This window comes from Lepisma saccharinum, chromosome 12 (genome assembly GCF_977018435.1).
Source record: "Lepisma saccharinum chromosome 12, izLepSacc3.1, whole genome shotgun sequence".
Lineage (NCBI taxonomy): Eukaryota > Metazoa > Arthropoda > Insecta > Zygentoma > Lepismatidae > Lepisma > Lepisma saccharinum.
Window position 1 is genome coordinate 70,654,982 of NC_139240.1, and position 576,716 is coordinate 71,231,697.

Here is a 576,716-nt window from a genome sequence, read left to right on the forward strand (position 1 = left end):
GTCTACGTTTTCACTCTTCACTGCAAACAAATTATGCAAAATAGGTTACCTAATGTAAAGGGGGGCTGATGGCAGTGTCAGGGGGGGCTGACGGCAGTTCCTGGAGGGGGCTGAGCCCCCCTGGCCCCTGCCTGGCTACGGACCTGAATAGCACCCACCTTAATCCGGGCCTGGAGACCGGAAGTAAAATATTCCTGGTTTGTATAAGAGGAAGGACGCACCACGGAGGGGGGGCACCAGGGGGCACTTGCCCCCTGAGATATCTGGAAAGACTTTATATAATTGAAACGGTGAAATTATAGCTTGAAAACATGGACAAGGCGTGTCGTGAAAGACAGCAGACTAAGTACAGTTGCTCTTGGGGATGCTTGGGTTAGCATAGCGGCTTCGAATCCTGACCTGGGCATGTTGTCCTTTCATCCATGTCATCATCACACCATCACTCATTCTCATCTTCGCGATTAGCCAAAAGTGGCAAAAAATCTAAGTAAAACAAACCCATCACTCCACGCCCCCCCCCCCCCCCCCGGTTAAGCACTGCTGCCCCTCTAGAAAAATCCTCGGACGACCGTTTATAAAAAACGCGTTCTTAACTCTCACGACACGATTGAATCTTTCTTTTAACTCTCCCCTCCCTTCAACTTTTTCCTGCAAGTTTTCTTTCTTCTTGCCTTGTAAAAGAAACACTCTCGGCGCTCAAAAGCCTATGCAAAGTCACTTAGTTGCGACAGTTAAAAGTTTTGCAAACGTTTCGTTCGAAGTTTCTCCTCGTCTAAACAAACATACTTTGGTGAACAATAAAATCTGAGCTCCTGGCAACCCTGCAGCATCATCCTGCGCTCCATAAACACTCTCCCAGATGGCTCTGCCTGCGTGACCCAGTTTTCGCTATCGACTTGCGCCGGCCAGCTGACAGGGCCCGGGAGTACTCCGTTCTGTGTAGGAGGTAAACGAGTTTATTGATCTCGCACACACAGACTACGAGAATCGCTGTCGAAAACTTGCCTTTTATGTTCACTTACGCGCCCTTTCACTTTCATCCTGTGCGTTGCTCGCATCCCGTGAAAACATCAGGGTGCGATGTACAGAGATCGAGAAAGATGAGAAAACTTCTCTTCGTTTCCAACCCCTCACTGTTCACTCGTGAAAACACGATAAATGTTCCTTTTCTCTCTCTTCTCACAGAGAGAGGGGAGGAAGAGAGAAAGGAGAAAATAGAGAGAGGGGAGGAAGAGAGAAAGGAGTTAAATAGATAGATGGAGAAAATAGAGAGAGGGGAGGAAGAGAGAGAGGAAGAAAATAGAGAGAGAGAGAGGAGAAAAAGAGAGAGATGGGAGGAAGAGAAAGAGGGGGAGGAAGAAAGGGAGAGAAGAAAAGAGGGGAGGAGAAAAAGAGAGAGGAATAGAGTGGGAGAAAAAGAAGAGAAAATAGAGGGAGGGAGGAAGAGGAAGGGGGGGAAAGCAATTTGGTCACAGCATAATGACAAAAAAATGCTAAGGGAAATACTAAATGCTTTTGTCTAAAGCGTGCTAGGCCTCCCCAATGGCGCAGTGGTAGCGTCGCCGCCTTGTAAACAAGGAGTCCCGGGTTCGAGGCACATACTGGTTCGGATTCCATTTTAAACTGTAGGCCCAGTCCCGATTAGCCTTTCCGTGCATAAAGTGGACTTTAAAACACCAAATCAATCAATCAATCAGTCTAAAGCGTGCTTTAGTGACGTAAAATCGACAAAATAGAAATGGAGTCTCCTGCGGCTGACGGAATCCCTATCCGAGAAAGATGCTGCGGAGCAATTGCATCGGGAACTCCCAGAGAGACAGAGAGAGTCTACATGGGCCAGAAGTACCTGCAGAGATATTACCTTGGAACTTGGAAGCCGCAAGATGCAAGATGATACCCGTGAGAACGCCCCACCGGACGGGGAGTGCTCCATCAGCGCTATTCGAGGGAGTAATGGGAAATATCGAGTGGAAATACCCTAGGAACTTGACTTCTTTCACAACAGCTCTTCACTGTCGAAAGAAAAAAACACCACCTACTAGAGTCCTGTATGGGACCACTTTCGCTCGCTCGTACAGGGTCAAGGAAGTTAATAGTAAGATGTGTTTTATACAGCGTATATTGATACCCGTGTATACCCTGTTCCAGCTAACTTTTGAGCAGGGCCGCGAATATCGGCAGAGGAGGAAGAGCGTAGCGTTGTACATGTACGGACATGTACGGACCAGACCTTAGTCCGTACGCTAAATGCACAGCTTGTTAAAATTTGCTCTTGCAGTTTTATCCCTAATAAATTCCCTAAGAAATTCTTAAACCAATCGTACGGACCTGGGGACAAAAATACGGTCCGTTGCAATGTGCGTTCGGTATTATCGTTTTCAAAAGTTTGCAAAGCTTACAGTGAAATCGGGTAACTACCGTCGCCCATTACACAATCAAGCTTCTCTCGCTGTTCATTGGTGGAGCTGTCTCGCGTCACTACTTGCGCATAGACTTGTTCTCGTTCGCCTGGTCTACATTTAGCTGGTACGCAGTTTAGTTTGAATTGTTTGTTTTGCAAATATGCTGTATAAAGAAACAAACTGCCGGAGTACTAATTGAGGAAATATAGCATTTTTATACAATTGTACATTATTGTGGGTTTCATGTGACGTCACGGTGCTTGAGGTCAGTTTTATTTGTTGTTTGAAAGGAAATATCCACCACGTAGCGTTCGTTCCATCTGCACCAACTTCACGTTTGTTTATTAGAATTAGAATTAGAAATTCTTTATTCATGGGCGAAGTTCAGCCTGTGGCTGCTCTACCACTTAACTCGCAAAATCTAGTACAATAAAACAAACAAAATACAATTACTACTGTAACATAAGAATTCCATTACATTTTCACTTCTAAATATTTCAGTAATTAACATTCTAAAAATATAAAAACAATTTTACTCATTCACACATAAAAATGTTCATCTTGGGTTCAAATCTGCTTATTTGTTGTTTGGATTTCACGAATATGTTAGTATCTCCCGCTCATATGCTTACAAGAACTGGCCTCAATCGTGGCTGCTCAATCCCACAATGCAACGGCTTGTGACGTATGTGAAACACATCTATTTTTACAAACGAAACTGAGATTGTTTAATTACGTTCTTGTACGTATCTTGACAAAACCGATATTTTCCCGTCCTCCGTGGCGGATGGTTAGTGCGACACGCGAGTGGTTCCGGGTTCGAATCCCGGGTTGGGTATCGATGTTGCTTGTGAGTATCACTTTCAACCTATCATCACTCATCCTAATCTTCGCGAGTAGTCAAAAAGTGGTAGAAAAGCGAAGTAAAATAAATCAAACCAATCAAACAACCATGTTTTGATTTTGAAGGTAAAAATTGCTGTTTTCATGAGACTTTTAGCATAAATAGGGCTATGAAAATGATCCATTATTGAGCGTCATCTTGAAAAATAAAACATTATTACTGTAATGAAAAAAACAATATATTTGATGTACTTGAGCCCGAAAACATATAATTTGATACCAAACACGATAAAGTGTCTGAGCCAAAAGACTCGCATTTAAGATGCTACTCGGCCATTTCAAAATAGCGAATAAAATATTATAGATTTGAATGGTTACCCAACACTTACGTTAACATGGAACCTACAGATATCAAATCCGCAAACTATTTGCTCCTCATTCTTCTTTTCAAAGGAGTAGATGATGAGAACTTGAGGAGTTCAAGAAAAATATTAAGCTAGCAAACACATACGTATTTCATTTTGGCAGCGAACTATGTCTCCACTGTTGCGCTATTAATTAGCAGTTGGCAAGAATCTTAATATGCTCTTAATGTGCCCATTTAATGCAATCATTCCACTTAGTGACGATAAAAGATAAACAGAATTGCTCTTTTTATTGATTTGACATTTCCTGACCTACATAGATAAGAAAGAAGGTCTCCCACTGTACTCATGTTTGAACAACTGAAGTCCGTAATATGAATCAATTCAGTTTTGAAAAATATATTTTTGATGCACGAAACTGTAATTTATTACTATTATCTTATGTATGATAAAATATTCAATGTTAAATTTTAACTGTAGATTGAATGATTAATTGATTTTTTGTTTTAAGTCCACTTTATGCACAGATAGGCTAATCGGAACTGGACTTACAGTTTAAAGTGAGATTCGATCCACCGAGTATCGAAGCCGAGACCCCTTGATTACAAGGCGACGACGTTACCACTATGTCATCAGGGAGGCCCTTTAACTGTAGAAAATTGTGAATTTAGCGACAACTTTTAACTGTGAAGACCGATACGACCTTTTAAACATATGATTTGGTTAATTTTATGTCGCTTTTCTGCTATTTTTGCATAATCGCGACGATGAGTATGAGTGATGATATGATAACTTGACAGTCTCATAGAACACCCATGCGCAGGCCAATATTCGAACCCGAGACCGCTGGCGTCGTAGCAAGTCGTGAGAACCACTCCGCCATGGGAAGTCGGCTGAGAATGGGACGACACCATTAGAGACGAATTGACCGGGAGAAAGTTCGACAATACGAATATCCAAACCTACAATCAAAACACTTGACTGGGCATTCCCTGACATTCGCTACGAGACTCGGCGGCAAGCTGCCCGGCATAAGTGCTTGTCTCTCCCGGTGAACGGGTCCGCGACAGTCGCTAGAGTCGGCTATTAAATTACAGTTTTCATATTGTGTACTAATCTTGACTACAGAAGGTGTTGAAAATGATGACCCTCTGCTGCAACACATTCCTGACATCTCCGAAGGAAATTGGCATTTACACGTGCAAGTTCGTCTACTGTAATTCTCCCGATTTCTCGTACAATACTCTCTTTTAACTCACGGATGGTGTGCGGATTGTCTTTGTATACTTTATTTTTTAGATTTTCCATTTTTCTTTCGAGGTTTAATATTGGGGTCCTATGTGGAACGGGAACACCAGGAAATTTCGTTGCAAAGCGACGTCGCACTTCTCCACAATTCTTCTTTCCGAAGTAACACTCGACAAGATAGATCCTTCGTTGTAATGTAAACTTTTGTGGAGCCATTTTAAGCCACAATCTTCAACACACGGACACAACACAACTTCCGAGGGAGGATTATACTGGCGTCAGTCTGCAACGTCAACAGAAAGGGAAAGAGAGCGAAGGCAGGGGGAGCGACTGTCGCCGTTCCGTTCATCGGGAAAGACAATCGCTGACGCCGGGTCGCTTGCCGCCGAGTCTCGTAGCGAATGTCAGGGAATGCTCTGTATGTGAATTATTCCGACATATAGGAGTATCGGCATGTCTGATTACGTATGTGCCACCATCAATTTGATGTCAACCAGCGCATTCATTCAGCCACCTTCTACCCCTTTCTGCCCTGGGCCTCTTAACGCTAAGCCCTGTCTGCAAGAAAAAGTAAACTGTCCCTGTCTCCCAGTTTTGGCACCCAATCGCCGCTACTGTTGGGGTGTGTTTTAGTGAGGCCATTGAGTTAGTTAGGAGGATGCCATCCTCTCACATTCCCCCTCACTTCGAACAAGTGTCATAATTTTTAGAGTGTATACGTCATTTAGGGAGCATTTGTTATCATTAGGGCTCGCAAGTTGAAGACCTATAAATTGCCAAAAAAAAGACCTAAAAATGTAAAAAAAGGACCTAAAAAACTGAAAAAAAGACGTATAAATGTGATCCAAATTAATTAATAACTTCAGTTTTAATTACATATTTAATGAAAATGCGCGGCACCTCCTTATCTGACTTGTGATCTTTGCAGGCGCGTGCTGTCTGGTCGTATACACCGTGCTGAAAGCTTCAAAACAAGAGAAAGTTGCCACTTACAGCGCGACCTTCCAGACAAGTTACGGTTAAAGGACCTTGTACCGTACCTGCTTCAGTCGTCCAAAAATGCTTTTCTCTCGTTTCAGGGATGAATGATTTCAAATATATATATATTTTATTTCTTTAATACAGAAAGGATGTTTAAGAGGTGATGAACTGATGATGATTCGAATTGAGAATGGGCAGTAAAAACGTAGTCGAAAGAAGGTGAAGTTGCAAAAAAAGCCGTTAAGACCTAAAAAAGGCTAAAAAAAGGACCAATACGCCAAAAAACACCGAAAAAGGCAAAAAAGGCCAAATAAAACCCACCTTTTTCTCGCCTACAATGACCCAAAATGAACATATATTATGTTGGGCTTCGTCTTCGGACACTAGGAAGAAAAAAAGGATTTTTCCTCAACTTCCAAGCCCTAGTTATCATATTATAACTTGATTATGACAATAACAAAATTCACTACCATGTAAAATAATTACGTCATAAAACGTACTTGCAAAGGAAAGGAGTTTTTTTTTCATCGGAAAGAGAAAAATCCACAAAAATATTTTTAGGCACAATGTTTACATATTTATACAGCACTTACCTGTGTTTTATGGATATGAATGTCGCTTCTACGGCAGTTCCAGGATCAGCTCTTCGAATAGTCTTGTACACAAACAAAAACGCTTTTATACAACGCTTTCCTGTTGTGAAATCATAACTTCTAATCGCCAATTACTTCAGCATGTCATTGCACGGCCGCAACAATCACGGAAGTGAAAATAATAACGACTTAAAACTGCGACACACCAGGGAAAAGTATGGAAATAGCGAGTTCTTGAAATCAGGAAAAGACAGTAGTGCATACACGTGCTCATGGTCACACAAATGTCAATTTTCCCCCTTCTGCTTTCTTCATGTAGTCCATAAAGCAAATAAACCACAAAAAGACACCTAGCTTACCAAAGGGGGACCTTTCGATTTTTCAACTGTGAAATTTTCTATGAAAAAATTGAAAATAAATCACATTGTTCCCTAGTGTGTTCCCAATATTTCTGTAGGGTAGCCCGGGGCTATTTCGACCAAGGGGCTATTCCGATCGACGAAAGAATATTCGATCCTAGCGCATTGTTAATGCTCGGGTTGGCAAACTGCATGGCATCAGTGGAGAAGGAGAACCTACACGGTTGAGATGCGCACGACATTGCTGCTGTTTGTAAATTAATGTGCCTGTAAAAAATTGGTTTTGGAAACAAGGTATATACTCTGAATGTGCATTTTCGCATAGTTAAACAGATAAGCTTCAGAACGTAAGCTGTACCAGCAACATTATTAGTAGTAAGTGGGTAACTATATATGTAACAATGGGGCAGGTATATTAGTTGTTAGTCATACACGTTCGTGGCGCCAAAGTTGTATAGCGCAATGTAGCCAACCAATGAAAGAAATATCGGCTTTTGGGGATTTTACGATCATTACGATCCTCTTCCACTTCACCATTCTCTGAATTAATCCCATCTCTCACCAAACAGTCAGAAAAGACAAAACGATGTAGAAGAAAAGTGGGAGCATGCTATCTGACGAGCATACGCCTGTAGGGAAGAAAATGAAAAAAAGACAGCAAATTAAGAATATCGGTAACGATGAAGACAATATCCCTTGCGTTTTTGCGGTCAGTTGTACTACTCCAACGAAAGTGCTGTTAAAAGTGACTGGATACGAGGTCAACGATGGAACATTTGGTTTCATGAAATACATATGTGACGGGGCTTTGGTAAGATACAATTCAGTTGTGGAAAATGTATCTAGACATGTGATTTTGCAAGTGATCAGAATAGCCCCGTCAATGATCAGAATTACCCCGTAGTTTAGGAAAATCTTGCAATGTGTAGTGTTTCAGTTTTTCCATTTTTACAACTATCAGAAATATAAACATTTAATTTTAAATTGTGCACTTTTGTAGCCAAAAGAATGGTGTTTCGGAATAAATTAACAGTTTTGGGAGGAAAAGTTTTTTTCAATTTTTTATGTACTGTTCAATGTGAAATGATCGATATAGCCCCGGTCTACCCTATTACTTTTGTTCATAAAAACATAAATGAAACGTGCATAGGCATATCAGGCACCCCCTTTGGATGCGTCTCATTCCAGACACTCATGCCAGTGACAGTGTACAATTTGTTGGTAAGGATGGTAATTTTTGTAAGTAATATACGTATATCTGCGCCTTTGAAAAAAAAATGGACTGATGAAAAATTAATATGCTTTTGTGTTTTAGTGAATGGCAAAATACTGTATGCGTACAATGGTTGTTATTAATGATGGTAACTTTTGTAATTATTACATAATTAATAAATAACTGCACTTATATAATCAACAAAGCAAGCATTGATTCAATAACAAAATGGTTTCTTGAATTTTAGTGATATAACAAATGTGAATACTAGCAGAAATGCAAAAGCAGTCACTTGAAGGTTAGGGGGATTCGAGATTGTTACATTGTCGGAAAATTTCTAACATTTCCCGTTCCCCGACCTGGTCTGGAAATGATTTATTTCCGTCCCGAACGACAGGATTTTAAAATCTTCATGCTCTAATCCTATCCCTCATACCCGTTATTTTTAATAACGAAAAATTAATTTGAAGCCACAGTTTCCTGACTCAAGATTGGCATAACTCTTAATTGGTGTGTGTTTATTAGTGAATGAAACCAATTAACTTTTTATTGTTCACTATCGTCGCCGAAACAACGCAAGAAATCAGGCATAAAAAGCGCACGGCAGTACACTTCTGGCGAATTGGGGGGAAATGATTTAGTTCGAATCGGTGGTCGATGAAACAGGACCATACACACCAGAGCAGCTCGGCGTCAGTGTGACCGCTCACATGTGTTTATATGGTGGTGTTCGTTCAGCCGTTTTCTGCCGCGTTCGCCGGTGTAAAAGTTCTGCAGAAACCGGATCCAATGTGACTATAACCTTACGTAATGATTAGGGAAGGGATTTTAAGGTGCAGCATCTTTCCAAAAATATAGCTAGTTTTCATACCGATCGTTTGAGGTATTTTAGGACATGAAATCAAGTAAAATGAAAACACTTTGTTGCACCTTTTCGTGAGATTAGCACATTTATTCCCTTTTTACCCCCTGTTTGATGCTTCCGCACCTATTTCCTTCCTTTTCTTTCATGTTTTGTTAAAAACTTGGACAGAGAAATAAATAATTTTGACTCTTGTTGAGCAGCTGCAAAAAATCCTATAATCTCATTTTGTAGAGCAGAACGAAAGATATAAAATAGTATAATACGAGGTTTATTTTTTTAAATTAGAGACCGTTTTGAAATAAAACGAAAACATGCAAAGGAATAAATTTAATTACCTCTGTGGCTGTTCATACGTACATTCAGCTACTTCTCAACGTAGTTCCCATAGTTGTTGAGACACTTGTCCTAGCGGTAGACGAGCTTTTGTAGACCCTCATCAAAGAAATCTGCCGCCAGGTCAGACAGCCAATCCGTCACGGTCTGTTTGTTGAATCGCTTCTTCAAGTGGAGGAATAGGTGATAATCGCTGGGGGCCAGATCCAGACTGTACGCAGAGTGGTCCATCCGCACCCAGCCAAATGAGTCAATGAGCGACTGTGTGACAGCTGCAGTGTGTGGCCATGCAGCAACATGATACCGGAAGACAGCATTCCTCGTCGTTTATTCTGTATTGCTCGGCGAAGTTTCTTGAGAGTGTTGCAATTCACGGCTGCATTAATTGTTTGTCCATTCGACAGAAACTCAATCAGAAGCACCCCGAACCTGTCCCAGAAGACGGTGAGCATGAGTTTCTTGGTGGAGGTCGCTTGCTTGAACTTCACCTTTGTGGGTATGATATGTGGCGCCATTCCTTGGATTGCTGTTTTGTTTCGGGGGTGTAGAGGGACACAAATGACTCGTCCCCAGTGACGATATGGCTCAACAGTTCGTCACCTCTCTCACATTTTTCGCGGTCAAAAACCTGATCACTGATCGTATCTCACACTCGGTGGGATTTTCAATCAACTGCACCAGTTCCATTGTACACCAATACCACACCAAGCGTTTCACAACGTGCAAATGGCATCTGTTTACGTGCAAGGCATGACGGTAACTAACGCACATGCGCAAAATACCAAGCACGCAGTGTTGCCAACGTGAGCGCAAAACGGCCCCTAATTAAATAATAAACCTCGTATAATCGTTGCAGCCCCAATAGTTCCCAAGATAATGTAGCAAAACTCGCGAGAGAAAACACAAACTTCAACAAATCCCATTCGGCAGAAGCACCGTTCTCTCTGCGGTCCGCGCGCATTATACAGAAGGCGCAGAAAAAGAGAGCATTGAATAAAGGCATTTTATCAGCACTTTTTTTTCCTTTCCCGGTTTTAATTTTGCACCTTAGTATCCGTCCCCTAGTAATGATATCCTCAAGAATTGAAACAAACCTCCAAGTAGGCTTCTGATAGCCTCTGCACCAGCATACTTAAAAATCTACCGTATTTCACAGCATAATCGTCGCAGATTTTATGCCCTTTTTTTCGAAATGGGGCACGATCTTTATGTGAAGCACTTATTTAAAAAACTGTGCAGGTATTAACGGAAATCATTTATTACTAGGCAAGCTGTCTTTGGTGCAAAATTGGGATGCACGGAATACTCGAGAATATATGAAGCGTTTGTCATTTGTTCGTACAGTTTAGCGAACATTTTTCTCGTCCGAAAAGGTAAACAGATTCGTTGTTATTAATCTGTGCATTATAATTCAAATATACAATTGAGAAAATTTATTACAGTATAGCGAAGTACTTCTAAAATGTAATCTTCTGGGTTTCGTTATCCGAGGCGCCGATGCGATGATTACGCCATGATAGGTTATGAACCAATTTTTGGACTGATAAAACATGCGGTGGCGACGAATATGCAGCGAATTACAATATTTCTTCAAAACACATAGAATGCAAGAAAAAAATTAATGAAAATAGTCATGGACAATTTTCCAAATAATACTTGTATAGATATACGCGTAAAAAGTCCCTCGAGATATTGCTTGAATATGAAGGTTAGGTACAGAGCATTCCCTGACATTCGCTACGAGACTCGGCGGCAAGCGGCCCGGCATCAGGGCTTGCCTTTCCCGGTGAACGTGGTCCGCGACAGTCGGTAGAGTCGGCTATTAAAATTAGTTGTCATAGTGCGTACTAACCTTGACTACAGAAGATGTTGAAAATGATGTCCCTCTGCTGCAACACATTCCTGGCATCTCCGAAGGAAATTGGCATTTACACGTGCAAGTTCGACTACTGTAGTTCTCCCGATTTCTCGTACAATACTCTCTTTTAACTCACGGATGGTGTGCATATTGTCTTTGTATACTTTATTTTTTAGATTTCCCCATTTTTCTTTCCACTTGTATTCAGAACTGACCCTGTTACTCTAAACTTTTTTACGAGGTTTAATATAGTGGTCATATGTGGAACGGGAACAGCAGGAAATTTCGTTGCAAAACGTCGTCGCACTTCTCCACAATTCCTCTTTCCGAAGTAACACTCGTCAGGATAAATCCTTTGTTGTAATGTAAACTTTTGTGGTGCCATATTAAGCAACAATCTTCAACACATGGGCACGACACAACACAACTTCCGAGGAAGGATTATACTGGTGTCAGTCTGCAACGTCAACAGAAAGGAAAAGAGAGCGAAGGCAGGGAGAGCGAAAGAAAACAGACTGTAGCGTTCGACTGTCGCGGTCCCGTTCACCGGGAAAGACAAGCGCTGACGCCGGACCACTTGCCGCCGAGTCTCGTGGCGAATGTCAGGGAATGAATGCTCTGTATTAGTAGAAACACGTCCTTGTAGCTAATGATTCCGTTATCCGTAGCAAAATTCTGCAACACAAGGAAGTTTTCGACGCACATGACAAAATAACTCTAGGGTGTTCTGGAAAAAGCACTTTTGCACAAACTGCATTTTTTACGAATAAAAATCGTGATTCTTATTACAAAAATCATTTTTGATGATTTCTTTATTTAAATCGATTTTTCTTATTTAAAAAAAAACACTTAAAATTACTAGTGTGGTTCTTGGCACCATACAAATACATGTATGTTTCTTGAAGATGCCACGTTTATTTACAGTTTAATGATAATGACACTATTTATGGTATAACATGATTAGTATTTTGTATATTTTTCTACACAAAATGTTTGCTATTTTTGCCTATAAAAAATGTTGAATTTTAAATCAAGGTAAATGTAAGTGTGATTACATTTCCTTTCGTATGAGCTTTACACCATCAGTAGAGATATTTTGTTTGCTTTCTTAGAGCCTAATAAACGCCATTAAATCATTACAAGATTAATGTATTTTCACCAAAAGTGATTCTGATATCTACAAAATTCTTATGTACATTATTCTATAAATTATATAGTTAAAGTGATTTAAATCGCGATTTAAATCAACCCGATTTTAATTAATTTAATCCACCTTGCATATAAGCAGTGATGTGCGTCTACGCGTAAACAACGATAGTCTACATTTTACATGTAGACTATTTTACACGTAGATTACGTAATCTATGTAAACAACATGGCGAAAGGTGATAACTTAACAAAGGGCGCCGTGGAATTAAAATAAAATTTTACTGCGTATCAGTTGCTGATGTGTGAGGAGAACTTTTCATACTCTTCCTTCAAAATTCGAACAATTTCTCACCTAGGAAGAAACCTAATATAGGAAATATCTTAGTGTTTTATGGGGAAAAGACCACTCTTGCCTCACGACTGCCATCTGTTGTCTTTTTTGCATACTATTTATCTTCTTCCATAGTTGATGATAGAAGAGAAGAGAAATTTTGTCGTAAATAGGATTCTTTTCATTTCGTTAGGAACCAATATAGTTGAAAATTTCACTTTCCTTTCATGAAACCCTTGAAAATTAATTTTAATGCACTTTAAATTGTCTACGTAGTCTATGTAAACTACAACCCAATGTAATCTACGCGTAGATTACGTGTAGACAACGCACGTAGACGTAAACTTATAGTCTACGGCACATCACTGCATATAAGTCACACTGAATCAATTAAGGAAAATATTGTAAGTATAATTTTATATTGGGCATTTGTAAAGATTTTAAACAGTGATGGTCTAACATTTATATCATGTCTACAATGTTTGCTATTAAAAGAATAAACATAAATAACTGTATTTCGAGACTTACCTTGTCTGCAAGTCGACTCTGGACACTCCATTGAACCTAGAAGGAGAAAAGCAGTGTGTTATAAATAGATCTCTGACATTTAAGTTATAAAAAGTGTGCTTTCAGGTTCCTAAAATATGCTAGAGAAATCCTAAAATAGGTCTGGAATGTCTGAAATATGTACATTTTATGTTCTTGCCCATGTGTTTTATGTGCTAAAGGTAAAATTATGCATTTTTAAGTGAAATAAGACTTCTCAGATTACATTGCACCTGTATGGTCGGCACTCCTACAGTGTTCGGCCGACTTCCGAAGCAACAGAAGAAATATGTTTTTACCAGCCACGTATCTAGGAATATATTGCGAGGGTGTTCGAACCAAGTGTCCTAGAAATAATAACAATATTTAAATTAAAACAACAATTAAATTAAAGATTAATTAAATTTTGATTTGATTTGATTGTTTATTTTACTTCGCGTTTTGTGCCTCTTGGCTAATTTGCGAAGATGGGGATGAGTGATGAAATGATGAAATTGATGAATGGACATTCACAAACAACCAAGCCCGACCGGGATTCGAACCCGGGACCCTTGGCGTCGCAGCGCGATGTGCTAACCACTCGGCCACAGGGTCGGGCAAAGATTAATTAAATTATGTACATTTATTAATATTGCATTTTATTATTACATTACTTAAAAATATGATATAAATATAACCTATATTTATTATCTAGTTTGCGTGTATTTAATCGCCAAATTTGTATAAAAACAAGGAAATTAATGTCAAATAGGTAAAGAATTGAATATTTATTGAATAATATAAAAATGATATTCCTGAATAATATTTTATGCATTTTTTCATCAGTAGTAGTGTGTATAAATCTTCTTTGTTACTGTCCTTCAAAGCAGTATGATCCCAATATAATAATCATTGTCTTCCAAGTTCATATGAAATAAATAACCATCGATTATAGTACGACAAATGCTAAAAAGTAAATTTTCATTATTTTATTTTAGTACTTGGTAAGTTTTTCGGGGGAAGTCCGAACCCCTGTGCCCCCTAACTACGCCCTTGGTTTTCACCTTATAACATCTTTAACCACAGGTGCCCTGCATACCCCGCATTGTCAAGCATTATCGCTGCGCTGCACCCTTTCATCACTCTGTCACTATCACCCTCGTGGCAGAAGCATTTGACGTACTCCATTCAAACAAATTTCGTTCGCTGTCGTGTTTGGTGTAGCATGGGATCTATTCTGAACTTGAGGTACTCTCTCACACAGAAATAGTAACAGTTAAATGCCTCCGATAGACATTCGCTACGGGTGTCATTAAAGCTTCATGCGCCGGTTTTAAGCTTTTGAGAACGCCAACAACAGATGTGTCCTCCGGAAGTATCTCTTATTTTGCTTCCCATGGTTCATCCTTGAATTGAAGGAATGGGGAAACAGCTTGCAGTTAGAGGTTGTCTTACTTAGTTTGGAAGAGTCTAGTCATAACAGAAAATAATCGATTGAGCGGTTTATTTTACTTCGCTTTTCTGCTACTTTTTGTTAATCGCGACGACGAGGATGAGTGATGATATATTGAAATTGATGAACATGAAGAGACACAAAAAACACCAGTGACCAAGTCGGGGTTCGAACATGTGACGTCGTAGCGTGCTGTGCTAACCAATAACATTTCTGTGCTAACTTTTCCCCTTGACATTTATTTAAAGGCGTCGCTGTTGCATCATGTTTAGCGAGCCGGCCCTCGTGGTGGAGTGGTTAGCATAGGCGCCGACTCTATGGGGCTTGGGGGGCTCGAGCTCCCCCAATGTTAGCGATGTGGGGGCAGAGCCCCCCAAATAATTTTGCTTAAGAGGATCTAATGTATTATTTTGCTTCTCTTGTAAAGTTTACTCTGAATTGTGCCACATGAACTTAACTTTAAATACACATTTGAAGGGCTGAGACCGCTAAACCATCAAATTGGGGGGGGGGGGGCTATGTCCAGTGACAGCAAAACACATGACTTATTACTATATACTAAGTATGTAATTATGAGTATTGTTAAAATTTTTACTAAAAAGAGTTTCAAAAGACGATGTGCATGAACTAGGGTAGTGGATGGGACGTTTGGGCTACAAATGGCTCTCACATAACATTCAGAACGAGATCATTGATATATTAGGGAGATCAGTATTGCGCTCCGTGGTAGCAGTTATTATAAGTCCGGAATATTTTGCTATTATGGTTGACAAAACTTGTGACATATACATCCATGGACAATTAATATTCTGCATTCGAACTGTGAATAAAAATTTTGATATTTTTGAGGAATTCATGGGCTTTTATGAGATTCCGAACACTGAGACCAAAACGTAAAAATGGGAAAGAGTGGAAAGAGTAAGTCATTCATTCATTTATTTCAGTGATCAGAGCCATCCCAATAATTTTGACAAGTCGGCGCCCCTGGTGGTTAGCACATCGCGCTACAACGCAAGGGGTCCCCGGATTCGGATCCCGGCTTGGGCATGGATGTTTGTGAGTGTCCATTCATCAATTTCATTATGTCGTCACTCATCCCCATCTTCGCAAATTAGCCAAAAGTGGCACAAAAAGTGTATAAACAGTGTGATATTTTGTAGGGAGACCGGGGTAATTAGAACATGGGGTTATTGGAACATGTTAATGTAGAATAATTTAGAACGAAAAGACTGGTGTAATAACATTTCATACCTATGTACCTACACTAAACCTACATGCAGAAAATTTGATATTGGAATAACTACACAGAAGTAAGTTTTATTTGACTTTTATTATACACCTGCAAAAAATGATGTGACGCATGCTTGGTGTTTCTCTGCTTCTGCATATACTGGATGTGAATGAAAGAACCCTTGCAAAATTTTCTTCACCCCTATAATAAAACATAAGGGCACACATCTTTTCATGTGAGTTTGGTTGTCTATGGGCAATTTACCTGGTTTTTATAAGCAAAGTTCTTATTACCCCAAAAATTTCTGCAAATGGGTTATTAGAACATTGCGTAATTTGCTTGATTTCGCTTGGGTATACTAGATTGTACATGTAACTATTAGAAGTTTTTTCTTTACTACATTGTAGAATGGCCTGTAACCTTTCAAATAAATCATAGAACACTGATTTTCATTCACACATATTTGCTTCACAGCTGGGAAATTGAACTTTATGAAAAAAAGACGTTAACTTGGGATTTTATTTAAACAAGCATTGATAACTCCAGAAGAAGTAGAGCTATTGTGTTCAAATTTGCAGGGTAAATGGGACATTTATATATGATGTTCGTATTACCCCAACAGCAATCTAAAGCTATTCAGTTGAAATTTCTAACTTATGTTCCATTAACCCCAAATGGGGTAATTGGAACAATTTTATGGTGTCATGACAATTTTTTTTTGGACGAGTATTTGCAATGCAGGTATGGTCATTATTTTTTTCAAAAATATACAAAAGATGTGCTTTTAAATGGTAGACATTTTTAAAAAAATCCATCAGTAACTTTCTGAGTAATATACAGTGGAACTTCTACAGGCTGTTTCCTGTTCTAATTACCCCGGTCTCCCCTACTTTATGCACTGAATATATTTTACTCTTTGAAAATGCTTTATGTTTACTGTATATATTGTTTATTGTATTTTTGTAACTTTATGTCGCTTTTTCTGCCACTGTTGCCTAATTGCGACGATGATTAGATGAAATTGCTGAAGGGGCACGAAATCAGTTTTGGCCTTGAATTCCAGCTATTCGCATTAGAGATGGTAAAAAAAGCACACACACACACACACGCACGCACGCACACGCACACACCCACACACACATAATATATATATATATATATATATTGAACTATACTGAAAACTAGGTTTCTTTACTCTAGCATATCTATAATTTTTCTTAGCCGGGTTATCAAATTTATCGCAACTGTCTGCAAAGGCTAAAAGTACCGGAATCCACGAAACAAAAATGGCCGCCATTTTTTCAAATGTTCTATAAAAAAGACATAATGCCTGTTTTGAACCACCCTTGCATACAGAATACAAGAAAATATTATTCTTTTTTTAAAATTGACAGGTCTGAGGCAACCAATTAAATTTCTTTTTGACCATTTTATATGGATTGACCCACGAATATCTTAATGGAAAATTTTTCGTAATACCTTAGCCTAATTAATACCACTGTCAGACTCCATTATGCAAAACAATAAGTTTTCATTAAGTAGCAAAATATAATAAGTGGAACCTGAGACAAAGTATAAGACAATCACAGCTGTCGCATTAGTACAACATACAGCAGGGTTTTGTCAACACGGATGCTTGTTCTAATATATACTATCCTAACTGATGGCTGTATGAATGACCGACAATCTAACTAACTAACTCCCTAGCCTTCTTAAACCAGAAGGTTCATGGCTGCAGCAACACAGGCCTTCCATCTTTCCCTATCTTGAGCAAGATCTATATACTCTTTTCCATCCCTACCGATTTCCCTTAGGTCCATCTCATTGTTGTCCCTCCATCTTCGTCTTGGCCTTCCTACAGGTCTCTTACCATCAGGTTTCCCAACAAGAATCCTGTAAACTCCTCTTTCCTCTCCCATTCGTGCCACATGGCCTGCCCACCTAAGTCTTCTTGATTTAATTATTCTAATAATATCTGGACATGAATACAAATTATGTAGTTCTAAATTATGTAACCTTCTCCACTCACCTGTCTCCTCATCCCTTTTAGGTCCAAAGATTTTTCTAAGGATCTTATTTTCAAATACTATCAATTTATGTTCCTCTTTCAATGTAAGGGACCAAGTTTCACATCCATATAATACTACAGGCAAAATTACTGTTTTGTATATTTTAACTTTTAGTTTCTTAGATATTAAACGAGAAGTCAAAAGTTTATGAAGAGAGAAGTAACATGCATTTCCTGAATTAAGCCTACTTTTTATTTCCTCTTTAATATAATTTTCATTTGTTAATATTACTCCTAAGTATTTGAATTTGGAAACTGGTTCAAACGAGTTGTTATCAATTATTAGATTTTGATTATTACCTAACACTTGGTTTCGGCCTGTAAGCATATATTTAGTTTTCTCTTTGTTAACTTCCAAACCTATCTCTTTAGCAGTTTTGAAAAATATTTTAGCATTATTCTTAATTGTATTCACATCATCCCCCAGTAAGTCTACATCATCTGCATATGCTAACAACTGAGTCACACCTTTAATTTTAGTCCTTCTTTAGTTTCTTTTACCTTCCTTACAGCATATTCTAAGGCAAAATTAAAGAGCAATGGAGATAATGCATCTCCTTGTTTTAACCCATCATGAATTGTAAATTTGTCAGACATATTAATACCCACACGAATTTTACTTTCTGTTTCACTGGTGCATATTTTTATCATACTAACAAGCTTCTTAGGTATTCCAAACTCTACTAATATATTATATAATTTATCTCTTTTGACCGAATCATATGCTTTTTTGAAATCAATGAATAGCTGATGGACATTTTGATTATATTCCCACTTTTTTTCTAGTGTATGTCTGATGTGAAAAATTTGATCTGTAGTTGATCTGTTACGTTTAAATCCACATTGATAATCACCTATAATTTCATTAGCATATGGGGTTAGTCTTGTTAAAAGAATGTTAGATAATATTTTGTATGTTGTTGAGAGTAGAGAAATTCCACGGTAATTATTGCAGTTCATTTTATCACCTTTTTTAAACACAGGAACAATTATGGATTCTTTCCACTGTTGAGGGATTTCTTCTTTATTCCATATTAAACAAATTAATTTATGAATTTGACATATTAAAGAATTTCCACCATATTTAATTAACTCAGCTGGTATTAAATCAATGCCAGGTGCTTTGTTATTCTTTAGCCTTTTAATAGCATCTTTAACTTCAGTCAAGTTAGGTTCTGGAACTAAAGGTTCTGTGTGGATTTCATTTACTTCTGATTTATCTCCTACATGAACATTTAAAAGGCCATTAAAGTAGTTATTCCATCTATTTAGAATATCGCTTGGGTCAGCTACAAAATCACCGTCTTTATCTTTTATCAAGTTTACTTTATGTTGCCACCCCTTTCTAAACTCATTTACACCTTTATATAAATCTCTGATATTTTTATTTTTGCTGTTCGTTTCAATTTCGTTAATTTTGCTTTTCAAGTAATCTCTTTTTTTTACTTCTAAACGTGCGGTTAACTTCTCGCTTTATTATTTTATAATTGTTTAGATTTGTATCATCAGAGTTATTTAACCACCTAAGTCTAGCCTGATTTCTTATTTCTATTAGATTATGACATTCATTATCAAACCATGGCTTACTTTTTCTCGGTTTATGGTATCCTATACTTTCTTTAGCTGCTGATTCTATTGCATTACGTATGTGCTCCCAATTCTTATTTACGTCTGTTTCATTTATATTTTCATCATCATTTAAATCCTGCAAAACATCAAATCTATTTGACAGTTTAATTTGGTAATCTTTCTTAATTCTTTCATCAGTAAACTTTCTTGTATCAAATTTTAGAACTTTTAGATTTTGTTGCTTATGATTTATCACTGAGAGTCTTTCTCTTAATTTAGCAATTACTAAATAATGGTCACTGGCACAGTCAGCACCTCTATGTGTACGAACGTCAATTATACTAGTATGCCTTCTCTTATCAATGAGAATATGATCTATCTGATTATGAGTTTTACCATCTGGAGAAGACCAGGTATATTTATGGATATCTTTATGTTTAAAAGTGGTAGGTTCTTTTCACAATTAAATTCTTTGAGGTTGCAAAAGTAATCAATCTTATACCATTATCATTACTTAATTCATGAAGACTTTCTTTACCAATCGTGGGTTTAAATGTCTCTTCTTTGCCAATCTGTGCATTACAGTCACCTAACAGAATTTTCATATCATACTGAGAAAATTTATCAAAGACCTGTTCTAAATCTGTATAAAAATCATCTTTAGTATTATCAACTTTATCTTCCGTTGGTGCATGTATGTTTATTAAAATAATTTTACATCACCTACCCTGTAAAACTGCATATGACATCCTATCATTCATAAATTCTACTGTTTTAAGAGCCGAGATAATTCTATTATTTATGAAAAAGCCTGTTCCAAAATTATGATTTTCAGTACCACCATAGAAAAAAGTATAATTTTTAGTTTTACAATTCCCTTCTCCTGGCCACCTAACTTCCTGGACAGCTACTACATCTAATTTATACTTAACTATCTCATTAACTGTACAATGAAATGCCCCAGGCCGGTAAAGGCTCAGAACATTCCAGGTGCCTAATTTAATATCCTTATTCCTAACGTAGATCTTATCCTTAGTCCAGGGACCTCCCAAAGTAGTCCCCACCCGGAGATCCGAACGGGGGGCTATTTTACCTCCGGAATATTTTACCTTGGGAACATCCATGGCCTTGTATTGCTGTTTCTTGACATTTTTTTACAGTGCAGAGTTGTCAGCTCTACTACGCCTAACCCCCAATATGAATGAAGGAACTACTACACAAGACAAACACAAACACATTAGACAGCACAATTACTACACAGTACGAACACAAACACATTAGACAGCACAACTACTACACAAGACACACACAAACACATCATAACTATAACACAATATAAACACAAACACACCACAACTACTACACAATATAAACATAAACAAATTACACACCACAACTACTACACAAGACAAGCACAAACAAATTAGACAGCACAACTACTACGCAAGACAAAACAAACATACTAGACAGCACAACTACTATACAACAGTGGCGTACGCAAGGGGGGGTTACGGGGTTTAAACCCCCCCCTTGAGCTTGTGAAATATTATGAAAAATGCTGTGGAAAAAATTTTAAATGGCCAATTTACCACAGTCAAAGATCTGGGACAATACTATTACTATTACTACATCTACTACTACTACCACTAATAATAATAATAATTATTATTATTATTATTTCCATGTAGCATGGAGAAAAGCACAGCATTCCAAGCACACGCGTCTTTCAGAGTGATGCCTTGAAAATAAGCATAAGTTCTTGAAAGTGAAATATGAGGGTAACTATGATTTAAAAGAGAAATAAAATGTTTTGTATTTCAGTTGCAACAATGTTCAATACTCTGGCGTACGCAGTTTTTTTTGGGGGGGAGGGGTCGGAATAGTAAATGTGGATAACACATGGCTTCGTTTTGGAGGGCAGGATGCATAATAAAATATTTCGTATTTTTGGAGCTTTTCAGTCTATTAAAATTGTATTCAAAGACAAAAATGGTAATCGGGACTCACTTTAAAAAAGGTTTCGTATTTACACATTTTGATTTTTTAAAGTTCATAACGGATTTTTATTTGAAAATTCTGATTTTCTCAAAATTTTGGTAGGGGCTGTAGCATCATCGGTAGAGGCATGCATATTTCGTTTTTGACAAAAAAAAACGAAATTTGAAATAACATATTGCAATGTTAATTTTTAAGGTTTCTGAAAGGTGGGAGGTGCATTTTCCTACCCTGTTTTGTCACGAAATGATACGAAATGAACTGCAAAATGCGAAATAGACTCTTAAACACGAAATTTACCGTTTATATAACGACGCGACAGTTTCTGAAGTCTGAAGTATCCTGTGTGTTATGCAATTCACGGAAAATTGATTAATTTTGCTGTAAATATTTGAAAAGCAAAAATGGACTCCTCTATAGAGGAATAAACTTAATATTCTGGTAATGATTTAATGTGCTATTAGAAGGGATATGTTTATTTTGTGTAATAGTGCAGTTTTTAAATCAATTGGGATTATATTCACATTTTTAAAACCAAAGTGTAATTTTATATACCGCTTTTTCACCGCTATAACAGCGAAATTTCATTTTATTTACAGCTTTTGAACCAGAAATTGACTCTGTTTTTATACTGAAATTTTGCTTTTTTATTTACCAAAAGTATGTGCCTCTAACCATCGGCCATGCCTCTACGTACGCCAGTGTTCAACGAACATGTATTTTTTTTGTGTGTGAACAATGAGAATTAACTAAAGAAAGTTCTTGGTTCGTTGTTAGAGGCTAATGTATAGACAAAGGCTAGGCGGACAAGAATACAGTCACCAGTCTGCCTTTCCATTGTATTATTTACCGCAGCACGTTTGAATGTCTCTCTTTAAAATGTCTCACCTTGTTGACTAGACAATCATTCAAACAACAATAAGCTTAACTATTCGAAAATGTTTTGTTGGTAAGAACAGTGAGACAATCCAGATGTGAATTATCGGGAACATTTATGCGGGGAAGAAGCCGGAAAAATTCCAACCAATTTCGGGAATCGAATCCGGATCTCCCGCGTGATTGTCAGACGCTCTACCGACCAGACCACCGCAGCTTCTTGGATGAGTTCCATACTTTAATTATTTCAATTTATTTTAATATATTTTCTTGTTTTATGGATTTTCTTCACCCTTAAAATGTCTCACCTCGTTGACCAGACAAAAAACAAAAACAAAAAAATGCTCCCAGGATTTGATAAAAATTGAATGATTAGAAAGTAATTTCTTTCTATTGTTTTCATAAATGTTATATTTATGTAGATCTCTACTACATAATAGTAGTGGTATTAGTAGTATTATTAGTAGTAATTCAGCTAATTAATTAATTATAAGTATTATTAATTAATTGTGATTATTATTATTTAATTAAAGTATAATAAATCAAAGGTAATGTGAATTTGGAGAAAGTTTTAGAAATAACCCCCCCCCCCTTGACGAAATCCTGCGTACGCTACTGCTATACAAACATACTAGACAGCACAAATACAACACAAGACACATACATACACATCACCGATACTACACAAGACAAACAGAAATACATTAGACAGCATAACTACTACATAAGATAAACACAAACACACTAGACAGCACAACTACTACACAAGACAATCCCAACCACACTAGACAGCACACCTACTACACAAGACAAACCCACATACAAGCACACCACAACTACTACACAAGACAAACACAAACACATTAGACACCACAGCTACTACACAAGACAGACTCATACACTACACAGCACAACTACTGCACAAGACACACAAACACATAACAACCACTACACAAGAAAAAAGCGAACCCTTACCTTGTAGCTGCTTCTACGAAACGCCGAGCAGAACGAGGGCGAATTCATTGCAAAAGCAACTACGTCAAGGCAATTTCCGTGATTCTTCTAGAAAGGAATACACTACTGTCACTTGCGAACTGCACTAGTAACAATGAAGGTGTTCATTGAATGCACTATAACAAACAAACAACAGAAATATCGAACTACACTCATTTACGTCCCGGACGAAGGAAACCGCCTGTTTCGTTGGTATTCCCGCACAACCAGCAGGTGGCACTGCAATCAGTAAGTGCTGAAAACCAGTTTCGATAGAGTACAGCAGTTCAAAGAAGCTGTTGCAAGAAAAAATGGAATACCGAAAGCATTAAAAAATAACGAATTGCCCTCCCCCGAACTGAAACTATGTGTCATATTGTATATTGATGATTGTTCACACATATAGGTAGAGAGTTGATTCCGTATCAACCTTGGGGCAAGAGTGTGAATTAGCGTACAAACATTCAGTGTTCGTGAAATAAGCAACGTAAAGAAGAGATAATTGACCAGCCGTGGCTAATCGCGACGATGAGGGATAATATGGTGAAAATGTTGAAGAGACACTCACAATGGCTGGGATTTGAACCCGGGACCCCTGACAAAAATAGTTGCAATTAACCTAGAGAATTTCAAGAACTTATAAGAACCTGTACCCAAAATTGGAATATTTTGCAGAATAATTCGAACGCATTCTAACAAAGAGAACTTCCCGAAACACGCACCTTCCTGCAAATCATCGCGCTACGACGCTACGGGTCCCGGGTTCGAATCCCGGCCTGGGCGTGGACGTTTGTGAGTGTCCATTCATCATTATCATCATAATCATCACTCATCTCCATCTTCGCAAATTAGCCAAAAGTGGCACAAAAAGTTAAGTAAAACAAAGCAAATAGAAAAATAAATCCTGCAATTTTTTGGAATTACAGGCTATGCTTCGAACATAAAACTTGCACATACAATATTTTTATTCAAGTGGTGTAAAAATTATCTTATCTCAAATTATTTTTCTAGTTGAAATTTTGGAGGAAGGGTTTAGAAGTTACGTAATTTGCTGCGCACACGGACACGGTTCCTTGTTTGTGAGGGAAGTGTGTGACGTCACCCTGATACGCTGTCTACTTCCAACTTAAGATAAAGCCAGTGCAGGATGAGACGTCGAAACCAAAGCGTAGAACAACAGAAAAGAAGTAGAGGCGTAGAAACATAAATTATGGTATAAGAGCTACACCTTCTCCAATATCGATCTGGGGTCTCTGACGTGGCAGTCAGACGTCCTACCGACCACACCAACGCGACTCTATGTCCGAGACCACTGGCATACGCAGAGGGGAGGCTGGTGGGGCTACAGATCCCTCCGAAATTTTGAAAAAATCAACATTTTCAAATAAAAGCAGTGAAGAACTCGGGAAAAACCATAGTCATAATTGTAAGCTCTCCTTAAAAGAACCCCAGATTGGCATTTTTGAGAGTAGAAAGTTCTAAATGTTATTGTTCAGATTAAAGCCTCGTACTATCCAATTTCACATTCCAGCCCCTCCCGAAAAAATCATGCGTATGCCAGTGTCCCAGACACACATGTAGCAGGCTTACGAGGCTATGGCGCCTAGATCCACCTTATCCCGATTCATTCTCACATCTTCATTGAAAGCAGCAAAAAGTACAAGTGAAATTGAACTTACCTTAGTGCGATGTCCTGTTGCCGAATGGCCGCCTTCTTCACCCTTCCGCGGCAAGTGGGGCTCCAACAATTTTCGCTGTCGGACGGGAACTTGAAGGGAGGGCCCAACGAAGCAGGGGTCTCGGGGGCAGAGGCTGGGGAAACCACGGCACACGATTTCGACGCTCGGGTCAGGTTGTCCAGGCTTCCGCTCGGCACCAAGGAATGCTTCCTGGGAAACAGGGGCGAGTTGCAGGAACGTCGCGCGGGGGACGACGCTCTGGAAACGGGCAGGGATCCCCGATTGAAGCCCGTTGGGCTGGGAGGCCGGCTGCCGCACTTGGAGCCGAACGAGAACACCCTGGCTAACCTGCTCTTGAGGTTCAGCGGCGATCTCTGGGGGCTAGGCTTGTTGGATGAGGGCGATCGTTGAGGGCTGGACTCGCAGCTCGAGTCTCTGCTCTCCGGACGCCCACCCCTGGTCGGCGAGGGCGGCTGTCGCTTGTTGAGGTGCACCCATCTCCTGAGTACCACGGGGGAGGTGTCGCTGGGGGTGCAGGCCTGGCGCGAGAGGGACGCCGGTTTGGGAGGGAGGGTGGGTTTCGTCCCGCGGAGGTTGAGGGACAGGGGTTTGGGCCTCGGGTGCCTCTGCAGATCGTCCTCTCGGTTGCCTCCCGCGCCCATTGCCGCCACGGGGCGCCACTTGCGAGCGGCGATCGCGCCCTGCTCCTTCACGGACTCCATTGCGACTGAGAGGAAGAGCCTTGCCGTAAACTTCCGCCGCCACTTCCTTCCTTGGTTCGCCTCTCAAACATCACTTCCTCCGTCAAGACTTTGTGTGTTACTAGGACGTTAAAAACTAAAATCCACTTCAAGCGTTGGCTGGGTGATTCTACACCCGACTTAAAAAACAACAAAATTATTTTGAAGATTAATATTTCGAGTAAAGTTTGCGTTTTTAAATCTGACTAATAAACATGCAATTATAATTTCTTTGCAGTGTTGCTAGCTGAATTTTAAAATCTGCATCAATATGGTAGAGTGAGCCATATCGTAGAATGTATTGCATAGTTATGCATGCTGTTACAGGTTCAGCCTTCTTTAGAAAGACCACTCTGGTGCAAGAATTAATAACTTTTAATCAAATATTGTATTAATTAATACATGAAATGTTTTACGATCGCATTTCAAAATATGTAGAAAAGGGTCTGGCACTTGAATTACTTCAAGTTTCTCTACCCCTGGCTGTCACCACATGAACATGTAAATGCACTGATCTCCATTTTTTAACTTTTTTGTTACTTACAGCCGTCTGTTTCTACGACCCTCGATTGTGTGTGTGAAGTATACAGGGTGTCCCTAAATGTACTTTACAACTTTAATGACACACAGCACAACTTGCAATTGACATAAAGAAACATACCATGCCCCATTTGACATGCCAACACATGAAGTTTTATTGTGTATAGTCCACTTCAACATGCACACCTCTGGTGATGCGTAAAAGATCTGATCAAAATCCCAGCTCTGTCTATACCCTCTCTAGCATATCCCCGTCAAACTATGGTAATGACAGCTCTTATCCTGGCCTTCAAATCATCAAGATCAATGACAGGAGGGCTGTACACTTTGTCTTTGACAAAGCCCCACAAAAATAAGTCCAGGGGTGTAATGTCAGTTGATATAGGAAGGCAGGAAATTGCGTAGCATATCCGTTCGATTAAGAAATATTGACCCTGGCAGACCTTGTCAGCTCCTGCTCAGAAATGTGTAGGGTAAGCCTTTCACAGGAAATGGTAAGAACACTGGCCTTTGGCGAGAGGTGACGAGAGGCCAAGCGAGGGTTTAAATAGGTGCGCGTGAGAGCGACACGAGGTCTTTTTAATCTGGAATGATCGGAGAAGCAGGAGCTACCGGTCTTATTTCTAAACCGACCAGGGTAAGCTAGTCTACACCCTTATCTGCCATTCGCATTGCTCACTTCAGTCTAAACCGAATCATGAGTTTATTTTAATGATAAGTTAGATATTTGTACCTGCCCGTTCAGGGCTGTCTCTACCATCAATAGTACTAATCGGGAGGGGCAAGTTACATCCCTATTTAAGATCCCCGCATTCAGGTTGGAACGCTACGATTGGACCATCTCCTCCAATCCAACGTGCTGGAAATGTCCTGTCCAGGACATCTCTCGTGTCTAAGGCCCAGTGTGTTGGTGCACCATCTTATTCAATACCCGACAAAAAAAAACCACTTAAGTACCTTCTGGGACATGGTGTATAATTTTTTAAGGGTAACATTTTCTGAAGGCCTCCAAATGTCAACCTCCCTTACACGTAGTACATCCTGCACTGCATTTTGCAGATTAACGAGGATCTGATGTCTGGACTCACAGCCAGTATAATTCTTCGTGCAGTTCGTGTTGTGTCGTCACTTTGTGATTGTCTCTTCATTCGTATCATTTTAACACCATTCATCCTCATCTTCACGAATAGCCGAAGTTGCAGAAAAGCAAAGTATAAATAAATCAATGAAAACATTTCCCAGGTAGGGCATAGCTCCTCTTGGACCCCTTCCAGACATCCAAACATGAGCTCATCATAGACTACTAGAAAAAATCATTCACAAACCACTCAAGCCCTAATAAACAGTACACATATCCTTATTTTAAAACATGCACCACTTGTTTCAACACATATCCTCAAACATTTCAACATGTTTCCTTGAACCCCCTTCAACATTTGAGAATCCAGAACAGCGGCAGTAGTGGCGAACTTTGAAAATTTATATCATAAAAACCGTAAGAGATATTTGCACCGGGTTTCCTCCATTACAAAGCCTCATCCATTGAGATATTTTTCAATGCTTAACATTATCTATTTAGTCCATACAGGAAATTACATAAATTAATAAAGGTAGCGTTAAAATTTTTCCGGAATGCCACTTTTCGGTGAAGAAAATATGTAAAAAAATTATTGAAGGGTCATAATTAGGCATCTGATACCATGTCAATCTGTCATTTGCGACCAATATTGATCATGTGAAGCATTTGATGGATTTATGACTGGCGATTATGTGCCATTTTTGAAGCATATCACCTTAGCTAGCAACACTAGCAGGTCGAAATTTTGTTTCCAGATGCAAGCATATACCTCAGATTTAAAAAATTACCCATACTGCAAAGTCCATGGGGTTGAGATCAGGTGACTATGCTGCCCACTCCAATCCAGCGTGGAAACATGTCATGCAACCAGACTGTTTCTTTTCTGCACGATGAAACAGTGGCCCATCTTGCATGAACCATTCAGAACGGATGCAAATTGCACTGAAAGTTGATGCCATTGCACACAGCGAGGTAAATTTTCTGGCCAGATCATTGATTCAAAATAGATTGGGTCAAATTGTTCACATCCTATAAAGCACACCACAACATCAATTTTTGGAGCCTTGTGCCCTTGTGTCAAAAAAATAGTAGGGATTCACATTTGACCAGTACCTGAAATTCTGATTGTTTACTTCCCAGAAACGTAAAAGGTAGCGTGGTCAGAGAACATTACTCATTCCAAAAAATGAATTGTTAATTTGAATTTGGAGCAGAAATCCATCATCAACCCTGTGGTCAGAGCAGTCTTCTCCGTTGTGCGACGCAGAATCTCTAACTTTGGAAGCTTTAGCATTTTCAACAGTTTCTGCACCATGCTCCTGGGAAGGCCAATTGTTGATATTGTGCATCTCACACATTTTGTAAGACTGGCGTGATACTTGACAAGCACTCATGATGAGATTCTTGGACTTTCAACCACTGTTTATATTTTTTTATATAACAGTTGGGCTGAAAAGTTCGTAGGCTGACTCATAGATGGCGTTACTAGAATTAAATCCATGTGATTTTTACTTAGTACTAACCTTCAAAAGATACGTGTATAAATTTCACAGCTGCCGGATAATTAGTTCGTGAGATATAGCATTGTGAGTGAAGCAGCTTTTGTTATTGTGAAAAAATGGATAAAAAAGAATTTCGTGTGTTAATAAAGCATTGCTTTTTGGCGAAAAAAAATACTGTTGAAGCCAAGGCTTGGCTTGATAAACATTATTCGGACTCTGCACCAGGAAAATCAACCGTTGAGAAGTGGTTTGCTAAATTTAAACGAGGCGAAATGAGCATCGAAGACGATGCACGCAGTGGACGCCCCAAAGAGGCTGTTACCGACGAAAACATCAAAAAAGTCCACAAAATAATTTTAAATGATCGTAAAGTGAAGTTGATCGAGATAGCCGAGACTTTAAAAATATCAAAGGAACGTGTTGGACATATTGTGCATGAATATTTGAACATGCGAAAGCTGTGTGCAAAATGGGTGCCGCGCGTGCTGTTTCATCAAGACAATGCACCGTGTCACAAATCAATGAAAACGATGGCAAAATTATATGCATTAGACTACGAATTGCTTCCCCATCCACCATATTCTCCAGATCTGGCCCCCAGTGACTTTTTCCTGTTTGCAGACCTTAAAAGAATGCTCGCTGGAAAGAAATTTAGCACTGATGAAGAGGTAATCGCCGAAACTGAGGCCTATTTTGAGGCTAAAGAGAAATCGTACTATAAAAATGGCATCGAAAAATTGTATGACCGCTATAATCGTTGTATCGCCCTCAAAGGCAACTATATTGAATAATAAAATCGAATTTTGTCAAAAAAATATTTTTTACTATGTTAGCCTACGAACTTTTCAGCCCAACTGTTACCTACGTTTCATAGACTGATTCTGTCTCCATCTTCAGGGCAGTGTGCTTTTCTCTAATTTATCATTTGTTCAGTCCCTGGGCACGTGATGTGTCTGGGGCCAGCAGCTATAAAGTAGAATAAAATCTATTGGCTGGGAGGATTACATTTGTGGTGGCCCAGGCTCCGTAGGTATAGAAAAAAAATTTAGCAGTGGTTAAAAAAAATGCATCGTGAATCGCCACTGATCAGCTGCAAAGAAGAATTGTCAAGCACTGTCTCTCTCCACTTACTGGTGGTCTATCACAATGCTGCTTATTGTAATTCTCTTTCACAAATTTTAATACAGGTCAACTCATTTTTGTGTTATGTAAACTAACACATTGTTCAAGCATCTGCTAATTTATGAATTCTCAGTTCTTGAACGAAAGTAATCCCATGCAAGATTTATCCAGCATTTAATAGCATTGTTTACTATTATATAAAATGGAACTCAAAATTTAACATCTCTCTTTACATACTTAACGTAAGATCCACCTTACCTTCCTGGTCTCGTAAAGCAACATATTACTGTGAATTAATTTCATGTTTTTACACTCCCACATGATAAGATGCTTTGCTACACCCTCCAAAAGTGCATTGTGCCTTTTATGTAGGGATGTGCCAAAGCCGATTACAGATGTATGAAAATCAGCAGAAATTGACATATCGGTATCGGAATCGGAAAAAATCCGATATTTAAACCGGTACAGATTATACTAGAGTTTTACCTTCTAATAAGTTTTATACTCTAGTTTTGTAAGATTTATTGAAAATTAGGTTATGATTCGTCATTATTGTAGAGTTCTTGTAATAAAATTATTGCAAACTCTCATTCAGACGATCAACCTAACTATAAATCAGAAATAAAACAGCACATTGCTGAACCAGGATCTGCTGTTGTATTGGAAATTCAAAAATGAGTATTCAAACCTGAAGCAAGTGATGAGAAAATACTTGGGCATACCTGCTGAACAGATTTGCGATAAGAGAAGAAGTAGGTTACTTCCTGAAGTGCTTACAAATCTCGTATTTCTGCAAATGTACATTTGCATCTCTTGAGAATATATATGTATATACATATGATATGCAATAGAAATGTACATACCAAATTTATTTTTGTCATGCTGAAAATAACATCCCATTTCTGTTCAATAATCTTATGTATCGGTATCAGTATCGGTTCCAAAAATTACCGGTGAGTACATCGGCATCGGTGAATTTTCAGCTTCATCACATCCCTACTTTTATGTTTAGTAACAACTGAACTTTTGCTAAAAGTATTTAAGAAGTAATAGTTATCACAATAAAGTAACACACACATGAAACTTTTGTTTGACCATGAGGTTGGTAAATAGTAATGTTAGTATTTTGTAGTAGTAAATGTTTGTATAATATATGCAAATAATTTTGAAATTACACCCTTATTGAATTTTATAGTGATATGTGAATCTACCATTATAGTTCAAGAACATCATGAGTTAGCCACAATGAAGACGAAGGTGGAGGGATAACGTTGAGATGGACCTAAAGGAACTCGGTAAGAATGGAAATGATTGGATTGATCTTGCCCAGGATAGGGGCAGATGGAAGGCCTGTGTTGCTGCAGCCATAAACCTTCGTGTTTAACAAGGCTCGAGTTAGTTAGATCTGAAGTTAGTGAGTATTGACCTGATGTGTGACTGGTGTGATTAAGATGATTTTTTGACAGCAACTTGCTATAACAGGATGGCTACTCTAGGACAATCATAAAATTCCAGTATAATTTTCGGTTTCTAGGCAACTTTCCAAAAATTCAAGGGTACAAGCAGATGTTCTCTCTCTTTCATCCTTACATATTACCACCTCTCACCATCAACACATACAGAAGGTTGTTCACTTTATATCTGACCATTTTTGACGGGTACTCACCTTAACAGATACTGCGCCGCCACCACCGATCATGTTCTATTGGACCCCCAGCATTGTGGACTATCACCCGGCATCGCAGTTTCCATTGCAGCAAGCTCCGGCGCAGGACAGGGATGGGAATTCTGTTCCACTCCTCCCTGCAAGCTTTCCATAGAACATCCAGGGTGCGAGGGCAGTGATGTTGAAGACATCGTTAAAACAGTCCAAATGCGCAACAATCCATTGGACTGGCATCTGGGCTTTTCACAGGAATGTCTTCAAACGGAATGACATGAATTCCTAATTCCTCTGCCATTTCCTGATAAAAACGTAGTGATGTTCTGGCGGTATGACTCGAAGCCTTGTCCATATGGATCATCACCTGGTTCGCGTCCATTCCATACAATTGTGGGATGTCTCTCCGATAGATAGGTGTCAGAATGGAGTCTTGGAAGTATCTGGCATTCACCTTCACGTTATGACAGTTGTATCATTTGATTAATTTTGTACTCGAGTGTATTGAGGTAGGAACGTCGCTGTGACGTGGTAGACTACCTCAGAGCTCCTCATGCCTCGCGGCTCGAGCGAGGTGGAAAGGGGGCGGTGCTAGCAGTTGAAACGGCAGATCGCTTGACGTCGGACTGAATATCGAGCAGTGGCTTGACGTTTGTACGGGGTGTAATACCTGCAATTACGTGTTCGTATTGAATAAATAGTAAGTCAAGGAAACTGATTCTTATTACTTCCCATCGTCATAAGTATGGCGCACGAACAGGAGGACTCGATCGTCTACGTCGTTAGAATCTGGTTGTAGCTGTTAGATGGAAGAATTCAACTTTTTCGTCTGTGATGTTGGAGCGTAAGTACTGAACTTTTTCTATATGGAAAAGAAGAGTGAAGTATAACTTTATCGTGCTGTGATTGTAGCACCGAAATTATATAATATTTGTACTAAACACTGCGACTAAAATTCTTAGCTAGCAGTAACGCAAATCGAAAATGGCTACAAAAAAGGAATTGGAGTTTCTCTTTAAACAATTTGAAGCTAGACTCGCGGAACAAGTTAGTAGTGTGAAGGCCGATATTAATAGTGTTGAAAGTAACGTCAAAGCAGATATTAATAGTGTTGAGGCCAGTGTAAGTAATGTAGGCACCAGCATAGGTCTCTTAAGGCAAGACTTCGAATTATTGGAAGCACGAGTCGAAAAGAAAGTGCCTGATAATTTGGTCGAAACAAAGGAATGCGCCCATGAAATAAAGGAACAAGTCGTCAACTTGAGCACAAAATTGGAAGAGAAGATAAACGAGGTTTCTGTTACGTGTGTAAATCAACATAAAAAATTGTGAGAGGTTTTCGATTCTCATGTAAAACAGGTAGAAAATGAATGCGTAGAAATTAAGAAAACACTTGAAATGAATCAAAAGAAGTTTGAAAGTTTAGTCAACCTTGTACATGGAAATGAAAGTAGTATGAAGGATTTGTTTCATAACATTAGTGGACATGAAGTTGCTATTGATGAGTTGAATAGTAAATTTAACGAAATTAGTGTTAAGTCTGGACAAACTATTCAAGATCTAAACTTGAGCGTTCAAACCGTTCAACAGAAAATATCTAGTAATGACATTACTGTTAAGGGTTGCTTACAACAACTTACAGAGATTACTAACAAATATGAGGTTCTAGATGATAAGTTGGAGAATATTCGGTATCAAGTTAGAGATTTAACGAATGATTTTTCCATTTTAAGAGTAAGTGCTGAACCGGTAAAATCTTCTTTAGGATTAGAAACTAGAGTACAAGGCTTAGTAGTCCTGATGTTTCTAGATTGTCTGAACAGCAAAGGGAAGCAAAGAAAGCTTCTTTACCCATTGAAAAAACTGAATATATCACGTTTAGAAAGCAAAGACCATTACGTAAAGGAGAATCTGATTCAGATGTACAATCTTCTAGCTCTGAAACTAAAGTTCCGTTAAGGGGGCTTAAACGTAAATCTGCAAGTAGCTATAAGAGAGGTACAGTTGCAAAAAGCATGTCAAGAGATAAATTTCATGATGGTAGTCCGGAAAGTGGAACTGATCACAAAAGTAGTAGTTACAGAAGGAAGTTTGTACCTAGTACACTTAAGTACTCTGATCTAGATAGGTTACCTAAATTTACTGCAACTAGGATGGATTATTTGGCGTCACAATTTCTTCAAGAGGTTGAGGATCGCTTGGATATGTTAAATGTTCCAAAACAAGATTACATGAAGTATGTACCAATGCTTTTGAAAGGTGTTGATAAAAATTGGTTCTCTTAGGAGAAACTACACATTGTAGATTATAGTTCGTTTAAGGTTCTTTTCCTTAATGCCTTTGAAAGTGCATCGTGGAAGTCAACATGTCTTGCAAATGTCTTGTGCAAGAGATACAGCAAAGAAAGTAGACAAACTCTGTTAAATTATTTCTGGTCACAGATTAATTTACTAAATTCCATTCAGCCAGACATGCCAGAACAGCAAAAAACTATTTTAGTAGCCCAACAGTTACCAAATAGAGTTAGAGAAGCAATCTTAAATCAATCTAATATTAGTCTTGGTACCGCTGCGGAATTGGTTGCGTGTCATGAAGCTTTGTATGCAAGTGCTGAAGGTGAAAGTAGGAGAGATGGAAGGCCTGTTGGTATTAGACAAGTACAAGTTGTTAATGAAACTAAAAGAAATAATCAATCTAGAGTAAGCAATATGCAAAATTCTAATACAAGTCATGAGACTAATGTAAGGAATTCTGGTAATTTCAGGAGATATGCCACTGATAATAATAGTAGATCTGGTCAAAGGTCTTGGAGAGTAAAAACCGTTTTCCATATTCTGGTAATAACTATAGAAATAGTAACTGTCGAGGTAGATAGAATTATAGTAACCAAAATCGTATAAATGCTGATAATAGTAGGCCTAGGTATAGAAATACTAGTACAAACACTGTGTCACACGATGATGTTCAAAACAATCCTCAAAGAAGTGAACCTAGATCTAGTACTAGGGAAGAAATAGAAAATGGTAATGGTGGGTCTTCACTTAGGGTGAATGCACCCTGGTTTGTGCCTGAACAACCTTTAAACTAGATAGTGAGTCTATTGTTATTGTGACACAGAATAGCATAGACGAAGATGAGAATATTGTGTCAGTAGCCAATCTTAATACTGAAGTTTTAAGAAACAAACTTTGTAATGAAAATTCTAGTAAAGCAAACTGTGAATCATGCCTTAAAAATGTATGTAGGGTAGATATTAATTTTTATGAAGACTTGTTAGAAGATGAAGCGAAATATAGTTCTAATAACTTAATGTCACCTGTAAACCTCAGGAACAAAGTCAAGAATACAACTTCTATCTTTGCAAATATTAATGGGATAGAGAGTAAATGCTTAGTAGATAGTGGTAGCGACATTTGTTTGATGTCAGAGAATAAATGGAAAAGTATTACTAGCGAAGTCACCAGACCTAAATTAGAGCCAATAGAAGACATTATTTTGGTTGACTATTCTGGAAAAAGAAAACAGAAAGTACTTGGAAAATTTTGTGGGGATATAGAAATTGAAGATATTATGTTTTTTATTCAGTTTGTTGTCTTCAAAGATTTGACAGTAGAAATTCTTTTAGGTTTAGATTTTTTGTATAATGTAGAGGCTCTTGTAAACTTCAAGGAAAATTCTTTATTGTTACACACCAAACAAGGTGAAAGGTTAGTTAAATTATTACCCATATCTTGTCCAACTTTTGATGTGAGTGAAGAGGCAGAGAGTAGTTGTCTTAATGTAACCCAAAAGTCAAAAGAGGAAATAACTGTTGCTAGTGTAGAAGATCTTAAATTAAAAGCTATGCAAGCTGAAATACTCGATGAAGATGAAAAGAAGCAACTGTTTGATTTGTTACTTGAATTTAGGATGCTGTTTGATGAAAAACCTGGTTTATGTACTAAATATGAACATCATATTGAATTAGATACAACAGAACCTTTAGTTTCTAAGCCATATCGAATACCTTATCATTACAGACAAAATGTTAGAGATCATATTCAAAAATTACTTGAGTGGGACATTATAGAACTTTCCGATTCACCTTATTTAAACCCACTAGTAATAGTTCCTAAGTCTGATAGAAGTGTAAGGGTATGTACTGACTTCAGGAATATTAATCAACACCAAAAAGTTAGTCAAATTAGACCAATTAATATTGGAGAGGCATTACAAGGATTTGTTGGTAGACCTTATGTATCACTGGTCGATATGTCGTCTGGATTTCACCAGATTTTGTTGTCGGAGTCATCTAAAAAGTATACTGCATTTTTGTTTGAAGGTAGACAATACCAATACAAACGTTTAGTATTTGGTACATGTAATGGAGTGCAAGCACTTACGATGGCAATCACCAAGGTATTAGGCGACATTCTGTCAGAGAATGTTATCATTTATGTTGATGATTTATGCATTAGAAGTGAATCTTTAGAAAGTCACATAGAACATTTAAGAAGTGTATTTTCTAAATTAAGAGAGAGTGGTATGACTGTACGTCTCAAGAAGACATTCCTCTGTAAAGAAAAGTTATTGTACTTGGGTCACATATTGACAAAACAGGTATAAGAGTAAATCCAGAGAGAGTGGAGGCTATTCTCAATCTTCCTACTCCGAAGGATGTAAAGACGCTTCAAAAATAATAGGCTGTTTCTCTTGGATGAGAAGATTCATTCCAAACTTTGCTACCATATGTGCACCTTTATATGAATTGTTAAGGAAAGGTAAGAAATGGATATGGACTAAGAAGGAACAAGAGAGTTTTGATTTGCTCAAGCAAGAAATTTCTAATGATGCTAAACTATTTCATCCTGATCTTAATCAAAGGTTTTATGTCCAAGGAGATGCTTCTTTACTTGGCATCGGAGGATATTTGTATCAAATAATTGATGATGAGAAAAGAATAATAAGTTATGTAAGTCGTACACTGAAAGGTTATGAGAAACAATACACCATAACCGAGCTAGAATGTTTAAGTCTTTTATTTTGTATTGAGAAATGTAATCAATATCTTTTGGGTAAAGAATTTACTTTAGTTTGTGATCATAAGTGTCTCACTTGGCTGAACCATTCGAAGAATTGGAACCCTCGCTTATTGCGTTGGTCCCTTCAACTTCAAAAATACCAGTTCATTGTAGAATACTGCAAAGGATCTGACAATGGCCTAGCGGACTTATTGTCCACACAATTTTCAGAGTCAGAGCCGATCTTGATGCACATAAACAATAATGTAAGGTTTAAAAATGAAGTATTGGATATACCTGTAGAGTTGTTAGTCCAAGAACAGTACAATGATAAGCTATTTCAACCTATTATTGATTATTTGAACAATTGTGAAAATGTAAATGTAAGTTTACCTCGAAGGTGTAGAAATTGGAAAAAGTTTTATAAAGTATGCAATGGAATTTTGATGATAAGAGATTTTCACTTTGAGAACATCTGGAAAATATGTATACCTCAATCTTTAGTTTCTGTAATACTGAGGAATTATCATGACAATATGGGCCACTTTGGTTGTTAAAAGGTACTCAGAAGAGTTAGGAAACTGTACTTTTGGCCTGGTATGAGAAAAGGTATTCTGAGTTATATCAAAGATTGTGAATTATGTATGAGAACGAAGCCGAGTAGACATCCGTCCAAGGGCATATTCCAACAACATTGTAACCAGGGTGAAACTATTTTGTTTTTAGATATACAAGGACCATTAATTAAAGGCTCGCAAGGAGAAAGGTTTCTTCTAACCTTACAAGATGCTAACACTAAATATCTGTTCGCTTATCCAATGAGGTCGGGTACGGCCAACAGTATTGTAAAAGCCTTGCTAGAAGGATATGTCAGGCATTTTGGCGTTCCACACAGGTTAGTCAGTGATAACGCCACGGTGTTTCATTCTAACAAATATGTGGACACTTTAACAAGCTTAGGTATAAAATTAGCGTATACCCCAATATATCACCCTAGTTCTAATTTAGTTGAGAGAACTCATTCTGAACTCAACCGGCTTATGCGTGTGTTTTGTAAAAACAACCACAAAGATTGGCCGAAATATATAGATGTAGTTGTAAGCTTATTAAATGATAGTGTACACACACAGCTAGGATTTGCTCCCTCCGAGTTACAACTAAATAGAGATCTTAACTCATGTATTTTGAATCATTTCAATTTACCGCCTAATGAAATTTCTCTGTGGAAAGATAAGCTATACATGGCTTTTGTAAAGGGTTTCCAAGCAAGGAAGAAAAGAAATGGCAGGTACAACTTGCAACAAGAAAATAGACCTAAAGTTAAAATAAAAGACCTGGTATTTGTAAAAACCCACTATCTTAGCAGCCTCCTAGAAAATCGCACTAAAAAGTACTGTGAGGTCTATGAAGGTCCGTATATGGTAATTGACAAACAAGCAACTAATGTATACATTGTAATAGATTTGAAAACTGGCAATATCAGTGGTAACCATCACAGTGTTAATCTAAAAATCTGGAATTGTACCATTGAAAAAAGAAGTTGTTATTTAAGCCAATTGGAAAAACTAAATCCAAAATTGTACAAACATTTGTTTGGGTAGGTCAAAGAAAGATTTTGTTTAAAATTATTTATATTTATTTGCTATTTTTATATTTTCTTTAACATAGATGTTGTATTGATTATACCCAGTGTATTTGATCATGATGTATACCAGCTTAACTGTAACTACACAAAGTATGAGTGTAGATATGATAACAATGTGTAAATTATAAATGGGTATTTTATTTTGTAAAAATTTCACTTGAAGGAAATTTTTCTCCCAAGAGAGGGGAGTTATGACAGTTGTATCATGTGAATAATTTTATACTCGAGTGTATTGAGGTAGGAACGTCGCTGTGACGTGGTAGACTACCTCAGAGCTCCTCATGCCTCGCGGCTCGAGCGAGGTGGAAAGGGGGCGGTGCTAGCAGTTGAAACGGCAGATCGCTTGACGTCGGACTGAATATCGAGCAGTGGCTTGACGTTTGTACGGGGTGTAATACCTGCAATTACGTGTTCGTATTGAATAAATAGTAAGTCAAGGAAACTGATTCTTATTACTTCCCGTCGTCATAACGTTTTTGTCCACCTCATATCCGAATCCCGTCACAACCATAAAGCCACGAAGGAACAAAGTTGCTGCGCCCCTTGCCGTCAATGTCACGGTATGTGCTCGCCTGAATGTGACCACCAGCAGTGAGATGGACATATGATTCATCCATTGTGACAACTTTCTTCCATTTGGAACCCGCCAGGTACTTTTCATACGGTTTCCTGCAGTTCGTCTTACATTTGGCAATGTGACGCGGTAAAAGGTGGTGTACACGGGCCTTCCGCACACACTTCAACCTGAGGCGCTTGCGAATTGTTTTGTTCACAGTTGACGGTGCGAGGTGAAATCTGTGGGCCATATAACGTTGAGTCGGGGGATTTTCTTGGCACGCCAATCGACGGATCTCCCTTAGCACTACGGGTGACACTTTGCTTCCAGCCCTTCTCCTGGTGGTTTTTGTGGGTGAATGTTTCGCAAGGAGAGCCTGTTGTGTGTAACGGGCCACAATAGCTTTCGCAGTAGTCACCCCGAGTGTTAATCCATTCTTACGACACTGTTTCACAATGCGTACGTATGAAAACTTAGCATGGAAAAAGGTCATTACGTAACCCTCCCAATACCGATTGATTTTCGGCGCCATTTGATAATATTCACTACCAACACTCATGCACCTACAAGGTCAGACACACACTGCTCCCGCCAGCAGACCCATAGTTCCAGCATGATACGCCAGATGGCAGCACCGAATCGAAAATGGTCAGATATAAAGCAAACAACCTCTGTACACACATAAGTATATTAACAATATAAAGGGTCTGTGTGATTCCAATGTATACAAAATATCTAATTAAATTCAATTAAACATTATATTTAAGGTGCGGAGATTACATTTTCCATTTCACATACTCAGACTCGAAATACATCAAAAAACACAAGTCACAAATATTTCAGAATATATATACTAATCTACGAAAAATTGTTAATTGTATAAGAATTTCAAACTCAAATATACCTAATCAACTTCAAGGTATCCAATAATATTCCGCCCGAGATAGATTTTCCTGCAAAAGACACTAACAAAGTAAACGGATTGAGAGAATTCTATTGTATTTTCCAGACAGCTTTCCTTTCCTTCCTCGATAAAAATAAATGCTAAACTGTGAAAAACATGCGTGCAGAATTTCCGGTGAGCAGCCACCCTATATAAGATGCATGCTGCCACTGTTCGTATTTGTCCGCACGTTGAAGGTTGTTTGCATAGCAAGTTTCCATCTCTGCTGCACAGATGAGACTCAGGGTGGGAGATTCGCTGGTTTGCACCGAATCCCAGGAAATTATTGAAAGATTGTGGGCAGCTGAGGTTTGTTGAAACACTTTCACTGCAAAGATACTCATATGCTGGGCACTAAGTTTGGGTAACTGCCAGGCCATGATGCGCACCATATGGGCAGCATATGCTAGTCTGTTCTTTGAGCGAGCAACCGTGCCTAGCTTATGAGTAGGGAACGGAACTTTAGGTAAATAAATGTCTTTTTCTGCGATAAGATAGACCCCTCGTTTTTGCCAAAATTCTGATCATAGCCTTATATGTCAACACAGCAAATTTTATTTTACATAAAAATACATATTTTCCAGTTTTCCACATGTAAATACATATTTTACGAATTTTCATTTTAACTACATAAAATCGCTCATTGACTTCAGCTACCTCGTAATCCTCGAAGGAAAAATGTTTATTCTCCGCACCTCTTTCACATCGAGAGTGTTAGGTTTGTTTTGTCTCTGAACACGCTCGCTGGAAGACTTCGGGCACCTCGCCTATGATCCTATCGGGGGAAAATATTACCCCCACTGGATCTAACGCACAAGTGCTAATGTCTAAATGTACAGAAATTTTTCGGAAAAACCAAGGTTTTCAAACATTGTGCCAAATTGCACGTGTTTTGGAAGGTGAAGTAGAGAAAGAGGAAGCTTTGGAAAACTTCAGCATTAGTGACATTTCGTGCTTCAAATATGCAGGAATTGTTTCTTGTGACGTGGAGCGATCTTTCCCACAATATAAGATCCTTTCTAGAGATAAACGTCACAGATTTACAATGGAGAATTTGGAAAAACTATGGTGATCCACTGCAACTCTTCCAAAAAAAAAAAATGCTCACTAGGAAGTAAGCATTTAGAAACTGATTTCAGGTGTTTAAAATGCATGTAATATTTTGTTTTTTCTTACCAAATATTTTTTTTGTCACATATTTTCCTGTTTTTATCACATATTTTCAACATTTATGACACATAAAAAAATAAATATTTCTGAGTTTTTTTAGCACATAAAGTTCCGTTCCCTACTTATGAGCACAAACATCTTTGAAGTTTCATGTACGCTTCAAGTAGCTGCGCTGGCAGTAAACAAAACACCACTGGCCTCTGAATACATGTTTTATGTTAGCCACTGAAGACTTTTAGGAGATTCATAATACCGGCTCTTTCATAAATACTTGAGGGGTTACAAAAATTAATTGCAAGTAAAGTATTAAACTTACGTTAAATTTCAAGAGCTGGGTTGTAACATGAATCTCAAATTACATTTTTTGCATTCACACCTTGATAACTTTCCACAAAATCTCTGTGAATTAAGTGAGGAACAAGGCGAACGGTTCCATCAGGACATGAGGGATATGGAGAAAAGGTATCAAGGACATTGGAGTGTTAGCATGATGGCTGACTACTGTTGGGCATTGTACAGAGAAACGCCAGAAGAAAATCACAAGAAGGTTAGGAAAGCTTACAGAAGAAAGCGTGCTAAACAGAACTGAAAAATATGTATTGTGTAATGATTTTCTTGTGTGTGTATTATATACTGCTATATGTCATTTTCTATATTATATGGGTCCTTTGTGTGTCTATATTCATTTTAAAATAAACATGTTGATGCGTTTAGTGTGATAAGCTATTTATTCTGATTGAAGAAAAGAAAAATTATAATAAAACAGTATGCAATATTGGACAAAGTCCAAATTTTGAAATTTGATTTGTAAGAAAACATTGCGTGATAGAGAAAAACGAATTTCATATTCGTGATCAGCATGGCACAAATAATAAAGTTCACCTATTAAACAAAAAACAACATTAAATTGAATTTAATTTGCGGCCCTGTGTTATTTATGAAACACCTGGTATAGGTAATTAGAGGATTGATTGGTCAAATTTTTGTGTGCTAACAACTTGATATGTAAAACTATATGTCAATTAATGTTTGAGCATGAAATACAATCCATGAATACAATGTTGTTGGCTTCTGCTCAGGCCCCTGAAACAGGAAAATCTGTTCCATCGTCAAGTTAGCAGAGTACAGTGATGGCGATTAGGTTCCAAAACTGGGGGGCAAGGACAGTTTGCTTTCGCTTGGTAGACAAGGCTTAGAACAGTGCGGAGGCAACTGCCTTCCTCACACTCCTCTGTTCGCCACCACTGGCACCATACAATGAACATTCACACAAACTGTATTCCATCGGGGCCATGGGCACCATTACAACTTGTATTCAATTTCAAAAGGGCTACATGTACAGACCACGTTGTCTGCCGTATGGGCACTATCACAAATGTGAAATATTCTCATTATTTACAAAGCAAAAACATAATTTAGATCAAAACATGTGTAGAGACATTGGGAACTACACATTGCACTATGTAATCAAATTTGGGCTGGGGGTAACCTTCACCAAAACCCCTGTGGCAGTGAAAGTGTTTTACGAAGTTGTCTACTTGTTGTCACTCACTTGAAATGAGCGATAAGCTAAAATGTGACTCCTACAAAACCATCGACAAAGATCTTGTAGACAAGTGCAAGCAGATATTTAAGAGAGCAGTTGAAAGCAGATATTTAAGAGAGCAGTTGAAAGCAGTATTATCCTCAACCAACAAGACTAAGTTCCTCCTTAAAAAAATGTATAGATGGCTTTGTATTGCAATGAACAAAAAATGTTTGAGCAATATTTTTCGGATTGTAATAAGAATAAAACCAAGTCCAACACAAATACATCAATTGGGACACTTAAATAAGTGAACAATGTAAATCTAATTCGAGACTTGTTGCAATAATGTTAACTGATTGAGCATTCTAGATCAAATGTTTGTTACAGTTTCACCTAACTTTGTGATAAGCAAAAAGTGGCAGAATAGCAAAGTAAAATAAAGTAATCAATCAAGTTAGTTGTTGAAGTTATTTTAAATCTTATCCCTTTCTGTAATCATCATTAACACAAAAATCTACTAATCCTATCACCTTATAGTGAAAGGGTCCTAGGTTCGATTCCTGGTGAAGTACACCACTGGTTCAGATTCTATTTGAAGGTTCAGTCCTGATTAGTTTATCTGATCAAATTGGACATAGAGTGAACCCTTGCAATGGTCTTCATTTCAATATGATATATATATATGTTTAATACATAGAAAAATCTCCACATTATATTTACAATGTTACATCTTGTGCTCAGAGTATACAGCCCCTGGCCATATTATTAGATGCACCACAATTTTTTTTGAAAATAATAGTTTTGAAGGGGAAAATTATACAAAATTCACCATTAGTTATCTGAAAAATTTCCTGTACGTTATTTGAACCCTGACAAATACGGGTAATACGTACAAATGCACTTTCTTGCAAAACATTGATAACAATAATTGTAATAGTAATAATAATACATAGTAATGTAATTCGACACAGTGGACAATTTTAACAGTTCGCTTACTTTTCACATTTAAAATGTTGCAATAGGGTTCTTTGTGGCTGAACTTTGATTATTGTAATGGACAATATGAAAAGAGGAGGTACTGTTGTTACAAACAATACCTACAACACCAAATGTCTTTGTTGTTGAACGAACATGCCGCAGTTCAATTCAAGCTGAGTTGAGAGGAGGACGTCTTGCGAATAGTGAATTGTATTTGTGCTAAATTTTGCAGTGATATTGTTTTTGTACACTGTCAGTATATTTTTTTTAAATTTAATTATTAACATTAGGGAGTCATGGGTAAAAAAAAGTGACTTGACACCGAGAAAGATGGCTGAAATTAAGACACTAATAAAGACAAAAATGTTCTCTAATCGTGAGATTTCTCGATGATCTGATGTGTCTGAAGCATCGGCGAGGCAAGGCGAATAAAGAAGAAAATTGAATATGGTGGACAGTGTGAGCCACAAAAGGAGGACAGATGTGGACGTAAAACAATTTTTACTCCAAGATCCTTACGCTGTTTGAAGAACATTTGCCTAACGAATAGATTTGTGAGTACAAAGGAACTTAAAGATAAACTTGAAAAGAGTGGTGTTCGTGCATCTGAAAGAACAGTAAGGCGTAGGCTCTCTGATATGAACCTGAAGGCACTCAGACCTGCTAAGAAGCCAAAATTAACCCCTGCTATGATTCCTAAACATCTTCGTTGGGCAAAAGCTCACAAAGAAAAAGATTTGAACTTTTGGAGATCTGTTTGCTTTAGTGACGAGTGCACGTTTGAAATCTTGGGGAATAAATCTCATTTTGTGAGAAGACGTCCAGGTGAAAAATACAATCCTGATTGTGTTGTGCAGACTGTCAAACATCCGATAAAAGTTATGAATCGGTCAGTCATTAGTGGCAAAGGTACAGGACGTCTCTATTTGGTTCAAGGAACAATGAGGAAAGAACAGTATAGGGAAGTGCTTAGAAGAAATTTGCTACCTCAAGTAAGAAAATGGTTCCCAAATGGAGAACCGTTCATATTCATGCCATACCGCAAAATCAATAACAATAGAGTGAAAATGTCCCTCTCTTGCCCTGGCCGGGAAACTCTCCAGATATGAACCCAATTTAAAATGTTTGGTATCTAGTGAAAAAAGAAGTGGCAAAGCAAACAATTACGACAAGAATTGGCCTAATTGAAAAAATAATTCAAGTGTGGATTCACCATCCTCATATGACAGAGACAGTACAAGCATGCATTGATAGTATGCCAAGACGAATCCCAGCACTGACAAAGACCAAAGACGGCTCAACCAAATATTAAAATTGACTTCCAGTCAATTACATATTATATAGCTAATATTCAAAAAACACAGTAAGAAATTATATTTGTAACTATTAATGTATCAAGTAATTGTTGTTTTTTGTTAAGGTTCACATGTAATCAATGTAATATTTCATGTAATAAAATATAAATAAAATAAATAGAAAATAACAAAAAAATTAGATGAGATAATAACATCCTTAAAATTTTGCATAAAATTTGGAGGTGCGTCTAATAATTTGGCCAGAGGCTGTATTATGTGCCCCTCCCGGGAAAATATTCTAGCTCCGCCTATGGCTGGGTATAATCCAATGAAAGGTTCACCTAGTGAACTGGCTCAAAAAGAAAATCTCAGCATACAACCATAAGTTAACCTAAGTTATCCACAACCATAGTACAAACCAGCCATGCCAAACTAGCAAGCATTGGCATATTAGATATGTATAATTCCATTCCAATAGACCTACTCCAGCTGCCTTAGGCACAAATACGAGGGCCGTGCGGAAAGTCCTGCCAATTTGCTCACATAGTGTGCACAAAGACACGACCTTCACTTCTCCTGGCATAGGCCACCTCAGTCATTTCTCAATTAAGTTACACACAACACACGTTTTTTTTTAAAAAATACACATTTGGCTGACTTGATAATAAATACACACAGCGTGTTACATAGCAAAACCTGTATATTTACTGTTTAACTTTCTAACATTGATGATAAACATATTTTATCCAAAAATAATGGAGGTTACAAAGTTTGATTGGCCCTGTTCCATACTCCTACATATATATACACAAGCAACTTTCTCCGCTTCCGATCCACAGAAATTATATATATATACAGTTTTAATTTATATAGCCACAAATATCTGAAAATTATTTACATGCATTATTGAATATTATCAAAGAAGGAACTTCTGATATGCTAATTTACACTAAATAAAATTAAAACAATTGCTAACGACATGCTAATTATGCATTTGTACTACATCATTAACACATTTAATACTAAAAAATCACAGGGGCTACATTGGATATTGCGTAACTGTGGCAAATTAAAAAGAAAACCTTGGAGAAAATACATTAGGCAATGTAGTCATTCTATTACCAAATTTCAATTTTTAATGCTACAAAGCTAAATATGTTACTGGTTTAGAGATAATTCACTCTAACAAAGAGGAAACAATACTGGTTAACGTCCACGTTCACTTTTCACCCTCCATACGCACACACTCAGCAAATATTATTTGAAGTAGTATCTGCCAAGGCTGAACAAGAAATGCAGTCACTTTCCGGTGTTTCTTCCTTGGTGGGCCTTCTTGCACTGAGAAGTCCTGAGGATTACCTTGAAATGAAGAAGGAAATGATTAAGCTATGTATTACACTGGGAAACACATGTTTATTATTTATGTCATGGGTCAACAGCAAACTCTAAATGTAAAGAGAATATCAGCTAATAATCTGTTGATTAATTGGTTCTCAAACATTTACTGTATTTTGCCATGTTGATGTAACTTCTTGTTGATTCTGCTGTATGCGAGAAGTATAAATATAAAAATGTAGGAATCTAAATATTTGATTTCGTAGCTTCTAATTCTAATTCTAAAAATTGTGCATGCAACATGATAGAAAGGAAGATATGAGAGTTTCACATAGAAAATACATTCATACAAGGGCTGATCAACAAAGAGTGAGACCAATTTTTTTTGTGCAGATGTTTATACTCTGGTGGAAATGTAGCATGATTTTTTTTTCAAAGTAGTCCCCCTGACTTGAATGCACTTATGACGACATTTCTGCCAGTCCGCAAACACATTATGTAAGTCATTCATTGTGAGATCCTTGAGAATCACCTCACATTACTTCAGCCAAGAGTGCAAAAAAAAACAACCCCCGCAGCTAGCTTTGACTTGAGTACAGGAAACAGAAAAAAGTCATAGGGGGCTGGCAGTGACGTGCACTGAGGAGTAGCTAGTCTAGCAGAGATAGATTAATCAATCTCACATCTCGAATTATATTCAAATCACAATATTTATTGTCTTGTTAAAGCCACCACAGCTCATACGCAACACTTTCTTTTCCACGAGCTTCTCGTCCATCGGTGTTCTCCACGGGCAAAGCTGGCTGGATACCCTAGCTCGCTCTTCTTCCGCCAGACCAGTTTTCAGGTAGAAACGGCCGGCCCAAGGAAAAGGAAGATTTCTACCTCTACCTCTGTTGTCCCCTCGCCCCCCGCTGCAATGGTTGAAAGCCCGTGCTTTCAGGTCCCCCAGTCTATCTCCTATAGGACAGATAGGGGATTAGTTTCTCATCATTTTTTTGTAAATCCTCTAAAGAACTCAGGGTAAAATTTTCTGCAGTTCTCTGTATTTACACATTTTACACGTTGTACAATATGTATGTATAATATGGGATGTAGTTTTATTATTTATGAAATGGTAACGTGTTATGTGCAGACAATAATGTTATGCTTTCTTTCTTTTTTTTCAAGTATGGAATATATAATGATTAAATTACAAATATGTGCTCGGGCTCTCTCTCACTCTCGTTCTAGTAGTGTTTTATTTAAATATACTACTCTTGGCTTCTAACAGTCATAAATACGGATGTATTTATTTGGGCAAGAGAACGAGCGTTCATATTGTTGTTGGGTTGGTTTATTTTACTTCGCTTTTCTGCCACATTTGGTTATCGCGAAAATGAGGATGAGTGATGATATGATGAAATTGATGAAGGGACCTCATATGAACAATCCAGGCCAGGATTCGAACCCATCATGAGTGCGCATTCTTTTCCTATGTGTGGTACTCTGCATTGAATATTGAAATAATTTGGAATGAAAAATGTATCTCAGAACTCAAAAAGCCAAATGAATATTATTGAAGAAACTACAAAAAAGTGTGTTTTGTTACCTGTTTTGTTTCTGTGCATAAAGTGGACTTAAAACACCAAATCAACCAACCGTGAGGGAGTGGTTATCACAGCGCGCTCCCTACACCAGGAGTTCCATGTTCGAACCCCGTCCTAGGCATGGGTGTTCTTTGTGTTTGTCCCTTCATTAATTTTATCGTATTATCTTCACAATTAACCAAATGTGACAAAAAAGTGACGCTAAGTAACAAAAATGAAATCAAATCATTGAGTGATTGCTCGATTTGGTTTATTTTTCTTTGTTTTTCCGCCACTTTTGGCTAATCGCGAAGATGATACGATAAAATTGATGAAGGGACACGCACAAATAATACCCATGGCCAAGCCGAGATTCGAACCCAGGATCTCTGGCTTAGTAGTCAAATCAAATAGTTTTTATTTTCGAATGTGGGTGGGTTTACGTGTACTTTTTTTTAGGAATACTGGAGCTAAAGGGGGGAGGGGTGTGACCCACACCAACCCCACCCCCCTTGAGCACGCCACTGACTGCTACCCCAAGTGTCGACGTCACCGCACGTCACTGGGGGCTGGGTTGGGGTTATAAGGTGGATATGGTACAGATGATGTTTAATTTCACCAAATATGCCATGACGTGATTTGCCACATGAGGTCGTGCATTGTCATGATGAAATCGCCACCCATTATGATGAGGTTGTGGTCGTTTCTTTTAAATGTGCCTTTTCAGTGTTACCAACACTAATGTGTAGTACCTATTCTGCTGTAACGGTAGTGTGTGAAGAAACTGCATGCTGTACTCTGTTCCCTTACAATCAAAGAAAGTGATTGCCATCACCTTACCTAAAGATGAAACAACTTTCTCCTACCAATTTCCATACTGTGCTGGCTTGTTTTTTTTTCCTGGGTTGTAAGGAAGCACCCACGACTCATCACTGGTGATAACTGATTCCAGAATAGCATCATCTTTTCACCATCACAGCTTTAAACGCGAACAGAATTTGATTCCTACGTACTGCTCATCCTACACCACCTCCATTGTGTGTTATGCGAAATGCACGCAGTGCCTAGAACAAAGAGCATTGCTGCCAAACGAAGCATCCGATGGTACTGCAATCTCTGTATGAATTTCCACTCTTGTCCAATATGCACATTACAAACATGTGATGATAGAGGATGCTGTGCAAAGAAATCAGTCTCACTCTTTGTTGATCAGCCCTCATAGAAATAAAACTTATTAAAACAGTACGAAAAAAAATAACATGTTTACAAAACGATTAACATACTCATCTGTACCACGTATATTCACATGCTACATTTCACACTGGCATTTCCTTCTTCAGCTAAACACTTAACAGAAAAATTACCTGTGTTAGAGAAACATTTACCTGGTGGGTACACATGTTCCGTAGGCTTTGTATCCTACAAGCCTGTCGCCATTACAATGTCCACGTCCGGTGTAAGCTCTCTTGCAAAAGGGGGGAAAAAGGCAACACATCAACTTCTTTTGAAATACTACGATTATTTAGGCTTTTTTTGGGATCAGTACTATTCCTTTACCATTCAGAAACACACATGCTATTTAAATTAACACTTCAAGCAAATTAGTGACATCAGTAGGGGAGTAAGTTTAGCAAAACCAGAATTCTAGACTTTTTCATGACTTATTCTTTGTTTTTCTAAACCTTTATTTAATCAACCCCTACTTAGATAAAGTTGGAAATTAACAACTAAGAATATATTTTCTATTTAATGAAGAACCCCTACCAAAAGGCTGGTTAAGATGAAAACTAAAGCTGTACTTTACCAAGAGAATTAGTCTTGCTGTAGCTACAGTATTACTGCATGCACAAATTAATGCTTCAGACTCCATCCAGGATGAGGAATAGCGAACTTACTTAATATTTTTACAGAACTTCACACATACAAGAATGTAGTTCTTAAGAAACAAAGCTGAACAAAGCTTGCATATGATAGGTGTGGACTTGGAAAATAATAAAGCAAAGCAGCTATGACTGAGTCCACTGCTTAAATTATCATCATTTTGCATTTTGAGACTAGCGAGGCTGTGGCGTTTGAGCACATAACCAGTATAATCCTCTGCGGGGCTCGAGTTGCATTATCCCTTTACCCATCTCATCTTCCTACCAATCCTCCTCATCTTTGCGATTAGCCAAAAGTAGCGGAAAAGTGAATGAATACACTAAATCAATCAATCATTCATTGCGATAGCAAAAATTCTTGACCACAAGTATAATTTCTTGACTTCTTCTTGACTCTCATGACTGGTAAACACCCTGAAACACGAAGCACCACAACATTCAGCACAAGAGACGGATGGAGGGGAAGGAAGCTAATTTGTCACATAATATCGCTTTCAAAAAGAGAACTGTTTATGCTCTCTGGTTGTTCAAACTATGCATATTCACATTCATTTTACTTTTATAAATATACATACAAGTCAAATAAACTAAATTGATAATCACAATTCATTTACTGAAAGTTGGAGCCACGGTGGGTGAACTAAGGTCGGAATTTATCCAGCCTTGTTCCTGTATAAAGTGGCTCTGGGGCTCACCCAACCCCAACTCAACGGGTACGTGGAGGGCGATGATGATCACATCAGCTCCAAAGTGGCTGAGCTCTATCCTCATATACTCTAAATGTGCCTTCATGGCATGGTGCTATATGCACGGGAACTTTACCTTTACCTTTCGGATACAGTATTGAAAGACCATTTTATACTGAAACTAGGCATGGAGTAGATTAATCGATACTCTATGGGTATCGGCCGATACAGGCATATTGGTAGTTACTGATTATTTTACCAATCTGATGTATCTACAAATATCTTATAATGTAGTGCAAAATTCTGCAATTTTGTTATATTATATGGATAATCTAAATATGCACTGCAGTCACCTGGAAACACATTTATTAAGGAGTACAATGAACCATTCAGGTTCTTCAAGGAGAATTTGGAATTTTATATTGGATCCGTAGAATATCAGTTACCGGTATAGGTAAATTTTCTATCGGTATCTATCATGTCATCCCATCCCTACATTTTCCAGAACAACATTTACAGCTTTACACAGCTCATTATGAAGAAGAAAAAAACAGTGACATTCACACAATAGCCTAAACCCACAATCATAGTTTTCACAGAAAAAATACAATGGAACAATGTGAGTTAGGGCTTACAAGTAAAATTTCTGAGTTAATCTGAGTAAAAAAAAACAAAAAAAAAACAAAAAAAAAACAACAAATCACTGCAGAAAAACATGCAATTCAAAGAGCTTCGACTATATTTAACTGATAAGGCATTATTACAGTCTCTATAATGTTAGCAATAAATTGTTATGAAATAGGAAATTTATTCTGAAAAATGATGTACTTATTAACACAGACAAAATTGCATTAAAAAAGGTAAGGCACACATTCATTGTTTTCCATTGAAAGCTTCAATCTCCAGTCTGTCACTCCCATTTGTACGAACAAGTTGCTTTTCATATTTTGTGCTTGTGCGAATTACTCACTTTGTGACAAATTAAGTATTTAATAAAATACCAAAAACAGCGTACTTACGATTCGTGAGTATGTATCGTTTATAAAACAATGTTTCGGGTGTCAACTGCTCCCTTCTTCAGGTTCTTTCCTTGGCTCGTGCCATCGCATTTTGCCGCATCAACTTGGTATAAAACAAGGAGTAAGGAGATAGGTTACACTATGGTAAAAAAGGTTGCTAAAAACTGGCCAATTTTTGATAAAACTTTCATGCCCAATTCTTTCACCATAAAACCCTATTACGTGCTAAAAGCCAAACTTTAAAAACTTGAAACTTAAAACATTAAAAAACACACTCTCCTCGTTCACCCGAGTGTGGTGTCTGGTTTGCTTTCTTGCAGAATGAAGGAAGGAACGTGAAGATGGGAGCAGTTAACTCCCGAAACATTGTTTTATAAATGATACATACTCACGAATTGTAAGTACACTGTTTTTGGTATTTTATGAAATACTTGATTTCTCACAAGTTGCTTTTAGATGAGATTCACATACCTGCACAAAGTAGCATCAATTTGCTTTATCCAAGGGACTGCAAGCTTTATCTTGCGGCGATAATTAATATCCTTCCAGATAGGATTTCTCTCCAGGTACACTGTGGACAGCTGCTTGTTGTGGTTCAGAGAATCCACATTTGCCCAATCTTCTAGTAGGTTGTCATTGAACTAGAATGAAAAGCTTGGTAAGAAACAGCATACTGTAACATAGAAGTAAATCTTGATTTCCTGATGACGCATTATGAAAAGATTCTCTCAGACACTCTCAGGGGACCCTTTCTACCCTGATGATGAGAGTGACGTTTGCTTGGAATACTTTCCACATCTCACCTGGTCGATAGTCCGAGATAATCTTGCCACGTAACATAGAAATTCCTTACTTTTGACCATTGTTAAAAGGTAAATCTTACACATCGAGTGACCTTTGAATTATGTCCACCCCAGTGCAAAGTGAATGTGACCTGTTGACCATGTGATGATTGAGTGCGTTGTTGGCATGCAATCTTAATTGGACATTATCCATTGCCTAGTGCTTTAAACTATGCTTATTCTAACATTACGTTTCGAGGCAGCATCTCTTCTCTTGTCTTTATTTTGCCGATGGTGGGAATCAAGCATACGACAGACCTGGGATTTTTACCCAGGGTGTCTATAATTTTTGCAAAATCAAAATTCCCTGACTTTTCTAGATATTCCAGAGTATGAACCAAAATCTTCCAGACCAAATCATTAGGGCGATTAGTGCACATGTCTGGAAGAAGGTCACTATATTTCAGCTAAATTCCCTGACTTTTCCAGGCAAAGTAAACCCAACTAACCAAGTACTGGAATATTTACTTCATATGTAAAGGTAATAACGGGAAACTCAACAGTAACTGACTGTTGGATAGGGGTGAGTTTTTTGTGATACTTGCCATGTATTGACTAATAATTAACAAAGAACCCTTTTTTTAAAATGTCATAAATTACTGCATAAATAATTCATAATTATAGTACAATTTAATAACATACATATTGCTCTCAGTAACCAAATACACACTATAAAAAGGAGCAAGGAAGTAATAAATTCCAATAGCCACCTATTGTAGTAGATTTCTAAGTGAAACTAGTTCAAATATTACTGTAACTACTGGTAATACTCAGTATATCAAACTGAAGTATAGCTTATGAAAAAGTTTAAAATTTATTGTTTACTCTTTCTTACTTTGTTCAAAAATCCTACTTTTAGTGCACTACTCTAAAAATGTTGACTTTTTGCAGAAACACAGTAAATTTGCCTGACATTTCCATTACTTTTCCAGAAAAAGTAAATTCCCTGACTTTTCCAGGAAAAGTAAAAACCCTGACATTTCCAGGAAAAGTAAATTCCCTGATTTTTCAAGGATTTCCATGAAAAGTAAAAACCCTGACTTTTCCAGAAAATGTAAATTCCCTGATTTTTCGAGGATTTCCAGGAAAAGTAAAAACCCTGACTTTTTCAGAAAAAGTCAATTCCCTGACTTTTCGAGGATTTCCAGACTGGTACAGTCTCTGTCTGGTGCTCTAACCAACTACTCCACGGCATCCTCCAGAAATCTGTACTAATTTTTGCTTCATTTATGCTACTATTTGTAATTTTTTAGGAGAGGGGACCACATGTGATTGAATTCTACACTGGGATGGCTTATGGGGTGTTGGGCCATTGCTATGAAGGCTGCTTCTTCGATTTTTCTTAGTTTTCAATTTGGTTTCTTGTGCAGTACTGATATGTTGCTCCACTGAATTCTATATGATCCACTCCTTGCGTGTTCAGCTATTTTTGACCTACCTGTTTTGCCTTTCAGAGAATTATTAGAGTGCTGTTGGCCGACCTACGGAGCATTCTCATGGTCATGATGGGTACAAGAAAGGACAGATTGTTGGAACACTAAGGGTTTGTGGCACAATCTCGGAAACAACCGTGCTTGTACATTGTTCGCAGGCCACCATAGTGGCATCTAAAGGGGCAAATTATGAATCACCGGAGGAATTTCCGAAGGCAACAAAAGGTTGTTGTATGAGGTGGGTGTCGGTTAACATTTCAGTCATATTTCTCGTGAAGGAGAATGTTAAATCAGCTAAGATTTGGAAAAGATTGCCAGCACAGTATGGGGAACATGACTACATCAGAGGCAAAATTGCACATATGATGTCAACAGTTTGGTGAAGAGTGATGCTTGGTGACAAATGAACCCCATTGACATGTTTGTCCAACTAGGACATGCAAGGTGTTATTCATGTGAATCTTTTGTAGAAAAGGGTCAGAATTAATGTCCAGTATTATTGCACATTGATGAAGGATGCCATACGAAATGGCATTTTCAAGTAAAGACCCGATATTTTGTCCGGAAATCTTATTCTTCCACAATACAATGCCTGGCCCCATTTGGCAGCAAAAATCCTCATCTAAATGCACTGGTAGTTTTCTTCCCCTTTCCATTACAGTCCAAACCTAGCCCCAGTGATTATTGAATTGAAGTGTTGTTTTAAGTCCACTTCATGCACAGAATGGCTAATCTGCACTGGACTGGTCCTACTTGGACCACTGCTATTTCTTGTGATTGTTAACGATCTCCCAGAATGCCTGCTACATTCCAAGAAACTCTTGTACACAGATGACCTGAAAATATTTAAGTCTATAACGAACGATAATGATACCTTGGAACTACAAAAAGACATTGAAAATCTTGTAGAATGGTGCGCTAAAAACAAACTACAACTCAATTTTAACAAATGCAAAATTATGACTTTCACTCGAAAGAAACAACCCTACACGCACACTTACACAATCAGAGGCCACACATTAGACAGAGTGTCAAGTTATAAAGATCTTGGTGTTCAGTTTGAAGAAAATAACAGTTTCCGAAAACACATCGACCACATTGTAGCAGAAGGGTACCGAAACCTAGGGTTTATAATGAGTATGGGAAACGACTTTAAGAAGTTAGAAACATTCCAAACGCTATACAATACCTACGTAAGATCGAAATTGGAATACACGTCTATCGTCTGGTCCCCACAAAACCTAAATGAAACCAGCAGAATACAGAATGTACAAAACAAGTTCCTTCGATTCCTAGGACTGAAAAGAGATGGTGTTTACCCCAAATATACTCCTTATCATACCCTAAAAAAATACTTCAATGTACAATCCCTAGGCGATAGAAGAAACATACATCAGTTACTATTCTTACATAAACTTTTAAACAACTCATTAGACTCCTCTCAGCTGCTCTCAGAAATCCTTTTTTATGTACCATATAATAAGGTAAGACCAAGGAAAGAGCTGTTTCAAGTAACGAGAGCTCAAACAAAGTCAGCCAATGTGGCACCCACTCGGAGAATGTGTAGGTTATATAACAAAATTGCAAAGACATATGATAAGATAGACATCTTCCAAAGTTTTTGAAGGTTCAAAAGGGAAACTGAAACTTACTTCCAACACCAGACTTAACTTTGTTTAGTAGTTCAGTCTCTTTATGTACAGGCAAAAGAGTCCATCCTATTTTTTTCTTTTTGTGTTATTTACTATTTGGTCTAGGAATTAATTCGTGCGATTGTTACACACACATTGAAGCTGTAGTTCAAACACAAAATACATAAATACCTTAAGAAAAATATTGTCCATCGCGAGCCACCACTTTCGCCCATCTGTCAGGCAAGTTACAGATTCCGTGGCGAAAGAAGTCCTCATCCTTTGAAGCGATCCAGTCAGAGACCCATTGAAGAAGTGAACTGCTGTCCAATCAAATCGTTATTCATGCAATCGAACAAGTAGTAGTCCGAAGGAGTAACGTCTGGTGAATACGGCAGGTGGGGTAAAACTTCCCATCCGACATTTTCTAAATAGGTTTTGACCGGTTTTGCGACATGTGGGCGAGCGTTATCATGTTGAAAAATAAGTTTATCATGTCTGTTCTCCCATTCTGGTCGTTTCCTGGCCAGAGATTGCTTCAAACGCATTAATTGTCGTCGATAACGTTCTCCATTAATAGTTTCACCCGGTTGCAGCAGCTCATAGTACACCACACCTTACATATCCCACCATATGCACAGCATAACCTTTGCACAGTGAATATCTCGTTTCGGTTGTGATGGACCAGGTTCACCTGGCTTCACCCAGGCCTTTTTTCGTTTCGGGTTCTCGTAATGGATCCACTTCTCATCGCCAGTAACAATGCGATGCAAAAACCCCTTTCTTTTCTGTCTTTGAAGCAGCAATTCGCAAATAGTTTTTAGTCTTTCAATTCATGTGGAACCCAATGTAACATCTTTTGAATCATTCCCATGGCTTTGAGGCATTTGGAAACTGTTGTTTGATCAACGCCTAATGCTTCTGCAAGTTCTTCCTGAGTTTGACACGAATCCTGGTCGAGCAATGCTCTCAATTCTTCGTCTTCAAATTTTTTTGGCTGTCCAGGTCGCTCTTGGTCTTCCAGGCCGAAATCACGATTTCTAAACCGTGCAAACCACTTCTGACACGTTCGCTCAGCTAGCGCATGGTCACCATACACTTCCACCAAAATACGATGACTTTCGGTAGCACTTTTCTGCATGTTAAAGTAATGAAGCAGAACACCCCGCAAAAACACTTTATCTGGCACGAACTGCACCATGTTCAGTTGACTACAAAATGCTGTTGTTCACGCGTCAATCAACTGCCCTATACTACGAACGATGCGCGCTGACAGGAGTTTTCAACGCATGTGTGGATACACGGAACTGTGGGACGATATGCTCGTTCCGCCATCTCTTGTCCAGACGCACGAATTAATTCCTAGACCAAATAGTTACTATCATTACATCTATATATCATCGTTTATATGTAAGGTGAAGCTCATATGTTTTTCCTTGGTTATCATGTGTAAGTTCTAACCCCAATTGTCAGGTTACTACTTTATACTTCTTTTTCATATCTAATCTTATATTACTGTAACACATATTATCATAGTATTGTACTTTATGAATTCTTCTGATTGCATATTTTGTGTACCAAACAGTGTTATAATACAAGACACTGTAAGTGGGCATTTGCCTGTAGTGTCATGTCTTTAAATAAATAAATAAATAAAGTGGGATCTGAATCATGTGCCTCCACTGGGTATCAAACCCACCCTGGTATAGAAGCAGTGTTGCTAATGTCACTAGATTATATTACGGTGAAACCTGTAGTTTTGCATATTTCCAAGGTTTCTGAATGCTTGATGCTAGAATAAAGAGCAACAATGTTGCCACTATGCCATCCTAATAATTAGGGGTAGAAAAAACAAATTAATTTAGGCACCAGCTTTTTTTTTTGGGCAAATACAGTTTAAGAAAGCCATGAGTCCAACTAAGATAAAGCTACAACATTTAATTTATTAATTACGGTAATACAAAATTGGATTAAAATTAATTAATTCTTGCACCGCAGTGGCCTTCCTAAAGAAGGCTCAACTGGTAACAGTAAGAATAACTATGCAATACATTTTAATATAGGTCCGACTCTACTATGGCATGTTTATTATAATCATTTAATGATGCACGTCATACAGAAAATACACAAACTTTAAAAAAAACACATACAGCACTCATTATTTTTTAAAAAAAGTAATGGAAATGTCCATAAGTGAACTCAAAATATTAACCCCTTAAGTGGGTGTTTCGATTTTATAAATTGAGTTACAAGCGGGTTACCCGAGCTGTGTTCGGGATTGCAATGTGTAACGTTAAGCAGGTTGCCCGAGCTAGGTTCGGGCAGGAAAGTTTATTCCAACTTCAGATCGGGTAACGCAAATTGTTCTCGGGTATTGTTTTGTACACTATGCAGAATGCGATGTTTGTTTTTGTAGTTTTGTAAATGGCAGCACCATATTATTAATTGAGCGGGAATAGCTTGTGTTTCTTTCATGTGAGAGAATAGCTGAGCAAATACAAATCGCGGACCAAATTCGACTTCTTCTTGAGTTGTGATGAAAGTTCGCAATTTGAAATTAGTGATTCCGAAGAAGATACGAACTATCATATTTTATCAGAGGAGAGTGGAAGTGAAGAAGTTGACGGTGAACAAGAAGAAGAATATGAAGCTTGGACCATTATGCCTCAGTGTCAAAGATCAGAGATTCCTTTCACAGGTGACTCTGTAATAAAGGTAAACTTTACAAATCCTTCTGATCCATTAATTTTTTTCGGATTTTTTTGTAAATGATGAACTATTTTTTTTAATTTTTTTTTGTAGTTTACGGTTATTACAAGCATAAGAGAACAGTTTTTCTTTGTGACGTTTCAGGAGAACACACGCTCCTTACATCAGACATATATTTTCATTTTGACTAATGATGAACTAAATGATGAAATAAATATATACATAATTTCCAAGATGAGATTGTATTATCCAATGCTATTATTCAAAATGTTGAATAATATTTGCCGATATTTCTGTTTTGTTAATTTGCAAAATAATTAGTAAAAAAAATAAATATGTACATAAATTCCAAAAATTCTTCTGTTGTGTCAAACTGTAAAATTATAACTCAAGGAATAAAACTACTGCACACATAATTTAAAGTAAACTAACTCACTACATTGTCAGGGAGGGAGGGAGGGAGGGAGGGAGGGAGGGAGGGAGGGAGAGAGAGAGAGAGAGAGAGAGAGAGAGAGAGAGTGAGTGAGTGAGTGAGTGGGTGAGAGTGAGAGAGTGAGTGAGTGAGTGAGTGAGAGAGAGAGAAAGAGAGAGAGAGAGAGAGAGAGAGAGAGAGAGAGAGAGAGAGAGAGAGAGAGAGAGAGAGACTGAGAGAGTGATAGTGTTTGTGTGTGTAACTTAAACCTAAATGGGAATTGAAACTACTGCACACATAATTTAAAGTAATTCGTATGTTGAATCTTAGACCCAGTTCAGGGAGCCCCAAGTCCGCCCCTGTCCCAGAGGGCACATGGCCCTGGACCACATTATAACATTACATGTCTTGTAAATGAGAGAAGAGTGAATGAACATACAAACATTCAAGCAAACTGTACAAAACAAAATGTATCTATGTATGTACTACTGTATACGCATTTAAAGAAAATAATTCCCCGCTACGGGAACATTGACTGGATCTGAAATGTACAAAAAGCCGCCAGATTCAAATGCCCGAGCACAACTCGGGCTCCCCGCTTAAGGGGTTAAAAAGGGAAAAAAATACCACTGAATTTGAAAATTCAGGTGCCACATGAAAATTATCAGGTGCCCTGGCGACCAGGTACCCTGTATTTTTCTACACTTGAATTATTGTTTGTATAGGCCCCTTAAAGTGCACCTAAGAGGGCAGAAATTGAAGACAGACAAAACACTCAAGAAATATGTCTTACAGTGGCTATAATAGCATCCCACTTCTTTCTACGCCAAACGAATTGGGGAACATCCACAATTATAGCAGTGGTGCCTAGATGCATACAGGGAATACTTTGAAAAAACTGACATAGTTTGGTGCTTGTTGGACTTTCTCTTGTATAGCTAAAATGTTAAAAACAATGTACATACCCAGAATTCCTCTAGTTTATCCAAATGTCCTATATTTTCAATCTTCTTAATTCTGTTTTGGGCTAAATCTAGAGTGGTGATTAATGTATTGCTTTCCAAATTCTCAATAACTGTAATTCCATTTTCTGACAAGTATAGCTGGTCTAGGTTTGGCAATTCTGACAAGTTCTCAATTTTTGTTAACCTGTTTCCCTATAAAATAAGAAATTATTATTGCTTACTTATTATTACAGACATATACATACATGAAATAGTAATGCTAATGCACACTGCTGAACTTGTAATCAATTATTTACAATATGAAAACTCCACACAATATAATAGTATTAACTTTTATTTCCTGGTTGTATTATTAATAATAAGAAGCATGCACATTTTGTTTTTGATGGAAATAACGAAACGTGAAATAACATGCTGTAATGTTAATTTTTCATGTTTTTGAAAGGTATGAGGTGCATTTTCTACATTTTGTCACGAAATGATTCGAAATAAACTCTTAAACACAAAATTTAGAGTTAATTTACTAATGTGACACTTTCTGAAGTCTGAATTATTCTGAATTGTGCAAATCAAGGAAAAATGATGAAATCTGCTGTAAATATTTGAGAAGTAAAAATTGACTTCTTCACACAGAAATAAACTTAATATTCTGATAACTACATAAATGTACTATTAGAAGGAAAATGTTTATTTTTGTAATATGTACTTTTAAAATAATTTTACGGTTATATTCACCATTTTACCACCGAAAGGCTATACTGCTTTTGATCCCCAAAATGTGCCCAGTTTCTATACCAATATCTTGTTCCTTTATTCACCATAAATATGTGGTTTTATTAATAATTTATATAAATACACATGGTAAGAAATACATTTGAAATAAAAAAGTGTTTATGAATAAAACACGAACGTTTGATTTTGAAGAACTATGACAGATCATCACAAGTTGTTGAGTTGTAGCAAAATGTGTAAAAATAAATTTTTGCACAGAATCAATAATGACGTATAAACTATAACTTCTTGGCCATTTGGAGGAAAGCAACTTGATGATAATGTTGTATAAAAAGAGAAAATGTAAGGAGTAGTATTCTGTGTTGACTTTGGTGGAAGGTGTTTTGTAAGTTTGCTTATGCATGTCGAACACCTCTTTTTTCATGACGAATATAACTTTTTTTGCATGTCCAAGTAAAACCATGAAACTTCAATGAATTCGCATAATATAATAAGAGCCTGAAAGACAAAAATCCAAGCCAGGTAGTGGATCCCTCTACTCTTCTTGAGAAAATAAGGTGGTCATAGGAAATTTCAAAAACACATGTCTGTGCCTAACATAACTTTTTTTTTTGTTTGGTGCAATTTTCAAAAAATCACATCAATTTTAATGCATTTCTTTGCATTGGTTCATAAATAGATGTAAATAATAGTGCAAATAAAGATTAGAAATTGAAACAGTATATTAGAGAGCTGCGTAACTTTTTAAGGGCAAGAAAACTCTACACCTCAGCAGAAATTGCTGGATTTACATATTCACCAACCACTTCTTGCCAATTCGAATTAATTTATTTCAAAATAATATACAGGATGAACATAAATTCTTTACCTCATTTCAAACATTTTTTACACAAAAAAGTATGCTATCACCACTTAGCATACTTCTTGTATTGGTGGGAATCTGTAAGAGTATCGGCTCAGCCCTATTAATAATAATAACAAAACAACCATGACCAAAATAAAACTAACACATGGTAACAGACAATTTTGGGCATAATAAAATGTAATACAGTGATTGCTATACCATCAAAATGTACTTATATATCACCAAGTCTATAAATTCGTTTGCAGGAACAAATGAGTCATTAGAGAAAAAGCTGAGCCTCTACATTAGCTATGTTTAATCTAAATTTCCATATATGGCACGGGATTTAAATAAAATAATCAAGAAATTGATTTCACAATTGTAGCTTGGATGAGGTTTGAAACCTGGCAATTGGTTACATCATTGGCACTGAATACTGCTAGTAGGGTCCTACGTTCATAAACATTTCAGGAAGTGTAAATAATAAATAAAATAGATGTGTATTATGCTTGCCTGCATACTAAGAACCTCCAGTCCTCTCAGTGATTCCAAATTCTGTATTTTTGTTATTTTATTTTTCCCCAAGTAGAGGCTTTTCAAGTTATCCAAACCTTCCAGATTCTCGATGACCTACAAAAACAAAGAAATACAGTGTTAATTTGTCAGTCATCTAACTTACAGGTAAAGAATGTGCGCACACACATACATAATCTACTACACATAAATTCTAACACCAGAGCAATTATTATTATTATTTTTTTTTAAGTATAGATGATGGTAGCACAATGTCATTACATGTCCCGGACAACATGGCAATCATAGTACATCAACATATCACTATGTGGCAGTGTGATATACAGTTACCGCACAGGGGATGCTGCTAATTCAGTGATTAGTCTATCACGGTGAAACTCCAGGACAGAATACACGAGGTACAGATTAGATGGTTCGGACACATGAAGAGGATGGATGCAGAAGCAGAAAAAGATTAAAACGCACACGGATTGGGAATAAGGCCAAGGGGGAGACTAAGATGTCGGTCAAAAGAGCAGATAGTGGAGATTGTTAGGAGAAGAGGACAAGATTGGAATACTGTGGTGGAAGACCAGGAAAAAATGGAGAGGCTTGACTTCTATGCCAACCCAGCCAGAGGTAGGAAACGGCGAAGGATGACGATGATGAAGTGTCAATCACGGTGTAGAATGGACATGCCCTGGCATGAACAGTGTTTATGTATCAACATAGCTATTCTTCGGGGGAGTAATGCCAGAGAATGCCAAAGGGAGCTGGTGGAATTGTCGCATGGTGGGCCAGCATCAGTCATGACGACCTGAGAGTGAGGACACATGGTAAGGCAAATGGTATTTGATGCCTCAAACATCGTTCCAGTAGCTCTGGGAATTACTCCTAGGGCATACAGGGCCAATATGTGTGTACTCCTGTTTTTGTTATTGTAATGCTAAAAATGAATAATGAACATTATGACTAATAAATATATGCAGCACAACGCTGTCGTTTATGGATGTTCGCTCTATTCCCTACCCTGTATGTGGTACACATGATCTGCATTGTTCAGTCATTCCAAAGTACCATACACTCAACCCATCCGCCAAAAAAATAGTTGTCATAATTTATGCCCCAACCCTCGTACTTCCAACTTTTAGCTATTGACGTCACAATGCTAATGCAACTTTCTGTTGAGAAAGAGTTTCTATCTGAGCCTGCCTTAGTTGAAGAAATATCTAGCTTCACACCATCTGAACAAGACAATTTGCTCTATCCTCAGGAGCTTGGTAATGTTACGCAAGTACATAGCAATTATTCAGTGAAGTCATGTGAAATAGTGATTTAGTGGCATATACTTTTGTGAATGACATGTCCTGTGTAGCATGTAGTGAAATAAAATGGGTGACATAGGCAATGGCATATTGACAATAACAGCATTTACTCCTCAGCCTTCGTATCAGGATAAGCTTCAAAAAGTAGTCAGAAGAACACGTGACTGAAATTTACCCAAAAAGAAAAAAAAGAAAGAATTAATAAAGTAAAATTTTTGGGTGCATTGGAACATGTGACCATTTTGCACCCTGCAAAGTAGACAGGGAGAAATCACCTTACTTAAAATTCCTTACCTCAAAAGTTAAAAAAAGGGGTGTAAAAAGCCCCTTGAGAAAGGTTGTAAAGAGGCCTGCACTGGACATACACAACATCTTAAAAAAGGTAAGAAGGCACTAAAAAATTCCTCGCAAATAGTATAACAGGGTGGCCACTCTAGGACCATGATATTATTCAAGTACAATTCCCAGTTTTCAAGGCGAACTTTCCAAACTTTCAAGGTTACATGCAGATGTTTTCTGTTTCAACCTTGCCCCTCAACACCTACAGACAATATTATATTAACAACATAAAGGGTGCGTGTGATTCCAATGTATCAAAATATTCTAATTCAATTAAACTAAATGGTATATATATTTGAAATATTTAATTTAAGGTGCAGTTTACATTTGCCATTTCACATACTCAGACTCGAAATACATTTACACACACAAGTCACAAATGTTGCAGGATTTAGTAATCTACGAAAAACTGTCAATTGTTTAAGAATTTCAAACTCAAATTTACCTAATAACTTCAAGATATCTTATCTTGCAATAATCTTCCATCTGTCAGATAGATTGTTCTGAAAAGGACACTTAACAAAGTAAACAGATTGAGAGAATTCTGTTTTATTTTCCACGCAGCTTTCTTTTTCTTCCTCGATAAAAATAAAAGCTGAACTGTGAAAAACTTGCCTCAGAGCATATTTAAACATGTATAAAGGATTGGTTGGTTGATTTGGTGTTTTAAGTCCACTTTATGCACAGTAAGGCTAATCGGGACTGGACCTACAGTTTAAAGTGGGATCCGAACCACTTGTACCTCCACCGGGTATCGAACCCGGGACCCCTTGATTACAAGGCGACGACGCAACCACTGCGCCATCGGGGAGGCCACTAAACATGTATAAGTTCAATGGGATTTCGATTAATAAAATAAAATTTGCAATTTTTCACATCTATGGTCAAAAATTCACACAGAATTCCCAGCCAATAATTCATGCAGAATTCCCAGTGAGCAGCCCACCCTGTATAAAGGCCCATGCTCCTCACAAAGCTAAAAACATTACTAATGAATTCTTGTTCAAATGAAATATTCAAGGTATGAAATAAATTACGTGTTATTCTTGACACTCGCATGCAGGCCTACCTAAATATGCTGCTACATTTTATAAATAAGTCACGATGTCACATCACTTCAAAATCCCAAAATATGAGAGAAAGTCTGTCCCCGACACACCAGCAGAACTCTTTTGCATGCTCGAACACTAGGTATGGTGAGCTCGCCCAGGTTTTCAAGGCAGCATACACGCATACAAAATCTGCAGTCGAAACAGAATACGAAAAAGTGTGAAAGAACTTACTCTTAGTTTGTTGTCGCCCAACTCCAACAGGTTTAATGTTCTTAGGTGACCCAAGTTGCAGATCTTGCTTATTTTATTTGCACACAGATACAGCTTCTCCAAGTTCAACAAATTATCCAACCCTTGAATCTCTCGTATCCTATTGAATGATAGATCCAGAATCCTGAAAAATATTTCATAAATATTAGTAATGACTAGGGCTTGGAAGTTGAAGACCTATAAATTGCCAAAAAAAGACCTACAAAAAGATCTAAAACTTATCAAAAAAAGGACCTAAAAACTGAAAAAGGACGTATAAATATGATCCAAATTAATTAATAACTTCAGTTTTAATTACATATTTCATGAATAAAAAAAATACAAAATTCTGGTGGTATGGAACACACAGTGCAAAAAAACTGAAAGCTTCAAAACAAGAGAAAGATGCCACTTATAGTGCGACCTTCCAGACAAGTTACGGTTAAGGACCTTGTACCGTACCTGCTTCAGTCATCTAAAAATGTTTTTCTCTCGTTTTAGGGACGGTTCAAATATATATATAATTTATTTTTTTTATTTTTTTTTACTACAGAAAGGACGTTTAAGAGGTGTTGAACTGAATATTTAGGAACCATACTAACTGCGGACGGGAAAATGGACTCTGAAATTAATCACAGAATTCAGAAAGCAAATAATCTGTACTATAATATTAGTAACACCATTATAGGTAAAAAGGAGATTAGTAAAGAAACAAAAATGAAAATATATAAAACAGTCTATCTCCCCACGCTATTATATGGATCAGAAAGCTGGATAATGCAAACTAAATTGGAGAGCAGACTTACTGCTACTGAAATGAAATTCTTAAGAAAAACTGTAGGAAAGAAGGAGAGATATGATACAAAACACAACAATAAGAAGAGAATGCCTGAATCAGGAACCACTGATTGAAATCATCGAGAAGAGGGAATTAGGCTGGCTGGGACATCTTATTAGGATGGAGGAAGAGCGTAAACCGAAACAATATTTGAGGCCTGACCAGAAGGAAAGAGAGGAAGGGGACGACCCAGTACATTTATGGACTGGCACAGAAGAGAGGGAAGACACCGGACGAAGTGAAAAGACTGGCACAGGATAGAACTTCTTTTAAGAAGTGGCTGAAAGGACCCGACGCCTAAGTGGGCACAAGGGAGAAGAAGAAGAACCGATGATGATTCGAATTGAGAATGGGCAGTAAAAACGTAGTCGAGAGAAGGTGAAGTTGCAAAAAAAAGATGTTAAGACCTAAAAAAATGGCTAAAAAAAGGACCAACAAGCCAAAAAACAACGAAAAATGCAAAAAAGGACAAATAAAACCCACCTTTTTCTGGCCTACAATGACCCAAAATGAACATATATTATGTTGGGCCTCGTCGTCTTCGGACACTAGGAAAAGAAAAGGATTTTTCCTCAACTTCCGAGTTCTAGTGATGACAAAACATACTACATTCAGATATACAGAAGGTAGATCCGATGTGTCCGATTTTGAACAGTCACCCCTGCACACAGAATCGATCAATCCAAGCGGTTAAAAGCGCGGGAGGACGGTTAGAACCTGTAGTATCGTGGCACTATCGCGAGTGTGTGTTGTGTGCATCATGGCTCCTAAGGTGACCTGTTTTTTGGAGGGCTTCGTACTTGCACGTTTCCATGCAAAATATTCAGAGTCGAAATTTCAGAAACAGTGCGAGGAACATGGATGCAACTTGGGTTCGACAACTATCAAGAACGTAATCAAGCCATAAAAACCACGAGATTCCAGCTATTCAGTCGCCCACCAGGGGGACGAGGAAGCGAGCGTGCACTCAGTGAGGCCCATCGGTGTGAGAGAACGACCAACAGCAGACGTCTCTACGAATGCCATTTATCCGGGGACAAGTGGAAGTTTGTGGCCACACTAGATGAGGCATGGATTTATCTATCAGATTGTGGCAAAATTCGAGCCATAAAATAAATTCCACGCGATCCAAAATGCCATCCAGATTTCGTCCATCATTGCAAAGCAACTTTCACGAAGGGATTTCTGATTGTCGCGGGATACACCTACAAAGAAAGTTAACTATTTGTCTGGTCCCAAAAAACTGTAAAATCAACTCTGCGTTCTTTCAGCAGCATATCCTGACCCCAATTTATATAGACGATCTGCCCAGTTTCTATGGAAATGACGTAAATCAAGTCTCTGTGCATATGGATAAGGCCTCATCACATACATCTCCTTCTACCCAAAACTTTTTGCAACAGATAGCGACAGACACCGGCATTCAGGCTATTCCATTTCACGATATACTGTGAAATCACAGGATGCGAGTCCCATGTATTTCTGTGGGTTTGGTCTACTGAAACTAACACTTTCCTCTCGTCGTGTCACCACTCTCCCGGGCCTGTGGAAAGCCTGTCAGGAAGAATGGCAGCAGATACCACTTCCTGTACTTCATCGTAGCTTCCTACAATGGAACTTACGGTGCAGGGCTACTGTCAAGACACACGGTGATCACATTGAGGTCAACCGATGGTGGTCCCGTGGATTTTCATAAGGTAAGTGCTAGTCCAAAATCGGACACATATACGCAGATCGATCTTCTGTACAATATCACATATCAGTTAGGGCCTACTGATAATACCTTTAAAAGATTTTAAAACATGCACACACAGAAAAAAAAAGAAAATCAGCTATCTACAATCTTTCCCCGAGAAAACTAAATTCATTCTTTTATGCATGCAACTGTAAAATTGCATTTTTTTACTAAAGTGTTTTCTTCCGAACAACCTAGATATCTGCCATGGAAAACTGTTACAAAAGTAAATGGAGCCCACTAATGTTAGTCAACTACGGCTGGATTCTCAAGAGGCATGTTCCTCAAGCTAAATACAGCAGAAAATCCTAAAAAAAGGTACATTTTAGGTGAGTATACAGAATATGTAACATATATTAGATTCATTAAAAAAAGGCAAAATTCCCTGTGCACATAGCACCATGCCATGAAGGCACATTTAGGGGATGTGGGGATAGGGCCACACATTCTTGAACTTGGACATTTTGGAGGTGATGTGATCAGCACCACGTTCCAGCAGCCATTAACTCCCCCCCCTGAAACCCCAAAAGTAAAAATCGAAGGGTGTCAGATCAGGTGAACGAGGTGGCCATGCAAATGGCCCAACTCGACCTATCCATCATCCTGGAAATCGGGTTATTGAGGCTATCCTGGACTTCGGTGAGGTATGAGGTGGTGCAGCATCTTGTTGGAAGTGGAAAGCAAACATTTTTAACGGAATTGCTGCTGGCACTTGCGGTGGCGGAATTCAGTACTATTCCACAAGGGTAGTCAAACTTGATGTATTTTCTTACAATATGACACCACAACCAGTTCTGTAAAATGTCCGAATACATTTTTATACACTTACAAAGTTGTAAATTGTTTTTTTTTTTTTTTGGACCACACTGTATTCATCATCATCCTTCGCCATATCCTGCCTCTGGCTGGCCTCATTCTGTATTATTAACAGCAAATCATTTTGCATCAATGAAAACAACATTGCCACACCTAATTTATTTTCTATATATCACATCAAGCATTGATACACTCTTTACACATGTCTCATTACATATCAACTGCAAAAGACTGTACAAAGAACAAGCACTTACTGCAAATTCACTAAACTATCAAGGTTCTCTATCACTGTTAACTGGTTGTCATAGAGTTCCAGCTCTCGTAGCGTGACAAGACTGTCCAGGTTCTCTATCTTCTTAATCAGGTTCCATCTGAAATAGAGCCGCTCCACTTTTGTTAAGGCCTCCAAATTTTCTAGTTTTCCTATCCGCTGGTGGTTCATGTCTAATTCCTGAAGTGAAAAAGAACATGCATTGTCAACAAACCATTGTGAGTCTTATTTAAATTTCATATTCAATTAAATAGAAGTGTGGAATGAATCAGAATAGTGTTGAGAAGTAACTTCTTGGTATGTCAGTTTGATAAATAATCATATTTTGGAAGGGTTTTTCATGTATGAGGGTCAGTCAAAAAATAAGTTGCACTTGCCCCATAATATTATGTCGGAAAGAGACATTTTGATGAACGTGGCTGGGAACACTGCTCACATGGTGTAACAGTTACACTGTGGCTGTCAGGGATTGGACATTATCAGTGGTGAAAATGTCACGTCAGTTGGAAGTGCCATCCAAACTGGAAGCGCGAGTGAGAAGTGACTCGCTTTCTGTGGGCAAGAAGGTGTTACCCCACTGAGATTCATTGCCAATTGCATGAAGTGTACGGTGATACTGATAAAGCAATTTTCTCTCAGGTGATCACACAATGGTGTGCATTGTTCGAGAATGCATGTGCGGATATTGAGAACGACTACCAGCAAGAAGGCTGTCAAATGCAACGATGAGGGACAAGGTTGAATATTTTAATGAACTGATTCATAGCCCAGATCTCGGGCCCTGCAATTTTCATGTCTTTGGGCCTATGAAAGAACTTGAGAAGTGGAGATATCATTCTGAAGAGGAAGTTAAAACTATGATGCAAGAATAGTTATCGAAAGTTGGATGGGAATTCTTTGAACAAATTATAGAAAAACTCATGTCACGCTATGAAAAACGTTTCAACAGACTTTGGGATTTTGTAGAAATGTAGTTTTGGTAGTGTACTTTTATGTAAATACAAGTACTTCCTCCATATTCCATACGCTATTTCTTTCATGCTAGTGTAACTAACTTTTTGACTGACCCATGTGTATAAAATTAGATAATTTAATAAATTTGATGAGAAGCTAGTATTTAGGTTAAAAGTTCAATAAAAGGTAAAAAAAAAGGTAAAGTGTTCCCCTGTGCTTAGCACCATGCCATGAAGGTGTATAGGGGGTGTGGGGGTAACGCCCCACACTTTCTTATTCCGGTCGTGAGTGGGGGTGATGTGATCAGCACCACGCCCCTGACTGCTTTTACCCCCCAGGGTTTCCCCCAGGTACCCATGTTATTCGACGCTGGGTGGGCGCCGGGGCCGCTTCCAACGTTAGAAAAGTTCCCGGATTTGAACCAGCCGGGTATCGAACCCGGGACCTTTAGCATGGTAGTCAGACGCGTTACCGACTGAGCCACCGTGGCATAAATATATATTTGTTTGTTTTCTTGTGTGTTACTTATTAATTACCCATCATAACAATTACAATACATGTAGAAAGGTTAGGCAGGAGATGTTTTATCCCACTAATCCATAGTCTCAATGAAAAACATACCCCTGTTTCTCTGTCAGCTCAGTCATCAAGTTTGTTAAATGGTCAAATTTTGATCTCACCACCAAAATTCCTAGGTTCGAATCCCAACCTGGGCAGGGGCTGTCCCTTCTAATCATCACTCATTCTCAATACAGCAATTAGCCAAGTGTAGCAGAAAAGTGACGTAAAATAACAGAATACAAATACGAACCTCTGTTTCTGGATCAATTATGATGATTTCTCCAGCTACTTCATTTGTATCATTGACAGCTGAGAAAAAAAAGAGCATGGTCAATTTCACTGGTAATTTTCATGTATCCTGAGTCTAAATCAGTCAACATAAATTTAGAAGTCATCTTAAAAACACAGCCTTATTTTCCAAGGACAGACAATTAAATTAACTTCTATGCAACCTGTAACAACAAAATTTATAGCTGGTTTCAAATACTGCGACATTAAAGCTTGCATTTTAAAGTTACACACGGAGCCGGCCATAGGGAGAGGTAACCCAGGCAATCGCCCAAGGCCCCACACTTCACGGAGTCCCATGCGATATAAAAATATTTTTTTGCATACAGTTTATGGGATGCTGGTGGTTCCAATCAAGCAACTACAAAGCATTTACATTGTTCACATAAAATATTTTCACTTCATGATTTGATTCTGGAATTAAGCAAATAATCTGATTTTTCCTGACTTCACAGAATGTTTTGACAAGTTTAAAAATATCCAACATTGCTGAAATCTTATTACAAACGAAGTGCTATGTAAAAATTGTGTTCAAATACTTCAATCAAAAATAGTAAATATTTGTAAATATTTAGTAAAATAGTGGCTGAGGTGGCTCAGTCGATAACGCGTCTGACTACCATGCTAAAGGTCCCGGGTTCGATCCCTGGCCGGTTCGAATCTGGGAACTTTTCTAACGATGGAAGCGGCCCCGGCACCCACCCAGCGTCGAATAACATGGGTACCTGGGGGAAACCCTGGGGGGTAAAGGCAGTCAGGGGCGTGATGCTGATCACATCACCCCCACTCACGACCAGATCAAGAAAGTGTGGGGCGTTACCCCCACACCCCCTATACGCCTTCATGGCGTGGTGCTATGCACAGGGGTGCACTTTACCTTTTTTTTTTTACATTTTTACTATTTGCTTAATTCCAGAATCAAATCAAAGTGAAAATATTATTTTATGTGAACAATGTAAATTCTCTGTAGTGTCAAACCTCCATGAAAAGAAAACAAAAGAATATTATGATAATAGAATGCTTTTGGATATGATTTGAAATGCCACTTTGATATGTAAGATAATAGTTTGATATTCAACCCTCTCATAGCTCTTGGCTTTAAGAGCTTATATCTCTTAGGTAATAATATGAAATATATAAATTAATTGTTTATTAATTGTAATAATGTTGAAATTCTAATTGTACTTCAGACAAAGAAACAAAAATCTCAGGTTTTGTTCAGACCTCAGAAAAACTTTGGTTACAGGCCTTGTAGACATTGTATGCTGCAGGCCCAACACTCATCTAGGGCAAGACCTGGATGCATCTTTCTATTTCAGAATTATTAAACACAATACTCAATAAGAAATATAATCAATTTCTTCCGGAGTATGTAACAGTGTCAGTGACTGCAGAACATTCGTTTCCTGTTGGTCTTGCTCGATTTCCACACATTTGAGGTCATCGGGGGAAATGCCCCCCACCAATGATCTTATCCTGACATTTCCAGGGGGGGGAGTTTTTGTTCTAACAACAAACATAAACAATTAGTTTTGAACTCTAATCTGCTTTATTAGAATAATATCGAAAACACACACAAAGAACGAACAGGGAAGAGCCATGGACACTGAACCCAGCAATCCTCAGAAGACAGAAATTAGTCCAGTCTGACTAGTTATATCTTCTCAATTTCTCATCACCTTTCGTCAGCTACTGCAAATTATATAAATATGTAAATAAGACACGTAATAACATTTAGATGTGAATTTTATACAGGAAACTATTATCTTCTTAATGTTCCTTAATTTTTGCCCCTCTCCCTACTCACACAAAGCATTGTTCATAGCATTAGTAGTGCATTAAAATCTTCAATTTGCAATCAAATTTTGAATGAAGGACAGACAATATAATGTACTGTATTTAATTCTGTTAATTATTTTACAATTGACAAATATTTAATGAATAATGAATTATATATATATATATATTATTTCATTATATATATGTATGTATGTATATAAAATTGTGTGTGTGTGTGTCTGCTCCTTCCTCTCCACCAGTCTGCAGCGATTTCGGACCCTGAGTATAGTGGAAGTAACATGCATTAAGCTGCAGAAATTTTACTTACAAAAAGTACATAAATACAGTATGTGTGTAAACCATGAATAAACATATAAGTACTGACAAAGTCATGAAGTTAATAAATACGACAGCAAGTTTACTTAGAAATGTAAGAAATCCAATGTCCACAACACTTCTTGTGAAAACTTAACTCTATTTGTAAGTACATATGTACAGTTATAAAGCAACAGATACATACATGAGAATGCTTTGTTGATGAAAGTCATGGATACTTTGAACTATCACAACATGTACAGTTCCGTATTAAGAGACAGACCTGGGCAATATTGTCACTCGAAGTGTAAAATAAACACATCAGATCAGTAAATATAATTTGATACTTAATAGTTGTCATTTGTTTATTTACATACTGTGTATGGGTGCACAATGTATATTTTTATCAGGAAACAAATATGAACTTTTCTCATTATTTTTAGGTGCATGCGCATGTGTGAAGAAATGATCGATCATACACTTACTTGTGTTTGAAAATCTTAGCTTTCCTGCTTGGTGGATATTTCCATTAATGAGAGCAAGAAATAGAAACACACAAAAATGAAAAAAAAAGTATGACATGACCCACTTTACGTACAAATACAGAAACCAGTGAAGGACAAAATGTGATGAAACCGTATATGGCTATTAAGCTATAACGTACATGGTCAACATTTAGATTTTAGTGTTTGGTGGGGAAAATTGAGGTGAAATTGGTACAGATCAAATAACAATACCAACAACAATCAATCTGACTCATCACCAGATAATGATTTATGGCCGATAAGGACTCATCCAGGAACATTGGAAATGTTTCTGATGTAATAATAGGAGGGAAGGGGCAGATGAATAGGTACTATATCGGTGTACTGGTAAAATTACGGATTATTTTACCGATCTGATGTATTAAGGGCGTTCGGAAATGAATTGGACAAGCGTTATATAATCCACATTTGTTATACTAACGCTAACCAGGCTGGGTCCAGTTCGAGCCCCATGTCCCTGTTGAGTTTGTCCTTTTCCCCATGTATGGCTATCGATTCTTTGATGAGACGGTCCAAGTAATTTGATGATCTCGGTGGTTGTGAAGTCAATTCTATGGCCCTCCTGGATTGAATGTTCTGCTAACCCTGATTTTTCGGGATGAAAATTCCTTATGTAGCTGGTGTGTTCTTTGCAGCGCTGTTCAATTGTCCTCCCCGTTTGTCCAATGTAGGCTTTACCGCAGGCACAGGCGATACAGTATACCCCGGGTGTCTTCTGTCCTAGGTCGTCTTTGGAGTTTCGAAGTCAGCTTCTGACTTTCGATGGCGGTTTGTGGATCGATCTTGTCACCATTTTAGTCTGGGAGGAGGGCTAACGAAGCTGAAGCCACAGACTAAAGACTCGCCAAATTCCTAACGCACAACTCCAACCTCTGACGGGAAAGTGCCAAAACCATGTTAAAAACTCATCGGACTTCGTCAAGACCCTTCAGAACTTCTCCCGGAGACCTTCTAGTCAGCTTCGATATAGTATCACTCTTCACCAAAGTGCCGCTTCAAGATTCTTTAACCTTTTGACGCCCAAGCCCTTTTTCAATAGTAAGCCTCGGTTGCCCAAGCCGATTTTGAGCAAAATGCAGAGTTTCAATTAAATGAGTGCAGATCGGAGACTAATTGCCCTAGAGAGATGAGTGATATACCGTTGTACGCGGAATGAACCAGAGATTCAGACTATATGATTTTTTTTCAAATTCGGCATATATGTGGCGGGGGGAGGGGGCTAACTCTCAAAACGACCTTGACACAGCGTCTCGATCGAGACGCTTGGGCAATTGAGGGTTACTTTTGGGTATCTCGATCGAGACGCTTGGGCGCCTAAAGGTTAACACTGGTGGAGCAACATTTCGCACCAGATATCATTAGCCTTTTTAAACATACCCTGACTTCAGCGTACTTCAGCTACAAGGACAAGTACTATGAAAAGACCGACGGAGTGGCAATGGTATCCCTGCTCTCACCAGCAACAGCCAATTTCTTCATGGAGAACTTCGAACACGAGGCACTCATTTCAGCTCCACAGAAACCTTCCGCATTTTACAGATATGTAGACGACACCTTTGTCATCTGGCCGCACAGTGAAGCAGCGCTACAAACATCCCTGAATCATCTCAACAACCAGCACCAGAAAATCATATTCACCATGGAGACAGAGATCAACGGCAGCCTTCCATTCCTGGACATCCTCATCACACGCAAACCGGACGGGACCTTAGGACACAGAGTATACAGGAAACCTACTCACACCAACCTATACCCCAACGCCAAGAGTTTTCACCATCCAACGCAGCGGCCAACAGTACTCTCAACATTGTTTCACTGAGCCATCGCCATCAGCGATGCAGAGCACCTTCAAGATGAAATACAACACCTACGCACAGCCTTCAGACAGAATGGATACAGTGAAGGCATTATCAACAAGACGCTAAAGAAAGTAACACACGAGAACAACCAACGAACAAACCCGGATCCACCTGATGACCACGAAGACAAGAAGATAGCCATCGTCTCATACACCGGTAACATCTCTGCAGTCATCAGCCACATTCTTTCAAAACACATCAAGACAACCAACAAACCGCCATCGAAAGTCAGAAGCTGACTTCGAAACTCCCAAAGACAACCTAGGACAGAAGACACCCTATCGCCTGTGCCTGCGGTAAAGCCTACATTGGACAAACGGGGAGGACAATCGAACAGTGCTACAAAGAACATGCCAGCTACATAAGGAATTTTCATCCAGAAAAATCAGGGTTAGCAGAACATTCAATCCAGGAGGGCCATAGAATTGACTTCACAACCACCGAGATCATCAAATTACTTGAACCGTCTCATCAAAGAATATGATGGCAATAGCCATACACAGGGAAAAGGACAACCTCAACAGGGACACGGGACTCAAACTGGACGCAGCCTAGTTAGCGATAGTCGACTGGGAGCGTGGACATCGGAGAAATGCCACCTACACTGGACACCTCCCACACGAAATACATATAACGTCACCCTGACTTATCTCTGCACTTCATTCTCTGAAGATGAGAGTGACGTTAGCTCTCGAAAGCCTTTCTGGAAATCATCTGGCTGATTGCCAGAGAAAACCTCTTCAATCATAGTTATTATATTTTGTTATGAACTTTTACACATTCCATTAAAAAAAGGCTCTAAAAGTTTATATTGGTTTTTTTCTTGTATGTACGCATTGCTTGCATTGTAGAAAGAAAACATCAACTTTGTAAAAACAATGATGAATTTGAATTACCTGATGATACTTGGGATTCATAATTTTAAATAAAAAATAATGTGATAAAAAAATCTGAAATAAAAATAAAACAGACTGCTTCTTTTCACAGTTAGGTTGCTATATTACAACAATGTAACATTGACAACATCCATTATATAATGGATTCTTTTTGTTTAAAAAAATGCTAACCATTGTTATAACTGCATCTTTAGTCAAAATGAAAATAAATGTCTGATGAAAGGTGCGTGTGTTCTCCTGAAATGTCACAAAGGAAAACTGTTTTCTTATGCTTGTAATAACCGTAAACTACAGGAAAATATGTTTATATTGTGTGTCAAAAAGAAAACTATAAATTTTGGAAGCTGTGGATCCATTTATTCTTTGGATTAAAACTATAACCTGGTTACTCTATTATACACTAAACTTTTTTCGATTTAATGTTTAATCGTTCTACGGAAGAAAAATTAATTACAACTATACATATTTAAATTAGATATTTGTAGGATTTCAGGGGGGTGGCTTCAGCCCCTTTAGCCCTCCCCCTGGCTACGTACCTTCCCAGATTAAAATGGTGACAAGGTCGAAAGTGTTTGGCCACCAAACAGCTACGAAAGAAGTGTCTAATGTGAAGTTAATTCTTCCAGTGAATTAACCTTTTTGTGTAACTCTCTGCTCCTTTATATAACACATGCATGTTCAAGATTAATAAAAGCAGTCTGCCTTATTAGAATAAAAAAGCTCATACGTTAAAAAACGAAAAAAAGTGTTAATAATGAATACTACAAAACAATATGAATATTAAATTAATCTCATCAAACACACACACACACAAATATGTTCCTGTGCATTTAACAGTAATTTTTAGTGCAAAAAAATTAAAGGATTAACGCTCCGTTGGTATATGTGTAAGCGCGGCGCTCATCCTAGGATATAATTGTTTTTCAGGCCCAGATAATGATATCACTTTCTGGTCATGTGCAGCTGTATTTTGGAATGTCTATGACCAGGCGATGCCAGTTATAGGTTGCGCCATCCTTCTATGTCTGTGAAGACACGTCATTTTCATGGCAGTCCGTGTTTTGTGAGCACCGCACTCACACATATACCAACCATGTAACCATTTTTTTCATGCATATTTTATTTCTGTCTGCACTGAATTCATCTTGTATCACTCTTTTCTGTTTTGATTCTTAGGTAATAATTTTATTTGACTTAATTCACTTATTATTTCTGGCTAAATGAACTTTGAAACCTGATTCTCGTTACAAATGAACAAAGGCAGTTTCGAGCATTGCTTGCTGAATCGAGTGATGACAAAAACAGAAGACCTGGGCAGGGTATTTGATTCTCAGGGCACAGATGATAATGTTGTTGAGAAGTTATTGAAAAGCAAAAATGATAGCAACACGGATCAAACTCCTTGTGAAGATGGGCCTATTTTTACATGTTTTTTTTCCCCTCAATATATTGGGAGAGATGAAACTACGAATTAGAATGTACAACTCTCTTGTCAACACGTAATAAATTTATGAATTTGTTACTAATGTGCAAATTAGTTAACTTAAAAAGTAAATTCCAAATAAAATTATAAAAATTGTTGTTTTTTCTGTGATAAATTGTCTCTCACATTAGATAATTCAGTAATATTGCAATAAAAAGATATCATTTTGTTATTATGTAATAAATAAAATAATTTTTAACATGTAAATGATATGCATTAGGCAATATATATTTATAAATTATTGTTAATGATAAATATAAAACGACATTCGAAAATAATGCCAAAAAACATGAAATTCATATGTGAGCTCCACCACATTACTTTGAATCACGTATACCAACCGTGTTACTCTGAATCACATATACCAATGAAGGGTTAACAGAAAAAGGGACCTACACCACCTCTCATACTTATATAAAACTACAGAAATAATATTACATATTTGGCATTCCGTAATATTAATCTCAGTATTATACATTGATATTAATTAAAATCCAGACTCCATTGACATAGAAAGACCAAAAGAAAGAAATTGAGGGAAAAAAATTAATCCCAACCTATTTAAAAAGTCAACTCTGAAACTTTGTTAGGGAGTTAGAAAAAACCCAACAAGATACTGGAAATGCAATATCAAAGATTCCAGAACAAAAATAATACCACTAAATCTCAAGATAAACAAGATGCTAAATATAGAAATATAACCATTCAAAAATGTCACAGAAAAGATACAGACATTTCCTTGTGGAGAAACAAAGAAAAGTTAACAAATTTCTACATGAAAAAACACTACATTTCCACTAGTCCAGCAGACCACGTGTTACGTCAATAACCACAGTTGTTAGTTTTGTGGTATACCTGAAATTTTTACATCTTCTTTCACCATCACATGTTTGGATGAAGTTCTGGACATTCCTTCCGCAAAGAAAGAACGTGAAAATATTAGGAACAATGATTTTCTTTTAGCACTGCCATACTTAAACAACCATAATAGTCACAGAAAGAAAAATCCACAGTTTATATCTGGACTAAAATTCTGCTGTCAAAACTTAAAAGTACACATGACAAAAGATACAAATTGTCACCATTGTATGTGTCAGGTTTAGACTCTTGGCATTAAGTAACGTTCCTAAATGCTTTCAGACTGTATAATTATCCTGGAAATTATGCAAAATTCAAAGCTGTGTGTGCAAAACTAGATTTCATAATTATCTAACATGTTTTTTAATATTCTGATGATATTCTAATATTTTAAATCATAACTCTTGGAAAAATTATGCAGAGTGGACACTAATAATAATCAGTATTTTTACCTAATAACCCAACGTGGTTCACAATGATGTATCGAGAAAAAATGTGGAGACATACTGCCGAAATACATCTATACCCGAAATATGCATATTGCTATGAGGTAAATATAAAATAACCTTATCATGATTATCAAATGGCGGAACATTTAAAATTGTAATTTCCCAAATGTAAGAAGATTCATCAACGTTAAAGAAAGAATTATTAACTTAAATGAATGTCAATTCTCTTTCTAAATTACTCAAAACGAAACTATGTATTTTCAGAATATGTGCATGTTATAATTCAGAATGTTGTAAAATAAAATTGCTTAAAGGTAGGAGTTCGAGTATAAATACCTCTCATTTTGGCTAAAGAGGGAAGGTGTTGAGGATACCACGACTAGGTAGAAGTGAATAGGTTAATTCTGCTCTTCTATAAATCCTAGTCTGGCCAGCGAGCTAGTTGATTGATTGATTGAATTGGTGTTTTAAGTCCACTTTATGCACAGTAAGGCTAATCGGGACTGGACCTACAGTTTAAAGTGGGATCCGAACCACTTGTGCCTCCACCGGGTATCGAACCTGGGACCTGGTAACGTATCTGGAGTTAAGATTTGGGGGTCACGTGTAAAAATTGTACACTTACGTCTATATATGTTGCAAAATTACATTCTTCATTACTGCAATCATTCTCCGTACATAAACATAAGAACCATGTTTGATAATATGAACAAGTTGCCACACTGTTCCTTCATTACTTGCAGAGCATTAGTTGCTGCTTCGTTAGGTAAAAGAGCATGTGATTTGAGGTAGGTTCGGCAACAGTGTTCGAGCATTCTTCTACAAAAATGGCATGTTGTGCAGGGAGGATGCTAGTGCTACAAAACTTATATTTTGTTACAATATGTGCTCATTGGGAAAAGATTTAACTGATATCGCCACGAAACTTTTTGTTAATATTTGGTAGATTAACTAATTTTGGCCTTCTGATCAGTACATTATGAACGGGTAGCCGCACGAACCACGCATGGGTAGCCCCACAAACCATTGACAGATAGCCCCACGAACCATTTCTGGTTAGGTTAGACAAGCTTAGTTTAAAATTTTGTTCATAAAACATGCCGATACAGCTTCAAAAAAAATATTTTATCAACTTACATCAGCTTTTCCCACGATTTCCAGACGTGACTCCCGCATTTTAACAACAGCTTCGTGATTAGAAGGCCAAATTTAGTTAGTATACCACATATTAATGAAATTGGAGATATTCTCTATACTCTACATTCGCTCCGTTATTTTTGACGTGTTCTTAGGCAAGTTTAGTGTGCATACAAAAAAAGTTTGTACTAATAAAAAGCTGTGAAATTACTCCAAATGGCAGGTTTTTTACTTACGCTGGCTATACTTTAGGATCAAATATCTCTGTTATTTGTGATTTCCATGTGCTGGAACCATTTTTATATTACATAAAACATCAAAATTTGTTGATTCAAAAAATCAACACAATTTTCAAGGAGATACAATGGGTCAATGGCCTGTTTTGATGTTTACTTTCAGAGTAAGAATACTAAGTATTGCCTTAGAATATGTTGAGCGTTAAACAGGCACTACAAGACTTTAGATCAAAAATGTAGACATAAACAATGAGGACATATTAACTTACTATCAGTCATGTTAGATTTTAATTTCCAAACATACATAAAATATAAAAGCATTACTGGAAGCATCAGACCTGTATGTGTGTGTAATATGTGATATTTTTATGCAGTATGGCAATGACCATGTTGCATTTTTACAGGAGATCCAATCCCTGCATGGATGTCCACTATAGCTCTTTACAAAAACATTTACGTACATCGCATTGAACAAATGCGTAAATAAGCTTATAACAGAAGGAACTAAATATATTATGTTGTTCTTATAAAAAGGTGAGAATACTGATCTGATTTTATCTGTAAACGGGCTTTAATTGCACAAATTATCTCACAACTGTGATTATTTTATTTCTTAACTTACTTTGTCTTTCACTATTGTCTTCTTCTTCTTCCATGCTCTCAACCTGTTGTAAACTTTTTCTCTCTGGGTCTGCTTCATCAGCCATTGCTGGATCTGAAAATATGAGGAAAAAGTTCATAACTAGCAAGCATTAAAAAATACCAAAAATTGACATAAGTACTTTCATAAGGTGGTGAGAATAGAATGAAGGCTATTTTAACAAGGCATGACAACAGGGTGGCCAGATATCCTCATTTTTGCAGAAGAGTATTTGGTAACATTATCGTACGAGGGAAACGGATTCATTCAAATTTACAGGAGAAAGTACTTATGGAAATAATTTTCTTTAGCGTTGTGGAAGTTCCTGAATGTAGATTTGATCCATTTTTAATGTGAATGCGTGTTGTTTTCTGCGAAAATCTCTGTCCAACATGCTGTTTCTGCTCCCGCCATTTGCTTTCTGCACGAGAGTGCATGTTCCGTGTGTTACGATGATGCAACCCCGTAGCCAGTGTTTCAGCCTCACCGTGTTTTCACTAGAACATGACGTGTCGAGTATTTTTAATTTTTTTTTAACTATGCTTGCCTAACCTAACCTTACGGAACATGGTTTTTGGGGCTAACGTCGATGGTTTTTGGGGCTAACGTCAATGGTTTGTGAGGCTAACGTCAATGGTTTGCAACGTATTAGCATAATTTCAAATCCGGGCACAAAAGTAGATATTTTCCGTTGAACGAGGTTGCAACACTGCATAAATCGACAAAACACTGTAAGAACACCCCTTGTAACACTTTACTAAACCTGAGACAGATTTCTTCAAATTTACAGGAGAAAGTACTTACGCAAATCATTTTCTGTAGCGTTGTTGATGTTCGGGAATGTAATTTTGATTCATTTTAATGCGAATGCATGTGGTTTTGAACGAAAATCTATTTCCGACGTGCTATTGCTGCTGCCGCCATTTGCTTCATGCATGAGAGCACAATACGCTCTCGTATTGTCCGTATATGCTAAATTGAATGAAAGGAGTGCTAATGGAACCAAACCTAACAGGCCTAACCTAACCTAGTAGGCATACCTCGTCCCCACGATAGTTTGTGGGGCTATCGTGAATTTTTGGGCTAACGTCAATCGTTTTTCTGGCTCAAGGAACGACCAACGGTAAGCTATCGCCATGTTCTGTGTGGAAATAAACAAGAACAGTAAGTACTCGTAAATGTAAGAAATATACATTACTTTCCTAACAATTTCAATTATTTCACCTAAATAAGTGTTCCGGAAAACAGAATAGTACATTAGCAATGTAAAAAAGTGCGAAAGAAATGATTCCCAGGTGTCTCAGGTATAGCAAAGTAGTACCACACCCCCTAAACCAGTACGCTATCACAGCCATAATGTGTTACAGATTCGAAACAACAAATAACAGTAAGTACTCGTAAATCTAAGAAATAGACATTGATATGCATTATTTCACTTTAGGAAATGTTCCACATTCGAAAATAACATGTTAGCAATGTAAAGAAGTCCGAAATATATGATTCGTAGGTGTTTCCCTCATACGATAATAGTACCGAGTATATTTTCTAGGACTACGCACTGAAGCCCACAACACAGATCCAGACACCAAATATGCCAGGCACTTTCTTCCACAAGCGTCCTGCAAAATATGCTGCTGATCACAATGCCTTGTTGGTGGGAAACGTTGTTGCTTGCGTAAGGTACTTTACATCTTTTTTCGCCGATAAATTGCACTTTTCAGAACTCCAAACTGTGGTGATTACTTTCACCAAGGTTAAGATTTACTGTCTTTCTCCTATGAAAATATTTTTAAAAAATCATTAAACATTCGGAACCGAGACCAATTTGTGGTATTAGTACAGAATACGGTGGGCTTTTCGTTGCTTTCAACGGTGTACACTTTGACACCATACATATAAAAATTGTGATCTTATTTAATGAAAAACTATGTTCAAACTAAGTTCACAAAGCAACTTATATAAGTAGAGCACATAATGTGAATCGTCATAGAGAATACAATTGTTTTTCAATCAATTCTGCACTTGTCATAAAAAAAATGTTGAGAATTAATATCTGCAGAGGTATCTGGTGGAATGTAACAACGATTGTTAGCACGTAAATAAGATATCGCAATCAGGCTTACCTGTTCCCGAACTTTTCTCGTGACACACCCCTTAGGATATCAACAAATACGATGACTTTTTTCACACAACGCGCGTAGCAAATAATGAAAATCCTTGCCACTAATGCGTCTGTTTACAAGAAACATCTTCTTCTTCCGTTCCATTTCCTGCTTCATCTAGGGAGAGGTAGAGTGGGATGCGTAAATATTACCAAGGCAAACTGTCCATCGCCATGTTCATTCACGGGACGCACGAACGTGTTTCAAGAGTTGATCTGTGATTTACCACATATAAGGCCAAAATTAGTTAGTATACCGAAAATTAACAAAATTGGAGACTTTCTCTATATTGTCAATTCGTACCCTACGATTTACCGAGGTTGAAGGCAAATAAATTTCCATTGCACACAGGGACGGCGACAGGGGTGGGCACGGGTGGGCAAGCGCCCACCCAAAAATTCCTGTGCCCACCCGATTGCCCACCCAGTGAAATTCACTAAGAACATATACTTAGAGATATGTGAATGTGGCAATAAGTGTATTCTGGTGTTCATTACATGTACTAATGAATATTATCTATACTAGAAATGTTCACATATCATCATCCCATAAAAAGCTGATTTAACTTTGTCATAGAAACTCTCTAGCCTTCTTAAACCCGAAGGTTCATGGCTGCAGCAACACAGGCCTTCCATGTTTCCCTATTTTGAGCAAGTTCTATATACTCTTTTCCATCCCTACCGATTTCCCTTAGGTCCATCTCAACGTTGTCCCTCCATCTTCGTCTTGGCCTTCCTACAGGTCTCTTACCATCAGGTTTCCCAACAAGAATCCTGTAAACTCCTCTTTCCTCTCCCATTCGTGCCACATGGCCTGCCCACCTAAGTCTTCTTGATTTAATTATTCTAATAATATCTGGACATGAATACAAATTATGTAGTTCTAAATTATGTAACCTTCTCCACTCACCTGTCTCCTCATCCCTTTTAGGTCCAAAGATTTTCCTAAGGATCTTATTTTCAAATACTCTCAATTTATGTTCCTCTTTCAATGTAAGGGACCAAGTTTCACATGCATATAATACTACAGGCAAAATTACTGTTTTGTATATTTTAACTTTCAGTTTCTTAGATATTAAACGAGAAGACAAAAGTTTATGAAGAGAAAAGTAACATGCATTTCCTGAATTAAGCCTACTTTTTATTTCCTCTTTAATATAATTTTCATTTGTTAATATTACTCCTAAGTATTTGAATTTGGAAACTGGTTCAAACGAGTTGTTATCAATAATTAGATTTTGATTATTACCTAACACTTGGTTTCGGCCTGTAAGCATATATTTAGTTTTCTCTTTGTTAACTTCCAAACCTATCTCTTTAGCAGTTTTGAAAAATATTTTAGCATTATTCTTAATTGTATTCACATCATCCCCCAGTAAGTCTACATCATCTGCATATGCTAACAACTGAGTCACACCATTTAATTTTAGTCCTTCTTTAGATTCTTTTACCTTCCTAACAGCATATTCTAAGGCAAAATTAAAGAGCAATGGAGATAATGCATCTCCTTGTTTTAACCCATCATGAATTGTAAATTTGTCAGACATATTAATACCCACACGAATTTTACTTTCTGTTTCACTGGTGCATACTTTTATCATACTAACAAGCTTCTTAGGTATTCCAAACTCAACTAATATATTATATAGTTTATCTCTTTTGACTGAATCATATGCTTTTTTGAAATCAATGAATAGCTGATGGACATTTTGATTATATTCCCACTTTTTTTCAAGTGTCTGTCTGATGTGAAAAATTTGATCTATAGTTGATCTGTTACGTTTAAATCCACATTGATAATCACCTATAATTTCATTAGCATATGGGGTTAGTCTTGTTAAAAGAATGTTAGATAATATTTTATATGTTGTTGAGAGTAGAGAAATTCCACGGTAATTATTGCAGTTCATTTTATCACCTTTTTTAAACACAGGAACAATTATGGATTCTTTCCACTGTTGAGGGATTTCTTCTTTATTCCATATTAAACAGATTAATTTATGAATTTGATACATTAATGAATTTCCACCATATTTAATTAACTCAGCTGGTATTAAATCAATGCCAGGTGCTTTGTTATTCTTTAGCCTTTTAATAGCATCTTTAACTTCAGTCAAGTTTGGTTCTGGAACTAAAGGTTCTGCTGTGTGTACTTCATTCACTTCTGATTTATCTCCTACATGGACATTTAAAAGGTCATTAAAGTAGTTCTTCCATCTATTTAGAATATCACTTGGGTCAGCAAGAAAATCACCGTCTTTATCTTTTATCAAGTTTACTTTAGGTTGCCACCCCTTTCTAAATTCATTTACACCTTTATATAAATCTCTGATATTTTTATTTTTGCTGTTTGTTTCAATTTCGTTAATTTTGGTTTTCAAGTAATCTCTTTTTTTACTTCTAAACGTGCGGTTAACTTCTCGCTTTATTCTATTATAATTGTTTAGATTTGTATCATCAGAGTTATTTAACCACCTAAGTCTAGCCTGATTTCTTATTTCTATTAGATTATGACATTCATTATCAAACCATGGCTTACTTTTTCTCGGTTTATGAAAGCAAAAGGAATTACCAGAGATCTTGAAACAAGAAGACTGTAACCAATTGAATACTTCTATGATTAGAAGCAGCTAGTGGGCTTAGGAGGCGCATATGCAGGGTATGGTCAAAACGAGATCAGGATTTAGGGTGAGCTTGAGGGCTGCATCTCCGGGCCTTCACTGGGGAAAAAAACTGCTTTAAAAAGTACCACATAAAGAAAAAATAGGTGCTTCGGATGTGATGAAAAGATGTAGAAATACGTCCCACCTCATGTTGCTTGGCGAAAAGTTAAAACTGAAACTGTGTAGGGGATTGGGGTGGGGTCTTGGTGTTGTCAGCTCCGAGTCTTCACATGTATAAATCCCGGCCTCCGTATGATTAAAATTATATCTACATAAAGAAATAAGAACCTCAGTGTTGCTTCCTCCATCAACACAATAAATTATTTGGACTTTTTAATTAGGGCCACATTAAAATTCCAGAAGTGTCTCTTTCCTAGTTTCATTACACACTTTATAAAGGGTGTCTCAGAAATATTTTCGTTTTTAAAACTATTAAAGTAAATACTTATTTTTTTGTATAAAGATAAATTTATTACCAAAAGAAAGCTTAAACATTAAATTTTTATTTGTGGAAAGAGTATTGGACAAATGGTGACCGTTCATGTTTTCACATTTAATTATTTTTTAACTAAAGTATTCGATCACTCTCCGAAGCATTGCACAAGGAATTGTTTCATCTGTAATGCTTTGCTTCAATTCTCTCAAATTTTGTGGCATTGGGGTGTATACCTTACTCTTAAGGTAACCCCATAAGAACAAATCTGCTGGTGTCAAATCGGGACTTCTCGGTGGCCAGTTAATGTCCCTTCTGCGACTGATGATACTTTCTGGGATGTGAGAAGTGGCTCCATCTTGCTGAAAAAACTAGTTTCTGCTGTAGACATCATAGTTCTGCATTGCAGGAGTTAAAAATGTCCTAATCATTTGGCAATGGCGCTCAGAAGTTACAGTTTGAGCATTACCATGATCATCTTCAACAAAATAAGGACCAACGGCGCACACGGTCAACGTTCCTGTTTGATCTTATGGTTTACTTGTCATAGTTCTTCCAGTGTTTTCAAACTTTCTCACCCAATATTTAATTACATTTGCGCTTGGGACGTCTCTCATTTCTGCCAGGTTATAATGATGCCGGTACAAACGACGCACAACAACATCAGAATCATCATTTTTATAAAACGCACGAACACAGAAAGCACGTTGCTGCCCCGTAAAGCGCTCCGTTGCAACTTAATATTAGCAATGTTGCCAAGCGTTTGCGATCCTCCGTAATGTGCGAATTGCCCCAGAGGGTGGATTCAAAGACCCTATATTTATATTTTACATACCTGTAATTTTCAAATATCTGCCTGGTATACAAAATAACAACTTTGTATTCGATCTACTAATAAATACTAATAAGAAGCAATCACAATAACCACTACAATACCGAGGTATATTAATTTTGATGTAATGTGGGTTTGGGAAAAGCAACAGAATTATTGAATTGATAATGGGTGGCTAATGGACATTTCCACTCAATTTTTTTTACAACAATTTTAAAAACTACACCTTGGAAAATTGACCCCTGCAAGTTCTCGCGTTTCTCTGCGTCCAGTTTAAGGCAGAAACGAGTCTTCCAAAGTTGCGAGGCTAGCGTTGCGCTTAAAACACGCCGCCGCCATGTTACTACGTCACTCCTTAGGGAGAGCTCGTTTGTCGTCTGCTTCGAGCGTCCAGTTCCGGATGGGTAGCCCACGGTGAGCGAACACGTGCAGCAGTTTTACAAATTTTTACCGATTTAAATAATGGAAGAAGGAGCGATAGGAGAAAGGAAAGCTATGCTTTGTAATGATCATTCTTCTATGAAATATCCGTGCTGCTCACGTGCAAGATAAATGAAAGGGTTCAGCTGCGGGTGTGTTCTCAGGCCATGCGAAAAATATTGCTTATAAAATTGGTTGCTGACCAGACACTCAAAAATATTTTCTAAACTTATATTTATCGATATTTACCGTAACCTATGTAGTGGAAAATAGGAATTTTCACATTCTTCACTTTATTTATAAAGCCTATTTAACTTTCTTTACCATAAAGCAATTTCAGTTTGTGTTCCATTTCTGTTGTGCAAATTATGATCAAATATTTTTGTGCAGATAAGAGAAAATACACTAGAAGATTACATTAGTTGCACATATCTATACTTAGTTTATGTATAATCATTACAAGGAAATAATGTGTATAACCATGGGCGTATTTAAGGGGGATTCAACGGGTCCAACCCCCCTCTTTTTTTGGTTCACTAAAATTACCAGTTTCCTTGTTCTATCCGCTTGTTCATAAAAAATTCCTTCGGACTTATTTCATTCTCTTAAATTAGAGACGTATAGGACGGGATACGGATGGGAAGGAAATTTCGTAATTCCACACACCAGATGGGACTGCAGACCAATATCTGCAATTTCCTGATAGTTTCGGAATTTCTGCGATATGAAACTGCATTGAGACTGTCAAATCAGTTATTTTTCCCCCTCGAATCATATTAAAGAAATTTGGTTCTTAAAAACGTAGTGACACAAGATGAACAGAAAAGTATCAATACTAAGTAGCGTGACTTCCTGACTACAAACACACAACTTTGTCGGGTCCAACATCCCCTCCCCCCATGCTGCCCAATAAGCTTCCGCCCAGCAGTGTCCTGGATTTTCACTTACGAAATAAAGCAACCCTAATCATACCAAATGGTGATCCATCCCTCCCCCCCCCCCGTGAACTATATATACGTCCATGTGCATAACAATATCCCATACTGAAATGGTACGATATAATTACTTTGAATTTTGTACTGCGAAAAAAGCCGCCTCATCTCGTTACCCCGAACTCATTAATTGGTTGGTTCACAACTTCACCACTAAGGATCTCATCGAGACGAGACATGACAGCCTTGGTCTCGTTCTCGTTGAGAGTTGTAAATGTCTGTCTCGTGTTTATTTGTAAATGTCTCATTGACAGTCTCGTCTCAATTTATAAACATCCGTCTCGGTTTGGAAGAGCAATTCTCGTTCTCGTCTCAAGTCAAATATAGAATTAACACGTATGCAAAGGCTTATCATTATAAATACAAAAAAAAAACACTTTCTTTTTATTATTTTTATTTTGACTCCTCGTTTCGACGGTACAGCCCTCGAAAACTAAATATTATCCTACTTATATATGCAAACCAAACTGCAGATTCAGAATTACCAGGAATGAACTGGCGTTGTAATTATTATACACAAAATTCATGATTTATCTGAGGAAGTCGCATGTTCCAGGTTTGATTCTCGACCTGGGCATGACTGTTTCCTTGTGAGTGACATTTCATTGAACTGGAAATTGTTACACGGGAGGATGTTTGCTCGAGACTTTGGGGACAGCTAGGGGGTTGCTTCTATTGTTAATGTTAGTGTTGCTCACGAGACGAGGCATGTTCCGTCTCGTCTCATAAAAGGAGATGGGACAAGTAAATGTTTTCAAAATGAGATGGGACAGAACAAAAAGTTCGTCTCTCAGCATGGCAGCTTGGATGATACTTAGATTGTGCAGTTGGTAGTAATGTGTGTGTGTGGGGGGGGGGGGTGTACTCCTGCATCCCGACTTCGAATACTGCTTGTAGTTATTCATCTTCATTGTAGCGATTAGCCAAAAGTGGGAAGAAATGTGATGTTAGAGATGATACATAATAAATTAACCATCCGTTCTCATTGTTGCGGTTAAACAAAGTGAACGGAAAAGCGACGTAAAAGTAGGCTAAATACAAAAATTTGCAATATATATATATATATATATATATATATATATATATATATATATTAACTGAAGAAAACTGTCATTTACTGCAGGAAATTTAAAAACTCACCGTACCTTTTTATACCGTATCACCTTTTATATTGTAGAAATTGGCGTGTAAACCAGTGTGTTCTAAAAGCATTATCTTAAAATTTGTGAAGAAAATATTATGACGAAAATAATTGTAATTCCAGAAAAGGCATTCCTATAATATTAAGTTCTTGCCAGTCAGAACTAACCTACGTATTCGCAATGAACAAGGCTGTTCACGTGTTCAGCCATTGACTGTTACAAGGTTTGCTTTGTCACCCTAATGGGAAAACTCTCTACCGAGTGGCTGAATTATGGTAAATACTACTATACTGCTAGGGCATAATTCATCTCCAATAAATGGAGCACAGATTTTTGCACTGGAAGTTGTAAGATACTTGTTTTACACAGTAACAAGTAAATTTGCTGTCGATTCCGCGACTCATGCTAAGTTGACGGGACGAGCAGAAGCCCCGCCTACACGTCAGATGACGTCAGAGGACCTCCTGTCTGTGGAGAGGACGTTTTCAAATCCGTGACGTAGTAGGTGAATTTCAGCGGTGTTTGAAGGCGTGTTTCTCGAGAACCGAAACAAATATCGCCGAGATATTTTGCACGTCTCATGTTTGTGTCATTATCTGTAAAATGAATGGATTTAAAACGTTTTTCATGTCAAAGTGGAAATGTCCATTCTATTTAAAAATCCTAGTTCCACACATAAATTTTGTCTATCAGTTACGTAATCATGCGAGTTTCTTGTGATTAACTTACGTAGAATTAAAAGAAGAAGGGGTTGGAAGAAAAGCTTTGTTTCGAGGGTGTCAGAGAACTAATCATTCACAATGAGAATGGTTTAAACTTTAGAAGCATCAAAGGTTTAATCGAAAAGGTCAACAGAATATGTAGATGCAGATGAAGTAAAAAGGAAAAGGCATGTCACGAAGAATCTGTAAGAAAATTTTGTTTATTTGCTTTTAAGTCGAATTTTATGCTCAGATAGTCTAATCGGGCCTAAACCTACAGTTTAAAGTGGAGTCCGAACCAGTGTGCATTGTGCTTCCACCAGGAAAGGGGACAGTAGAAACCAGAACCTCTTCATTATAAGGCGACAACGTTATGCCATTGGAGAAAAATATATACAGAAGAACTCACAGGGGACGTGTTATATTATCACCATAAAATATGAGTTCATTTAAGAGGGTGCATTCCAGATAAAATAATTTGAGACTTTCGGAAACAACGTTATTGTTCACGGAGTTAGCTGCATTGATCCAACAATGAAGCACTGTGAAATTGAAACTAAAACCTCAACTTTTGAAGTGGTATGAACTAATGAAAGTCCACTTTTGGAAGAGTAAGTTGTTGCTGATTCGACTGATTTGTTCTATGTGAAGTCACTTTTCTCCTAATTTTGGCTAATGGCAACAATAAGGTTCAATGGTGATTAAATGAAAGTGACGATACGCAGACATCGATTGATTGAGTGATTGATTTGTTTTATTTTACTTCGCTTTTTATGCCACTTTTTTCGCTAATTTGTGAAGATGCAGATGAGTAATGATATGATTAAATTGATGAATGGACAATCACAAACATCCATGCCCAGGCCAGGATTCGAACCCGGAACCCCTGGCGTCGTAGCACTATGTGTTAACCACTCCGCCACGGGGGCCGGGCCACAGACATTGAAAATACAACCCCACACAAATTATTATTTTGACTGTGGTTCCAGGCGCCAGAGACTCCTTCGCCTGCAAGATTAAAGTTTCCAGGGTATGAAGGATAGAGGTTGAAATTTGGGCGATTTCGAAAAGGTCACGTCATACAACCCAAATGAAAAGAGGTGAATTACCGGGTATAGTGATCAATTTCGATGAATTCCTTGTGTCCAAAATCACGTTCTACAAAATGTAAACTATTTGTTACCTCAGTGCATGTGTTCACATAACCATACGTGTGTTACTTCTTCCGCATGAGTAACGAAGACTTACTTCAGAAAAGGAATAACAACTTAGCTAAGAGATTTTTCAATGTTACTTGATTATTACCTTTGAACAATATTTTGTCAAATAGCCTTTCATAAGCCTGAGGATACTTTATGCAGAATGAACAAAGAATTTGTCTCCCCGTGTGTGTGTGTGTGTTTACATTCCCAATAAGACATTAATTTTAATCCAATTATCCAGTGGCGGCGATTAGGAGGAGCGAGGGCGCGTTCCCCCTCCCCTCGCCACATTTTGCTACTTGTTGCACCCGCACTATGGCCTCTTAATGTTAAGACTTATTACAAAAAATGTAAACTGTCCTTGCCCCCGAGTTTTGGCACTCGATCGCCGTTACTGCAAACATTCAGATATGATGAAAATAATATGATCAGGAACATGCATTTAAATTACGAAAAAGCAATTTAATCCTTCACCATTGGCTACCATCACAATTTCTATCACTGTCGCCTAATATATAAAGTGGAGAAGTTGTGCCTTGCATTTTGTGCACTTTAAGGACAAAGTGTGACGGAACCAATTCACATTTATTTCACTACATTGACATGAAGGAAAGAATGTGATTAGAATGTATGGCTGCACACACACAAACACTTACCTTGAAATAATTGTGTCCATAGGAGACAGAGAAGTGGAACAAGATGCGGGAATAGATTAGAAAAGGAAGAGGACAAAGACACCAAACAGATACACACATACATTTGATGTGTGTGTGTGTGCATGGCAGTTAAGAGAAACATTTGAAGAATGGAACGAGAGAAAGTGAAAGGGAGAAAGAGGTAACAAGCTGAGAAAGAAAGATATAAGAAGGGATTAGGGAGTAAAACAGAAGAGATAAAAAGGAAAGGGAAAAGAAGTGAAGGGAAATCGGGAGTGTAAGAGAGAAGGGGATACATATGCATGTATGTGGCCTTACATGTATACCTGCCCACCCTAATCTATCAATATACAGCTTTGCCCACCCGGTCAAAAATTTCTAGCGCCGCCCCTGATTGCACAATTAATGACAACTTGAACTGAACAAGAATAAAATTGCGTACAGTCAACGGCAAAGGTAATTGTGCATCACCATTCCCATTTCGTCCTGTTTTTCACAATGTGATGATAATGAATTGAAATAAAAACGTCAATGAACAGAGTACATCTGAAAACAATACAGGATATATGGAATGTCAAAGAATGAAAAGTGATAGGCAGTTTGCCTCTTATTAATCTTTGCCGTTGCGAGCTACAGGCATACAGGGTGTCCCAATAAAATGTATGCACACTTTGAATGATTATAAAGCCATTGCTTATTATGTTATACAGGGTCCTCCGTTCAGCCTTGGGCGCCTTGACGGCGGCACGCTTAACGGCCGCCCGGACGCCAACACCCGTCAAATCCCGTGCAATATCTCAGCTATGAAAGCCGCTAGCTTCGAAATTAATTCAAGTTCTCAGAATTATAGTTACAATTACATTCGAAATAAGGACGTTAATTGTCACGGGGGGTGTTGAAAATGTTGTCCTCGTGCATCCACTCGTTTTGGCAAGTTTTAGGAAATTTCGCGTAGCTTTGGTAACAAGACACGATAAAAGGGAACTTAAGTTTCCTAACAGCTCGTGGCGCCAGAGTGCCAACTGAAACACATGGCTTTGAGTATAGCTTGTTGATTTCTTTCTTAACCCCATTCCAATTCAGTAACTTTGAGATCTCAGTCTAGTCGTATTTTGAAAGTGGGTACGTGCTACAAGCGTTCTTGCGATTTGCTATTGTTTTATACAGCGTTTATTAAGCGTATAGTGTTCCAAGTGTTATTTGTGTTCTGCTATAGTTTTAATAATGGCACATACGCACACATTACAACAAAACGTAGGGCCTCTCCGATGGCACCTTGTAATCAAGGGGTCCCGGGTTCGATTTCCGGTGGAGGCGCATACTGGTTCGGATACCACTTTAAGCTGTAGACCCAGTCCCGATTAGCCTTTAAGTGGACTTAAAACACCAGCTCAATCAATCAATACAACAAAACGTTTTCATGTACCATTCATATCTGATTACAAATTCTTGAAGGGATGTTTGCAGGGATGGCGCTACATGGGGGCTAGGGGGGCTGAAGCCCAACCCCCAACCAGGCCTCAGCCACTCCCTAGATTTTTGTAGTACGGTAGACACATTTCAACCGAACACTTTAAAAGTAAAATTTAGATTTTCCATTATGAAACTTCCATTGGGGACAAATACAATGTTCAAGTATATTTTCTAGTTTGGCTAGATCACAATTACTTTATTATGATGTGTTCTGAAATCAATGGGCCACTGGTCATTCGATACTAAGTAATTTGCCAATCAGGAGTCGCCAAACTTGCTACGACATCATCTGCCTGCCTGAAAGATGGACGTATTGATTGATTGATTGATTGATTGAATTGGTGTTTTAAGTCCACTTTGTGCACAGTAAGGCTAATCGGGACTGGACCTACAGTTTAAAGTGGAATCCGAACCACTATGGCCCTCCACCAGGTATCAAACCCGGGACCCCTTGATTACAAGGCAACGACGCTACCACTGCACCGTCGGGGAGGACCGAAGATGGACGTATTCAGTGGCTGTGAGAGTGTTCTTTGATTGTTGTTGGCAGCCTCTGTAAATCGTATCACTATATTTCGGAATAGGTCTAACAGGTGTGACAATTGAATTTTTATAAGTAGGATGACATTCAAAATCTAAAGAAACGTTATGTTTCCTTTCTGTTTGTTAGTTCCTCAATGGATTACCGACAATTGCATGAGAATTAGAGATGTTCTCTCATTGGTTTCATCGTTATATCTATCCTTAAGTAAATAATTCTCCAGCATTCTTAAACCCGACGGTTTATGGCTGCAGCAACACAAGCCTTTATATCCATATCACTGCAAATATTCGAGAGGGAGAAATACGAAGTTAAAGAATAAAAAAAGTACACAAACTACCTAATTCCTAAATGCTAAAACACTGTAAATAAGAAAATTGGCCTCCCAGCCTCCATAGTCTAGCGACAGAATTGCTGCCTTGATATCAAGGGGTCTCACGTTGGATCCCGGTGGAGGTAACATTTCGTTAAGTTATTCAGATTTCACAAGAAGAAGGACTTCTCCTATGGTGTAATACAAACGTCGTCGACTTGTAATCAAGGGGTCCCGAGTTCGATACCTGGTGGAAGTACATTGCACAGTGGTTCGAATCCCACTTTAAAACTGCAGGTCCAGCCCCGATTAACCTACTACCTGTGCATTAAGTGGACTTCAAAAAACAATTCAATTCAATTCCATAAGAAGCTGTAGCTCTCGTCCCGATTAGCCTCTGTGCATATAATAGACCTTAATACAAATTCAATCAAGTAATCATTGAAATACGGTGGGTGCGAAAAGCAGCAGGTTTGGGCAGTTTTCTTGCTTGCAGTCCTAGTCCTACATGTTAATTAATTATAATTTGTGAGGTTAGGATATAATATCTGCAGTACGAGGGTCACTATTTATATTTTGAGCCTAACAATGAAAAAACAGGAATTTGGCATTGAAAACTGCTTTATTGTTTTTCGAAGTATTCTCCTTTATGGTCAATACACTTTTGCATTCGTTCGAACCATTTGTCAAAGCAGTTTTTCCAATCTTCTTGAGACACCTCCATAATATGGTTTTTGAACGCATCAACGGCGTCTTCCGCCGACGAAAATCGTTGTCCACGCAATTTATTCTTGACATTCGGGAACAAGGAGAAGTCATTGGGTGCCAAATCAGGACTGTGTACGGCGGATGACCCATCAATTCGATTTTTTGACTGTTCATAAAGTCGGTTGTTAGACGAGATGTGTGACAGCTGACATTGTCTTGATGAAGAATGATCCGACGGCGTTTGTTTGTTTTCCGTATTTGACCGAAGACCTCTGGCAAACAAATTGTTGTGTACCATTCAGAGTTGACCGTTCTACGTTCCTCTAAAGGCACAGTTGCCACATGACCAGTTTTCCAGAAAAAACAGGCGACCATTTGTTTCGATGTGCTTCGAGCGCCAACAACTTTTGTTGGATTGGGTTCATCTTGAAACACCCATACAGACGACTGCTGTTTACGTTCCGGCTCATATGCATATATCCATGATTCGTCACCTGTTACAATCTTATATACGTCTTTTGAAGCACCACGATTGTATTTATTGAGCATTTGTTTGCACCAATTGACGCGAGCGTCTTTTTGAGTTTTTGTCAAATTGTGTGGGATCCAACGTGAACATACCTTTCTCACAGCTAAATGATCATGTAATATTTTATATATGCTGGTGGAACTAATGCCTATGGTTGCCTCAATCTCACAGTATGTCACATGACGATCTTGCAGTATTAGGTTTTGCACAGCATCAATGTTTTCTTGAACAACAACTGATTTTGGACGACCTTCGCGAATCTCGTCAGTGAGCGAATGGCGGCCACGATTAAATTCGTTATACCAGCGTTTCACAGTGGCAAAGGATGGGGCTTCATTGCCAAATGTGGAAGTAAGTTGATCGATGCACTCTTGTCTTGATAATCCACGTCGAAAAATCGTAAAAAATCATCGCACGAAAATGTTCACGAGTTAATTCCATTTTATTGTTGTCGCGCAATCTCCAAGGCAACATAAACAACACAAATGGAGCTATTGACAAAACATTTGAAGTACGTTATGGTCAATAATGCCAGACGATTCCGTGCAAACGTCAAATCGCGCCTAACTTCAATCAGTGTTGCCAAGGCTCAAAATATAAATAGTGGTCCTCGTACCACCATAGAGGACAAACTTGATTCTGTATAGAAGAATCAATCTTTGAAGCACATCTAAAACTATTGATCCAATTCTGTGCAGTGTTTATGCACAATATATTCTGAAATAAAATTAAAATCTTGATCAGTTATTTTCACTAATAAAAATGTCCAGAGCAAGAGTTGCAACTATATTCATTGCTTTTATGTCAAAGTATTTGTCTCCTAGTGGAAGTGAATTTGTAGTAAAAATATTCTTGTTCTTTGTGAATGGCACCTCCTAAGTGGATGGCATTTCGGCATCCTCCCCCCCCCCCCATTTTTACCCCTAAGTTCTGAATTTCAGTCGTCAAACAAGAAAAAGTAAGATATTCCATCATGGCAGATAAAATGGCATCATTAACATACTTTCTATTCAAGGGTGGTTTGTTTATTGGATGCCTACTTTATTAAGTTAGTGCTGCTTTTTCTGATGCATCTGGCCAAGGAACAAGAAAAAGCATTATGGCAAATCGTTAGCCTATTATTGCATAAAATTAAAAACAAATCTCCAGGATCAGCCCACAAATTTCCTAAAACCGTGCCAAAAACGAGTGGATGCACGAGGACAACATTTCCAACATCCCCCGTGACAATTAACGTGCTTTCTTTGAATGTAATTGTAACTATAATTCTGAGAACTTGAAGTCATTTCGAAGCTAGCTGTTTCCATACCGGAGATATTGCACGCGATTTGATGGGAGTTGGCGTCTGGGTGGCCGTTAAGCCTGCCGCCGTCAAGGCACCCAAGGCTGAACGGAGGTCCTGAATTTAATTTTCAGTGGACCTCCGTGGTGGAGTGGTTAGCACAGTGTGCTATGTCACCAGAGGTACCCAGGTTCGAATACTGGCCTGGCCTGGACATGGGTGTTCCTTGCGAGTGCCCCTTAAGCAATTTCATCATAACATCACTCATTTTCATCTTTGCGATTAGCCAAAAGTGTCAGAAAAACTAAATAAAATAAGCCGAATGAATCAATCAATAAGTTTATTTTCAAAATTTAGAGTCTACAGACATGAAACATTTTCTTCGTCAATGCTTGTTTTCAAAGTGATGACCGTTTTGGTTCAAGCACCCCTGGAAACGCGAAGCAATGAAATCGCAAACACCAAGAATCATTACCCGTATTCTTGTTCAATGGCTGCCTTCAATTCGTCGACTCTTGCCGATTTTGTACCGTAAACTTTATCATTGATTTATGCATTCTCATTTAAAAAAAAGTCTAGTGGCGTGAGGTATGGTGAACGCGGAGGGTATGCTTCTAAACCTTTTTGTCCAATTCATCTCTTTGCCACATCTTGCTAAGTACCACTCACAAAACTGCACTACCCGGTCCAATGTGCTCCTCTTGGAATGTTCCAGTGCTTCAAAATGCGATGGACACTTATAACGGAACTGCCGTACCAACCAGTGTCCATTCATAGCTCAGAACGGTTATTTTGACATAATCATATTTCCCTGCTGGCTACGTCGGGGAGGAGGTATTTTAATGTTGCCGCTTCTTGCCAAAGCAGTAGACCTAATTGGTTGCTTGACCCCGAGTTTCTTCATAGGTAAATGCAGCAACAGAGGGTCACTGCCATAAAGGTGGCTGAAAGGGCGGCGCAGCTATAATTTTGACATTCTTTTTTTTTTTAAAAAAAAAAAAAGTATCTACATTGTTTTGGACGCCAATAATGTGAAGAAAATGCAGATACTATTCGTCTTAAGCTAGCCTAGGCAATCACTTTAATCAGTGGTGTGTCTAGGACTATGAAATGAAGAGGGTTACTTATCCTTTTTTAGTAGTCATCCTCAATTTGCCACCTTTTCTTGTATATTTTCTATTTGACTTTTTGACCCCCAGTTTTGACAATTGGACATGCAATGGTTTCACTAAAATGTACATAATTATATTGCAAAATTTGTTGAACTCTGGGGGCCTCCCTGATGGCGCAGTGGTTGTGTCGTCACCTTGTAATCAAGGGGTCCCGGGTTCGATATTCGGTGGAGGCACATAATGGTTCCGATCCCACTTTAAACTGTAGGTCCAGTCCCGATTAGCCTTACTGTACATAAAGTGGACTTAAAAAACAAAGACAAGCAAACAAACTATAAGATCAATAGCATTCCTGTTAATTTGATTGCAACATTTCAGCAACAGAAAACTTTGGTATCTTAATGGCAGTGGTCTGCCCAAAGGGGGCTGGTGGAAGCCATAACCCATCTTCCTTCCTTAACACACATAGGAAGAACTGATGGTGTTTGGTAGCTAGCTGGTAGAGGACATAAGACAAACAATCTTTTTCTTTACAATGTTTTGGTACTTCTGGCCTTATTTTGGCTTTACAAATACTTGAACAACATATTTCTTCCTCTGTGTGTATATTAATTGTTGCTGCTACCGACATTTTTCTTTCCTGTTAAGTAACATGTTTGTACTCTATGGAAATGGGATCATGCTAGCAGAGAAGTCGACAGGATGAAATGCATTCCCTGAAATTAACCCTTTCACTGAGTGCACATAATCTTTACATTAGAGACTTGTTAATTTTTTATTCAGGTATATTCATAGCCTGATGTTAATCCTATTCGGTCTGTCCATATTATTTTGTTATCCCAATGACAGTTGACATGAATTGAGGCCACTTTCACACCCCTGTACGAATGTGACTTGTCATGCAAGCCATTGTATTTGAATTCTTTGAAATACAATGTAAAATTTGAAGAAGTAGTGAAAATAAAGTGACATAAGAACATCAAAAAAGGCCTGGATTATTCACTTAGCAATTTATCTTTGTTCACAACATCCACTTGGAGCACCTCTATTTTATATTTATGAAATTTAACTTTCTCTGTATTAATATTCTATCTTTTTTTTACACTTCATTCTCTAGACGACCTTATATGCTAATTGTTCTATTACTATGCTGATGACTCAGCCTAAATCACATAGGGCAGCCTCAGGATACTTAGCAATTAACACTGGTGTTTACTAAATTAAATTCCATGGTGCAACAGCCCTCGAAGGGCCAGAGCAGATTTCTTCATTGGGTGATGTGTGTTCAGTGCATTGAGTCCCATCACCACTGTTTTCTGGCATTTGAGACCAGACCTTGCTCCTTCTTCTTTTCACATAGCCACAGCCCCTAATTGTCCTGGATCAATGTCAGAATTTTGAGGGCTTTCATTGGGAACCGACCCCAGGACCACTTGCACCAGAGTTGAGAGCACTAACCATTCGGTTATGTAGGAGCCTTCACTGGTGTTTACACCAAGTTTAAAATATAATATTCAGCTACAATGAGTTAAAAAACACATTGGTATTTCAATCCATTCCTTGTCAATTTCAGTCTCCCACATTCAACAGAAATCGATATTCACATTGTTCTTCTGATGTCTGCATTTTGTTTCTTCCCTCTTTCACGTCACTTTTCCAGCAAGTGATAATGGTTTGTTGTTTATCTTTTATTAACAGTACAATTGTCTAATGGTTGCTCTTAGCAATTTGTATGTACAGTTAAATACGAATGAAATTAATCATCTTAAGTTCTACACCTACGAGGGACGTTCATTAAAGATTTCCCCTGAACCAGTTCCCATTTACGGAGATAAACGAAAATTGGTACAGACATTAGTCCATCTCTACATAGAAACCACCAATGGCCACACACTTTCGCAATCGTTCTATGTACCCATGGAGACCTTGTTTGTAGAAGTCTGCAGGTTGCTCCAGAAGCCATGGCTTGACCTCAGAAATCAACATCTCATTGTCGTGGAAGTGTGTTCCCTTCAGAAATGACTTCATGGTTGGGACGGGTGGAAGTCTAATGGTGTGATGTCTGGAGAGTACGGGGGATGAGGAAGGATTTCATATTCGCAGGACCGTGCTTCTGTCTGGGCAACATTCGAGTTGTGAACTGGAGCGTTGTCTTGCACGATGCGGACACCTTTGGTCAGCATGCCACGCCTCTTGGTTTTGATGGCCTTCCACAATTTCCACAGCAGTGAAGCATAGTACGTCCCGGTATTTGTGGTACCCTTCGCCAGGAAATCCATCATAACTACTCCATGCTGGTCCCAAAAAACCATGAGCATCACTTTGCCCGCTGAGGGTTGGACACGGGCCTTCTTTGGTGGTGGTGAGTCAGGATGCTTCCATTGCTTTGACTGGGCCTTGGTCTCTGGGTCATAGTGATGGACCCCCATTTCACCCTGGGTGATTAGTCTGCCAACAAATTCCTCCTGGTTTTCGTGGCACACGGTCAAATTAGCCTGGGAGCACGGGACTCGTTCCTGCATTTGGAAAGGTGTGAGTAGCCGAGGAACCCATCGGGCAGACACCTTCCGCATGTGCAAATGGTCATGGATGATTTTTCCCACAGACCTCACACTGATCTTGACATCTTCAGCTAGTTGGCGAATGGTTATGCGGCTGCGATCCGCGAGAGACAAAAAGACAGACGATAGATTCGGGAGTCGAATGGCTTCGTCTACGCGGCTGGTCCAGGGATACGTGCCTCCAGGTTACGTTGCCGAATAATAGGATAGGTGAACCTAACCTACTCACCCACTTTGGGCTTGATTGAACCTACGAAACTACCTGGCTATGCAACCTGGACGCACCTATCCCCGTGCAACTCTACGCTGTCCTCCAGTGACCATTAACATGGAGGATGTCCCCAGTAGACCAGCATCCATTCCGCGGAATGATTGCTGGTTTATCGTAAGGACTTTCAGCCTATTTATTCCGGAGCGAGCAGCACGCTTCCCGGGCTTGTCAGCCCAAATATGAATTAACAAATCAAGATGTTGGAAAGACACATTTAATATTCTGGGAATTATCACATTTACTTATATACAAGCACTGCACAAACTTATAAGATTGTTTTTACAATTGGAACCAACAAAATGGGTAACAAAAGCATTGTACTTACATCTTCTGCTTCCACCTCATCACACATGGGCCTTGAAACAAACACTTTTCACTCCAACTATAAATGGGGAGATTTTCTGTGAATTTACACTAAAAATATAGCGGTATCTTAAGACATATGGGTATTGTCTTGCAAATGAACTGTTTCAGGGAGCTATATCACAAAGGATGTGCCGATTAATTATGGATGTCTTTGGATACAAAGCATCATGGTTTCCTGAAGGCTCATTGTCCTCACCATGTGGTTTTGAGAATTTCAGAATTTTCATGGATATTGGTTCCATGCACTTTAAGGCACTTCAAGTGCTGTAATTCGTCCATATTATACACTACAGGACTATTCCCAAGCACTTATTAGATATTTCACATGTTGGAATACAATGGTGACTCCATTGTCCTCTCTCCACTGGCCTACTCTGGCCCAAAACTTGGAGCGATGTTAACTGTACCAACTGTTAGCAAGAAGTGAAATCAAGATGGCTTCCTCTCATGTTAAAAGCTATCTCAGTTGTATTGTCTGGTAGCCACGCCCATGAGGCCATCTGATTGGTCCACAGCACCTTGGGTTACTTGCCTTTATCTAGTACCTACAGACATCCACTAGATGGCAGTCTAGTCGGGGCTAGTTCCACTGGTACTCACCAGATGGCTCTGGTGCTGTGAGACCGATTGTCTTTTGTCAAAAACATCGATTTTTTGATGTTTTTGTGGTTTATTTGTACTAATAATTGTGACTTGCAGTTATTTTCAGGGAAAGCAAGTTAATTTGTGCTTGCACAAATATTATCCTGAAAATATCTGTATTAATAAAAAATTTGCCTGAAAAGCAACATGTGCTCTCTGAATTCTGTTTATCCACAAAAGGATGTCTTTTTGATAACCAATGAATTTTGGTCTGGGGCTTATTATTTACTTAATATTTTGATGTTTTATCATACTTTTACTAATTAGGCCTAATTTCTGTTAATCTTAACATATCTGGGAATGTCTATTCCTATTAATTTTACCTGAATTGAATTGGCCTTGTACTTTGGTTGGAGTGGAGTGCTGCCTGTATGTATTGGGGATGTATACCCAACCTTAGGTTGGTTATACATATCCCGGGCCCTCGGGAAAGAAAAAGGATACGTGAAGCGGATCATTTTTCTTTACTTTACTACACTATACCCAAATACATACACAAAATATTTATATACACACTGAATTGTTATGACCACGCTGGTCCGAAAAGAACATATACATGAAAGAAAATAAATTTGCAATTATTCTTGCCCGTCACTTGGATATATGTTTGAGATATTGTTCTGTTCGATATATCGAACGATTTTCTAGACGGTATATACATGGTTAATATAACACACACTTAAAAGTTTTCAATAAATGATTTTGGTTATTCATGTTATTATGTCTGCTTTTTGTCGCACTGAATACAGTTTTTGTATTCGAACTGAGCTGCTTAGTAGTTTTTAGATATGTATCTACTGTCTGCCCCTCACTCACTTGAGGGTGCAGTACCTTGAAGAAATGTTCACCATACACCTTTGTATGTTGTCCACGTTTGGTCACCTCACAATTGTTCTTCAATATCTCCTTAGGTGGAGCTCGCTGTCGCCTGGCTTTGCGCAGCATCCGTTGCCAGCAAATGTTTTTGTTGCTCGCTTGGCGGAACAATGCTTCGACCTGGCTGTCCATTGGGATTGTGTACAATCTGTGGAATGCACTCATTTTGTGAAGTCTGTAGGATTGTCATGGTGGTTCGTTTCTGGATGTCATTGTTCGATTACGAACCCCAGACACACTCCCTGCTTCCCCATATTGCTGGAACGCTGAAAAGATTGTCTCTAGTTCCTGGTATAATATGCTTGGGGGTCTGCTGCTGCCTATGACACCATGCACTTTTGTATGTTTGCTCCGGGGTTTTGTGGTGACACTGAGGGGGAGTTGGAGTGATGTACTCACTGGCCCCACTTCACACGCAGGCTTTGACCTTACCCTTGTTGGTTTTGGGTTGTTCCTCATAAACAACCCTATATGTTTGGGGGTGCTTGCATATTTCTATTACCGCTAACCCTGGTTTGGTCGAACCTAACCCATCGGTAGTGCAAATACCCAATGATTGCTAAACAATATTTTGCTTGATTGGTAGTGAGTGATCTAGCATAGATTTGCACTCATAGGGAAATAAACCTCTATATGATGGTTGCACTCACTTTTGTGTCCAACAAAGAAATGGCCCTGGTAGACAATAATGAAATTACCCTCTATACCACAATGAAATTGCCTTGGCATATAATACTGAAGTAATACTTTTGTATACAACAATGAAATAATACTTTTGTATACAACAATGAAATTGACTCTTACACTCAACAATGAAATAGGCTTTTGTATACAACAATGAAATTGACTTTTGCATACAATGATAAAATAATCCCTTACACAATCTTGACATGAATTTTTCTACCCTATGTACAAATGGGTGAATGTCACAGACCAGACAGAACCTCATCCACAAAACCTCTGACCTTTAACATATATTAATACTAGTGTTCAAAAAATGTGTAGCTTTTTTCTCCTCATCTTGTACCTGTTGTACACTCCTATCCGTGCGTCTTACCCTGGATGCGCTAGAGGGATACCAATACCTCTTATGCGACTAATACTATAGCGCAGGAGCCGTACCGTCGCGTACTTCTCTCCTAGGTCCTACTGATATCGGGTTCAGGAAGAAACGTAGAGCTGACGAGCAGACATCTACAGTTTCCATGGGGAAGTATCACAAGGGTACGAGGGTGGAGCCATTTGTGCGCAGTTACTCGTCTTACCAACAGACAAAGCAAGTCGTAGGGAAACGGCTGCACCCCGTCGGGATTGAGGTTGAGTCCTCGTTGAATTCAGAGGCCCCTTGGCTTGAATTAACTTCTTTGAGGTACTCTCGATGCTAACACCGGATGTAGTAGTCTGAGCTTCTCAATGTAATGACTATACACCTTATAGCTACACCTCCACAACTTCATGTTATTGACATGTTGGTTGGGTAGGCTCTTACCGCTAACACAATGAACAAGATTAAATATATTGTCTGTCACCTGATCACTACAAACTAATGGACCGAAGAAGGTGTGGAACAATTTGTGGGTCTGTCCCTCTAGAGCTTTGCTTTGGAGATGGGATTTAAGAAAAACTAAGTCGTACACTTTGATCACAGTTCTGTTTTGCTGTGACTTATTTACCTTACTGTTGGCTTTGTTTCGCCTTTCGGCCGTCCGGGATACAGCCATGAACAATTGCTGATCCCATTAGGTTTGTTCACCTGTAGGAATATGGAAGTGTTCCATAACGGGGTTCCTGAGTGAAACATGTAGCCTAAGCTCTGCTGGTGCGTACCCAGTGGTGTCATTGATCGAGTGATTGATAATGCTAACCACTGCTGGTAATTTATCTGACCATGTTTTATGGTTTTCATTGCACATGAGCTTTAAGAGCTTTCCCATCTCGAGGTGCGTCCTCTCAACTAGATTGGCGGATGGGAGATACGATGGTATAAACAGAACCTGAATTCCCATATTTTCAAGGGTTTGAGTGAATTGCTTGGCCCTAAACTGGGGACCATTGTCCACTACAATTCTGAGGAAGTGAAAAATGTACAAAATATATATCTATGAGTTTCCTCAATATTAAGGGAGTGGTGGAATTTCTGAGCGGGTATGCCATTATGTATCTTGAACATCCCTCCAGAATGGTGAAAATGTACTTCTCTTGGCGCTTACTGGTTGGGAGTGGGCCTACAAGGTCGCAGAACAGAGTTGCTCCTAACTGTTTGACATGATGGGCCTGCAAGACTTGCCGAGGGGGATGAAGGTTCGGTTTCACCTGCTGGCATCGAACACAGTCAGTCACCCAAGCCTTGACTCCTCGCCTCATACCTGGCCAGAAAAAACTACGGAACACCTTATTGTGTGTTTTGTCTACTCCTGGGTGCCCATCATCATTGTGATATGCTGTGAGCACCCGTGAAACTAAAGATTCGGGAATGTATATTCTGAACTTATCGACAAAGTGAAAGTCTTTGACCACTAGCAGGTCATTGACCATTTGGTATTGCTTGCTCCAATTTCTGCACCTAGGATTGTTATCCTGTTCCCCCCCTTGCAGGTAATCTGTGATTGCTTTGGACCTGGGATCCCTTTCTTGCTCTCTCTGGAGATCGTCTCCGGACAGATTAGCTATGGGTTGGGGTAACACTTGAATTGGGTTGACACGTCTAACCATCTCTTGCTGTCTTTCCGGGATGCGGGATAGCATATCCGCTAGACAGTTCGTACGACCAGCCACATACTCTACATCAAACTTGTAGTTCTGGAGTTTGAGGAACCACCGAGTGAGGCGTACGTTCCATGAATAGGCTGAGTTGAGCCATGAAAGACTCTTGTGGTCGCATAGGATGGTGAAGGTCTGACCTTGCAATAAAAATGAGAACTTCTCTATGCACCATACGATGCTTAGGAGTTCAAGTTCTGTGGAGGTATATCCTAACTCGTAATTCTTCAGAGATCTGCTAACGTATCCCAATGGCCTCTTCTCTCCTTCACAATATTGGAAGCAGAATCCCCCCACCCCTGATCCCGAGGCGTCGGTCTGGAGGTAAAACTTCTCTGAGAAGTTGGGGTGAAATAATTTGCAGTCCTCCTGGACTACTGACTTCAGTGCTTCGAACGCCTGTTGGGCATTCTCGTCCCACTGCCATTTGGATCCTTTTCGTAGCAGGTCGTAAAGAGGTTGGGTGTATTCATTATAGCTGGGAATGAACTTACGAATCCACCCGAAAGAACCTAATATTTTCTGCAATTGTTTACTATTAGCAGGGGGTTGCAGGTTGGATATGGATTCCACATATTCTGGGCACATGGATATGTGTTTGGAATTGACTATGTGCCCTAAGAACTTAATTTGTTCTCTGGCAAATGAACATTTGGACAATTTAAGGGTCATGTTAGCCTTTTGAAAAATGGCAAGTACCTTACTAATGTGGACTAAATGTTCTTCAAAGGTGGCAGAGAAGATTGTGATGTCATCGACATACGCTAAGGCAAACTCCTCGGTACCACTCAGCAGTTTATTCATTACTTCAATGAACACCTGCATGCTATTGATGTGACCAAAGATTAGTCGCTTAAATTGGTACATCTTGCCATTGAAAGTAAAAGCAGTGTACCTCCTAGACTCCTCTTCTAGGCCTATCTGCCAAAAACCAGAAGATATATCTAAGGTTGAAAAGTACTTTTTACCTTGGAATTGTGTGAAAATTTCCTCCATGTTGAGGGGTTTCAATTTTAAAGGCAGGATAAGTTTGTTGATCTCTCGTTGGTCTAACGTGAGACGTAGAGATCCATTCGGCTTTTGTACTACCAAAACTGGGGATACATATTCAGAATTTGAGGGCTCAATTATGTCCCATTCAATGAGCTGTTTGATTTCCTCCGCTACACCATCTTTGTATTTTACAGGGATGGGATAGTTTTTTCTAGCTACATACTCAGACTTGTGGAGGGTAATTTTGTGCTCGTGAATGTTGCACTTGCCTGGGCGGTCACAGAAAACAGTTCTCATTTGACACAGTGTTTCAAACAACTGTTCCTTTTGAGCTTGGGAGATACTGGTTGCATTGTTTGCGACATCTCGTATCTCGGGTATGGATGCCATGTCAGACTTCTGGAAGGTATCCAGGGGAAATATGTCCAGCTTGTGGATCTGTGCTTCCTCGTCTTGACTTGCATCTGGACCTATCAGCAAGAACTTAGTGATCGTGGAGTGTGACCCTTTTCTGAACATTAATTGGTGGGATGAAAAATCTATTTGTGCATTAATCCCATATAACCAGTCTAAACCTAAAATACAGTCTATGCTGAGTTCGTTTACGACTACAAACTCTACACAAATCTCCGTATCTTCGACAATGACACCTACTGAAGCAGTTCCTAGGATTTTTTGCTTTTTAGCACCTGAGTAATCTACTAACTTGATATTGTCACACTTAATGAGTCTGGGCCGGGATGCATTGTGCGTGATCTGTTTCCACATCTTGGAACTCAGCACAGATACCTCAGCTCCAGAATCGACAAGCGCTTTGGTAGGTACATCCACCAGAGTCACCTGTATTACCGTACCGTACCTAATGTTATGCTTATTTATAGGGACTACACAATTGTTACTGGAGCTACAGAACTCATTCTCTATTGAGTCGTATTCATCCAAATTCAAAAATGCTATATTTACTAACCTAGGAGGATTTGTTACACCTTGGCCACCATCACCCCCCTGCGAGAGCAGCACTGGCTAGTTTCCCGAGGGTTGGTCGTAGGGCAGAATGGCATTCATCTCACTCTGTTGAGATCCCATTTGTTTACCCTTGGGTGTGTGACCTGGTTTGGTGAACCATTTTACCTCATCGAGTGCATTGAGTATGGCATCCATACCTCGTGGGCTGAAGTGAACCAGGTCGGGTCTCCTGTTTTGACCGTGACCCATGGTTTCTTCGAACAGCGACATGTTCATTTCTTGGCCCTTGTGCACAAATTTCGATGAGGAATCCAGAACCCTTACATTGCTATTATCATCAAGGGATAATATTTTTGCAATTAGTGAGTCATACATGGCCCAGAACCTGTGTCGGTTCTCATTGGCTAACCTGGGAACTGGTGGAGGAGTCAGAACAATGACCTTCTGAGCACCTTTCCTCTTTAGGGTGTAAATGATATCCTGGAGGTTCCGGAACACCTGGTTGGTGTCCTTCCCTCGGAGCATATCATTTGTGGATATCATTAATAACACATTTTTATGAACACACTTTTCCCTTCTCAAAGCACTGAGCAACTGCGCTGAGGTTTGTCCAGATATGCAAAGTCCGATGTGGTAATTACCATCACTGTCTCTTTGGACAGGATACCCGAATTTTCTTTGCGCAAGACGTGATAACATTGAGTCACCCACTGCCTGATACTGATTTATCAGTGGAGTGTGCTTGCATGAATCTGAACATTGTGGGACAGGTTTAGGTTTGGCATCGCCCTTCCCCACGTCAGGACGTTGCCTACCTAGTTTCCCTGGTTGTGCATATTTGGATGCACCTCAGCGAGATGCTCGGAAGACCCGTGTGAGCTGGCGGAACTCTTACGCTGGGACGTTCCACCCTTTCTCCGGTCTACCTTGGTTCTGTTTGGGTACTCCTTAGGCCGGGAGCCCCTCGCAGATTTGCACATGTGAGCGTCCTCCTTTTTGGATGAACCGCTCGCTTCACCCTGACCACGACTCACATAGGTCCGGTTAATGCGAGTCGTAGTTTTCCCGTAATTGGGTCGTGCTGGCCTTGCAACTTCCCTCTCAGGATATTGTGGCACTTGCACACTCTCATACCGAAGTATGGAGTTGGCCACCTCCTGAAGAGAGACGAAGGGAGCCAGGATTAACTGGTCCTTCAAGCTGCGCGGCAGCTGTTGCACAACGTGGGTGAAAACCTGGTTGTCTGCGATTTCTGGCAACGCAAGCCTAATCATTTTGACTTGTCGCCAGAAATATTTGTGCACTGATCTGTGCTGGGATGGGTTGTACCTTTCGTTGAGAGCCTTCGCAAGGGAAGAAGCTCTCCACCCATCCCCTTGGAAATATGAGAGGAACTGCCTTTTGAAATCCGAGTAGGACTTGAACTTTCGTTCGTTCCTCTCGTACCACTGCCCTGCCTCGTCCCGTAGACAGAACGAGATTATTTGGAGGGCATCCGCCAAATCTACCTCCAGGAGAGTGAGATCTCTCTCAAACTCCTGCACAAAATCGGAGGCCAGCCTGTTCCCCTGCCCGTTAAAGGTTGGGAGCTGTTTGAGATCAGCAAACCTAACCCTAGGTTTGCTCTTGTTCCTCCTCCGGTTCTTCCTCTTCCTCTGGCTGCGGATTTCGGCGTCCGAGCTTTCGGAGTTGGACTCCGGGGAGTTACCAAGTGGGTGGTACTTGCTAGGGGGAGACACATAGCCGCTACTCTGGTCAGAGCTTTCGTAACCCTTAGGTCGTCGTTTGGCTTTGTACAAGGCCTGGTGGACAGACACATTCCGTGCAGGTGAGACGGGCATGGTGGCTGACATAAGTGGAAGGGCGGACTGAGTTATTCGTCTCTCCATCCCTTCCAGGCAAGCAAGAATCCTCATCAGGCTTGCATCGTCAGACCTTTGTTCTGCTGGCAGCTGCTCCTCACCAACCCTTTGTTGTGAGGAGGTGCGCTGCTCAGTGACTTGGCCCTCGGAAATGCATTCATGCGATCTGCGGCCCTCCGCCTGACAGTTCAGCATTTCCTTCCTCACTTGCTCGAGAACCCTGTTCTCGATCGTGACCATGTGGTCACTGCAAGTGAGCTCTCTGCAAATGTTTTCTAGGGCATCTAACCTCCCTAGAATCTGAGCTGTGGTGGTCTGATTGTCACCGCCTTGCACTTCGCCAACGAGTTCCCTCAGTTGCGAAATCTGGCCTGACACTTGTGTAAAATCCCTTTCTAACCTTAACTCTAAGTCATTACATTGGATCTCTATCTGATTTATTCTATTGGTATTGGACGCTACTTGCTTTGTTAACAATTCTGAGGTCTTCGTGGTGGCATTGTGGATGGAGTCCAGTCTGGCCTGGAATTCCGTCCTTACGGCTTCAAGTTTCCTATTTACTTCCGCCGATGCCTTGGCAAATTCCCTACCCTGAGCATCAATTTTCTGACCCTGCGCTTCAAGTTTCTGACCCTGTGCATCAAGTTTCTGACCCTGTGCATCAAGTTTCTGACCCTGTGCATCAAGTTTCTGACCCTGTGCCTCAAGTTTCGCATCAAGTTTCTGACCCTGTGCCTCAAGCTTCTGACTAACATTTTCAGAGACTTTCGCTTGCTCCTGGAGCATTGCTACAATGAGGTCGAGTTGGGGGTTATTAATGGTACTTGCACTACCGTTGGGTGGGAACCCACGACCTGCTGGGCGTTCCAACGACCTTGATCTGGTATTCATATTTGGGGAGTGCCGGTGCTGAGTCTCATAATCTTGCGATCCGCGAGAGACAAAAAGACAGACGATAGATTCGGGAGTCGAATGGCTTCGTCTACGCGGCTGGTCCAGGGATACGTGCCTCCAGGTTACGTTGCCGAATAATAGGATAGGTGAACCTAACCTACTCACCCACTTTGGGCTTGATTGAACCTACGAAACTACCTGGCTATGCAACCTGGACGCACCTATCCCCGTGCAACTCTACGCTGTCCTCCAGTGACCATTAACATGGAGGATGTCCCCAGTAGACCAGCATCCATTCCGCGGAATGATTGCTGGTTTATCGTAAGGACTTTCAGCCTATTTATTCCGGAGCGAGCAGCACGCTTCCCGGGCTTGTCAGCCCAAATATGAATTAACAAATCAAGATGTTGGAAAGACACATTTAATATTCTGGGAATTATCACATTTACTTATATACAAGCACTGCACAAACTTATAAGATTGTTTTTACAATTGGAACCAACAAAATGGGTAACAAAAGCATTGTACTTACATCTTCTGCTTCCACCTCATCACACATGGGCCTTGAAACAAACACTTTTCACTCCAACTATAAATGGGGAGATTTTCTGTGAATTTACACTAAAAATATAGCGGTATCTTAAGACATATGGGTATTGTCTTGCAAATGAACTGTTTCAGGGAGCTATATCACAAAGGATGTGCCGATTAATTATGGATGTCTTTGGATACAAAGCATCATGGTTTCCTGAAGGCTCATTGTCCTCACCATGTGGTTTTGAGAATTTCAGAATTTTCATGGATATTGGTTCCATGCACTTTAAGGCACTTCAAGTGCTGTAATTCGTCCATATTATACACTACAGGACTATTCCCAAGCACTTATTAGATATTTCACATGTTGGAATACAATGGTGACTCCATTGTCCTCTCTCCACTGGCCTACTCTGGCCCAAAACTTGGAGCGATGTTAACTGTACCAACTGTTAGCAAGAAGTGAAATCAAGATGGCTTCCTCTCATGTTAAAAGCTATCTCAGTTGTATTGTCTGGTAGCCACGCCCATGAGGCCATCTGATTGGTCCACAGCACCTTGGGTTACTTGCCTTTATCTAGTACCTACAGACATCCACTAGATGGCAGTCTATCTGTGCTGCATCAAGTTGATAATCCACAGTTCTTTTAAATTCGCTCTCATATTTGTAGCTTGAATATAGTTTCGAAGATATAGCAACATTAAAAATTAATGAATTGTTCACAATTTATAATTTTCATGGGAGGGGAGTAATCACAATATTCAACTTTACAAAAAAAATCAATTTTTTTTTAGTTTCTGGGATATTGGCAATTCCTTTTACACATTGTTTATTGTCTTCTGAAGATAGACTGAGCTAATTTATGTTATTAGAAGGTTTTTCTATCAATCCACCAAATTTTGTCACATCAGTAGTTTCTGGGATTATAGTTGACACAGATAGACATGACCCATTGCACAGAGTACTTCTTTTCCATCCTGGATTGTTGTACTTTGTGGCCCCTTCTTTGGTAATATGAGGAGTGGAAACTAGTCAAACGGACCATTTTACGGACTTAACTGTACGGTCTATTGATAAATTAAAATTTTAAAAGAAAAACTGGGATTTCATCAAAAAAAATATGTGATGTGCATTGTACATCCCTATAGCTAGCCTTAGTGCATTTTTAATCATGCTATTTTTATATTATATATTGTCTTTGATCAAAATAACACTATATATCCCCCAATTAGCAGCAATAAAAAAATTACAAATTTTAGGCATGAAAAAAATACAGACTTTCCTGACCATTTTCAACCCGTTAGTAGAGAACATTGATTCTCCTAATTATTATTATTTTGTTCTTGTGAACTGAAGTAATCCTTTTAATATTTTCTTAAATTAAGAATAAATAATATAAGTGGTTAGTTTTGGCTTTCCTCAATGGTTGTGGCTCAAACACCTTTCTTAAACATAATATTTCCACTGTGTTTAATTTTACGTTCTTCGACTTTACATTTTCTCACGTTATACATTCAATCGTGATGGTCCCAACACAGCAAATTGCTATAAAATTTTCCTTGATTTTACATTTTCCCACATTTTAAGTTTTTTCAGCTTTGTCCCCTGAAAAATGTAAAACTCGAGGTTTCACTATTTATGTGCCACAAACATCACTACAGTGATGTTTAGTGAAGTAAGTGAAAACTAACCATTTATACAGAGTGGTGCAAAAGTAGGTTAAAAGTTTTTGTCTACTTGGCATGTCAACTGTCAATCTACTTTTGCACCACCCTGTATCCTGTATTATTTTAATTCTTGCTAATTTTGGCACAAGGTATAAGCTCTACTTATATACTTAAACTTTCCTAAGTGTTCACACAAACACTTTTCCACAAGGAAATAATATGAAACAGGGTCCTTACAAGTGGTTTGTGTTTCGAAATTTCTTTATTTTTCCTCTTGTTTTAACACATTTCATGTACCTATTTTAAGCCAATGGAAAACCCAAAGGTGATTCTGGAAAAAGGGCTGAAATGCTGAAAGAAATTTCAGAACAGGATTTGCTTGTAACTACCCTATTTCATTTTCTTATTGAAGTAATTGAAACTCAATCACAGGCTGCCCCAGTTCTATGTTTGTGGTTCATTGAAATTTTCTCCCCAGAAAGTACTTTCCGATCGTCACTTATCACATCTGTAGATCTTTTGTTTGTTTCCTTGTTAACATCTTGTCATGTTTATATTTGAAGGGATCGGGTGTAAAACATGGTGACATTTCGCTCATTTCTGAGTTCATTAAGAGAAAAGGTTATTAGAAGCTATACTGTAGATAAATTGTTTTCATGCTGTGTTTACCAATTTCAGAAGGCTTCGCCGAGTCCAATGAAAATTGTATGACATGGAAATTTCACTTGAAAATTGAAGGATGGTACATTTTACTTTGTAACTAAAAAAATACTAAAATGTCACTTAACATGTTTTATACCCGAGCCCTTCATTTACCTTTCTCGTTTTTACCTAAAACCATTTTGACTTGTTTTTGTCAATCTATTAGTTTCAGTGTAAAATTGCCATTGCAAGGACTGTATCTGAAACTTGGATTGAATAAATAAATAAATATACTTCTTGTCTACAAAACATGCTGGAAACTTTCTTGATTGACTGCTGCTCGAAGATAATGAATATCAAACACTACATGAATGATAATAAACACTACATGTTTACACACTTATAATTTTGATCCTGTTGGGATCTCTGTCGTGAAAAAATCATTACTACTTCTAAGTAATCTGTAACTGTATTCGTTTCTGATGAATAAGCACTGTTGAATGCTGTTGTATAACACAAATTCTTCTTTCCATCACATCACTAGCTTCCTCGCGAACTGTTAACTTTTTAGATACTGTACCAACAACAGTAACTTTTCAAACAAATGTTATTCCTTTTTTGCTTTCTTAATGAATGGCATCTTGTTTGGTGAAGGTACGCACAATTTATGTTATCAAGGAACAAAACAAATAACACAACAGTTTTATTTTTCCTTAACTGTTTTATTCATTCATCAAATAACTTAAATCACTGGACGATCTTTGATCAAATGAAATTCAGACAACTTAATGCAGAGAGATCACAGCCTAGGAGAGTCTCTGAATATTTACATTTTCTTTCTGCCTTCAGAACTGAGTTGGCTGCGAATTCAACACTTAAAGTAGTGTTCAAGTCACTTTGTACACATCAAAAAATAGATGACAATGTTTCACTCGCTTTACATAAAAGAAGTGAAAATAGAATCTGGGATGACTTTTGAGCAAACTGACATTGAAAACACTTTTTTTTAACGATTCTTAAAGAAACATTCTCACCATCAGGGTTATTTTTTCCACTATCATATACATATTATTTTATTTATTTCATTTTTTATTTTGAAACTGAAAAAAAAAATGTTCGGTGAGTTAAGGTTTTCTGTAAGTGGCTGCCTATCTACTTCTTTACAACAATACACCAAACCTTATATCCTCAAAGGTTTCTTGAGAATGCTTCTTTAAATGACAAATAAAATTTTCTTTTCCTTTTTTTGTTAAATCCCAAACTCCAAAGCTCGAAGTTTGAGCACATCGATGGTTGCCTTGTCCCAGGCTCAACTGAGGTAAGCTACTTGGCAGGAACCAACGAAATCCCAGCAGATGATGGGACGACCGGAGACAAAACAACCACCACCACAATACCTTACTTAAACGGTAGCACTACAACTAAAATCCTGACAGCATAAAACTCTTTTCTTTTTTGTATTTTTCTTTTTCATAAGGTAGTTAAAGGACAGCTGAATTACATTTTTTCACTCTGCTCACCGTAGCTAGTCAAAATTTACAATGACCATAATCTTATGTACAAAATATACAGGAGATGATAAAATGAAAACAATGATGATGTACGACGATGATGAAACAACAATTAAAAATGATAATGACCCCCCAACTGCTTTAATCATTTGCTATTTTACACTGGTAGAGTAACACGAAAACAGTTCATCGGTGAACCAGCCGTAGAGTCAAATGTTATGAAAGATGGAATATACAACAAGAATATACACATGAATGCAACATATTCGACACAAACAATGCTTCAGCTGGCATTTTTATATTTCGTGCTACAGAAACAATATTCACATCCATTTACATAGTAGAAAGTGTTACTGTGGAAACACTTATTCTGTACAGATTTTCTAGCGTTTATTTTCCACATTAACTTATTTCTCTCTCATTTTTTTTTGTTTGTTTTCTTTTATTTTTTGTTTTAGTTACGAACACTACGCACATTTAATAGACTGTATGCTCACATATCACAATTAACTTGATCCACAACAAACCAGCATATCTTAACCTCAGTGTCTCCATAATATTCGAAGGGTAGAAGGCTTTCAAGTTGGGAATTTGCGTCTTTTTCCAAAATCGGTAAATTCAAAGTGAATCATATTTGAGGTATGATAATTGACAATAATAATGTTTGCTTCACTATTCTGTCAAGTTGCATCACATGCCAACAACGACGTTGCACGGATTTAGGAACTTTTGATGACAACCCTTTGCGTGTCACTTGGGAGCTCAAACGGTGGCGATAATGATGAGGAGATGAGCAATGTCTGCTACTCGATGCAAGAGATCTGGGGCTATCCGAGCAAGGTTCTCGTTCGCGAAGTCGCAAGATGGAAAAATATGTACCACGTAAGCAGCCTGGAACAAGGAGAAAAAATTAGTGCACATGAATATCAGAAGTTCACTATAAACCATCACAATGTCAACCGGCTAGCTCAACTCAAAGACAAAGAAAAAGTCACACAAAAACTTCTCAAATAGGCACTAATAGAAGTGTGGTAAATATGTCAGAAATTTGAATCAAAAGCTTGTGTTTGGCAATAGGCAAATACACAAAATGCAAAGAAAACACAAAATGGGAAACATCAAAGAAGTTTTCAGAAGTCACTCCAAAGACTGTATGTAAATAGGACACAATGAAAATTGTTATGTTAGATGATAATCCCACTGTGAATTACACATTGACTAATTTCTCTGTCCTCTTGTTTCTCCTTTGGATTTTATATGTGCAAATTATTACTCAATATTTCCTACGTCTGAACTATTTAGATTGAAATATAACTTTAAACTGTATTAATTCATGCGATGTATGAAATCAGTCACGTTTACAAGTACGTTGTAGTTTGAAATGTCATATTTTTCATAATTTTATATTGTTTATATATTAATTTCTTGTTTACCAAATGTTTTGTGAACACTGTAGTTGCCTGTGTGTTTGAAATAAATAAGTATATAAACAATGCTTTTAATAACACACCTGCAATTATTGTTTCTGCAATGTTATTTTAATTTCCCTGCCAGCCATAAATAATTTGTAATGTTTACTACATAGAAATTTAAGTGAAAAATGCCAGCTTGACTAGGACTCTCACTCAGGTCTTTGGCATACTGTACAATTTCACATAGGTAAAACAGCATAAAAGAAGTGTTGAATGAGGATTCAGGTTAAGGGTTAAGGCAGTAAGTTTCACGGATATATCTTTAGTAACTCGCTTACGTCTTATAAATCATCTCCTCTTAATTCTGCAAATATTTAAAAGCAAAACTGATAAGAGTGATGTGAGTGTAACGCATTTTAATCCAACATATATAAAGCCCCGGTCCCACTACTCACTGACATAAATATTCTCCATGAAGAAAGCCCCAGAGGCAAAAAAAAGTGGTCCATTACGACCCCTCACAAAATTGTCTCAAAACAATGAGAAGAATCACGCCTTTTTTAAGGGTGAAAATGCCCTTTTTTAATGTCCTTAGCAACATCCATTTCCACAGGCTAAAATCCGAAATATTTTTTTATTATACCCTCCACATCATCAACAATGCAGATAATTCAATTCCAAACAACAGTGACATCTACATAGGAAGATTCAGTCAATAAGAAAATAGCTACAATGGCTGTCTTCATGAATTGTTTAGAGATGTAACAATATTTTTGTGTTTTCCATGTTTGTTGTTGGCCATGGAAACAGTCGTTGCTTGAGAACTTAAAAAAGGTTATTTTCAGCCTGAACACTACTGTGAGTAAGTGATACTTGAATTATTGCATTTCAGAATATGATCCTCAGAATTTATTACACAGGCAAGGTAGGAGTTTGTGGGGAACAATTTTAACAATTATTTTTCAATTATTTAAAAAATGTAAACATGAGAAAGGAAGTAAATATTGTTTTTCCCAATATGGTGCCACTGTTGAATTTGTTTATATTAAAAATCTTACTATTTTGGAATGGCCAGTATTTACCCAGTCTATTATTAACCGCTTGCCTTATTATCCTGCCAGGTGCACTTTTTATATTATCCTGAGTATAATCAGGCCAAACTACTTTTTCTTGTTCATTTTTTTTATTCCGTGCAAACTCGTGAGAGGCTCAGCCATGAAGTACAGTAAATGTCCACTTGGAAGCAGCACCTTAGTCAGCTTGATGCTTGGAATGAGAGTGAGAGTGAGAGTGAGAGATTGCAAAGGCAAGAAGATTGGTACATTACAACTGCCCAGATTGCAATGTCCCCTTATGTGGAGCTCCATGCTTCAGAATTCACCACACTGTTCCTATCTAATACATAATAATTTCAGAAAAGTAATTAGTAAGATTTTAAAAACGTATGTACAAAATTTAAAGGTTAGATATTATGTTTACATTTATTATTATGATAAAAATGTGTATCCTTCATTAGCCCGAGTATACTTGGGATAATAAAATTTGTTCATTATATATATACTTATATGTGTATACATAATGTTTATAAGTGAGTGAACTGAATTGTTTAAACTTTCATTTCATTAATTAGAGGCAGTACATTATATTATTTTTGTAAAAATAAGTTTCTTACATTATGTTCATGAAAAATGAACACAAGCATACAATACACAACAGATAAATGGGATTTTTAAAATTCCAAAATTTGGGACCGAATCTTAGAAATTAATTTGTAAGCAGTTAAGAAAATATACAAAAATATTTTGAGTATTTGAGCAATATTAGAGCATGTATACACAAAATGTTACGTTCTAAACTTTTGAAATAAGCAAATGTAATCGCTTGTTTCCCTTCCTTCAATACTCCATGCTGACAGTTTCGAAGGCATTATGGGCATTGAGGAACCCCATCTCTAGCATGAGAGTGCACAAGGCATGGCCAAAGGCTGCCAGCATTTATTTATTATTTGTAAACATTCTGAAAACAATTGTCAAAGTATTGGCATTGGTGTAGGTGTCAGTTAAAAGTCATATTGGCTTAGCCCTACTAATCGTATTTGACACATCTGTTTGCATGATTTACTGCATTTGCGTTAGAACTTCAGTAAGAAAAAGAAAAATCAACCTTGTATCCTAGCGACTAATGTTACTGCAACTACAGACCTCGAAAATTCTTCACCCTCTAATTTTCTGAGGAGTGAACAAGTATTTAATATAAAGACTCACTTGTTGTGATCCAGGAGCAGCGATGTTCACAATGCCTGCTGCCTGCTTCTGCTGCAAGTAGGTGATGAACCCATTCTGCAGATTGTTTGACTGCTGGAGGACATCCATGTGGTCCCTGCCACAAGGAAGGGCAAGTAGCATACAATGCTCGTTCTCCATCTGAAAGACAATATACATTAGCATATTTTACAAGTTAAAACATTTCAGATTATACACTATATAGAAGTTATTTATTTTCACTCGAAAAACAGCCAGCTTGTTGTGATTACCCCTTCATCATTCATCTTCATCGACTAGCCAAGGATGTCAAAAATGCAATGAATAATAGCAAAAATAAACAAAATAAAACAGAAAAATACAAATGCAAATTTAAACTTATAAACAAATTATGATTCAATACAGACCCTAACAAAACAAATAAATAAATATGAATGTAATCATTGTGGCAAAAATGAACCACTTTAAAATAATGGTATATTTCCAGTCAATATTCACGTGATGGATGAATATGTATTAATGGTGATAATGATATTCGCCTAAATGATTTGTTGTACTTATGCAGAAAGTAAATCAAGTTTTGACATCTGATATCGAGTGAATGCTCTGGGAAGACCTTGACATAAATGTCATGAGGAAGTTGCATTATTTTTAAAATATAAATATAAATAGCAAGTAGTTCTAAAAGTGTAAATTGTGCATGCATAAACTAATACAATTTTAGCTACCGACATTGTTAGTTAGTTAAAATAACAAAAAGAAAAAAAAAATATTGTGTTTCTATTAATTTCTATTCTTATTTTTGTTAAGAATATTTTCTGCCTCTTCTAACCTCACAATGATGAAAATGAATTATGATTAGACTAAATTGATAAGGAGATACTCACAAAGAAACCTCGCACCATAATTCACAAGATCACAAGTCCGGCACTCAAAACAACCTTGCCATCGAAATGGCATAGACATTATTATATCTGTGTCAATTTCAGTAAAATCACTTTTCTTTCAGTGAGGCTATTATATTGCCACATACATTATAAACACGTAATATCAAATTCCAGAAATTCTTCCACAATGGCACATTATTAGTTTTATTCACCCTTCACCTTGCTTCTTACCCTGGATTGTTCAATATGATTATTATGGCATACTATTTAATCCTGGTTCAACCAAGAAGTGGTTTTCACAACATGCTACAATGCCAGGGCTTCCAGGTTCGAAACCCAGCCTGGGCATGGGTGTTCTTTGTGAGTGTCTCTTCATCAATTTCATCATGTAACCACTCATCCTAATCTTTGCGATTAGCCAAAAGTGGCAGAAAGCGGAGTAATCCTTGCTCAGTTGTATTCCAAAGCTCAAATGTACTACAATATTAAAACTATCCATACACTGACAACCATCATTAGTGTCATCCTTGATTTTTTTTTCATAGCTATGAATATACAGGGTGAGCATAAAAGAAAGACAGTTTCAAAGTTTTACAGAAACGAGAGTTTTAATAACATGGCTGAAATACTTACATGGTAGAGTATGTCTTGAAGTTTACATGGCTAAGTTACAAATATTCTACAGGGTGTCCCACGAACGGCGCAACTGGGAATTAAGAGTGGCGTTACTTTGTAACCGAAACCTGTACATACATAAGTCATACACCAAATGTTAGCCCTGTCCAAGTAGATATTTTTAAACATAGAAACAACAAACGGGGTGCAGTGTTGTTCATGCAGTGTTGCCAAATGGAAGTGAAAGTGTAAATTTATTTTTCCACAAAGCATGGAAAATTGCATGTCAAACATTCCTACGGAATTTGGACGTTAATTTCCACCTTGGGTAGGTGGACTATTTCGCCATCTATAGTTCAGAGAAGAAAACCGATCGTTTTCGCATATAGCCAATCCTGAAATGCCTCGTAAAGGCGTACCGGTCCAGATGGGTGTTTTAAAAAAAATTATGAGGTACAGTGGCAACACTGGACATGGAAATACTGGAAACAGGAAAAAAAGAAAATGAAAATTATGGTGAAAAAAGTGCCAGGAGTAGGTATTTGTGACCCTTTTGTAACATGATAGATATCAATTGTATTCAAGCACACAGAAAGCCTTTTCCACCAGGCTGGTCATAATGCTCGAGTGATGTCAAGTGCTCACGTGATGATGACATCATGAAAACAACTGAATATTGGAGGTCGTAAACATCAAGACTTGCTCTATAAAATGGTACTAAATGCTTCCTGATAAAACAGTTTTCAATTTACAAAGCGTTTAATCTGTCTATTTGTTTTAGGCCCACCCTGTGGCCAAGGAAGGACCACCATACCTGCATCTTCCGTGCAACCCCTTCCAGCTGGGTCTGTTCCAGCCTCATTCGCTGAGCGATGCGCAGAGGTGGTGTGCTTCCATCAGAATTACACGGAAGGGAATCCCTTGCAACGTGGGGATTCCCAAACACGAAGTGCATTTGTACGGCTGCTTGGTCGTTCTTCAAGGCTAACAACCCCTGCCACATGACTGGGTACCTCTGCAATGAAGAAAAAGTGTTATACCATCTATTTTGCAGTTTCGTGCAGTCTTTTTTTTTCCCACATTCACTAGAACAATTGTTCCAAAGTGAATGCTGTGAAATGTTCCAAACTATTCTATCAATGATATGATTGTTCCCAATACGTATGTGCTTATTTTGTACTTTTCACATGTAAAATGTTTCTGAGAAATCTTGAATGCTTGCATAACTCGAACCAATCATTATTTCAAGGAATGTAGAACAATTTCATATGGGTAAATAAGATAAACATACATCATGTAAATTTGCCATTTTGAATTTTTGAATTTTTTTTATTTTTATTTTTATTTACAAGCAAGCCACTTTTGGTTACATTTCAAGATACCTCATGCTACCCTCTTTAGCTGCTCCCCCCCCACACACACATGTGCATAAAAACAAACCTGGAGAGATTAAATTATTCATAATTCAAAAATAGTTAAAACCATCCTTACTGTACTTTCCATCAATAAGAAACAAATTATTCACACTGCACATTATTTCGAATTTTATTTCTTATGTAATTAACACTTTCAAAAACATAGAAAATTGACACTTCTTTTTTTTTATTTCTGCAGATTAAATTAATATTCTTTAAGCTTGTTTATGACATGAACTAGGCTACTGTTGCTGCTTCATTGTCTCCCGATATATAAACAAATTAAGGTTGAGCCAATATCAGTGGTACCTGAAAGTATTTATTGACTGGATATTATTAACCAATACCGGACAATACTTTTTTCATGTTTTGGTGCTTCATGAGGTCCACAAAAATGCCATGCAACATTTTTGCGGAATCTAACTATCCTGAATATTATACAAAATACGAAATTTCCAATTATTTTCCACCAAGATAGTACGAAAAACTCACCCACTGATATAGATCAATATTTTGAACAACATCTAATTGTTACAGCATGGGCATCATCAGTTAAGGTGATCACACTTCCTGTATTATCCAGGATAGTCACTTTTTATTAAGTCTCTGTCTAGATTTTTTTAACGTAAAACGGAATTCCAAAATATCAGTTTTGTGACAATGACTTATCAGTATAGAATTACTGCAACAATAGACATTCTCTACTATTATTATGAACTATGGGTAGAAATTATTTCACATATCAATGTCAACAATCTGCCATATTCCAAATATCTTTAAGTATCTTGCTCCCGCTGAACGAGTGTTCTCGTACATGCTGGTTTGTTGACAAATACCAAAAATGCTCTTTCGGTAGAAACTTTGAAAGGTATGGTGATTAATGAAACATCCATTCATCAGCAAAATATCAATGAATGACTTGTAACTCTAAAGGACTCCTTGGTTGCAGGGCATATCACAAAATTATGTAAATTATTTACACAGTATTTATTTATTTATTCAATTAATTTTCAAACACATGTATTTATGATGAAACAATTTTTATATTAAAACGTGTAAATACGGAGAAACTAGTACTCACTTTTATCCGCGAAGCTGTTTTTTCTTTTTCGATTAATTTCAGTGGCCACTGCCACCATCCTCGTTGGAACTTGCTGTACTGTTCCAAAAAGGATTGTGGCTGTGGCCACTGAAATTAATCGAAAAAGAAAAAACAGCTTCGCGGATAAAAGTGAGTACTAGTTTCTCCATATTTATATACTACCGCGTCTCTCTTTTCCCAATTATGAAAACGTGTAAATTTTGTCATCCCATTATTACTTCAGGAATGTCCCGTATTCTTGTTAAAAAATCTGGTCATCTAAGTATCAGGTCAAAGTGCTATTGGCTCAGCCCTAAAACAAATCCCTGCATGTATAACGAAACTTCTTTTTTCTTACCTGTAGCAGCATAAGGAGAGAATCGGCCTGTGGTGGCACCTGACTAGCATGGGGCGGCGTCTGCACCTGCATCCTCGTGTGCTGCGAAGGAAGATGCGGAGGTGCCTCCGATCCTGGGATGGGATGAACCCTACTCCTCAGATGAGCAGGAGGAGGTCCGTGACGATATATGTCATCCCCGCGCGACAGCCTCCCCTCAACTTCGTACGAGTGCCGCGAGTGCGAGGGAATCATGTGCGGTGGAAGATTACGGGATACTTTCTCGTCCGGGTGAGATGCAGAGTATGCAGGGAGCGGGTGAGGGTGAGCGTGCGGATGGGACACGCGTGCTCCATGGGCATACACGGTGGCTACGAGCGGGGAGTCCGTGCTTCGGTCGTGCGTGGAATGGGGCGAGTGGAGGTGCGCTGCCGGAGGAGCCAGGCGAGCTCCGGCGCCGCCACTCGAGGGCCTGTGGAGTTCCAGAGGAGGGCTTCCAGCTTGAGCTTCTTCCGAATCAGGTTCCGACTTCAGGTCGATTCCCGACACGAGAGGAGACCTAACAGCACCTGCAACACATACACAACTCAGTTTAGTAACAACAAGTTTGTTAAACTTGAAAGAATTACATAAAGCACTAACCACAGTCAAGAAAAATTACATTTCTCTTCAAAGAGTCACATTACTAACTGATATGTGATAAAGAAATATTAAGACTTAAGTGGACCCTCCTTTATGGTTACGTAAGCCTGTTAAATTATTGCCAATATCTACACAACAGTAAAAGTAAACCACATGAAGATTCATGTAAATGCTCTACAAGGAATTCTAAACAGATGCGATTTTCAGAAAAATTCAGAATTTGGAATATGAAAGCAGTTTTTGGGAAGAAAATTTGAAAATGGCTTTGCAATTGATGTAGTAACAATGGCAATATTTTTAATACAGTTTTACATGATAGTACTGCTCCGGAAATAGTTTTGTCTTGTAAGAAAAATATGGATCAATGAAAACACAAACACTGAAGTCACTTTAATTTAAATGTAATATTCAAATTTTTTGGTTATTAGGAAAGACAATGTTCAAGAAATGCTTTAGTAACTGGCCTATATTATCAGTACAATAATAGTTATTACTATGTTAGGAAAAATAGCTAATTTCTTACAAAAATGTTTGGACCTAAAAGGGAGGAGGAGACAGGTGAGTGGAAGTTATATAATTTAGAACTGCATATTTTTTATTCATGTCCAGATATTATTAGAATAATTAAATCAAGAAGACGTAAGTGGTCAAGCCATGTGGCACATATAGAAGAGGATAGAAGAGTTTACAGGATTCCTGTTGGGAAACCTGATGGTAAGAGACCTGGAGGAACGAAGATGGAGAGATAGTTGAGATGGACCTAAAGGAAATCGGTAAGGATGGAAAAGATTGGATTGGTCTTGCTCAGGATAGGAACAGATGGAAGGCTTGTGCTGCTGCAGCCATAAACCTTTGGGTTTAAGAATGCTAGAGAGTAAGGAAGTATGTTAGGAAAAATGATTAAGGAAATTGTATAAAATCAGTCTGACTGGAAAGTCCCTGAAAATTTCAATTACGAAAAAATCACAAAAAGGACAATAAAATACTGGCTTTACTGACGATTTAAAAAAAAACTGAAACATTACAGACCAAGATGAAATGACTGACATTTACTGATATTACACCCCCCTATATTACTGCAGGTACCAGCTAATGAAATACGTATCAGATTTTAGTTCATAGATTATGAGTGAACACAGCATTCTTACCTGCAGTGAGATGGTATGGAATGTGTGCCTGTTGAGCTGCCATGGCCTCCTGTGCCTGAATGTACTGCTGGTACATGAGCGAGTGGACATAATGAGGCGGGGCCCCTGGTCGTAGGTGTGGGAAAGAGACATGTTGCCCTGGAACTCTCACAACATCCCCCTGAAACATTCAAAAGCAACACCTCAATACTTGCACGTGAAAACCATTACGTAACATTCATTCCACAATTACGACTTTAAACATAAATAGCAAAACATTACTTACGCTTCTGTATTTCAACATTGCTCTTTATGTTATCCTTTAAGAAAAAGAGCAATGTGGAAATACAACCTATTCACAGGATTTCTTCCAGGGAGGGGCAATTTCTTTTTCCATGGGGAGCTTTTCTCCCCATATCTCCCTCAAGAAACAATTCTTTCATTTGAAAATACTTACCGATTTATTTTTAACACACACTCCGAACAAGCGTTCTCGGGTTCATCATCAGGTATAACGTAAGCACTTGAAACGTTGGAAGCTAAGACCAATTTAACCTGGCTGCAACTCGAGAACACTTGTTCGAATCATGTCGCCAGGAAAGCTACAATTCCTAACACACACTTGTAATGGCTAATGAAAAATTATGATGGAAAAATAATGTTACGTAACACAATAACAACATTCATAATAATCATGCAGATCTTTCTAACCTAAAGAGTTGCGTGAGGTAAAAATGGTTACTAGCAAATGGCAGGATAACCTGCTCTATATTACTCACCACACTCCATAAAGAACATATATATTTGTTTTTTAACTCTGATGTGTGTTTTTAATATTACTTTGGGGTTTGATGATAATTGTAGACAATTTTATCATCAATACAAGAAACACTGTGAGGTTCTACCTAGTCATTCTTGGAGTGAAAAGTGCTCCATCAGTTCACAAAAAAGGAAGTGTGTAACAATATTTTGCTTCTTCTTTGTGGTACTTCCAAAGAGAAAAGAAAGAGCAATGTAAGAGAAAATGACTGAGAGGGAGAAGATAGACCACGAAGTTCCTGTCAGCATACCTGATAACTGCTCTTAACAGTTACCATACTTCTTGTACATTAAGCAAAAAAGGTTTGCTGAATGAAGAATTCCATTTGCAAATTTTAATTCCACTTGTTAAGTCAAGTAATATGGGCAATGGGTAGGATTTCCAAGTTGCTTTCAATCTCTAATAAAATTAAACTCCACGGGCTACAGTCCTTTGAGGACCTTCTTTTGCCAAGCAGCTTTTCAATGGGTAACAATGCATTGAGCCCAGTCACCACAGTTCTCTGCCTTTTGAGACCACAGTCATGTAACTATTGTCAACACCAAAATTTTGGAGCTCACACTGGGAACAGTTGAACTAAAGAAAAAAACCCAAGTGCTTGCCTACATGGAAGCTCATTCTAGGCCGATCCATTTTACGGTTCACACCACACTTATGCTCTATAAAACACTGCAGGAAAAGGCACCCTCCTTTCCACAGAACCACCACCCCCCCCTTTTCTTCTGCTATGATTATTGCAGGGGTCCCAGCCCCACACCCCCTATACGCCTTCATGGCGTGGTGCTATGCACAGGGGAACACTTTACCTTTTTTTTTTTTTTTTTAGGGGTCCCAGCCTGAGCATGGGTGTTCTTTTAGCATCTCCCTTCATCAATTTCATCATATCATCACTCATCCTCATCTTTGCAATTAGCCAAAAGTTGGAGAAGAGTGAAGTAGAATAAACCAAATCAATCAATTCTGCCATGAGCCACTCACAGATCAGATGACGACAGACTTCACACTGCTCGAACGCGACCGATGAAACCTCGTCCTTGCAGCCTCCCTCCTACACAATGCAACAGTATAGCTGCTCACTTTGTACTTCACATAATCCCTCCTTGTGCCAAAAATAGCAATCACGAGCAAAACTTTTCTTCAATGCACATACTGGTCAATATTTCAACCTTTCTACGCAAGGATACTTCTGTACACACTACAAAAAAATGCACTTGCGGCCCCTTCCAATTACGTATAACAACCTGGGGTGCCAATGCCTACCTACTGACAACTAGCCTCACTACCACCACAGATGGGAGATATAATCCAACCAGTTACGGGGGATGTGGTCAGCACAACGAACCCCCAGTCAATATTGTTGGTTTTCTATAACCGGGTTACGCTACTCATTCATAGCTTCCAAAATTCCTCACGATGGTGGGTGACCACCAGTCCCATACACAGACCGAAATCTATGGAGAAAGGTTGTCACGCTTCTCCCAGAAGACTAACCTGTTCGCATCCCATAGCCGGAGCCCAAAGCTTGCACCTTAGTGTGGGACTTCACTTATGTATGTTCATGCAATATTTGAAAACTTAAAAATTCTACATAAAAAAGCATTACCACAGATGCTTCACTACTTATTCAATACAATTTTTATTTCTTGAAAAAAATAAAATCACTACTGGGCTGTTGAAAACAACAAGCACCGTCATTAAATGTCCAAAAGAAATTCACTGTTATCGATCAACATCTAAACACAGACATACACAACAAAACCATGCTGACAGAGAAGCAACGACATTGCAGTGAGAAAGTGGCGTTACCTGGCTGCCGTGCTGGTGGGCAGGAGGGGGGATCTTGGAAGAGCCCTGCTGGTTGGACCCGCTCCCCTGCTGATCTTTGTGCTGAGATAAAATGTACGGAGGGCTCTGCAGCGGCTCGGCCATGGCCCCACCCGTCTGACCAGAGTGAGACAGGTGCTGCAAAGGGAATTGGCAGGATGGAGGTCACAGAGTCACAAATACTAACACTGCGATGCACCTACTCTACCAGTTCCAGAATTAAATGCTGTTTCATTTCTGAAGTTGTATTGGTAGTCTTGTGGTATTTCTGATATTATTACCTGAAGGATCAAGAGGGCGTCTACCAAATTAAGAAATTCAAAATTCTTGACCTTTATGTTGCTTTTCTTAACTTTTATTTATTTGACCCCTCTTTAGGTAAAGTTTGAAATTACCAATCAAGAAAATAAATATAAATTTAATGAAAACCCCCTACCAAAAGGCTGGTTAAGATGAAAACTGAAGCTGTATTTAACAAGACAATTTAACTTGCTTTATTTATTAATGCACCTGGACTGCATTTGGCAGCCTAGCGAGGTTCTGGTGTCTGAACTCACCACACCCTGAACAGTTTATGAATTGAAAAGCAAACTTTTTAAGAAACTGCCATATATTATTATGTCTGAACCAACTGATAATGGTCACACTTGTACTAACTTCAATAGCAATGGACTAGCATTTGTAGTGGAGTGGTTTGCATAGCTTGCTACAAAGTAACATATTGTGATGTGTGCAATAATGAAGAACTTTAAAAAGATCTAAGATCAATTACTTACGTGTGTCAGTACGATTTGTGAATCAAAACGTTTCAGAGGTCAACACTGGCTCCTTCTTCAGGTTAATGCATATTCTTAGGCACCAAACATGGTGTCACGTTAAGAAAGTGTTAGTTGAGGAGACAGGTTAAAGGTTATGGTAAAAAGACACTTACTGAAGAACCTGCATTGTAGCTATAAAAACCGTGAGACAGATGTGTGGACAGAATGACTGTTTTTATAGCTACAATGCAGGTTCTTCAGTAAGTGTTTTTTTACCATAACCTTTAACCTGTCTCCTCAACTAACACTTTCTTAACGTGACACCATGTTTGGTGCCTAAGAATATGCATTAACCTGAAGAAGGAGGCAGTGTTGACCTCTGAAACGTTTTGATTCACAAATCGTACTGACACACGTAAGTAATTGATCTTAGATCTTTTTAAAGTTCTTCATTACTTGAGGAGCGCTTAGTGTCAATCTTGGGTAACGAGTTCTTTGTATTCCTATTTGTTGCCTTTATAAGACCACTCACGTGATAGGCTACTCGGAGTGGAGCTGCAGTTTAAAGTGGCATTCGGAGCACTGTGTAATTTGCCTCCACCAGCGAACGAACCTAGGACCCATTTGTTTATAAGTAGACCTCGGATTTTTAGATTCTAAAAAGTGTGCTTTTAGGTACCTAAAATAGGCTCTGCAAATTCTAAAATAGGTTCTAAAAATCCTAAAATAGGCTCGAAACATCCTGAATTAGGTTCAAGAAAACTTAAAATAGTTCAAGATTTCTGAATACTGCTGATTAGGTAGTCACCGGCAATGAAAATGGGACACCTATATCCTGAAATGCGCACCACCTTGCATAACGTTATGTATGTTGCCTAACCCTACGGCGATGGCAGAACTTACCATTGGAAATTTTCTATTAAAATCCACTCTTCGCTGTATAGTTAGGCAACGTTTTTCACATTATCCACAGTCAAACTCAGCAATTTTGTCTGTGACGATCATCTTATATGCTGAAATGTTGCAAGGTATGAATGCCACAAAGCACCAAAGTGACGAGAAAGTATTGAAAAATCACCATGGACTTGGAGGAAGGAAAATTGACAGAGAATATGTTTCAACACGTTCGTCATTGAATTTTTTCGTGACTAAACAAAGCAAATACCTCTGTGTAACATAAAAATCCTGTAAAACCTTTTAAAATATATAAAAACCTAAAAAAGGCTTGATTTAGGCACATAAACCTAAAATAGGTTTTAACAAGCAAAATAGGTTTTTTTTAGCGAAACGCTGACATAACTTATTATTTCTTACATACCTGTAAGGGAAAAAATAGGTTAAAAACCTCAAATCCGAGGTGTAATTATAAGGCAACAGTGTTAGCATAGCACCACTGGGAAGGCTCCAAGTTTCTTTGCATTTGTGCCTTCAACTATTTCATCAAAACACGAGGGCTGAGCCGATCCTTGGAAATTGTAACAATGAAAAGTTGTTCAAACAAAAGTTTGCGTGTAAGTATTCCATTTCAATTATAAACATCAATTTACCAGTTTTAATCAGAATCCAAATCACTGAACCCCCTCCATAAATTGAACTTGGAACTTCGCGATCACAACAGAAAAAATAGGGAGAAATAACCACAAGTAATATTTTTTCTCTCATTTTTGTAAATGAATGAAATTCTGATTCTTCTCCATAGAACACAGAAAGAAAGGAAGAAAAAAAACAGAAAGAGAGATTTTTTTTCTTTTCCAGAATATTTACAAGAAAAAAGAAAATGTGTCAACATGACGACATAATTGTAGACAGCAAGAGTTACCAGAACAATCATAATGTAACGCTTCAGTACTTCTGCACCTGAATTCTTCAAAATGCATCTTCATTTATTATATGCAGCTAATCTCCTGTGCTGTAAAGAGCATTTTATTTTTTCTTGCATTGTACAATAATAAACGTCACTGAAATGTTTAAAAAAGGTTTTACTATTTTTCAAAACAACATGGTTGCTTCATCTCGTTTGAGAGGAGGTTTGCATTCAGTGGGAGATACTAGTCAACCGGACAATTCCTGTTTACTTTTGATGCATTGTCCCCAATATAGATGTCCAGGTGCAACTTTAGGAACATTACAAACACTTTTTTATGTGTTTTCTTCCTGCTGACTCTTTAATGTAGGAAAAGTATTAAAAAAAGAAGAAAAATCTTAGCATCGAACTAAGGGAACTTCTTAACTGCATGTTATGACATCTACATTGGCAGGATGTTGTGTAAAATTAATAATAACCTCAAAAGTCTTACATGTCTGGTGGCTAGGAATTATTACATCAACATTCTGCAACAAACATGTGTACCTTAAATAATGAAACACAATGCAAAGTTAAATCTTTTACCTATTCTCAATTTATCTTGAAGAAGATGCATACATGTACTGAAAAATATTAATATAAAAAGTCTTGTCTAATCTTCACAGACAGTACTTCCTTAAACTTGAAACCAATGGTTTATCAACTAGATGACTTTCTCACAGGATTACATGTCTATCTAAGAATAGATGGAATAAAGTTTCAATGGATACTCCACAGTGGGGCTTACTTTTTCTGTGACATTTTACAAGCTACAAGTTTTCAGTTCTATGGTGGCAGTGATCACTGAAATCAATGGAATGAGTTTAATGAACATAAAAACCTCTCTGAAATATTGCCTATGATTAACCATGTTTTGCCTACTTACCTCCCAACTTATACCTAACAAGTCTGAATATAATACTTACCAATGATGGTTCATACGCAGCTGCAGGAAGACTTGACTGCATGACTTGGCCGTGCCTCGTCTGTGGCGAGTTCTCCCTGCTGCCGTGGCTGCTGTGCGCCTGCGCTGTGGTTGGACTGGGGATGGGAACCACGATGCAGCCTCCCGTCGACACCTCCACTTTCGGAGGCTCCATGAGGTTCGACAGCGATCTCGGAACGATCTCCGGCAGCTGCGCTTGAGGATTATGAGGAGGGGTTGCACGCGGAGGAACACGAAGGCCAGAATCGGGTTTGATGTGTTGAAGTTTCATGTTTTCCTTCGCCATACTTTCCGATTGCATTTGTTTCTTTTCTTTGCCCGTTTCTCTCGCGCCCGGAATGAAGTCTCGTTCTCCTTTTAGTGGTTCTTTGCTTCTTCCAACGTCTCGTTTCAGACTTTCCGGCATCACCTCTTTGCGACCGGGCATCATCATCTGTTGCGCTTGCGTCTGGGACTGCATGTGCATCGACCCTGGTTTGGGTCTGTCGACAGAAGCTTCCCCTACAAGCTTCACATGAGAATCCGCGTGTGCAGCAGGAATAGGTACCTGCAAATAGAACGCAGTGCAGTTTTACATGTAAAATGGCATAAAAAAATTACTGCTTTTTAACTATTTTTTTTCATACACAGTCAACTTCAAACAAGAAACAACTAGTGTTGACCGATATATTGTGAAGATGATATATCGCGATAATTAAAAAATATCGTCCAGGCAATATCAACTAGATGATATATCGTCACGATATTTTGGCGATATATCATCATGATATTTTGGTGATATATATCATGATGATATATCGCCGATATCATGATATGGAAAAACGTATCGTCACACAATATGTTCTTGATGATATATCATGAAATCAAATTTCTGATATCTTCCATCCCTAGAAACAACGTGCTAACTTGTGCCAGTACAACCAACTTTCTTTATGTTTAATTAAAACACAAGTACATTATTTTGTACACTATACTCTGTCCCTGGAATTTCTGGAGCAGGCAAAGACAAGTCTCCGCGCAAGTAGTGACTCGAGAGGGCTCGACTAATGAACATGTGCAAGAAAACGGGATTGCGTGGAGCGGGAAATTGACTGCTGTTACCAATCTTTGCAGCAGCATGTATTGTTTCGCTCTGCCCATTCACTTTCTCCCCTTCTCTGCCGTTATATGCAAGGCCTTGATCCAGAAGATTCCCTGGAGAGAGTATACACAGGACTGAACACACACAAGCAATGTTGCCAGTACACATCATGATTTCGAAAAGCATATGTTTTTACGAACATGTCATAATCAACCTCATAAATCATGTGTAATGCATAATATGTGTAAACATTTATTGTTCTCTTGTCAATTCAATAAATACCCACGCCACGGAGGAAATCAATACATTGAAAATTATTGCTGCATTTTAGCCATTTCTTTTTTCATTCTTTTTACTTTTTACAAAAAAAAAAGTAAAAAGAACACCTTAGTAACATTTCCCCATACTGAATGTTAATGTAGAGAATCATTTTCTTGCTTAATGTTTCAAAAAATATCTACGTAGGCAAAGTTAATAACCAGTGCAAGGTTCATGTCTTGTATTTTTGTACAAAAGTTACATACATTCAAAGTCTCGGTTAGGTGACGTGACTTCTCAAACATGCTGTATTTTAGTTTTCTTTAAAAGAGGAAAGTGATTGGGCATATAGCATGATGCAACTATTTAAAAATACATGCTTGCTTATTTGTCAACAAAACGTGCATAACTATGAATGACTGAATTAATGGAATTTTTGGGCATGTTGCAAATGAAGGCCATTTTGCAGCCTTCAGTGTGTATATGGGAAAATGTCCCATTACATAAAATCCTTACATGAGAGTGAAGAAAAGGGGTGTAAAGAGCACCTTGAGAAATGTTAATAATTCTTCCAAGGCAGCACAAGAGGCCTGCTGTTCTCAAAAACCTTATTACTTAAAACACTGTCCTCATCTCCCAACATGCATGATAAATCATCGGAACGTGCCCAATAAAATCAGCGCATTCAACAGACATGCATAACTACACACTAGAAAGAGAATGCAAACACCTTTTCCCTCCACCCATTGATTTCTCAATGAAGGAGTTAAAACTTACCTGTGGAATGGAAACGACAGTTCTTGTGTTTCCTGCTGACGAAGATGGCAACATGTGAGACCCACCGGCCAAGTTCTTCGTCCCCGTGTGAGCAGGAGACAAGGAGCTTGCCACCGACATGTGTGGTCTCTGAGAGGCTTTCATGTGAGCAGGTGCCGCACCTACGCCAGGAAGGTGAGCGACCTGAGGCTGGCTGGGAGAAATCACGGACAGGTGAGATGACGACGTGCTGGGAACTTTGGCTCCCGTCAGAGGCACGTGGGCACCAACAGTTGATGGCCACGATGCTGAGTGAGTGTCGATTCGAGAGACGGTCATGTACATTCGCTGCATCTGAGACTGCTGTAAAAAAAATTGTAACAACTGTTAATATATGATAAGAAAAATGAAGTATGCATTGAAATTATATATATTTTTTTGTACGATAAATTTAGTGTTTCTACATTGCTACAGCGTGTTCAAAAAATGACGCAACCTTATTGGAAATCTCATGAATTGTTCTTGTTTCGTTATAGGTGCTGAATAATTGAGCAGCCATGGGCTATACAGCGTGTATATTCATTGTGACAAGAGTACATCCACACCAGCAGTTATGCTTTGACCCAGAGGGCCTACGCAGAGAAGTACGGAACAGATGCTCGAAACAAATCCTCCGTCAAGTGGCTGCATGACAAGTTCCAGGTGAAGGGAAGTGCAGTGGACGCACCGAGAAGTGGTTGATCAAGGTTGTTAACTGAAGAAAAGTTGACCGATGTGCAAACTGTATATGTTGTGAGTCCAAAAAATCAGTGCGATGCCTTTCAAGCCAGTTCGGGCTCTCCATTGGCAGTGCACACATGGCGTTGCGCAAGTGTTTGACATTGTACCCGTATAAAGTTAGAGCGGTCCAGCAACTGCTGCCTGAAGACCTGAATACCCGAAAAGACTGTTGTCGTTGGTTCATTGAATCTATAACGCCAGAAGCGAAGGAACTCTATGATTGGTACTGTACTGATGAGGCATGGATGGATACATTAATGCCCAAAATTCTCGGGTATGGGCCAGTGACAACCCACATGTGATGGAGTTTCCTCTGCATTCACATAAAATTGGCGTTTGGTGTGTCATATCACGTAGTCGCATGTTTATTACATTCTTTGAACAGGCAGTGGCCTCTGTACAGTATCTGACAATGGTTAGAGAATTTGTTACCGTTCACGTTGTCAGATGGGAAGTTGGAATGCACATGGTTTGAACAGGACAATGCCACAGCCCACACAGCTGGAAACACAATGCCTTACTTGGAAGAGTGTTTTCCAGGACGACTGATCTCAGTGGGATTATGGCCACCGCGATCTCCAGATTTATCGCCTCCAGACTTCTTTTTGTGGGGTTATCTTAAGGACCCCGTCTACGTTATTCATCCGTACAGTATTCCGGAATTTAAAGACAATATTCGTAGCTGTGTTGGTAACATCTCACAGATAACATTGAAAAGGATTTTGAACAACATGGTCCGTCGTGTCCACTTGTGTGAAGTACAAAACGGCAGTCACTTCCAGCACTTAATGTAAAAAATGTAATAAGGAATGTTTTCCCATAAGGTTGCGTAACTTTTTGAACACCCTGTAGTTTAATAGTTTTTTCCCCTACTGCTGGCAGTTGTTTTGGTTTCAGTCAGCCCAACCCCTTAATGACCACATGGCAATGTCACCAGACAACACACCCCAGGAAACACACCAGCACCACCAGATTGGGGGGGAAAAAAAACTGCCAAAGCCCAGGAACAAACACAGAAATGACGTATTTTAAAAAAAAATGGAAAAACTATCGAATTAGCAATGCGGAAACACAAAATTTCTCGTACACAATAGTAAAACCATGCTTACTGCATACATCATGAATATATATTTTTGTTATTTTAGGCAATTTTCTTGCCCTCTAGGGTAATTGTGCATTTAAAAATAAAAAAATGCTGTATCAAATATTGCAACAGGGTGGTTAGGCAACAACATTTCAATAGTGCAACTATCACCCTACACACAAGTAACATAAGTAACACAAATATGAACAATTTTTATATTAGCAAATTTTTCATCTTCAAATTAATATTAATAAGAAGTTTTGTCTAATGTTTCAACATATACTAGCACATACACATATTTTTCAAGAACCATGAAACATTGTGCAAATTAAAGAATTTTAGACACTGAAGAACTAAAACATCAAATTCAAATAAGTCTTGCAGTACAGTTAATATGAAAAAAAATTAACGCAGTTTCTGAATTTGAGATAAAATTCACACACACTCTAATGTACAAAGTACAAATGATTATGGTTTGTGCTGGAAATTTTATAAAAACTTTTGAAACCTGTATTCATAGTTCAGTTTCTTATTATGCTTGCAAGATTCCAGCTATTCACATGAAGCTTTTGTCAATGTAAAGTCTGCTTGTTTGAAATTAATCACTATTTAATTCCAATGTACATCGTCGACAAACAATGCATACAATTTTAACACCTTAGCTGCCACATGTACTGCCGGTGTGCATGCTGTGGTAACCACTCTGTCACGAAGGTCGTCAACGGCTAGACTACAGTGGCTTTCTTGTAAGAAAAAATAGATAGAAATATTTCATTTATGCAAAAATATTTTAGTTACTACTAAAGGAAACAATAATCAATAATCATGAAAATATAATATAAAAATGAATAAATAAAAGTAATAATATAAATATTGCACTTGTAGAAAGAAAATATTACTCCCAGCAGGCCACATTGTCCACAGAGCATTACAAAACATGACAAATTCAAATATAATGGCCACAACTGTGCACGGTATAGACAATTCGATAAAATGTCCATGGCAGCTAAAGTGTTAAAAATGCATATTTGTATCTCTGTTTGTTACCATTCTGTCGACTTTTGTCTTCACACATTCTTTTGCTTATGACTACACTATAAAAATACAAAAAATATGCGAATAATTTTAAAATGCAGAGAGGGATAAAATTTGCTTTTGCCAAAACTAACCAAGAATAATTTTGGAGGAAAGCAACTATAATTCCACCCTCTATGTAAAATCACAAGAAAGAAAAACATCCACTTACTTTTGTTACTGGAATATTAACAGATTGCACCACGCTGGTTGCACCAACTGAATGGGCTAACTTCGGCTGCCCCACGCTTGTGCTTGTCAAGGCTGTTGGAAGACTCTGTGTTCGTATCCTGCTGGGAACTTCCAGGCTGGGTTCACTCGGTGGAGGAGCAGCATGTGACACAGACAATGACCTGCAGGGAAAAGGACAACTTTCGTAATTTTCTGTAACATTCTCAATATCAGTGTAACAGTTGGGCTGAAAAGTTCGTAGGCTGACTCATAGATGGCGTTACTAGAATTAAATCCATGTGATTTTTACTTAGTACTAACCTTCAAAAGATACGTGTATAAATTTCACAGCTGCCGGATAATTAGTTCGTAAGATATAGCATTGTGAGTGAAGCAGCTTTTGTTATTGTGAAAAAATGGATAAAAAAGAATTTCGTGTGTTAATAAAGCATTGCTTTTTGGCGAAAAAAATACTGTTGAAGCCAAGGCTTGGCTTGATAAACATTATTCGGACTCTGCACCAGGAAAATCAACCGTTGAGAAGTGGTTTGCTAAATTTAAACGAGGCGAAATGAGCATCGAAGACGATGCACGCAGTGGACGCCCCAAAGAGGCTGTTACCGACGAAAACATCAAAAAAGTCCACAAAATAATTTTAAATGATCGTAAAGTGAAGTTGATCAAGATAGCTGAGATTATTACATAGCGTTGTTGGAGCATTTAAAGGATGAAATCACGAAAAAACGGCCCCATTTGAAGAAGAAAAAAGTGCTGTTTCATCAAGACAATGCACCGTGTCACAAATCAATGAAAACGATGGCAAAATTATATGAATTAGACTACGAATTGCTTTCCCATCCACCATATTCTCCAGATCTGGCCCCCAGTGACTTTTTCCTGTTTGCAGACCTTAAAAGAATGCTCGCTGGAAAGAAATTTAGCACTGATGAAGAGGTAATCACCGAAACTGAGGCCTATTTTGAGGCTAAAGAGAAATCGTACTATAAAAATGGCATCGAAAAATTGTATGACCGCTATAATCGTTGTATCGCCCTCGAAGGCAACTATATTGAATAATAAAATCGAATTTTGTCAAAAAAATATTTTTTACTATGTTAGCCTACGAACTTTTCAGCCCAACTGTTAACTAAAATAGCCTACCTTTACAGTGGTAGGTGCAGCATATTCTACGGGTGTGAAAATAACAAAATACAGAAAGCAAAACAAACAAATATATGACCTACACAAAACTCATGAGGTACAGTAGTCTTGATAATCCAAATGTTCTGTATAAGCAAAAGAAGGTAAAAAACTAGGGCTGACCCAATTCTGATGTCGTTGTACCTAGTCATATCATAAATTCTGTTACAAAGTTTAGACAGGGATGGCAACACTGGTTGGCAAGGTAATCCCGCAATGTTGGATCAAACAACAACCAGTATCATTGTGTGTTTGCCTGTGGTAACGGAAAGGTAATTTCACTGCAAGTCGAATGGAGTGGGGTGTATACAAGAACAGTGTGGCAGTAATTGCACTGCACAAAGTTGGCAAATCACCATCGGACATTTTCAACACCATGAAAAAGCTGAATATCAGCAGGATGTTCGTGAATCGAACCATCAACATATACTGTGACACAGGGACAATTGAGGACCACCCCAGAAAAGGTAGGCCTCATGGCGTGAGAAAAAACAAGCAGTGATGGCTCGAGAGCTGAACATTTCGAAAATGTCGGTCGCGAAGTGACCTACGACTCCGCGCTTATCGGCGAAGACTCGGCACTTCCTCACTCCACAGGTCGAGAGAGATAAGAAAACAAAAAGACTCCTTCAGCATTACGCAAATGATGGCCACAGGAGGATCCTTTTCCCAGACGGAAAAACTTCACGATTGAAGAGTCTTACAATCGTCAAAACAACCGTGTTTATGCCTCGACATCACAGGAAGCTCGTGAAAATACGACACGGAACCTCAGAGGCCATCGTCCCGCCTCAGTGATGGTTTGGTGGTGGGTTTCACACGATGGCACAACTGACCTCCGCTTCTGTGAACATGGTGTGAAAACATCTGCAAAAGTGTACCAAGCAACAGTGTTGGAGCCACTTGTAAAATTGTTGACCCGTACCATGTTCAACAATGAACCGTGGAGCATCCAGCAGGACTGAGCACCGGCCCACAAGGCAAAGACCCCACAGGAGTGGGTTCAAAGGAATGTGCCTGATTTCATTGCTCCGGCTGATTGGCCCTCCAGCAACCCAGACCTCAGCCCATTTGACTATAGGTTGTGGTCCATTTTGGAGGGCATGGTCTGTAGAAAGAGGCACCCAAACCTTGCGAGTCTCAAGCGTTCTCTTGTGAAGGCAGTGGCAGACTTGCCCCTCGAGACCGTGCGTGCTGCGATTGATGACTGGCCTCAGACTTCGGGCCTGTGTGAAGACCAGAGGTGGCATTTTTGAACATCGATTGGTGCTCTGTATTGGCAAGACCTGTACCTTTGTAACATCCAAATATTAATACATAGCTTGCTCACTGTGCCTATAGTCCATTATTAACTTTGTAACAGAATTTATGATATGACTAGGTATTGTAACTTTATTTTTATTTTCCACCAATATTGTGTTAAGAACTGGATTTGGTGATTACATAAAATATAATATTTTAAAATTTGACATATCTCTTGATTATTTTAAAGCTCAATTCTTGATAAATTGAAGCATATAATTTGGGTAGACTACTTAGACACTAATACTGATCAACATTTTAAACAACTTTCAATTTTTACAATTTTCAAGTATTGTTTCAAAATTATATCAGCCAGCATTAATAAAGAGAAACTTTGAGGGCTGTTGGGTTAATCACATAAGAGCAACAAGCACATGTTAGGAACACTAACATTTTCTCCCACCTCAGTTTCTGCATATTACATTTTTCACACAGTCTAGTATTTTGTTACATTGCTTTTCTTTCACCTCTTCCTTCTTCCCTAAGTTATCAGAGTTTATTGTAATTCAAGGTATGACTTGGTCATATACACATTGAATTATCAGGAATTTACTGTATATATTCTTTTTATTGAAGCCTACTTAAAGAATAACATGGTAATGATAATAAAGTATGTGTATTTCTGTCAATATTAATGATAAACTAACAAGTACTATGATGTACTCTATTTTTACACGTTTTCTTCTCATACATGAACAATACAAACACATATGCTCATCATGGAAGAAGATCTATATTATGTGCAGGAAAGGTCTGCCATGATGAAACAGACTTACATGAAGTTTTTTACTGAACTGGGACAAATATCAGAGTTTGTTAACATACTCTTTTGTTGACCTTTAGCTGCCCGACAGTCAAAATTTTGACCACCACATGTGAACCCCTTAACGCCGAATGGTCGATATTTCGACCAGCAGTGTATGGCAGCCTATTTCTCAAAAACTACAAACAATATTTCAGTTCTGCTTTTTTTAATTTTAGTAAACATATGAAGGTATGACATACTCGAATTACGAAACAATACATCCATTGTTACTACTATTAATAAGCGAAGTTTGAAAAAGTCCATTGTTTCCCTTCTTTACTGCCTTATTGTTATGGGACAGACAGATTTCTATAAGTGGCTATAATTTGTAAACTACTGCATCTTTTTGAAAAAATTAAATTCTACAAGCAAGAATGAGTAAAAAGCAACAATTTAAGCAACATCCGACAATGAAGAATTCAGGGGGGACATGGGGCAAAGGCCCAATTGTCGAAATTTGCCCTGACCACGTGTTAGCACACGGCAGAAATTTACGTGTCATTTTTTTGAAAAACTATACATTGCACTTGAGTTCTGTCTCTTTTATTCATTAGTTTACGTATAAAGGTATTCAAAAACAATATGCCCATTGTTATTATTATTAACAAGTGCCGTTTGAAAAAGTCCTTTGTTTCCCTTTTGTTACTATGGAATAAATTGAAGATAAATGGCTATAACTGATGAACTACTGCACCTTTATTAACACTTTAAATTCTAAATGTAAGAATGAGTAAAAAGCAACATTTTAAGCAAGTTCTGAAAATTTAGCATCCAGGGGGAAGCAGAGGCAACGGCCCAAAGTTTGAAATTTTCTGTAACTATGCAAAATTTCCGAACCCCGTAATTTCCGCTTTTTTCCAAAGTTCCAGCACGTGCATTACATATCCTCATAGAGTGGTCTTTTGTCGTGCTTCATTCCAAATTTGGTCCATACAGCATCCATAGGGCCGAATCCAGAAGCAAAATTCCGAACATAGTCCCGAAGTTGGCAACACTACCGCTTTATATAATGTTGCTATTTCTTTACTCAAGAAGTATCAGTCTGATTTCAATGACACTTTGCACGGTTGTAGGAATGTTCCACCGCTACATACATTTTTCTTAATTCACTTCAGTCTACTTAGGGGGGCACAGGGGTATGCCAACTCTTTTTAAAATATTCAACTTTCTTCTTCTTCATTTAACACTAGTTATTGGGAGGCAAAATTTATATATTTCACCTCCGCTAAAAGCCCTGTCTTTAATAAAGAAAGCAAAATAAATTTCATCTGTCTACGACAATTACGAGGGTGGTTTAGCATGCTCCGCCCCTGACCCATTTCAAGTGACAGTAGAGACCTGTAATTTTATATGTAACATTGTTCATAATTTAGACTAATATCCACAAAGTTTCAAGAATTTACAACAATTTCTCTTTTTGTTACAGGTTGATGATCAGTAAGAAGTGTAGCCACTGTGAAAAAATGGAAAAATCTGAGGTCCGAGCAGTGATAAAATATTTACTCAAGAAAAATCTAACACCAAAAGACATCCATGCAGATATGGTGGGAACTCTTGGAGACTCTAGACCCTCATATGACCTAGTGAACAGATGGTGCCGTGAATTTAAATGTGCTCGGCAGACCTGTGAAGATGAGCATGGTGGTGGCCCATCTGCAACGGTGACCACACCAGAAATGATTACAAAAGTGCACGACATGATTTTGACAGACCGGCGAGTGACTGTCTGCCATATAGCAGACACATGTGGCATCTCAACTGGCAGTGTGCATTCAATTATTCATAATCATTTGTTAATGAAAAAGATCTCTGCATGTTGGGTCCCGAGAATGCTGACTGTCGACCAAAAGAGGACACGTTGTGTGACAAGTGAGAACCTGTTACAGACAATAAAGGCTGACAAGCCAACGTTTCTGAAGAGATTTGTTACAATGGATGAAACGTGGGTTCACCACTTTGATCCCGAAAGTAAACGCCAAAGCATGCAATGGAAACACCCCCAAAGAAATTCAAGGTTCAACCATCAAAGGGCAAAGTGTGTTCTGGGATGCAAAAGGAATTATTTTGATAGATTATCTCCAACAGGGAAAGACAATCACAGGTGTTTATTTCGCAACCCTAATTGAAGAATTACGTACTGCCATCAAGAAGAAACGCCACGGAATGTTGGCGCGTGGTGTGTTGTTCCATTGTGACAATGCAACCCGCCCACACCTCCCAAGTTGCGGTGGCTGGAATTCATGCAGCAGGGTTCAAAATTGTCCCTCATGCCCCTTATTCTCCAGATCTGGCCCCCAGTGAGTTCCACCTGTTCCCGAACATGAAGAAACACCTTCGTGGAAAACATTTTGCCAGTGATTCCGAGGTCATGGATGTTGTGAATGCTTGGTTGCAGGACCAACCAAAATATTTTTTTTCTGCTGGGATTGAAGCACTGGAAGGCCGATTGGAAAAGTGTGTTCACTGGAAGGCCGATTGGAAAAGTGTGTTAATGTTGCAGGGGACTATGTTGAAAAATGACAGTCATTTGGTTTTCCTACGAGGGTTCCTTCTATGTCAGGGGCGGAGCATGCCGAACCACCCTCGTAGTTCTTCAGTTACAATTTTCTTTTGTACTTCGCGGCAAGTTTAAAAAGCGCGCACTTGAAAAAGCAATGCGCCGGCATGAACGTGAATACAGGCGTGCGAGAGGTCCAGCGGCTAAAGGTTAAGGCATAACTTACACCACATGCCATCATCTCACTAAGTAATGAAGTCCAGTTTTGGCATGTGCATACTTTTTTCTCTAGTTTTCACCACATCATGTGGCTTCCACAGGAGATAACACAAGAATAGTCAAAGTTTAAAACATGGGAAAACAGCACACTGCATTCTCTTTTACCATTTTAACCTTTTGAACCCAACCTACCATTCCATGTTCTAAACTTTGACTATTCTTGTCTTATCTCCTGGCGAAAGCTAGAGTAAAATAGTAAGCACATGCCAAAACTGGATTTCATTACTAAGTATACCTTTTTGTACTGGTGACATGGTGTATTGCACAATAAGGGAAAATAATATAAATCAGAGTGACTATAATGCATGGTAGTATAATACTTGAATCACTTATTGTAGTTTAGTTTCTTGTACATTTTCATGTCTTTCATAGTGATTTCTTGTGTCAAATTTGCCAAGAAATATATGGTTTTAACTATGGATGTGACGAAGCTGAAAATTCACCGATGCCGATGTACTTGCCGATAATTTTTGGTACCGATGCCGATATTTAACCGATTCCTATACGTAAGGTTATTAAACAGAAATGAGATGTTATTTTCAGCATGACAAAAATAAATTTGCTATGTACATTTCTATTGCATATCATATGTATATACATTAGGGATGGGACCGATTAATCGGTACTCTATCGGTATCGGCCGATATAGGCATATCGGTAAAATTACCGATTATTTTACCGATCCGATATATCGATATCTTATAATTTAGTGCAAAATTCTGCCATTTTGTTGTAATTTTTATGGATAATCTCCATCCCCTCCTTTCTAAAAAGGTAAATGTCTAAATATTCAACTTCTTTTGCACTGCAGTCACCTTGAAACACACATTTATTAAGGAGATCAATGATCATTTCAGGTTCTTCAAGGACCATTTCTAATTTTATATCGGATCGGTAGAATATCGCTTATCGGTATCGGTAAATTTTATATCGGTACTTTATCGGTACCGGCCAAAATTTCATATCGGCCCATCCCTAATATACATATATATTCTCAAGAGATGTGAATGTACATTTGCATCTACAAAAGGTGGTTATGTGAACCTTTAAGAAGAACATAGATTCTCAAGAGATTTAACATTAGTACACAAGCAGCTCTTTGTAATGCAAAATGAATTCCTGTTCTTAATGTTGGAAATTTACTGCTGCCAGATTCAACTTCAGAAATACGAGATTTGGAAGCACTTCAGGAAGTAACCTACTTCTTCTCTTATCGCAAATCTGTTCAGCAACACTGAACACTCAATCACTGAATACTGATGCAGCAGGCATGCCCAAGTATTTTCTCAGCACTTGCTTCAGGTTTGAATATTCATTTTTGAATTTCCAATACAACAGCAGATCCTGGTTCAGCAATGTACTGTCTTACTTCCGATTTTGAGTTAGGTTGATCCTCTGAATGAGAGTTTGCAATAATTTTATTACAAAAACTCTACAATAATGATGAATCATAACCTAATTTTCAATAAATCTTACAAAACTAATATATAATACTTATTAGAAGGTAAAACTCTAGTATAATCTGTTCCGGTTTAAATATCGGATTTTTGCCGATTCTGATACCGATGCCGATATGTCAATTTCGGCCGATTTTCATATCTGTAATCGGCTTCGGCACATCCCTAGTTTTAACTATTGCTAACCAACTGCATCCTAAATGGTGCAGACTTTACAATGTCAGACACACACATAAATTAACAAAGTAAATTACAGAATCAAATTAATTCATGAAAAAATAAATATGCTGACCAAGGCAGTAATTTATTTTATTAAAAACATAAACTAAACGTAACGTTTCAACCTTCTAGCAAGGTCTTCTTCAGACTCTGTATCAAGTACAAAAGTTTTGAATACTCACTCATTTACATTTAGTTTATGTTTATAATAAAATAAATTACTGCCTTGGTCAGCATATTTATTTTTTCATAATCATGGAAACAAGGCTTAATGGTGTTAAAATTAATTCAAAATTGAGAGTTGTAGGTTCAATATATACAGAAAACACTTACCTCTGAGCAGCACTGCCTTCTGGTTTTGAACTTGGTACAGGATCCTGACCGGATACTTTCTGGGGAACTGTTGTAGCTGGTACGGAAACAGTGATGGCAGCGGTTGAAATGGGAGTCTTGGTGGTACTGGAAGGTACTGTTGTGGGTGCATCCATACTTTCCTTATCAGAAGATTTTGCAATAACGGACACTGCCGAGCCTGGCGTTTGCTTCTGACTGGATGTTGAAACTACTACGGATTGGTTTGGCTGAACCGCGGATATGCCCTGTGCTGTTGTAACGGGTATGTACTGACCTTCCTCGGATTCCCTCATTGGTATCAAAAGGCCAGTGACAGGATCGATTAACGTTGTAGGTTCATCTGGTTGCATTTTCTGGCCCTGTGCTCCCTCGGACACAGGTACTTTTGGTAATTCAACTTTCTTAACAGAGGGTGCTTGTGGGGTAGGGGGAGGATTGGGTTGGTCTTCTTTAAGCTCTTTTGGTTTTGGAACATCTGCGCCCTGTTTCTTGACTTTGGACGCATCTTCCTCTATTTTCTCCAACTTTATCTCCTGTTTCCATGCTCCACGAGAGCTGCGTGGGGATTTTCTAGGCTCCACTTTCTCCTCCTTGATAGTCTCCTCGTGTGGTGTTTCAGATTCCTTCTGCTTCGCACGCGTCGAACGCCTGGTCATTCTTGCTGTACCACCAGTCGTTGCAGTTTCTTCTGTAACCTTAAAGTTTCCACGAACAACTTCTTCAATTATGTCGTCTACTGTAGTCCTGCTGCCGTCTTTCGCCTGCAATCTACGAGACTTCCTTGTGGGACCAGGTGGTGACTTAACTGGCATGTTCGGTTTTGCAGCTTCTTCTGGAGAGCTTGGTTTCTCTGGATGATCTTCCACCTTCTCGCTGCAGAATTCCTCTCGCGTTTCGACTTTTGCATGCTCTTTCATCGGGCTCTTAATTGTCAAAATCAGTCTTGGTCTTATTCTGTCGATGTGGCTGATCTCCTTTGTATCTTTATTTTCTGTCACGCTGTCCCTCCTATTCTTTTCCTCAGATTTAACATGTTTGTCCGGTTTCTCTTCTTTTTTAACCTCGAACTGCAAATCGTCATCCGAATCACGAAATTCGTATACGTCTGTTGGTTCCGACTTGCTCGTAGTTTTCTTTTCTTCAATATTTTCATCCTGCTGTGAGGGTAGAATGATGGTGTTGCTGCTCGATCTCTTCTTGCGACCTCTTCTCGTTCTCCGTCCTTGAGGTTCTGTGTTTGGTTCTTGCTCTGGATTGGAGTCGGATTTTATTTCCACAGGCTTGTCCTTAGTTACCTGTGCCTCTGGCTGTGGCACAGTTTGCGCTACTGTAAACTCTTTAACCTGAGCGCCTTTGGTCTGTCGAGTTCTCCTGGTGGTGACGCCAGTGGCTGGAGTCGTATCGGGCAAAGGACTTGGTGCTCTGCCTACTCGTTTGCTTCTCCTGGTGCGAGTGGCTATGGTCGATACTGGTTCGACATGCATGGAAGCTCTTCGCACAGCTGGTTTTGCCCTTTTCCCTACTGCTGTGGATTTCTTTGGTGGGGTCGTCTTCTTCGGAATAGCCCCTACGTTGTCGGCCATTTCTTTATCTTCGTGACTCTCACCTTGCATTTGATTGTCAGAAGAGACGGCTGGTTGCTCTGCAACTTTCTCTTCGGTGAGGTGCTCTTTATCCAGTTCATGCGGTTCGGCGGTAGGGACATTCTTCACGTCCACAGCAGAAGGAACACTCTCAATAACTGTAGATGCAGATGGTTCCACCACATCCTCACTTGTCTCTGGCTGCTTTTCACCACTTGCCTCATCTTTGATGTCACTTTCTGATGAAACTACTTCACTTTCAAGTGGCTCCTCAACCTTTCCATCATCACTTTTAATAATTTCCGGAATAGGCTCAGATTTAACCTCCTCTTTCACTGTTACCGTTGAATCTAATGTGGATCTAACAGGTTCTTCATCATTGTTTCTTTCTTTAGGTGGTTCCTCTTCTTCTTTTACTTTTTCAACTTCTAAATTACATGGAGGAACTGATACATCTGCTGAAACTGAAGGTTCGGCTTCTTCTTGTTGTTCTTCTTCTTTTTCTTGTACTTTGACAGGACTAGGCACTTTACTTATTGCATACTTCTGAACTGGACTTCCCGGTAGGTCCTTATCCTCTTCTCTGTTTGTTCTCTCAGCAGTTGTCTGATTAGTTTCAGGAAGAGAATCCGTATCCATGCTCTCACTGACTTTTTCATGTATATCTTTGTCTTCTGTAAATTCTGCAGTGGCTCCCGATGTTGTTCCAATCTCCTTGGTCTCTTCAGGCTCTTTGACTTCTTCTTCATCTTCCACAACACTGCTGATGTCAGAAGGTTCACGAGTTTTGGCAGATTCATTTTCAACCTTCACACTGTTTTCAATTTCATTTTCAGAAGAAACGTCACTAGTTTTTAAGTTGTCCAATTTCACGTCAGGTTCTTCTTCCGCATGGAAGGAATCCTGTTCAACTCTCTTTTCAGTATCTGGAAGGGTATTGTCACTAATGTCTACCAGTGCTGGTTCTTTAGCATCAAATTCTCTGCTCGTAATATCATCCTCCGTAGCAGATTCCGGTTTATCTGGCTCTTCCCTTTCTTCCACGTCCATCTCAGATAACTTCTCCAAATTTTCGCTAATTTTGGGAGGGCTACTTGGCAAACTGAGAGTGTCTGATGCCAAGGTATCACCACTTACATCTAGTTTTGTTGCCTCCACATCTTTCACATCAGATTCATCCATCTCATGATGGGACTGATTATCTTCATCTACATTCTTTGAAATTTGATCCTTTTGACACGATGTAATCTCCAATTCCTTTTTACTTTCTTCCTCTTTACTCTTGGCATGCACTATGGTGGAAACTTCATCAGGAATTTGTTTATTGTCTGCCACTGGCTTTTCCTCTTCATGTTGGTCTGAATCGGTCAAATTTCCTTTGGTCCCCAGATCTTGTGGTGACCTGCGATTTGAATCTGTGGCAACTTCAGATTCCTCTTCCTTATCCAGCTTTTCTTGTTGGTAAAATAATGGAATGTCAGGTGTTTTTGGTGGTCCTGAGAATTCCATTTCTGGAGTCTTGGGGCTAATGTCTGGAGTTTTTGGAGGATGCAAAGTAATATCTGGAGTTTTAGGAGGCTCGTCAAACCGAAGACCTTCATAATGAAGGTCATCGTCACTCTCATCCATGCACCGATCCTCGTCGATCTGCAGGTCAGGTTCCGACTGAGGAGTGTTTGGTTTATCTTCTATGTCATCTTTAATGTCCTCTGATTTATCTTCCTCTTTGAGCTCATTATCTTTCCATTTGCATGCGATATCTTTTGCGGATGCTTTAGGCATTTCAGCTTCTAAGCTCTCTATGGCTTGCTGCGTTTCCTTCTGTGCCTCTTCCATGCTAACGGCATCCCTTTCTGCTTGCGGTATCTCTTCTTCGAGCTCGTTCTCCTCCAGTAAAGGTGGTTCCGGTTCACTGTACCTTCCGTAACCAAACGTTTCTTCCAGCAAGGCAGCAACTGCATCCTCGGTCTCTTCTTGAGAAATAACTGCGCGAGGCTTCTCTTCTTGCTCTTCCTCTTTCGATTCTAATTTCAAATTGGGCATTGTTAGGTCAGATTCTGGGATTTCTATATCAGTTTCGTTGCATTTTTGCGATTCCCTTTCTTGGAATTCTGATATGCTCTTAACAGCAGTTTCATGAATGGTTTCGTCAATCGTTCCTCCGAATCCTGGGATGAACTTCTCTGGTTTTTTCCTGTCACTCTTTGTTTGAACTGGAAGTGGTGGATCGTCGTAAGTTTTGCAGGACGAACCCTCATTATTGAAGGAGAAATCTTCCTTTGGATGAACTGGTGACACAATTTCTCTTTGCGGAGACAGTTTTGGTGGTTCAAACAAGTTGTTAAAGAACTCGCGCTGTGGGCTATTGCATGGGCTTAGGTTTTCCACCTTCGGACTAGCTTTGGATGTTGACAGACTAAACGCAGCAGGTGCATTGTACAAGTGAGAGGTAGCTCTCGCAACTTCGATAGAGTGTGATTTCCTTTCAAACAAACTTTCATCTGAACACTTATGATCTTTCTTGCTCTTTTCTTCCTTCGACTTCTTTCGCTTCTTCTTCTTTTCCTTTGGTCTTTCTGAAGATTCTCTACTATCTTCATCAGTAAATTTAAATATATCATATGTTGATACCGTATCCTTTGGATCTCGCTTGTGTTCAGACTTTATGCTCGCATGCATGCTACTATCCTCCTTCGAACATTCGGAGATATCCTCCACAAACTTTGGCTCAGACTTTACATTCTTGGTTGATTCCATCAACTCACTTGATTCCTCTGTACACGTGTGGTCCTCTCTCGGCTCTTCTTTTATTATTACTTCTTCTCTCTTTTTATCTTTCTTCTTCTTGTCTTTCTTTCGTCGTTTCTCTTCAAAGCTTCTCTTCACCTCAACGTCATTGTCATCTTTTCTCATTTCATGCTTGTCAATACTTGTTGGAGACGTTTCATCAGGTTTTCTGACAAGAATATCACGTTTATCTTCTTCTCTTGGGGAGTTTGGACGAAAGCCTGCCTGAGCCCTTGTACACAAGGATGGCTCAAGGTTTGAATCTGAATCGGAGCCGTAGACAACAGACACTTTCCATTTTCCTGGATATGGGCCAAACAATTTATTGTTGCATGGAATTTTGCTAGAATGGGTATTGTATGGTGCAGAACCAACTTCGGAGTCGTCGGATAACGGGCCAAAGATGTCTTCCATTCTTTCATCTCTTTTCATGCTGCTGGATGTGTCCGATCTGCACACATTTACCAGGTCTTGCTTTCCACTCTTCTTCTTCTTTGTTTTCACTTTGAATTCATGATGGATATCTGCATCCCTCTTCTTGTCTTCCCTCAAGCATTCCTCATACTTGGAATCGCATCTCTCCTCTTCTACTTTATGGCCCGATTTCCTTCGTTCTTTCTTTGAACTGTGTCTTTTTCTTTCCCCGATCTCGTGTTTGAGTTTTACGTCTTCAGATAACCTTTCCAATTTATCAGTTTCTACGTTTGAATCATATACCTTGTTAAGAGAATCATGTTCTTGGTCCATGCTTCTTGAAAAACTGTCTTCAAGAGGCATTGCGTTCTTCTTGCTGGACGACCTTCTTTGTTTTCGCTTGTGTGATTTTCTGTTAGCGTCAAGCTTTTCTAACGAGCTGCCATAGCATAATATCTTTTCTGCGGATGACTGAAGACAGGAGAATTCATCATCGGAAAAGTTGTGTTTCTCATTACAAGATTTTTCTCCTGATGTTATATCTTTGAATGGGTCTTCTATTAATTCTGTACTTTTCTTTTCTTTAGCCACCACACTTTCTTCGTCAGATGTTTGGAAACTTGAACTCAAGGTTTCTCTTTTACTGGTCAAATGTTTGCTCCTTTGTTTATTTTCTTGAAGTGAGAAGTCCATATCCATTTCACTTTCGTCAGAATATATTTCACAAGTTCTTAATTTGCTGTGCCTAATTCTAGATGAACTGCTTTCGTCATCTGAACTGTCAGAAGGTATCTTAGTTTTTCGTCCTTTTCTTGCAGATTTCAGAATCTTAGTCCTAGCTGATCCTTCTTCGTCTGTTACGTCCAAGTCAAGCCTCTCTTTCATCTTCCTCACATCTTTCACTCTGCTTGATGTTATAGCCGTTGGTCTCATAGGAGTGTTATGAATATCGATGTCGGAATCTGTGTCGTACTTGTCAACAATTTCTTTCATAAGATCCTTTTTCTTCATTTTTGAAAACTTCTTTTCACAAATCATTAACTCTGAGCTTGTATCGGCAACAGTAGGAGATGTAAATTTTTCCTGCTTTATTCTTGTATCTTCTTCTGAAGAACTCGTGATCATCATTTTATTTGGTTTTCTCGCACATCGGCTCCGGTCTTTATCAACATCAGATTCGGAATCTTCATCCCAAGAAGTAGATCTTTTCTTTTCTTCCCTTTTTGCGCGAGACTGCTTTAATTGATTGAATTTCTCTTTTAACTTTTCTTGCCGTTTCTCTTCCTCCTGCTTCTGCATGTTCTTAGTAGATCTTGCTTTCACTTTGTCATACATTGAAATGTAAGCAGGCTCGTCTATTACGATATCGAAAATGGAATGCTTCTTGGGCTTTGGGTCACTATCTTCACTTGCATTTTCACTCTCGCTTTCAGCTTCCTTCTTCCTTGGTGGTTTCTGTTCTTTCTTCTTGTTTCCATTTTTATGTTCTTCTTTACTCTCATCTTTTCTCCTCTCGCTCTTTTTGTCTCTTTTCAAAAACTTGTGGATATCTTCTTGCAATTCAGGTAAAGTTTCATCTTTCTTCTTCCTCTCTTTACTGTCCTTTTTAAGCAATTTCATTTTTGATTCCCTGTTTTCTTCCTCTTCGTCCCTCTTCTTCTCAAGTTTAGGCATTTGTTCTTTATCTTCTTTACATTTCAGCGGATCTCTCTCTCTAGAACCGTCCTTCTCGCTTTTATTTCTCTTCTTTTGCTTGTCTTTGTCCTTGGATTTGTGCCTCTCGAGGCTATCTTGTGATTTTACTTCTTTCTCGTGTCTCGAATCTGAAGAGTCCCTAGACTTCTTCCTGTCAGTTTCTTCTTTGCTTTTTACGTCGTGTTTTCTTTCTTCTTTCACTCTATCGTCTGGATTGTTTACGTTCATCCTGTCTTCGCATTTTTTCTCAGGCTCGTGCTTTGATTTCTCGTGTTTGTCTTCTTTCTTGCTCTTATCGACTTTCTTCTCCTCCTTTTTACTTTCGCTCTTTCTGGACCCGTCTCGAGAATCTTTGGAATCCCTTCGATCGGAAATTTTTGACGACTTGCTACTCTTGTGTTTTTCCTTCTCCGCATCGGCAAATACGCTCGGTGACAATTTAGTCTTTTTAGACTCGGGTTCCAGCGACAGTTCTTTGCTGTGTTCACGCTTCAGTTTGGATTCTTTATCCCCTTTCGTTCTATCACACGCACTGTCTATGCTGTCCTGGGAACTCATGCGGCGTTTGCTTCCTATTCCTGCTGGTGGATTTAGACTGGAAATTTTGTAAGGGAGGATACTGCTTTCCTTCTTTGTCTCTTTCTCGCTATCTTTCCTCTCTTTCCGTCTCTCTGGTGTTTCAAAACTTTCCTTCCTTTCCTCACTTTCACATTTGTCAGTAACTTTCTCGTCCTTTTTGGGGAGTATTTCTTTCCTTGGATTTGGTTCTTTGTTTTCACAAGGAACAGACGGTTGTGGCTTGCTTTTCTCTGATGGTTTTGGATTATGACACACGCTTTCCTTTTCAACCTTAATGCTTTCTAATTCCACGTAAGGTGACTCCTTTTTCGATGTGTGTCTGTTCTGTTGATCGTCACAAATTGATGGTTCTTCCTTTATTTTTACCTCTTTCTCCACCGTTGGTGTTACCACCGTGGGTTCTTTCTGTAGATGAGATTCATGAGTCTTTTCTTCATCCGAGTCTTCCATCATGTTAACCACATTTTCTTCACTCTTTACTACATTTGACAAACTCTCAGGACATTTTGTCAATTTAGTGGATTCTTCAGATGAACTTGTTTCCCTTCTTTGTTTTATGAACGTCTGTGGTTCTTCCACATAGGAGGAAGTTGTACACACTGCTGTTGTAGAAGCAAACGTTGTTGCCAACGATGGAACCGTACATGCTGTAGTGGTGGTTATTGCTGTCGTTGTCACTGTATCGGAAGCAACTACTGTTGTAACAACGTCAGCAGCTGCTTCCGACGATTTGAAGGTATCTTTGCATAGTTCCTTTTCTTCCATTTCGTGGCTGGGTGTTTTACATATTGAATGCGAGCAAGTCACGGTAGGTGATTCAACTGCATCGGTTTTTGCATTGGTATCGGGACTTCCCAAACCTAGGAGACTGGTTTCTGCAGATTTTGGAATGTCGTTTAATGCAGAATGCAGCTCAATAGGTGGTTCTTGCTTTTGCTGTGCAACGTTCTCCCCATTTTTCATAGATTTTGGTGGCTCGGCTACTTCAGTTGATGCGATTGTTGTTGTTGCAGTCGTCGGTACCGTCACTGCCACGGAATAGCAATACAGTGGAGATGGAGGGGAGTGGCTCGGTTTACTGCACGTTGACAAAACAGGCTGAGAAGCAGTGACCGAGCCAGGTGAAGTTGGCGGTGCCGTTGTTGTGGCCAGTGTTGTTGTGGGAGTCACGGGAGGATGGCTGGGGAATGGATATTGCAAACTCTTTACATTTGCTAAGGCCATTCTTGAACATGCAGCCGGTGTTACTGGAGAATTTTGAGTCTTTGGTGTCTGAGGAGTTTTCATTTGTATGGAAACTGTTGGAGGACTCCTGCTTGTTGATGAAACAGCTACACACGTTGGAAATGGTGGTTTTAAACTTTGTGCCGATGTAAGCAAAGAAGGTTTGGTAGGAGTGAAAGTTTTTGCGAGAGAGAGGCTACTGGTTAATCCACCGGTTGAAGTCCCGTAGCTAACAATATCCAACAACGAACTTCTGCATTCATTTCTGCTGTGCAAACTTTGAAAAGAGGATCTCACGTTCCAATTTTGAGGGAATTCTTTTGGTTCGTATTTTTCTTTGTAGTTTTCTAATCTTTTTGAGTCTTCATCAAATATGCTCCTCTTGGCCAAAACGGATTTTACAATCTCTGATGGCTGGGTGCAAATTTCATTCAAGTCCAACAACTTATGTTTGAACTTGAATTTGTCGGAGTCTAGTTTGTTAAGGGTTTCGCTGGCGAGAGATACACTCAATGATCTCGAGCCTGACCATTTTTCGTATTTCTCGTCGAGCATTTTTATCCTCTCTTCAAGGGACGGAGCATTGGGGGAAGTTTGCGGGGAATGTTCTGAATCTGACGAACTATCGATTTTTGAAGAGAGTCCGGGTGGTGACGATAAGCCTATTGTAGGACTTGTAGCTAAGCTGCCGGAGTCACTGCCTGTTATACAGTCTAGTTTCTTGATTTCTGGTGGTACAACTATGCCAGATTGGACTTTTCCGTGCGTGCTCTCGCTAGGAGAAGAGGAGCAGGCTTTGTTTACTGTCGGACTAGGGGGAGGAGGAGATTTTGTGCCGTAACTAACTTTGCTTTGCAAGCAGCTGGACTTGGGGGAGAGAGACGACTGCGAGGAAAGAACCTGATGAGCAAAACGAGGTAAGGGCAACGAAAGAGGGCCTTCCGTCGATTTCTCACGAATCCTCCTCGGTTCAGATGGGAAATTCTCTGGCCTTTCGTCGCACAAGGGAGTTCCTGGTCTGCTGCCATCCGACTCCCGGTGTGATTTGTCAAAAGTGGAAGACATGTGCTCACTTTCGTCTCCACTCAATTCGCTCATATTGTTTTTCATGTGAGACAAACACCTGTCTTCACTTTCAGATGAACTCCCTGTTTTTCTTCTCTTTGTAATGAAACGGGGTGAGAAGTCCCTTCCGGGTAACAGGTGTTTATCTACGTCAATATCTTTTGAACTTAGTTTGGTGTTGTCTGAAGAAAGCCTTCTACCCTTCATTTCTGGAAGTCTTCGAATTTCCACAGATTTTCTGTAACATTGTAAAGTATCGCCTTGCTTTCCCACATCGTTATCACACAGAGAAATCACTTTCCCACTACCCACCACATTAAGTTGTCCACTACCACTTCCTTCACAAACACTATCGTTACACAATTTAAGTTTCTTTACACTACATGGTTTTGCTTCACTTTCAGATCCCCGTTCGTCTCCTGAACTTACGCGGTCTTCTAACTGATCGAGTAAGTGTTGTATATGCACCTTTTCCTTTTGTAAATGCCTTATGTCAGATATGCTCACATCACAAGAGTGCGGTTCACCCTCAACCTTGTTACTAACACATTTTCCTTCAACGTCACTGTCAACCTTAGAAGACACTGCTGTCCGGTCCTGAGATCTGCTACTGCACGTCACTACACTTTGCAGCGTATGTCGCTTATAACTAGGTGTCCCTTCTTTAACCCCCTCTTCAGCAGGCTTTTTGGCACCGTCACTTGCACCACTATACCTCTGAAGTCTGCTCCTATCAGGGTCGAACTTGGCCCTTGCACCATCAACATCAAGGCTCCTTGAAGTCAAAGAGTCTCTGAGATCACACTTAGAATCTGAGAGCTTGCATTTCACAGTATCACGCGAATCGAGACTGCTTTCCTTGTCCTCGTAATAGTTCACTTCGCGCACTGGACTGCTTGGAGTTCCAACGTGAGTAATTCCACGATAAGCACTGTACCTTTTAAGGTCGCGTGTTGGACTCTGATGCCTCGAACTGGGTGGCGATTGGCTTGGATAACTCTCTTGGTCGCTGACACTTTTTTGCCGTCCTCGTCGTCGGCTGTCCTCGAAGTCCTCGTAACTTCGTTCGTGACCTGCTATTGTTGGCGATGGGCTTTTCTCGACTGTTCGACGACGATATGCAGCTGGGCTGTATGCCTTCTCAGAAACGGTCCTCTCCTCGCCGTACTCTCGCCTTTCCCGCTGGGAATATCCGTATTCACGAAGCTCCTGCTCGTAAGAGTCATCATGACTAGCAGCACTTCCTTGGCTATATTCATCATAGCTTCTGGAAAAATGGGGAAGTGAATGAATGTTCGCAAGCATTAACATATCAAAGAATTACACTTATGAAGAGACAGATTAAATGAGTATGTGTCAACACTAGGAGCCTTCAATTACAGAGGAACATTTAATCATTATGTAATAGTTAACTCTTTCATGCACTTAAACAAAGAACTGTCAAGTACAATGTCTAATATCATGGCTGAGAAGTGAGTAAATTCTGCACAAGATTCAAACTAATTCATTAATTCAAATTAGGACTTTTTCATATAGAGAGAAGAAAGGGGCTTCAGGAGAACTACAGCTACAACGAGGACCATCGAAATATAAACAGTAACACAATATTACTTGAGTTTTTGTTTTAAGTCCATTATGCATAGAAAGGCTACTCAGGACTGAACCTACAGTTCAAAGTGGGATCTGAACTATCGGACCGGGAGCCCTTGATTTCAAGGCAACAATGTTACCACTATGCCATTGGGGAGGCCTACACTATTATTTGCATTTGGCTTTTTTACTATTCATACAAAGAGTTTGCCAAGAGTCTTAATACATTCACAATGTAAACAAATATAGCAGAATATAATTTTACATTTTGCTGCATAACACAAGCAATTTTCTTGATTCCATTACAATAAAATATTAGAATTATTTCCTGAATTGTAATTTTTAATTTTTTTTTCTGCAAGTTCTTCAATTACAAACCCCTGGAATGTACAATCAAGATTACACTGTACACACACACACACACACCATCAATGGAACACATTTAATTAATAATAGAAATGAGACAGATTATTCAGTGCTCTACTCTGTTAAGAGAGAATAAAGACACAGAAGCATATTGTCAAAATAACCAACAAATCTTCTGATCTGATATACCTGTAAAGTAAATGTCTAGAGATCCAGTTTCATTTTTAAAGCAAAACACTTATTGCAACTTAACGTGTGTGTAAAAAAAAAAAAAAAAAAAAAAAAGTGATCCCTGTACATTGCACCTTGCCATTAGGACACACAGGGTAGGTAGGGCCCCACATATTCTCGATCTTGGCAATGAGAAAGTGATATGATTAGCACCATTCTCCAGCAACCTTTACATCTTCCACCCCCTGTATTCTTTAATTACAGGTTGGGTGAGCTAGGAGCGTATCCATGAACATTGTCAGAAAAATTCTCGGCACGAGATCACCAACTCTGGGAATCGATGCCTTACCCCCTACCATCTTGGCTAGTGGTATTCTATCGATATGAGCAAAATTTCAAATTGGTCCATCCTAAAAATAATTTTTAGTCTCATCACAAATAAACAAAATCAAACGTACCTGTATCTCCGATCTGTGTATTCGTCATAATAGTCATATCGGCATTGACTTGAACGTACACGGCCAGTAGTGGCGTAAGCTGCTGTCCGAAGTTGGTTTATTGGCGTACTGTTAGTACTACGATTGTAGGAAGCTGATCGGCTGCGTGGAGTTGTTTCGTAACGGGTATATCGCTGCCCAGGAACAGGAGGTTCAAACCTAGTTTGCGAATCCCTGGAAATCAAATTTCAGAACATTAGAATTAGCAACTATTAATATTACTACTAAGAGAGCTTGTTACATCAAAATTTAACTCAGTCAAGATGCAAATAGTTACAAAATAGACTAAAAGAGTACAAAAAAAGATGTCTCCAGTTTTGAGTATCTTCATATACTAATTGGTTGAACCCATTATGATCTTCAATTCTTAAAGATCACATTTATAACTAAAAATGAATTACATCATTGTTACCGATAAGTATATGTTTCCATTCAGTCTGCCCCAGTGCAATACAGATGCATCTTCAATGAAATTTGGAGAGAAAGGAAAAAAAAAACTGCACGATTGGTGCTTGAATTCTCGGTTTTAGAAGCAAAATCAGGTGGGGCCACGCAGAGCATGTCCGTGGCAACCAGCCTATGACGAGAGTGCAATGTTGTACAGTTAGGAAACTGCAGCATGCAAGTTAAATGCCATGTTCTGCAATTTTCTTGCATGCAAGAAGTTTTCATAAAACTCCCCACTTAAAAGTTCATCATAAGATGAGCTCAGACATTTTCAGCCTGACTATCAAAGTCCCATAAATTTCCGTTGCCCACTGCCGGAGTTATCGTTTCTCGAAGAAGAAACACCGGGAAACAACAGGTCTCAACACACACACAATGACCCTTTGATTTTCCTAACGTCTGTTTTTTTCATTACCACCCTGTTGACAGCTTGAGTTGTTGTGGGTGTTCTCCAACATTGCAAGTCTGAGATAGTTTTAGTTCTTATACGCTGCAGCAATATGATTTTACATACAATCCTGTGTAGAAATATTCACTACATTATTTCACTATACTCACATGTACTATGTATGCATTATACAAAATTGAATATTGGAGACACAGCGAATTCTCTGTCTTCTCCTTCCACTAGCAGTTATTTGGCAACAGTGCAATAGTACTGGCTGAACTCATGTTTCTTCTAAAAGTGTACACCCTATATCTGATTTTGCTTGCTATGAACAAATAATGAGATTCATGAACAATGGACATCACCAAGAAGAAATGAATTACTGAATGCAATCGAAATAGTATTTTAACTTACCGGCTCTCAAAAGATGAGTCCCTCCTTTCCCACGGTCTTTCCACTGCTGGGATGTGGCCCTGCTTCTCCAAATGGTCAAAGAATGCCACTTGGCACTCCCGAGATGCAAAATCCACTTGGAGTTTACGATTTCTTAAAGTCATTCCACGCATCTCTTTTACAGCTTGTTGGGCATGAGCCAACTGTGGACAGATATCAATCATTAAACCAGTTAAGAAAAAATAATTCAATGACTACAATTTATTGAAAAATGTGGTTAAGTCAATGATCTACCATACCATCTGAGCTTCCAAACCAACATCCAGCTTTCTCGCAACTTCCAAACTCTCAAAAAAAGTTTAAAAGTACTCCCATTTTTAATGTGTACACACTAACACACACACACACACACACACACACACACACACCTTATGTGATATCGGATCTTGTACATGACTGCACATCATCTCAAAAACATGATATTAGAAGGAACTAAGAACTATATGTATATAAAATTAATCCAAACTGATTTATTTTCAACTCTCATGACAGAGCCCATGTGCATGATTTTTGTGTCATATTGATTAAGATTTTGCTTTTTAAATAGCCAAAATGAGCAAAATATTGTGCAGGTAAGGTTCTGTTTGCATTTTAATTTGATTGTCTAGATGAAGTAACCTGTGTTAATGAAGGCAGTGTTCCTTTCAAAGTAATTGGACAATTAATAGAATCAGCAATGCAGCAAAACAAAACTTACCTACACAATACTTTAAACATGTTTACCATGATAAACAATGACAGAAAAATATGTATAAAATATCACTGAAATGTGGGGAAAAAATTGCAACTATATTAAAATGTGTAATAACTTTCTCATAGTCTTCAGTCATTTTATTCATTACCCCTTGTTTTTCTTCTTCTTCTTCAGGTGATTCACAATATCAGCAGGGATTATTTGCGAAATATGGTCCTAGTGAAAAACAATGTGCATACACATGGAGCCTTGACTTTTGTGATGTGATTTTTATGGTTTAAAACAAATTTAAGTCTATGTAAAATGGTGGGCTGGCACAATTACAAGATATCATATACTGAATGTCTGTGTGACAAATATATCTGCATTACTCAATAACAACCAGAAAAATGGCATCAATACAGCATTTTAGGAAAAAAAAATACACTCTAAACAGAAAATACGTAATATTTCTGACAACATGTACAAACATATACCATGAAATTCATGTATCACAACCACATATCATGCATAAAAATTCAAGACTGATAAATTCTCACTGTTCCAAAATAGTCCAGAAACAGTATAAATGTGTTTCTCATAACACAGGAACAGTCACAAACTGATGTAGCTGTATAACTTTTGAAACTAGCTATCTAGTCCACTTACACAACTACTGAACCAACTGTCTTTACTGTCCAATAATTAGCCTCATCTCAAGTTTTGGGATTGAAAACTTAAAACTTATGAGATCCATAAACTGAAGAACTTCAAGTTTACATTTTCTGAGTGTCAAACCATTGTGAAATGCATAGTGGAAGTTTCACTGCATTAATTAATTACCTGCTCAAAATAGACGAGTGCATGACCTCGGTCCCTGTCCATGATCAGATGCGACACTTGTCCGTATTGATGGAACTGCACGGAAAGGAATTTCTCCGAGACAGCTTCTGAAAACGTAAGAGAAATTCATTAGTGTAACATTATGAGATTTGCACACACATCTAAATGCTGTCTAGAATCTAACCAAATATTACATGATGGTAACCTTTGAATGCAGCAATTTCTGCACAAGCACAGAAAATGTGCATATGAATTTTTGTACGTCCGAATGACTCCAAAATGCAATTTCAAAATTCCCTGATGATACATGTAGACTGATTAACAAAATTGTATGAACCGTATTTCACACAATCATCACACCATGTTTGTCAATTTCAAAAATTGGTTTATAATCTTTCATCATATCAGCACATTAGATAACAAAACCAATGACAGCACTGCAAAATCTTTGGATACAGAAGATTAAAAAATGTTCAGAAGTGTAATACTTTGCCAATAATGCACAAATCAACAACGAATACTAATATGTTAACTTTTTTTTTTCAGACCAGAAAAATGTTTGCTAAATTGCCACAAGTGGCAATTTGGACTATCCAATTTTTACATATATTTCATAATCTTGCACCAAAGACACTTTACCTAGTAATAAATGATTATTTTTCTGTAGTTTACGGTTATTACAAGCATAAGAAAACAGTTTTTCTTTGTGACGTTTCAGGAGAATACACGCTCCTTTCATCACACATTTATTTTCATTTTGACTAAAGATACAGTTATAACAATGGTTAGTAATTTTTTAAACAAAAATAATCCGTTATATAATGGATGTTGTCAATGTTACATTGTTGTAACATTTTTATTTCAGATTTTTTTTTTTTAAAATTATGAATCCCAAATATCATCAGGTAATTCAAATTCTTCATTGTTTTCACAAAGTCTCTTGATGTTTTCTGTTACATTAAATTTTAAAGATGGTGCCTTACTCCATTTGATTAAAAAGAGAAGGGTTTTAAAAAGATTAACGGGAAACACAGAGTTGAATGTCTGGGAAGCTTCGTTTATTGCAGAAGAACGCTGGAATAAATTAAATAATGAAAATGGTAACATAGATCCAGTATGGAGTTTTCTTTTTCACAAATGGAGTAAGCCACCATCTTTAAAATTTAATGTAACAGAAAACATCAAGAGACTTTGTGAAAACAATGAAGAATTTGAATTACCTGATGATATTTGGGATTCATAATTTAAAAAAAAAAAATCTGAAATAAAAATGTTACAACAATGTAACATTGACAACATCCATTATATAATAGATTCTTTTTGTTTAAAAAATTACTAACCATTGTTATAATTGTATCTTTAGTTAAAATGAAAATAAATGTCTGATGAAAGGAGCGTGTGTTCTCCTGAAACGTCACAAAGAAAAACTGTTTTTCTTATGCTTGTAATAACCGTAAACTACAGAAAAATAATTCTATAATGCAAGCTATGCGAAAAAAAAAAGCAAAATTTTTAAAAAAAACTTCACATAATGGTCGCAACTCACTTTCTTGCCAAAAAAAAAAAGCATAAAATCTAAAAGACTATGCAATGAAATATGGTACATGAACTTGAATGAAACAGTACAACACATATTTGTTTGAATTATTGTTTTAAGTTGACTTTATGCACAGATTTGCTAATCAGGACTGGACCTACAATTTACACTGTGCAATCCACCGAGTGTTGACCCTGGGACACAACACACAAGTCAATGCAATGCTAATGTATATAAATTTCAATACAGTGGTGCTCATTGATTGAAGGAGTGACTGTATCTCACCTGAGATGCCATCCACCCAGACACAGTTCGTAGCCAGGGACTTGCCAAATCCAAGCTTCACCCGTGAGCCACCTAAATGTTCGCCATCCATACTCCGCATGGCTTTAACAACGCTGCTTATATCAGCAAATTGGCAAAATGCATAAGGAGACGTCTGGCCCTGCTTCTTTATATCAATTTCCTGCAAGAATAACAAATAAAATTGATTAAACAAAATGGCATGTTACTCAAATAAATACACTTATCGTAACAACTTGAAAAAAAGAAGTCATAGAACTTAAATTAAAATATAACAAAGCATTAAAATTAAAATGATACTCAGTTACAGAGGGATAGTGATGTAGTGTAATTGACTGATTTATTTGCTATATTTTACTTCACTTCTCGTGCCACTATTGGCTAATTTGTGAAGATGGAGATGAGTGATGACATGATGCAATTGATGGACACTCACAAACATCCATGCCCAGGCCGGGATTCAAACATAAGATTCCTGGCATCGTGCTAACCACTCTGCCACAGGGGGCAGCTATGTAGTGTAATCACATGAAGGAGAAAGGTATGAAACAATTTCAATTCATGATTCCTACTTCTAGCAGTATGTCTGCTACTTTTACTTACGGTAAACAAGAAACAAAAAAGAACACAACAAAAACAGAAAAGATTTGATGAAGAGAAAGAAAACTAGAAGTAGAACCTCAATTTCATGTTTTTCAGAGGACCAAGGACAAAAAAATTAAAATGCAGGAAAATGTAAAATCTTGGAAACTTTGGTAACGTTTTGGTACGTCGGGACCTTGAAAATCCAATGTTTATATAATGGGTAAAAAGATGAAACTGGGGTTCCACTGCATATATATCAACATTCAACATACTTAATACTAAGAACAGAAAAAAACAAGTTGAAGACACATTGTATCTAAAGATTACGTGGAGATAGGAATGTATAGCCATATCCCTGATGAAGCCACAAACCAGGTGGCAAAATCAAGTGAACAAAATACTATGCGGAAAAATGAAATACGAACTTATCAGAGTAAGTTGAAGACAGCACGTAAGTATTAAAAAATGCACTGTGTAAAAACAATGAACAAAATGATGAACTGAGGTTACGCGGTGTGCATAGGTGGGTATGAGAATGGAAGAAGATATAAACGAGGGTCACTATTTATATTTTGAGCCTAACAATGAAAAAACAGGAATTTGGCATTGAAAACTGCTTTATTGTTTTTTGAAGTATTCTCCTTTATGGTCAATACACTTTTGCATTCGTTCGAACCATTTGTCAAAGCAGTTTTTCCAATCTTCTTGAGACACCTCCATAATATGGTTTTTGAACGCATCAACGGCGTATTCCGCCGACGAAAATCGTTATCTACGCAATTTATTCTTGACATTCGGGAACAAGAAGAAGTCATTGGGTGCCAAATCAGGACTGTACGGTGGATCACCCATCAATTCGATTTTTTGACTGTTCATAAAGTCGGTTGTTAGACGAGATGTGTGACAGCCTGCATTGTCTTGATGAAGAATCATCCGACGGCGTTTGTTTGTTTTCCGTATTTGACCGAAGACCTCTGGCAAACAAATTGTTGTGTACCATTCAGAGTTGACCGTTCTACGTTCCTCTAAAGGCAAAGTTGCCACATGACCAGTTTTCCCGAAAAAACAGGCGACCATTTGTTTCGATGTGCTTCGAGCGCGAACAACTTTTGTTGGATTGGGTTCATATTGAAACACCCATACAGTCGACTGCTGTTTACGTTCCGGCTCATATGCATATATCCATGATTCGTCACCTCTTACAATCTTATATACGTCTTTTGAAGCACCACGATTGTATTTATTGAGCATTTGTTTGCACCAATTGACGCGAGCGTCTTTTTGAGTTTTTGTCAAATTGTGTGGGATCCAACGAGAACATACCTTTCTCACAGCTAAATGATCATGTAATATTTTATATATGCTGGTGGAACTAATGCCTATGGTTGCCTCAATCTCACAGTATGTCACATCACGATCTTGTAGTATTAGGTTTTGCACAGTATCAATGTTTTCTTGAACAACAACTGATTTTGGACGACCTTCGCGAATCTCGTCGGTGAGTGAATGGCGGCCACGATTAAATTCATTATACCAGCGTTTCACAGTGGCAAAGGATGGAGCTTCATCGCCAAATGTGGAAGTAAGTTGATCGATGCACTCTTGTCTTGATAATCCACGTCGAAAATCGTAAAAAATCATCGCACGAAAATGTTCACGAGTTAATTCCATTTTATTGTTGTTGCGCAATCTCCAAGGCAACATAAACAACAGAAATCAAGCTACTGACAAAACATTTGAAGTACGTTATGGTCAATAATGCCAGACGATTCCCCGCAAACGTCAAATCGCGCCTAACTTCAATCAGTGTTGCCAAGGCTCAAAATATAAATAGTGGCCCTCGTATATATATTTGGGGCCAAGCCAAAGTTGGTTTTAAGCCCATTTTATGCTCGTATACGCTAACTGGGACTGGGCCTACAGTTTAAATTGGGATCTGAAACCACTACACAAGAAATATTGAAAAATAAATTGACAGAAAATAGATGACGTGATAAAAAACAAAAAGTTTGATATGGAGTTGGTTGAAGTGGTATGTTACAAATTAGGATATTGAATTTAAAAATAATAATAATTCAATGTTATGAATGACAAATGTGTTTCAACTACATGAAAACATTTTGTACTTTGTAATCTGATAAAATTTTTGAAATGAAAAATAGAAAAAAGAAGATTACAAATATAGTTCTAAAATGTCAAACAGTTGCTCTAAAGAGGATGAAGGCAATAATTCATAAAAAAATTAATGCAAGAGCAAAACACGATAAAATAAATTTGGAGTTTTAGAAGTAATTACTGGATACACATTTATTAACTGTTGAACTTACGATGATTTCCCCAAATTGCTCAAAATGTTTCCTCAGCTCTGGAGCAGTAATATCCTTCTCCAGGTTACCAATGAAGAGGGTTCTTGTAGCTCTTGGGTTGAATTCATCCAAATCGGATTCGAATGGCCTGCAAAAACACAATAAACATATGTACAATCCATTGCAACAATATATTTGTTAAAAAAGATATAGAAGCACAGTCACAAATAGTCCCTTTGGCTATCAATGAAATAGTTAGAATGTAGAAGTGTCCAAGACTGAACAACTCTGCACGTTTTTATTCTTAAATTCAAATAAAAAGTTCCAAATTCTTTTCTGAGCACATCATTACTTAAAAAGTGCATTACACAACGAGAAAGCATATTGCACTGTAAAATTTCAAAACTTTATTTTTCTTGTTATTTTATGTTGCTTTTTCTGCCACTTTTGGCTTATAGGAATGATCAGGATGAGTGATGAATAGATGAAATTGACGAAGGGACACTCACAAAGAACACCCATGCTCGGGCTAGGAATAAAACCCAGGAACTTTCATGCCGAGATTAAAATTTGACCACTGAATGTATTTGGCCACCAACTCTGGTAAAATCTTGGTATTTCAACACTGCAGCTCAGAATGAAAAAGGAAAATGGTTATTCTATTCTAGAAATAAATTTACTTCTTTTACTGCCAGGCCGACTACCTCTTGTTTTTCTTTATTTTTCAACTGTGAACATTTTCATTAAAAGTTGAAAATAAATTACATAAATTACCCTATGGAGTTCCCAATGTATCTGCATTACTTTTGTTCATAAAATCATATAGGTAACATACATAGGAGGCAAAATTCACATGGTGGGCCTATCAGGGCCCCACCCCAGTGTTCCAAATGACACTCAGGCCAATGACAGAGTACAGTTGGTTAGTAATGATGGTAATTTTGTAATTATTATTAGGGCCCGGGACTTTATGTTATAACATATTTTTCAATTGGCTTCGGATCTATTATGGGGGTGAGATCTTTACATATCTGATGAAAATCAGCCGAAATAGACAAACGTGACAAAACATATTTTGACATATTTCACCAATTTCGCATTTTTACAACATATTTCTTCAATTTTGTTGTAATAAGACATATTTCTGTATAATTTCGTAGTTCTCTCGCACATAATTGGTTATTTCATTTTTTTTTCTTCGTAGCTTTAGCACAACAGATAGTTCATATTGTCGATGGCAGGATATGGAAATTACAGAGGAAGAAAGGTGTTGTCTTTTCTTAGTACAGAAGAATATAATACCCCACTTTTTTCTATCCTGCCGACAATTGATAGCCATGCAAACATTATTGAGGCAAAATGTTCTCTCTCATTGTTTCACGGGAAGTAAAGAAGTTTCGTTCTCATTTCTTTGCCTTTTTCACTTTTCACAAAAATCAGTCAAAAGTAAAAATAACATTAGGTACATTACAGCCCCTACTCTACTGTATCGGGTATGGGAGAAATTCGAGAGTACTGTTGTGCATATTTTTGGCTTTACTGGGAATATTTCTGCATTTTACTGACATATTTGTAATTTTTCATGACATATTTTCCAATTTATGACATAATTACGTATATATTTTACAGTTTTATAGGACATAAAGTCCCGGGCCCTAATTATTATAATTACTATATAACTACACCTACATAAACAAACAAAAAAACATTAATTAAAACATATTAATAATTTTTGTGGGTTCAGTGAATGATAAAGACACTAGTTTTGTTTTTCATTAATGAACAACAATGGTAATTCTTACCTATATAAACAACAAAGGAAAAATTGATTCAATAACAAATGCTTTCTTGAATTTTAGTGATAAAATGTAGGCCTCTGAGCCCCCTCAGGTAAGTAAATTTCTTGTATGGTGTGAGTAAGCTACATTCAATGTGAGGGAAATATCTAAGTATGGTGCAAACTGCACAAAAAAGAAATGTCACATACGTCCTAATAAAATGTACAATCAAGGGTAGCATATGCAAAATTTACAACAGGTAGAATGATGAAATGATACTTACAAATACCTGGCCTCTGGATCTTCGGTGTCAAATCCATCGTAAGGTACAACTTCAATCTTGCAGCCAAAGAACAGCTTATCCTGAGACACCTCAAGGGCCTTCTCTGCATCATCTGCTTTCTTAAAGCAAACAATTGCAAATCTGTCCCCTCCCTGGCCAATGATCTTGACCCACGTAACTTTGCCATGCTTTTTGTACTCATGAAATAGACCATCCTTCAGGCTTGTATCTGAAAGAGAACATGCAACAATATATATTACAGAAGATTATTTAACACACAGTGCTTGAAGTGAGGGGAATGCTATCTCCCCAGCTAGCTAAATTTTCACAAGGCATCCCCCCAGCTGTCTAATTGTACAGTCATGGACACTTACAGGTTGTAACAATTATATTCAAAGTTAATGGTATTCTTACAACCCAGAAGTGTCCGTGACTGTACCATGTTAAACCATAGAAGCAATCTCAAGTCTCTACCAAACATCCCCCCGGCTAAGATTTTCCACTTCAAGCACTGTTAACACTCATCAGGTTTTGATAGTGATTCACAAACACAGTGACTTAATTCTAACATGAGTACTTATTTTGTTTTGACACTAAGTTCTTACATGGCAACAGAGGCAAGAAAATAACAACAGCTAGAAAAAGGTCCAAAGATTTGAGTCCTACTCAAGGTTTTAAAAAACATGTTAAGTTTAATTGCACCAGTGTCAAATTCGAGGAAGGTAAAAACAGATGTAAAAGCTACAAGAACAATACAAAATAGCAGGATGCAATTATCAAAACTTTTTACACCTGTTTTTACAAAAAAGGAGAAGAGTATATAAAAAAAAGATGTAAAAAGATACAAGGGTAGTACAAAGTAGTTACACCTGTTTTCACCTTTCTCCATTTTTGTTTCACAATGCTGGCATGAAACCAAGAAAATGCCAGACCTTAGCATAGTGTACTGTTTGCAATTCATTTCACTTGCTTATCAAGCACATGATGCAAGAAGAAACTGAAGTGATAAAATTTACTTCATGCTCTTTCAAGAACTGAAAGAAGATTTTTAGAAGTAGTTAATTAAGACTTTTAATAAATTAAAGAAGGTACAATTTTAGAAACAACTAAAACTGGGATTATTCTCTATGAAAAAAGCATACATAAATTGAAGACTTAACCAATACTGAGTGAGTGAGTGAGTGAGTGAGAGGGAGAATCACCGTCACTCTCTCTCCCTTATTCCTCTCCTACAGACATATCAATACAGTGAAACCCAGATTTTACATTTTCCTGCATAATATATTCAATCTTGAAGTCCAAATGTAGCAAAATAATATAAAATTTTCCTAGATTTTACATTTTCCAGTATTTTAAGTCTTTCCAGGTTGGTCCTCTGAAAAACATAAAATTGAGGTTCCACTGTATATTGTTGCACCAATGCCAAAAACACAAATGTGTGAATTTTCACTTTCCGACTACTTTTTGGTGGTAGAAACCGATGAAAGATATATGCAAATGTAAACCTAATTTTTCCAAGTTCACCTGACTATTAAAATGCTTTTATCTCAAAGTAAGATTTAACACATTCATGTTATTTTTTTCACCGGTGCGACAATATAAAAATTCCAACATGAACAATATATAAAAAAACATAAGTAGCACATACACATGCTACGGCAAAGATGCTGCCAAAAACAGTGTAACTAGGGTTCGACGATATATCGCAATATTGAAAAAATATCATCTAGGCAATATCAACTAGATGATATATCATCACAATATTTTGGTGATATATATCGTGTTGGCAATATATCGACATGATATTTTGGTGATACATATCATGTTAGCAATATACATCATGTCGGCACTATATAGTCAATTTTGGTGATATACAGGGTGACTGGTAATTAGATGTATTCCCTGAAAGGGGTTAAAGTAGAGACAATTTGCAATAAATTTGACCATATGATACCCCGTCCGAAAATTAGTAGTTTTCGAGATAATCGAGTTTCTATTGTTTATTCTAAAAATGACAATTTTCCACATAAAAAGATGAATTGAGAAAAAACTGATAATTGTAGGGAACTTATTTAAGCGTTTTCTGATAGCTAACAAACAAGTGGTTCGTTTTAAAAAAAGTTTTTTCCAAATAACAATCACATGTAAGTACCGGGTGGGTCTAAACTTACAAGTGATGATAAAAAAATGCACTCTTAGTTTACTTGGCAACGTATTAATAACAAAAATGGTATGACACGAACCGTACAAATTACTTAAATTACTTCCTTGAGTCATCAGCTATCCAACAAGGTACAAATGTTGCTAACATTTACATTTGTGTACAAGAAATAATACTTCATTCATCTTCATGTGTATGGAATCAATGAACAATACAATTAAAGAACATTACACGTCTTGCTCAAAGTGGGCACCTCCGTTACGAATGCAGGCACGTAAGTTTTTACGGACATTTGTTCTCTTAACTCGTGATGTGATGGTGGCCTTGACGTGTTGACCAGCTGTTAAGATCCTCTCCCTGAACTCTTCTTGCGAGTTTACCGGTGCCTTGTCATGTGGCTCCAAATGTAAAAGTCGCAAGGCGTCAAATTGGGGGATCGAGCCGGCCAGGGAATCGGTCCGCCTCGGCCAATCCATTTCTTTGGGTACTTTTCATCCAGCCACTGTCGCACGCCCAGGCAGAAGTATGGATGGGCGTAATCAACAATCATTTCATCGAGCCATTTTTCCTGCCCCAAATCTTAAATGGCATCACTTATGAACATTTTTTGCGGAATGGGATGGCAATGTTGTTGGAGGATGTGCCTCTAGCTACAAGACGTGACATGATTTATCAGCATGATGACTGCCCAGCTCGATCCCCCGATCGATTTGACGCCTTGCGACTTTTACATTTGGAGCCACATGACAAGGCACCGGTAAACTCGCAAGAATAGCTCAGGGAGAGGATCTTAACAGCTGGTCAACACGTCAAGGCCACCATCATATCACGAGTTAAGAGACCAAATGACCCGTAAAAACTTACGTGCCTGCATTCGTAACGGAGGTGCCCACTTTGAGCAAGACGTGTAATGTTCTTTAATTGTATTGTTCATTGATTCCATACACATGAAGATGAATGAAGTATTATTTCTTGTACACAAATGTAAATGTTAGCAACATTTGTACCTTGTTGGATAGCTGATGACTCAAGGAAGTAATTTAAGTAATTTGTACGGTTCGTGTCATACCATTTTTGTTATTAATACGTTGCCAAGTAAACTAAGAGTGCATTTTTTTATCATCACTTGTAAGTTTAGACCCACCCGGTACTTACATGTGATTGTTATTTGGAAAAAACTTTTTTTAAAACGAACCACTTGTTTGTTAGCTATCAGAAAACGCTTAAATAAGTTCCCTACAATTATCAGTTTTTTTTTCAATTCATCTTTTTATGTGGAAAATTGTCATTTTTAGAAAAAACAATAGAAACTCGATTATCTCGAAAACTACTAATTTTCGGACGGGGTATCATATGGTCAAATTTATTGCAAATTGTCTCTACTTTAACCCCTTTCAGGGAATACATCTAATTACCAGTCACCCTGTATATCATGTCGGTGATATATCATCACGATATTTTGGCGATATATATCATGGAGATGATATATCGCCAATATCACAATATGGAAAAAATATAATATCGTATCATATTGATATATCACAATATAAAATTTCCAATATCATCCATCCCAAAGTGTAACACTTTCACTTACCACTTGATCTCGCAGGAAGGTTTCGAACGCAAATTGCCAATGGCCTCTGCCCATCCGTGTGGACTGCTGGTGGAAGATGGGAAGCACTCCCAGTGTTGTTGGCATGGGGTGCGGTCACTGCCGATTGAATTACTCCTCCCAGCCTTCGAACGGTTCCATGATGACTGCAGAGAATAGAAAGCAAACATCTCAGAATGACACTTTCCACGTATAACAGATGTTTCTAGAGAAAAGTACATGTACCTTTGCTCCTTACATTATTTGAATCTTCACTACCACCAAAATAAGCGATCTGGGTTCATCAAAAGCACTTGCTTGAAACTACAGGGAGGTTCATAAGTGTGAAAACCCCTGTTTAAAGAAAATGCAGATGGGGAAAGATGAATGAAATGTCTGAAAAATGATACAAACCGTTTATCAGTACTTTATCAGTAGAGGCATGCATATTTAGTTGTTGATGGAAACACGAAATGTGAAATAACATCCTGTAATGTTAACTTTTCATGTTTCTGAAAGGTGTGAGGTGCATTTTCCTACCATATTTTGTCACAAAATGATGCAAAATGAACTGCAAAATTTGAAATACACTCTTCATACACAAAATTCGAAGTTTATTTACAGACGTGATACTTTCTAAAGACTGAATTATCCTGAGAGTTATGCAAATCATGGAAAAATTCATGTTTATTTTGTGTAATAAGTGAAGTTCTTAAAAATCAAATTTAGGGTTACATTCACCATTTTAGCACCAAAATGTCACTTTATTTACCACTTTTGAACCCAAAATATGCCAAGTTTTGTTCCAAAATCTTGATCTTCTATTCATCATAAATAGATGACTCTATACATTAGTATTTTGAAACATTTTACATTGGTTCATTCCTAATATACACGAAATCATGATTATGTTGAAGTATAGTAAAAGGCAAGTAATGTCAGTGCTAAGAATATGTTCATACATGCTTTATTTTTAAAATGATACTTGTTGCAAAAGGTTTGATAATTTTTGTACTAAGTTAAAGATTATTTATAGAAGTATTGGATTGGTGAAATTATCTGCAATTTTAACGATACACTAATTAGCCATTGGCCAAGGCTGATAGGGCACATATTCATCTGTCACATCTCTTACATAAAGAAGAATATGATAACTATAATAATTAATCCTGGACCTTTACGTGCTGCACTTACAAAAATATAATGTTTGGCGCTTCCATACATGGAGTCTCACAATATATATACCCAATCCGTGTTATATTATTCCCCCTAATTTGTACCTAAAACACCCCTGTACTCAGGCCCGTAGCCAGGCAGGGGCCAGGGGGGGAGGGAACTGCCGCCAGTCCCCTTGACATTAGGTAAAACTATTTTGTATTCTAATTTGTTTGAGGTGAAGAGTGAAAATGTAGACAGAATATATTATTTTGTTCCCAACTTCGTTCGTTCATCTTGTTTATGAGCAGAAGTCTAAGCAGCGGCAAGTGTTTAGAAGATTCTCTAGACTTTAGAAAGTTCTTTCACAGAGAGCCTTCTTTATCTGTACCTTCCCTGCCCCTGTTGCAGCCTCTTGTTTGACAGAAATCTGTGACTTTGATGTCATTATCCACATCCCTTCCGCATCTGCATCAAATGTCAACAGATCCCATGTTTTATTGCTTTGGCCGGGGGTGGAATGTACGGTAGGCACTATGATTGAAGTGAATATTGTACATTTTCACATGTATGATATAAATATCTGTATCATCAAAAATAGTATGGAGTGTGTATTAAGAGATGGTGTCAGTAGCAGTCATTAGCACTTCAAGAGATGTTTAAGAAGATATAGAAAAAAACTGTAGTATTTGTATGATATTTCTAAATTTTATATTTTAAATTACCTTAGTGACCCCCGTCACACATAATTTACCTTCATTCTATTAAACTTTTGAAAAATGGACTTGGTTTACAAAGCCCCCCCTGATAACCCATTAGCCCCCCTCTGGAGGTCAGTTCTAGCCACGGGTTTGCCTGTACTTTACACAGACTACCTCATTTCAGACCGTCTGTTTTCTGAGAAAGCAAAAGAAACACTTATGGACATAATAGGGACACAGTATTTGAAAGCTTGCAATATATGTATACAATTCACACAATTAGCCTTTTGTTAAATATGATTCCCAAAAGTCAGCTATATCACCAACGAGCTCGTTCAGACGAGGAATGTCTACATTGTTAGGTTAGGTCTGTTGGGTTTGGTTCTATTAGCATAAATACACCGAAAATTTATTATTTATACCTAGCTAGCCTAACAAAAAAAGGCTTTCCTGGTGACGTCAGAACACAGGAGACCCGCATTGTATTTTCTGAAAAGAGGTAGTCCGTATAATACTAAAGTACCAACACCCCTCTGCACCTATTTTGCCCTTAAAACATGGTTGCAGTGAGCAAGTGAAAGTAAAAATGTACAATTATATGTGACGTTCTGTAAATCGAAGGATTTTTTGGTAGAAATTGGAAATTTGGCCTTGTGGGAGGAAATTCTTCCTGACTGATACACGATTAAACTTTGAGTTCACCAACACAGAAAGGTACAACATAATCCAGTACAATTAATTCCTTCTGTATTCAGAAACCAGTGCCAGGGATGAGTGAAGGTAAAGACTCAAGATTATCTACTGGTGAATTCAATACATAATCATTTCTCACAATACTTTCTTTGTAATGTTTAAAATGAAAAATTATATAATACATATGAATGTACTTAAGGTTTTCTTGCTTTTTCTTGCACCTAATTTTTTTTCTTCACCTAAACAGTCAAAAGTTTGCACCTAAAAATCTGGGCTCTAATGTTAACATTAAACCAATTAAATACGTTATTTTTTTTTTCTTTACCCAGCTGAAGTTTCAAACAACACGAAATAAACATGAAGCCTACCTGGGAGAGCGGGATTTGGATGATCCAATAGAGTGGGATCTTGAGCGAGATGAAACTGAACTGGAACTACTGGATCCGGAATGACTGGAGCTGGAACTTGAATGAGATCTGCTGGATCTTGATCTGGAACGTGAGTGTGAAGCACTGCTTCCAGATTCTGAACCTGAATCGCTCGCTGACCTGTATCAAGAAATAAAGGTATAAACAACAAAAATCACTAAAATTAAGAACATTTGAACAGATCCGTTGCAATTGTTCTTACCTTCATAAATAAATGCATTACAAATTACCAGGTGTAGAAATCTGAGCTAAGGAAGCCATGAATCCAACTAAGATAAGCATACACATTTTGAAATGTGATCTTAAAACATTTAATTTATTAATTCACACAAGATTGGATTAAAGTAATTAATCCTTAGGCTGGAGTGGCCTTTCTAAAGAAGGCTCAATTGCTAACAGCATAAATAACTATCCAATATATTCTAATATATGGTTGACTACCATATTACAGCAGATATCGGCTAGCAACAGCGAAAAAAAAATTTAATGGCATGTTTATTTTTCTGATGCCATATGCGATACTGAAAACACACAAACATTAAAAGGGACATACTGTAGTCGTTATTATTATTATTATTGAAAAAAAAAGTAATGGAAATTTCCATAAGTGAATGAAACCGTAAACGTTTTAATTTGTCCATTAGAATTCTTCATCTGAGGTTACACGGGAGTTGTGTGGACGATAAAAGAGAGAACATTTGAGTCTGCAACGGGAGGGACGAACAATCACAAATCCAGGCCCCAAAGCCTTGTTTAGTCTGCAAAATGCAGTCCAGGAAAACGAGGTGACGTTTGGGTGTCTTTGGAAAGGGCCATCCCTCACACCCCCTTTGCATTTGGCAGATTATATCTGCTGAGAACTATGAAATGGCCTGGAGGCACACAAAGACGCAGATAACTTTCCAAAAAGCATTAGGACACTTGTCACACTCAACATTAACAGGAAATTCCAATTGATTTACATAGGCATGTGGAGAACAAGTAGAAAACCATAAAGGAGAACATACAATCATAGAACCTTAAAATATACCTGGAAGAAATTATCACAGACAACTTAACACTAGAACGGCGGGAGGGATCTAAGTGACCCGACATGTTCACTGTTTATTTAATAACTGTCCCGTTTTTCTTATTCTTTTCTAGAAATTTTATGACATTTCATAATTATTTGTCCTCTTTAAGATGGTATATTGAAATCTACAAATTATAATTTCTTTCTGTGAAATTACATATTATACCCCCAGAACAGCGGGAGGGGACAATTTGACCCCTGTAAAGTTTCATTTATGCATGCTGCAATATCAGTGTTAGGTTGCGGTTCCTGTGTCATCCTGTCTTTAGCATGTTCCCACTTGCCACAGTTTACATGTCATCATGTAGGTAGTTTTCTTGGACCAGGAAGGGCATTTCCGAACATGTGGCATCAAGTAGCACTTTCTCGTGGTAAAATGTTGCGTATTCTGGAGTGTTCAGTCGTTGATTATTATAATTTTTATTTGTAATCAACATGTATCACAGATCACCTATATACTTTGATTATAATACATAAAGCACAGAAAATATAAATTAAAAATGTTCCCATTCTAAAATAATTAGAATTTTTAAATTCATTTCTTATGATGGGTCATTCGGTCAAAATGACCCCTTTCCGCTGTTCTAGAAATTATCAGATCCTTTCCCATTCTACAGGGTGGCGCAAAAGTCACCATACAGCTGATGTTGCATTTTCTTTTACATTCCTACGTTTTAATTGCTTTTATTATTATTATTATTATTATTATTATTACTTAAAGTGAATAAATGGCATCCCTACAAGATGCAATTGCTCCATCATATGAGTGAAGATGATCCTGATTGCAGACTCCAGTTCTGTGAGTGGGTTGTCGGAATGTAGGCTCTTGACCCAGACTTCACAAGAACCATTCTCTCCTCGGATGAGGCTGTGTTTCACGTTAGTGCAGAGGTCAATAAGCAAAACATGTGATACTGGAGTAAGGATAATCCACATTGGACCATGGACAGCAAGGCAACAGGTGGTGAAAAGGTAATGGTGTGGTGCGGAATTTGGGACATGAGCATCATCGATGGAAACCTCAATGCCGAAAGGTACCTGAACATGCTGGAAGATTCTGTAACACCCGTGATGGCCAACCCTGATGGAACAGCCCCCAACTTCGTCCAGCAGGACGGGGGGGGGGGGGGGGGGCTCCACACTTTGGGATTGGCGTGCGGCAGTGGCTTGACACAAACTTCCCGGGGCACTGGATCGGGAGACGAGGTCCTATGGAGTGAGAACTGCATTCGCCTGATCTGACCCCATTGGATTTTTTTCCTGTGGGGTCACGTGAAAGCCAAGGTGTACGAAGAGAAAATCAGGATCACCTCAAGCAGCATGTGATGATGCCATCACTGGGGACACCCTTCAAAAGGTGCAGGATGATTGGATGGCCCGGATTCACCTGTGCATGGCGTTTGAAGGGGTACACATCGAGCATGTTCTTTAAAAGCAGACATATGACCTTTATTATTCATATTCAAGCACTGTAAGTTCTGTAATGCATGTCAGTAAGAAACATATCAATGTATACGTTAGCTGTATGGTGACTTTTGCACCACCCTGTAGTGTTAACAGACATTTCTTGATACATATATCTACGTAACATCAACATATATTATTTCTTTTGCCATTTACGGTTCTTACAAGCACATAAACATAATTTTTGCTGTTGCATTTTGGGAGATCTCACACTACCTTCATCAGACATTTATTTCACTTCATAAATGAAAATTGTGCTTTTTTTTTTATTATGTGCTTGTAAGAACTGTAAACGGCAAGATAAATAATTTTACAATGCAAGCAATATGTACATGCACGAAAAATAAGACATATAATGTAACTCTAATATGGAAGTACATATGCCATACCTTGATTTGGGGCGCTTTTTATGTACAGGTGGTGGGCGTGGCGAATCACGTCGATTTGCAATTGGTTCGTCAGGAAACTGGTCCCCTAATGGGTATCGGCTAGCTGTTCCCTCGTAGCTCCAGGGATTTAGACCTCGATGATGTGCAGCCTGGCCCCTGAGAGAACAATAGAAAATTCTTTCTTTAATTCATGGGATGGGTTACAAGCTGGGGAATGCTGAAAGTGTAAACTATTATTCTACACAATCATAATTTGATTACCTGCAAAAAGTTGTCTTGCTTCATAGCAATCAAAAGAGAAGCACAAAATGGAATATTTCAGCATCTGTGAGTTTCTAACGCTAGTTGTACATGCAGAGTGGGATATATTCTTTCATGTCATCTCACACTCCTACAATTTACTAATCTTAAATATAATGGGTTCTGCTTGAAATAAATTTGCAAAGCTTCCCCCAAAAAGTTTAAATACAAGCTTCAATATTATCTGCTCTTTGAGAATGTGTAGTACGAGGGTTGGAAAGAAAGTAGTGGCAACACAGTTGTCACGCCGTGTATAATCAAGAGATGACAATGCTGTTCCCAGCATGTCTAGAGAGAAGGCATAACTGTTCAAAGCACTCATTGTTGCTACACTGATCACGGACCCAACCGGCGTTGTCTTCGGGGATGTGTGGCTCCATGAGTGTCAACCTCAGTACCAAAGTAAAAGCTTTAGGGGTAAGACAATTGCCAAGCTTATGCCTGCTTTTGTCAGTTTGTTTTAGCTTGTTTGTACGGTGGTTGGTTGTTTTGTGTACTAATTTTCCATGCTTTGTGTACTATCATACAACTTTTATCCACTGTAACGGTGCTGATCAACTCCCCACTCTTTCTCCCCCATTTTACAGTATGTTTGGCAACATGTTGTGTATCCGATGCTCATTTGTTTCATCCCAAGAGAATTCAACTTCGTTGTTTCCCAGCTGGAAATGCGAGCAGTATAGTGCAGTGCATGCAGATGGGACAAATATGCAGTGGTGTTGTGAAATCGGATCGCTCTAATGCGATGCTTTCGAAGAGAGATCAGCATGCATGGATTAAGGCAGATATGCAACAGAATGTCATGTGGGTTTCCAAAAAGTGCATTGAAGTCTTGCTAATATCAGACAAGTGGTCCACTGGGTATCAGCGTTCCGACAAGGACACCATAGTGTGGAGGATGCACCACATGCAGGTCATCCTGCATCTGGGCACTCCCCCCCCCCCCCCACGAGTTACTTGTACAAGCAAGCTAGGATTAATATTTTCTGTTACGCCTAAGAATATTCAGCAGAGCTGCATAACAAGAGGTCCAAACTGAGTTCTTAATAAGTAGGGGGTGAGGTCATCCTCACAAGCTAGGATTTGCTTAAAGCATCCTCATCTGCTGGACTGTTACCAAGTTGAACTACACAATCATGCACACAAGACTTCAACAAACAAGAAATTCCACTACAAGCATTGATTAGAAGGTCTCATAACTCGAAACCATTTTCCTTAACATTTACGCCATGACCAAAATGCTACCGCGTAAAGTGAGAAATGTTATGGCATTCCAGATGCCATGCCATATTTCATGGCATTTCTCAAGGATAGGATCGATCCTATTTCCGTAACATTTTTCATAGCATAACCAATCAAAAGCGACCTCTAGGTCACAAGTGCAGGTGTAATGGTGGCCGCGTGAGATGTAAACAATGTATCACTTCACATTTTTAAAAGCCGATAACTATTCAACCGAAAGAAATAACGTTTCATAATAAAAAAAAAATTATGTACAAAACAATGGCGTTCCATAAATATATACTTTACAACATTCACTGTGCACGTATGGAAGAATATTTTAGTTCTTTCAAATGTAAACACCCTGCACTCAGCATAGATGGTGTAACTCGACGTGTCTTTCGTGCTGTATATGTTATACATTGTAATCGCAAAAGCTTACCAAAATTTTACATGAAATGCTTCCATGTAAAGTACCGTACCATCTGCTATAAGATTTTTGGAAGCATTTACGTAGCATTTATGCTAGCATCATGTTAAAGGAAATTCTTTCGTCTAAAACGGGCCTAAGGATTTCACTGAATTAATGAACTGCAGTACTCACTCCATGTTTTCTGTATTTTGCTTCTGCGCACGTGCATATATTTTCACTTTCTTCCAATATCCTGGCCATTTCCTCACCAAAACTTAATTATCCAATCATTACGTTTTGAATATGTTTCTACACTCAAAGTAGGACTTGTGAGGGGGTTTACATCATTGTAATACTACCCCATTCAAGTCCCAAAAATTAGAAAGCTGAAAGGGGGGATGCAGTAACCAGAGGGGTATCCACCCCCATCCTACTTTGAATACCACCCTGCCTAAACTGAACAGGCATTTCATTTCACGTTTGAAACAACACAATTGTGTCCCTTAGATTCACAGCAACACTTCACTGAATTTACACACAAAATTCACATTTCACACTTGCCACTTAACTGAAATGCTTTACTTCAATTACACACAAACGAACTCACTACATCATTTCACGTTCCAGTTTTAACTTAAACCCTTGTGCACAAATTTGATACGATCTATTTTTTGGAAGAATGAGTACAAAGCTTTGAAGATTCACATACAAGAAAACATTTCCACTTTCCATGAGTTTTTAGTCTGTGGGAGCCCCTGGCTTTCGATGGCATTTGCTGCAATGTTATTAGAACACTGCCCACGCTGAACAGCCACACAAGTATTTTATGGCACAGTGGCACAATGGTTATGGCATTGCAAATGGGTTTTGCAAGAATTCGTCAATTGTAATAAACCGTTTCTGCCTGAATTCCTGAGCAGCAAAAACACTGACAGGGAAAAACAAAAGGCCATTGAGGCGACGATTGGTGCAATAAGTGTAGATTGCTTACTTGAGGAGCGATTGGTAGTTGCATTTTTCATTTAGAGTTGCTTTTCTTCTACTTTTTGGCTAATCGTGAAGATGAGGATACGTGTAGGGCTCGGATAATTATGCATATTGTATACGCAAATGCATATTTAAGGATTTTTAACTAAAAATGCATATTTCATATGAAGATGCATAGCTTTTTTGTATGAAAATATGTTGATATTGTGCATATTTTTGTATCCACAACCAACACCAAACATATACTGTATTTATTTTTCTTCTCTTTATCTTTTCTCTGTCTTTCTTCTTTCCTTTTTCCTGGATTGTATGAAATGTGGCAAGAACGTCATTCTCACCTCAACAATCGACTAAGCTGCCAACGCCGCGTGCAACGGGTTACAACTTCAAACAAGCAACAAAATTATAGAAGACATTAAAGAGCCCCTCGCCCAGGTTGAAGACTCTTTAGGCCTTGTAATTAAGGGGTCCCGGGTTCGATACTGCAAAGGGGCACTCAGCACATATAATAACAAAACACAGGACAATACACACACACACACTTAAAACACCAAATAATTGTAATATACAGCATTTATAAATTAAACGAGTTTTCAATGTGTATATTTACATGCATATTTTGCATTTTTTTAGTGCATAACTATCCGAGCCCTAGTGATGACTAGTGTCGGGCGATATATCGTCTAACAAAATATCATCCAGGCGATATCAATGGTCACAATATTTTGGCAATATATATCATGTCGGCGATATATCATCACGATATTTGGCGATATATGTCATGGAGATGATATTTATTTATTATTATTATTGAACTCAACAAGTTTACACCAATTTACAGAGTTCTCACATCAGTTGAACAATTTCTTATGCACATAAGAAACGGTACAGTATTGTTATCCTAACATATTTCAATCTTATTTTGCTAGTCAATGTATTCATAACGGTTTTCTTGAATTGTAAATATGACATTGCAAACAAATCGACCACTTTATTATCTGTTTCTATAGCATTAAGAAGCGCACTCATTCTTCTTCAAATAGGTTCCAAAACGGGGGGGTGGGGGGGGCAAGGTACCAAAAAGGGAGGAGGGCAAGGACAGTTACTTTTCCTTGGAAGATAAGGTTTAGCATAGTGCGGTGGCAAAAGTGAGAGGATGGCAACTGGAATCGAGGTTTTAAGTCCAGTTCATGCACAGTAAAGCTAATCAGGACTGGACCTACAGTTTAAAGTGGGATATGAACCACTAAGTGCCTCCATCACCCTAGTGATGACTCGGTGATAAAATCGTGTAAAATTCGCATTTGAAAACCCTCCCGTAAGACTGAACCAGCTTGTAATTTGTAATACAGAAGTGTTCAGCATTCCACCATGCATGATATCCTGGAGGAAAATTTTCATCCTAGACACTTACGTTCTCCATCCAAGCATTTTTTAAAGTAAGAAGGTAGATCGGCAAAACGACCGTTACTGGTCCAAGCAGTGGGGGCGGGGGGCAGCATGCTAAACCTTATCTACTAAGGGAAAGTAAACTGTCATTGTCCCCCCCCCCCCCCAAGTTTTTGAACGGTCGTAGAACAGAACAATACTGTGCATTATGGGCAGTGGCGTGCCCAAGGGGAAGTTGGTGTGGGTCATAGCTCCCCCCCCTTTGGCCCAGTATTCCTATTCCTAAAAAATAACTTTATAGACAGGTGAAGACGGCAAAATGACCGACTACTAAAAAAGTATACATACTCGATTGATTGATTGATTGATTTGTTGTGTTATGCGCAGATAGACTAAATGGGACTGGACCTACAGTTTAAAGTAGGATCTGAACCACTATGTGCCTCCACCAGGTATCGAACCCGTGACCCCTTTAATACAAGGCGACGACGCTACCACTGCGCCATCGGGATAGGCCTCCTTCCCTTTCGAAAATTCTGGGCACGCCACTGATTATGGGCTGATCACGTTTTGCGAGATTGGACGCCACTGCCTTCTCTGCCACATGTGTTTTACGTATGAAGGAATCCCGCCACATTGTGCCACTGCCTGCACGAAAACGATCGGTTGCAAAAGACCTTAATTGGGCTCCATGGCCACCGGACGTGAATCCCTTAGACCTTGCCCTCTTGCGGTATTTAAATCGCGAGTGTAAAGCTGCAAAATTACCGACACGAATCAAGACACGGTGTTCCGCAGCCCCCACCACGGCCAATGGTGCGTCCCCCCACCTAAATCATGTCATAGCTAGGGCTGCGCCGCCAGCAGCCGATACTGCCCCGTCATATTGGTCTTTCAAGGGGTCCTCAAAAATCAAACATTCGCTGAATCTACTTGTACTTGAATAATGCTATTTCAAAGTTTATTTTCATTTTGCACGAAAAACTGTATTTTGTAATTACATAACATCTATTTTGATATTCTGACGTAATTCTTGAATATTCTAAAGCAAATTCCTTGGTAAATGAATGCATATAATTGGAGATAAATATTTACACACCAATATTGATCAATATTTTGAAAAAAAATTAATTATTGATATTTTCAAGTATCAGTATCGGCTCAGCCCTAGTCATAACTTGGGAACGAAACTTTAGGTAAATAAATGTTTTTTTTTTCTGCGATAAGACAGAGACCCTTGTTTTTGCCAAAATTCTGATCATAGCCTTATATGTCAACACAGCAAATTTTATTTTACATAAAAACACATATTTTTCCAGTTTTCCACATGTAAAAACATATTTTGCGAATTTTCATTTTAAATACATAAAATCGCTCATTGACTTCAGCTACCTCGAAATCCTCGAAGGAAAAATGCTTATTCTCCGCAGCACCTCTTTCATATCGAGAGTGCTAGGCTTGTTTTGTCTTTGAACACGCTCGCTGGCAGACTTCTGGCGCCTCGCCTACGATTCTATTGGGGGAAAATATTACTCCCACTGGATCTAACGAACAAGTGCTAATGTCTAAATGTACAGAGATTTTTGGGAAAAACCGAGGTTTTCAAACTTTGTGCCAAATTGCACGTGTTTTGGAAGGTGAAGTAGAGGAAGAGGAAGCTTTGGAAAACTTTGTGACGTGGAGTGATCTTTCTCGCAATATAAGATGCTTTTTAGAGATAATCGTCACAGATTTACAATGGAGAATTTGGAAACAAACTATGGTGATCCACTGCAACTCTTCCAAAAAATAGCCCACTAAGAGGTAAGCATTTAGAAACTGATTTCAGATGTTTAAAATGCATGTAATATTTTGTTACCAAATGTTTTTTTTTATTTTTGTCACATATTTTGAACATTTATGACACATAAAAAAATAAATATTTCTGAGTATTTTAGCACATAAAGTTCCCTTCCCTAGTCATAACCCTCCAAATCATGTCATAAAGTGTCGACTGAAAGTAACCATTTTAAGCTTTACTTAACACTATACTTGATCTGGCCCCCTTAGCATAAATACTTCCTCTTCCTCGTCTAATGGATTAAATATGGTGCACCTGAGGTGTAAGCTTTTTTACATATATTTTAGAAAAGTATATAATTGTTGAATTTAGTATAATTTTAAGAACGCCCCCACGTGGGAACCGCTCGTGTTCCGTACACTAGGAAGCATGAGGATGTTTTAAACTCGATTGATATGGAGCGGATTTCGTAAATGCCTTATGGTGCAAGACTTTGCAGACATCCTGTATCTGATAACGTATTCTACACATTTACCATCGCGAGATTTCTGGCGGGGTAAAAGCAAAGACATCTTCACAGACACGTCAAAATTATGATCACACAACCGTATGTAATCGATTGGCTTTGATGACGTCTTGCAACATAAAAACACCCTAACGTGTCGGTTTAGTAGTCATTCACCTCAAACCCCAATGATGTATTAAATTCGTTGCCTTGTAATCAAGGGGTCGCGGGTTCCATACGCAGTGGAGACGCATTGAGTAAGGTGGCCGACCAGACGTTGTAGCCGGGAGAGCGAGTCCCTTCATTTTACCCTCTGTTCCGATTCCCTTTTAACGTAAAACGTGACGCCATAATGTCCCTCTTTGAGACAACGACTTATGGCCATAGAATTAACTTCTCTTAGGGTTACCAGACGTCCGGTTTTTCCCGGACATGTCCTGCATTTTAGTCTTATGTCCGGCGTCCGGGAGGAATTTGAATATCATAAATGTCCTACATTTTGAGAGTCGCGTAATATTAATTAGGAAAATACGTGTTTCAGTTTAACAGAGAGAAATCATGCAAGTTACAAGTCTATGGACTTCGCTACCAAACTCAATGGTGAAATTTATTTTGATTCAGTCGTTGCTCAAAAAGAAAATAGAGGTTTCTGCTAGAACATTAAGGTCACATCTGATGATGTCATTGTTCACTGCCTGAATGGAATTTCTTGCCTTAGGGTTTTTACTGATGGAACAAGGCGCTTCCATTCTTATTCAATATTTTCATTGTAAAGCAACGGGTATAGATATCAAAGGTATTGAACTAGAAACTACCCTGGATTAAACGGTAATGCCATTCCAGGTCATAATGAGAGAGTATTTTCGTTAACATCAGCACAACGGAGCCATGGGAGAATTTTTTTTCTTTCAAAAATCTAAAAATTTGATACTGGGGTTCAGTATAATTTCAGAGTTTGACTGTTCAGTCTCTCATAAATATATTCTGATTAAACGTAAAATATTTGATAAAAATTGACTTCTCTGAGAAGTTAAAACATGTAGTAAGAAATTCATTGTTTAGTATTGATTAAAAGTTTGAAATTTTTTCACTTTAAGAATTCATTAAGAAATCATATTTTCTTAAAAGCTGAAAATTTTAAGTGTCCTACATTTTGACTTAAAGTCCTACATTTTTCGACATTATGTCCTACATTTCCTTACAGCGATCTGGATCTTAATTGTAACATAAGATCTAATCGCTGAATTTCTGTATGTTTTGTTTTGTTTTGTTCATTGAATTTTGGTTTTCATTCAGCTTGTAAGGTTATATCCAACAGTTTAGCTTCATTTATTATTGTATTGTCTCTGTGTTCCCTTTGCTTCTATAATCTAATAATTAATTTCTTCTCACAATTGTTTTTAAATGTAAAATGTATATTGCGTCATTCATATCTGTTGTTAATTTTCTTAGTTATGTTCTTGTTTATGTAATGGTGTCATCCCATATTGAACACTGTAATTGGGCATGCGCCTGTTGTGTTTCAATTAAATTAAATAAATAAATAAATAAACCCTACCTTATCTACTATCACTATGAACTATATAGCATAGTCACGTTCAGTCGTTCATATCTGACTACAGAACGGTTTATATTAAGAGGCTTTAACCTAATCACAAACACACTAAAGTACGCAGGATTTCTTTTAGTGATGGGCTGGAACTGTACAGGTGGATAGTACAAACCTGATTTCTTGGGGGGAGGGCGGCATATTCAATAAGCCCTTTCTTATATTAAAAACTTTCCACTCTCAAAAATGGCAATCAGGGGTGATTTTGAGGGAGATACGAATTTACCACTGGATTTTCCCGAGTTCTTCACCGTTTTTATTTCAACATTTCGGAGGGGGCTGAAGCCCCATCAGGCCCCTCTGCGTACGCCAGTGCAGAAACATATAGGGACGACACGAGCCGAGCCCCATAGCGGATTATGCTCGCTGTGGTAGGGTTGTTGAAGGTCCAGAAATTTTAAATAAATTCAATTCCGGTCCGGGAGAGGAAAATCAGGAAGCGTCTGGACCTTAATGAACCTTTTTATCTGTAAAGTATTTCAATTCGGTCCATGAATCCATTTTCCGGATCAATTTAAATACGGTCGAGGACTTTTTTTTTTCCGGGTCAGTTTAAACAGTGTTCAAGTTCCGCATAGAAATGAAACAATACGCAACATGGACGGAATTTAAATTTGGCGAAACAACTGTTCCGGTCCTGCATCGGAACCCAATATAACCCATTAAGAATTTATGGGTTTCTAGACCTTTTACAACCCTAGCTGTGGGTCTAGACGCCAGAGCCTCGCTAGTCTGCAAAATGCTGTCCAGGATATACTACGTGGAAGAGAGGTTGACATTTGGGCCATGAATGATTGATTGATAGATTGATTTGTTGTTTTAAGTCCACTTTATGCACAGTAAGGCTAATCGGGACTGGACCTACAGTTTTAAGTGGGATCCGAACCACTATGTGCCTCCACCGGGAATCGAACCCGGGACCCCTTGATTACAAGGCGACGACGCTACCACTGCGCCATCGGGGAGGCGTTTGAGCCATGAGAAGGACCACCCTTACACTCAGAGGAAGTACATATATAAACAACATTTTTTAGTGTTGAAACATCCATTTCAATTTTATTTAAAATTAACATCCTTTTTGGTCGTTGACAAATTTTCGGGGAGAGTCCGGGGCCCCCGAACCAACCCCCCCTCCCACCCCACCTTTTTAATAAGTTCTGAACTATCGTCGTGGTGCATTTTGTTCGTTCAAGCAATCTTACAGTTTGAAGCGCGAATTAACATGGACGTTCTTTGCAAATGTCCATTTATAAGTTTCATCGTCGTCGCGATCACACAAAAGTGGCAGACAAAGCGACGCTAAACAACAAAAATTCTAAGGTGCTGAGGGTAGAGATCGTTTCTGATATTTTACTACCAGTGGCGGTGATTAGGGGGAGCCTCCCCGCCCTATGGCCTCTTAATGCTAACCTTGTCTTCCAAGAGAATGTAAACCGTCCTTGCCCCCAGTTTTGGCACCCAATCGCCGCAACTGCTTACCACAATTTCTAATTCGACAGTGAGTGTGTGTGTGTGTGTTTTTAAGTCTAGTTTATGCACAGTAAGGATAATCGGGACTGGGCCTACAGTTTCAGGTGGGATACGAACCACTTGTGTGCCTGCACAGGGTATCGAACCCGAGGCCAAGGTTGTTAATGATCCAAGAACCAATAAATTATAATAGGTTCCGTAACAGGACCGGAACCTTGTCTCTGGCACAATTCGGTCCAAGTATTGATGCAAAAAAAGTTCCTGAATCGAATTTCAATTGATCCGAAAAAAGGTTCCTGGACCGAATTGAAATACATTATATAAAAAATGTTCTATACGGCCCAGATCCCATTTATGCTTACTGACTTTCTCTCCTGGACCGGAACTGAATATACTTAAAATTCCTGAAACTTTAACAACCTTGCCGGGTACTCCTTGATTACAAGGCGACAACGTGACCACTCTGCCATCCAGGAGGCTTTGTAATTCAGCTGTTTGTTTTTTACGCGCTGCTCACGTGCAGAATGTTGTGACGCTCTACAATGCCGCACGCAAACATGAATACGTAATACGTGCCCCTGCTCTAAGAGGCGTAATATTTATACCAAAAACATATTTTCTTATTTCGCGAAATAAAATTCTCAGGGATTATTTTTACGCGCTGTGCAGGAGAGATTTTCCTGCGACAGGAAAACGCCGTACGAAAGTATTCAATCTACATTCAACTCAGTAGGTCACATGACCTCCCGAGAGCGGACAGACTGCACCAGTAAACAGAAACCGCATTGCTTGCTGGCGAATACGTTGCCTAGCAACGCGGAGGAAAAACTCGTATTGATCCCCGGAGACGAGCTGAGCAGGGCCGGGCAGAAATCAATATGAACGCGGGGGAACGAAGGGGCAAAGTGACACGAACGAGCGAACGTACCGCTGTTGCCACACTGCTCAATAAAACTTGAGTCACGCACAACTTTGGGATATTCGATAACTGCACGTCATCGTCGCTTTATTCTTCTCCCCTTCCCCCCTCCCCCTTTTGCACAAGGCCAACTGCGCATCCCGGGCCGGGGTACGTGTGCACAAGAGTACACGCGGCAACTCCAGCATGACGGTTATATGAACGTTCAGATGCGAGCACTGGTTGGCGCTTCTGCGATGTAAACACAGCGACCAAGAGCGTGCCGATCGTGGGTTTTGGGGGGTTCAGCCCCTTAAATATATTCGAAACGGTAGTACTGTATATAAAACCGGATAAGTTAGCTTTGTTCTTAAATTCAGTCGCAATTTAAATATCAATTTCTTGCCACAGTCTCGTCGTGTCTTGTAAAGAACCAAATGCTTTATTGAAATCTAAACTCACACAAGTAATATAGCTCAGTTATCATTCAAAGTCTAAAGTAATATGCCGTGCAAATCAGTGGCGTGCCCAAGGGGGTTGGTGCGAGTCATAGGACTGATTACTGAAAGAAGTATAGATGCACCTTTCGAAATTCCTGGGCACACTACTGGTACAAATCACGCAGAAAGTGTCATCATAGTTTTAAACGTCTTGCAGTTCGCTACGTACACCTCCAATTGGGTAATACTCAATCCACACCTCATTTTCAATCTCGCCAGCAAAGTTAACCAGCCTGAGAACATGGTACAGTCAACGGCAAAGATAATTGTAGGCAAATTGTCCATCGTTATTTTCATGACTTTTTATTCTACATCCTGTGTTGTTTTAAGGAATGAAATTATGTTGGCGCGAAACAGGTATTGCCCTCTGCTTATTGACGTCTTTATTTCAATTTATTATCATCATATTATGCAATACAGACCGAATGAAAATGGTGATGGACAATTCGCCATCTGTTTCTTTTGCCGTTGGGTGTACCTTACATAACTGGAGTATTCACACTGCAATGCTCTGGAGCAGTGGCTCTAAATCTGTGACCCGCGTGTCCCTAGGGGGTCCGCGGAAGCATGAAGAAAAGTTATATACAGGGCTCGGATTTTTAGGTGCTAAAAATATGGAAAATATTTACATTTTATGTACTTAAAAATGGAAAATATGCATTTTTATGTGCTAAAAATGTCGACAATTTCTGCTTAAAACAGCTACTCACCAGATGAAATTAGCATGTTTTGGTGAATAATTTTGAATTACAATACACCACGACTGTCATAATTAAATTGTCCATTACAAGGGACTGACGATTGTCCTGAAACAGTGCCGTATACTGCGAAAATGTTCGTTCCAGGAAGTGAACCTCGCATACTTAAGGCATGATATTTCACTCACACTTAAATATCCAATATTTTCTTCCTGTTCACTGTCCAATACATTTGAAATGTTACACAATGATTTCTTTCTGGGGGGGGGGGGAAGTAAATATGAAATTTTATGTGGAATTTCTGTGACAAAATATGCATTTTATGCATTTATGAGCGAACATTAAGAAATATGTATTCACAAAAAAAATTGGAAAATATGAGTTTTTATGTGAAATAAAATTTGGTATATAGGCTCCAGTTACCATGATCGGAATTTGTAACTCACTTACGAAATCATATATAGTCGCAGAAAAAATATTTATTTACCTAAAAATCCGATACCTAGTTATAAACATTTCCACTTGTAGTGGAGACTGTCACTTAGTACATAAAGATTTTAAAATGTTTCAGGGATAGCTGGAGGGAAAAACGAGAAAATATTTCTATTGTTTTCAATCCACTGTTCATAATAAAATAAAAAGTTATTTATATAAAAATCGTATATTATAAAACTTCAACGTAATATAATTATTCATAAAAAAAACATGAGTATTGTAATGCACTTTATCACGCAGTGCACCATTACTGCATTGTTGCAGGCTACCGAGGCTCTGGCGTCTGGAATCGCATCCACTATAATCCTCTGTGGGGTTTCTGTTGTGTTCTGTCCATATACGTCTCTGACTGTTCTTTCATCAATTTCACCATCCATTCATCATCATCAGTGTATTGGCCAAAAGTGGCAGTGACGGCAAGTTTAAACCGATGCTTGATGCACTTAAGTCCTCTTTATGCACAGAAAGGCTAATCGGGACTGGACCTACAGTTTAGAGTAGGATCCGAACCAGTATGTGCCTCCACCGGGTATCGAACCCGGGACCCCTCGATTACAAGGCGAGGACGTTACCACAATACCATCGGAGAGGCAAGTTAAGGTCTGGGGTCCACAACAACAACAATATATATTTAAGGAGGAAATGAAAGGTGAAGATCCGCTGCCCATAAATAGAAGTATTCGAGTTGTACTGGTAAAACCTGAACCTCCAAATTATCCTCAGCCCACCCACATGGACGACCGCAGGATTTTCTCCAGGGAGGGGCAAGGAAGGTATTTTTCCCAGGGGGGGAACAAGGCACATTTTCCCATAATAGTGTTGTTTTCTCAAAAAACATTGCTTAAATTTGAATTTACTATGTTCGTGCAATAATTAACACATATTATTGTGGCTGAAATGAAATTATGTGTGTGAAATATATAATTTTTGGTTGACTTTCATTTTCCAGGGGGGCACGGCACCCACTTGCCCCCCCCCCCTCTCCGGACGCCCATGCCCACCCACCCCCAGGCACTGAGAGACTGACGTCGTCCTTGCTTTTGCCCACGGAAAGCTGTCCCTCGTTACACTTAACTGTGCCTGTACTTCAAAATGGAACAATTTTTGCCTCTAATAATTGAAAACCCTACATTCGTGCATATATAGTTGAAGTCCTGATTCGAACGACAGTTTTTTTTTCTTCTGAAGAGTGCTGTTGTCACTTTTACGTGCAGTGTTTAGACAGTCATTCATTCTCTGTGGCGTTACACTCCCAAGGTCTCCACCTTGTATGAAAAAAATAGCACAACACAATAACACACGCTAGCAAAGATAAGCGCAACTTCACGTTATGAAATCTCTAAAGAAACTGAATGACAACTGTCAGCTCCTAAAACGGACGCTATTGGTGGGAAAGGTTTGAGGGGAGGATATACTGGGCTCCAGGCGCACGTGACGGATGGTTGTTTGCTCCTGTAACAGAGGGAACTGATCTTTCGGAACTTTCTTTGCAGAAAAGTGGCGTTCGAATCAGGACTTCAACTTTACCAATGAACGCAACCTGTGACGTAGCTCAGGGTGGATTCGCCTTACAGTGTGCCTCCCCTTTCAACCGCAGCGTATAGCGTGTGCAAACGTCATATTGTGCAGTTGACACGATTCTGGTAGTGCCATGACCAGCACATGATACCTTACATAGCAATGTAGAGTAGGCACTCATTACTCATAGTAGTGCTATGCTCAATCACGTGAGAATGCAGTGATAGGAGAAAGATGATTCGCAATTAGGTTAGGATTGTGGTGACTGCATTTTCTCTCTGGTAATCCAGAAACGTACCTGCTTTAGCATTTACTTGTAACTAATCAAAGCTTTTAAGACGAATGTGTTAGGGAATTTTGTGCAATTTTCTAACAATTTTTGGGTCATTTCCTTACTTGTGGAGCTTAAATATTTTTACACTTAACAATGTTTTAAAATATTGAAACAGTGTGCTAGTTCACGGGTTTATTCAGAATTTTCCGTTGAGGGGGGGGGGGGGTTAAGCACAAATTACGGTCATACATTGGGTCTTTGTGAAAAATTTGGGTGAGTGGATAATTCCCTGTGCTAAATGACAACTGTTGGTGTAGAAAATATTTCTAACAGACTGCAAACTCAAACACTGAACTCGATGATAAAGCTAGATGCAGAATTGTTTCGTTTTTTTAAAAAAATACATTTAGGTTATAAATTATGACTTACGAGTTTCCTGTCCAAATTCTTTATTTCTAGTTTATGATTGATTGATTGAGTCGCTTTATTTTACTTCTCTTTTTGTGCCACTTTTGGCTAATTTGCGAAGATGGGAATGAGTGATGAAAATTGATGAATGTATACTCACAAACATCCACGCCCAGGCCAGGATTCAAATCCGGGATCCTTGGCGTCGTAGCGCGATGTGCTAACCACTTCGCCACGGGGCCCGGTTATTTCTAGCTTATTTAATGAAAGGACAAAGCTATTTTAAAGTCATAAATGCCTTCTTTTAGGGCATTTTTGGCAATTTCCTGGTCAATATAATCTCAGCCCTATCCATAATATAGAGTAATAATGATATGTCAGTCCATTGTATGCTCAGATGTGCCCTATTGGACTGGACCTACAGTTTAACGTGGGATCCGAAGCACTGTGCAATGTGCCTCCATCGTTGCGGATTTGCAATAATGAAACTTCGGAATGGAATTATACGTTATTGGCGAGAGTTCTGAAACATTCTGCCCCGGTGCAACACTATTAAATGTTATATGGCTTAAAGCTGCGATCAAAATCACCGAAGTAAGTGTTGCAAATGTGGAAACCCTACGTACTTCACTTATAATTGGCGCTCAATTCACAATGGCCACTGCTATTGATAAACGAAAATGGTGTAATATTCCAGACTTGTTGGCGAACAAATTTAATAACTTGATACATGCATGCCACACTTCGACACTGAAGTATTAATGAGCTTGCAAAATGAGTAATGAGTGCCGCTATCACATAAATGGTTCCTGGGTTCGATTCCCAACGAGGGAACATTTCACTGCCTCCCGTATCATTCTAAGCTGTAGGTCAAGGGGAAGGCAATTATTTATATATATATATATATATAAGTTGTGTCTAGTCTACAGGCCGCAGTTTCTTCTTCACTTCCTTTCTACCGAGTGATCAAAAAGTCACGCAACCCATGGAGGGACTATTAAAAGATGTTGGAAATGGCCACCATTCAGTTCCTCACACATGTGCACCCTTTTGATCACGTTCCTGAAGACCCTCTGGAGTGTATCACATGAAATGTTGCCCGACCCTGTGGCCGAGTGGTTAGCACATCGCGCTGCGACGCCAAGGGTCCCGGGTTCGAATCCCGGTCGGGTATGGTTGTTTGTGAATGTCCATTTTCATCCATTTCATCACTCATCCCCATCTTCGCAAATTAGCCAAGAGGCACAAAACGCGAAGTAAAATAAACTAAATCAATCAATCAATCAACATGAAATGTTGTCCACAGTACGTTGAATATTCGTCTTCAGTTCATCCAAAGTGTGTGGATGCGTTACGTAGGCCGCAGACTTCAGAAATCCCCAGAGGAAAAAGTCCGGCGGAGTGAGATCGGGAGACCTGGGCGGCCATAGTGGCTTCGTAATGATGCGCCCAGGTAACACAGATTCAAACAAATGTTACATGGGTTGCGTGACTTTTTGATCACTCGTATTATTGGGTGTCTAACATCACATTTTGCATTCTTGATCACGTTTTTCCCTACAGACGACTTGAACTCAGGGTTTAACATTCGGAATGGAACGTAATGACTGTATTTTGATTATGTAATGGCAATATATACTATTCTCTATCAAGGCTCGGCTGGACTTCGACGGCCATCTTCGAAATCCGAAGCCTGGAATATTACACCTGCACGTGACTACCTAAGCCTATTGAACTATTTATTGTCAATATCTAGACAACAGCGAACCTAAACCACACGAAGATTCGCGGGAATGATCTAGAAGGAATTCTAAGTGTTCCCCTGTGCATAGCACCACGCCATGAAGGCGTATAGGGGGTGTGGGGGTAACGCCCCACACTTTCTTGATCCGGTCGTGATCCGGTTGTGATCAGCATCACGCCCCTGACCGCCTTTACCCATTACCTTCTCTATCTGAAAGCCTGATGGCTTGCTCTGGTCACGTGACTAAGCGTCAGCAACTGGAGGCGAGATAGCCGCCATGTTTGATTTGCTTTTTGGGAATCAATGTTGGACCTTTTTAGTGAATGTGGAATTGTAATGAATATTTATGAACTGTATTCGAGTTTACATGACGTATAAATATGCTTAAATGTACAAAAGGTATGGTGTATAAGTGTTTGACGTATAAATATGCTTAAATGTACAAAAGGTATGGTGTATAAGTGTTGTGTGCTCAATTGCAGGGGCAATTATGATGGAAAAGGTAAGAGTAAAGTTCACATTTCTTCAAGATGTTGCCGAAAATAAGAAATGTGTAGGGAAATTCCACGTGATTCCTACGAAAAAATGCAAGTCAAGTAACAAAGGTTTCATCCTCATAAATAAAAAACAGAAATAGTTCATGATGTAAAGATTTCATGTGTTCAGAATAGGCATCTAATGCGAGTATACTCTTTGATTTGGTCAATTTTAATCTCTAGTCAATAAGTTTTTTCTAGAAATATCAAATAATTTATGTAAATCTGAATTACAACGTAAATATGCGTTGTTTCTTATGATTGCAAAATAATTTGTTTCAAGATTTAGTCAACGTTTAAAATATTACGGTCATATCTACCAAAGCAGTTTGTTAGTGTAACTGTTATGCAAGCATTCGATAAAATATTCATATAATATATACAAATTTTCAGTTTCAAAGTATGCTTAACGAAAGAAAACTTTACAACTGGGCCAAATTGATACATGTGTACATTTACGTTCGTATTTTACTCCGCTTTTATGCTTCTTTAGGCTAATCGAAGGCTAAGGGAAGATACGAATATGTTATGAATTCAAATACAAGGGTACGATATGTAACAAGAACTTTGATGAAATATTCGTGTGTAAAATTATCCAAGATTATATTACTTATGTTTGAAACACAAATGTTCTCACGCAGAAAGCATTTTATTACCTAGCTATGTTAATATGAACTACAAGTGTAATACATTTTATAAAATTGTTTCGTGTGAACTGTTATTCTATATTTTGTCTTTGTGAAGCTTCGATGTTCGTAATTTTGATTATTAAATCAGTGTTAACGTTTCATAATTCACTAACATTCTTCACGATTTTATTAACAGAGTGTAAACACAGTGTAAGGAAATATTCCAAATGTTCATTTTCCAAATGAATCGAAATATTAATGTTTTTTTTTTTCAATAAAAATGTTGAAAATCTGTCACACATCCTACTAACGACAATGAAAATATTCAATTTGTTTATTATATTTCGTTCAATAAAGTCAAAAGGGTCGAAATTACAATGTGACAAGTGATTTAGGTTTAGTCTTTATTCTTTATTCACATAAATGTAACATTGCCCTTGTACCAATTTCTTTGCACATTTGCTGAGAGGTTATAGAAATTAAGTTTTTGTATTGAGATTGTATAGCTACACAGAATAACTGCATTATCTGGTTGATTAATTTTGGGTAAAGTTTACGGTCGACCTAACATGCGGGATTTTGATTTAATCCATTGATTTTTACATACAAAAGTTCATACAAAAGCTGTAACGAGTTTTACTGTAGCTGACAAATATTCCGGATAATATTTTTCAAAGAAATACAATGTTTAATTTTTTCCGCCAGGAAGGTTCTAACGGTTTTCAACTCTTTCTTTGTGCTATGGTAGGAATTTTTGATATGGCCATAGTGACTTCCTGAATGAAAATTTTAGTGTAAATATTCAATATTCTACTATTTTCATCGGGAGGGTAAATGTCAAAATTTAACATCATAAAAGAAATAAATATACCTTAATTCTCTACAATAAAAATACGATAATGGGTTTACACAACCGTTAGGACGATCGCCTACAGATGATGACCTGTTGACTGAGCGCTGCGGCCTGAACCTTAAGATGGTCTTGCTTTACCCCCTAGGGTTTCCCCCAGGTACCCATGTTATTCGACGCTGGGTAGGCGCCGGGGCCGCTTCCACCGTTAGAAAAGTTCCCGGATTTGAACCGGCCGGGGATCGAACCCGGGACCTTGAACATGGTAGTCAGACGCGTTACCGACTGAGCCACCGCGGCCACTGAAGGAATTCTAAGTAGGGGTAATATTCTAGAATTTCAAATATTGTAGCGGTTTTTCGAAATAAGAGGAATTTCGAAAATAGCTGCCCTGGCGTAGGTTAAAGATCCAGCCGACCTTTTTGCTAACCCCATAAAAAAACAATTTCGTAGACTTTACTAAAATTGCTAATTTTGACCAAATTATTCGGTAACTAAAGAAATGTGCACGGTTACTGAAATAATTTGGTTCTGGTTTGTCGCCGATTTAAACAACAAACACTTCGTTCTGTGTGTATCTAACTTACATATCCAAACTCATAATACCACTCTCCTTGAAAAAGGTCCTAAATTCGTAGGTATCCACCTGTATAATAAATGACCTAATCACATGAAAACAATGGAATCAAGTACCCAATTTAAGAGGGAATTAACAAAATTCTTATTATGACATTGTTTTTATTCAATAAATGAATTTCTAAATTTGTAAATATTAAATTACATAAATTGTCAACAAAGAGTGTTCGGTTGTACAGAAAATGGAATTATACTATTTATATTATCATGTACGAAGTATTCACTATATGCTATTATTGTGCCTAAATGATCATTAATCGGTTCTGTATATATATTGCATTCTTCCATGTTGTATAAGTTCACATATTTACTTTTACATTTTATTTTTACACTAAAAAATTTTCTTCGCTTATTATTGTGCTCGCCTTAAATATTGTATGTAATTTCACTCCTTCATGTAGACGTTCTTCAAACCATTGCTGTAATACTTGTCTGTAATTGTATTAATATTTTATTAGTGTATTTGGATTTCCTTCATGTAGTAGTTCTTAAAATCATTACTGTAATCCTTGTCTAAAATTGTATTAATATTTTATTACTGTATGTATTGTTATATGACGATTTCTATACCTATGGACATGGGTCAACGGAAATAAAGAATATGAATCTTTGTTTATAAATTATGTATAATTAATTGTAAGAGGGCAGAAATGGCAGACGTCATCATTATTTTCATCTAATCACCACTCATCCTTATCTATTTTCTCCATCTTTTTCCTGTTTCTATAAAATTTTACACCCACAGATTAGTTAAGAGACCAGAAAAGAATAGAAAAGAAAGGCAGTTGTGAGGGTTTTTCATCTCTCTTCCTAGTTAAAAAAAGGACATTCTCTTGCTTTCTCCATCCCTCTACCTTTTTTTTTCGAGGGAAAGGAAGCGTTGATAAAGAATATTTTTAGCACACATTCTCTTTTTTCCCCGTTTTTATTTTGCTTTTTCCGGCCTTTTAGGTTGTTTTTCAGTGTTTCTTGCAGTTTTGGTGAATTTTTAAAATCATTTTCAGGTTTCGTTTCCTACTTCCCTGTTGTTTTGTGAAGTTTACATGCATTTGCTAACGTAGCTAAGATGTTAAAATTTCCTAACATGGTATTTTTAGCGAGTACGCGCAATTAATCGAAATTATGGTTAATGCAAAAGCACGGTATTAATATCACTGACTTTTTTGGCAATGGATTAAATAATTAATTGTGGTATAAAATTATTTTTTCTTCAGAAAACATGAAACACTTCGAGTAAAGCCTACTTTCAGGTTTCCTTGCTGGCCACTATTATGGTTTTAATATGTGTTTTTTTTAAAGTAAAATTAGTAACATTTGAAAAATCCTAGTCTGATGTATGCAAAACACAACTGTATTTTCAGATGTTTTCCGATTACTGCAACGTGTAAGGCCAACTCTGAAAGAAGGTGAATGACACACAGGAAAACCTTGTGGCGTATTTATATATATAAAAGGTGGTTAACAAACAACTTGTTTTATCGAATTTTTCAATCTCCTGTAATTTGGTTTATTTTACTACGCTTTTCTGCCACTTTTGGCTAATCGCGAAGATGAGGATGTGATGATATGATGACATTGATGAAGGGACACTCACAAACACCCATGCCGGGATTCCAAACCGGGACCTCTAGCGTCGTAGCGCACTGTGCTAACCACTACGCCACTGACGCCGGCTGTGTAATTTATGAAATATTATAAAATATTTTTTGGACATTTTTTTAAAAATTTTTAGGCCATTTTATAATACTATTAAGGTCATTCTACAGATCATTTTTATTTATTTATTATTTTTTTTTTAGGTCCTCAATTTCCGAACTTACGTTCACAAAGAAATCAGCGCACACCTTGGGTAGGTGGCCCTCCCAGGCCCGTAGCCAGGTAGGGGCCAGGGGGGGCTCAGCCCCCCTTTACATTAGGTAAACTATTTTGCATAATTTGTTTGCAGTGAAGAGTGAAAATGTAGGCAACTCACAACTTTAAGAATAAATCCACAGAATATGAACAGTATCTATTACATTCGCTCATTTTGTTTACGAGCAGAAGTAGATGCAAGTATTTAGAATATTCTCTAGACTTCAGAAAGTTCTTTCATAGGGGAGCTTCTTTATCTGTACCTTCACTGTCCCTGTTGCTTCCTCCCGTTTAGATAGAAATCTGTGACTTTGATGTCATCATGCAAGTTCCCTCAGCCTCTGCGTCAAAGGTCAACAACAGCTCCCAAGTTTTGGGAAGGAAGGGGAGTTTAATTGCTTCGGCCGGGGGTGGAATATACTGTGGGCACCGTGATTAAATATTGTGCGTTTTTGTGTGTGACATACATCTCTGTATCATCTAAAATAGTATGTGGTGTGTAAGGGATAATTTCAGTATCAGTCAATTAACACTTCAAGAGATGTTTTAAAAGATGTAGGAAAATTTAGTATTTGTGTAGTATATGATATATATAAATGAATGAGGGCCCCCCCACACATAATTTACCTTCATTTAATATTTTTTTTAAAAAATTGACTATTTTACAAAGCTCCCCCCCGTGAGCCTCCCCTGGAGATCAATTCTAGCTACGGGCATGGGCCCTCCGAAAATGTGACGTCACAGATTTGAGGGTTGCGCAACAAGATGGACACGGGTAGAGGTAAAGAAGTGAATGGGTGCACTTACCTTTCGAGTAGCTGTTGGTACGGGCCGTTTCTGTAGATGCGGTCTCTCGGTCGACCACGTAGCCCGTACGCTTCCTCCACGTGGTACGTTCGCCGCAGATACGCTTCCCCCTCTCGCTCACGGCGGTCGTAAAAATGACTAGAACGGTCATAACCTGTATGGTCATCGGGTGGCCTGCAACACACACAAAAGGCATTATGTCAGGAGGCATACACGTAACCCAAGTGGTGTGATATCTCTTGTAGACTTTCACCTGCGTATCTTATCTTCCGCTGAGCACACGACTGGTACAATCATCTTCAGGTGACTTACAAATTGTAGAAAAACATTCAACGCACAATCTTCACACACTCCTACAGGCAGTGGCGGATCCACAAGTTTCAGTCAGGTGCCAAGGACGTACTTAGGGAAAGGGCAGGATCAATCATCTAGGGGCGCTGATGGGGTGCGGAATGAAATTTAGGGGGCGCGCTGTTGAAATAATGTAAAAATGAAACATGCATGTATGCTTTAGCCACATCAAATACCAATGAACTTTTGACTTTTATGAAATTGCCAGTGAAACTGAAATTCGCTAGAGACTTTTTTTCATTTCGCTTGCTTGTAATGGGCTTTCTGTAGTACACAATAATATATAGTTGTCATTCTTGAGTACCTAACATTCTACGCTCAGTACGACGACACAGTGTTTTCGATTGAATTAACAAAACACTTTTGGTTAAGCTTCATGGTATCTAAACGAAAAACATAGTAACATTTACTAAATTTGATAATTTTGAACCAATTCATTGGTAACTTTTGAACCAATTCTTTGGTAACCATAAGCAAAGAAGCAAATGTGCATGATATTAAAGAGGATTTAGTGAATAATCGTGCCATTTGTTTATAGTCTGTTTGGTTTTTATAAACTGAAAATAGATTATGAAAAAGAGGTGCTGAAGGGTGTGCGGAAGAAAATGAAGGGGTGCGCGAGCACTAATGATGATATGCATAAAATATTAATTAGAAACTTTACCCTTATTTAACTATTTCTAGCATCCTTTTTGTTATTCAATAAATATTCAGTTCTTTATCTATTTGACATTAATATCCTTGCTTTGTTTTCATCAAATTTTGGTGATGTTGAATAGAGGCAAACTAGAATGAATACGCGCTGTTATATCTCTATTCTTATACCGTATTTTTACCTATTGACGCAATAATAACAATACAATATTGAATAATTTAATACATTAATAATATTAATTATTTTAATTAAATTATTATTATATCTGAGACATTGGTTTGGACCCCCTCCGAAATATATTTTCTAGATACGTGCCTGTCGGGTGCCTCGTCTCACCGACAATCAATTCTAACCGGCATTTTCACAAAACGACAGGACAGGGTGGTTTAAAAGTCCCTTAACACTCCCTATGGAATGTAAAGGAGTTGGGCTGGGTACAAATGGTCATGATAGAAACAGGTTAGGCCAAGGAGGAACCAAATTGGTGTGTTCCAAGCGAACGTCCGCCATATTGAATTCAACTCAAATTTTTAAATGGGATGATGTGATATATCAAATCAGGTTAGAATTTCACGAGAAATACAATGGTGGAAGTAACAGTTGGGCTGAAAAGTTCGTAGGCTAACATAGTAAAAAATATTTTTTTGACAAAATTCGATTTTATTTTTCAATATAGTTGCCTTCGAGGGTGATACAACGATTATAGCGGTCATACAATTTTTCGATGCCATTTTTATAGTACGATTTCTCTTTAACCTCAAAATAGGCCTCAGTTTCGGCGATTACCTCTTCATCAGTGCTAAATTTCTTTCCAGCGAGCATTCTTTTAAGGTCTGCAAACAGGAAAAAAGTCACTGGGGGCCAGATCTGGAGAATATGGTGGATGGGGAAGCAATTCGTAGTCTAATTCATATAATTTTGCCATCGTTTTCATTGATTTGTGACACGGTGCATTGTCTTGATGAAACAGCACTTTTTTTTTCTTCAAATGGGGCCGTTTTTTCGTGATTTCATCCTTTAAACGCTCCAACAACGCTATGTAATAATCGCTGTTGATGGTCTGGCCCTTTTTGAGGTAATCGATGAATATAATACCATGCGCATCCCAGAATACTGATGCCATAACCTTGCCAGCCGACTGTTGCGTCTTTCCACGCTTTGGATTCGGTTCATCACGTGCTGACTGTCGATTGGACTCTGGAGTGTAGTTATGGAGCCATGTTTCATCCATTCTAATATATCGACGGAAAAATTCGTGTTTATTACGGATGAATATCGCTAAACATTGCTCCGAATCATCAAAACGTTGTTGCTTTTGATCGATTGTGAGCACGCGCGGCACCCATTTTGCACACAGCTTTCGCATGTTCAAATATTCATGCACAATATGTCCAACACGTTCCTTTGATATTTTTAAAGTCTCAGCTATCTCGATCAACTTCACTTTACGATCATTTAAAATTATTTTGTGGACTTTTTTGATGTTTTCGTCGGTAACAGCCTCTTTGGGGCATCCACTGCGTGCATAGTCTTCGATGCTCATTTCGCCTAGTTTAAATTTAGCAAACCACTTCTCAACGGTTGATTTTCCTGGTGCAGAGTCCGAATAATGTTTATCAAGCCAAGCCTTGGCTTCAACAGTATTTTTTTCGCCAAAAAGCAATGCTTTATTAACACACGAAATTCTTTTTTATCCATTTTTTCACAATAACAAAAGCTGCTTCACTCACAATGCTATATCTCACGAACTAATTATCCGGCAGCTGTGAAATTTATACACGTATCTTTTGAAGGTTAGTACTAAGTAAAAATCACATGGATTTAATTCTAGTAACGCCATCTATGAGTCAGCCTACGAACTTTTCAGTCCAACTGTTATATTCGACGTATCTTTAACCAGTAAAAAGTTATGACCGTAACAATGTCTCATTTTTCAGGTGTGTGAAAACAGTGCCAGAATGCTCCTAACGCGTGAGGAACGCATCGAGATCATACTGCTGTCTAGGGAGAGAAGTTCGCCTGCCATTGCAAATGATTTTAATCAACGACACCCCCATGGTTTCCCCTATGCCTAACCTGTTTATATCACGACCATTTGTACTCAGCCTAACTCCTTTCCATTTTATAGAGGATGTTAAGGGATTTTTGAATCACCCTGCAGTATAAAGAGGAACTGACTTCCATGTTCTAGAGATTGGGTCTATTGTTTTGCAAAATGGGAGCCTAGAACTGTAATAGATGGTTATTCTTATTATTGTATGTCGTTAGCACAATTCCTCCCATCACTACGGTAAACTGAACATGTATGAGGGGTAAAGTAAATAAAGGAAAAAAAAACAAAAACCTATCGGGTTCGACCCCATTCTGAGGCATATTGCACAGTGGTTCGGATCCAAATTTAAACTGTAGATCCAGTTTCAATTACCCTATCATGAGTGGAATAACAGCAATCTTTAACAATTAGTCTCAACGAGCCTGTTAAACTTGGTCTTCAAAAATATTTGCCATAATAATATATCCAAAAACCTGGCAGTTTGGAGGGGGCGATCACCCTTATCGCACTCCCCGTGGATTCGCGCCTGCATACGGAGAACAGATTCGAATAACTTTTAGTTCAAGACAATATCATTTCGTTACACCATGGTCGTTGGGAAGGGGGGGGGGGGGTGTCGAACAGGTCCGTTGACCACCTGGAAATTGGCATTGTTCAAGTAACAAAAAAATGTTAATAACAGAAAGAAAGTTCAGTTCGTACTCGAACAAAATAACCAGAAGTAAAAACTGCGTTAGCTCGAAATAATATGTTTTCGTATTCTACAATAAATTATAATGCCAAGCATAAATTGTTCCACAGTTTACAAAATTCCAAAAAAAAAATATGTGAGATGTCACACAACATAAACTTTATAAGTAAAGTTTCCCCTTAACTTTTAAAGCATTTCTTAAATGAGGCGTGTAAAATTTAATAACAAACTAGAATAACTATGAATTTCAGTACACGAACTGTATGAAACATAATGAGATAATGAAAAATCAGAATCACTCATCTGGTGGATGAACCAAAAACTCAATATGCTGACCAAGGCAGAAATTAATTTTATTATAAAACATAAACTAAACGTTAGGTTTCAACCTTCTAGCAAGGTCTTCTTCAGACTCTGTACCAAATACATTTTTCAGTCTGATGAAGACCTTGCTAGAAGGTTGAAACGTAACGTCTAGTTTATGTTTTATAATAAAATAAATTCTGCCTTGGTCAGCATATTGACTTTTTGGTTATCATGGATGAAGCATAAAAGTCTCCCCAAGGATATATTATAATTAATAATAAATTTGCAATAAAATGGCTTATTCTTATTACATTATAATAGTTGTTATTGTATAATAATAATAATCATAAGGCTGGGATTATTATTATTATTGCTATTATTTCTACTATTCAAGTTTTATAAATGGGCTGAACCTGCTATACAAAGTTCTTGTGACACCCATGACTATTACCAAAATTTTCTTTCCAGGGCAATGAGCCGTTGAATTGAATAGTAGAAATATAACATCATAAGCATGAAAGAACAATTACTATTATACATATAATACACTATTTTATTAACAAATTATTATTATATTTTTTTCACTTTAATACCAATTTTAATTTGTTGTTAACTTAGCACGCCACATTCAACAAGATCTTTGAAAGTTGGGGAGAAATTTTAGCCGTGATTTTTAAGCTGCGACTGCCAACTTGCATGTACTTGCGAATGGAGGAAGAGAAGCAGAAAGTGCATATGGAATTAAATGCATTTGGCTCCTCTCGTTGGAACTAGTGATACTACGAAGACTTTAACATTGTTTTGTTTCCCTGGCCTTATTCTTGATTTAAACAGTTATCCAATGATAAACCAATGGCACAACTACCGTACGGCGTCCTGCATAAGGTTATTGGGCACGGAGCATTTCCACACACAAGTTTCTACCGTTAGGATTGTGTGATAACATGTTTCGTTGTAGATGGAATTAGTTCTTTCTGGAGGTTTAGTTATATTAACATCAACGTTTTGTGTGCAATTGACTTGCGATTTTATGTTCATTTAATGGCTATGTTGTTCTGGTTTAAGCTTCAAGGATTTAATTTTAAACATCCACAGGAATAGGAACTTCCCAACTGTTTGTATCCTGTCACTCTTCCGCTATATCTACCATTGGTAGAAATTTCGGGTAGAATAGAATCGAGTTTCTGTGTAGAGTAGCAGAACCGAGTAAAATCGAAAAGTTGTAACAAGACGCAAATAAAAATAGTTGTAAATTCTACACCAAACCAACTCATAAATTTAGTCAAGATTTTGTTTTGTTTTGATGGTTTGTTTGGGTGACGTATTTTCTTCACACGTTTTTGCGACAGGGTATGCAAAATAATCTCAATATAATTAAAGTTTTATGCTGTTCTGGTGATACATTACAAGACTTGATTATGAAAAACTAAATATGCTGACCAAGGCAGTAATTTATTTTATTAAAAACATAAACTAACGTAACGTTTCAACCTTCTAGCAAGGTCTTCTTCAGACTCTGTATCAAGTACAAAAGTAACCAGATACAACAAGAAGGGTAATATATATACACAAACATTACTCCCTCCAGACTATTTAGAAAGTTGTTTGGAACTTTCTAGCAGATGACTTTCACTTTCCAACTTTACTTTCACCTAAAAGGCTAAACACAATTACTTCCATATAGAATGTGGTTGGACTTTTTAATCCCACGATCTTTTCCCTTCATTTTTCTTCCTTCTCCTCTCCTCTTTTTCTCTTGTCCTTTCCACTCTTTCCAACATCTTCTTCCATTCTTTGTTTAACTTCAGTCCCCCATTCCAGTTCATTGTGTCTTCTTCGCCTTTCTTCTCTATTTCCTTGGCTTCCTTCCATTTTCTCACTAGCATTCTCTTCTCCCTTCCTATTTGCTTAGCCTCATCCCACTCTATGTCATGTCCTGTTTCTCTCGTGTGTTTAAATATTGCATTTCTCTCTCTCTTAAGTCGTACATCATCCCTATGTTGTTTCAACCTGTCTTTCAGCCTTTTTTTCGTTTCTCCTATGTACACACTCTGACATTCTTTACATTTTACTTCGTAGATAATCCCTTCCTCTTCCTCTTCTCTGTTTTCCTTTTTCTTGTTAGCATTCCTCGCTATTCCTAAGATGCTTCTCCCTCCCTTCCTGTAAGTTTTAATTCCTGCTTTCCTAAGCACTTTGCATATCTTTTCTGTGGTCTTCCCCATACTCCTTATTCCAAACCTTCTCTCCTCTTTTTCTTTCTCTGCCAATTCTCCCCTGCCCGTTTTCTTACTTCTTCTGTTTATGTCCAGTCTATCCTGCTTCTCATAGCCATTCTTTTCCAGCTGTTTCCATAGGCTATTTATTTTGCCTTCTTTTTCACATTCTTTCATGCATATTTTCTTGATTCTGTCCTCCATAAGAAAGAATATGGAGGACAGAATCAAGAAAATATGCATGAAAGAATGTGAAAAAGAAGGCAAAATAAATAGCCTATGGAAACAGCTGGAAAAGAATGGCTATGAGAAGCAGGATAGACTGGACATAAACAGAAGAAGTAAGAAAACGGGCAGGGGAGAATTGGCAGAGAAAGAAAAAGAGGAGAGAAGGTTTGGAATAAGGAGTATGGGGAAGACCACAGAAAAGATATGCAAAGTGCTTAGGAAAGCAGGAATTAAAACTTACAGGAAGGGAGGGAGAAGCATCTTAGGAATAGCGAGGAATGCTAACAAGAAAAAGGAAAACAGAGAAGAGGAAGAGGAAGGGATTATCTACGAAGTAAAATGTAAAGAATGTCAGAGTGTGTACATAGGAGAAACGAAAAAAAGGCTGAAAGACAGGTTGAAACAACATAGGGATGATGTACGACTTAAGAGAGAGAGAAATGCAATATTTAAACACACGAGAGAAACAGGACATGACATAGAGTGGGATGAGGCTAAGCAAATAGGAAGGGAGAAGAGAATGCTAGTGAGAAAATGGAAGGAAGCCAAGGAAATAGAGAAGAAAGGCGAAGAAGACACAATGAACTGGAATGGGGGACTGAAGTTAAACAAAGAATGGAAGAAGATGTTGGAAAGAGTGGAAAGGACAAGAGAAAAAGAGGAGAGGAGAAGGAAGAAAAATGAAGGGAAAAGAGCGTGGGATTAAAAAGTCCAACCACATTCTATATGGAAGTAATTGTGTTTAGCCTTTTAGGTGAAAGTAAAGTTGGAAAGTGAAAGTCATCTGCTAGAAAGTTCCAAACAACTTTCTAAATAGTCTGGAGGGAGTAATGTTTGTGTATATATATTACCCTTCTTGTTGTATCTGGTTACTTTTGTACTTGATACAGAGTCTGAAGAAGACCTTGCTAGAAGGTTGAAACGTTACGTTAGTTTATGTTTTTAATAAAATAAATTACTGCCTTGGTCAGCATATTTAGTTTTTCATAATCATGGAAACAAGGCTTAATGGAGTTACAAGACTTGAGTGCAAGTGTGATATTTTGCGCGTATCCAACCATTTCTCTCTCTGTTATTTTATGAAAATAGCCTATTGCAAAGTAAAAGGTTCCTTCAATAACCGTTAGCATTGGCATCAAGCCCTACTTGAAATGTACAACCGAGGGTTCTAAGACAACAAAATAGCCTGAGATGTCCATGACCTCTCGATGACAAACGAAATTACTCTATCCCCCCGCCATCACATTGTGTGTTCAGAAAGACACATCCTAATCGAACTGGAATATTCGAATACCGATGAACTTGTAGAGAGGGGCGGTGATGGTTTCTGAAGATAAGGCCCCGCAAATCAATTTCATTGTGCACAAGAGTAACAAAAAAGTAGCAGTAAGACATGAATGATGGACAGTTCATATAATGTGCATTTCCACGTTGGCAAATGGAAATGGTGCGAATTGCAAACACCAAATCACATTTGAGACAAAATGCGCGAAGATATTAGCATTCACAGTTCTCTTAAGACATTTTAATGATTTCAACTGGGGAGCAACATTGCATTCACTGAATTACGAACAAAATTAAAATATCCATATCTTGTCAAAATTGAAAAAAATTAAAAACAATACCTTCAATATTTTCACACCTAAATATATACACAACACAGTACTATTATAGTATATGTGTGCTTGTTCAGGAAACACAAAGGATATTATTCGAACATAATTTAACAAAATATCAATTTAGGGTAATATTATATAAACTGACACGAGCGGCCATCGACAGCTTTTAGCAGTTTCGAGATTTACCGTCAGTAGTAACTGTTATGACGTCACGTATTTATTCTCTGCTGTACAAATTCTGCTAACAGCACTAAATCTAACCAACCTAACATATTCTAGAAGCGTACGCGAGTAGGTTAGGTAAATCAGGTTAGGTGCTGTTAGCACATCCTCTCCAAGTTGCTACAGCTGTCGCTAGCCGCTCGTTAAACTGGCAGCTTATCGGTAATATTTTATGAATTATACACAACTGCGAGCTGGAAAAACAAATAAAATAACAGCAGCAACAACTTGAGTACCTCTAGGTAATCCTAAACTGTCAGTACTTTGATCAGTAATTAACGGAACACACAAAATGAAAGCAAATTACCAACACCATTAAAATAAAAGCAACGTTATTAAATTCCACACCTACCTGCTGTTACAAGAAACTACGTGCTTACATAAAGTGAAAGAACATGCATGTTACCTGGCGAAAAAAAAAAACGTGCTGTTCCGTCCTCTATCTCCTAGGATGATAACTCAAAGCTCAAAGGTGCACACGGAGGGGTTAGGTTATCTGCGACACACAACTCTCCTTTCGTGTTGATTCCTGTATCTTGAACTTCCATTGTTCTATGATCCACGCGTACACACTACAACTCACTTCCACTTCAATTTTAGTTGGCACTGATGGTATTTCATCATATGTAATGAGCACAGCACAAACAACCATATTTCCTTGCACGCACACATTCACAGGGGGTATGCCACGGTATCCAAGGACGCGTTTCCAAACATGTTGCACACACACATCACCATTCTTCGCATTCTTCCGGGTTTCCTGGGCAACTGGGGGGATTTCCTGTTAGCTTCACCCGAGAACAGAGGCCTGGACCAGCATTACCATTTCTCATGCACATGCAACCCCATGCTACTATACTACTGACTTCCTATTTAAAAGCACATGCAGTGGTACAGTCAGCGCAAAAATAACAGTAGGCAAATTGTCCATCGCTTTTTCATTCGTGTTGTTTTAAAGAATGAGATTCTGTTGATCTGAAGCAGATGTAGTCCTCTGCTTATTGATGGTTTTATTTAAAATCACGTTCGCCACATTGCGCAAAACAGAATGAATTAAAATGGCGATGGACAATTCGCCTACTGTTACTTTTGCCGTTGGCTTTACAAGGCAGGAGAAGACTGCCGTTGTTGCTCGGGAATTCCGACATTCCTACAACGTATACCCTATCCTCAAAAAGAAGCTCGTGTGGTGTTCTACTTCTTACATTTTACCATCATGCTCGGCTCGTCAGCCAATTGTAAATTATATGAATGTTAGAGCGTGTTTTAATACTCCTATAAAACAGACAGTTTTCTCCTGGCTCAACAACGATGAAGCTAGATGGCATGCGCAACCCTTAAGGCTCGAATGGGTCCTTGGCCCGCGACACGGCAACTATTTTCCATTTTTCCTCTCCATTCGAGAAACCGCTATGATATTTCAAAATCTGAAAATTTACACGTGCTTAGAATTCCTTCTAGAGCAATCAGGTCAATCTGCGTGTGGTTTACCTTCACCGTTGCCCCAATAGTCTCGTGGGTACGTAAGTCTATTAATCTATTGATAATATCTAGACAACAGAGAAAGCAAACCACACGTAGATTTGCGACTGCTTTAGAAGGAATCTAGGCATTTTCCAGATTTTGAAATATCATAGCGGTCTTTCAAAAGGAGAGGAAAATTCGAAAATAGCTCTCCTGACGCTGGCCAAAGGTTCAGCCGAGCTTTAATATTTAGTAATACACGGTGCGTCTACTAAGTTTTATAACTGGCTTTATAAAAAGTACTTACGTAAAAGAAATGACACGTGTATTGTGTAGCCTTCGGCATACATCCCTTCCAACTGTATACACTGATTTGCACGTTTATATAACTTCTGGATGCCTCTATAGAAGTCGTCCCTTGCAATGGTGTTGAATGTACTCGTCACGGTTTTCTGGATGTAAAAGTCGAGTCAAAGAGACGTCCCTTCAAGTGGGATTTCACTTTTGAAACGAAGAGTAATCAGCATGTAGGGCGGTCAAGCACAGTCAAAATGTATTGGCGATTGTTCCCTTGTGCGACGAGGCGTTGTCGTGCAAAAATAAACCAATCATCAGATTCATAGCTATATGTACGGTAACTCGTCGAATTCGTTTCAGGTGCCTTTCCATTACTCATTTGTAGTTCATTGCATTCACAGTTTCACCATCCAGAAGGGCTCCTAAAAATAATTCGACGTGTTAGACCGGACATATAGCTATGAATCTGACGATTTGTTTCTTTTTGCACGACAACGCCTCGTCGCACAAGGGAACAATCGCCAATACATTTTGACTGTGCTTGACCGCCCTACATGCTGATTACTCTTCGTTTCAAAAGTGAAATCCCATTTGATGGGGTCTCTCTCTCTTTGACTTGACTTTTACATCAAGAAAGCCGTGACGAGTACATTCAACACCATTGCAAGGGACGACTTCTACAGAGGCATCCAGAAGTTGTAAGGCCGTACAAATCAGTGTGTACAGTTCGAAGGGATGTATGTCGAAGGCTACACAATAAAAGTGTCATTTCTTTTACGCAAGTACTTTTTATAACGCCAGTCAAAAATCAGACGAAATGTGTACAGCTGTTTGTCAGGCCAACACAAAAAGCAGGTTCCTCTGGAATCCCGAATTATCATTTAAAATTAATTTCCAGGTCAATGTAGTATGTTCGTTCTAATTTACTAACAAATGTTCGAGTTACTAATATCTTCATTGATTTTCCATATGATTCCCTTTCAATATTTTGCTCATGTACAGTCACCGCCAATAAAAATTGGACACGTAGATCCTGAAATGCTAGTTTCCCTGCAAGGCGGTATGTGTGTTGAACATTCAAAATTTTCTATTAAAATCAATTTATCGGCTTAGAGTTAGGCAACAAACACATAACGTGTTGCAGGAAAGCCAGTATTTCAGGATCTAGGTGTCCCATTTTTATTGCAGGTGATTGTACTTTTCAAGGTAGCCCTGTTTTTTTTTTTTTTAATGCTATTCCCCCAAAACTTTATAAACGAAGGTTTCATTTCTGTTGTTGCTGCCGTATAAAGGTAAAAAAAGTGAAAAACTTACCCGTGAGGGAAGCGGGGGGACCGTGGTGCATACAGGGGAGTGGCTCCCCCTCCTCCACTCCCCCTAAGTACGTCCTCCCTTTCGTGTATGTGGATGGCTGTGCTGGCGGTCGACGGCGTGGGAGGTTCGTAGTACTCGGTGGTCAGAGTCCGCTCGTCCAACTTGTGGTCCGCATTGTGCGCCTTCGACGCCGATTTGATGTCCATGAACGCCACGGTGGCACAAAGCCCAATCCCAGCGCCCTCCTCCTCCTTGTGACGTGGTAGTAACTTGACACTTTGCACTCGACCATAGCTGGAAAAGGAAACAGAAACCAACTATCATAAAAGTGCACGCTCTTCGATGAATTCTGGTTATGGTTCGCCTGTGTTGCTGATCGTGTGCTGGTTATCTTTGTCCATAATATCGATTATCCTGTGTTTTTCCAGTACGGTAGCCACAAAAAGAACGCCTACACACAAGTTCCCGTAAGTTTGATACGTTTCGCAACAGCATCCCCAAGTCAAACAAGGTTTTCTGGTCACGTTTTGCACAGTATGTGGATCTTCCTGGATATGCAAAAAAAAAAAAAAAACATTTGTGTATGGCTTGCTTTAGACGGAAGCATTTCCTTTAACATTTTTGCTAGCAAATGCTTCCAACAATCTTATAGAACAGTACTTTACACGGAAGCATGCATGTAACATTCCGGCTAGCTTTTGCGATTGTGATGTATAATATATACAGCACGAAATGCGTGAGTGAACGGCGTTTACAATTGAAACAACTAAAATATTCTTCCATACGTCTTCTGTATGTTTGTATTTAAGTATTACGCTATAAAGTATGTATTTAAGCAGTGCCATTGATTTGTACGTAATACCGTTTTATAGTAAACGTTATTCCTCTCGGTTGAATAGTTATCGGCTTCTAAAAATGTGAAGTGACGTTCTTTACATCTCACGTGGCCGCCATTACATCTCCACTCGTGACCTAGAGCTCGCTTTCTGATTGGTTATGCTACGGAAACAGGACAGATGGTATACTTGAGAAATGCCATGAAATATGCCATGGTATCTGAAATGCCATAAGATCTTTCACTTTACACGGTAGCATTTTGGTCATTGCATAAATGTAAAGAAAAATGCTTTCTTCTAAAGCGGGCCTTCTCTCTTCCCTGCTATGCATATGTATTTAAAGAGATAAAACACCTGGATGTATGAAAATATAGCTTACACATCTGCACATATTGTATGTAGCCACTAAATCCGCAAGCAACCAAGGAAAGCCATATTTTTCTCGCTCGACCTACACACAGAAAACAAAATGCACCAAATAGGATGTACCAGAAATGCATAGATTGATGCACTAAAGTGCTGTATTGAACCCTTGTCAAAAATCAGGTTTAGGGTTTGATGCATTTTTGCATAGCTGTCGTATGTAAAGGTAACGCCAAAGTGCTTGTATGTTTCTAGATAATGCATTTAAACATTTGGTCTGAGCTACAGACTTTATGCATGCTTTTTGTTTCAACTAATGCATTCCAGTACAGTACCGGAGACAAACATCAATCAATACGTAGAATGAAAATTACGTAATATGTGTACGATTGCGTGTATGTAACAGAAATTTTAAATCAGTCCAATTTCCTTGTTGCTTTACCGGTGAAATCATCTTTTAAAAAGCAGATGATCGCACTAAAAGCAATGCATCACCAAAAATGGGTACAGCTACATGCAAAGAGTTGCGAAAATATATTTAAAGTAACTTCAGACCATGTGACACTTAATTGCTAAACTGCCAATTAACAGGGTTCTCATTCATTTTGACAACACATATCTGCTGACTTTTTCAGGCACTTTGAAAATAAATTTCTGGATCACTCCGTAGAGCTTTAGAATGCCAACAACCAAATTTGAAGCGTTAAACTGAACTTATTAATCAAGTTTATTCGATTAATTTATTTGCATACAAAATGTGTCCTCTCAAAAAGTAAGTTCATGAAAAATGTGGAATTTACTCTTATCTCCAAATCCTGGCAGGTATAAAAACATTGCAATTTCTCGGACGTTCCCACGTTTTTGGATGTATTTTCAAAATTCTGACTTTTCCAGGTTTTCCGGGACAATGGGTACCCCGATTAAATATAGAACGTAACTCCCAACATTTTCTCCCTTGTCGCATGGAAGAAACGAGCAATGAAATCTCTCACGTCGGAACAAAAAGCTTCAAATATAATGTTTATTTTAACCTACCACTTTCAATATAGGCGTGGTGCTGATGATCAAGATTCTACCACAGGGTGACCACTCTAGGACCATGATAAAATTCAACTAATTCCAGGTTTTTAAGATGAACTTTCCAAGAATTCAAGGCTACAAGAATATGTTTTCTCTATTTCAACCTTGCGTATTACAGCCTCTCACCCCCTCCATAGAAATACAGTATATTAACAATATAAAGGGTCCTTGTGATTCCAATGTATCCAAAAATTATAATTCAATTCAATTTAATTTGAGGTGTGGAGTTTACATTTGCCATTTCACATACTCAGACTCGAAATACATCTAAAAACATAAATCACATATGTTACGGGATATACTAAAGGTAAAAAAAGGTAAAGTGCTCCCCTGTGCTTAGCACTACGCCATGAAGGCGTATAGGGGGTGTGGGGGTAACGCCCCACACTTTCTTGATCCGGTCGTGAGTGGGGGTGGTGTGATCAGCATCACGCCCCTGACCGCCTTTAACCCCCAGGGTTTCCTCCAGGTACCCATGTTATTCGACGCTGGGTGGGCGCCGGGCCCGCTTTCCTAGAAAATGTCCGTTCTATAAGAATTCCAAAATCAAATTTACCTAATCAAATTCAAGATATCTTATCTTGCAATAATCTTCCGTCTGTCAGATAGATTATTGTTCTGCAAAGGACACAACGAAGCAAACAGATTGAGAGAATTTTGATTTATTTTCCACGCAGCTTTCTATTTCTTTTCCTTCCTCGATAAAAAATAAAAGCTAAATGTGAAAAAAATGTCTCAGGGCATTTATAAATAAACTCATTGTCATTTGGATTAATAAAAGTTGCAATTTTTCACGTCTACAAAGAAAAATTCACGTAGAATTCACGCATAATTCCCAGAATTCCCGGTGAGTAGCCACCTGCTCATCCAAGGTTACAGATAAAGCCGAAATTAGCCACATTGCGACAGTTCTTACTCCAGCCCCGTTTCAACAAATCTTGTGTTTCATACAAAGATCAAACCTGTCGTGTGTGACACGGCTTCCTTGTTTGCCACTTGTTCGACATCCTTAACAATATCGAAACAGATGTGAAAGATTAGTTTTGATTTCTAATTGTTTCTACACTCCGTCCCAGTCTCTGGAGCAAGCGAACGAAATCAAGTCATCTGCGCAATTAGCGACTTGAGAGGAATCGATCAATAAACGCGTCAGCGAGAAAGGAATTACATGGAGGGGTAACGCGACTGCAACTACCAACTGCAGCAGCTCGCACTTGCTTTCTCCCCTTCTCTACGGTTATGACCGGACTTGCTCCCCAAACTCCTGAGACGTAGTATAGATATATGGAACTTAACTGTGCCCCGAAACGATCACGGATATCTAGACAGCAGCTCTTTGGAGTGATTCTAAACAGAGATAATTGTTTTCAGAATTTTGAAAATCATCGGTTTTTACAACAGAATACAAAACAGGCCAAAGGTTTAAAAACAAAAGACATTTGGAGCTTCATTTCCTACGTAACCGCAACATCCCATCGCATTTTGCCCGGTATACTGACTGACTGACCGATTGATTTGCTTTATTTTACTTCGCTTTTCTGCCAGTTTTGGCTAATTGCGAACATGAGGATGAGTCATGAAATTGATGAAAGAGCCCTCACAAAGAACACCCATAGCCAGACCTGGATTCAAACCCGGAACTCTGGTGTCGTAGCGCACTGCAATAACCACTCTGACACTGACGTCGGCTGTTTACTTGATTCCCTGTGGATATAATTAGAGTGATGGTTGAAAATTCTTCAGTTATTTAAGTATATCAACGGGAAAGTGTTTTCATTTCAATTAGTCCTGGATTAAATAAGCAGTGAATATAGTGAGATACGGTCAAGGAAGAAATAGGACATCCAGTGCTGGCCAATAATGATTCGTGGATCGCTTTTTCCGTGTTTTTTTCTTTAGATTTTAACAAGCAAAGAAATAAGAGGTCCTGGTTACAACTTTAGATTGTTCTTTGAATGTGGTCCCTCGACCCTCAGTTCACAATACATTTTTATTGTTGATATAGCACATCGCGCTACGACGACAGGGGTCCCGGGTTCGAATCCTGGCCTGGGCATGGATGTTTGTGTGTCCTCCATCAATTTTTTCACATCACCACGTATCCTCATCTTCGGGATTAGCCAAAAGTGGCAGAAAAGCGAAGTAAAATAAATCAAATCAATCAACTGCTGATAAAGCGTATAGAGTTTTTAAAAAAGTACCGCAAAGGATATAAAATACAGGTTAACTGAAAGGTACCTCAAGAACAATAAACAAAATTTCTAGAAATGAACTTCTAACGTGAAGGGTTTAGTAGTAACAAATGGAAACGCAATTTCCTGCAACATCGGCATATCTTTGTATGGAGTGTAGCTCTATATGTTGCGGAACATGGATATGAGAACAAGTGAGAAAAGCGACTGGAAGCTCTAGAAATGTGGCCATGAAGACGAATGGAACGGATTAGATGGACAGAAAAAGTGAGAAATGAAAGATATGGGGAAAAGATATCAATGCTGGATATAATCATGAAAAGGAAAAGTAATTGGTTGGGCCACTGGATGAGAAGAAACTGAATCCTAAAGATGCTATTGAAGGAATGGTCGAGGGAAAGAGAATCCGGGGAAGAAGACGATACCAAATGATTGACGCCATCAAAATAAATGGTTCCTAGGCTGCTACAAAGCGAAGGGCTGAAGATCCAACAACATGGAGGTTGCAAAGAAAGATCTGCCCCTGGGCAGAAAACAATTGTAATATAATTAAGCCTTGTTTCCATATTAAAACCAATAAGTAGCTGACCAAGGCAGTTTATTAAGATAAAAACACTTAACACGTAACGTTTCGACCCTGTAAACTAAAAGTTTAGTTCTTCGTCTGATGAAGACCCTGATACAGGGTCGAAACGTTACGTGTTAAGTGTTTTTATCTTAATAATGCCTTGGTCAGCAACTTATTGGTTTCAGAAAACAATTAATGAATCGGCATATCAATAAACAATCTTGCCACTCCAGCCTTGTTGTCGAAATCTTTGGTGAGTGCATGAGGTTCGTAAGTTCAATGTTCCCTCAACAGCTGAATCACCAAAAAACTTCTCAAACACAATATACGAGTTAAGAACTTGGGGGCTTTATTTCCATGTATAATTTGCAATTTGCATGATCTACTCGCAATTGAGGGGTCTAGTGAGAGAGGGAGCTGTGCCACAAATCTTGAAAATTTTATTTTTTGCCATTTTCAGTCTTCTCCTACCATCTGTCATCTATCATGTGAACTACAACCATGTGGCATAGCTCCCGCTTGTTCTGCAGCAGATTTTCTGAGTCCTTGAATACGTCCTCATCAGCATTTTGAGTGAGAGAAGGAGCTATGCCACTTACTGATGGTGTCTGCAATAGGAGTGGCAGAGGTTGTGTTGCAGTAACCGGTGCTAGATTTAATATCAGCCCTGAAGTTAAAAGATCTCATGGCAATAATGCCTTATATTCCTCCAGTTCTTCATGGTGTTTACCAAAAACTAAAATCCACAGAAACAATGGACAGTGAAGATCCTCCAGAACACATATGAAGTTGTCTTTATGTAGATCATATGTAACCCTGTCAACATGATTTACACTGAGGCAAAAGTATTTAAGCCTTGTTCAAAGTATTTGATGTGCTAGATTAATTTTTCTACATGGGTATACTACAACAGTATAATATACCATACATGTTCATAATAAATGATATTTATATTGAAATTCATATTTTTCCTTTTGAATAATTTACCTAACAATATGTTCAGAAAAAAATTACCCTTTGTTATACAAATTATGACTCAACGCAATGCTTTAGAAAACTCAATTTATTTCCATTTCTTGTCAAAGTGGCATAGATCCCTCTCTCACTAGACCCCTCAATTCTTAGTTAAAAATGCAAAGATTGCATCGCTGTACGCGGTGCTGAATTCACGCGTGGCATTTCATTTCCTTCTTAACACCACTCTCCGAATAACTTTCGTATTGTTTAGAACTAAGCACAATTCCCGTGCGAAGGTGGTGCGACGTTTCACGTTCACTCATAGTAGGGATGGACACAAAATCAGGGTTGTTAAGGTCCAGGAATTTTTAAATAAATTCAATTCCGGTCCAGGAGAAAAAATCAGAAAGCGTACATGGGTTGTGGACCGTAAAGAACCCTTTTATCTATGAAGTATTTCAATTCGGTCCCTTCCCGTATTGAAATGAAACAATACGCAACTTGCACCGAATTTAAATTGTGTGAGAGAAAAGGTTCCGGTCCTCTTACGGAATCCAATAAACCGAATAGAATTTATAGGTTCCTGTACAGTGGGATCCATGAGTATTACCGTGCAAATTGTCCATCACCATGTTCGTGCACTTTATTTGACCCAATAAGAGCTTCAAGAATGAAAAGAAAACTGAAAACAAGCTGTTGACAACTTCTGCACCAGCATACATAAAAATCCATCACTTAAAAACACATAGGATGTAACAGAAAAATTAATGAAAATGGTCATGGACAATTTGCACGGTAATACTCATGGATCCCACTGTACCTTCAACAACCTTGCAGAAATCCGGATGTCAGACTAATATGATTATTCAATGATATCCGAATATCAGATCCCTATTATACTTATATTTTCCTTAATTGTCAGTGTGACTTAACCTTTAAACAGCCAATGGGTCATATATGACCCATGGGCCTCCCCGATGGCGCAGTGGTAGCGTCCTCGCCTTGTAATCAAGGGGTCCCGGGTTCGATACCCGGTGGAGGCACAAGTGGTTCGGATCCCACTTTAAACTGTAGGTCCAGTCCCGATTAGCCTTACTGTGCATAAAGTGGACTTAAAACAACAATTCAATTTCATATATGACCCATGGTGCCGATTACAACATTCACGTGCTTTTAGGACCTTCATACTTGTATGTGAGGTTGTAAACGCTGATAGATGTTGAGATAAATGTTGAGATGTTGAAATGTCATGTGGAAGAAAACCCACCCCCTCCCCCGTTCCCTAATATGCAAATGCAGGATTGTACATATTGAGTCATATTTCAACCTGTATGAGAACTAGAGACTTGAAAGAAGTTTCCTCTGTTGCAAAAGGTCTATTCTTTGAAAACAATGCAAAAGTTTTCGCCCTTTTTCCAAAATAACGGGAGAAGAGGGGGGCGAACGCCAGATTTATTTTCCATTGAAATTTGGGGACTTGGCCCTCCCAACCCCGTTTTTCTCACTTGGGCTTTCCGAATTGTTTTTGCTTTCAAGCAAAAGTTATCCGAAGTAGATTGCTCAAATAGTCTCAGAGATATAACGTTTTTTTTTTTCTGAAATAAGTGTAAAAATTTAAAACTCGCGCGCAAAGGCCGCGGCGAGAGAGGGGTTACTTTCGAAAACCGACTCGGGTGTTTAAAGGTTAAATGAAAGCAACAAAAAATAGCAGTTTGTGACTTGACTGTCTTTTCCCGAACAACCTAGCCCTATTCTCAGTACTGGTTAATGCCAGTTATAAAATAATACTTTGTAGTGGAGTTTATTATATTTAGAGCATTCTTACAATGTTCTGCTATTAGATTCTCTGTACACTGTAATAATTGAACTCAATGTACGACACAATAACGTATTCACTAGAACAGAGAAAATGTCGCATTTGGAACGTTTGTCGAAGGCGCACGTGAAACAGTAACATTTGACCCAAGCGTGGGTGTGGAGTGGGGAGGGGCAGGAAAATCGATTCTCGCCCCAGGCAGAAATTTCTAGCTACAGCTGACCTTGGGAGCAACATCAAAACATAACAATGTATGGCCACTGTATCCTACAGAATGAGAGAGTGTGTGGGGGAGGTGGTAAGTCTGTCACTTCGCACTTGCGGGTCAAGTGCAGGGTGTCCACTCTAGGACCATGATAAAATTCACGTAATTCTTGGTTTTCAAGGCGAACTTTCCAAAAATTCAAGGCTACAAGATGTTTTCTCTATTTCAACCTTGCGTATTACCGCCTCTCACCCCCCTCCATACCAATACAGTATATTAACAATATAAAGTGTGTTTGTGATTCCAATGTATCCAAAAATTCTGATTCAATTACATTAAACGGTACATATGCATTGTAGATTAGGCGACGTGCTCTTATATTCTAGAATTATTGTTGATTCATAAAAGCCCGACTTCGTGGCGGAGTGGTTAGCACACTGCGCTACGACGCCAGGGGTTCCGGGTTCGAATCACGGCCTGACATTCCCTTTTATCAATTTAATCGCTCATCCTCATCGTTGCGATTAGCCAAAAATGGCAGAAGAGACGATAAATAACAAAAAAAATCAAATTGATTCTTAAAATTATTCTTCCGATTTCGGTTTAAATAAACAGTTTTTATGTAAAAACCAAGCCATATAATTCCAAATATCTTTGATTATTTATGGAAATTTACGCTTCCTGGCCGCGTGTCTAAATATAGCAAACTCTTGCAAATATTCATGCTAAAGAAAACTTCAGCAGGATGTTCTTGTCCCTTCAAATAATTTCCAGGATTTTTGAAACCTATACACTTTTCTAAAGGAAAAATCGAGTTTTTTTTTAAAAAAATCAATAAACTTATCTATAAATATTTATCAGTAGCATTAATTGTATAGCATTGAATGTATAAGATTTATAATTTGAGTATTTACTCATTCGCGAATCCAGCAACATGTCAACATCATCTCAAAATATAAATTGTATTTCGCACCCATGATTTCACCACAATTAATGCTACTACAGTTGAGACTGTTTACACGTAACTCGGTCCTGCGTAATTCTGTTTTATACGTAAATTATTGTATGTCCCGGCAAAATATAATTTAAAAACGTGTTACCTAAACCAGGGATTCCCAAACTTTTTAATTCCACGGCGCCCAAGTCAGAATGTAGGCCTATCTATCACTTGCAACGCTCAGATACTGAGGTTAGGTTGCTTGCCTGAAGTTTAAAAATAAACACATGCTTCAAATTCATAAACATTTTACATGTAGAAAGTACTAAATAAGCACATAAGACGCGGCGCACACTTTGGGAACCACTAAGTTAAACCTTATTTGTACGTAATGCATTTATACGTACTAATTGTCATAAAATACAGTTGAATTGTACCAGGGGCGCCGACTTGTCAAAATTATTGGGGGGGGGCCTCTGATCACTGAAATAAATTAATGAATGACTCACTCTCTCCCTTTTTGAAGTTTTGGCCTCTTGTGTTCGGAATATCATAAAAGCCCATGAATTCCTCAAAAATATCAATTTTTTTTATTCACAGTTCGAATGCAGAATGTCAATTGTTCACGAATGGATATGTCACAAGTTTCGTCAACCATAATAGCAAAATATTCCCGACTTTTAATATCTGCTACCAAGGAGCGCAAAACAGATCTCCCTAACATATCAATGATGTCGTGAGAGCCATTTGTAGCCCGAACGTCCCATCCACTACCCTACTTCATGCACATCGTCTTTTGAAACTCTTTTTAGTAAAAATTTTAACAATACTCATAATTACATACTTAGTATATAGTAATAAGTCATGTGTTTTGCTCTCTGGTCATAGCCCCCCGCCCAAAATTTGATGGGTTAGCGGTCTCAGCTCCCCAAAGTTGATGGTCTAGAAGAACATTTCAAATGTATTTAAAGTTAAGTTCATGTGGCACAATTCAGAGTAAACTTTACAAGAGAAGCAAAAATAATACATTAGATCCTCTTAAGCAAAATTATTTGGGGGGGCTCTGCCCCCACATCGTTAACATTGGGGGAGGGGGTCGAGCACCCCCAAGCCCCATGGAATCGTCGCCTATGAATTGTACGTAACCAAGCTACAACAATCTTGTAGAAGTATACATTTCTTGTCATTACAAAAAGACAAGGTGAGTTTCAAATACGAAACAGGACAGGCGATAGCTGACGTTTGCCGTGTTCCATAATAATAATAATAAAAAAAAACAGCTGTTCCTTCATTGAACGTCTTAGATGCTACTGGTCCGTCGTGGAGAACAGAAAGAGGAAAAAGTTACACGGTTGACCAAAAAGGAAAATTTATACGGGAAGTGGAGGCTAAACCACATAAAAGTAAAACTGAAATAGCATCGCTTATACCACACTTTCCACAGTCATTAGAAAAAGAAATGACGTTTTAGAAGATTTTTAAAATTGGCTAGAAAAGCTATAAAACTATAGTGTCTACTGTAGTATTTTAGTATCAAAGTGTTCACTAATAAAATGACAAATGTGCTTTATTTAAGTATCAAAGTTTTAGATTCGTTAATTTACCACTTTGTGACAGAAATAACCTACATTACATATACCTTGTTCCTCAAAATAGATACAATTACAGTATTGTAATAATGTTATGACAAAGTAAGTAATTCTCAGTTATACGTATAACTCAGGTTCAACTGTAATACAAATGATAACGTCGTCTTCCATTTTTCCTACACTTTATTCACTGCGGGCTTTACAAACAAGAACACCAATTTCTAATGCAAATGCGTCACCTGCAAATGGAAAGCCCGCCCATTCTGATAATGAAAAACGAACTTGTGGTGCCGATTGTGCTAATTGCATACAAAAGCTGTCATTGTGTTCACAAATGTACACTAACGGTGGAAAATTCCCGTTTGCATGGATGCTAATTGAAGGATGCCTGTATGGCTACTTTTTAAGATACTTGTACTGTGGCATTTCGGATGTTCCATTGTGTATGTGAAATTGCTTGCGCACTCTCCTATTTCTTACGCATGTAATAAATAATAACATCGTAACACAATTATTTGTGTACTCTTCTCTGTATAAAACCGGAGTTCCTTTTAAATTATTCAAGGAGTTGGGAAAGTAAGCTGATTTTTGAAAGCCGAGTCTTAAGCTAGGTAAAGCTTATTAAAATATCATTAATAAATGTGTTTCGAATCCCACGTAAATGAAAACGTCCGCCTGCTCTTCAATTCACAGTATGGACTGATCACATCCATATTTTGGCATTTTTCGTTAACAGTCGAAATTTTGTGAAATTATATTGTTACGAAGGAGAGTCAAGTCAAAACTTTAAAAACAGCTGGACAAAAATTATATACAGCTCAAACAGAGGTTCCCAAACTTTCTCGTTTCACGGCGCCCTTCAGCGGCGTCCAACTCAGAATGTAGGCCTATCTACTTGCAACGCTCAGTTAAGCCCGCATCACACGGAACTAGATTTCCAGTAGGTATGCCCCAGTTGGCGCTGGACTGGCTACCAATTTGCTAGTTTTCGACTCACACGATACTTATCAGCGTACTTGTCGATAGACTTTTGTTCCCATACGAGGGAAGTTGTAATGGCGGCCGCGTGAGATGTGAACAATGTATCACTTCACATTTTTAAAAGCCGATAACTATTCAACCGAGAGGAATAACGTTTCGTATAAAACGTTATTAGGTACAAAACAATGGCGCCGCTTAAATACATACATTACAACGTTTACTGTACACGTATGGAAGAATATTTTAGTTGTTTCAAATGTAAACACCGTGCACTCAGCATAGATGGTGTAACTCAACGCGCCTTTCATGCTGTATACGTTGTACATTGCTTGAGTAACACTCGGAAACCACGGACAAAAACGCTCCTTTGCACACTCACAGATTATCTTCACATGGCCAAACTTTGCTCTGATTGGCTGTTCCACAGAATCCAGTCGAGGAAAGCAAGTAGCAATTAGAACATGTCCTATTCCTCCAAACCAGTCAAGCAGTCAGCCAGGCGGCCATGATTGCTACCTAGAAAGTTAGTTCAGCGCCAACTAGGGCATTCCTACTAGAAATCCAGTTCCGTGTGATAGGGGCTTTAGTGTGGTTAGGTTGCTTGCCTTAAGTTAAAAACTAAGCACATATTTGGGCCGCCCCTGTAGGCCAGCCACGGCGCATACTTTGGGAACCACCGAGTTAGAACAAGGATCAGCTGAGCTTCAAAACGTCATTTTTGTCATTTAAAGATGGCACCACACACTTGCACCAGTGAAGTGTAGTGGTCTCTTACCCTCTGGAAGCCTAAAGTCTCCGACACATGAAAATCCAACGTCCCTAAGCATGCTTACCGCATGAGCACGTTTACTGCTGAAGGAGGAACTTCGACAACGACTTCTGTTCGCGGATCAATGAGTGGAGAGCCCTTCGCCAGGCCCGTAGCCAAATTTTATTTCGGGGGGGGGGGGGGGCTCATCCCTTGCCAGGACGGGCGTCGCCGGAATTACTTGTAGAGGGGTAGGCCATAGATAAAACTATTGTGTAAATAATAATGACAATAATAATTATTGTTATTTTACAATAATAACTATTATGTTATTAAAATATACTAATTTCAATCCACGTGTATTGTTATTATTACACAGCTAAATGGAGAGACATTGCTACTCGATCCACCGTATCAGTGAATATCATCTATAGTGGAACCACGAGCAAAACAACCTGCGCAGACCCGCGACTCCTGTGCACCGTACCCCCGCGAGAAGGGAAAGGGGAGAGTGGACCATCTTTCGTTATGGCCCGAGGTGGAGGGAAGAAGGGAAAGCTGCGCGGGGACTTTTAGTCCCAAGGTTTTTTTCCTTGTGGTCGATCTATAACACAATTGTTGTCCATTATTTTTCTTATATTTTGTACAGTTAGTGTACTGAAAATCATAGTTATTGTATTTTGTTATTAACTTTTACACAAACGTTAAAAAAGGCTTTAGCAGTTAGTGCAAATTTTACTCATAAAGTTTATATTTTGTGACCTCTTACAAAGAAAACTATAAGTTTCGGAAGCTGTGGATCCATATATTATTTCGATTAAATGGTAGAATATAAAAGTATAACCTAGTTCATGTATTACACAATAAACTTTTATCGATGTAATGCACTTTTTACTGTGGTTATAACTTTATTTCTGTTATTAACAATAAAAATAACGTTTAAATTAGATATTTGTAGGATTTCTGGGGGGGGGGGCTTGAGCCCCTTATCCCTCCCCCTGGCTACGTGCCTGGTCTTCGCAGTGGGTTATCTTAAGTGACTGCAGACACATCACAAAGTTTTCTTCTTGAGGTATACAGGTATTAATGCAGACTTGAAAATATATGTATATCAGCAATAGGTCTATGTAAAAATGGTGCACGTTTTTTGCAACCCCACGGGCCTCCCCCGATGGCGTAGTGGTTCGGATCCCACTTTAAACTGTAGGTTCAGTCCCGATTAGCCTTACTGTGCATAAAGTGGACTTAAAACACCAACTCAATCAATTGTGCAACCCTACATAAAGAAATCTACTAGAATAAAAATTAAGGTTATATCCTTGGGAGACTTGTCTACTCGATCCACTACATGAATGAATAGCCATCACAACTGTTCTTCATTATTTTCTACATTTCATAGAGTTGGAGCACTGAAGTACACAGACATTTTATTCTGTCATTAACTTTTACACACCCCGTTCATGAAAAAATAGTTTAAAACTAAAGGAAAATTGATAACACTGTTAAGCCTTGTTTCCATGTTAATAAAATATTAAAATGCAGACCAAGGCAAACTTTTATAGTATAAAAATATACATAAAAACGTAACATTTCCAACCTCTTAACAGTCTTTTCTTCAGACGAAACTTATCAATAAATTGATTTCAATTTTTAGGTCATTAATTTTTTATAAAGGAAAATTGTATCCCTAAAGCTTATTTACTGTGACCTCTGGAGTCTAATTTTTGGAATTTTGGAAACCATGGATCCATTTTCTCTTTGGTTTAAAAATGGTAGAACACGAAAACATGATCTGTATATTGCACTCAATTTTTCCATCTAACGCAGTTATTACTTCACTTATTCTGTTCGAATACCACCAAACTGAATTTCATTTCTGTTGTTATAAAAATAACAAGCTTTCTGCTTTCTTGCAACTTGAAATGACCGATGCCAATTTCAAAGTCCAAGGGATCAAAGACAGATTCGACGCCCCCCGGTTGGCCATGCCTAACAGCATACACCACTATTAGTATTACCTCTCTCTCTCTCTCTCTCGTCATAACTAACACCGATTCTCATCTAAAGTCAGGGGGTGAACTTTTCTAAAAACATACAAATGTCAACCTCACTTCCACGTAGTACACCCTGGATTGCATTTTGCAGACTAGCGAGGCTCTGGCGTGTGGATCCATGGGCATATAATTCTCTATGGGACCTTGTTGTTGTGTGTTGTCCACATGTATTTGTGATTGTCCCTTCATCTCTTCCATGTTATCATCATCTTTGCGATTAGCTAAAATTGGCAGAAAAGCGAACGATAACCTATTAAGCCTTGTTCCATGTTTAATAAAACCCTAAAAAAGCTGAGCAATGCAGAATTTATTAGCAAAATAACACAATGTAAAAGTGACGTTTCAACCTTACAGCAAGGGCTTCCTCAGACTGACTCTCAACCAAATTTTAAAAAATAATAATAATTTGGTTTATAGTCTCAGGAAGACCTTGCTGTAAGGTTGAAACGTCACTTTTACATTGTGTTATTTTGCTAATAAATTCTGCCTTGGTCAGCTTTTTGAGTGAAATCAATTCAATCAATCGTCTAGGGTTAGCCAACAATATTTCCTCTGTTCCACACATTTGTATTTTCAGTCAAAGTAAATTACCTTTTTAGAAACTAAGTGATGTTCATGTACGCGAAAATTTTGTAATGGGTGTTGTACTTGACTGTTCCAACAAGACAAGGAAAGGAAACAAGTGCAAGGTTCCGAAATTCAATAAAGCAATTCTCTTGCAAATAGGGTTCCAGCTGTCAGAGAAAACAGAGTGAAACCTGTCTCGTTTAGACAAACGAGGAAGCTTACAACTGGTCACAAGAATAAACAGATCAATAACCAGTCACCTCTGAATCGTAACAGGTAAGAACCCAGTTGGTTTCTTTCCCCATATTATCACTCGCTAGAAGAACAGGTGCTGGCACAATAAGGAAATAACACTCACCAGCGAAGCTAGTAACGACGGCTACGTTACATAACGTGCACAGGCAGAATTAATTTATTAACTTATACAATATAAAGAGTCCAACATATCCACAAATTCTAATTCAATTAAAAGGTATATAGGTACATGTAAAATAATGAATTTAAGGTGCGGTGTTTACATTTGCCATTTCACATACTCAAGACTCGAAATAATCTACGAACATGTCACAAATGTTACGGGATACTAATCTACGAAAAATTGTTAATTGTATAAGAATTTCAAAATATCTTATCTTGCAATAATCTTCCATCTGTCAGATAGATTGTTCTTCAAAGGACATTAACAAAGTAAACGAATTGTGGCAATTTTGTTTAATATTCCACGCAGCTTTCATTTCCTTCCACGATAAAAATTAAAGCTATAAAGTGTGAAAAACTTGCCTCAGGACATTTATAAATTATGTAAATATTCAATGGGATTTGAATTTTAAAACGTTGCAATTTTTCACGTCTACGGAGAAAAATTGACGCAGAAATTCCGGAGCCAATAATTTCAGGAATTCCCGGTGAGTAGCCACCCTGGGGATTCGAACCTGGCACCCCCGATATGTAGCATGTGCGCTTTCAGGTGCGCGAGTGGTTTCTCCCTTCGTCACATTATTTTGACACGATGGGATCTGTGGTATCGTTGCCAATTACATATCATGTAATGAATGTTTACACTCGTACCACTTAATAATGCGTCATTTTCCTTTTTCACAGAGCAAATTGCAGAGGAAGGAATTCGGTCGATATTACAGCTACTTTTAAGCCGAATTCTCTTTTCATTTCATGATATGTGAAAGCGAAAATCTTCCAAAGAGTTTACTAGGGGCGAAAGTGAGTGCATCAATATTACGTTGTATAAATGATTAAGTACTGCTAAATTCGTTGACCTTGAACTATAGTTATGCAAATATTTCTTGCAAAGTATCTTTGTAATGTCATTTTAGTATCGAATCCACAAACACCCTTGCCACAGTTACCAATTGGAAAGAACTTTCAGCACGTGCCGCATCCTCCTACACTACGCGTTGACTCAAGGTCAGAAATTGTGCATTAGGAATTTACAAAAATGCTTAGGTTTGTCAGCTGTGCGTTCAATCTAATTCATTTAATACAGGGTGTCCCAGAAGTCTTTCCCTGATCACAAACTTTATTCATATCCGCTATATGCAAGGTAGAGATGTGAAAGTGGTGCCAACATGTTGGAAAACGAACAAAGTTTTTTTTTGTTGCAGGTTTGAGTAACGTGGCTGTAGTGTAGCAGTGTCAGTGCCCAGAAAACCGAAAATGTTCACAAATCAGGAAAAAGCTCAGTGTGTCCTTTGGTCATTAGGCAACAAAGCCTATACAATTTGCACTTTGTATGCACGAAACAATAAACGTTTGTGTAAGATATCATGAAGGTAACTTTTTGGCTGATGTTTTACGTTGTTTGAAATCGGTACGGTTGATGGTTCGGCCACTTCTCGGTAAGTCAGCAACATATTCTGTGGTCTTGAACTTGTCATACCACGAATTAATGCTCTCGACATCGGGCGGCATCTTTCCATAAGTTGTTTGAAAGTTCCTCTGCACTGTTATTGGTGACCAGGTCTCGTGGTACCAGAGGACACACTGATCTTTTCCCTGATTTGTGAACATTTCCGGTTTCCTGGACACTGACACTGCTACACTACAGCCACGCAACTAAAACCTGGAACAAAAAAACTTTGTTAGCTTTCCAACATTTTGGCACCACTTTGACATCTCTACATTGCATATAGCGGATATGAATAAAGTTTGTAATCAGGGATGGACTTCTGGGACACCCGGTATATGTAGGGCTTGGAAGTTGATGAAAAATTATACTTTTTCAGGGCCTTGAAAACTTTGTTTTTATCTTGCATTTTTTTCTACCTATTTTGGGTTTTAGATATAGTGGAACCACAAGCAAAACAACCTGCGCAGACCCGCACTCCTGCGCTCCGTACCCCGCGAGGAGGGGAGGGGGAGAGTGGAGCATGCTTCCTTATGGCCCGAGCTGAAGGGAAGAAGGGAAAGCTGCGCGGGAACTTTTAGTCAAAAGTTTTTTTTTTCCTTGTGGTCGATCTATTTTGCCGTTTCTCTTGCATTTTTCTTCATTTCTTAGGTTTATTTATCCTTCTTTCGTGAATTTTAAATGCATTTGCTAGCATAACTTATTTATTTAAATTTCCTGACATTGTTCTTTTAGTAAGTTCACCATTGATCGAAACTACGTTCAATGGAAAAGCACAATATTATTTGTCCATATTATCGCTTAAATGTGTGGTCCGAAAGAAAAATTAGTCACAGTATGAAGACCTATAATCTGATGTACTTGAAACGCAACTGTATTTTCAGATGCTGGATCGTGGAAGGTCCACTCTGAAAGAAGATGTATTTTTGTTAACTTGAAGTTAAAGTAAAGTACATTAGCACTTAATTGTTTCTATCCCTTTGCTTCAGTAGTTTAAACCACCAAACAACGGGTTTTATCGAATTATTCAATTACTATCTTGTAATTTATGAAAAATCAAGAATTATTTTTACGTCACTTTTATCATTTTAAAATAATTTTACAGTCATTCTATAGGTCCTTTTTGACATATTTTAGCTCCTCAACTCCGAGCCCTAAATATAACAGTTACGTTACTTTTGATGCTTTATAAGAGTTTGTCCACTTTATGCGCCGAAAGGGACCGGAACTGCAGTTTAAAGTGGGATGCGAACAACCACGTGCCTTCACCGGGTACAGAACCCGGCACCCTTTCATTACAGGGCGAAGACATTATTATCAAGTGCATACTGAAGTTCGATATACATTTGATTTTGTGAAACGTAGAGGCTACAAAATGCGTGCCTATTGTGCAATCGCGAACTCTTCCAGAGGCGCACGAGGCGGTTACGTGCAGCTCAACCAGTTACGAGAAGAGCGTGGCAGGTGTTGCCAGAAAGAGAACATCTCCCGCGGGCATCATGGGAAAAATAAAACACCATCGTGCACGCAGTTACTGGCAAAAAAGACGAAACTTCTCAGAACGATCTTCCGAAAAATCAGGTCTCTTTGAGGATAAAGCAAGGGCAATCCTTCCGACTGTTTCTTCATCGATGCGATTTAACTTAAGCACAGTGTGCAAATTAACGAGGGGATTTACCCCCACGAAACATTTTATCCCCGGTAAGAGAACATTATTATTTTTACCCCTCCCAGGGATGTTTTTATCCCCCTCGAAGAAAATGGAATGGATAGTATACAATTTCTTAAGTTGTAACAAACAAAATTAACAAGTCATTTCTGTCCAGTCATGAAAGACTTCCCTGCTGAAAAGTATGAAGCCTTGTGGATTATAGGAGGACACTCACAAACTCACAGAGCTAACAGCAGGCTGTTTTCCACTTACGTTTTTGTGCCATAGTGCTGATATTTTACGAAAAACTAAATATGCTGACCAAGGCAGTAATTTATTTTATTATAAAACATAAACTTAACGTAACATTTCAACCTTCTAGCAACGTCTTCTTCAGACTCTGCACCAAGTACAAAAACAGGACGATATATATACACAAACATAGAATGTTTGTGTATATATATCGTCCTGATTTGTACCTTGTTACATTTGTACTTGGTGCAGAATCTGAAGAAGACCTTGCTAGAAGGTTGAAACGTTACGTTTATGTTTTATAATAAAATAAATTACTACCTTGGTCAGCATATTTAGTTTTTCATATCATGGAAACAAGGCTTAATGGTGTTATGATATTTTACATGCATTAAAGTGTTCACAAGGTTGGTTGGACGCAAAGTTTGAACTTGGAGATAGCAATTTGGACAAGTTTTCGGTGCTGCTACTTCGATAGCTCTCTCTGTGTATTAGTTTGGTTTTTCTGAGAATGTAAAATACACTGTTTCTAAATGAATGTAAATGTTATCATAACATATAGAACTAGGTTAGAACCAATGTTGACAAGAAAATAAGGCTTGTGTATTAAAAACTTCCTCACTCAATTATTAGAACTAACAGTCATGGATGCCTTAACAAGAATTAAAACTAAATATCTCCGAGGGTGAAATATCCATACCCTAGTTAAAAGCTGAGGCTGTAAGGGCGCTCAGCACGCAGGACAACATGATCTCCCAAAGGACTATCCTGGCACCAGAGCTCCGTTGGCCTGTACGACTGCAGTTACCCGGGTTTTTTGGATGCCTTGCACGTCCAGTTTCCGACAATCGTTAGCTGTGTGTGTTGTTTTTTCTCTCTCCCCTGATGTTGTTGCACTTGTTACTTTAAGTAGATAAATAAATCGCCATTTTCAATCACTTAATTTTACTTCTTATGAGCTTACACGGAATGAAAGTGTACTTGTGACGTTACAGGTGTAGCGCTTGCCCTGTTGACAGTTTTGTCTCATTTCCACATCTTATTGCAGTAAACAAAGTCGATAATATGGGTTATACGTTCTGTAGTCCTTATATTTCCAGAGGGTATACGTTGTTTCGTGAAAGGGGAAACATGTTTTCCATTAATGTTGTATTATGTTTCCGTTAAATATATAGATGAAACTATTTAACATCTGCAAAAAAAAAAATGTCATTGATGATAGAATACCTATTCGCATAAATGAGTCATTCTACAATAAAGAAGGAGTTTGTAAATATCAAACCATTATTTAACGATTGCATTTGAACGTAAGGGACACAGTACAGCATGCTATTGTATTTTATTTTCTTGTTCATATTGCTTTTGTGAATTGTCAGTTTGTATATTGTTAATAGCTTTAACAATACTGCTAATAACATTAAAAGTGAGAAGCTTGGGTAAAATTATGTGAAGACCGCACTATTTTTTCTAAGCAATAAAGTCTTCTAAACTCCACAGTCCTCATTTGATACGTCACCACATTTATCACGACGACGTGTTTCACAATCTTGAAATAGTGTCGTTTGCAGCACGGTGGTTTTGCAGCCATATCTTCACACGTTTTCTCAGGCTTAAACGGATCAACTAGTGCACCTTCTCGACGTTCATTTTCCGATCACGTGAAACCAGAAATATCTGACAGTTGTAAGCTCAATATAAATGGAACGAATGTAGAATGTTTACGCATTGTAGCAGAAAGTATACGCTAAGGAGCAACGTTCACCAGAGTATATTGGCGACTACAGCCCTGGGTACACGTATCTTTGCTCTTGACTGTACATTCAACATAACACCGTTAGCTGTTACGTAAAATTTACAATAGTCTATCGTTAAAATTTCAGTGTTGTCAAGCTACAACAATTGTGGTAAGTGTGTAATGGAAAATTTCTCATCCTTGTCATCAATCACTGTTTCTAACTGCAAAGCAGCATTTATCAATCGTTGCACCCTTTTGTAGGACTTGCAATTCATCCCGTACCGAAGTCGTTGCTTGAGAATTTCATATTCTTTATATTTTTTATTTGGTTGAAACCCCCCCCCCCTTCCCATACAAAATTCCTGGGTGCGGCTATGTCCACTGGATTATTGTATTATCTCTTGTACGGTGGCGGTGATTGGATTGCAAAACTGGGTGGCACGTCTATCCCTTCGTATATAAGATTTAGTTAGCATAGTGCGGTGGAAAAGTGGGCCTAATCCCAACATGCGATGGGACTGCCTTCTTGCGATGTGGCCCTTCGCAGTTCCAGAAGCTTTATTTTGGTGCAGTCTGCAGAGTTACACAACGTAATTGTTATGTCCTCATGATGCCTGATTGTACACGAACGCTGGAATCCTGGCTCTATGCCAGACTTTCATATGCACTCACGTGTCCGATGCGCTATTTTCAGAAGAAGCAGGAACTCAATTGGCAAGCCACTGCGCATGCGCCGCTCACATGACGCAAGCCAAGTACGAGCAGGGTTGCACATTGCCTGATAACTACCGCAATCCGACGGAAGGTACGGTCGAGCTATGTGCAGGCCAAGTTGTCCAGTCAAACGAAAATATCCGCGTGTTTTGTTATTGCAGCAACAGTATTATGCTTGTGTGGAAAACTACAAAAAGGAAAAGTGTTTTAGCACAAGTGTTTGCGTGTAAATCCCTTACATTTTTGCCTATACAGGAGTGCTGCTACGTCAACACATATATAATTACATCGCAGTTTAGATACGTTTCAAACTTAAAAATTCATGTAAGAGGGCTTTAACGATGTTAGATCACATATAAATGGGGAACGTTATGCAATTGGTGTGACCAGAGTGGTTGTAGCCCCATCCTTCCCTCAAAATAAAGGACACATACAGGAAAAGTGGTAAATATGTATGTAATGGTATGGGCACCAACAAGTCTTTACTCGAAATAGCAATTGATTACAATTCAGAGCAATATTAATGGGAACTTAAGACGACAATGTGCACAGCGCGCTACAACGCCAGAGGTCTCGGGTTCGAATCCCGGTCTAGCTCTAGGTTTGTGAGTGTTCCTTCATCAATTTCATCATATCATCTTCGCGATTAGTAGTGTTGTCCACGGGACGAGACGGGACAGGCTTTTAAAAATTCGAGACGAGACGAGATTGACCATGTGTCATGAGACAAACGAATATTTTCGAGACGAGACAGGCCAAAGTCTCGCCTCGTGGGCAACACTAGCGATTAGCCAAAAGTGGTAGAAAAGCGAAGTAAAATATACCAAATCAATCATATCCAATGTATCAGTCGAAACTATGATACGACCAATATTAATAGAAACGACTATACTTCGACCAAAGATGGCTTGGTGGTAACGTCGTTACCTTGTAATAATGGGGCTCTGGGATCGATAACCGGTGGAGCTACATAGTGGTCTGTATCGCATAAGCTGTAGATCCCGTCTCGATTAATGTATCTTTGCAAAAAGTGGACTTAAAAACTCAAACACAAGAGCAGTGCATTCTCTCGCGAGATTCCACGACATGGTATGCTACCGTCTTCATGTTTTAACAATTCCGAATAATAAAAATATACGATTATTTATATCGGTTACAAAGAAGTCGCAAAATCAGTTGGTCACTTGCAAACAGCCAGATTACTATTGATAGTTTGAAGCTATTTTTTGGATGGAAATTGTTTACCTGCTAATAACACATACAGAGAAGTTAACTTACAACATGTTATTGAAGTGACTTCAGACGTATAATAAAATCTATTTCAGCCGTTAATGTATGGATGAACCATGTTTGACTTCAGAAATTGAGAACTGCATTCCGACAAAGTTCTAATGTGCTTATTGTGTTATTAAAAGTAGATTCGAATAAAAGTATAAGATCATTTTGGGCATGGTTCTCATACTTCACTTTACTTGGTAAAGTTCGAAGATGAACTGTTTGGTTTTGCACATGTGGTTACATTCAATTCAAGAAGACATTTCTCGTTAAAATATAAGGAAAACATTTTTTGCAACAACTTCGCGTATGTCAACACGAAGCAATTATTCCAAGTTGGACGCTTGAGTCGAGTTGTTTTAATCCCACGTTATGCACAGATAGGCTAATACGGACTGGATCTACGATTTAAAGTTGGATCTGAATCACCGGGCATCTAGCCCGGGACACCTCCATTACAAGGCGACGACGTTACCATTACGCCATCTGGGAGGCACCATATCTTCAGTCCTAGCAACTACACATACACAGTACACGCTCTCGTATTCAATTGTGCCACACACACACGCAAGGATAAATGTTCCCGTCCAGTACGATTCTTGGCGTTCGTAAAATGTGCAACCCTGTTGGCTGGCTGGCTTCAGGTACCCTCGACGCTAGAGATTCAGTCGACGATTTGCAGGCGCGGAGCGAGTAACAGGCGGGGAGTGCTGCTACGGCGTCGGCCGAGCTCCATATGTTGTTCATGGATTTCATGCCTGGCAAAATAGTACAAATGACTTATCTGGGACTACGGGTTGCGCTGGTAGATTCTTGATTAATTGTATCAAAATCAAATGAAATACAAACCAAGTGCTTACATTGTATACGCGGCATAGGCTTTCGCAGCCTGGAACGCAAACGGGCAGGAAGACATATTCTATACACCTCTCTTTACTTGGGTCACATGCAACGCGGTATTTGAATATTTTTAAGGGGGGGGGTACAGGGATGTCTTATACACCGCACTTAGAGCCATAAATTTGCAGTGGGAATTTCCCCTCATTCCTCCTATAAATACTACCACCAAAATATCCATATATGTATATCTCTTGTTTTTAATAACTAAAACTAACATTCTCTAGCCTTCTTAAACCCGAAGGTTTATGGTTGCAGCAACACAACCTTTCCATCTGTTCCTATCCTGGGCAAGATCAATCTTTTCCATCCTTACCGATTTCCTTTAGGTCCATCTCAACGTTATCCCTCCATCGTCTTAGCCTTTCTACAGGTCTCTTATGTTTTCGATAAATTACGTAATAATGATATTGTGGACTAAGGTCGTTTGTTTTTAAAAATGTGTCTAGTACTGGGAGTTTCTCCGGATTGGCATGTAATTCTATTCTTACATTTTTCCAGTACAGCCTCACTAAAAAAAAAAAAAAAAACTTGTAGTTTTTCCCTTTACTGATTGGAGTAGGAAGTGTGTTTTCATCAGTTCCATTGCGAAGAGCCAGAGAGGAAATAAATCAAATTCTGTTAAGCCAATGTAGATACTTTCAAAATCATATCAATTCGACTGTGAGTTTCAAATTCGAACTTGATTTTGTCCAACTTTGGTCTCACCTTTTCCCCCTTTGTCACCCATGGAACGTGGCAAGAAGTTTATTTTGGGATTTAATCATACTCACAATGTGCGGTCATATGCCAGTTTAAGGAAAATAAAGCAAATAGTAAAAATTACACTTGGAACTCAATGAAATGTATACACGACTAGCGTGCTCTGTAACTACGGACAGAAGTTTTGTCTCGAGCTGTACCCAGCGCCCATGATGGATTTCACCCGAACAAGGATGCCAAGCGTGTGATGACGGCAAGTTAGAATCGCAACTTCCTTAACGTCTTTTGATTTTTATATTCTGCAGTTTCAAACAGAAACTGCCGAACTTGCATGCGTACATACAAAAATAGCGTAGTTTGGTGTGTTCGTGACACGTATGAGAGGTTACAACTTTCTGGACTCTTGCTACACGACAATGACAGGGAAATAAGCGTAAGCAAGGTATTCCCCAGGTTAGGATCTGATTCGCATTCAAGATAGGGTGCTATTTCGAACGCAGATTGCTAAAAGGATAAAAATGTTTGGTGAAAGTAGGCAGAACCAGGAAGCGAAATTGTGTGGAGCTGTCTAACCAAGCACGGTGGCTGAAAAGGCAACAATACAGCGTGTGTTTCTCATTATTCACGGCGAATGGCAACTTGGCTGTATCCGAAACCTCGCACAGCAATCATTTCGGAGATAATTACACGAAACCAACTGGTATCCAGTTAAAAATGAAACACAACAAACAGTGTGCTGGGCTGCAAGAACGTCCGCGAGCGCCGCCCGGACTCCCGAGCCCCTTCTTTTCCTTCTCACTGCACACCTCCTGGCAGAAAAGACCTTACACTTGCCAACAACGTTGCCAAGTGTGCGCGGTTCGTATTGAGACCGTATGACTGATACCACAGTCGTACTCTTCGCAGGTCGTTCGTTTTTCTTTTTTTTTTTTTTTTTTTCAGCCACAGACGTTAAACCTAGCATTAAAAGAGCAACAACCACATTGAAGAAGAACCTACCCCCACAGTTCTCACACGTACAATTATCTGTGGACAAATATTCTGCATTATTCTGGAGGCGAATTTCGACTAATTATACAACGTTCGTGATGACTGGCTAATTTTAAGCGTTTGCTTCGGTTCAATTTGCTTAGAAGCTGTTCGGTTCCGTGATGCGCAAATTCAAGAATGAAGCAGTGCAGAAGGAATCCTATGACAAATCGATAATTTTCGTTTTAAAGCGTAAAACACAGGCAAATTCCCAATAATATTTAGTTTCCCATCTTGACTATATTTGTACGGTGTTCGAAAGTAATACAGAATTAATCCGTCACTGATTGAAAACTGAATGTAAAAGATTTAGTTATTATATTCGGGTTAATTTCTACCTAACGGGTAATAACGTTTTATTAATACGAATAAATCATCTGTTACTTGATTAAAACAGTATACCTGCAAAAACTTTACACCGAACGGTGTTTTAAATCGTGCCACGTAGAAAGTGCTACATTTGCTTTACAAATCTCCACTTTGTGTACTATTCCGTAGAAGTCGATTTGGGAGGGGGGCAAGGAGCTTGTCACATATACTGGGGAAAATATACCAAAAATCTTGGTAAACTTTCTCTGTCACAAGCATCTACAGTATTCCTTTCGTCTCAATGACGTTACACTTCCAAAGTTAAAAGAGATTTATTAGAATATGATAGAGCGAGAGATATGGGCGGTATGATAAAAATAAAGCGAATATTCTTCGAAAGAACGTTTCAAAACACGTGTTACTGCTTGATACGTTTATTGTCAGGATGTTAATATCATTGAACCCACAGTAACGTTTTACGTTTCTAATTTTGTTTGCCATTATACATTATGTTTTTATTATTAACGTTGCTTTTCTGCCTTTTTAAGGCCATACGCGACGATGAAAAACTGAGTTTTTTTTAAAGTCCACTTTACGCACAGAAAGAGTGATCGGGACTGGCTCTACAGTTAAAGTGGGACCTGAAACCACTTTGTGACTTCACCAGGTATCGCGACAATGAAGGAATTGGTGAAGGGATAATCGCCGAGAAACATCTATGATGACCTGTTTGCGGCACAGAAACATGGTATAAAATGTTTCAAGTTTTACTGATATGATTTTCCTGAGTTTTCATTTCCCTCACTTCCACTTGAAGGCTGTACGAATTAAGCTTTTAGTTGTTTTTTTTTAGGGGGAAGGGTGGGGGTGATGCCCATTCAATGGCGTATTTGGAATTCATTTCGGGAGGTAGGATTTTTTTATTGGGGGGGATGCAAATTTGTATGTGCAGCAAACTAAACTATTACCTCACGATTCTAAGTACCTTAGAATATTTGTTTTAACAAGGTCATTAAACATTGGGATAACATTTACAACTAATTCAGACACATTTTACATTCTAAGAAAAACAAACTCGTACAAGAGCTATCGAAATAATAACACCGTAAAAAAAACTTGACCAAGTGTCTATTGCAAAGTTCTAGCCTACCTGTAAGTTTCTTGTGAACACTGTAACACCTGTAAAATATCAACAGGTGATATCAGATTTTTCTTAAAATAATGAACACCTGAAGGAACTTTAGACCTGGAGCTGTGAACATGCACATACGTTGTTTACCGAGGTATATCATCGTCCAACTGAATGCTGTGAATTCGACTCGCATAAAAAAAGTATGGTTTACACACCTGTCGTTCTGGATAGTGAAAGTCCTCCCCCCAACTTCCAACAGCCCATGGCAAAATCATTCTCTGGGTTATAAATAATACATATTACTTGCAGGCCGTTGTTTGTGTATTTTCATGCCGAGATATCAAAGAAAAAAGAAAGCTGTCGCCAATCCCTGTTGACGGGCGATATGCACGAAGGGTCGCAGGTAGGAATTTTATGGACTCTGACCTGTCCATAATCGTCTGTCGACCGCAACATGGCGTAGGCCGTGCCAGCAAAAGGACTTCCTCCCCTTGCTACTCATAAGAGCTCTTGATACAGACAGGCCCTTCAAAAAGGAGGCAGTAAAAAAAATTTTCCAAGACTCACAATAGCACGGTTTTTATGGTCTCTATCTACGGACACGTAGCCCAACAAGCTAATGGTTCTCACACTTCGTGAGCCCGGTAAAGTCATTTATTACAAGTCAATGTCCCAATTCCAGCAATTTACTCGCAAATAGTTTTCTAATATTTTAAAATTTGTATGTTAATTAATATGTACTCTTGAAATGTATTATTAATACATAAAGTATGCCATTTAGGGACGTGAAGCTTTAGTTTTATTTTCCCCTAAATTTCGATGTTATTTGTTAATGCAATTCGGTGTTATTTTTACATGCACTTTTACTGTTCCTTGATTCTTACATTGTTTTAGTTCTGGAAAATTGAGACAAATTTTAGTTTTAATGACAAAGAAATTATGGCTTGCCTTTGTGAGAAATGACCAAATTTCTTCCACTTGGAAGCAAAACTATTTTATCTCATCAACCACTGAATATGAAATGTTTATTGAATGATAACACCCACATCTTTGAATACAATCATACACATCACATTTCCCTAACAATGCCAAAAAATCCCTCTGCGACCTCAAAATACCTACCATTTTGTGTACACACATGCACAACAAGTGTTTCTCCCTGAAAATTTTCCCGGTCCTACGAAATTTCCCATACAAATGACAGTATAACACTTCCATTTTGAACAGAAGGAGTGTTATCTCGAGTTTATATTACATATTTCGCGGAGTTTCTCGCGTTAAGTGTGAAATTCGGTGTTATTCTAAAAAAATAACAGTATTCGCGATATTTCGCGATTCCGAAACACCGAAAACTTGCCTCCTTTAGATACCCAAATACATTTTAAACACCTTATTTTGATTTCCTCAACTTTTAGGTGTTATCGTTAAAATGAAAACTTCACGTCCCTAGGCATAATCAATGAATATGGTATTAGTTCGTTTATTTCTAGGCTTGTTCTATGATAGCATTTTTTCCGGCCTTGTACCCGCATAAAGTGACTCTGGGGCTCACCCAACCTCAAACCAATGGGTACCTGGGGGCAACCTGGGAGGGAAAGGCGGCTGTAGCGTGGTGTTGATCATCACCTACACAATGTTCTAGATCGAGAATGTGTGGGGTCCCACATCCCCTGAAATGTGCCTTCATGACACGGTGCTAAATGCACAGGGAACTTTACCTTACCCAGATTGTTGACAAATATAAAATTGGCTTTAAATTAATTGGCAACGACTGGATCTAATAGGATATCTTAGTTTCCCTTGCCAATATCATTAAATTAATTGAGAAAGTGCTGATCTTCATTGGCATGTTCCATGTCTGGCGCAGAAAAAATCTAATTAATCAGAATTCTTCAATTTATTTGTTAAACTAAATTGACAGTCAACCTCTAAATTTGGAGGCAGGAGATCCTTTGATCCATCACCGCCCCGGTCGAATTCCGGCATGGACATGGGTGTTCTTTGCGAGTGTCTCTTCATAAATTTCATATCATCGCTCATCCTAATGTTCTCAATTAGCGAAAAGTGGCAGAAATCCGAAGTAAAATATAGCAAATGAAACAAACAAACACGAAACTAATTAAGGAAAGGAAAATTCCTTTGAAAATTACGAAACTCTTCCGAAAACAGCTAAGGTACTTGAAATTCTCAAAATTACAATTGTTTAAAATTCCTCCTAGTGCACATTCAGCCGTGTGACAGGTGGATATAGCCTAAAGTACTGACGCATTCACGGCCAATGTTAATAAAGCAACTGTATTTTGTTTTCCATTTCCTAGTCATTTGTTGTCATTTAAAGTGGAGTATTTATAGGCATGTCTATAAACAGTAGCGGTGATCGAGTTTCCAAAACTGGGGGAGGGGGGGGGGCAAGGGCAGTTTACTTTTCTTGGTAGACAATGGTCAGTGCGGTGGAAATTGTGGCAACACTGCTTATACATATATTTAATAATTCCCTGACGCCCTAAGCATAAACTCTATCGCAGATCTAGACAACAGCTAAAGAACAATACATTTATTTATTTACTGAACTCAACCGGTCCATATGTGTACACATTTTTCTGTAATATGTTTGTGCTTGCAACTTGTAGTATACAATCTCACAAACAAATAATGTGCTTAGGGTCAGTGGATTAATAGTGTCTTTATAGAGCTCCCTTTGGTATACAGAAAAGATGGCAATGGACACTCTCGATTAGCAGTTAATTGTAACTTGTGCACAGTCTCCACAATGGAGATTTCTTTACAATTTCCGATCTAGCCTTCTTGAGAAGAAAAGGTTCATCCTTGTGTCTAGTTTTGTAGACGGGATCCGAAAATTAACTTGGGAGTAGATGCTCAGAATCTATTTCATGATTTAACAACTTCTATAAGAACACTACCGTCACCGCCTTCTATTTGTTGTTTTAAGTCCACTTTATGCACACACAGGCTAATCGAGACTGGACCTACAGTTTAAAGTGGAATCCGAAGTGGCCGGCTTCGAACCGGGATCCCTTGATTTGACACAGCTTTGAGGACTGACACTCATGTATTAGGTTCTCACGGTGATCAAATGCAGGGTTAAACTTTGTACTTCAAAAAAAACCAAGAAACCTTGATTGGACTTGACTCACTGTACTTTGCACTATTTGTATTCCATATAACATATGCATATTTGAGTTTTGATCTTGCATATGGATAATACAAAACTTTTAAGTGTCTCAATACTCTGAAAATTAAGGATGACCGCAAAATCCGGATAACGGATATCAAATTATCAGATATCCGTTTCGTATGCAACGGTGAATCTAGATATTCGGATAGAACATTTGACGAAGGATTTGTAGAATATCCGTACAGTGAAATACGAGAAGAATATGTGCAAGCCCATAAAATGAATAAACGATAAAACTGTCCGGATAATGTACAAAATAGAATATCCGGACAATTGCGATGTCCGGTTATGGCCATCCCTACTGAAAATATCTTTCCTGTCTGACGCTTCACTTGAATGCTCTAGACCAGTGATTCTCAAACTTCTTCCTCATTGTAGCCTTTAGTCGTAACTAATCGTCTAATGTACCGCCACCATAGGCGCCGACTCCATGGGGCTTGGGGGGCTCGAGCCCCCCCCCCCCCCCATGTTAACGATGTGAGGGCACAGCCCCCCAAATAATTTTGCTTAAGAGGATCTAATGTATTACTTTGCTTCTCTTGTAAAGTTTACTCTGAATTGTGCCACATGAACTTAACTTTAAATACACATTTGAAATGTTCTAGAATCTAGACCATCACCTTTGGGGGGCTGAGACCGCTAAACCATCAACTTTGGGGGGGAGGCTATGACCAGAGACAGCAAAACACATGACTTATTACTGTAATTATGAGTATTGTTAAAATTTTTACTAAAAAGAGTTTCAAAAGACGATGTCCATGAACTAGAAGAGTGGATGGGACGTTCGGGCTACAAATGGCTCTCACATGATATTCAGAACGAGATCATTCATATATTAGGTAGATTTGTTTTGCGCTCCGTGGTAGCAGATATTAAAAGTCTGGAATATTTTGTTATTGTGGTTGACGAAACTTGTGACATATCCATCCGTGGACAATTAATATTCTGCATTCGAACTGTGAATAAAAATTTTGATATTTTTGAGGAATTCTTGGGCTTTTATGAGATTCCGAACACTGAGGCCAAAACTTCAAAAGTGAGTAATTCATTAATTTATCTCAGTGATCAGTACCCCCCCAATAATTTTGACAAGTCGGCGCCCCTGACCCCCCCCCCATAGGGTTTCTCCGTATACTGTGTTTTGGTGATTTTTTTTGGTTGCCTGATTGGTTGGGGGTTTTGATATATTGGAGGCGTGTACCTGCAATAGAGAAAAATGGCATTCGGGCTTTATGTGGAAAGATGATCAACATATTTTATTGGATGTTCCTACGTTTACAACCTTTTGATTAGTTACAAAAATAAAAATATGGAACACTTGTATGGTAAGAAGTACATAAAAAAACTTTAATTTTCATACATTTCCAAAGCATGGAAAAAAAGTAAAAACAAAAATAAGTTTGTAAATAAACTGTCGGGCACAATTTTGAAGTTTGTATTGTAAATCTCAGTTTCTAGCGAGAAGGATGTGCCTGCATAGCCTGACGCAGTTTCTTGATGTCTGGCTGTGCACTTGAAACTTTCAAGCTGAGATTCGGTTCCAAATTTAGTCTATTTCCGTACTTGTTTTCAGGTATAACATGGATGAGAAAAACACTCTCCGAGCTGATTGCGTACTAACCTTCAAGTAGTTCACGCACCCCTGGAGGTACGGGAACCACAGTTTGAGAACCACCGCCCTATACCGAATTCTAACGAATGTAATTTTCCAGAATCGTTGTGACAGAACCATTCAATCATGGGAGTTTTCTCTATCGCATCCAATGAGACTGATCGACATGTTTAACCCTAAATCTAAAGGCGTAGTCAGTTTGACGACCTTCCTCTTTCGGTATACAGGAAGGGCAGGAGCGTATATTCTAGGCTAGCTAGGTTATTTGCGAAGCCTGAAGCCTAGATAATAAGATACAGAAGAAGAAATGATCAGAAATTGTAAATAAGATGATTATTCATTCAGTGAGATGGTGATGATTCTGGAGTTGGCAACCTTTTTTTTTTACGAGTTGGCAACCTGTTTTTTTTTACGAGTTGGCAACCTGTTTTTTTACGAGTTGGCAACCTGGTTTATACGAGTTGGCAACCTGTTTTTTTACGAGTTGGCAACCTGTTTTTTTTACGAGTTGGCAACCTGTTTTTTTTTTACGAGTTGGCAACCTGTTTTTTTACGAGTTGGCAACCTGTTTTTTTTACGAGTTGGCAACCTGTTTTTTTACGAGTTGGCAACCTGTTTTTTACGAGTTGGCAACCTGTTTTTTACGAGTTGGCAACCTGTTTTTTTTACGAGTTGGCAACCTGGTATTTTACGAGTTGACAACCTGTTTTTTTTACGAGTTGGCAACCTGTTTTTTTACGAGTTGGCAACCTGTTTTTTTTTTTTTTTACGAGTTGGCAACCTGGCTGCCACTTGCCGAAGCGATTAAATGGGTGTGTCTAACCACTTACACACGGAGTTTACGCTAGCCTACTCTTCTCCCTTCCTCCATAGCCTAGGACCACGTGACATAGCGCAGATCTTTGACTCACCATACGCCACTGAGGGAAGGGTTTTTATTGGCAATTAAAATTGGCTAATAACATTTGTTTCTGATAGTATTAGTAACAAACAAAAGAGTTTTGACATGATTTACCGTTCATAGTTACATTTAAAAGAGCAATTTGTTTGGTATTCTCCACATATTGCTTTGGAACAATGGCTGAAAAACATTCTTGTCATGCTCCTTTCCTTTCATGGTAATCACAGGTTATTCTGAAGTTTGATAGATGGATGCTGTGCCATGAGTTGTCTAAAGCAGCAAAAACATTTTTTTTTTTTAGTTTTGTTTTGAATAACATAATTCCTTTTTCCTTGTCGAAAAAAAATAGATTGCCAGAACGACTACACAGATAAAATAATATCAAATAATTCGTCCACTGGAGAGAAATACAATTCAGACAGTATCACTTCCTTCCTTCAAAGTGCAAAGACGACCCTCCTGGGCGGAGTGGTTAGCACATCGCGCTACGACGCCAGAGGTCCCGGTTTCGAATCCTGGCTGGGCATGGATGTTTGTGAGTTTCCATTCATCATATCATCACTCATTCCCATCTTCGCAAAATAGCCAAAAGTGGCATAAGAAGCGAAGTAAAATAACGCCAATCAGTCAAAAATGGGTGAATGATAACTTTTTATATTTACGAGTCGTCAATTTGACAAAGCCTTAGCTTTCTAGGGTTAAAATATCACTTAGGCTCGATTTCATATACAAGGACAAACTTGTTATTTTGTTCTGAGGCGATCTATGCACACCACAGATCAGCAACAAGGCACGGGACACTAATTACAAGGTACCTCCATGAAATATGCCTCGTTATTGTTCGTGTAGAAAGAAAGGAATCCCGCTGCCAACGACCGCTTTCGATAAATCACTCCCGAAGTCAACGGCTTCCCTCACGTTCTCAAATTCAAGGACAGCGATACATTTGCAACAATTGTTGGGAGAGTCACTTCCCGTACGAAGCATGACGCAACAAAGGAAGCGGTGCAGCCACAGAAAACAAGAAAGAGGCTTTGAAATTCATGTAGAATCAAGTAATTGTAACATTAATTTTATGAATTATGTATACTCTGTCCCGGTTATCTCTGGAGCAAGGTAACGCATAGCGGCAGAGAAGGGGAGGAAATCGAGTGGACAGAGCGAAGCAGTATACCGGTCACAGCTAGTCCACGTGTGTTTCTCACTCAGGGTGCACTCTCCCAATTCTAATAGTAAAGTCGACTGTCGCTTCCGTCGGGGAACATCTCTTGAACGGTGAGCTGTAACTGGAGTCGTCCCCTCCACGCAATCCCATTCCCTCATTGGTGGAGCCGTCTTGCGTCACTACTTGCGCAGAGACATGTTCTCGTTCGCTTGCTCAAGAGATAACCGGGGCAGAGTATAGTAATTATTTGTGATGGCTTCGATTGAAATATATGTAAATATCGGTTTGTGGGCAGGTTCGATACTTAATATTGTTACTTAGCGTCGCTTTCCTGCTACATTCGACTAATCGTGACGATGAGAACGGGTGAAGATTACATAAAATTAATGACTGGACATTCTTAAAACCTGGGACTCGAACCCGGGACCCCTGGCATTGTATTCCCGGGATAGAGACGTCCAGTATTAGGACGACACAATCGCTTTTTGTCTCTCTGTCCCGATTATTTAAAACGTAAAACGGAAAGCCAAAATGTAGTTTTTTGTGTCAACCTTCTCTAGTATTACCATGAACAATGGCATAGAAACGCCAGACATATTGGAAAAATGGAAGCTGGAAAAAACATAACGTAGCTATCGTTTAGTGTTGTCCACGGGACGAGACGGGACAGTCTTTTAAAAATTCGAGACGAGACGAGACGAGATTGACCATGTGTCATGAGACAAACGGATATTTTCGAGACGAGACAGGCCAAAGTCTCGTCTCGTGGGCAACACTACTATTGTTGCGTAGAAGTTATTTCACATATCAATATCAACAATGTGCAATATTCCAATTTTCTTAAAATATTGGAGTTTTTTTCTGTAAAGTCTGGAACTAATGCCCCCCACTGAACGGGTGTTTTCGTACACGAATGGTTTGCATATAAGCGCCAAGAACGATATTTCAGAAAAAACTTTGAAAGCTATGTTCATTAATAAAAAAGGTAAATTTCTTTGAGGGGATGTGGAGGTAGAGCCGCTTTATGCGGGGACAAAGCTGGAAAAATTCCGACCTTAGACCACACACCCGGGAATCGAAGCCGTCTCTCCCGCGTGGCCGTCAGAACTCCTACCGACTAGAGAAGCGGTTCTTTACTCCCAGTGTTCCACAAAGGTTCGGAAAAATACTGAGACAAGAGCATCTACTCTTTAATGCTAAGAATGAATTATGAGAGAACGAAAATTATACAAATTTACGGTGTTTATTTACTGAGGTAAAATAAATTGAAGTAGATAAGCCGGAAACGAAACCAGTTCCTACAGGTTGTTATAAGAAAGAGTTCGCATGTCCCCCTATTTTGCTTTGCAACTGGATGAAAGCACAGACATTACAAACAAAGCAACACTGATGTGCTACGTTAGATATGAACATCTCAAAAGTGTTACGAGGACTTACTCTTCATCTCCTATTTGCCGCACACTACAGCTGAAGAAGTATTTGCCAACTTAAACGCGTTTACAATATCTCATAATATGGACTGGTTGAGATGCGTTGGAGTTAGCACAGATGGAGCACGAGTAATGTCGGGAAGGCTTACTGGACTTGCAGCACGAATAAAAGAAATCGCCCCGTCGGCAACATGGTTCCATTGCTGCTTACACAGGGATGCACTAGTGGCCAAGAAGATACCGGAAGAGCTTCAATAGACCTTAAATGAATCACTGAAAATTGTCAATTTTAAAAAAAAGCGTTACTGTATTCAAGTCTCTTTGAGCAGCTCTGCAAAGAAATGGACAGTGAATATCATCAACTTTTGCTTCACTGTGAAGTTCTGTGGCTGTAAGTTTTGAGAGACGAAATAAGAATATTTCTCTTGGATAAGCAATTTCATCTCAGCGATCGTTTGAATGATTTTTCCTGGTTAGTCAAGTTCGCATACTTATGAGATATCTTCATCCATTTAAATAATCTGAACTTGAGCCTTGAAGGACAAAAAGTAACCGTCTTTTTAGTTGAAGACGAGATCGAAGCAATGATCAAAAATTTGGAGCTGTGGCGTCAGCGTATACTGAATGGAAAATATGAGGAGACCTTTCCAAACTTCTCAAATTTCCTTCCTTCCACGGATGAGTAGTCATCAAGAGAACGACAAGTCACTCTTCGCACAACATTTAAAACACTTGCAGCAGTCGTCCAGCGAATATTTTCCTGTGCCTGATGCAAGCAAAAATTGGATCAGGGATCCATTTTCAGTGAGCGTGCATGAAGTAGAAGGGCTTACAGAAGCAGAAAAAGACCAACTCATGGATGTAACAACGGACGGTGCTCTGAAAATGCAGTTCAAAGAAATGACACTTGCAAACTTTTGGGCTTACTTACAAGATGATTTTCCTGGACTATCAAAGAAGGCCATGAAAGTATTAATGCCTTTTGTAACAACCTACTTATGTGAAAAATCATTCTGTGCTCTCATCTATCTTAAAACAAGTACATAAACCGTTTGGAAGAAAATGTAGAATCAGAACCATTAAGCCCGATATATCACGACTTGTCAGTGAAATGCAGCATCATCCCTTTCACAGGAAATAAGATTAACAAGTAGTGTTGTGTCATCTCTTGTTAGTATTCATATTTTATATAGTTTTAATTAATTGAATGTAATTGCTACAATTAACATTACAATAAATGCAAATAAAAATAAAATGTGTGCGTTCTTTAATTTTATTTTCCTTAAATGGTGAAAATCAGTGATAAACGCTAGACATAAATATGTATGATGCAAATTCCGGGCTTTAAACTTTGAGTTAATACTTGGGGGTCCGCGAGGGCGAGTGACATCTGAAGGGGGATCGCGGTGTAGGAAAGTTCAAGAACCGCTGGACTAGACCACCGCGACTCTACTTCTTATTTTACTTAATAATAATAATAATAATAATCCGTGACACAACAGCCAGGGCCTACCTACCAACTGCCTGGCTCACTCCCACCTTAGGGGGTGGCATGTGGCCAGCACAACCCCCGGTCGTTGTTGTAGATTTCCATGACCGGGTAGAGTCAGATTGAACAGCTCTGGCTGACTGCACGAGTCCAGCTCGTGAGCCTACCGACAGCGAGGAGCGTGAGGAATAGGGTCCGCGATTGGTGCCGGGTTGGAATTCAGTAGCTCGCCTGTTGATTGGCTGCTTTGGAAGTTGTGACTCGCTCCCAAGCTGCAAATGCACAACAGTCAGGGATGTTATGGAAATAATCTTACTCTAACTCTACTCATTCGTAGCTCCTCAATTTCCTCACGATAGTGGGTGGCCACCGGTCACATATACAGACCAAATCTCAGGAGAAAGGTTGTTACGCTTCCCCCAGGAGACTCGCGCCTGTGCGCATCCCGTAGCCAGAGCCGAAAGCATGACGCCTGACCGCGATGAGGGACACTTAATGGACTCGCATCGAGCACGCATCATTATCACAAAATCAAGTTTGACAGCTGGCTCTAAAACAAAACCATTCATCCGTCACCTTATCTTTCATCGGTACACTGTCATCTGGTTATTTTTACATAGCTTTTCACATCCTTAGATTAGTCACAATGAGAAACCAAACACAATTAAACATTTGTGCTTTACCCTGGACCCCGAAAATTTCTCTTCCCATAAGGAAGACAGGGGTAGACAAAAGTAAAAATAATTCAGGCACCAGTCTCTTTCACTCAGGAGCCACATTTTTTTTCCAAATACGGGCTAAGAAAAACATGGACCTAACGAAGATAAGCTACGAAATGTGATCTTCAAATATTTAATTTATTAATTAACACAAGATTAGATTCAAAGTAATTAATTCTTGCACCGGAGTGGTCTTCCTAAAGAAGACTCTACCATTAACAGCATGATTAACTATGCAATACATTCTAATATATGGCTGACTCTAAACACACAAACATTAGAAACATATACTGTACTCGTTATTTTTTTAAAAAAAAAGTAATGGAAATTTCAGTAACCGAACGCGAAATATATATATAAAACTGAATTTAAATATACATGTAGCAGGTGAAAATTTTCAGACATCATGGCACCCTGTATTTTTCTACCCCTGCTATCAGCTATTGACATTTTCATGATTATTTATCTTATAGCGTAATATCGAAGAGGTGCTTAAAAGACGAATCTCTCATCATGAACACTTGTCTGTTATAGAGCCCGACTTGTTATGTAGTATTAACGACCATTGCAAATTCCCACTCAAATTCTAAAATTCTGATAAGAGCTTATTAGGAACTATATATACCGTGCGTTCATTTCGATCTGCAGCCGAGAGATCGGGAGAAGCGTGGCGGGCGGCCTGTAATGCCCGCTTAATTTTATAGACATATGCAGACATTTATATAAATATTGCAAAACGATCACTAACCTGTGTTATAACACGCAAAATTTCTTCTGTAATTCATCCCAAGTTCTGCTCTTATATACACAAATAAATACGCTTTAGAAACGATGTTAAGAGCCACAGATAATAAAACATTTTAATCATAGTTTTGACCAGTAACGTCCTGCTTAAGTTTATATCCTTGAAAGAGTTTTGTGCCGATGGGGATCGTTTGGAGGTTTTGAATGTGCAACACTGTATCAAGATTACGCTGTAGAAGAAACCGTTAAAAGTGAATAGTGTTCGTGAGCTTCCTTGCAATCCGAAATCTACGAGCTCGAGTTTTTTTGTTCCTTCGCGACTAGATGAAGACAGAGTTGTAAATATAGTGGCGAACAATGTAAACCAAGAGCGTGTTAATTTCGTACTGTGCGCAAGAGTGTTATTCTTGGTTACTTGCAGTTACTTGTTTGTGTAATTGTAGTGTGTATGTGTGACGTGTCCGTGAGACGATTGGAATGCCAGCCGCAAGATTCACGTTAGAACAAAGATTTTTTTATGTATGACACGTACCTACGTGAAAACAAACTCGTGTCGAGACGTGTGTAGGTAATTTGTACAGAAATTCCCATGCGTTTCAACTCCACACAGATATACGGTTAGACATCTTGTCCTTAAATTACGAGGAACTGTATCGTTAAATTTTAAAACACCTAAGCAAAAACGACGGATTCTAACCGAAGCAAAACTCGATGATATTGGTGCAGCGTTAGAAAGTTCTCCAAACAAACCTCTACGCCGTGTTTCACAAGAGGTGGGCGTGTCAAAATCATCGGCACATACAGTCACTAAGCTACTAAAATTAAAACCATACTCTTATAAAACAGGTTACTGCTCGTTTTGCAATATTTATATAAATGTCTGCATATGTCCATAAAAATAAGCGTGCATTTCAGGCCGCAAATGTAGGCATCTCCGTCAGTGCCGCCCGCCACGCTTCTGCCGATCTCTCGGCTGCAGATCGAAATGGACGCACGGTATAACCCGTGGCTTTACAGCCCTCGAAGGGCCTTGGCCTATCTCCCGACTGCCAATCTCCCTCCCATAATCCTACCTAGAGATGTGGAGATCTTCAACCGGTAATGGGGTGACGTGGGGTCAGCACGTCGAACGCCCAGGCGTTGTAGGAGATTTCCGAGACCGGGTTACGCTACTCACTCGTAGCTCCCCAATTTCCTCACGATGGTCCTATACACAGGCTGAGAACCCAGAGACTGAACCCAGGCGGACTCGAGCCCGAGACCATGCCGTCCCGCAGTCGGGAGCCCAAAGCACAGCGCTTTAGACCGAACGGCCACGGAGGAGGACTATCAGGAACTATACTGTAGATAAATTGTTTTTCTGTTATGTTTACCAATTTGAGAAGGGATCAATGAGTCCAATGGAAATTACCCGCGAAAATTGAAGGATGGCTGTTTTTACTTTGCAACTCAATGATGACCAAAAAGTCATTTGCCATGCTTTATCCCCGAGCCGTTCAAAATATATTTAACAAACTCTGGAGGGTGTAAAGGGTGCCGCTGAAGCGTAGTTCAGTAAATGGAATGTTGCAGACTAACGAAGCTCTGGCGTCTAAGACTCACAGCCAGTGTAGGGCAATAAGTTGTCGATTACAAACAACCTCTAATTTTTTTCTTTAAAAATTAAAGATTTGTATAAAAAAATAATGTAAATTTAAAAAATGCATAAATGCGGGAACAAACTGGATGGAACGTCCATGCCTTGTCCATGATTCGAACTTGGGACCTCTAGCAGCTATTACCAGTGCTCGAAAAATCTTCTTCAGAGCTAGGTGCCAGGCCTAGGGTCCCGGGTTTGAATCCCGGCTTGGGTATGGATGTTTGTGAGTGTTCTTTCATCAATTTCATCATAGCATTATTTATCACCATCTTCGCAAATTAGCCAAAAGTGGCACAAAAAGCTAAGTAAAATAAAATAAGTCAATCAATCTATAAGAAGCTGAGCATCACCGTACGAGTCAAAACATCACCAAATCATGTGAGAAAGTGGAAAATGGGGGGTTTGGGAACAAAGAGTAAGAAATTGTTACCGATTGTATGGAATGTCACAACGATGATAAAAAATCACTTGCTAACTTATGCTGTACTGCAATTTGAATTTAGAACTTTCAAAATTTCATACATGCAAACTTATAAAACGGCAATATTACAGCAAAACATCACAGTCGCCAAGCTGAAACTTTTAGTCACCATGGCGACCGGGATTTTTCAAGCCCTGGCTATTACTTAAAGTTTTTGGTGTTTTTGTTTTCTCTGTTGGTCGAAAGAGTAACATGGTCTTGTACCTATCCCAGTGGTTCCCAAAGTGTGGGCCGCGACGCCTTGGCTGGCTTACAGGGGCGCCGCGAAATGTTCCAATATTTTCACTTATTCCAAATATGTGCTTACACATAAAATGTTTCTGAATTTGAAATGTGTGTTTATTTTTTAACTTAAGGCAAGCAACCTAACCACACTGGGCGTTGCAAGTATTAGATAGGACTACATTCTGACTTGGGCGCCGTGAAACGAAAACGTTTGGGAACCCTTGCCCTATTCGAAAGACGGACATCTGAGAGAAAGTAGAGAAAGAAGAAGTGGGACGTAGCAGCAAGGGTAAAGTCATTGGGTACGTGTAATGCCCGAATCACACGAGGCTAGGTCTCCTGCTGGATTTTCCAGTTGGGCTAGTTGTGTGGTACTGCCTCACCTGCTAATTCTCGTCTCACATGATACTTGTTACGTATTTGTCGGTATGCCACAAGGCACTGCGCAGAGCAGACAAGCTAAAACGATGGACGAGCGACTTGAGGAAGAACGTCGTAGAGAATGGCTGCTGCTGCTATTATTTCAAATTAAAAGTCTGGGCTCGAATGAAAATATGTCACTCAAGGTATACTCAACAAGCTTTTTAATGAACTCGGATATGTTTGTTCATAAATGAGATTCACAGGATTCGTTCACAAAAAAATATTTCGTTGAACTAAATACGTCAAACATTTAATACAATGGTCATAATAAAGATTCTCATTATCGGCTAATCACATCTGTGGTGTAGAAATCTCAGCGCTTTGGATAAATTCCTAAACATTAATTCACACGAATGCACATCATCTCTTCTTTTCTTTCGTCGAGCAGCGAACAAAAACAACCAATCCTCGGAAACCACAGAAAAAAACAACCACAACACCATTATCTTCACATGACCAAACGTTTGCTCTGATTGACTGTTCCACAGAATCTAGCAGAGAACGTCAATTAGTCGTCAAAACCAGGCGTAACTTGACAGGGGCAAGGGAGGGTACTTTCCCCTCCAAAATTTTCAGGCTTATTTAAATTTACAAGTTAGGGAACCTCAGGAGCAAAGTAACGAAGAGTAATATTTGTGATTTCGCAAACGTCACCGTTATTTAGCAAAATACCTGGACCCAATTTTGTGAGATGGAAAACTTTTGGAATCTTTACAACCAAAGTTAAGCTCCAGGGTTGATTCTTCCTCCTCAAGTTACGCCCATTAGTCTAGCAACCATCATTTCAAGCCTGGTAGCCAATCCAGCGCCAACTAGGACATTCCTACGGGTTATTCAGTTCCGTGTGATTCGGGCTTTACTGAAGATATGGCCAAATCTGAAGATAACCAAGAGGCAAGTAGACTCCAGTACATAAACCTCCCAGGAATGTACAAAGAGTGAATGACTCATAAACAAATAGAAACGCAGCTTTCCTCGCAATCTACCCGGACGATAGCTATAACAGGAAGCATTGGAGAAAGTTTCGCCACCAGACGGAGGATGCAATACCTCACGGAAGAATGAACACGAGGCATGCCGGCGCACTTCGAATCGATTATGTAACGCCTTGGTGGCAACCTTACATGACCGCTGACTACAGGGTGATTCAAAAGTTTACACCTGGCACGAGAAAAAAGCTCTACATGTTTACAGAGCGTTGATGGGTACTTCCATCTTGGTATACCCCGCGACACTTTCGCAGCCTAGGTCTTGTAGAGAAATATAGTTTGCTTAAATAAACGATTATCCAGTCGGTAGGACTGCCTTGTCCTCGCATAAAAGTGACACTGCGGGCCCACCCAGCCTCAACTCAATGGGTACCTGGGGGAGGGGTAAAAGGCCGCCGGAGCGTGCTGCTGATCACATCATCTCCAAAGTGGCCGAGATCGAGAATGTATGAGGCCCTATGCCCCACATCCGCTAAATGTGTCTTCATGGCACGGTGCTATATGCACGAGGAACTTTACCTTAGCTTATATAAATTATGAATAATTTGAAGCAAAACGCTGATAGGGTGTAATTCCAATTAAACTTACACTTTAAAATTGATACCAGTATCTGTGGGAATCCTTAAGAATTGTTTGCTAAGCCGGATTTTTAAGTCCGCTTTATGCACAGATAGGCTGATCAGGACTGGACCTACAGTTTAAAGAGGGTTCCGAACCACTGTGTGCCTCCATCTGGCATCGAACCGGGGACCCACTGATTATAAGGCAACGAAATCATTAACAATACTTAGGAATGAACGAATTACAATAAAACCTCGTTAATCCGGATCCCGATAAGCAGGACTTTGCTTAATCCGGACAGGCAAAAGGCACCAAAAAAAAAAAAGAAAGGTTTTAAATGTGACTCAGCCTCGCGTCAGGTCAAGTTTGCAGCAGGTTTTCGCATATGTAGATCCAAACGTGCGCGCAGAATATAGTTCCGCTGAGACGGGTTCCATTCCGACACCAATGCACACTTGCAACAAAACAGTTATTTCATGTGTAACATACAGACAAAATGATACATCCATTAGCAGGTATGGACTTGATCGGTTGCAATCACTGTGCAGACGAACTTGAATCCGCAGATTCGCCAACTGGGCATTCGGTAGCCCTGAAGGAAAACAAAAGCTCATGAGCGAGTCGAGTGAGACTGAATACGATGCAAAGCGCGTGGAATCAGTGATATCAGTGTTGCACATACCACTATTTTAATACTATTTTTGTCGTGATTCATCGCTATTCGTGTTGTACAGCGGTGAGAATGGCTGAATCGAGGTCACTGTTCACAGTGCCCGGCTTTGCCCGAGTGTTATTTTGAGCATCATCCGAAGGAAAAAGCTCTTCAAAGTTCAACAAGTTGTTTTAAATACATATTCCTCCTTATGGGAACAATACCAAAATAAAACAGGGTGTGAGGTGATTTGCCGTCAATGAGAGCATGAACTGTCTCGGATGTTGAATGATTTGCGGTTGAGTTTAGGAGTAGAAAACTATTGTTTGTTGTTTGACATGTTAATTATTTGGATGAGGCATGCGTCAACGCGGGTCGTACATCGATTCAACCGTGGGAGCGTGCAAACCCACCGCCAGGACTGAAGCAACCGACGACGGGGAGCGTATTTACAAACCCTGTAGTGCTGCAGAACCAGAGGTATATAACACTTTCTTATTGGCTGTGTGAACCGGAAGTGTTTATGTTCAGCAAAAGTATGGAAAAATTAGACTTGTGATTGGTTATATAGTAATAAAGTTTGTAAACAGATTGTCGAAATTATGTTAAGAAATATGCGTTTATATAATAAAATATAATGTTTAAAATGCTATACGTTGGATATACATAATTTTCTCAATAGTCATTGGTAGTTACAATGTTTGTCCTGATGTGACTTTAAATAGAAAATTCATGCACTTCAAGAATAGTTCTGATTTCTGTCTTCTAAAACATTAATTTAAATAATTTTGCTAAAAAATGAACCTTAGTGTAAATGGGTTTCTTATCATGTTGGGATGGATATCTGAAATCTACACTGTTAATTTGAACCCTGCCATCTAGCGTTAACTTGAAGGAACGCTGCATCAACTTCCGGAATGGCAGCCAATCAGTAGCCAAATATCGCTGGAGGTTCTGCAGTACTATAGGGTTTGTAAATACGCCGCCGGGGAAGGCAGAGGCTTATTGTTTCACGCACTGGCGGCAATGAAGGCTTTGTTGAAGACGCATGTTTACTGTCCCGTGCAAAGAAAGGGAAGGGTGATTTTCATCAAGAAATGGACAGACCAACATTTGGCTCCTGGTTTAGTGAAGTGATTCATAAATTGAAACCAAACAGGGAAATAGTAGCAGACAATGTACTACATTGTATATACCACCAATAACAAATCATGCTTTTTTGGTCGACGCCAAGGGTCCCGGGTTCGAATACCGCTCGGGCTTTGTTGTTTGTGAATGTACATTCATCAATAGGGCTCGGATTTTTAGGTAAATAAATATTTTTTCTGCGAGTAGATATGACCTCGTAAGTGAGTTACAAATTCCGATCATAGTAACTGGAGCCTATATATCAAATTTTATTTCACATAAAAAAACATATTTTCCAATTTTTTTTTATGTAAATACATATTTCTTAATATTCGCTCATAAATGCATAAAATGAATGTTTTGTCCCAAAAATTTCACATAAAATTTCGTATCTACTTAAATTTCCTTATCTTTTTAAGATTTCCCAGAAAAAAATCAAAAGGTTTTTTTTATAGTCGCTGTATTTATTTTCTCATCTTAGAGAGGGAAAAATTTCTGCAAGACCTGGCAACAGTATCCCGTCTGGATGTAACGAATTGTCCATACTGAGAGGTAAAACGTAAGCTCAACGGTCAGTAGTGGACAGATTGTTCCACAGTATTTGCTTCGCGTGGTATTGCGTGGGAGAAGCACTAGTGTGTTTTGTTCGAAAGGTGCGAGTTTTCTGTAAGTGTGTGCATGTTTGAAAATGCCGAAAGTGAAATCTGCACCAAGCTATCGTTTGCAGCAATATGTTGCAGAATTCAAGAACACATTTACCACTGATGGAAAGCTACTCTTTTGTCAGCCCTGTGGAAAAGCCATAACAGCAGAACAGCGATCTCAGGTAACCCAACATGTGAATGGCAGTAAACATATTGCTGCAGCTGTGCGTGTGAAAAGCAAACAATCCCTTATTGGTGACCCCATCCCAAGTTCGTCCCAAGAACCATCCAAGTTTTCTCGTTATTGTGCAGATTTGTGTATGGCTTTTGTTTCTGCTGACATACCGCTTTATAAGGTGAATCATCCTCAGCTGCGAAATTTTTTAGGCAAATACACAAACATCGACACCCCAGATGAGTCTACTTTAAGGAAATGTTACCTCCCAAAGTGTTACGAAGAAACGATGCAGAAAATTCGTGATATCTGTGAGAATGAAAAAATCTGGGTCAGCATAGATGAAAGTACGGACTCAAGTGGTAGGAAAGTGGGAAATGTAGTTGTTGGGTTATTGAAAAATGATGAAACAATTTCAAGTAAATCTTTTCTTTTAACGTGCCAAGAACTGTGTGCCACAAATCATGTTACAATTGCTAGATTGTTCAATGAAGCCATGCAGATATTGTGGCCAAGTGGGGTGAAGTTCGACAATGTTTTACTTTTGCTCACAGATGCTGCAGCATATATGAAGAAAGCAGCAGAAGGTCTTGCAATCAGTTATCCTAAAATGACTCATGTTACGTGCATTGTTCATGGATTGCATAGGGTATGTGAAGAAATCAGAAATGTATATCCTAATGTAGATAAATTGGTTTCGAATGGAAAAAAAGGTGTTTGTGAAATCGCCAACAAGAATTGAAATCTTCAAAAAAGGAAAATCCTCAAACACCGTTGCCACCCACACCTGTAGTTACGCGGTGGGGAACATGGCTTAATGCTGTTGCATACTACGCAGAAAATTTTGAAGAATTTTCATCTGTTGTTAATGGACTGAATAAAGATGATGCTTCTTCAATTGAAATTCTTCAAGGTATGTTGAGTGACTCTACATTAAGAAATGACCTGGCTTATATTTCTGAAAATTTGAGTTTCCTATGTAATACGATCAAGAAACTAGAAGCAACGGACATTCCTTTGTCAGAAGCAGTTAAAGAAGTTCGTGAAGTGGAGAGCAAGCTCAACAAACTTAATGGACCAAAGGCACAATTGCTTCGCAGAAAACTAAAAGATGTCACGGCAAAAAATTCCGGCTTTAAAATGATGTGTAACATTTCGAATGTACTGGATGGTGAACAGGAAGACAATATTGGATATTTAAGTGTGAGTGAAATATCATGCCTTAAGTATGCGAGGTTGACTTCATGTGATGTAGAACGAACATTTTCGCAGTATAAGGCACTGTTTCGAGACAATCGTCAGTCCTTTGTAATGGACAATTTGAAGATGACAGTTGTGGTGTATTGTAATTCACCATTTTTCAGCAAAACATGCTAATTTCATCTGGTGAGTAGAGCTGTTTTAAGCAAAAATTTTCAACATTTTTAGCACATAAAAATGCATATTTTCCATGTTTAAGTACATAAAGTGTAAATATTTTCCACATTTTGAGCACATAAAAAATAAATATTTTTCTGATTTTTAGCACCTAAAAATCCGAGCCCTATTCATCAATTTCATCACTCATCCCCATCTTCGCAAATTAGCCAAGAGGCACAAAACGCGACGTAAAATAAACTACATCAAACTACACTAAACAATGTTTCTTTTGGTAGTATAAACTTGAAGGGAGTGTATCTTATAGTAACGTAACGTATATATTGCGAACGAAGCAATCAAGAATTTCATAAATTTATTTATTTCTATACTAGAAACAATAACTCATTAAATTCAAGAGGGGCCTGTCGTTTACTTTTACCTTTGTTTTCTTTCCTTTGCGCGTGTTCGACACATACACACTTGTTCTCATGTTTCGAACATATTTCACGATTTATATTAAGTAGGGGCACATTTATTACATAATCTATGCGCAGAAAGTACTTTAAAAAATGTATGGTTCAGGAGACAAAAAGAAGCAAAAATGCATTCCGCTTGATCGGTGGCTCAGTCGGTAACGCGTCTGACTACCATGCTAAAGGTCCCGGGTTCGATCCCCGGCCGGTTCAAATCCGGGAACTTTTCTAACGATGGAAGCAGCCTCGGCGTCCACCCAGCGTCGAATAACATGGGTACCTGGGGGGTAAAGGCGGTCAGGGGCGTGATGCTGATCACATCACCCCCACTCACGACCTTTTTTTTATGCATGTACGGGTTTTGATATGTTAAGGAGTTGGCAATACTGCCGATTCTCTCATTGTCTGCGATAAGAAGAGCTCTGTGGTTCAGGCAAGACTGGCACGGATGATTCTGAGCTCCGTTCTCGGATTGATACATAAAACCTGCTGCAAACTTAACCTGACGCGGAGCTTAGAAGTCAACAAGAGAACTTCCCAAAGAGAAGGCAGTCAACCACTGATGACATTCTGTTTCCCGCAGACTTTGTACTGTACTGTATAGTGTATTTAGGCCTATGTCCTTTAAATAAACCATAATAAACGTGTTTTGTTGCTATAAAAGGAGTTCCAATGCACTTTCTACTGTCTTTTAGGTTATTTCAGTTAATCCGGACTTTCGTTAAACCGGTCAACTTATCCCCCACCCTATTAGTCCGGATTCATGAGGTTTTACTGTAATTAATTTAACAAATTTGAGTGCGTATAGGATTAAGATCTACTTAATTTGTTTCTTCCCTCCATTTCAGATTCTGCTCTCAGTCCACCTACGGTATGCGCGGATAGGCTAATCGGGACTGGGCCTACAGTTTAAAGTTGGTTCTGAACCACTATGTGCCTTCACCGGATATCGAACCCGGGACCACGTGATTGTAAGGCTATCGACGAAGCCCTGTTGCCTACAAGAGGAAAATTCAAGAGACTTTATGGTTTGGCAGCCAACATATTTTGGAGCTTCAATACTTCCAAGTCCATCATTAGCAATAAGTTTGAAAGGTTACGATACGTTATGTACAAACAAGAATAACTGTTGACTTCAGTAACGCATTAAAATCTATAAATTACTTATGATGCATTTTTGTGCATCAAAATACACAGAGAAATGCATCAGAGGGTACTTTTATCAGGTGCTGTTCTCCGTGACGCAATTGAACAGATCACACTCGATCATTTCAAAGAAACCAAAATTGCGTTTGACCAATTGATGCATCAAAAGTACATCAACCATCATTTGATGCATTTTTAGTTTTGTGTGTAGTTTATGTCATTGCCCTGCGATCCGCCATTTATTTTTGTCACGGTGCAAACTGGGCTTGCAAAGCACGAACATAAATGTACACTCACCGGCAATAAAAATGGGAATAGGACACCTCTGCAAGGCGTTGTGTGTGTTGCCTAACTGTACGCCGGTATTTTTTCCCAGGAGACGGGGGTGCAAAGAAAGCATATTTTCCCCCTAAAGAGAAAAAAAACAACACTGCTTCAGTCCTTCAATGCCCGCCCTTATAATAATTAACATAAATTTTTTCATGCCCCCCCTCCCATTCCGGACGTCCATGGCTGTGGTAGAAGTTGCCATTGATAATTAGCTATTAAAATCCACTCATCGCCGTAGATTTAGGCAGAGTTTCGTTTCAGAGTTTCACTTCACAAAGGTACAAGATCGAAGAATACTTCCTGAAAATATACTCTTGTGGAAATTAATAAACAACGACACCGACGCAACAATTATATATTTTTAACGAAGCGGGCTAGAACTGACATCCTAAAAAAAATCACTAATATATAGAATGTGCAAAAGTTATGTTTCTTCTCCGGGAGGGAGGGAGGGAGGGAGGGAGAGAGAGAGAGAGAGAGAGAGAGAGAGAGAGAGAGTTTGGTTGAGTTGTTGTTTTAATCCACTTTATGCACTGTAAGGCTAATCGGGACTGGACCTACAGTATAAAGTGGGATCCGAACCACTTGTGCCTCCACCGGGTATCGAACCTGGGACACTTGATTACAAGGCAATGACGCTACCACTGCGCCATAGGGGAGGCGAGAGAGAGAGAGAGAGAGAGAGAGAGAGAGAGAGAGAGAGAGAGAGAGAGAGAGAGAGATGGAGATTGGGAGTTTCTTTCATTCTCTCTCCCTCTCTATCTCTCTTTCTTCTTCCCTCCTTCTTTCTTTCTATCTTCCTTCTCTCTTTCATCATCTTTATTTCCTTCTCTCCTTCTTCCTTCCTTCTTCGCTCCTCTTTCTCTCTCCTTTTCTCGAGAGAGAGAGAGAGAGAGAGGATATCTTGTTTCCTTCTCTCCTTCTTTCTTTCTGCCATAACAAGTCTAGTAGCTAGGAACAAAAACATCGACATATTTTCTATGAACCGAAAGGAATTCCGGTTAAATATACTTAATACATTTCATGATTTATACAATATACGTAATATGTATATATATATATATATATATATATATATATATATATATAATGTTATATATATATATATATAATAGTAATCAATGTATATCCTTGTACTTGTTTTATTTTTATATCTTCATTATTTAATATTATATCGTATTGTGTATCATTATTGAATGTATTGTATAATTGTATCAGTTAAGTTTATTATAATTATTATTATGAGTGAGTACAATGCCAGATTTATAGAACGTTGTAATTGGGCATCTGCCTGTTGTTTCCTCAATAAATACATAAATAAATACATATAACAGCTTAGAGGGAAGAGTACTTCAGGATCTAGTTGTCTGTACGTTCTTGGGGGGTTGGGGTTGGGGGGGGTGCATATAGACTTTACATCTGACCCTAATAAATGTGACAAAAGATCTACAGGGTGTAGAATTGAAGTTCACTTGTTTTATTTAGTGCCTGTACACGCCACTCATCCGAAGGTTACACAGTTAGCGTTGCTTCAGAGTCAAAGGTCGAAGTTCATTTCAAGTCCATCTGTACGACCGGATAAGGCTATTGCGACCGGACTCACAGTTATCATCGAAAATGTTGTTTGTGCCTGGGTAGGACGGAAAAGGCCCTTTGGCTTGCCTTGATGTAATGACATTTTGACGTCAAGAAGCTATGAAGGGGGGGAAAAGTCATTTAGTTTCGCAAAAATGAGATACTTTTCCACTTTTATTTATATCTTGTTTCCGATGATATTACCTAACTTCCACTCTTTTCACACTAACTAACTACAGAGTCTGAAGAAGACCTTGCTAGAAGGGTGAAACGTTACGTTTAGTTTATGTTTTATATTAAAACACATTTCTGCCTTGGTCAGCATATTGAGTTTTTCAGCTCTACAAATGTGTTGTCCGAGTAAGCATTTCCCCCCGTACAGGATTTGTATATTATTATTATTTGGGAAAAATCATTTTAGAGGTGACGGAAATCGAAAATACTACCAAAATAATACACGCAGTTTTGATTCTTCGAGGCAGTGGGATATACTGGTTTCCTTGCATCCTAGAACAAAAGGCTATTTACTTGTAGGTTTTGTAAGAGATTATGCGGTATCAGAAGAATGAACTATGCCTCCATCAGGAATCGAACCTAGGATACCCTCAACCCACTCGTTTATATTTGTACTTACGTCGCTTTCTTCTATTTCTAGATAACCGCGACGATGAGGATGAATGATGGAAGGTCGAGTCCAGACAGAGGCTCGAAGCTGGAATCTTCGGTAGCGACATCGCGTAACAAAGTAATTTTTACGTTGCATGATTAATATATGAAAGAACACACGCACACTGCCAAACGATCACTACTCCACAGTTTGCATTCAAAATAACTGTCTTTATTTCGAACTATTACTGTATGTTTAAATATAAATTTTTACACGGTAATACTTTATATATACTTGAAATCTTTACAAAATGTTGATTCGGTGATTAACGTTGAGACAAGAAGAAGATGGGGAGTCTGGAAATAACTCAAAGTTTGTCAAAGTTTAAAACTACTTTAAGCCGAGATAGCCCAATCGTGATGGTACCTACCAGGTTTCTTAAAGGTCCAAGAAGCCCTAAGTTCTATTGGGGCTCCGTTGCAGGACCGGAACGTTTTTTCTCGTACAATTCAAATTCGGTCCAAGTTGCGTATTGTTTTATTTAAAATAAAAAAGTTTCTGGACCGAAATTAAATTCATCCGAAAAAAAGTTCCTGGACCGAATTGAAGTACTTTACAGATAAAAAAGTTCTTTACGGTCCGGAACCCATTTACGCTTGCTCATTTTCTCCCCTGGACCGGAATTGAATTTATTTAAAATTCTTGGACTTTTAACAGCCCTAGTATTTACAGGGTGACAATTAATGAACTATATGAAATAAAACGGAAATTAGTGACAAACCACGTAGTACACAAACTGTATTGCACATGTAAACGGATTTAGGTTATGACATGTTCGATATGTCTGCCATTTCTGGCGATGATGTGGGGCAGACGAACAGCAAAATTCTGCATGACCCGCTGAACATCGATGCTGTCAATGACCTCCTGAATGGCAGTTTCCAGCTCGGCAATGGTTTTGGGGTTATTTCTGTACACCTTGTCCTTAACATAGCCCCCTTCCAGTGGCCTCTGGGGACCCCAGAGCCAGAATGCGGTCCCCAAAATACTCCTCCAGGACATTTTCACTTGCAAATGGCCGACATCAACACGTTGCGTGCGCATACGCATACGAATTCCCATCATGCCCTGTGGCCAGCCACGCAGTTTGGACGTCATCACGCGAACCGTTCAAAAATGATGACAGTTTTATTTCATATAGTTCATTAATTGTCACCCTGTACAATCAGAACGACTGAGCGATGTAACTCCTCTGGGGATTCAAACCGGGATCCCTTAATTACAAGGCAACAGAACTACCACTGGGGGAGGCGAAAATATATTTGGAAAGATACACACTTGGGGATGACCACCGTTGGGAGAGAAGGAAGGAGATGCTGGCAAAGAGAAGGTTCGGAGTTTGAAAAGGAAAGTCAACGTATTAAAAAGTGAAATTTAAGAACAGAAGAAACGAAGAATAGAAGCAGGTTAACGCACAAAATTAAGAACTGGCGGAGGTAGGAAGCTTTAATTGCAGGTTTGGAACATCGAGCTTGACGAAAGAGGAATGTCATAGGGATCAAATTATAATAGTACCAATAACAATTATAATTGTTCCTTACTTATGATATGTAATTAAATTAAATTGAGTGTAATTAGATTTGATTAACTACTACTTAAAGAATGGAACTTTCTGTGGGTTCGTAGTCCCCCTCAGCTGACACCTTCACACAAGCTTGAAGCGTATTCTGATCCACCATACATGTATTTCTTAATTTATCAGTCAACAAAACGGACCATAATTTTAATTCGCTCATTATTTGGAATTTAATTATAAAGAGATAATATATTATTGAGATTAAAACAGAAAAAGTACATCTATGTTATAAAGTGAATGAAAGGAAGCCAAAATGAACATGGTTGCAAATGGTTGTCATGGTTGTCGGATGCTCTGCCAGATTACTGAAATTTCCGGGGAGAACCGGGGATCCCTCGGAATTAATCAATGTTTAATTGAGAATAAATACATAGTCAAAAATAAGCTGGAAAGAGCGATTATGTGCGTACTTTTGTAAAGAAGCGTTTTGGGACAACGAGGTGCCATTAAAGAACAACTAGGACCCGGCCCTTTAGTAATAATTAATGAACATGTTACATACATATTGTGAGGTACGTTTATTACATATATTACGTTTAAAGTTCATGGTTTAACGTACAATGGGGTATTTTCGTCATGTTTATGGGATAAACATTCAAAATGTGATTTGACCCAAAAAAAATCAGCAGTGTGTGGTAATGTAGTGACTGCACGTGAGGAGTCATTATGTTAAAATAACTTCTTAAATTAAATATTGAGCAATTAATTAGATAGAATTACTTTTTGTCGGGGGGTCTACCAAATAACATAGCAATCACCAACGACTACAACAAATACTATAATACACATTTTAAAACATTTACATGTGTTTGTACATGCTTCTGTGATTTTTCTACAAAACTATGCACGAGGTTCGCATGTTTTGGCCACTTAAAAGAGAAACACTAATACAAGGTGCGTCAGAAAGAAGGAATGTGGGAATGCCATCCTACAAGACAGACTAGAGAAGGCGAAATTGGAGCACAGACTACCGAGGAAGACTTAGAACTATAAAGGATATGAAAAGAATAAGTTGTGAAACAACTGGAGGGCGCTGTCAGGGTGCTTTGTTGGGGTTAGTCTTGTCACTGTTATGGAGGGAAGTGGGACTGGCAGTGTCTAATACGAGTTACATGGCTTCTAAGAAATGAGAGCCTTGTAATTACTGACGAGAAAATTCAAATACAAGGAAATCGAATCGATTTTCACGTAGTTTGCGTTACGTTCTTAAAACATGGTCTATGATTATATAGTACATACGTATATTGCTTTGCTTCTTATTGCACAAAATAATAATAAATAAGTATAATGTTTCAGCAACTAAAAATCACTATGAACTAGTGTTTTTGACTGCAATATAAAATCATATATTGTACTAAATTCGGAGTTCAGCGAGCTCATTTTGTATGCTCTATCCTGTGAAGCATTTTACCGAAACTCGTAGACACTATCCAGTAATATTTTGTTTCAAGTTTCCTCGTTCAACACCCTTACCAACTTAACATAGGTGAATAATATAAGACCTGAGAAAGTCAATAATCACTAGAGCAAGAACGCCGTCAGCAGAAAATAGGAAACCACAGAAGGTGGCTACAACGGATGTGGTGCCGCACAATCAGCACGAACTTCAGCGTCGCTTTTGCAGCTCCTTCGATTAATTGCGACGACGAGTATGGAGGGCGACATAAGATACACCCGAGGGCGAGGGCGAGAACATGAAGTGAACACTCAACGTAAAGTCGGGTAAAATTTAAAGGAAGTTTCTATTTTTCTGGGAAAAGATTTGAAACTGTAAACAGTCCCTCCAGTACTTCTCCCAAAAGAAGGGCTTCAGGTTTACGGCGTTTATACATTTTTGCGTTCAGAGGTGGAAAATGGAGTAACTACTTTTCCATCCCCCTCATAAGAAAATAGAGCAAGTACTTACTTCAGCCCCTCCCCAAAGAAACAAAAAACTAGGAAATAATCTACTAAACGCAAAAATTTTTTATATTTCCAACAAGAGGCTGTGAACATCTGATTTCCAGCTATTATTTCGCCTCCCCGATGGCGCAGTGGTAGCGTTGTCGCCTTGTAATCAAGGGGTCCCGGGTTCGATACCCGGTGGAGGCACATAGTGGTTCGGATCCCACTTTAAACTGTAGGTCCAGTCCCGATTAGCCTTACTCTGCATAAAGTGGACTTAAAAACAAAAAATCAATCAAAATCCAGCTATTATTTCGAAAATCTGAGAACTACAAGTTTATGCCTCAGGTGCGAACGCACCATTATTCAGATACTGGACAATGAGGAGCCTGATGTAGATCACATCCCAGATATACTTAATTCAATTCATCGAATCCCACTGGCTGAAATCTGGCTGGATCCCACATTTTTCAACCTAGCCTGGCAGTTGCAAAGCTAATATTTTGTCCGAGCTTGTTTAAAAGTTCAGTTTATGCGCAAATAGGCTAATCGGAGTTTACCCAACCGCTGAACAAGTGCCCCTTCATTTCAAGGCGGCGACGTTACCACTCCATCCTATTCGTTAGCCGACCTGCGGCACACGGTGCTACGACGCCAGGGGTCCCGGGTTCGAATCCCTGTCTGGGCATGGATATTCTTTGTGAATCTACATCGATGCCATCGTATCATCACTCATCCTCGTCGTCGCGATTAGCCAAAAGTGGCAGAAAAACTATGTAAAACAACCCAATTAAATTAATCCTATTGCGTCGCGATATTGGGTGAAAACGAAATTTCGAGCTTCCAAGGAGGTCGAACAAGCACTGATATCAAGGATGTGTCATCTATATTTCTGGATGTTATCTATTTTTTCTCTTATTGCCTTTAGTCACGATAAGGACTGCGACAAATTACTTCACATGTTGAATGTACAAAAATGAATATCGTAATTTGCATTATTATTATTTAACGACGCTTTTCTTTCAGTTTGACTGCTAGTGATGGGGGGGGGGGACAGAACCATACGAAGGGAACAAAATGGTCCAATTACCACTCTATTGTGTTGTAATCTATTTAATGCCATTTGTCCTTCACTGTTGGAAGTTACCGCTGTGCACAGTGCATGAAACTTTGAACTTCTATTTGTATTTCTGTTGCATATCGTCGCTTCCCTTCAACTTCTGGTTAATCGTGACGACGAGGGTGAGACGATATGATGAAATTGATGAGTTGACACTCATAGAGAGAATCCATAATTAGGCCGGAACTCTAACTCGGGAACTTCTATGGCGAGATGGGGAACTTTGAATCAACACGGTGCATCAGACTATTTTACGAGAAACGAAAATAAATACGGATTTCGCATTATTTTCAACCAGAAATTTAGTTCATCGTTTTCCCTCACGCGAACAAATAACGATTATTATCAGCACAGCGAATGTGTAAGTAAAGAGACATTTTCGTGTTCTAACTTGTCTAAAAACAAGAAGAAAAGGATCACCTTTTGTGAAGTATCTACTTGTCTCCGATCCATCACTCCGCCAGAGAGATATTAGACCGAAGTGACAAGCCACGCGGGCACCATCAATACGTATCTGCTGCCACCAGACCGAGGCGACACGGTGCAGCTAGTCGTGTCGCTTAGGTACAAAACGTTACAATCATTTCTGGGTGTTGGTTCTCCTGCAGTGTGAAAGGGAAGCAACCGGAAGTGACCAGCGACATGGGCACCATCCAATCTGTAAAAAAGCGTTCACTGCGCATGCGGTACGAACAGACCGAGACGACACTATGAACAATATCGAGAAAACGGCCTAGTCCGCTGCGCATGGGAGATATATATTCTGATTTGACTGTCGCTATTTCGCGTCGCATTTTATGCCACTTTTGGCTAATCGCGAAGATGAAGATGAGTGATGATATGAATGGACACTCACAAAGAACAACCATGCCGAGGTCTGGATTCGAACCCGGGACCCCTGGCGTCTTAGCTCATAGTACTAACCACTCCTCCACGTTGGTAGGCACAAAAGAAGTCACAAAAAAGAGGAAATGGTTGTGATTCTTTAACCTATAATTATTGCAGTTTCCAGGCTAGAATGTGGTAAACCTGACAATAAATGAGGCGGAGTGGTTAGCACAGCACTCTACGACGTCAGGTGTTCCGGGTTCGAATCACGGCCTGGGCATGGGTGCTCATTGTTAGTGTTTCTTCATCAATTACTCCGTCTGTCCCATAATTATTGTCCGGTACACCTTTGTTTGTTGTCTCATAATAATTGCCCGATATTCAAACTGTGACATTGGTGTATACAGAAGAAGAACATGAAACACGGGAATGAGTCATACAACTTTATTACTCAAGAATCAGTACAAATTGTGCTTTCCATATGCCTCTTCGTTTGTCATTTCTGTACTACCATTTTGACATACCGGACTATAATTATGGGACAGAGGGAGTACATCATATTCACAATTAGACAAAAGTGGCAGAAAAGCGAAGTAAAATAAACAAAATAAATTCAATCAAATCAAACAGACAATAAATGTAGTAGTAGTAGTAAGGAAGTTATGTCAGTTTTATTTTTATTTTTAAATGTGAGTCGAGAATGGAAAAATGTGCCAAGGAATCGGTATCTATAAGATTCCTTACACACATTAAAAGGGACGATGGACAATTTACCTGCCATTATACACGTCTTGCCCACCATGAAGAGAATATGAACGAATCAAGTTCAAATGTGGAGAGCAAAAATATCTCTTGTGGGGCATGTCCGTTAAAATTCAAATCCTCTAACGGTTAGCCTTGACAACAGTACGCCCAACGGTTCCTATCCGGAAGATATTGGCGACTGAGGCTGGCCTCATCTTCGTTAATTAGGTCTTCCTTGGCTTCCAGGGGATATCGGGACAAGAGAGACCTCGATAAGAATAGGGACTAAGAAACTATTACCGTGAAATTACAACGTGCAATATTATAGAGAACGGGGGGGGGGGGGGTTCAGGGGTGCAGTGTACCCCCTAAATCCTTCGATCCAAACTGTACCCTTGTGGCCCCTTACATAATTTGACAGGCACTAAGAGGTTGGTGTTTAAAAATCTTAATTTCTTATCTACATAGGCGGCTACAGAACTATTTTTTAGAAGGGGCAGGGCATATAAATACGTCCAAAAAAAGTAAACTTTGGAAATACAACGTGTAGCGTTTCTACATATTAAATGCAGCCACACTATGCTGTACCGCGAGTTTGTTTGTGCGCAAAGTTTGCTTTAGGACCACCTTGCGTCCAGGTGGGATCCATTTCACTGTGCCATGTACCTTCACGGGAAATCGAATCTGGGACCTTTTGATTACAACGCGGTAGCTTTAGTAGTTTTTGTGAACTACAGTACTTGTTTTATCAGTACTTCAAAAAAATAATAACGCCGGATTTGGACGATAGTATTTCCTTTAACATTTTTGATAGCATAAATGCTATGCAAATGCTTAAAAAAATCTCATAGCAGATACGTAGTAGTACTTTACACGGAAGCATTAGAGGAAAGTCCGTCATCGCCTTGTAATCAAGGGGTCCTGGGTTCGATTCCCGGTGGAGGCACATAGTGGTTCGGATCCCACTTTAAAATGTAGGTCCAGTCCCGATTAGCCTTACTGTGCATAAAGTGGACTTACAACAGCAAATCAATCCAATCCAATTAGAGGAGTCACCAAAACTGACATAGGGTTCCTAAACCGACATAGCACTATTTTACAGCCGAGAAGCCCTGACACTTTGCGGTAACAGGGTAAATCCATTCTTTAGGCTTCCAAGTTAATGTGGGACCAGTGAAACGAGCGCTGCTGGCGGTTTTCTTTTTGTAGGGAGAGATTTTTGTTTTTGGGTGATTTTAATACTTTTGTTTGTCTGTGCATAACACTATATTATTCATACTGGAAGAACGATTCAAGTTTTACAGTTTTATCAGGTTATTGTAGATAGAATAACGATTCCGAACATGTATTTCTTTCAGTTGTGAAGATGTGGTGTTTGTAAATTTTTGAGGTTATTGTTATTGATAGTGTCGTTCCCTAAACCGACAGACATACGTCTGTGTTTATGGGCTAAATAGTCCAACGAAATTGCATTTGTTTCATGATGATTAAAGGAATTGCTTTATTCTCTAATAGAAACCATTTACATATATTTGTTTGTGTTGCATTGTAATTTAATTCCTTATTTAATAGGTATGACGGTTTAGGAACCAATTTCCTCAGATGGTATATGTGTGTTTCACCTACGTCACAAACTGTTGCATTGTGGGATCGAGCAGCCATGATTGAGGCCGGTTCATGTAAACATAATGGATTCCAGCAGGCGGGCGGGAGATTTCAACCTTGTTTACGATGGTATCATGGTACTGTGTAGCTTTCGGTTGTTTAACAGAAACTCAAGTTTATCCTCGAATTACTCCGAGAAAGAACAGGAGAGCTTCAGTGCAAGGGACTCGATAATTATTGATCAGAAGATACCACCGCGTCGTCTGGTTGGCGAAAGTAAATCGTGCCAACATTAATGAACAAAGCGAACATTACAGAGTAGGCAGTGAACGTTTCCTCTCAGGTAAGTTCATATGCCACCTTTGTCTGTGACTTTTAGTACAAATGGATCGAACTGGTGTGCTTAATCATAGTTGCAATAATGTTTCCTTGTTTTTTTGGTAGAAAGGTGCTGATACTTCCGACAAGTTTGACGATAAAAATGATAATCTTCAAAGTTTAATTCATCTTGATAATTGTACGTTTGTACTTGGTTATGCAATATATTTCGTTCATTAACACAAACTGTTATTGTTATTCGATCCATGAGAAAAGGTGCCGCTAGTAGCTTTTGCTTACTGTCAGAAAAAAAAACACTGCTATCAAAGTATTTCTAATATATTGATTGCTTTGCTTTATTTTACTTCGCTTTTATGCCAATTTTGGCATATGTTGAAACTGATAAAGCGAAACTCACAAAGAACTCAGGCTGGCATTCGAAACCGGGACCTCTGGCATCGTAGCGCGCTGTTAACCACTCTGCCAAGGAGGCCGGTATATCCGAAATTGTTAAAGCAAGGAGTGAAATTACTATTTTCGAGCACCTCAACATTTTACATTACAGCGCTTCAACAAACCTTAAAAGGAAACATAAACGATAATAGCGGAGCCTTTGAATGTACAGTTAATCTTTACTGGATGTAAATGTTTCAAGCAGAATCCTAACCAGTAATAAATACGAAAACAAATTTATTTCAGGTAGCTGGGTCAAGTAAATAAACACACGTGAACTTCAGTTGAGCAAAGGTTTAGGCCCCTATTCATTTCGTTATTGTCCAGCTCATATGGATCTACACCGAAAAACTTCGCTTTTTCTCAATTTTTTTCTGTCGATTGGGCAAAGAGCTTAAATATATGAAAATTACCGCTATTCCCAGATGACACGACATTGTCATTAACTTTATGCAATGTTACCGACATTTTACACAGTACTAACAAACGTACAGTTGGCGCAGGTGTAACGAACGCTACGTGGTGGACATTTCCATGCAGACGACAAGCATGGCGGCGGTGCGAATCCTGACGTCACATGACACCCACCTATAATTTTACCTTTTGTGAAAAACTATTTTGTGGAACAAAATGTTTTCGTAATAGGCATGGTAACACAGCTTATACTTGGGCATGGAATTGATGTACACATTGATGTATTCCACATCGGAAAATTCCTTCCCTACTCGAGTTCAGAGTAAAAAACAAAATGGTATGTAGGTTTTGGTGACTTTCCTCTACATGTAACTTTTCACTTAGCCTTTGCGATTACAATGTATAACATATACATCATGAAAGGCGCGTTGAGTTACACCATCTATGCTGAGCACACGGTGTTTACATTTGAAACAACTAAAATATTCTTCAATGCGTGTACAGTAAACGTTGTAAAATATGTATTTAAGCAGCGCCATCGTTTTATACCTAATAACGTTTTATACGAAACGATATTCCTCTCGGTTCAATAGTTATCGGCTTTTAAAACTGTGAAGTGATACATTGTTTACATCTCAAGCGGCCGCCATTACACCTGCACTCGTGACCTAGAGGTCGCTTCTGATTGGTTATGCTACGAAAAATGCTACGGAAATAGGACGGGTTCTATCCTTGAGAAAATGCCATGAAATATGCCATAAGATTCTTCACTTTACACGGTAGCATTTTGGTCATGGCATAAATATTAAGAAAAATGTTAAGGAAAATACTTTCGTCTCAAGCGGGCCTTACGGTTGAGGATTGACAAAATGATTGAAGTGTCACAAACATCGGAAATTGTGTGTGAGAGAGATTGTACTTCTGATTTATCCCCAGCATGTGTAATTTCTCCCTACTTTACTCTTTGAGATCCTCCAAAATGTAGACAATCATTTTGGTAGGAGCAGTTGCCCCTCCCGCTAAATCTGCCAATATATGTCTACTTTAACTTCCTACACAAAATAATTATAATAGTTAGTTCACCAAATCTTTGCCTTCGGAAAACATTTTTTTTAGATGGAAACTGTTTACAATGAGTGCAAACTGATGGAATAAGATGTAATTCAATTTAAGAAAGTCAATTCTCATGTTAGGTAATACGGGGGTAAGGAAACACATTTCTAAAGCAGTAACCAAATAGATTGATTGATTGAGTTGGTGTTTTAAGTCCACTTTATGCACAGTATGGCTAATCGGGACTGGACCTACAGTTTAAAGTGAGATCCGAACCACTATGTACCGCCACCGGGTATCGAACCAGAGATCCCCTTCATTACAAGGCGACGACGCTACCACTGCGCCATCGAGGAGGCCCAGTAACCACGTTAAGATATAAATCTGCTTCAGAAGAGCATACGATTCAACTTTACGTTCAAATTTTCCAATTGGAATTTTCAAAAAACTAATATTTCCACTTTCCACTACAAGACATTAGCTATATTTAAATATAGATAGATTCGTGAAATAAGTGAGAACTTGACAAATTTAGTAATATGGTCCAAACACTCCTCTACACAATTATGGTGAAATATTAAGAGAAATAAAGAGTTTTCAATGCGCCCTGTCGACGGTAAAGAGAAAATGTATTTATGAATCCATCTCCCACAAAACCACAGGAAACGACTATTATTATTAATACATACAATTCGCTTTTCAGGTCATTTTTGGTCAAAATTTTCTTTCTATTTCCTCGTCTCATTTATCACGAAAGATGCATGATATTTACTTCCAGGCTATACCATGATTTCCAAATTTTATACGTCATAACTCGCCACTCATACGGACAATTCAATATAATTTTCTACTTTCATTCACAACTAAATACATTAAAAGAAGCATGTAATAATTTCGTTTGCAGATATTTCTGTGATCATGCACAGCCAACTCTTAATTTTAACTTGGAATAACGAAATTGTCGATTGTGAGAGTCGATGTCCAACGCCCTTTCTTATGATCCATAATGTGAAACTAGTGTGTCTCTAATTCACTAAAAACAAATGGTTCAATTTTCTGGAAACATAAGATAATGAAATGTTTCTATATCCCTCCGATATGTTACACCTAACATCCACCAGTTCCTTCTTCACGTTTTCTGAGAGATCTCACCATTTTTCATAATTCTGTCAGTGAAGAGTCGGAAAAATTGTGATTTTCAAAACGAAACCCAAAACGCCTTTTACAAAATCGAGACGCGCAGGTTCCAAGATTTCGTATGACATCTGAACAATTCACACTACATTTATATTACTATGCGACTTCTTCAGACATATCAACTGCATAACTAATTGGTTATTTATAAACAGGGGTAGACAAAACTATAGGCTAGATAATTCAGGCGTCAGCCGCTTTTCCTCGGGAGCCAGTTTTTTCTATCTCCCCACCCCCCGAAATACGGGTTAAGAAAGCTATGAATAAAAAAAAACCACGAGATGTGTTCTTAAAACATTTAAAGGTCTCCCCGATGATGCAGTGGTATCGTCGTCGCCTTGTAATCAAGGGGTCCTGGGTTCGATACCCGGAGGAGGCAAATAGGTGTTCGGATCCCACTTTAAACTGTAGGTCCAGTCTCGATTAGCCTTACTGTGCACAAAGTGGGCTTAAAACATCAACTCGATCAATCAATCAAATTAAAACATTTAATTTATTAATTAATACAATGTTGGATTAAAAGTAATGAATTCTTGTGCCGGAGAGGCCTTCCTAAAGAACAGCATGAATAACTATGCGATTCATTCTAACGTACGGCCGTCTCTACTAGCTACTCGGCTAGCAACAGTGCAAAAAAATATAATGCCATTTTCATTATTCTGATTTAAAGATACACGTGAGACCGAAAACACACACTGTACAGTTACTTTAAAAAGAAATGTAACGGAAACTTGTAAAAGCCCGCTTGCATATATTCTGGAACGTTAATTGTTTGAAGGTTCGTAACGTCGAAAGGAGTCAAGTTGCAAAAGTTAAGAAAAGTGAAACTTTGTAAGTTGACACACTGGATACGTTGCTTATACTAGATATTTCGTGAATCGAGAAGTCAGCTTTTTTCTTCGAGAGCGAGACGAGAAGACCTACAAGAGAACGAGACAGCCTCTCGAAGAGAACACTTATTCACACACGAGACGAGTATCGTTTCGTTTCGATACCATCCCTAGTTGAAATTGGGGCAGCCATGTTCTGTAGACCTTAAAATGTTACTTGTGTTATGCTTGCTATATTACAAATTCTGATTTTCCGTTCCATTAAATACGAGTACGTTGTTTATAAGTCCACTTTATGCACAGAAAGGCTGATTATTGCAGGACAACAGTTTTAAGTGGGATCCGAATCATTATGTGCCTGCACCAGGTATCGAACGGGGGGATATTATGTGAAGAAGCCCTCAAGTGAAGTCGTTACGTGGAATATCACTTTTAGTTCTGGCCAGAAATTCACCAGACTGAAACGACTGCCGCGACACAACTCTGTGTTGATTCGTGAACCCAGAAACAAGCAACCCAACGGCAGTGTAAAGTAACACAACTTGAATCTTTTCAATTAGTTCCAAGGAAAACAATTGTAACATTGGGAAAAAAGAAGTAAGGTAAAGTTAGGTTAGTTCCCCGTTCACTTTGCACCATGCCATGAGAACAAAAGTTAGAGAAATCAAACCCAATAAAAAAAAAAGCCACGAAAATTGGTCCGCGGTGGTTGACCTCTGTGGCAAAGTGGTCACCGCACCGAGCTACGACTCCAGATTTCTGGGATCGAATCCAGGTTAAGACACGGATGTTGTTTTTGTCCCAAAGAGAAAAAGAGAAAATTTAGTAAAATTTGATATATATGAAACTGAGAAAAAGGGGATAACGGGAGATATTTAAAAAAAAATCGGTAGGGCGTCTGACGGTTACACGGGAGACCCGGGTTCGATTCCAGGGGTGGGTGATCTAAAATCGGAATTTTTCCAGCCTTTTCCCCGCATAAAACTGCTCCAGGGCTCACCAGTCTCAAATCAATGGGTACCTGCGGGGGGGGGGGGGTATAGGCGGCCGGAACATGGTGCTGTCACTACAGAAATTGTTGACATTTGTCTCCCTTTTGGAGACATTGCGTCTTTTGGCGACACTGCCTTTAGGAGACATTTGTGTCCTTTGGCGACACTCCTTTCGGTGACACTGCGGCCTCTGGCGACACTACCTTTCGGTGACATTTTGTCCTCTGGCGAAACTGCCTTTCGGAGACATTGTGTCTATTGGCGACATTGCCTTTCGGGAACATTGTGACCTTTCGCGACACGGTATTTCTGAGACACTGTGTCCTTTAGCGATATTGCCTTTAGGAGACATTGTGTCCTTTGGAGACACTCCCTTTCGGTGACTGCGTTATTTGCGACACTACCTTTTGATACATTGTGCCTTTGGCGACACTGCCTTTCAGAAACATTGTGACCTATCGCGACACGGTCTTTCGGAGACATTTATTTATTGAGAAAATTTCAGATACAGCACGTAGCCATTTTACACTGAGATCAGTAACAATGAAAAGAACAAAAAAGAACAAAAATAAAAATAACAAAATAAGACAAAATATTAATATAAATAAGTCAAGATAGCACAATTAAATATTATTAGCAACATATGTTCTGATGGTAGATCGAAAGGCTTACTATGTGGAAAATACATCAGCACTTGATGGGAGGTCGTTATATTGAGTAGGAAGTCTGTGGAAGAGCATCTTTTTTAAATTTCCAGTCTAGGCTTTTTTGTGTAAAATAGATTTGTGTTACGTGTTGTGGGCATAGGCACTCGAAAGTGGAATTCCTGGAGGTGCGTGTTGGAACGGATTTTGCCATTGACAATTTTGTAAAGATACCTAAAATCATTCAGTAAACGGCGTGATAGGGAGTCTGTAATTTTAGAAAGGACAGGAGATGTGGTGTTGAAAAAATGCGTAATGAGGGAACCCTGTAACGAACTATAGCAAGGAAAAAGTTAAGAACAGAATCGATTCTGGAGAGCTGAGTGGGACATGCCATGGACCAGACGGGAGAGCAGTATTCTATTATTGGGGAAATGAATGATTTGAAGTACAAGGTGAGGCTGACATGTCACTAATTTCGGTGAAACGATACAGTAAACCTGAGAGACGCATAGCCTTTTTTGTCGTGCCTGTAATATGTTCTTCAAATGCGAGTTTTTGGTCGAAAACAATGCCTATGTCTTTATGAGAGGATACTGCTTTGATGTTATTGCCAAAGATGGATTAAGATGACTTTAACACGTTCTTTTTGAGAGAGATGGTGAGAGTAGTACATTTTTCAGGATTTAGTGTAAGTTTCCATGTCAGGCGCCATGAAAAAAAAAACGTTGTTATGTCATTCTGGAGAAGATGAGTATCGTTGGAAGTGGAGATTTCTCTGAAAATCTTACAGTCATCTGCGAAAAGAAGGTAATTAATTACTAGAGGAGGCTGTGAGATGGTCGGTAAAGTCATCGACGAATAATATGAACAAGAGGGGTCCTAGAACACTGCCCTGTAGTACTCCAGAAAGAACGGGAAGAAAGTCAATTACAGTTCCTGGAAGGACTACACGTTGTTGGCGATCGCTAAGGTAATCTGTGAGTAAGTTAAGAAAGTTACCATGAATGTTGAATCTATTGCATAATTTGTGAATCAAAAGACGATGACTGACAGTATCGAAAGCTTTGCCTAGATCAAAATATATAACGTCCAGTTGAGAATTGTTTGAAATACATTTCATAGCATGTGAGAGATAAACAGACAGGTTCGTAAGACAGGAACTACCAGAAAGAAAACCATGTTGATTTGAGCTTAGGTACGGAGAAACAAATTTATATAGCCTGTCTTTGATTATGATTTTTTCACAAATGATGGTGGCTCAATCGGTAACGCGTCTGACTACCATGCTCAAGGTCCCGGGTTCGATCCCCGGCCGGTTCAAATCCGGGAACTTTTCTAACGGTGAAAGCGGCCCCGGCGCCCACCCAGCGTCGAATAACATGGGTACCTGGGGGAAACCCTGGGGGGTAAAGGCGGTCAGGGGCGTGATGCTGATCACATCACCCCCACTCACGACCGGATCAAGAAAGTGTGGGGCGTTACCCCCACAACCCCTATACGCCTTCATGGCGTGGTGCTATGCACAGGGGAACACTTTACTTTACTTCTTCACAAATGATGGACAGAGGAGAGTAACGAGATTGACCTATAGGAAGAAGCAAGGTTTTTGTTGCCATTTTTGTGAATGGGAGTGATGCTACTTTGCTTCCAAGCGTGAGGAAGGACGCCCTCCGAGAAACATCTATCCAGAAGTATGCAGAGGGGATAACACAGGGATTCCCCAGTTTTTCTCAGTAACATGGTGTTGATATTGTCTAGCGCTAGGGCACGGTGAGCTGCGAGAGACGACAATAGTCTTTTCACTTCATCGGTTGTAGTGGCAAGCTTTGTTAGAGCGGAAGAACAGACTGATCTTACGTTTGGCAACGTTTCCAGGGGGGGGGGGGGGGGAGGCGAACAAAAGTTTGGAAATAAGCATTTAAGAGTTCAGCCCTTCGGTCACCTTTCGCACTTTCATTATTGTCTGTAATTTCAAAAGGAATTCTGCTGTTGTTTCTTCTAGAGATATTGTCTTTAGGAGACATTGCGCTATTTGGTGACACTGCCTTTTGGAGACATTGTGTCCTTTGGCGACATTCCTTTCGGTGACATTGTGTCTATTGGCGACACTGACTTTCGGAAACATTGTGACCTTTCGCGACACGGTCTTTCGGAGACATTGTGTCCTTTGGCGATATTGCCTTTAGGAGACACTGTGTTCATTGGCGACACTGACTTTAGGAGACACTGCCTTTCGGAGCCATTGTGTCTTTTGGTGACACTGCCTTTCGGAGACATTGTGTCTATTGGCGACACTGCCTTTCGGACACATAGTGACCTTTGGCGACACGCTCTTTCGGAGATATTATGTCCTTTGGCGACACCCCCTTTTGGATACATTGTGCCTTTTGACGACACTCCCTTTCGGAGACATTGCGCTATTTGGTGACACTGCCTTTTGGATACATTGTGTCCTTTGGCGACACTCCTTTCGGAAACATTGTGTCCTTTGGCGATATTGCCTTTAGGAGACATTGCGTTATTTGGTGACACTGCCTTTCGGTGACATTGTGTCTATTGGCGACACTCCCTTTCGATGACATTGTGTCTATTGGCGACACTGCATTCGGACACATTGTGACCTTTGCGCTATGATCTTTTGGAGACATGTGTCCCTAGGCGATATTGCCTTTAGGAGACACTACGCTGTTTGGTGACACTGCCTTTCGGAGACATTGTGTCCTTTGGCGATATTACCTTTAGGAGACAGTGTCCATTGGCGACACTGCCTTTCGGAGACATTGTGTTCTTTGGCGACACTCCTTTCGGTGACATTGTGTCCTCTGGCAAAACTGTCTTTCGGAGACATAGTATCTTTTAGCGACACTGCCCCCTGCCCACTCTCTGGTCCAGTCGCTGGTCGTAGTGTCTAAATGAAGCGTCAGACAGAAAACATTTTGGTGAAAATAAAAATATCTCTGCGGCGAAACGCTTTATATATGAAATCTCAGGAGAAAAGTTGTTACGCTTCCTCCAAGAGACTCGAACCTGCGCGTTCCGTAGCCGGAGTATAAAGCATGACGGCTTGGTTTGGTTTGCTGTTTTAAGTCCACTTTATGCACAGTAAGGCTAATCGGGACTGGACCTACAGTTTAAAGTGGGATCCGACTGCGCAATGGGGGAGGCCCTAAAGCAAGACGGCGCGGGACACTATTGTAAGTAGTGGTACACATAAATGCATAAATTTTTTTAAGGCATTGTGAACGTTAAGCTGCATAATCACCTTTTGCGTAAGTTATGCAAAATAAAAGCATTTCGTATTATACAACAAGAAACAAGTATTTGGGTTATTTAATTTTGGATTTAATAAGTCCTTAGTGGGAGCCAGGACTTCCTGGACCCACTGTAAATGCGTACTTGTATCTATGTAAATGCGCACCCGAATTTATCAATATTTAGCTCCCATCTAGCCGGTCAAAAGTTTCTGGCGCCGCTCCCAAGTTTGGGAATTGCACTGTTCGAAAACAGTTTATTTGATTTTATTTTTGTTAATTAGCGTCACTTTTCTGCCTCTTTTGGCTAATCGCGACGATGAGGATAAGTGATGATATGATGGAATTGATAATGAGACAGTCAGCCAAGCCCAGGCTACGGAGGGATTCGAATCTGGGACCACTGGCGCACAGAATGCTGCAACATTTTCTACACTATAAGCGTTGAAAACTGCTTGAAATTAGCAGATTTTATTCCGGAAGTGGAAAAAGAATCACTTGAAGGGGGAATAGTATGTAGAATTCGAGATTTTCTCATTGGCGGGAAATCTCGAATATTTTCCTTCCCGAAAATTTCCCGACATTCGAAACATCAAATCCATAAACTACTGTATTTATTGTCCACTATTGTCACCCAAGCAACACAAGAAATCAATTCGGCACCACAGTTCTGGCGAATTCGGTCAAAAAATAATAATAGTTAGGTTCTAATCGGTCTGCAAAACCTGGCCGTGCATGTGCAGACCAACTCGGCTCCACAGCGAAAGCCCACGGTGTTTGTTCTACCAACTTCTGCCGTGTAGGCTAGTGTGAACGTTCGGCCGAGATGGGATCCAATGTGACCATACTCTTATCCAGGGGTAGAAAAAGCAGGGCGCCCGGTCGCAATGTCTCCTGGAAATTTTCACCCGGGGCCTGAATTTTCAAATCCATCGCTACAAAAATCGGTTTTTCGCCCAGATAGTGTGCGACATGGCGCATTTTCGTCCCGTAACGTCTCGCTTATTTACGCACATAGCTTTAGCATGTAGACAATTATATGTATATTGCATAAAGAGTACTAACCTATGTTATAAGAGAACATGCCATTACACAGTGGTTTCCAACTTCCAAAGGTCCGAGGGCCAAAATTTATCCAGCAGTTGATTGGCGGGCCGCATTTTTTTTGGGGTGGGAGATTAAAAATTACAAAAAATGTAATTACTGAACTGAAAATGTAGTACTTTCGCATGACCTAAATTTCTAAAATGAAGCAATAAAAACAATGGAATCACAAATCAAAATTGTATATTTACAACTTATTTCACCAAAACCCAATACTTATGGATGAATTGAAAGATATGAAAAAAACACAATACAAATAAGAATCCTTCATACTAAGTGTTCAATGTAAAAATTGAGGCCGATCTGCTTCTTTTATTAAAGTTGGAATGTCCACTTCAATTTCTGTATTTGAAAGTCTCCGAAGGTAAAGCAGTCGGCTTCTGTAGCGGTTCTTGATGAACTTCATTGAAGAAAAAATCCTTTCACACGTGTATGTGCTGCCGAACATCGATGTCATTCTTTGCCCAAAACTACGAAGGTTTGAAAAACGTTCCTTTGAAAGATATTTGAAAAACTCTGGCCCCTTTTCTTGCCTAGTTTGAAGGAACACATCGCCTTGCAAATCACACAATTCAAGTTGGAGAGAAGGTTCTTGTTCTTCGATGTTAACACCAAGAGGATGGCTAAATAGCTGGATGCTGCTTTTAAGTTCTTCAAAATCTTTAAATCTGGAGTCAAACACATCCATTATTTCTTTAATATTTGCAATGAATTCAGGAAATTCCAGTGTTTCATCATCTTCTGCTAGGCGCCGACAGCTTGAAAATGGACCAGATTATTCCTCTCCAAAGTAACGTTGAAATTATTCAGTTTATTACGAAACCCATTTATGTTTCCCATTAAATCTGACGGGAGAGTTCATTCCGCATAGCGAAGGGGTGGAATCTGGAATGCATGGTGTGAAGAGAACGTTACGTCACTTTAGATTCTTCTGATGATCATTATTGACTGCAAAATCAATTCTATCTGTGATATTGTCTTTCTTCACAGAGCTTCCGTTCCTTCATTAAAAATAGAACGTATTTTAATAAAAATACATGAAATTAATGTATTTTGCAAACTGGCTTCGCGGGCCGCAAAAAAAGACATCGCGGGCAGCATGCGGCCCGCGGGCCGCCAGTTGGAAACCCCTGCCATTACACATTTTTTCACTGATGCAAGCCGAATTTTAAAATCTGTGGCGATATAGTACAGTCGGTCATATAATAGAATGTATTGCACAGTTATTCATGCTGTTACCAGTTGAGCCTTCATTAGGAAGGCAAAAAGTAATTACTTATAATTCAATCTTATAATGACTTACGATGGTTTAAGATCGTATTTTAAAACGTGTAGCTTCATCTTAGTTGAATTCACGAATTTCTTAAGACCACATTTGCAAAGAAAGAAGAACAAAAAAAAGCTGGCTCCCGAGAAAAAGGGCCCGGCGCCTGAATTACTTTTAGCCAAGGCTGTTAAGATCCAGGAACTTAAAATAAATTCAATTCCCGTCCGGGAGAGAAAATCAGTAAATGTAAATGGGTTTTAAAGCTTTTCATGTTTTAAAGTATTTCAATTCGGTCCAGGAACCTTTTTTTTTTTTTCGGATCAATTTAAATCCGGTCCAAGTTTCGTGAACTTGGACCGAATTTAAATTGTGCGAGAGAAGAAAGGTTCCGTTCCTGTTTCGGAACCACTGGACCTTAAACAACCATGGTTTTAATTTTTTCTACCCTGCCCTTAGCTGCCCCGCTTTGCACTCCAAAATTTCTCGTCTCTTTAGACCTGACATCATCTTTCCAACCCTTCTCCTATCTGTTCACGTAGCACATTGAGCTACGACGTCAGGGGTCCATTCCCATCTTCGCAAATTAGCCGCCAAAAGTGGCACAAGAAGCGAAGTAAAATCAAGCAAATCAATCAATCCTATCTGTTCACGTGTTCCGTGTAGGCATGTTAAGCAACATGCTTCTAGAGTAAATAAACAAACAATACTTCCATAAGCGTTCACGTAACCCTTTGAACGACACCAGGCCGCATAGATGTCCCACAATTCCCCGCGCTCCTCCACGGAACCCGTGACTCTTGCGATTAACACGTGACCATCATTTCCGTCAATCGATCAATGTCTGAGATAATGGCATCAAACGAATGAAATGTTTGAACGAAATAATGGTAGGAAAAGTTATGTAATTAAGCCTTTATGTACGGAAAATGCGACATTACGAATAACTACAGTCTCTGATAAGGGGTTTACGTTCGTGATATCGACAGAGATAGCAGATAAACGCGCAAAAAGAGATTGTGTAACTCGATAAATTGTGTGTTAGACCAAAGCAGAGCAATCACTTAAATTATTACAGTGTTGCCAACTAGGTTCTTTTGGAGCCGGATGTAGCCACCCCCCCCCCCACCCCCCTTTCAGCTCACGTATTCACAAACTGCTCCAAGGAGCTCTTTGGCTATAAAAGAGGGAAATATAGCTTTATAGTTTTAATGAAGTAAATGAAGTACACACAGCAGAACCTTTAGTTCCAGAACCTAACTTGACTGAAGTTAAAGATGCTATTAAAAGGCTTAAGAATAACAAAGCACCTGGCATTGATTTAATACCAGCTGAGTTAATTAAATATGGTGGAAATTCATTAATATGTCAAATTCATAAATTAATTTGTTTAATATGGAATAAAGAAGAAATCCCTCAACAGTGGAAAGAATCCATAATTGTTCCTGTGTTTAAAAAAGGTGATAAAATGAACTGCAATAATTACCGTGGAATTTCTCTACTCTCAACAACATACAAAATATTGTCTAACATTCTTTTAACAAGACTAACCCCATATGCTAATGAAATTATAGGTGATTATCAATGTGGATTTAAACGTAACAGATCAACTACAGATCAAATTTTTCACATCAGACAGACACTTGAAAAAAAGTGGGAATATAATCAAAATGTCCATCAGATATTCATTGATTTCAAAAAAGCATATGATTCTGTCAAAAGAGATAAATTATATAATATATTAGTAGAGTTTGGAATACCTAAGAAGCTTGTTAGTATGATAAAAATATGCACCAGTGAAACAGAAAGTAAAATTCGTGTGGGTAATAATATGTCTGACAAATTTATAATTCATGATGGGTTAAAACAAGGAGATGCATTATCTCCATTGCTCTTTAATTTTGCCTTAGAATATGCTGTAAGGAAGGTAAAAGAAACTAAAGAAGGACTAAAATTAAATGGTGTGACTCAGCTGTTAGCATATGCAGATGATGTAGACTTACTGGGGGATGATATAAATACGATTAAGAATAATGCTAAAATATTTTTCAAAACTGCTAAAGAGATAGGTTTGGAAGTTAACAAAGAGAAAACTAAATATATGCTTACAGGCCGAAACCAAGTGTTAGGTAATAATCAAAATCTAATTATTGATAACAACTCGTTTCAACCAGTTTCCAAATTCAAATACTTAGGAGTAATATTAACAAATGAAAATGATATTAAAGAGGAAATAAAAAGTAGGCTTAATTCAGGAAATGCATGTTACTTCTCTCTTCATAAACTTTTGTCTTCTCGTTTAATATCTAAGAAACTAAAAGTTAAAATATACAAAACAGTAATTTTGCCTGTAGTATTATATGGGTGTGAAACTTGGTCCCTTACATTGAAAGAGGAACATAAATTGACAGTATTTGAAAATAAGATCCTTAGGAAAATCTTTGGACCTAAAAGGGATGCGGAGACGGGTGAGTGGAGAAGGTTACATAATTTAGAACTACATAATTTGTATTCATGTCCAGATATTATTAGAATAATTAAATCAAGAAGACTTAGGTGGGCAGGCCATGTGGCACGAATGGGAGAGGAAAGAGGAGTTTACAAGGTTCTTGTTGGGAAACCTGATGGTAAGAGACCTGTAGGAAGGCCAAGACGAAGATGGAGGGACAACGTTGAGATGGACCTAAAGGAAATCGGTATGGATGGAAAAGAGTATATAGATCTTGCTCAAGATAGGGACAGATGGAAGGCCTGTGTTGCTGCAGCCAAGAACCTTCGGGTTTAAGAAGGCTAGAGAGTTAGTTATGTAAGCGTACAAAACTTCCCTCGTTATTTTAATAAAGTATTGGTAATCTAGATAGAACCGTTTTGGTCCAGCCGGTAGCAGTCTGACTGCCGGGCAGGACCCTGGTTCGATTCCCGGGTTGGATATTTTCCCGATAGCACGCTGCCTCTAATCAATCATGGGTGCAATACTGGAGGGTAAAGGCAGCAGGAGCGTGATGCTGATCACCACCCCCACAAATGGCCGAGACTGTGGATGTGCGTGGCATATGCCTGATGTTCCACTACATATATTATTTTGGGTTTTGCATTTGTATCGTGTACTCCATTAATATTTAATTGCAGATATGTATGTACACAAACATAAATGTTCTGCATTTTGATTTTTTTTAAAATTCTGGCTAATCGCGACAATGAGGATGAATGATCATGAGATGTAATGTATGAAAGAAAACTCCGAAAGGAACATCCATGCAGAGGTTGGGATTCGAACACGGGGCCTTCGGTAATGAAACCCTGGGTTGGACACACAATGGCCGTGTCCGAAAGGTGCAAGACCGTACTTGAAGCGAGCATACTTCGAGAATGATCTCGCAGTGCGGTCTGGAAGTGAAAATCTTATCGAACTGCACTTCGACTGCAGCGCCAAATACGATCAGTACATATAACTGAGAACATATACGGTTTCCTCTTTTAAAACACTTGTTTTTCAACACAGAAATCACATAGCATTTGCAAATGTACTTATACATACATTTCCACACATTAGGAGAACTACAACAAACATCTAGCTGGCTTTCTACCTCCGCGATTTCAAACAAATGAACAAGTCCGCTTGTCACGTGACCGAGCCTGCAATTTTGGCGTGCTCTGCACTGTGGTCTTTTTAACTCGTGAACTTGACGCTTTCGAACTGTACTAGGTGACGTCACATCCGCCAAGACCATACTCCAAGTATGTACTATCTGACCAGATGGTGGCGTTGAAAGCAAAACTTCAAATATGAAAAACATTAAGGTCAAATGTGTGACTGAACACATCATTCCCACTTCAAGTTTTTTGAAACTAGTTTTTTGAAACTAACATATTCTCTTTTTCTGGGAGTTACGTTTCAATAATGTATTCCATAAGGATCTCCGTGGGTGGCAAAAGGTAAAAAAAAATGTATCGGTCTGGAAAAACAACTAAAGGTAAAAAAAAAGGTAAAGTGTTCCCCTGTGCATAGCACCACGCCATGAAGGCGTATAGGGGGTGTGGGGGTAACGCCCCACACTTTCTTGATCCGGTCGTGAGTGGGGGTGATGTGATCAGCATCACGCCCCTGACCGCCTTTACCCCCCAGGGTTTCCCCCAGGTACCCATGTTATTCGACGCTGGGTGGGCGCCGGGGCCGCTTTCACCGTTAGAAAAGTTCCCGGATTTGAACCGGCCGGGGATCGAACCCGGGACCTTGAGCATGGTAGTCAGACGCGTTACCGACTGAGCCACCGCGGCCAACAACTACATCTGAAAGAAAATAAGCGAGAAGAAATTCGCGTCGCCAGTGTGGAACAATTCGAAAACTTACGTAAGTGTAGGTGTCGGACCCTGTGGCCGAGTGGTTAGCTCAACGCGCTACAACGCTAGGGTCCTGGGTTCGAATCTCGCTCGGGCTTGGATGTTTGTGTTTGTCCGAATAATGAGAACCAATATGAATACAGTGAAACTTGACATGTGTGAATGATGGGGGATACTTCCGAATAGGCGTATGCCTTGTGGTTAGTGTTACGGATTCACGATCTGAAGGATGCGTGTTCGAGCCCGGTTACAGAATTTTTTTTAGCTGCCAATGAGGCACCAACATGTGTGTGTTCGAATCCGCATTTATACAGTGATTTTTTTTAAATATATGTGTTCACAGAATCTCGAATACATGGAATAATGGGATGTGGGAAGTGCATACCACATGCATTTTTAATCCATGATTTCACCTGCTAATTTCGAAAAGCACCTTAGATTTTTACTTCTTAAATAAATAAATAATGCATAACCCATGGCGCGACAGATCTCGAACGAAGGGCCTTGGCCTATCTCCCTCCCACAATCCTACATAGAGGTGTGGAGAACTTCAACCGCTATTGCGGTGACATGGGATCAGCACGTCGAAACCCCAGCCGTTGTAGAAGATTTCCGAGACCGGGTTACGCTACTCACTCGTAGCTCCCCAATTTCCTCACGATGGTGGGTTGACACCGGCCGTATACACAGGACGAGAACCCAGCTATTGAACCCGGGCGGACTCGAACCCATGCCATGCCGTCCCTCAGTCGGATTCTTATATACAGCTAAGATTTTACAACACAATTATACTGTTAAGATCTGCACTAAATCTGTCGACTCGCATACCCTAATATGTTCTTAGCTACTTTCGTTTTAAAAATTGAAATTCTATTCATAACTCAACCAATATATATATGTATATATAAAAAAAAAAAAGCTGGAATTTTTGACGTGGCTGCTAAGAATTTCCACATTAACGTTCCACTGCTTCTTGATCTTGCGTGATTTGCAAAGCAAGAACTGTATGTATCGTCCACATGCATTTCCACATTTTGTAAGAAGTTTAATATCGAGTAGTTACTCTCAAACTCATTACATTTTTATTAAAAAATAACAGTCGTGCCGATATGTGTAATTAATTCCATCCTAGGTATATACTAGTTGGCACTGCATTGCAAAAAAAAAAGTCTGCCTTTGACGAGAGGCGTACCCCCAGGACCACTGGCATGATTATATATATATATATAAAACTATTATACGACTTCATATGTTATTCGACAATAAATGCAAGTTTAGGTATTTAAGGGAAGTGTAGGGCAGTAGGAATCATGCACAGAAAAGCCTGTTTTGCCCGGGGTACAATTCACACACAGGAAGTTAGTTCCTTGATCGCTATGCAATAGGACGTTACCAAAAGGGTCGTGGAAGTGTGATCTCTGCCTCAACGTGTAGCATCCACGAAACGATATATGATGTCACACATTGGTTCATTCACGTGGATCCACAATCTAAACCTCCTTGCAGTGGAGAGACGAGTAATTTTGTAAGCAAGGGATGTGGTTGTCGGGCGGGGGTTAGTGGGGGAGGTGATGATAGTCTTCCAATTTTTAAGAAACGTTTGTATGTGGATAGGAAATGATGAGTGCAGTGATACAAAGTCGATATCTTCTTCGCTCACTGCATGCATACAACGCCTGAAACTACACAATCTTTCAAAGTAGAATCAATATAAATAATTTATTATTTTAATAGAAACTGAACGAATATAAATGGCAAACCGAAAGAAACGTCACATTTTGAAATGACAGCTTCACACTGGGTTACTAACAAATCTAGCATTAACACTTGCGTCTGTGTTTGGATTTAGAGGCAAGATTTAATAGCACAGTAACCAATGATGCACTGCACTAAGCATAAGATATAGTTCCATCAATTCCATGCAAACACTAGTTTTAAATTATACACTGTTTATTGTTTTTGTTATTACATTTATTTTATTCGCCTCATTTTATGGTTTCAAATTTATTAAAGTAGTTTTGTACTGAGCAGTTTCAAAACAATTTGCAATTTGTATTAAAAATTAAAAAACATTTGTCATCAAATACGCAATAAATATTTCACAGACTTACATTAATTCGCATTCTATCGTTTTAAAAAAAGTGCTGTACGGGGAGAATCGAACCGGGGACCCTTCGTGTGGTGGGCAGGTATCGAAATGACTGGACCACACCGTCCTTCTTGATTTATTGCTTATATGCTCGTACTCATGTCTTCAAACCATATTGCACTGTTTTATCTGATACTCATAGAAAATATTTCAAACAGAATATTACAAGTAAACTGGTGTTTTTCTACGAAACATTATGTTTTCTTGTTAACTCTAAATATTGAATAGGAGGGAATTTAGAATTCGGTCACAGACAGGATAGCCCATGTCGCGTATGATTCAACAGTCTTACTTACAGAAGCCTGCGAGCTGAGCATGCGCAGTTCAACGATCGGCAAGCATCGCACACTCTGCCTGAAACCACAATTCACACAGTCAACGCGAATGTTCTCTCAGCAGTATGGCGTCATCCTTGGTTGATTTGCAGCGGAGTGCCCAGGAATTTGTAAACGAGATGTAGCGTTTTCATGATTTTTTTAAAGAAAAATAATCAACCTCTATTTTACCTCACAGTTGAGCCACGAATATTTCTCTGTTCCCCTTATTGCCTCATGTAGGAAGTAATTGAGTATTGGAGAAGTTATGTGGAAAAACACATTCCAAGTGATATCGACAAAGAATTAGATTTATCAGAATAAGAGTTTTCATATTCTCCCTCTTATAAATGTCCAAAAGAAACAATTGTACTAAATAAAAAAAGTCGATTCTACAGGAGATTTGAACCTGCGACCTTCAGATAACTGGGCCAGCTCTTTCCCACTTCATCACTCGATCAAACCAAGTTGAAATTTTGTCTTGAGAGTCGTCAGCAATCTTGCAAACTTCGTTAACATACCTGCTGTTTCTCACTAGTTTATTTTTACAACCTGGAATAGACTTGAGTCTGCAACTCAGAACTAGACTTATGTGGTAACTTATTCTCTTCAGTCTGATCTAATGTGACAAATCTCATGTATTGTAAATGCAAAGTGGCATTGTTACATGTTGCAAATAATTTCTCATACAAACGTTAGTTCCACATTTGGTCACATCCACCCAGCATTTCCTTTCTGGACAGATAGTACATACTTTGTACCTTTCGAACAGAGCCACTGCACTCGGCCACCAAGGTCACGTTGGACAGGATAGGGAGCAGCTTCTCTGCTGTCCTCCCTCTAGTGTTGAACGAGTTTTCTTGTCTTGATTCGAGAAAACACGAGATTTTCAGTCTCGTGTCGGTATAGAGACAAAACATATGGGACAAACACACAGTTTCGACAGGTGACGGAATGTTGACGAGACGACAGAGACCAAAATCTCGTCTCGTCTCATGGAAACACTACTTCCCTCTTAACCCCTCCCCCATCTCATGTAAGGATATCAATTCAATAACACGACCCTGCATTTAAAAAAAATGGATGTTTTCAAATCAATAGATGATTCTGGAAGTGTTTTGAATGCTGATCACGGAAATGACATCCATTTCCCCCATCACACCAGGATTTTTCATAATTTCACAATCAAAATTCTCATATTCGCCATTCCATTACACCTATTACAAAACGCAACAAAGGACATTTAAACCAGGGAAATTTCGGATGTTTACAAAATAATAGGTGAATCGGGAAGTATTTTGAATGCTGATCACGGAAATGACAAATTTCTTCCCAGTACGTCAGTTTTTTTTCCCCCCTAGGTCACGATTATTCTCCATTTCACTAAATTCAATCAACCCATATTATAACATGAGTTTTGGACATTTTGTAAAGGAAATTTTTGGATTTCGAAAATAAAACTTACATAATCTTAAGTCCATACAATTTTCATGTCAATGTGTCTGGTGAAAGTACAAGGTAGATTAAATGCTTACTATTCTGTTTTACCACCATCTAAACAGAGCCATCTATTGGGGAAATTAATTAATTGTGAAATTAAGGCAGTTAATATATTGCTATTTTCTGAAAAAAAAACTAGATATGCTGGGTAAAAATGCATTTCATTTTTGGAGTCAGCATGCTGAAATTATTCAGAGACAACAGTCATCTGCGAGACATCCAAACCCATGCAGGCTGGTGTAATCTTGTGAAGCTAACATAATGTTGATCCATCCTGCAACACACACATCAAAGCTTAAGAAACATTCACTGTCCAAGTAATAGTCCCTGGCTTCGTCTTTGCTGTAATGTACATGAATGACGTATCAGTTTTAACCTTGTATCATCAGTAGATTAATTGTTTGTATTACAAGTTCTATATTTATCTTTTTCTGGTGTAACAGTTATTTTTAGAAACTGTAGTGTAAAGTGTCAATTGTAATACACAAGTTTGTTGTAAGAGGCCACGACGCCGAAACACGCCCGCTCAATAAAAGCGATTCCATTCTATGTATCGTACGGAAACAGGTTGTTGCAAATTTCCAAATCTGCCACCCGAGAGAGATTTTAACATTTTCAATGGTCCTTGGAAGAAAAAACAAGAAAAAAAAGGTACTGTATGTACCGTATGTGTGGAAAATACTAATACATACTTTTCAGAGCTTAAGGGCAAAAAAAAAAATCATAAGCGTCTAGTTCTCCAGACTTACTTGCGATAGGCATAACCAGGGAACGGATTTATATATAATAAAATGTGTCAAATATGTAAATACATATTTAGTTATTTTCATCAAAATATGAAGTTAAATATGGACATAAAATTGTAAAAAAAAATATATTTTTAATAATATAAGATACTACACGAGCTACATAAAATTCAGTACGCTTACATTGACATTAATTGCAAAAGAACACAAAATGTGTTTTAATTTTCTGTTTCCTAAACAAACAAAAAAAAATGTAAATATTCGAAAGTGAATTTCCTTCTGTTGTCTCTTAAGATGGATTTATACTGGCTAAAATTGCGTTCAATGCCGCAATAAATAATGGGAGTGTATTTCAAAACGATGGAAACGGCCCCGGAGCCCACCCAGCGTCGAATAACATGGGTACCTGGGGGAAACCCTAGGGTGTAAAGGCGGTCAGGGGCGTGATGCTGATCACATCACCCCCACTCACAACTGGATCAAGAAAGTGTGGGGCGTTACCCCCACACACCCTATACGCCTTCATGGCATGGTGCTATGCACAGGGGAGCACTTTACTTTTTTTATTTCAAATTTGCAATGTCTGCTGGAGGTAACGTTGCCAAAATAACGTTTGTAACAACCAGGAGCCGATGCTTGAGCCCTCATTCTATATTGCGACAACAATTGTACATGAACAGGAATTTCAACTGTATTGCAAAGCCAAACAGTTGGGAGGTGTAAAATTGGGGTGGGGGGGGCATTATTGCTCGCATGACAGAAAACTTGTAATTAACGCAATTGGTGGGGATAAAGAGGGTCGTTAACTTTCGTTTGTTTAACGTCGCTTCGGACTTTGCCAGTTATTCGCAAGAAAATCACCCAACTCTTTGGGTCACACGGGGACGTGTAATTATTGCACGAATATGGAGTATATGTTGAGAAATGTTCTGAAATATGGAAGTAATATGTAAAAATAACAAAAATATGAGCCAAAACCTAATATACTCGTAGGTACAAATATGGAAAATAAAAACTCAATTTTTCGAGTGTACATGCCATAATACGCAAAGATAATACAAAATATAATTAATTTCAGCTTCATACATAAATATGTGGCCTCCCCGATGGCGCAGTGGTAGCGTCTTCGCCTTGTAATCAAGGGGTCCCGGGTTCGATACCCGGTGGTGGCACAAGTGGTTCGGATCCAACTTTAAACTGTAGGTCCAGTCCCGGTTAGCCTTACTGTGCATAAAGTGGACTTAAAACAACAAATCAATCCATCAATACATAAATATGCATTTACATGTAAATCCGTTCCCTGGTACGCAACTTCGACAGAGTCGCAAAAGAATCATCAGTTTTGGAATAATAAACATAACCCGTGGCTCTACAGCCCTTGAAGGGCCTTGTCCTATCTCCCTCCCACAATTCTACTTCAGGTGTCGAGATCGTCAACCAGACCGAGTTAAGCTACTCACTCGTAGTTCCCCAATTTCCTCACGACGGTCCTATACAACACAGGCCGAGAACCCAGAGCCTGAATCCAGTCGGACTCGAACCCATGTTGTCCTGCAGTCTGCACGCACGGCCACGGAGGAGGAGAGTTTTGATATAAAAGGTGCTTTTTACACTTATCAACTACACTTGTTAATTATAAGTATGTAGTCTTCCGAATATGGGAGAGAAACAACACAGAAAAAGTATGAAATCAATAAAACGGTTGCGAGAAATGTAACGATATAACTTTCGAAAATTACCACGGTATTTTCCATTTCTAATCAAACTCTTCATATTTTCTTAACAAGTGTTAGGCACGCTTCTGAAATACAAAACTTGCATCCGTTAATACTGACCGGTGTAACTGAAATGGCATTTAACCAAGGTCATTGTTATTATTTGATCCCTGTTTGAATTTGTACTTTTATTTCACATCGCCTTTCTGCCACTTTTGGCTAATCGTGAGTGTGAGGATTAGTGACGATACAATGAAATTGATGAAGGGACACTCACAAATACACATGCCAGGCCCGGGATTCGAACCTGAGAGCCCTGGCGAAACACATTGTTGTGGAAACTCAAGGTAGAGAAGAAGCGTGTGGGGGGTGGATTAAATTTTAGCAAATGAGGAATGTTTGCTTTTCGCACTGCAAAAAAATGTGTGGTCTAGTATTACTTTTTAGTCACAATTTTCAGGAAAACAATAGTAGAAAAATGATTAATTACGAGATGAATTAAGAAACGTGTAACACAATTAATTAGAGGGGGAACATGTTACACACATTGTGTCCTTACATGGGGCACAACACGGTTGTAAGCAAAATGTGCACGCTAAGATGCGAGGAAAAATTCTCTTATAAAAACCCTTGATAAAGGTTGAAAGTGCAAGGTTGTAACGGGACCTACACAGGACAAACAACCCATTTAAAAGGCAAGGATAGACTAAAAACTTCTTCAGACACGGTGTAAAAAGCCCGCTCTTCTCAAATAACCAAAAACAGTCAACATCTCCCAACATGGAAGATAAGGAGTTGGGAAGGTTAAAAGTTTGTCTGAGGATATGAAAATCGGTACATTCGAGAAGCATGTTCCGAAAGTCACATACTCAAAAATCATTTCGCCCACGAACATATTAATAGATTGAATAATCGGATCAAAATTTTCCTCCAGAAATATAGTGACTACGTATATACGACCTTCCAAAATTATATTTTAGTTCACGCGTTTTGGGGACGGATCACCATCAGCCTTGAGTACGCCGTGGAAGTAAGAATGCATTATACACCCGAGGCTAGATTTTGTTTACATAATTTGTACTCTTTATAAGAAACAAAGTGATTTATCTTTTCTTATGGTCTCGATAAGTGGAATTCTTCCGTATTTCTGGTATTTCTGAGGAAAGAGTATTCTTGCAAGTGCTCGGTAGTAATGCACTTTACCCGAGCTTTCAAAATGTCCTTCGATTGTATTCATAACATACGTGTAGCAAACTGCGTGCTTTCGGATTAGTTCAAGGTTTTTCTATTTGTTTTGCAGTATTGTACATGTCAGGGCTCTCACTGTATGCACCACTGCTTACGAATAGGGTATTGGGACACAGGCGTACACAGGGGGTGAGCTGATGAGGGCTACAGCCCCTCCCAATTTTTTTTTTAGAAAATCACGCGAAAGCAAAAACCCGGGTAAAACAAAAATGGTAAATACAAATCCCCATAAAATAACCCCCAATTACCATTTCTGTCTTTGAAAAGTATTTAAAACGTAGGCTCAAAATGGCAATTAGGAAATATTTTATTGTTAACCTCCCAGCCCCTTAGAATGGAGCTACGCAATATCCACATTTACAATTCCAGCCCCTCCGAAAAGAAATCCTTCGTACGTACGTGTATCGAGAGAAATTATTGTTCTATTTTTTATTATATTTAAATATTATTATTACTTTTCATAAGTTTAAATGTATATTAAAAATACCAACAAAGATATGTATGTCTTTCGAAAAGCAAAGCTTGGGAATCGGTAGTGCAGAGAAAGATGACATAAAAATGCTTGGGGGGGGGGGGAGAGAAACGCCAATTATACAAGGCATACGGAAAATACGGGACAAAACTTCAAGAATTAATTCTTACGTAGAGAAGGAAAAAGGATACATGAGCATCGGTTCGGAAATATGTAATTCCTGAGTAATAAGACTTGCAAGTATGATCGTAGCGTATTTTAATACGTATATTGGATGGAATTACAATGACATTAGGTATTTCAGGACCAATGTTGAGGTAACCATTTTTCTTTCCTTCGTGTGGGAAATCTATTCCAGAGTTTTCCCCCGTATTTTAGTTACATCCTGTACATGAAATAAACCAAACAGATTCTTAAATGACGGGACATATTGAAGATCGAACGCAAATGCACAAATAATGTATTCAAATTACACCGCATGTGCCAAGTGCGAAAGTTTCCTAACAACTATGGATCCAGGAAAGTATCGGGCACTCATCTCTGATGGGAAGCCATTTGTAGCTGGTACATAGTATTTAAAGGTATCCGGGTTATTGGTCCCATCAACCACTGCTTCTTTTGTATGCATGACTACGTACGCTCGTATCTTTACGAAATTACAAATTATTCCGGAGTCTTTATTCGCATAAAAACTTAAAAATGTCGACGAATTATCTAATAGGACTCTCATATTAATCTTTGATTCTATAAGTTTCAAACGAATCTTTTTTATGTAGTGTTTTTAAATAAACTGTTATGTATATTCCGATTATTATTTTTATTTTGTATTTATGGAATAGTCTGTGTCTAATATTTAAAGATTGTTCGATTGATTTAATTCGCCTTGTGCAACTTTTGGCTAATCCTCACCTGACACCCATGCCAGGATTCGAACCCGGGACCCCTGGCTTCGTAGTGCGCTGTCATAACCAATGTGCCACGAAGGTCGACAATATTGAAAGAACTCAACAATATTATATAATTTAACACGTAGAAACTATAGAAGGAAGTTGTCTGGAATGAGATTTTTAAAATATTCTTGCACATGTTATCAGACGTTCCTGCACACAAGAGGAAGAACAACAGTGGCTACAGCCGGCCCCCGTGGCGGAGTGGTTATCACATCGCGCTACGATGCCATGGGTCCCGGGTTCGAATCTCGGGCTGGGCATGGATGTTTGTGAGTGCATGTCATCACTCATCCCCATCTTCGCAAATTAGCCAAAAGTGTCACAAAAAGCGAAGTAAAATAAAGCAAATCAATCAACAGTGGGTACATTGAACTTCACAAACAGTCTTCAACGATGAACACTTCACAATTTGAAAGTGGTCAAGAAAAGACTTTGCTTTCACTTCTAAAAAGGAACACGCGGAAAAATAGGTGACATGATTTACACGAATTGAAGAACATATGTAGTTCTCAAAGCAGACATAGAACGAAAGTTTTATAAATTATAAATAAAGCACCAGCATGTAATCGAATAAATTTAAAAAAAAAACAGCTTTGCATGTAGAATTGTAAATAAACTGCTTTCTGCACGAAATACAATGTGCACAATTTAAAGAAAATAAATAACATAACCTACTCTGAAACCAGCACATGTAAGTTAATTTCCTGAATGATTTTGTTCTGCCAAGAGTTTGTATAATGTATGTATAACAAGCACTGGTGTAGAGGACCAATAGCCGTTAGATTCTCTTAAGAACCGTGATGTAACTGTCTTCTATGACTCCATACTCTGGTTTCAGGTTGTTTTCAAGTCCACTTTTTGCACAGAAAGGGTAAACGAAACTGGGCCTGTAGTTTAAAATGGCATCCGAACCTACAATATGTGCCTCAATGGGTATCGAACCCGGGACCCCTTGATTACAAGGCAACGACGTTACAACTGCGCCATCGGGGAGGCCTTATGACCCATAAGGTGCAGCCAATGGCTACAGAGGGCCTCCCACCACAGACGACCGCTGGATGGTTCTGAACAAAGTTCTGAAGATAAATTATCTTTTCCCACAAGGGCTATTGGCACATCTTCGTAATTTTGATGAAGGGGGTGAAACACTCTTCTCAGTATTGTGATACAAAAAATAAATCCTTTATTTCACTTATTTATCATAATTGGTATTGATCAATACGTTATTGGTTCAAGCATTTGTGGATGGACATTTTGACGCTTCTAACGGATCCTCTGTTGCACTATTAGAATGAACAAAAATGCTGGTACACCCAATTATGTAAAACTTAATTAAAAGCAAACAATAAAACTATTGTCCACTCTACGGCTTCCTGGCAGAAATGGACGATTATTTCCAACAATTTTGGAAGGAAAATCTTATATGTTTTTTTCTTTAGATGTTGCTAATTAATTTCTGGTCAAGAACATTGTAGACAAGTTATTGGAGGTAATGTCTGCATTATTCAAGGAATGATACTAACCTATGCTACAATTCTATATTAGTTTCAATGTCATGTGTCTTCGTTATCATAGGGGGAAAATTTCAAAAATGAAAACAGTTTATTTTTAAAAAATGATCAGTTTCAGAAACCATTTGCATGGTTTAACTTTGAAGATTTCATATGACTGAAAATGAACACTTCATTCACAGTATTGTTATGACAAACTGCAGACAAAAGTCAAGGTACAATATATCGCACACGCATGTGTGTGTGTGGTGGTGCAGAACAGACACTCCTGCCTGATTTTGAGATGGAATGATTCATCAGAATTATACCGCCTTTCATTCATTCATTGGCCCAATGCCCTTAACATTGAATGGAAAGAAACAGCATAACTCAGCAGTTCCCAAACTTAATCGTTTCACGGTACCCTTAGTGTTTCAAGATTATTCCGCGGTGACAAATCAGAATGTAGGCCTATCTAACACTTGCAACGCTCAGTTAAATAAAATGTTTCTGAATTTGAAATATACTTTGTACAAAAAGTACTAAAAAAGCACATATTTGGAACAATCATATCTAAAACGACGTCTAGAATAAAAAATAAGAGTCATTTCACTGAAAATATTGGAACATTTCGCGGCGCCCCTGTAAGCCAGCCAAGGAGCCCTAGGGCGCCGCGGCTCACACTTTCGGAACACTGGAATAGCAATTGAAAACTATAGTAACATGGACAATTTTAAATAGCTGTTTAATTTTTGTGACAGTTCAGAGATCTATGCTTCAAGATCGAAATGAGACAAACAGGAGAAAAAAAAAGGTGTAAAAACGTGTACTAAATACTCAATTCGCGTCCTATAAATAATTTTAGTAGATATGATGAAAATCATGTGCGGTGCAACTTTCTACAGTGCGTTCCTTTTGGCTCTGGGCCGAGATAGCGCGTACAACAACTTTCAACAACTCTTATAACACAGGTTAGTACTTGTCTTGCAATATAAATATACGAGGGGAGTTCAATAATTATTGTCCCTAACATAGAAGGAATGATCCGAAACAACTGAATTTCTTTGCGTGTTATGTATAACTCTTTGAACGATTACACACAAAGTTTCAGCCATGTAGGGTATATAATGTTAATGTTATGTTATGTTTTTCAGGACAAGTTGAGCCCTGACTGAGAAAATGGAAAAATCGGAAGTGACAGCCGTCATTAAGTACTGCTTCAGCCTTGGGAACAAGTGAAAGTCACTCAGGGCAAGATCTGGAAACTAGGGAGGGTTCAAATCCAGAAGCAGCAACAGAGGCGGCTGTAAGATGACTTCTGTGGGCTGGAGCATTGCCTCGCAGCAGCAGTAGCACTTTCCTGTGACACATCCCTCTGCGTTTCTCCTTGATTGCATCCCTCACTTTTGGAATCAATTGCGAATAATAGTCACCTGTGATCGTCTTTTGGCGCTGGAGGTAGTCAATGAACAATACTCCCTTGGCATCCCAAAAAATGGTGGCCATAAGCTTCCCAGCTGATGGCATTGTCTTGAATTTCTTGTGGAGGGGGGGGGGTATCATTGTGCCGCCACTGCATGCTCTGTTGTTTTGATTCAGGGTCATAATGGTGTACCCAGGATTATTATTATTATTACGGTCACACATCTACCAAGAAAGTTACTCGGGTTTTTCTTAAACAAGGCCAAATTTGTCTCTGAACAGCAGTACTTAATGACGGTTTCTCACTTCCGATTTTTCCATTTCCTCAGTCAGGGCTCAACTTGTCCTGAAAAACATAACATTAACATTATAGACCCTACATGCCTGAAATTTTGTGTGTAATCATTCAAAGAGTTATACATGACAAAAAATTTCAGTTGTTTCGGATCATTCCTTCTATATTAGGGACAATAATTCTTTAACTCCCCTCGTAACTGTCTACATGCTATAGTTATGTGCGTAAATAAGCGAGAAGTTACGGGACGAAATGCCGGCATCTGCGCCATGTCACGCGCTATCTCGGCCCAGAGCCAAAACGAACATGTCTTATGGAGAAACATGGTAAGAATTTGTACTGAACACGCACACGCGGAAAAGAGCAAACCTGAATTACTCTTCGGAGTTGAAAGTGAATTCCAGGAAAACTGAATCGTGAATCTACGGCCGGTTCAGAAATTCCTCGTCGAGAAACTACGAATTTGATTTTCACCGAATATGTTGGGAGTCTGCTCAACTACTGTCCCTCACGAGAGAACAAGAAAACGGAATCGTTAAGAGTGACACTCCCAAGCCGACTTCGGTAACATGGTTTTTCCAAGGTGGGGAATTGCACAATCTCATAAACTGGTATCATGGGCCCACGCCATTTCAACACCTCAAAAGGTCACTGGCATTGTCAATTTTGTGAACTGTGCTCCAATTCAATATTTTACTAATCGGTGCAGAGTTCAACAAGACTTGTAGTCCGCTGAGTCCAAATCAGAGTTGGTCATTTCACTCAACGCTTTTACTCCAACGGATCCGAAAAAAGAGAGAGAAATTTGATTCTGCTGCATTTGTCTTTTTAATTTTATTCTTACTCATTTCTATGAAGTTACTGATTAAATATATTTACACATTACGTTTGTCCAATACATGTTTCTCAATTCTCAAAACATGTACAACAATATTGGAAGCTAACAAAACACTTTGATTGGCTCCTTCAATTCTGAATCTTGTAATACAAGATTTGTATCAGTATGGCATTTTTGGACATTGTGCGGCAATAAAAGGTTTGGTATAAATGCAGATAAAATCTTCACTGCTAGTTCTTTACGTGTTGTCGGATTACTGTGACACATGAACGGTGTCTACTGTTTTAACAGTGCATCTTAATTCCCCATTAAAACATGGAAAAGGTATTTTCTAGTAGATTTAAAACCAATACCGTAATGTATAAAATTATGTTTTTGTAAGAATTACATTGAATTTTAGTTTTCATGAGCTAGACCTAACAACACTTCCGGTATTCAATAAATAGTACATTTACAATTGTTTTTGACATAAATTTCTTTGGTAGGACAGCTCTTCTTATACAAATTTTAGTGATCTTAGGTAGAGAAACTGGATAACGAATATGTTATAACAATATATATATTCTTATATCATCATTTTACCTGTTCATGCAAAAACAATAATGATGATAATTATTGATTAACCTTTAATAATAGTAAAATTTTTATAATACGAGTAGGTTCAATAGCTGAAGTTGTGGAAAGCTACAATATGAACTTATGATGATGTAAAGACTGTAGGATCCATTGTTATGTTGTAAATATGAATTCAATTTTGTAATTTTGTATATCCTATTGTGACATAGTGATGCACCTGGTTGTCATATCGTGCTCATCACTTAAATAAACACATATCTTATTAACCTATTACAGTAATTATAAATTTCATTATTACTATAATTCGGACCATTCCACAATGATCCGGAATGCGATAAAAATCAGCAAAAATCAGGAGCTCTCTATTTGATAACGAATACGTTATAACAATACAAATGTGTAAGATAAGCAATTTTTAAGGAATAATTCACACTTTGGGTCCACAGAATTCACATGAGATTGATTATTTTGATTTTTATACAAAAAATATAATTTTGACCAATTTCAATACACGCTTGGAACCCTAGTAAAACTAAACAATACATTTGGAAGACCGAAATAATTTCCAGAAATAGATTAAATAATAAAAAAAATTATGAAAATAAGGATTATAATGATAGTAATAAAATAATAATAATAATAGTAATAATAAATGTGAGAAGTATCATTAAAATGAATTTATGCACAATAAATATTTAAAGCGAGGAAAACAGACATCCTATCAAATCATTTTCAAGATAAATTAATATCTTTTAAGGCATTAAACAATATTTATTTACTAGTTCCGATATCTTTCCTTTATCTTTTAAATGTGTTTTGGTGGTAAATGCGAGTTTCTTAGACGTATTTTCCCGGCGAATAATATCGCCTATTATTTCTGTAACTACTTTCTTCAAAACTGATAATCTGCTTTTGAGATTGCATAGAGTGAAGAAAAAGCAATTACAAACACCACAATCTTTAAAAGTCATCTGAAATTATTTTTAAGAAAATTATCTTCTTTTCGGCAACAATTTTCATATCCTTACAATACTTTGCTGCAGCCCCGCGACACATCAACACTAAAGGTTTTAACACAATCTTACCTCATATTTTCAAAATTTATAGAATCTAACACGAATGAAACAAATGATTAATTTGATAATTTCTATCTTCATCAGATTTTTTAGGAATAATGTTTAGTACATTTCTATGACACACCATCACCAATGACAAGTGAATGGGTAAAAAATGACCCAAGCTATTTTTAAATATTTTTTCATCTTTACTAATGAGTGTACCTGAAGCGACCCTTCTCAGTACCTTTCCCGTAAACACGTTCGAATGTCATGACCTTGAATGAGCTATGAGGCTTTGTTAGTTCCCCTCCCAGGGCCATACAAAATCGCCTGTGTAAATTTCACCCACACGTGTGCTCCTGCGTTTCAGCTTGGTATTTAAACATGAGCTTTTCTCTAATTTTTATCAATTGTGAAAAACAATAAAAATGTTCAATATTAATACAATTAGTTTAACCGTTAAAGGTATTGTTAATCAAATGCTTTAATGTAATTATAACTCGGATTTACGAAGTAATTTTGCTTCTGGGTAATATTTACACAGCCGGGGAAAATTTTAGGGAAGGGGTTGATGAAGGTTTTGGCAGGTGTTAGGGACGTCTCTATAAATTTCTGTTACACTGCACTACTTGCATATGTATTAAGCATCAGCTGATAACGAAATCGGAAACGACCTATTCCCCTAGTCCCCTGTGACCACGTTTGATTCAGGGTTGCCAGCTGACCCATTTACAACGGAGCACACGTTCACAAATAACCTATAAATTTGTCAAGAACAGCAAAAAGTAGCAAAACCTTTCTCACAATACTTTAAAGTATCCTTTGCTTTAGAAATCGTCGCGGGAAATAGCGGCGAAAGCTATGTTAACTCAAGTTAACTTTTGTATTTTCAAGTCAAAAATAAAAACATTATATTTTATTGTAATTTAATTGAGAAGTTCTGGGTCTACGTAGCACCATTACATTGTCCGGCGAAAAAGTAATTGCTACAACAAGTCTTAAAAATAAGTACAAAATATAGTCCGAAAATTCCATTTTCACGAACCGCCATTTTGAGGCCCGAAAACGAGAACAAATAATCAATTTAGAGAAAATTTTATATGGCAGTTTCATGCCCCATTTAGTTGTTTACAGAAGTGGTCATGTTCTTACCGGAAAGTCAAAATTTCTATTTTTGCCGACTTCTTTGGCATTCTATATCCCGCAATATAGTAGTTATAGATACATGCCTGACTTTTTTTTTTATTTAACCCGCAACGCATATCAACCTCTTCTGCACACAAAATCACGCTGAAGCAATAATTCACAAGATATTCTGATTTCGTACTAACAAAATTTGACGAGTGAGATTCGTGTACCGGTGTTTCTATTGGAAACCATATTGATACGCAGTGTGCGAATTAACGGGGGGCAAAAGAAAATTATTTTTATCCCTGCCAGGGATGTTCTTATCCTCCTAAAAGAAAATGGAGCATACGGTATACCATTTCTTAACTGTAATCAACGCAACTGAAGAAATATTCGTGTCCATTTGTCTAGTCATCGAAGATTTCCATGCCGAAAAGTATGCACCTAAAGGAGGACCATTCTGCAACTGACCAACCTCAATGAATATGTATTCAACTGTTCACAAGAAACTTATTTTCAGTGTTAATAGTTCGATGGCTCTTTTTAGTGTGCGAGTTTGGGTTTTCTTAGAATGCAAATGCACTGTTTCTAAATTGCGTTATAAATGTATTAAGTAAGATTTCATGACTTAGATTAGAACCAATATTCAAGGTACTTAGAACAGAACAAAAGTTTAGTTTACTGACTGGTAACCTATAATTTGCACTCAAAAAACCTACTTCCCAAAATGAAATCACAAATACGCCAATGAGTGGGCCAACGGCGCCAGCACAGGGGGGAAGGGCTGCACTTGCCCATCCAAAATATCTGGGAAAGGTTCATGTTGTTCGAATGGTGAAATTGAAGCTATATTTCATTACAAAGAATATTGCTTTCTACGATTTACAGGTTGTCAGTTACAGCAACAAACTGCCATGTCCAACAAAATATCGAGAGAACGTTGACACAACAGACAATAGAATCATGTTGTTGCCGTAACTAAGGGTGACCTCTGTGCAGGATGGATGTTATTGGGAATAATTCTGACGTTCGGGACTGAAAAAATTCTCAATTTTCCGATCAGTTCGGAAAATTTTCGTGACGGGATCAAGAATTATTAGCCTCTTTAAACTCCTTTGCAATTTCTTGGCTCTTCGGGATTACGAAAAGTCGGGATCTGACCTCGATAATTCACACCCGGTCATTTCAATTATTCCTTCCTTTTTACAGTAGGCCTACTCTTCGGCATGTATAAAAACGTGGATCAGAGGTATACATGAAGGACAGCAGATTAAGTGATACTGTTTGATATCTATGTTTTGTGAAAAAGTACAAAAAACAAAGAACTGTTCATCAACAAAGTTATAGAGGTTTATGGAAAGGAAGTAAGGCGAATCGAGTTTCTATGTAGATACACTGAAGTCTAAACTTGTATACAGCGCCAAAGTATTTTAAATTCAATTTGAATTTTATGATTTGTATAAAGTAATAATAATAATATAGCAATAACAACAACAACAACAACAACAACAAAAACAACAATACAAGTTTCTATGACTGAAGGAAAGATATGAAATCGTACTATTATGCCCCCCATCCCGAGGACAAATCCTGCGAGAGGTCTTGGAGTGGGTATCCCCCCCCACAAGCAAAAAGTTTAATTCACACAGTGTTCATACTCGTATGATATTTTACGGAATGCGTAGGTTAAGAACAACGTTGAAAGGCGATGTTGTCTTTCAGAAACGGATGTTCGAAAAATGAGCTCGTTGTTTGGTGAAACGTATTCATACATGCTAGCTGTCGTGAAGGCGACCATCGCCAACGTCGTCGTAAATTTCCTTGGGCAACTTCACGTTCATAAAACAACAGCTGGCGGGCGTAGGCGTTCGATTCATGGCAAAGACTGCAAATATGCCACACTAGTTCTGTGACTGTTGGTTTATACAACGTACTCGCGCACTTTCGACGAGAAGCTAACATGTAAGAGATGAGGTTCCTCAATGCTCGTAATGACTTTGCAAATGTAGGCATGTAGGAGTGAAAGAAGGGACGTTCGTTTCTTTGAAAAGTTTAGAAGGCAACGTTGTGTGTGTACGTTCTCTAACATCGTAAAAACACTCAAAATAGTATTATCTATGTTTTAATAATAAACTGGTTATGTACAAACGAATTCAATAGGTCCATATTTCTTTTTCTTTCAATTCTAGCTCTTACTGCATAAAACAAAGGAATAAAAATGGGATGGACAATTTCCTTCGTAATATTTATGCATCCCACTGTACAGTGCGTGCAGTTGTACAGAAATAACCGTCATGTTATCAAGAGTTTGCTTATACTGAGCACTAAAAACAAATGCAACGATCGGTATAGACCGTGTTAAAAATGTTTGCAGTACAGTTCACAAGCATACGAAGTAAGAAATGAGTACTTGTTTTCATCAGTTGTGTGACGATAGCGCCACAGACAGACGATAGTCAAGAAAAATATTTGTTCAAGTTTTACCATGAAGGAGTGAACTTGTTGAATCCTTTGGATGGGAAACTACAGTGCAGATTATTAAAATACAACGTTTTTTCTTTACAAATAACAAAAGTGCTGTGATACGTTTAAAGTGTTCAACGATAGTTCGACTTGCATTGTACATTTTCAAACCCGATGGCAGCACTAATTATGGTCTAATTACACGTCTATCTTTTCTACAACCTTACATAATCTCATACGCTTGATCATACGGAAGTAGGCTACAAACTAAATATAATAATTCGTTGCTCTGATTGCTTCACAATAAAATGGTGATTTAATTAAGACTAAAAACCACCACCTATTTATTTTGTGACGAGATGTTATCAATTAATATTTAAAGGTATGTTGCAGATTTATTTGTTCAGGTATATTCAGACATACAAGTTCTCATGTATTCACTCTCTCCTTCCTTCGGAAACTGACTCAATAAATTTGTTCCTTAGCGAACTGTGCAACCATATGCTGGACAGCTGGCACCCTTTTTCCTTGTACAAGAATCTCCACCTCGCCGTTTCATATTAACGTCAACAGAACCGGTAGCGTAACCGGATGTTCGAGGGGAACCAGATGAGTGCGCATGCGCTCAGCAGTCGTCTATAGTGAGCGTAGCGTATAAAGCAAAAATATAACAAACTTTGATCATCTGACACACACACCATGCTACAGAGGATATCACTGAAGCATGAGGTGGCTTCCAGCGTCCAAGGTTATTCCGAGACTGACGAGAGCATCAAATAATGTGAATATCGTCCTTGCAAATTGAAATCAAAGTACAGGGTGGCCACGAATTAAGGGGGCACCTTTTGATCATCAATTACATTTAACAATGAGAACATATTTATAATATTGGCAACTTTCTATTTTATGAAGATAGTAACTTAGACATCGCAATGACAATTTTATGTTTTCCACATAATTATCAATTTCAGCTCCATTTAAAACAATGTAAACTTGGAGACGTAATTGATTTTTCTTCTGTCTGTTCGTGGCTTACCAGATTTTTAAGGTCCGGTTCCATCAAATAACTTGTTGATTCTTGAGATAGAGTCACTTTAAGTGCTAGTGGTCCACATTTCTGCAGCATTCGTCGCTGAATTTCAGCTACACGTTATTGGTAATGGAAAGTACACGTACACATCTGACACGCTGCTCAATACTTGGGCGACTTGCTGCCATTCTAAACAACATCCACTTCTTCCGCTTAGTCGGTTATATTTTACATACGTGTAAAGAAATATAAAAAGGAAAGAAAAATACTAGTTCAATTAATACAAAAGTTAGTGACAAAAGGTGCCCCTTATTTTGCGGCAACCCTGTAGATCGTAATCTTAATATGCAGTATATTTCAAATGACGGGGTTAAGTAAATAATAAATAATAAACACCACTTCTCGTGCGGTTACTAAGGGAGTTGATTTTATTGTTAGTGTGGTGGAATGGGTAACTTAACTCGTTATCCAAATGAGCTATGCAAATCTGGAATCACAAATTTCGTTTCTTTTTCTTCTGATTACGGGCAAGAAATGTTACAAAGATCAGTCACATTGATATAACAAGAAAATACAATAATGTCGTAGCATATTTGCGCCATGACACTGTAATAATCGGTGGTTAAGAGCAAGATAACATTATTTTATGATTCGAACAAGTGTTCTCAGCCAACGACTTAACATGGCTGGTAACCCGAGAACACTTGTTCGAATCACGTCGCCAGGAAAGCTACAATTCCTATTATTTTATGATTTTACACAATGACTTGCCAACCAGTAGCTAACACAATTGTTCTCTGAGTTGCTCTTTTAAAGTCCACTTTATGCACAGATAGACTAATCGGGATTAGACACAGTTTAAAGTGGGATCCAAAGCACTACGTGCCTGAACCGGGTATAAACCGGGACCATTTGATTACAAGGCGACGACGTTACCACTACGCCATCGGGGAAGATGAAGTCATTTTGGATATAAGAGTTAATAGATCAGGTACATTTCAACTGTAAACAGCCTGTCCTGTAATTTTCGTCCGCCTTTTAAAAATTTTATTTAACTCTCCCTCGTACACTTCTGGTTGTACTGATCCCAATCAATGTGAATAAGCTTACTACAACTCAGAAGTGTCCGTGACTGTATGTATAACCGAACATTAGCTTCTTGATTACAACTAAGGCCCGCATTTTTATGTATGTGAAAAAAATGTAAATATACTGAAATATGTAAAAATATCTAAGTATATTAAAATGTCTAACATGTGTATTCTTTCTCATTTATGTATTTTTCTTAGGGTCCAGGCTGTAAAAAAGTAATTACACTACATTAATTTCTCAATATTATTATATTTTACGAAGTTTTCTTGAAAATTCGTAATCAAATTAACTGATAACGTGGATGGCAACAATTTTGATTACAGTGTGGCCAGATATTTTTCGCCGCGAGATATTCATTCAAATTGTTACAATGTTGAAGAATACAGTATTCTCATTCAATGAACAAAATGATTTGTCAGGCAAAAAATAACATTAAATGCACTTAATGGAACAATAGATTATTTGTTAAAGAAATAAAAGGTTCTTCTGTTCAGTACATATAATGTTAATGTGATGCACAGTGAACCACTAAATACATTGAGTGATTATCTTTTATTTTTGTTTTTTGTAGAAATCAAAGTTTGAATGTTTGTTCAACAATTATAACTCCTCACTCAGTAGAAAACCAGAAAGATGGCTCAAATATCACATTTTATGTAAATATATGTAATAAACCTCAAAATATGTGATATGTAACATGAAATTCACATATATGGTTCCTAACACGCCAACAATTGTAATTTCTACTTGGTTACATACAAACTTCCCCAAACAATTAATTACGCGAAGTCACGCTCCGCCGCCATATTTGGGGCAAACAGATCAGATCCTGCGTTGAAAACATGCTGGGTAAGCATTGTGCGTATGGTCTTTGGCGAAGTGATTCAAGGTATGATTATTACGATCATATTAGGAATGTGAACTTCTAAAATATCGCAAATTTTCTCGCTGCAAGAAGGCTTCTCATACAGACACGCTTTCCTTAACACGTGGGAATCTGTTTGCCCGATTTCATGCTGTTCCTTCCCAAAGTGCAATGCGTGATGACGTCAAGTTGAATATCATCCAATACATAAAATTCCGGGACAAGTATTTGACAATAAAATCCTTAGAAAAATATTTGGACCTAAAAGGTAGCTATGAGGAGACACGTGAGTGGAGAAGGTTACATAATTTAGAACTGCATAATTTGTATTCATGTCCAGATATTATCAGAATAATGAAATCAAGACGACTTGGATGGCAGGCCATGTGCCACGATTGGGAGAGGAAAGAAGAGTTTACAGGTTTCTTGTTGGGAAGCCTGATGGTAGGAGACCTCTAGTAAAGCCGAGACGAAGATGGAGGGATAACGTTGAGATGGACCTAAAGGAAATCGGTAAGGATGGAAAAGATTGGATTGATCATGCCCAGGATAGGGACTGATGAAAGGCTAGTGTTGCTGCAACAACCTTCGGGTTTAACAAGGCTACAGTGTAATATCTAAAAATATGTAACATGAAATTCACACATATGCTTCCTAACATGTTATTCGCCGACATGTGCAATTTTTACTTGGTTACATACAAAGGAAAAAAAATATGTAACTACATGCAATTCCGGGCCCTAATTATAACTGACACATTGTAATGTTTTCTTGTTGCATTGCAGAAGTGCTTTCAAATATTAGCATGGGAACGAATTCTACACTTGATCCAGCTGGAGGCGAAGATGATTCTTCCACTTCGGCAGAGCTTCGTGCCACATAAAAACTTCCATGAAGCAGGGCTAATGTCCCGTGCACTTGATAAGGCCTAACCTCCAACTTCAGTGCGACCACGCAACACTCATGCAACCGCGATGCTCTCGATAACTTGTGAGCGCAGTCCACGATGCGAGACGACGACTCATAAACAAGTACAGTCGTGGACAAATATTCCGAGCACGGCGATGGTAAGGCTCGGCTGGACGTTTGGTCCGCGCTAGGGCAGCTTCTTTCGAATTTACCTCTCCTTTGGACAAAGCGCTATGATATTCAAAACATCTGAAAGGTTACATTCGCTTAGAGCATTCACGTGGAATTTTCATGTGATTTGCTTTCGCTGTTAGAAGATATTTTTCAACAGTTTTGTAGTTACGTAAATCTATTTTGAGTTTTTTTCTTTTAATTCTACTTTATGATGCACGGAAAGTCTAGTCGGGACTGGGCCTACAGTTTAAGGTTGGATCCGAACCACCATGTGCCTCCACTGGGTTTCGAACCCGGGACGACGCTACCACTGCGCCATCGGGGAGGACAAGTAAGTCTATTAAACTGTTGAGTGTGTCGGCACACATGGCAAATATTGCACCCTAAATTCTCACTTAAAAGTTTAAAACAAGTGGTGTAAGAAGCCCCTCGAGAAGGTGTAAAAGTGGGAGGTTGTAAAGGGGCCTGTACAAGACAAACACAACACATTATAAAGTAAGAATAAATTAAAAACTTCCTTACGGACAGTGGAAGAGACCAGCTCATCGTAAATACGTAAAAAACATTTTGTTAAACACTCTCGGCATCTCCCAACAGGGATGACAAACAGCTGGGGAAATCTGAGGAAACAAGATCGGCACATTCAAGAAGAATGACGTAAAATGAGGGAAATACAAAAGTAAAATCATAAACTTAAGGAGCGCCAGAAACACACGATAAGCAGAAACAGAAAAGTCGAAAGCAGTAGAATATGCCTGGAATGAAATACCATAGCAGCAATACAGCGGGACTACACAATCAAATTAAAAATAAAGGAAAATCCAGGGAGTGCAATTTTCCTCAGTTATGGCATTTTGTTGCAACAGGGGCACTCAATTGTTACGGGTGGTACAGACTACATTTTTGGCATGAATTTGATTGATTGATTGATTTAGTTTAATTTACTTCGCGTTTTGTGCCTCTTGGCTAATTTGCGAAGATGGGGATGAGTGATGAAATGATTAAATGGATGAATGGACATTCACAAACAACCAAGCCCGAGCGGGATTCGAACCCGGGACCCTTGGCGTCGCAGCGTGATGTGCAAACCACTCGGCCACAGGATCCGGCTTTTGGCATTAAACATTTTTCTTACAGTTTGTGAATTATGAAACTAAACACTGTTGATTAAGCATAACTACCCTTAAAATACTTTCCCACATTTATAGCTACAAGTGAACAGTTTTGTGTGACAGCTGGGACAGATAAAACACTGCCTCTTTACTTAATAACAAATTTATTTTAATTTCTGTCATTTGTCAAATGATGAAAAATAAATCATTTAAGACAAAGGTAAAAAAAAAAAGGTAAAGTGCTCCCCTGTGCATAGCACCACGCCATGAAGGCGTATAGGGGGTGTGGGGGTAAGACAAAGACAAAGAGAGAAGGTAATTGAGCTTTAATAATCTAGTGGAGTTGAAGACGAACTGTAACAGTTGAAGGAGAAATTAATTGTATTTTGGTGTCGCGGGTGGGACACAATATAAAACAATTGTAAATCAAAAGTCTAAGTAAACGAACAATATACGAAATACCTTCTTCCTCCTACCTTAATTATGTATTGAATTTTTATCCATATGACAAGTCTAGAGATAGAATAAAGTTACAACAGATAATTTAATTTCATACATTGGGATTCAGGTGCACTTTTGATGCCGGGTCGTGACACTCCAATAGTAATTGCAATGTTAACAAAAGGAAACCACTACGCCTCACTCAACGTAGACTTATATTGAACTAGGAAACTGAACTCGGGGGGGGGGGGGGGGAGCAAAGAACCGTTTGAGCGCCAAGGTCTGCCAAAGCGGCTTTCAAATCACCGGCACGTGGTCAGCGCATCGAGTCCCATCGCCGCTCATATCTGGCTTTCAAGACCAGAGTCCGGTGTTGTTGATTTCAAATTGTCCTCATGATGCTTGGTCAGCTGCAGCCCGCACAGCTGACCCGAACTAAATACGCCATTCTCTGTACAGCAGTGGTCAGTATACTGGATCAGCAGAAAATCTCAAATGCGTCGTAGGTTCGAACACGAACTCCGCCATCAGCACGAGGTGCAAAAAGTTATGAAAACCAGAAAAAAGATGCTCTGTCGATACATAGTGTAAGCCATTCAAATCAGTCTTTTATGACAGTTTTGTTTACATTTATCAGCACAGTGCGGATATACTGAATGTTTGATTGATTGATGTGGTGTTTTAAGTCCACTTTATGCACAATAAGGCTAATCGGGACTGGACCTACAGTTTAAAGTGGGATCCGAACCACTATGTGCCTGTACCGGGTATCGAACCCGGAACCCCTTGTTTACAAGGCGACGCTACCACTGCGCCATCGGGGAGGCCGAAGGATGTACTGAATGTGTGGAACGTTCTCGTATATAGTGAATCGAATCTGAACTCGCCGAAGTTGGAAGTATGATTAGATCAAAGCTTTTTACTTACGATTGCAAACAGGATAAATATACCTCGTGTCATAACTGCTGATATCCGATTGATCGATTTATTTTACTTCGCTATCTGCCACTTTTGGCTAATCGCGAAGATGGGACCGAGTGATGATGTGAAATTGATGAAGGGACTCTCACAAAGTACACCCATGCCCTGGCCGGGATTCGAACCCTGGATCTTAGGTATCGTGGTGCTGATATCCGGAGATGACTCGCGTATTACTTGACTATACAAAGCTCTAGTAGCTAAAATACCAAAGATATCGTCGCCGTGAGAAACTAATTACGTACTACCATTGGTGATAGTATAGGGCTCGGACGTTGATGACCTTAAATGTCAAAAAATGACCTATAGTATGAGGTTAGAATTCTAAAAAAATGACCTAATTTTTTTTAAAAAAATAGCTGAATGTCTTCATAAATTACAAGAGAGTAGTTGAATAATTCGATAAAACCAGTTGTTTGGTGGTTTAAACTACTGAAACAAGATAGATAAAAGCAATTAATCGATTGTAATTTTATTTATCTTTATTTCAAGGTTACATAGAATACACCGCAATTGTTCGTCGTCTTTCAGAGTGGCCTTCAACAATACTGTAGCCTGCCAGCATCTGAAAATACAGTTGTGTTTCGCGTATATGAGAGTATAATCTTTTAAAATAATCGTTTTACTTTAATATTTTGACTAAGTTTTACTTTAAAACCACAGATTGAGGCGATAATAGAGGCCACCAAGGGAACCTGAAAGCAGGCTTCACACAAAGTATTTTCCATTGCTGGAGGAAAAATAACTTTACCACAATAAAGTACATAATGCATTACCAAACATTTCACTTAAAATATTGTACTTTTCCATTGACCGTATTTTCGATTAATGCCAAACTTGCTAAAAGAACCACGCCAGGAAATTTCAATATGTACGAAGGTCGTTCAAGGAAAAAGTTTCCCTTTTTCTTTTTGGAGAAAGTACGAGCCCGATAAATGAAATGAAACTAGCAATGTGTTATTTCGTCTTTCCTCGACATTTACACACAATGCAATGTTCGTGCGGGCACGTGATTAGCGTGAGTCATGCAGTGAGAAACGTGCCCTGACCATAAGGAGTAGCGAGTCATGGCGGAACGTGTTTTGGTGGTGTGAACTGTGAAGTAAGGAAGAGATTCGTTCTGTGATCCTGTATGAGTGGGCAAATGGTCTTGCTCCTATCGACATCCACAGGAAGCTGGTTGTTGTTTAAGGAGACTCTGTAATGTCAGTGCAAATGGTGCGAAGGTGGTGCAAATCGTTTTCTGAAGGACGAACACATATTCGATGAACATCGGCCCGGTGGACCGTAGTGACGCAACATTGGTTGGCAAAGTATTGCGGCTCAGGATGAGAGCTTCGTTCATCACTACACTCCAAAATTCAAACGGACGTTTTCACACTGATTTCGAGGTTCAGACAGCCGTGAAAAGTGTATTCGTTCCCTGGACCCCGAATTTTTTGCAGATGCCTTTCAAAAACTTGTGCAACGATGGGACAAATGCTTGTGCCGCCTTGGAAATTATGTTGAAAAGTGAGAAAGGACCATGCTACTTGGTGCAACTTGATTTTTCTCTGTAACTGAAGAAATAAATTTTTGCAACATAGGGAAACTTTTTCCTTGAACGACCCTCGTAAGATATGCTAGCAAATGCACTTAAAATTCACGAAACAACAAGGGAGGAGAAAAATAAGCCTGAGAAATGAAGAAAAATGCAATAGAAACGACGAAAAGTTCTGAAAAATGACCTAAAAGAAAAAAGGCCTAAAATGAAAAAAAAAATGTTTTCTGGTTTTAAGTGAATGGAAACGGACAGATCAAGTTTAGAATTGTTTTCAAGGCTAAGAAAAAAAAATATGACTTGTCATCAATTTCCGAGCCCTAGTGATATATATCGAGGTGTAAGCCCTAAGATTACACTGTGCGAAACTTCTTTGGAAATAAAGGCTGGTTTACATTGGTGGAGTGGCCGGGAGAGTTGCAGGCCTGTCTGCTCGACTCGACTCTTCTTTGACGAGTACCTCTTTACGTACCTTCTACTCGAGTATAGCTCTTTTGACAAAATGAACCCGTTCGTAATCCGTGGTCGCCGTCGTTGGCGAGTAAAAAAAAAAGCTCTGGAACGGTTTAAAACGAGTACAATAACGACATGCTTAGAAATAAATCAAATTTGAGTTTTACAAACCACCTATTCATGGTTGGTTTTTAAAATATACGAGAGACAATCGAGAAAAAAAATACAAAGCCTGTACATTCCAGTAGGTATTTATTACACGAATACAAATGGACTTACGTGAAAGGATACTTCATACACTATTTCTCAACATAAGTCTCCTCCCGGTTCATGCATTTATCCCAGCGCTACACGAGGTTCTTCATACCTGTCTCATAGAACTTGGGTCCTGTTGTCTACGACTAATATTGAGAAGTAGTGTATGCAGTGTCCTTTCACGTGAGTCCATTTGTATTCGTGTAATAAATAACTACTGCAATTTGCAGGCTTTGTTCCTTTCTTCCGATCATCCTCGTATAATTAGTAAGTGAACTAACTCATAACGAGGTTGCCGCCATTCTACCACAGCTCAGACTCTACTGTCATCAAAAAGCGTTTACATTGAGCGAGTGGTCTGCAGAGTTTGCGCGCGAGTGAAAAATGGAGGAAGCAAATCGGTCGAGTCGCTGTCCTGACTACTGGAGCGAGCACTGGCTCCAGTACTCTCCCAACTTGTTTACACGAGGAGAGTAGCTCGCTTTACCCTACTCGCTCCAGCTACTCTCCCGTCTACTCGACCATTGTACAGTAAACCAGGCTTCATTTTTGGCTTGACGGGGGTGGTGAATGTGTTGGCGTCCTTGAAACATTATATCACAATAGATCATCTCGGTGAAGTAAAATCCGGAAACTTTTACTACGAAGTGTAAAGCTGCGTGGTGTATTTTCCGATACATTTTTCAAACATCCTGCGAAGATAACATAAAAATGATAACAAACAGAGGTGGCCGGGGAGATATGAGAGGCGGGATATTTGGTTTCAAGGTTCTACAGAAATAAACATGTTTCCGATGCTCTTTGCACGATGCCAGGAGTCACATATAGGGGGATGTGGGGGTAGGGACCCGTACATTCTACCGATCTCGGCCATTTTGGAGGTGATGTCATCAGCACCACGCTCCGCCCTCATGTTGTACCCCCAAGGTTGCCCCCAAGAACCATCTAATTGGGGCCGTGTGAACCCCAAATCCGCTTTTATGTTGGGACAAGGCCGAAAAAGTACCAACCTTAGATCATTTATACCCCGGGAATTGAACCCGGGTGTCCCGCGTGGCAACTCAAAACGCCCTACCAAGTAGGTCTTTTTTTTTTTTTTTTTTTTTTGCGTCCACATAGTTAAACGAGTAATCCCACCCAATTTAATTACGTAAATCTTTCACTAGATATATCAGATTTTAGGTGGAATCCTGCACTGGAATAGGTAAACAAGAGACACGTCACATTTAGGCAAGCGTTAATTTCACATACTTTGGAACCTGGGATATTTTGTGGCGATTTTAGGTGTGTGATAGCGTTTCTGAAATATCTCCCTGAACTTCACAATGGTATTACCCTTGAGCACTAGGCCAGTATCACCCTGACACCAGGGAGCGCATCCTGGAGACGCAGTTCAAAATCTACCGGGCATTTCGGAATAATCCGAATAACCGGATAAACCGGACAAAACTTACATAAAGATACAACAGGAGACTTACATTTAACAAGAGAGCGAACTGAGAAACAAGGATGTTTTTCAACCGTCAACATCCCTCCACTTGACTTTCAATTGTTGACATTCAAAACAGGGTCGCGAAATTCAGAAAAAAACATAGGGTGAGCTTGAACACTCGAGTTATAAAGTTTACCACAAATTCTCATAAATCCTTTCTTCCATGTATCATGCACCAAGGTAGTGGCATCCTTACTTTTCAAAAACCTGTTATTTGCTGATATCAATCAATAAGCAATCCATCACGAATCGGTATAAAAATATAAAACACTAGAAACTCCTTCCTTCTACCTTATTTTATGATATAAGCAAGTAAAAGGACTCGGCACGTTGTTTTATCATGTTTATCACAATATTAAGGAATTGTAATAGTCGACGGCCTCTGTCACTTCTGCCCCTTCAGCGTCTCAATTTTGTGCTGCCGTTACAGCCCGGTGGCAAATCCCCCCTGCATACTGTTACTTGTACATAGGTTGCTATTTATGTATCTGGAACTAGCAACACTAATGTTGCTAGGTAACATCTAATATATCCATCGTAAAGTTGGACATTTCTACGGTATATGTACCCAGAATGTTGTGCTTACGGATGCTATTTTTGTTTGTTACAGGGACTTGAAAATTTCATCGGAGGCCAACAATGGAATTAACTCGAGAAGATTTTCGAGCAATGATTTTCTACGACTTTCGACGTGGATTGTCTCAACAACAGTGCATCGATCAACTCACTTCGACTTTTGGCGATGAAGCACCATCTAAAAGCACTGTATATCACTGGTTTAGTGAATTCAATCGTGGCCATCGTTCGCTCACGGACGAATCTAGAGAAGGCCGTCCAAAATCGGTTGTTGTGCCAGAAAACATTGATGCTGTGCGAGAACTGATAATGCAAGCTCGTCATGTGACATATCGTGAGATTGAGACATCCCTGGGCATTAGTATGACTAGCATACATAAGACATTGCATGAACATTTAGCCGTGAAGAAGATTTGTTCGCGTTGGATCCCGCATAATGTGACAATCGCTCAAAAAATGGCTCGTGTCGATTGGTGCAAACAAATACTCACAAAATACAATCGTGGTGCTTCAAAAGCCGTGTATAACATCTACACAGTTGACGAATCTTGCATCAGCAGTCGACGGTGTGGATGTTCCAAGACGAGCCAAACCCAACAAAAGTTGTTCGTGCAAGAAGCACTTCGAAGCAAATGGTCGCCAGTTCTTTTGGTAAAAATGGACATGTGGCTACAGTGCCACAAGAGAATCGTAGAACCATCAATTCAGAATGGTACACAACCATACAATCATTTGTTTGCTAGAAGTATTTGGGGAAATCAGAAAAAACAGCGGTCCAAACAACTCAGTATTTGACCGGTGAAAACATTGAATTGATAGGTCATCCGCCGTATAGCCCTGATTTAGCACCCAATGATTTCTTTTTGTTCCCGTACGTGAAGAACAAGCTACGTGGTCAACGATTTTCGACGCCAGAAGAAGCGATTGATGCGTTCAAAATGCATGTTTTCGAGATACCTCAATCGGAATGGACAAAGTGCTATGAGAATTGGTTCAAACGTATGCAAAAGTGCATCGATCATCATGGAGAATATTTTGAAAAACAATAAAACCATTTTCAATGATACTTTTTTTTTTATTCCGGATACATAAATAGCAACCCTCGTACATTGAAATTAAACAAACTATTTTCACAAGTAGACTGAAGGAACTCTCCGAGATGCAAATGTCCACATCCTCGACCCCGAATAGGACTCAGTGGGGGTTGATGTTCGTTTCCTCTGTATTCAACGTGTTTTGGCTGCCATATGTGGGCTATGGGTGGAAGACGGGTGGAAGAAGTGTTTATTATTATTATTATGATTTGCTTTATTTTACTTCGCGTTTTGTACTACTTTTGGCTAATTTGCGAAGATGGGGATGAGTGATGATGTGATGAAATTGATGAAAGGACACTAAGAAACGCCCAGCCCAGGATTCGAACCCGGAACCCCTGGCGTCGTAGCGCGATGTGCTAACCACTCCGCCACGGGGGCCGGCGGAAGAAGTGTATAACAGAAAAGGCTGTAGTATGGGTTTTTGGCCAACGTCTGGGCAGCAATTTTCGAAACTTTCACTCCTTTGGAAAAACCGCTATGACATTCCAAAATGTGAAAAATGTAATCTGCTTAGAATTCCTTCTACACCAATCACGTGAATCTTTGTGTCGTTTGCTTTTGCTGTTGTCTATAGATATTTCGTGGCTACATAAGTTTATTTTTCAGATTTTGTTAACAATACTGCTAATTACACAAAAGCGAAAATACTTGTTAAAAATTATCTTTTCTTTCGTTCTCTCAGTGTTTAAAACTAAAATGCAAGAGACCTAGATTGTTGCATTTAACGAAAAGAACCTTCATAATCTGTCGCCAATTGTTTCGGGAAAGAGAACAACATTATTTGGGGGTTACATGCGGCACGTGTTGCTTGAGAATTTTAAACTCGCTGAAGTAATGGACAATTTACATAAATAAATATAGACCCGGCTACCCTCAACTACAGCCCTGAAACTATATTTGTTGATATATATATATATACACGATGCGCATCTAAAAAAGGGGCCGATGTTTTATAAGAACCGACTGGCAACAGTGATCGGATCGCGCCTGCGCAGTAACATCACTTGGTCCATTGGCTATAGAGCAACCATACTTTCGCTAGAAAGTGCGCGTCAAATCTCCTGCATATGACCTTGAACGGCTGAACAGCACCAGCGAATCACAGACGTGCAGTGTTGTCTAGTTCCGTGACAAGGCGTTTCGCTCAACCGCGCTGTCTCTTTTCCGTGTGAGATTTTGACATGGCACAGCTGCAGTGGGCTCCTATTGGCTATTCCCATATGCAGGAGATTTGACGCGCACTCTAGTCAGCTGTTCGTAAGCGTGTTGGAGCGTGTTAAAATGGCTGCGCGCATACACAATCCCGCCAGGTGCGAGGTCCGTTCTGTGATTCGATTTCTTCACGCCAAAGGACAAAATGCTGCTCAAATTCAACAAGAATTGTGTGAAGTGTATGGTGACAGTATAACGAGTGAAGGAAAAGTGCGGCAATGGTGTCGCGCATTCAAAGAAGGCCGTACAAATATCGATGATGAAGAGAGGAGTGGAAGACCGAGCATTCAGACTGACATTTTGGTGCAGCTTGTGAATCAAAAAATTCAAGAAAATAGTCGCTTTACCATTAGCTGTCTAGCCATCGAATTTCCAGAAGTTTCGCCATCCACATTCTTCCGCATTGTAACAGACACATTAGGATATTGGAAATTGTATGCTACATGGGTTCCCAAAATGTTGATAACGTTCACAAAACGAAACGAGAGACATCGGCACGTGCCTTTTTGGATCGCCCGAGAGGGTGATGATTTTTCTACCCACATTGTTACAGGTCACGAAACGTGAATTTCTTACGTCAATGTCTAGTCCAAACAACAATCGATGCAGTGGCGTCATTCAAATTCACCAAAAGGCGAAAAAGTTCAAGCATGCTTCATTTGCACGAAAAATGATGCCAACTGTGTTTTGGGACCAACAGGGCGTGCTTTTCGTGGATTTCCTGGTACCGGGGAAAACAATCGCAAGCATACTGTGAAACACTTTCCAAACTCAGACGTGCCATACAAAACCGACGACTTGGAATGTTGCGTGGAATTGTGCTTCTCCACGACAACGCCAGACCACACACTGTTGCCCTCACTGTTCAGACGATTCAGAAGTTCGGATGGGAACTTCTTGATCAGCCACCGTATAGTCCGGACCTTCCGCCAAGTGACTTTCACCTCTTCCTACACCTAGAAAAGTGATCGTCTCAACCTTAGAGTATGGAAGGAAATAGAGAGAGTGCAAGCTTGTTTTCTGTGCGAGGGGAATGAAGCCGTGAGGGGAAGGGGGAGAGGTAAAGCCGCCACAGTTACAGCTGATACAGTGGTGGAAGTAGGAATTTGAGTGTGGAATGTTCGTTTATAGTGCATAGTATCTGTACATGTCTGTGACGCTGCGAGTAGATAATAAATAAGAAGCTATGCCTCTGTGCGCAGCTTTCGGATGCAACAATAAAAGTGGCAAGAAATGCTTTAAAAAAAAAAGGAATTGAGAGGACCCCAAATAAACATACTTACAACATATTTACGTTTATTATACACGCATTTCTGTTGTTATTTTATTAGTGGTATTATTATTAACTGTATGTATAAAATTTAAATTTCAAAATTGTGACATGATCGGATTAGCAAAAATCGTTCGCACGTTTCATTGAACGAACAAAGAGAGACTTCAGACACGGAAAAAGAGAGAGGTGTCGCTTGGAAACCAACCATCAGAAATAAATGAGACCTTCCGAACCGAAGCGACACGCCAAGCTGCACGTGTCGCTCGGACTGGGCAGTTTTCTTAATACCGCCTCGGCATTGGAGCATGCACGTTTATTTGTTTTGCTTGAGACTGAAGGAGCCCTTGTCGCTTGTGGCCTCAAATAACGGAGTTTTCAGATCTAATGTATACGAGTCGCGTCGGAACGAGCAAGCCAACGTTTGCACCTGCCTTAGCGACAAGACAGACCGTACAAATCTGCATTGGTGAAATCCTCAAAGCGGCACGTATCGCTTGTTGTTTCGGTCTGAAATCTTTCTATTCAGACCGAAGCGACAAGCAACACGTGCCGCTTGGAATCGAACCCTCAGAAATCAATGCAACTTTTCGAACCGATGCGACACGGCAAACTGCATGTGTCACTCAGACTGGTCTGTTTTCTCAATAGCGTTTATCGTGTCGCCTCGGTCTCTTTGTAGCGTATGAGCGGTGAATGCTTGCTTTTTGGGAAATTTTACACCGAAGTGTGGCATGCAGCATGTGTAGCTTAAGGATTTCATCAACCGAAGGCAGGCTAGTGTGACCTATCACGCCTCTATGGTGTGAAACGTTGCTGTTGATAGGCTCGTTCCCAAATGTGTCGCGCGAGCACCTGAGAATTCACACCGGAGTGACAAGCGACAAGACATGTTGCTTGAGGATTTCACCAGTTCAGCCTTGTCTTGCAGCTAAGGCAGGTGTAAACGTTGGCTTGCTCGTTCCGACGCGACACGAGTCGCGTGTACATTAGATCTGAAATCTCCATTATTTGAGGCCATAAGCGACACGAGCCCCTTCAGTCCGATGCAAAAAAAAGTTAACTGTGCATGCGCCACCAACAAACCGAGGCAACACGATGGACTGTATTAAGAAAACGGCCCAGTCCGAGCGACACGTGCAGCTTGGCGCGTCTCTTCGGTTCGGAAGGTCTCATTTATTTCTGATGGTGTAGCTAGCTTGTCATGTCGCTACGGTGTGAAACGTTTGCTGTTGATTGGCTCGTTCCCAAGCGACACGCGTCGCCTGTCGCTTCGGTGTGAATTCTCACCAAAGCAAAATATTCACCGCAGATGCGCGAGCAACACACCGAAGCGACACTATGTATGTATGGTATTGGGAAAATGCTCCAGTCCGAGTGACACGCGAGCGATACGTGCAATTGTCGTGACGGTTCGGTTTTAAAAAATTCCATTCATTTCTGAGTGCCAAGAGACACTTACCGCTTGTCACCTGTCGCTTCGGTCTGAATGCTTCCATTGAATGAACGGGCTCCTGTCTTTTGTCGCCTATCGAGTGTTGCGTATCGCCTGATGTTTCGGTCCGAAATCTACCTATAATCTCGACTTAGGCTTACTTACTGAGGTGGCGTAAATTGTGTTATTTCGTGTTCAACCTTTGTACATAGCTCATATTTTTATATAATAATGTTTTGTGATGCATTTACGAGTGTAGGAGTTAAAATGCAATTCCTATTTTGATTCTATTGCTATTTCATTAAACTCTTTCTGGTATACTAGCATTATGGTAAATGAACACGTCCCAGTACATAAAAAGGTCTACTTCTCTTTGTTTCTTCGTCAAAACTAGTTACTAAGAGCTTCGTGTTCTTGTTTCTGACGATTTAAATATAAAGAAACATAACAAGCAGCTTTAATTTTCCCGACGAAATTCCCTCTCGCTGAATGTTAACAAATAGAAGCATCAGTGGCACATCCCAACATGGCGGCCGCCGCAAGCTATTTTGGCTTCAGCTGACGTCACACACGCTCTTTCTATACCTTCTATACTCTAAGGTCTCAACGATTTGAAGAAACTGAGGTGTTGAATTGGCTGAACTCCCATGGTGCGAACTTTAATGCATAGGGTATAAAAAAGCGTCTGCCACGGTACAGAAAGTGCTTGAAAAATAATGGTTACTATGTTCAAAAATGAAGTGGATATGTACGTACATGTTTGTAACCAATAATACAATGTTGCCAAACTTACTTTCTTGTTTCCTATAAAATATCGGTAGTTTCTTTTGAAATGCGCCTCTTATATATATAATACTGGCAGATTACCCAAGTCCTTATTCAATGCAATACTCTGTGGAAAATTAAATTGCTGATTTAGAATTATTATTTTTTAAGGTGAGGTGTGACAATTTCGCACCAGGCATGCAATTACTTAAATGAGCACTGCTACTAAAGAAAACCCACCCAGAATTTGAGAGTATGAATTTCTGACCATGTTGCAAGTGGAAACGGCTTTAAAAGTTGATTATTAAACTAGGTACCGTGTTTGAAAAATAAGTATTTACAGAATGCCATGTATTTCTTATGGAGAGACAACTTCAAATTCAAGTTACGGGAAATCAAATGGGAGTTTCGAGTCTTTCTAGCGGAAATATCATCTTTAATGGATCCTCTTCCCGATCAAATGTTTTTTCCGCAATCGAAAGTTTGATATCCCAAGAAAACTACTAAAAAAAAATTCTGCCACAAGCGTAATGCATTTCTCCTTGCTTCCTACGGCCATCCTGGCAGTGTTGCCAAACCTGTTGCGCATAAAAAGAGCTAATTTCACCTTAAATGGAGCTAAAGTTGACTTTCAAGGAGATATATTTAGGAAGCCTAATAAAGTGTCTCCCATGGTAATTTTAGTTGTCAAGGGGGTGGGGCCGCTGCTATTACCGGCAACCTTAAAGTGATGACAATATATTCTTAGTTTTCGCAGTCTAGATCTGACGGCATCACCCATCTCAATAATCTACAAATGGTCTTATGAAATCGAAAATAAAGGATTACCGCATAACGATATTGGCATCTACACCTCAGCCAAGGCGCTATATAAAAGTAGCCGGGAAGGTAACAGGGGGTGGGGCGACGCAGCCAATATAATAATATCACGTCAAGTGCAACATGTATACGCATGGCAAAAGTTACTCTATGTGGGCCGGGGCTAGTGATGGCATCATATTGGGGCAGGGGTCGGGTGCCACAGTTCACAGCCAAACAAGTACACGAAAGACCCACATCTGGACCCAAAAGAGCTAAGTTCGCAACAGTGCTCCCCAGCTGCTTCAGAGAGAAGGTCCTTGGGAAAATTGTTACTCTTCCTCTTAAATATGTATTAAGCTTTTACATTCATTTGAGTTATGGCACAAATTTACTTCAAATTTATACAAATACTGTATTCCGAAAGTAAGCAAACATCTCCCTTCCATTGCTCTTTTGCAGACTAACGAGGCTGTGGCGCCAATGTTGAATTTGTGCATTGTCTATTTGTGTTTGTCATTTCATACATCACCATTGATCCTCAGCTTTACGATTGGTGAAGTAAAATAAACAAATGAATCAATCAATCAAACATAAAGAATGGGTGTAGAGATGACTCTTTCTGAAGATAACTATATTGATTGATTTAATTAAATAAGTAAAATTGTCGGCACATAAACCATTTTGCACCTTTCAATACGAGGAAACATCACCTTATTTAAACTTCTTACTTAATAAAAAAGGGGGATGTAAAAAGCCCCTTGAGAAAAGTTGTTTCTGCACAAAACAAACCCAACACATTAAAAAGTAAGAATCGACTAAAAACATCCTCACAAATAGTGGAAGAGACCAGCTTAAAAAAACGGAAAAAAGCTAAAAACATTTGGTAAAACACTGTCGTCATTTCCCAACAGGGAGAACAAACAGTTGGAAAGATGAAAAGTCTATCTGGGGAAAGCCAAACTGGCACATGTTAACTTCTCTGGTACCCAGTAAAGGAGAATGCATTCTAGCGTCAACCTCCCTTCCACGTAGGACGCCCTGGACTGCATTTTGTAGACAAATGACGCTCTGGCGTTTGGACTCCTGTGCTGTCATTAATTTCGTCTTATCGTCATTCACCCTCGTCGTTGTGATTAGCCCAAACTGGCAGAAAAGCAACGTAAGGTAACTAAATTATCTGTTATTTTATCAGATCAATGTAGGGATATTACGTTAACTACATAAAATTTGGTCGCAATCTTAGCATTGGCTTATACACTCCTGTTCAGAAAAAGTGGCACATACTTCAACTGTTCAACCCTATAGTGTGTGCTACTTTTATGTGAACAGGAGCGTACAATTATTAAATTACAGGATGAAAACTTTATTCAATGCATGATTAACACCTACCAGGGCTTTACATGCACGAACGCACGAGCACTAGTTATGGATAGTTGTTGCTTTGCGGGTAATTTCAATCCTTTAACGACCATCAAGAGGTAAAAGTTTCAAAACGCCCATAAAGTGAACACTCAAGCAGAACATAACAAAAGAGGTTCGACTTCGGGTTCAGGTCATATCAATTTACACCCGCAATTCACAATTACTACTTTGTGACAAACTTTTTTTTTTGTTACTAGTATTATTACCTTCATTCATCCCGCTGAACAGGCCACGTGCAGTCTGTGGCTGGAGCGGACGTACGTGATGTTTGGAACAACATTTCAGAGAGAAGGGCCATTACTCAAAGGGTATAAAACATCACGAATGAACGAACAGCCTTGGTTAATTGTTCTGTGACGTGATAAGGTCTTCCAACCTCTGATAGAAGGAAAGAAGCTGTTCATTTCAACGCTCACCTCATCTTCAACAGTACAGTGAGTGAGTGGCAAGTGCGTCGGCACGGCCATTTCCCACCCTAACTCACTCTCTAGCCTTCGTAAAAACAAAGGTTTATGGCTGCAGCAACACAAGCCTTCTCTGTCCCTGTCCTGGCCAATATGAATCCATTTCCTTTAGGTCCATCTCAACCAGGTTGGCCCTATAGCGCACAGGAGCAGTGAACCCCCAGTAATGTACGGTATTCACTTTAAGAATGGACAATATATAAATAATATCTTTACCTTTTCGCAAAAAATCCTACATAATAAGTAATGTATTTTCCTGCGAAAGAGAAACCGCGAGCCAGCCGCGCTGGTGCAGTCCATCAGTTGAACCTCCGCAGGACATCACCTCCTGCCACAATGAAAGCAACGGGCGGCAGGCAGAAGCTCGAGGTGGGGAATAGGGCAAAATACATGGAAACGGATATGTGATGAATGGACACTCACAAACATCCATGCCCACACGGGATCGAACACGGGATCCCCGGTGTCGTAGCGCGATTTGCTAACCACTCCGGTGAAGTTTCTCTTGTTGGTCACTATTATCGCCTCAGGCTGTCATTTTTAGAGTAAAATTAGTCACAACATAAAAATAATACAATCTGATGCACAGGAAACACAACTGTATTTTCAGATGTTGACCGACTACTGTATCGTGCAAGGCTACTCTGAAAGGAGGTGAATGGTTTGCACAGAAAAACCTTGCGGAGTAACAATATAGAAAATTTCATCAGCACTTAATTGTTTTTCTTCCCCTTTGCTTCGATAGTTTAAACACCGAACAACAGATTTTATCAAATTATTCAACTAGTCTCTTGTAATTTACGTGGGTTGTAAATAAAGTAGTGGCAACACTGCCAGGAAAAGGTAATGACACCGTGCATGTGCTATCAGGCAGTGAGCATGTCAGTTTGGAAGGCATGCTGATGTGTGGAGTGTCAAAAGTGGTCGGTGCAGCGAGTGCTGTTGCGTATGTACGACGTTGAAATGAACACCATTTTCTGTAATGCTCTAAAACATGTTTACAAACGTAGAACAGTGATTGTGGATCAAAATCCAGGTTTGATCTTGGGAAAAATGCACGCGAATGTGATCAAAACTTGCATGAAGCCTGAAGCAACAATAACTAGCCTTACCTGATGGTTGCACAATGGTGACAATATCGGGAACCCAGAACGATGCAATTTTCCTCATGTTGGGGTTGTTCTCACGGACGCATCGCAACCTCCTAAAGAAATGCACTTACTCATTATGCAACCATCAGATACGGCTAGGTATTGTTGCTACAGGCTTCATGCAAGTCTTGCTGACGTTGTCGCGCATTTTCTCCACAGGCAACCTGGATTTTGATCCACAATAACTGTTCATTTCAACGTCGTACATACACCACAGCACCCGCTGTACCGACCTCTTTTGGCACTCCACACATGGACATGGACCCAAACTGACATTGCTGACTGCTTGATAGCACATGCACAGTGTTATCACCTTTTCCTGACAGTGTTGCCACTACTTTATTTACAACCCACGTATGAAAAAATCAAGCTTTCATTTTAAGGGCGGAAATTATTTTTGTAATTTTTTTCAAATTTTAGGTACTTTTTTAATAACTTCAAGGTCTTCTTCTTTAGAGATTTTTAGGTTATCACTCAAAATGGAAGACAAACAGTTGGGAAGATGAAAAGTCTGCCTGAGGAAAGCAAAGTCGATACATTGAACAAGAATATGCTGAACACTTAAATGGGAGGGTCCAGTTCTTTCAGCAAGTGACCAGGGGTGAGACGGCTGGGTCCAATACGCAGCCTTCTCAACGGTCGAGACGAAACGAGGAACGCCATGCACGAGTGGTGGGTTTAATAGCGTGAAGTTTGTTCCCCGTTACCGCATCGCACTGTTCCTGCAAAGTGTCCTGAAGGCAAACACGAAACACATTCTGCAGGTCGCTAGCTGGCAGAAGGTGGACGAGAACGTCTCCGTCTTTATCAGCAGACTTGGTGGCAGCCTCGGCTGCTTCGTTCCCCTTGATGTACACGTGGCTAGGGGCCCAGCGGAAGCGGACGTCGGCACTGGCAGAGAAGAACACGAGCCGTCGAAGGATACGCTGCGTAGTGCGGATGCCGGGAATTCGGCGATGAATGAACAGACAGTTAGAAGATGCATTTTGCAGCCTTACGAGGCTCTGGAATCTGTGCGAAGTAAGCTCTTTGCTGGGGGCAATGCCCACTCAGTGGCGTATTTGTGATTTCATTTCGGGAGGTAGGATGTTTTTGGGAACGCAAATTTGTAAACTAAACTATTGCCTTGTGGTTCTAAGTATTTTAGAATATACGTTCTAGGTCATTAAATCTTGTGATAACATTTAAACGGTAATTTAGAAACACTTAGCATATTTACATTCAAAGTAAACCCAAACTCATACGCAAAAAGAGCTATCGAACTTGTTAACACTCGAGAAAACTTGATCGAATCTCTATTTCCAAGTTCAAACTTAATGTCCATGTAAACCTACATGTTTCTTGAGAATATTTTAATGCATGTAAAATAGCAATATTGTTAAATGGAAAACTGCCTGGTGGAATGCGATGTCTTGGCTGGGTGAGGTTGTCAAGTTCCACAATGGTGTCCTTTAATCCACAAGGCTTCATACTTTTCGATAGGGAAATCTTTCATGACTGGACCATTAATGGACACGATTGAGTTTCAAATTGTGTTTGTTACATAGTTCGTATGGTTTCAAGTTCATTTTTCTTTCACGGGGATTAAAACATCATTGGCAGGGATAAAAATATTTCTCCTTTGCTGGCATCCCCCCGTTAAATCGCACGCTGGTAGACTGTGTCGTGTTCTGTCCATTTGTGATTGTCCCTTCATCCATTTCATCTTATCGTCATCTTCGGGATTAGCCAAAAGTGGAAGAAAAGCGAAGTAAACTAAATCAGACCAATCAATCAATCTTCGGTCTACGGGGCGCCTGTTTACGACGATTTGAATGCTCATTTTCTATGTTTAAAAATAAAAGAAAGGAATAAAAACTTTTATTTTTCACGAAATTTAGAATTTATCGGACCCCCCCCTCAGGCAACGCCGGGACGTGAAGGTACAAAACTGTACCTGTATATTGACTGATATGATTTCCATTACCGTGGAAAAAATTCGCACATATTGCTTTCCCTTCGTAAAAGTGTGTTTCCAAACATCAGAACTGAGAAAAGAGCAACGTACGTAGTCAATATCAATTTTTAAAAAAAATACCAAAAAAATGCACATCGGCACCCCTTCCTCCCCAAAATATAGGAAGAATGAAATTGAACTTTGCTAATTTATTTTATTAGATATCTCAAGATTCACACACAACTCAAAACATGTATCTCCAACCATTATCAGAGTCACATTCGACAAGAAAACAAGCCTTGCCCTTCGAGACCGAGACTGCCATACCTCGCCTCGATATCACCCCTATATTCTCCTTATTTACACAGTTTTCTATCTATTTTAAAGAGGATCCAGCGTAACCAAGTGGTTGGCGCTCTCGCGCTTAGTGCCAGCGGTCCGGGGTTCGTTTCCCGGTGGGTCATTCCACGTCAGTTCAACCAGGCCAGGGAACCCACCATCTCAGATTTTTTTGAAACTTGGTACATTCAATCCTTCCATGGTGGTAAGAAACCACATAAAATTTTTTGCCTCTAACTCATCTCGTTTCAGAGTTATGGCCTCTCAAACTTTCAGCCAAGTCTCGTTTTCCTTAATTTCCGAAGCCTTCATTGAAACCTGCAGTGCTTTACAAAAAAAATTCTATCTCGCTCACACATGATTCAATCCTTTTGAAATTTCACAACAATATTAACCAAACAATAGGCATTTCAGAAAAAAATATGACATCACATGATATCAATATTTTAGTAAAACAAAAAATTAATAAAAAAAAAATTAGCGGGATTTTGTTGCCGAAAACATGCCTTGCTAAAATTTCAATTATCATTACAAGGGAATGAATTAATACCAGCATAAGTATTTTTAAAATTAACCTGGATATGTATTCTAACTTACCCAGCAATAAAAGTTATGGTTATTTTATTCCTTCTATAAATATAATATACTTATGTCTGATATTTGGATGAAATGGCTTCCGGAGTATTAAAATATTTTGGTTAACTCAAAATCAATCAAATAATGTGTTATAAATTAATCAGTGAAGCAAACTCGAAATTCTATACTTTTGTTTATTCTTTGAGCATTGTTGTCTTATTATTTCCTTGCTTATTTATAAAATAATTTATCCATATATAAGCAAAATATGTATGGTTCAAAAAAATCTTTGTTTAATGTTGTGTTCTTTGTAAGCAGCAGTTTGATGATATGTCAACATTACCGGAGAAAGAATAACAATGAAGATGACAATAATGATAATAATAATAATAATTTATATTATTTTATTAATATGAAATCATCATTGAACAATATCAGTTATTATGGTATTCCCTCCTGCTTCAACATTTGGTGTTTGATGATTTATCCATATAGATATTTAAATATGACTGACCAAAACACAGGTTTAAAAATTACTGAATATTCCATATATTGCCTATATACAGGGTGAGTTATAAGTCTCCATACAAATGGTGAAAACGATGACTAATGTTTGTTTTTCCTTTTCAGGCAGGTGAACCAATGAAAAAGAGATGCCACTAACGAAGGAAGAACGGATTGACATCATTCTGTTGGCTGGGAGTGGTACCACCCGTCATATAGCACGTACATGCAATGCAACCCATAGAACGCAGATAACCCATGACACTTTGGCCAAAGTTCGTCGCCAACGAAAGCAGGCCTGGAAGACCAATGACAGCAACAAATGAACCTGTCCTTCTGAATTTCATGATAATTTTGGCCACGGTGTCATGGGTTATCTGCGTTCTGTGTGTTGCATTGCATGTACGTGCTACATGACGGGTGGTACCACTCCCAGCCAACAGAATGATGTCAATCCGTTCTTCCTTCGTTAGTGGCATCTCTTTTTCATTGGTTCACCTGCCTGAAAAGGAAAAACAAACATTAGTCATCGTTTTCACCATTTGTATGGAGACTTATGACTCACCCTGTATATTTTTTACCTTTCCATATATGTGCATGCAACATATACAAAAATTTACTTTGTGACACAAGTTGTATACTTTGACACGTTGGATTATCTTGTCCATTGAACTTAGAACCTTTTGCCATCCAAATGTATGATTCTTTCCTGCACTGACATCATGCAGATGTCTGAGAAGTGGTATTTGTTCCTGGTGGATCAACAACAGCCAGCATATGGGGAATTGGTACTGCACATGTATCTTCATGTCTTGGCCAATAGAATGATGGGGAAGGAGCATGGGGGTGAAGAAACTTTACATCATCATCTCCTTGAGATACCATTCCAAAATACCACAATTGATCATACTTACAAGCTATGTAACATCCAGGAAAGAGTTCATGTACGATTACAATAAAAGATTGAATCCAATCTTTTTTAATCCAAGATGAGGCCCAAGGTTACCACTGGACTTCTGAGTCATGTACTGTACATTCTTTGGTAGTCTACTGTAAGAACTCTGTTGGGGAAAAGATTGTTTCATCACACTGTATCATATATAATGATCTGAAGCATGATGTGAACATGGTTTACAAAATTCAAGGAATAGTCGTGAGATTTCTGAAAGAAAATTTTTCACTGTCAAGAAAATACACTATTTCCGTGACAGGAGTGCTGCTCAATACAAAAACAAATATAACTTTCTCAACTTGTGTCTGCATGAAGAGGACTTCCAGCTAGAGGCACAATGGTCATTGTTTGCAACATGCCGTGGGAAATCAGAATGTAATGGGATTGGCGGAACAGCAAAATGCTTGGCACAAAAACAGAGTTTACAGAGACCATTTGAGAGACAGATCACAACAACAGGGGATTTTTACAATTTCTGTGTGGAAAAAATTACAAATATTGCATTTCACTTTATTGAGAAAGGTGAAGTAGATTCAACCCATTTGACACTTCAAAACCGGTTTACAGATGTACAAACAGTTCCAGGCACTAGAAGTTTCCACAATTTCAGTCCTCTGGATTCTGCAGGCACCATTGTGGCTAGAAGAATCAGTCAAGATGAGACCCCATCTCTCACGTACAGTCTGAAAAACCGCCAATCTTTTATTGTAACCGTACATGAACTCTTTCCTGGATGTTACATTGCTTGTAAGTATGATCAGTTGTGGTATTTTGGAATGGTATCTCAAGTGGATGAAGATCAAGGAGATGTTGTTGTAAAGTTTCTTCACCCCCATGCTCCTTCCCCATCATTCTATTGGCCAATACATGAAGATATATGTGCAGTAACAATTCCCCATGTGCTGACTGTTGTTGATCCACCAGAAACAACATCTCGATGGCAAAAGGTTATAAGTTCAATGGACAAGATAATCCAACGTGTCAAAGTATACAACTTGTGTCACAAAGTAAATTTTTGTATATGTTGCATGCACATATATGGAAAGGTAAAAAAATATATGGGCAATATATGGAATATCCAGTAATTTTTAAACCTGTGTTTTCGTCAATCACATTTAAATATCTATATGGATAAATCATCAAACACCAAATGTTGAAGCAGGAGGGGATACCATAATAACTGATATTGTTCAATGATGATTTCATATTAATAAAATAATATAAATTATTATTATTATTATCATCATTATTGTCATCTTCATTGTTATTCTTTCTCAGGTAATGTTGACATATCATCAAACTGCTGCTTACAAAGAACACAACATTAAACAAAGATTTTTTTGAACCATACATATTTTGCTTATATATGGATAAATTATTTTATAAATAAGCAAGGAAATAATAAGACAACAATGCTCAAAGAATAAACAAAAGTATAGAATTTCGAGTTTGCTTCACTGATTAATTTATAACACATTATTTGATTGATTTTGAGTTAACCAAAATATTTTAATACTCCGGAAGCCATTTCATCCAAATATCAGACATAAGTATATTATATTTATAGAAGGAATAAAATAACCATAACTTTTATTGCTGGGTAAGTTAGAATACATATCCAGGTTAATTTTAAAAATACTTATGCTGGTATTAATTCATTCCCTTTTAATGATAATTGAAATTTTAGCAAGGCATGTTTTCGGCAACAAAATCCCGCTAATTTTTTTTTTATTAATTTTTTGTTTTACTAAAATATTGATATCATGTGATGTCATATTTTTTTCTGAAATGCCTATTGTTTGGTTAATATTGTTGTGAAATTTCAAAAGGATTGAATCATGTGTGAGCGAGATAGAATTTTTTTTGTAAAGCACTGCAGGTTTCAATGAGGGCTTCGGAAATTAAGGAAAACGAGACTTGGCTGAAAGTTTGAGAGGCCATAACTCTGAAACGAGATGAGTTAGAGGCGAAAAATTTTATGTGGTTTCTTACCACCATGGAAGGATTGAATGTACCAAGTTTCATAAAAATCTGAGATGGTGGGTTCCCAAACCTCTTTTTTTTGGTTGAATTGATATGGAATGACCCCGGTGGGAGCTCCCAAAATGTAAGTGCTGACCCAGCATCGTGAGGACAAATGAGGCGCTACTTGTAAAGAAGTAAAGAAAAAGTGGCGGGCTCCGGTTTCGAAAGCCAGGAAAGCAACGACGATGGGACTCCATGCGCTGCCCACGTGTCACCCGATGAAAAAAAACAGATATGGTCAAATCAGAAGATAACCAAGAGGCAAGTACATTCTGGTACACAAACAAGGGAGTGTCAGATAGACATACATGTTACAATGGATTGTTTATCTCAAGTTCAAAGGCAGTCAGTGTCGACTGCAAATTTGTACTCCGTGGTTGCATTCTCGTATATCCAGCCTACGATTAAGGAATCGCTGCATGTGAACAGAACGAACGCTCCCTGGATAGGCGAGAAAACTTAAATATAGCATTTCCTACCAAAAACAGAAACCCCTTAAGACTATACGAAACTCTTAGGGCCATTCCACGTGAACTCAATTGAAACACAAAACGTTGCTGCATAGTTATGGATTTGCTTCCGATTTTTTTACTGACAGATACTTGATCCAATATGACAAACTTGTCCAACAAATATGTTGAAACTTACAATTTTTTGAAAATTTGAAATTTTCAGAAATTGAGTGGACGAACGAACGCACTATGTGTCATATCTCAGAAACTATGTGGAGAGTGATGATATAGGTATTGTTGGAGAAGAGGACAGTCTTAACAGAAAATAAGTGTGTTACCACTCTTACCTGCTCATAAAGTAGAAACATCTTTTAAAAAAAGTAATTTATTATGATGAAAAAGACACTCAACTTCGGGTAATTGTTTAATAGGGAATCCCAGAATTTACCACAATGAAAATTGTTGCACAGCATACACAGTAATCAATACATGTCGAACATAATATTAAAAAAATCAGAAAGGTAATATTTTTCATAGTAAAAATATCACAGGTTTCAGTGCTGTTATGAACCAATGTTTCCACTGGCATGCGGCTATAATTTTTACAAGTGTCCCTACAACTCACAAATTACCACTAATATAACTAGGCTATACATAATAATATTAGAAATGTTGAATAAGTGGGAGAAGTATTACTATGATGTTTATCCACTTTTAGTTCACAGAAATTGTACAAAGACCAGAGTTTTTGTCCAGAATGCATGTGGGTCAGTCCATACCGAACGGTCCAACACTTGTTGCTTTACCATTTTTAAAATTTGCAATATTTTGTTGTTCTAATCCCTATGCATGGGTAGTTCAAAGCAGGCATTATTTTTCTAAATGGTGGCCATTTTTTGTTTCAAGTGTTCGGGTATTTTTGGCCTTTGCAGACAGTTGCGATAATTATATGATAGATAACTCAGCTAACACAAATTATAAAAAAGCTGTCGTAAACAACATTGTTTTCAGTACATTTCAAGCTCTATTTTATGTTCTGTGCCCTTCTCATCATCATCTCTAATGAAAATGGGTAAAATTTAAGGCCAAAATTGTTATTAAATTTTGAACAAAAATCAAAGTTTAGGATTTTTTTTTTGTATGAAAGTAATATAATATAAGGGATATATATATTTTTTTATATAAAAAACATACACATCCACGTTATGGCACAAAATATTTGAGCTCTGCTACTGGTTTTCTCTTTTAGTTAAAGCTCTTATAAAATGCTAGAATTTATTTTATTTTATTTTAAATTTGAGCCCTTACATCTCTGTTGGGGGACCTAAAAATTGATAACATTCGGAATGGACTGACCCATATGCATTCTGGACAAAAAGTCTGGTCTCAGTACAATTTCTATGAACTAAAAGTGGATAAACATCATAGTAATGATTCAACATTTCTAACAATATTATGTGTAATCCTATTAGTGGTAATTTGTCAAAAATATATCCGCATGCCAGTGGAAACATTGGTTCATACACCAAACACTGAAACCTCTGTTTGCCATGTATTGATTATGCTGTGTAACAATTTTCATTGTGCTAAAACCTGGGACTCACTATCAAACAATTACCCGAAGTTGAGTGTCCTTTTCATCACAAGAAATTACTTTCTTTGAAGATTTTTCTATTTTATGAGCAGGTAAGAGTGGTAACACAGTTATTTTCTGTTAGGACCGTCCTTCTCCTCTCCAACAATACCTATATCATCACAATACTCGATATAGTTTCCGAGATATGACATGTTTTGTGTCACATGGTGCATTCGTTCGTCCACTCAATTTCTGAAAATTTTGTAAGTTTCAACGTATTTGTTGGAAAAGTCTGATATTACATATTTGTCACATTGGACCAATAATCTATCGGTACAGATAATGGAAGCAAATGCATGACTATGATGCAACCTTTTCTGGGTGATTTCGCGTGGAATGACCCTAATAACTTTGAAGGCTTCTATTCTGTTCCAGATGGTGGATAAACTCGTCGAGTTTACAGACTTGCTTCGGTGACCTAGCTTCTTCGCGAGTCGATCACGCCACCGAAAGTTCCGGGTTCGCATCCCTTCGTCAACTTCATCCAATTAACATTCATTCTCATCGTCACGATTAGCCTCGGATTGCAGAAAAGCGACGTAAATTAACAAAAATGCGTGTACTAGGATGCACGAGATGGTACATATATCGTTTTACTATTTTCTTACTCATTTGCAACGTAAAACAAGCGAATGAGACTAGCATTTCCTTGCAAAGCATCTTTCAGTGATTCTTCACGTTTTCGTTCTTTCTCGTGATTTCCCTCCCCCCTTGACTGAGAAATTATTTTTCAACTAATACTAATAGTAGTCACAGTTGGTAGCCTTCTGTCGTTACTGAACCATAAAATAACGGAGCGTGTCTCTAAAGTTGCACACACTGTTAAAACGATTTCGTCGAAACTGACTAAAAATCAATCACTTCTGATCAACTCCAACAGTCAGAAGTAACAGCCAATTTAGTCAATGATTGATTGATTTGGTGTTTTAAGTTCACTTTATGCACTGTAAGGCTAATCGGGACTGGACCTACAGCTTAAAGTGGAATCCGAACCACTATGTGCCTGCACCGGGAATCGAACCCGCGACCCCTTAATTACAAGGCGACGACGCTACCATTGCGACATCGGGAAGGCCCTAATTTAGTCAATCAGTTCTTTCACGAGGATTGTACGTATCCTTCCGCTTTATCCGTAAGAAAATATCCCCCATTCATTTTCACGTTGGTTGCATGAAAAATGCAAGTCAAGAAAAAGTAAAGAAATCAACAAGTAGATCAATAAGTCAATAAATTATACTTGTGGTCAAGAATTTTTGCTATCACAATGATTGATTGATTAAGTTTATTTTACTTCACTTTTCTGTGTTTTTCGTTAATCGCGAAGATGAGGATGGATGTTGTAAAATAAGGTGGATGAAGGGACACTCACAAATACTCGTATATAGGGACCACCAACACCAAGCCTCACATAAGATTCTACTGGCTGTGTGTTCAGACGCCAGAACCTTGCTAATCTGCCAAATGAGGTCCAATATGCATTAATAGATAAAGCAAGTCCAATTCTCTTGTTAAATACTGCTTCAGTTTTCATCTTAACTGGCCTTTTGGTAGCGTTTTTTCATTAAATAAATATGTATTTCCTTAATTGCCAATATCCAACTTTACCTAAGTAGGGGTCGAATAAATAGAGGTTAAGAAAAACGAAAAAAAGGTCATGAAACAGTCACGAATTTTGAATTGGTTATTTTGGTAGACACCCTGTAGAAGTATTTGTGCAAATGCAAATATCATACTCTAATGGAGATATTTTGCCTGGTGCAGGAACTGACCGCTGTGTTTTCTTTTTTAGTTATGTAGATCATGTCACGGAAGCTTATGACCTCCAAAAAAGTCAAAATGGCATAAAATCACCTTCAAATTATATCGTTTTAGCGATTAGAAAGAAGACCGATTGTGGTCTAGAACAGAAGAGTCGCGTCCGATACCGAGAAGTCTCCTCTCGTTCTGTCTCGAAACATTTGATGGAAAATTAAGAGAGAATTTACTTATAAAACAACAAACTTGTACCACACGAGGCCATTTACGCAGTAAACGCGCGCATGTTAATGGACCCAGGCACTTCCAAGGTCAGACAGTCTTATTCGCTTGTTTCTCGCACTCTGTGTGGCTTTCATCGCTTTAGCAGCATTTGTGTTGTTTCCGCGAGTGTTGCAAATGAATAAAGAACTTGTATTTTAGTCCATCTTCTGCCTCTTTAGCCTAATCGCGACGATAAAGAAGGATATTGTTCGTCACAGAATTCCTTCTCTACGGCTTCTTCAGAAACCCCTAACAACTTTCAACATTCACGTACTGCAGACCCAACGCGATCTGGCCGACACGATTTTGCAGGCAAAATTAAGATCCGAATTTCTACTTACATAATTTCAGAGTGCCCTCCCGATACGCTCAACTGTTCCACGACTCTACCATTAGGCTATGTCTTTTATAGCGGCGCTCTGTGTTCCACAGGCTGCCCCAGTCCTACAGGGTGAGTCAAAAGTCAGGAACAATCGTGTTATTCACTTCAGCTTATATTTTCTATATGATATGCTCAATATGTTGACCCTCTTCAGCAAGGCACATGTTCAGACGATGTCCGGGATCTAACTGAGCCAGATCGATCATGCACATCATTGGGTGTCTACCGGGGGGTAGACGGTTGAATTCTACAGCAACATCTCTTGCACTGCGACTGCCAGCCAGCAGTACCAATTCAACACGCTCGTCTTTGGCCACCGCCATCTCAGCACCTGAAACACGCACTAGTCCAATGGTTCCTGACTTTTGACTCACCCTGTATAAACTTTTGACTCACCCTGTATAACAAACTACCCGCAAACATTGACATTTTCTCCCTGGAAAGTACTTTCCGATCGTCACCAACAATGAATATGTAGATATTTTTTCTTTCCTTGTTTTTATCTATTACAGTTTCAGTGTAAAATAGCCATTACCTGAAACATGGAACAAATAAAATAAATAAATAATGATTAGATGAAATTGATGCCGAGACGGGGATGGCAAGATCGAGAACCCAGGAACCAATTCTCTCGGCCAATGGCATTTACTTCGCTTTTCTGCCACTTTTGGCTAATCGCGAAGATGAGGACGAGTGACGATATGATGAAGGGATACTCGCAAAGAACAGAATTGGAAAAAGTACTACTGGGATCACAAGTAGTATCGTTTCATAGTATTCGACACCAAAATAAAATTGGTACAGTTATAAATTTTACAACAGCACGGTTACCACTTTCTCTCTCGACCCATTGTCGGATCACCTGGCTAATTTTGGCGCCCCTGCATTCTCGTTTTCACCACTCCACAGTTATTCTTTCAATGCTAACCCTTGCTAGGTTCTGCCGGCTTGTCTTCGCTTATTATCATTTTCATGGCCATAAACACCAGCACAGATTTGGTTTTCAAAATCCCCCGGCGCCAGGTATCTCTCATTAGAATTTATCCCGCCAAAATGAAACACGGAACAGTGTTGCCAAACTCAAGTTTAAAAAAAAGTGTTGCTGAATCTGTGAAATGCTAAATGCTGATAAATTGTGCTAGCATCTACATATTAATAATAATAATGAATTATTACTATTATTGATAATTAGTAAACAACTAAAGAACTTAACATTAACCTTCGTATGTAAACAATTGCACCTGCACTTACACATCACACAATGCATACCTAACACCCCCCCCCCCTCCCCGCCACACACAATGAACTACTGAAGACTTATTACTTATATTTTATACTTATCAATTCGATGTATCATTTTATTACTGTATAATCTTTATATTATCTTTATTGTATTATCATGATCAATGTTTGTTTTTTTTTTTTTTTTTTTACGTTTTTATTCATATAGTGTATCTTTGACAAGGGTTGGTTGTAAGAACGGCCCACGAGGCCGAAACACGCCTGCTTAAATAAAGACCATTCCATTATAGTCTATATCTTTTCGGATGATTGTAACTGTAAGTTATGCATCTACTTTCCGAGATGAGGTCAACATTGAACTAGAGAAAATTTGAGATGATTCGTCGACTACAAAGCGGAACATTTGTTTTATTTCCGCCCACAACTTTCTACCGATTTCTTGCCATGAAATGTTCCTCCCGAGGAAAACTGGGGAGAATAAAGAAAGAGGGTGTGGTTGAGAAAGCATGACCCTGGACCGGAAATAAGGTCTGGATGTAATTTTGTTATTAATTTCTCAAAATATCGTCCTTTGAAGTGAATTTCTCCCTCCCAAGGAAGCAAGTTTGCAAATTATGCTACATTCTCCCCATTGTCCAAACATAGAAGTGCTAGGTGGCAAAGAAGCTCATAGGCTTAGCATCAATATGTTACGGTTGGCATCGTTGACAGGGAACTAAAATTCCGAGAAGCTCCCAGGATGACAATGCACGTGGTCGTCCGTTTGCCGCGAGCGGCTGAGGGACGATCATTGAAAGTAACGGTAGATGACAGATTGGCTGCTCCTGTGCTGCCGACTTTTAATTCCTTGCACGTCGTTTACAGCCCGGTTTATGGTTCCTGAAAACAGTCAGTCTGGCATGAGCAGACGGAGGAAGTCTACCTCTCGACACATGACTGTTGTTTAGTGAGATGCATAAATGTAGCCAGACGATTTGCCCTTCTGTGCTTTCATTCATATTTCTCACACATTCTATGAGTTTTTAAGGAATGTAATTGCACTCATGCTCACGGACGTCCACGCAGCAGGTCACGAGGCTGGTGGGTCCCAGGTTTGAATTCCGGCATGAGCATCAATATATCATCACTCATTTTCATCTTCCCATTAGCTAAAAGGAAGTTCAAAAACATTGTACGTACAGAGACCGCCTTTGTTATCTCGAGCCCATCCTCACGAACACGGCCCGAAAAATGTGGATGCTTGCGACCGGATCACGATTTTTCCTAGGAATTGTAAACTTATTCGCAATCTCGTACAAAACAATGTATAATGTTTCGCACACTCTGTCCTCTGGCGACCCAACATTTCTGAGACTACGTCCTTTAGTTACCCAGTCTTTCAGGGACCTGTCCTTTGGCTACCCAGTCTTTCGAATATCTTGTTCTTTGGCTACCCAGTCTTTCGGAGACCTTGTCCTTTGGCTACCCAGTCTCTCGGGGACCCTGCCTTTGGCTACTCACTCTTTCTAGGACCCTGTACTTTGGCTACCAAGTCTTTCGCATATCTTGTCCATTGGCTACCCAGTCTTTCAGGGACCTGTCCTTTGGCTACCCAGTCTTTCGAATATCTTGTTCTTTGGCTACCCAGTCTTTCGGAGACCTTGTCCTTTGGCTACCCAGTCTCTCGGGGACCCTGCCTTTGGCTACTCACTCTTTCTAGGACCCTGTACTTTGGCTACCCAGTCTTTCGAATATCTTGTCCATTGGCTACCCAGTCTTTCAGGGACCTGTCCTTTGGCTACCCAGTCTTTCGAATATCTTGACCTTTGGCTACCCAGTCTCTCGGGGACCCTGCCTTTGGCTACTCACTCTTTCTAGGACCCTGTACTTTGGCTACCCAGTCTTTCGAATATCTTGTCCATTGGCTACCCAGTCTTTCAGGGACCTGTCCTTTGGCTACCCAGTCTTTCGAATATCTTGTTCTTTGGCTACCCAGTCTTTCGGAGACCTTGTCCTTTGGCTACCCAGTCTCTCGGGGACCCTGCCTTTGGCTACTCACTCTTTCTAGGACCCTGTACTTTGGCTACCCAGTCTTTCGAATATTTTGTCCATTAGCTACCCAGTCTTTCAGGGACCTGTCCTTTGGCCACCCAGTCTTTCGAATATCTTGTTCTTTGGCTACCCAGTCTTTCGGAGACCTTGTCCTTTGGCTACCCAGTCTCTCGGGGACCCTGCCTTTGGCTACTCACTCTTTCTGGGACCACGTCCTTTGGCTACCCAGTCTTTCGAATATCTTGTTCTTTGCCTACCCAGTCTTTCGAAGACCTTGTCCTTTGGCTACCCAGTCTCTCGGGGACCCTGCCTTTGGCTACCCAGTCTTACGAATATCTTGTCCTTTGGCTACCCAGTCTTACGAATATCTTGTCCTTTGGCTACCCAGTATTTCGAATATCTTGTCCTTTGGCTACCCAGTCTTTCGAATATCTTGTCCTTTGGCTACCCAGTCTTTCGAATATATTGTCCTTTGGCTACCCAGTCTTTCAGGACCTTGTCCTTTGGCTACCCAGTCTTTCGAATATCTTGTCCATTGGCTACCCAGTCTTTCAAATATCTTGTCCTTTGGCTACCCAGTCTTTCAGGGACCTTGTCCTTTGGCTACCCAGTCTTTCGAATATCTTGTCCTTTGGCTACCCAGTCTTTCGAATATCTTGTCCATTGGCTACCCAGTCTTTCGGAGACCTTGTCCTTTGGCTACCCAGTCTCTCGGGGACCCTGCCTTTGGCTACTCACTCTTTCTGGGACCCTGTCCTTTGGCTACCCAGTCTCTCGGAGACCCTGTCCTTTGTCTACCTAGTCTTTTGGAGACTCTGTCCTTTGGCTACTCAATCTTTGGGAGACCCTGCCCTTTCGGGTACCCTGTCCTTTAGCTAGCCAGTCTTTCGAATATCTTGTCCACTGGCTACTCAGTCTTTCGGATATACCCTATCACTTGTCTACCCAGTCTTTCTGAGACCTTGTCCTTTGGCTAATAAGTCTTTCGGAGACTCTGTCCTTTCACTACTCACTCTTTCGGGGACCCTGTCCTTTGGCTACCCAGTCTTTCGGAGACCTTGTCCTTTGGCTACCCAGTCTCTCGGGGACCCTGCCTTTGGCTACTCACTCTTTCTAGGACCCTGTACTTTGGCTACCAAGTCTTTCGAATATCTTGTCCATTGGCTACCCAGTCTTTCAGGGACCTGTCCTTTGGCTACCCAGTCTTTCGAATATCTTGTTCTTTGGCTACCCAGTCTTTCGGAGACCTTGTCCTTTGGCTACCCAGTCTCTCGGGGACCCTGCCTTTGGCTACTCACTCTTTCTAGGACCCTGTACTTTGGCTACCCAGTCTTTCGAATATTTTGTCCATTAGCTACCCAGTCTTTCAGGGACCTGTCCTTTGGCTACCCAGTCTTTCGAATATCTTGTTCTTTGGCTACCCAGTCTTTCGGAGACCTTGTCCTTTGGCTACCCAGTCTCTCGGGGACCCTGCCTTTGGCTACCCAGTCTTACGAATATCTTGTCCTTTGGCTACCCAGTCTTTCGAATATCTTGTCCTTTGGCTACCCAGTATTTCGAATATCTTGTCCTTTGGCTACCCAGTCTTTAAGGACCTTGTCCTTTGGCTACCCAGTCTTTCGAATATGTTGTCCTTTGGCTACCCAGTCTTTCAGGACCTTGTCCTTTGGCTACCCAGTCTTTCGAATATCTTGTCCATTGGCTACCCAGTCTTTCAAATATCTTGTCCTTTGGCTACCCAGTCTTTCAGGGACCTTGTCCTTTGGCTACCCAGTCTTTCGAATATCTTGTCCTTTGGCTACCCAGTCTTTCGAATATCTTGTCCATTGGCTACCCAGTCTTTCGGAGACCTTGTCCTTTGGCTACCCAGTCTCTCGGGGACCCTGCCTTTGGCTACTCACTCTTTCTGGGACCCTGTCCTTTGGCTACCCAGTCTCTCGGAGACCCTGTCCTTTGTCTACCTAGTCTTTTGGAGACTCTGTCCTTTGGCTACTCAATCTTTGGGAGACCCTGCCCTTTCGGGTACCCTGTCCTTTAGCTAGCCAGTCTTTCGAATATCTTGTCCACTGGCTACTCAGTCTTTCGGATATACCCTATCACTTGTCTACCCAGTCTTTCTGAGACCTTGTCCTTTGGCTATTAAGTCTTTCGGAGACTCTGTCCTTTCACTACTCACTCTTTCGGGGACCCTGTCCTTTGGCTACCCAGTCTTTCGAATATCTTGTCCATTGGCTACTCAGTATTTCGAAAACCCTGTCCTTTGGCCACTCAGTCTTTCCGAGACCATTTTTTTGGCTATCCAGTTTTTCTTCGAGCCTGTCTTTAGGCTAGCCAGTCATTCGGAGACTGACCTTTCGGGGGACCTTGTCCTTTGGCTACTCAGTATTTCGAGGAACATCATCTCTGGCTACCCAGTCTTTCGGAGACTGTCCTCTTGGTACTCACTCTTCCGGGGACACTGTCCTTTGGCTAATCAGTGGGCTACCCAGTCTTTCGGGGATACTGTCCTTTGGCTACCCAGTCATTCGGGGACCCTGTCCTCTGGCTACTCGGCCATTCGGGGACCCTCTCCTTTGGCTACCCCGTCTATCGTGGACCCCGTGCTTTGGCGACACAGTATTTCGGAGACTCTGTCCATTGGCTACCCAATACTTTGACTAACCAGTCTTTCGGAGACTCTGTCCTTTCGCTACTCACTCTTTCGGGGGACCTGTCCTTTGGCTACCCAGTCTTTCAAAGATCCTGTCCTTTGGCGACCCAGTCTTTCAAAGATCCTGTCCTTTGGCGACCCAGTCTTTCAAAGATCCTGTCCTTTGGCGACCCAGTCTTTCGGACACCGTGTCCTTTAGCTACTCGATCTTAGCACATTGCCCTACGATACCGGGGGTCTCGGGTTCGAATTCCGGCCTGGGCATGGATGTTTGTGACCGTCATTTCATCAATTTCATCATCTCATTCCCATCTTCGCGAATTAGCCAAAAGTGGCATAAAAGCGAACTAAAATAAAGCAAATCACAGTAAAACTACAATTCATACTCCAGACTACAAGATACGGATATGTATTATTGTCAGTAGTGGTACACATATTTTTTTTAGGCCTTGTCAAAGCTAAGCTGCATAATCGCAATCTAATCCTTATCTTTATGTAAATTCTGCGGAAACAAATCGCTTTCATATTATGCAACAGCAAACAAGTATTTTACTTAGTTATTTTGGCCTTACTAAGTCTTTCGGAAGTGCCAGGACTCCGTGGACACCCTTTAAATATGTACTTGTATCTCTATACGTATCCATCCTAATTAATCAACATTTTCTGGAAGTAATCAACATGTACCGGGTGTTTCATAAATAATTTAGGGTTTACAAAAAGCAAAGTATTTAACTTAAGTTAATGAAACCAGTCCAGAACGAACACCTACAAATGTCCAATGTGTGCATCACGGGTTACACGGCACACATCGCCACGATAGTCTACTTCTTGCCACACTCGCATCAACATTCGCCTGTCGATAGTGCCTATCGCTGCGATGATACGCTCCCTTAGGGCTGCAATATCACGCGGCATCGGTGAGACGAATACCCTGTCTTTGATGACACTCCACAAAAACAAGTCACACGGTGCAATGTCCGGTGATCTTGGGGGACCAAAACATTGCACAGAACACTGTGAGTGATGTGGGTGATTTGAGTATCGCCTAGCTGCAGGGATATGAATGCTCACGCTTAACAAACCACACACGCACAAACTGTTTGCGTTCTTCGATCGTTCTGGACTGGTTTCATTAACGTAAGTTCATGTAACCCCTCAATTATTTATGAAACACCCTGTATGTTGCCCCACATTACCTTTAAAGTCAATATTTTAAGGCAGTGCATGGGCTCCAGCTAGCAATGGCGACGATAATCAGGATTTGATTAAAGGAATAACACAACAGAAGATACAACCCTAGCATGTGAGACCTCGTAGCTCTCTCTACGTAAATCCCTCTGCCATAAAGGCTCCAAAGACAACAAAAGCATAAGAAAGATCATTTTATTATGGTCTACTTCGAATTCCCAACACCAGGTGAAGACTACATCGCCTGATTTTACAAAGTATTTCGTGGTACAGTTGTCATCGCGCAGTTTGTAAAATTAACAAAATAAACGAGTGGGCGGTCCATTTGCGTTTTGATATTTATTTATTTATTTATTTATTGAGAAAATTTCATATACAGCACAGGTGGCCATTTTACACTGAAATTGTCAACAATGAGAAAGCAATAATTATAATAAGCATGAAAATAAAAAAAATAAAAAATAAATAAGAAATAATTAAGAGTAACAAAACAACATAAAAGTGAATAGCAAATGAACAAAAAAATAAGTAAGAGATGGCACTATGTGATATTAATTACAAGTATTTCTTCTGATAGAAGACCGAAAGGCAAACTCGGAGGAAAATATATCAATATTTGAGGGGAGATCATTGTATTGTGCTGCAAGTCTATAAAAGAGAGATCTTTTTTCAATTTCTACTCTAGTTTTTTTGTATAAAATAACCTTGTATTGCGAGTTGTGCGCATAGGTACTCTAAAGTGGAATTCCTCAAGGAGTGTGTTGCAGCGAATATTGCCATTCACAATTTTGTATAAGTAACTGAAATCATTCTGTAAACGTCGCTGATAAGCAGTTTGAGTTTAGAAAAGACAAGAGATGCGGAGATGAAAAATTGCGTAATGAGGGAACCCTGTGACGGACTATAGGAAGAAGTGAAAGACTGAATCGACTCTAGAGAGATGAGTGGGACATGCCATGGACCAGACGGGAGAGCAGTAATCTATTATTGGGGAGATGAATGATTTGAAGTACATTCTGAATTATAATAAATAGCTTCACGCCCTTAGATATATCAACAAGTTTGTCTGAATTGAATTGACTCAAATCAATATTTATATCATATGATTAAAAAAAAAACATTATTTAAATCACTTTGAAATGAAAGAAATGATAAATAGATTCCATAAGCAAAACTAAATTGCACGACTTTCATGAAAGTGCAGCAATCTCGTAAACCATTCAATGAAATTTATTACGGCCTTAAATATAATGGAAATTTATTAGGACCTTAAATATATACTCAAAGGAGAGAGCACGGAAACAAAATATACAACCTAAAAGCGAATCTCGCACAAAAGGAAAATGTAATATGTTGACTAAACCGTAAACACACTAAATTTCTGTTGCTTCACGACACAATTGTTTTCATGGAGAAAAATAGCAAATGTTTTTTGTACAAATATACACAAAATACCAATTATGTTAAACGTAAATAGTGTCATTATCGTTAACCTCTAAATAAGCACTATGGCAGGTAATATTTAGCAAAGTTTCATTTTTTAAAACTCCACAAATATCACCTAAGACTACAAATGTGGTGATGGCATTGTAAAACCAATTTCTTCGTGTTTTGATGAGAAATGTGTATGTGCAAAGTTCATCTGTCATGGAACGTAACTTTCTATGTACAGAGCATAGGAAGGAATACTAAACCTTCAACATCGAAGAACAAACGTATATATTTAAATGTACTGAGCCAAGAAAAATACAAAGAAATGGCAACTGCTGGACAATTTGGTAATTAACAAATACTGGGAAAGAGTACTTGAATGTACCTTCCTCTTAGAAATTTTTTTTCTTGATAGAACGTTGTATTCTTATGATCTTACAATCTATTCCATGTTGCATTTGTGAAGCACATCCTCCCATCTCGTCACAACGACGATTCACCATGGCTGCAAGAAGGAGATTGTGATATTGTTCTGAATTCCAGCTTGTTCCACGAGCTCTCGTTCCCAGACTGCCATTACATATTGATTTCGTTTCACGAGCCGAGAGAAGCTCCAGTCCGCAGTCACCGCGGGAACGAACATTCAGCTCACCCACCAGCCAGCCAGCGCTACAATCCGTTATGCCTGAATCACACGACGCTAGAATCCCTAGTTGCGTGGTACTGGCTTGTCTGCTAGTTCGCCACGTGTTGGTATACTTTTGTTCCCACAAAGCATTGCGCGGACGAGTGATTTAAAAAACGTAGAAAAATAGCTACTGCTGTTATTAAATGTTATTAAAACAATTACAAGAAAAGTATGGGCTAGCAATTGGCTCGAAAGAAAACATGGTATTCATTGTGTACTCGACAAGCTTTTCAATGAACTCCGGTATGTATATTCATTCATACATGAGATTCGCAGGGTTCCTTCACAAATTATTTTGTTAGCTAAATATGTCAAACATTTAATAACTGGTACTAATAAAGATTATCAATATCTGCTAACCACATCTGTCATGTAGAAATCTAATCGCTTCGGATAAATTCCTAAATATATGAACACGAAAGCACATCATCTCTGTACTTTTTCTTTCATCGAGCTGCGAACAAAAAACAACCGAAATTCGGAAACCACAGACAAAAATCTTTCCTATGACAAACTCACAGGTTATGTTCGCTCTGATTGGCTGTTCAACAGAATCTAGGAGCCAGTCAGATAGCCGAACCAGCGACAACTAGGCCATTCCTTCTAGAAATCTTGTTCCGGCTTCCTTAGCGTTGTTGGCTTGAGAACTTGTCCTGCTATTACTAAAATTATAAATCTGGCCATATGAACAGAAACAGAACAAAATACTTCCACTCTTTTATGTATTTCTTCAATAAAATACAAACTTGAACTGAAACCGCGATAGGCCTAACTATATCCGACGAGTGCACGAAATGTCTTGTCATTCGCTGGCACAGTACAGATGGGACGAATTAGAATTACACTGCTCCAACCTAAATGCATTTCACTCCGAAACAAACTTGTGCCCCAATTAACATAGTTGAAATAGCTCCCTTTTTCAGACAATACGACACTTATTACGGGGATTAAGAGTCAGAAAGGTATAAATTGTTGCTTTAAAGTCCAATTAACATCCTTACCACTATGATTAGTTGTGTTCTAAACAAACCACATGTCCATAATTAACTACCAAATATTTTGTAGTGATAATTGTAATTCAATATAGCAATATTCACTGCTTGCATTCGTCTTATTATGCACTGACAGGCTCATTTTGCACAACATGCTTATTCAACCTTTTGTTCTAATGAAGAGATTCACCAGATGATTAATATTAACAGTTCCGTACTTTGGAATTCGTTGAAACTGCGTAACTCATAACTGTTGCAATGCAGTTTTGAAAAAAGTAGAAAAGAAAAAAACAAATAATTCATGATAAGTAAATTCTCGTTAGCCAAATATATTTGACATTCAAGCATTTTCCAACTGTCTTCAAAATGGCTTGATTTACTTACAACTTTGACTTTGTGTACGTACCCAACGACTGGTTGGTGTAGCCACAGGTAGTTATTTGCGCTTTACGTGAGCAACAAAATACTGCTACATACGAAATGGCCAAAATAAAATTCTGTCCAATGCGTTTATTAAAAGCTCGATATTGAGAACACTCACATTAGCATTTACTTCAAAGTTTCAGGGTTAAACGTGTACTCTGAACGAAGCCGCGACAGAACTTCTGCCCAGCGATGTACCGCCACTTTTTATAGCTGCAGGGCCTGCCAACGTCACGATGGTAACGGACGACCTGCATCTGGCAACGCCGCGTAAATGTCAGGCGGCGGGAGAGGTGCTGCGTGCTGGGGAGGCCACGCCAGCCATGACTGCTCGATAACCTAGAGTTCTCCCACTCGCTTCGCAGCAGCCTTGACTCGCGCTATTACGCGATACAACAGGCTCGACTAATGACAAGAATTACTCTCCGCAAAAATACAACTTTTCTTACTACCACCGGGACCTATGTTCGTTCCTTGCGCAGTTGATAAGGCGGTGCTCGCGCCAGAAATCCCAAATATGACTGCAAGTTTAAATTTAGAAAAATGTTATTACTCTGAAGTTTGTAAATAATGAAATTAAATTACACACAGAAGTTAATGACAATCATTTTTTCGTTCGATGAACTCTCTCGTCAGGGTGTCTACCAGTCTGGAAATCCTGGAAATGTCAGGGAAATTCACTTAAATAGTGTAACACAGACAGACTATAGGAATCCTGTGGATTGTAAATACCCCTTACAAAACTTACGAATCCCTTTCTAAATGCGAACAAAATATATGCAAAATGAAAGCACATTTTCATATTTAATATTATTCCAAAAGGAAGAAACAACGAAATGTATTTTCTGTTTACAATCAGAGATGGAATATAGTTGTTTCATTTTGGAAAAAAATAATATTTTTACGATTTTTTTTTTCTTTTTGCGCTGCCGTAACATTATATAACTTTAAAGTTCCAAAAATTAGAACTATATCATCGTGTAACACAGGGTATACTCAAAAACATAACAGATGGAAATTTCTTGCTTCTGGAAAAATCTAAATTTTTGTAGTAGTGCACAAAAAATACGACTTTCAACATTATAAAATGGGGTGACGTTTTGCACTGTGCATCTAGAACTCCACTGCAATAAGAGTGGCGGTTGCAGTGCCGGATCTAAAGCCGCAACCCCGCAGTGCAGGGGGTCCGGAGGCAAGTAAGCCTTTAAGGGGCCCTCAGCCATTGACATAGTAGAGGGTTCGCATATGTAAAAAATAAACGTACTTACTCAGGGGTACAGAAAAGAATACAATATATACAGGTAAAGGTAAAGTTCCCTGTGCCATGAAGGCACATGTAGGGTATATGGGGGGAGGGGTAGGAACCAACATATTTTACATGTCGGACATCTTGTATGTGATGTGATCAGCACCACGCTCCGGCCGCCCGGGGTCCCGGGTTCGAATCCCTGCCTGGGCATGGATGTTTGTGTCGTCCATTCAATTTCATCATGTCATCACTCATCCCCATCCTCGTAAATTAGCCACAAGTGGCACAAAAAGCAAAGGAAAATTAATCAATATGGGGGACGTCCACTTGGAACACACCTACCTACACACCCTAAGCCTAACCTGTTTCTATTGTGACCAATTGTACCCAGCCTAACTCCAATACTTTATATAGGGGGTGTTAAGGGACTTTTTGAATTTTTTTTCCTGTAGGCACTTGTATGTGACTGTCATCATGAGATCAAGAACTGAACACACACATACATTATATATTATATATAGTTCGTATTTACTCCTTCCTCTTTGGGGGAGGGTATTTGATAGATAGTTATTAGAATTAATACATATACTACCCAATTGTACAATAATTATGTAATATTTATGCTATAATTCTTATATATTGTTTGTCCACAATTAGTCAATACTTGTTTCCTTCCCCCTACCCAGCAGCCAATGACTGTTGAGTTTTCCTTCTCATTCTTACTTTTACATGTCCATGTACACCAATTGCCCTAATGATTTGGACGGGAAAACCTGGAAGAAAAGTCCTGGATTTTTTAGACACCCTGTCTCGTGTATGTCAATAATTTAACGCGTATATTTTAACACTCATAATGCTGGCACGCATAACACATCGTCTATAAGGCCACAAAATATGATGGCAATTATACGTACATTACGCAAGAAATAAGTGTGATTGCGAGATAAAAACCCGCTTGTAAAACACTGAACACATTCTATTCCATTTTACTGGTAATATATGTATTACATTTATATATATTTCCTAATACGTCGTCGTCTCGTGTACAACAACTGGTGAAGGTTCGGATCCCCCTTTGCGTTGAACTGTAAATCCAGTCTCGATTCGCCTCTTTGTGGATAACATGAACTTAAAAACTCTTTTCAATTGCACAGGTACACTCACCTCACTTAGTACTCGGGCAGTTTTGTTTCTTTATACAGCATATTTGCAAAATATGCAATTCAACCTACAAGTGTATAAATATAGGCTGTATAAAACACAACTTATTACTAACTTCGTCGACCCTGTACGCCACGGGATACAGAAGCAGTCGCAACGCAGTCGAAACGAATGCCAGGAAAATAATTAGTCACGGAATTTGATTCCAGTAAAAATTAAATTACCAAAAATAAGACATATAAAACGATCTAAAAATATTTTTAAAAAAAGGACCTAAAAATGGAAAAAAATACCTATAAATGTGATCCAAATTAATTAATAACTTCAGTTTTAATTACATGTTTAATGAATAAAAAAAGACAAAATTCTGGTGATATGGAACACACAGTGCGAGAAAACTATATGAATGAAATGCATCTTCTTTCAGACATTATATATTTTTTAGATTAACATAATTTGAAAAATCATATTTCGCCTAACCACACTAGGGTTACAGAAATAGGACTTCGGATCATATTTCAGTTGTCCAAAAATGTTTATATCTCGTTTCAGGGACGGTTCAAATATGGTTATTTCTTATATTTTTTAATTTCTTTACTACAGAAAGGATGTTTAAGAGGTGATGAACTGATGGTGATTCGAATTGAGAATGGGCAGTAAAAATGTAGTCGAAAGAAGGTGAAGTTGCAAAAACAAAGCCGTTAAGATCTAAAAAAAGGCTAAAAAAGGACCAATAAGCCAAAAATCGCCCAAAAAGACAAAAAAGGACAAATAAAACCCACCTTTTTCTGGCCTACAATGACCCAAAATATATCACCCATATATTATGTTGGGCCTCGTCTTCGGACACTAGGAAAAAAAATGATTTTTCCTCAACTTCCGAGCCATAGTGATGGCATTAGTAGATTTTTTGGGAAATAGTAATTATTAGACGTTATTTGTATGAACAATGATTACAGAAACGATACAGCTCGAGAATTCGTTTCCTCAGTCGTAGCTGGCAATATTTCATCTAGAATGCTTCTCTCGTTTTGTGTTTTATATCAACAAGCCCAGATCGATTTCTGCCATTGGAGGTTCGCATGGAGTTCATCGTTAGTTTCATACGAGTAAATTTCCCACGACGACATTGGTTGCTAAACGTGAATGTGCAGTACACTAGCAAAGCTGCTAAATAAGTCCTACAAAGGGACTTTCCTAAACAATGTTATAATATTCCGTCCGGTGTTCAAAGGAAGAACATGATTCGATGACTCACGGCAACGGTGTTCAACCTCGTTCCGCTGAAAAAGCAGGTGGGTGCGAAACAAAAAAAAACCCTCTGCTCCCGTAAAACTCCAACGCAGAACAAAGACACTTATTAACATAAAAAGCTGATAATACTACGCACTAAGTCTCGATTCGACAAAGGGAAATTACGCGAATGTAGTTCACTTCGTCGCTTCCCATTATTGCGTACTATAAAGGTTTCCACGTCGTGCGTTCCACTACAGGCGCAGCTTAACACCAATAAAAAGAAACAAGACAAAATTTGGAGCTGCCCTCACGGTGCCAGTATTAATCGTTACAGTATTTCAAATCGGAAAAAAAATATTATACAGGAAGACATGTAGGTTAGGTTTGTGCACGATAAATTTAAAATATTTTGTTTCATCTTAGCATTGATTGAATAACATGGCCTGGTAAACCTGGTACGATCAATGTTGCCAGTACACCTCGTAATATTAATAAAAAAACACTATTTAATGAATATTAATGAATATGTCATAGTTAACCTCCGGGATCCATTAAAATGCATAAAACATTGTGTTTTTTTTGTATTTCGATAAACACCCACACAGATCATCTATACCCACCGAAAATTATTGCAGCGACTCCACAGCTGTCTTTTATTCATGTTTCTTTTTCACTTCGTACAAAAACTTTTTTATACCATAGTAAATGCTTCCCCATACTGAACGTTCTTGTAGAGGATCATTTTCTTCTTTAATGTTTAAACAATATCTACATAGACAACATTAATACCCAGTGCAACGTTCATGTCTCTTGATTTCTAGGACAAAAGTCTCGGTTGCATAACTTTTCGGACACCCTGTATTTCGGGCACTGCAAGCCTGCTTTTCCATCACATATATGTAGAGAACAGCGCCGCAAACTACAAGAACAGTTATTTCGGGGTGTGAGGGGGTGTCCTTTTCTGAAAACACCCAAATATCAATGTCTATTCCACGCACTGGATGCATTCTTGCAGACTACCGAAGCTCTGTCCTGTCCATGTGTGTTTGCGATTGTGTTACCATCCGTTTCACCTTATCATCATTCATCATCATGGCGATTAGACAAAAGAGACGGAAAGAAAACAAGACAAACAAACGAACAGTGAGTTCTAATCAGAAGTAATATTTCACAATTTGAAATATCCATTTTTTCGATTCCCCCCCCCCAAAAAAAAAAGTTTCCAGACATCCTGTAGTGCAGCGTATCTTTCAACGGCTAGTGTCCTTGTGTGCCAGAGCTAACGTGTGCTTCTTTTGATTTGATTTGATTTGATTTAGTTTATTTTACTTCGCGTTTTGTGCCTCTTGGCTAATTTGCGAAGATGGGGATGAGTGATGAAATGATGAAATTGATGAATGGACATTCACAAACAACCAAGCCCGACCGGGATTCGAACCCGGGACCCTTGGCGTCGCAGCGCGATGTGCTAACCACTCGGCCACAGGGTCGGGCCAACGTGTGCTTCTGTTGGATCCCTAGTCACGTGGGCATCAAGGGGAACGAAGCAGCCGATGCTACCGCTGCATCTTCAGCCAGGTAGGGGCTTTCATAATGTTTTTCCTTGGTCAATTCTTACCATGTGGCAGGCCGAATGGGATAAGAGAGAACAAGCTGCGAGCTATCAAAACCCATCACTGGTGCTTGGCGTTCCTCGTCCCGTACCGTTCCTCTCGCCAAGAAGAATTCATCTTAACGCGGATCCGAATACGACACAGTCGTCTCACACATCGTCACTTGCTGCAAGGACAGGACCCTCCGTTGTGCCGTACTTGGAACATTGTTTAAAGTGTTCGACACGTTCTTCTCGAATGCACAGATTTTACCTCAGACAGATTTAACCATCCCAACGATTTGTCTTCTATGTTGGTGACGACGACAGTGTTTTAGCCAATGTTTTGAGATTATTGAGAAGAGCAGGTGTCTTCCACTCTTTCTGGGATAGTTTTTAAACTATCCTTAAACCTCAATTTTCTTAAGGGGCTTCTTACACCCATTTTTATCTTTTTAAATTTGAAGTAATGGTTTTAGATAAGGGAATCTTCCTCGCATTCATTGAAGGATGCAAAATGACCTGATGCGCCGACGCACCCAAGACTTTTAACTCGAACTCTTTGCAGAGACGGTTCAACTTCCGGGTAAAATGAACAGCTTTTATCGTAACAGACCTACAACCGACTGATTCAATATTATTGTCGACGTTTTCGTACTTTGTAATTTTCAAACCGGAAACATCAAAATAAAACTATCCACAGACAAAGTCAAAGTTTGATCCACTTTATGCACAGAGATGCTAATAGGGACTGGGCGGAATTAGTATGTCTCCACCGAGTATCGAATCTCCGGGACCCTTTGATTACAAGGCGACGACATTACTACTACGTCATCGGGGAGACCCATATATGCTCTCAGAATATGAAAGGCTAACTTACAAACTTTTTTCTTGACTGTAGACTCATTACATATTAAAATAATTAAATCAAGAAACTTAGGTGGGCGGGCCATGTGGCACGAATGGGCGAGGGAAGAAGAGTTTACAGGATTCTTGTTGGGAAACCTGATGGTAAGATACCTGTAGGAAGGCCAAGACGAAGATGGAGGGATAACGTTGAGATGGACCTAAAGGAAATTGGTAAGGATGGAAAAAATGTATACAGGGTGTCTCATAAGTAATAGCTCAAACTGACACAGGTGAAAGTACACGATAATAGAAGCAAAAAAGTCTCAGTAAACATGGGTCCGCAAAAGAGCCGTTTTCGAGATAATCGCCAATGTGTGGTTACAAGCCGCCACTGACTTCATTGTTTGTAAACGTCGTTTTAGTTGGTAAAATGCTAATAATACAGTAAAGAAAAGTTACTCCCACAGTATGATTAGACTGTGTACTGATTGTATCTACCCTGTTTGATTACAACGCCACCTCTCGGAAATGTTCTGTTTTGTACACAAAGAGCAAACCTCGGAGCACGCAAGGAGTAAAGAAGAACTCTTGTGTTTACAAAATGCAATCAGTGACTGCTTCTAACCACACATTCGCACACATTATTAGCATTTTACCAACTAGGACGACGTTTACAAACAATGAAGTCAGTGGCGGCTTGTAACCACACATTCGCAATTATCTCGAAAACGGCTCGTTTGCAGGCCCATGTTTACTGAGACTTTTTTACTTCTATTATCGTGTACTTTCACCTGTGTCAGTTTGCGCTAGTACTTTTGAGACACCCTGTAGATCTTGCCCAGGATAGGGACAGGTGGAAGGCTTGTGTTGCTCCAGGCATAAACCTTCGGGTTTAAGAAGGCTAGAGAGTTAGTAAATTAGTTAGACTGATCACATGCGATTCGTCGTGGTAAGTCAGAAGCACATGTTATAATTATTTCCGAGCAACAATTCTGCTATTTAGTTATTCAAGGGGTCTTGTAAACAACGTCCTTCCCGTGTCTCCACAGCATAATAGACAACTCGGTCCACCATGTTCAACCAAACCCTTAGGTAAATTCATGTTCAAGATATATATCTTCGGACAATACGAACACAGTGTGGCATCGCTCCATCTTGCTGGAACATCACATTTGAAAATCTTTAGTATTCTGATAGGAGTTTTCCGCACAGGTAAATAAAGGGTTCCAAAACTTTCGAACATGACGAGGCACGTCAGTCATTCACATGGACTCGAATGAGTGAGGTTTCGGTTCTATACCCATGACTAGCGCCTCGGACTTTGTTATAAAACATATTTTTTATCTGACATCGGATCGAATACTGGGGTGGGAAATACTGGATGAAAATTAGCCGAAATAGACGAACTTCATAAGGCATATTTTGACATGTTACCAATTTGCGTTTTTACAACATATTTCTTCAATTTTCTCGTCAAAAGAGATATTTCTGTATAATTTCGTAATTGTCTTGCATATAATCAGTTTTATTTATAATTTGATCTTGCGGATAGTTTATATTATCGATGGCAGAATAAGGAAATTATGAGCAACGAAATTACAAGCATCTTTTCTTACCAACTACTACAGAACAATACCACCCCCTTTTTTATCCCGCCATTCGAACATTATTGAGGAAAACCTTCTCCGTCATTGTTATGCCTGCAAGAGAATAACCGTAAACAAGTTTCAATTGTTCTCATTTCTTTACCTTCTTTTGACAATTAGTCGAAAGTTAAAATAACATTATGTATATTACAGCCCCTACTCTATCGGCAATCGAGTGCGGGAGTTTCAAGATCAAATGTCGTTTGAGCCACGCACGTATGAATGTGTATATTCTGCCCCGGCTATCTCTGAAGCTGGCGGTACGTTTCTTTTGCAAACCATTGAAATTATCATTGCATTGCCATATTCAACTCCTCTGCCATACAGAAGAATCAAAAAGCACTTCTCCTGCGAGGAACAAAACACGAGCTTCAAAAGTACATTGCCACGTTTAGGCTCTTCAAAAAAAAAGCCAAGGAATTAATTTTCGGCATGAAGCCTAGCATGTTTGTATTCCTGCAATAAGAAAAAAGATATAATTTCTTATGCCTAGTTTTACAGTATAAATTGGAACATCCTAGACCAATAAATCTTTTCTTTATGAAATATATGATAATTCCGCTAGTTTACATCGCACAATTTCTAATGCTGTCTTTAATTCAATGAGGACACTTTTCGTGGCTGACTTGCATGTGAAACAAATACTGTTTTTCTTTACGTTAGATAAAACAATTCAATCCTGAACGAGTGATAAGGTGGAGTCAGCAGACATAACGAGTGAAGGAACAGATTGATTTAATTTATTTAGCGTCAATTTTGTTACGTTTTGGCTAATCGCGACGATGACATTGATGACGCTAGGACGCCAGGGATCCCGGGTTCGAATCGCATTCTGCGAGTGGTGTTTCTTATGTACCCCTTCATCAATTTCATATCATCACTCACCCTGTTCCTCGCGGTGAGCTAAAATAAGAACGACAGAAAATAAATCAAAAACAATTTTCACATCAGAGGTATGACATGTATAATTTACGCTTAAAACTACACGTCCATTTACAACCTTGCACTCTTTAACCCTTTCTCAAGGGGCTTCTTACACCCCTTGTTTTAAACCTTTTAAGTAAGATTTTTTTATAGGGAGAGATTTCCCCGTATACATTGAAGGGTGCAAAATGTCGATACGTGTCGACGCTCCCAAAAATTTTAAATGAATCAACCAGGAACGGGATTTTCAGAGATACCGGACCAACTGTAGATACGCCCCTGTTTTGTATTCATCAATACATAAAATTCCCCGTGCCATGAAGGCACATTTAGGAACCGTGGGGGCAGGGCCTCAGACAGCCTCGATCTCTTGTCACTTTGGAGGTGTGATCAGATTTGAGACTGAGTGAGCCCCAGAGCCGCTTTATGCAGAGACAAGTTCGGGAATCTTTTCCGGGTCTCCCGTGTGGCAGTCAGACATCCTACCGACTAAACCACGGCGGCTCAATATACATAGCTTGTGAAAATAATGGGATGGAATACATTATGCGTTATTGACGTATCAAGTAAATTATCTGTCCAGCGCTGGTAAGTACTAAGGTGCGTTTTGACGGACTTCGTAGTTTCCCACCGTTCAATACTGCAATTGGCCTGGAAGTCTTTTGTGCACGGTCTGAATGGTGCAAGAGCTTTCACCAGGCGCGGCTGCAGCTAAGCTGGGTGGGTTTACGTCGTAGAAGTCTTTCCAGCCAAGGCGAATGAGAAAATGCCATTTCTTTCCGGGAACGGAGGCGAGTGCATTGTGCGTTGTCTTCTCGAGTGTAGCGACCGGAAAACATTTGCCGAACAATCTGAACTGCGAAGGATAAGAATGCCTGCTGGCAAAGGTGTGCGCATAAGTGGGAAAATTGGAGAAGGATTTCACTTTTTTTCAGAACGGCTCCTTCAGAGAAGTCCAATCTTAGGCCCGCTTCACAAGAAATCATTTTCCTTAACAGTTATGCCATAACCAAAATGCTCCCGTTTAGTGCATGCTATTTTCTATTTTTTTTGCTTGATACATTTTTTTTTATATACAGAATGTGAATGTGAAGTGAAAATCTTTTTCAAGGATAGAATTGGTCGTATTCCGTAGCATAACCAATCAGAAGCGACCTATAGGTCAGGAGTGCGGATGTAATGGCGGCCGAGTGAGATGTAAACAATGTATCACTTCACCGAGAGGAATAACGTTTCCTAGAAAAAGATATTAGGTACAAATCAATGGCGCTGCTTAAGTACATACTTTATAGCGTATGCAGTACACGCATGGAAGAATACATTAGTTGTTTCAATTGTAAACACCGGGCACTGGCTCATCTCGTATGGCTTTCGTCTTGTATATAGCACATGTAAGCTTAAATAAAGTTTGTGAATATCTAAACGGGGAACCGTAATTCAGATAAAACTGGTTTTTATTTAAAGGCACCAGGGCATAAAGCGCATTCCAGTGGCGACTCGTGGCTTTTCCGGAATGTAGCAAGAAGTTATGGTAAACCTAGGAAGGTTTGAAATATGCTTTCAATTACTCGTACATTCACAGGTACTGCTTATACTATCCATTGCATTTAGAATGTTAGCTTCAGGCCTATGCTCAAGCATAGCAAGGGGCCCTTGCTCCTGACTTTGAACTATGAAATATTTAAATGTGAACCTATTAAAAACCGACGAAAATAACATTGGCGATAGTTGACATTTTGCAACAATTTCGATTTTCTTCCCCCTCCCTGTCGTCGTGTGGACTGACGATAATAAAAAGTGCTGCTTAAACTTCAAAATTATGCTAATTGCTTCTAAATTGTGCTAGGATTTTAATTATTTTTCTTTCGGATAAATGTAATTCTGCATCTACTTTTCTGGAGTGTTGAACTTGCGTTACTTATTATCAACAGCTATGTAATAATGTAAATTTCCTCGCAAAATTGTGTAAAATGGTTCAACATAGAACTCCCCCCAACGTTCTACCGATTTCCTACCATAAAATCTCCTGGAAAACTAAATCGGGAAGGATGAAGAAAAGATAAAGAGGATGGATCGTGGCATGGTTGTAAAAAAGCTTGCCGCTAGATCGGATACTCCCTTTCGTTTGAAACATTTCCGCTGGTGAAGCATAAATTAGATTTGGACATAATTTTATTATATTTCCTGAAAAAAGATTTCTTTGAATCCGATTTCCCTCTCCCAGGGACTGGCATTTACAGATTATGCTAATTTTACAATTATAACAAAAGCAGGGTGCTAAGTGTCAACAAAGATCAAACTGTGCTTGGTTTAGTACACCATTTTGTTGGGGTTGGCATCGCTAATTGAGGAAAGTCTTGCTGGTTCCGCGGCTCTCGCTGATCTTCGCAACCTCCCTTCACTGCCCCTTCCGCTCCTCACCCATCCGTCTGTAGGATGACCGCCGATGTTCCTCTGCGAACGGCAGCAAATACATCTTTGGGTTGCTGCTGGAGCGAACGAGAGCAGTCAACTCTTGACAGTAGCTAACCTAGTCAATTGTACGTATATTGCGCTCATAATTGTATAACGAGCATTAAACTCCTAAAAAGTAGAGAACTTGAAATAAGTATAAATGAACTGTAGGAAGTTCCTCACTTCCTACATGGAGGAATCGCCCCTGGCGCATACCCCTGAATGTATGCGGGCGGAGGCAGACTCGTCAGGGGGTTCCCCCTTTATATATTTATGTATATAGTACCTAACGTTCTCTGCACGATTTACATCGTAATCGCGAATGGTAACCCGAATGTTACAGGAAATACAATGCTACAAGTTTTTCGGAAGCATTTATTCTAGCAAAAGTGCTAATGAAAATGCTTTTGTCTAAACCAGGCCTTACGACAGCTTAGTGACCGAAGCTACCTGCTCACTTGCTGAAACGAAAGAAAGCATGCACACTGTCGACGCAGTGTGAATGCTTTCGTTTGCTTCTGTGAGTTTTGAAAGCACACCAGTAAGTCCCAAATAGTTATGCACTTAAAAATACCTAAAATATTTATGCAAATATGCACTTTAGAAAAAAACACCTTACTTTTTTTAAAAGGTTTTCTTTTAGTTACCCCAAAAACCCTGCATATAAGCAGATATTTCTTCATTTTTCAGCCCATGTGATTTAGCAAATGTAAACGCTGCAGTTCTGAATTATTCCACAAGCTCTTGTTTGCTTTACACTGTTTTATAAATAAGAGAAAAATTACATTCCTTACAGATCACGATTGCATTTGATAACAACATGATATCTCAAATTTTCTCCTGTTTTCAACTAGACAGCAACACTATCTGTTGAAGATCCTCTATAGGATGTCGTTTCTCTACCAAGTAGAGTAGTTGTTGAATGTTCGTTCCCCCGAGGACAACGAAAGAAGTATTATCCCCTTGTTTTGTGAAGAAAGAGGAGAATAAACAGCAGTGACGGAAGGAAATAGGAAGATCTTCTATTAAGAAGACAATACGACCAATTTTAGCAGTGCCCAAATGCAGACCAGTGATATAGAGTATAGATTTCAGAGGGTATTTAGTGTGGGCACTCTCGACCCACTATCCTCGTGTAGTGAAATAAGGCAGGGTACGAGCTAGCACGTTACGTGTGGAATCAACTTCCTGTAAACTGCAGGGGAATGTGTATGTTATAAACAAAACAAAAACGCGTGTCTTATAACCAGTCCTTCTTTTAAAAAATCAATATAAGAATGCTTGATCAATTTTTAAATATACTGATCGATTTACAATTAAGAGTTGGAAGTGGTCGAAAAAAACTGTTGTTTTTTTTTTTTGAGGAAAAAAAAACTTTTTTCCCGCGGCTTTTTCTCAAAAGTGTCTCAAATCAATGAAAATGCAGGAATTGGCAGTATCTTTCTTGTTCCATGGTTTTAGTTTTTTTCCCTTCTGTAAAATACACACTCATTTCTAAATATAAAATACAATTTACAACGTGAAATTCGTAGCTAGACATTTTTTTCTTCAAAAAAGTTGACTTTTTGACTTGGCGGTTCTTTCCGAGTGTTTGATTGATTGAATTGGTGTTTTAAGTCCACTTTGTGCACAGTAAGGCTAATTGGGACTGGACCTACAGTTTAAAGTGGGATCCGAACCACTATGTGCCTCCACCGGGTATCGAACCCGGGACCTCTTGATTACAAGGCGACGACGCTACCACTGCGCCATCGGGGAGGCCCCTTTCCGAGTGTTATCTTCATATTTCGGTAGGCCTATTAAATATATCTATGTAGTATTCACATAACTAGAGTAGTTCTGTATATGTTTTTAATATAACCTAATAGTATATGATATGATTTTCAATGTTTGAAATTGTTATACGAACACGTACATGAAGCAAAAAATAAAATACTGCTCTACCTTTTGAAAATCTCTTTACATTAAATTTTGTGTTCAGTAAAATATATTTGTATTCTGACTTTCCAGTAAATCATGTATAATTTGGTCAAGTGGCAGCTAAACCTGGTCACGGAGCAACTAGTGATGTATTTAGGCTGCTTGTTGCAGTGGTTCTCAACCTTTGTGAGCCCACAGCTCAGTAAATGTATTTCTTACAAGTCGATGTCCTGAACCCAAAAATATCACTCATAAATAAATTTCTGACCTTTAAAGTTTATACGAAAATTAATATGCACCCTTAATTAACATTAATATATCAACTATGGCATAATTATAAAGAGTAATAAATAGTTCAATTATGTGTAGACTGGCTGTCCAATATAAAATTAGATTTAAGTTAGTCGTCAAGCCTTGGGTGCAATGGATCTTTTGCGACCCGTCGGTTGAGAAACACTGGCACTAAAACTGAAGTTGCCTCAAATGGCAAAAAAAATATATTTAAGAAATCTGGACTGGTGCTACAGTTTGGAATTATATCCGAAGCACTCTGCCTCCACTGAGGATTAAACCTCGCACCTCTTGTTATTACAAGGCATCAGATTACTTTAGCCCATTCATGATTATGAAAGGAACCTTCTATAAAATAGCAGGACGCGAAAGCGGGAATTCAGTACTAAAGATTTGAAAGGATTTTTAAAAAAATCTATTAGGCCTATCTTTTGATTTTTTCGATCTTTTTAGATTGCTGCTTTCGCAGGAATCTAACAACAGTACTTTCATTTTGTTCTCTCTGACTTACAGCTAAATTATATCTTAATATCTGATCTTGTCAAGTATAGAGAACATTCAGACCGAAACAACACATGACAGTAAGGGGTGTCACATTGAAGTGACAAGTGACAAAAGTAAAACAGAAATAATGGGAACATCCTAGGGAAAAATGTAATCTATTTTAAACAGTTGAAAAATCTAAAAAATAAAAGCCCCCTCCCCCATCGGTAAGCTAGGGTTAAAATTGTATCTGAACCACTATGTAATACGTGTCCACTGGGATTGACCCACATCTGTCTCTTGGCTACCACACCATGTAAATTATTTTACCTAATTGTAAAATATGTCACTACAAACCTGCAAACTAATAACAGTAACTTCAAGTGAAATAGGTTGCTATAATTGGTAACAAGTCCAAAAAGCCAAAATTTCCTTCTTTTCCAAAAAAAAGCCGGCTTTTTATCGAGAAAAAAAAGTCCATACAAAAAAGCCTGCTTTTTTTGCAACTCTATTTGCAATGTTCCAGCACCTGTATGCACTTAACATTTCTCGTGAGAGTATGTCTTACGTCCATACATATGATTCATACCATCATGCATTCCGTGAAAAATTGAAATAACTGATTCCCACATCCTTGGAGCAAAGATCACCTAAGGAGACGACGTTGACGTCAGGATGAGCAGCGGGAAGGAATGCCACGTGACTTAAAACGGCCCGTTTGCTTTATTCAACTTCTGGTCTGTCGTAAGTGTGTGTATGTTGTTCTTTCGTATGTTTATGTATTCTTGCGAGCTTTTGAAGGTAACCCTAGGAATTGGTGTGGTGAATGGGTAAAAGATAGGGGCCAGAACTGTTACGTAAAGAAACAAGGGAGATAACACGGTGTTGATGTATTTTCAACGGGAGATCTCGAACAAGGGCGCCGGGCGGTACCATATAGTTTCATTTCGGTCGCAGGATTGATAATTGTAAGAAAGACTGGCACAAGGTCAACGAAGTAATAAGTTGTGTTTTATAGGGCGAATATTGATACACTTGTATTTTGAATTCTCTCTTCTGCAAATATGCTGTATAAAGAAACAAACTGCCGGAGTACTAATTGAGGCGAGTGTACACGTCGTACGCTAACTTCAAAATGAAGCAGGGTGTCTACAACTTGTAAAAACAAAGTTCCCTGTCTTTTCCAGACCAAAAAGCAAACATTTTCAGACAGATTCATTAGGACAATTCATGTATTGAAGCATGTACAAGAGAAGTCACTACATTTTAACTAAACACTAGACTTAGAATCTCACTTAAAACCAAGTTTTTAAAATATTCACTTCACATGCTAAGTGTTAATAAGAAAGGAAACTGAACAGAAATTGACTGTTAGATAGAGGCATCAAGGGTGAGCTTTTACATATTACTTGCCACCTTTTGACTAATGATAAACAAAGAATCCTATTTCATAAAAAATCATAACAATTACAGCATAAATAATGCATAATTACAGTAAAATTTGGTAACATACGTATTAATCCTATCAACCAGCCGGGCTCTGTGGCCGAGTGGTTAGCACATCGCGCTGCGACGCCAAAGGTCCCGGGTTCGAATCCCGCTCGGGCTTGGTTGTTTGTGAATGTCCATTCATCAATCATCCCATCTTCGCAAATTAGCCAAGAGTCACAAAACGCGAAGTAAAATCAAATCAATCAATCCTATCAACCTAACACAACCAATCCAAAAAATGCAACAAGAAAGTGGTAAATGCCAATAGATCCTTACTTACTGTAGTAGATTTCCACTTGAGTGATAACGGCGCAAATAAGAAAAGTGTGCATAATGAGTTCAAGTGAGGCCTTTCATGTGTATAAACCGGAATCGAACCAGACATCCTTTATTACAAGGCGACCTTGTTAGCAATTATTGGTTTGTTTTAGCTTCATTTTAAGTACCCTTAAGCACAGAAAGTCTAATTGGGATTGGACCTACAGTTTAAAGTGGATCCCAACCATTACGTGCCTCCACCAGGTATTGAACCCGGGACCCTTTAGATTGCAGTAGAACTGGAAATCGCATCCACAAGAAATAGAAATGCAAACCGAGTGCGTAGAAATTGGGAAAAAAAATAATTTAAAACAACAAAGCATAAATCACTTACTACTCATCTTGCGGAAATAAACTCTATTTCGTTGTTCAAAATCATCTCATCATCTTTGCGTTCATTCTCGTTCCACTGGTGTACATGTACAGCGTGAGCCAAAAGTCACGTTCGGATATTGATATATTATTTCTGTGAAAAATATGCGGTAATCAATTAAGAAACTGTATTGAACTGAAATAGGACAAGAATACCTGTGATACTTCACAACGTATCTTTCAACTCCGCATTCGACCTTCCGAAAACTTGACGCCTAACCACCTCTATCGGAAAACACGACGGATTAGTACATCACAACGTATGGGAGGAGGAAAAACATTACTATCAATCTACAATTGTGCTTGCGAATAATACCGCCATGCACTAAAAATAGTATCCGATCGTTCTCGTGCGCCACGGTTTAGAAAACTACACAATACCAATTCAAGTGACTGGCCAACAAACGTAAATGAACCCAAAACCATCAAATAAGATATAAGATGCCTAGCCTTGCTGCATCTATTCCACAACAGAAATTATTTACTTCAATGTGGAAGTCTGAAGCATATAAAAATGCTACGAAAGCGAACCACAAGGTAAATTGCGCACTCGAGTTTCTACAAAACTTGTAAAATGAACTCGTATATAGAGTTGAATGCGATAACAATAACTTTTCCGCGCAATATTGATTAAAATGAAATTTACAACCAATTTCATACTGTCACTATATTTTGTACAACTATGATACGATTTAATATGACCAGCCCTGGAGATAAAAAGGATTGGCGCAGCAAAAGAACTGCGCAGCTATCGAAAGTGATTTAAGGTGCACGAAAAACTAAAAATCCCCACAGTTATCGACTTTCGATCGTTCATCGTAAATACTGAGAAAAAAGCCAACGAGAAAAATGATACCAAGGTGCTTGATCCTTGTTGAAATAAGGAGTCCCTTAGTAACGTGAGAGCATCAGTAACAAAAGACGAAAGTCTGAATTGAATTGAGTTTGAATTTTGGTTTTACGCCCACTTATGCACAGAAAGGCTAATCTGGACTGAACCTACAGATTCAAGTAGGTTCCGAACCGACGCCATAAGGGAGGCCTAAAAAATTTGAAGCCAAGCAAATTTCACCGTGCCATGAAGGAACGCATTAAAAATCTCGCCACTGTGGAGCGATCAGCACCACGCTCTGAACGTCTTTGCATATAGCCCAAATGTTCCCATTTATCATAGATTGGGTGAACCCCAGAGATGATTTATGTAGGGGCAATGCCGGAATTTCCACATAAGGAATCGAACCCGGGTCTATTGCATGGCAGTTAGGCGCCATACCGACTTGACCACCGTAGTTCTCTCATAGCTTCACTACTAATATTTAAAAAATAATAACAACTCTCTCACCTATCCATGTTAGAAATCTACGTGTCTTAACAAACTGAACATATATTGTTGTACCACATGCATTTCTGTGCGAAATATTTACGTCAAAAATGAGAACAGAGTACTTCTATATTCCTTTCCCGGATTCTCTGGAGTAAGAGAACGCGAACGCGTTCTGTGCGCATGTTGAAGGGTGTGCGTCTCGTCCAATGAACGCGCGGAGGGGAGGGGCATCCACGGGAGGGGGTCATTCACGGTCCAGTAGTTCCGTAGTAAACATGTCAGCTCGCAAGTCTAGGGGAATTCTGCATTCAGGAGAGCGCCTCATAGTGTTGAATGTGTTCGAGAACAACTTGTTTGAAAAGTTTAAAACACATGGCTTTGTTTCTTTTTACAAGTGTTTAAAACAAAGGGTTTGAAACATGTTTTTCATACTTGTTTAAAACTCAGTTTGATACATGATGTTTCATAGTTTGTGGTTATTTGCATGTTTTTTGAAAATGTATGTTTAAATTTGTTTTAATTTTTTTCTGTTCTTCGTAGTATCAAAAGACAAATAAACGTGCAATATTATTTGTTATTTGTGTAAAACAATACACTGGCCATTGTTAAGAATAAAAGAAGAAATTGGCAGCAGAAAGCGTTTTGCTTTACGGCCGTTACACCGCGCAGCACTTCGTTGCTTTCATCCCGCACCCTTCTCCACCTAGTCTGGCCCTGCCCACAAGCTTTCCCCTCTGCGCGTCGCTACTCCAGAGAATCCGGAAAAGCAGTATAAAGTGGTTTTCACGTTCAGAAGACAAAACGGCGCTTATGGAGAAACCGCACAGTGTTGCCAATACAGCGCTAGCTCATGTCGCCGGGAAATGACCTTCCTTCACAATGAAGGTGTTACATATTTTGTATATATAATGATAATTATATGTAATTATTAATATTAATATTATACTGTGAACGTTACAGTTACCCTTTTTACTATGCTCCATTGCGATCACTACACACGCGAGTGTAATGCACGAATATGACACTTCAGAAATCACTTAAAAAAGTAAAAATCACTGAGAGCTCACACAACTGAAAACACTTTTTCGGGAGAGGGAAAAAGTCTAAACAGACCAAAGTAGATCTCTCACTCAAGTAAGGGGAACCTGGCACATGGGTTAAATTCAAGTTGCAACCCAAACAAACAAATGAGTTATGGCCCACGTGAACTGATAAGACGTGAATGACTCAAGCAAGGCATGTCATATTTCTATCTTGAAGCCCCATATTTTGTCACGTGTTGGAAAGCCTTTCAAAGGTTAATATGGTGTCTATGAATTTATGTGTACATTGGAAACTGAAAGGCGATCTTCATTTCAGTATTAATGTCGACAGTAATGTAAACAAAAACAATGTGTATTTGCGACAGCACTAATGTTGCTCACAACAGCAGCATTGGAAATAATTGTCAATTATTAAATTTAAGTAATTTCAATTCTATTATAACAAACTGCACGAAGTTCATATTTTTACTGAATGGAAATAAAATAACAACTCGAAAACTTGGTGGTGATAGCCGGAATGCTGCGGTGAGTCAGCTCAAGATGGCCAGACAACGTCTCCTTACTTCGCGCGCGGTTCGGGTTAAAAAGAAACTCCAAATGCATGGAAGTAATATTTCTGGGAACCTTCGAGTGGTTATAAAAAATAATTTCATTATTTTCTCCACAACTTTGTCGGTGGAACTTTTTACTTGGAATTACAGAACAAAAAATGGCCAGCGACGACATTTTCTACTGCACGAATATAAAAAATCTCCACATACTTTATTTGAATATTTTTTAATGCGAATATGCTTTAAAGTATTCATAAATTCTGAGTACCACCATCACCTATGACAATTGAAAAACAGTGTCAATTTTTTTAATAATGAATGCTTCAATTTTACGGCATGTTTCAACGTTAGGAATGAAAACAATGTAAAAATTGTGTTTTCACGGAAAATTTGCGTTTATAATTTATCTAAAATTATGTAAGCAAGTTACCATTTTTTTGTGTTCACCATCGTATTCTCTACAAAATTTCCTGCAAAACTGCAGGTACCGATTTTACTTAAGCTAAATTTGTAAATCCAGAAATTTCACAACAGCGCGCTCGTATTTCCCATAAGAAAAGCATTGCCCATAAGAGCCCATTGTGTCTTCTGAACGTGAAAACGACTCTAGTTCTGGCCTGGACATGGGTGTTATTTATTTATGACATTGTGAGCGTCCTCTCACTGGTTTCATAATTCATCTCCATCGTCGCGATTAGCCTAAATAGAAAGAAACGCGACGTAAAATAAGAAAAATACAACAATTGATAGGCCCTTCAGGCTGCGAGATAAACTGAACATTCAATTTAGCCTACACACTTTACATCGTCTCCACGTTAAACTGAGTTGTGGCGATCAACATGCTGCGTCATCTGTATCTGCAGATCCTTTCATACAAAGTCACAAATAAGTAACTCGCTTTCTGGAACATTCTGGACTTATGTGGTCAACGCCGTATGAAAGTATCGAATTAAGTTTAACGTACTTTCCGTAAAATAAGAGGAATTTGACGAATCGAGAAGCAAATGGGTATATTCTCACTATATGATGTATTTTTTACACTTTTTATTTAGTTAGTCCCAAGATCTCGCTACAAAAGTTGTAGGTTATGATTAGACCTCGGATTTCAGGTTTTTTAACCTATTTTTTTCCTTTGCACGTAAATAAGAAATAACAAGTTACGTCTGCGTATAATTAAAAAAAACGCAACAACTGACGAAGTTTTATAGTGCCTAAAATAACATATTTTGTTTGTTAGAACCTATTTTAGGTTTATGCACCTAAATCAAACCTTTTTTTGTTTTTATATAATTATTTTTAGGTTTTCAAGAATTTTTCATCACGCAGAAGTATTTGTTCCGTTTCGTGACGAAAAATTCGGTGACTAACGTTATTGAAACACGTTCTGTCGATTTACCTCCCTCCAAGCCCATGGTGGTTTTTCAAAGTTTTAAACAACATGTCTGGCACCACTACTACCTGCACAGTCCAAACTGCAAACTTCAAATTTCTAAATAAAATAAAACTTGCGCCACTGCTAATGCTTCGTTTAAAGATCATTTTCAGCATATAAGATGATCCTTACAGACAAAAGCCAGAGTTTGACCGTGGATAACATGAAAAATATTGTTATGTAATCGTGATGGCAGATACAAGCACATGTTTTTCCTATTTCAGCCTGTTGTATTACCGCCTGCACACAGACGCACAAATATATTAACAATATTAACGGGTCCGAGTGATTCCAATGCATCCAAAATTTCTAATTCAAATCAATTAAACGGTACATATATTTAAAATATTTAGTTTAAGATGGGGAGTTTACATTTGCCATTTCACATGCTCAGGCTCGGAATACAATAGAATTTCAAACTCAAATTTACTTAATCAACTTGAACACATCTTATTTTGCAATAATCTTCCGTTTGTCAGATAGTTTCTTTTGCAAAGGACACTAACAAAGTAAACGGATGGAGAGAATTGTGTTTTATTTTCCACGCAGCTTTATTTTCCTTCATCTTGAAAAACTTGGGTCGCCATTTAAAAATATGTATAAATTCAATGGGATTTGGAGTATAGAAGTTGCAATTTTTCACGCATAATCACCGGAATTTAAGGAATTTCACCCACCTGGTATTGTGCAGCATATTATACATACTTCATTTTTCATATAGCTAAACAATAAACGTTTGCTAACAGGACAAGTATAGTATTACAATAATTTGTGGATAATTTTGAAAAATGATGTATACAAATGAAAATTTGGTTAGAAGATTAATATTTGTTTTTTATGTATGAAATAACTTATTAAAATTTCTTGCGATTATTTTGAAATTTCGATTTTAACTATTGTACCTAACCAATATTTTCAGTAATTGTGAACGATTTCAAGCTTTTTTTGGAACCTAATTCAGGATTTTTCGAGCATATTTTACGATTTTAGGACCTATTTTAACAATTTTAGAACCTGTTAGGATTTTTAGAACCCATTTTAGGATTTTAGAGCCTATTTTAGGATTTTTAGAGCCTATTTTAGGATTTTTAGAATCTATTTTAGGATTTTTAGAGCCTATTTTAGGATTTTTAGAATCTATTTTAGGATTTTAGAGCCTATTTTAGGATTTTTAGAGCCTATTTTAGGATTTTTAGAATCTATTTTAGGATTTTTAGAGCCTATTTTAGAATTTTTAGAGCCTATTTTAGGATTTTAGAGCCTATTTTAGGAACCTAAAAGCACACCTTTAGAACCTACGAATCCGAGTTCTAGTTATAATCCCAACTTGGGCTGAAGCTTCCCTTGCCTAACTCCCTCTGTCAATCTCATCAGTAGGGTTGTGCCAAGGACGTATTTAGGGGGGCGGACTCCCCGAAAGACTTGCAAACATTAAATAATGAAAATAATAAAATGAAATCTCTTTACATACTTGTTCTATAATCGAGGGTTATGTATTTCCGTCAAACTTATTGGAAAGCAACGATTATATTGTAATCATACTACTCTGAATAACAGTGGCAAAGTAGATTTATTACTACTTATAATGTGATATTCATAAAATGTCAGCAGGAACTTTACTTTTTGTCAACTGACTCTAACACCCTTTTTTTCATATTTTAACAAATATTCAATTCTTTATCTATTTGACATTAATTTCCTTTCCAGAGCAGGTTTTTTTTTTGTACAAATTTTGCCGACCTTAACTACACGTAAGCTATATAATGAATACGTGCTGTTATATCACTATTCTTATACCGTCCTTTATCTATTCATGTAAAAAAATAATAATTAATTTGGATATTTTAATTAATACCATTTCAATTAAATATAATCAATAGTTTTGTTTAAACATTATTACTATTATTATTATAAGACAATTGGTTCAGCCCCCCTCCCCCGAAACATATTTCTAGATACGTGCCTGGGTCGAGCAGATCCTACTTTCAACAGATGCCGATGCTTAAAAATTTTAATAATTAAAAGTTGTTCAAATATTGATTACTAAGTACATATTCGTTAGTGCGTCTGTATTCCAAAAGCATTTATTTACCAAAATTATTGCTTTAAAATATTAAAGAATTACATCATCAGATTGCATGTTATGCAATAAAAAATGAAGTTTTCTGCACAAAACTGGCGGAATTTAAAAAGAAACTTCTAATTTTGAATACTTTCCAGGTTAATTAGACTCCACGATAAGTGTAGCGCGCCATTCTTTCGAGGCCCGTGAAAGAACAAGATGCCCGAAAAGTATCGGTAAATAATTTCCAACCGATACATCGGTTCAACCCTAGTAACCATCATTCAGTTTAATCGTTGGGACTAGCCTAACAGAAGCAGACAAACAAAACAAACTACTTCAACAGTCGTCTATCGGGAAAACTCAAAACGGTAGAGGCACGCAATGGAGGAGGGGGCTGGTGGGGCTACAGACCCTCCTGACTTTTTGAGAAAATCAAAATTTTCAAGTGACTCCTGATTACTCTTTTTGTCTTTCGAGTAGCGGTAGCTCAGTCGTTAGGGCGTCTGACTATCATGTGAGAGGACCGGGTTCGATCCCCGGCGGGGAGAACCGGGATTTTTCCCACCAGTTCAGGCGGCTCGGGCGCCGTATAAACTGGGTACCTGGAGGAAACTCCTGGGGGGGGTAAAGGCGGCCAGCGGCGTGGTGCTGATCACACCACCCCCAGCTTCGGCCGAGATCAATAAAGTGTGGGGCCCTAACTCCACACCCCCTATACGCCTTCATGGCGTGGTGCGGAGGACTTGATCTTTTTATGTCTTCCGAGTACAATTTTAATAGAGAGAAAAGCTCCAACTATACAAAATATTTGAGTGTGTATCCCACCCCACTATAACTATATCCAGCCCCCTCCCGAAAAAGATTTCGTAGGTAGGGTAGATATAATGCAGCATTTACATGTGAGAGGGCTGGCTCATCATATTCGTATGAACATGGCAGTTAATAAAGTTCGAATATCTGATTATACTTGTTATTGATTTTGTTTATCTTACTTAGCGAAGATGAAGACACCCATGCCTAGGCTGGGACCCTTTCTTATGTGTGATTCGTAAATAATCTGTGGAACGTTTCTACACTAATTCAATTTTTGCATGGTATTTGTTGTTCAATACATTGTCACGTCCTTAGTCACTGCAACACAAGAAAATAGAACGTTAATAATTCATATACAAGAATTGTTATTTACCCCTTCGTTGAGAAGATTGTGTTTGTTTTTTCTTCATTAGCATGTTAATATACACTTGAAGTTTGATGAGGCTAGCAGACAGTTTTGAAGACGTGTGCCGGTCAGTCGATTCATAACTTTGATTACACATTCTTCATTTTGGAAAAGGCATAAGCGATACCGAATAGAGGGCATGATTGTACAGAACAACACTCTCTCATATTTTGAGTTAATTAATTGAGTTGATCCACTTTATGCACAGTAAGGCTAATCGGGACTGGACCTACAGTTTAAAAATGAGTGACCCCACCGGGTATCGAACCCGGGACACCTTGATTACAAGGCGACGACGCTACTACCACTGCGCCATAGTGAAGAACACTGGTGTAAGGGGTGAGTGACTCTTTGATGTGTCGTTCACGTGTGTGGCCGTCCATTCATCTCGTCGTATAACCCACCATTCATCCAAATCGTCGCGATTAGCCAAAAGTGGCACAAAAGCGACGTAAAAGTAAAAGAAATCCTGCCATCGTTGTCAACATACACTCCATTTTTATAACGTTCAGTCTGTATCGTATGCCCTTCCCCTATTACTTAAATAGTGTTATCGGTTACATCGATCAAATATATCAGTTTTCAGGTTGGTCTCGCCAAAGATCTGCGTGCAGTTACACATGGCAAAAAGTGAGTTATCAAGGGCAGTTTCCACAAAAGTTTGCGAGTTGATTAGCATTCACGTATCGCCTTCTGCCACAGCCGAGGCACCAGTCTGCTCCGGTCCAGTCCTGCCCGACCCAGGGAAACCAGTTTCCACAGAACAAAGGGGCCCCGCTCCGCTCTCGAGGCCAGGAGAGACTACCCGATCATTTTGCAGTTTATGTGAAATTTCCTGTCACTCGTTACCGTTGTCAAAATAAAAATTCGCAACAAACAGTAACGTGAACCAATGCACTGGAATTTCACCTACAATACTCAAGTGTTCAATACGTAAATGTATGGCGTAGGAAAGCGAGCAGTTTCGTATAACTCTGCAAAATCGTAACAGAATGAACGCACCAAGGAAATTGCAATTTTGTTAATAATTTACTACAGATTAACTCACCCTTGTGATCGTTACGTTAAGCTGGTTTTACTGAAACCCCGATTCCTTCATAGCCACTTGGCATACTTATATGTGCGTAAATATATGTGTTTGTACGAAGTAGCGTGCGTTCCTATGACTTTATTACAGATTCTGACACTATAAATGTTGTAGTGTTATTAGTGCTCACTTAAGGATAGTTCATTCAAGAGATTTATACTCACTTCAGAGTTAATCATTCTCGTGTAGCTTGCTTACGCAGAACCTAGATCACACGAATGGGTATTAAACGTTTGAAATACATCTTTATGATTATTACTTTCCTATACAATTTTAATTATGACAAGGGTTCGTTGCAATGTCACCTTTCTATTCTATATAGCCTATTGCAAAAACTTTCATGCTTAAACTTGGACTTGGTGTTATAAATGCTTCGCAAATTTGAGACCTATAGGTTGTGAGAACAAAAATTTGTTGTAAATGAGGGGAGGGGTATGTTCCCTTGCTAGAAATGTTTCCGAAGTCGTAGCGTGAATGTTATTTGCACTAGTTATTAAACATTTAAGTTTCAAATATACAACAGCATTTCAGAGCTGTTGTACGCTCTGCAAATTGAGCATGGCAAAACGAAGAGTCATTTTTATTATTCTACATAATTAAGAATTCAACATAAAATGTTTTTAAGATTGAAACTAACATGAAAATAAGAAAAGCAACACAATACTCGGAAACGTCTAAAATACATCATACACCAAAATGGCTTCTGAAGTGCGATGAGCATTCAAGATCGTCCGCAACTGGAATAGCCGTGAATTTTCACGAGCCCCACTCACAATGGAGTGGGGAGAGGAACTGCGGCTCGCTGCCGCTTGCTCGTGAAAACGTCATCCCTAGCACAGACACAAACAAAACTTCTGGTTCAGCGAAAGGAGAAATAAATACGTATTTGCATGTTTCATTTTTCTCTACCTGGGTGCACGCACCGTCAAGGTACACGGCGTATGCCACGCCACGACTGCGATATTAAGTAACCTTTTCCATCGTATCCCATCCACAATCGAGTGTCGTTGAACTAAAAGGCCCATTACAAGGCTTGGCTGCTCATTTCTTCTCAATGCGGAATAACCAGAAATTCTTATAACTGCGCACCCTGCAGTGCTTTTAATGTATGTTCACACTATTTTTTCTCTGTGGCTCTATATTTGATGCACTGGAGGAAGCTCTACGTTAAAAATAAATAAAGAAAGAAAAAACAGCACGTCCCAGAAACTTTCTGCGTGTACATGTGCTGATTTAATTCGTTGCAAAGAAGATATAAATAAAATATAAAAATTATTTTACGTTCCTGGTCTTCGTGTTAACTGCCTACGCTATAGCAAACAGGAAGCAGCAACAAACTTCCTAATTTTAGACATATCACTGGCTTGAGTTTTGGTTTTTAAGTCCACTTTATGCACAAATAGGCTAACCAGGACAAACTACAGTTTAAAGTGGGATCCGAACAGCTATGTGGAACCCACGACTCCTTGATTACACCACGGAGATGTCCAGATACAGCACTGGCACTGCATCTCCATTTTGTAATTAACATGTTCCATACCTGGTAATCAGAAAGTCCCATGTTCAGTTAGTTTCCTGTGCATAACACGGATGGCAGACTAGTCAGTAAACTTTAAAGCGACCTAAAATAACCAGAAATCCATCCCAGATGCAACATTTTAGCCCTTCGGGGAACTAATATATAATATATCTGATGGTTCCAAAGAAGTCTGTGGAATATCCTCTCATTGGGAAATGTTCAAATACCACACTGCACATAAGGTAACTAACTACAATATCAATACACGCTAGCATATTCAGATTTATGTGGTTACTATGCATTTCCACCACATCCCAAAAGTATCTCATTTTATTTTTTCATTTTGTGGTGTTTTTCAAAATATTTTCACCCAGTAGAAACCCAGGGCAAACTCACCAAGAATTCAAGTTTTTATAGGCTCCTGACATTGCCAAATCCACTGTTCAAAATTCTCAATTTTCAGCGATAATAACAATCATTCCACTTACATGCTCAATAGAATAATAGAGAAAATTGGATCCTGACAATTAAAAAAAAAAACAGTACTTACTCCATTGGCATTTCTCAACTTATAAAGGTGTTCTCCACACAGAAAATATTTTTAAGTGGCAACATGGATCATGGGGATAACAAATTCCTTCTTTCTACTGCACTACAACAAGGTCGAACTTTAAAAATTGCTGAAAACAACCAAATATTTAACTATTCTAAGGGGAAGGGCAGACATGAACATGCCAGGAATCAAGAAATATGATCATTCCTAGTTGAGCACAAGGCCAATATGGTACTAATCATGAACATGTTGTTGAGATGGCATAATAAGCCATTTTACAAAACTACAGCCAGGTTATATATAACAATTTTGGTATCAACTCTCCTGACAACTTCTTTTTTTTTCTCTTCATTAAGCTACTTTTAAATCAGTAGCCCTCCTGAAAATAACTGTATGTTATACATACACAACACACTACTTTGACAGTAACAACAAATTTTGAATTCCTCACATCTAGTGAATCATGTGATGTAATCAACAAACAGGCCACAATTTATGACTTTCTGGAAAGAAAGAAGGGTTCCTGATACAACCACATCCCCAATCTACAAATATCTGCATTTTCCATATCTACAAGTCAGACCAATATATACAAATAAGTATATTTACTGGCTAAAGATCATGTTCATGACCTGTCTGTCCACTGAACTAATATAAGAGTGAAGAAGGACAATCAAGTTTAGTTGAACTGAGTAGGCTATGGAAATCATAAGTCGAAGAAGGACTTCTAACTTTTGTAAATAACACTGCATTTGCATGAAACAAAATGTATTGTGATCCCCAATTTGTGCTTTCTCCTAAGGATGACAAAAGTGGCCATAAAGACCGGATGGGGATTCTTGGATTATCTCCTCCCTCCTTGGATTTTTCTTGACAAGGCTCTACATTACTCAATTTGTAGGCTACCTGACTATAGAAAGAAAATTGCCTCTCATGTGGGAATGTGTGTATCAACATAGTTACTCTTTATTGTTCATTGGCTAACTTTCAGTGTTAAAACTTAATGTTCATGTGGGAAAGTGACAAATGGACTACCGTGGAAAGGGTGGAAATCATTGTACAAACTTACATTTTATAAAAAATTAAAAATGATCTGGGCTTTTCAATAAATATGTCGTAAATACTGTATTTTGTTGTTTTTGTTTTTGTGAGGGCACAATTTCAATTTGCTTCTATTAGGTATGTCCAATATGTAAACAGCATCTAAAGCTTGCTCAATTCAAGCACAGTTCGCAAACATATTTCACAGGACAAACAGATGTACATAAATGATTTTCCTTCTGGAAGTATTTCCAAATGGTCAAAGGAAAGCAACAAATAATTCCAGGCCCAGGAAGTGCTCCTAAGTACACGTATATCAGCAAGCCAACTCTGATTCCGAGTATATATGCTATGCACGTACAGTCAGGAGGAAATCTGTCATTAAGGGAGCATTAAAACACACTTGAAGAAGATTCCAGGCAGACATGTAAAAATCAAATTGTTTTCTGGATAGGGTGAAAGTTGTATGAATTTCACAAGTCTCTAACAACAATACATATGGACTTTTTAAAATTGCTTGATCTGAGCCATCCCATCTTAAGCTGTATGCACAAATTTATGTTGTTCGAATTTTTCTTAAAAAAAAATATCATGGGTTTTAGTATCCTGCATCCAATTATATTTTGAACACAGAAGTGTCTCAAAAAAAATGTTAGTACAATACAAAGCACTTTTTGTACTGGCAAAGTTTAAGTTCACTTCAAGCATAGATAAAACTAATAGAGTTGGGGTGCACAATTTAAAGCAGCATCTGAACCACCAACATGCACCACCCCCTTCGAGAAAATGCATTGCATTCAAATTTCCAGTTCATTTCATTTGTGGAACAAGGGTAAACGTTTATTGAAAACTGTAGATGGGAGCAACAGCCTGGCAATGCAGTGGAACAGTGTAAAAATTCAGGAGAAAAACATACGCTCTGTGCTAAACAAAATATTCCCAACAATTTAAGCTGCATCTTAGAAAAATTCTAATATAGAGAAGCATTCGAATCCAACTTCAATAGCAGCACACAAAGTGTGTAATAGAGATGTAAGAATATGAGGTATTCCTTTTTAAAACTTTTTAATATGACAGAGAATGACCTTAGATTCTAATAAGCGCACTCTCCTAAAAAGTATTTCATATAAAATTTTGCAAATATCTGCAAGATTATAGAAATTGTGAAAATTCAATGCAAAGTCCGCACTGATACCTTAGGAGTATTCAATAATCACATCAAACACCCTGTCGAAGAAACAGTACGAGTACTTGGCATATTTCTTAACGAAATATCAAGGTTTGGGTTAAAAAATGAGTTCATTTGTAACTGGAATAGTGGAAGTACATTACCCTACTGCCTACAACTTTACCATTGAGAAATTTATGGAACAATGTCATGCTCGAAATAAAAAGGCAGATGTATAAGCTATTCTACTCAAGTACTTACGTTCGTATTGGTTTGCTAAAAATAATATGTAAGAATCTCAACTCATACAAAAGTGCAGTCCAATCAGTATCCGAATTCAGCTATGGTTTTTCATTTTTCTTACCCTGTAGTGTCTTGGGGATGCTAACACACATTAATGCAAATTAAATCAAGCTACAGACAGAATGCTCCATCCTTAAAAAAATATGTATATATATTATATGAACAATTTTTAACTCACGACCTTGTGGCGAGGCGACGTTTCCGATTCCCACCTGCAGGAAAACTATGCGGACAACAAATGGAAGTTAACGCTCCCTTGGGCCTATCCCTTCTTGGAAACACTGTCACAATATTCATTATCACCTCTGAACATATATAAACACATGGCAAACGGCAAATACCAAAACACTAATAAATTTCATTCAACAACACTCCACAGTTCCAACACAACACCTTTTTCCACACTTCACTATTCCATAACGCTTCCAACACAGGATAATCGACATACGTAACACTACATATATTCTAGCACTACACCTAATGCCAAAACTGCATTTCACCATAAGTGGAAAATATGCTCCTGTGTAAGCTGCACGTATGGATCAGATAACCAGCACACGTAGCACAAACAGGGTTATATCCAAAATACACTAACTGCAATGCTGCACACAACATACCGTTTAAAGTGTTCTCGAATACGGTCCTCACGGATATTATCCGGCAAATTCCCGACCCAGAGGTGGCGAGTCTCTCTAACCATTTTGTAATGGAGTCTTCATGTGGACGACATTGTTTGCCTCGACAAAAAAATACACTGTAACACCATTATAAATTCCTTTTCAACGAAGCACATTACGGCTCCGCACACTACTCTACACGAATGACGTCACCGTGGCGGGATCATAACCAAAACTTCACCAGGATCACCAACTAGACAGTTTCGCTCATGTTGTGACCTGGGTGAAGCTCAGAGCGAGTCGTGCCAATTTGGACCGGTCTACTTCCCGCTCATCGCGTCTGAGGGGAGCAGGCAGATGGAAGTTCACCAGAGACGTTTCACTTTTCAAGATGAAGTGAAGCGCTTTACTTGCAGTAAAGGAAGCCATGTTTTTTTTAAAAAACAAGAAAATACGAAATGCGTATTTTGATAATTGCATTTGAAAAGAAAAAAAGCCTACATCAGTAATTTATAGGTGGCAGTACAGCGTGTTATTTTATTATACTTTCTTGTTTGTTATTGCTTTTAGGACTTATCATTTTGTGTACTGTTAATAACTTTAATAATACGTTCTTCAAATTACACTAAAATGAAAACCTTGGAATAAAACACATAAAAAAGCGAAAAACGAACAGATAAAACAACAATTCTTTTTCTTTCGTTCTCTCTGCTTTCAATTCGCGAATAAAATTACCACCTGAGCGCTAGTGTCGCTTCCAATAGGGCCGCTCTAAGTAGGATAGATCTTTGTTTACATTCAGCAGTAGTACAAATGAGCAGCGTGTTGTCATGACTGGTATGGTAGAAAACGTTTAAATTACGCATTATTTTTAAATATTGCGAATGCGATGTGAATTCCAGGTACTCTAACAAACGTGAAGCTGTACTGAGAACGAAGCATTTAATTATGATAGGCAAAAATAACACGGAAAATGCAGACGAAACTATGTATACGCACTGGTTGTCCAAAGCAGTGCTGTATCATCTGCATGTCATGTTGTAACTGGGGGTTCTCGGAAATGATTTGAAAATATAGGAATTGAAATTGACCTGTACTTGAAAATCTGGGACAGGAGAAAATTGCGAACATTTCGTTGCAGTTCTTTCTCGAAAGAGAAAGGGGTCCCGGGTTCGAATCCCGGTCGGGCTTGGTTGTTTGTGAATGTCCATTCATCCATTTCATCATTTCATCACTCATCCCCATCTTCGCAAATTAGCCAAGAGGCACAAAACGCGAAGTAAAATAAACTAAATCAATCAATCAATCAATCAATCAATCGAAAGAGAAAGGCTGGTTTAATAATAATATTCACGATTTCATGACCAGGCTATTCGCGATTAAAATTAACCGATATGCCATCTGCCGGGATTTTCAGGAAGTACTCTAAGTAGGATACGTTGTGTTGAAGTCGTTTAAAGCATGGTGAATATGCGAGAAAGTAAGGTCTACTGTTCAGGTTTTTTTTGTTTGTTTTTCTCTAAATAGTTTTATGGGTCAGAACAAATTAAAAGTTTTCATGTGTTTCCACCCCGTGGAATCAACAAAATGAAATTTGTTAATAAATCAGGGAAAACGTAATTGACAGAAGATTGGTATGGGGGATATAACACTGTAATTCGGCAAGGAAATTACGAAGAATGCACGAGTCTGCTTACTTTGTTTATCGAGAGATAAATATATATTTCCATGAAAGTAAAGTTTTAAATTGTACTTTCTAAATAAAGCTTTTTTTTCCGAAAAATCATGAAGCGTCTTAACCAATGCGTCCATGTATTACCGGTGTTACGTATGTGTGAAATTTGGAACAGGTGCAAGTCGATTAAGAGGGAAGATGAAAATAGTTTGAGAATGAATTAATGTCAAATGTAACCAGAAAAGAAGTGGATATGGTAATGTTACTGTTTCATTCAGTACGATGTCCTTTTTCAGTGAGTATAGCCTGGTCATGAAATCGTGAATATTATTATTAAACCAGCCTTTCTCTTTCGAGAAAGAACTGCAACTATATGTTCGCAATTTTCTCCTGTCGCAGCTATTCAAGTACAGGTCAATTTCAATTCCTTTATTTTCAAATAATTTCCGAGAACCCCAGTTACATGACGTGCAGATGATACAGCACTGCTTTGGACAACCAGTGCGTATACATAGTTTCGTCTGCATTTTCCGTGTTATTTTTGCCTATCATAATTAAATGCTTCGTTCTCAGTACAGCTTCACGTTTGTTAGAGTACCTGGAATTCACATCGCATTCGCAATATTTAAAAATAATGCGTAATTTAAACGTTTTCTACCATACCAGTCATGACAACACGCTGCTCTTTTGTACTACTGCTGAATGTAAACAAAGATCTATCCTACTTAGAGCGGCCCTATTGGAAGCGACACTAGCGCTCAGGTGGTAATTTTAATCGCGAATACGCACTGAAAAAGGACATCGTACTGAATGAAACAATAACATTAGCATGTCCACTTTTTTTTCTGGTTACATTTGACATTAATTCATTCTCAAACTATTTTCATCTTCTCTCTTAATCGACTTGCACCTGTTCCAAATTTCACACATACGTAATACTGGTAATACATGGACGCATTGGGTAAGATGCTTCATGATTTTTCGAATTAAAAAAAAAAAGAAGCTTTATAAAGTACAATTTAAAACTTTACTTTCATGGTAATATATATTTATCTCTCGAAAAATAAAGTAAGCAGACTCGTGCATTCTTCGTAATTTCCTTGCCGAATTACAGTGTTATATCCCCCCATGCCTAGGGTGACCAGACAGATACATTCAAAAGAGAGGGCAGTGCATGGCGAAAAAGGAGGACAAAGCCCAAAAAAAGAGGACACCGCAAAAAAAAATCGCACCACATTTGCAATTATTACTCTTAACCCTAGTTTACACGACAGAGGTGGAAAAAGGAGGGGTCTGTTAGGTCCCGAAATGGACCCGAGCTGACCAAAACGGCGTTCTGGTGTCATGAATATCTGGAACCCTTACCGTTCTGTCTCGTTACTGTCGTAATCGGAGATAAAAAAGAACATACAACAGCATGATAACGGAAGTAAAGCGTTCTGTTTTGAGCAAATTTCCATTTTGAACCCTAGGCTGTGCCGGACAGAAATCTTTTGGTCGGGACGGGACCGGCATGGGAAATGTTTTAAAACCCTGCGTTCGGGACGGGAAAAATTTGCAATTTCGGGACGGAAAGTGCTCAAAATTGAATGATCGCTTTTTTCTTATATTTCTGAGATAAAATAAATTCCGAGAAGTTTCAGACGCTTACAATGAAGAAAACATCAAGAATTTGTCACTTTTTAAAATGTCCATTTGGAATCCTGACAGTTCGGGATCGGGACGGGATTTTTTTTTCAGTTTAACCTTTTCAAAAACTGAATTAATATTTTATGTAGTTTAGGTTGGGACAAGAAATATAATTTCATTCCCGTGAACATTTCTGGCATTCTTTCATCAACAGGGGAGAGTGACTGACTACTTTACACCCTACCTCATATTCGTTTCTACATCCTTACCTAACATTTTTTTGCTTTCATGGTTGAATTTACACTTTCGCTTCGGTATTTCATAAAAGTAAATATTACTCAATAAATAAAATTCTCACTACGCGTTTCTGTATCGCGAACATATGACTCGTATGCTCCAAGTAATAAGCTTTAGATGTAAAATGACAAATGATGATCCTTATGCATGGATACATTCTCTGTGCAGGACATTCGCTATGGCCGATGCTGTATACTCTTTCCAAAAAAGGAAGACATTTACCGATTTCTAAAAAAATCCGCCCGGACGCCGGACAGACACCTAAAAATGAGGACATATCCGGATAAAAGAGGACGTCTGGTCACCCTACCCATACCAATCTTCTGTCAATTTCGTTTTCCCTGATTTATTAACAAATTTCATTTTGTTGAATCCACGGGGTGGAAACACATGAAAACTTTTAATTTGTTCTGACTCATAAAACGATTTAGAGCAAAAAAAACAACCTGAACAGTAGATCTTACTCTCTCGCATATTCCCCATGCTTTAAACGACTTCAACACAACGTATCCTACTTAGAGTACTTCCTGAAAATCCCACCAGATGGCATATCGGTTAATTTTAATCGCGAATACTGAAGTACAACAGATCTCAATTGTCACGTTGAAAGATGAGAGCCTCTATAGTTCGGGACAAAAAACTATAGTTGTACGTTCGGGACAAAAAACTGCCAAACCATGTTAAAACCATAACTATATGCTGGTACTGGTTCTACACTGTACCAAAAGCTATAAATTTCTGAGATCTCAAGTTTCAGACCATTGGTCGATTTGACATGGAATGACTCAACTGATTTTAATTTAATGCAAAAGCTAGCACATTGATTGGTTAGATAATTTGAAATATTAAAAAATAAATTATGTATAAACGGTGCTTTCAGACAAAATGTTAAGAAGCTTACAACTTAATGATGAAATAGAAAAATCTAACTCGGGACACCACTCTCACTCTGGCGTACGCAGGATTTTTCTTTTTTGGAGAAGGTTGGAATTGTAAAGGCGTATATTACATAGCTCATACAATATTTCGTAAATATAATTTTCTATGTTCGTTTTAAAAGCTGCTCAAAGACAAAAATGGTAATCGGGGGTCGTTTTAAGGGAAGTTTGCATTTATCATTTTACCGTTTCCCGAGTTCTTTAGTGCTTTCATTTGAAAAATTTGATTTTCTCATTACCCTGAGTACGCCAGTAGGACACACCAAATATTTGTGCTGCAGTTGTCTCAACCAAAACTGGTTTGTTCATGTGACTGATTCAATTATTGTTTCATACTTATAGCCGTAGACAGTGAAAATAGAATTTGGTGCTTCCTGCAACAAATTCTCCTCCTATGCTTAGACTATTTCATAGTCAAAATTTTCTGGATTGTATCTCAAGTGAATAATTCATTTCCTGCGACATGTTAGAAATGCGCATTTCACATGATTTATTTTTCGGTTGTATTGGATTATTTACAATGCGTTACTATTTAGCAAATTTAGACAATTCTTACAGACAGGGAATAGACAATATAGTAGTATTTCTAGTAGAACATCGTTAAAATGATGCACCTGCAGGAAGAAATCGCGCATGCCAAGTCCTGTGAATAGGTTGGATAGCGAATAAATTCGAAGCAAAATTCCTGTGATTGCAACACTCGATTTGTGGGACGGCGCTTTCTCCTGTCGAAGAAGCACTTTTGGGGCTGTTGGGAAAGTGATCTATTCACCTAATAAATTGCAGCAGCATCTCCTGAAAATTTACTAAAGTATTCAAAACAACCCTTGCTTAGTAGTATACAAACACTAAGGATTATATTTCTAAAACTGATGTTATAATATTGCAACAAACAATGCTGTCAGCCCGTTGCTAAGGCACACGACACACCGGCTCGGTCCCCTCGAAAGACCAAGACCGGGCGTCGCTGCCTACCAATTATCTTTCTGTTATAATATATGCCACGACTAATTCTCAGTTCCTGAGGGGTATGAGAGCCCGCATCTCAAAGTTCGGGTAAGGGTCTGCTTTTTAATAATAATAAAAAAATAATTTATGCTTACTTAACCAAGAACCTTCCTTACGCTTAAACTTCCATCGTGATCGCACCCGCATCCCACTGACCAGTGAGGATACGCATGCGAGTCGCGAGCGAAGTCAGCATAATCTAAACTGACATCTTATGGGTTGATAAAGCCTCCGCCTCACTGACCAGTGACGGCGGGACACCTCATCAAACCAAAAGGAGGCCAGTTAATTTGTACTTATGAACCAAATTTACTATAAGGAAATACCCATTAACGATTACAAATTTATTTACATCTCAAATTTCCAATAAACTTTCCAAAAATTAACATGAGGGAAGGTTCTCCGTCTAAACCTTAATCAACTTATTCACAAATTCAAACATAGTTAAGGTAAAAGAAAAATATACAAACTTCTGATCAAAAGGAAAACTACAACAATGCAAAGATAAAATTTAGATCAATAACGACTTCCGTAACATAAACTGAAACTTTCTATGGAGTAAACATAAAACCCAAAGAGCTCTCTCTTATATAACATGTCCATATCCCATCATAGAACTAACACAGCTTTAACTTGGTTTCAATAAACAGGTGACAAATTATTAACTAAAGGTCGACAAAATTACTATTAACCAAAACCAAAGAAAAATTTGCATAACATCTTTCCGTAAATTTCTATTCGTGCTTATGTCATATTTTCACATCTGCATTATGTTCTCTAGAACTCATGAGGTAAACTACCATCTTCAGGGTCCTCTAAAAACATTCATAATTAAAATATAAGGGGAGCCTTTCTCTACCCAATATCTCGGCCACAAATTACAAATGTCCACGTGGAATCCCTTAACATAATAGGGGACTCTATGTCTACCCTTTTTAGCTACTCACATTGCAAAAGCAAAATAATAGACTTTTACATTAAATGATTTCTAGAAAAACTTATATACTTCCGGTCACCTATTATAGCTGTTTCAAAATTACATAAAATATAAACCTAAATAAGAGAAACCAATAAACCTTCCTCAACTTTCCGGATACTCAGACTTTAAAACGAACATGTAAACTATATAAGCTATCAGGTATAAAATACACCCTCTCACCAGAGGTATGCTCTCGGATTAAACTAAAAAAGAATAAAATTTATTTAATTGAACCTCCTGATCAGGAGAATTCAGAATGATTTAGCATAAAAAAATTACTCGACGAGAAGGATGTATATCTTTGATGAGCCTAATTTATTTAATTTGAATTTACATCGGAGCCTCACTGACCAGTGCCAACTTCGACAGAATTTAAAATTTATGAATCATTTCAAAGTTTAAATTATTAAGATTAAGTATTTATATATGAATTAATTATAAGCCTGCCAAAATCCCCTTTAAGGATCATGCTGACCAGCACAAATACTGAAAGGTGGCTTACGGAAAACCTCGGACATTGTCTAAGGGAGAGCTGACCAGCCGCTCCCCACACAAGGCCCGTATTCTACCAGCCCTGGACCTAGACAAGCGATTTAATCACCTAAAGATTCCGGAATATACTGATCAACTGATTATTTTGCCAGCGAAACGGCTGGTATTTATACTCGCGGGATTGCGCAATTCTATTCCCTGAACAAAAGATTTGGACATACTCAAAGTTATTTTTAGCCTACACAATTACCACCTTCCAAAAAGGCATATCGAGAAACACAATGAAAGCTAAACCACAGAGTAAGTAATTACTTACTCTGTGGCTAAACTTACTTACAAAACCACGCAGCGCGGAACGAAAAAGAACCCATTGTTGATTAGAAAGAAAAAGAATGCAAGCTTCAACTTGCTTTGCGTTCTTTTTCGCTTGGCAGAAACTGCGTTACAATTTTAACAAGGATAAAATATACATTCAAAAAGATTAGACTACAAAAGAATTTATACGAGGGTTGTCAAAAATAAAAAATGAAAGTTACGAAAATTTACCAAAATTTCTTGATCGTAACAATATTAATCCACACCAAGAATATTGTAACGCAGCAAACGACCTTCGTAGCAGAGTGGTTAGCACAGCGTGCTATGACGCCAGAGGTCTTGGATTCGAATCCCGGGCTGGGCACGAGTGTTCTTTGTGAAGTATCCCTTCATCAATTTTCATCATATCATCACTCATTTTCATCGCCGCGATCAGCCAAAAATGGCATAAAAGCGACAACAAATAACAAACATCAAATCAAATACTAATGCAGCTATAGTACGATTTATACAGCTCGTATAAACTTACACAATCATTACAAAACGTAAAACAGGGATAATTGCAAGCGAAGCGAGCAGGAAAATGTTTATATCTATTTCTTTACAAACTTTGAAGAATATTAATTTAATTTGGAGTCAATACTTTCACAGGAACCCGTGATATTTACTCTTCCCCAACTTTTTCTCCATGGGCGCCAACAACGAAAAGGGGTGGAAAAGTGGTACATTATATCAAGTAAATTGTAAGGCAATCAAAAACTGCAAGAACGGTTTCGTAGTGTAGTACGCGTCAATATTTTCACAAGGTCCTGAGAAAATTTTATTTTTTTTGCTCGCTCAGCTTTCCCCCGTACTCATCCTCACCTAAAGTGGCTGAAAAACGACAAAAAATGACAAAGACTCCTGGCGCTGTATTTTACTTCACTACTTTTCATGTATCCGATGTTTGTTTTAAGAGAGAGGAGGAATAGAAGCTGATGGTTATGGAACTTTATGTGCTAAAAAACTCAGAAATATTTATTTTTTATGTCAAAAATGTTGAAAATATGTGATAAAAACAGGAAAATATGTGGCAAAAATAATAAAAAAAACATTTGGTAACAAAAACAAAATATTACATGCATTTTAAACACCTGAAATCTGTTTCTAAATGCTTACCTCTTAGCGAGCTATTTTTTGGGAGTTGCAGTGGATCACCGTAGTTTTCTTTCCCAATTCTCCATTGTAAATCTGTGACGATTATCTCTAAAAAGCATTATATATTGTGAGAAAGATCGCTCCACGTCACAAAATCAATTCTTGCATATTTGAAGCACGAAATGTCACTAACGCTGAAGTTTTCCAAAGCTTCCTCTTCCTCTACTTTAGCCTACCTTCCAAAACACGTACAATTTAGCACAAAGTTTGAAAACCTTGTTTTTCCCCAAAAATGTCTGTACATTTAGACATTAGCACTTGTGCGTTAGATCCAGTGAGTTCTTTCAGTTTCGTTTCTACTATACGGACTTCACCCATGGAAGCTGCAAAAGTGTTTGCGGACGATTCAATCTTTCGTATGGAATTAGAGAGAAAGGACAGGTTTGTTGAGATGTATGCCAATTCAACTTTTAAGGAGGGATGCTTCAACAGTTCTTGCAGAATTTCTATAGACTTCTATATGCATCTTCTTTGTCCAGATCATTTACAACAGATACAAATTTTTTAAAGTTCTGGGCATAATATATGAAAGAGGTGCGGAGAATAATCATTTTTCCTTCAGGGATTTCGAGGTGGCTGAAGTCAATGAGTGATTTTATGCATTTAAAGTGAAAATTCGCAAAATATGTATTTACATACGAAAACTGGAAAATATGTGTTTTTATGTAAAATAAAATTTGCTGAGTTGACATATAAGGCTATGATCAGAATTTTGGCAAAAACGAGGGTCTCTGTCTTATCGCAGAAAAAAACATTTATTTACCTAAAGTTCAGTTCCCTAGTTATGACACTCAACGCCACCATGCTCAGTGAATAATCTATAGTAAAATCCACTTGATACCACTTAGAAAGAGGACAGTCTAAATAATGATCATCATACGAATTTTATACCAAAGTAATAAATATTACCCCCTACTATAGAAATTCTGTGCCACCCTAAGACTTAACACTGATATTCCTCTTCCAAGCCTCCCCCCTTCCCCGCAAGTAGAATTCCTGTGATAATCTAAGACTTAACATTGACAGTCAAGAGTTTCAGTGTCCCCCCAAATTGATGCTTAATCTTCAAACAAGAATTCACTTGCCAACAGGGGGGCAGTTGTTCCCAATTTGCCCCCACACTATGCTAAATCATATCTACCACGCAAAAGTAATCTGTTCTTGCACCCCCGTCCCCCAGTTTTGACACCTTGCCCCCCTAGTTTTCGGATACAATCGCCGCCACTCCTGCCAATTTAAAACTTAATAACTCCCCCGCAAATAATACTTATTACCCGTCTCTTAGCAGTATAGGAAGTGATTATTACATGTTAACGAAGTTTAACTTCTGTCCAATGTGGAATTTTTATTGTCAAATTTCCATCACAAAATAAGGAAATGAAAGAATCCCCCTCAACCTGTGTCCACAAACCGAACCATGGGCAACCCTGATGCTTTGTCAATGCCTGAAAAATATATTTTTTTGCAATATGGAATTAGATCCACGGTGGTCTAGTTGGTAGGGTGTCTGACTGCCATGCGGTAGACCCGTGTTCGATTCATGGGGTGGGTGTTCCGAGGTCGGAATTTTAATGGCCTAGTCCTTGCATAAAGCAGCTCTGGGGCTCACCCAGCCTCAAATCAATGTTTGATTTGATTTGATGTTTTAAGTCCACTTTGTGCACAGTAAGGCTAATCGGGACTGGACCTACAGTTTAAAGTGGGATCCGAACCACTGTGTGCCTTTACCGGGGACCCTTTGATTACAGGCAATGACTACCACAGCACCATCGAGGAGGCCTTCAAATCAATGTGTACTTGAAGGCAACCCTGGAGGGTAAACACGGCCAGAGCATGGTGCTGATCACATCACCTCCAAAATGGCCAAGATCGAGAATATGTAGTGGGGTTATGGGGCCCTACCCCCACATACCCTAAATGTGCATTCACGGCATGGTGTTGTATGCAGGGGGAACTTTACCTAATATGGAATGTTTATTTGTGGCCTAGTCTATACATAGATTGTTTTCCTTAGCTTCATTTTGCAGCAAGACTTTTTATAGTTAGTGTTTGCATTATTTACGATGACACAATGAATATATTATTTTGAACGAAAACTATCAATGGTGACCGTGACAAACAACCAAATGAGAAGGAGCTAAAGGCGAAGGTATTTATACTTTTTGCTAAGGAACAAAGTAAACATCACACTACACAGTTAAAAGGTGATATTTCTTCTTTTGGTGCTCTACTAGTGAGAAAAAACTATCACTAAGCCATGACTGTGTGATGAAGGGAAGTACATTTCATGAGTTTCCTGTTGACGCAGTCTTCTGTCCTCAGCTTCGTTAATCAAGACTTGGGTTACAGTTTAAAGTGGAATCCAAACCATTATGCAATATTCATCGGATCGAATCTAGCACCTGGTTGACGCAAGCATCACAAGCCAAGTTCAAAGGACAACTGTAACCAAATGTTATTTCAAGTTAGTAGCAGTGGTGTGCCCAGGATTTTCGAAAGGGAGAGGTTACGTACATGGACGTCCACAGGATTTTTCCCAGGGAGGGGCAAGGTAGGTATTTTTTCCAAGGGGGGCAAACAAGGCACATTTTCTCCAAAAATAGTATTGTTCCCTAAAAAAACATTGCTTAAATTTGAATTTATGATGTTCATGCAATAATTAACACATATTATTGTGGCTAAAATGAAATTATACGAGAAATACATAATTTTTGGTTCTTTCATTTTCCAGGGGGGGGGGGGTCTGGACGCCCATGGTTACATACACTTTTTCTGGTAGTCAGCTCTGATTTTGCTATCTAATCCTACCTTTTACATTCTTTTTTTTTAGGAATACTGGGCCAAAGGGAGGGGTTATAACCTCCACCAAACTCCCCTTGGGCACGCCACTGGTTAGTAGGTTACATTTTCTACAAAAAAAAAATTACCTAATACGAAGCCCACCTCCTTAGCACAGCATGCCTACGACAGCACGGGTGCCGGGTTCAAATCCCAGCCTCGGAATGGGTGTTTTGTGACTGTCCCTTCATCAAATCATCGCTCATCCGTATCTTCGCGATTAGCCAAAAGTGGCAGAAAAGCAAAGTAAAATACACCAATTACTGAATAAGACTGAAAATACAAAATGAAACAAAATTAAATGTGTGACAAGTTTGTGTGGGTGAATTAATCTGTGAAAGTTTATTTCAATTCTTTAAAAAAAAGAATGTATACTAATACCAAATGGACGTCTTGGAGAAGTGAAATATTTGGACAAAAATCCTCAAAATATGATGTTGGATTTTGCGTGTGTGTAACATAGCCTACACGATCCATATTGTGGAAGTGCATGCAAAGTAGTGCTTCGGTGGCTGAAACTTGAACTGAACATATTTCACGGTTCCGGTGGAGGTGTGAAGGAGGAAAAAGTAGTATAACCACATACAAAATGCACCTCAAAACAATGAGAAGAAATGTAGCTGTAAAGAAATTTTCGCTACAAGCTACAAGAATTTTGTAGTGAAGCTACAGCTACAATTTTAATAAAGGGGGTTACAGTTACAAATTTTGAAGCTAGCTACTAGTAGCATGCTACTTCCTACCACTGTATATTTACACACACAGGGGTAGAAATACTAAAACAAATTTGGGTGCCAGCCTCATTTTGGCAAATATGGTCTAAGAAAGCCATGAATCCAATTAAAATGAAGCTTCACATTTTGAAATATGATCTTAAAGCATTTAATTTATTACGCAATACAAGATTGGATTAAAAGTAATTAATTCTTGCACTGGGGTGGCCTTTCTAATGAAGAATAAACTGGAAACAGAATGAATAACTATACATCCTGATATATTGGCTGACTACTATATCACAGAAGATTTTAAATTTCAGCTAGCAACACTGCAAACAAATTTCAATTGCATGTTTATTATTCTGATTTAATGATACACGTGATACAGAAAACACATAAACATTAAAAAAAAAAAATACTGTACTCATATTTATAAAGAAAAAGTTACGGAAATTTCCATATGTGAACTAAAAAAAAGCACAAAGTTTGAAAATTTAGATGCCAGGTGAAAATTTTCAGACACCCTGTTTTTTCTACCCTTGTGTGTATGTGCGTTCAGTTTGGTTCGGTGCCGAGATAGGCGTATTACCATGTAATTAGGGTTGGGCTAATACCGATACCAAAGATTTTCAGTGGCTAGAAAAAGCAGGCACGGGCAACAGCTTGTCTCAACATTTGTCCTTTTTCCAAGTTCGTTCACCCTTCCTTGTGACAGATTGGGAGACCAGCACAGGAAGTTCCTTAGATTTTTCTAGAAACACTAGATAAAACCTCATCCTCCTGGGAAGCAGATGGCAAGATCAAAGGTATGGGTCAGTGAAAGCTGAACCCAAACGTGACCATGAAGGCATGTAACTGCTTAGTTAACTCTGTGGAAATAAAATAAAACATTTATTGCACATTCTTACCTGAAGCTCGTGGTGGCAAGATAGGTGGATGTTTTTAAACCACCTGCTGCGCTAATTCTGAGTCAGGTTGTTGCAGAGTTCTTGGAAAAGAGGGATGAAGGTTACTGTGAAATTAGCTTTATTTTATCTACGATCAAGCGGGAAGGGGATTCAGCAATTTCTTCTTGTCCTCTTCTCTTCTGTGCGACTGCAAGTATCAGTCAGGTTATTTACTTCCAACGAGATTAGATTGGGAACATACGTCTTTGAATGACAGTACAAAGGAAGATGGAGTCTTTGTTTCAAGTCCACATTACGCACAGATAGGCTAATCGGAACTGGACCTACATTTTGAAGTGGGACCCGAATCACTATGTGCCTCCTCTGAGTTTTGAACCTGGGATCTATTGATTACAAGGTGACAGCGTTATCACTACACCTCTAAAGATTTATGTACACCACTACTTACAATAATGTACAAAAATATCAATTTTTTACTTCTTTGACTTTAATTTCCTTGGCAGGACAGTTGTTCTTACACAAATGTTAGGAGTCTTAACTACATGTAAGCTAGATGATCAATATTTGCTGTTATATCTCTAATTTTATAGTGTCTTTTTACTATTTATGGAACAACAATATTTTTTAGTCAAGAAACAAAGAACAAAACAGGTATTAACGTTGTCTTTCCTCAGTTTCTTAGTCTGTGGTTCATATTTCTTACTTATTTACTATTATTATTATTATTATTTGTTTTCTTTTCTTTTTTTCCTTATTGGATATATATACCGTTTGTAACTGTAGACTGTATTCTGACAAGGGTTAGGTGGGAGAACAGCATACGCTGAACCTCGCCCGCTCAATACAGATATATTATTATTATTATTATACAATACTCCATACCCATTGGAGAAATTAAGTACTAATTAATTAATTTATGTATTATTACGAATTGACCTATAATTATATTAACATACTAAATAGAAATACTTTCATTATTATATTTCTGAGACACTTGGCTCAGACTGTCTCCCCAAATATATTTCTAGATACCTGCCTCGTGATGTGACAAGTTAGTATGACTCTGTAACAAGCCTTTGTTATTTTATACTGGAATTATACAAGTGTCGGTATCAGCAAATGGTGGTATCGGCTCAGCTCTACATGTAACACACTTGTTCTCCATATAGGATTATAACAACCAGCATTTGAAGTAGATATTCTTAGATGAGAGGTTCTTTGTTTAAGCTTACCGGGTAGGTTGGGGTGATTGCACCTCTCTCTCTTTCGAATGCTGACGACAATACAATATTGCAACATTCAACATGCAAAAAGGATTACAAATGTACAAAAAAAAAGCCTTAAATTTCAATCAAAATTTACTTCCACATAGTATAAGGCAGAATAACAAAACAGGAAAGAGATCTTTACAATTAATATTTAGCACTTTGTGGTGGTGTTCGTGCAATACGAGGCCGTGCACAGAAAGCGCTGTATTCTTCATCCCTAAAAAAGAAAAATATTATATTCCAGACAGCATGATGTAAATAATGTTCTAAATACACATATTTATTTGCAAATCAAGGGCTACCAAGTTTTGTGATAATGTGGCTCATGCAAGAAATTTCATAATACACAAATCGATGGCCACAACTGTTTAAAGTATGAGTATTTCAATACATATCAAAATGGGACCAGGGGACGAAAATGAGGAAAAAAAAATTAAAAAATCAATAATTGTTCCAGATGTGTTCATTACTGTGCTACACACAATTAAAAGAATATGGCACCTACAATACTTCAAAGAAGACCAAAGTGTTCACCACATGCTGCCAGTGATGATGGGTGATGTTTCGTTGATGTTGCAATGTCTCCACATGTCTGAAAGAGTCTCCCACACAATGGATGCAACAATTTCAGGTAATAATAATAATAGCACAGGGTGGGTATTCTATTAATTCTCATCCCAGCACTTCAGAAGATTCAAGCTGAGTCTTGTTCATTCTTAACGACAGGTAAATAAATAGATACAAAGGCAACAAAGTCTCAAGAACATAAGTTCATTTGTGGTAACAAAAGTAATATTTCACAAAAAATAATAGTTGCCATGATTTAAGCAGTAACCCTCATACTTATTGTTCCGCAACACTCCACCCTTACCGGGCTGCTTCTGGCAGGAAAAACCCAATTAAACAACTAAATAGGCTCGTTAGTCCTGGGTTCCCATCCCGTTCCTCACCAGAGCGCTCGGAGCCAAAGAATCAATCACAGGCAAGAACTTACTGAATTAATGTTGCAGGGTGATTGCTGAAAACTCGCAGAAATGGGCTTTATACATTTATTTACAATTTAACAAAACAAGGCTCGGATTCTTCCAATAATTCTCTAAGTTACATTATTTACATTCCTCTAATTTGAGCCCCACGGCAGAACTGCCAAGTGGAAGCTAAGCATCGGCAGAACTGCCTCGGGATGCTTTTTCTCGTGGAAGGCCACTGGAGCCCGAAGATCACTCTCCCTTCTGCTATCCAGTTCCTAAACACACTCTCACTGTCCTCTGACACAGGCCATATTTATACTTCCTCCCGCGTCGCATGGGGGAGGGCTGAAAGTTCAAACCTTATTGGCTCTTATAAGCTACACAGAACCATGGAAGAAACCCAAGCATACAAAATCATACACAATCACAAAAAGGAAACAAAAAAACAAATACTGTTTGTAACATTATAGAAAATATTTTATGTTTGTGCTGATTTGATTTTTTGTCTTGCCAGAGAGAATCCTTTAACAAAGAATATTTCCTTTAAGTTTTATTCTTAAGATTATCAGAGAAATGTTTACTTTAAATTGCACCAAGTTATGAACAACTTACATGATAATGATAATAATAAAAAAAATAGAAATTAAGAACAGTGACATGCAGTTTCTCTACCTAGCAAATTTTAACTTTTTTTTTCCTGTGTTATCAACACAGCACAAAAATGCATGTTGACCAGGGCCGGACTGGCCCACCAGGACACCGGGCAAAATCCCGGTGTGCCTTCTCGGTGCCTTTCTGAAAATGCATATTCGGCACATTTTTGTCTCCCAACTGTTTGCAATTTGCACCCTATTGAGGAAAACTGCCACCGCCCTCTGGGCAGTCCCAGTCTGGCCCTGATGTTGACCAAGATGGAAATGTATTATTAGAATTATATATTATTACATTTATTTATATTTCTTATACGTACATTAAAACAAATATGATCATAGTATATTCTTAACTTACCTAAGAAAAAAAAATCATGAAAAGAAAGTGTATTTAAAAATTATTTTGCAGAAAATTTCAGCAGACTTATAAGATAAACATATCCATTCTAGAATCCCAAATTTCCAAAAGTCATTACATAAATACATTACTGTTGCTTTTACAAAATTAAAGCTACAAGTAACGCAGGATTTTGCAATTTACTTATTTATATTTTTAGAAGATAGAGTGGTCTCTGTCTTAAGTTTCATCTTCACTAAATCTTAAGAGCAAACATGTTTCAAGTTGAGCCCCAATAATTAGCTTGATACATTTTCATTTCCACTATGGGGCAACCATTTAAATGTTTTATGTTGTCTGCACCTCATTCTCCTCTTTTTCATGTAATTTACTTGTATTTTATAAAGTATACACTCCTCAAAAAAAGTTTGGAACATTATTATATTAGCCAAAAGGTGATAGGTAAGGGCTTGGAACTCAACAACATATGGTATCTGTCTGTCTGCTGGACGTTCTCGTGTTTTTGCTGACATAATCCACCCTGCCTATCCCCCATAGTGCCTAATAGAACAATATTCCAAACATTTTGTGAGAAGTGTATAAATTTTCATCCATTCAGAAGAAACTTCATAACTTTTCCTACTAAGCCACGGATAAAGTTTATTTTAAGTATGCTTACTAATTTCTACTCTATACTTATGCTGTGCATTTACTAACTTTCCCCAAAAATAGTATGTCCATTTTATATTCTCTTGTGTAAGTTTTTGCATAACAGTTTGAGGGGGCCTAAACTATCATCATGTGTGACGTTCCTTTCTGGTGTTCGCCACTGGATCACGGATCACTACGTCACGGTAGCTACCCAATCTCCCTGTGCAGCTGAGTTATGAGACTCTCCTTAATGTTATGCTACACTGAGCATTCTCAGGACGTAACGATTTGAAAAAAGAAATAGTTTCTTGCCATTTTACAAATTTAATAACTCATTTTACCTTTAAACAATCACTGCAAAATAACAATATTCACAAACGCAATCACATATCAATTAAGTTGCGGCTTTTCCTTTAACACAGTGTTTTTCACAAAATTAACATCATCTCACGCAACTCAACTTACTTTTTCCTTTTCACGCACTGTTGTCCCGGCAACGGAATCAATAAAAGATTGGACAGTTCTACAAATGTTTATAAACCAGAAATGACTTCAGCTTCCGATATTACGTGTAACAAATAGACAGCAAAAATTACATATTTAAATCAACACAAACAACAGTATTGAAACTAACAAATAAATCAAACAGATTTCTGTGAAATTAACAGAAAACAAATAAAATATTTCATATGGCCAAAATAAACAAGGCGTATCACATGTTCTAATATAATACTGTGCAAGGATAATTTTAATATTTTCCGTACTGAGAACTCATATGTACAGAGGCATACGGGGTGATCTTTCCCGAAGGGATCTGTACTATGTCTACTATTCCTATTTTCTAACAGTCTACAATTAGTGCAGAACTCTAATTATCTACACTACGGATACTTGCTTAATGAAAAACATCAGTACCCTCCATCTTTGGTATCTGAGGAGTTGGCACTTTCTTCGGTTGCAGTTGGCGTAGCCGACTCAGTGTCAACTTGTGGTGGTCGTTGGCCCAGCCCTGCAAACAAGAACAATGCATTTCATAACTAAAGTATGCCTTTCAAGGAATTCAATGAGTATGCATAATGAAACAATAAAGTAACAAAAACTTGCTGTAGCTACCCTAATTTATGAAATCAAATAGGCCTGTGCAGTATTGTGCAAAAGGTTACATTGCATCACTGTGCTTTGTGCTGATCACTGAATTAAAGTGAGGAGTTTATTTAAATATATTAACTCACTTGTTTTCAATGGACTTGGAATTTTAGAAGCATTTGAAGAAATGCTTTCTGCAGATGACTGAGGGTTCTCGGCTCTCCAACAAAATTCTGACACCTCATTCACCACATCTGCGGCAATTTCACCACTCTTTCCCTCACTATTGAAAGACGATAAGAGAAAGATTATGACTCACCCATGGGAAGTTATCTCTATGTGGGAGGCAAGTCACGTGTTAATGTCTTACCATGCAATAGATAACATTATTGGACCCCCATTTATCCTCGAGCCATAAAACTATGTATAGCGAGAGGCAATTGACCTAAGTAGGTTAACTGTAGCTTACCCGAGAAGGGGGGAGGACTATTTTTTCAACTATGAAAATTTTTATAAACATTGTTCCCTAGGGTGTTCTCAATATTTGTGTATTACTTTTGTTGATAAAAACATAAATGTAATGTTAGTAGGAGGCAAAATGTACTTGGTGGGCCTAGCTGCCATTGTTGAATGCATGTTATTCGAGACACTCATGCCAGTGATGGTGTACAATTCGTATTTTTTGTAATCATTATAATTAATAAACAACTGCACCTCTATGAACAAACAAGCATTAATAATGACGGTAATTTTTTATTAATTATACTTAATAAATAACTGCACATGTATAATCAACAAAGGAAGCAGTGATTCAGTAACAAAATGGTTTCTTCAATTTTAGTGGCCCCCTCAGGCAAGTAAGTTTCTCGTACGGCATGGGTAAGCTAGGGTTAATACTAGTTGTAAGCTATTATTTTATTGTTCAATCAGATACGTGCAAATCCTTGCAATTCCAAGTTTATTACAAATGCATTAAATTGTATGATTTACATTCAAGCATTGCATCAATATTCAATTAACAAGAATTCTAATAAATATCACACTAACATTTAGATAAATAACCATTAATTACAACTGAGCTTGGCCTGTAGTTTCAAGTCCACTTGTGTACATATTAAGTGGTTACACTGAAGCACAAACTTAATTCTTTACTTTACGGAAGTAACATCATTGACCATACAAAGTATACGCTATGGAAGTTTTATATATATACTGCTGGACAATGAAAACCGGACACTTTAATATTTGACATCTGAATTGCAATAACAGCTCGCAGGTATATTACAGAATGTTCGGCAGATCATGTAGTACCATATGCACCATTCATAGGCTCGGACTTTGTTTATGCATTCGTACTTAATTCAGTTTCTGCAACATTTAGTTAGCCCTTGTACCAGAGCTTTTATCGACCCATTGTGTTATCACAAAAAATGCAAGTGTCCGTTTTTTTTTGTCCAGCAGTATATATAAAAATACTCCCCATTTTTAAGTAGTTATTATGAAACCTATATGACTGATAAGCACACTAACACGGATTAGATAGGCTAATGCTGTGGATAGTTTAGTTATAATTAGGGAAAGGATTTTAAGGTGCAAAATTATGGTCAGAAAAGGGGGAAAAAGGTTCTGAAAATGTTTTCAAAAAGGTGCAAAAAAGGACGCACCTTTAAGTTTAAGTCTAAATCGGTCATATTAACATTCTTCATTCAATACTGTAGCAAATAACATAATAAGTAATAATTACATAAAGTAACCAGTATTTAGGAAGTAAACATGACATTTACTTGTTATACTGGATTATGCTCAACATTTCTACATTCTCGAATGTAATTCGCTGATGCCTTGAGCTCAGGAGATCCTTATGTGTGGAGAGACTACATTATCTTGGGAACTATTGGAGCTGCAATGATTATATTATCCCATCTTATAGCTCTCGTTCTGCTCTACACAATGAGACTATAGGATTTTATATAGCTGCTCAAGAAGAGTGAAAATCATTTATTTTTCTATCCACATTTTTATCAGAACATGAAAGAAAAGGAAGGATTGATTGATTGATTTGGTGTTTTAAGTCCACTTTATGCACAGTAAGGCTAATCGAGACTGGACCTACAGTTTAAAGTGGGATCCAAACCACTTGTGCCTCCACCGGGTATGGAACCCGGGACCCCTAGAAAAGGAAGGAAAAAGGTGCTGAAACATCAAAGAGGGGGTCAAAAGGGGATAAATGTGTTAATCTCACGAAAAGGTGCAACATAGTGTGTTCATTTTACTTCATTTCATGTCCTAAAATACATATGTCAACGATGGTATGAAAACAGCTATATTTTTTGGAAAGGTTCTGCAGCTTAAAATCCGTTCCCTAGTTATAATTCGAGATCAGATTTTAAAAGGAAGTCCTTTTTTATTTTTCAACATGGACCATGGAATAAATAACAACAGGGTTGATACTTCCACCAACAAGATTAAATGGTTTTGACTTCCCTTTTTTCCCCACTTTTTAAAAACATTTTCATTTCTGGCCCCTTTATTGACTAGTTTTTCAGCCTCCATTCCTCACTCCCTTTTAAAAAACATCTTCCTTGGTCCTTTATTGACACGATATCAAATATTTTGTACAGCTGTATTTTCCACTAAACAAAACCTTCAAGAATTGTCTATTTGGTGCAGTTTAGAGGAAAGAAAGAACAAGCACCTTCTACCTTATCTTCCCTCCATGAGTGTTGGGAGCATGTTGCAGCGATTATTGAAACAATGCGATCTGGGCTTACGAAGCAAGAAACACATTGTAAGCGGCACGCCTGTTCGGTTGAAAGTGTACTTATCTGCTAGATTTAGACTTTTATTGCGAAGTATTTTAGAATAGTTTTTAACTTAAGGTGAGGAGGGACAATTACGTACTAGTTGTGCATTTATTTCAATATCGTCGGATCGGGCACTGCTGTTTAAAAAAGGGTTTAGTATGCGAGAGAGTATGTATTTTTCTCCATGTTGCAAGTGGAAACTGTTTTTCAAGTTGATTAGTAAGCTAGACACGATGTTTGAAAAATATGATTAATAAGTATTTACAGAATCCCATTTATTCCTTATGGGAAATTAACTTCAACTTCAAATTACGGCTAATCAAATGGGAGTTTCGACTCTTCCTTCTACTATGACATATACTGCTGGACAAAAAAAAACAAAAAACAGACACTGTAATATTTGACACTTGAATTGCAATTACTTACTCAGTTTGGTAGTTTTCTGTAACTTTCGTTTTTGTTCTAATTTAACTTATTAATGTATGTAGAACGTCCTCAAAGTTTGTTTTCTGTTGAATATATTTCCAAAAATTTAGTTAGCCTTCGAATCAGAATTTATGCGTTATCACAAAAAATGCAAGTGTCCGGTTTTTCTTGTCCAGCAATGTAGTTCAACGTGTCCTTTTCCGTCCATGTACTTTTCTACGACATTGGATGTTTGACTTTCCCGAGAGAACGAATAAAATAATGGCTCATAAGCGTAATGCATTTCTCCATGCCTCATACAGCCATCCTTGCAGTGTTCCCAAACCTGGTGTCCATAAAGAGCTAAATTTCACCTTAAATATAGCTAAAGTTAACTTTCAAGGAGCTAGATTAACAAAGGCTGCATAAAGTGCCTCCTAGGGTAATTGTAAGTGTCAGAGGGGTGGGGCACTGCTATTACCGTTAGCTTTAAAGTGATGGCAATTTATTCTTAGTTTTCACTGCCTAGATTTGGCGGCATCACCCATCTCAATAATCCAATGATGCTCATATGAAATCGAAAATAAAGGATTCCCGGTTAATAATATTGACATCCTCACCTTAACCACAGCGCTATATATAAAAATATGTGGGGAGGAAAGAGGGGGTGGGTGAAGCAGCCTATGAATACCACTCACGTGCAAAATGTACATTCATGGCATAGGTTGGTCTTTATGGGCCGGAGCCAGTGGTGACATCATGGTGGGGAAGAGGGCGGGTGCCACAGTTCACAGACAAACGAGTGCACGAAAGAGCCACGATCTGGCTCCAAAAGAGCAAAGTTGGCAACAGTGAATGGCAGCTGCCCCAGCGAGAAAGACCTAGTGGACATTGTCCCTCCTTGCCTTAACTGTGTCACAGTGACGACAGTTTCGAGTGTCAGTGAAATGGTGAAGCCAGGTGCAAGTGGCAGCAAGCTATGGAATGCGGTAAGCTGTTGCAAGGAAGATTTCATCGAAACGGATGGTAAGATTATTCGCTGTACTTTACCTTAATAAATAAATAAATTTAAAAAAAGGAAATGAAAAAGGACTGTGGTATATTTTTGCACGCCACTAACTATAGTCCTCCCCCCCTTTTTTGGCAATAATTTCCCTTTTTTTTAGAGGAAAATTTTTCCCTTTAAAATCCATTCTCGTTATAATACTTACTTCACCAAGTGATCCAGTGGCTTTCCTTGCTCGGACACGATGACTTGTCATGAAGGGCCCACACACATTTATTATCTTGGCAATTTTTGCAGGTGATCGGATGTGCACCATGCTCTGGCCATCTTTACAGTGTAGCTCCCAGACACCAATTTATTAAAGGCTGGGTAAAGCCCAGAGCCATTTCATGCAGGGGCAAGATCAGAAAACACACCTGGGTCCCCATTGTGGTAACCAGACATCCTACTGACTGGCCCATCATGGTTTCTTCACTTTATGGGTTGAAATGTAAAGTATGTTAGTAAAACAGTACGGAAATATCCCAAGTATTGGTACCCACTCAAACTTAATGCAAAGTTAATGATGGAAAATTATCAAAGAAAACATAAGTTGAGAAATATCTGAGAAATGACAACCGATGACAATAGAATACTGACCTGTTATTGAATTCCTTTGGTGAGTTGTTTCCAGTCGCAATACACTTCTCAGGATCATCTTGGCATTCCACTGCTTCCAAATTCAAATTTGGTAGGCTACATCCTACACTGGTAACTTCACTTGTCTCTGGTACAACCATTTCCTTCCTAGAAGCATAGAGAGATGTACCATCCTGTTTTTACATGCTGTATTTAATTATTTAACATACTGAACAAAAGTAATCACAAACATTCTCAAAGTTATGCACTGGGCCATCAATAATGATGCATGTTTCCACTTTTTACATTTCCTATGTATTTTCAGCTCCCCAAATCCTGCCAAAATATAATTCCCTTCTATACAATATCCACTATAATACAGCACTAAAAGAAATATATGAAAACATTGTGTGGCCCACCGTGCTCTTATCATTACCCAGTTGTGTACAGCATCGCACCCATATCTGAAAAGCTACAGACTGTGTCCCGAAACAAGAACAGGTGCTTTTGTTTGTAAGCGGGCTTGCACACACTTCCTTCACCATGCTGGTATCAGTATTGAACAAAAAGTGCCTATTAAGGGCATGCGGACAGTTTTCGCCAGGCCCTTCACTCTGCCAGTGTTGCCAACTTAGCTCTTTTGGGGCCAGATCTGGCTTTATCGTAAAATTGTTTGGCTGTGAACTGGGGCACCCGCCCCCTGTCCCACTATGATGCCATCACTGGCACCGGTCCACATAGACCAACTTTTGCCATGAGTATAAATTTTGCACGTGACGTGACATTGTTATATTCGCTGCATCGCCCAACCCCCCTTACCTTCCCAGCTACTCTTTTACAGTGCCGTGGAGATAACATAATATTGTTATCCGAGAATCCTTTATTTTCAATTTCATACGACCATCGGTGGATTATTGAGATGCCACCTGAAAACTTAGAATAAATTGTCATTACTTTGAAGTTAACGGTAATAGCAGCACCCCCACCCCTTTGACACCTAACATTAAAATTACCCTAGGAAGAACATTATCCAGCCTTCGTAAATCTAGCTCCTTGAAAGTCAGTTTTAATTCAATTTAATGTGAAATTTAGCTCTTTTATGTACATCAGGTTTGGCAACACTGCCAGGTTGACCGTAGGAGGCAAGGAGAAATGAATTAAACTTATGGGGGTATTATTTGATTTGTTCTCTTGGAAATATCGAACTTCCGATGGCATAGAAAAACATATCAACGGAAAGAGGACAGTTTGATGAAGCTTTTGACAAGCAGAAAAGTCGAAACTTCCATTTGATTAGCTCTAACTTGAAGTTGAAATTGTTGAGTTTTTATTCTCTATAAGGAATTCATGGGATTCTGAAAATTCTCACTCATCATATTTTTCAAGTATCATGTCTAGCTTAATAATAGACATCAAAAAATGCTTCCACTTGCAACATGGGTCTCTCCCAAAATAACTAACCCAAAATTCTTGACTTTTTCATTTATTATCTTGGCCTGTGTTTTTTCATTTTTCTTAACCTTTATATGTACAACTCCTACTTATGTAAAGTTGGATTGATTGATCAAGTTGGTGTTTTAAGTCCACTTTAGGCACAGTAAGGCTAATCGGAACTGGATCTACAGTTCTTAAAGTGGGATCCAAACCACTATGTGCCTCCGCCGGGTATCAAACCTGGGACCCCTTGATTATAGATCCACCAACTTATTTGAAACCCTGGCCAGAAACAAGTGGCGCTAGTGTCGAATGTTTAGGAGGGGAGCTCGGGAACTCTGGGGCAAGGGAAGGGATGGCAGAAACACGTGTTTTCCCCCTGTGTTGCCAAATCTGGAAGTGGGCGTGTGCCGTGAAAGGTTTGCAAGTAAACAAATATACAGGCCGAATATTAAGTTTCGTTTCTAGACGTGGTAATTCAAATAACATAGCATGAGAGAGAGGAGGAAGGGGGACACTAAAGTTAAAAATGCCTGCTGTCTCGCAGAAGGATATCAACAATTTAAACACACAAGATTAATATTCTAAATTATGTAAACTATAAAAAAAAATTATGTAGAAAAAAATAAAAAAGCATGAATCCAAGTTTCATCAATGTAAACAACAGGCCTCCCTTCGTTGCGGAATCTGTTGATCGCACGAAGATATCTTGCTCTCCAAACCACAATGTTGCTTCGTTCAACCAGAGCTAAGCGAGAGTTTCTACCATGGGCGTCCGGAAGGGGGGGGGGGGGGCAAAGGGGTGTTGTGCCCCCCCCCTGGAAAATGAAAGTCAACTAAAATTATATATTTGACACATATAATTTCATTTCAGCCACAATAATATGTGTTAATTAATGAACGAACACGATAAATTCAAATTTAAACAATGTTTTTTGAGGGAACAACATTATTATTGGGGAAAATGTGGCTTTTTGCCCCCCTGGAAAAATACCATCCTTGCCCCTCCCTGGAAAAAATCCTGCGGACGTCCATGGTTTCTACATTTTTAAAATTTAAAGCCTATTTGTTTCATAATTTTCCGTAATGTTTCTCGCCCCCCCTGATAATTAATTTCTTCCTTAGCAATAGCTAAAAGTTTCAATATTGTAGGAACTTTTCTTTTCACTATGTACATTTCATGGACAATTTCTGGTCAGGGGTTTGTAAATCTTTTTTCTCTCTTTTCAGTTTTTTAAGCAATGACTCCGACCGTCCCGTTAGATATACTGCTCTCTTTAGGGGTTGATCGCGAGGATAATTCCACCCGCCTCTTTTATCTTTTTCACACTTCTCAATGATTCGTAGTAGCAAATTTCGCTCACTGCTGTGCACAACTTTCGACACTTTACATTTACTGAAAAACACGTCTACGCACATCAACAACACTCCTCGAATTCTTGAAGAGAGTAAAATTAGCAACACTGTGTCAGCGGAAGTGGGAAGGTCCTTGCCTGACCAGCGCCAGAGAAAACACCGGGGGTGAAAGAAGGGGTGGGGGAGGCCGGTTAGTTCGCATATTTTCCGAGGTTTCAGAAAGCTTGGTGGATCTATACAATGCGACGACACTAACACTGCGTCATCAGGGAGGCATTATGTAAAGTTGGAAATTAGCAAATAAAAAAATTTAATATATGTATATTTAATGAAAATCCCCTACCAAAATGCCAGTTAAGATGAAAACTGACTGCATTTGGCAGATTAGCAAGGCTCTGGCATCTGGACTTCCAGCCAGCATAATCTTGTGACGTTCGTGTTGTTGTGCTTACATGTTTGTGAGTGTCCCTTCATCCATCTTATCACAATCATCCTCATCCTCGCATGTTATCCTAGCATTCAACCTGTACACATACTAACCTGCAGGGGATGGGCAAAAATATGGAAACACCACGACATCGGAATGGGTGATATCGACACAATTTTTCCACTTGAAATCGGATGCGGTGCGACATTCTTTTGTTTTGCACCATGGGATAGGATGCTGTTGGACTGGTAGGAACCAACAGTTGCACTGTAGATAGCGTGCATTGCAGTTGATACTGAATCATGTCCAAGCTGACAGTCTTTCAAAGAGGGCAAATTGTTGGTGCCGGCCTTGCAGGCGCTTCTGTTACCAAAGTAGCCATGTTATTTGGCATATCGAGAGACACTCTATCCAAGATCATGACGACATAATAATGTGTCCGGAAAGAAATCAACAGATAAACACCTGCATGGACGAAAATATACACTGAGTGACAGAGACAGAAGGACACTGGGAAGGATTGTGACCATGTTTTGCATGAAGAATGGTGCAAGATCCCATTATCCACCACCCAGGACTTGTATTTATCCATTCTTCGGAGACTGCAAGCCATTTTGGAAGCTAAAGGCGGTCCTGCCACCTTATTAGCTACAGCATTCCGGCTTTCCTTCGCAGGTGTTTCCATATTTTTGTCCATCCCCTGTATATCCTTTCTAAATCACAAAGCTTTGTGGATTTCCGTAAAGTAGACTTCTTGACCTGAAGAAGGGGGCAGTTGCCACTGAAACGTTGTCTTTGACAAGTATGTACTCACTGTATGTAAGTAAATCAGAAATTTTGATTTTATGCTTATATATGATAGTGAGTAAGTCGCACGCATCCAAAATATGAATTCATCTTCGCAATTAGCCAAAGAGGCAGAAAAGTGAAGTAAAATAAAAAAATCAATCAATCAGTTTTTCTTGTACGTACACCCTACTTGCATTGTAGAATTATTTCTTCTGTAGTCTGTGGCTGTTACAAGCATATATGTTTATGAGTTATTAAATAATGTTATATACATAAAACCACTGCATAACTGATTCTTTTTTTTTTTTTAATTTAACCATTGATATAACTGTATATTTAATCAAACTAAAAATAAATTTATGATGAAAGGATTGTGTGCTCTGAAATGTCACAACAAAAACTGTGTTTTTATGCTTATAAGAACTGTAGACTACAGGAGAAATAATTAATCAGTCATTGTGAAGTAAAAAGTTTTGGCTTCTTGATCTACTTGTTGATTTCTTTACTTTTTCTTGGCTTTCATACCAAAAAAATAAAAATGCTGACCAAGGCAGAAATTTATTTTATTTGAAAACATAAACTAAACGTTACGTTTCAACCTTCTAGCAAGGTCTTCTTCAGACTCTGTACCAAATACAAAAAAAATAATATTCTGAAGATATCTGAAAAAGACCTTGCTAGAAGGTTGAAACGTAACGTTTAGTTTATGTTTTAAAATAAAATAAATTTCTGACTGGTCAGCATATTGAGTTTTTCATATCATGGAAACAAGGCTTAATGGTGTTATCATTGGCTTTCATGACTTTCTTCATTGGTAGACATCCTAAAAAAGATATTATTCAGCTGAAGGCAAGAGAAGATGCGCTCTCTCATAAACATGGTGTTAGAATAAGTAGGTAAAAGTGCTAGACAATGGGTAATGTCCCATTAACATTGTAAGCTAATGTAGAACCATTGTCAGTAACATTAAGAAAATATGAAGACTTTGCCAACCTCAGCAGTGTGATGTTGGATCAGAACTATTGCCACACTGGTGTTGGAATAAATAAAATGCTTCAATAACTGGCAAAATGAAAGCTACTATGCACAGCAGCGGATGTACTGGGCCCATAACCATTGTTGAATTACTTATCAACAAACGAACATTTCAAACATTGCAGAGAACAAAATAGTAATAACACGAAGATTATACAGGGTGACTGGTAATTAGATGTATTCCCTGAAAGGGGTTAAATTTACAATAAATTTGACCATATGATACCCCGTCCGAAAATTAGTAGTTTTCGAGATAATCAAATTTCTATTGTTTTTTTTTTAAAAATTTTGAGGAACGGAATGGCAATGTTGTTGGAGGATGTGCCTCTAGCTACAAGACATGACATGATTTATCAGCATGATGACTACCCAGCCCGATCCCCCGATCAATTTGACACCTTGCGACTTTTACATTTGGAGCCACATGACAAGACACCGGTAAACTCGCAAGAAGAGCTCAGGGAGAGGATCTTAACAGCTGCTCAACACATCAAGGACACCATCACATCACGAGTTAAGAGACCAAATGTCCGTAAAAACCTGCGTGCCTGCATTCGTAACGGAGGTGCCCACTTTGAGCAAGATGTGTAATGTTCTTTAATTGTATTGTTCATTGATTCCATTCACATGAAGATGAATAAAGTATTATTTCTTGTACACAAATGTGAATGTTAGCAACATTTGTACCTTGTTGGATAGCAGAAGTCACAAGGAAGTAATTTAAGTAATGTGTACGCTTCGTGTCATACCATTTTTGTTATTAATACGTTGCCAAGTAAACTAAGAGTGCATTTTTTTATCATCACTTGTAAGTTTAGACCCACCCTTTACTTACATGTGATTGTTATTTGGGAATTTTTTTTTTTCAACGAACCACTTATTTGTTAGCTATCAGAAAATGCTGAAATAAGTTCCATACAATGAGCAGCTTTTTCTTAATTCATCTTTTTATGTGGAAAATTGTCATTTTTTAAAAAACAATTGAAATTCGATTATCTCGAAAACTACTAATTTTCGGACGGGGTATCATATGGTCAAATTTATTGCAAATTGTCTCTACTTTAACCCCTTTCAGGGAATACATCTAATTACCAGTCACCCGGTATATGCATGAAGAACAGCAGATTTGGCATTACTTGTCACAGCATCTTGCAGAAGGGAAAATAAAACAGATGGCATTACTTGTCACAGCATCTTGCAGAAGGTAAAAAAAACAGACTACTGCATGGTCACAGTTGCCAGCTCATAGTAAATCTTTCCGTACAAGGTTACTAAAACAAATATCTCCTACAAGAAGAAAGAAGCTTCAACTTTTCTTTGGTAATAACTTTGCTATTTTAGAAAGAAAGGAAAATGAAATCAAATCTTACCTATAGCTATCCATCTCCTCCTCGGCCACTGATACTTGACGAGAAGGAAATTTGTCAGTGGGTGAACGGAGACGTGGTGTTGTTGGTCTTGTCAACAACTCAGCACAATACGACGAAGGATGGACAACCCCTGAAAAGAAAAACATTTGACTGTACCTTACTTGTCCATGACTCTACACTGTGAGAAACAAATGCCGGTCACGTGGCGCCGTGTGCAGCTGGGAAAGTGAAACTCGGGTGGTGCATAGTCCAACGTCACAGCTCTTACACACCACCTTCACTTCCATTCTCGGTAATGGTATATAGCTACACGGGACACAGTCTTCATCAATTCCGAATGGCCTAAATATTTTGGGTTCAGCTTAAAATAAGATCAGGGTTGCAATGTAGGAATTATTATCGGTTCTCTCACACAAACGACATTTGAAAATCCAAAGCAGTGTGTCTAAGGTGTGGTGACTATGAACACGAAGACCTGGGGGGGCTAAAGTCAGCCACAGTGTGGTTCTGATCACATCACATACAAAAAAACTGGCTGAGACTGAGAATCTGTGGAGCTACATTCCCCTAAACGTGCCTTCATGTTTCTTTCTTCCAACTTTTCTGATTTTCCCCAGGTTATTGCTTGTAGTCTAAGTCTTTTTTTGTAATTCGGGGAACTCTTGGTTCCATCTACCTCAAATTATCAGGACTTTACAGTATTATGATAAAGCGAAGAACAGGGATGGACTCTCTATTATGTTGCTACAACTTACCATGCACTGGGAACACAAGGCGGTAGTTGTGGTTCAGCAATTCTTCTCCTGTGAGATCCTCAGCTCCTCCCTTCACTGGGTCATCTGCATCCAGTTCCTCTTCCATCAAGTCAATTTCCTCCTGCAATACGGAACGCATCATTAACAAGTCCTTTCCGTTATATCTACAACCTTTTTGCCCTATCATCAAGGTCAATGGAAGTGAGAATTTGCACCTGGACAACTTAACTTGTCTGTTTGTTGTCCTCTTCATCTTTAATTACATTTTATTCTCTACTTGTGAATTAGTTTCACTTATTCCCTTTCATTGAATTTATTAGTTAAGTAAAAATAATAAAGCAGCCAGGAGGAAAAATTCAGAAATAGAAAGTGCAAGGACATGTAATTTTACACTTGCATGTACATACCTAAAATTCAAAGTACAGATAGAATTAACAGGGTGGCTACAAACAAGCAGAAATTAAATTCCCTGACTTTTCCAGGTTTTCCAGGACAAAATTTACATTTTTCCCTGACAATTACAAACTAAACTAAATCGATGTTTTTGCAAATGGAAATAATAAACTCATATAGATCCACGTATGGTTTTGCCAAGTACCAATATTATCTTCTATTAAATTGACTTAATTTCTCTATTCTCTATGATTTGAATTCAAACTGCAAAATAGTGAATTTGGAAAATTATTAAAATTCACAAGCTAAGAAAGGATTATGGAATTTTGTCATACACAGTAAGTTTAAAATAAAATATTTGATTATTTTTAAAGTTACGACTAAATGAGATAAGAGTGAAGAATGATTGATTAAGAAATACAATTTGTAATTTATCATTCTCCTTATACATTCTCGGTATTATATGTTGATATTTCCACTGAGGTTTGGAACCCTCTGCTTGCAAAAACTATGAGTGCGGACTCATTTTTCAATGCATAAAGCTACTTCTCTCTTCTCTGTAAAGCAAACAACTTAACTCTTGCATATAAGTGAAACAACTGAATCGAACAAAAGAAAGTGTCATATTTCCTTGCATTATCGATGGGATTTCTGCTTCAGTACAGTATATCCAAGTGAAGTGCTGTGAAACTGACAACATGCAGTTATACCAATAATGCTGACGAAAAGGGTATGTAAGTATTAGAAATTGAACGCAAGGAATTTATAGAATTGCATTCTATAGGTACTTGATTTAGCTAACCAACACATTAAAACAGGAAAACTCTAATAATAAAAGCTTCTGAAAGTTCATATACGAGGGGCATCCTGAAAAAAGCTCCAATGGTGCCTATACGCAGCACTAGTGGTCGGAGAGCGACACACACACACATGCAGGCAGGAAGAAGTGGCATGTAGCTGTAATCTGGTACAGTTGCAATATAGCCGGTTTAGGACAGTTCTAGGTTAAAGTTTGCAGCTCTCATCAAGTCTCCCACCGACTGCGGTGTAGCCTACATTGCACGCTCTGAATTTGGCACAGAGCCACCAGCAATCGTGTGAGTTGTGCAGACCGGACGTCGTGAGTGATAGTATGGTCAGACGATGGTGCAGACAATTCACGGAAGGCCAATCAAATGTGCTCAAACCCCTAACAGCTGAGTACACACGGGCCCTTGGCATCACTTCAGGTGAGAGATCTTAGACCACTCCCTGTACAGTCCTGGCCTTGAATGTACCGACTTTCATCTCTTTGTTTAACTGAAGAGGTTTCTGGCAGGGCAAGGATTTGACAGCTACACTGATATAGATATAGTTCCAGTCTTTGCTGTCAGACATATACCATGAGCATACAAAATTTAGTGCCATGCTACGACAAATGACAGAACAACGGTGGTGATTATGCCGAAAATTAGGTTAGGACTCACTGTTACTAATGCAATAAATTACAACTGATATTCTTGTTTTATTTATGCCTAATCGGTAGGGACCTTGATATTTTGTTATTTTTTTTTTCAAATTGGTGTATTTTCTTATTTTTTATTTTTTACTTTACGGTGTTATTTTTCCCAAAATTCACATTTTCATTTTAGCGCATTTTCTGGCAAATATCTGAAATTATACCTTCATGGTGTTTTTAAACTACCGTTTCAAATTGTAAGTCACATGGCTTACGCCTCTTCGCGAGAGTTTGATATCTTGAAAGTTATTTTGGGAAAGTTATTTTCCATACCCCTTTATTAATTTTTAGGTAAGGATTTTAGATAATGGAATTTTGGTGTGGAGTTAGGGCCCCACACTTTCTTGATCACGGCTGAAGGTGGGGGTGATGTGATCAGCACCACACTCCTGACTACCTTTATCCCTCAAAGTTTCCTCAAGGTACCAGCTTCATATGATCCTGGGTGGGCGCCGGAGCAGTTTGAATAGGTGGAAAACATCCCGGTTCTCCAACGCAGGGGATCGACCCCGGGTCTCTGGCATAGTGCGCACTTAGCTTGGTAATTCAAAACATATCTCGTGCGACAAATATGAAGATGTGGCTCCAGTGTGACGGTAGATACGCAGTCGATCGCCTGTTAGAACCCTGCCACTTTGCTCTGTGATGCAAATGGTTTTGATAGAAGTTGAAGAAATCGTGGGAAATAAATGATTTAATGTGGCTGTCGGAATTATTCCACGTACGTATAACTCTATAGTTTAGTCTTGAGTAAAATGTTGGAAAACTTGCATGTTCTATGTACACAAACATGGCCTACAAAAGACAAGGATGTTGAATTTCATGGAATTTTGTTTTAGGACATTTCTTTAAAAAAAAATCGCTAAAAACGCCAACAATTCGCATTTTTTGCCAAATTGGCATTATTTCGGTATTTCGAACGGGCGAACAATGTGTCCAGATATCCCTGCACATTCCTAAATATAATTTCGCAGCAATTACCATTTTTCACGGTTTTGGCGTTTGCGAAAAATCAATGTACCTACTAATTGGAAATTACTTTCTGGCCACCCCTCGTATAAATCAGTAGATGGAAAGTGAAAATTTAGCAGGGCTGGCAGAGAAAAGTCAATTCTTGACGGAAGTGATTTGCTGTTATGATTGAATGATTCGAGAAAATATGATATTAAAATATTTACGTATTATTTATTATTAGTATTGTATTTCATAATATTGGACATTAACTTCACTCAGTGAGAGATTTAAGACCATCCCTCACGAGATTAAACAGACAGGACAGAGAGTGGCGTTAATTTCATTGCAATACTAGTGCTGCAGTAAATTTGAGGTTGGGAGCATGCACTTGCCAATTTTTATAACGTTCACCAATGCAGATTTATGTTTCACTTTTTCGTGATAGTATTCAATATATATCCCGTTTGGTTGGATTCTTCTTGATATCTAAGAATAGTGCAATGCCATTGTAAACGTATGTTAACTTATGCGAAACCAGTAATATGTCAGGATGATGAAAGAAAACCTTCGTAAGCACTGCTACATTAAATAAGGTGAAGTGAGTCAGAAGAGTAATAATATTCCAGCAGCTCTTCTTGTTTATGCATGCGATTTTTGTTGGATGTTGCAGTCCATGCAATTTCTGTCGCATGTTGTAGTGACATACTTTGTCGGGTGGCGATATTCGACAAAAATCGTATGTATCAATGGAACCTATTTGTTTCCATGTTCCTTCAGTTTGCCCAACAAAATGCCTTACTACGACGTCCGACAACTATCGGACGGCGCCACCCGCTCTTATCCCCTCTATCTGTTGACAAGTCCCCTTACTATTCCCATACGGACAAGAAAAAATGATAATTCAATGCATTTTGCACGTAATATTTAGAGGCTTAACCTTTACTCCTCCGATGATACCAACCATATGGTATCATCAGAGTAAGATCGTACTGGCCCGATGATACCATATGGTATCATGGTGCTGATTACGAAATGAATGTGCTTTTTGGACCTTCATACTCTTATGTTTGGGTGGAAACTCTGACACAGGTCTGGAGCAAGCCTGGGAAATTCATATTGATGACCAACCCCCCCCCCCCCCCCCCGCAACATATCCATGCCACATTTCCGAACAGAGTTTCACATTTTGGCTCATTATTCAATTTGTATGGCACCCAGGAACATGAAACATGTTTCAATCTCTTTGGAAACGTCCATTCTTTGAAGAGAATACTAAGGTTTGCGCCTTCTCCCAAAAATAGCGGGAGAAGAGGAGGTAAACTCCAGATTTTTATGTTGTTTTTTTCATTGAAATTCGGTGGTCACGCCCCCCCCCCTTCCTCGGTTCGGTGTTCTGAATTGTACACGGTTGCATGCTATGATGTTCTAGGTGAAAACCAAAACTTATCCGAAGTAGATTGTCCCATAATACCAGAGTTATAACAATTTTCCTCCAAACATGCAAATTACCTATTTTTTGTAAAAAAAAAAAAAAAATCACATTTTGGCATATTATTCAACTTGTATGGCACCAAAGAACATGAAACATGTTTCATTCTCTTCAGAAATGTCCATTCTTTCAAAGGAATACTAAGGTTTGCGCCTTCTCCCAAAAATAGCGGGAGAAGAGGAGGTAAACTCCAGATTTTTATGTTGTTTTTTCATTGAAGTTCGGTGGTCGCGCCCCCGAACCCCCCTTCCTCGGTTCGGCGTTCTGAATTGTACACGGTTGCATGCTCTGATGTTTTAGCTGCAAAACAAAACTTATCCGAAGTAGATTGCTCCCATAGTGCCCAAGTTATAACAATTTTCCTCCAAAAATGCAAATTACCTATTTTTCGTAAAAAACAGTTTCACATTTTGGCTTATTATTCAACTTGTATGGCACCCAAGAACATGAAACATGTTTCATTCTCTTGAGAAATGACCATTCTTTGAAAAGAATACTAAAGTTCGCGCCTTCTCCCCAAAATAGCGGGAGAAGAGGAGGCAAACTCCAGATTTTTGTTTTTTCCATTGAAATTCGGGGGACGTGCCCCCCAAAGCCCCCCTTCCTCGGTCCGGTGTTCTAAATTGTACACCGTTGCATGCGCTGATGTTTTAGCTGCGAAATGAAAGTTATCCGAAGTAGATTGCTCCCATAGTGCCCGAGTTATAACAATTTTCGTCAAAAGAGTGTTCGAAGTCAATGAAGACGAAATTCCCTGACATTTCCCTGACTTTTTTTGATACCTCAAATTCCCTGACTTTTCCCGGTTTTCCAGGTTTTCCAGGTCTGTCGCCACCCTGATTAAACAACATTGGTGGGAAGTGCTCTTTCCCCACTGCTCTTCATAATTACAATGGATGCAATTAACGAAGAGGTGGGGAAGAAGATAGGAGAGGAAGAGATGAAGGCCCTGTTGTTTGCTGATGACTTAGTAATATGGGGGAACAAGGGGAAAGAAGTACAGAGACAGCTTGATAGTTGGAATGAGGAAATCATAAGAGCAGGAATGAAATTCAATGCAGAAAAGAATGAGGTGCTAATAACAACAAGAAACAGAGACACAAATGTGCCAAGAATAAAGGTGGACACCGAAGAGTTGAGGGTAGTGGAGAGATTTAAATATCTAGGAAGCATAATTGAGAGAAGTGGAAGAATAGATGAGGTGGTAAAAAGAGGAGGACAAATGGGTGGTGGACTAAATGCCGACCCAACCAGTGACAAGAAATGGTGAAGGATGATGATGGTGGGATAAGAGACTTCACTTCTATGCTGACCCAGGCAGAGTCAGGAAACAGCAAAGGATGATGATGATGATGGTGATAGAAGTATAGTCTGCACGGCCAGTCTTAGGGTTGGTGATGCCTGGTGTAAAGACATGGTTAGACAAGCCCTTTCGCATTCTTGAAACCGTAGGAAGAACAATCTATGTGCAGTCAAAAAATAATATTTTCTCAGTGTGTTGATATGTTTAACAAAAAAATGTGTGGTAATAAATAGGAGCAGTTTCAAACATATTTCACAGAGAACAATGCTTCAAACGTTGACAAAATTACAAAGTGCTTTTCAGGGCATCCCCAATGGCACAGTGTCTTTGCCTTGTAATACCCAGCAGAGGCACATAGTGGTTCGGATTCCAATTAGCTTTACTGTGCATAAAGTGGACTAAAACAAAATCAATTAAAGTGTTTTTCACTAAGTAATAAAGTCCTGTTTTTTGGCATGTACAGTAAAACCTGTCTATCCCGGAACATGATGGTTCCGAGCAGAATTTTCCATCTTAACAGTTTTCCTTCTTATACAGGGTTGACTTTAAATACAGTATAGAGCGCTGCAGGAAATAATGGAAAGACAGATTTACATTTCGCATTACTTATAATGTAGAGTACTAATGCATGTACGTACATGAATAAAAATGCGATACATTCATCAATTTCATCATATCATCACTCATCCCCATCTTTGCAAATTAGCCAAAAGTGGCACAAAAAGCGAAGTAAAATAGACACTCACAAACATCCATGCCCATGCAAGGATTCGAACCCGGGACCCCTGTCGTCATAGCGTGATGTGCATAGAGGGAAAGAGAAAGATTGAAAGATGGAATAAGAGAGTGAGATAAAACTGGAGAAAAGAAAGAAACAAAGAAAGATAACAAGAAAAATAGAAAGATGACGAAAGAACAGAGGAGAAATAGACAAAGAAAGGTGGAGAAAGAGGGTAAGAGATGAAAGAAAGAAACTGAATTGTAACAGCTATGAGTATTGTAGCGCATTCTTTCATATCGACAATGTTACCGATAAGCGAGTGGCAACAGAGGCATGTTCCACTTACAGCATTGCATCGTTTTCTTGCGAGCGAAAAAAAAGGAAGAAATTTCCGTCTTACTGAGATTAAAAACATCTCATTGGTCTTTAAATCGTGTTCAGTTTCCACGTTAAGGAGGTTTCTGCCTTAAGCAGGTTATTTTCAGGTATAAAATCGGTCCGTTCTGGGGAGTTTTTTTCTGTATATACAGGTTTCCTTCTTATAGAGGTTTCAGGATATGCAGTTTATACTGTACTTACTTTGCTCTCTAGCTTTCACATCATGTGGTTTTCTCAGGAGATGGACAAGACTAGTCAAGGTTTAAAATGTGGGGAAGGTAAGTTGAGGTTGGAAAAGGTTAAAAGATAAAAGACAATGCAGTGCCCTGTCACTCCTTCCTACTCCATCTCTGGCTGTGGGTGTAAGTTATGCCTTATCTAAAGTGCTTTTCATCCAGTGGCAGCACCACACAGAAAAGAAAGGAAGTCTTATTATGCAATATTTGCATGCTATACAGAGGTATTTTAAATAGGACTGCTCCCAGAATGTCTCCTCAACTGTGTTGGCAGCCTATTACCTAACAGACACGCAAGATTTTTCTGGAGTAAGGTGTGGCTGCTGGACAAATAACCACATTTTGTATCCTCATACTTTATGCGAGTGAATCTGGCACCATGATGCAAAAACATAACCGTGGCAAAGTTATACACGAGAAATGTGATCTCCTGACCATAGCAGGATCTGCTTCGGCAACATGAAAAAGACGAACAAGGTGAGGAGAAGTGACATCAAGTCCAGTCGAATTTTGGTAATTGATAGATTGGTTTGGATTATTTTACCTCACTTTTGACTAATCGAGAAGATGATACTCACAAGGAACATCCTTACCCAGGCCAGGATACAAACTCAGGACTCTTAGCATTATAGTGCAAAATGCTAATCACTCTGCCACAGAGGTTGGCTCGAACTTTTGTAAGACTGAAAAACTTTGACTTTGTGTCTTACTGTGTCTGCTGGGTACTGTAAAATCTGGTCTTGACAAAGCAAGGATTGGTGGTGGTCTTTTTCTTTTTCACCATAAAAAAATATGAATTTTTTTAACAATATCCTCCACTTCTTAAGTAAAAAAAAATAAAGCAAAAGTATACATCAGAATCTATGAATTTCTCAATTTCATGGGATTTCATTACTACATAGAAGAAAATTTATGTAGAATTCACACAGTAGACATCCTTTCATTATTTTTCAGTTTCAAACAATGTAAAATTAATGAAAGTAACATTCTTGAAAAAGCCATCTGGTTTCTTTTTTACAGTGCGAATGTGAAATCACTGACTTCTTTAAGAGTACTATGTTTTTCAAGCAATATACAATTCATGCTCTCATAAGTTGTGTTTTTGTGTCTATAGAAAATCCATTTCATTGCAAGTGCAACGACCATATGTAATATCACCTAAGTTTTTCAATTTTCCCCACCTAACTTCAACTTTTCATGCACGATTTAATTCATTACTCACAGACCAAATAAAAATGGAAAAATAAAGTCAAATTTGCAGAACATAGGAATCACCGTATCTTCCTCCTCTTCATATTCACTGTGCATCGAGTGATCCAGCGTGCTCTCTCCACGATGCAGCTTCAGGATGTACTCCAGCTGCCTGTACATTTCACCCTGGCTGCGCTGTTAAGAAACAAGGAACAAGGCATAAATGATGTATCCCGAATGTGATGTTTTTTACATTGCTTCAGTTCTAAACTAACAAAATTAATTTTTAAAGGGCAAGGGGTGAAATCAGATGTGAATACTAAAGGCAAACTTGCAAAATACAAGTTGCACGAATCAGCAGTTTTTCTATACTAAAGATCGTGCACTGCCCTATTCTAAAGCCAATTTCAGAGTATTAGAGGCGAGGTAGACTCTTGTCAGGTGTAGCACAAGTTCCTACAGTCTTCAACAATAAAAGAAAAATCAACCTTTGTCTAGTTCACCCCTAATATCCACAATGCCTCATATGATATGAATATTGAACTATACACGAGACCCAAAGGAGGTGGTTGTTGCCTAAAATTCCATGTGGGTCTGTGTCACCACTGTAGGTTACATCAATGCTATCCGCCAAGTGTAATTTAACTGCTCCTATTAAGCCCATAATTTGCTGCTTTGTATCCTAAATATTTTTGATGCAATATTTAAAAACTGAGTTGAGTTCCACAAATTATTTAAAAAGTTTTTTGCATACTAGATTTTAATGATGATGATGGTAGCCTGCATAGGAGGCATAATGGCATATTTTCTTTTTATGCTTTAGGTAAAACATATGTCTTCACAATTCATTTCTGTTCATCTTCCATGAATAAGGGTAACGTTTTTATCAAATTTTCTTTGTATACAGAATAAAGGGTCTCTGTTGATGGATAAGTATTTATTTTTGTTCAAAAATGTCTCAGTAATCAGTTATTTAAATAACTACATATGATTTTCCTCTATCAGCTGGAATACAGCATAAATTCTCAACTTAAAGAAAATTTAATATTTTTCTGCTCATAATCATTTTAGCGCTCTTCTATTGAATTTGTTTGAAACTAATTAGCAATCTGTCCTGAAGATTTTTTAAAATTTTGATCAGGAATATTATTAATAATTTCTTTCTGTGGACATAATTTCATTTGGTGTTATATTTATTTCTTGGTTATTGATTACTTGTTTTGTAGGTTATTTTGCATACCTTTTTTTACTTACACTTTATATAACCTTCAACACAACATTTCTTTTTCCCTGGGCACAAGCACTTCTATGCTTCACCCAATTATATTTTCAAAAACTGTTGCACAAATTTCATTCCATAATAATACAGGGATCAAGGATGACAGGAAGGTGGGCCACAAGGGATAAATAACAAATAACAAGGAAAAAATGAAATGCTCATCAGACACTGGAAATTTTTAAAATTTTTGTGGCTGCTGGCCACATTTTCAGTCATGGAGAAGAGACGGAAGATGCGGCCAGCCGTAAAAATGTAAAATCTTTCCAGGTCTGGTAAACAAATGAAAACAAACCCACACTTGCATCAAACTCATACACTCAAGAAACTTGCCAAAAAAGTTACAGGTTGATCACACACAAGTTCAATTAATATGCTCTTCCATCTGGGCTAACAACCCAGCTATGGCTCACCGCATTTTCTATTCAACTATTCTTACCTCTACCTAGTACATTGTCAGTGCACTTACTTGTAGATGATATTCCAGAACAGTGGCAAGGTTCATTTTGGTTGCCTCTTCATTAATTGTGGGATGTCCTAACAGACTGTACAGTGTTCCATTTACATATGGCACAACCTTAAAATACAACAAAATAGTAGTATTATTTTTTTTAAATAATCTGTTCAAGATTGTAGCATTGTGAAATTTGAAAGAAAAGAAAGCATACTTGAATTTCAAGAACTGTATGAATCTAACAATAAATTATAAATGTCAATTGTTAAATTCTTAACCATGCAGTGAATAAACAAAATTCATTCAGCAATTCTCTTCTTAAATATTATTTGTACGGTACATAAATCTTTGTCAGATATCTAATTAAGATGGATGTGATCTATAATTGTGTTGGATGGGCATAAAGTCATGATTGGATATTGATATAAAATAGTTATTGTGAAAGAAAAAGTGGTAATCAATGCAGAAACTTTACTGAACAAGATACATTAAAGAGTGAAAAACGACAAGAATACCTGTAAAGGGTGGCTACAAACAAGCAGAAATAAAATTCCCTGACTTTCCAGGTTTTCCAGGACAAAATTTACATTTTTAGCTGCAGTCCAAAGACATCCAACAAAAATCAATTCCATATGAGTGCCATGCATGCAATTTCTGTCGCATGTTGTAGTGAGATACTTTGTTGGGTGGCGATACTCGACAAAAATCGTATGTATCAATGGAGCCTATTTGTTTTCATGTTCCTTCAGTTTGTCCAACAAAATGCCTTACTATGACATCCGACAACTATCGGACGGCACCACCTGCTCCCATCCACTCCATCTGTTCACAGTTCTGTCCCCTTACTACTCCCATACGGACAAGCAAACATGATAATTCATTGTATTTTCCATGTAATATTTAGAGGCTTAACACATTTTTCTGCCCCTCCGGAAATTTCTCTCTCTCTCTCTCTCTCTCTCTCTCTCTCTCCTCCTGCCATCACTGGTTTCTGGTGCCATGATTGTGTTGTGCATAAAAGGGGCCTAAAAACTGAGGCCGAAACTTAGCAACAAGATTTCCTGTTCCCGTGCAGAGTTCCATAATGATAACTCACAATATGGTGGGCCGACCTATGTGACAGAGTGATTAGTATAGTCAGATACGATGCCAGGGGTCCTGGTTTTAAATTGCACTTGTTTGAAGTTTTGTTTCAAGTCCACTTTAAGAGGACAGAGGCTAATCGGGATTGGACCTACGGTTTAAAGTGGGATCCGAACCACTGTGCCATGTGGCTCAACCAAGTATGATCCCAGGACCCCCGGATTACAAGGTGATGAAGTTACCACTACACCATTGGGAACTCTGAGTTGCACTTGTTGTTGTGCACCTCTCAAAGCAGTGACAATGAATCAGGAGGAGGAGAAGAAAAAAAAAGGGAGTGATGAAACAGAATTTTTCCTAAAAACCCACATTTCCCAGCAGAGACTCGTTCAGAAAATTCCATGCTTAAGGGGTTAAGGCATCTATAATTTCCAACACATTGAAAGAAATTAATTTTACATACCTGCATTATTTCAGTTGTAAGGAGATCCATAAGAAGTTTTAGAATGGTAGGTGCAATGGGAACACACCTTTCCTTTGCTTGATTGTGAAGGCACAAGTTCATTAGCAAGGCTATGCTATATTCCAGGGTATAAGCTTTAAAAGAATAGGCATTCTTCAGCAAATCAACTACCCATTCCACAAGTCCTGCTTCAATCATGTTCACTCTCTGGTTATGCCTGAAAGTAGACGTAACGATTGAGACGTTCACTCTAAATAGGACCGAGCAGATACCGAAGGCAGAAAGTAATGATTGGGTTTTATTTCCAATATTGGCTGATATTTGGGGATGGGACAGATTAAATCGGTGTTCTATCGGTATCGGCCAATACAGGCATATCGGTAAAATTACCTATTATTTAATCGATCCGATATATCTGTAAATATCTTATAATTTAGTGCAAAATTCTGTCATTTTGTTACAAATTTTATGCACAATTTCCATGCTCTACTTTTTAAAAAGTAAAGGTCTACATATGTAACTTCTTTTGCACTGCAGCCACCTCGAAACACATTTATTAAGGAGGTCGTTTTTCAAGGACCATTTGGAATTTTATTTCTGACCGGTAGAATATAGGTTATCAGTAAATTTTATATCAGTACTTTATTAGTATTGGATAAAATTTTGTATCAGTGCATCCCTTTTTCTGACATTGCTCTGCCGAGCATTCTTAGCTCAAATGCCACAGAACACTTTCATGGAGTATAATTATCGTGGAAGTTATGAAAAATTTGTTCCATAGATATTGTACCAATATGTGAAAAAAAACTATATTTTGTGATTACATAACAGGTATTTTTATATTATGATGTATTATTTTGAATATTTTTTAAAAAAAATCTGGTAAGTTGATGCATATAATTGGAGTGGAATACTCACCCACTAATATTAATCAATATTTTTAAGAACATTTTATTCGTAATTGGGAAATGAGAGATGTGGTAGTAGATAAATACACAGAAACTACTATTCAATTCTTCAGCGAAACTGTTTACTTGTAGTTTTATTAATTTCAGTGGCCACTGCTCCCATCCTTGTTGGAACTTGTTGCCACTGAAATTAAAAGAACTGCAAATAAAACAGTTTCGCTGAAGTAAATACTAGTTTCTCTGTATTTAACTTCTTCTTGTTACAGTTTTCAAGCATCTGAATTGACACAGAAAACTATCGCATATACAGATAGAAAAATGTGTATTTACCTATTCTTACAGTATATAATTTTTCAAAAATGTTTGTGTGCGGTATACCTCAAAACATTTTAGAGAGACTGAAATGAAATTGCACATCAGTATACAACACAAAAATGCATTTTGTTGTTATATTATTATAGTATTTTAAAACTGTGCATTACCATATTTGGACAAATATTATTATCTATTTTTCTTGTTTTCTGGGGGAGTTGTAAGGGGGCAATTGATTGATTGATTGATTTATTTGCTTCAATTTACTTTGTTTTATGTGCCACTTTTGGCTAATTTGAGCTTGATGAATGGATACTCACAAACATCCATGCCCAGACTGGGATTTGAACCAGGGACTCCAGGTGTCATAGCACAATGGGATAACCACTCTGCCACAGGGGCTGCTACTGACCAATTGAGTCTGTTAATAATTGGACTTTACAATGCAGGTGTAGGTGATAGGGCCACACTAGATTGCACCAGACAGTTTCGAGTTTTGATAAATTCCAGTTGGCAGAAAGCTCGATACGAAAATAAAATAATAAATACAGCATAATATAATATCAAATCACATGTGAACAAGATTTGTAAATGAACTTCACATTTGTTAGTAATGTGTATTTGTTAGCTCTGGTATTTCTTGGAAATAAAAAAAAAATGTTAAGAATAATGCACAAAATACTATTCATGTTATACCGTAAAATAGTGTAATTACTATTAACTTGAAAATAAGCATGGTGGCAGCTGATAATTTGAAAACTATCATTAACATATTGCCAAAATTCCAGTACAAAGACTATAAAAAATATTTTAAGTTACAATTGCATAGTACATCCTCAATGTTTTATTTTCACTGGAAGAAAATTTAATGAAATTATTACAGTTTCATTAACACACCCAACAAACATTTCCATAGTAGGTTCATATGTACAGTATCAAAACAGAAAAATGTATATTTACATATATATTACATATTTGCTTTAATCAAACCGTTCAAATATTTTACACGGCCGTTTGCCAGAAAAAGTCTCTCTCTCTATATATAAAAGGACTTTAAAAGGACATATCTGTGTGTACAGTGCCAAAAAACATACAAGCAATTTTAAACGTTTTCTTAAATTAAAAAATAGATTTAAATTTAAAATCAATCTCCAAAATGATACTTTTCAATAAAAATCATGATTTTTTTAATCCACTCTGCTTGCAAATATCCACTTACCTCAGGCTCAGCTTTTGCAGAGTTGCCAGAACCATATCCAATGCCACTGGGTCCAACTTAATATCGTTGGTAAGGAGGCAGCTGATTAAAGTATCTAAAAGCTTGAGACAGCTGCACAGATAATCCCTGCCACTGCGGAGCGAAGCCAAGGTGTTCACTAGCCTTGCCACTGCCTGCTGCAGAGGGTGAGGGTTCAAGCAGGGCAACTTAAAGCAACCCAGAACACTCTCCTTCAACGGATGAAGCTGGCTCAGTCCCAAAATATCATGGCGAATATATGAGTTAATAACTTGATCACGTTCTTCCAGCGTACTCTGAGTTATTCTCTGAAAAATACAAATAGCAAGGTGATGTTTGTTAGATGTTCCATGTTTGAATTCAGAAAAAAACACTGTTCATTTACAACAGAATAGGAATATAAAACCGACAAAAACCTAACAACCAATATCTATTTCTGTTTTACTCTAAGCATTTGCAGTAACAGCTAGCGATATTCAAAAAATATCGTCCATGCGGATATCAACTAGACAATATATTGTCATGATATTTTGATGATATATATCACGTTGGTGGTATATCATCACAATAATTTGGCGATATATCGTATCATGCTGCAAGCGTGAGTCGAACCTAGGACCCGGGCATCATAAATAAATAAGCTAATCATGTCATAAAAAGTTCATCACAACAGCGACCTTCAGCGAAGTTGGAAAAACTCCGCTGACATTGCATTTGAAAATGAAATCAGGAATCAGTGTTTTCCCTCAGAATCGCCGTTGCCAAAGGACGCGATCGAGGCAACCGTCGTAACAGACGCTAGTTCGAATTTCATTTAAATAGGTCGCGAGAGAAAATATCTTTCTTAGTTGTGTTCTGTTTTCCGTCAGATGAAGTAGTTACAAAAGAACTCAGTTTCTAGTTGTTTTCAGTTTACGTTGAATCCGGTCATCGCGAGAGAGCTCCACAGTCATCATAAGTTTAGAAAAAGGAGTGAATGAACGATCGGGAAGTTAAACTTCGGGTTTAGAATATCGGTTTACGAAAGTACAGAGTTTGGAGCCCGGAGTTGCTCCCTTGTCCGTTTTCTTACAGAGTAGGGCCACATCACAACGAGGACCAGCGGAGAAGAGATCGCCGCAGAACTTCAGGTAACGAACATTCCTTATGTCTTTCCTCACCCTGCCTGTTCAGTCAAAGGTAGTGTTTTTAAATATATGTCCGTGTGTTCTTATTTCACGGGGCTAGTCCCCTTGCAGTTTGAGTGTCGTCGTTGCTCTCCAGAGCTACCACCTTTCTCTTACAACGTTCCTCTCGCTTAGCAAGCAAGTGGCTAAAGGCTGTCATAGCCTATCTTCGATCCCCCTCTTACACTTTAAATGATATTGTCACGATATTTGGTGATATATATCGTGGAGATGATATATCGCCGATATGATATGGAAAAAATATCGTGTATCGTATTGTCTGTGATATTGTGACATCAAATTTCCGATAATAATACATTCCTTGTAACAGCCTTCAACATCCAAGCTGTGAAACAGATTGTGAAAAAAACCTACCTCTGTGGCAGGGTTAGAACAGCATGCTACGACTCCAGGGGTCCTGGGTTCGATTCCTGGCCTGGGCATGCATGTTCTTTGTGACTGTTCCTTCATCAATTTCATTACACCAACAGTCATCCTCATTGTCGCCACTATGAGCATGCAATGCAACATGGCATCCTCTGGAGAGGAGAAGGCATTCTGTGCCCTGCAATTTCCACGAAACAAAGTCTGTTACAACCGTACGACAAGTGTACAAACAATCCATGGCTATGGTTGTCTGCAAAAATGGAAGCACAGTGACCAACCATCGGTGTCGAACGAGACTGTGTGTGTACTGGGTCTGCAAAGTTTTCCAATTTAAGCCCACAGAAATCAACAAATCTGGCAAGTCGAGAGCTTCAACTATCTGGAGAATTGTCCGATAGCTTCATTGAATTAAAATTGTTGGATGCATCGGCACATGTTGCCATTTTACCCTTCAACGTATACAGGTATTGTCCGATTACATCTACGAATGAAGCCATACCGCTTGCAACTTGAATCTATCCCACTCTTTCTAGATCCTGCAAGATTGCATCTCGTACTCCTAGCTGCAAAGTGAACCAGTGTTGTCAGAGACTATTTGAATAAATAATTGTGAAAATCAGGCACATCACCCATACAATGACTACATGCTCCATAAGTTTCCCACATTAAAATCGCAAAACAAAGGTTTTTTTTTTTGTAACCCTGTATTTTGAACACTAGACAATATAAACAACAATCATACATCAAGCAACACACTATGGTAGATGTATTTGTTGCACAAATGTACTGGACCACTATATATAACATTGTAATGCAGAACTATGTAATTTGCTTCCCTGCAGGGAACAAAGAACATTTCGGAAGAAAAGTCAACAGTTCTTTTTTCAGACGCCTTGGTGTGTATTGTTTGTCAATGCAAACACATCCATCAATTATAGGTAGAGTACAGAAAGTCACTTAACATCATAATTTGTAGTATGACCTTGAACTTAATTGACATTTATCGTTCAACGAAACTATATTTACAAGTTTTATGGTCATTGTATTCATGCGTAGAAGTCTTACCTAAAAATTTACTAACAATCAACTCACCCATCTCAGAGCTTGAATCAAAAGCATTCTTGTTTTCATACTCCCACAAGATAGATCAGATTTTACTTTTTTAAAATCTAAGTCAAAATACTTTTGAAGCGTAGAAATTTCAGAACCGCCTTGTATGGACTTCCGGATAATTTCTTCAGGCTTGAACTGAAAGGTGTAAAGGAAGAATTAAAAGAAACCTTTCTGTAAAATAGTAAATAGCATGGTAGCATTTAACTCACACATGGTTTTGTCTGAGAAAGACAGCGTTGTTTCATTTATAAATATAATAACTAGGACTGAGAAGATACCACTCTGAACCAAAACCGATGCAGATACTTGTAAATTGTAATAATTAAATGTTGTTCAAAATATTGATTAATATGAGGGGAAGTCAAAAATTATCTGCACTTTCACCATAACTTTCTTTAGGTTGGCCACACTGCCTTCAGATCTTGTATGCTAAAAGGTGGTACTGTTGTGGTTACATGGCTGAGGTTACATATTGATTGCTCCATTTTTCTTTCCTTTGTAACAGAGTAAACATGCTCTGCCGGCAATGTGCATCAACACAGAATAGAGAATAATGCTCCGTTTCTCTGCTCCAAAGGTGTGTCAGGGGCTGAATTTCACCTTAGGATTTCAGTACACTATGGGGACAGTGCTCTACTGCATAGAAGTGTATATGAGTGGTTTAAAAATGACCAGACGAGCAGGAAGCATGAGGCGGGAGCAGGATGCCCATCAACCTCCACCACTGATGGGAAGATTCAACAAGCTCAAGTGCGACGCCAAGGGTCCCGGGTTCGAATCCTGGTCGGGCTTGGTTGTTTGTGAATGTCCATTCATCAATTTCATCATTTCATCAATCATCCCCATCTTCGCAAATTAGCCAAGAGGCACAAAACGCGAAGTAAAATAAACTAAATCAAAAAAAAAAAAAAAAAAATCAACAAGCTCAAGAGATGATTCTGGCAAACAGATGGGTCACAGGGTGGCAGCTGATGAGGTGGCATGCTCTCTGCAAATTGGTCAACAGTGGCATGCCTGAGGGGGGGGGGGGGTTGGTTGGGGTTATAACCCCTCCCCTTTGGCCCAGTATTCTTAAACAAAAAGAACGTCAAAGGTAGGATAAGTTGGCAAAATGACGACAGACTACTAACAAAAGTGTACACAACCCATTCCCTTTCGAAAATTCTGGGTACGCCACTGTTAGTCATGGTTCTGTGTGCGAAATCGTCCATGACAAGCTTCAGATCACTGATCTCTGTGTTTCCTTGGTGCACATTACCAGCAGCTGAGCCATCTTTACTCTGTTACAAAAGAAAGAAAAATGGAGCAGATAATATGAAACCTCCACCACGTAACCACAAGTGTACCACTTATCAGCATGCGAGAGCTGTGAACAGTGTGGCCAACCTAAACAAAGTTATGGTGAAAAGTGTAGATAATTTTTGACTCTCCCTAGTATTTTTGTGTAAGTATTCCACTCTAATTATATCCATCAATTTACCGACATTTTGATTTTAAAATATCCAAGTATTACATCAGATCATTAAATTACATGTTGTTGTTACAAAATTTCACATACGACTGGTGCAAAATATAAACTGAATATTGCATAATTTCCAGAGTAATTAGACTCCACGAAAGTGTTGTGCGACATTTTTGCGGTGTCTGTGTGAAATACCAAACTGCTGCAAAAGTATCAGCTGGGATCGGTAAATAAATACTAACCGATAGTTTCTGATACTGATACATCGGTATCAGTTCGGTCCTAATTATAACAACAATGTATTCACATATAGGAACACAGTAACTTTTGTCAAATATTCATGAAAGTGCAAAACAGTTATTATCAATTACGATTAGGAACACACAGGAGATGTGGTATGTAGAAATTTCAGCAAAAAATGCAGGCTTGACCAGGACTCGGGCTATACAACTGAGTCACTGAGCCAGTTCTGCTTTTGCCAGCATTCAGCTCAGTTGGTAGAGCAATAGGCTTGGGATTGAGTCCTGGTTGAGACTGCAATTTTTACTGAAATTTCTACATGGTAATTACTATTTTGTTCCATATACTCCAACTCTTACAGTAATTCAGTTGGAGTGCCATGAGCTCGGAGTGGTTACAAATGACATCATACTAAATGTTTTGAACATGAGCATATTTCATGTTGTTCCCTACAATGTATCATAATTACAAATCCATTCTTACATTACTTTCACTTCCAGCACTGCGGCACTGACTAAATAGCTCAGGAAAGATTTTTGTGCAGCTGTTCAATGTCGCTTTCAGATCCACAGACTCTCCCCTGACTGAAGACTCTAATGCTGCCGTTAACTCTGCTGCAATGCCTGCAGGAGGGAAAAAAACTGTAATCAATAATTCAATGTTCATCCAAAACCACTTTAATCAAACAGTGACTGTCTTTCCAATTCCTTTTAACATTGATAATAATTGAATGTTACAATGTAAATCTTGTAGTTTTGCTCAATTCATGTAGGTGAAAAATAGTACTGATTTATTAACGCTTGACTGGAGCTTTGGCAGCCGCCAGGGTGAATTTTTTCAAATTTTCCTCTCCATTCGAAAAACCGCTTTGATATCGTATCAATCCATAAGATTAGATTTTATTTAAAGCCTCTCTGATGCTTCATGTTGACAAGGGCATTCACTTGTTTACTTCAGTTGTCTCAACTTCTGTGGTATGTAAATAATGCACAGTGTTGTGCTATGCAAACTTCCTGATGTATTCAGGATATAGGAAGTTCCATCAGCCTATGGAGTCAGCTGTTTGCAATAGAGGCAGTAAAAATCACGATTCGGCATGGAGGAAGGTCTCCATGGACTGGGTGATATAGAGGTGAGACAGACTGAGAAGGGACTGACTGTTGATTTGGATGGAGGAGAGAGAGGAGCTTAGAGAAAGTAGTTGAGGGAAAGTGAGGCGAGTCCTGGTCAACCTGCAACGAAGCCTAGAGAGGAATTAGTTTATTTTATTCTTTGAAATTATCATCACTCTTCAGATAGACAGGTAATTATCCTAACCCAGCCATGATTCAGGTTCAAAGGTTCATAAAACCCAATGAGTGACCATTGTCTTTTCTAATTGTTAAGCTGTTTAGTTTTTGTTGTGCCTTTCGCACTGCCAAGCATTTAACTTGTCATGTTAATGACAAGTGCCCTCATCATCGAGGATGAAGGATGAATAAGTTACATCACCCATTGATTAATTGTGGAAGTGACTTGTTCTGATCCCCATCATTCTGTAGAATGATACGATATTCCAAAATATGAAAAATTACATCAGCTTAGAATTCATTCTAGAGCATTGACGTGAACTTTCGTGTAGTTCGCTTTCATTGTTATCTAGATAAGCTCAGTAGTTTCGTGATTACGCAAGTCTATTAAACTATTGAGGGCTGCCAAAGGACCAGTCGAGCCTTAAATATACATTATTAAAAAAATGTTGGCACAGAATTGGAACAGATATGCATAATACACAAGATTGTTGTCAAACTTCAGAATGGAATCAGTTGGTATATTGTGAATTCCACACAGGATAACTGAACACTGGAAAGAGGCATGCATATTTAGTTTTTGACGGAGACACGAAATGTGAAATAACACACTGTAATGTTCATTTTTTGTGTTTTTCAAAGGTGTGAGGTACGTTCTTGTACCATGTTTTGTCACGAAATGATGCAAAATGAACTGCAAAACACGAAAAAAAAAAAACTTTTATAAACACGAAATTTAGTTTATTTACCAAAACAACACCTTCTGAAGTCTGAATTAACTGGCAAGTGATGAAAAAAAAATGTGCGATTAAAAGGAAAAAGCTTATTTTGTGTAATTACGAAGGTAAGCCTGGGAATTCATATCTTAAAAGTCCATGCCCGATCCCAATAATTTTTCTCGTAAATAGCTTTCTGATTTTTAAACTTTATTCGTTAATTAATATGTACCCTTGAAATTTAATATTAATAACTTAAGATTGAGTCACTGATCTATACCATGCTATTTTTAACTAACAATAATAATTATTTTCTTTATTGAATTTGAATTTAATATTTTTGTGAGATGTCTAACATATGAAAATGTTCTGCACCTACCAATTAATTTACGATAGTCCTTTTGTAGTCGACGAAACTTCTGACGAAGTGACTTGTAACTGTTGCAAATATGGCTGCCGGGGGAATACATTTTATTGTAGTTATCTAGCTCCTTCCTAGTGCATAAGTGCACTAGTTTTGGTGCAACAGAGTCTCCCCAACAATGGTCCTCTAGAAACCTCACAAGATTCTTCTCCAAGTTCTCCACCCAGGAATTCTGAAAAAATGATATTCATTTGTGAAAATGAAATTTATACATGTACCTTGTAGTGGCATGTTTAGCAGGATAGTTAAAAATGTAACAACAATATTGAATGATGATACACTTGGGAACTTGTTAGTAATTTGATTACATGTATTCTTTATACCACCGCATCTCTTATTCCCAAACATGAACAACAAGGATAATTTTTATTTTCTTTCTCAAGTCCACAGTCTACTTGAGACTGGACTTAAAACTTTAAAGTGGGAACCACTAAGTGCCTCCACCAGGTATCAAACCCAGGACTCCTTGATTACAGCATGATGATGTTACCACTATGCCACTGAGGAAGTCCTGTAACAAGAAAAAAAAACTTGGAACATGGAATGTCAGGATCATTGGGAGTGAACAGAACAGATATGATGTATACGTTGTCATAGTCATTTCAACTACTACACACTACATCTGCATAAAAATCAATTATCACTTTCACTGTTCAAAATATTTAATATGTATTAAATACTAAAATTAAAGATTTTGTGATTGTTAATTTTTAACAAGATATCAGAGAATATTTTGATTTTTTAAATATTACTAAGAAATTGCAAACCTCAACAAACTACATACAGTAAAAACTTCCCTTAGACAGAAGTAAAGAACACTAGTGTGAAGTAGGTAAAAAAGGTAAAAAAAAAAGGTAAAGTGCTCCCCTGTGCATAGCACCACGCCATGAAGGCGTATAGGGGGTGTGGGGGTAACGCCCTACACTTTCTTGATCCGGTCGTGAGTGGGGGTGATGTGATCAGCATCACGCCCCTGACCGCCTTTACCCCCCAGGGTTTCCCCCAGGTACCCATGTTATTCGACGCTGGGTGGGCGCCGGGGCCGCTTCCATCGTTAGAAAAATTCCCGGATTTGAACCGGCCGGGGATCGAACCCGGGACCTTGAGCATGGTAGTCAGACGCGTTACCGACTGAGCCACCGCGGCCACCGGTGGTGAAGTAGGTATCAACAAATTTGATTCTATCGTTCTTACCCATTATTTGTCACAATTTATCTGGTTTTATAGCGAGAATGTTCATTTTTAAGTAATATGGTTCAATTAACAATCTAGCGCATTGCATTTGGATGTGATGAATCCAACAAAAATACATATCTTGGAATTTTGCTTTGTTATTTCGCAATGTGGTATTCTGTGGCCTGGGCACATGTACTGCTTACATTTACGAGGTTTGGCTAGAAAAAAACCAGATTGATGTTGCTATTGGCAAACAACGAATGCGTGAAGGTTGAGGAATGCATGATTCTATACTACCATACCCTGCCTACAGAATGACTAATTGCCCTGGGTGCAGGTCTCTCAGTTTCGCTGTGGCACTTGGACAAAGCGGAACGTGCGTCTGTGCTCCGTCGGAAAAATGCTGAGTATTAAAATGGAACAGCATGTCAATATGAAGTTCCTTTACAAACTGGGGAAATCCGCAACAGAAGCGTACGACATGTTAAAATCTGTGTACGGGGATGAGTGTTTATCACACACACAAGTGTTTTGAGTGGTTTAAACGGTTTAAAGAAGGACAGGAAATGATCCAAGACAACCCACGTTCAGGACGACCATGCACGTCGAAAACGGAAACAAACATTCAAAAAGTGAGTGATGTGATTCGAAAAGATCATCGATTGACCATTAGAGCAGTTGCTGAAATCACAGGAATAGACAAAGAAAGTGTTAGACAAATTTTACACGAGAATTTGAACATGAGTAAAGTGTGTTCAAAACTCGTGCCAAGGAACCTGACATTGGAACAGAAGGAAGCTTGAGTGAACATTTGTACGGACACTTTGAAGAACATTGAAACAGACCCTACATTCTTAGAGAGAGTGATAACCTGTGATGAATCGTAGTTTTTCACGTACGACCCTGCCACAAAGTGCCAATCAATGCATTGGAAGACCCCGAGTTCGCCACGTCACAAGAAAGCTCGCATGAGCAAGTCCAAATTCAAAGCCATGATGATTGTCTTTTTCGACATTCGAGGCATTGTGTACGTTCATTGGTTACCCGAGGGTCAAACTGTAAACCAACATCATTACATTAATGTGCTGAAAACCCTTCGTGAGCGAGTAAGAAGACGACGACCTGATTTGTGGCAACGGAAGTCATGGATTCTGCACCAAGACAATGCTCCTGTCCATACGGCCCTGTCAGTGAAGACATTTTTGGCTAAATATGGCATCCCAGTGTTAGAACATCCGCCGTATTCGCCGGACCTTGCTCCCTGTGACTTCTTATTCCCCAGAGTGAAGTCCGCCCTAAAAGGAACCAGATTTGAGACAGTAGAAGCTGTGCAAAGAAAAGCGGCGGATGTAATGAACATGATCTCCGAAAATGACTGGCAACACTGCTTCCACCAATGGAAAATTCGTATGGAGCGGTGTACAGATCGTGCAGGGGAGTACTTTGAAGGAGATAAAATTCCTGTTGTACAAAATGCCGAATAAAAGATTTCATAGCATCGGTCCGGTTTTTTTCTAGCCAAACCTCGTATAACAGATATTATGTCAATGGTCGCAAAGATCACTATTGTGCTCCACTGAAATATGAAAAATGGTAACAAGATTAATACTTGTTGTTTCAGTAAAAAAATACTTAACATAAATCAAGGGGTTTGATACCTGGTGCAGGCACATAGTGGTTCAGATCCAACTTGAACCTGTAGGTTCAGTCGCGCTTAGCCTTTCTCTGCATAAAGTGGACTTCAAACAACAATTCAATTCACTTAACAACATTACATTTCGACCTTCTTTAGGGGTCTTCCTCAGACCTGAAACCAATCTTAGATAGAGGGTTGAAATGTTAAGTGTCTTTCTTACTGAAAAATAGATTGTCTTGCTCAGCATATGTAGTTTCTTTTTTTTTTTAAAAAAAAAAATATATATATATGCGCTCTAATAACAAGTCAACAACGGATATAATTCAAATAACAGCTGAACTGAGATAGTTTCTGAACTGTTCCAGGATCAAGAGTGTTGTCAAACTGCAGTAGCGTGTGAAAATAATTGAATGATTCACAATTGTCACCCGCGTAATCACTGCAGTGTTAAAAAAAAGGAAAATGTTCTGCTACTGTCAGGCATTACCTGGAAGAGCTCCTTGAAAGAGGGATGGTTTCCTGGGTTATTTATAAATGGCAATGCAAAGTACGGAAGGAACTCTGGTTCGTTGCTGAAATCCGCTCCTTTTGTCTCTAGGTACGCACGCAGATCTTTCATTGACTTCACAAGCTCCTCCTCTGCATTTGGCGTGTGGTTTCTCAGTGGAAGAACAGCAAAATGGACATGGAGATAAAAACTTAGTTGCCTATAAGGGAGCTCGTCTTGGATCCTAGGTGGAATACATGTCTCCCAGGACTGCAATGATAAATAGCAAGAGGTTAAAATCTTTTCAATACAACTTGAAACATAACCCTTAAAGGCTGGAGCCTCGGGAATGTGGATACACTTTTCAAACTTGCCATGAAAAAAATCAAAGCTTGAGAACTACCGTATTTACGAGAGCATAATGCACGTGCGTGTATAATGCACACCCTGGTTTTTCATCGGTAAAAGCAACAAACAACTATATCTCATACATAATTCAGGTTTAAAAACATATTGCAGCATGTAATTTCACATTTTGTGTTTCCGTCAAAAATGAAATATGCACGTCTCTAGTCAATACTAATTTTACTATTTATGATGCTGACAACACATAACAAAAATCAACCTTTTTCAGTTTGCATTTAATTTTTGAGTGGCCACATGCATCATTAAAAAAAAGAAAAGCAAAGTGCTCCCCTGTGCCTTGCACCATGCCATGAAGGCGTATACGGGGTGTGGGGTTAGGGCCCCACACTTTCTTGATCTCGGCCAAGCTGGGGGTGATGTGATCAGCACCACACCCCTGGCTGCCTTTCCCCCCCAGAGTTTCCTCCAGGTACACACTTTATACGATGCTGGGTGGGCGCCGGAGCTGCTTGAACAGGTTGAAAAAGTCTCGGTTCTCACCCACCGGGGATTGAACCCGGGTCTCTCACATGGTAGACAGACACCCTACTGACAGAGCTACCGAGGCTCACTTTTACCTCTCACTGTGCACATAGACCAAGAAAGTGAATTACTTTTGTCAATTGATTGTACTTCACTTACCTGGAAAAACAGTTCGAAATTTCCTTTCTGGAAACAATCCAACAGAAGTGGAATATGTTCTTCTTTAATCTTCTCTGTTAAAACATCATGTTCAGTGTTTGGGTATCCCAACTTAACACACTCTTCCAAAAACACTGTTGTTGTTGATTGGAATTCCTTAAGGACAAGAAACTGGAACACAAAACAATTATATCAAGACAATAATAATAATAATAATAAAAAGGCATATAGCACCGTACCATTAAGGGATGTGGGGGTAGATCTCTGCCAATTTTGGAGGTGATGTGGCAGCATCATGCTCCGGCTACCTTAACCCCAAGGTATCCACTGATTTGAGGCTGGGTGAGCCCCAGAGTCACTTTAGGCAGGGACAAGGGTGGGAAAACTCCAACCTTAGATAACCCACCCCGGGAATCGAACCTGGGTCTCCCACGTGGCAGTCAGATGCCATACCGACTAGACCACCATGGCTTAACTGTATTACATATTACCACTTTCACATTGAACTATTGTTTTCAAGAACGAAAAATAGTGGATTAGCAAAGTTTCAAAGATAATCAGATCTTTATTTCTGAAACCACAAACAAAAGCAATGGGATTCTCTCAGGCTAATGATCAGGAAAACTTACAAAGTGTTAAGAGTACACATCTCTAGAAATTGTGTGAACATCTGTGTTTTAGCATTAAAGTCCAGATTTCTAACCACTAAAAAGAACCCGAATGGGCAGAGAAAAAGGCACTAAAAATCTGGAAAGAAAGGGTGTGATAATAGGTACTAGAAATTTTAAAAATACATGATATGCATGAACTTCTATTACAGAACAAATCAATAAAATGTTATATTTCTATAAAACTGATGATCGTAATATTGACAGAATACTGTACTTATGCACTAACAGCAACAGTGTTATAAACTTTTCAAATCAGTATCATTTACACACACACACAAAAAATCAGATTTCACTGCCTCAAATAGAGAACTTACAATGTAAGTGGTTGGTAGACAAGATAGACGCCAGCTATAGAAAGCTGTCCGATTGCGCTTTGCATAAGATTGGATTTTCTGTATTCTCAGTTTATTTCTTTATTGTGGTACTTTGCATGGGTGTTAAGCTATTGCTATTGAACAGTGCCGATGGTAAAAACAGTAACCCGAGTAAGTGGAAATGCAGCAAGAGTTCCAGTTATTGTTCCAGCGGCAGCATCCTCCTGACGCTTTTCTCTGCCTCACCGAGGGAGAGACGTGCAATGGACAGCAGTCAAGGTAAGCACTCGCCTCACTGGCTCTTGAACTTTCTTTATCTTGTGCTGCTGTGTGGAGACATTAAGTTAAACCCAGGTCCCAGGCCAATGGAAAACAAATTCAGTGCATACTATCATAATGCCAAGAGCATAAAAAATAAACTTTCTGAGTGCACTTCGGAATTGGGAGAATTTATGGAGCAGGGCTGTATTGCAATAACCGAAACGTGGCTCAACGACAATGTACTGGATTCCGAACTGCCTTTTTCAAAACATTTCACTATGTACAGGAAAGACCGAGGCTCAAGGGGCGGAGGAGTGATGCTTTGCATAAATAACAAATGGAATAGTGTGTTGCGAAGTGACCTGGATCGTGACTGAAATTCTGTGGGTTGAGGTGCTTCTCGGCAAGAAAAACAAACTTTTCATCGGTTGTTTTTACAGGCCACACAAAACTTGCCCCGTAGCAGTTCTGGAGGCTTGCTACGATTCTGTGCTGTTGGCATCCTCAATGGGCGACGTAATTCAATCTCTCAATTACATGGACAGACTCCACGCATGGCTTTACAAAAGACAAGAACGACACGTTTTTCATGGATCACTTCATACATGGCCTAAGACTTCAACAGCACAATATGTTCAATACACGAAAAGACAATAACCTGGACTACATTCTCTCGTCACTCTCTTCAGCGCACATCACCCCTTCGAGAAACCTCATCACTTCGGACCACGAATCGCTGGATGCTGTATTCTGGCTCCCGGACCACCTGAAGAGTCAACGACCTCCCACCCCTCGACGCCAATACCTTGTTTGGCACAAAGCACCCTGGGGTGACATCCGTTCGGCACTGGATTCCATTCCCTGGACAATCCTGGAGAGTGGAAGTGTCGACAAAGCATGTGACGTGCTGACTGATGTGATTCATGCAGTGATGAAGGATTGTGTGCCACTCAAAAAAACGAAATCAAGCAAATACCCTTCCTGGTTCGACTCTGAGCTCTTACTTACCCTTGGAAACCGAAGAAAGGCCTGGGATCTCTGGAAACATTTTCCTAATGAATACACACGGAAAACTTTCACCGAGTTACGACGTCACTCTAAACAACTGCAGAAGACCAAGTACAGGGAATACATCGGTGCTATCACAAACAATATCAAATCAAATCCCATAAAACATGACTCAGTATGTGCAGAGGGCCCTGACAAAGCTAATATTTTTAACACATTTTCTCCAGAAATACAACCTCGAATACAGACTTCATGCCTCCCCAACCTCCGTCCAGTTTGCTGTTACTCTCTAACGTCTCTTTCCACGTCTCCAGAAGAAGTGCCATACATCCTATCTTCAATGCCTCAAAATTGCTAAAATGGTCCTGATGAAATCCCTTCTATTTTCCTAAAAAACGCTGCTTCTTCTCTCGCTATTCCCTTCTCTATTTTATTATACAGATGCTTCAATGAGGGTACATTTCCAGATTCATGGAAAAATGCTAACGTGGTACCATTATATAAATCTGGAGACAAGTGTGCTGTTTCTTCTTATAGGCTTATTTCCCTTCTTTCACCACTTTCTATCGTCTGTGAAAAGATAATAAAGGGCCGACTCTACAAATTTACCTCTCCATATATAAATACAGCACAGCACAGCTTCTTACCAGGCAGCTACTGCTTAACCAACTTGAGCATTTTATTATCTGACGCTATCAACTCTATATCTGAAAATTCTCAACTGGATGTAATATATCTGGATTTTTCGAAAGCTTTTGAGACTATAAACCACAATTTCCTGCTTCATAAATTATCCCACCGATTCAATATTCATGGAAACTTTATCTCTCTGCTCAAGCATTATATCCAAAACAGACAACAAAAAGTTGTTCTTTCCGGAACCTCTTCTTCTTATCAATCTGTATCTTTTGGTGTACCTCAAGGCAGTCTTCTCTTCATCCTGTACCTTGATGATCTTCCAGAATATCTTTCCGATTCATGCAAAAACCTTCTCTTGTTCGCTGACGAATGCAAAATATATAGTAAAATCTCCAATTTCAGTGGCATGACACTTCTGCAAAAGAATTTAGATTCTCTAATAAAGTGGTGTGAATTATGGAACTTAAAACTAAATCCTTAAAAATGTACCATGATGACCTTGTCCTTAAAGAAAAACACATTTAATACTAAATATTTCATAAGAAATAATTGTGTTCAAAGAGTTGCCGCACAAAAGGACCTGGGCGTCATATTTGATGAGAAACTTTCCTTTTCTGAGCACATCTCTACAGTCACAAGGGGTTCAATGCGTATGCTGGGTCTTCTCTATTGTTTCACGGAAATAAACAACTTGACTGCCCTCAGCACCATTTACAAATCTTTTGTGTCAACTAAAATTGAATACTGTTCTCCGATCTGGTCTATGGCATGCCCCTCAAATTCAGATAGACTAAATTCCACGCCACATTTCTTCCTGGCCATTGTTAGACACCGAATTCCATCCACAAAACACTTGCAAAAGTCCATCCTCCTGCTTTGGTTTGGTTTGATTTGGTGTTTTAAGTCCACTTTATGCGCAGTAAGGCTAATCGGGACTGGACCTACAGTTTAAAGTGGGATCCGAACCACTTGTGCCTCCACCGAGTTCCATCCTCCTGCAAATGTTAAATATCCAAACTCCTCAAGAGAGACATAGACTGGCTGTCCATATATATTTAAAAAAAAAATAGTGAATGGCAACATCAGAAGTGACCACCTTCTTCAGGAAATTCACTTTCGTGTGCCTGCCCGCTCAACAAGAAGCACTGAACTTTTTGCTTCTGAGAAGCTGAGATTGTGCCTCATCCAGCACTCTCTGCTCCATAGACTGCCCAGTGAATACAATAATCTTGGAAGACATTTTTGAAAATCTGGACCGTTTTAGAAGAAAGTTAACTAAAAGTATGTAAGTCTCTTAACCACATGTAATTTTTCTTCGGCCCAGTATTCCTAAAATAAAGAATGTCAAAGGTAGGAAAAGGTGGTAAAATGAGGGCTGACTACTAAAAAAGTATGCACAACCCCTCTTTTTGAAAATCCTAGGCATGCCACTGCTACAAACAGCACAGAAAGTAAAAAAAAACAAAAAAAACCCTCAACATTGAATGCATCACTACTGATCAGCTATGAAAAATAAAGCATGCTTCAACATTACCTCATGAATCAGCTGGATGCAGTAAGACATTCGTTCCATATTGTTGACATCATTGTATGATGACCAAATAACTTCTTGGCCCTGCCTGGAATAGGGAAAAAATTAACATCAATCAGTAGCAAATAGCTGGCGTATACTGCCTCTTTATTTTTACTTCAATGTTACATAAAATATGCCACAAGGTATTTTGTATGCCATTCACCTCCTTTCAGAGTGGGTCTTGCAAGATACAGTAGTCGGTCAGCATCTGAAAATACGATTGTTTTTCGAGTACATCAGACTATATTTTTTAATGTTGTAACTACATAATTTTACTTAAAAGTCGCATATTAAACCAAGAATCACTCAAAGTATTTTAAGTTTGCTGGAGGAAAAATGAATCTACCACTACTAATTAATGCATTACCAAAGATTTCAGTTAAAATAATATTGTGCTTTGCATTGACAAAATTTTCGATTAATGTCATACTTGCTAAAAGACCATGTTGGGAAGTTTAAATATTAAGTTATCTTAGCAAATGAATGTAAAATTCACGAAGAAGCAGGGAAGGAGTAAAAATAAACCTAAAAAATGTTAAAAAGAGTCCTGAAGTTAGCTCCAAGGTACATTGCTCAGAAGTGGGTCACATTTTCTGGTCCAATCCAACATCTTCCCAAGGAACTATTTCTCAGGAAAATCTAAAATTTTGTATACAAGCCTTCCAGACTCATCTCAATTCAAGGCAATAACTTGGGGTTCCTGGTTGACCCTTAGTAATCATGTCACAATTAATTTTTTTTCAGTATAATTCTTCTTCTAGTTTACGGTTGCTACACGCATTTAAACAAATTCTTAAAGTTCTTTCCACACCTTCACATCGAACAATGTGTTTAAATGATGGTAACACCAACAACAAACAATACAAGCAATATTAATAAAAATGAAGAATTCATTGTGTATATTATTGTTTATTCACTTGATTCATTTTAAATCTATGTAATTGTCTCTGTTTTCACAGTGTTAATTTTGTGAGTTATATTATATAGATAAGAATTATACGAAAGAAAAATTAAATGTAACAACGTAACTATTCCTTAACAATTCTGTTTGTTAACTAATCAGGAAAAAGCCCCAATGCAATCTCCATGACAATTGTTTGTTAAGCCTGTCTATATTCTTTAACAGTATTACCAATGTATCTATTGAAAAAAGATGCACTAAACTAAGCTGTGCATGGCGGTAATGGTTTCAAATGTTTAATGATTTTGCAGGGTTTAACCCTAGAACACTACCGTACCTAAAATTTACGTATGCTTCACGCTCAATTCCCTCCCCTACCTCCCACATCACACCCACCTACCCCTCCACCTATGGTATTCCTCGGGCATTCTGTCAGGCACATGGCAGCACTATGGTAAGGAGGGTGGAAGCAGTGAACGTCTTTAGTTTGTGCGTTATTTGGGACTCTGCACGTCAAAAATACGTAGTGATAGTAACAGAAGAAAAATCTTGCACGTAATTTTGACATTCATGTAGTAATATGCATAGTGAAAATGTCTGAAAAACATCTGACAACTGATAAAATTTGCGAACCTTTGGTAAGTTGTAAAGAAGAAGAGAATGAAGAGGATATTTCGGAAGTTAAGGATTCTGATATCAGTGATTACAATAGCGACAACGACCCAGAATATGTTCCTATAAGGCCAAACAAAACAAAATTGTGGCTTTAATTTCAACAATGCACAAAGATGCAACAATCTACAATTCTACCTACAATTCTGCAAAGGGTGGAGTAGACGCTTTTGATCAAATGTGCCAACTTAATAGTTGCATAAGCCATGCTCATATATTTTATAAAGAATAAAAACTCCAAAATGTAGAAAACAAACCAAATAATATTAAAAAATATTTGTCACTTTGATTTTATAAACTAAGGTTTATGTTAAAAATCATTCACGGCATGTACGTAATATTTACATAGCGGTAGTTATATAGTAATATGGGAACATGGGAGTGTTCTAGGATTAAGTAAGTATTAGGAAGTGTTTTAGAATACTGGAAATGATAGTGGGCACAGGTTTGAGGCTTGTAGAAAGTAATTAGCCCATTTAAAAGCATCACTGAGTATTATTCACCAGAAAAATTATGATTTGAAAACTACCTGGTACCATTAACCCTCTATACCACCTCGAGAAAGTGAAATATTTTGCATTCTTTATGAAGTTAATGTTGCTTTTGAATGTTTTCAGTTGTTTTTAGCTTGCGGAAATGTGTTATTGTAAGTAAGTACGTACATTTGGTACCTTAGTATGGAGCAGAACAGACCGAAGACTTCACAGAAGTGAATATAGCACCCACCATGAGATTCCACACCAGCAGCAGATGGGACGTTACCTACAGTCTTATAAATGTTATTGTAAAATAAAGTAAATGAAACACCAAGGACTGAAAACTTATGAAACCAAAATGGAAGTGAAATTATCACTAGGAGTGTTAGATTTATAATTTTACGTCATTAGGTTAAGACTGTTAGGTTTGGTGTTGATAGTACCTTTTCACGTTTTTGTTAAATTCTAAGTTTGATGGTGTGACCTTTCGCAAGTGTTCTTTAGCTATTTTACTGTGTATACAAACTCTATTACTAATAAAAAGTGGCAAAAGTATTCAGAGATGGCAGGCTTTTACTTACGCAGGCCATACTTTGAGATCAAATACTGTTATTTGTGTTTTTCGCTCAGTGGAACCAATTTGATATTACGTAAAACTTCGAAATCTGTCAATTTTAAAAAAGAAAGAACTTAATTCTCGAGGGGTACAGTGGGTCAATGGCCAAAGTGCTTTTTGAGGGGCACTTTTCAACAAGCAGTCCGAATGGGGGTTTTGTGCTTCAGATCAGATATTACATGATCTGGCGTTGGAAGCATTTAGAAAAGTTATTTAAAGGCTAAGAGCTATAAACCTAACCTGCCTAACATAATAATGAAAACATTTAGCGACGTAATACCTCATATCACCTGACGTAGAAGCTGAAGTCTGTATCCAAGACGACAATAAACGAATGACTGTTAGTAAACAAATGCCCAGATGGGAGTATACAAAGGGAAAAAAATATTATCCAGAAAACGGTACTTGTTTACTATCCGTCGGACAGATTTCTTAATTTCTACAGAAGAAACTACTTACCGCAATAAGTTCCTGTAGTATTGTCTAACATCGGGAAGGTGTTTTGTGTGAAATTCAGGTAAGTTTTCCGTATCCTGGAAACGTATTTCTTCAAATTTAAAAGTTTGGGGCTCATTTGGGGACAGGTGACTTCGGCCAATTTTTAACATGCCTTTAACAGGGAGTCTATAGAAAAAGCCGGGGAGCCGGAGCAGAGGTGGGGCCACGTTAGTGGTTGGGGCCGGTAAGTCAATTATCCCAGGGGCGGAGCCCAGTATCGGTGGGAAATTTGAGTCAAAAATTTCAACCGGAAATAATGTTTTTGTTTACATTTTGCACCGATTCCGGGATGGATAGCCCCAAAAACCATTCACGGAATGTTCCACGAAGCAGATAGGTAAGTACGAATGTCAAAAATTGACGAAACTCCGAAGTTATAGGTGTCCGACGGATAGTAAACTTTTACCCGAAAACTCACAGTAAGTAATCATCAAGCCTCTGAAGTATGTGATAACCGACATAAATAGGTGGCATGAGTTTATAATAACCTTGTTAAATACGACGATGATTCTCCATACAAAGCAATTGACAACCATGTTTCTTTCGCATTTCTTGTCGCACAACAGTTTTCCTTCCTTGTGTTCCGACGTCAGATGAGGAATGCCGGAGCGAATGTACAATATAGAGAAAGTCTCCAATTTTGTTAATTTTCGGTGTACTAACTAATTTTGACCTCCTAATCACGAATCTGTTGGAAAAAACCGGGGGTCACGTCTGAAAATTTGAAAAAAAGCCGATTGATTTTTTTTATATATATACGTGTATATGCGTAGTTTTACGAACAAAAATGTAATCTCCTGTCATTGTGTCCAACCACGCCATTGTTTTACAAGAAAATGATTTATGATGTTCAATTCTAGTACGATCCCTATTTTTTCGATGAATTTAGAGGTGAAATGAGTGCTAATGGAACCTAACCTAACCTCATGTGAATGGTTCGTGGGGCTACCCGTGGATGGTTTTTGGGGCTAACATCAATGGTTTGTGGGGCTACCCGTGGATGGTTTTTGGTGCTAACGAACAATTTTTCATCAAAATGTACAATTTCCAGATGTGATTCATGATTAGGAAGCCAAAATTAGTTAGTATACTGAAAATTAACGAAATTGGAGACTTTCTCTATATTGTAAATTCTTACCGGAATGCCTACAAGGTTAGGTTAGGCCTGTTAGGTTAGGTTCCATTAGCGTAAATACAACGAAAAATTATTATTTACGCTAAGAGAACTAAACACACTAAAATTGAAAAGCTTTCTGCCTTGACGTCAGAACACAAGGTTGGTCAAGTGTTGTGTGATAAGTGAGACCCAATTCGTTACGTTGTATCCAGCGTTGTCACACTGTTGCGTTCTCAGTTACATTGTGTTCAGCATGGAAGAATGGTGGGGGACACGCACAACAGTTTCCCTACCTTGTGTTCGAGGAATGCCTACGAGGTTAGGTTAGGTTCCATTAGCATAAATACAATTAAAAAGTATTATTTAGGAATGTGGACTCGTTTGATTAGGTACGTTTGGCAACGGTGTATTGCACGCTGATTTTTTCATGTTGGGAAAATTGACCTGCTGTTCTTACAGTAGGGTTACCTTACGTTAGAAAAACATAGTTTATTTCGTTTTTCTCTACATTTCATACTTGGCCGCCAATTATTACATGCAGATTCGTGATTAGGTGGTCTCAATTAGTGAGTAGGCGAAATTTCATAGCAATTGGAGAGTGGTCCGGTATTGTAAACTCGTTCCGGCCTGGGGATATCGCAAAAAATATTCGAGGCGGTATATTCGGTCAACTGTCCCACCACCACATATATTATGCATTTATTTTACACATAAACATTCATTAACTTACTGCTTTCTCTGATATGCGAACTCCATTGAATTTGCAAATTGCGAAAGAACTGTTTCACTTGCTATCATTTAAATGGTATTAGTAGTACACATTTCTGAGTCATATGGTTAATTAGAATTTTAAAACATTCTAATTGGTATGTTTATTCCACAAAAGTGATTTACGATTTTAAGAACATGACAAAATAACTTTCGGCATCACCGAATACATTCTTGAATCCGTTCTGCTATGGAATTTCCAATGTTGCCAACACATGTAACAAAAAGACCGACGCAGGATTTTCGGGAATGCAGAAAAAATCGAATTTGACCGACATTGCTCGATTGTCTACTACTCCGTGTAATTAGTCTTTAATTCATCTTAGCGTATTTTAGCGTATGTTTAAATTTTTCCTGATCATTTTATACAACATGGAATGAATGCATGCCCAACGGGGAGGGGATTGGTGGGGGTCATAAACCTACCCCCTGAGCATAGCATGCCTCTGTGTGTGAGCGCTTCCACATATAAGCGCGGGAGACGGGTGGATGTGCAATAAACTTTCACAGGCATAGAGAACGTGGATGAACATCTTTTCTTGATGGCGTTTTTGGGTCATTCCATGTCGCATCATCAGGCACAAATTGACCATAAGTCACCAATTTGATGATTTTTGGTATACCTACGGCTTTGCTGGTTTGCTCTACTCCAAAACCGACACCTATGAATGGATTTTGATGAAATATGATTATTAGGTATTATATGAGTAGTTTAAAAACTCATTTATCACAAAGGTTAGGCCAATTAAATACATTTTGTGTATTTTAAACAGGCAATTTTCAATTGCGTAAATTTCGAGAATGAATGAAGATAGGGGCTCGCTGTAAATAGGAAATATAATATATACTCCATCCCCAGAAACTGTGGAGCAAGGCCATGCATAGTGTCAGAGAAGAGGAGAGTTTCCAGAGCAAAGCAGTACATGCTCCTGCGAAGGCTGTAATTTCAGTCACACCCCCCATGCAATCCCATTTCCTTTCACGTGTTCATTGGTGGAACCATCACGCTTCACTACTTGCGCAAACTTGTTTTAATTTGCTTGCTCCAGAGATAGCCAGGACAGAGTAGAGTTTAGTTTAGTTTAGTTTATTTGCGTCCAAGGACTACCAGTGTGTACAAATTACAGTACATGGTAATATAGGACATGTCAATACTTACATTACAATAAAATACTACATTAATAGATTTTACAAATAAAATTTACATAGCCATAATTTTTTTAAAAATTGGGTCTTACTCTGGTATTATATCAAAATCACAAAAAAAATATAACATGAGAAGCTATAGAACATTACAGCCTACTTCTAGGTGATACTAATTATCCACCTTCATTTGACATTTAATTTTACAATTTTACAAGAATAATATGAGAGTATACTACATTATATACATTTTGTCTTATGTAAAAGTCGCTTCCATGTATTCAGCTATAGAATAAAAAACATGCTTCAGAAGAATTGATTTTATCTTGTGCTTGAATATCATCAATTTTGGTTCTTTCCTCACATCTTGTGGTAGTTTATTGTAGAGATCTATGGAAGAGTTTAAGGGTCCTTTCTTACATAAGTTAAGGCGGCAGTGTTTTATGTGAAGTTTGTCTTTATTTCTTGTGTTTAGGCCATGTATTTCCTCATTTGTGGCAAAGTTGGAAATATTTTGCTTAACATAAATTAAGCATTCATAAATGTATATGCAGGGGAGAGTTAACACATTAAGTTTACGGAAAAGAGTTATACATGAATAAGTTTTCTTTACTCCAGCTATGATTATTATAGCTCTTTTTTGAAGCATAAAAAGGACATTGGAGTGGCCCTTGTTACCCCAAACCATAATCCCATATCTTAGTAAAGCATTAAAGTTTGGGTGCTTGAGATGTCTACCATTTCTCGAAGAGCATAGCACACACTACTTAATTTTGATTGTTCTGTATAGCTAAGGTGATCATCCAGAATGATACCCAGAAATTTTTTTTTTTTTTTTTTTTTTTAAGCTCTAGTTGTGTATTCCCAGATATTAGATTGAGGCTTATTTGGTTTCTGGTTTGGATTGTAGAAAATGTAACGTAATTTGTTTTTTTTGCTGTTGAGGATTAGATTGTTATTTAAAAACCAGTCATCTAATTTGTTTAATACGTTATTAGCCTTAGATTGTAGAGCATCTTTGGAAGTGTCTGTTACTATTATATTTGTATCATCAGCATATAATATTGCATTTGCCTCAGGTATAACATTTGGTAAATCATTTATGTACATAAGAAAGAAAAGAGGGCCAATAATACTTCCATGAGGCACCCCACATGTTACACTTTTCATGGTGGAGTGTTGATGTGTTACGTATCCTTTTGCTGTGGTGTGAGCGATTTCTACAATTTGCTTTCTATTGGTAAGGTAAGATTGAAACCACTTTTGTGGTAGTCCACGGATACCAAGTTTTTGAAGTTTCCATAGCAGTACCTCGTGATTTACGGAATCGAAAGCATTTGATAGGTCACAAAAGACTCCTACCGTGTGATTACAATTATTCAGAGATTGTGTGACACATTCTACTAAGTCTGCTAACGCTGTTTTCGTGCTTCGTTCGGACCTAAAACCATGCTGCGACAAGCTTAAGATTGAGTGTTTTTATTACAGAAATTTTCTACTCTTATCATTATTACATGTTCAATAATTTTTGAGAAGACTGAGAGTTGCGAAATGGGCCTGTAATTTGATAAATCCTTTGGGTAATTTTTCTTCAGTAATGGTTTAACAACAGCTATCTTTAGCCTGTCTGGGAAAATACCCTGTTCAATGGAATTGTTTATTATATGTAGTAATGGTTGACATAGGGAACTATAACATTTCTTAATTAGGAAGTCTGGTATTTTATCAAAGCCGGAAGATCGTTTGTTTTTTATACGCCTGAAGATTATCTTTAATTCCTGTGCAATAATGGGGGAGGGCCTCCCCCATGGCGCAGTGGTAGCGTCTTTGCCTTGTAATCAAGGGGTCCCGGGTTCGATACCTGGTGGAGGCACAAGTGGTTCGGATCCCACTTTAAACTGTAGGTCCAGTCCCGATTAGCCTTACTGTGCATAAAGTGGACTTAAAACAGCAACTCACAACAAATAATGGGGGAAATGAACAAGGATTTGTCATTTACTGTTGTGTGTGTAGAACATTCTTCTGGAGCAGTCATAAACCCATTCCTTCTATTTGGAACTGCAATTACAAAATACTCATTGAAAGCATTCCCAACATTACGGGGATGCATATCACCATATCCATTAATGCATATCAGAACCGTAAACAAATTGTCTGCATAGGAATGGAGAGGTCAAATGTAGCCGAGGTCAAATGCGGTGTACCTCAAGGTTTGGTTCTTGGGCCTTTATTGTTTGCTCTCATGATGAATGATTTACCATTTTGCGTCACTGCTCACACAATACTATATGCAGATGATACTACCTTCTTTAATGCCAGCTCTGATTTTAACACTCTTAAAGGCATAACTGATAATACCCTGTATCAATCTTCTTTATGGTTCAGAGCTAATGGTTTTTTGCTGAATGAAAGTAAAACTCAGCATATGTTTTTCAGTCTTAGAGGCATCCCGATCGATAATAGCTCAGACAATGTGAAATTTCTAGGTATTGTCATTGATAATAAATTATCATGGGAACCACATATTAAATACGTAACTGCCAAGCTCTCCAGGGTTATATATTTGTTAAGGAATCTAAACAGTCATGTACCTGAAGATTACGTAAGATCAGCTTACTTCGCTTTCTTTCAAAGCATTATTTCATATGGAATTTTACTTTGGGGGAACTGCAGTTATGTACAAGAAATTTTAATACTGCAGAAAAAAGCCGTGAGAATAATTACCAACTCACACAAATTAGTTCATTGTAAACCACTGTTCATTAAGTTAAAATTTATGACTGTGATACATCTATATATTTACACTGTGCTGTTGTATGTAAAGACAAATTTGCCACAGCTACAAAGTAGACAAGATGTACATTCCTATACTACAAGAAACAGCAGGCGTATAAATATACCCTATCATAGACTCTCAAAATCCCTGAATAGTTATGAAGCTCTAGGATTAAGACTATTTAATAAGCTACCTCTTGATGTGACAAATATGCCTATGAATGTATTTAGACATAAACTGTATGCCTGGTTAGTTGCTACACCATTGTACTCAACTCAAGAATTTCTTGAAATTAAAAATATTGTATTTTAGTGCAACTTAAACATAAAATGGGTTATAATTTTATATTATTTTATAATATATTTCACATGTATTTTGTTCTTGACGTTGTCTATTGCTGTACAAGCTTAATGACAATAAAATATTATTATTATTATTATTATATTATTACGTAAAGATTGGTGTTTTGTTGATGCATTTCTTATAATTTCCCACATTGTTTTACATTTATTGTTTGAATTATTGATTTTACGATCATTATGATTAATTTTTGATTGGTGGAGTACATTTTTATATATTTGCTTATACCTCTTGTAATATTTCAGAAAAGATGGATTGGGGTTCACCTTACTTTCAGAATGGTGCATTTTTAGTTTTCTACTTGAGATTCTGATTCCGTTTGTGACCCATGGTTTATATACACTCAGTGGATATGTTTACTTGTTTAAGTGGAAAACATTCATTGTGTAACAAGATAATTTTGTTCAGAAAGAGATTACATTTTTTTGTTTGTGGAAGGTAAATTATAAATATCGTCCCAATTTTCACTGTTTAGTTTTCCAATAAACATGAGTATAGAACCTTCATCATATTTACGTTTCTGCATTTTTAGTGGCTTTCTATGATATTCAGTAGCTTCTCTTTTACATGAGAGATGTAAAAATTGTGCTTCATGGTCGGAGAAGTGGACTGATATGTTTTCACATTGAAACTCTTTTGAGTGTACACTTATTAACATGTGGTCTATGAGGGAGAGTGTCTCTTTCGTTATGCGCGTGGGTGTAGTTACAATTTGCTTTAGGCCAAAAGTGTTTATTGTGGCTTCAAAGTGCAGTTTCCATCCTGTATTTTTTAGAAAATCAATGTTTAGGTCCCCACATACCACAGTTTCACATGTTTAACTTTTTAATTCATCTAACAATACTGACAGATTTTTTTATGAATATTGTATAGTCTGCATCTGGTGTTCTGTAGCAACATACTATTATTAAATTATATTGTGCAAGACGTACAACACTGACTTCAAAATGTGTATACCATGAAGTCGGTGTCGGCGATTGGGGGAGGGCAGTTGCCCCTACTTTTTGCCACTATGCTAAACCTTATCTACCAAGGGAAAGTAAAATGTCCTTGCCCTCCAGTTTTGGAACCCAATCACCACCACTGCATGAGGTAATCAAAGGTTGTTAAGTATTTAGGTGCATGGGAAATGTCCATATCTCAAGCATGGGACCATTATTAACTTTATAATTATTTGTTATTTAGAAAGTACAGCCGAAAATTGCAACTTAGGTAAAATTTTCAAAGCCGGGAAAAGTCTGTAACTAGTTTATTTTGTAATTGTTGACATTCGTACTTACCTATTCTGCATTGCGAAAGATTGTTTAACAAGGGATTTAGCTTTTTTTTTTTTAACAAAAATAATTTCCATTTTTGATATATCGAGTAATTAATCTTCCTTGGTTTTTTCCTTGCGTAGGTACTTTTCTGTGAAAATGAGTGCTAATGGAACCTAACCTAACCTCGTAGGCATACCTCATCCCCGTGATGGTTCGTGGGGCTATCGTGAATTTTTGGGGGCTAACGTCAATGGTTTGTGGGGCTACCCGTGAATGGTTGACGTTAGCCAAAAAAACCATCCACAGGTAGCCACACAAACCATTGACGTTAGCCCCCAAAACCATTGACGATAGCCCCACGAACCATCACGGGGATGAGGTATGCCTACGAGGTTAGGTTAGGTTAGGTTCCATTAGCACTCACAAACAAACATGAATTAATGGTGAAATAACTTGACCGATGAGAGAGAACACTTGTACGACCTATCACAAGTCTACAGATACTTAATTACGTAAGTACTTTCTCCTGTAAATTTGAAGAAATCCGTTTCTCGGCTTTGAAAATTTTACCCCCCTTCCAATTATTTATCAGATTCATATAATTCTGATTTAGTTTGTAAGTTGCTAAAAAATAAAAAAAATGGTGCAGGAGAATGAACATATTTGGGGTAAAAGTCAATTCCTCTTCATTGTGGATGTATGGGGCTAGCTAACTACTGTAGGTCCATGGACCCTCTGACATCAAGGGCACCAAACATATTACTTGTAGACTCGTCTAGTGAATTGAGTAGCAAAGTCTCCCCAAGGATATAATAATAATAATAATAATAATAAAAAGAATGTAACATAATTGTGTGTGGGGGGGGAACTCTACCAATGATCTGCTCGGCGTTATTACTTTATTCGAGATAAAGTTTGTAAATATTTTACTATCGCAAAATTGTTCTTCATCTTACATATTTTATGCCTGTACTTTTGTGACTTAGCGGTGTATTAGGTTGTATGCTGTGCTCAGCACTTGAAATAAACTATTATTATTATTATTTATACTATTCAAGTTTTATCAAAGTCCTGACTCCCTATGCAAACATTTCTGATGATGGCCATGCATGTACATGATATAAACTAAAATAACATACTAGGAAACATAGCCCTTAGGCAGTAAAATTAGAACTTTCAGCAATTCAACACATTCACTACCCAAGAAATGCTTTCATCACTGGAAGAAAAATGGTAAAATACGTATCTTACTATTAGTCGAATTGAAAAAAAATCAACTCACTGGTAAGTCATGATGGAGTAACAAAATATAAAAAATAAGAAATTGCAGCCATGTAAAAAGAAAAAATACTGACTTCACTGACCATTTAAAAAAATGGTTGAGGAAATTGATATTATCCACAACAATACACCAGCTTATGTCTCTGTTAATGCCATAGCCGAAATACATAGATGTCACTTTGAACTTGTTCTGCACCCACCTTACTCATCTGATATGGTTTCCTCGAACTGTTATCTCCTTCCTAAACCAAAAACCACCTAGATGGAACCTGATTTGTTGTAGATAATGACACCATGGAAGCAATGTACACACATTCAAGAGGAGAGGGCTTATATATTAGTCACGAGTGCACTTATACTCCTGACCTGAACAAGGTTAATCAATAGAGCCTGGATTGTTATTTATTTACATATTTTTTCCATTATATGGATGCAAGCAAAAAATGCAAATGTCAGCAAATTTTTTGACATATTTTGAGGTTTATTACATACGTATTTCCCATTTATCTTACATATTTTTACATAAAATGCAGTATTTGGACCATCTTTGTGGTTTTTGATTGATTTGACTTATTTTACTTCGTATTTTTGCCCCTTTGGGTAATTGCAAAGATGCAGGTGAGTGGTGATATGATAAGACTCACAAAGGAACACCCATGTCAAAGCTGGGATTCAAATCCGGAACTCCTGGCATCGTAGCGTTCCTTCTAACCATTTCCAATAACATATTGTAGATTTGTGTGTGTTACTCAATATTAAAGGAAATAAATACGTTAAATACTTACGTGAGTGGTTAAATTAATCAATACTATTTAACGTATTTATTTTCTTCTAACCACTTCGTCACAGAGTTAGGCTCTTCTGGTTTTTCATTGACTAAGAAGCTACAATTGTGGGACAATTAAAACTTGGATTGGTCCAAAAATCTGGTAATTTATATTTGATTGTGGCACTTATTTCACCTTACTTTCACTTCATGGCATTTAAGCCACAAAATTCATATTGAAGATGACTTTGTTCTTCACTGCTGCCAATTCTTGAAAAAGTGACTGTTGTCATTCATATTATCAATTTATCAATACTCTAGAGCAGTGGTTTCCAACTTCAAAAGGTCCGAGGGCCAAAATTATATCCAGCAGTTGATAGGCGGGCCGCATTCTTTTTGGGGTGGTGGGGATTAAAAATTACAAAAATTATAAGTACTGAACTGAAAATGTAGTAGGCTACTTTTGCATGACCTAAATTTCTAAAATGAGGCAATAAAACAATGGAATTACAAATCAAAATTGTATAATTACAATTTATTTCACAAAAACCCAATACTTATTGATGAATTGAAAGAAATTAAAGACACACCATGCAAATAAGAATCCTTCATAGTAAGTGTTCAATGTGAAAATTGAGGCCGATCTACTTCTTTTATTAAAGTTGTATTTGAATTTCTGTATTTGAAAGTCTCAGAAGGGGAAGCAGTGAAGAATCTGCCAGTCGGCTTCTGTAGCGGTTCTTGATGAACTTCATTGAAGAAAAAACACTTTCACACGTGTATGTGCTGCCGAACATCGATGTCATTCTTTGCCCAAAACTACGAAGGTTTGGAAAGCGTTCATTTGAAAGGTATTTGAAAACTCTCGCACCTTTTCTTGACTAGTTTGAAGGAACACATAGCCTTGCAAATCACACAATTCAAGTTTGGAGAGAAGCTATTTTCATTTTCAATCTTACGTTTTTTGGAGATATTGCTCATTTCGATATTTGCACAAACTTTAACAATCAGTCACAGTACAATCCGAGTTGGAACACTGGAAATCTCTTCGTGCGTAGTAAAACAGATCTCTATAGCGCCGCTCAGGAGTTTGTTTCTAAACACAAAGAGTGAAGCCTTCGCGGAAGCGGGCGAGTTCATTCCACGTAGCAAAGGGATGGAATGCATGTTGTGAAGAGAAAGTTACGTCACTTTAGATTCTTCTGATTATCATTATTGACTGCAAAATCAATTCTACCTGTGATATTGTCTTTCTTCACAGAGCATCCGTTCCTTCAGTAAAAAAAAGAACGTATTTTAATAAAAATAAATAAAATTAATGTATTTTGCAAACTGGCTTCGTGGGCCGCAGAAAAAGGCAACGGGGGCCGCATGCGGCCCGCGGGCCGCCAGTTGGAAACCCCTGCTCTAGAGCATTACAATTTCATTATTTCAAGATAACTCCTTAAAATATAATATTGAATACAATTACATTTTTTTTTCTCTTGTAGTCTATGGCAGTGGCGGCGATTGGGTTCCAATACCGAGAGGAGGGCAAAGTGGCAAAACTGGGGGGGGGGGGGGGCAAAGATGGTATTTCCCTTTGTATATAATATTTAGCATAGTGCACGGGCAAAAGTGGCGAAAAGTGTGCATGTATGTGTGTGTGTGTGTGCGTGGGGGGGGGGGGTAACTGCCCCCAAATCGCCGCCACTGGTCTATGGTTATTACGAGCATAAAAAACCAGTTTTTCATTGTGACGTTTCAGGAGAACACATGCTCCCTTCATCAGACATTTATTTTTAGTTTGACGTTTATTTCCTGAAACGTCACAACAAAAAACGGTGTTTTTATGCTTGCAATAACCTTAGACTATACACAATACAAACAAGGAAAATTAATTTTTTTAATGCTAGAAAACTTAAATAAGTAGAGAAATCAGATATAATATGCCTATTAGATATTTACATATTTCAGCCATTTTTCCTACATATTTATGTACATTTCGCATGATTTGACTACATAAAAATCTGGTCTCTATTAATCAGTATCTTCCTCATCCGAGTCCGCATCTCTCATTTCCATTGGCCTACCAACTTTGAAATCCAATGCTTACTTCTATGATCGACGATGCTTTTCCCGTGTCTGGAACTTCTTCCTATTATTTGGTTTGATTTGATTCAACCCTTCTTTTTGGGCATTCTAAATGCTTTAGTTACGTGGAACAAATTTCCGAAGCAACATTCAGGATTTAGGAGCAAAACCACATGTAACTGTGCTTTGACTTCATGTATTGTTCTGGTTAATCAGGAAGTTACGTACATGTGTTACATCTTTATTTATTCAAAATTTCATTAAAACATTTACCATTATATTAATGAAATGTTACAGGTCACTTTATTCAAGAAGCCTGCTTGAGTTTGTTTTTAAGTCCACTTATGCACAGTAAGGCTAATTGGGACAGGACCTACAGTTTAAAGTGGAATCTGAACCACTATGTTCCTTCACCAGGAACCCAAACCAGGATGCCTTGATTACAAGGTGATAACATTACCACTATGCTATCACCACTTCTTCAAATCTCATTTAATAACACTGTACAGGGTGGCCCGGAAGTCCCTACCCATTCACATGTTTTGTGTGTCCAGTGAATCTGTGTGCTGTCCTTCATTCTCGCTGCATAATATTATGTTACGCCATGTTCTGTGAGACATTTTTCGTAACATAGCAGGGGTTATTGTTCCAAATGCCGCTGTAACAGCTGCCCTCAACTCATCATTGGAATTATAACGTTGTTTTGACACAATGTCCTTTATGTATCCCCAAAGAGAGTTATCACACGTTGTTAAGTCCGGACTTCTTGCAGGCCATTTCATAGGTGCCGGGGATATTTCAAAACCACAACCTGTCCACTTGTTAGAAAGAGTGTCATTGAGATATTCACGCACATAGAGGGCATAATGAGCCGGAGCCCCATCTTGTTGAAACCAAACCTCATCTCAGATTCCAAGGTCATCGAGTTTCGGTATAAACCATTATTGTAACATAGGGAACCCTGCTATGGCATCGCATAATATTATGCGCAACAGCACACAGAAAACTCTATACACCTGTTACATAAGATATATGAATGGGTAGGGACTTATGGGGCCACCCTGTATATTAACGGTAAAAACATGCACAACAGGCAATAAATTACAGATATTTACACACAACTTTTAAATATTTAATTTTTTAGTTCAAATACATACTCATAATAACAATGAAAAGACTTAACACACACTTCTCAGGTGAATAATTATTTAACATCATATTTTTCTTAAGCATCCTTCCTTGTAGCTCCATAAGAAAGTTTATAATGAAACACACAAATTACAATGCTTCAATGCCAATTACTGTGAAGAAAAATAATCCCCTTGTGTTTAAATACTGTCAAACACAAATTCAGTATTCATGCATCCGTCGTCTAATTAAACACTGTTTTCTTTACCTTCACCCACTTTTAGCTTTTCTAGAAACACTATATCTTGGGGAGTTGTTGCCGTGATTTGCTTCGGTAGTTGCCAGATGAAGGCCTTTCCTTTTACATTGCCTATGGAAACAAGCTGCAAGCTGAGAATAAAAAGACAAAAAGTAATCATTTAATACATAGTTCCATGAAACCTGTCACAATGGACACTTACTGTTAAAATATAGACCGAGAACTCTTTACAAAGTAGTGATTAACCCTAGCTACCCAGGCCATACAACAGTGGTTCCCAAAGTGTGCACCACGATGCTCTGGGGCACCTTTTTCCTGTATGTGTTATAGTTCTTGTACTATTCGAAACCCCAGAGGAAATTATGAAAAACTCTGTATAATAATTACAAAAATTTCCATCATTAATAAAATACAAAAACCAATTATTGCATGAGTGTCACACATTCACTAAACCTAAAAAAAAAATAATAAAAAACAATGTATGTTTATATAGGTGTAATTATGTGATCTGATAAAATTGATTTAAAATCTACTTACTTCTTTGGATTAAAGCATACTGAAGTAATGGGTGACAAATTCTCCAAACACCTGATGCTCAGGAGAAATTTTCTCTCACTTTCGTCACGGATATCATGTATGTCAACTCCACCACTGTCATCCCATGTGACGTAGTAAACAGGATGGAAAGGAGACCACATTGCACCAAGGACTGTTTTAGCTTCGTGAAGTACACGAACAGGTGTGGACTGAAACACAATCAACAAAAGGAATTACGACAAACAATAACTTACATGCTGAGCTACTTACCGTTTATATAAGTCCAGATTGGGTTTCCACTGGGGATGGGCCGATATGAAATTTTGGCCGATACCGATAAAGTACTGATACAAAATTTATCGATCCGATATACAATTGCCTTGAAGAACCTGAATGGTGCATTGACCTCTTTAATAAATGTATGTTACCAGCTGACTGCAATGCTTTTGGCATTTACTTTTTTAACAAAATAGGGCATGAAGATTATGTGGCAAAATATTTCACAAAATTAGAAGATTTTTACAGATATATTGGATCCGATATACTGATATGGTTGTATTTGCCAATACCAATAGATTACCAACTAAGCGGTACCATTCCTAGTTTAAACCATGTTTCTTCTTTGGTGGTATGCAACGGTATGCCGTATCAATATATTTTTACACATGAGAATAAAACTAGTAACATTTATTTTTCATGATTGGGCAATAAAATATGTGGTTGTATAATAAATACACGTAAACAAATTACTAACTCTTTCTGTGAGACTTACTCTTAAAGGTTCTATTAACTTCTGTTTTGCCCCTGCCACCATTCACTTCGGGGTCATTCCATGTCAAATCTACCAATTTTAAAATAATGGGTTGCATGACCACTTTAGAAAAAATCATTTGTAGTACATACCTTTATACATGTTTCTTGATATTCAAACCAATACTCAAAAAAAAATATTGTCTTGAGTTCTCCTGGGGCAGCAATATTTCCAACATAGTGCATGGCTTTTTTTTACTCATGTAGCACTTTACAGAAACATTAATATCTCAAAAACCATTAGAGCTAGAGACCTGAAAGAAAATTCATTTTGTAGCTAATGAAGTATACTTTCTATGATATTCAAGTTTGTTTTGCTGAAAATTGCATCCTAAGTACGAAAATTATGCTGGAAATTTGGGTAACAATAGTTTAAAAAATTGGATTTTTAAACTAGCTTTTTTTAATGAAGGGGTTTAGTCTAAGGCTTAAATTTATTTTGGTGTGTAGACCTCCCTGCAGGGTGTCTGTAAATAAAATAAGTGCTTAGAAATTCAACCCTTTCTTACAGCATGGGCTCAAACATGGCTGTTCATTGAATTTTGGCAGTTTTCAGGGTCTATGGATCCTCTTGAAAAATTCTGAAATTTGGCACAAAGGACACCCTGCATGAACCTAACTCACAGTAAAAATCTCAACTTTTAGATTCAACTCATTTTTGTGAATATGAGGTAATATATGTGACCTAATTTCTGACGTTGCAATGTAAGGTTAAGCTACATCTCATACTTAGAATAATGAAGCCTTTTTCTTTTTCATTTTAAATTTGGGTTAAAAAAGCCTCAGAAAATATACAGGGTGGCTACAAACAAGCAGAAATGAAATTCCCTGACTTTTCCAGGTTTTCCAGGACAAAAATTTGCACTTTTCCCTGACAATTACAAACTAAACTAAATCGATGTTTTTGCAAATGGAAATAATAAACTCATACAGATCCAGGTATGGATTTGTTAAGTACCAATATTATCTTCTATGAAATTGACTTAATTTCTCTATTCTCTATGATTTGAATTCAAACTGCAAAATAGTGAATTTGGAAAATTATTACAATTCACAAGCTAGGGAAGGATTACGGAATTTCGTCATACGCAGTAAGTTTAAAATAAAATACTTGATTATTTTTAAACTTACGACTAAATGAAATTAGAGTGATTGATTTAAGAAATACAATTTGTAATTTATCAGTCTCCTTATACATTCTCGGTACTATATGTTGATATTTCCACTGAGGTTTGGAACCCTCTCCTTGCAAGAACCATGAGTGCGGACTCATTTTTCAATGCATAAAGCTCTCTTCTCTGTAAAGCAAACAACTTAACTCTTGCATGTAAGTGAAACAATTGAATCGAATAAAATAAAGTGTCATATTTCCTTACATTATCAATGAGATTTCTGCTTCAGTACAGTATATCCAAGTTAAGTACTGTGAAACTGACTACATGCAGTTATACCATTAATGCTGACGAAAAGGGTATGTAGGTATTAGAAATTTAACGCAAGCAATTTATAGAATTTCATTGTATAGGTACCTGACTTAGCTAACCACACATTAAAACAGGAACACACTAATAATAAAAGCTTCTGAAAGTTCATATACGAGGGGCATCCTGAAAAAAGGTCCAATGACCCCTATACGCAGCACTAGTGGTCGGAGAGCGACACACACACATGCAGGCAGGAAGAAGTGGCATGTAGCTCTAATCTGGTACAGTTGCAATGCAGCCGTTTTAGGAAAGTTCTAGGTTAAAGATTGCACCTGTCATACAGTCTCCCACCGAGCCTAGCCTACAATGTACACTCAGAATTTGGCACAGAGCCACCAGCAATTGTGTGAGGTGTGCAGACAGGACGTCGTGTATGGTCAGGCGATGGTGCAGACAATTCACGGAAGGCCAATCGAATGTGCACAACCCCATACAGCTGAGTACACACGGGCCCTTTGCATCACTTCAGGTGAGAGATCTTGGACCATTCCCTGTACAGCCCTGGCCTTGAATGTACCGACTTTCATCTCTTTGTTTAACTAAAGAGGTTTCTGGCAGGGTAAGGATTTGACAGCTACACTGAGGTAGAGATAGTTCCAGTCTTTGCTGTCCGACACATATAACATGGGCATACAAAATTTAGTGGCATGCTACTACAAATCCCAGAATAACGGTGGTGATTATGCTGAAAATTAGGTTAAGATTCACTGTTACTAATGCAATAAATTACAACTGATATTCATGTTTTATTTATACCTAATCGGTAGGGACCTTGATATTTTGTTATTTTTTAAAAAAATTGGTGTATTTTCTTATTTTTTATTTTTTACTATACGGTGTTATTTTTCTCAAAATTCACATTTTCATTTTAGCGCATTTTCTGGCAAACATCTGAAATTATTCCTTCATGGTATTTTTAAACTACTGTTTCAAATTGTAAGTCACATGGCTTATGCCTCTTCGTGAGAGTTTGAGATCTTGAAAGTTCTTTTGGGAAAGTTATTTTCGATACACCTTTTTTTAAATTTTAAGGTAAGGATTTTAGATAATGGAATTTCCCCCGTATATACTGAAGGGTGGATAATGACCATAAGTGGCGATGTACCCAAAAAATTAAAATCAATCAATCTCACGTGACAGATACCGATATATTATGGCACCAAAAATTGGCATTATCATTTTTTTGACTTGTCAGTATTAAATTTCCCAAAATTCGCGTTTTGGTTTTAGAACATTTATCTGCCAAATATACCGAAACTTAATACTCCATTGTGCTTTTAAACGATTATTTAAAATTGTAGATCACATGGTCTATGTATTTTCGTGACAGTTTGATATGTTGGAACAGATTTTTGAGGAAGTAAAAGTAAAGTGCTCCCCTGCACTTTTCCACGAAGGTGTATAAGGGTGTGGAGTGGGCCCCACACTTTCTTGATCATGGCTAAAGGTGGGGGTGATGTGATCAGCACCATGCTCCTGGCTACCTTTATCCCTCAAAGTTTCCTCAAGGTACCAGCTTCATATGATGCTGGGTGGGTGCCGAAGCAGTTTGAATAGGTGGAAAACATCCCGGTTCTCCCCCGCAGGAGATCGACATTGACATTGAAAACATATCTCGTGCGACAACTATGAGGATATGGATCCCGTGTGACAGTAGATACGCACTCGATCTCCTGTTAGAACCCTGCCACTTTTCTCTGTGACGCAAATGGTTTTGATAGAAGTTGAAAAAATCGTGGGAAATACACGATTTAAAGTGGCTGTCGGAATTATTCCATGTAAGTATAACTCAATAGTTTACTCTTGAGTAAAATGTTGGAAAACTTGCATGTTCTATGTACACAAACATGGCCTAGAAAAGACAAGAATGTTGGATTTCATGGAATTTTTTGTTGTTTTAGGTCATTTCTTTAAAAAAAATCAATAAAAACGCCAACAATTCACGTTTTATGCCAAATTCGCATTATTTTGATATTTAGAAAGGGCGAAAAATGTGTCCAGACATCACTGCTCATTCCTAAACATAACTTCGCAGCAATTACCATTTTTCATGGTTTTGGCGTTTGCGAAAAATCAATCGGAAATTACTTTCTGGCCACCCCTCGTATAAATCAGTAGATGGAAAGTGAAAATTTAGCAGGGCTGGCAGAAAAAAGTCATTTCTTGAAGAAAGTGATTTGCTTTCATGATTGAATGATTCGAGTAAATATCATATTAAAATATTTACGTATTTATTACTAGTATTTTATTTCATAATATTGGACATTAACCTTACTCAGTGAGAGATTAATGACCATCTCTCACGAGTTTAAACAGACAGGGCAGAGAATGGTGTTAATTTCATTGCAATACTAGTGTTGCAGTAAATTTGAGGTAGGGAGCATGCACTTGCCAATTTTTATAACGTTCACCAATGCAGGTTTATGTTTCACTTTTTCGTGATAGTATTCAATATATATCCAGTTTTGTTGGATTCTTCTTGATATCTAAGAATAGTGCAATGTCATACATGCATACATCAGGATGATGTAAGAAAACCTTTGTAAGCATTGCTACATTAAATAAGGTGAAGCAAGCCAGAAAAGTAATACAATTCCAGCAGCATATTTGCAGTCTAAAGCTCTTCTTGTTTATGCATACGATTTTTGTTGGATGTTGCAGTCCGAAGACATCGAACAAAAATCATAAGAGTCCCATGCATGCAATTTCTGTCACATGTTGTAGTGAGATACTTTGTCGGGTGGTGATATTCGACAAAAATCGTATGTATCAATGGAACCTATTTGTTTCCATGTTCCTTCAGTTTGCCCAACAAAATGCTTACTACGACGTCCGACAACTATCGGACGGCGCCACCCGCTCCCATCCCCTCCATCTGTTGACAGTTCGGTCTCCTTACTACTCTCCCATATGGACAAGAAAAAATGATAATTCAATGCATTTTCCACGTAATATTTAGAGGCTTAACCTTTACTCCCCCGATGTTATTATATGGTATCATCAGAGTAAGGTCGTTCTGGCCCGATGAAACCATATGGTATCATGGTGCAGATTACGAAATGAATGTGCTTTTTGGACCCTCAAACTCTTCTGTTTGAGTTGAAACTCTGACACAGCTCTGGAGCAAGCCTGGGTAAATTCATATTGATGACCAACCTCCCCCCGCTCCGCAACATATCCATGACACATTTCCGAAGTGTCTCACATTTTGGCTCATTATTCAACTTGTATGGCACCCAGGAACATGAAACAAGTTTCAATCTCTTTGGAATGGTCCATTCTTTGAAGAGAATACTAAGGTTTGCGCCTTCTTCCGAAAATAGCGAGAGAAGAGGGGGCAAACTAAAGATTTTTTAAAATTGAAATTCGATGGTCACGCCCCCAAACCCCCCTTCCTCGGTTCGGCGATTTTAATTGTACACGGCTACATGCTATGATGTTTTAGCTGCAAAACAAAACTTATCCGAAGTAAATTGCTCCCATAGTGCCAGAGTTATAACAATTTTCCTCCAAAAATGCTAATTACCTATTTTTTCGTAAAAAAAAAAAAACAGAAAAAAGAAATCACATTTTGGCTTATTATTCAACTTGTATGACAACCAAGAACATGAAACATGTTTCATTCTCTTCAGAAATCTCCATTCTTTAAAAATAATACTAAAGTTCACGCCTTCTTCCCAAATAGCGGGAGAAGAGGGGGCAAACTCCATATGTTTATGGTTTTTTCATTGAAATTCGGGGGTCGCGACTCCAACCCCCCCCCCTTCCTCGTTTGGCGTTCTGAATTGTATACGGTTGCATAGTACGATGTTTTAGCTGAAAAACAAAATTTATCCGAAGTAGATTGTTCCCATAGTGCCCGAGTTATAACAATTTTCCTCCAAAAATGCTAATTACCTATTTTTCGTAAAAAAAAATAATAATCACATTTTGGCTTATTATTCAACTTGTATGACACCCAAGAACATGAAACATGTTTCATTCTCTTCAGAATTGTCCATTCTTTGAAAAGAATACTAAAGTTCACGCCTTCTTCCCAAATAGCGGGAGAAGAGGGGCAACCTCCAGATTTTTATGGTTTTTTCATTGAAATTCGGGGGTCGCGCCCCCCAAACCCCCTTCCTCGGTACGGCGTTCTGAATTGTACACGGTTGCATGCTATGATGTTTTAGCTGCAAAACAAAACTTATCATAAGTAGATTGCTCCCATAGTGTCAGAGTTATAACAATTTTCCTCCAAAAATGGAAATTACCTATTTTTCGTTAAAAAAAATCACATTTTGGCTTATTATTCAACTTGTATGGAAACCAAGAACATGAAACATGTTTCATTCTCTTGAGAAATGTCCATTCTTTGAAAATAATACTAAAGTTTGTGCCTTCTCCCCAAAATAACGGGAGAAGAGGGCGCAAACTTCAGATTTTTGATTTTCCCATTGAAATTCGGGGGACGTGCCCCCCCAAGCCCCCTTCCTCGGTCCGGTGTTCTAAATTGTACAAGATTGCATGCGATGATGTTCTAGCTGCAAAACAAAAGTTATCCGAAGTAGATTGCTCCCATAGTGCCCGAGTTATAACAATTTTCGTCAAAAGAGTGTTCGAAGTCAATGAAGACGATATTCCCTGACATTTCCCTGACTTTTTTTAACACCTCAAATTCCCTGACTTTTCCCGGTTTTCCAGGTTTTCCAGGTCTGTCGCCACCCTGATTATAGTAACATAAGGTTTTAACACTTGGCTTACCAGAAATTGAAATTGCAAAGGATGACAATTGAAAATCTACGAAATCTCATTGCAAAAGGTTTGATTTATTTGGTATCAGGGGTGCCCACAGGGGGGTTTCTTGATGCGCCTGCATCATGGGAATTTTTGGGAAGGACAATATTTTATACCAATTCTATATATCTTCAAACAAAAATGGGGGGGGGGATCGTATCATTTGATTGACTTGTTATTGATTTTTAATTTTGGTTATTATGTTTAATTTTTCTACCTACCTGTGGGTGATTGTGGCGATAGGTTTGAAATGAAACACCACCTCTTATGCCTTTAGAATCGGTTTGGATGGAGGGGGGACGTGGTATTCGCATTAATACAAGGTTAGTCGAGCAGACAAACTGTGCAGAATAAGGTTGACTAACAATGACGGTTAGCCTAAATTATCTAAAGTGAACATATATTGCTTAAATATGTCTGTATTATACAGTGAAGCAACCACAGGGGATCTTTGGCCCCTCCCCCAACCTTCGACGGGTAGCAAGGGGGGACAAACATTACCCCTTTGAATTCAAATTTTATGCAAATAAAAATACATTTTGTAAAATTTTCTTGCTTGCTTCGCTTGCATTATCTGCTTTTCTCGTGTTTGTTAAGTTCAGAGCTGTAGCTAGCGACGGCGGGAGTCGCCAATGGGTGCCAAATGATCTAAAAAAAGTTGTGAAAGAGAGAATGCCATGGCATCCAGTGAAATTACTTGCACCCTATTAAATCAATATTGTTTTCAATTGCAAAATTTGGATCAAAAAATTGTCTTACTCGCTTCACTTGCATTCTACTTGTTTTCTGTAGTGTAATGTATTTAAATAACATATGTTGTATATTTGTATTGAATAAGCTTTGATGTTAGTGTTAGCTTGTTCCATACGTATTTTCTATTTTATGTCGCTCCATGTTGCATATGTGTAAAACATATGTTGTACATGAAAGTTACACATGTATCTTCGGAATGAATTTAGAGGGTGTCTACTATTTTGTGAAAACAAAATTCCCTGACTTTTCCAGGTTTTCCAGACGAAGAACAAAAATTTTCCAGACCAAGTCATTATGGCAATTAATGTACATGGACATGTATGTACAGTAGCTGCCATTAGAGGAGTGTGTTTGGGGGGATTGTCCCCCCCCTACTTTTTGGCCCACCAGTATGGTCTCTTATCTACCAAGAAAAAATTAACTGTCCTTGCCCCAACCCCAAAGGTTTGGCACCCAGTCAAAGGTGATATATGTAAGAATATCAGAACGCTTAGATGAAAATTCACACTTAGTCACATTCAAGTTTAAAACCGTAAACTGTAGTATATCAGATTAATCTTGTATCTGTATATTTATGGGAATTTACCAACATACTAGCTAGCTTTCATTATCACATTATGTGAAATTATTGATGGCCTCCCTTCACCCCTTATAGCCATCCAATCCACCCACACATTATAAAATAATTGTTTTACCAATTTTTTGGAGTTAATTTATTTACTTCCATAACAATTCAGTAGTCATAAGAAAAATAATATACAGGGTGTTTCCAGGCTGATGATACAAATTTTCAGGGATGATGGAGAAGGGCACATGTATCAATTTGAGATAAGGAACCCTGGTCTGGAAACGACTTACAGGGTAGCTACGATTTTTTGATTATGAAATTCCCTGACTTTTCCAGGTTTTCCAGACCAGAAATGAAATTTTTCCATACATGTTTGTTATGATTTTTGCTTTTGAACCTCATGTTTTTCAATAAAATATGCAGGCATGTTAATTATTATGAATATGAATATACACAGTTATTAGCTGAAAATTTAATGTGATTAATACAATGCTATTCAATGAAAAAATAAAAACTATTGTACTTCTGCATTTTCACTAAGTCATTACAATTAAAGTGGTGTAAAAAAATCAATAAAAAAATGTGGTATATATCAAAGCTGTACAATGTAACCTGTATACAACCTCAATTATATCAATACAAATGAGAAACAACAGAAAATTAGGTCATGTACCTTTAGAAAATATGCAATAAGTTTAAGGCTTATATATTTAAATTTATTGAAAATAGTACATATTTCGGAAATTCAGAACGTGAATGGGGATGGTGACCCACCATACACCTAAAAAAAATATATACGTGGGCCATACTTTGGAACCAAATATCTCCATTATTTGAGTTTTCCACATGCTGGAACCAATTTTATATTACGGAAACATAGAAATCTGTCTATTAAAAGGTTAACAGTTCCGAATGTTTTATGATTTTTCAAATTTTCCTAGCAGGAAGTCTAATTATCATAGAATTTTGGCAATTATTGCGACACAAAATTTGAACCTTCCTTAAAATAATGAGCACTGTTTGGATTCGAAAAAAGGTATTTATGTTGAAAAGAAAACTTCCAAATGACCTTACGCAATCATACACACTTCCCACGGACAAGGAATTCTCCAGTTGACAAGCGACAGTAAGTATCGTAAACTAGTGGGAATGAATGTAGAAATAAATCGGAACCTTAGTAGAGTGCATTCAGGGTATTTATTTTAATTCTAAGACAACCAAACCTGACCTTCCTAACCTAAACACAAAAGCATATATTGACAAAATCTTAAGTAATCGCTAAGTATGTGTTAACAGACATACTAAATCGAAATCGAACCATGTAAAAGTTGCATTTGTAGCATGATGAAATCGTAATAAAAGAAAACGAGCTTGGGCCCATTTCATCACTTTTCAGCATAATTTCATTCTACACGCAAAAAATACGTAAAATTACTAAGCTGCTCGTCAAGTCAACCTTGCAGCAGGTTTTATGTATCAATCCGCGCGAGAACTGAGCTCAGAATCTTCCGTGCCAGTCTTTCCTCAACCGCCGAGCTGCTTACATCGCAGACACTGAGAAAATCCACAGTATTGCCAACCGCACAACACATCAAAACCCGCATGCATGTCAAGTGGAATGTATTTTTGCTTCTCTTTGTCTCCTGAAACATAAAATTTTAAAAGTACTTTCTGCGCATAGATTATTTAATAAATGTGTCATTACTTAATATAAATGCGAAATATCTTCGAAACATGAGAGCGTGTGTGTATATTTCGAGCACGCAAAAATAAAAATGAACAAAGATAAAAGTAAACAACGATAGGCCCTCTTGAATTTAATGACAATTTTTTTTTTTTGGTTTAGAAAGAAATACATTTATGAAAAACGTGGTTGCTTCGTCCGCAATACATCCGTTCCTGTAAGACACACGCAATTCAAGTTATACCACCAAAAAAACATGATTTGTTATTGGTGATATATACAATCAGGTGCATTGTCTGTCGCTATTACTCTGGTTTCAATTTATGAATCACTTCACTAAACCAGGATTCAAATCTTGGTCTGTCCATTTCTTGCGGATAATCACCCTTCCCTTTCTTTGCGCGGAACAGTAAATATGCACCTTCAACAAAGCTTTCATTGCCGCCAGTGGGTGAAACAATAAGCCTCCCCCTTCCCCTCATCGTTGGTTTCTTCAGCCCTGGCGTGGTTTTGTATGCTGGTATCCTTCCATGTTTTATTCCCCCTTCCCCCACCCACCGAGTTGAAGGACGTCTCGTCCAAATAATAAACATGTTTCTTCTCACTGCGATATCTTTTAATACCGCGGAGATTCTTTTGTCGTCAAAAAACAAACAATCGTTTCCTCTTGCTAAACTCAAACAGCAAATCATTCAACACCCGTGATACAATTCGTGCGCACATTGACGGCAAATCACCTCACGCCCTGTTTTACTTTGATCTTGTTGCCGCAAGGAGGATTATGCATTCAAAACAACTTGCTTGTCTTTGAAGAAAATTTCCCTTCGGACGAAGTCCAAAATAACATTCGGGTAAAACCGCGCGCTGAACAGTAGATTCAGCCATTCTCGCCGCTCTACAATAAACATAGGGTTAAAAGAGTGGGATGTGCAACACTGGTATCGCCGATTCCACGCGTTCTGCAACGCATTCAGTCTCGCTCGACTCGCTTTAAAGTTTCAGTGTCTCTTCAACGCACTACACATTGCAGTTGGCGAATCTACGGTTCTAAGTTCGTCTGCACAGTGATTGCAACCAATTAAGTCCATACCTGCTAATGGATGTACTATTTTGTCTGTATATTACAAATTAAATAACTGTTTTCTTGCAAGTATGCAGTTGTGTCGGAATAGAACCAGTCTCAGTGGAACTATGTTTTTGCGCGCACGTTTGGAACTACATATGCGAAAACCTGCTGCAAGGTTGACTTGACGAGCAGCTTATCAGCATCAAACCAACATTCCTAACCTAACAACGATGTGTGACCAGCGTACGTTTAATTCCTCTATTTCGCACCAGTTTTTAAAAAATAAATTCGTTCTACATGCACACAACACGTGCATATTCGAATAATGACGTCACTGATATGGCATAAAATCACTAATTTCTCGGGTGTAACACATCTCTGCAATGTAAAAACTACGACAATGAGCAATGAACTAGTTGATCAGGTTGCTTCTGAATGAGTCGCAAACGAAGAACTCAAATTCACAGAATGGGTTCACGGGGGGAACGAAGTAGTGAGTCTCTTTGTTTTTACTAGGCATCCGCACCTGTCCAGTGTGACGTCAACCACAGCCAGTTTAAGTGAAATTCTGCTCTTCAAGGCAGAAAGTATTACATTGTCTTTCGTTCAAGGAGTATACAGTTATTGCAGATCCAAAACCAATGAACTGTCCGAAGACCAACCTGCTCCGCTTCACGTATCAAAAGAGAACGGGTTCCGAACGGATGTGTTCTTGCAGAAAGGAAATTTAATCACCACACACAAAGCTAAAGCAACATTTTCTCCGCAAGAACCTGAGGATGGCTGGTGCGTAGGTTTCGTCTTGAGTAGCTTGTTCTCTAAGGAAAATTCTCACGCCTCTCCAAATTCCGGTCTTGAACAGGTTCACAAGAACGAGTCGTAAAAAGAACGGATCCAAGAACCTAGATCCGAGAGTGAATAAAAATAGAATTGAAATGCAAAGGAACCATAATTTTGTAGGTAACAGACTAGAAGTCATAATGACAAGAGGAACAAGTTTCTGAACTGAATCTTTTCGGGGAACTGGAATCACAAGAACCGAATTCGGAAGTAGAAATGAACCGTTTGTTCATTTTGTAACTGGTTCTCCTGCAACTCCAAAATGCACGTAAATTCCAGCAAATATGCAAAATTCCTTGACTTTTCCCTGACCAACCAAATTCCCTGACTTTTCCCTGTTTTCCAGGTTTTCCAGTCGCGTAGCAACCCTGACTTAGTCGAAAATTATAAGCGAAAATCGGTGTATGAAGATGTAATATTATTATTACCTGCACAAGTTTCATAAGCTGCTACATTCACAACAGTTGTTCAAAGTGGAGTCCCCCAGCTTTCCTGCAGGCATGACATCATCGTCCCACAAAGTCCTGGTGTACCCGTTGGAACAACCCCGGGTTCGTTCGAACAATGTCACCGGTAGCGAGAATTCTTACCAGGAGATCCTCTTCAGTCTCGACAGGTGTCTCATACACAAGACTTTTCACATGACCCCACAAGAAGAAATCAAGTGGGGACGCCACTTTGAACAACTGTTGTGAATGTAGCAACTTATAGCAGGTAACAATAATATTACATCTTCATACACCGATTTTCGCTTATAACTTTCGACTAAGTCGTTTCTGGACCAGGGTTTGTTATCTCAAATTGATACATGTGCCCTTCTCCATTGTCCCTGAAAGTTTGTATCATCAGCCCAGAAACACCCTGTATATGTTTATAAACAGAATGTAAATTTATACAATTGTTTTCTTCCTTTAAAATAAATGCACAATTTGAATACTTGAAATGTTTTTCTAATATATAGAACTCGCATTCATTAACATGTGAAAGTTTCAAAATAACACATTAATCGAAACACACACCTACACTATTTTCTTCTTTAATGCTTCCATCTTTTCATCAACTTCTTTGATTTCCTTTGCAGATCTCTTGAGGATTTTAGCTTTCTTTGTACTCAGTTCTTTCAGTTCTGCCATATTTCTTTTCCTCTCTTCTAAATGAGTCTTCTGAGTTTCTGTTGTATCATATTTCCTTTTCGGTGCTTCCTTCCACTTTCCATGTCATTCTTGCAATCATACTGTCATTACTACATAAGTCAGTCTGTACCGTTTTATATCATCTGCAACAGGGCCAGAAAAAATGGCACTTTTCAACTAGGACTTGTAAAGCCACATTTACTTAGTCTTCACCTACTTTTCCATCCAAAACAGATACTGGAGAGAGACATGCTGCACCATATGTGAGCCTACATTTCAATGGTGATCTCATACATATCTTCTTGCACAAACATTGTAATATTTTCAGACAATCTTCATGAAAATGTAACACCTGAACATCAGATAGTTTCACAGATCTAAATGCTGCAAATGGTTGCAAATCCAATGTCAAATTCTTTTCAGAACACACACATTCTGGATAAGTTAGATTTATTTTCAAAAGATCTTCAGAACTTACAGCTTCAAGCAGAATGGACTTCTTTATAAACCTGGACATAAGGGATTTCAGTAGCTTGAGCAAATGTTCATAAAGGAAAGGCACCATTGGTGAATCAGACTAGCAAGAAAGGGTTCTATATCAGCTGCAATAGTCTGAAAGATAGCTAGCCTGACTGGTAACAGAGGATTGCTAACTTGTGACTTAATAGTTTTAAAGCTTTCACACCTTGGTTGTTCCTTGATACCAGAAACTCTGTCAGCATAGGTTTTCAGAAATGGTAAAAGGTATTGTGCTTTTTCCACCACACTTCCATTGGCTAAACACTGAATTGGACAAAACTTTTGATTCTGTAATTCTTGTGAAATCTGCTCTCAGAGCTGGAACATTTTTAAATAATTGTACACTGCTCTTAAGAGTACCACTATGTTCCAACCAGAACTCTGAAAAGATGCTTTGAAAGCACCATGAAGTCCGCAGGTTACTATTTTACAGCAATGTTGTACTTTCTGGCTCATTAATAGCCATGATTTCCTTGAAAAAGGTGAGAAATTTTCAGTTAACTGCTCGTCCATCCATGTCTATTTGCACCATGTTTTACAAATTGATACCTTTTACACCTTCTTGAAATGCTAGTAGCAAGTCACTAGCTTTGGTATGACCCAGAAACAAAAATACAATTTTTTCCAGTAAAATAGTACATTTCCCTGACTTTTCCAGAAAAATAAATTTCCCTGACTTTTCCAGACTGGTACACACCCTGATTTATCATTTATTTTCTGCCATTCAAAAATACAGTTTGTATGCATGATTTTCATTATTGGCTAATGTGAAATTAACGATGTTGAAAAAATATTTCAAATCGTCTGTTCCAAACAAATGCTTTAGCACAGACTTCCAACCCCGTTTTGCGTAATTTATGAGGATAATAACGTCTTTGATGATACCACTACTACCAATAGTAGTAGTAATAATAATTAGGGCTAGGATTTTGATGAAATTGCATCTTTTTTTCTGGTGAATAAGAAACCCAAATCTTTTAATATTTATATGTTTCATGTCGTGCTGAAACTTTTAAGCACTATTTGTTGGGGCATTTTTTTGCATTTTTTGCCATTATGGATTGTATAATTCATTTTTTTGGCATTTTAAGTCATTTTTTGGTCATTTTTTTTATTTTCTTAGTTTTCCAGAGCACTTGTACGCTGCAAGTGCATGGGCAGCATTAACGTGAAAGGATTAAGATGAATAAATATCCTATTTTTTCATATCTTCCCTAGACAATTTAAAATATATGAAACCGCAGCTACCTTCCCATCCGGCTCAGAAGAAAATAAACAACACGAATATAAAGATTTCCTTACAATGAAATTCAATTGTTAGAAGTTCAAAACAGCTCACAATTTTGCCCCAGGAGAAGAAAGTCGTTGCCCTACCTAATCTTATCTTCTAATCTGCTCAGACCAATTGTTGTGTTCCTTGAAAGTGAATGGATGGAACGTGTGATCTGGCCATTGTCGAAGTTCCTGTTTATTGCGAGAATTTACTTTGGTGCAGTGTTCAGTAGAGCAGGTTTTCGAAGCATTGGACAAGATGCCAAAAACCAAGCAAAGTACACAGTACAAATTAAAACAGTTTGTGTCCCAGTATGGTGAAAATACGTTCAGTATGGACGGATCAGTATTATTCTGTCAGCTTTGTGGTGTAAGAGTTGCTGCGGAAAAGAAATTCACGGTGGAGCAACATGTCAACCGCGAGAAACACAAGGCAGCTCTGAAGCAAATTCAAGATCAGAAGAGGACGGTGCAATTGTTAATGGGTGTGTGTTCCTCCAAATCCTCTGTTATTTCTGAAGAACTGTGCGGCACTTTTATTTCTGCTGACATTCCTCTAAGTAAACTAAATAATCCTAAACTTCGAGCATTTTTGGAAAAACATACTGGGAAATCGATACCAGATTCTTCCACGCTAAGGAAAAATTATGTCAAGAAATGCTACAACCAAACAATGGATCAAATTCGGCAGAAAATTCATGGTAAAAAAATATGGGTGTCAATTGACGAAAGTACCGACTCACTCGGACGGTACATTGCAAATGTAGTGATTGGTACGATGCAGGAATCCAAGTCTACTCAAGTGTTTCTAATAAATTGTGAATGTCTAGAAAAAGTGAATTATTCAACGATCAGCAAAGTTTTCAATAACGCGATGCAGTTATTGTGGCCCAACGGCATTCAATATGACAAGGTGTTGCTTTTCGTAACAGATGCGGCACCGTACATGGTTAAAGCAGGGAATTCTCTGAAAGGTCTGTACTCGAAAATGGTACATGTAACATGTCTTGCACATGCATGTCACCGTATTGCTGAAGAACTGCGAAGTCACTTTCCTGATGTAGACCAACTGATTGCAAACATTAAGAAGATTTTCCTCAAGTCCCCATCACGAGTGTTAGCTTTTAGGTCTCATGCACCTGATGTGCCTTTGCCACCAGCTCCTATTCTTACTAGATGGGGTACATGGTTAAAGGCTTGTGGTTACTATTGTGAAAATTATAAAGTTGTGAAAGAAGTTGTAACCTCGTTCGACAGCAGTGAAGCATTGTGTATAAGACAAGCACAGGAACTCTTGGCTGATCCCGAAATGGAGGGAAAATTATGCTATATAAAGTCCAACTTCGGCTTCCTACCTTCTGCCATAACTTCACTCGAGACATCTGGAGCTACATTGGTTGATCAAGTTAATGTCCTTAACAAAGTTCAGGATAATTTGGAAGCAGTTCCAGGTACTGTTGGAATACAAGTGAGAGAAAAGATGCAGAAAGTGCTAGGGAAAAATGCAGGATACACAATAATATGTTCTATTCGTGACGTATTGTGTGGGAAAACGTTTTCATTGCCAGACTCTGAAACCGAATTAGAACCAAGTGACATTGTATGTTTTAAATATGCCCCTATTACCTCTGTTGATGTTGAAAGGAGCTTTTCTATGTATAAAAGTGTGCTAGCTGACAATCGTCATTCATTTCTTTTTGAAAATTTACAGAAAATATTCGTTACGCACTGCAACTCAAAACTGAACATTAACCTCTCATAATTTGTCAAAAGTTGCATACTAGAGTTGCTGTAATTTGAAGTGCAAATAAAATTTTACTTTGGAATTTTTAACGGTTTTTAGGTCATTTTTAAAGTCATTTTTTGGCAATTTTTAGGTCATAAATGCATCTTTTTAAGGGCTTTTTTATGAATTTTTAGGTCATCAAAATCCTAGCCCTAATAATAATAATAAAGCCATTATTGATATTATTATTATTGGTACGTTTATCCTGGTACTTGCCCCCCTTACCCCAGACAAAAATTCGTGGTTGTACCTCTGGTAATATATTTTTCCGCAAATTTTGTCTGACAAAAATAATTTGAGTAATTAATTCGGCATAAATGGGAGGGGAATGTTCTACCTTTTTTGGGGGGAGTGCATCATAGGCCTTGGGGGGGGGGATGGGCACCCCTGTTTGGTATCCACATCCTGTTGGTGTTGTCAGCTCCAAAACTGAGCTTCCCCCAATTTTTTTAAATGTAGCAGTGCATGCAGCTTAAGATAGGCAGTGGCATGCCCAGGAAATTCGAAAGGGAGGGGAGGGGGTTACGTATACTATTTTAGTATAGAGCTCTGTTTTTGCCACATTATCCTGCCTCGGACGTAATTACATATGGAATATTGGGCTAAAGGTATTGGATTATGACACCCACCAACCTCTCCTTGGGCTTTCCACTGAAAGTAGGTTATTTATTTTGTAGGGTCAAAGCTGGAAGAAGATATATTTTTTTGTTTCCTTTATTTTCCATGTATTTCTTTCAAGAAAAGACATTCGTTGCAGTAGATGTGAGGCAAGCTTGGAATTGATCTGTGCAGGGACAATCTGTGCTGTCATTCTTCCTTTGCCTAATGTGCTGAGAGTAGTGACTTGTGACTGGAAATGGAGTGTTCTGTAGGATTTTTAACTCAAGAGGACTGTCACAAATACACTTTTGGTAAGGTTTCCAAAGACCAAATTAATCTTAACAAACTCAGTGATAATTAGAGCTCGGAAGTTTGGCAAAATGACTCTTTTTATCTACTGCATATATTGATAAAATTTTTCCGGATATAAGTTTTTTATGTTGTTTCGAATGTTTTAGAAGCCTTTTCACTTTGCCTATTTGGGACACCACTGCCTATTTTTAATTATAATGCCTTTTTTTTTTGCCTTTTTCAATGAAATTTGACCATTTTTTTTTTAAAAAAATGTGTATATAAATTATTTTTCTCCCAAAAAACGTTGTTGGCATTTATTTTTCTTCCGTTTATTATGTGAATAATTTTCGCCTTATTTAAGTAATATTGAACTCACGCATGTTTCAACATTGTTGAAGGAGAAAAGCATGAGAAAAAAGTTGGTGGAAAGAAGATCTGGATTTCAATAGATGAAAGTACTGACGCTATGGGACGCTACATAGCCAACGTCATCATAGGAACTATGGAACCAACATGCGGAGAATCCTCATCATTTCTTCTCACGTCAGAACAACTAGAGAGAGCCAATGGTTCGTCAATAGCTCAGTTATTCTCAAATTCCCTATTGTGCTCTGGCCAGATGGTGTACATCATGATGACGTGTTACTTTTTATCCGTGAAGCAGCTCCCTATATGAAGAAAGCTGCCAAAGCATTGAAAATTCTCTTCCCGAACATGCTTCATATCACATGTGTAGCCCACGCAATGCACAGAATCGCCGAAGAAGTTAGTGTGTTGCACCCAGAAGTGGACAGGTAGATTTCGAACACAAAGAAGATATTTCTGAAATCTCCCTCTCGAACCCGAAAATTTCAGGAAGTTGCACCTGAGCTTAGTTTACCTCCGCAACCAGTCTTGACGAGATGGAGAACCTGGATATCAGCAGCTATATATTATGCTAACAACCCTGAAAAAATCTGTGAGATGATCGATGCTCCTCCAGAAAATGGAGCGGCTTCAATTTGTGAAGTGAAAAAACTCCTGTGCTATTCAGAACTGAACAATGAACTGTCGTTTATTTTTGCACATTATGGTGCATTGCCAGAGACAATTTCAAAGCTAAGGGGAAAAGGTGAGACTCTTATAGCATCCATGAAAATCTTCGAGGAATCTATGCAGCAGATGATGGAAGTGCCAGGCGAAAAGGGGTCAGCTGTTGCGAAAAAGTGCAAATGAGGACCTGAAACAATTAAAAACAATTTGTGATATTCTAAAAGGTGAAAATGCTGTTACCGAAATGAGTCCAGCTACATTAGCTTGTTTTTTGTATGCTCCAATAACTTCTGTCGAAGTAGAAAGATCATTTTCTATTATGAAAAACAATCTCTCTGACAGACGACTATCAATGGATGTTGAGAACTTTAAAAAAAAACACCTTGTAGTTATGTGCAATCATGACGGAGAAAATTGAAATGCTCTTCCCAATGTAGATTTTAACATTTTGCCAGAAATTATAGATAAAAGTAAGTAATTTCCAAATGTGCCTCTTTTCGGTTCATTTTGCCTTTTTTTCATTTTTAGTGCCTATTTTCCACATTATAAATGCCTATTTGCCTGCCTATTTTAACGAAAATAAATGCCTGAACTTCCAGGCTCTAGTGATAATGATAAAACACTTCTTAGGCCAAGACTACAGGTGGATAGCTTAGACACAATATGCAAATACCATTGAAAAAAAGTTTTTTATGTGGTAAAGTATGTTGTGGTCTTCTGAAATACCACTTAAAGAAAAAGTTAAGTAAGGGAAATTTTAAAATCAATTTACATTACATGATAAGGTCAAAAAAGTGTCAAGTAAGCCTTATACCAGTTAAATCAATATGCCGGTCATGTAGTAAAATTTTCATCTCTGGAGAAAGTGACTCACAGACGGGAAATGAAGTCTGTGCCACCCCAAGAAACACTAAAGGCAATGGATGAAGTCTGTTCTGTTTTCCATGTATCTCCTGTTTCAAAACTGACGAGGCTTATTGCAGAAGAACAAGAAAATGCTCTTGCTCGCAAAACTATTAACATCATACAAGGAATGCAAAAGAAACTAGAAAGTTGCTTTTCACAAAGTATTAGAACTGAAGAAAAAGAAGGCAAGTATGACAATCCTTTCTGTGGCCAGTACAATCATATAATTGAAATTATAAAGTGCCAAACATAAATTAGTGAAAACTAATGTTAACCATCAGTTTCATTGCTACTACATGGTCAAGAAAAAACATATGTGATGAACTGGTTTCTGATAATTTACTTAGGAACTTAGTGAAAGAACAAAGAATTCTGCCTCATGTGACAAAGAGAATGATTAGGAAACTGGAGAGGACCCATCTGAGATATTTAACCCTGAAAACTGCCAAAATTCAATGAACGGCCATGTTTGAGCCCATGCTGTAAAAAAGGGTTGCATTTCTAAGCACTGTTATTTTATTTACAGACACCTGCAGAGAGGTCTACACACAAAAATAAATTCAAGCCTTAGACTAAACCCCTTCATTAAAAAAAATCCAATTTTTTAAACTATTGTTGCCCAAATTTCCAGCATCATTTTCGTACTTAGGATGCAATTTTCAGCAAAACATACTTGAATATCATAGAAAGTATACTTCATTAGCTACAAAGTGAATTTTGTTTCAAGTCTGTAGCTCTAATGGTTTTTAAGATATTAATGTTTCTGTAAAGTGCTACATGAGCAAAAAAAGCCATGCACCATGTTAGAAAAATGGCTGCCTCAGGAGAACTGAAGACAATAATTCATTGGTTTTGATATCTAGAAACATGTACAAACGTATGTACTAAAAATAAAAAAATTCTAAAATGGTCATGCAACCACCTTGGATGGTTTGGCATGGAATGACCCTTGGGAACTTGTTGCTTCACTGCTGTGTTGGCTTGCGGTTCCTGTCAGTTGACACCAAACTCAAAAGACACAGTGGTCATTCCACAGAAATCGTTCCCTAGATGTCCTGACCGTAACAGGACATAAAACACAATTATCTCGTCATACATTCAGCATGGTAAAAAGTAATCAAGCATATCAACCTGGAATTATGCACTTTCAACACAACCTAAACACTGACAGCGGTCATGTGCATAACTTTAGGCTCTGACTCCTGCAGCAACTGAAACCAAGTGTGTGCAGCAAACGTAGCAGATGAAGTGGCTACACCAGCGCTCCTAGTGGCATGCATAGAAACTATAGGAACCGGAAGCCAGCCCAGAAGTGAAGCAACAAAACCATGCAGACATCTTGATTCCTTCTTTCCCAGACATCTTACTATAAAAAAATCAATTTCAATCTCAACTTACCTGTAGCATGCTGTAAATGTGTATTGCATGGTCTGACCCAAATGTAAGGAAAATCTCTTGGTGGAAAGGAGAGCAGCTGATGTCCACCACATGGCCTTTATGAGGATCAAATGACCGTATCACAGGGTCTTTAAGTGGAACATCTTCCCCAACACCTGTAACAATGAACAACTTGTAACATGAAATAGTGACTAATAATGTTATAGTTGGCTACAAGACACAGAAAGTACTTTAAGTTGTTTAAAACATTACTAGCTTAGAACACATTAATAGATTTAATGACAGATGCGGTTTAAGTATCATCTACGTGAAGTTTTGTTTCGTGTATCCACATTGTACAATTGGATAATTTTCTTTCCAATTAATTTTGAAAGATCATTGCCTTCATTGACTAAGGATACGGCATCTGGAGCGAAGATGGTAGCGTTTCACTTCTATGTTCAATCCCATTCAACAACCACCTGGCAACATTTCCTGATGACAGGAAGCACGGCAGACAACACAAGCCCGGAAACACATGCCAGTGCCACCAAACGAGATTACCGCCACCCAGGAATGAACAAAGAACTGACACATTACCATTCTGCTGCAGATGCCGTACCCTTAGTAAATGAAGGCAGCAAGCCTTTGGGGAAAGAAGGAAAGGAAAGGAAAAAAATATATCCAATTGTGCAATATGGAAACACGAAACTTAATGTACGCAATACATTAATAGATGTTATTACTAACTTACTGTTAGCAATATCTTTCAAGAATGAGTAGTTGAATAAATAACTGGACATATGATAGTTGGAGTTTTATTATCTAACAAGGTAAGATATTCGGCAAGTTTCATACCTTTCACTTTATGAAAAACTCAATATGCTGACCAAGGCAGAAATTTATTTTATTATAAAATATATAAACGTAACGTTTCAACCTTCTAGCAAGGTCTTCCTCAGACTATGTACCAAGTACAAATGTAACAAGGTACAAAACAGGACGATATATATACACAAACATTACTCCCTTCCATACTATTAGAAAGTTGTTCTGGAACAACTGGTGGCTTTCTCTTGTCAACTGTACTTTCACCTGAAAGGCTAAACATTTTCTTTCATCTGGAATGTGGTTGGACTCTTAATCTCACGCTCTCTTTCCTTCATTCTTCTTCCTTCTTCTCTCCTCTTTCTCTCTTGTCCTTTCCACTCTTTCTAACACCTTCTTCCATTCTTTGTTTATCTTGAGTCCCCGATTCCAGTTCATTGTGTCTTCTTCACCTTTCTTCTCTATTTCCTTGGCCTCTTTCCATTTTCTCACTAGTATTCTCTTCTCCCTTCCTATCTGCTTAGCCTCATCCCACTCTATATCCTCTTTCTCTCGTGTGTTTAAATATCGCATTTCTCTCTCTCTCTTAAGTCATACATCATCCCTATGTTGTTTCAACATGTCTTTCAGCCTCTTTTTCGTTTCTCCAATGTTCACACTCTGACATTCTTTACATTTCACTTCGTAGATAATCCCTTCCTCTTCCTCTTCTCTGTTTTCCTTTTTCTTGTTTGCATTCTTCGCTATTCTTAAGATGCTTCTCCCTCCCTTCCTGTAAGTTTTAATGCCCACTTTCCTAAGCACTTTGCATATCTTTTGTGTGGTCTTCCCCATACTCCTAATTCCAAACCTCCTCTCTTTTTCTTTCTCTTCCTCTTCCAATTCTCCCCTGCCACTTTTCTTCCTTCTTCTGTTTATGTCCAGTCTATCCTCCTTCTCGTAGCCATTCTTTTCCAGCTGTTTCCATAGGCTATTTATTTTGCCTTCTTTTTCACATTCTTTCGTGCATATTTTCTTGATTCTGTCCTCCATATTCTTTATAATCTTTTTTTGTCACCTCACTTACATCACTTCTTTTGTTGCAGAATACCACTGCTGCCACTCCTTCTGATGCCAAGCGGTTTCAATTTCATGTCCTCTCTTCCTTTTCATCAATATAGGAATTATAATTATTATTATATCTAGGCAGCTTATATCATCTTCTTCTTCTATTTCGAGTTCCGACAATATCCCTCTTTCTCCATCTTGTATTTCTTTGGCAAATATGTCGAGCTGCCTCTTCCTTCCCTTCCATATGCCAAAACAATCGTCCACATATCTGCAAAACAGAATCATTTTGTCACATGCTTTTTCTACCATTTTCTTTTCCCATTCATTCGTAACCAATTCAGCAAATGCTGGGCTTAGGCTAGAACCTGCAACACTCGGGGGATGACCAATAGCTTAGTTACCTAAGTGTTTCAAGTCTACCGATAATGCTAACCTTTTTCTCCAGTGGTGGCATGAGCCTCTATTTTACTCAGGGTTCGGGAAAAAAATGAGCACTTAGTGGGCTATGACCTAGTTGACCAGTTAAGTTCATTGACAACTCAAAATTAAGTACACATATAAAGGTTTACTTCATCACAAACTTAAGAAAGAACTGAACTTACACCTATTTACAGTAGGTTTATACATCCAACTTATAATTTCACAGATACAGATATATATATATATTTAGATATATCAGTGGCGGTCCCTCCATGGAACAGAGGGAACAGACCGTTCCCTCCTACTTATCTCCCATTCAAGCTATTTAAATTATCTATATTAACATAATAAGAACATAAGGGATGTGACATCAACTGTTGTGAGGATGGTGTTGATGTCACATCCATGTCACATCCCTTTACACAAATATTCCCCATGCCCATGGCCTCCGTGCCACGGAATCATTCCTTAACAGCCGACCCAAACCCCACAATCCCAGCACTCACTTCCTGATACAACTAGCCAACCTTGTACTTACCTGCAACAACTTCTGCTTCGGTGACCAACATTACCTGCAGATACGTGGCACAGCTATGGGTACCCGCATGGCCCCCTCTTATGCCAACCTGTTCATGGGCAGGCTGGAACAGGAATTCCTTGACTCCCAGCAACTGAAACCACTCCTCTGGCTAAGATTCATTGATGACATTTTTCTCCTCTGGACACATGGCGAACCCTCCCTCACAACATTCCTAAACTGACTAAATGAGTTCACCACCCTCAAATTCACCTGGTTCCACTCCGAAGACCAAGTGACCTTCCTCGATGTGGACATCCACATTGCGGGAGACCACTTGGGAACATCCATACATATCAAACCAACCAACCACCTCCAGTATCTCCACTACTCCAGCTCACACCCCTACCACACCAAAAAAGCCATCCCATTTTCCCTTGCCCTCAGAGGCCAGCGCCTCAACTCATCCCCCTCATCCCGCCAAAACTACAACCTACGCCTGCACCAAGCCCTAACCAACCGTGGCTACCCCTCCACCCTCATCAACAAACAAATCACTAGAGCTAACTCCCACAACCGCACCAAACAACCCAAAACCAACCCTCCAACTCTGATCACCCAATACCACCCTCACATTACGAAAATCAGACATACCCTCCACTCCCTCCTCCCCATCCTGCACAGTGATCCCGAGACCAGAGACATCTTTCGGGAAAAACCTAGGGTCGTCTTCCGTCGCCCCCCCAACCTCCAAAACATCTTGGTCCGAAACACCCCCACCCCTTCTGCACCCCTTCCCCCAGCCCACAGGTGCAACAAACCCAGATGCAAGACCTGCCCCATACTCATCACCTCCCCCACCCTCCTGATCCCTACAGCGGCAGGTGAGTTCACCCTTCACCCTAAGGGCACCTGCCACTCATCCAACCTAATTTACACCCTCATCTGTCAAATCTGCGGCAACTTCTACCTAGGCGGTCCCAGGTTCGATACCCGGTGGAGGCACAAGTGGTTCGGATCCCACTTTAAACTGTAGGTCCAGTCCTGATTAGCCTTAATGTGCATAAAGTGGACTTAAAACACCAAATCAAACCAAACCTAGGCGAAACCTCCACCCCCTTGAATCTAAGGATAAATAATCACCGTTCCTCCACCCAAAACTCCGATTTCACAGTTGCCATCCACACCAACAGCCATAACACCACCTTCAATAACTGCTTCCGTGTTGCCATCATCCACCTTTTACCCCCCCGCTCTGACACATCTTTCCGCAGGCGATGGGAAAGGGCCTATATAGCAGGCATGCACGCCACTATACCCCCCGGACTCAACCTAGCCAACCAGTAACTCCTTCCTCTCCTCCCCGAAACTACCCACCCACCTTACAGTAAACACTGGCTAAAGTATTTCGTGTTTCCTTTCAACTGTTTCTGGCAACACTGACCGTAGAGACGCTACGGTCAGTATTCTGTGCCTCTACTCAAAGTGTCATCGATCTTTTATCTACCTTCTTGAAAATGCGACTCGGATCGCGAAATATTGAATTATTTCTATTCGTGTGGTAAGTGTTTACTGTCTCCTTCATTATTTGTATTTATCCGCCCTTCTGGCACCATTTCTAACCCTATTCCTGTATGTGTATGTATGTATGTATGTATATGTGTGTGTGTGTGTGTGTGTGTGTGTGTGTATATATATATATATATATATTTGGCCCTCTCTATATAGTTACGACTTTTGTAGTTGAACTATAAAACATTTAACCCTTTAAGAAAAGGGAACAGGTAAACCCATACAACTTTGTATACGATACCTAGAACTCTTGTTAGAAAACAATCACAAAGGGTTTATAAACAAAGTATCTAAAAGAGAAAGATTAATGTAACCTTGGCAATGGCTTTTTGTTTCCATGTAGGAGTAACAGGCCAAAAACGAAGGAATAGATTCTAAGAAGCGAATTTCCCAACGTCGAGATGACGGGGTTTTATGAAAGAAAAATGTTTGGTTACCTAAATATCTCTTGCCCGAAAGCAGATTGGGTTTCTCTCACCCAAAAGTGGAGTGGATCCTCTCACACTAAAGTGGAGTAAATTTCTCTCACCAGAAGGTGGAGTAGGATATATTTTTCTCTCTCCTGTTAGGAGGAGTTTACCTCTTGCCCGTAGACAGAGCCCTACTTCTCTCGTTCGCAGACAGAGTCAAACTGAGCTGCTAGCCCTGCTCTTGCCTTTATATTGGGTAGGCGATGCTAGGGTAAGCAAGTGGAAGAAATATAAACTATTAAAAGTATATTTTTAAATTAAATATTAAGTAAGTTTAGTCATGAAATGAACTGCAAAATGTGAAATAAACTCTTAAACATGACATTTAGGGTTTATTTACCCTCTGATGTCTGAATTATCCTGAGAATTATGCAATTCTCAGAAAACTGATTAATTCTGCTGTGAATATTTGAGTAGCAAAAATTGACCCCTTTACACAGGAATAAACTTAATACTCTGAAAACTATACAAAGGTACTATTAGATGTGAAATGTTAATTTTGTGTAATAGGTATAGTTTTTATATCAAATTTAGATTTTATTCACCATTTTAACACCAAAATGCCATCTCATATACCGCTTTTGATCCCGAAATATGTGTATTGAAATCTTGATCTTTTATTCATCATAAATATGTGGCTCAAATTATTAGGTCTGCAGGATTACTGTAAAGGATAAACAGTAAAGGGATAGTGCATTAAGTCTCCTTCTACATCCTGTCAGAATTATAACTTAGCTTTATTCTGAGCTAAGTTTTAAGAAAATCATAGCAAATGTTTTGATTCCTCAACAGAACACTGCTTATCCAATACAATTTCTACCTGACTAAAATCAAACACATCTTACATTCATTTTTTAACACTATACACACATACAGAGGAAATTACAATCATTTTTCCACAACACTTCTAAACTTATGAATACTAAGGCCTGCTCACCAAAGCAACATTTCTGCCTATTGGTGCAAGGGGGTGAAGTGTAAAACCTGATTCTATTCATCACTCTCACCAGCATACTACACTAGGTCTACACATCAAATTAATACATTATCAACCTCAACAATTGTGCAAATACGTGTAAAAAACGTATAAAATGTAAAGTATGTAAAAAACTAGAATCAAACGAGAAAATTAAAAGAAAACATATTATTTTGCAAAGGTTATTGTTATGTATGGCAGTTGGAGGTGGCAGAAAAAAAAAGGGCTATAAAAAACTTTCCTTCGAAATTTGTACATGTTCTTATATGTAAACATTTAAAGTGTAACAATTTCTTTCAGTGAAAATGAAAATAACGACTTTTTTTTTTTTAGTGTTGGAAGCAAAATCGGCTAATTTTAAAATAAGTAGTTAAATGCTCTCTTCAATCAGCAGTTTCTTTTTCAGTATAACGTATAACAATTAACAATCAAACGTGTTTTCTTTTCAGTTATATACAGTGTCATGCCCACCCCATTGGCCCATTATTCCAAAAGAAAAAAGAACGTTAAAGGTAGGAAAAGATTGGCTGACTACCAAAAAAAAAAAAACTTAACCCCTCCCTTTCGAAAATCCTGGACACACCACTGTATATATATATGTATGAAAAAGGAAATTGAAGCTGTTACTAAAACTCTGGAATACAATCAAAATAAATTGTTGTCAATTGTTATGCTATGTTATAAATACAAGTACTAGTGCAAGATGTATATATCAACAGGTTTCTAAATTTTTACAAATATGTGAAAAAACATTTCTATTGTTAAAAATCTGTTAAGTGAGGGTGGTTGTATAAACAATCTTCAAAAAATAATGATTTTGCGCTGAAATATGTAAGAAAATTAAAGTTTAAAATGTAATATAATTAAAGTAGTTTTTATTACTAAAGGAAATTAGTTTCTTGCATCTGTGTAAAAGAATAGTTTTCTATGTGAAGTAAATTACTAATAAATTATGCGTAACTTACATATAAAACGTAACGAGTAAATTACCTTGCCAACGCCGGACCTCAAAAAGTACACTTATGCATTGGTGTTCAATCCTCTACTATTTAAGATCCAACATTATGTCGTTCTTAATTAAAAAAAGATACTTACGAGTAGAGCTCTTCTGAGAAAGCAGGGAGCACTGGAAAGGCACCCCTCCTTCAACCCCAGCAATGAAAGTGGCAGGGTCATTGGGGGTGAAGCTGAAGCATGAGACTCCTAGTTCTCCATCAGTTTTGGAGGACCGTAAGTGGATCGTATGAGGTAAATGCTCCATTAAAATTATAAAACTGAAATTAATATAGACTCAAAACAATACTTATTTTTATGTAAATGAATCTGGTTGAATTCATGCTAATATTATCTGATATTTCTATAAATAGTCTCATGTGTAATTTCGTCCTGGTTCCCTCAGAGCTTTTTCAAGCTTACAGCAAGATAAGCACAAACACAACCTCACATGGCTATTCACTCTACAGTTCTGAGGAATGAACAATTTGGTTGTGCGTTGTGTGTGCGCTTATCTTGGTGTAAGCTTGAAAAAGTTCTGCATCTACAAAAAGTGGATATGCCAACCTTTAATAAGAACTCTTCTCATGTGCAAAATTGTGTCATTTTTGTTAGTTTTTATGGCTACAAAGTTATAATTCACGTACCCCCTGTAAAATAAATTTCTAAATTCGTAGTTAATTTTCCCAAGATACAATTCATTGCCATCGCCTTGTGGCACACATTAATTAACAAGGTGAACGAATTATTCCTTTTTTTGTGGAATGTTTGGCACTAAACATCAGGTCCAAAAAAACAGTTAAGGTAAGGTAAAGTTCCCTGTGCATATAGCACCGTGCCATGAAGGCACTTTTAGGGGATGTGGGGTTAGTGCCTCACACATTCTTGATTTCAGCTACTTTGGAGGTGATGTGATCACTACTATGCTTCGGCTGCCTTTACCCTGCAGGGTTTCCCACAGGTACCCATTGATTTGAGGCTGGGTAAACCCCAGAGATACTGTATTTCTTTAAACTGTAGGTCCACTATAAACACTGTGCATAAAGTGTACTTAAACAACAATTCAAACAATCAATCATTTAGGGTCATATCATGCCTGATTAGCCTACAATACTGACTATGTGTACAAATTCTATAGTATTAGTGGTACAAATTCTATGGTCTAAGCGGTACATATTCACACATACAGGGTATCCGGATTGGAATGCCATAATTTGAAATTTTTACAATGAACATATATGAGACCATTTGCTTTGTATGCTAGATAGTAGATGGTAGTATAACTGTGAAATAGTTACAAGAAAGGAAGGTAACATTTTTTTTCTTATTTACTTATTTATTTATTCCAGGTGGTGAAAGAATTTGAAGAAACAATTTGTCTTTATATCTCTAGTTAGCAACCAATGCTGTTGGGGTATGTCAGGGACATGGTGTATTCAACCAAAGTGACACTAGCCAGGGGTTCCAGGTTCAAATCCCAGCCTAGGGATGGATGTTTGTAAGTGTCCAGTCATCAATTTTATCATCCCTGATGGTGCAGTGGTAGAGTCGTCGCCTTGTAATCAAGGGGTCCCAGGTTTGATACCCGTTGGAGGCACATAGTGGTTCGGATCCCACTTTAAACTGTAGTCCCAGTCTCGATTAGCCTTACTGTTCATAAAGTGGACTTAAAACACCAAATCAGTCAATCAATCAAATCAATTTTATCATGTCATCACTCATCTCCATCTTCGCAAATTAGCCAAAAGTGGAATAAAAAGTGAAGTAAAATAAAGCAAATTAATCAATCAATCAAAGCGACACTATGGAACAGTTTCGTGAAAGTTACAGTTGCCATTGGGACAGTCACACCACACATGCTACAGTCAACCTGGTGGGAAAGCAAGTATCGGCTGGACATCCTCCATGCAACTCGTGGCATGTACGTAGATATGTACTAAATGTATTTACTACTACTTTGCTCACAGAAACTTTATGACTATGTACATTCATTGATGTATAATTCATTTGGATGCACCAATACATGTGGAGTTACAGACAGTTGCCACTAGGGTGTTTCAATTCAGACACCCTGTATAATCAAAGATGCTAAAAGAAGAAGAAAAAATCCAAATACATACCAATCAATCAACTTAAGGTCCCCATGAGAAGTGGCTCTCCAGGTGATTATCTTTCCGTCGAGGCCAGAAGAAACCAAGAGAGGCATCTGCTGGTGAACATCGGGGTCACGGACCCATTGCACATGAGTGATGGGCTCTTGGTGTCCTTTTGACACCGAAGACGAGGAGGCAATGACAGGATCGTTGTCCCACTGAAGGTTCCACACTACAAGTTCACCTGCAGGAGAAAACTTGATTGTCATTCATTCTATACATAGTGCAGTACACATGGAATTTTAAACAAAAGGACAAGCAAGGAGTCTGGCAGAGATGGTGGCCAATTTTAGGTTTTTCGCCCATTAGTATGGGAAAGTATAAATTGGATTTTACTTACCAGGGTCTGCAAAAATGCTGGAAATTCAGCAAAATTCCATGCTTTCATTAATTATTTTATATTATTATGTAATTCTTGAATATTTTAAAGCAAAAACTCTGATAAATTGATGCTTATAACTGGTAAGTTAATTTTCTTGCATGTACATATTGCTTGCAGTGTAGAATTATTTCTCTTGTAGTCTACAATTGTTACAATGCATAAAAACACAATTTTTTGTTGTTGTGACATTTCAGGAGAACACACACTCCCTTCATCAGACATATATTTTTAGTTTGATTAACCTTTTGCCGCCCAAGCGTCTCGAACTAAGATACCCAAATGTAACCCTCACTGTCCCAAGCATCTCGATCGAGACGATGTCAAGGTCGTAGTTTTTACGTTATAACTTTTCTATTTTTGGCTAGAATTTCGATTTTATTTTTTTATATTGTTCCTAACACATGTATTTAACAGAAATGGTTTTTTGCATTTTTTTTGTCTTCATGAAAAGGGAGGGGAAAAGGCGGGAAAAAGTACTTCTCTTCTGCGGCTCTTTTCAATGTCAAATTTTTGCCGACAAAGGAAGACCAGCTTTGTTGTTCTAAAGCAATGCTTTTCACTCCCTCCTGCTAAGTGCATTTGAAGGAAGCCTGTTTATCAGTATCCGATGTAAAAATGAAAGTTTTCCGTGAGGGCACAAGCAGGGGGTGGGGGAGGGGGAGGGGGAAGACTGGTTGTTGAATCTGCGTTGTGAGAATGGAATTTCGAAGCGCGCTGAAGGAAACCTTTGTTTTTTTTTTAGCACAAGTGTCCACAAGTGGCAACAGGGGTTACCCAGCATTGTCTAAAAATAGAATTTCAAGCAGCTGCAAGAATCGGGCGCTCATTTTTCACTACGTTGTAGATTTTCGTCCATGAATGTTGTGCGAAGGTGTTGTTTTGTGCCCAAGTGCAAGGACATTTTTTGGGTGGTGACAATTTTTTAAAATAATTTTTGGGGTTTTTCTCCCTTCCCCCTCCATATATACGCCAAATTTGCATAAATTTTGCATTTTGATATATTTTTCCAGGGGAAACACCATTTTTTTAAAGAAAAGTATTTTTGAGGGTATTTCCCCCCTTTCCCCCTCCATATGTACGCCAAATGTGCATAAATTATATATCATCTGAATCTGTGATTCATTCTGCGTACAATGGTATATCTTTTATATCTCTAGGGCATTTAGTTTCTGAGCTATAGTCATTTCAATGTAACTCTGCATTTTGAAGCTTGAATCAGTGGCGTGGCGACCATTCCTTTTGGGGGTACAACTCAAGTTACATTGGTCATATGATAATAATGCAAATATTTTTGTGTTCCTTACATGTCAGCGATAATTTCTACGTGCATTTTGAACTTTTCATATCCTTTTCTTCGGGGGGCGGGGGGGGGGGAGAAACCCCATTTTTTAAAAAAGTATTTTCAGGGGATTTACCCCCTTTCCCCCTCCATATATACGCCGAATGTGCATAAATTATATATCTTCTGAATACAACGGTATATCGTTCATATCTCCAGGGCAAATAGTCTCTGAGCTAAAGTCATTTCAAGGTACCGCTGCATTTTGAAGCTTGAATCAGTGGCATGCCGACCATTCCTTTTGGGGGTACAACTCAAGTTACATTGGTCATATGATAATAATGCAAATAGTTTTGTGTTCCTTACATGTCAGCGATAATTTGTATGTGCATTTTGAACTTTTCATATCCTTTTTTTCAGGGGGCGGGGGGGGGGGAGAAACCCCATTTTAAAAATAAAAAATTCAGGGGATTTCCCCTTTCCCCTTCCAAATGTGCGCCGAATGTGCATAAATTATATATCGTCTGAATCTGTGATTCATTCTGCCTACAACGGTATATCGTTCATATCTCCAGGGCAAATAGTCTCTGAGCTAAAGTTATTTCAAGGTACCGCTGCATTTTGAAGCTTGAATCAGTGGTGTGCCGACAATTCCTTTTGGGAGTATAACTCAAGTTACATTGGTCATAAGATAATAATGCAAATATTTTTGTGTTCCTTACATGTTAGCGATCATTTCCATGTGCATGTCGACAGTGTCATGTACTTTTTGCTTGAGGGGAGGTTGGGGGAACAAAAATTTTTTCCCCGAAATTTTGGAATTTTCAGAGTTAGCCCCTCCCCCCTGCCACATATACGCCGAATTTGCAAAAAATTCATATAGTCTGAATCTCTGGTTCATTCCGCGTACAACGGTATATCACTCATCTCTCTAGGGCAATTAGCCTCCGATCTACACTCATTTAATTGAAACTCTGCATTTTGCTCAAAATCGGCTCGGGAAAGAGAGGCTTACATGTGAAAATGTATTTTGTCAATGTTGCATTGTTGTAATATAGCAACTTGACTGTAAAATAATCAGTCTGTTATATTATTATTCTAGATGAAATTTTATTTTTTAATTATAAAATTGCCACACTGCATTGGGATTTGATATTTGGGAAGTTAATAATCAATACTTTAAATAACTTTGAATTAAAACACTGAAATAGCTGATCAAGGCAGTATTTATTGCAAAATAACACAATATAAACATGATGTTTCAACCTTACAGCGAGGTCTTCCTCAGACTTTAAACCAAATTATTATTATTATTATTTTAAAAATTTGGTTCAGAGTCTGAGAAAGACCTTGCTAAAGGTTGAAACATCATGTTTATATTGTGTTATTTTGCAATAAATTCTGCCTTGGTCAGCTCTTTCAGTGTTTTACTAAACATAGAAACAAGACATAATAGTGTTAATACAATTTTCAAGCACTGATATCGGCAACATTTAGGAAGAATTTATCAGAAACTATACATTGTAGTAGCCGAAAGTAATGGCCAAAAGTGACTGTTGAAGCTAGTGGCAGAAAATAACGGCCAAAAGTGACTGTCGAAATTAATGGCCGAAAGTGACGGTCAAAATTAGTGGCCGAAAGTAACAGCCAAAAGTGACAATTGAAATTAGTGGCAGAAAGTAACGGCCAAAAGTGACAATCAAAATTAACGGTCGAAAGTGATGGTCATAATTAGTGGCAGAAAATAATGGCCAAAAGTGATGGTCCAAATTAGTGGCCAAAAGTAACAGCCAAAAGTAACGACTGAGAAGAATGGTGAAAAGTAACAGCCAAAAGCGACTGTCGAAACTAATGGCCAAAGGTGATGGTCAAAATTAGAGGCCGAAAGTAACAGCCAAAAGTAACGACTGAGAAGAATGGTGAAAAGTAACAGCCAAAAGTGACTGTCGAAACTAATGGCCAAAAGCGACGGTCGAAATTCATGGTTGAAAGTAACGGTCAAAATTAGTAGCAGAAAGTAATGGCCAAAAGTGATGGTCGAAATTAGTGGCAGAAATTAACGACCAAAAGGAACCTTCAAAAGTAACGGTCGAAATTAGTGACCAAAAGTAACGGCCAAAAGTGAAAATTGACATTAGTGGCCGAAAGTAACTGCCAAAAGTGACGATCAAAATTAATGGTCGAAAGTAACGGCCAAAATTAGTGACAGAAAGTAAAATTAGTGGCCGAAAGTAACAGCCAAAAGTAATGACCGAGAAGAACGGTGAAAAGTAACAGCCAAAAGTGATGTTCGAAATTAATGGCAGAAAGTATCGGCCAAAAGTGATGGTCGAAATTAGTTACCAAAGTTAACGACCGAAAGGAATGGTCAAAAGTAACGGCAAAAAGTATGGGTCGAAATTAGTGACCAAAAGTAACGGCCAAAAGTGACTGTCGAAATTAGTGGCTGAAAATAACAGGCCAAAGTGACGGTCGAAATTAGTGGCCGAAAGTATCGGCCAAAAGTGACGATCAGTTTGCTGCCTGAAAGGCTTGTGAGTAATCAATATAGTCGTAAACATTACAGTTGCCCAAAAATAACATTGAATTTCTGTGAGCAAAGTTTTTTCATATATATTACATGGGTCATTCGGACAGTAGCGTATATGGACCGTGCAACTGTTTCGTTGCAGCCGGTCATTTGTTGACTGTGTTTCGTGTGGTGTAAGTACTTGCCTGGTGGTTCACGTAGTGAGTATAACGAGCTCTAACAATGAACGTGCAGATTGCAAAATCCCGCCGACCATAAGGTACATGGCACGATTAATTTTTGCAGGTGAAAAACTTTCATCGAAGACTTGTTGCAATCTATGGCAAAGGAGTTATGAATGTGGAAAGTCTCTGGAAATGGTGCATAATGTTTAAGAATGGACGACCAGATATTCACGATGCAAAGCGATCAGACCTCTCTCATCACAGATACCCTGAAACAAAAGGTGCACCGTATCATTCAAGAGAATCAATGCAACTTTGAAGTTTTATCCTTTTTCAGAAGATGAAGGAGCACCTCGCTGGTAAACACTTTGCAAGTGATAAGAGGAACTACAGGATGCTGTCATGGACTGGTTGAATCACCAAGTGGCCAATTGGTACGAGGAGGGGATAGTTACACTGGTATTGATTGAATGATTTGATTTATTTTACTTCACATTTCTGCCACTTTGGGTTAATCGCTAAGATGAGGATAAGCGATGGTATTATGAAATTGATGAAGGTACAGTAACAAAGAACACCCATGCCCAGGCTGGGATTCGAACCTGGGACCCTTGGCATCATACCGTGCTGTGCCAACCAGTTTGCAATGGAGGCTGGCTGCGTGGAGAAGTTAGGTAAACTGTGTGGCAAAAGATGTATAGTCTGTTTCTGCTAAATATCTTTCTATTCATATTTTTGGAAACGAGAGATGCGGTAGTGAATAATTGCTCATGTGTTCTGCGAAGTTGTGTTTAGTTTGATCTATTATTTTGGTGACCACAAAAAAATATAAGAACAGCTTCGCGGAAAACATGAGTACTATGCTTCACTGTAGTTATCTTTCTATGGCAAAACGTTCTTTACTTTCCAAGCGACCCCTGTACTTACGAGTGCTGCTGACAAAATTAAAATCGTGGCATTTGAATTGAAACACCCTGTAATTATTGCATATCATAAATTACAACAGTATACCTACCACTGTAAGTTCCAGCAGCAACAATATATGGCTCATATGGATGTGCAGCAACACAGGTTATGCAAGCATTCACTTTCAGCTGTTGAGTTGGGACGGTTGGAGAGAAGTCTTTCCTAAAGAGGACATAGGTATTATAGTCAAACACAATGCAATACAAACCCTTAGCTTGAAAAAGAGATTATATCTAATGCAATTTATTACATGTATACAAAATAGAACGAAAAACCGTACACAGGCTGCACATTTTTCTATGCAATATCAGATGGAAACTGATTGCGGCTTATATTCAAGATAAAGTCAATTAATTTTAGAACAATTTATTCTTCATAAATGCTACATAGCTTGTAAAATGTACCAGCTTTCAGTTCATTATTTTCTTGATGATGATGCCTTTTGTGAAATTTAAATTCTGAAGTGTAACTCATTCGATCTTAAACAATGTTTCATTGACCAATGAATTCAAGTGTTTGTGGTGCTCAAAATACTTAACCGTAGCTTACCCATGCCATACAGGACACAGGCCCACACTTTTATTCATTAAACCATTTTGTTATTGAATCCCTACTTGCTTTGTTGATTATATATATATTTATTAATTTTAATAATGACTAAAATTACCATAATTAATAAGAAATAATAACCAATTATTACCTGAGTGTCAGACATATTTTTTCATTAACTAAAACTCGAAACATAATAATTTGTCATTAATGCCGCTTTGCTTATAGATGTTTATTAATTATTGCAAAAATTACCATTATTACCAACCAACTCACTGGCATGAGTTTGTTTGAATTAGTGTTTTAAGTCCACTTTATGCACAGTAAGGCTAATCAGGACTAGACCTATGGTTTAAAGTGGGATCTGAACCACTGTGTCATGTGACTCCACCGTGTATCTAACCTGGGACTCCTTGATTACAAAGCGATGACGTTACCACTGCGCCAAATGGGAGGCCCCTCTCACTGGCATGAGTGTCTCGAAAAACACAAGTGATACGGAAATATTGGGTATACTCTAGGGAACAATGAAATTTATCTTCATTTTTTACACAAATTTTGAGTTGAAAAATCGTGAAAATAGAGATGGCCTGACAAACCCCCTCCTCTTTGGTAAGCTAGGCTTAACCACCAATTCCATCCCTTTGTTCCATGTCGTACCATTTTCTAGGTGCGTGCAATGTTAGGCATTTGGAACATTTTTCAATACTTCTGTTTCTGAATTTGTTCTTCAGTGAAATTACAAGAAATCTATTTTTTTTAAATGGTACTGTCTCAAAACAGTTGGTAGCTTATACATGCATATAATCCAGACATGCATAAATACAAAGTCCTACATTTATAAAAAAAAATAATGCTAAGAGTAAGATTCCTTAACTCTTCATGTACAACCAGTAGCGTGCCCAAGGGGGGGTTGGTGGGGGTTACAACCCCCCCCCCCCTTTAGCCTAGTATTCCTAAAAAAAGAAAGTCAAATGTAGGAAAAAATGGCAAAATGAGGGATGATTACGGAAAATAGTGTACGTAACCCCTCCCTTTCGAAAATCCTGGGCACGCCACTGTGTACAACATTTATTGAAGTTAATGATATTTCAACTTGGGCTTACATGATACTTAGGAATTGGTTGGAATACACATGTTCAAATTGTTGATTTACATGTAACAAATCTACATAGTTTGACAAAGCATTTTGACTTTAGAAGTCTAGATTTGCACAGATTCATCGACAAATTTCACATGCACAGTGATATGACCCTCACAGAGGCTGTTAACTCTATGAAATGACTGCCCTAACACAGGTTTACATCCAAAAAGGCTTAATGTTAATGACAAGAGATTGACCAATGACAAATTTGGTCCACAAATTCATAGATATCAACTGAAACACCCACTTACACTCACAGCATAAAGTCAATCAATCAAATAGTCGTAATTCTACTTTTGGACCTCACACACTGAATAAAGATGCATGTCTTAACACAGTACCTGTTCACATTCCACAGATTCAGGACACCTTGGTGATCACACCAGTTCTCATGTTTGGTGTGAGAGTAGCCAAGCATCACAACCGCCCCAGTGCAGCTCCAGGCTGCTCCCGACACTCTCCACTCCTGCAAGTTACAGAAAAATAGTTACACAGCTATCTAAACGCAGGGCAAGGAAAAGTTATTTTGTATTTGTTTACGTTTCATTATTCATCCAGTGACACCTGTTTCACAGACTTACCAGTAATACGACAGTTTAACAAGCCAAATAGACATTTTTGAAAATCAAGTATGTTTTAAACTGTTGTTGTGTAAAAATAAATAAGTCACTATATGGCATGTAATTTTAATTTAAATTGTAATTCTTTGTTGTTATTTCTTCTATTGCTAGTACATTTCAATGTAAAATGACAAATGCTGTATTTGCAACACTTTGTTCAATAAATAAATAAATGAAATAAACAACTATTATTTAACATATCTTTAATGCATAAAAGTCCCACACCATGGCTGTGCTGTCTAAGGTATCAGGCTACAGGATCCGCTGGTTTGAGTTTTCTGGGGTGAAGCATAAAGACTTTTCTACCGACATTTCGGCCTGTGTATGGGACCAGTGTCCACCCACCATCGTGAGGAAATTGGGAAGCTACGAATGAGTAGCCTTTAAGCCGGTCAGGGAAACCTTCAACAATGACTGGGGGCTCATCATGTTGACCACAAATCACTCTGCAACTGGTTCGATGATTGCTCATCCCTGCTGAGGCACATGGGGGTGAGGCTGGCAGTCAGAAGGGCTGTAGCGCCACGAGTTATTGTTAATGCATAAATTTTATAGTACAGGCAATTTTGAAACAATGATAAAATTATACACTGATAAATTGATTTCATTTATTTTACTTCGCTTTTCTGCCATTTGTGGCTAATTGCAAAGATGAGGATGAGAGAGACTCTCAAAGAACACCGATGATTCGAACCCAGGACAATTGGCTTCATAGCATGCTGTGCTATCCACTACGCCATGGGGGCCAGCTACTGGTTGAAGAATATGTGTGATTAGGGACGTACATTCAAATTTTGCAAAAAAATAAACTATACTTTTACGTGTGCTAAAATGAAACATTTGTAAATTCTGGTTTATGTTACATGCACTTTTTTGGCCAATCTATGTTTTTTTCTATCACAAGGTTATTTGCAACAAAAAGAATGATAATTCTTGTTTAATATGTGTATCATCAGTATGGCTATTTGCCCCCTTCTCTTGATGGGAAAAAGTAATTTCAAACAAAAAAAAAAAATTGTAATGTAATTAAACCTTGTTTCCATATTTAAAAACACTAAGTTGCTGACCAAGGTAGTTCATTAAGATAAAAACATTAACAGGTAACGTTTCGACCCTGTATCAGGGTCTTGTAAACTGCCTTGGTTCAGCAACTTAGTGTTTTTTTAAAAAAATGTTTCACATGTGGACACCTTCTTAAGAACAAATGTACCTAGTCATATCATAAATTCTGTTACAAAGTTTAGACAGGGGTGGCAACACTGGTTGGCAAGGTAACCCCGCAATGTTGGATCAAACAACCCAGTATCATTGTGTTTGGCTGTGGTAGCGGAAAGGTGAATTTCACTGTGAGTCAAATGGAGTGGGGTGTATACGAGAACCTTGTGGCAGTAATCACACTGCACAAACTTAGCAAATCACCATCGGACATTTTCAACACCCTGAAAAACCTGAATATCAACAGGATGTTCATGCATAGGACCATCAACAGATACTGTGACACAGGGACAATTGAGGACTGCCCCAGGAAAGGTAGACCTTGCAGCCAGAAGCTCTTGAAAGCAGTGGCAGTGCGGATTTGACGAGATCCTGTCAGGAAACAAGCATTGATGGCTTGAGAGTTGAACATTTCGAAAATGTTGATGACACGTGTGTCCAAAGTGACCTAAGACTCTGCGCTTATCGGCGAAGTACTGGTCACTTCCTCACTCCACAGCTTAAGGTCCAGAGGGAGCAGAAAACAAAAAGATTCCTTCAGCATTACGCAAATGGTGGCCACAGGAGGATTCGTTTTAGGGACAAAAAAAATCTTCAACATTGAAGAGTCTTACAATCGTCAAAATGACCGTGTTTATGCCTTGACATCCCAGGAAGCTCGTGAAAACACGACACGGATCCTCAGAGGCCATCATCCCGCCTCAGTGATGGTTCGGTGGGGGGTTTCGTACGATGACACAACTGACCTCCACTTCTGTGAACATTGTGTGAAAACATCTTCAAAAGTGTACCAAGTGACAGTGTTGGAGCCACTTGTGAAATCGTTGACCCGCACAATGTTCAACAATGAGCCGTGGAGCTTCCAGCAGAACTCAGCACCGGCCCACAAGGCAAAGACCATACAGGAGTGGCTTCAGAGGAATGTGCCCGATTTCATTGCTCCGACTGATTGGCCCTCCAGCAGCCCCGACCTCAGCCCACTGGACTAGAGGTTGTGGTCCGTTTTGGAGGGCATGGTCTGTAGAAAGAGGCATCCAAACCTTGCTAGTCTCAAGCGTTCTCTTGTGAAGGCAGTGGCGGACTTTCCCCTCAACCGTGCATGCTGCGATCGATGACTGGCCTCAGAGACTTCGGGCCTATGTGAAGGCCAGAGGTGGCCAGTTTGAACAGTGATTGGTGTTCAGTGTTGGCAAGACCTGTTACCTTTGTAACATCCAAATATTAATACATTAGCTTGCTCACTGTGCCTGTAGTTCATTATTAACTTTGTAACAGAATTTATGACATGACTAGGTAATATATACAACACAGCAGAAGATTGATGTCCGTACCCTATTGTGAAAACCAAAATCCTAACAAAACACATTCAAAAACTAAAATCACAATGCCACTGATGAAAGCCGAGGCTGTAAGGGAAACTCGGCACACACATGGACAACACACAAACCCACAAAGGATTGTTCCAAGCACCAGCACCTCGTTAGTCTGCAAGAAATGAATGATGAAAAGAATGTTATGGAAAAGGAGGAGAGAGAGGCAAGGAAGCAGTCAATCACGGAGGACACATCTGGCTAATTCCTTGGTACAAGTGCTACTTGGGTATTCTGTGGAAAGTGGTCCTACTCCTATTAAATAAAAAAAAATGAATTAATCTGGAAATTATTATTGTTTTTAACTCTATTATGGTTTAAACGTTTGTGAATGCATATAATTTGTAAATTTCACCAACAAAAATATTGCCATCTGTAGCCTATATGCTTCACAGACAAATGAAATCCAAGTTTCCTACATTTTTAAAGCATCACACACGTAACATACTTTCGTTAATGCTTTTCATGCATTCAGGTTACCCAAGTGTTTTGACTTGTTAGCAGACACCACAAAGTACTTCATAATTCTATGAAATCAGTTCATTACAGATATTTTAATCCTATCGCATGTTTAGAACCTTACATTGTATATGTGAATGTCATACATGCAACGCTGGAATGACCCTTTACTGTTTCAAGGAAGATGTACCAAAATATCTTGGAACTATGTCTAACATTACTGCATTTGCTTTCCTGTAGCCATAATGGCTACAAGTGTTTAAGAAAGATACACCTTTGTTTTTACATAGAAATTTTCAGCAAAAATGCAGGCTCGACCAGGACTCTAACCTGGGTCTCTGGCATACCGTGCCATTGCTCTAACCACTGAGCTACTGAGCCAACCTGGCCTCACCCGATACAATACAATAGCCTTTGTTTTTGTCTTGAAGCAGGATGCAAGAGACACTCCTCCATAATGAAAGTTTTTACAAACAAATTTTTATGTGCTAGCAATTTCTCTTTGGCAGCGATGTACATAAACCAATCTTTAAGTTTCTTCAATAAATTTACTTAAATTCAGGTTTAAAAGCTTATTTTAATAGTTTGCATCATATAAATGAGCGATTTCGTTAATGTATAAAACTATAAAAAATATAGGTGAAAAGTTGGTTTACCGGCGATAAACACGATAACATTATAGATGTTTTCTGTGTACATGGGTATGTTTGTAAATACAATTATACCTGTATGTGTGTATATTTGTTTATACGAGGGTTGGAACTTAATTAGTGGTAACTATTTATTCACAACCAATACACAAGAGTTACATGTTTGTACCTGTTACTGTCCTTCAAGTAGTCACCAGCGTTGTGTAGAACCCGTTGCCAGCGATGTGGAAGGCGTAGTATACCGTTAGCAGAGCCTGTTCTGTTGATGGTGCGAATGGAGCGGTCTACTGCCTGTTGAATCTCTGGAACAGTTCTGAAGCGAATGCCACGAAGTGGTTCCTTCATCTTCGGAATCAAATCAAAGTCACAAGGACTTAAGTCCGGGAAGTATGGTGGATGGTACAGTACTTCCCAGTCCCATCGACCGAACAGAGCAGCCACAACTTGCGCTGTATTCGCCCGTGCATTGTCGTGCAAAATGATGGGTGGGTTGCGCAGAAAGTGTCGCCGCTTCTTTCGCAAAGCTGGTCGCAGTTGATGCTCCAAAAGTGAACAGTAATACTGGGCATTGACAGTCTGCCGTGGAGGAACGTAATGCGTTAGGATAACACCATCACAGTCGTACAAGAGAATCACCATAACTTTCACCACACTGGGGCTCTGACGTACTTTCGACTTTTGCGGCGACCCATAATGACGCCATTCGTTGGATTGGCGTTTCAGTGTTGGCTCGTAAGATCTGGCCCATGTCTCATCCAATGTTACGATACGGCGTAAGAAAGACTCACCTTCGCGCTCATAGCGCTCCAAGTGCATCTGAGCAGCGTCGTAATGCATCCATTTCTGAATTTCCGTCAACTCATGCGGAACCCATCGTGATGTAATTTTGCGCATGCCCAGGCGTTCCTTCAGGATGCGAAGCACAGTCGTATGCGCTAATCCGAATTTTCGTGGGCGAGCTCACGAATCGTCATGCTTTGATCACTGTCCACTAACGTGGCAACAGCTTGCACTTCTTCTTCAGAGACGCTAGGACGACCTGCCCGATGCATGTCTGCCACAGTTTGCCGACCTTCGTTGAAGGCTTTTACCCACCGTGCCACTGTTCTGTACGGCAATGCAGATTCCCCGCACACCTCTTTAAGCCCTTGATGACACTGTCGTGCTGTACGACCTCTGGCACATTCAATCTTGATCCAACTCCATTTTTCCTGTTTGGAAAACATAGTGACCTTCACGTTAGACCGCTCGCTCAAAAGTGACTGTGTTTCCCTCGCTTGTGCGCCTGCCTGTGACGTGAGACGGGCGAGTCCATTTGCTTGGAGGTAAGGTAGGTATGTCAACAACGTGTGCTATCAGCGCCACTACTACATTCCATTGCATAGTGTCTCGACAGCAGTGTTGCCACTATTTAAGTTCCAACCCTTGTATATGAGTATTTACATATATAGATATGTATCTTCTTCTACCTCAGCGAATATCATTTTTGGATTTATGTTCTCTAGAATACTTGTGTTGGTGTTCTTTATGAAACGATTATTGTAGTTTTGCTTTGCTCTCCTTCTTCTTCTTTTGTTTTGTATTGTTGGAATTATAATTTTTTAATTGTTTAAAATATATATATATGTAAGCCTATTGTAACTGGAGCAAAAGCTCTGTTATAGGTGAAATAAATAAATAAACATGAAGAATACGCCTCATGCAAATGTTCTGTTAATGGTTTAAATTGCAATGCGAGCAGTATGACTGGTACAGAAAAATCATTGCAGAGTTCACCTTGATGGACCACTGCTACGCAAGAGTGCACCTCAAGATTAAATGATATCACTCACATGACTAATGAGAGACATAACAGAGACCAATTCCTTAGAGCCTTCAGTTGCCTTACTTAATGTAACTTAATGTGTCATGAAAATGGATATAATATCTAAATATATATCTTGTAAACATCAAGACTGTAGAAAAACAAATAGCATATTTGAAATCAGCACCACAAAAATAAATAATTAATTAATGTAAAAATACTACTTCAATTTAAGAGAACAGTTTATTTCTTCTTCTTTAAATTAACAGATTTAATAGAAGTACCTTGAGACCTGCAGGGTGTAGTTTATATAAATCTTTAGCCACAGCATCCTCTGCTTCGTCTAATGCAGCAACATCATCAAATGCTCTGCTGCGCTTAGCCTTATCCAGTTCCTTCATGACACCAGGTGTCACTCGTTCGAGAAAGCTGGCCAATCTTCCAACATCAAACTCTGGCTGAACATTGCCTAATTTCTTGTCTGGGTCGGTCTGAGTCTGGAAAGAGGCAGAAACAATTCATCAACCATAACAACAAGATTATTTTCAAGTGCATAGAAAATGAATAAAAAAATAAAAAATGCCACTTGTACCTTGCTGGTATTTAGACCAAATTTTCAATACAGTTCAGTTGCAAAACAAAAAATCTGTTTTTTAATGGATTGTTATTTACTGACAGGGATGGGACAATATGAAATTTTGGCCGATACCGATAAAGTATCGATATAAACTTTACTGAGGTTCCTGTGACGAAATGAACAAAAACCTTTGATACTTTACCCCTGCATCTGTGTTGACTGCTGACTGCACACCCTCCTCACTCAGTTGGCACTCTTCAGTCTGGCTCCCCCCTTCACCTGTTTCTCTGAAAGAAAAGCATAATTAGTCATTATCTCACAACCAATTCAGTACCATGTAACACATTTCATCCATCGTACTTGCTGTTGTATCTAACTTAAAAACACACAAAAAAAAAAAAAAAAAGAGAAAAGTGTTTCTGCAGACAGGTAATTCTTGTTTATGACCTACTCATGCTCACATGCTTTTAACGACCTGCAGAAAACACTTGGAACATAAATTTCTTCTCAGGATCAGCATCAATATGTAAATGCAAATACAATGGGGAGTCCCAAAACGTACGTAAGTTTATTTTACCAGTATGTTGGGAGGAGTAAAAAAAAGTGTCATTTTTATTTTCAAAATGAAAAAACATACAGGTCTTATAATCCTACAACCATGCACAAAGAATATTATTGAAAATTATTTCTAACTAAGATGCAGCACCATTGTGTGTTTTGATAAATTTTAGTTCCATATTGAAAATAAATCCAAATAATTTATTAATTAAATAAATTTAAGCACAAACAGTGTGTTATGTAATCCTACAATGTCTCGCTGATGTAATTTCTTAGAACAAAATTTAGCAAAGGACATGGATTTTAATTGACTGTTCCCCCAAATAATCTTAATAGATTCTGGGGATGCCAATGTTCACAGGTGTTTTTGTATTATTACTACTTGTAACTGAAGATGCTTGATAGATTACAATACAGCGCCAAAGTTTTGTTTGTTTTATTTCGAACTAATCATGGTACACACACAATTTTTACATGGTTCGATTTCTATTTATGCCTGTTAACACATACTTCAGAGTTTTAGTGATTACTTATTGTGTGTTTTCTGGAGAACAATTTCTCCCTTCTTTATAGCGATATGATTCTTTGTTTGCGAGCAGCCGTTTAATGTTTTCTTGGATATGGACTGCTGTTGGATCTACATCACGTGAGTGGAGTGTGAAGAGGTGTTGTACACGTAAATACTCTTGTTGTTTGGTTAGGCAGGTTAGGTTTAGGCTCTTAGCATTAAAATAACGTGCCTAAATGGTTCCAACACCTGATCACGCAATATCTGATCTCAAGCACGAAATTCCCTTTGAACATCACACGAAAATGTGCCGCACTGCGTGTCTGAGAAAATTGTAAACCAAGAATGGCTGTTCCCGCAAGCTACTTTTCAAATCAAAATTTCTCTGGTAAATAACACTTAGTGATTCTTTGAACTGTGCTCATTAGTTTCTCCAAGCTTCCTTACACAATTGTTTACAATATTCTAAAGCACTTCCAAATGCTTGCGAAAAATCATTAAATATTTGGAACCATTATCCAACAATCTTAATACAATTATGCTCATGCTGCAGAGTGGTACAAAAACTGTATACAGAAAATACTATACCGGAGACACCTATCAATGATTTATTTCGCAATTTTTTACATTGATAACGTACTATTCTCCGTTGCAGAAAATTTCTTTAGGTGAAATAATGGATTTCTAACGAAAATAATGTCTATTTCTTACATACGATAGCCCCACGAACCATCACGGGGACGAGGTATGCCTACTAGGTTAGGTTAGGCCTGTTAGGTTAGGTTCCATTAGCACTCCTTTCGTTCAATTTAGCATATACGGACAACATCGGAATTACAAATTCCACGGCATCTTCCACATCCGGCAACAACTTCACGACGCATCCTCGACACATCATGTTGTAGCAGCAGCAATAGCATGTATTGTGCTCTCGTGCAGAAAGCAAATGGCGGCAGCAGCAATAGCGTGTTGGAAATAGACTTTCGTAGAAAACCACATGCACTCGCATTAAAATGGATCAAAACTACATTCCCGAACATCAACAACGCTACAGAAAATGATTTGCGTAAGTACTTTCTCCTGTAAATTTGAAGAAATCCGTCTCCGGTATAGTAAAGTGTTACCAATACCCATAATACAATTCAGAAAAAAAAAAAAAAACAATATTACACTGGGACACTGGACACCACAGAAACTCAAATATATATTTTTTTAAACTTCAATTATCCTGTGCAACAAGTGTATACACTGATGCAAATTTGACACAACAGGAAGTTAAATGGATTAGGTTTGACAACAAACTGTGAAATAGTGTGTTGTTCTTTAGCATCACTTTTCTGCAACATTTGGCTAATCATGATGGTGAGATAGGGTGATGATTTGATGAAACTGATTAGGTATTTCAGTGGTGACATTGGAAGTTGATCACCTAACGCAGTCTGCTGCCAAGACGGCGACTACTTTAGTTTTAAGTGCTATATTGTACCACCTTTTCGGATACAAAAACAATGTGATTGAGCTCACATTGGAATGTGGCTCCACAGAGTATATGTACGGGAGGGGGGGAGGTTATTCCCATATACATTACCCTTTTCCATTTCATTATTGGATCAGCACCTTAGGAGGTTGCTCAGTCCTTCTGCTTCTCCCGGTTGTCACACATGCAGAACTTTACTAAAACTAACTCATTTGTACTACACGAAAGACTCAATTTGGTTTTTAAAATTCGAGGGCTAGAGATGAAGGTCACATTGCCGAATCATCAGAAAGTGAAAACTGAATACTGAGAGTTTCAAATGTAAAACTAATGTCCAACACAAAATGTGTGAACCTAGACCCATTACCTATTACTCACTTTGAACTTGAAATACAACTTCTTTATGGGGAAAATGTGAATTAAAAAAAAAAAAAAAACTGATACCAGCAAGTCTATATGGAGAAGTAGAAAGCAGAGGTGTTTATCTACATGACATATAAAAATATACTCCACCAATCAAAAATTAATCATAATGACCGTAACATCAATAATTCAAACAATAAATGTAAAACAATTTGGGAAATTATAAGAAATGCATCAACAAAACACCAATCTTTACGTAATAATATGGTGATATGCATTAATGGAAAAGAAGTCCAACATCCCCCTAATGTTGCGAATGTTTTCAATGAGTATTTTGTAAATGCAGTTCCAAATAGAAGGAATGGGTTTATGGCTGCTCCAGAAGAATGTTCTACACACATAACAGTGAATGACAAATCCTTGTTCATTTCCCCCATTACTGAACAGGAATTAAAGATAATCTTCAGGCGTATAAAAAACAAACGATCTTCCGGCATTGATGAAATACCAGAATTCCTAATTAAGAAATGTTATAGTTCCCTATGTCAACCATTACTACATATAATAAACAATTCCATTCAACAGGGTATTTCCCAGACAGGCTAAAGATAGCTTTTGTTAAACCATTACTGAAGAAAAATGACCCAAAGGATTTATCAAATTACAGGCCCATTTCGCAACTCCCAGTCTTCTCAAAAATTATTGAGTATGCAATAATGATGAGAGTAGAAAATTTCTGTAGTAAACACTCAATCTTAAGCTTGTCGCAGAATGGTTTTAGGTCCGAACGAAGCACGAAAACAGCATTAGCAGACTTAGTAGAATGTGTCACACAATCGCTGAATAATTGTAATCACACGGTAGGGGTCTCTTGTGACCTATCAAAAGCTTTCGATTCTGTAAATCACGAGATATTGCTGTGGAAACTTCAAAAACTTGGTATCCGTGGACTACCACAAAAGTGGTTTCAATCTTACCTTACCAATAGAAAGCAAATTGTAGAAATCGCTCACACCACAGCAAAAGGATACGTAACACATCAACACTCCACCATGAAAAGTGTAACATGTGGGGTGCCTCAGGGAAGTATTCTTGGTCCTCTTTTGTTTCTTATGTACATAAATGATTTACCAAATGTTATACCTGAGGCAAATGCAATATTATATGCTGATGATACAAATATTATAGTAACACACACTTCCAAAGATGCTCTACAATCTAAGGCTAATAACGTATTAAACAAATTAGATGACTGGTTTTTAAATAACAATCTACTCCTCAACAGCAAAAAAACAAATTACATTACATTTTCTACAATCCAAACCAGAAACCAAATAAGCCTCAATCTAATATCTGGGAATACACAACTAGAGCCTAAAAAAATTCAAAATTTCTGGGTATCATTCTGGATGAACACCTTAGCTATACAGAACACATAAACACGCTACAATCAAAATTAAGTAGTGTGTGCTATGCTCTTCGAGAAATGGTAGACATCTCAAGCACCCAAACTGTAAAGTGCCTTTATATGGCAAACTTTGATGCTTTACTAAGATACGGGATTATGGTTTGGGGTAACAAGGGCCACTCCAATGTCCTTTTTATGCTTCAAAAAAGAGCTATAAGAATCATAGCTGGAGTAAAGAAAACTTATTCATGTAGAACTCTTTTCCGTAAACTTAATGTGTTAACTCTCCCCTGCATATACATTTATGAATGCTTAATTTATGTTAAGCAAAATATTTCCAACTTTGCCACAAATGAGGAAATACATGGCCTAAACACAAGAAATAAAGACAAACTTCACATAAAACACTGCCGCCTTAACTTATGTAAGAAAGGTCCCTTAAACTCTTCCATATATCTCTACAATAAACTACCACAAGATGTGAGGAAAGAACCAAAATTGATGATATTCAAGCACAAGATAAAATCAATGCTTCTCAAGCATGGTTTTTATTCTATAGCTGAATACATGGAAGTGACTTTTACATAAGACAAATGTACATAATGTAGTATAATCACATATTATTCTTGTAAAATTAAATGTCAAATGAAAGTGGATAATTAGTATCACCTAGAAGTAGGCTGCAATGTTCTATATCTTCGCATGTTATATTTTTTTGTGATTTTGATATAATACCTGAGTAAGACCCAATTTTTTACAATTTTTGGCTATATATTTTGTATTTGTAAAATCTATTAATGTAGTATTGTACTGTAATGTAAGTATTGACATGTCCTATATTACCATGTACTGTAATTTGTACACACCGGTAGTCCTTGGATGCAAATAAACTAAACTAAACTGACAATAGTGGATTGAATGCGAGCATACTTTTTTCTTATATGAATGAAGAATATAGAGAATGTCTCTAATTACGTTAATATCTGGTATAAAAAAGTAAAAAAAAGGTAAAGTGTTCCCCTGTGCATAGCACCACGCCATAAAAAGCGTATAGGGGGTGTGGGGGTAACGCCCCACACTTTCTTGATCCGGTCGTGAGTGGGGGTGATGTGATCAGCATCCCGCCCCTGACCGCCCTTACCCCCCAGGGTTTCCCCCAGGTACCCATGTTATTCGACGCTGGGTGGGCGCCGGGGCCGCTTCCACCGTTAGAAAAGTTCCCGGATTTGAACCGGCCGTTAATATCTGGTATACTAACTGAATTTGTCCTTCTAATCACAAATCTGTTGTTAAAATGCCGCGGATGCATCTAAAAATTCATAGGTAGCCCCACGAACCATTTCCGGCAAGGTTAGGTCAGGTTAGGCAAGCATAGTTAAAATTTTGTTCGTAAAACAACTCAAAAAAGCTTTCTTTTTTTAAAAAAAAAATTCGGCTACTCTACTCTACATCCTTATTGCCTTTTGGTGGTAACCAATGGGAGTTAACACTGCAGGCTCGTCTTTGTGTCCGCGATGGGAATGCATGTGCTTTGCTCATTTCCGTTCTGCGTGGTGATAGCTTCTTTGCGTTCGTGGTGCATTGAGAAGAACAGGTTCCAAAAACTTGTAGATAGTGTAAAATACGTTTATCCCCAGTAATAATTTAGTGCATTGTTCAAAACCGTGCTTGCACACAGCCAGCATCTCTTCAGGTAAGTACCTTTTTCTTTTTACACTTTCTGTTCACAATAGCCCCACTAACCATTCACACGTAGCCCCATGAACCATTCAAGTTAGCCCCACAAACCATTCACGTTAGCTCCAAAAACCATGCATGGGTAGCCCCAAGAACCATTCACGATAGCCCGACGAACCATTCACGGGGAAGAGGTATGTCTACGAGGTTAGGTTAGGTTCCATTAGCACTCATTTCACCCCTAAATATGTGCTTCATCATCGAAAAATTTCCTCAGTACGTTCAATTACGCATCTCCGGACATCGGTTTTTATCCATTTCCTCCTCCAGGTAATATTTCCTTGCTTTGGGATTTACGTTGTTGAATTCCTTATACAATAAGCTTTCCAACGATATATGACACGTATTCCTTAGGAAAAGGACGTAAAGTAGTGTCTTACCAAAAATTCAACTTACATCAGCTTTTTTCACAATTTCCAGACATGTCCGCAGCATTTTAACAACAGATTCGTGATTAGAATGCCAAATTTAGTTAGCATACCAAATATTAACGAAATTAGGGACATTCTCTATATTCTACATTCGCTCCTTTTTCATCATTTACTTCAAAAGCTGAACTCCGTGACGGAGTTGTTATAGTACAACGTGTAACGATGCCAGGGGTCCCTGGGCATGGGGTTTCTTTGCGAAGTGTCCCTTCATCAATTTCATCATACCATCACTCATTCTTATTGTTGCGATTAGGTAAAATAAAGTGGTAGAAAAGCGACCTGAGACACCTGGGAATCATTTCTTTCGCACTTTTTTACATTGCTAACGTACTATTCTGCATTCCAGAACACTTATTTAGGTGAAATAATTGAATTTGTTAGGAAAGTAATGTATATTTCTTACATTTACGAGTACTTACTGTTCTTGTTTATTTCCACACACAACATGGCGATAGCTTACCGTTGATCGTTCCTTGAGCCAGAAAAACCATTGACGTTAGCCCAAAAATTCACGATAGCCCCACAAACCATCACGGGGACGAGGTATGCCTAGTAGGTTAGGTTACATTAGCACTCCTTTCGTTCAATTTAGCATATACGGACAATACGAGAGCGTATTGTGCTCTCATGCAGGAAGCAAATGGCGGCAGCAGCAATAGCGCGTCGGAAATAGATTTTCGTACAAAACCACATGCATTCGCATTAAAATGAATCAAAATTACATTCCCGAACATCAACAACGCTACAGAAAATGATTTGCGTAAGTACTTTCTCCTGTAAATTTGAAGAAATCTGTCTCAGGTATAGTAAAGTGTTACCGCGACAAAAATAAAATCAATTCAAAACAAATTATATGTTAAATACCTATTGGTTTTCCAATAAGAGGGACAATCAACATTGTCTACTGCCTCATCCTGGAACATTTTATTCTCATTACAATTTTTTTGTACTGTAAGTATACTTTTAACAAGACACCTCTGAAACAAACACAAACCACAGATTATAGAAAAAACAAATGCGAAACACTACAGTATCTTTAATCGGGAATCCTACATGAGATGGAAGTTACAAATGACGTTCTATGCGCTATTGATGGTTGCGGCGCCAGAGTACAGCGCCTGTAGCCAGAGGGATGCAGGAAAGCGGCTACCAACCCTCTTTTTTGTAGAGGGGTACACTGGCGGGTAGCCGAGTACGTTCATTTCTGGTGTCCGGTACTTCCTTATCGTGCAGAATTCCTCATTAATGACAAGTTTCATATTTTGTGATTACAGGAAATAATCTGTGCTGCGCTTTGTTTATGTTGTCGCTGCCGGTGTGTTTCGAGAATTAAGTAAATTGCTTGAAAATGGCCCAGGGAAATCAATTGTGGATGGGATTTGTAAGTGTTGTATATATTTACAATCGTAAACATCTGAATTCGCATAATAAAATACACAAACTAATAAACATCTGATTGTAAAATTATTTAGAAGACGAGCTTTTGCTAAGTATTTTATCCATCTTTATCATTGGGATTGCATGATGCATCTGTCCACTTTGGATTCGTATGAAATATCTGTTTTTCTTGGAAAGAAACTGTGTATCGGCTTGCAAGATGTGGTTTTTCGGTGCAATTTAACGTAACAGGGTACCAGTAGTGTAAGCCGGAGACACATTAAACTCGTTTGTTTTCAAATAAAAATCATTGCTACTTACCTCATATGCATAGCAGAAGATTTTTCAAGCTGGGGATCACTTTTTTTCCCATGAAAATAGCGTTATTTTTAACATTATAATAATTTATTGGTCGTTGCTAATTCGGCGCGCAAATTTTGACTCACGTTGTCTATCGTCAGCTGATATGCAGTATCGTCAGCTGATGTGCAGTGTTTCCAAACTTATGAACCGATAAATGCCGCACAAACTATTCACAAAAGGTTTTTAAGCGAAAATTGAGGCTAGACTCTACTTTACGTCGTTATCTGCATGGTGATTGCTTCTTTGCGTGCGCGATCGTGGTGTGGCACCCGGCATCTCTTCGGGTAAGTACCTTTTTCTTTTTACACTTTCTGTTCACGATAGCCCCACTATCCATTCACGGGGTCGAGGTATGCCTACGAGGTTAGGTTAGGCCTGTTAGGTTAGGTTCCATTAGCACTCATTTCACCCCTAAATATGTGCTTCATCATCTAAAAAATTCCTCAGTACGTTCAATTGCGCATATCCGGACAACATCGGTTTTTCTCGATTTACTCCTTCAGGAAATTTTTGCTCGCTTTGGGATTTACGTTGTTGAATTCCTTATAAAATAAGGAATAAAAAAACTACATAAACTAGTCTTACCTTACATTGGAAAAAAAAAAACCGCTCACACGTCATCTTGTCAAACTTCCGCGTGGTTGCTACACTGTGAGGGGGTTACAAACCGAACGCACGGAACATTTGATTCACGTAGTCGACGGTAATGGTGGCACAAGCTATCGTACAACGGAGATGCATGATTGACGAAAAATACCTTATTTACAGGCAAAATACGTTGCACGATTCTAAAAAAACAATTTCCCCGGCTTCAGAAAGTCCCCAAGAACGCAATTCCGTAAGTACTTTCTCGTCTTTTCTCCTGTAAATTTTAAGAAATCCGTCTCCGGTTTATACTACTGTTACCCATAACAGTATGGTATATTGAAAACACATTTAACTCATTCATTTCGTCATTTTTTACATTCATACTTCCCTATTATGCATTGCGAAACATTGTTTAAGGTGGGATTTAGCTTTTTTTATGAAAATAGCTTCAATTTTCCACATATCGAGTAATTATTGTTCGTTCCTCTCGCACACAATATGGTGGAGAAATCTTGACCAGCGTTGTCGATGATGAGTGGATTTGCAGTGTTGCAACCTTCTTTACCGAAAAATACCTACTTTCGTGTTACTCATTTGGTATTTTTTTCCAGGTTCGAAAACCCCACGAACCATGCACGGATAGCCCCACGAACCATGCACGTGTAGCCCCACACACCATTCATGGATAGCCCCGCAAACCAATCATAAATACACAAACCATTCATAAAATCCCCATGAACCATGCATGCGTATCCCCACGAACCGTGCATGCAAGGTTAGGTTAGGTTCTGTGAGGTTAGGCAAACATAGTTAAAATTGTCATGTTCTAGAAAAACAATGGCGGGGGTTAAGTCATTGAATGCACAGAACATTTGGTTCACGTAGTCGAACGTAATGGAGGCAAGAGCTTTTGTGCATCGGAGACACATTAGTCGAGAAATACATGATTTACTGGCCGAATAAGTTGAACGAAGGGAGAAAACACTTCCACGAGCTTTCAAAAGTCTACAGAAACTCAGTTCCGTAAGTAGTTTCTCCTGTAAATTTGAAGAAATGTGTTTTCCCTATACCATACTGTTACCCAGTTTAAATCTGTAGGTCCATTCATTGCATAACTTCAAACTAATTATTGGATACACATATTCCGCATCGAGTCTCAATCACTTTTTTACATCTTTTTCCACCAATAAATAATACCTTGCGAAATTCTAAAGTGCACTAATTATTTTCTCCTTACTTTTACAATCACCTCGGCGGCCCAAGTTCCTTTTGTTTATTGTGATTTCATCATGCTACGATTGCAATTTTTAATGGTTCGATTTCGATGTACGTCTGTTAACACATACTGCAGAGTTTTAGCGATTACTTATGATTTTGTTCAATATATGCTATCGTGGTTAGGTTAGGTTTGGTTCCCTTAGCATGAACATAAAGTGCCTAAATTCATTCTACTAAGGTTCCGATTTACTTCTACATTCATTCTCATGCTTCTACGATATTTACTGTCTCTTGTCGACGGAAAATATCTTGTCCATGGGAAGTGCACATGCTTGCGTAAGGTAATTTTTAAGTTGTTTCATTTAACATAAATAACTCTTTTTTTGAGTCCAAACAGTGCTCATTACTTTAAGGAAGGTTAAAATTTCGTGTGACAATGATTTTCAAAATTCTACGATAATTAGTCTTTGTGCTAGGAGAAATCATAAAACAATTGGAACCATTACCGATTAATTGATGTGGCATAAGTCTTAGCAGATGCTTAATAGTTATTTATTGTGTAATGATTTTTGGCAAGTTTCATAGGAGTCTTAGGAAGTGCTTTAGAATACTGGAAATGACTGTGGAAGCAATTTCGAAGCTTGGAGAAACTAATTAGCACACTTAAAAGTTTTACTAAGTAGGCCTATTAGTTACCAGACAAATTATGATTTGAAATGTAGCTTACGGGAACAGGCGTTCTTGGTTTCCAATCAACTTGGGCACAAGTTTCTTTGGCACATTTTCATGCGGGGCTTGAAGGGGGTAAAGTGCTGAAAAGCAGATATTACATCATCAGGTGTTTAAAGCATTTAGGAATATTATTTTAATGCTAATACACCTAAACCTGACCCACCTAGGAATATTAATTCCAAGACCTAACCCACATAACATCTTTATGCAAGATGACAGTGAATGAATGGCTGCTTACAAAGAATCATACAGGATAAATTAAGACCTTACTGTTTCGTTAAATATACGTGGGTCGTACCAAAAGTAGTGCAAAAGTGGTCATAACCTCTTTACTAACTTATGTAGATCGTTCAAGTTGCGCATGTAGTTAGAGTGACTCTTCCTCTATACAAACCAGCTACTCAACATAGTCTCCATTTAAAGCGATACATTTGCGCCATCGTTGAACCCAACTCTAGAATTCTCTTTGAAGAAAGTCCGGTGTGCACTGTCCGACATCCACTTCTTGACAGCTACTTTCGCCTCGTCTGTGTCATCAAATCGTTGTCCCCAAAGAATGTCCTTCATGGGACTAAACAAGTAGAAGTCTGAGGGTGCCAGATCTGGCTGTACGGTGTATGGGGGACCACGGACCAGCCCATTTTGCCGATCGCCTGATTTTTTGCCAAAGAGGCGTGTGGTCACACGTTGTCATGGTGAATGTGGATCGCTTTCAGATTCTTGTGCGGTCTCTTCCTCCTAATGGCTTCTCTAAGCTTATGGAGTGTCTCAATGTACCGCTCGCTGTTGATGGTATGGCCGCAATGCAGGAAATCAAGGAGAATAATGTGAAATCAACTAAACCACTCGCTGACGATTCGTGTCAGTGGTCACAGTTGATGGTCTCCCACTGTGCGGTTTGTCTTCAGTGCTGGTTTCCCCTTGTGTAAACTTCTTCATCCACCTGTGCACATTGCTCTTGTCAATGGTGTCGTCTCTGTACACATTCTGTGGATGTCGGACAGTGCACGCCAGACTTTTTTCAAAGAGGATTCTAGAGTTGGGTTCAGCGATGGCGCAAATGCATTGCTTTAAATGGAGACTATGTTGAGTAGCTGGTTTGTATAGAAGAAGAGTCATTCCAACTACATGTACAATTTGAACGATCTACATCAGTTAATAAAGAGGTTATGACCACTTTTGTATTACTTTTGTTACAGCCCTCGTATGTAAGGTCTTCATTATCTAATTAAAGAAATGTATTTCTATGCTTCAAAATTCTTAAATTAGTTTCTATGTTGTTAATTATATTAATAAAGGTTAATTAATTTCACAAGTTGTTAAAATAAATGTATCTTGGTAGCTGATGGAATCGTGTAGGCAATGCATTTCAAATTTGATGATTTAAATTGGAAACCATTACAAATTTACACCAAATGGCATTTCTCTTAAATAAGGATAATCCAATGTATGTTTACACATATTAAGAGATTAATGATATAATAAAAATTATAATAGATTTATTCATCAGGATGTGGATATGCTAGGCTCTGATTTGTACCCATGGGTTTCATAGCAAATGCAGTTCCACTTGTTTATATTTTAATCATTGCTATGTGAAAGTTTTTGTCATCACTAATATTGATTTAGGCCGTCTCTTTCTTGTATCTTGTTTTGCATCCATTTTTTATATTCTTTTTCACATATATCATGTGAGTGATCCTTCATTGTTTTTATCTCATTGAAATATATTAGCATTGTATGATTTCGTTAAAGGTTGACTGCAAATTTGACAATGAGGAAGAGGTGATGGCAGCCTTCAAGAAGATGGGAGAGAGCCCGCTTGAAGTGACAATTCCAATAAACAAGAAGACGGGAGAGCCTGAAATGCACGCACTTGTTACATTCGACAGTGAAGAAGCTGCCAAATCTGTTCAACAGAAGCTGAACTTTAAAATGATCCCAAATATTCAACCAGTAAGTGTCCTCATGAATACCACATGTATGTTTGAAAACTGTTACTGATGTGCTTGTCTTTTCATTTACTGAACTGATTTGCAGTATACAGTGGAATCCTGATTTTAAGACAGAAAAATAAATAAAAATAATGCAGACGTGAAAAGTAAGCAAAAGGGGGATGTTATCACTAGACCATCAGGGAGACTCTTAGGGTTTGTAAATTATTTGAAAATACCTGGAAAAGTCTAGGAAAAGTAAGGTGACCGGATTTTTAAAACAACAAAATGGGACATCTTTTATATTTTCCTGAAGGGAAATGGGTTGTCAGAATGTATACTCTTTAATATAAAAATGGTTTCATTATAAATACTTATCTTTGAAAACTAATTGAATATATACACAAAATACTGTGTAAATAACTTACATAATATCATGATATGCACTGCAAACACTACACATTAGCTGTGTTCTGTTTCTTCTTACCAGCACACAGGGCGACGAAAGTGTACACATCAATCGGTTCTTATGCTCCCATATAACCGCAGTGAATGACCTCTAATGAACCGTCCTGTAGTCAGATGTGAATGACTGACTATGTCATAGTTTATTTTAATACAGGGTGGAGCATTTTCGACTACCTATTTTATAATGAAGACAGATGATTTGCTGATTACATTTACTTTTATTTTTCATTTCTAGAACAAACATTGCACCTTTGGATTACAGAAAATGTATACATGAACAATGTGCACACAATTATTTCTCGAAAATAACATCTTTCAAATGACGTCCCTGGCAGGCAACAGATTGTGCAAGATGGTCTTGAAAGCTACGCATGACACGTGCAATAAAATCTGGATTAATGTGTGCAATCTCTTTTCTGATTCGTGCCTTCAGATCCATATGCAAGGTCCTTTGCAAGCTTCGACGTGTTATTTGTAATGTCTGAGCATGACTCCTTGCCGAACGCCGAGAATTGCGAACCACAGCAACGTGCACACGTTCAATCTTCTCTGGTGTTCTGACTGTTCTTTTTCTCCCATACGGTTATTTTGAACACTTCCAACTTCACGCCATTGTTTCCACCATTCATTGATTGTTTTCCTGTGAGGAACTCCTCCAAGGCATTGTTGATCACCATACTCCCTGCGGAATGCACGCTGCACCGCTACAATTGACTTCGTCAACACGAACTGCTCCACACAAAATATACGTTGCTGTAGAGGCCAGCGGTCCATTGCTACTGAAATCCAAAGTCACAATGTACACGAGGCAGGAAGAAACCACCCTCCCAATGCATTTGTTTTACAGTGTTGCCAACCTCAAAACTGTGTAGTCGAAAATGCTCCTCTCTATAGTAGAGAAGGTATATTGTTGCAGTAGTTTAATGCTTATAAGTAGTTGTTACAAAAAGGAAAATTTTGGCATCCCATTTTACATTTAAAAAAAATCTTGACAGTCTCAAAAAAAGGGACTGTCCCGGCTAATATGGGACATCTGGTCTCCTTAGGCAATAGTAGTTGGTATCTTGATTGTACACTTTTCAGTGGACTGCGGCTAAAGAACTTATAATGTGAAAAATATATATTTTGGGATCATCAAACCAGGGTTCTATTGTATGTGATAAATGATGTAGCATCAGATATATAATATAATATTTTTTTAAAATTTTATTTATATCTAACATTTCAGCCTGCAAGGTTCAAATTGTGCCAGTCAAGACCTGAGGTTCCCGATGCACCAGAGAAATTGCACCCTGTGTGGATTGGAGACCTTAGCACTGACATTGATGACAACACATTGTATAAAGCATTTTCTTGTAGATATCAATCCCTGAAGACAGCAAAAGGCAAGTATTTAAATGATTCATATAGTGTGATGATATTTCTCATTTTGAGGGGGGGGGGGGGGGTAAAACTTTGTCACTCAAGTTTTTTTAAAAAAAAAAAACACCATGAATTATTGTATCTTGTAATACTGGGATTAAATTTTGAAACTACGCCATTCACCAAGGAGGGCAACTTGAAAAGGTGGAGTAGTGCAATTGCATGAAGTGTACGATGATAAAGCAATTTCGTCTCAGGTGGTCACGGAATGGCATACGGAAATTGAGGATGAATACCAACAAGAAGGCCGTCGTCATCTGGAATGACGAGGGACAATGTTGAACATGTTAATGCACTGATTCATAGCCCAGACCTTGGGATCTGCGTTTTTCATCTCTTTGGGCCTATGAAAGAACTTGCGAAGCAGCGATATCATTTCGATGAGGAACTTAAAACTGTAACACAAGAATGGTTTTCGGAATGTGAATGTGAATTCTTTGAACAATGTATACAAGAACTGTCCTCAATGCTCCATATGCTATTCTTTCCTGCTAGTGTAACTAACTATTGAGTGACCTATGTAAAATGTGGACCATGAAAAACCAAACTTGACCGAACAAACAACCTGCTGCCTTTCCTGATGTTTTTACATTTTTTCAGGGGACCAAGCTAAAATAATAATAATTCCGGGTTCCACTGTACTTACCTGTTTTGTTACGTACTAGGAGTGGTTTCTGCCAGCCTCTATGCAATGTTGAGTCCATAGAATCGTGTTCTGTAACACCTCCAATGATGACACATGGTCGATACTCCACACATAATTTCAATCTGCTGTTTGACTTCTGGCGCCAGTCCATGGATTAGTTTCACAAACCCTGCGCTTGAGATAACCCCACAGGTAAAAGTCAGACTTATTATGTCTTGTGTCCGCAGAGGCCTTAATCCCTTCCTCGATGTATGTTCTGGTGAAGGAAACAATATTCTAACTCGTGATCAGTTTACTGTTCCAATATGGTTTCAGGAAATGACATATTAATTGCGGCTGCATCCTACTACATGGTTCAGGCAAATTTCGAAGTTCGGGCCTTTGCACCTGCAGCCCCCCCCCCCCCCCTTGAATCCTTAATTGTTGGACGTCGCTTTTAATCATTCGTGTTTATAGAATTTAAATTTTTCAAAAAGATGCAGTAATTTAGAAGTTACAGCCATTTTTATAAATCTATTCCATGCATCCTGCTGTACATGGTAGTCGCAGGGTGATAATTAGGGCTCGAAAGTTGAGGAAAAATCCTTTCTTTTCCTAGTGTCCGAAGACGAGGCCCAACATAATATATGTTCATTTTGGGTCATTGTAGGCCAGAAAAAGGTGTTTTTTGTCCTTTTTTTGCCTTTTTCGGCATTTTTTTTGACTTATGGGTCCTTTTTTAGCCTTTTTTTAGGTCTTAATGGCTTTTTTTTTGCAACTTCACCTTCTTTCGACTACGTTTTTACTGGCCATTCTCAATTCGAATCATCATCAGTTCATGACATCTTATACATCCTTTCTGTAGTAAAGAAATAAAAAAAAAAAAATAATAAATAAATAGCCTATATTTGAACCATCCCTGAAACGAGAGAAAAATATTTTTGGACAACTGAAGCAGGTACGGTACAAGGTCCTTTAACCGTAACTTGTCTGGAAGGTGGCACTGTAAGTGACAACTTTCTCTTGTTTTGAAGCTTTCAGTTTTTTCGCACTGTGTTTTCCATACCACCAGAATTTTGTATTTTTTTTATTCATGAAATATGTAATTAAAACTGAAGTTATTAATTAATTTGGATCACATTTATACGTCCTTCTTTCCATTTTTAGATCCTTTTTTTACATTTTTAGTTCTTTTTATAGGTCTTCAACTTCCGAGCCCTAGTGATAATAAAATTATTCGTACATAAAATTGTGTGAGGTACTTTGGTTGGGTTCACCTTGAGCCACCCAGCGTAAGCTTACCTCACTAAAATGAATAACTTTTATTTCCAGTGATCATGGACCATGCTGGTTTCAACAGGGGATGTGGTTTCGTGGTTTTTGGGCACGAAGATGATCAGAAAATGTGCATCTTACAGATGAATGCTTTCAAAGGACTTGGAAGCAAGACGTTGAGAGTGAGCACATTTCTACCAAAGCCATACAGGGACTTTTTTACGAGGTAAGTTCTGAATGAAACTGCTTATTTAAACTCTCATGAAATAACACAAATCACATTCTAATTCAAAACTCTATACAGTCCTAGCTGATGAGGTAGAATTTTTTCCCCGGCACCCCATGATGGACATTGGTGTTCTTCACATCATCCTCATGATTAGTCAAAAGTGGCAGAAAAGCAAAGTAAAAGAAACCAAATCAATTTTTCATGTAATTTGTTGCGAATAAATAAATTGGGATGATTTTAAATTTGAAACTGTCTTCAGGTTTGGAAGGAGATGAGGAACTAGCAGAACTCTGTGTCTGTTACTGTAAAATTATTTTTAAGCATTATTTGAGGGGTGTAAGGAGAAGGCACCGAACAGTCAACCTCACTTCCTCGTAACAAGGCTCTGGCACCTTGATCCAAGCCCAGGATAATTTATTTTTATTTATGTTAGTATTATCCTGCTGAAAAACAGCTGGCTGGCTTTGGTACAACAGTACGTATACATGTAAATACATAAAAATCATAAATTTATAATACAAGATTGAATGATAAAGATGTGACTACAAGAGAAATGCTAAATACAATAAGAGGTACAATAAAATATAAATGATATATACGTTAAAGTATGCATGATAATAGGCCTGATGAATGATTAAAATAGAATTGAAATCATTATAACTACTGACTATGGAGTTTAAAAACTCATTATAGTTATAATCTGTAGATGTTGTCAATAACGACCCTTTAGTGCGTACTCGATACGGCGTAGCTCGTATAGATATTCTCGATAAAAGCGTAGGGACAGAGCAGTAACCTTCTAAAATGTTTTCAACGAATTTTATATCATTTCTATTTCTTCTAGCTGAAAGGTATTCAACTTTTAACTTGTTCAATATGTAGTCTTAACTATAAAAGAATTTAAACAGTTTAAATCTAAAATAAAAATAGGAAGACATTTATTTTGTATATTCTCAATGATGTCACTTTTTCCAACACCGCAGGAAAAATTCCATGTCACAGAACTGAATTCTAGAACGGGTCTGACAAATGCCATGTACATAATCCTCTGTGGAATTGTGTTGTCCTGGTGTGTGCCTCTTTACAGCCTCAGCTTTTAATATTAGAATGGTTTTAGTTCTTTTTAAGTCATTAAGGACTGTCACATGCCATGAAGGCACATGGGATGATGTACAACACCTGCAAGACCTGCCCCATCCTCATTACCTCTCACACCCTCCAGGTGCACAGGGCCACTGGCAAATTTACCCTCCATCCCAAAGGGACCTGCCATGCCTCAAACCTTATCTACATCCTCACCTGCAACATCTGTGGTGATTTTTACCTGGGGGAAACATCAACGGCCCTCAATCTCCACATCAATAACCACCGCTGCTCCACCCACAACCTGGACTTCATTGTCCACACCTGGAGGGTGTGAGAGGTAATGAGGATGGGGCAGGTCTTGCACCTGGGGGGGTTGCATTTATGGGCAGGGGGGGTGTTGGCTGTGTGGTGAAGGAGTGTTGTGGACCAGGATGTTTTGGAGGTTGGGGGGCATTTGAAAACCACTCTGGGCTTGTCGGAAAATATGCTTTTGGTTTCAGGATCACTGTGGAGAATTGGGAGAAGAGAGTGTAGTGTGTACCTGATTTTGTTGAGGTGGGAATGATATTGTGTGATGAGTGCAGGTGGGTTGGTGGCAGCAGGTTTCTTGGTGGTAGTGGTGTGTGAGGCAGCTTGCGATATTTGCTTGGTGACCAGGATGGAGGGATATCCACGGTTGACCAGGACCTGGTGTAGGAGGAGGTTATAATTCTGGCGGGAGGTGGATGAAGTGTTCAGGCGCTGTCCCCTGAGGGCCAGAGATAATGGAAAGGCCTTTTTTTGGTGTGGAATGGGTGGGAGCTGGAGAAATGTAGGTATTGCATGTGGTTGGTGAGTTTTATGTGGATGGAGGTAGTCAGGTGTCCTCCCTCGATGTGCACGTCCACATCCAGGAACGTGATGTGGTTGGGAGAGTGCGTCCAGGTGAATTTTAGGGAACGCAAGTGGTTAAGTTGGTCCAGGAAAGCTGATAAGGATGGTTCTCCATCTGTCCAGAGCATGAAGATGTCGTCGATGAAGCGGAGCCAGAGGAGGGGTTGGGTAGCCAAGAACTCTTGCTCAAGTTTGCCCATGAAGAGGTTTTCATAGGATGGGGCCATTCTGGTACCCATGGCTGTACCTTGGATCTGTAGGAAATTTTGGTTTTCAAAGGTGAAATTGTTGCAAGTGAGGATAAGGTGGGCTAGGTGGGTCAGGAAGTTGGTGCTGGGGTTATGAGGTTTGGGTCTGCTATTGAGGTAGAATTCTATGGAGTGGAGGCCATGGGAGTGGGGTATGTTGGTGTGGTAGGAAGTGACATCGATGGTGGCATCGATATATATGTGTGTGTGTGTGTGTGTGTGTACAGCATATAGGTCTATTATTTATATTCATTACATAATCAATTCATCCACCTCAACAAACCAACAGGAAAAATTATATAAATTGTCTCTCAAATGAGCACGCTCCTTCTCCTCCCAACAATTGTTCATGCATTTAAGACAAAATCCATTAAGATAAGCCTTATTTCTCTCTCTGGTAATTTACAGTGCATTACAGAAAACAATCATATTGTGTGTGAAGCGAACAAGGTACCATCTCCGCTTCAAACGCCGTACCCTTTTGTGAATGAAGACAGTGGATCTTCAAAATTAATAGGATTGAACCATTAAATTGTGCAACGCGGAATTACGAAATCTTTTAAATTTCACGTAAGTAATTTTAAACCGCGTTTACCGCAACCACCATGGAGACCTGAAAAAGAAAAGATGCTATGCGCATACTCGACCCCCCTCCAGCCACGCGGGGAACAGGAACGGCACATTACCGAGCAACACGGCCCAGCCCCCCAACTCCCAACTTGCAACGCCACCGGACAACAGGAAGCAGACGACGCAAACCAAGATGCGCGCGCCAGTGCTGCCGAACGGGAAAAATCGCAACCACCGCCGCCCGGGAACAAACAATGTTCTGACGCGGTACCATCTCCGCTTCAAACGCCGTACCCTTTTGTGAATGAAGACAGTGGATCTTCGAAATTAATAGGATTGAACCATTAAATTGTGCAACGCGGAATTACGAAATCTTTTAAATTTCACGTAAGTAATTCCTAGTCCATGTTTTTGCAAACTGAAAACAATATTGATTTAATAGGGTGCAAATAATTTCACGAGGTGCCATGGCATTCTCTCTCTTACAACTTTTATAATTTAGATTGTTCGGCGGCCAGGGCCGACTCCTGCCGCTCCCTAGCTACGGCTCTGAACTTGACGAGACTAAGAAAAGCAGGCATTGCGAGTGAAGAGAGTGAAAATTTTTTATGAAATGTATTTTTGTTTGCATAAAATTTGAAATCGAGGGAGATAATTGCCCCTCTGTGCCCTCTGCAGGTGCCCTTGGCCATCAATCTTTACCCCTTTACCCTCCTTAGAATTTGATTTTCATTCAAGGTAGGGGGGCAATGCCCCCCTGCCCCACTGTGGTTGTGCCACTGATATGCACACACATATAGTAAGAATATGAAGTGTCTGTGTGATTCCAATGTATCCAAAAATTCTAATTTAATTTATTTAAACAGTATATTTAAAACATTTAATTTGAGGTCCTTAGTTTACATTTACCATTTCACATATACTCAGACTGAAAATACATCTACACACAAGTCACACAAATGTTATGGTATATATTCTAACCTGCGAAAAATTGTTAATTGTGTAAGAATTTCAAAATCAAATCTACCTTATCATCTTCAAGAATTCTTGTCTTGCAATAATCTTCCGTCTGTCAGATTGCTCTACAGAGGCCAGTAACAAAGTAAACAGATCGAGAGAATTCTGTTGTTTATTTCACACAACACTATTTTCCTTCCTCGATAAAAATAAAAACTCAACTGAAAATCTCGCCTCAGGGCATTTATCAATACGTATAAATTCAATAGGATTTGGATTAATAAAAGTTGCAATTTTTCACGTCTACGGAGAAAAATTCAAGCAGAATTCACGCATAATTCCCGGAGCCAATAATTCACGCAGAATTCCCTGTGAATAGCCACCCTGACTTAAAACCCAAAAAATCAATCAGGTGGAGCTCTACATATTCTTGATCTAGGCCATAGTTGAGATGATGTGATCAGCATCATGCCTGGCTGCCTTTAGCACTTAAAATTTCAGGCTGGGTGAGCAAGCCAGAAAGCCACTTTATGCAGGGACAAAGCCGGAAAAATTCCAAACTTACATCACCTACCCCAGGAACTGAACCTGGGTCTCCCACGTGGCAGTCAGATGCTCTACCAAGTGAGCTAGCGTGGACAAAATGAACAACGGTATCATTTTAAAAATTGAGCAAGGAGGTTTTTAACAGATCTATTATTTTCTTTTTAGGAGCCTGTCAGTTTTTTTTACTTATTCTGTAACTGACAAAAATAGCTTGTTTGCTTATGAGTGAAAGAACTGTTTAAATGTATTGCAATTGTAATTCTTACCGAACCATAAAATTATTAATTGAAAATCATGCTTGTGATTTCAGCAATTCAGAATACCACAAGTATTATCCTTATTGGGAAAGCTACAAGTCATGGCAATTGATGCCGAGAGGTTCCTTTAAGTCAGGGGAGCTGGCTGGTTGGAATCTTATGTTGGATGCCACGCAGACGTATTCATCTACAAAGGACGAGGATGATTTGGAACTGGTTGGTGAGTATATTCACTCAGGATTTTATCTTACCTGTTGCTCTAGAGCAGAGATTCTCAAAGGGCGTGCCACGAAAATTCAGAAAAAAGTATGAACATTTACAAAACAGGTGTATGTATAAAATATATAAAATGCTTTGAATCAATAAGTGAACAATATTGAATTTACAATGATAACTGGTTGAGTATTCCAGCTATAAAATTTGGCACACCAACGGACCTGTCATTTACCAGCTTACTGTAATAGTAACCAACCTGATTTTTCATTTTTTGTTTAGAATATTATGACGAATCATAGGGCTTGTTTAAGCAAAGAAAACACGAAGGGACTTACCTAAAGTCTCTTATGTGGGTAAAATTTGGGTACACCACATAATTGCGGTCCATTTAATTTGTTTAATGAATCACAGATAGTGTGAGTATACCGTGTAGCGTAAGATTAAAAATTTGTAGTAGTTTACAGAGTACCTGGGAGATGTCGCTAGTGCATTCAATGATCAGAATTCCGCTAGCAGATTATTTAGGGATACGAATGGAATTATAAATGTATTTGGGTAAGAAATTGTTATATTTACATGTACCCGATGTCATGAAGTACAATTAACCATACTTAAATATGATTTACTACATGGAAGGTCACCCCTTAATGATGAAGAGGTTTTCTCTGGATATCAACCAGGTGATTTCCAGATAGGCTTCCAAGCTTCAATCCCTGAAAGTGATGTTAGCTCTCGAAAGCTTGGAAACCTATCCGGAAATCACCTGGTTAATATCCAGAGAAAGCCTCTTCATCATTTGATGCCAGGAAAGCTTCGAGTTACTAATTGCATTCTCATTACAGAACATGATACGCCAGTAGACGTTGAAGAGGTGAATAGACAACTGACAGAGAGAGATTACAACTTCTGGGATGCTTTGGAGTCATCCAGGTGGTTGGCTGTCGAGGGTTTAGATTGAATTTAATTTGTGATGAACCGAGTGGTTAAGATATGAAACAGATGTTCTCAATTATAGTTTTAAGTACCTTGACATTTAAGATAGTAATCTGTTTTTGTTTACAGTGTAATGAGGATAATCTTGTATGTGTTGTCTGTTTGTATATTTTTCATTTGAATAAATGCCATTTGTTAAATAGAAAGTATTGTTTTAATTAACTGAAGATTTATTTAGTTTGCTTCCAACAGAGAGAATCTCCAATTACAGGAAAGCTTACATATATTATATTCAAATAATAAACATATAACAGTAGACTGCATATAAACACACACACACACACCCATTTATCCTCCTGAGACCCATGAGTTTGTGGGGTTACTTTTTTCAGTAAATTTGCGTTATGCACATTAATTGAGCACCAACTTGAAGGAAAATATCAACCTTGTGTGAAATTTTTGTTGCGCGTGCGCAGAATGAGGTGTAGAGTATTCTCTACATTGGGCTTCAAGGTGTAACAAATGAAACACTTTAATATATTAAACTCAAGACACATTTTTACTTTTCTTAAGAGTCTGACATAATATTTTGTTCTACACAATTGCTGTATGCAATAAAATATTGAAGTCCAATATAATGATTGTGGTGGAAAATATTTTTTCATTAATTATTCATATACAGGGTGGACCAAAAGTCATGAAGGGGTTATAACTTAGAATAACATTTTTAGTGATCATTAGTTTCCAATGAGATTTCACAGACTTGAAGACCAAGGATGGGATATTGTTTACACTTATGTGTGGAATATAATCTCAGGTAGGAGCCCGCCATTATGGGCCTCACACATGGTGTAAAGACTAAAGAGGTGGATGCAAGCCGATCCTGAAAACTCTCCCTTCCGGCGCATGACGTCATCATCGTTGCAGAAGAGGACTGCAGGGAGTCCGTTCGCTTAACAGTGAAGCGTTCTTCGTGAAACAAAATTCAACTACAGACTCAATATAACTTCAAAACACGCGGAATAACCATAACCATGGTATACTGAGCCAGGCACGTATCCAAGGAGAGGTCTTAGAGGGCTCGAGCCCCCCCCCCCCGAAAGTTTTCGTTTTACACTAGATAAAATGAGGTTTTTGGTTTCTTGTGGTGTGAAATAAGATAATGTGACGATAATTTAAGGAGAGAAATAATTATCGAGGCAATACGGAGAATGTTTTGTATCCTTGTTATTGTTAATAGTGCGTATCCAAGGTGGTAATCAAGGGGCTCAAGCCCCCTGTAGGATGTTTTTCTGTTTATACTACATAAAATTAGGATTTAGGCTTCTTGAATAATGTGATGATAATTTAAAGAGATACAATTATCGAGGCAAGACGAAGAATGTTTAGATAAAATTAGGTATTTGTCTTCTTGAATAATAGGCCTATGATGATAATTTAAGGAGAAATTATTGTCGAGGCAAGACGAAGAATGTTCTATAACCCTGTTATTGTTAATAGCGCGTATCCAAGGTGGGGATCAAGTGGCTCGACCCCCCCCCCCCAGGAAATGTTTCAGTTTACACTAGATAAAATTAGGTATTTGTCTTCTTGAATAATAGGCCTATGATGATAATTTAAGGAGAAATTATTGTCGAGGCAAGACGAAGAATGTTCTATAACCCTGTTATTGTTAATAGCGCGTATCCAAGGTGGGGATCAAGTGGCTCGACCCCCCCCCCCAGGAAATGTTTCAGTTTACATTAGATAAAATTATGTATTTGTCTTCTTGAATAATAGGCCTATGATGATAATTTAAGGAGAAATTATTGTCGAGGCAAGACGAAGTATGTTCTATAACCCTCTTATTATTAATAGCGCGTATCCAAGGTGGGAATCAGGGGGCTCGAGGCCCCCCCACCTTCAGGATTTTTCTCTGTTTACATTAAATAAAATTAGGATTTTGTGATGATAATTTGAGAGAAATAATTATCAAGAAAAGACGGAGGATGTTCTATAACCCTGTTATTGTTACTAGCACGTCTCCAAGGTGGGAATCAGGTGGCTCGAGCCCCCCTCCCCAGGAAAGGAAATATTTTAGTTTACACTAGATAAAATTAGGTTCTTGTCTTCTTGAATAATGTGATGATAATTTAAAGAGATACAATTATCGAGGCAAGACGAAGAATGTTCTATAACTCTGTTATTGTTAATAGCGCGTATCCAAGGTGGGAATCAGAGGGCTCAGGCCCCCCCCCCCCACACACACCTTCAGGAAATATTTCTGTTTACATTAGATAAAACTAGGATTTTTGGTTTTTGAATAATGTGACGATAATTTAAGGGGAGAAATACTTATCAAGGCAAGACGGAGAATGTTCTATAACCCTGTTGTTGATAATATTGCACGTAAACTTTTCTTGAGCTTTCAGTATTGTCGCAGCAAACTTGAGCACTATGTAGATACTTGTCAGCATTTGGAAGCTGCACAGCAAAGGTATCGCCACACGTAGTGCGATTAGTTGTAATTTTTAATCTCTGGAAGGCGCGAGAGGGAATGTTCTTGAATAAGTGGAGTCGAACTACTGGCAATATTTATAAATCATTTATCTGCGCAACGTTCTAGAGTATACTGAGGATATAAATGCGCGTTAATTAGAACCATTCCTAAATAGAAATTCTTTGACCGAACCTTGGATCCAAGAGAAAAATGGCCTTGTCTCTGACATCATTTCCTTTTTTAAGTGTTCAATTCAAGGACTTCTTCATGATTCATTTGATCGTGTTAAAGGTGCTTTACTTCAGTCTGTAATACGAAATTATAAAAACTTCTGGTGAGTTGTTTTTAAAAATGTGTCCGAGATAAAGAGTGGCGTGCCAACGATTTTCGGCAGGGAGAGGGGTTACGCATACTATTTTTGGGGGTCAGTCCTCATTTGGCCATATTTTCCTGTTTTTGATGTTCTTTTTTTAAGGACTGTGTCAAATGGTGTAATGACCCCACCAACCCTCCCTTGGACACGTCACTGGAGATACCTAAATGAGTAAGCATTTGATCATATTGGGAGAAGAAACATTAGATGTGTTGGGAACGGAAGGGTTTTCACTGTGCAATAATTGTTTCGCGATCCATCTGTATTCTATAGAAGACTTCCTTCCACGGGGGAGGGGTGAAGGCTGCTGGAGCGTGGTAGGGATTACATCACCTCCTAAATGGCCGAGATCTAGAATGTGTGGGTCCCTACACCTAAAACCTCTAAAATGTGCCTTCATGGTACGGTACCATATGCACGGGGAACTTAGAAATAAATTTGAGGCACGAAAGAGCATATAACACAGACTGCATTAATAACCCTATATATACACATATGTTTAGTATGTATACATACATATACGTAAATATACAAACACCTAAGACTGCATATATACGTGAGTCGCTTCGGTGACTGAGGGTGCCGGGTTCTTGACTCGCGATATTGCAACGGAAGTTACCGGGTTCGAATCCTGAACTGGGTAAGAGTATTTGTGTTGGGCAATCAGCCCAAGTAGGCAGAAAAGCAACGTAAAATGTGATACGTGAAAGCACACAATACATGCACATATATATTATATGTGTGTGTGTGTGTGTATATATATATATATATATATAAAATTGTTTATTTTGTTCTTCCGCCTGCAAGCCAATACCCATTCGTAACAAAATTCTTCTTTTTTAACAGGAAACTCAAAATACTTGATATTCGTTCCTTGCATCTTTTTGTAATGATTGCTACAGCCGTAAAAGGCACAGTTAGGCATATTTTCTTTCGCAATGCACTTAGATTCTTCTCACTAGAAGTGAAACGAAGACAACAAAAAAGAAACACCAGTTCAATGGTCTACAGAAAAGAACAAACCCGGAAACTCCACTTGTTTGTTACCCTCTGAAAAGCACCCCCTCTCCTGGCTGTGGCCACTATGTTGATGTCAGAGCTGTGACGTATGGCTGAGAGCCATGCGCGTGCATCCACCTGTTTGTCATTCCACCATGGGCCTCACAGATACGGGCCGTGTATAGCAGATGATGACAGGGGTCAACACTTATGGTCCGAGTGCTTGTATTTCTGCACGAATATTGTCCTTGAGCTGTTGTAATGTTTGTGGTTAGTTCACATACACTTTGTCCTTCAGAAAGCCCCAAAGAAAATAATCAAGCGGAGTGAGGTCAGCCGAACGGGAGGTCCAGTTGATGTCAGTGTTTCTCGAGATGATGCGATGGCCGAAAATGGTCCTTAAAAGCCCAATTGAGGCACGTAAGGAGAAAAAGAATAATTAATCTCCAAACACACTATCACGAATTGTACACTTAAAACTTGTGCTACACAGGGCCCGTATCTGTGAGGCCCATAATGACGGACACCTTCCTGAGATTATATTCCATACATAAGTGTAAACAATCTCCCATCCTTGGTCTTCAAGTCTGTGAAATCTCATTGGATACTAATGATCAATAACAGTTATATCCCCTTCGTGACTTTTGGCCCACCCTGTACATTTGAATTATTTACAAAATGTTAATATTTTTTATTAATTTAATTAAATTAAATTTTTATAAAATATTAAACCTTTAGACTGAATGTCACAAATTGAATGCTTTTAATTCTTTTAGTGAAACATGAGGAAACAGTTTTTATCAACCTGCAAACACAAGAAAATCTTGCATTTTATACATCTTGTTCGAAAAAAGCCCTTACATCCTGGTCTCCTACATCTTGCATAGTATTTCATATCTATGACTTCTGGAAGATGCACTGCTCCCCCAATTCTTGCTGGTGAACAAGGAATGGGAACTTGTGTTTTCTCCTTTTAACATTTGATTCTTCATTGGCATTGTTTCTCTCTTCATTAGCTTCCTGCATTTCACTTCCTTCATATAGTAGTTTCTCTGCAATTGATATTTTGAAATCAAAGGAACTTGAGAATGTTCTTGGTTGGAATGCCATTCAACAAACATTCTCTTCTGTAACAAAACCATGCATTGGCTACTGCTAAGTCCATAACATGAAATATTACTCTGATAGTCCATTTTCTCATACGACCTTGCATCCTGTAGAAAGACGTCATGCGATCCCACAAATCCACGCCTCCCATGTTCATCAATGCAAACACTTGAAGGCCTTGGAAGCTGCAAACAACCTGAACGTACCCGTTCAATGAGTGGTCGGTCTCACCTTCCAGAACTTATCCACCTCTTTTGCCTGGTCACTCACATCATCATCAAAGACTACTTTAAGTTTTGTTCTGAGGCTAAGGTATCAATTCCTGGAGAAAATTCAGGGAATGACTGGAACCTTTGTGCTTTGAGCCCAGTACATACTCATGGCAGGATACTGAAAGTATAAAAACACAATTCGGAATCAGTTAATATACTAATATTAAAAAAATCACAAAAAAATTTAAAGTTGAAAATATGTTACATGCAAATTCTTTAAACTTGTAAATTCGTAAATTTCTCTGAACTGGATACTGTTCAGTAGAATATGTACACATTTGATGCTCAAAAGTATTAAAACTTACTTCAAAATATTTAAAAAATATCAAAGGAATGTGAGATTATTCATTCCTGAAGGAAGTAATGGTGATCAATGTTCCAATGTAAAGCATACGGTTGAATTTATAAAATAAACAAAAAGAATATCGGAACAAACACCTACCTTCAGACAAGACATGTACATTGGATCTCCAAAGAATTTACTCATCTCTGAGTTGGAAGTATTTAATCTTTGTCCAGTTGTACTGAAATAAGTCTGCTCAGATTTCTCTCACATATTGTGGAAAACATTATCATCAATAAACTTCAAAAAGTATGTAATAGGTTCTTGTACACTGCAATCGGTAAGAAAAATGGCAACACTGTTATGATATGTAAGAAAAATGGCAACACTGCTATAGAACCTATACAAGTCATGTAGAATATTAACACTATTTTCATACATAAATCTACACCAAAAAATTAGTGTTCCTTTCTGGAAGAGTTAAATGCAATTCTTCATGTGATCCCATCTAAAGAAAAAAATGGCAACACTGCTATGATCTGTGAGAAAAATGGCAACACTACTATAGAACCTATACAAGTCATGTAGAATATTAACACTATTTTCATACATAAATCTACATCAAAAAAATTAGTGTTCACATGATTCCATCTAAAAATTTAGAAAGTGAATTTTTTTCAGCATCATGAAATTTACACATTACGGCCGAATGTATAGAAGCTTCTACATCGGCAGAAAACTGCCCCTGCAAACGAAGAATCTGAAAGCACTGACGAAAAAATACATCCAACTAAATCGGTAGTTATTACTCTTTCCCCTAAAGAGGATTGATGATAATTTCTAAACTTTTACTGTTCAAAAACACATACATACCTGCAGACAATGTGCGCTTTACCTCCTTAGTAGTGGACGCCATCTTGGAATAAAAAACAAGCAACGAAAAGTTCACAATTCTTGCTCCATCTGTCATTGGGACCAGAATTTAGAATGTCAAGAATACTCCAGTGGTTTTCAACACAGACACACGTCCCATTCTTCACATATGCAGAAAACCGTTATGTAGAGACCTTTCTACACAGGGCGTCAGGAGGTTATACACACAAGATAATAAGAAGTACTGCAGGAAAGGAACATATATGTACATCCATATACACATATATTCATTGTTCAGAACATAGCCTTCACATAGTATTGAACGGGAAAAAAATATTTAACATATACACTGCCCTCCAGAAATTAAGCAACAACAAGAAATTGTGAGATAAAAGAGAAAACAGTTGGAGAAAAGAGAAGAAGAGTTGTGGGCACGCTGAAAGAAAGCAACGAATGCATTAGGGAAATCAGGTGAGTCATAAAGTGCGATCATCGTGCCCTCGCACGGATTTCTGGCGTACCAGGTATTGGAGTCGAAGACGCGCGTTCACGGAAGAGGTGTGTGTCTCTATCTGGAGAGTGCAGAGGTGAGTCAAGTGTGCGGAAAGGGTCGAATATGGCAACCAGGCATCATTTGGCTGATGAATTACGGTGGCGTGCCATCGGTAGACTAGAAGCAGGGCAGCGTCAGGACGAAGTGGCCAGATGGCTCAATGTCGATCGTTCAGTTGTCAGTAGGTTATGGAACAAGTTCCAGAGTACGTAAAATGCATCGCGGAGTTTCAGTGGAGGTCGACCGCATGTGACATCGGTCAGGGATGACCGATATATCCGTTTGACAAGTCGGCGTAACAGGTCCGCAACAGCTACCCAAGTGCGTGCAGCGGCTATTGCTGCCACAGGACGGCCTATGTCAACGAGTACAGTACGCAGACGGCTACGCGAGGGTGGGTTGTATGCCAGGAGACCAGTGTTGTGTATACCACTCACCCAGCGTCAGAAGACAGCCCGCTTACGTTGGGCACGAGAACATGTGAACTGGACACTGGACCAGTGGCAGTCCGTTCTCTTCACTGATGAGTCCAGATTCTCACTGGACAGTGATTCGCGACGCCGATTGGTCTGGAGAGAGGCAGGAACTCGTTTCCATCCCTCCAATATTGTTGAAGGGACAGATATGGTGATGGAGGTGTGCTTGTATGGGGTGGCATTTCTATTGGTGGACGTACTGACCTCTATATCCTCCCACGTGGCACCATGACAGGTCAGCGCTATAGGGATGAGGTCCTTGCACGTTATGTGCAACTATTCGCACGAGAACGAGGTCCGGGCTTCATTCTGCAGGACGATAATGCCCGTCCCCATAGGGCAGGACTAGTCGATCGGTTCTTGGACGAACACCATATTCAACGCATGGTGTGGCCATCCCATTCCCCGGATCCTAACCCCATTGAACACATGTGGGATGCTCTGGGGAGACGTCTCGCTGGTCTTGTGCCCCCTCCACAAACACTCCAAGACCTTCAACTGTCTCTCCAACAATGGACCCTCATACCCAATGAGTTGGTGGACAACCTTATTGGCAGCATGCGGCGGCGTTGTGAGGCGTGCATTGCTGCACGCGGTGATCATATCCCTTATTAGTGTCAGATAATGGTCACTTTCCGTCTCCAACGTTTACCACCTGTGATGCTCCATGCGTACATTTCATTTCTTTTGCCCACGAGTGTACCTTGATTTGTGTTTCTTCTGTTCTGTAAGGTGTGGGACACTTGTTTCTTTCGTTACAAATAAAATATGTACACCCTCCGGCCTTGTGTTTGATTCTATTGGATGATCACCATTTGTTGCTTAATTTATGGAGAGCAGTGTATATGACATACATAGTCACCATAGATACAAGAGAAGACTAAGGAAAATAGAAGGTAAAATAATTTCAGAATATTTGAAAATAATGCACAGTATAATGGATTCACATACAGGGTGGTGCAAAATTCCATTTACAACGCGGAGGAGGTGAATCGCCAAGTGAAATGAAGACAAAAATGTAAATGAAATTTTGTCGAATGACGCACCGTGTCAGAGCTAGAGGATGCCGAAATTTTGTGAAAATGGACTTCACACCTCCATATGCCGACAAATAGTACTCATAAAGAAGATGCGGCACGATATCCCCAAAGAAAACACTCTTGGGCTAGCGAATGAAGCACAAATCGCGTGTCGAAAATGAATGTGGCAGGGATTCCCCACAAGAAGTGAGGGATTCCCGGGAATATGTATGTCCGACATGGAACGCAGGTATCGATTGGGGGTACAAAGGGAAGTGACGGTGGTCACAGCACATGAGGAACATTTCGCCAGGAAGTGTCCGAAAAACAGGCTGCAGAAGGGGATTCCCCAGAGAAGAGGGGGGACAGACATGTGCAAGAGGTGTATGATGACACACACGTACACAAGTAGTATTCTTTATTGGATGTGGAAATGACATACCATACATATCACAGACGTTGTTGAAAATGTCCACCAGCCACATCTACACACACCTTAGCTATACAGAACACATAAACACGCTACAATCAAAATTAAGTAGTGTGTGCTATGCCCTTCGAGAAATGGTAGACATCTCAAGCACCCAAACTGTAAAGTGCCTTTATATGGCAAACTTTGATGCTTTACTAAGATACGGGATTATGGTTTGGGGTAACAAGGGCCACTCCAATGTCCTTTTTATGCTTCAAAAAAGAGCTATAAGAATCATAGCTGGAGTAAAGAAAACTTATTCATGTAGAACTCTTTTCCGTAAACTTAATGTGTTAACTATCCCCTGTATATACATTTATGAATGCTTAATTTATGTTAAGCAAAATATTTCCAACTTTGCCACAAATGAGGAAATACATGGCCTAAACACAAGAAATAAAGACAAACTTCACATAAAACACTGCCGCCTTAACTTATGTAAGAAAGGTCCCTTAAATTCTTCCATAGATCTCTACAATAAACTACCACAAGATGTGAGGAAAGAACCAAAATTGATGATATTCAAGCACAAGATAAAATCAATGCTTCTGAAGCATGTTTTTTATTCTATAGCTGAATACATGGAAGCGACTTTTACATAAGACAAATGTACATAATGTAGTATAATCACATATTATTCTTGTAAAATTAAATGTCAAATGAAAGTGGGTAATTAGTATATCTTCTCATGTTATATTTTTTTGTGATTTTGATATAATAGCAGAGTAAGACCCAATTTTTTACAATTTTTGGCTATATATTTTGTATTTGTAAAATCTATTAATGTACCTGTATTGTAATGTAAGTATTGACATGTCCTATATTACCATGTACTGTAATTTGTACACACCGGTAGTCCTTGGACGCAAATAAACTAAACTAAACTAAACTAACTTAACCTCCTCCACGTTGAAAACAGAATTTTGCACCACCCTGTATATCACATCTACGTATATCTAGTCTGTTTAAAAAATTGGTTTTAATGTTTTTAGACACAAGATTTGTGCTTATAGGATTTATTTATTTATTCATTTACTTCCAACAGAGAGCTTACATATATTATATTCAAATAATAAACATATAAACACACACACACACATTTATATACACATATAATCATTGTTCAGAACATAGCCTTCACATAGTATTGAACGGGAAAAAAATAATAAAAAATATTTAACACATATGTGACATATATAGTCACCATAGATACAAGAGAAGAGTAAGGAATATAGAAGGTAAAATAATTTCAGAATATTTGAAAGTAATGCACAGTATAATGGATCCACATATATCACATCTATATCTAGTCAGTTTCAAAAATTGGTTTTAATGTTTTTAGATACAAGATTTGTGATTATCAGAGGACATTTACCATGTGCAGTGACTTTCTTTTATATTCACTTGCAAACTGGATCAGGATTAACCGTCAAACTACAATTAAGGGAAATTGTATCAATGTATAATAAATTGTAAATATGAGGGCTGGGGCATAAGTCTTGGCAATCATATTTTTTCTCAAAGTTAAACGGTGGTACCAAAATATGATTAATTTATTCAGGGTGGCTACCCTAGGACCATTTAAAATTCAAGTATAATTCCTGGTTTTCAAGCCAAACTTTCCACAAATGCAAGGCAACAAACACACATATTTAAAATGTATAATTTAAGGTGCAGAGTTAACATTTCCCATTTCACATACTCAGTTTCAAAATACAAAAACAAGTCACAAAGGTTAAGTGATTTCTTTTCTTTTTCTTCCTCGATAAAAATAATGGCTAAAATGTGAAGAACTTGCTTCAGGGCATTAATAAATATGTATAAATTCAATGGGACTTAGAATAATAAAAGTTGCAATTTTTTACATCTACAGAGAAAATTCCATACATAATTCCCAGTGGGTAACCACCCTGTTGATTAAAAAGAAAACTATGGGTCCATCAGGTATTTTGCACAGTCACATTAAACGGGGTCCAGCCCAGTGGCAAGGCATCCGGTCATCAGGAGATGTGACAATGACAAACCAAAATAATAAAAATATTGCTTTCTAAATATTTTAGAGAATAAGTAAAAAAATAAGTCAGAATATTAGCATATTTGTGCGAAATTTGTCAAGAGACACCATGAAACAGCTAGAAATATGCAAGAGATTCACTAAGTTTAGCGCATCAAAAGGAGAACCCAGTCCTAGCCACCTGTGCCCAACTGCCCCACTACGTTTCCTGTTGAGTGCAATGGTGTTAGGTGGCCCAGGTCATCGCAGGAATTGTGCATGTCCAAGGTTCTTCTATGGCTAGTTTCCGCCGCTCCTGAAGGTCGTCATAAATGACCCCCCCTTTTTTTTCAGGTCCCATGTTTATAACCACTGCAGGGTTTCTGTGACATCATCAAGATGAAGCTTCTCAGAGTGTCTGCTATTTTGCTTTCAGTTTCTTCTTCATTCCTTCTCCTTATCGATCGTCTGCAATTCCTCTTTATTCTCTGCCTCTTTCTGCCTGTTTTACTTCCATACTTCTCTATCTTTCTATTTCCCTCTTCACTTTCTTTTTCATTCCATTTCTCTCTGTTCTCAATTCTCCCTGCTTGTTTGATTCTTTCTCTCCCCCTGCTATTTTCTATCTTTCTCTCTGCCTGCTTGTTTATTTTTCTATCTCCATTAATCTTTCCTTGGTTATTTCTCACTTATTTATCTTCATTCCTTTTCTCTCTCTATCTAGATCTTTCTCTCTTTTTATATCTTTCTTATGACGTCATGATGTCAATATATCTAAGTGCATTTTACCTCTGATTCTTCGTCCCTTTGAAATGCTTCCTTCAAATCGGAGTCAAGACTTTCTTCTGCTTTCAGAAAGAGCAGTCGGAGGGCAGCACTGAACAGTCTGTGGTGTGATCTTCCCTCTCGTGGCCGATTTTCATACTTCATGGCAATGGCGAGTCTAGCCGCACACCAGATCTGACAGGATGCGACGCAACACGACAAGTCACTTTGATTCCGACAAAACGAAACAAATATTAATTATTCTTATCAGTGTTTTTTTCTGGAAAGAAAGTTTTCGGTACAAGTTAGTTTGTTGTTATTATTTGTTATTGTGTTTATCATAAGAACTGCTCTAAATATTGTGGTATATAAATGATCATTGGACGTCGGATTTTAAGTATTTAATCTATTTTTTCCTTTGCAGGTAAATGAGAAATAAAAAGTTACATCAGCATTTCATTAAAAAATGCAACAACTGATGAAGTTTTATAGTGCCTAAAATAACCTATTTTGCTTTGCCCAGAGGCCAGGCCTACCCTAATATATTTGGCTATTACGGATTATTTTATTACTTATAATTTCATTAAATGATGCTTTAATACAAGAAAACTGAAATTCTAGGCCTTACGATAATTTCCACAAATTTCCATCCCTGCCAGAGGCTCTATCATCGCATGTCGAGCCACTTCTCCGAGGGCCTCAGCTGGTCCCATAACATTCTATGCGATTCATGAAGGAAAGCATAATTTCAGGGGCGCGTTCGCCCGAAATGGACACAGTGAGTCCGGTTTCACGCAGTGATGCCAACCCTAGCATAATTGTGCTAAACATAGTACAATTTGAACTTTGTTGCCACCTAGCACCCTGTGTTTGGGATAATGGTAAAATATAACATCATCTATAAATGCACCCCTGGAGACAGATAAATTGAATTCAGAAGAATATATTTTGAAAAAATAATTTTTTTAAAAAAAATCGCCGATCTTATTTGTTTCAAACAAAAGGTAGCATGCCGATCCAGCCTCCAGTGACGTACCCAAGGGGGGTTGGTGAAAGGTTATAACCCCCCTTTGGCCCAGTATTCCTTAAAAAAGAACGTCAAATGCAGGAAAAGATGGCAAAATGAGAACTGACTACCAAAACAAGTGTAAGTAACCCCTTCCTTTCGAAATCCTGGGCAGACCACTGCCAGCCACATCTAGTTCACCGTCTTCTTTTCATCTTTTCTTTATATTTCCTTACTTAGTTCACAAGGAGCATTTTATTGAAGGAAATTGCTAGAAAGTTGGGGTCACAGACATGGGCATCCGGAAGGGGGTTGGGCGTGCCCCCCTGGAAATGAAAGTCAACTAAAAATTATATATTTGACACATATAATTTCATTTCAGCCACAATAATATGTGTTAATTAACGAACAAACATGATAAATTCAAATTTAAGCAATGTTTTTTGAGGGAACAACATTATTATTGGCGAAAATGTAGCTTTTTGCCCCCTCCCCTGGAAAAAATCCTGCGGACGTCCATGGTCAAAGATATAACAAGCCGCCGCCTTTTGTAGTCGTGGAATTTTCTCAAACTTTTTCAAGTGTTATATTGGTTAAACTATTGTAAGTAATTTAATGGAGGAAATTACCAATATTGTTTAACTATTCAAAAATGCATGTTCACATCACAACTGCCCCCAAAATAGATGCATAAAATGAACTTAAGACCTAAGTCATCCAAGCACAATTTAGTTGCATTTACCAAAATTTAAGAGTTTAATAAGCACAATTTTCCTGATTGGGAGGTTGGCAATGCTGGACACACAGTGGGGTGTCCAATGAGGGGAAAGGGAAGGTGAGGGTATAACGGCAAAGAGAAATTGTTCCGAGGGCTAAAAAAATGTTTCTATCCCAGTGTTCTGAGTTTTCATTGGTTTCTCGATTTACTCCTGTTGCGTTGTTGTTTCTTTGTTATATTTATATCTTGTTTTTTCTTTTCGTCATTTATTTTTTTATTGTTCTTTGATTCATTTTTTTTTACTTCGCTTTTTGTGCCACTTTTGGCTAATTTGCGAAGATAGAGAAGAGTGTTGATACGATGAAATTGACAGATGGATACCCATAAATATCCATGCCCAGGCCGAGATTCGAACCCAGGACACCTGGCATCGTAGCGTGATGTGCTAAGCACTCCGCCACGGGGGCCGGCTTTCATTGTTGTGAGCGTGGGGAAATGACTTGTATTACTCTGGAATGCTACAAAAACAAGCACTGAAGCCTATTACCGAGCATAGGAAGAAAGAAGGGGCATCGGAACATTCAGAACTGCCACTCGAATGACATCTAAACATCAATTTACAATAAAATGAAGAAATACGATTTACAAGTTAGCACACATCAAGAGTGACTATTCAGGTACGTTGATAGATGCAAGAATATGTTGTTATATTTTCAAAAATAACTTTAAAGGTTATATTTTTTATATAAGGACACGAACTCACACGCCTGTGCCTACCCTTCCAGCGACACCATGCTTCGCCACTGATCAAACCTTTTCTTAGGTTTTGTATATTTTTTACGGTTTTATATTATTGTTACATCACACAGAGGTATTTGTTCTGTTTCGTAACGAAAAAATTCAATGACTTAACTTTTTTTGAAACATACTCTAGAGCAAAATTGCTAATGATACAAGTATTACCTTTACAACAATTAGTGGATCATTTTGAAAACGATGCATAGAAATAAAATTTAGTTAGAAAATTAATATTTTTGATGGTTATGTATCTATTAAAATTTCTCACGGTCCCTTTGAAATTTTGATTTTAACAATTGTATCTAATTAGCATTTTTCAGGAACTATGAACCATTTTAAGTTTCTTGGAACCTACTTCAGGATTCTTTTAGTCTAATTTAATATTTTTAGAACCTATTTTAGAATTTTTACAACCTATTTCAGGATTTTTAGAACCTATTTTAGAAACTTAAAAGTACATTTTTTAGAACCTAAAAATCAGAGGTGTAATGATCTCACACTCACACACACACACACACACATACACACACCCTTTTTTCGTTAAAATAAAATTCTTTTAGTTTTCTTGTTGTAGTTGATTTGGTGTTTCAAGTCCACTTTATGCACAGTAACGTTAATCGGGACTGGACCTACAGTTTAAAGTGGGATCCGAACGACTGTGCCAAGTGCCTCCACTGGGTATCGAACCCAGGACCCCTTGATTACAAGGCGATTCTTTTTAGTTTCATTCTCAAATATAAATACGGTGTGCTGTTGCGTACCGCCTGAAAAAAAAAAACATTGATTTTTTATTATTATTGCATCTAAAGTAAATGTATAAACACAAGATCTACCACATCTGTCATTTCAGGAAATTAGGTTCTGATTTGCATCTTAAACGAATAGCACTCACCGCAATATATTATTTTTTCTACATTTCCACCGACAAGAGAGAAATTTAGTTTTTATCCCTTTCATCTATTCTTTGCAAGAGTTAATGTAACGAAGAATGGACTTTTGTATGGTGCATTAAATAAATAAAATGGATGTCAAATGTCGCAGCAGGAACAGAGTTTTGCCAGAATGGAGTTCCGGTGCATTCCGGCGACTTTAAACTCTGCTTCCCTCCAAAAAAGGAAACAGTATAATTCACGTACTGCAACCACATAATTAATCGAGGAATAAATATCAAACTGCCCTGAACATCGTTTTCTTGTACAATTTATGAAATGTTTTGTACATTACAAGATAATTTCTAATAAGTCTATTTCTTTCACGTAATGTAATTCATCTCCTGTGCCACCTCATTCCATACCACATCAATTTTGTCCTTATTATTGTACCCACAACCTTGACCGCACTGTAAAACTAGGTCTAGGAATTAATTCGTGCGGTTGTTACGCACACATTGAAGCTGTAGTTCAAACACAAAATACATAAATACCTTAAGAAAAATATTGTCCATCGCGAGCCACCACTTTCTGTCAGGCAAGTTATGGATTCCGTGGCGAAAGAAGTCCTCATCCTTTGAACCGATCCAGTCAGAGACCCATTATTCGATATCTTCTGAAGAAGTGAACCGCTGTCCAATCAAATCATTATTCATGCAATCGAACAAGTAGTAGTCCGAAGGAGCAACGTCTGGTGAATACGGCGGGTGGGGTAAAACTTCCCATCCGACATTTTTCTAAATAGGTTTTGACCGGTTTTGCGACATGTGGGTGAGTGTTATCATGTTGAAAAATAAGTTTATCATGTCTGTTCTCCCATTCTGGTCGTTTCCTGGCCAGAGCTTGCTTCAAACGCATTAATTGTCGTCGATAACATTCTCCATTAATAGTTTCACCCGGTTGCAGCAGCTCATAGTACACCACACCTTTCATATCCCACCATATGCACAGCATAACCTTTGCACAGTGAATATCTCGTTTCGGTTGTGATGGACCTGGTTCACCTGGCTTCACCCAGGCCTTTTTTCATTTTGGGTTCTCGTAATGGATCCACTTCTCATCGCCAGTAACAATGCGATGCAAAAACCCCTTTCTTTTCTGTCTTTGAAGCAGCAATTCGCAAATGGTTTTTTGTCTTTCAACGTCTGTCTTTCAATTCATGTGGAACCCAATGTGACATCTTTTGAATCATTCCCATGGCTTTGAGGCGTTTGGAAACTGTTGTTTGATCAACGCCTAATGCTTCTGCAAGTTCTTTCTGCGTTTGACACGAATCCTAGTCGAGCAATGCTCTCAATTCTTCGTCTTCAAATTTTTTTGGCTGTCCAGGTCGCTCGTGGTCTTCCAGGCTGAAATCGCCACTTCTGACACGTTCGCTCAGCTAGCGCAGGGTCACCATACACTTCACCAAAATACGATGACTTTCGGTAGCACTTTTCTGCATGTTAAAGTAATGAAGCAGAACACCCCGCAAAAACACTTTATCTGGCACGAACTGTGCCATGTTCAGTTGACTACAAAATGCTGTTGTTGATGCGTCAATCAACTGCCCTATACTACGAACGATGCGCGCTGACAGGAGTTTTCAACGCATGTGTGGATACACGGAACTGTGGGACGATATGCTCGTTACGCCATCTCTTGTCCAGGCGCACAAATTAATTCCTAGACCAAATATATATGTGCTGCCAAACAATACAGTGATGAGTCTTGCAGGTGGTGTGCTGAGAAGAAAGGATTCGCGCATGCGCAGAGCATTTTGTCGCATGGTGCTCCTCCAAGACCAAATCCCCGGGACCTTCACTGACTTATTTTTTACTTATTCTCTAAAATATTTAGAAAGCAATATTTTTATTATTTTGGTTTGTGATTGTCACATCTCCTGATGACCGGATGCCTTGCCACTGGGCTGGACACCGTTTAATGTGACTGTGCAAAATACCCTAAGTTCTGATGGACCCACAGTTTTCTTTTTAATCAACAGGGTGGTTACCCACTGGGAATTATGTATGAATTTTTCTCCGTAGATGTAAAAATTGCAACTTTTATTATTCTAAGTCCCATTGAATTTATACATATTTATTAATGCCCTGAAGCAAGTTTTTCACATTTTAGCCATTATTTTTATCGAGGAAGGAAAAGAAAAGAAATCTCTTAACATTTGTGACTTGTTTTTGTATTTTGAAACTGAGTATGTGAAATGGCAAATGTTAACTCTGCACCTTAAATTATACATTTTAAATATGTGTTTGTTGCTTTGCATTTGTGGAAAGTTCGGCTTGAAAACCAGGAATTATACTTGAATTTTAAATGGTCCTAGAGTAGCCACCCTGAATAAATTAATCATATTTTGGTACCAGCGTTTAACTTTGAGAAAAAATATGATTGCCAAGACTTATGCCCCAGCCCTCATATTTACAATTTATTATACAATAAAAGATGACAGAATAAACCCACATCATTCTTTGCAAATGCGTTAATTACAGCTTTACATACCCTTCATTTATGCTGAGGACAATCATGAATTGATACAATTCCCTTAATTGTAGTTTGACGGTTAATCCTGATCCAGTTTGCAAGTGAATATAAAAGAAAGTCACTGCACATGGTAAATGTCCTCTGATAAGCACAAATCTTGTATCTAAAAACATTAAAACCAATTTTTGAAACAGACTAGATATAGATGTGATATATGTGAATCCATTATACTGTGCATTACTTTCAAAGATTCTGCAATTATTTTACCTTCTATTTTCCTTACTCTTCTCTTGTATCTATGGTGACTATGTATGTCACATTTACGTTAAATATTTTTTATTATTTTTTTCCTGTTCCATACTATGTGAAGGCTATGTTCTTAACAATGATTATATGTGTATATGGATGTACATATATGTTCCTTTCCTGCAGTACTTCTTATTATCTTGTGTGTATAAATGGGTGTGTGTGTGTGTGTTTATATGCAGTATACTATTACATGTTTATTATTTGTATATAATATATGTAAGCTTTCCTGTAATTGGAGATTCTCTCTGTTGGAAGCAAACTAATAAATAAATAAATCTTCAGTTAATTAAAACAATACTTTCTATTTAACAAATGGCATTTATTCAAATGAAAAATATACAAACAGACAACACATACAATATTATCCTCATTACACTGTAAACAAAAACAGATCACTATCTTAAATTTGAAGCTACTTAAAACTATAATTGAGAACATCTGTTTCATATCTTAAGCACTCGGTTCATCACAAATAAAATTCAATCTAAACCCTCGACAGCCAACCACCTGGATGACTCCAAAGCATCCCAGAAGTTGTAATCTCTCTCTGTCAGCTGTCTATTCACCTCTTCAACGTCTACTGGCGTGTCATGTTCTGTAATGAGAATGCAATTAGTAACTCTTGAAGCTTTCCTGGCATCGAATGATGAAGAGGTTTTCTCTGGATATCAACCAGGTGATTTCCGGATAGGTTTCCAAGCTTTCGAGAGCTAACATCACTTTCAGGGATTGAAGCTTGGAAGCCTATCTGGAAATCACCTGGTTGATATCCAGAGAAAACCTCTTCATCATTAAGGGGTGACCTTCCATGTAGTACACCCAATTGTCAACCTCACTTCCACATAGTACACCCTGGACTGCTTTTTGCAGACTAATGAGGCTCTGGCGACTGGTTCTATGGCCAGTATAATTCTGTGTGTTGTCCTGTTTCTGTCCTTGTGTGTGCCGAGTGCCCTTTTTACAGCCTCAGCTTTTAACCAAGGCAAGGATAATTTAGTTTTCATACATGGTTTTATTTTTATTATGATAAGGGGCTGGACCCCGCATAGTTGGGTGCAAAATAGCCCAAGTGCTGATGCACCCAAAGTTTAAAATCAAATTCAACTCTTCATCATTAAGCATTAACATGAAAAGCATCAGATTGTCTGTAGGTTGATGTGATTTTGGTTATTTAGCATCACTTTTGCCACTTTTGGCTAATCGTGACAATGACGACGAGTAATATGATTAAAGTGATGGACATGCACAAAGCACACACATGCCCAGGCCAGGATTCGAACCCGGAACCCTAGAGAGATTACGGAATTAATGTACTAAAAGTGAGTCCTCAGCATTCACACTAATGTAGTTAAAATCTCAGATCATATTAAAATTAATGTATCATTATCAATATTATTGGTTATCACCCACAACACCACAATGTATATTATAAACTCAACGTTTATCATATGATGTAATTAATCTCTTGGCAACTCAAATTTACAAGTTTCTCAGCAGTAACTTCGTACAAAGAACTCAAATAAATAGCATGACTCCTGACAACAATGGACGATGCGGGTTCATTTTTGGATATTTAGCAGGCAGGCAGGTTAAATGTGAATGTTTTCCTTTAAAATTGTGTTGTTATTACAGAAGATTTAAGAACGTAGTTGGTGTGTTTCAGAATATCATTACACGCAGAGTTTGGTGAAGGTTCAGCGTGCTTATAGGCGAAGGTTTCAAAATCAGGCTCCTTCACACACGTCAATTTTGAAGTGGTACCGGGATTTTGTGGATCGTGGCTGCATATGTCATCAAAGGAAAGACCATTCAGGGAGACCATCTGTCAATGCGGGAGGCATTTGTTCGTAGTCCTATGTCACTGCGTATAACATGTATATATCTACAGATTGTCATTCTTTAGCAATAATAACTTTAAAAAATAACTTTTAAAAGCAAAATGGCAGTTTTCCAGCAGTTGAACATCCCTAAATCCACTGTATCTAAGATCCTGCGTACGCGACTGAAGTTTCACCCCTACAAACTGCAATTAGTGCACAAGTTGAAACCTGATGACCCTGTAAAACGGTTAGATTTCTCTGAACATTTTATGTTACTAATGGAGGATAACGTAAATCTGTCAGGAAAAATAATTTTCAGTGATGAGGCAACATTCCACGTTGGTGGAAAAGTGAACAAACATAATGTAAGGATTTGGGGGAGTGAGAATCCACATGCAATTTTGGAAGTTGAAAGAGACCTATAAAGTGAATGTCTTTTGTGCCGTATCGAAACGTCAAGTCTATGGCCCATTTTTCTTTCGAGAGGCCACTGTGAAAGGTCCAGCTTATCTTGACATGCTCACTGAATGGTTATTTCCACAATTGGAAGAAAATGAAGGCAATGAATTTATTTTTCAACAAGATGGAGCACCTCCTCACTGGCATTTACATGTTCGGAAACATCTGAATGAGCGGCTTCCAGGAAGATGGATTGGACGTGCCGGAAATGATGATAATGTCTTCTACAATTGGCCGCCGAGGTCGCCTGACTTGACGGTCTGTGACTTTTTTTTATGGGGTTACATAAAAGATTGTGTCTATGTACCCCCATTGCCTCAAAACCTGCAAGAACTGCAAATTCGCATCACTTCTGCAATCCAGTCTGTAACGACCGCCATGTTAGGCAGATTTCACTTGTATATTGGCATTTATTTTATTCGTATACTTTCAAGTTAAGAACTTGGATTAAATTATTTATACTTAATTGTTTTTATAATTCATGTATATATTTATGTTTTATCTTATGTTATAATATTATTTGCGTATTTTTGCAACATTTATTCAGAATTCATAGGCTAATAATTATCCCAAATAATATATGCAACGTTTTCATTGTTTAAGCACAAGTTAAATACATCTCTTCTTAATATCGATTTTTGTTCAACAATGTAAAAGATTGAAGTAATTTATCTTCATTATAAACTAAATCTTTATTTAATCATTTTTATGTGCAAGAGCAAATATGATTTATTTGATAAAATCAGTTTAGTTATTTCTATATAGTTTAACATTGTAATATTATAGCAAAGTATTTCTCCCTCGTTTTCAATAAAATATCGTATTCCTATTGGCTGTTTATGTTAGGAGTGGGGTAACCACGCTTCATGTTCTTGGCGATGTAAAAACTTCCACGTTGGCATTTTTAATTGTTGCCAACCTGAACTTTAGCTTACTATCGCTAATTAACATTCATGTGTTATATAAATTATCAGTTTTTCTTGTGTTATTTTATGTTATGAGTTTGTATTGTAAGATAGAACAATCTGTTATGCTGCGCCTCGCGCTTGAGGTAGGCAGTTGAGGTCTTGCTATTAACTGTGAAGGCGGTGCGTGGACTCTCGTGTTAAATAAATTGCTTATCACTGCCTGCGAGTGTGCATGACCCAACAAATTATAACTTTTAACTTGTGCGAATCAGTATGTACGTGTGCGATTCATGATTAAAGATTTTGGACATTTTAATTATAAAGTATTTGGAAGTTTATTTACTGTATGACAGTATATTTATGGACACGCTGTAGTTGGTTCCACTTTATGTTACTTGAGTCCACCTATTCTCCCGACTTCCCCATGACTTGATTTAACATAATTGGGTTGGATAGATGACCGCTGAAAATGTCCATCCAATATGTTCACTATTTATACCATTTCCCCTAACAGATATGTAATTAGATTAACATTTATAATCTGGCTATCCAATAACTATGTGATGTACTCTAAGAACTACTTGTTAGCACCCTATCCACCCACTTTACATTTCTCTTTCCCTAACCGGTTAAACAATGCTTGCTGGAGACATGCCGATGGGGAGTGTCATACACGACGAGCCCACTATTCCCCTCCTGGGATATGAATACCGTATTTACGTGTGTATAATGTACACTTTTTTCCAAAATTTTTGCCCTCCATAACTGTGGTGCATATTATGCACGAAATAATTCGGACAGTCAAAATGTCACTGCGTATAACATGTAGGGTAGTCGGGGGTAAAGATCCGCGGAGGGCAAAGATCCGCAGGGCTTTTTTGCGAAGGCTTTGAATTGAACTGGCACCACTGTTGTTCAGATCACGAGGTATAGTGAAGGAGATCGGACGTACGAAGTGTGGTGTTCCTAGAACAAAAACCTTTACAGCTATGAGGTAAGTTACGTTTTTGTATAGTTTGATGTAATTTGGAATAAACAAACCACTTCTATGACACTGGCGTGGTTATAGGTTCATGTATTACTATATTTGTGTGTTTATGTATAAAGCTTTATTAATCATTTAATGGAGGAAGTCCACCAAGCTATGCTGTTATTTGGCGGGAATTGGCAGCATTTTTTAACATGGCGATATGGGGTAAAAATCCGCTGAGAGAGTGGGGCAAACGTCCGCTGCGGACTTTTACCCCATTCGTATAATTTTTCAAATCGTATATTCAATTCCTCATAAAAATTTGCTCTACCTTACATTGTTAATATCTATATACATTATCTATATAAATAATTATGGTTGTAAAAAGAGTTTGTGTGGTAACATTGCGTATCTAAAACAGAAACTGCGCTATTTTCTCTCTATATGGCTTCATTTATTTAGGTCTACTTGTTTTGTTTAACTGCTGATAGTTTAACAACCTGGTGAGATTATTTACTGTATTAGCAATGTCTAAAAAAGGCTAACAATTCAAGGCTATAGACCGACCAACTAAATTATTGCCAAGTTTTGTCTTGTGGTTGAGGTTTCATGTTGAATTGCTAAATATTTTTTGTCTTTAAAAATTCTTTCTGTATTAATTTATAATTGCATAGCTATCTATTATACTTCATGAACTTTTTTAGGTACCGGTATTGTTGAAAATTTTTCTCTTTGTAGCTTTGTCGAATCATGTGAAAGTGGAAGCAAAATTAAACATTTTGTGTTGATAGCTTCTGAATTAATTATAGCACTAAAATAGAGCTTAGCGTATTTATCAAACAACATCGCAAAATTTTGATTCAATAGGAAAAATTCAATCGTGGGAATATACTCAATTATTGTCAAATGTACATAATATATCTGATAAAGAATATTTTCTAATGCTAGAAGTCCTCATACAAACCTCATTTTCTCTTTGCAGGAACTACAAAAGAAAGAAAGCAGAAGTGAGACCACTGACCGATGATCTTTTTCAACAAGCACAACAAATGAAAGCAGATGGCATGTCTGTAAGAGAAATCGGTAGAGTTCTTGGGTTCGATGAATCAACAGTTCGTAAAAGATTGAAAGCTGGCAACGGAGTTGGGTCGCTAGGACGTTTCAAACGTGTGTTCACGTTCGAGCAAGAAAAGGAAATAGTGACACATCTTAAAGACTTGGATGCCCGTTTCTATGGACTTACATTGAAGTCTCTATGCTTCCTTGCCTATGAATATGCAGAAAGAAATGGAATCACGCATTCCTTTTCAAAGGAATCGAAGTTAGCTGGCAGAGACTGGATAAGGGAGTTTATGAAGAGGAATCATCTCTCTCTGAGAACTCCGAGAAAGACAAGTGTTGCTAGAACAATGGGATTCAACAGGCAACAATTGACCCAATATTTTCAAAATTTGAAACAGATCCTGGAGAAATACCACTTTCCTCCAAACCGCATCTACAACATGGACGAAAGTGGCTTCCAAACCGTCCCAACTAAATTACCTAAACATGTTGCTCCAAAAGGTAAACGAGAAGTGTCAAAAAATGTGTCAGCTGACAGAGGAAAAACAATTACAGTTGCTTGTGCGATGAGTGCTACAGGACATCACGTCCCACCATTTTTCATATTTTCACGAAAAAGAAACAATCTGCTTCTTCTGAAAGATGGGCCAATCGGTTCTGCAATGGCTGTGACAGATTCTGGTTATATGAATGTGGAAACATTTTTAGTTTATCTAGACCATTTTAGAAAACACACTAACCCCTCTGCAGAAGTCCCAGTTGTGCTTATTTTGGATAATCACATATCACATGTTTCCCTCCAGGCTATTACTTCAGCTAAGAAACACAACATACACATGGTTAGTATTCCTCCTCATAGCAGCCACCGAACCCAACCCTTGGATCGTGCTTTCTTTAGGCCATTGAAAGCTTATTATGATGATTTATGCGACAATTGGATCACATCGAATCCTGGTCAGCTATTAACTGAGTACCACGTAGCAGGTATATTTAATCGAGCATTCGAGAAAACAGCCACAGTAGAAAAAGCTACTCAAGGATTTCGAGTGACTGGAATTCATCCATTGGATATCAATATTTTTAATGATGAAGATTTTTTTACCAGCCTCAGTAACAGAACAAGAACATGAAATTGATACTGTTGATCTTGAAGATCCTGACCTGCGTGGAAGAATTTGCTTTGAAGATAGTCTGCCTGAAAACTCTGTCTGCTCTTGTAGAAACAAGGAATGATGAGTCCATCAACGTGGCTGCTCTAGGAAATCCTACTCCTGTCCCTTCCTCTTCCGTTGATAGGACAAGCAACAGAGCTGCTCTGCAAAAACTTGCACCTGGGACTTCTAGTTCTCGTCAATCATCAGTGTCTCCCCATGATATTATTCTACTCCCGAAATTAAATATTAGAAAAAAACGTACCGGAAGAGGCCAAAAATCTACTCTTCTCACTTCGACACCACACAAGGAACAACTTGAAGCACTACGACAGGGAACGGTAGATCACGGGAAGAACGTCTACGAATCAAAAAAATAAAAGAAGAGACTCTTTCAAAGTACTGATAACCCGAAGAAAAGAGTTGATGAAGAAATTGTGTCGTCGTCTGAATCAGAATCCCAATTTTCCCTTCATGAAAGCAGCGAAGATTCTGCATTTGTAGTAACCAGCGATGAATCAGAAGTGACAACATTCCAGCTGAACTTCTACCCGGTGACTTCGTTGTGGTGAAAGTGTATGGAAAAACTAAATCATCATTCCGTTTGTACATGTCTAAAATCATTGAACTTGACGTTGATGGCTACATCGGTGTCTTTTACAAAAGGGCTCCGCAAACTATGAGATTCAAGAAAACTGATGAACGATCGTTCTTTCATAAAGACGATGTTGTGAGGAAATTGTCCACACCGATTCAAAGCAGTTCTACTCGATTCAAAGACATGATAGGTTTTAAGACTGATCTGAGTGATTTGTTTTTGTTCTAAAGTTATTTGAGTTTAATTTTTAAAGTTATTGAAATCTTGGGATACCTACTTGTCAATTTAAAATGAGAGACTATTTTATGTTCTATGGTTATTATAATTCAGTTTAATACAGTAAATATAGCAAAAGTTATTGTAATAATTTTGTTCTTGCTGTGTGGGGCAAGAATCCGCAACATAGTACACCTGCGGATTTTTGCCCCATGCTATGGGGCAAAGGTCCGAATTTGCTTATGTCGATAAAATCAAATTCTTACTTTAAACCATTAACTTTGCAGGTTCTAAAACTGGTGTTCATTTTAGCTGTATAAATAAGGTATCCATTTATGACATTTTGAGATTAAAAACTTAAGACCAAAAATCAACAAAAAATCAAAAGTAAAAACTGCGGACCTTTACCCCCACCTACCCTATATATCTACAGATTGTCTTTCTTTAGCAATATTAACTTTAAAAATAACTTTTAAAAGCAAAATGGCAGTTTTCCACGAGTTTTCACTTAGTATTGGAAAGTTTTGCGACATCGAGAAAAGCAGCACCGTTCTGGCAGCATTCAAGTGCGTGTCTCCCATCACATGGGAGACGTATCAAGCGGTATTTTTCACAGGAGAAATAACTTCCAAAAAAATTGTTTTCGCCTAGAAACTGTCATGAACAGAGATCGGGTGAAAAATATGTTTATTGCACTCATTTTATTCGCACTCATTCCCTTCACAAGCACTCTACTGCTCCCAAGTGGGTCTGATCTACACTGACCACGCTTCAGTGATATCCAATAGCACTTGACCTCTGCCCTCCCCTCCCCTCTCCCAAGCGCACCAATGTTACCCTGCAGCCGACTGCCGCTACCCAACATGCCAGGCTGTTTTGCCATTGTGATTTTGTTTGCTCTTAGATACGCGAGAGAGGAGATCGAATATGCTTGGATGTTATTTTAAATCGACCTTGTAGTGGACAACTTCCGGTAACCGCTTTCATTCAAAATGTGTTCTTTGTTCCCTGTAACACTTCATAAAGAAGCGAAACTGTTAGAGATAATCAAAGCCACATAGGCCAACTAAAGATCGTCAACCCTCTTAGTGCATTTTCATCCAGGTTTCAGCAAAAGTTCACTTCGATCTTACGTGCATCATAACTCCCGTTTACCACTTTATACATTTTCATGACTGTGCCGATGTCCTAATATTTGCCAAAAGTGTTCCGTTGGCCGTGACTTCTCCCTCTTTTCTTCTCAGCAAACGTTTAAAGGGGGGGGGGGGGTGCCGATTGTTTTCTTGCTCGTGTGTGCACACAGGCTGATTGCAGGCGAGGCTGGAAGTGGACCGCTCTTCCTTTCCTTTGACTTCTAAAATGGGCAACCAGTTCTGGATGCATTCTTGAAAACGAACAAAAAAAAAGTGCCCCCTTCCCAGCTCATTCTCCGCCACTGGTCTGCACGGCAATGTAATAATTGCAGAATTCAGGTCCTACTTATTTCTTTTTTTAATGCTATTGTATTTAAATATTGCCCGTATTATTGTCTGTTGCAAGGTAAAATGTAAAGAAAGGGTCATTTCTTTCTTCTTCACACAGCTGATAAAAGTTCCGCCTTCGACATTTGCGTTATCTTTGAAATACCGAGGATTTTCCCTGACCACCTGTTGGCATATATGCCAATCCCACTCAGTTCAGCATAGGCGATTTGATTCTCGTCTCCGATTGGGTGATTTTGCGGATGTGACGTCACACCAACAAAAAAAACAATTGAATGGATAATGCGAATTGATAAACAACAAACATGCGTGTGTGCATTAAAAATTTATATATTAATGTAACAACGGTGGAAATTGTGTGTAGTGTGTACAAAAAAAAAAATCACTTTCGTACTGTAAACAGGTGATATAACAAAATATAGTGCTAGTTGAGTTAAGAGCAAATCAAAGCGAGAAGGATATCTGTATGCATTTTTAACTTAATAGTGTACAATAATGACAAAAGGTGTTTGTGATTGTTTGGAAAAATTGCAGCATATATCAGTCTAAACAAAATCAACACAAGCGAAAACGTAGACATTTGAAGTGAACCATGAAATTCTTTATCACCTGCTAAATTTTAGTTTCGTACAGCAGAGAAATATTGTAATGGTGTAATGTACAGAAAATAAAAACACGTTGTTAAGTACGAAGCAGTATCCTTGATAACTTTAATTTTATCCTTTAAATATTTCTTTCGTGCTATTTTTACACTAAAATGCGTCTAAGTTTTGACTGTAATCATTTTAACAATTTGTATAGAAGGGTGGAAAATGCATTTAGATAGGTCGCGACTATTTTCACCAGGTGGTGAGAATAGTATATAAGGCTACTGTCACCAGGTTGTGAGGATGGCATGTGGAGCTATTTTCACCAGTTTCTGAGAATAACATATGGGACAGTGGAAAGTGCTGAATACCACAAATCTTGTTATGATTATCAGGTATTGGAAGTATTTACAGAAGTATTTTTAATGGTAATAACTCTAAACCTGACCTGTCTAACCTAACAACAAAAGCATTTGGGAATGTGTTAAGTACACGTTCGTACCTACGTCAAGTGACATATTAGCAGTATCAGTGAATGTCGGAACACCTTGTGGTATTTTTTCCAAACCCATGGTGTGCAGAAGTAGAAGTACTTGTCACCCAAACAAAAATAAATGCAAACTGACGTAAGCTTGATACATGCTAACTAGAGAGTGCATGTATGCATATAACAGGCCAGGTTAGGTAGATTATGCACATGTGGAGTTTAGAAACCTGGTCACTCCATTTAGAATATTGGAGACGGATTTCTTCAAATTTGCAGGAGAAAGTACTTACACAAATCATTTTCTGTAGTGTTGTTGATGTTCGGGAATGTAGTTTTGATTAGGTTGACCAGATATTTGTCGACCAAAAAGAGTATAGGTTGAAGGTGCGCATGCATTTTGGTCTTTCATGGGGTCTGCAAAAATTCCGCGCGATTTCTTGACAGTCTAATTATCCTGGAAATTATGCAAAATTAAAACTTCCTTTTTATTTTACACTAATTTTGCACAAAAAACTATATTTTGTGACTACATAATATATATATTTTAATATTCTGATGCAATTCTTGAATATTCTCAAGCAAATTTCTTGGTATGTTGATGCATATAATTGGAGGAGAATATTTACACACCAATATTTTGAACAAATTTTAATTATTGCAATTTTCAAGTATCTGTATCTGTGGGAATCGGTAAGATTATCGGTATCGGTTCAAAGTGGTATCGGCTCAGCCCTAATCATTATCATTAAATTCCAATAAATTTGAAATATGTTTTGCTTGTTGATGGAATATGAAAATGACACTTGAAATTGTTCATAGGAAATTCTTGAGTCAAGGAGTAAATACTTCAGTTTGTTGACATCTTTGACGTTTTCCGTTCTGTGGATTTTAAGGCATTTTTACCCGTAAAATAATGAATGAAATTAAATAGCAAGGAAAAGAGTATATTTGGGGATTTTTGCAAATTGAAGAGAGTATAGAGTATATGAACCTCTAAAAGAGTATAATACTCTTAAAAAGAGTATGTCTGGTCACCCTAGTTTTGATCCATTTTAATGCGAATGCATGTGGTTTTCTACGAAAATCTATTTCCAATGCTCTATTGTTGCTGCCGCCATTTGCTTTCTGCACAAGAGCACAATACGCGCTATTGCTGCTGCTACAAGATGACGTGTCGAGGATGCGTCGTGAAATTGTTGCCGGGTGTGGAAGATGCCATGGAATTTGTAATTCCGATGTTGTCCGTATATGCTAAATTGAATGAAAGGAGTGCTAATGGAACCTAACCTAACCTAGTAGGCATACCTCGTCCCCGTGATGGTTCGTGAGGCTATTGTATGTAAGAAATAGACATTATTTTCGTAGAAATCCATTATTTCATCTAAAGAAATGTTCTGCAATGTAAAAAATTGCGAAATAAATCATTGATAGGTGTCTCCGGTATAGTAAAGTAGTACCGAAATGTGTGCAGAAGTAAGCTTCAAGTTTGGAAAAAGCAATTTGCTAATTTGTTCAGTATATGCCTGTTTAACTGATAGGCAGTTTTGGTAAAATCTGATATTCCCCGGACACCTATAACTCCTTCGTTTTGTCAATTTTTGACATTTGTACTTACCTATCTGCTTCGCGGAACATTCTTTAAGGTGTATATATGTTTTTCGTCCCGGAATCGGTGGGAAATTTAAACTAAAAAATTATTTTTGTTTGAAATTTTTGAGTCCAAATTTCCCACAGATTCCGGGCTCTGCCCCTGGGGTAATTGACCTACCGCCCCCAACCCCTAATGCGGCCTCGCCTCCACTCCGGCTCCCTGGCTTTATCTATAGAGTCTCTGTTAAAGGCATGTTAGAAATTGGCCGGAGTCACCTGCCCCCAAATGAGCCCCAAAACTTTTAAATTTGAAGAAATCCATTACATCACACAAAACACCTTCCAGATGTTAGACAATGCTACAGGAACTTATTACTGTAAGTAGTTTCTTGTGTAAAAATGAAGAAATCTGTCCGGGGAATATCAGATTAGTACCATGGTTTTAGCTTCAGTTCATGCATGCGTGTGGGGAGCTTTCTTATTTAATTCTAAGTAAAAAAAATAAACATCACTGTTGTGTTTTGATGTGAAAAAATTGTACATGGAAAGTTCTTCTGATACACAGTGTAGCTCACTATGTAGAAGTGTAGAATGGCTAGCCATGTGTGTGTGTTTATTTAATTTTGATGTAAGCTTGAAAACGTTCTGGGAAACCAGACGAAACATTGCAGGAAAAATAAAAACCACTAAAAAATTTATTTCTAAGTAAAACAAACAAACATCACTGTTGTGTTTTGATGTGAAAACATTGTACATGGAAAGTTCTTCTGATACACAGTGTAGCACACTATGTAGAAGTGTAGAATGGCTAGCCATGTGTGTGTGTTTATTTAATTTTGATGTAAGCTTGAAAAAGTTCTGGGAAACCAGACAAAACATTGCAGGAAAAATGAAAACCACTAAAAAATGTTATTATATTATTATGCATAGGCAATGCCCATTCATGTTGTGTGCATGTCTACAATGTGAAACACCATGAAATGGTGCAAAATAAGAGTTTTAAGTTTAATGGTGCACTACCAAATCCCATTAGGCGAGTTGTTTCTTCCACTGTGGGCTGTGAAGCCAGGAATTCTTCCTTACAATTCTCAACAAATATAAAACATGATTGTTTCTTAATGTGTGTTCATTGCGTATTTCTGTATTTAACATTTATTGGTCACAGTCACAATACAGATAGAGAACATAAATGCATTGTAGTTTTATTTTTCTCACTTGATAATGATTTTCTGTCGCTTTTGGCTAATAGTGGTGAAGATGAAATGGTGATCACATGAAATAGATTAAGGAATACAAAGTAACTTCCATCTGCAGGCTAGATCTCGAGCAAGGAAATTTTGGTAGCGAGGCTGTGATTTGACTGCTCACCATTCATAGCCACCTAGGTGGTAGGAAATATAAAGTACAAAGTATAAAATAGGATGAAGGTTTAAACAGCAGTCCATTCATGTTACCATAGCCATTGCCAGATAAACTGCCGCAAAGGATATATTTATTACACACAAACCAGTTCTATCCATTATCTGTTTTAACAGTGGTATTCAAGTCTGGTTTAAATTTCTAAATTAGGCATGCTCTTAATTTTGAATATTATGGTTAAATATATCATACCAAACTAACATTAGAACAAGAGTGGTATTTTGTTTACAAACGATGTCATAAATTGTGCAAATAAAAAAGCAGTCATACAATTTATTTTTAGCTAGTTACAAGATTATTATAAGTGTTACCATTGGAAAAGCTAATCTATTTCCAAATATATTTATAAAAGAACTACATTTGACAGATCTCATTAAATCCAGTCAATATTTTTAAATTAACAAAGACAAGAACTTTAATTTTCAATAAACTTCTGATTTAAACAGCAGTGGTGAACACTCCATATACCCAAGGTTAGTGTATGCTAACCTGGTGTAATGGTTTGGTGTTTAACACATTGAGTGTGAAAACAATGATAATGTGTCATGAGATGAATAGGCTTGCTCCCGGAACAGCTGGGAGTCCCTCCTGGTCTACTTGACAAAATTTGTTATTTCTTAAAATGAGGAGATGTAGTATTATACTTTTTATTATATATTCATTATCATCTTTTTAATTTCATTTGGTATGCATTTGTCGAGTGAAGAAATTTGTTATTGCAAACCAAACAATTAAACTTCACAATATGTGATAACAGGTATGAGTTTCCAGGAGTTTGTTTTTGTATCATCCATATGTGTTTGTGATGATCCCTTCATCGCTCTCATCTTATCATCATTCATCTTCACCTTCGTGATTAGCCAAAGTTGCAGATAAAAGTGACGTAAAATAAACAAAGTGAAACCAAATCAGGAAATAAAGATAAACTACAGGGGGTCATGTATGCGAAGTCCAATAAACCAGTTAAAGGGTTCCGTCTTGTGTTCTTTGGGTGTGTTAATTAGGATGGTCATTTGTCAAGGGGTGGATGAAATGTTAACATTTCAGCTGCTTTGGTGACTGTGTCTATGTGTGTTAGAATTTTAGTATAAGTGTATATCTAACTTAAAATGCTTATTTTTGTCACCTTAAAATTTCTTATGTTCGCACTTTGATAAATATAACCCAATAAAATAATTAATTCCCCATGCCCCTATTCCAATTCACACTACTAACAAAAATAAAAAACAACCAAAAATAAGTGCAACCTGAAGTGAGACTTTCACTTATGCATAAAATGTACATCCACTCTTCTTAAACATTATAATATTTTTGGGGAAAAGTTTACTTAGTTCTACATCTTTTTGTTCTTTGCTTATATAGCATGTGGTCGCAGCTGGTAGATTGTTACTAGCGATACATATACATTACATGTACAGTCAATGGCAAAGATAATGGTAGGCAAATTGTCCACTGCCATTTTCATTACTTCTTTATTCTACATCCTGTGTTGTTTTAAGGAATGAAACTATGTTGGTTCGAAGCAGGCATTGTTTATTGAAGTCATTATTTCAATTCATTGTCATCACATTGTGTAATTCAGACCGAATGAAAATGGTGGTGGACATTTCGCCTACTGTTTCTTTCGCCGTTGGGTGTACATATATATATATGTGTTCCGTATAGGATGCCGAATTAGAAAATTAAATAACAATAGGGAAAATATCATGAAAGTAGTTATATCTAACATACATATATGTAAGCAGTAACATCTCCCATTTATGTATGAAAAACAACGTCAGGCATATGTCCACCCCTACTGAGTGCATACATTTATGCGCTCCACAAAATTACTGATAACCCTCTCGCAGATGTCTGTCCTGATGCCTCCAATCACCCGTATGATTTCTGCCTTCAGTTCCAAAAGGGTTTGTGGTTTGTTGGCTTACACCTGTGATTTCACAAACCCTCATGAGAAGAAATCACAGGGTGTAAGATCACATGACCTTGCCGGCCATTCCTGGTCACCGTGCAAAGAGATCACTTGTTGTGGGAATTTTTCATGGAGTTCCATATCGTAACCACAACAAACGAGTCAAAACAATTGAGGCTACATTAATCTGCATAACAACAGATACCAAAACATTGGTAAGAACAGGTCTGCCAACCTCAAAACAAAACAATAGCACTCGATTCAAATTCGGCACCCTATACGGAACACCCTTTATTACCTTCAAATTATTGTTGTATTGTTATTTAATTTCTCTTCTTGTGTCATTTTGGCTAATCATGATGAGGATAAGTGATTATTGGATGAAATTGATGATGACACACCCACGAAGAACATCTATGAACAGGTTGGGACTCAAACCTGGGAATTTCAGTGACACTTTTGAAATGTGATCACCTAATATATTCAGCAATCGAATCTACTATAAATTGCCGTTCATTCCCATTCATAATAATTGTAATCATAGAAACAAAGATTGATGGAAAATAAGATAGAAAATATCTTGCCACTAGTGGTCCTCCTGAGTCTCCCTATCATCAGTGCTTGAAGTGGAAATTAATAGCTGGGCTGGTGGAATGCTTGGGGATAGGAGGGTGCTTGCATGAACCAACATGGAAAACAATGCAGTAGGTGGGAAGATGCCTGTGCAAATTATCCAAACTGAGAGATGCTTTATGGAATTTTTTCCATGTTACCCGCCACTTTGAGCACTTGTAACAATTATAGACATAAGTGATCCTGGATTAAATACACCCATGCAACAGTCTTGTTAGGTTGTAAACGAAAGTAGTGCAAATGCTCCTCTTTTGTATTGAGTTACAGAAACATGTGCTTTTCTTACTTAAGCATAATGCATCAAATTTGAAACCAATGATGGATGCGTACAAATCTAGAAAGTCCTTTACAATGCCATGTCATGAACAGGGCTTAAAGTGAGCTGGAACTCCATTTTGGTAAATCACTTTTGTGCCAGAACTCAGTTCCTGCCAGTCATCCATTTTATTTATTTACTACACTACAAAAGTCTGTCCATTGTTACATTATTTTTTGCAAACAATAGATACTAAATTTGTCTCTCGTCAGTAAGCAGTGTGGAAATTTTGGAACAAATATTACCAATGGGCAAGTGCTGTCTTTTATAATCCAAATGACAACTTAAATTTTCTGAAATAACAGATGTGATAGTTTGTGTTTATATTTACTTTGTATGCAATAATAATAACAATACCAATCACCATTATTATTGTCATCATTAGTAGTAGTACTCATGTTGATTCATTTGTGGTTGACATTCTGGCTATTGACTGAAACCACTTAAAGCACTGGTCATGAAGGTTTGTCTACAAGCAGCACTAGAAATCAGTGCATTAAAAGAGCAAGCAGTTAAACAATACATAGGTTTGTAATACCAGCAAATTGTATTTGGCATGCTGTTTCTTCTCTTCTGCACTGTAAAACCAGGGATGCTGACTTTCAAACCTGGACAAGGCATGCATGTTTCTACTGGTTTGCAGGAGATGTAGAAAATAAATATAGATACCAACTTTCTGTGTGTGTGTGTCAACCGTGTGGGCGAGTATTCACGACTGGGAGATGATGTGCTTTGAGATGGGCACTGTTGGCTTTTAGGTTACTGCCCTGTGGAGAAGGGCATTCAGAATGGCGAGGCATTGTTCCTTGTGATGGAAGCTACGGACGGGTATGGGGAATTTATTTCAAAAAGGTTGTTTTTTACATCAAATATTAACACCATAAAAACAACCAAGACAAAGTTGGTTGGGACTTTGCATTGCTTGTTTTTTTAGAGATATTTTTTACACTGAAGCAACATGTGTCAATTGAGGATGAGACAATCCAATGGTGGCTTGTGCAGTGGATCAGTGTGAATTGTTGTTATTCATTCCAAGTGACACTTCATTTTAGTGTGAAGTGTCTCTTTAGTTTCCATATGTACCAATGTTTCAGAAACTGGTTCTGCTCCCGTTTTCTGGGTAGTGTACTGTATTTGCTTCCATCTTGTCCCATGTAAGAGTGAGACAGAACCAGTCTCTGAAACATAGGCACATACAAACACTAAAGTCAGTGGTTACATGTAGAAACAATTCAACATGCCACTCCTGACCACTTGACTGGAACGTTTGGTGGTGAGATCATGAGTCGACTTAACTTTGCTTCATGAAGAGGCTAAATTAAGTCATATGTAAATATATGAAGAATGTATAATGAAGTTTATTGGTCTGTACAGTTTGTTATCTTTTGAAGTTTCTTTATATAAAATCTTCTGTGCTCTCCATCCTCATGCCTTTTCTGCATGGCTTAGTATTTTCAAGATGTTCATCATTAACACACACATTATACCATCGAAAAAAATCATTTTCTTTGCTATTATCTTTTTTAAACTTTAGGTGGGAGTTTTTCAGTTAATGAACAAGTGTAAAAAATAAAATATAGTGAAGACAGCAGAACCACTTGAAGTATCACATTAAAATCAATCATTTTTAACAAAGATAAGAATCATTTCTAAGTTCACATCTATGAAGCAGGATATTTGAATATTAACATTCGTTACCGTTAGCATGCTTCTTTCCATGGTATTATTTGTTCACCAAATAGATTCTGTATAAGACTCCAAATCAGTTTTTTTTATTCACAAACAAAAATTTATGAAATGCAAAGGTAATAATCCTCCAGTACTTGTGGACATTCTGAAATTATATAGTTGCAGTTGCAAAATAGAAATCAACAGTGGCATGTCAGACACTCTGGAGAAACCATTCTCAATCTTGGTATGTAAGGTAATGGTCACTGGTATGTTGAGCAAGTAACAAAAATAAATAATTAACAAGCTATAACATGGATACATTTACATTTAGTCTAGGAACTTGACAAAATTCAATTACAATTGCCAGTTTTCAAGAAAAACTTTCAAAAAATTCAGGGATATACAAGAAGATGTTTTCTCTATTTCAACGTTACGTATTACCGCCTCTCACCATCCACACAAATATATTAACAATACAAAGAGTCCCATGGGATTCAAACTTATCCAACAAGTCTAATTCAATTAAATGGTTTATATCCATTTAAAATAATTTAAGGTACATAATTTACATTTGCTATTTCACATACTCAGACTTGAAATACATCTACAAACACAAGTCACAAATGTTACAAGATATAGTAACCTACCAGAAATTGTTAGTTGTATGAGAGTTTCAAACTCAAATTACCTAATAAACTTAGATATCTTGCAATAATCTTTCGTCTGTCACATAGGTCATTTCCGTCTGTACCTCTGCCACTTCTTGAACTTGCAATTTTACATATGCATAAATATATAAAGAAAAATTGAACTGTACTTTTATACCGGGACATGGTCTACTTTTAAAGGAAAAGCAGACTGAGTCCTCACATAACAATATTCAACCTAAAGAGGCAGAGATAATATTCAAGTTGTTGAAATATGACTGTTCTGTTTTAATCTATGATTTTGTGTTTTAAGTCCATTTATGCACAGTACAGCTAATTTGTACTGGACCTACAGTTTAAAGTGTGATCCGAAGCACTATGTGCCTCCATCAGGTATCAAACCCGGGATCCTTTGATTACAAGGCAACAACGCTACCACTGTGCCATTGTGGAGGCCGTTTTAATCTAGTTGAAATGTTAAATTTGTTTACAATTGTGTGGGAAATGCTATTTAATACATATTTATTTATTTACTGAGAAAATTTTAGATACAGCATGGATAGCCATTTTACACTGAAATTGTCAACAATTTAAAGAGCAAAATTAAGAATATCAGAAAAATGATTGACAAATTATCAAAAAATAAATAACACTACTTGATTATTTACAAGCATGTCATGTGATGGAAGACTGAAAGGTATACCTAGTGTAGGTTTTTCTGTGTAAAATATACTTGTGATACGTCCTATGTGCATAACTTGATATTTGGGCAGGCTATTATTTCATGTTGGAAACCATAATTATTTTTGTTTACATCTTCAAACAACTGATAACATGAAATAAATAATGTTTGTGTTTGCAAACATATGTCATACTTAGGACAAATAATAGATATGTGTGGCCTCCCCGATGGCACGGTGGTAGCGTCGTTGCCTTGTAATCAAGGGGTCCCAGGTTTGATACCCGGTGGAGGCACAAGTGATTCGGATTCCACTTTAAACTGTAGGTCCAGTAATTAGCCTTACTGTGAATAAAGTGGACTTAAAACACCAAATCAATAAATACATGTATTAATCAAATGGTCTCAGGTAAGATTCCTGCTAGGTACAGGGCCTTCCTGATGGTGCAGTGGTAGCATCGCCACCTAAAGGGGTCCCGATTTCGATACCCGGTGGAGGCACATAGTGGTTCGGATTCCACTTTAAACTGTTGGTCCAGTCCCGATCCGATTAGCCTTACTGTGAATAAAGTGGACTTAAAACAACAATTCAATGTACTAGATACATTGCACACTAGTACTTAAAGATTCAAAAAGGAACGGGAATTTCAGTGCCAATTAGCCTGTCTGAGCATAAAATGGTAACACTTTACTATACCGGAGACGGATTTCTTCAAATTTACAGGAGAAAGTACTTACGCAAATCATTTTCTGTAGCGTTGTTGATGTTCGGGAATGTAGTTTTGATACATTTTAATGCGAATGCATGTGGTTTTCTACGAAAATCTATTTCCGACGCGCTATTGCTGCTGCTGCCATTTGCTCTCTGCACGAGAGCACAATACGCTCTAGTATTGTCCGTATATGCTAAATTGAACGAAAGGAGTGCTAATGGAACCTAACCTAACCTAGTAGGCATACCTTGTCCCCGTGATGGTTCGTGGGGCTTTCGTGAATTTTTGGACAACAGTAAGTACTGGTTGATGTAAGAAATATACATTATTTTCATTACAAATTCATTATTTCACCTAAAGAAATGTTCCGCAATGCAGAATAGTACGTTAGCAATGTAAAAAATTGCGAAATAAATCATTGATAGGTGTCTCCGGTATAGTAAAGTAGTACCGACATGCTCATATGTCTAAGAGGCTGATCTTTCTCATATATTACCAAGAAAAGATTTTAAATTAACTAGCATCTTTGGCTCATTTTTTATTCATTTTGAATTTGTTGTTTCACATATATCACTTTCAAGGAGAAATATAAGTAGTCAGATGCATGTGTAAGATTTCTCCTACAAATGAAACATACAACTTACGAGTTATGCTCACATTTGCATTTGATAGTTTTTATCCATTGTGTACAAATTGTGAATAAGAATTCACTAAATAAACTTCATTAAATTTTAGGAACATTTTTATACAAGGTTTCTATAAATATTTTGAAGCCGCTGATTTTTAAAAATGTACAAATAATTATGTACCATCTCACGATTTACATTGAAACTTGTAATCAGTTGATTTCATTTAGGTGTCTTGGCATGGGAATTGAAAAATATTCAAATTTGCCAGAAGCAGGCATTATTCCAGTAATTTACCGTACTACTCATTGATAAAATATTCCAAGTATATTTTTGTTGCTTTCTCGCAGATAGAAAAATGAAATGCAAATCAAAGGACGTACAAGAATTATTTTGCTTACAAAGCTTCACTAAGTTGGAATATTTAAAGATTCATTTTACGATTTAAATGAATGGATTTTATTTTCTACTAGCTACAGTTACCTTCCGAGGAACGTACCATCAGAATAAAAATACGCATTTTCATTAAATTTTTAGAAAATAGTGTACATTTTACAATTCTCATTAGGCTACATTTTCAACATATACATCGTGTGGCTGCAGAATACGTGTCTTGCTTTCAAAATACCAGCAGAAGACAAGTTGTAGGGCACTTCCGCCAAGTCGACCAATCAGAAGCAAGAATTGTTCCTCCTATGCTGAACTGAGTGGGATCCGCGAATATGCCACCTGTTGCTCGAACTTCCAGCCGGTCGCCTTGTTTTTACGCTGCAACTGGCGCCAGTGTTTTGTTTAGTGTCTGCGAAGTTGTCGCTTGCCGATAACTGCAATGACTCATCCAGCGCGAAGGCAAAAGTCATTGTTTTGAACCTTGCAAAGCTGTTTTGATTTGACGATAACGAAATTCGATCTTCAGAAAGAAAAACAAGAGTTAAAACAACTTCATGTTCTGCACCGTCTGATAAACAAAACTGTAAATTTTATTTTGCATCTGACACAAGGATAAACTTCCTGAACACTCAGAGCAAGGAAATGCACACAATATAATCGTCGCTTATCTTTAGAACCATTCATGGGGAGGGGGTGGGGGGTGTTCAATGTGTAAGCTGAGAACGATTTTAAAAAAAAGTGCTCAATGTATAAGCTGACACCCATTATCGTCGATTAACGTGAGTAAATAACGATCTCCCATTTTGATATCTGAAAATGGGCAGGTTTCATAAAGCTTGCTTTGAGTTCATTTTATGCTTTTGGGCTAATCGGGACTAAATATACAGTTTCACTTTAGTGAAATAAAATTCCAAACCAAAATGATTATCGAGTGCTACACTGTTCAATGTGTCTTAGAATATGCATTGGGTGCAAACAGATCGCAAGCTGCCTGTTTCCTTTTTCAGGCTGGCTTACAATGCAGGTCGTGGAAGAGGAAGGACTGCTCCCTGGAATGGGGGAGGGGGTGAATTAGAAGTTGGTTGAAGGAAGGAAAACGTGACATTTTTACAATGTATTTTACACAGGGGAACCAGAACGAAATTTACAGCTGCACTTTTTTTTTTTTGGTGCCTAGAAAGGTAAGATCTTCCGAGAGATCTGATCTTACCAGTTCATCTTGGAACAGACAATGCTCTAGTAGACCCGTATTAAATCCAACATTCATTCTGCCCGATTATCTCCCAATAATAGTTATTGGTGCAAATTCCAATAATGACCCCTTCGAAATAACTACCTTTTTCCCGGGAACTGTGAAAGGTCCTTGTATCGAGAGTTGACTAACAAATATGAAGGTAAAATAATTACGTCAACACTTACTAAATAGAAATAACTACTGTATATTTACTGCACTATTGCAGATAAAAAGGTAAAGTGTTCCCCTGTGCATAGCACCACGCCATGAAGGCGTATAGGGGGTGTGGGGGTAATGCCCCACACTTTCTTGATCCGGTCGTGAGTGGGGGTGATGTGATCAACATCACGCCCCTGACCGCCTTTACCCCACAGGGTTTCCCCCAGGTACCCATGTTATTCGACGCTGGGTGGGCGCCGGGGCCGCTTCCACCGTTAGAAAAGTTCCCGGATTTGAACCGGCCGGGGATCGAACCCGGGACCTTTAGCATGGTAGTCAGACGCGTTACCGACTGAGCCACCGCGGCCACCACTATTGCAGATTGACTCACGTAAATAAATAAATAACATTTACACTTAATTTCGTCATTCACTCCCAGTTACTAATACAAGCTGTTTGAAATGTCCTCACTTCCATCCATCTTGTTCGATATTCCCGTTACCTTAAAACTTTTGATCACCATTTCCAGGGAGATGGAGTTCCATGCCTCACGAACCCATTCGCAAACAATTGGCAGCGATGCATGTTTCACCCTCCCGCTTGGTGCAAGTTCATGCTGCGTTGATGTCATCCATCTATTGTAAGCATCATGCACTGCGACCTTGAACGGGTGGTTGAAGACTTTGCTCCCTCTTCTATGAAAAGCCTAACATCTGGAAATTCAAGGTCGCGTGGTGAACGCAGCAGTTACGAAAGCAAGGAAAAGCTTGTTTTTATGATCTACTGATTAATTTTAAATGAAATACGTAAATGTTAGTCCGACACTAAGAAACCCATTTCTGGGACCTGAATTGTACTGCGCATTATATACGAGATATATTTTTTTTTTCTTTTCTCCATCAAAAACGAGGGTGCGTATTATACATGTGTAAATACGGTAATACATTCTAGATTATCTGCAATTTTGTTATGGAAGCAGTCCCATTATATTCGGATAAATGTTTTTAGTGTAAGTGAACTATATATTGAAGAAACAGAAAAACAATGTGAATATGTGTCATGAATTTTTAGATAGTGTAATTTTTAATCACTCACCTGTTCTCAAAATTCCCGGTTCTCCTATTTTGGTGATCTAGCCAAGTATTCTAATAGGTACTCTATGGCAGGTTTCTTAACACATGAGAGAGAGGTTAAGCAAACAGAAGGATCATCCACCTCTGCAAAGAAACAGAATCATGGTAAGTAGAGAACAGATTTTAAAGTGTAGCACCTTTACAAAATTAAAGGAAGAAAAAAAATTGGAATTTTACAAAAAAAAAAAAAGTACTCAACATACCCTTGTGGGCACCACAATAGACCAAACTGAATGACAAATATAGAATGTAACAGTGGTATATTCCTACTACCATGCGAGGTTATGTTGAAAACAGACTGATCCTTCTTCGGGGGGGAGGGGGAGTATAAGGAGAAAAGGTTTGCCATCTTATGGAAAATATTCTTGAAAATCGCTTCTAGTATCGTCCTTACAGATGCTGGATGGAACAAGTTTATAGTGAAGCACAAGAAAAGACCCAATTCTGAAAACCTGTAATGCCCACCTCCAAATTCTAATAAAAGGGGGGCATTATTTTAGAAAAATTGTATTGAAGAGCAAATAAAACATATATAAGATCTGTCCAATAATACTCGGAGGGAAAAGATCAACATTTTCAAATGCCATTACTTATTAAATTGGTGTTTTTAAGTCCGCTTTATGCACAGTAAGGCTAATCGGGACTAGTTTAAAGTGGGATCTGAATCACTATGTGCCTCCACCAGGTATTGAACCTGGGACCCATGGATTACAAGGCAATGACACTACCACTATGCCATCAGGAAGGCTCTAAATACCATTTTGATAACAGTAGCAATGAATGGATTGTTTCGTGGTTTGAGAATGTAATGAATATGTCATATACAAATAAACAGAATTGAAATATCAGGTGTAGTTGTAAAGGAAAGGCACATTCATTGCTGCCGTCCTGGCAAAACCTATCTACTGAAGGTTATAAGTCAAAGTAAATGGTAAAACTACAATCTGTGCATCGTAGCATGCCACTATGAATCAAGACTCTCATATGTAATTTCAGCTTCAGTTGTACTCTATTTCTTTAAGAGCATTGGAAAGCTGTCACGGCTGTAACGATCTCACTGGCTCCCGATGTAGCCATATTTACAACCCCGAGTGTCCACGACTCTAGCTGTCGGAAAAATGTGAATTGATCTGCAAGCAACATTACTAAGGGCCTAAAGTTGCAATAACAACATAAAACATTGATGGTTGTTATAAACATATAAAGTGGTGCACTCAATACATTTATGCATACTAAATGGCAAAATAATGCAATTTTTACACGTATGTATTGAAAAAATACCACAAAATCTATAAATTTGCAGCTTCACATTCTCCCGCTTCTGGCTATTCAAGTAGAACATGGGTGATGATTAGACGGAACTGCAAAACTGGAGGATGGATATTCGCAAAGAACACCATGGGAACTTAGGTGGTGAGAAGCAAAGGTTCGTTTGATAATATTTTCTTGCCCTTAATTGACAAAGTTCTTTGAACTTCCTAGCAGTTATAATAGATGAATTTTAGGAAGCTTTCAGTTTGAAGTAACAAGTGATAAGTGACATAAGGGTTTTACACCGAAGTGACAAATGGTACAGACTTCTCCAGCTCCAGACTAAAAAACTCATTCACCGAGCATGCACAACCAATGGGCATAAGCGAAACAATGTACCCACCCAATTTAGAAAACAGCATGGTCTAATTAACGTGCAGCTTGTTGCGTCATTTCAGTATGATGGGTTACATTTATTCCCGTATGTTCATTTCCAAGTGAAACTGCACTTGCAGCTTGTCTCCTCACACAGCTTCCTTAGGAAATATCACTCAAAAGTTCTGTAGCGATACATGACTAAGAGCAAACATGGACTGAAAATGCTGAATATGGTTTGAAAATAACACTGCAAATTGAGAAAAAGAGCACCAAAAAAATTAAAATCCCTAATTATAATGCAATACAAAATGTATCCTCAGAGGAAAATACACTCACCTGTGCTACATGACTGTCCACTTGTAAGCAACATCATACACCCTGATTTAATATCAACCTGGGTTTCTTGTTCTTCGCATGACTTCTGTTCCGGTTCTGCAGGGGATGTGCGACTTTCATTTTGTCCCTTCTGGCTTAGCTCTTCTTCTCCTGTACACTCACTTTTACACACATTTTCCTTTGGACGTTCTTCAGATTTTTGATCAATATTTCCATTTGAGTGTCTTGTTTGCTCACCTTCACCATCATTTTTCCAATTAGCACATCTCCTTCTGTGCTCTTTCCTACCTTGAACAACGTCCGGAGATGACTTGAAACTCTCTCTTTTTTTTCTGTGCTTGTTATCCCCCTACTTCTACTTCTCAGTGAAAGCTGGGTGTAACTCACAGGTGCACTTTCTTCCAAATTCGCTCTTTCACATGGTTGACTGTTGACATTGCTTTCTACACTGTTTGATACAGCCACTTCCTGTCTTTTCACTGCTACTGGTAAGGGCAGGATATCATCCGTATTTACTGGAATGACATGTACCTTATATTTGGGGAGATTAATTTCAAACGCACCAGTTGTATGTTGTGTGACTAAACTATCAGAGTATCTGAAAAAATGCTCATGCAAATGAGTCAAGAAATTTACGAAATCAAACGAGTTGCCGGAAGATTGCATATCAGCGTTTGATCTCCCTGATGGAATTCTCCCGTGAGCTTGATTGCATTCATCTTCAGTGTCCGAATCTGTATCTTCAAGATACGCGGTACTGCTGTCTCTTGATTTCTTTGAAATGCTTCCCGTCAAATCATTTTTCTTCCGTTTGATTCCTGGCTCACTTCGAATAGGCTCTCTGTGTGCGTTGTGGGCTACATTTTCTTTTGGTGACTCTTGTTCGCCTGCAACTATGTCTGTAGTTGGCAATGTTTGTGCAGCCATGGCCAATTCTTTAGCTGGAGACTTGTGCTCTGCTACCACACTGTTTGTAGTTAGACACCGTTGTTTCACTAAAGTGCATTTAACTAACGCTTGTTCTGTTGAGACTGCATTTCCCCTTGGTGAATTCAAGGCCTTGAGGGATCTGAAAATGAAGAACATACTTTCAGACATTGCAAAGAAAAGTAAACAAAAAATTTAGAACATGCAAGAAAAATTTCACATAAAAATAACCAAACACAAGTAGCTGCTAGAATGGAAATTTCCTTTCGACAAGGGTAATACAGGTGGAAGTTTAAATCTAAACATGGAAAAAAAAAACAATGGAAAAATACATTATAACTGCAATGGAATACTTCCATACTAATATTTCTAGATGTTATGAATTTTAATTTGTTACAAAGTTCCATCGTCAGTATTGGCGGGAATCTGTAAGAATATTGTCATCTATGTGGGTATTAGTTTAAAGTTGTATCAACTCAACTCTAGAAATTAGGCTTTTCTACAAAAATTTAAGGACGGTGAGTGGATAAATCCATGATAAAATTACAGATTGTGAATTAAATATCTTTGGATGTATTTAGAAAATAGTTTAAATTTAAATCACAAAATCCATGAAAAGAGTAAATGGAAAAGAAGAAAGAGGCAAGAAAAATAGTAGAGGAGGAAAGAAAAAAGTGAATGGAAGAACGGGCCAGAGTGCTAGAAGAAGATGTAGATGTGAACAAGAAAGTATTGTATGGATTAGTGAGAGAGAGGAGACAGCAGTAAGCTAAGGGATGAAAGGGGAAACGTTGTACAGTGGGATCCATGAGTATTATCGTGCAAATTGTCCATGACTATTTTCATTAAGATTTCTCTCACATCCTGTGTGTTTTTAAGCTATGGATTTTTGTGTATGCTGGTGCAGAAGTTGTCAACAACTTGTTTTGAGTTTTCTTTTAATTCTTGAAGCTTTTATTTGGTCAAATAAAGTACACAAACTTGGTGATGGACAATTTGCACGGTAATACTCATGGATCCCACTGTACAAGAGGATGAAGAAATAAGGAGAATGTGGAGAAATCATTTCAAGAAATTGCTGAATGTGAAGAAAGGAAATGAACATGAAGAAGTGAAGGAAAAGATGAATCTCACATGGAAAGAAGTAGAGGAAGCTCTGAAGAGAATGAAGAGAGGTAGAGCACCTGGAGTGGATGAAGTGCCAGTGGAAGTGATACTCGGAGCAGAAGTGATTGGTGTGCAGTGGCTGCACAGTGTGGCAAGAGAGAGAAGTGCCAAGAGATTGGACAAAGGTACTAATAGTTCCCATATTCAAGAGGGGTGACAGAACAGGATGTAAAAACTACAGAGGAATGACACTAATGTGCCACTCAGCAAAGGTGTATGAGAAATATAAGGTATGCCCAAATGAAAAGGAGACCTTTGCTGTAGCGGTGTTGTATCTAATCGAAGAAGGTAAATGTTTGCCAATAGCTGGTGTGCTGTTTGTCCCAGTTTGCAGGTGTAGCGAACGGCTTCGCCTGCTGTTTCCTCAGTTGGCGAGAGTTGATTTGCGTGGACGGGTGCATTATGGATTCCTCCAGATCAGCGCAGAGAGCTGTAATCCAATTTCCAAGGCGAGCATGCTTCACAAATTTATCGCAGGATGAAGGAAGTTTACGGAGAGCAGTGTCTCGCACGTTGCACCATATTCAGTTGGTGTCAGCATTATGTGGGGACGATGCGAAAGCACCAAGGACTTGCCACAACCCGGGCAAGCGCACATTGCTTCTCCAGGACAACGCTAGGCCACATGTGGTCAAGAAGACCCTCGACCTGCTGAGAACATTTCAATGGGATGTCCTTACACATCCTCCGTGCAGTCCTGATATTTCCCCATGTGACTCCCATATCTTCGGCCCCTTTAAACAATCACTCAAAGGTCAACGGTTCACCTGTGACGAGGAAATGCAGGACACCAAGGAAAACTGGATTTGTAAGTAATCCAGGAGTTTTAACAATGAAGCCATCCACTCACTTCCTACGTGCTGGGATCAGTGAATCAATGGCAATTATGTGTAGGTATCATGTAGGTACTTCACATATTGTGTCATGCAAATATCCTGTAATATAATATTCTTTAGATATAACCATAGTCTCCTTTTCATTTGGGCATACCATATATCAGAGAAAAGGATAAGGGAAGTAACATAGCTGAACATGAGAGAGGAACAGCATGGATTTAGAAGAGGCAGATCAACAGTAGATCTGATATTCACCATAAGGCAATTACAGGAAGGGCACCACGAGCATGGAAATGATCTGATTATGGCATTCCTAGATATAGAAAAGGAATACGATAGCAAGGACCGAACAAAGATTTGGAAGGCTCTAAGAGAGAAAGGAGTCAAGGAAGAGATATTGTGTGGATAGTGTCCAGACAATCTGGACAGAGTAAGTGATGAGAGCACTTTCATCACGATACAAGTGAAATGGAAAGACGATACCATGGTAGTTGGAACACATAGATGTTGGCACACTATAACATTAGTTTCTCTACAGGAAGATGCAGAGCATGTAGTACAAAGAAGCATTCCAGAGGAACAGGATTTCTTTAATTCCCATGTGTAAAACTGTTTACATTATTGCTCGATTCTTCAAAATATACTTCATTTTCTTCTTGTGATCATTTCAAATCATCATAAAAGTAAAAAAAGTGTTCCCCTGTGCTTAGCACCACGCCATGAAGGCGTATAGGGGGTGTGGGGGTAACGCCACACACTTTCTTGATCCGGTCGTGAGTGGGGGTGATGTGATCAGCACCATGCCCCTGACCACCTTTACACCCCCCCCCCCGGTTTCCCCAGGTACCCATGTTATTCGACGCTGGGTGGGCACCGGGGCCGCTTCCATCGTTAGAAAAGTTCCCGGATTTGAACCGGCCATCATACTGTACAATATTATACCTAAAGTACAAAAGCTTGAAGGAAATATTTTCAGGTTGCTGTGCATACAGGGTGGCCACTCTAATACCTTGACAAAATTCAAGTATAATTACCAGTTTTCAAGGCAAACTTTTAAAAAATTCAAGGATAAAGACAGGTGTTTTCCTATATTTCAGCCTTATGTATTACCTCTCACACCCTCCCCCAACCACACACAAATATATCAACAACATAAAGGGTTTGTGCAATTCCAGTTTATCCAAAATTTCTAATTCAATTAAACGGTATACTATATACAATTTTATTTTATTTAATTTAAGTCAGACTTTAGATTTGCCATTTCACATACTCAGACAAGTCTCAAATGTTACAGGATACACTAATCTATGAAAAATTGTTAATTATGTAAGAATTTCAAATTCAAATTCACCCAATCAAATTGAAGATATCTTGCAATAAACTTCCGTCTGTCAGATAGATTCTTCTGCAAAGAACACTAACAAAGTAAACAGATTTAGAGATCTTTACAATTTTCCACACAGCTTTCCTTTCCTCCCTCGATAAAAACTAAAGCTAAACTGTGAAATACCTCCCTCAGAGAGTTTATAAATAGGTATAAACTTAATTGTATTTAGATTAATAAAAGTTGCAATTTTTCACGTCTATGGAGAAAAATTCACGCAGAATTCCCGGTCAAAAATTCATGTATAATTTCCAGAATATGGGGAATTCCCTTTGAGTAGCCACCCTGATATAACAAAATGTTATAAAATTTTCCCCAATTTCACATTTCCCTACATTTTCAGATTCTTCACCTTAAAAAACATACAATCAATGTTCCACTGAAATATCTCCAATTAAAATCAAGCCCTCACCTTTCGACGAGTCTTCCCATCGGAGTTTCACCACTTAGCACCTCCACAGAGTTCATGTGATTAATGAACACGAGCAGATTGCTTCTTCCACTGCCTTCATTTTCTGCATTCAATTCTTTAGCAATGATGTTCCTTAAAAGCACAAAATCTTGAGCCTGAAAGAAGAAATAAAAAAGAACAGTTGAAAGTCTATGCTTTTAATTATTCCAAACTATTACTGGTAGTTAGAATTCAATCACCACTACTGGTTATTTCTTCTCTGGAGTTCAGGTAACCCATAGGAAAAAATGCTGAGACATTTTCATACAAAATGCACAATTTTAATTAATTTTGGGCAAAAATTTATATCATTTAAATGACAGCTAATTTAATATTTATCACATATGAAATTCTTTGAATCATTTTAACTCTTAAATGCATGAATTATTTTTTGTCAATTTTTTCTTGTTTTTAGTCTAATATCAGTTATGTACTAATAAGCGACTTTGAATCATTTTTTGAAAATTTTCATTCTCCCTTTTCGAATTATGCCCCGTTACAGTGACGGCGCCAGGTAAAAGTGACTGGAGGGCAGGGGGGGGGGGGGGCAGTCACATTAAAATGCCCAAAACACTATATAGGTCCATCTCAACATTATCCCTCCATCTTCGTCTTGGTCTTCCTACTGGTCTCTTACCATCAGGTTTCCCAACAAGAATCCTGTAAACTCTTCTTTCCTCTCCAATTCGTGCCACATGGTCTGTCCACCTAAGACTTCTTGATTTTATCATTCTAATAATATCTCGACATGAATACAAATTATGTAACCTTCTCCACTCACCTGTCTCCTCATTCCTTTTAGGCCCAAATATTTTCCTAAGGATCTTATTTTCAATTACTCTCGATTTATGTTCCCCTTTCAATGTAAGGGACCAAGTTTCATATCCATATAATATTACAGGCAAAATTACTGTTTTGTATATTTTAACTTTTAGTTTCTTATATACGTATTAAACGAGAAGACAAAAGTTTATGAAGAGAAAAGTAACATGCATTTCCTGAATTAAGCCTGCTTTTTATTTCCTCTTTAATGTCATTTTCATTTGTTAGTATTACTCCTAAGTATACTTGAATTTGGAAACTGGTTCAAACGAGTTGTTATCAATAATTAAATTTTGATTATTGCCTAACACTTGGTTTCGGCCTGTAAGCAGCATATTTAGTTTTATCTTTGCTAACTTCCAAACTTATGTCTTTAGCTGCTTTGAAAAATATTTTAGTATTATTCTTAATTGTATTTACATTATCCCCCAGTAAGTCTACATCATCTGCATATGCTAACAGCTGAGTCACACCGTTTAATTCTAGTCCTACGTTAGTTACTTTAACCTTCCTAACAGTGTATTCTAAGGCAAAATTAAAGAGCAATGGAGATAATGCGCCTCCTTGTTTTAACCCATCATGAATTCTAAATTTGTCCGACACATTAATATCTACATGAATTTTACTTTCTGTTTCACTGGTGCATACTTTTATCATACTAACAAGCTTCTTAGGTATATTATATAATTTATTAATTCAGGGGATAGTGTCTGAATGTGTGGAAAGATTTAAGGATGGAAGACTAAACGTCAGTGATGAACACCGGAGTGGGAGGCCAGTTTGCGTGGCAACTAAGACAGTGAAACTGAAATAGCAGATCGTTCAGCAAATCTGTTCATTTAGTACACTCTCCTGTGATTTAAACAAATGTGTTCGTACTGAACCTTCATTCTGCTGCAGATATCAGAAGTTTTCACTCCCTCTGAGCACAAAAAACTAATAACACTTCGTTGCTCTTCTACGGTGCAAATCAACAGTGGAGCGGCCATGCTGTAAGAACTACTGCGCAGGCACATGCTGCCCGATAGTCATGACACCTTTATGGCGTGTTGCTAATGAACGTTTTTGAGTGCCGAAACACAAATTTTCGTTGTGCATAAATCTCCATGAAGTTTAGAATAAGATTCCTGTTATTTAATGACTTCCCCTCGTACATTTTTTAATTTGCTTACCTGATATTAAAAGTGATAAATGTAGGTATTTTCATGTTATTTGTAGTACAAAAATTATAAAATAGACTAATATGAAGACTTTAACATCAATCACTCAGCATATAGTTGCGGTTATAACATGGAAGTCAACAAATTTAGCAAATTAATCACACATTACAATACAAAAATTTAATTTCCATAGGAACCCATTTCCGTCCCATTATGAAATTTTGCACACAAATAGTCAATTGATGTCTTCAAATCATATATTTTTTTGAAAAAAATTAAAAATGGTGTTTTTGAGGTTTTCAAAAAAACTTCCTTTCAAGTTTTTTTAAAAATTACAAAATTCAAATGTCACATTTCAAATTAAAGCCCATTAAAAGCAGAAGAGAATTAAACAAAAAATTTCAGCTCTCTACATTAAATAGTTTTTGATCTACAGCTCTTTAAAGATTTCAAAATGTCATCAAATTTTAGGATTTTTGCTTTTTTGAAAGTCAATAACTCAAAAACTAAGAGCCGAAAAAATCTGAAATTTGGCAGTTTTTGTCCTCTTGATAGGTGCAGTGTATAAACACTAAAAACCTGAACCCTTAAGGTTCAAAAATAATTATTATCGGTTGATTTGACATGGAATGAGCCAACTCGTAGACTATTTGACCAATCAGAGACATTCTCCCAATCATCATCACCATCAACTTAATTCGCTTTGTCACTCTCTGGCCCACTCTCATATTCAGCATCTCCATGTCATTTAGGAATTGATGTATTTTCCTCTCGCTCAATTGCCTTCTTCCGGACATGGTTGATCAAAAAGCCGAACGAACAGGAAAAAGTAGACATGCAGAAACAAAAGATGCAAGGACTTACCAACAATGACACACAAGGACAAACACAAACAATCACGGGCAAGGAGGAGCCACACGAATTCACAGCCACCAAAAAAAAAAGCGCACAGAGCGAACTTCCTCTCACTACTCAGGTCGGACCTGTTCTAACCTTTCCCGCGACGCAAAAAGGAGGAAAACGGTGGGTGGGGGGAGAGGGGAAATTGGTGCATATAAGGCGTGCAGTATTTCACCCACAAAGACTGCACTTCTTTCCTTTACCCTCCGTCATCTTGTGTTCCAGAACTTCCCTTTCTTACAGCCAGCTGTCAAAGTGCATTTCGGCTCCTCTTTGTCTATTCTTTGCTCGGGTCATGCCACCCAGTCGTGTACATGAGAGTCCAAGGGACCTCTCTGCAGGCTAATGACAAAAGATAGGTCAGGTTACCCAAGCCATGCTAAAAGCTTTCACTAGTCCCGTAAATTCCTTTGTATTTGCTGCTCAGCTGTCGAATGCCAGCTTCCATAGATAACTTTGGAGTTGGGGTGAGGGGGGTGCATCCACATGACATGCCAAAGCCACTGTAAGTATCTCCGACCTAACAGACCTAATAAAAAGACAGGAATTTTGTAATCAGCTGCATGGTTTATTTTTGAGCCAAATTACGAGTAGCACCTTATATTTGATGGTCGAAAAATCGAGCAAAATACGAGTAAGGGTTAAACAAGTAATTCAATCATAGCACGTTGTCGAAACTAAACACCATTGTCAGCCATTTTGAAACAACTGCCTGTTCTCATGCGATCACAGCTAATGACATCACACTACCTCGACACGTTCAGTAAGTCTGTATTTTGCCATGATTTACTTAGTTTGCCTGTATTGACGGATTCTGATTTTTGAAAAAAATGTTTCTCATATTTTCAGGATGCCCCTTGTAATAATAATGATAGCACCACGTACCTGGCAATACAAATCGAACACCATAGCTTGCTCTATCTCATCTAGAAATACTATATTCCTTTCAGTTTTCTTGTTATGTCTTTCATTAGTCTCAAGTTCCTTCCAATAGGACGTGGCCCACTTCCGTAGATCCTCGATTCTGTGGTGTTCGTCATCATCTATAATAATAAACAAAATAAGTAAATACACATTCCAGCAAGTTGCAAAGTTCATATTACAATTTTACAAGGAAGAGATAAGTGTAAACATTTAGGCTGAACCAGCCAATACTAATAAAGTACCAATTTACAATAGGTTCATTCCACAGAATTTGAAACCAAGGTGCCAAAATTGTTTCTTTGTGGTGGCAAATAAGTGCACATACTCGACCCCCTCCATCCAAGTGGGGAACAGGAACTGCACCATGCTGAGCAGCATGGCCCAGCCCCCCAACCACAACCTGATAGCGCCACCTGACAACAGGAAACAGATGATGCAAACCAGGGTCATCATCTCCGCTCCAGATGCCGTGCCCTTAGTAAATGAAGACAGTGGATCTTCAAAATTAATAGGATTTAACCATAAAATTGTGCAATGCGGAAGTACGAAATTTCTAAATTTCACATAAGTAATTTTAAACCGCATTTACCGCATCCATCATGAAGTTTATTCTCATTAAAAACATGTGTTCTTTCTGGTAGTCAATTTTATTTTACCTGGAATATGATCTGGTTCTTGATACCATATTCCACCTATTCTGCATTTGAAGAGTTAATTACATACATATGTATTTTTCATTCTGGTTCTACACTATTACAAAACTTTGGGTGCATTGTGGGTGTTCTGGGTAACACATATTAGTGTGGAGGCTTTCAGGTGTCACAAATATTGATGGTTCACAGGTCTTTTATCCTCTGCATACAACAGAGTTCAAACGTAATCTCCAAATATTGTCTGCAAAAAGCAATCATGGAAGGTTGTCAAAATATACCAAAAATAAAAAAATAATAATTAAATATTAATACCACAGTTTATGATGGTCATGTATGGGACAGCAGGCAGGTTTACGACCTGAGACATGCATGTAACACTTATTATGCAGATATACCAGAATAGTGTATATTATTTTTTATTTAACAGTATAAGTACCAATATTGGCAGCGTTCTTATACAGTTCGGACATTCTATGTACTCGTCAAGGTATGCATGGTGAAATGACTACATGGGAAAATGGCATTAGGAAACATGTTCACAAATACATGCTTTATTCAAAGTAGAGAATTATGATATAAGTATTGAGTATTCAAAGCTTTGTACAGGGTGTCCCACGAACGGCGCAACTGGGAATTAAGAGTGGCGTTACTTTGTAACCGAAACCTGTACATACATAAGTCAAACACCAAATGTTAGCCCTGTCCAAGTAGATATTTTTAAACATAGAAGCAACAAACGGGGTGCAGTGTTGTTCATGCAGTGTTGCCAAATGTAAGTGAAAGTGTAAATTTATTTTTCCACAAAGCATGGAAAATTGCATGTCAAACATTCGTACGGAAATTTGGACGTCAATTTCCACCTTGGGTAGGTGGACTATTTCGCCATCTATAGTTCAGAGAAGAAAACCGATCGTTTTCGCATATAGCCAATCCTGAAATGCCTCGTAAAGGCATACCGGTCCAAATGGGTGTTTTAAAAAAAATATGAGGTACAGTGGCAACACTGTTGATGTTTGAAGGCAACAAAAGTTGTGTTTAGTGATGGTCTATGACATGGAAATACTGGAAACAGGAAAAAAAGAAAATGAGAATTATGGTGAAAAAAGTGTTACTTACCTACTCCTGGCAACCATGCAATGCGATAAGAGCGCCCACCGAAGGAGAACAAAAGAATCAGTTTACATTAATAACCCAAGAACACTTGATGATCTAAAAATAAACATTTGCACAGCCATTAACAATATAAACCAATCAACCTTGCATAAGGTTGCTTCCAACATGATAAAACATGTTGATGAATGCCTCAGGGAAAATGGTTGTCATTTTCAACATCTTTTGTAAAGCTACACTGCCTGTTACGTGCATTGCATGGTTGCCAGGAGTAGGTAAGTAACACTTTTTTCACCATAATTTTCATTTTCTTTTTTTCCTATTTCCACTTCATAGACCATCACTAAACACACCTTTTGTTGCCTTCAAACATCAACAGTGTTGCCACTGTACCTCATATATTTTTTAAAACACCCATTTGGACCGGTACGCCTTTACGAGGCATTTCAGGATTGGCTATACGCGAAAACGATCGGTTTTCTTCTCTGAACTATAGATGGCGAAATAGTCCACCTACCCAAGGTGGAAATTGACATCCAAATTTCCGTACGAATGTTTGACATGCAATTTTCCATGCTTTGTGGAAAAATAAATTTACACTTTCACTTACATTTGGCAACACTGCATGAACAACACTGCACCCCGTTTATTACTTCTATGTTTAAAAATATCTACTTGGACAGGGCTAACATTTGGTGTATGACTTATGTATGTAGAGGTTTCGGTTACAAAGTAACGCCACTCTTAATTCCCAGTTGCGCCGTTCGTGGGACACCCTGTAGTTCTAGACCATGGGTTGGCCTGGGTGGGCTCAGCCCATCGAAAACTTCAGTCAAAGAGTTTTTCCGCCCAGGAAAATGTTGTGCATTATTGCTTTAAATTCATGTAAGGTTTCTATGATTGTCATCAGTTTGAGAAAACTTGTAAAATAAAGGATCAACCGAGCTTATAATACTCAAATAATTAATGTAGTACAAGTCACAGTGGGTTTTTCAGGATATTTTTCTCATATCATGCTAGAAATGGATTGATTGATTTGCTCTATTATACTTAACTTTTTGTGCCACTTTTGGCTAATTTGCAAAGATGGGGATGAGTTATGATATGATGAATGGACACTCACAAACATCAATGGCCAGGCCAGGATTCGGACCCAGGACCCCTGGTATCGTAGCACGATGTGCTAACCACTCTGCCACAGGGGCCGATGCTAGGAATGGACTTTAAAACAGAAATAATAAGAACCTATATTCTGGAAATAAAAAAAGTGTCAAAAATTTTTTGTTAAAATGTTTGGATTGATTGATACAGCATACTTGAACCAACTTTATAATTTGAAATGTGGTAGTACTTTGGTAATTAGTCACTTCCTTTGTGGGGAAACCATAGTGGCAAATCATAGCTTCACCTGTCAATCAACTGATACAATAAATTTTTGCATGAATAACATTACATGGGAGAAATTAGTACAATTTATTGAAATGTCCTGAAAGTGGAACAAAGTTAATTGCAGTATAGTTAAACTGGAATATTTTTAAGTGGTCTTTTCATTTTTAAAAAATATAGTATATGTGCATGTGTTTTTCATGTTCTGTCTTCTTTCCAATGCCATGCACTGAGACAGTGACCTCCCTCTTCCCCTTCACTCTGTTCCCATGGAAGCTTCAGTGCATTGAATGAACATAATGGGTTGCTTGTTTATGTAGGATAACTATTATTTATGGTTAGGAGCTCTATACCCATGTAAAACATTTAATTTATCAATTAATACGAGATTGGATTAAAAGTAATTAATTCTTGCACAAGAGTGGCCTTCCAAAAGGCTCAACTGGTAACAGCATTTATAACTATGCAATACGTTCTAAGGCTTGCTTTACATGAAAGTATTTTCCTTAACATTTACGCCATAACCAAATGCTACAGTGTAAAGTGAAAAATCTTATGGCATTTCTTACGGATAGAAGTGACCATTTCCATAGCTTAACCAATCAGTACAAATCAATGGCGCTGCTTAAATACATGCTTTATAGCATTTGCTGTACACGTAAATAAGTTGTTTCAATTGTAAACAACGTGAAGTCACCATGGTGTAACTCGATATGCCTTTCTTGCTTATATATTACACATTGTAATCACAAAGTTTACCAAAATTTTATATGAAATACTTCCATGTAAAGTCCTATGTGCTATATGATTTTTGGGTGCATTTACGTAGAATTTATGATGCAAGTAAAAATATTCTGTACTTATAGCTATATATATTTTTAGAACTGAACTGGAAAATTCAGGCACCTGGTGACTGACTGGCTTAGGCAAATACATGGCTTGCGATCAGTCTCGTCATGGAACAGACATGTGTCGCTGCAGTGGAGGTGTTCATCCAATCATGTTCCTCTCAGGAGACACAATGCGCACTGTGACAAAGGTACAAAGAAGATTGCCATCAACCTGTGCCACAGCGGGACAGGCATTGGAGAGCCAATGGTAGTCTCCAGGCAGGAGGAGAAGCATCTGGATGTCACGGAATATGGAGAGAGTCTACGCTGAGTCTCCTGACTGGAACCTGTTCGGATGAACACCTCCACTTCAATGATACATGTCTGAACTAGGGATGGCCAAATCCAGATAAAGGGTAATTTCTTATCTGGATAATCTGAATAATACAGATATTTGGATTATTCAGGTATCGAAATATCTCGGGGTGGCCACTCTAGGACCATGATAAAATTCAAGTTAAGTTTGAGTTATGGTTTCAAGTCCATTATATGCACAGTAAGGCTAATTGGGACTGTACCTACAGTTTAAAGAGGGATCCAAACCACAATGTGCCTCCACCGATAAAATTCAAGTATAATTCCAGGTTTTCAAGGCAAACTTTCCAAAAATTCAAGGGTACAAGCAGATTTTTTCCCTATTTGAACCTTATGTATCATGCTATCCCCTCTCACCACCAACACACACACACACACACACGAATATACTAACAATATGAAGGATCTCTGATTCCAATGTATCCAAAAATTCTAATTCATGTCCATTAATCGGTATATATATTTAAAATATTTCACTTAGGGTGGGGAGTTTACATTTGCCTTTCACATACTCAGACTCGAAATACATATTCAAACACAAGTCACAAATGTTACAGGATATGCTAAACCATGAATTTTGTTCAAAATTAAAAAAGAAATCACAAATAAATTTCAAACTCAAATTTACCTAATCAATTTCAAGAATCTTATCTTGCAAAAATCTTCTGCCTATCAGATAAATTGTTCTCCAAAAGGACACTAACAAAGTAAACAGATTGAGAGAATTCTCATTTATTTTCCACGCAGCTTTCTTTTATTTCCTCAGTAAAATAAGGGACTCTCCTACGGCACAGTGGTAGAGTCATTGCCATGTAATCAAGGTGTCCCAGGTTCGATACCCGGTGGAGGCACAAGTGGTTCGGATTCCACTTTAAACTGTAGGTCCAGTCCCGATTAGCCTTACTGTGCATAAAGTGGAATTAAAACAGCAACTCAAACCAAACCAAACTCAGTAAAATAAGATAAACTATAAAAAAAAAGTTGCCTCAGGGCATTTAAAAATATGTATTAATTCAATTGAATGTGGATTTATAAATGTTGCAAATTTTCACATCTACGATGAAAAATTCACGCTGCATTCAAGTATAATTCCTGGAGCCAATAATTCACGCAGAATCCCAGAATTCCCAGTGAGTAGCCATCCTGTATCTGTATATTTGGATTATCTGGCTATTTAGATTTTATGGATATCCAAATTATTTGGATATTCATATTTACAGGTATCCAAATTAACTGGGAATACAAATTAACTGGTAATTTGCTTTATCCGGATATCCAAGTAATTGGATTACCCGTATATTTTGATTATGCAGATGAATATCTGAATCATTCATATATCTAAATTATATTGGTATCAGTGGTCTTCAACCAGGGGCACACAATTGGAAACACACTGAAAATAGTAAAGGGTTGCATTGTTATCCTGGAATCTTTTAATTTAAAGCATTAATTTACTTATCACACGGTAGGGTATAGAACTGTCACACGGAAGACAAAGGTTTGAGTCCTGGTGTGGGCGATTTCAGGTAAGTCCATATTTTGATTCAAGCATTTAAATATATATTTACATACATAACACTTTCTTTTTTAGCAAATATAAATCCATTCGCTGGTTAATTGTAGAACTAGCAGATGGTTCAACAGTTACCGATTTCATTTTGAGGCATCGTTTCACGAGTCACACCGAGTTTGTTCATTGTCTTTTATATATTGCAACTAAGCTGTAAAAAAGGCCCATTTACTCATATTCAACACGCTCAACCTCAACTGCATAAAGCAGGATCTACCATACAGAGGCACAGTGAAAGCAAGCTGTTGTCAGAGTCCATTATTCTAGGAAATTAGTTACGAATTCAAAACCAGAAACTTAGATCTTTTCCTTTTTATTTTAACAGTGCAAAGTACTTATATAGAATTGTAACAATCAAAAAGTAAATAAATTCCCTTTCTTTATATATCCATAATCACACAACTGTATGATATGCAACTGAAATTTATATTCTACAACTTAAATTGACAAGTAATTAGGGGTCAATGCGTGTATAGTGAATGCGGTCATACGACCGAGAATTCTAAGAATAGGTTCCTCAATACCCAAACTAATATTAATTTAATTAGAAGTTAGAATAACAAAAACCTATTATAGGGTAAAGAAATGAACAAATAAACTATAGAATTTTAAAGGAACCACACTACGTAAATTCCCCATCATATCGCCACACTTACCATACACGTTTACAGGCAGAGCTACACTGCTCTTTCCCCCGTGACCGATGCCTCAAGACAAACCGTGCTCGTTTCCTCCTGGTGGCTCTGAGCATAACAGCCAATCAAATCCAGGCATGACATCAGTTGCAGTGTTACCAGCACATTTAGTACATTTGTGGGCAGAGGGTTATAACATCCCTTCCCCCTAGTGTATAACAAACCTTAACCTCTGAACACAAACATAATCTTCAACAACTTACAAATCAATTACATTTACCAAATTACATTCATCATATTTTCATAGAAGTTGCTCTGGTTATCCAGAATTTCAGGAATCATATCTACGAATTTCATTTTAAGTTGAAGGGTTGTCGACACAGGTTCCGCAGTAAAATCCTGTAAAATAAAATCTGAACCAGAAACTGGAAATTCTATGACATACAAATTATTTTAGGTGCACCCTGTATATTCTCTTTTACAATGATTTTCAATATGTTGAATTTTTACACACACACTCACAATTATCAAACACGCAACATTATCTTTAGTATTACAAAACATTCAAAAAAAAAACAATACATAGAAAGGGATTACTCTAATAAACAATGAATGGTCGAGAGGCATAGTGACCTAGTTTCAACTCATGTTATCAACTCGCCTGGGCAAATATCTCTTCAACGAAGTTACATGGCAACGTTTGTGCTTAGAAGGGTTGTTGACCTCCAATGCCAGCACACTGGCAGGAGTGAGGAATCGTATTATGTGATAAGGTCCCGAGTATTTTAGTTGCAGTGACCTTGTAGTCTGTTCGGGGCCAGAAGAAACAAGTTGAGATTTTATCAAGACAAGATCGCCTATTGCAAAGGGTACTCTCGTAAACTTACGTGAATAAAGGCGATTCCTTTTTTCCCAAGATTTCTGCATGTTTTCAAGAGCAGATTTCCATTTTAATTCTTGTTGTTCCTTTGACAATTGATCATTTTCTGAGTGTAATTGCCATCGAACTTCCAAGGGATCGAAAAATATACGCCCCATAAATAATTCTGACGGAGTGTTACCAGTAGCATAGCTTTCCGAACAATTAATAGAATACTGTATCTCTTTCAATCCTTTCATCCACTCATTTTGTCTGTCGTGAAAATACGCTCGAAGAGAAGTTTTTAAAACTTTAATATATCTCTCCGCTAAATTGCTCTGAGGATTATATTCGGTGCATGTAATATGTTTAATTCCAAAATTGTACAAAAATGATGTGAAATATTGCGAGACAAAGTAAGAGGCATTGTCACTAACCACTTCCATGCACAAACCGCTGTTCATAAACAACTCGTAAAGCTTATCAACTATAACTCTGGAGTTCAAAACTCTTAACCCTTCCAAATGAACAAATTTGGTTGCAGAATCAACTATTAATAAAAGATATTTACAATTCTTAGACCGTGGCAATGGTCCCACAATATCTACATGATATCTTTGGCTGGGTATCGTGATTACACGGGAACATAAAATGTTAACAGGATTCTCATTTCGTTCTTTAGCTTTCTGACACAAATCGCAGGTTTGACAGAACTCTTTAACCATCGACTTCATATTGTCCCAAGTAAAATGTTTCTGTACTCTTTTCAAGGTTTTGAACCAACCACAATGTGCTCCACTATAAATATTGTTGTGAAAATACTTAATCAAGGATTTTTGAGTGTTACTAGGTACACAAATCCTATAAGGCATCCCCGATACTTTTGTTTTTTTGTACAAAACATCCTTGACCATTTTATAATCTTTTACATCTTTATTTTGTCGAATATTATCTATTACAGGTTTCAAGATTTCGTCTTTGTATTGTTCGTCAGACAAAATATTACTATACAAAGGATGAGACCACATTGTTAAATTTAGGTTTGTGAGCTCTTCCAAATCATGCGTCTCTGTGTCAAAATTCTTATTATCATACATCCTGGACAATAAATCAGAACATACGTTATTTTTAGCAGGAATATGTTCCATTTCGAAACTAAATGATAACAACTTTTCCAAATAACGAGCATATTTAGTGAACTTTGTTGCCCGCTTGATCATCCAAGCAACACTCATGCTATCTACTTGAATTTTAAATGGCCTAGCTCTCAAATAATAATGAAACTTATCCAAAGCTAACATTAGGCTCCATAATTCAATATCATATATCGTACAATTTTTATCTCGATCTTTCAAACGTTTCGAGTGAAAACACACAGGACGTAAATTACCAAATTCGTCCTCTTGAAGCAGAATAGCTCCATAGCCTGTCAAACTACCGTCGGTTTGGACAACAAAATCTTTATTCATATCAGGCAATTTAAGTACAACATGTTGTTCAAAAAGAAGTTTAATATGATCCAGAGCGTTTTGTTCTAAAGATCCCCATTTAAACTTCACATTCTTTTTCTTTAAGTCATTAAGAGGGGCTACAACTTGTTGGAAATTAGGTATAAATTTCGCAAAATATTGTAAAAAGCCCAATAGTTTCATCAAAGCTCTTAAATTTTTAGGAGGACTGATATTATGAATAGCTTCTACTCTTTTGGGGTCTAGTTGCAAGTTTCCTTGAGAAATTTTAAAACCTAGGAAAAATATTTCATCCTGCATGAATTGACTTTTAGAAGGTGAAATTGTAACACCATATTTACGTAATATCTCTAGTACAATTTTGAGATGTTTCAAATGACTGGCTTTATCTGGGCTAAAGATTATCAAATCATCACAATACCAAAATAAAAATTCTCCTTTAAGATGACCAAACATAATTTGCATAACTCTCGCTAGTGCACTTGGACCTACGCTTAAACCAAATGGTAAGGTACGATACTGCCATTGTCCTGACTGTGAGACGAAGGCTGTTACTTTCTTACTTTCTTCATTAATTGGGATTTGATTGAATGCCCGTTTAAAATCAAGAACAGAAAAAACTGTGCCCTGACTTATTTTAGACAAACTTTCTTCCAAAACACATGGAGGATAAGCGTCAAACATAATATGTCGGTTAACCTCTGAATAATTTACGACAAGACGTTTGGTGTTGTTTTTAGAGTCAATCAGGAAACAAGGACTAGCATACGGGCTGTTAGAAGGTTCAATTACATTTTGGGCTAACAAGTCCGATATTATAGCTTCTAGTTCTTTCTCCTTCTCGGCATTCAATAAATAAGGGGCTGATCTAACTGGCACATTATCTTTCATGTGAATATGGTACACAAAATCTTTTATAACCCCAATCTTATCACAAATGACATCACGAAATTGATTCTTACACTCACCAAGTTGATGTGCAAAATAGTTCTCCTCTTGCGATGTCACATCAGGAATCGTCTCCCGAGTAGGTGGATTCTTCCAATTTCCATCACTGGATCTATCACTGGGTACAGCAGTCTTCTTGCCTAGTTGTCGTCCTGGTCCTCTTCTTGATGCATTTGAAGAAAACTTGTTAGTAGTACGATCATGGAAACGGGATTTTACTGTAGACGTAGAGGGGGGATTTTCCTGAAAAACACGTCCAGTATTAAAAATGCTGTCACAGTTCCACGTAATAGGAAATTTTTGAGGCAGGGTTTCAAATTCTAACAAGGCTTTGTCCATAAGAAACACCATCTTCGTTCTGATATGAAACTTTACTCCCAATATCACATTTACAGGTAATGTCGGAGACACATACAGTTCCACTGGCCATGTGAGGGGCCCCAGTTGAACAGGCACACACACTACTTGCGTCAACTTTAACTGTTCATCGTTCCCTAGGATGACGTTTAGATTCTTTTCTCTTACTTCCACTTTACAAATTTGTTGAATGCGTTCTAAAAATCCTTGGCTTATAACATTTTCAGAACACTCTGTATCTAAACACAGCGGAGTTGGAATGTTAGCCAATTTTCCTTCGACAAACAAGGCTTTTACTTTAACGGAAGTGTGTGTATTGTTATATTGAGGCATCATATAAGTGTTCTTATACTTCGAAAAACTTTGTTTTTGCTGGGGAACTACAGGAAGGCACTGATTGTTTCTTAATAAATTCCCATCTCTAAACGAATTCCCAGTTTGTGTCTTACTAAAGTTCTTACATTCCATGAAATATTCACGACAAAGATAAGCATGTTTTTGAAATATCTTAAGTTTATTTTTCAACTCGTGAATTGAAGTAGGAGTGTCCGAAAATAACAATTGTTGAGACAGAGAGGGATGAAGTCTATCAATCATGAGTCCAACGAACTCTTCTTCTGAAAATTTCACTCGCAATATCTTGGCTCCTCTTAACCTAGTATCCAGGAAATCCACCGGGTCTTCTGAAATTTCTTGCTTTCTTAATACCTTTTCAGATATTAAACTATGCACACTTAGACTGTTACAAAATTGTTTTACAATACTGTCTAGAATTACGTCCCACTTGGAACCTTGTTGAATATGTTGTAACCATATTTTACTAATTCTACATTGAACTTTAGATATTACAGCAATCAAAATATCTTTTACCGGAAACATTTTCTTTTCTATAAGCATTTGAACGGAATACAAAAATCTAAAGATATTTTCAGCCTTTTCATCGTTCAAATTGGGAATATTTCGCAGAAAGTGATTCAAGGTAAATTGTGCCATATTATTAGACAACTTATTCATAGCTCTTCCAGAGAATACTGAAGCACAGAAGGAATCGTCATCAGAAGACGATTCAGCAGAAAAATCTATTAAATTCTGGGACGGTCTTTTATGCACCCAACATGGTTTATGGGGAAATCTACTATAAGTCTGTTTGACTGAAGTTTCCTCCTTTCGGACATCACCAAATTGCAAAGGAGGTTTTGGCAAGGCAGGTGAAAACGGGTTTAATGACTGACCTTCAAAATGTGTGGAACTTATAGGTAAGCCCTGGTACACAGTGCAGTCACCAGCAAGTGGCAGCAACGTGTCTGGCACACCAGTCAAGTCAACCGTGTGGAAGGGATTGCCGGTCGCATGACTCATCTTTAATGCTTTCGAACAACCAACTATCCACCTTCTGATTTTCAAATTTGATCAAACCAATCTGCAATTAAAGATACTATCAATTACAAATATTCGTAACAAAAATTTCCCAGAACTAGAACTACGCTCTCTTGCAACTAAGCTGTAAAAAAGGCCCATTTACTCATATTCAACACGCTCAACCTCAACTGCATAAAGCAGGATCTACCATACAGAGGCACAGTGAAAGCAAGCTGTTGTCAGAGTCCATTATTCTAGGAAATTAGTTATGAATTCAAAACCAGAAACTTAGATCTTTTCCTTTTTATTTTAACAGTGCAAAGTACTTATATAGAATTGTAACAATCAAAAAGTAAATAAATTCCCTTTCTTTATATATCCATAATCACACAACTGTATGATATGCAACTGAAATTTATATTCTACAACTTAAATTGACAAGTAATTAGGGGTCAATGCGTGTATAGTGAATGCGGCCATACGACCGAGAATTCTAAGAATAGGTTCCTCAATACCCAAACTAATATTAATTTAATTAGAAGTTAGAATAACAAAAACCTATTATAGGGTAAAGAAATGAACAAATAAACTATAGAATTTTAAAGGAACCACACTACGTAAATTCCCCATCATATCGCCACACTTACCATACACATTTACAGGCAGAGCTACACTGCTCTTTCCCCCGTGACCGATGCCTCAA

The 576,716-nt window shown here is 38.3% G+C and overlaps 7 protein-coding genes across 15 annotated transcripts; 1 reads left to right on the forward strand and 6 right to left on the reverse strand.

Annotated features, from left to right (window-relative positions):
* Positions 1-9,274: 9,274 nt before the first annotated feature.
* On the reverse strand, positions 9,275-25,651 carry LOC145996375 (uncharacterized). Its single transcript, XM_083132806.1, has 3 exons — positions 24,930-25,651; positions 13,069-13,104; positions 9,275-9,413 (listed from the first exon to the last, which is right to left on the reverse strand). Exons 1-3 carry the CDS (start codon positions 25,649-25,651, stop codon positions 9,275-9,277), a joined length of 897 nt encoding a protein of 298 aa, XP_082988932.1.
* A 19,908-nt stretch (positions 25,652-45,559) lies between these two features.
* LOC145996206 (uncharacterized) lies at positions 45,560-82,149 on the reverse strand. 4 transcript variants are annotated; one of them, XM_083132620.1, is made up of 11 exons: positions 82,004-82,149; positions 79,863-79,955; positions 72,263-72,286; positions 69,646-69,704; positions 67,864-68,060; positions 64,203-64,365; positions 61,256-61,372; positions 59,167-59,358; positions 51,646-51,815; positions 48,975-49,054; positions 45,560-46,045 (listed from the first exon to the last, which is right to left on the reverse strand). In XM_083132620.1, exons 2-10 carry the CDS (start codon positions 79,945-79,947, stop codon positions 49,009-49,011), a joined length of 1,053 nt encoding a protein of 350 aa, XP_082988746.1. In that variant the 5' UTR covers positions 79,948-79,955; positions 82,004-82,149; the 3' UTR covers positions 45,560-46,045; positions 48,975-49,008. The 4 variants fall into 4 exon arrangements, with proteins under 4 accessions (XP_082988746.1, XP_082988745.1, XP_082988749.1 ...); XM_083132619.1 differs by lacking the exon at positions 72,263-72,286 and adding an exon at positions 77,416-77,472; XM_083132623.1 differs by lacking the exon at positions 72,263-72,286.
* Positions 82,150-112,791: 30,642 nt separating this feature from the next.
* Positions 112,792-371,284, reverse strand: LOC145996207 (uncharacterized). Of its 3 annotated transcripts, none has more exons than XM_083132625.1 (22): positions 371,088-371,284; positions 207,026-207,319; positions 195,610-195,783; positions 174,093-174,248; positions 171,108-171,287; positions 168,194-168,357; positions 164,439-164,667; positions 162,399-162,525; positions 159,469-159,649; positions 157,647-157,753; positions 156,092-156,273; positions 154,804-155,016; positions 142,851-153,482; positions 134,760-134,940; positions 131,671-132,012; positions 129,535-130,101; positions 125,990-126,145; positions 123,385-123,544; positions 121,616-122,163; positions 119,576-119,776; positions 117,263-117,421; positions 112,792-114,477 (listed from the first exon to the last, which is right to left on the reverse strand). In XM_083132625.1, exons 1-22 carry the CDS (start codon positions 371,168-371,170, stop codon positions 114,349-114,351), a joined length of 15,165 nt encoding a protein of 5,054 aa, XP_082988751.1. In that variant the 5' UTR covers positions 371,171-371,284; the 3' UTR covers positions 112,792-114,348. The 3 variants fall into 3 exon arrangements, with proteins under 3 accessions (XP_082988751.1, XP_082988750.1, XP_082988752.1); XM_083132624.1 differs by having other exon boundaries at positions 142,851-153,485; XM_083132626.1 differs by lacking the exon at positions 125,990-126,145 and having other exon boundaries at positions 142,851-153,485.
* A 14,135-nt stretch (positions 371,285-385,419) lies between these two features.
* On the reverse strand, positions 385,420-435,789 carry LOC145996208 (lisH domain-containing protein ARMC9-like). 4 transcript variants are annotated; one of them, XM_083132627.1, is made up of 17 exons: positions 435,557-435,789; positions 430,508-430,592; positions 426,081-426,251; positions 425,034-425,303; positions 421,690-421,906; positions 419,789-419,928; positions 417,583-417,738; positions 414,920-415,245; positions 412,481-412,697; positions 410,950-411,057; positions 409,289-409,399; positions 401,042-401,162; positions 400,287-400,416; positions 393,897-394,043; positions 389,189-389,325; positions 388,872-388,965; positions 385,420-385,564 (listed from the first exon to the last, which is right to left on the reverse strand). In XM_083132627.1, exons 1-17 carry the CDS (start codon positions 435,622-435,624, stop codon positions 385,492-385,494), a joined length of 2,571 nt encoding a protein of 856 aa, XP_082988753.1. In that variant the 5' UTR covers positions 435,625-435,789; the 3' UTR covers positions 385,420-385,491. The 4 variants fall into 4 exon arrangements, 2 of the variants coding, with proteins under 2 accessions (XP_082988753.1, XP_082988754.1); XM_083132628.1 differs by having other exon boundaries at positions 388,852-388,965; XR_014442760.1 differs by lacking the exon at positions 389,189-389,325.
* A 10,573-nt stretch (positions 435,790-446,362) lies between these two features.
* Positions 446,363-498,239, reverse strand: LOC145996540 (cytoplasmic dynein 2 intermediate chain 2-like). The gene is made up of 10 exons (XM_083133041.1): positions 498,111-498,239; positions 490,967-491,051; positions 490,472-490,684; positions 484,411-484,535; positions 482,426-482,538; positions 477,023-477,239; positions 475,005-475,183; positions 468,098-468,252; positions 447,177-447,385; positions 446,363-446,770 (listed from the first exon to the last, which is right to left on the reverse strand). The coding sequence occupies exons 1-10, from the start codon at positions 498,167-498,169 to the stop codon at positions 446,629-446,631; spliced, it is 1,497 nt and encodes a 498-aa protein (XP_082989167.1). The 5' UTR covers positions 498,170-498,239; the 3' UTR covers positions 446,363-446,628.
* Positions 498,240-498,482: 243 nt separating this feature from the next.
* On the forward strand, positions 498,483-513,363 carry Secp43 (tRNA Selenocysteine associated protein). Its single transcript, XM_083133042.1, has 6 exons — positions 498,483-498,627; positions 503,280-503,480; positions 505,155-505,311; positions 507,306-507,474; positions 512,068-512,234; positions 513,073-513,363. The coding sequence occupies exons 1-6, from the start codon at positions 498,595-498,597 to the stop codon at positions 513,186-513,188; spliced, it is 843 nt and encodes a 280-aa protein (XP_082989168.1). The 5' UTR covers positions 498,483-498,594; the 3' UTR covers positions 513,189-513,363.
* Positions 513,364-531,369: 18,006 nt separating this feature from the next.
* LOC145996376 (uncharacterized) lies at positions 531,370-576,013 on the reverse strand. The gene is made up of 5 exons (XM_083132807.1): positions 575,887-576,013; positions 564,424-564,581; positions 560,618-560,772; positions 553,889-554,010; positions 531,370-531,660 (listed from the first exon to the last, which is right to left on the reverse strand). Exons 1-4 carry the CDS (start codon positions 576,011-576,013, stop codon positions 554,001-554,003), a joined length of 450 nt encoding a protein of 149 aa, XP_082988933.1. The 3' UTR covers positions 531,370-531,660; positions 553,889-554,000.
* Positions 576,014-576,716: the final 703 nt, after the last annotated feature.

Bases quoted from the DNA above. Each gene is read 5' to 3' on its own strand.
- LOC145996207 (XM_083132624.1), bottom strand. From the start codon at position 371,170: ATGGTTAGAGAGACTCGCCACCTCTGGGTCGGGAATTTGCCGGATAAT. The intron at 174,249-195,609 runs GTAAGTGCACCC...TTGTTCTCTCAG, and splicing joins TACCAACAGCTACTCGAAAG to GGGCCAGGCTGCACATCATC. The intron at 162,526-164,438 runs GTAAGTATCATT...GTGTTTTTGCAG, and splicing joins GATCCAGAGGCCAGGTATTT to GCCATTCGAATCCGATTTGG.
- Secp43 (XM_083133042.1), top strand. From the start codon at position 498,595: ATGGCCCAGGGAAATCAATTGTGGATGGGATTT. The intron at 498,628-503,279 runs GTAAGTGTTGTA...ATTTCGTTAAAG, and splicing joins ATCAATTGTGGATGGGATTT to GTTGACTGCAAATTTGACAA. The intron at 507,475-512,067 runs GTAAGTTCTGAA...TTGTGATTTCAG, and splicing joins TACAGGGACTTTTTTACGAG to CAATTCAGAATACCACAAGT.
- LOC145996206 (XM_083132619.1), bottom strand. From the start codon at position 79,947: ATGGCTGATGAAGCAGACCCAGAGAGAAAAAGTTTACAACAGGTTGAG. The intron at 77,473-79,862 runs GTAAGTTAAGAA...TCTTTGCGGAAG, and splicing joins AGACAATAGTGAAAGACAAA to GAATGTCCAGAACTTCATCC. The intron at 61,373-64,202 runs GTAAGTTCTTTC...TTGTTTTTGTAG, and splicing joins TGGGCGACAACAAACTAAGA to GTCATCGAGAATCTGGAAGG.
- LOC145996208 (XM_083132627.1), bottom strand. From the start codon at position 435,624: ATGATAGCAAGTGAAACAGTTCTTTCGCAATTTGCAAATTCAATGGAG. The intron at 426,252-430,507 runs GTAATGTTGAAG...TTTGTGTTCCAG, and splicing joins GCATCCAGCTGATTCATGAG to TTTCTTGTCCTTAAGGAATT. The intron at 412,698-414,919 runs GTAAGTGGATAT...GTCTACTTTCAG, and splicing joins CTGCAAAAGCTGAGCCTGAG to GCATAACCAGAGAGTGAACA.
- LOC145996540 (XM_083133041.1), bottom strand. From the start codon at position 498,169: ATGTTCCAGGATGAGGCAGTAGACAATGTTGATTGTCCCTCTTATTGG. The intron at 484,536-490,471 runs GTACTTCTATTA...TGTAACTTGCAG, and splicing joins TACACCCTGCAGGTCTCAAG to GAGTGGAGAGTGTCGGGAGC. The intron at 468,253-475,004 runs GTAAGTATCTTT...TCATTGTTACAG, and splicing joins TTCTCAGAAGAGCTCTACTC to GTGTTGGGGAAGATGTTCCA.
- LOC145996376 (XM_083132807.1), bottom strand. From the start codon at position 576,013: ATGAGTCATGCGACCGGCAATCCCTTCCACACGGTTGACTTGACTGGT. The intron at 564,582-575,886 runs GTCAGTCATTAA...TTATTATTATAG, and splicing joins AAGTTCCACACATTTTGAAG to ATGATGACGAACACCACAGA. The intron at 560,773-564,423 runs GTACGTGGTGCT...TTCTTCTTTCAG, and splicing joins TGTTCGATTTGTATTGCCAG to GCTCAAGATTTTGTGCTTTT.
- LOC145996375 (XM_083132806.1), bottom strand. From the start codon at position 25,651: ATGGAGTCCGTGAAGGAGCAGGGCGCGATCGCCGCTCGCAAGTGGCGC. The intron at 13,105-24,929 runs GTAAGTTCAATT...TTCTCCTTCTAG, and splicing joins CAACAGGACATCGCACTAAG to GTTCAATGGAGTGTCCAGAG. The intron at 9,414-13,068 runs GTAAGTCTCGAA...CTCTGCGTACAG, and splicing joins AGAGTCGACTTGCAGACAAG to TCTGGATCTGGCCCCCAGCG.